Genomic DNA, 576,716 nt, shown 5'->3' with positions numbered 1-576,716 from the left:
GACCGATGGGAAGCGAGACTTCTTTGTAGCGCTGATTTGCCTTTCCAGGTTGCTTGGTTGGCCAAAAAGGGCGTATGCGTTTTTTCCTGAATATATTCAGGAAAAAACGCATACGCCCTTTTTGGCCAAGGGCATCATGGTCGAGGAATTGCTGCTTTTCCTGTGCTTTAAAGGCGATTCGAATCTACCTCCTGAAATCTGTTTCCTGCAATTCTGCCTTGCTTTCTAATCCTATTTGTTGCCTTCCCTCAATATATTTGTGGACGAGAGTTATCATTTCTAACTCTGCAGGTTTGTGAATTGCAGTGCCCCTGAGCTCCATTTTTCAACTCGCTTTCTTGGGAGCTGGCCGCAAAAGCGCAGGATTGCTTCAGGCCCTATTGTGGTTCCGGGCGGCAGGCTGAGCCTGTGGTTAATTCTTCTTCCTGATGGGAAAATAGAGTGACCTGTGCCTGTCCCCACACCTAGACCTAGTCTCTCATTGGTTCCCCCTCTTCCCGTTCATCCTCAGGACAAATTTGCAACCTGTACAGAACAGGAGGTTAAAGGTGCTCATTGTCCAAGGAGGGAGATTGCTAGTAAAGCGGCTGGAATGGCGAGCCCGAGCACAAGGAGATGAGAAATGAGGTGCGTTTTAGAAACCTTTCCCGATCACACGGTGTACCATCTTCTGGGTTTCTCATGCATGTTTTCGATGTAGGAAGATGCCCTTGAACCTGGAGATTTTGGACCCATGGGATGGGTACCACGCAGTATTACTTTAAAGGGTCTGCGTTTGCTCACCCAACCTCACCAAACCTCTCAGCCCGAAGAGTGTCCACCCTTATGTCTCAATCAGCTGTGGGTCTAGAGATGGTCAATAAATGTGGCATCCCAGCCCCTGAACGAATTCTGTATGAATTTCTCTCTCTTTCACTGTCTTTGTTTCACGGGTTTTTAAAAGTAATTGATTTTTATAATGGGGTTTAGCTGCTTTTCACTGCTGTGTTTATGCCGCTTTACACCCACTTGACTCACTTACAGAGAGATATCAATACATTGGTTTTAAGAGTCTTACTAGTCAGATATATTCTTGGGCGGTGAACAGGGGGTGTTGAATCCAGTTCACTGAGCAAGGAGTAGGTCTTGTCTTTTACATATTGGGTTTATGGAACAGTATCTGAGCTAATTTGAAACCCTTGTGTTATGCATCACCCCACCTCACCTTTCCCGTTAAGCAGCCATAGTGTGTTTTCTAAACGTGTGACGCTGTTCTGTTTTGTAATTCAGTTCAAGTGTAGCGGTTTTTACATTCCCTCTATAAGTGATATCTTATGATAAGTGCCTTTTTCTGTGTGACTTATTTCACTTAGAATCGTCGTACCTAAATCTTCTCATCATGCTGCTACTAGCCTTATGATGTTGATTTCATGCCTGAGTGATATTCCATTGTACATAAGGACCACAACTTCTTTATCCATTTTTCTCTTTCCTGGGATATTTAAGGTGTAATGAAGTGGAGGTTCTTGTCATCAGAGCAGCCCTAAACTTTGGGGTGCCTGTGTCTTGCTGATTTTTAGTTTTCCCAATTTATACGCCCATGAGTGGAAGTGCCCTATGCTCTCTAAGCTGAGTGTTTTAGATGTTTCAGGACACACCGTACACTTCTCCAGAGTGGCTGTTGGCAATTTAAATCCCGCCCATCAGCGTAGCAAGGCTCCCGTTTCTCCATGGCCTGTCCTGCATTTCTGGTTTTGACACTTTATTCAGCATGGCCCTTTTGACCGATGGGAAGCGAGACTTCTTTGTAGCACTGATTTGCCTTTCCAGGTTGCTTGGTTGGCCAAAAAGGGCGTATGCGTTTTTTCCTGAATATATTCAGGAAAAAACGCATACGCCCTGTTTGGCCAAGGGCATCATGGTCGAGGTTTTGCCGCTTTTCCTGTGCTTTAAAGGCGATTCGAATCTACCTCCTGAAATCTGTTTCCTGCAATTCTGCCTTGCTTTCAAATCCTCTTCGTTGCCTTCCCTCAATATATTTGTGGACGAGAGTTATCATTTCTAACTCTGCAGGTTTGTGAATTGCAGTGCCCCTGAGCTCCATTTTTCAACTCGCTTTCTTGGGAGCTGGCCGCAAAAGCGCAGGATTGCTTCAGGCCCTATTGTGGTTCCGGGCGGCAGGCTGAGCCTGTGGTTAATTCTTCTTCCTGATGGGAAAATAGAGTGACCTGTGCCTGTCCCCACACCTAGACCTAGTCTCTCATTGGTTCCCCCTCTTCCCGTTCATCCTCAGGACAAATTTGCAACCTGTACAGAACAGGAGGTTAAAGGTGCTCATTCTCCAAGGAGGGAGATTGCTAGTAAAGCGGCTGGAATGGCGAGCCCGAGCACAAGGAGATGAGAAATGAGGTGCGTTTTAGAAACCTTTCCCGATCACACGGTGTACCGTCTTCTGGGTTTCTCATGCATGTTTTCGATGTAGGAAGATGCCCTTGAACCTGGAGATTTTGGACCCATGGGATGGGTACCACGCAGTATTACTTTAAAGGGTCTGCGTTTGCTCACCCAACCTCACCAAACCTCTCAGCCCGAAGAGTGTCCACCCTTATGTCTCAATCAGCTGTGGGTCTAGAGATGGTCAATCCAGGTGGCATCACAGCCCCTGAACGAATTTTGTAAGAATTTCTCTCTCTTTCACTGTCTTTGTTTCACGGGTTTTTAAAAGTAATTGATTTTTATAATGGGGTTTAGCTGCTTTTCACTGCTGTGTTTATGCCGCTTTACACCCACTTGACTCACTTACAGAGGGATATCAATACATTGGTTTTAAGATTCTTACTAGTCAGATATATTCTTGGGCGGTGAACAGGGGGTGTTGAGTCCAGTTCACTGAGCAAGGAGTAGGTCTTGTCTATTACATATTGGGTTTATGGAACGGTATCTGAACTCATTTGAAACCCTTGTTTTATGCATCACCCCACCTCACCTTTCCCGTTAAGCAGCCATAGTGTGTCTTCTAAACGTGTGACGCTGTTCTGTTTTGTAATTCAGTTCAAGTGTAGCGGTTTTTACATTCCCTCTCTAAGTGATATCTTATGATAAGTGTCTTTTTCTGTGTGACTTATTTCACTTAGAATCGTCGTACCTAAATCTTCTCATCATGCTGCTACTAGCCTTATGATGTTGATTTCATTGCTGAGTGATATGCCATTATACATATGGACCACAACTTCTTTATCCATTTTTCTCTTTCCTGGGATATTTAAGGTGTAACGAAGTGGAGGTTCTTGTCAACAGAGCAGCCCTAAGCTTTGGGGTGCCTGTGTCTTGCTGATTTTTAGTTTTCCCAATTTATACGCCCATGAGTGGAAGTGCCCTATGCTCTCTAATCTGAGTTTTTTAGATGTTTCAGGACACACCGTACACTTCTCCAGAGTGGCTGTTGGCAATTTACATCCCGCCCATCAGCGTAGCAAGGCTCCCGTTTCTCCATGGCCTGTCCTGCATTTCTGGTTTTGACACTTTATTCAGCATGGCCCTTTTGACCGATGGGAAGCGAGACTTCTTTGTAGCGCTGATTTGCCTTTCCAGGTTGCTTGGTTGGCCAAAAAGGGCGTATGCGTTTTTTCCTGAATATATTCAGGAAAAAACGCATACGCCCTTTTTGGCCAAGGGCATCATGGTCGAGGTTTTGCCGCTTTTCCTGTGCTTTAAAGGCGATTCGAATCTACCTCCTGAAATCTGTTTCCTGCAATTCTGCCTTGCTTTCAAATCCTCTTCGTTGCCTTCCCTCAATATATTTGTGGACGAGAGTTATCATTTCTAACTCTGCAGGTTTGTGAATTGCAGTGCCCCTGAGCTCCATTTTTCAACTCGCTTTCTTGGGAGCTGGCCGCAAAAGCGCAGGATTGCTTCAGGCCCTATTGTGGTTCCGGGCGGCAGGCTGAGCCTGTGGTTAATTCTTCTTCCTGATGGGAAAATAGAGTGACCTGTGCCTGTCCCCACACCTAGACCTAGTCTCTCATTGGTTCCCCCTCTTCCCGTTCATCCTCAGGACAAATTGCAACCTGTTCGGAACAGGAGGTTAAAGGTGCTGATTCTCCAAGGAGGGAGATTGCTAGTAAAGTGGCTGTAATGGCGAGCCCGAGCACAAGGAGATGAGAAATGAGGTGCGTTTTAGAAACCTTTCCCGATCACACGGTGTACCGTCTTCTGGGTTTCTCATGCATGTTTTCGATGTAGGAAGATGCCCTTGAACCTGGAGATTTTGGACCCATGGGATGGGTACCACACAGTATTACTTTAAAGGGTCTGCGTTTGCTCACCCAACCTCACCAAACCTCTCAGCCCGAAGAGTGTCCACCCTTATGTCTCAATCAGCTGTGGGTCTAGAGATGGTCAATAAAGGTGGCATCCCAGCCACTGAACGAATTCTGTATGAATTTCTCTCTCTTTCACTGTCTTTGTTTCACGGGTTTTTAAAAGTAATTGACTTTTATAATGGGGTTTAGCTGCTTTTCACTGCTGTGTTTATGCCGATTTACACCCACTTGACTCACTTACAGAGAGATATCAATACATTGGTTTTAAGAGTCTTACTAGTCAGATATATTCTTGGGCGGTGAACAGGGGGTGTTGAGTCCAGTTCACTGAGCAAGGAGTAGGTCTTGTCTGTTACATTTTGGGTTTATGGAACAGTATCTGAGCTAATTTGATACCCTTGTTTTATGCATCACCCCACCTCACCTTTCCCGTTAAGCAGCCATAGTGTGTTTTCTAAACGTGTGACGCTGTTCTGTTTTGTAATTCAGTTCAAGTGTAGCGGTTTTTACATTCCCTCTCTAAGTGATATCTTATGATAAGTGTCTTTTTCTGTGTGACTTATTTCACTTAGAATCGTCGTACCTAAATCCTCTCATCATGCTGCTACTAGCCTTATGACGTTGATTTCATGCCTGAGTGATATTCCATTGTACATAAGGACCACAACTTCTTTATCCATTTTTCTCTTTCCTGGGATATTTAAGGTGTAACGAAGTGGAGGTTCTTGTCAACAGAGCAGCCCTAAACTTTGGGGTGCCTGTGTCTTGCTGATTTTTAGTTTTCCCAATTTATACGCCCATGAGTGGAAGTGCCCTATGCTCTCTAAGCTGAGTGTTTTAGATGTTTCAGGACACACCGTACACTTCTCCAGAGTGGCTGTTGGCAATTTACATCCCGCCCATCAGCGTAGCAAGCCTCCCATTTCTCCATGGCCTGTCCTGCATTTCTGGTTTTGACACTTTATTCAGCATGGCCCTTTTGACCGATGGGAAGCGAGACTTCTTTGTAGCGCTGATTTGCCTTTCCAGGTTGCTTGGTTGGCCAAAAAGGGCGTATGCGTTTTTTCCTGAATATATTCAGGAAAAAACGCATACGCCCTTTTTGGCCAAGGGCATCATGGTCGAGGTTTTGCCGCTTTTCCTGTGCTTTAAAGGCGATTCGAATCTACCTCCTGAAATCTGTTTCCTGCAATTCTGCCTTGCTTTCTAATCCTCTTTGTTGCCTTCCCTCAATATATTTGTGGACGAGAGTTATCATTTCTAACTCTGCAGGTTTGTGAATTGCAGTGCCCCTGAGCTCCATTTTTCAACTCGCTTTCTTGGGAGCTGGCCGCAAAAGCGAAGGATTGCTTCAGGCCCTATTGTGGTTCTGGGCGGCAGGCTGAGCCTGTGGTTAATTCTTCTTCCTGATGGGAAAATAGAGTGACCTGTGCCTGTCCCCACACCTAGACCTAGTCTCTCATTGGTTCCCCCTCTTCCCGTTCATCCTCAGGACAAATTTGCAACCTGTACAGAACAGGAGGTTAAAGGTGCTCATTCTCCAAGGAGGGATATTGCTAGTAAAGCGGCTGGAATGGCGAGCCCGAGCACAAGGAGATGAGAAATGAGGTGCGTTTTAGAAACCTTTCCCGATCACACGGTGTACCATCTTCTGGGTTTCTCATGCATGTTTTCGATGTAGGAAGATGCCCTTGAACCTGGAGATTTTGGACCCATGGGATGGATACCACGCAGTATTACTTTAAAGGGTCTGCGTTTGCTCACCCAACCTCACCAAACCTCTCAGCCCCAAGAGTGTCCACCCTTATGACTCAATCAGCTGTGGGTCTAGAGATAGTCAATAAAGGTGGCATCCCAGCCCCTGAACGAATTCTGTATGAATTTCTCTCTCTTTCACTGTCTTTGTTTCACGGGTTTTTAAAAGTAATTGATTTTTATAATGGGGTTTAGCTGCTTTTCACTGCTGTGTTTATGCCGCTTTACACCCACTTGACTCACTTACAGAGGGATATCAATACATTGGTTTTAAGAGTCTTACTAGTCAGAAATATTCTTGGGCCGTGAACAGGGGGTGTTGAGTCCAGTTCACTGAGCAAGGAGTAGGTCTTGTCTATTACATATTGGGTTTATGGAACGGTATCTGAGCTAATTTGAAACCCTTGTTTTATGCATCACACCACCTCACCTTTCCCGTTAAGCAGCCATAGTGTGTCTTCTAAACGTGTGACGCTGTTCTGTTTTGTAATTCAGTTCAAGTGTAGCGGTTTTTACATTCCCTCTCTAAGTGATATCTTATGATAAGTGTCTTTTTCTGTGTGACTTATTTCACTTAGAATCGTCGTACCTAAATCCTCTCATCATGCTGCTACTAGCCTTATGACGTTGATTTCATGCCTGAGTGATATTCCATTGTACATAAGGACCACAACTTCTTTATCCATTTTTCTCTTTCCTGGGATGTTTAAGGTGTAATGAAGTGGAGGTTCTTGTCAACAGAGCAGTCCTAAACTTTGGGGTGCCTGTGTCTTGCTGATTTTTAGTTTTCCCAATTTATACGCCCATGAGTGGAAGTGCCCTATGCTCTCTAAGCTGAGTGTTTTAGATGTTTCAGGACACACCGTACACTTCTCCAGAGTGGCTGTTGGCAATTTACATCCCGCCCATCAGCGTAGCAAGGCTCCCGTTTCTCCATGGCCTGTCCTGCATTTCTGGTTTTGACACTTTATTCAGCATGGCCCTTTTGACCGATGGGAAGCGAGACTTCTTTGTAGCGCTGATTTGCCTTTCCAGGTTGCTTGGTTGGCCAAAAAGGGCGTATGCGTTTTTTCCTGAATATATTCAGGAAAAAACGCATACGCCCTTTTTGGCCAAGGGCATCATGGTCGAGGAATTGCTGCTTTTCCTGTGCTTTAAAGGCGATTCGAATCTACCTCCTGAAATCTGTTTCCTGCAATTCTGCCTTGCTTTCTAATCCTATTTGTTGCCTTCCCTCAATATATTTGTGGACGAGAGTTATCATTTCTAACTCTGCAGGTTTGTGAATTGCAGTGCCCCTGAGCTCCATTTTTCAACTCGCTTTCTTGGGAGCTGGCCGCAAAAGCGCAGGATTGCTTCAGGCCCTATTGTGGTTCCGGGCGGCAGGCTGAGCCTGTGGTTAATTCTTCTTCCTGATGGGAAAATAGAGTGACCTGTGCCTGTCCCCACACCTAGACCTAGTCTCTCATTGGTTCCCCCTCTTCCCGTTCATCCTCAGGACAAATTTGCAACCTGTACAGAACAGGAGGTTAAAGGTGCTCATTGTCCAAGGAGGGAGATTGCTAGTAAAGCGGCTGGAATGGCGAGCCCGAGCACAAGGAGATGAGAAATGAGGTGCGTTTTAGAAACCTTTCCCGATCACACGGTGTACCATCTTCTGGGTTTCTCATGCATGTTTTCGATGTAGGAAGATGCCCTTGAACCTGGAGATTTTGGACCCATGGGATGGGTACCACGCAGTATTACTTTAAAGGGTCTGCGTTTGCTCACCCAACCTCACCAAACCTCTCAGCCCGAAGAGTGTCCACCCTTATGTCTCAATCAGCTGTGGGTCTAGAGATGGTCAATAAATGTGGCATCCCAGCCCCTGAACGAATTCTGTATGAATTTCTCTCTCTTTCACTGTCTTTGTTTCACGGGTTTTTAAAAGTAATTGATTTTTATAATGGGGTTTAGCTGCTTTTCACTGCTGTGTTTATGCCGCTTTACACCCACTTGACTCACTTACAGAGAGATATCAATACATTGGTTTTAAGAGTCTTACTAGTCAGATATATTCTTGGGCGGTGAACAGGGGGTGTTGAATCCAGTTCACTGAGCAAGGAGTAGGTCTTGTCTTTTACATATTGGGTTTATGGAACAGTATCTGAGCTAATTTGAAACCCTTGTGTTATGCATCACCCCACCTCACCTTTCCCGTTAAGCAGCCATAGTGTGTTTTCTAAACGTGTGACGCTGTTCTGTTTTGTAATTCAGTTCAAGTGTAGCGGTTTTTACATTCCCTCTATAAGTGATATCTTATGATAAGTGCCTTTTTCTGTGTGACTTATTTCACTTAGAATCGTCGTACCTAAATCTTCTCATCATGCTGCTACTAGCCTTATGATGTTGATTTCATGCCTGAGTGATATTCCATTGTACATAAGGACCACAACTTCTTTATCCATTTTTCTCTTTCCTGGGATATTTAAGGTGTAATGAAGTGGAGGTTCTTGTCATCAGAGCAGCCCTAAACTTTGGGGTGCCTGTGTCTTGCTGATTTTTAGTTTTCCCAATTTATACGCCCATGAGTGGAAGTGCCCTATGCTCTCTAAGCTGAGTGTTTTAGATGTTTCAGGACACACCGTACACTTCTCCAGAGTGGCTGTTGGCAATTTAAATCCCGCCCATCAGCGTAGCAAGGCTCCCGTTTCTCCATGGCCTGTCCTGCATTTCTGGTTTTGACACTTTATTCAGCATGGCCCTTTTGACCGATGGGAAGCGAGACTTCTTTGTAGCACTGATTTGCCTTTCCAGGTTGCTTGGTTGGCCAAAAAGGGCGTATGCGTTTTTTCCTGAATATATTCAGGAAAAAACGCATACGCCCTGTTTGGCCAAGGGCATCATGGTCGAGGTTTTGCCGCTTTTCCTGTGCTTTAAAGGCGATTCGAATCTACCTCCTGAAATCTGTTTCCTGCAATTCTGCCTTGCTTTCAAATCCTCTTCGTTGCCTTCCCTCAATATATTTGTGGACGAGAGTTATCATTTCTAACTCTGCAGGTTTGTGAATTGCAGTGCCCCTGAGCTCCATTTTTCAACTCGCTTTCTTGGGAGCTGGCCGCAAAAGCGCAGGATTGCTTCAGGCCCTATTGTGGTTCCGGGCGGCAGGCTGAGCCTGTGGTTAATTCTTCTTCCTGATGGGAAAATAGAGTGACCTGTGCCTGTCCCCACACCTAGACCTAGTCTCTCATTGGTTCCCCCTCTTCCCGTTCATCCTCAGGACAAATTTGCAACCTGTACAGAACAGGAGGTTAAAGGTGCTCATTCTCCAAGGAGGGAGATTGCTAGTAAAGCGGCTGGAATGGCGAGCCCGAGCACAAGGAGATGAGAAATGAGGTGCGTTTTAGAAACCTTTCCCGATCACACGGTGTACCGTCTTCTGGGTTTCTCATGCATGTTTTCGATGTAGGAAGATGCCCTTGAACCTGGAGATTTTGGACCCATGGGATGGGTACCACGCAGTATTACTTTAAAGGGTCTGCGTTTGCTCACCCAACCTCACCAAACCTCTCAGCCCGAAGAGTGTCCACCCTTATGTCTCAATCAGCTGTGGGTCTAGAGATGGTCAATCCAGGTGGCATCACAGCCCCTGAACGAATTTTGTAAGAATTTCTCTCTCTTTCACTGTCTTTGTTTCACGGGTTTTTAAAAGTAATTGATTTTTATAATGGGGTTTAGCTGCTTTTCACTGCTGTGTTTATGCCGCTTTACACCCACTTGACTCACTTACAGAGGGATATCAATACATTGGTTTTAAGATTCTTACTAGTCAGATATATTCTTGGGCGGTGAACAGGGGGTGTTGAGTCCAGTTCACTGAGCAAGGAGTAGGTCTTGTCTATTACATATTGGGTTTATGGAACGGTATCTGAGCTCATTTGAAACCCTTGTTTTATGCATCACCCCACCTCACCTTTCCCGTTAAGCAGCCATAGTGTGTCTTCTAAACGTGTGACGCTGTTCTGTTTTGTAATTCAGTTCAAGTGTAGCGGTTTTTACATTCCCTCTCTAAGTGATATCTTATGATAAGTGTCTTTTTCTGTGTGACTTATTTCACTTAGAATCGTCGTACCTAAATCTTCTCATCATGCTGCTACTAGCCTTATGATGTTGATTTCATTGCTGAGTGATATGCCATTATACATATGGACCACAACTTCTTTATCCATTTTTCTCTTTCCTGGGATATTTAAGGTGTAACGAAGTGGAGGTTCTTGTCAACAGAGCAGCCCTAAGCTTTGGGGTGCCTGTGTCTTGCTGATTTTTAGTTTTCCCAATTTATACGCCCATGAGTGGAAGTGCCCTATGCTCTCTAATCTGAGTTTTTTAGATGTTTCAGGACACACCGTACACTTCTCCAGAGTGGCTGTTGGCAATTTACATCCCGCCCATCAGCGTAGCAAGGCTCCCGTTTCTCCATGGCCTGTCCTGCATTTCTGGTTTTGACACTTTATTCAGCATGGCCCTTTTGACCGATGGGAAGCGAGACTTCTTTGTAGCGCTGATTTGCCTTTCCAGGTTGCTTGGTTGGCCAAAAAGGGCGTATGCGTTTTTTCCTGAATATATTCAGGAAAAAACGCATACGCCCTTTTTGGCCAAGGGCATCATGGTCGAGGTTTTGCCGCTTTTCCTGTGCTTTAAAGGCGATTCGAATCTACCTCCTGAAATCTGTTTCCTGCAATTCTGCCTTGCTTTCAAATCCTCTTCGTTGCCTTCCCTCAATATATTTGTGGACGAGAGTTATCATTTCTAACTCTGCAGGTTTGTGAATTGCAGTGCCCCTGAGCTCCATTTTTCAACTCGCTTTCTTGGGAGCTGGCCGCAAAAGCGCAGGATTGCTTCAGGCCCTATTGTGGTTCCGGGCGGCAGGCTGAGCCTGTGGTTAATTCTTCTTCCTGATGGGAAAATAGAGTGACCTGTGCCTGTCCCCACACCTAGACCTAGTCTCTCATTGGTTCCCCCTCTTCCCGTTCATCCTCAGGACAAATTGCAACCTGTTCGGAACAGGAGGTTAAAGGTGCTGATTCTCCAAGGAGGGAGATTGCTAGTAAAGTGGCTGTAATGGCGAGCCCGAGCACAAGGAGATGAGAAATGAGGTGCGTTTTAGAAACCTTTCCCGATCACACGGTGTACCGTCTTCTGGGTTTCTCATGCATGTTTTCGATGTAGGAAGATGCCCTTGAACCTGGAGATTTTGGACCCATGGGATGGGTACCACACAGTATTACTTTAAAGGGTCTGCATTTGCTCACCCAACCTCACCAAACCTCTCAGCCCGAAGAGTGTCCACCCTTATGTCTCAATCAGCTGTGGGTCTAGAGATGGTCAATAAAGGTGGCATCCCAGCCACTGAACGAATTCTGTATGAATTTCTCTCTCTTTCACTGTCTTTGTTTCACGGGTTTTTAAAAGTAATTGACTTTTATAATGGGGTTTAGCTGCTTTTCACTGCTGTGTTTATGCCGATTTACACCCACTTGACTCACTTACAGAGAGATATCAATACATTGGTTTTAAGAGTCTTACTAGTCAGATATATTCTTGGGCGGTGAACAGGGGGTGTTGAGTCCAGTTCACTGAGCAAGGAGTAGGTCTTGTCTGTTACATTTTGGGTTTATGGAACAGTATCTGAGCTAATTTGATACCCTTGTTTTATGCATCACCCCACCTCACCTTTCCCGTTAAGCAGCCATAGTGTGTTTTCTAAACGTGTGACGCTGTTCTGTTTTGTAATTCAGTTCAAGTGTAGCGGATTTTACATTCCCTCTATAAGTGATATCTTACGATAAGTGTCTTTCTCTGTGACTTATTTCACTTAGAATCGTCGTACCTAAATCCACTCATCATGCTGCTACCAGCCTTATGACGTTGATTTCATGCCTGAGTGATATTCCATTGTACATAAGGACCACAACTTCTTTATCCATTTTTCTCTTTCCTGGGATATTTAAGGTGTAATGAAGTGGAGGTTCTTGTCAACAGAGCAGCCCTAAACTTTGGGGTGCCTGTGTCTTGCTGATTTTTAGTTTTCCCAATTTATACGCCCATGAGTGGAAGTGCCCTATGCTCTCTAAGCTGAGTTTTTTAGGTGTTTCAGGACACACCGTACACTTCTCCAGAGTGGCTGTTGGCAATTTACATCCCGCCCATCAGCGTAGCAAGGCTCCCGTTTCTCCATGGCCTGTCCTGCATTTCTGGTTTTGACACTTTATTCAGCATGGCCCTTTTGACCGATGGGAAGCGAGACTTCTTTGTAGCGCTGATTTGCCTTTCCAGGTTGCTTGGTTGGTCAAAAAGGGCGTATGCGTTTTTTCCTGAATATATTCAGGAAAAAACACATACGCCCTTTTTGGCCAAGGGCATCATTGTCGAGGTTTTGCCGCTTTTCCTGTGCTTTAAAGGCGATTCGATTCTACCTCCTGAAATCAGTTTCCTGCAATTCTGCTATGCTTTCAAATCCTCTTCGTTGCCTTCCCTCAATATATTTGTGGACGAGAGTTACCATTTATAACTCTGCAGGTTTGTGAATTGCAGTGCCCCTGAGCTCCATTTTTCAACTCGCTTTTTTGGGAGCTGGCCGCAAAAGCACAGTATTGCTTCAGGCCCTGTTCTGCTTCCGGGCGGCAGGCTGAGCCTGTGGTTAATCCTTCTTCCTGATGGGAAAATAGAGTGACATGTGGCTGTCCCAACACCTAGAGCTAGTCTCTCATTGGTTCCCCCTCTTCCCGTTTATCCTCAGGACAAATTGCAACCTGTACGGAACAGAAGGTTAAAGGTGCTGATTCTCAAAGGAGGGAGATTGCTAGTAAAGCGGCTGTAATGGCCAACCCGAGCACAAGGAGATGAGAAATGAGGTGCGTTTTAGAAACCTTTCCCGATCACACGGTGTACCATCTTCTGGGTTTCGCATGCATGTTTTCGATGTAGGAAGATGACCTTGAATCTGGAGATTTTGGACCCATGGGATGGGTACCACGCAGTATTACTTTAAAGGGTCTGCGTTTGCTCACCCAACCTCACCAAACCTCTCAGCCCGAAGAGTGTCCACCCTTATGTCTCAATCAGCTGTGGGTCTAGAGATGGTCAATAAAGGTGGCATCCCAGCCCCTGAACGAATTCTGTATGAATTTCTCTCTCTTTCACTGTCTTTGTTTCACGGGTTTTTAAAAGTAATTGATTTTTATAATGGGGTTTAGCTGCTTTTCACTGCTGTGTTTATGCCGCTTTACACCCACTTGACTCACTTACAGAGGGATATCAATACATTGGTTTTAAGAGTCTTACTAGTCAGATATATTCTTGGGCGGTGAACAGGGGGTGTTGAATCCAGTTCACTGAGCAAGGAGTAGGTCTTCTCTGTTACATATTGGGTTTATGGAACAGTATCTGAGCTAATTTGATACCCTTGTTTTATGCAACACCCCACCTCACCTTTCCCGTTAAGCAGCCATAGTGTGTTTTCTAAACGTGTGACGCTGTTCTGTTTTGTAATTCAGTTCAAGTGTAGCGGTTTTTACATTCCCTCTATAAGTCATATCTTATGATAAGTGCCTTTTTCTGTGTGACTTATTTCACTTAGAATCGTCGTACCTAAATCTTCTCATCATGCTGCTACTAGCCTTATGATGTTGATTTCATTGCTGAGTGATATGCCATTATACATATGGACCACAACTTCTTTATCCATTTTTCTTTTTCATTGGATATTTAAGGTGTAACGAAGTGGAGGTTCTTGTCAACAGAGCAGCCCTAAACTTTGGGGTGCCTGTGTCTTGCTGATTTTTAGTTTTCCCAATTTATACGCCCATGAGTGGAAGTGCCCTATGCTCTCTAAGCTGAGTTTTTTAGATGTTTCAGGACACACCGTACACTTCTCCAGAGTGGCTGTTGGCAATTTACATCCCGCCCATCAGCGTAGCAAGGCTCCCGTTTCTCCATGGCCTGTCCTGCATTTCTGGTTTTGACACTTTATTCAGCATGGCCCTTTTGACCGATGGGAAGCGAGACTTCTTTTTAGCGCTAATTTGCCTTTCCAGGTTGCTTGCTTGGCCAAAAAGGGCGTATGCGTTTTTTCCTGAATATATTCAGGAAAAAACGCATACGCCCTTTTTGGCCAAGGGCATCATGGTCGAGGTTTTGCCGCTTTTCCTGTGCTTTAAAGGTGATTCGAATCTACCTCCTGAAATCTGTTTCCTGCAATTCTGCCTTGCTTTCAAATCCTCTTCGTTGCCTTCCCTCAATATTTTTGTGGACGAGAGTTATCATTTCTAACTCTGCAGGTTTGTGAATTGCAGTGCCCCTGAGCTCCATTTTTCAACTCGCTTTCTTGGGAGCTGGCCGCAAAAGCGCAGGATTGCTTCAGGCCCTATTGTGGTTCCGGGCGGCAGGCTGAGCCTGTGGTTAATTCTTCTTCCTGATGGGAAAATAGAGTGACCTGTGCCTGTCCCCACACCTAGACCTAGTCTCTCATTGGTTCCCCCTCTTCCCGTTCATCCTCAGGACAAATTTGCAACCTGTACAGAACAGGAGGTTAAAGGTGCTCATTCTCCAAGGAGGGAGATTGCTAGTAAAGCGGCTGGAATGGCGAGCCCGAGCACAAGGAGATGAGAAATGAGGTGCGTTTTAGAAACCTTTCCCGATCACACGGTGTACCGTCTTCTGGGTTTCTCATGCATGTTTTCGATGTAGGAAGATGCCCTTGAACCTGGAGATTTTGGGCCCATGGGATGGGTACCACGCAGTATTACTTTAAAGGGTCTGCGTTTGCTCACCCAACCTCACCAAACCTCTCAGCCCGAAGAGTGTCCACCCTTATGTCTCAATCAGCTGTGGGTCTAGAGATGGTCAATCCAGGTGGCATCACAGCCCCTGAACGAATTTTGTAAGAATTTCTCTCTCTTTCACTGTCTTTGTTTCACGGATTTTTAAAAGTAATTGATTTTTATAATGGGGTTTAGCTGCTTTTCACTGCTGTGTTTATGCCGGTTTACACCCACTTGACTCACTTACAGAGGGATATCAATACATTGGTTTTAAGAGTCTTACTAGTCAGATATATTCTTGGGCGGTGAACAGGGGGTGTTGAGTCCAGTTCACTGAGCAAGGAGTAGGTCTTGTCTATTACATATTGGGTTTATGGAACGGTATCTGAGCTCATTTGAAACCCTTGTTTTATGCATCACCCCACCTCACCTTTCCCGTTAAGCAGCCATAGTGTGTCTTCTAAACGTGTGACGCTGTTCTGTTTTGTAATTCAGTTCAAGTGTAGCGGTTTTTACATTCCCTCTCTAAGTGATATCTTATGATAAGTGTCTTTTTCTGTGTGACTTATTTCACTTAGAATCGTCGTACCTAAATCTTCTCATCATGCTGCTACTAGCCTTATGATGTTGATTTCATTGCTGAGTGATATGCCATTATACATATGGACCACAACTTCTTTATCCATTTTTCTCTTTCCTGGGATATTTAAGGTGTAACGAAGTGGAGGTTCTTGTCAACAGAGCAGCCCTAAACTTTGGGGTGCCTGTGTCTTGCTGATTTTTAGTTTTCCCAATTTATACGCCCATGAGTGGAAGTGCCCTATGCTCTCTAAGCTGAGTTTTTTAGATGTTTCAGGACACACCGTACACTTCTCCAGAGTGGCTGTTGGCAATTTCCATCCCGCCCATCAGCGTAGCAAGGCTCCCGTTTCTCCATGGCCTGTCCTGCATTTCTGGTTTTGACACTTTATTCAGCATGGCCCTTTTGACCGATGGGAAGCGAGACTTCTTTGTAGCGCTGATTTGCCTTTCCAGGTTGCTTGGTTGGCCAAAAAGGGCGTATGCGTTTTTTCCTGAATATATTCAGGAAAAAACGCATACGCCCTTTTTGGCCAAGGGCATCATGGTCGAGGTTTTGCCGCTTTTCCTGTGCTTTAAAGGCGATTTGAATCTACCTCCTGAAATCTGTTTCCTGCAATTCTGCCTTGCTTTCAAATCCTCTTCGTTGCCTTCCCTCAATATATTTGTGGACGAGAGTTATCATTTCTAACTCTGCAGGTTTGTGAATTGCAGTGCCCCTGAGCTCCATTTTTCAACTCGCTTTCTTGGGAGCTGGCCGCAAAAGCGCAGGATTGCTTCAGGCCCTATTGTGGTTCCGGGCGGCAGGCTGAGCCTGTGGTTAATTCTTCTTCCTGATGGGAAAATAGAGTGACCTGTGCCTGTCCCCACACCTAGACCTAGTCTCTCATTGGTTCCCCCTCTTCCCGTTCATCCTCAGGACAAATTGCAACCTGTACGGAACAGGAGGTTAAAAGTGCTGATTCTCAAAGGAGGGAGATTGCTAGTAAAGCGGCTGTAATGGCCAACCCGAGCACAAGGAGATGAGAAATGAGGTGCGTTTTAGAAACCTTTCCCGATCACACGGTGTACCATCTTCTGGGTTTCTCATGCATGTTTTCGAAGTAGGAAGATGCCCTTGAACCTGGAGATTTTGGACCCATGGGATGGATACCACGCAGTACTACTTTAAAGGGTCTGCGTTTGCTCACCCAACCTCACCAAACCTCTCAGCCCCAAGAGTGTCCACCCTTATGTCTCAATCAGCTGTGGGTCTAGAGATGGTCAATCCAGGTGGCATCACAGCCCCTGAACGAATTTTGTAAGAATTTCTCTCTATTTCACTGTCTTTGTTTCACGGGTTTTTAAAAGTAATTGATTTTTATAATGGGGTTTAGCTGCTTTTCACTGCTGTGTTTATGCCAGTTTACACCCACTTGACTCAGTTACAGAGGGATATCAATACATTGGTTTTAAGATTCTTACTAGTCAGATATATTCTTGGGCGGTGAACAGGGGGTGTTGAATCCAGTTCACTGAGCAAGGAGTAGGTCTTGTCTATTACATATTGGGTTTATGGAACGGTATCTGAGCTCATTTGAAACCCTTGTTTTATGCATCACCCCACCTCACCTTTCCCGTTAAGCAGCCATAGTGTGTCTTCTAAACGTGTGACGCTGTTCTGTTTTGTAATTCAGTTCAAGTGTAGCGGTTTTTACATTCCCTCTATAAGTGATATCTTATGATAAGTGTCTTTTTCTGTGTGACTTATTTCACTTAGAATCGTCGTACCTAAATCCTCTCATCATGCTGCTACTAGCCTTATGACGTTAATTTCATGGCTGAGTGATATGCCATTGTACATAAGGACCACAACTTCCTTATCCATTTTTCTCTTTCCTGGGATATTTAAGGTGTAACGAAGTTGAGGTTCTTGTCAACAGAGCAGCCCTAAACTTTGGGGTGCCTGTGTCTTGCTGATTTTTAGTTTTCCCAATTTATACGCCCATGAGTGGAAGTGCCCTATGCTCTCTAAGCTGAGTTTTTTAGATGTTTCAGGACACACCGTACACTTCTCCAGAGTGGCTGTTGGCAATTTACATCCCGCCCATCAGCGTAGCAAGGCTCCCGTTTCTCCATGGCCTGTCCTGCATTTCTGGTTTTGACACTTTATTCAGCATGGCCCTTTTGACCGATGGGAAGCGAGACTTCTTTTTAGCGCTAATTTGCCTTTCCAGGTTGCTTGCTTGGCCAAAAAGGGCGTATGCGTTTTTTCCTGAATATATTCAGGAAAAAACGCATACGCCCTTTTTGGCCAAGGGCATCATGGTCGAGGTTTTGCCGCTTTTCCTGTGCTTTAAAGGTGATTCGAATCTACCTCCTGAAATCTGTTTCCTGCAATTCTGCCTTGCTTTCAAATCCTCTTCGTTGCCTTCCCTCAATATTTTTGTGGACGAGAGTTATCATTTCTAACTCTGCAGGTTTGTGAATTGCAGTGCCCCTGAGCTCCATTTTTCAACTCGCTTTCTTGGGAGCTGGCCGCAAAAGCGCAGGATTGCTTCAGGCCCTATTGTGGTTCCGGGCGGCAGGCTGAGCCTGTGGTTAATTCTTCTTCCTGATGGGAAAATAGAGTGACCTGTGCCTGTCCCCACACCTAGACCTAGTCTCTCATTGGTTCCCCCTCTTCCCGTTCATCCTCAGGACAAATTTGCAACCTGTACAGAACAGGAGGTTAAAGGTGCTCATTCTCCAAGGAGGGAGATTGCTAGTAAAGCGGCTGGAATGGCGAGCCCGAGCACAAGGAGATGAGAAATGAGGTGCGTTTTAGAAACCTTTCCCGATCACACGGTGTACCGTCTTCTGGGTTTCTCATGCATGTTTTCGATGTAGGAAGATGCCCTTGAACCTGGAGATTTTGGGCCCATGGGATGGGTACCACGCAGTATTACTTTAAAGGGTCTGCGTTTGCTCACCCAACCTCACCAAACCTCTCAGCCCGAAGAGTGTCCACCCTTATGTCTCAATCAGCTGTGGGTCTAGAGATGGTCAATCCAGGTGGCATCACAGCCCCTGAACGAATTTTGTAAGAATTTCTCTCTCTTTCACTGTCTTTGTTTCACGGATTTTTAAAAGTAATTGATTTTTATAATGGGGTTTAGCTGCTTTTCACTGCTGTGTTTATGCCGGTTTACACCCACTTGACTCACTTACAGAGGGATATCAATACATTGGTTTTAAGAGTCTTACTAGTCAGATATATTCTTGGGCGGTGAACAGGGGGTGTTGAGTCCAGTTCACTGAGCAAGGAGTAGGTCTTGTCTATTACATATTGGGTTTATGGAACGGTATCTGAGCTCATTTGAAACCCTTGTTTTATGCATCACCCCACCTCACCTTTCCCGTTAAGCAGCCATAGTGTGTCTTCTAAACGTGTGACGCTGTTCTGTTTTGTAATTCAGTTCAAGTGTAGCGGTTTTTACATTCCCTCTCTAAGTGATATCTTATGATAAGTGTCTTTTTCTGTGTGACTTATTTCACTTAGAATCGTCGTACCTAAATCTTCTCATCATGCTGCTACTAGCCTTATGATGTTGATTTCATTGCTGAGTGATATGCCATTATACATATGGACCACAACTTCTTTATCCATTTTTCTCTTTCCTGGGATATTTAAGGTGTAACGAAGTGGAGGTTCTTGTCAACAGAGCAGCCCTAAACTTTGGGGTGCCTGTGTCTTGCTGATTTTTAGTTTTCCCAATTTATACGCCCATGAGTGGAAGTGCCCTATGCTCTCTAAGCTGAGTTTTTTAGATGTTTCAGGACACACCGTACACTTCTCCAGAGTGGCTGTTGGCAATTTCCATCCCGCCCATCAGCGTAGCAAGGCTCCCGTTTCTCCATGGCCTGTCCTGCATTTCTGGTTTTGACACTTTATTCAGCATGGCCCTTTTGACCGATGGGAAGCGAGACTTCTTTGTAGCGCTGATTTGCCTTTCCAGGTTGCTTGGTTGGCCAAAAAGGGCGTATGCGTTTTTTCCTGAATATATTCAGGAAAAAACGCATACGCCCTTTTTGGCCAAGGGCATCATGGTCGAGGTTTTGCCGCTTTTCCTGTGCTTTAAAGGCGATTTGAATCTACCTCCTGAAATCTGTTTCCTGCAATTCTGCCTTGCTTTCAAATCCTCTTCGTTGCCTTCCCTCAATATATTTGTGGACGAGAGTTATCATTTCTAACTCTGCAGGTTTGTGAATTGCAGTGCCCCTGAGCTCCATTTTTCAACTCGCTTTCTTGGGAGCTGGCCGCAAAAGCGCAGGATTGCTTCAGGCCCTATTGTGGTTCCGGGCGGCAGGCTGAGCCTGTGGTTAATTCTTCTTCCTGATGGGAAAATAGAGTGACCTGTGCCTGTCCCCACACCTAGACCTAGTCTCTCATTGGTTCCCCCTCTTCCCGTTCATCCTCAGGACAAATTGCAACCTGTACGGAACAGGAGGTTAAAAGTGCTGATTCTCAAAGGAGGGAGATTGCTAGTAAAGCGGCTGTAATGGCCAACCCGAGCACAAGGAGATGAGAAATGAGGTGCGTTTTAGAAACCTTTCCCGATCACACGGTGTACCATCTTCTGGGTTTCTCATGCATGTTTTCGAAGTAGGAAGATGCCCTTGAACCTGGAGATTTTGGACCCATGGGATGGATACCACGCAGTACTACTTTAAAGGGTCTGCGTTTGCTCACCCAACCTCACCAAACCTCTCAGCCCCAAGAGTGTCCACCCTTATGTCTCAATCAGCTGTGGGTCTAGAGATGGTCAATCCAGGTGGCATCACAGCCCCTGAACGAATTTTGTAAGAATTTCTCTCTATTTCACTGTCTTTGTTTCACGGGTTTTTAAAAGTAATTGATTTTTATAATGGGGTTTAGCTGCTTTTCACTGCTGTGTTTATGCCAGTTTACACCCACTTGACTCAGTTACAGAGGGATATCAATACATTGGTTTTAAGATTCTTACTAGTCAGATATATTCTTGGGCGGTGAACAGGGGGTGTTGAATCCAGTTCACTGAGCAAGGAGTAGGTCTTGTCTATTACATATTGGGTTTATGGAACGGTATCTGAGCTCATTTGAAACCCTTGTTTTATGCATCACCCCACCTCACCTTTCCCGTTAAGCAGCCATAGTGTGTCTTCTAAACGTGTGACGCTGTTCTGTTTTGTAATTCAGTTCAAGTGTAGCGGTTTTTACATTCCCTCTATAAGTGATATCTTATGATAAGTGTCTTTTTCTGTGTGACTTATTTCACTTAGAATCGTCGTACCTAAATCCTCTCATCATGCTGCTACTAGCCTTATGACGTTAATTTCATGGCTGAGTGATATGCCATTGTACATAAGGACCACAACTTCCTTATCCATTTTTCTCTTTCCTGGGATATTTAAGGTGTAACGAAGTTGAGGTTCTTGTCAACAGAGCAGCCCTAAACTTTGGGGTGCCTGTGTCTTGCTGATTTTTAGTTTTCCCAATTTATACGCCCATGAGTGGAAGTGCCCTATGCTCTCTAAGCTGAGTTTTTTAGATGTTTCAGGACACACCGTACACTTCTCCAGAGTGGCTGTTGGCAATTTACATCCCGCCCATCAGCGTAGCAAGGCTCCCGTTTCTCCATGGCCTGTCCTGCATTTCTGGTTTTGACACTTTATTCAGCATGGCCCTTTTGACCGATGGGAAGCGAGACTTCTTTTTAGCGCTAATTTGCCTTTCCAGGTTGCTTGCTTGGCCAAAAAGGGCGTATGCGTTTTTTCCTGAATATATTCAGGAAAAAACGCATACGCCCTTTTTGGCCAAGGGCATCATGGTCGAGGTTTTGCCGCTTTTCCTGTGCTTTAAAGGTGATTCGAATCTACCTCCTGAAATCTGTTTCCTGCAATTCTGCCTTGCTTTCAAATCCTCTTCGTTGCCTTCCCTCAATATTTTTGTGGACGAGAGTTATCATTTCTAACTCTGCAGGTTTGTGAATTGCAGTGCCCCTGAGCTCCATTTTTCAACTCGCTTTCTTGGGAGCTGGCCGCAAAAGCGCAGGATTGCTTCAGGCCCTATTGTGGTTCCGGGCGGCAGGCTGAGCCTGTGGTTAATTCTTCTTCCTGATGGGAAAATAGAGTGACCTGTGCCTGTCCCCACACCTAGACCTAGTCTCTCATTGGTTCCCCCTCTTCCCGTTCATCCTCAGGACAAATTTGCAACCTGTACAGAACAGGAGGTTAAAGGTGCTCATTCTCCAAGGAGGGAGATTGCTAGTAAAGCGGCTGGAATGGCGAGCCCGAGCACAAGGAGATGAGAAATGAGGTGCGTTTTAGAAACCTTTCCCGATCACACGGTGTACCGTCTTCTGGGTTTCTCATGCATGTTTTCGATGTAGGAAGATGCCCTTGAACCTGGAGATTTTGGGCCCATGGGATGGGTACCACGCAGTATTACTTTAAAGGGTCTGCGTTTGCTCACCCAACCTCACCAAACCTCTCAGCCCCAAGAGTGTCCACCCTTATGTCTCAATCAGCTGTGGGTCTAGAGATGGTCAATCCAGGTGGCATCACAGCCCCTGAACGAATTTTGTAAGAATTTCTCTCTCTTTCACTGTCTTTGTTTCACGGATTTTTAAAAGTAATTGATTTTTATAATGGGGTTTAGCTGCTTTTCACTGCTGTGTTTATGCCGGTTTACACCCACTTGACTCACTTACAGAGGGATATCAATACATTGGTTTTAAGAGTCTTACTAGTCAGATATATTCTTGGGCGGTGAACAGGGGGTGTTGAGTCCAGTTCACTGAGCAAGGAGTAGGTCTTGTCTATTACATATTGGGTTTATGGAACGGTATCTGAGCTCATTTGAAACCCTTGTTTTATGCATCACCCCACCTCACCTTTCCCGTTAAGCAGCCATAGTGTGTCTTCTAAACGTGTGACGCTGTTCTGTTTTGTAATTCAGTTCAAGTGTAGCGGTTTTTACATTCCCTCTCTAAGTGATATCTTATGATAAGTGTCTTTTTCTGTGTGACTTATTTCACTTAGAATCGTCGTACCTAAATCTTCTCATCATGCTGCTACTAGCCTTATGATGTTGATTTCATTGCTGAGTGATATGCCATTATACATATGGACCACAACTTCTTTATCCATTTTTCTCTTTCCTGGGATATTTAAGGTGTAACGAAGTGGAGGTTCTTGTCAACAGAGCAGCCCTAAACTTTGGGGTGCCTGTGTCTTGCTGATTTTTAGTTTTCCCAATTTATACGCCCATGAGTGGAAGTGCCCTATGCTCTCTAAGCTGAGTTTTTTAGATGTTTCAGGACACACCGTACACTTCTCCAGAGTGGCTGTTGGCAATTTACATCACGCCAATCAGCGTAGCAAGGCTCCCGTTTCTCCATGGCCTGTCTTGCATTTCTGGTTTTGACACTTTATTCAGCATGGCCCTTTTGACCGATGGGAAGCGAGACTTCTTTGTAGCGCTGATTTGCCTTTCCAGGTTGCTTGGTTGGCCAAAAAGGGCGTATGCGTTTTTTCCTGAATATATTCAAGAAAAAACGCATACGCCCTTTTTGGCCAAGGGCATCATGGTCGAGGTTTTGCCGCTTTTCCTGTGCTTTAAATGCGATTCGAATCTACCTCCTGAAATCTGTTTCCTGCAATTCTGCCTTGCTTTCAAATCCTCTTTGTTGCCTTCCCTCAATATATTTGTGGACGAGAGTTATCATTTCTAACTCTGCAGGTTTGTGAATTGCAGTGCCCCTGAGCTCCACTTTTCAAATCGCTTTCTTGGGAGCTGGCCGCAAAAGCGCAGGATTGCTTCAGGCCCTATTGTGGTTCCGGGCGGCAGGCTGAGCCTGTGGTTAATTCTTCTTCCTGATGAGAAAATAGAGTGACCTGTGCCTGTCCCCACACCTAGACCTAGTCTCTCATTGGTTCCCCCTCTTCCCGTTCATCCTCAGGACAAATTTGCAACCTGTACAGAACAGGAGGTTAAAGTTGCTCATTCTCCAAGGAGGGAGATTGCTAGTAAAGCGGCTGGAATGGCGAGCCCGAGCACAAGGAGATGAGAAATGAGGTGCGTTTTAGAAACCTTTCCCGATCACACGGTGTACCATCTTCTGGGTTTCTCATGCATGTTTTCGATGTAGGAAGATGCCCTTGAACCTGGAGATTTTGGACCCATGGGATGGATACCAAGCAGTATTACTTTAAAGGGTCTGCGTTTGCTCACCCAACCTCACCAAACCTCTCAGCCCCAAGAGTGTCCACCCTTATGACTCAATCAGCTGTGGGTCTAGAGATGGTCAATAAAGGTGGCATCCCAGCCCCTGAACGAATTCTGTATGAATTTCCCTCTGTTTCACTGTCTTTGTTTCACGGGTTTTTAAAAGTAATTGATTTTTATAATGGGGTTTAGCTGCTTTTCACTGCTGGGTTTATGCCGCTTTACACCCACTTGACTCACTTACAGAGGGATATCAATACATTGGTTTTAAGAGTCTTACTAGTCAGATATATTCTTGGGCGGTGAACAGGGGGTGTTGAGTCCAGTTCACTGAGCAAGGAGTAGGTCTTGTCTATTACATATTGGGTTTATGGAACGGTATCTGAGCTAATTTGAAACCCTTGTTTTATGCATCACCCCACCTCACCGTTCCCGTTAAGCAGCCATAGTGTGTCTTCTAAACGTGTGACGCTGTTCTGTTTTGTAATTCAGTTCAAGTGTAGCGGTTTTTACATTCCCTCTCTAAGTGATATCTTATGATAAGTGTCTTTTTCTGTGTGACTTATTTCACTTAGAATCGTCGTACCTAAATCCTCTCATCATGCTGCTACTAGCCTTATGACGTTGATTTCATGCCTGAGTGATATTCCATTGTACATAAGGACCACAACTTCTTTATCCATTTTTCTCTTTCCTGGGATATTTAAGGTGTAATGAAGTGGAGGTTCTTGTCAACAGAGCAGCCCTAAACTTTGGGGTGCCTGTGTCTTGCTGATTTTTAGTTTTCCCAATTTATACGCCCATGAGTGGAAGTGCCCTATGCTCTCTAAGCTGAGTGTTTTAGATGTTTCAGGACACACCGTACACTTCTCCAGAGTGGCTGTTGGCAATTTAAATCCCGCCCATCAGCGTAGCAAGGCTCCCGTTTCTCCATGGCCTGTCTTGCATTTCTGGTTTTGACACTTTATTCAGCATGGCCCTTTTGACCGATGGGAAGCGAGACTTCTTTGTAGCGCTGATTTGCCTTTCCAGGTTGCTTGGTTGGCCAAAAAGGGCGTATGCGTTTTTTCCTGAATATATTCAGGAAAAAACGCATACGCCCTTTTTGGCCAACGGCATCATGGTCGAAGTTTTGCCGCTTTTCCTGTGCTTTAAATGCGATTCGAATCTACCTCGTGAAATCTGTTTCCTGCAATTCTGCCTTGCTTTCAAATCCTCTTTGTTGCCTTCCCTCAATATATTTGTGGACGAGAGTTATCATTTCTAACTATGCAGGTTTGTGAATTGCAGTGCCCCTGAGCTCCACTTTTCAAATCGCTTTCTTGGGAGCTGGCCGCAAAAGCGCAGGATTGCTTCAGGCCTTATTGTGGTTCCGGGCGGCAGGCTGAGCCTGTGGTTAATTCTTTTTCCTGATGAGAAAATAGAGTGACCTGTGCCTGTCCCCACACCTAGACCTAGTCTCTCATTGGTTCCCCCTCTTCCCGTTCATCCTCAGGACAAATTTGCAACCTGTACAGAACAGGAGGTTAAAGGTGCTCATTCTCCAAGGAGGGAGATTGCTAGTAAAGCGGCTGGAATGGCGAGCCCGAGCACAAGGAGATCAGAAATGAGGTGCGTTTTAGAAACCTTTCCCGATCACACGGTGTACCATCTTCTGGGTTTCTCATGCATGTTTTCGATGTAGGAAGATGCCCTTGAACCTGGAGATTTTGGACCCATGGGATGGGTACCACGCAGTATTACTTTAAAGGGTCTGCGTTTGCTCACCCAACCTCACCAAACCTCTCAGCCCGAAGAGTGTCCACCCTTATGTCTCAATCAGCTGTGGGTCTAGTGATGGTTAATAAAGGTGGCATCCCAGCCCCTGAACGAATTCTGTATGAATTTCTCTCTCTTTCACTGTCTTTGTTTCACGGGTTTTTAAAAGTAATTGATTTTTATAATGGGGTTTAGCTGCTTTTCACTGCTGTGTTTATGCCGCTTTACACCCACTTGACTCACTTACAGAGAGATATCAATACATTGGTTTTAAGAGTCTTACTAGTCAGATATATTCTTGGGCGGTGAACAGGGGGTGTTGAATCCAGTTCACTGAGCAAGGAGTAGGTCTTGTCTGTTACATATTGGGTTTATGGAACAGTATCTGAGCTAATTTGAAACCCTTGTTTTATGCATCACACCACCTCACCTTTCCCGTTAAGCAGCCATAGTGTGTCTTCTAAACGTGTGACGCTGTTCTGTTTTGTAACTCAGTTCAAGTGTAGCGGTTTTTACATTCCCTCTCTAAGTGATATCTTATGATAAGTGTCTTTTTTTGTGTGACTTATTTCACTTAGAATCGTCGTACCTAAAACCTCTCATCATGCTGCTACTAGCCTTATGACGTTAATTTCATGGCTGAGTGATATGCCATTGTACATAAGGACCACAACTTCCTTATCCATTTTTCTCTTTCCTGGGATATTTAAGGTGTAACGAAGTGGAGGTTCTTGTCAACAGAGCAGCCCTAAACTTTGGGGTGCCTGTGTCTTGCTGATTTTTAGTTTTCCCAATTTATACGCCCATGAGTGGAAGTGCCCTATGCTCTCTAAGCTGAGTTTTTTAGATGTTTCAGGACACACCGTACACTTCTCCAGAGTGGCTGTTGGCAATTTACATCCCGCCCATCAGCGTAGCAAGGCTCCCGTTTCTCCATGGCCTGTCCTACATTTCTGGTTTTGACACTTTATTCAGCATGGCCCTTTTGACCGATGGGAAGCGAGACTTCTTTGTAGCGCTGATTTGCCTTTCCAGGTTGCTTGGTTGGCCAAAAAGGGCGTATGCGTTTTTTCCTGAATATATTCAGGAAAAAACGCATACGCCCTTTTTGGCCAAGGGCATCATTGTCGAGGTTTTGCCGCCTTTCCTGTGCTTTAAAGGCGATTCGACTCTACCTCCTGAAATCTGTTTCCTGCAATTCTGCTATGCTTTCAAATCCTCTTCGTTGCCTTCCCTCAATATATTTGTGGACGAGAGTTATCATTTCTAACTCTGCAGGTTTGTGAATTGCAGTGCCCCTGAGCGCGATTTTTCAACTCGCTTTTTTGGGAGCTGGCCGCAAAAGCACAGGATTGCTTCAGGCCCTCTTCTGCTTCCGGGCGGCAGGCTGAGCCTGTGGTTAATCCTTCTTCCTGATGGGAAAATAGAGTGACCTGTGCCTGTCCCAACACCTAGAGCTAGTCTCTCATTGGTTCCCCCTCTTCCCGTTTATCCTCAGGACAAATTGCAACCTGTACGGAACAGAAGGTTAAAGGGGCTGATTCTCCAAGGAGGGAGATTGCTAGTAAAGCGGCTGTAATGGCCAACCCGAGCACAAGGAGATGAGAAATGAGGTGCGTTTTAGAAACCTTTCCCGATCACACGGTTTACCATCTTCTGGGTTTCTCATGCATGTTTTCGATGTAGGAAGATGCCCTTGAACCTGGAGATTTTGGACCCATGGGATGGGTACCACGCAATATTACTTTAAAGGGTCTCCGTTTTCTCACCGAACCTCAGCAAACCTCTCAGCCCCAAGAGTGTCCACCCTTATGACTCAATCAGCTGTGGGTCTAGAGATGGTCAATAAAGGTGGCATCCCAGCCCCTGAACGAATTCTGTATGAATTTCTCTCTCTTTCACTGTCTTTGTTTCACGGGTTTTTAAAAGTAATTGATTTTTATAATGGGGTTTAGCTGCTTTTCACTGCTGTGTTTATGCCTCTTTACACCCACTTGACTCACTTACAGAGAGATATCAATACATTGGTTTTAAGAGTCTTACTAGTCAGATATATTCTTGGGCGGTGAACAGGGGGTGTTGAGTCCAGTTCACTGAGCAAGGAGTAGGTCTTGTCTGTTACATATTGGGTTTATGGAACGGTATCTGAGCTAATTTGAAACCCTTGTTTTATGCATCACCCACCTCACCTTTCCCGTTAAGCAGCCATAGTGTGTCTTCTAAACATGTGACGCTGTTCTGTTTTGTAATTCAGTTCAAGTGTAGCGGTTTTTACATTCCCTCTCTAAGTGATATCTTATGATAAGTGTCTTTTTCTGTGTGACTTATTTCACTTAGAATCGTCGTACCTAAATCCTCTCATCATGCTGCTACTAGCCTTATGACGTTAATTTCATGGCTGAGTGATATGCCATTGTACATAAGGACCACAACTTCCTTATCCATTTTTCTCTTTCCTGGGATATTTAAGGTGTAACGAAGTGGAGGTTCTTGTCAACAAAGCAGCCCTAAACTTTGGGGTGCCTGTGTCTTGCTGATTTTTAGTTTTCCCAATTTATACGCCCATGAGTGGAAGTGCCCTATGCTCTCTAAGCTGAGTTTTTTAGATGTTTCAGGACACACCGTACACTTCTCCAGAGTGGCTGTTGGCAATTTACATCCCGCCCATCAGCGTAGCAAGGCTCCCGTTTCTCCATGGCCTGTCCTGCATTTCTGGTTTTGACACTTTATTCAGCATGGCCCTTTTGACCGATGGGAAGCGAGACTTCTTTGTAGCGCTGATTTGCCTTTCCAGGTTGCTTGGTTGGCCAAAAAGGGCGTATGCGTTTTTTCCTGAATATATTCAGGAAAAAACGCATACGCCCTTTTTGGCCAAGGGCATCATTGTCGAGGTTTTGCCGCCTTTCCTGTGCTTTAAAGGCGATTCGACTCTACCTCCTGAAATCTGTTTCCTGCAATTCTGCTATGCTTTCAAATCCTCTTCGTTGCCTTCCCTCAATATATTTGTGGACGAGAGTTATCATTTCTAACTCTGCAGGTTTGTGAATTGCAGTGCCCCTGAGCTCCATTTTTCAACTCACTTTTTTGGGAGCTGGCCGCAAAAGCACAGGATTGCTTCAGGCCCTCTTCTGCTTCCGGGCGGCAGGCTGAACCTGTGGTTAATCCTTCTTCCTGATGGGAAAATAGAGTGACCTGTGCCTGTCCCCACACCTAGACCTAGTCTCTCATTGGTTCCCCCTCTTCCCGTTCATCCTCAGGACAAATTGCAACCTGTTCGGAACAGGAGGTTAAAGGTGCTGATTCTCCAAGGAGGGAGATTGCTAGTAAAGTGGCTGTAATGGCGAGCCCGAGCACAAGGAGATGAGAAATGAGGTGCGTTTTAGAAACCTTTCCCGATCACACGGTGTACCGTCTTCTGGGTTTCTCATGCATGTTTTCGATGTAGGAAGATGCCCTTGAACCTGGAGATTTTGGACCCATGGGATGGGTACCACGCAGTATTACTTTAAAGGGTCTGCGTTTGCTCACCCAACCTCACCAAACCTCTCAGCCCCAAGAGTGTCCACCCTTATGTCTCAATCAGCTGTGGGTCTAGAGATGGTCAATAAAGGTGGCATCCCAGCCCCTGAACGAATTCTGTATGAATTTCTCTCTGTTTCACTGTCTTTGTTTCACGGGTTTTTAAAAGTAATTGACTTTTATAATGGGGTTTAGCTGCTTTTCACTGCTGTGTTTATGCCGATTTACACCCACTTGACTCACTTACAGAGAGATATCAATACATTGGTTTTAAGAGTCTTACTAGTCAGATATATTCTTGGGCGGTGAACAGGGGGTATTGAGTCCAGTTCACTGAGCAACGAGTAGGTCTTGTCTGTTACATATTGGGTTTATGGAACAGTATCTGAGCTAATTTGATACCCTTGTTTTATGCATCACCCCACCTCACCTTTCCCGTTAAGCAGCCATAGTGTGTTTTCTAAACGTGTGACGCTGTTCTGTTTTGTAATTCAGTTCAAGTGTAGCGGATTTTACATTCCCTCTATAAGTGATATCTTACGATAAGTGTCTTTCTCTGTGACTTATTTCACTTAGAATCGTCGTACCTAAATCCACTCATCATGCTGCTTCCAGCCTTATGACGTTGATTTCATGCCTGAGTGATATTCCATTGTACATAAGGACCACAACTTCTTTATCCATTTTTCTCTTTCCTGGGATATTTAAGGTGTAATGAAGTGGAGGTTCTTGTCAACAGAGCAGCCCTAAACTTTGGGGTGCCTGTGTCTTGCTGATTTTTAGTTTTCCCAATTTATACGCCCATGAGTGGAAGTGCCCTATGCTCTCTAAGCTGAGTTTTTTAGGTGTTTCAGGACACACCGTACACTTCTCCAGATTGGCTGTTGGCAATTTACATCCCGCCCATCAGCGTAGCAAGGCTCCCGTTTCTCCATGGCCTGTCCTGCATTTCTGGTTTTGACACTTTATTCAGCATGGCCCTTTTGACCGATGGGAAGCGAGACTTCTTTGTAGCGCTGATTTGCCTTTCCAGGTTGCTTGGTTGGCCAAAAAGGGCGTATGCGTTTTTTCCTGAATATATTCAGGAAAAAACGCATACGCCCTTTTTGGCCAAGGGCATCATTGTCGAGGTTTTGCCGCTTTTCCTGTGCTTTAAAGGCGATTCGACTCTACCTCCTGAAATCAGTTTCCTGCAATTCTGCTATGCTTTCAAATCCTCTTCGTTGCCTTCCCTCAATATATTTGTGGACGAGAGTTACCATTTATAACTCTGCAGGTTTGTGAATTGCAGTGCCCCTGAGCTCCATTTTTCAACTCGCTTTTTTGGGAGCTGGCCGCAAAAGCACAGGATTGCTTCAGGCCCTGTTCTGCTTCCGGGCGGCAGGCTGAGCCTGTGGTTAATCCTTCTTCCTGATGGGAAAATAGAGTGACATGTGGCTGTCCCAATACCTAGAGCTAGTCTCTCATTGGTTCCCCCTCTTCCCGTTTATCCTCAGGACAAATTGCAACCTGTAGGGAACAGAAGGTTAAAGGGGCTGATTCTCCAAGGAGGGAGATTGCTAGTAAAGCGGCTGTAATGGCCAACCCCAGCACAAGGAGATGAGAAATGAGGTGCGTTTTAGAAACCTTTCCCGATCACACGGTGTACCATCTTCTGGGTTTCTCATGCATGTTTTCGATGTAGGAAGATGCCCTTGAACCTGGAGATTTTGGACCCATGGGATGGATACCACGCAGTATTACTTTAAAGGGTCTGCGTTTGCTCACCCAACCTCACCAAACCTCTCAGCCCCAAGAGTGTCCACCCTTATGACTCAATCAGCTGTGGGTCTAGAGATGGTCAATAAAGGTGGCATCCCAGCCCCTGAACGAATTCTGTATGAATTTCTCTCTCTTTCACTGTCTTTGTTTCACGGGTTTTTAAAAGTAATTGATTTTTATAATGGGGTTTAGCTGCTTTTCACTGCTGGGTTTATGCCGCTTTACACCCACTTGACTCACTTACAGAGGGATATCAATACATTGGTTTTAAGAGTCTTACTAGTCAGATATATTCTTGGGCGGTGAACAGGGGGTGTTGAGTCCAGTTCACTGAGCAAGGAGTAGGTCTTGTCTATTACATATTGGGTTTATGGAACGGTATCTGAGCTAATTTGAAACCCTTGTTTTATGCATCACCCCACCTCACCTTTCCCGTTAAGCAGCCATAGTGTGTCTTCTAAACGTGTGACGCTGTTCTGTTTTGTAATTCAGTTCAAGTGTAGCGGTTTTTACATTCCCTCTCTAAGTGATATCTTATGATAAGTGTCTTTTTCTGTGTGACTTATTTCACTTAGAATCGTCGTACCTAAATCCTCTCATCATGCTGCTACTAGCCTTATGACGTTGATTTCATGCCTGAGTGATATTCCATTGTACATAAGGACCACAACTTCTTTATCCATTTTTCTCTTTCCTGGGATATTTAAGGTGTAATGAAGTGGAGGTTCTTGTCAACAGAGCAGCCCTAAAGTTTGGGGTGCCTGTGTCTTGCTGATTTTTAGTTTTCCCAATTTATACGCCCATGAGTGGAAGTGCCCTATGCTCTCTAAGCTGAGTGTTTTAGATGTTTCAAGACACACCGTACACTTCTCCAGAGTGGCTGTTGGCAATTTAAATCCCGCCCATCAGCGTAGCAAGGCTCCCGTTTCTCCATGGCCTGTCTTGCATTTCTGGTTTTGACACTTTATTCAGCATGGCCCTTTTGACCGATGGGAAGCGAGACTTCTTTGTAGCGCTGATTTGCCTTTCCAGGTTGCTTGGTTGGCCAAAAAGGGCGTATGCGTTTTTTCCTGAATATATTCAAGAAAAAACGCATACGCCCTTTTTGGCCAAGGGCATCATGGTCGAGGTTTTGCCGCTTTTCCTGTGCTTTAAATGCGATTCGAATCTACCTCCTGAAATCTGTTTCCTGCAATTCTGCCTTGCTTTCAAATCCTCTTTGTTGCCTTCCCTCAATATATTTGTGGACGAGAGTTATCATTTCTAACTCTGCAGGTTTGTGAATTGCAGTGCCCCTGAGCTCCACTTTTCAAATCGCTTTCTTGGGAGCTGGCCGCAAAAGCGCAGGATTGCTTCAGGCCCTATTGTGGTTCCGGGCGGCAGGCTGAGCCTGTGGTTAATTCTTCTTCCTGATGAGAAAATAGAGTGACCTGTGCCTGTCCCCACACCTAGACCTAGTCTCTCATTGGTTCCCCCTCTTCCCGTTCATCCTCAGGACAAATTTGCAACCTGTACAGAACAGGAGGTTAAAGTTGCTCATTCTCCAAGGAGGGAGATTGCTAGTAAAGCGGCTGGAATGGCGAGCCCGAGCACAAGGAGATGAGAAATGAGGTGCGTTTTAGAAACCTTTCCCGATCACACGGTGTACCATCTTCTGGGTTTCTCATGCATGTTTTCGATGTAGGAAGATGCCCTTGAACCTGGAGATTTTGGACCCATGGGATGGATACCAAGCAGTATTACTTTAAAGGGTCTGCATTTGCTCACCCAACCTCACCAAACCTCTCAGCCCCAAGAGTGTCCACCCTTATGACTCAATCAGCTGTGGGTCTAGAGATGGTCAATAAAGGTGGCATCCCAGCCCCTGAACGAATTCTGTATGAATTTCTCTCTGTTTCACTGTCTTTGTTTCACGGGTTTTTAAAAGTAATTGATTTTTATAATGGGGTTTAGCTGCTTTTCACTGCTGGGTTTATGCCGCTTTACACCCACTTGACTCACTTACAGAGGGATATCAATACATTGGTTTTAAGAGTCTTACTAGTCAGATATATTCTTGGGCGGTGAACAGGGGGTGTTGAGTCCAGTTCACTGAGCAAGGAGTAGGTCTTGTCTATTACATATTGGGTTTATGGAACGGTATCTGAGCTAATTTGAAACCCTTGTTTTATGCATCACCCCACCTCACCGTTCCCGTTAAGCAGCCATAGTGTGTCTTCTAAACGTGTGACGCTGTTCTGTTTTGTAATTCAGTTCAAGTGTAGCGGTTTTTACATTCCCTCTCTAAGTGATATCTTATGATAAGTGTCTTTTTCTGTGTGACTTATTTCACTTAGAATCGTCGTACCTAAATCCTCTCATCATGCTGCTACTAGCCTTATGACGTTGATTTCATGCCTGAGTGATATTCCATTGTACATAAGGACCACAACTTCTTTATCCATTTTTCTCTTTCCTGGGATATTTAAGGTGTAATGAAGTGGAGGTTCTTGTCAATAGAGCAGCCCTAAACTTTGGGGTGCCTGTGTCTTGCTGATTTTTAGTTTTCCCAATTTATACGCCCATGAGTGGAAGTGCCCTATGCTCTCTAAGCTGAGTGTTTTAGATGTTTCAGGACACACCGTACACTTCTCCAGAGTGGCTGTTGGCAATTTAAATCCCGCCCATCAGCGTAGCAAGGCTCCCGTTTCTCCATGGCCTGTCTTGCATTTCTGGTTTTGACACTTTATTCAGCATGGCCCTTTTGACCGATGGGAAGCGAGACTTCTTTGTAGCGCTGATTTGCCTTTCCAGGTTGCTTGGTTGGCCAAAAAGGGCGTATGCGTTTTTTCCTGAATATATTCAGGAAAAAACGCATACGCCCTTTTTGGCCAACGGCATCATGGTCGAAGTTTTGCCGCTTTTCCTGTGCTTTAAAGGCGATTCGAATCTACCTCGTGAAATCTGTTTCCTGCAATTCTGCCTTGCTTTCAAATCCTCTTTGTTGCCTTCCCTCAATATATTTGTGGACGAGAGTTATCATTTCTAACTATGCAGGTTTGTGAATTGCAGTGCCCCTGAGCTCCACTTTTCAAATCGCTTTCTTGGGAGCTGGCCGCAAAAGCGCAGGATTGCTTCAGGCCCTATTGTGGTTCCGGGCGGCAGGCTGAGCCTGTGGTTAATTCTTTTTCCTGATGAGAAAATAGAGTGACCTGTGCCTGTCCCCACACCTAGACCTAGTCTCTCATTGGTTCCCCCTCTTCCCGTTCATCCTCAGGACAAATTTGCAACCTGTACAGAACAGGAGGTTAAAGGTGCTCATTCTCCAAGGAGGGAGATTGCTAGTAAAGCGGCTGGAATGGCGAGCCCGAGCACAAGGAGATGAGAAATGAGGTGCGTTTTAGAAACCTTTCCCGATCACACGGTGTACCATCTTCTGGGTTTCTCATGCATGTTTTCGATGTAGGAAGATGCCCTTGAACCTGGAGATTTTGGACCCATGGGATGGGTACCACGCAGTATTACTTTAAAGGGTCTGCGTTTGCTCACCCAACCTCACCAAACCTCTCAGCCCGAAGAGTGTCCACCCTTATGTCTCAATCAGCTGTGGGTCTAGAGATGGTTAATAAAGGTGGCATCCCAGCCCCTGAACGAATTCTGTATGAATTTCTCTCTCTTTCACTGTCTTTGTTTCACGGGTTTTTAAAAGTAATTGATTTTTATAATGGGGTTTAGCTGCTTTTCACTGCTGTGTTTATGCCGCTTTACACCCACTTGACTCACTTACAGAGAGATATCAATACATTGGTTTTAAGAGTCTTACTAGTCAGATATATTCTTGGGCGGTGAACAGGGGGTGTTGAATCCAGTTCACTGAGCAAGGAGTAGGTCTTGTCTGTTACATATTGGGTTTATGGAACAGTATCTGAGCTAATTTGAAACCCTTGTTTTATGCATCACACCACCTCACCTTTCCCGTTAAGCAGCCATAGTGTGTCTTCTAAACGTGTGACGCTGTTCTGTTTTGTAATTCAGTTCAAGTGTAGCGGTTTTTACATTCCCTCTCTAAGTGATATCTTATGATAAGTGTCTTTTTTTGTGTGACTTATTTCACTTAGAATCGTCGTACCTAAAACCTCTCATCATGCTGCTACTAGCCTTATGACGTTAATTTCATGGCTGAGTGATATGCCATTGTACATAAGGACCACAACTTCCTTATCCATTTTTCTCTTTCCTGGGATATTTAAGGTGTAACGAAGTGGAGGTTCTTGTCAACAGAGCAGCCCTAAACTTTGGGGTGCCTGTGTCTTGCTGATTTTTAGTTTTCCCAATTTATACGCCCATGAGTGGAAGTGCCCTATGCTCTCTAAGCTGAGTTTTTTAGATGTTTCAGGACACACCGTACACTTCTCCAGAGTGGCTGTTGGCAATTTACATCCCGCCCATCAGCGTAGCAAGGCTCCCGTTTCTCCATGGCCTGTCCTACATTTCTGGTTTTGACACTTTATTCAGCATGGCCCTTTTGACCGATGGGAAGCGAGACTTCTTTGTAGCGCTGATTTGCCTTTCCAGGTTGCTTGGTTGGCCAAAAAGGGCGTATGCGTTTTTTCCTGAATATATTCAGGAAAAAACGCATACGCCCTTTTTGGCCAAGGGCATCATTGTCGAGGTTTTGCCGCCTTTCCTGTGCTTTAAAGGCGATTCGACTCTACCTCCTGAAATCTGTTTCCTGCAATTCTGCTATGCTTTCAAATCCTCTTCGTTGCCTTCCCTCAATATATTTGTGGACGAGAGTTATCATTTCTAACTCTGCAGGTTTGTGAATTGCAGTGCCCCTGAGCGCGATTTTTCAACTCGCTTTTTTGGGAGCTGGCCGCAAAAGCACAGGATTGCTTCAGGCCCTCTTCTGCTTCCGGGCGGCAGGCTGAGCCTGTGGTTAATCCTTCTTCCTGATGGGAAAATAGAGTGACCTGTGGCTGTCCCAACACCTAGAGCTAGTCTCTCATTGGTTCCCCCTCTTCCCGTTTATCCTCAGGACAAATTGCAACCTGTACGGAACAGAAGGTTAAAGGGGCTGATTCTCCAAGGACGGAGATTGCTAGTAAAGCGGCTGTAATGGCCAACCCGAGCACAAGGAGATGAGAAATGAGGTGCGTTTTAGAAACCTTTCCCGATCACACGGTTTACCATCTTCTGGGTTTCTCATGCATGTTTTCGATGTAGGAAGATGCCCTTGAACCTGGAGATTTTGGACCCATGGGATGGGTACCACGCAATATTACTTTAAAGGGTCTCCGTTTTCTCACCCAACCTCAGCAAACCTCTCAGCCCCAAGAGTGTCCACCCTTATGACTCAATCAGCTGTGGGTCTAGAGATGGTCAATAAAGGTGGCATCCCAGCCCCTGAACGAATTCTGTATGAATTTCTCTCTCTTTCACTGTCTTTGTTTCACGGGTTTTTAAAAGTAATTGATTTTTATAATGGGGTTTAGCTGCTTTTCACTGCTGTGTTTATGCCTCTTTACACCCACTTGACTCACTTACAGAGAGATATCAATACATTGGTTTTAAGAGTCTTACTAGTCAGATATATTCTTGGGCGGTGAACAGGGGGTGTTGAGTCCAGTTCACTGAGCAAGGAGTAGGTCTTGTCTATTACATATTGGGTTTATGGAACGGTATCTGAGCTAATTTGAAACCCTTGTTTTATGCATCACCCACCTCACCTTTCCCGTTAAGCAGCCATAGTGTGTCTTCTAAACATGTGACGCTGTTCTGTTTTGTAATTCAGTTCAAGTGTAGCGGTTTTTACATTCCCTCTCTAAGTGATATCTTATGATAAGTGTCTTTTTCTGTGTGACTTATTTCACTTAGAATCGTCGTACCTAAATCCTCTCATCATGCTGCTACTAGCCTTAGGACGTTAATTTCATGGCTGAGTGATATGCCATTGTACATAAGGACCACAACTTCCTTATCCATTTTTCTCTTTCCTGGGATATTTAAGGTGTAACGAAGTGGAGGTTCTTGTCAACAGAGCAGCCCTAAACTTTGGGGTGCCTGTGTCTTGCTGATTTTTAGTTTTCCCAATTTATACGCCCATGAGTGGAAGTGCCCTATGCTCTCTAAGCTGAGTTTTTTAGATGTTTCAGGACACACCGTACACTTCTCCAGAGTGGCTGTTGGCAATTTACATCCCGCCCATCAGCGTAGCAAGGCTCCCGTTTCTCCATGGCCTGTCCTGCATTTCTGGTTTTGACACTTTATTCAGCATGGCCCTTTTGACCGATGGGAAGCGAGACTTCTTTGTAGCGCTGATTTGCCTTTCCAGGTTGCTTGGTTGGCCAAAAAGGGCGTATGCGTTTTTTCCTGAATATATTCAGGAAAAAAACGCATACGCCCTTTTTGGCCAAGGGCATCATTGTCGAGGTTTTGCCGTCTTTCCTGTGCTTTAAAAGCGATTCGACTCTACCTCCTGAAATCTGTTTCCTGCAATTCTGCTATGCTTTCAAATCCTCTTCGTTGCCTTCCCTCAATATATTTGTGGACGAGAGTTATCATTTCTAACTCTGCAGGTTTGTGAATTGCAGTGCCCCTGAGCTCGATTTTTCAACTCGCTTTTTTGGGAGCTGGCCGCAAAAGCACAGGATTGCTTCAGGCCCTCTTCTGCTTCCGGGCGGCAGGCTGAGCCTGTGGTTAATCCTTCTTCCTGATGGGAAAATAGAGTGACCTGTGCCTGTCCCCACACCTAGACCTAGTCTCTCATTGGTTCCCCCTCTTCCCGTTCATCCTCAGGACAAATTGCAACCTGTTCGGAACAGGAGGTTAAAGGTGCTGATTCTCCAAGGAGGGAGATTGCTAGTAAAGTGGCTGTAATGGCGAGCCCGAGCACAAGGAGATGAGAAATGAGGTGCGTTTTAGAAACCTTTCCCGATCACACGGTGTACCGTCTTCTGGGTTTCTCATGCATGTTTTCGATGTAGGAAGATGCCCTTGAACCTGGAGATTTTGGACCCATGGGATGGGTACCACGCAATATTACTTTAAAGGGTCTCCGTTTTCTCACCCAACCTCACCAAACCTCTCAGCCCCAAGAGTGTCCACCCTTATGACTCAATCAGCTGTGGGTCTAGAGATGGTCAATAAAGGTGGCATCCCAGCCCCTGAACGAATTCTGTATGAATTTCTCTCTCTTTCAGTGTCTTTGTTTCACGGGTTTTTAAAAGTAATTGATTTTTATAATGGGGTTTAGCTGCTTTTCACTGCTGTGTTTATGCCTCTTTACACCCACTTGACTCACTTACAGAGAGATATCAATACATTGGTTTTAAGAGTCTTACTAGTCAGATATATTCTTGGGCGGTGAACAGGGGGTGTTGAATCCAGTTCACTGAGCAAGGAGTAGGTCTTGTCTGTTACATATTGGGTTTATGGAACGGTATCTGAGCTAATTTGAAACCCTTGTTTTATGCATCACCCACCTCACCTTTCCCGTTAAGCAGCCATAGTGTGTCTTCTAAACATGTGACGCTGTTCTGTTTTGTAATTCAGTTCAAGTGTAGCGGTTTTTACATTCCCTCTCTAAGTGATATCTTATGATAAGTGTCTTTTTCTGTGTGACTTATTTCACTTAGAATCGTCGTACCTAAATCCTCTCATCATGCTGCTACTAGCCTTATGACGTTAATTTCATGGCTGAGTGATATGCCATTGTACATAAGGACCACAACTTCCTTATCCATTTTTCTCTTTCCTGGGATATTTAAGGTGTAACGAAGTGGAGGTTCTTGTCAACAGAGCAGCCCTAAACTTTGGGGTGCCTGTGTCTTGCTGATTTTTAGTTTTCCCAATTTATACGCCCATGAGTGGAAGTGCCCTATGCTCTCTAAGCTGAGTTTTTTAGATGTTTCAGGACACACCGTACACTTCTCCAGAGTGGCTGTTGGCAATTTACATCCCGCCCATCAGCGTAGCAAGGCTCCCGTTTCTCCATGGCCTGTCCTGCATTTCTGGTTTTGACACTTTATTCAGCATGGCCCTTTTGACCGATGGGAAGCGAGACTTCTTTGTAGCGCTGATTTGCCTTTCCAGGTTGCTTGGTTGGCCAAAAAGGGCGTATGCGTTTTTTCCTGAATATATTCAGGAAAAAACGCATACGCCCTTTTTGGCCAAGGGCATCATTGTCGAGGTTTTGCCGCCTTTCCTGTGCTTTAAAGGCGATTCGACTCTACCTCCTGAAATCTGTTTCCTGCAATTCTGCTATGCTTTCAAATCCTCTTCGTTGCCTTCCCTCAATATATTTGTGGACGAGAGTTATCATTTCTAACTCTGCAGGTTTGTGAATTGCAGTGCCCCTGAGCTCCATTTTTCAACTCGCTTTTTTGGGAGCTGGCCGCAAAAGCACAGGATTGCTTCAGGCCCTGTTCTGCTTCCGGGCGGCAGGCTGAGCCTGTGGTTAATCCTTCTTCCTGATGGGAAAATAGAGTGACCTGTGGCTGTCCCAACACCTAGACCTAGTCTCTCATTGGTTCCCCCTCTTCCCGTTTATCCTCAGGACAAATTGCAACCTGTACGGAACAGAAGGTTAAAGGGGCTGATTCTCCAAGGACGGAGATTGCTAGTAAAGCGGCTGTAATGGCCAACCCGAGCACAAGGAGATGAGAAATGAGATGCGTTTTAGAAACCTTTCCCGATCACACGGTGTACCATCTTCTGGGTTTCTCATGCATGTTTTCGATGTAGGAAGATGCCCTTGAACCTGGAGATTTTGGACCCATGGGATGGGTACCACGCAATATTACTTTAAAGGGTCTCCGTTTTCTCACCCAACCTCACCAAACCTCTCAGCCCCAAGAGTGTCCACCCTTATGACTCAATCAGCTGTGGGTCTAGAGATGGTCAATAAAGGTGGCATCCCAGCCCCTGAACGAATTCTGTATGAATTTCTCTCTCTTTCACTGTCTTTGTTTCACGGGTTTTTAAAAGTAATTGATTTTTATAATGGGGTTTAGCTGCTTTTCACTGCTGTGTTTATGCCGCTTTACACCCACTTGACTCACTTACAGAGAGATATCAATACATTGGTTTTAAGAGTCTTACTAGTCAGATATATTCTTGGGCGGTGAACAGGGGGTGTTGAATCCAGTTCACTGAGCAAGGAGTAGGTCTTCTCTGTTACATATTGGGTTTATGGAACAGTATCTGAGCTAATTTGATACCCTTGTTTTATGCAACACCCCACCTCACCTTTCCCGTTAAGCAGCCATAGTGTGTTTTCTAAACGTGTGACGCTGTTCTGTTTTGTAATTCAGTTCAAGTGTAGCGGTTTTTACATTCCCTCTATAAGTCATATCTTATGATAAGTGCCTTTTTCTGTGTGACTTATTTCACTTAGAATCGTCGTACCTAAATCTTCTCATCATTCTGCTACTAGCCTTATGATGTTGATTTCATTGCTGAGTGATATGCCATTATACATATGGACCACAACTTCTTTATCCATTTTTCTCTTTCCTGGGATATTTAAGGTGTAACGAAGTGGAGGTTCTTGTCATCAGAGCAGCCCTAAACTTTGGGGTGCCTGTGTCTTGCTGATTTTTAGTTTTCCCAATTTATACGCCCATGAGTGGAAGTGCCCTATGCTCTCTAAGCTGAGTTTTTTAGGTGTTTCAGGACACACCGTACACTTCTCCAGAGTGGCTGTTGGCAATTTACATCCCGCCCATCAGCGTAGCAAGGCTCCCGTTTCTCCATGGCCTGTCCTGCATTTCTGGTTTTGACACTTTATTCAGCATGGCCCTTTTGACCGATGGGAAGCGAGACTTCTTTGTAGCGCTGATTTGCCTTTCCAGGTTGCTTGGTTGGCCAAAAAGGGCGTATGCGTTTTTTCCTGAATATATTCAGGAAAAAACGCATACGCCCTTTTTGGCCAAGGGCATCATGGTCGAGGTTTTGCCGCTTTTCCTGTGCTTTAAAGGCGATTCGAATCTACCTCCTGAAATCTGTTTCCTGCAATTCTGCATTGCTTTCAAATCCTCTTCGTTGCCTTCCCTCAATATATTTGTGGACTAGAGTTATCATTTCTAACTCTGCAGGTTTGTGAATTGCAGTGCCCCTGAGCTCCATTTTTCAACTCGCTTTCTTGGGAGCTGGCCGCAAAAGCGCAGGATTGCTTCAGGCCCTATTGTGGTTCCGGGCGGCAGGCTGAGCCTGTGGTTAATTCTTCTTCCTGATGGGAAAATAGAGTGACCTGTGCCTGTCCCCACACCTAGACCTAGTCTCTCATTGGTTCCCCCTCTTCCCGTTCATCCTCAGGACAAATTTGCAACCTGTACAGAACAGGAGGTTAAAGGTGCTCATTCTCCAAGGAGGGAGATTGCTAGTAAAGCGGCTGGAATGGCGAGCCCGAGCACAAGGAGATGAGAAATGAGGTGCATTTTAGAAACCTTTCCCGATCACACGGTGTACCGTCTTCTGGGTTTCTCATGCATGTTTTCGATGTAGGAAGATGCCCTTGAACCTGGAGATTTTGGACCCATGGGATGGGTACCACGCAGTATTACTTTAAAGGGTCTGCGTTTGCTCACCCAACCTCACCAAACCTCTCAGCCCGAAGAGTGTCCACCCTTATGTCTCAATCAGCTGTGGGTCTAGAGATGGTCAATAAAGGTGGCATCCCAGCCCCTGAACGAATTCTGTATGAATTTCTCTCTCTTTCACTGTCTTTGTTTCACGGGTTTTTAAAAGTAATTGATTTTTATAATGGGGTTTAGCTGCTTTTCACTGCTGTGTTTATGCCGCTTTACACCCACTTGACTCACTTACAGAGAGATATCAATACATTGGTTTTAAGAGTCTTACTAGTCAGATATATTCTTGGGCGGTAAACAGGGGGTGTTGAATCCAGTTCACTGAGCAAGGAGTAGGTCTTGTCTGTTACATATTGGGTTTATGGAACAGTATCTGAGCTAATTTGAAACCCTTGTGTTATGCATCACCCCACCTCACCTTTCCCGTTAAGCAGCCATAGTGTGTTTTCTAAACGTGTGACGCTGTTCTGTTTTGTAATTCAGTTCAAGTGTAGCGGTTTTTACATTCCCTCTATAAGTGATATCTTATGATAAGTGCCTTTTTCTGTGTGACTTATTTCACTTAGAATCGTCGTACCTAAATCTTCTCATCATGCTGCTACTAGCCTTATGATGTTGATTTCATGCCTGAGTGATATTCCATTGTACATAAGGACCACAACTTCTTTATCCATTTTTCTCTTTCCTGGGATATTTAAGGTGTAATGAAGTGGAGGTTCTTGTCAACAGAGCAGCCCTAAACTTTGGGGTGCCTGTGTCTTGCTGATTTTTAGTTTTCCCAATTTATACGCCCATGAGTGGAAGTGCCCTATGCTCTCTAAGCTGAGTTTTTTAGGTGTTTCAGGACACACCGTACACTTCTCCAGAGTGGCTGTTGGCAATTTACATCCCGCCCATCAGCGTAGCAAGGCTCCCGTTTCTCCATGGCCTGTCCTGCATTTCTGGTTTTGACACTTTATTCAGCATGGCCCTTTTGACCGATGGGAAGCGAGACTTCTTTGTAGCGCTGATTTGCCTTTCCAGGTTGCTTGGTTGGCCAAAAAGGGCGTATGCGTTTTTTCCTGAATATATTCAGGAAAAAACGCATACGCCCTTTTTGGCCAAGGGCATCATTGTCGAGGTTTTGCCGCTTTTCCTGTGCTTTAAAGGCGATTCGAATCTACCTCCTGAAATCAGTTTCCTGCAATTTTGCTATGCTTTCAAATCCTCTTCGTTGCCTTCCCTCAATATATTTGTGGACGAGAGTTACCATTTATAACTCTGCAGGTTTGTGAATTGCAGTGCCCCTGAGCTCCATTTTTCAACTCGCTTTTTTGGGAGCTGGCCGCAAAAGCACAGGATTGCTTCAGGCCCTGTTCTGCTTCCGGGCGGCAGGCTGAGCCTGTGGTTAATCCTTCTTCCTGATGGGAAAATAGAGTGACATGTGGCTGTCCCAATACCTAGAGCTAGTCTCTCATTGGTTCCCCCTCTTCCCGTTTATCCTCAGGACAAATTGCAACCTGTAGGGAACAGAAGGTTAAAGGGGCTGATTCTCCAAGGAGGGAGATTGCTAGTAAAGTGGCTGTAATGGCCAACCCCAGCACAAGGAGATGAGAAATGAGGTGCGTTTTAGAAACCTTTCCCGATCACACGGTGTACCATCTTCTGGGTTTCTCATGCATGTTTTCGATGTAGGAAGATGCCCTTGAACCTGGAGATTTTGGACCCATGGGATGGGTACCACGCAGTATTACTTTAAAGGGTCTGCGTTTGCTCACCCAACCTCACCAAACCTCTCAGCCCGAAGAGTGTCCACCCTTATGTCTCAATCAGCTGTGGGTCTAGAGATGGTCAATAAAGGTGGCATCCCAGCCCCTGAACGAATTCTGTATGAATTTCTCTCTCTTTCACTGTCTTTGTTTCACGGGTTTTTAAAAGTAATTGATTTTTATAATGGGGTTTAGCTGCTTTTCACTGCTGTGTTTATGCCGCTTTACACCCACTTGACTCACTTACAGAGAGATATCAATACATTGGTTTTAAGAGTCTTACTAGTCAGATATATTCTTGGGCGGTAAACAGGGGGTGTTGAATCCAGTTCACTGAGCAAGGAGTAGGTCTTGTCTGTTACATATTGGGTTTATGGAACAGTATCTGAGCTAATTTGAAACCCTTGTGTTATGCATCACCCCACCTCACCTTTCCCGTTAAGCAGCCATAGTGTGTTTTCTAAACGTGTGACGCTGTTCTGTTTTGTAATTCAGTTCAAGTGTAGCGGTTTTTACATTCCCTCTATAAGTGATATCTTATGATAAGTGCCTTTTTCTGTGTGACTTATTTCACTTAGAATCGTCGTACCTAAATCTTCTCATCATGCTGCTACTAGCCTTATGATGTTGATTTCATGCCTGAGTGATATTCCATTGTACATAAGGATCACAACTTCTTTATCCATTTTTCTCTTTCCTGGGATATTTAAGGTGTAATGAAGTGGAGGTTCTTGTCAACAGAGCAGCCCTAAACTTTGGGGTGCCTGTGTCTTGCTGATTTTTAGTTTTCCAATTTATACGCCCATGAGTGGACGTGCACTATGCTCTCTAAGCTGAGTTTTTTAGATGTTTCAGGACACACCGTACACTTCTCCAGAGTGGCTGTTGGCAATTTACATCCCGCCCATCAGCGTAGCAAGGCTCCCGTTTCTCCATGGCCTGTCCTGCATTTCTGGTTTTGACACTTTATTCAGCATGGCCCTTTTGACCGATGGGAAGCGAGACTTCTTTGTAGCGCTGATTTGCCTTTCCAGGTTGCTTGGTTGGCCAAAAAGGGCGTATGCGTTTTTTCCTGAATATATTAAGGAAAAAACGCATACGCCCTTTTTGGCCAAGGGCATCATGGTCGAGGTTTTGCCGCTTTTCCTGTGCTTTAAAGGCGATTCGAATCTACCTCCTGAAATCTGTTTCCTGCAATTCTGCCTTGCTTTCAAATCCTCTTCGTTGCCTTCCCTCAATATATTTGTGGACGAGAGTTATCATTTCTAACTCTGCAGGTTTGTGAATTGCAGTGCCCCTGAGCTCGATTTTTCAACTCGCTTTCTTGGGAGCTGGCCGCAAAAGCACAGGATTGCTTCAGGCCCTCTTCTGCTTCCGGGCGGCAGGCTGAGCCTGTGGTTAATCCTTCTTCCTGATGGGAAAATAGAGTGACCTGTGCCTGTCCCCACACCTAGACCTAGTCTCTCATTGGTTCCCCCTCTTCCCGTTCATCCTCAGGACAAATTGCAACCTGTTCGGAACAGGAGGTTAAAGGTGCTGATTCTCCAAGAAGGGAGATTGCTAGTAAAGTGGCTGTAATGGCGAGCCCGAGCACAAGGAGATGAGAAATGAGGTGCGTTTTAGAAACCTTTCCCGATCACACGGTGTACCGTCTTCTGGGTTTCTCATGCATGTTTTCGATGTAGGAAGATGCCCTTGAACCTGGAGATTTTGGACCCATGGGATGGGTACCACGCAGTATTACTTTAAAGGGTCTGCGTTTGCTCACCCAACCTCACCAAACCTCTCAGCCCCAAGAGTGTCCACCCTTATGACTCAATCAGCTGTGGGTCTAGAGATGGTCAATAAAGGTGGCATCCCAGCCCCTGAACGAATTCTGTATGAATTTCTCTCTGTTTCACTGTCTTTGTTTCACGGGTTTTTAAAAGTAATTGACTTTTATAATGGGGTTTAGCTGCTTTTCACTGCTGTGTTTATGCCGCTTTACACCCACTTGACTCACTTACAGAGAGATATCAATACATTGGTTTTAAGAGTCTTACTAGTCAGATATATTCTTGGGCGGTGAACAGGGGGTGTTGAATCCAGTTCACTGAGCAAGGAGTAGGTCTTCTCTGTTACATATTGGGTTTATGGAACAGTATCTGAGCTAATTTGAAACCCTTGTGTTATGCATCACCCCACCTCACCTTTCCAGTTAAGCAGCCATAGTGTGTTTTCTAAACGTGTGACGTTGTTCTGTTTTGTAATTCAGTTCAAGTGTAGCGGTTTTTACATTCCCTCTATAAGTGATATCTTATGATAAGTGCCTTTTTCTGTGTGACTTATTTCACTTAGAATCGTCGTACCTAAATCTTCTCATCATGCTGCTACTAGCCTTATGATGTTGATTTCATGCCTGAGTGATATTCCATTGTACATAAGGACCACAACTTCTTTATCCATTTTTCTCTTTCCTGGGATATTTAAGGTGTAATGAAGTGGAGGTTCTTGTCATCAGAGCAGCCCTAAACTTTGGGGTGCCTGTGTCTTGCTGATTTTTAGTTCTCCCAATTTATACGCCCATGAGTGGAAGTGCCCTATGCTCTCTAAGCTGAGTGTTTTAGATGTTTCAGGACACGCCGTACACTTCTCCAGAGTGGCTGTTGGCAATTTAAATCCCGCCCATCAGCGTAGCAAGGCTCCCGTTTCTCCATGGCCTGTCCTGCATTTCTGGTTTTGACACTTTATTCAGCATGGCCCTTTTGACCGATGGGAAGCGAGACTGCTTTGTAGCGCTGATTTGCCTTTCCAGGTTGCTTGGTTGGCCAAAAAGGGCGTATGCGTTTTTTCCTGAATATATTCAGGAAAAAACGCATACGCCCTTTTTGGCCAAGGGCATCATGGTCGAGGTTTTGCCGCTTTTCCTGTGCTTTAAAGGCGATTCGAATCTACCTCCTGAAATCTGTTTCCTGCAATTCTGCCTTGCTTTCAAATCCTCTTCGTTGCCTTCCCTCAATATATTTGTGGACGAGAGTTATCATTTCTAACTCTGCAGGTTTGTGAATTGCAGTGCCCCTGAGCTCCATTTTTCAACTCGCTTTCTTGGGAGCTGGCCGCAAAAGCGCAGGATTGCTTCAGGCCCTATTGTGGTTCCGGGCGGCAGGCTGAGCCTGTGGTTAATTCTTCTTCCTGATGGGAAAATAGAGTGACCTGTGCCTGTCCCCACACCTAGACCTAGTCTCTCATTGGTTCCCCCTCTTCCCGTTCATCCTCAGGACAAATTTGCAACCTGTACAGAACAGGAGGTTAAAGGTGCTCATTCTCCAAGGAGGGAGATTGCTAGTAAAGCGGCTGGAATGGCGAGCCCGAGCACAAGGAGATGAGAAATGAGGTGCGTTTTAGAAACCTTTCCCGATCACACGGTGTACCATCTTCTGGGTTTCTCATGCATGTTTTCGATGTAGGAAGATGCCCTTGAACCTGGAGATTTTGGACCCATGGGATGGGTACCACGCAGTATTACTTTAAAGGGTCTGCGTTTGCTCACCCAACCTCACCAAACCTCTCAGCCCCAAGAGTGTCCACCCTTATGTCTCAATCAGCTGTGGGTCTAGAGATTGTCAATCCAGGTGGCATCACAGCCCCTGAACGAATTTTGTAAGAATTTCTCTCTCTTCACTGTCTTAGTTTCACGGGTTTTTAAAAGTAATTGATTTTTATAACGGGGTTTAGCTGCTTTTCACTGCTGTGTTTATGCCGGTTTACACCCACTTGACTCACTTACAGAGGGATATCAATACATTGGTTTTAAGATTCTTACTAGTCAGATATATTCTTGGGCGTTGAACAGGGGGTGTTGAGTCCAGTTCACTGAGCAAGGAGTAGGTCTTGTCTATTACATATTGGGTTTATGGAACGGTATCTGAGCTAATTTGAAACCCTTGTTTTATGCATCACACCACCTCACCTTTCCCGTTAAGCAGCCATAGTGTGTCTTCTAAACGTGTGACGCTGTTCTGTTTTGTAATTCAGTTCAAGTGTAGCGGTTTTTACATTCCCTCTCTAAGTGATATCTTATGATAAGTGTCTTTTTCTGTGTGACTTATTTCACTTAGAATCGTCGTACCTAAAACCTCTCATCATGCTGCTACTAGCCTTATGACGTTAATTTCATGGCTGAGTGATATGCCATTGTACATAAGGACCACAACTTCCTTATCCATTTTTCTCTTTCCTGGGATATTTAAGGTGTAACGAAGTGGAGGTTCTTATCAACAGAGCAGCCCTAAACTTTGGGGTGCCTGTGTCTTGCTGATTTTTAGTTTTCCCAATTTATACGCCCATGAGTGGAAGTGCCCTATGCTCTCTAAGCTGAGTTTTTTAGATGTTTCAGGACACACCGTACACTTCTCCAGAGTGGCTGTTGGCAATTTACATCCCGCCCATCAGCGTAGCAAGGCTCCCGTTTCTCCATGGCCTGTCCTACATTTCTGGTTTTGACACTTTATTCAGCATGGCCCTTTTGACCGATGGGAAGCGAGACTTCTTTGTAGCGCTGATTTGCCTTTCCAGGTTGCTTGGTTGGCCAAAAAGGGCGTATGCGTTTTTTCCTGAATATATTCAGGAAAAAACGCATACGCCCTTTTTGGCCAAGGGCATCATTGTCGAGGTTTTGCCGCCTTTCCTGTGCTTTAAAGGCGATTCGACTCTACCTCCTGAAATCTGTTTCCTGCAATTCTGCTATGCTTTCAAATCCTCTTCGTTGCCTTCCCTCAATATATTTGTGGACGAGAGTTATCATTTCTAACTCTGCAGGTTTGTGAATTGCAGTGCCCCTGAGCGCGATTTTTCAACTCGCTTTTTTGGGAGCTGGCCGCAAAAGCACAGGATTGCTTCAGGCCCTGTTCTGCTTCCGGGCGGCAGGCTGAGCCTGTGGTTAATCCTTCTTCCTGATGGGAAAATAGAGTGACCTGTGGCTGTCCCAACACCTAGAGCTAGTCTCTCATTGGTTCCCCCTCTTCCCGTTTATCCTCAGGACAAATTGCAACCTGTACGGAACAGAAGGTTAAAGGGGCTGATTCTCCAAGGACGGAGATTGCTAGTAAAGCGGCTGTAATGGCCAACCCGAGCACAAGGAGATGAGAAATGAGATGCGTTTTAGAAACCTTTCCCGATCACACGGTGTACCATCTTCTGGGTTTCTCATGCATGTTTTCGATGTAGGAAGATGCCCTTGAACCTGGAGATTTTGGACCCATGGGATGGGTACCACGCAATATTACTTTAAAGGGTCTCCGTTTTCTCACCCAACCTCACCAAACCTCTCAGCCCCAAGAGTGTCCACCCTTATGACTCAATCAGCTGTGGGTCTAGAGATGGTCAATAAAGGTGGCATCCCAGCCCCTGAACGAATTCTGTATGAATTTCTCTCTCTTTCACTGTCTTTGTTTCACGGGTTTTTAAAAGTAATTGATTTTTATAATGGGGTTTAGCTGCTTTTCACTGCTGTGTTTATGCCTCTTTACACCCACTTGACTCACTTACAGAGAGATATCAATACATTGGTTTTAAGAGTCTTACTAGTCAGATATATTCTTGGGCGGTGAACAGGGGGTGTTGAATCCAGTTCACTGAGCAAGGAGTAGGTCTTGTCTGTTACATATTGGGTTTATGGAACGGTATCTGAGCTAATTTGAAACCCTTGTTTTATGCATCACCCACCTCACCTTTCCCGTTAAGCAGCCATAGTGTGTCTTCTAAACATGTGACGCTGTTCTGTTTTGTAATTCAGTTCAAGTGTAGCGGTTTTTACATTCCCTCTCTAAGTGATATCTTATGATAAGTGTCTTTTTCTGTGTGACTTATTTCACTTAGAATCGTCGTACCTAAATCCTCTCATCATGCTGCTACTAGCCTTATGACGTTAATTTCATGGCTGAGTGATATGCCATTGTACATAAGGACCACAACTTCCTTATCCATTTTTCTCTTTCCTGGGATATTTAAGGTGTAACGAAGTGGAGGTTCTTGTCAACAGAGCAGCCCTAAACTTTGGGGTGCCTGTGTCTTGCTGATTTTTAGTTTTCCCAATTTATACGCCCATGAGTGGAAGTGCCCTATGCTCTCTAAGCTGAGTTTTTTAGATGTTTCAGGACACACCGTACACTTCTCCAGAGTGGCTGTTGGCAATTTACATCCCGCCCATCAGCGTAGCAAGGCTCCCGTTTCTCCATGGCCTGTCCTGCATTTCTGGTTTTGACACTTTATTCAGCATGGCCCTTTTGACCGATGGGAAGCGAGACTTCTTTGTAGCGCTGATTTGCCTTTCCAGGTTGCTTGGTTGGCCAAAAAGGGCGTATGCGTTTTTTCCTGAATATATTCAGGAAAAAACGCATACGCCCTTTTTGGCCAAGGGCATCATTGTCGAGGTTTTGCCGCCTTTCCTGTGCTTTAAAGGCGATTCGACTCTACCTCCTGAAATCTGTTTCCTGCAATTCTGCTATGCTTTCAAATCCTCTTCGTTGCCTTCCCTCAATATATTTGTGGACGAGAGTTATCATTTCTAACTCTGCAGGTTTGTGAATTGCAGTGCCCCTGAGCTCGATTTTTCAACTCGCTTTTTTGGGAGCTGGCCGCAAAAGCACAGGATTGCTTCAGGCCCTCTTCTGCTTCCGGGCGGCAGGCTGAGCCTGTGGTTAATCCTTCTTCCTGATGGGAAAATAGAGTGACCTGTGCCTGTCCCCACACCTAGACCTAGTCTCTCATTGGTTCCCCCTCTTCCCGTTCATCCTCAGGACAAATTGCAACCTGTTCGGAACAGGAGGTTAAAGGTGCTGATTCTCCAAGGAGGGAGATTGCTAGTAAAGTGGCTGTAATGGCGAGCCCGAGCACAAGGAGATGAGAAATGAGGTGCGTTTTAGAAACCTTTCCCGATCACACGGTGTACCGTCTTCTGGGTTTCTCATGCATGTTTTCGATGTAGGAAGATGCCCTTGAACCTGGAGATTTTGGACCCATGGGATGGGTACCACGCAGTATTACTTTAAAGGGTCTGCGTTTGCTCACCCAACCTCACCAAACCTCTCAGCCCCAAGAGTGTCCACCCTTATGTCTCAATCAGCTGTGGGTCTAGAGATGGTCAATAAAGGTGGCATCCCAGCCCCTGAACGAATTCTGTATGAATTTCTCTCTCTTTCACTGTCTTTGTTTCACGGGTTTTTAAAAGTAATTGATTTTTATAATGGGGTTTAGCTGCTTTTCACTGCTGTGTTTATGCCGCTTTACACCCACTTGACTCACTTACAGAGAGATATCAATACATTGGTTTTAAGAGTCTTACTAGTCAGATATATTCTTGGGCGGTGAACAGGGGGTGTTGAATCCAGTTCACTGAGCAAGGAGTAGGTCTTGTCTGTTACATATTGGGTTTATGGAACAGTATCTGAGCTAATTTGATACCCTTGTTTTATGCAACACCCCACCTCACCTTTCCCGTTAAGCAGCCATAGTGTGTTTTCTAAACGTGTGACGCTGTTCTGTTTTGTAATTCAGTTCAAGTGTAGCGGTTTTTACATTCCCTCTATAAGTCATATCTTATGATAAGTGCCTTTTTCTGTGTGACTTATTTCACTTAGAATCGTCGTACCTAAATCTTCTCATCATTCTGCTACTAGCCTTATGATGTTGATTTCATTGCTGAGTGATATGCCATTATACATATGGACCACAACTTCTTTATCCATTTTTCTCTTTCCTGGGATATTTAAGGTGTAACGAAGTGGAGGTTCTTGTCAACAGAGCAGCCCTAAACTTTGGGGTGCCTGTGTCTTGCTGATTTTTAGTTTTCCCAATTTATACGCCCATGAGTGGAAGTGCCCTATGCTCTCTAAGCTGAGTTTTTTAGATGTTTCAGGACACACCGTACACTTCTCCAGAGTGGCTGTTGGCAATTTACATCCCACCCATCAGCGTAGCAAGGCTCCCGTTTCTCCATGGCCTGTCCTGCATTTCTGGTTTTGACACTTTATTCAGCATGGCCCTTTTGACCGATGGGAAGCCAGACTTCTTTGTAGCGCTGATTTGCCTTTCCAGGTTGCTTGGTTGGCCAAAAAGGGCGTATGCGTTTTTTCCTGAATATATTCAGGAAAAAACGCATACGCCCTTTTTGGCCAAGGGCATCATGGTCGAGGTTTTGCCGCTTTTCCTGTGCTTTAAAGGCGATTCGAATCTACCTCCTGAAATCTGTTTCCTGCAATTCTGCCTTGCTTTCAAATCCTCTTCATTGCCTTCCCTCAATATATTTGTGGACGAGAGTTATCATTTCTAACTCTGCAGGTTTGTGAATTGCAGTGCCCCTGAGCTCCATTTTTCAACTCGCTTTCTTGGGAGCTGGCCGCAAAAGCGCAGGATTGCTTCAGGCCCTATTGTGGTTCCGGGCGGCAGGCTGAGCCTGTGGTTAATTCTTCTTCCTGATGGGAAAATAGAGTGACCTGTGCCTGTCCCCACACCTAGACCTAGTCTCTCATTGGTTCCCCCTCTTCCCGTTCATCCTCAGGACAAATTTGCAACCTGTACAGAACAGGAGGTTAAAGGTGCTCATTCTCCAAGGAGGGAGATTGCTAGTAAAGCGGCTGGAATGGCGAGCCCGAGCACAAGGAGATGAGAAATGAGGTGCATTTTAGAAACCTTTCCCGATCACACGGTGTACCGTCTTCTGGGTTTCTCATGCATGTTTTCGATGTAGGAAGATGCCCTTGAACCTGGAGATTTTGGACCCATGGGATGGGTACCACGCAGTATTACTTTAAAGGGTCTGCGTTTGCTCACCCAACCTCACCAAACCTCTCAGCCCGAAGAGTGTCCACCCTTATGTCTCAATCAGCTGTGGGTCTAGAGATGGTCAATAAAGGTGGCATCCCAGCCCCTGAACGAATTCTGTATGAATTTCTCTCTCTTTCACTGTCTTTGTTTCACGGGTTTTTAAAAGTAATTGATTTTTATAATGGGGTTTAGCTGCTTTTCACTGCTGTGTTTATGCCGCTTTACACCCACTTGACTCACTTACAGAGAGATATCAATACATTGGTTTTAAGAGTCTTACTAGTCAGATATATTCTTGGGCGGTAAACAGGGGGTGTTGAATCCAGTTCACTGAGCAAGGAGTAGGTCTTGTCTGTTACATATTGGGTTTATGGAACAGTATCTGAGCTAATTTGAAACCCTTGTGTTATGCATCACCCCACCTCACCTTTCCAGTTAAGCAGCCATAGTGTGTCTTCTAAACGTGTGACGTTGTTCTGTTTTGTAATTCAGTTCAAGTGTAGCGGTTTTTACATTCCCTCTATAAGTGATATCTTATGATAAGTGCCTTTTTCTGTGTGACTTATTTCACTTAGAATCGTCGTACCTAAATCTTCTCATCATGCTGCTACTAGCCTTATGATGTTGATTTCATGCCTGAGTGATATTCCATTGTACATAAGGACCACAACTTCTTTATCCATTTTTCTCTTTCCTGGGATATTTAAGGTGTAATGAAGTGGAGGTTCTTGTCATCAGAGCAGCCCTAAACTTTGGGGTGCCTGTGTCTTGCTGATTTTTAGTTCTCCCAATTTATACGCCCATGAGTGGAAGTGCCCTATGCTCTCTAAGCTGAGTGTTTTAGATGTTTCAGGACACGCCGTACACTTCTCCAGAGTGGCTGTTGGCAATTTAAATCCCGCCCATCAGCGTAGCAAGGCTCCCGTTTCTCCATGGCCTGTCCTGCATTTCTGGTTTTGACACTTTATTCAGCATGGCCCTTTTGACCGATGGGAAGCGAGACTGCTTTGTAGCGCTGATTTGCCTTTCCAGGTTGCTTGGTTGGCCAAAAAGGGCGTATGCGTTTTTTCCTGAATATATTCAGGAAAAAACGCATACGCCCTTTTTGGCCAAGGGCATCATGGTCGAGGTTTTGCCGCTTTTCCTGTGCTTTAAAGGCGATTCGAATCTACCTCCTGAAATCTGTTTCCTGCAATTCTGCCTTGCTTTCAAATCCTCTTTGTTGCCTTCCCTCAATATATTTGTGGACGAGAGTTATCATTTCTAACTCTGCAGGTTTGTGAATTGCAGTGCCCCTGAGCTCCATTTTTCAACTCGCTTTCTTGGGAGCTGGCCGCAAAAGCGCAGGATTGCTTCAGGCCCTATTGTGGTTCCGGGCGGCAGGCTGAGCCTGTGGTTAATTCTTCTTCCTGATGGGAAAATAGAGTGACCTGTGCCTGTCCCCACACCTAGACCTAGTCTCTCATTGGTTCCCCCTCTTCCCGTTCATCCTCAGGACAAATTCGCAACCTGTACAGAACAGGAGGTTAAAGGTGCTCATTCTCCAAGGAGGGAGATTGCTAGTAAAGCGGCTGGAATGGCGAGCCCGAGCACAAGGAGATGAGAAATGAGGTGCGTTTTAGAAACCTTTCCCGATCACACGGTGTACCATCTTCTGGGTTTCTCATGCATGTTTTCGATGTAGGAAGATGCCCTTGAACCTGGAGATTTTGGACCCATGGGATGGGTACCACGCAGTATTACTTTAAAGGGTCTGCGTTTGCTCACCCAACCTCACCAAACCTCTCAGCCCCAAGAGTGTCCACCCTTATGTCTCAATCAGCTGTGGGTCTAGAGATTGTCAATCCAGGTGGCATCACAGCCCCTGAACGAATTTTGTAAGAATTTCTCTCTCTTCACTGTCTTAGTTTCACGGGTTTTTAAAAGTAATTGATTTTTATAACGGGGTTTAGCTGCTTTTCACTGCTGTGTTTATGCCGGTTTACACCCACTTGACTCACTTACAGAGGGATATCAATACATTGGTTTTAAGATTCTTACTAGTCAGATATATTCTTGGGCGTTGAACAGGGGGTGTTGAGTCCAGTTCACTGAGCAAGGAGTAGGTCTTGTCTATTACATATTGGGTTTATGGAACGGTATCTGAGCTAATTTGAAACCCTTGTTTTATGCATCACACCACCTCACCTTTCCCGTTAAGCAGCCATAGTGTGTCTTCTAAACGTGTGACGCTGTTCTGTTTTGTAATTCAGTTCAAGTGTAGCGGTTTTTACATTCCCTCTCTAAGTGATATCTTATGATAAGTGTCTTTTTCTGTGTGACTTATTTCACTTAGAATCGTCGTACCTAAAACCTCTCATCATGCTGCTACTAGCCTTATGACGTTAATTTCATGGCTGAGTGATATGCCATTGTACATAAGGACCACAACTTCCTTATCCATTTTTCTCTTTCCTGGGATATTTAAGGTGTAACGAAGTGGAGGTTCTTGTCAACAGAGCAGCCCTAAACTTTGGGGTGCCTGTGTCTTGCTGATTTTTAGTTTTCCCAATTTATACGCCCATGAGTGGAAGTGCCCTATGCTCTCTAAGCTGAGTTTTTTAGATGTTTCAGGACACACCGTACACTTCTCCAGAGTGGCTGTTGGCAATTTACATCCCGCCCATCAGCGTAGCAAGGCTCCCGTTTCTCCATGGCCTGTCCTACATTTCTGGTTTTGACACTTTATTCAGCATGGCCCTTTTGACCGATGGGAAGCGAGACTTCTTTGTAGCGCTGATTTGCCTTTCCAGGTTGCTTGGTTGGCCAAAAAGGGCGTATGCGTTTTTTCCTGAATATATTCAGGAAAAAACGCATACGCCCTTTTTGGCCAAGGGCATCATTGTCGAGGTTTTGCCGCCTTTCCTGTGCTTTAAAGGCGATTCGACTCTACCTCCTGAAATCTGTTTCCTGCAATTCTGCTATGCTTTCAAATCCTCTTCGTTGCCTTCCCTCAATATATTTGTGGACGAGAGTTATCATTTCTAACTCTGCAGGTTTGTGAATTGCAGTGCCCCTGAGCGCGATTTTTCAACTCGCTTTTTTGGGAGCTGGCCGCAAAAGCACAGGATTGCTTCAGGCCCTCTTCTGCTTCCGGGCGGCAGGCTGAGCCTGTGGTTAATCCTTCTTCCTGATGGGAAAATAGAGTGACCTGTGGCTGTCCCAACACCTAGACCTAGTCTCTCATTGGTTCCCCCTCTTCCCGTTTATCCTCAGGACAAATTGCAACCTGTACGGAACAGAAGGTTAAAGGGGCTGATTCTCCAAGGACGGAGATTGCTAGTAAAGCGGCTGTAATGGCCAACCCGAGCACAAGGAGATGAGAAATGAGATGCGTTTTAGAAACCTTTCCCGATCACACGGTGTACCATCTTCTGGGTTTCTCATGCATGTTTTCGATGTAGGAAGATGCCCTTGAACCTGGAGATTTTGGACCCATGGGATGGGTACCACGCAATATTACTTTAAAGGGTCTCCGTTTTCTCACCCAACCTCACCAAACCTCTCAGCCCCAAGAGTGTCCACCCTTATGACTCAATCAGCTGTGGGTCTAGAGATGGTCAATAAAGGTGGCATCCCAGCCCCTGAACGAATTCTGTATGAATTTCTCTCTCTTTCACTGTCTTTGTTTCACGGGTTTTTAAAAGTAATTGATTTTTATAATGGGGTTTAGCTGCTTTTCACTGCTGTGTTTATGCCGCTTTACACCCACTTGACTCACTTACAGAGAGATATCAATACATTGGTTTTAAGAGTCTTACTAGTCAGATATATTCTTGGGCGGTGAACAGGGGGTGTTGAATCCAGTTCACTGAGCAAGGAGTAGGTCTTCTCTGTTACATATTGGGTTTATGGAACAGTATCTGAGCTAATTTGATACCCTTGTTTTATGCAACACCCCACCTCACCTTTCCCGTTAAGCAGCCATAGTGTGTTTTCTAAACGTGTGACGCTGTTCTGTTTTGTAATTCAGTTCAAGTGTAGCGGTTTTTACATTCCCTCTATAAGTCATATCTTATAATAAGTGCCTTTTTCTGTGTGACTTATTTCACTTAGAATCGTCGTACCTAAATCTTCTCATCATTCTGCTACTAGCCTTATGATGTTGATTTCATTGCTGAGTGATATGCCATTATACATATGGACCACAACTTCTTTATCCATTTTTCTCTTTCCTGGGATATTTAAGGTGTAACGAAGTGGAGGTTCTTGTCAACAGAGCAGCCCTAAACTTTGGGGTGCCTGTGTCTTGCTGATTTTTAGTTTTCCCAATTTATACGCCCATGACTGGAAGTGCCCTATGCTCTCTAAGCTGAGTTTTTTAGATGTTTCAGGACACAACGTACACTTCTCCAGAGTGGCTGTTGGCAATTTACATCCCGCCCATCAGCGTAGCAAGGCTCCCGTTTCTCCATGGCCTGTCCTACATTTCTGGTTTTGACACTTTATTCAGCATGGCCCTTTTGACCGATGGGAAGCGAGACTTCTTTGTAGCGCTGATTTGCCTTTCCAGGTTGCTTGGTTGGCCAAAAAGGGCGTATGCGTTTTTTCCTGAATATATTCAGGAAAAAACGCATACGCCCTTTTTGGCCAAGGGCATCATTGTCGAGGTTTTGCCGCCTTTCCTGTGTTTTAAAGGCGATTCGACTCTACCTCCTGAAATCTGTTTCCTGCAATTCTGCTATGCTTTCAAATCCTCTTCGTTGCCTTCCCTCAATATATTTGTGGACGAGAGTTATCATTTCTAACTCTGCAGGTTTGTGAATTGCAGTGCCCCTGAGCGCGATTTTTCAACTCGCTTTTTTGGGAGCTGGCCGCAAAAGCACAGGATTGCTTCAGGCCCTGTTCTGCTTCCGGGCGGCAGGCTGAGCCTGTGGTTAATCCTTCTTCCTGATGGGAAAATAGAGTGACCTGTGGCTGTCCCAACACCTAGAGCTAGTCTCTCATTGGTTCCCCCTCTTCCCGTTTATCCTCAGGACAAATTGCAACCTGTACGGAACAGAAGGTTAAAGGGGCTGATTCTCCAAGGACGGAGATTGCTAGTAAAGCGGCTGTAATGGCCAACCCGAGCACAAGGAGATGAGAAATGAGATGCGTTTTAGAAACCTTTCCCGATCACACGGTGTACCATCTTCTGGGTTTCTCATGCATGTTTTCGATGTAGGAAGATGCCCTTGAACCTGGAGATTTTGGACCCATGGGATGGGTACCACGCAATATTACTTTAAAGGGTCTCCGTTTTCTCACCCAACCTCACCAAACCTCTCAGCCCCAAGAGTGTCCACCCTTATGACTCAATCAGCTGTGGGTCTAGAGATGGTCAATAAAGGTGGCATCCCAGCCCCTGAACGAATTCTGTATGAATTTCTCTCTCTTTCACTGTCTTTGTTTCACGGGTTTTTAAAAGTAATTGATTTTTATAATGGGGTTTAGCTGCTTTTCACTGCTGTGTTTATGCCGCTTTACACCCACTTGACTCACTTACAGAGAGATATCAATACATTGGTTTTAAGAGTCTTACTAGTCAGATATATTCTTGGGCGGTGAACAGGGGGTGTTGAATCCAGTTCACTGAGCAAGGAGTAGGTCTTCTCTGTTACATATTGGGTTTATGGAACAGTATCTGAGCTAATTTGATACCCTTGTTTTATGCAACACCCCACCTCACCTTTCCCGTTAAGCAGCCATAGTGTGTTTTCTAAACGTGTGACGCTGTTCTGTTTTGTAATTCAGTTCAAGTGTAGCGGTTTTTACATTCCCTCTATAAGTCATATCTTATGATAAGTGCCTTTTTCTGTGTGACTTATTTCACTTAGAATCGTCGTACCTAAATCTTCTCATCATTCTGCTACTAGCCTTATGATGTTGATTTCATTGCTGAGTGATATGCCATTATACATATGGACCACAACTTCTTTATCCATTTTTCTCTTTCCTGGGATATTTAAGGTGTAACGAAGTGGAGGTTCTTGTCAACAGAGCAGCCCTAAACTTTGGGGTGCCTGTGTCTTGCTGATTTTTAGTTTTCCCAATTTATACGCCCATGAGTGGAAGTGCCCTATGCTCTCTAAGCTGAGTTTTTTAGATGTTTCAGGACACACCGTACACTTCTCCAGAGTGGCTGTTGGCAATTTACATCCCACCCATCAGCGTAGCAAGGCTCCCGTTTCTCCATGGCCTGTCCTGCATTTCTGGTTTTGACACTTTATTCAGCATGGCCCTTTTGACCGATGGGAAGCCAGACTTCTTTGTAGCGCTGATTTGCCTTTCCAGGTTGCTTGGTTGGCCAAAAAGGGCGTATGCGTTTTTTCCTGAATATATTCAGGAAAAAACGCATACGCCCTTTTTGGCCAAGGGCATCATGGTCGAGGTTTTGCCGCTTTTCCTGTGCTTTAAAGGCGATTCGAATCTACCTCCTGAAATCTGTTTCCTGCAATTCTGCATTGCTTTCAAATCCTCTTCGTTGCCTTCCCTCAATATATTTGTGGACTAGAGTTATCATTTCTAACTCTGCAGGTTTGTGAATTGCAGTGCCCCTGAGCTCCATTTTTCAACTCGCTTTCTTGGGAGCTGGCCGCAAAAGCGCAGGATTGCTTCAGGCCCTATTGTGGTTCCGGGCGGCAGGCTGAGCCTGTGGTTAATTCTTCTTCCTGATGGGAAAATAGAGTGACCTGTGCCTGTCCCCACACCTAGACCTAGTCTCTCATTGGTTCCCCCTCTTCCCGTTCATCCTCAGGACAAATTTGCAACCTGTACAGAACAGGAGGTTAAAGGTGCTCATTCTCCAAGGAGGGAGATTGCTAGTAAAGCGGCTGGAATGGCGAGCCCGAGCACAAGGAGATGAGAAATGAGGTGCATTTTAGAAACCTTTCCCGATCACACGGTGTACCGTCTTCTGGGTTTCTCATGCATGTTTTCGATGTAGGAAGATGCCCTTGAACCTGGAGATTTTGGACCCATGGGATGGGTACCACGCAGTATTACTTTAAAGGGTCTGCGTTTGCTCACCCAACCTCACCAAACCTCTCAGCCCGAAGAGTGTCCACCCTTATGTCTCAATCAGCTGTGGGTCTAGAGATGGTCAATAAAGGTGGCATCCCAGCCCCTGAACGAATTCTGTATGAATTTCTCTCTCTTTCACTGTCTTTGTTTCACGGGTTTTTAAAAGTAATTGATTTTTATAATGGGGTTTAGCTGCTTTTCACTGCTGTGTTTATGCCGCTTTACACCCACTTGACTCACTTACAGAGAGATATCAATACATTGGTTTTAAGAGTCTTACTAGTCAGATATATTCTTGGGCGGTAAACAGGGGGTGTTGAATCCAGTTCACTGAGCAAGGAGTAGGTCTTGTCTGTTACATATTGGGTTTATGGAACAGTATCTGAGCTAATTTGAAACCCTTGTGTTATGCATCACCCCACCTCACCTTTCCAGTTAAGCAGCCATAGTGTGTTTTCTAAACGTGTGACGCTGTTCTGTTTTGTAATTCAGTTCAAGTGTAGCGGTTTTTACATTCCCTCTATAAGTGATATCTTATGATAAGTGCCTTTTTCTGTGTGACTTATTTCACTTAGAATCGTCGTACCTAAATCTTCTCATCATGCTGCTACTAGCCTTATGATGTTGATTTCATGCCTGAGTGATATTCCATTGTACATAAGGACCACAACTTCTTTATCCATTTTTCTCTTTCCTGGGATATTTAAGGTGTAATGAAGTGGAGGTTCTTGTCAACAGAGCAGCCCTAAACTTTGGGGTGCCTGTGTCTTGCTGATTTTTAGTTTTCCCAATTTATACGCCCATGAGTGGAAGTGCCCTATGCTCTCTAAGCTGAGTTTTTTAGGTGTTTCAGGACACACCGTACACTTCTCCAGAGTGGCTGTTGGCAATTTACATCCCGCCCATCAGCGTAGCAAGGCTCCCGTTTCTCCATGGCCTGTCCTGCATTTCTGGTTTTGACACTTTATTCAGCATGGCCCTTTTGACCGATGGGAAGCGAGACTTCTTTGTAGCGCTGATTTGCCTTTCCAGGTTGCTTGGTTGGCCAAAAAGGGCGTATGCGTTTTTTCCTGAATATATTCAGGAAAAAACGCATACGCCCTTTTTGGCCAAGGGCATCATTGTCGAGGTTTTACCGCTTTTCCTGTGCTTTAAAGGCGATTCGAATCTACCTCCTGAAATCAGTTTCCTGCAATTTTGCTATGCTTTCAAATCCTCTTCATTGCCTTCCCTCAATATATTTGTGGACGAGAGTTACCATTTATAACTCTGCAGGTTTGTGAATTGCAGTGCCCCTGAGCTCCATTTTTCAACTCGCTTTTTTGGGAGCTGGCCGCAAAAGCACAGGATTGCTTCAGGCCCTGTTCTGCTTCCGGGCGGCAGGCTGAGCCTGTGGTTAATCCTTCTTCCTGATGGGAAAATAGAGTGACATGTGGCTGTCCCAATACCTAGAGCTAGTCTCTCATTGGTTCCCCCTCTTCCCGTTTATCCTCAGGACAAATTGCAACCTGTAGGGAACAGAAGGTTAAAGGGGCTGATTCTCCAAGGAGGGAGATTGCTAGTAAAGTGGCTGTAATGGCCAACCCCAGCAAAAGGAGATGAGAAATGAGGTGCGTTTTAGAAACCTTTCCCGATCACACGGTGTACCATCTTCTGGGTTTCTCATGCATGTTTTCGATGTAGGAAGATGCCCTTGAACCTGGAGATTTTGGACCCATGGGATGGGTACCACGCAGTATTACTTTAAAGGGTCTGCGTTTGCTCACCCAACCTCACCAAACCTCTCAGCCCCAAGAGTGTCCACCCTTATGTCTCAATCAGCTGTGGGTCTAGAGATGGTCAATAAAGGTGGCATCCCAGCCCCTGAACGAATTCTGTATGAATTTCTCTCTCTTTCACTGTCTTTGTTTCACGGGTTTTTAAAAGTAATTGATTTTTATAATGGGGTTTAGCTGCTTTTCACTGCTGTGTTTATGCCGCTTTACACCCACTTGACTCACTTACAGAGAGATATCAATACATTGGTTTTAAGAGTCTTACTAGTCAGATATATTCTTGGGCGGTAAACAGGGGGTGTTGAATCCAGTTCACTGAGCAAGGAGTAGGTCTTGTCTGTTACATATTGGGTTTATGGAACAGTATCTGAGCTAATTTGAAACCCTTGTGTTATGCATCACCCCACCTCACCTTTCCCGTTAAGCAGCCATAGTGTGTTTCCTAAACGTGTGACGCTGTTCTGTTTTGTAATTCAGTTCAAGTGTAGCGGTTTTTACATTCCCTCTATAAGTGATATCTTATGATAAGTGCCTTTTTCTGTGTGACTTATTTCACTTAGAATCGTCGTACCTAAATCTTCTCATCATGCTGCTACTAGCCTTATGATGTTGATTTCATGCCTGAGTGATATTCCATTGTACATAAGGACCACAACTTCTTTATCCATTTTTCTCTTTCCTGGGATATTTAAGGTGTAATGAAGTGGAGGTTCTTGTCAACAGAGCAGCCCTAAACTTTGGGGTGCCTGTGTCTTGCTGATTTTTAGTTTTCCCAATTTATACGCCCATGAGTGGACGTGCACTATGCTCTCTAAGCTGAGTTTTTTAGATGTTTCAGGACACACCGTACACTTCTCCAGAGTGGCTGTTGGCAATTTACATCCCGCCCATCAGCGTAGCAAGGCTCCCGTTTCTCCATGGCCTGTCCTGCATTTCTGGTTTTGACACTTTATTCAGCATGGCCCTTTTGACCGATGGGAAGCGAGACTTCTTTGTAGCGCTGATTTGCCTTTCCAGGTTGCTTGGTTGGCCAAAAAGGGCGTATGCGTTTTTTCCTGAATATATTAAGGAAAAAACGCATACGCCCTTTTTGGCCAAGGGCATCATGGTCGAGGTTTTGCCGCTTTTCCTGTGCTTTAAAGGCGATTCGAATCTACCTCCTGAAATCTGTTTCCTGCAATTCTGCCTTGCTTTCAAATCCTCTTCGTTGCCTTCCCTCAATATATTTGTGGACGAGAGTTATCATTTCTAACTCTGCAGGTTTGTGAATTGCAGTGCCCCTGAGCTCGATTTTTCAACTCGCTTTCTTGGGAGCTGGCCGCAAAAGCACAGGATTGCTTCAGGCCCTCTTCTGCTTCCGGGCGGCAGGCTGAGCCTGTGGTTAATCCTTCTTCCTGATGGGAAAATAGAGTGACCTGTGCCTGTCCCCACACCTAGACCTAGTCTCTCATTGGTTCCCCCTCTTCCCGTTCATCCTCAGGACAAATTGCAACCTGTTCGGAACAGGAGGTTAAAGGTGCTGATTCTCCAAGAAGGGAGATTGCTAGTAAAGTGGCTGTAATGGCGAGCCCGAGCACAAGGAGATGAGAAATGAGGTGCGTTTTAGAAACCTTTCCCGATCACACGGTGTACCGTCTTCTGGGTTTCTCATGCATGTTTTCGATGTAGGAAGATGCCCTTGAACCTGGAGATTTTGGACCCATGGGATGGGTACCACGCAGTATTACTTTAAAGGGTCTGCGTTTGCTCACCCAACCTCACCAAACCTCTCAGCCCCAAGAGTGTCCACCCTTATGACTCAATCAGCTGTGGGTCTAGAGATGGTCAATAAAGGTGGCATCCCAGCCCCTGAACGAATTCTGTATGAATTTCTCTCTGTTTCACTGTCTTTGTTTCACGGGTTTTTAAAAGTAATTGACTTTTATAATGGGGTTTAGCTGCTTTTCACTGCTGTGTTTATGCCGCTTTACACCCACTTGACTCACTTACAGAGAGATATCAATACATTGGTTTTAAGAGTCTTACTAGTCAGATATATTCTTGGGCGGTGAACAGGGGGTGTTGAATCCAGTTCACTGAGCAAGGAGTAGGTCTTCTCTGTTACATATTGGGTTTATGGAACAGTATCTGAGCTAATTTGATACCCTTGTTTTATGCAACACCCCACCTCACCTTTCCCGTTAAGCAGCCATAGTGTGTTTTCTAAACGTGTGACGCTGTTCTGTTTTGTAATTCAGTTCAAGTGTAGCGGTTTTTACATTCCCTCTATAAGTCATATCTTATGATAAGTGCCTTTTTCTGTGTGACTTATTTCACTTAGAATCGTCGTACCTAAATCTTCTCATCATTCTGCTACTAGCCTTATGATGTTGATTTCATTGCTGAGTGATATGCCATTATACATATGGACCACAACTTCTTTATCCATTTTTCTCTTTCCTGGGATATTTAAGGTGTAACGAAGTGGAGGTTCTTGTCAACAGAGCAGCCCTAAACTTTGGGGTGCCTGTGTCTTGCTGATTTTTAGTTTTCCCAATTTATACGCCCATGAGTGGAAGTGCCCTATGCTCTCTAAGCTGAGTTTTTTAGATGTTTCAGGACACACCGTACACTTCTCCAGAGTGGCTGTTGGCAATTTACATCCCACCCATCAGCGTAGCAAGGCTCCCGTTTCTCCATGGCCTGTCCTGCATTTCTGGTTTTGACACTTTATTCAGCATGGCCCTTTTGACCGATGGGAAGCGAGACTTCTTTGTAGCGCTGATTTGCCTTTCCAGGTTGCTTGGTTGGCCAAAAAGGGCGTATGCGTTTTTTCCTGAATATATTCAGGAAAAAACGCATACGCCCTTTTTGGCCAAGGGCATCATGGTCGAGGTTTTGCCGCTTTTCCTGTGCTTTAAAGGCGATTCGAATCTACCTCCTGAAATCTGTTTCCTGCAATTCTGCCTTGCTTTCAAATCCTCTTCGTTGCCTTCCCTCAATATATTTGTGGACGAGAGTTATCATTTCTAACTCTGCAGGTTTGTGAATTGCAGTGCCCCTGAGCTCCATTTTTCAACTCGCTTTCTTGGGAGCTGGCCGCAAAAGCGCAGGATTGCTTCAGGCCCTATTGTGGTTCCGGGCGGAAGGCTGAGCCTGTGGTTAATTCTTCTTCCTGATGGGAAAATAGAGTGACCTGTGCCTGTCCCCACACCTAGACCTAGTCTCTCATTGGTTCCCCCTCTTCCCGTTCATCCTCAGGACAAATTTGCAACCTGTACAGAACAGGAGGTTAAAGGTGCTGATTCTCCAAGGAGGGAGATTGCTAGTAAAGCGGCTGTAATGGCGAGCCCGAGCACAAGGAGATGAGAAATGAGGTGCGTTTTAGAAACCTTTCCCGATCACACGGTGTACCATCTTCTGGGTTTCTCATGCATGTTTTCGATGTAGGAAGATGCCCTTGAACCTGGAGATTTTGGACCCATGGGATGGGTACCACGCAGTATTACTTTAAAGGGTCTGCGTTTGCTCACCCAACCTCACCAAACCTCTCAGCCCCAAGAGTGTCCACCCTTATGTCTCAATCAGCTGTGGGTCTAGAGATTGTCAATCCAGGTGGCATCACAGCCCCTGAACGAATTTTGTAAGAATTTCTCTCTCTTCACTGTCTTAGTTTCACGGGTTTTTAAAAGTAATTGATTTTTATAACGGGGTTTAGCTGCTTTTCACTGCTGTGTTTATGCCGGTTTACACCCACTTGACTCACTTACAGAGGGATATCAATACATTGGTTTTAAGATTCTTACTAGTCAGATATATTCTTGGGCGTTGAACAGGGGGTGTTGAGTCCAGTTCACTGAGCAAGGAGTAGGTCTTGTCTATTACATATTGGGTTTATGGAACGGTATCTGAGCTAATTTGAAACCCTTGTTTTATGCATCACACCACCTCACCTTTCCCGTTAAGCAGCCATAGTGTGTCTTCTAAACGTGTGACGCTGTTCTGTTTTGTAATTCAGTTCAAGTGTAGCGGTTTTTACATTCCCTCTCTAAGTGATATCTTATGATAAGTGTCTTTTTCTGTGTGACTTATTTCACTTAGAATCGTCGTACCTAAAACCTCTCATCATGCTGCTACTAGCCTTATGACGTTAATTTCATGGCTGAGTGATATGCCATTGTACATAAGGACCACAACTTCCTTATCCATTTTTCTCTTTCCTGGGATAATTAAGGTGTAACGAAGTGGAGGTTCTTGTCAACAGAGCAGCCCTAAACTTTGGGGTGCCTGTGTCTTGCTGATTTTTAGTTTTCCCAATTTATACGCCCATGAGTGGAAGTGCCCTATGCTCTCTAAGCTGAGTTTTTTAGATGTTTCAGGACACACCGTACACTTCTCCAGAGTGGCTGTTGGCAATTTACATCCCGCCCATCAGCGTAGCAAGGCTCCCGTTTCTCCATGGCCTGTCCTACATTTCTGGTTTTGACACTTTATTCAGCATGGCCCTTTTGACCGATGGGAAGCGAGACTTCTTTGTAGCGCTGATTTGCCTTTCCAGGTTGCTTGGTTGGCCAAAAAGGGCGTATGCGTTTTTTCCTGAATATATTCAGGAAAAAACGCATACGCCCTTTTTGGCCAAGGGCATCATTGTCGAGGTTTTGCCGCCTTTCCTGTGCTTTAAAGGCGATTCGACTCTACCTCCTGAAATCTGTTTCCTGCAATTCTGCTATGCTTTCAAATCCTCTTCGTTGCCTTCCCTCAATATATTTGTGGACGAGAGTTATCATTTCTAACTCTGCAGGTTTGTGAATTGCAGTGCCCCTGAGCGCGATTTTTCAACTCGCTTTTTTGGGAGCTGGCCGCAAAAGCACAGGATTGCTTCAGGCCCTGTTCTGCTTCCGGGCGGCAGGCTGAGCCTGTGGTTAATCCTTCTTCCTGATGGGAAAATAGAGTGACCTGTGGCTGTCCCAACACCTAGAGCTAGTCTCTCATTGGTTCCCCCTCTTCCCGTTTATCCTCAGGACAAATTGCAACCTGTACGGAACAGAAGGTTAAAGGGGCTGATTCTCCAAGGACGGAGATTGCTAGTAAAGCGGCTGTAATGGCCAACCCGAGCACAAGGAGATGAGAAATGAGATGCGTTTTAGAAACCTTTCCCGATCACACGGTGTACCATTTTCTGGGTTTCTCATGCATGTTTTCGATGTAGGAAGATGCCCTTGAACCTGGAGATTTTGGACCCATGGGATGGGTACCACGCAATATTACTTTAAAGGGTCTCCGTTTTCTCACCCAACCTCACCAAACCTCTCAGCCCCAAGAGTGTCCACCCTTATGACTCAATCAGCTGTGGGTCTAGAGATGGTCAATAAAGGTGGCATCCCAGCCCCTGAACGAATTCTGTATGAATTTCTCTCTCTTTCACTGTCTTTGTTTCACGGGTTTTTAAAAGTAATTGATTTTTATAATGGGGTTTAGCTGCTTTTCACTGCTGTGTTTATGCCTCTTTACACCCACTTGACTCACTTACAGAGAGATATCAATACATTGGTTTTAAGAGTCTTACTAGTCAGATATATTCTTGGGCGGTGAACAGGGGGTGTTGAATCCAGTTCACTGAGCAAGGAGTAGGTCTTGTCTGTTACATATTGGGTTTATGGAACGGTATCTGAGCTAATTTGAAACCCTTGTTTTATGCATCACCCACCTCACCTTTCCCGTTAAGCAGCCATAGTGTGTCTTCTAAACAAGTGACGCTGTTCTGTTTTGTAATTCAGTTCAAGTGTAGCGGTTTTTACATTCCCTCTCTAAGTGATATCTTATGATAAGTGTCTTTTTCTGTGTGACTTATTTCACTTAGAATCGTCGTACCTAAATCCTCTCATCATGCTGCTACTAGCCTTATGACGTTAATTTCATGGCTGAGTGATATGCCATTGTACATAAGGACCACAACTTCCTTATCCATTTTTCTCTTTCCTGGGATATTTAAGGTGTAACGAAGTGGAGGTTCTTGTCAACAGAGCAGCCCTAAACTTTGGGGTGCCTGTGTCTTGCTGATTTTTAGTTTTCCCAATTTATACGCCCATGAGTGGAAGTGCCCTATGCTCTCTAAGCTGAGTTTTTTAGATGTTTCAGGACACACCGTACACTTCTCCAGAGTGGCTGTTGGCAATTTACATCCCGCCCATCAGCGTAGCAAGGCTCCCGTTTCTCCATGGCCTGTCCTGCATTTCTGGTTTTGACACTTTATTCAGCATGGCCCTTTTGACCGATGGGAAGCGAGACTTCTTTGTAGCGCTGATTTGCCTTTCCAGGTTGCTTGGTTGGCCAAAAAGGGCGTATGCGTTTTTTCCTGAATATATTCAGGAAAAAACGCATACGCCCTTTTTGGCCAAGGGCATCATTGTCGAGGTTTTGCCGCCTTTCCTGTGCTTTAAAGGCGATTCGACTCTACCTCCTGAAATCTGTTTCCTGCAATTCTGCTATGCTTTCAAATCCTCTTCGTTGCCTTCCCTCAATATATTTGTGGACGAGAGTTATCATTTCTAACTCTGCAGGTTTGTGAATTGCAGTGCCCCTGAGCTCGATTTTTCAACTCGCTTTTTTGGGAGCTGGCCGCAAAAGCACAGGATTGCTTCAGGCCCTCTTCTGCTTCCGGGCGGCAGGCTGAGCCTGTGGTTAATCCTTCTTCCTGATGGGAAAATAGAGTGACCTGTGCCTGTCCCCACACCTAGACCTAGTCTCTCATTGGTTCCCCCTCTTCCCGTTCATCCTCAGGACAAATTGCAACCTGTTCGGAACAGGAGGTTAAAGGTGCTGATTCTCCAAGGAGGGAGATTGCTAGTAAAGTGGCTGTAATGGCGAGCCCGAGCACAAGGAGATGAGAAATGAGGTGCGTTTTAGAAACCTTTCCCGATCACACGGTGTACCGTCTTCTGGGTTTCTCATGCATGTTTTCGATGTAGGAAGATGCCCTTGAACCTGGAGATTTTGGACCCATGGGATGGGTACCACGCAGTATTACTTTAAAGGGTCTGCGTTTGCTCACCCAACCTCACCAAACCTCTCAGCCCCAAGAGTGTCCACCCTTATGTCTCAATCAGCTGTGGGTCTAGAGATGGTCAATAAAGGTGGCATCCCAGCCCCTGAACGAATTCTGTATGAATTTCTCTCTCTTTCACTGTCTTTGTTTCACGGGTTTTTAAAAGTAATTGATTTTTATAATGGGGTTTAGCTGCTTTTCACTGCTGTGTTTATGCCGCTTTACACCCACTTGACTCACTTACAGAGAGATATCAATACATTGGTTTTAAGAGTCTTACTAGTCAGATATATTCTTGGGCGGTGAACAGGGGGTGTTGAATCCAGTTCACTGAGCAAGGAGTAGGTCTTGTCTGTTACATATTGGGTTTATGGAACAGTATCTGAGCTAATTTGATACCCTTGTTTTATGCAACACCCCACCTCACCTTTCCCGTTAAGCAGCCATAGTGTGTTTTCTAAACGTGTGACGCTGTTCTGTTTTGTAATTCAGTTCAAGTGTAGCGGTTTTTACATTCCCTCTATAAGTCATATCTTATGATAAGTGCCTTTTTCTGTGTGACTTATTTCACTTAGAATCGTCGTACCTAAATCTTCTCATCATTCTGCTACTAGCCTTATGATGTTGATTTCATTGCTGAGTGATATGCCATTATACATATGGACCACAACTTCTTTATCCATTTTTCTCTTTCCTGGGATATTTAAGGTGTAACGAAGTGGAGGTTCTTGTCAACAGAGCAGCCCTAAACTTTGGGGTGCCTGTGTCTTGCTGATTTTTAGTTTTCCCAATTTATACGCCCATGAGTGGAAGTGCCCTATGCTCTCTAAGCTGAGTTTTTTAGATGTTTCAGGACACACCGTACACTTCTCCAGAGTGGCTGTTGGCAATTTACATCCCACCCATCAGCGTAGCAAGGCTCCCGTTTCTCCATGGCCTGTCCTGCATTTCTGGTTTTGACACTTTATTCAGCATGGCCCTTTTGACCGATGGGAAGCGAGACTTCTTTGTAGCGCTGATTTGCCTTTCCAGGTTGCTTGGTTGGCCAAAAAGGGCGTATGCGTTTTTTCCTGAATATATTCAGGAAAAAACGCATACGCCCTTTTTGGCCAAGGGCATCATGGTCGAGGTTTTGCCGCTTTTCCTGTGCTTTAAAGGCGATTCGAATCTACCTCCTGAAATCTGTTTCCTGCAATTCTGCCTTGCTTTCAAATCCTCTTCGTTGCCTTCCCTCAATATATTTGTGGACGAGAGTTATCATTTCTAACTCTGCAGGTTTGTGAATTGCAGTGCCCCTGAGCTCCATTTTTCAACTCGCTTTCTTGGGAGCTGGCCGCAAAAGCGCAGGATTGCTTCAGGCCCTATTGTGGTTCCGGGCGGAAGGCTGAGCCTGTGGTTAATTCTTCTTCCTGATGGGAAAATAGAGTGACCTGTGCCTGTCCCCACACCTAGACCTAGTCTCTCATTGGTTCCCCCTCTTCCCGTTCATCCTCAGGACAAATTTGCAACCTGTACAGAACAGGAGGTTAAGGGTGCTCATTCTCCAAGGAGGGAGATTGCTAGTAAAGCGGCTGGAATGGCAAGCCCGAGCACAAGGAGATGAGAAATGAGGTGCATTTTAGAAACCTTTCCCGATCACACGGTGTACCGTCTTCTGGGTTTCTCATGCATGTTTTCGATGTAGGAAGATGCCCTTGAACCTGGAGATTTTGGACCCATGGGATGGGTACCACGCAGTATTACTTTAAAGGGTCTGCGTTTGCTCACCCAACCTCACCAAACCTCTCAGCCCGAAGAGTGTCCACCCTTATGTCTCAATCAGCTGTGGGTCTAGAGATGGTCAATAAAGGTGGCATCCCAGCCCCTGAACGAATTCTGTATGAATTTCTCTCTCTTTCACTGTCTTTGTTTCACGGGTTTTTAAAAGTAATTGATTTTTATAATGGGGTTTAGCTGCTTTTCACTGCTGTGTTTATGCCGCTTTACACCCACTTGACTCACTTACAGAGAGATATCAATACATTGGTTTTAAGAGTCTTACTAGTCAGATATATTCTTGGGCGGTAAACAGGGGGTGTTGAATCCAGTTCACTGAGCAAGGAGTAGGTCTTGTCTGTTACATATTGGGTTTATGGAACAGTATCTGAGCTAATTTGAAACCCTTGTGTTATGCATCACCCCACCTCACCTTTCCAGTTAAGCAGCCATAGTGTGTCTTCTAAACGTGTGACGTTGTTCTGTTTTGTAATTCAGTTCAAGTGTAGCGGTTTTTACATTCCCTCTATAAGTGATATCTTATGATAAGTGCCTTTTTCTGTGTGACTTATTTCACTTAGAATCGTCGTACCTAAATCTTCTCATCATGCTGCTACTAGCCTTATGATGTTGATTTCATGCCTGAGTGATATTCCATTGTACATAAGGACCACAACTTCTTTATCCATTTTTCTCTTTCCTGGGATATTTAAGGTGTAATGAAGTGGAGGTTCTTGTCATCAGAGCAGCCCTAAACTTTGGGGTGCCTGTGTCTTGCTGATTTTTAGTTCTCCCAATTTATACGCCCATGAGTGGAAGTGCCCTATGCTCTCTAAGCTGAGTGTTTTAGATGTTTCAGGACACGCCGTACACTTCTCCAGAGTGGCTGTTGGCAATTTAAATCCCGCCCATCAGCGTAGCAAGGCTCCCGTTTCTCCATGGCCTGTCCTGCATTTCTGGTTTTGACACTTTATTCAGCATGGCCCTTTTGACCGATGGGAAGCGAGACTGCTTTGTAGTGCTGATTTGCCTTTCCAGGTTGCTTGGTTGGCCAAAAAGGGCGTATGCGTTTTTTCCTGAATATATTCAGGAAAAAACGCATACGCCCTTTTTGGCCAAGGGCATCATGGTCGAGGTTTTGCCGCTTTTCCTGTGCTTTAAAGGCGATTCGAATCTACCTCCTGAAATCTGTTTCCTGCAATTCTGCCTTGCTTTCAAATCCTCTTTGTTGCCTTCCCTCAATATATTTGTGGACGAGAGTTATCATTTCTAACTCTGCAGGTTTGTGAATTGCAGTGCCCCTGAGCTCCATTTTTCAACTCGCTTTCTTGGGAGCTGGCCGCAAAAGCGCAGGATTGCTTCAGGCCCTATTGTGGTTCCGGGCGGCAGGCTGAGCCTGTGGTTAATTCTTCTTCCTGATGGGAAAATAGAGTGACCTGTGCCTGTCCCCACACCTAGACCTAGTCTCTCATTGGTTCCCCCTCTTCCCGTTCATCCTCAGGACAAATTTGCAACCTGTACAGAACAGGAGGTTAAAGGTGCTCATTCTCCAAGGAGGGAGATTGCTAGTAAAGCGGCTGGAATGGTGAGCCCGAGCACAAGGAGATGAGAAATGAGGTGCGTTTTAGAAACCTTTCCCGATCACACGGTGTACCATCTTCTGGGTTTCTCATGCATGTTTTCGATGTAGGAAGATGCCCTTGAACCTGGAGATTTTGGACCCATGGGATGGGTACCACGCAGTATTACTTTAAAGGGTCTGCGTTTGCTCACCCAACCTCACCAAACCTCTCAGCCCCAAGAGTGTCCACCCTTATGTCTCAATCAGCTGTGGGTCTAGAGATTGTCAATCCAGGTGGCATCACAGCCCCTGAACGAATTTTGTAAGAATTTCTCTCTCTTCACTGTCTTAGTTTCACGGGTTTTTAAAAGTAATTGATTTTTATAACGGGGTTTAGCTGCTTTTCACTGCTGTGTTTATGCCGGTTTACACCCACTTGACTCACTTACAGAGGGATATCAATACATTGGTTTTAAGATTCTTACTAGTCAGATATATTCTTGGGCGTTGAACAGGGGGTGTTGAGTCCAGTTCACTGAGCAAGGAGTAGGTCTTGTCTATTACATATTGGGTTTATGGAACGGTATCTGAGCTAATTTGAAACCCTTGTTTTATGCATCACACCACCTCACCTTTCCCGTTAAGCAGCCATAGTGTGTCTTCTAAACGTGTGACGCTGTTCTGTTTTGTAATTCAGTTCAAGTGTAGCGGTTTTTACATTCCCTCTCTAAGTGATATCTTATGATAAGTGTCTTTTTCTGTGTGACTTATTTCACTTAGAATCGTCGTACCTAAAACCTCTCATCATGCTGCTACTAGCCTTATGACGTTAATTTCATGGCTGAGTGATATGCCATTGTACATAAGGACCACAACTTCCTTATCCATTTTTCTCTTTCCTGGGATATTTAAGGTGTAACGAAGTGGAGGTTCTTGTCAACAGAGCAGCCCTAAACTTTGGGGTGCCTGTGTCTTGCTGATTTTTAGTTTTCCCAATTTATACGCCCATGAGTGGAAGTGCCCTATGCTCTCTAAGCTGAGTTTTTTAGATGTTTCAGGACACACCGTACACTTCTCCAGAGTGGCTGTTGGTAATTTACATCCAGCCCATCAGCGTAGCAAGGCTCCCGTTTCTCCATGGCCTGTCCTACATTTCTGGTTTTGACACTTTATTCAGCATGGCCCTTTTGACCGATGGGAAGCGAGACTTCTTTGTAGCGCTGATTTGCCTTTCCAGGTTGCTTGGTTGGCCAAAAAGGGCGTATGCGTTTTTTCCTGAATATATTCAGGAAAAAACGCATACGCCCTTTTTGGCCAAGGGCATCATTGTCGAGGTTTTGCCGCCTTTCCTGTGCTTTAAAGGCGATTCGACTCTACCTCCTGAAATCTGTTTCCTGCAATTCTGCTATGCTTTCAAATCCTCTTCGTTGCCTTCCCTCAATATATTTGTGGACGAGAGTTATCATTTCTAACTCTGCAGGTTTGTGAATTGCAGTGCCCCTGAGCGCGATTTTTCAACTCGCTTTTTTGGGAGCTGGCCGCAAAAGCACAGGATTGCTTCAGGCCCTGTTCTGCTTCCGGGCGGCAGGCTGAGCCTGTGGTTAATCCTTCTTCCTGATGGGAAAATAGAGTGACCTGTGGCTGTCCCAACACCTAGACCTAGTCTCTCATTGGTTCCCCCTCTTCCCGTTTATCCTCAGGACAAATTGCAACCTGTACGGAACAGAAGGTTAAAGGGGCTGATTCTCCAAGGACGGAGATTGCTAGTAAAGCGGCTGTAATGGCCAACCCGAGCACAAGGAGATGAGAAATGAGATGCGTTTTAGAAACCTTTCCCGATCACACGGTGTACCATCTTCTGGGTTTCTCATGCATGTTTTCGATGTAGGAAGATGCCCTTGAACCTGGAGATTTTGGACCCATGGGATGGGTACCACGCAATATTACTTTAAAGGGTCTCCGTTTTCTCACCCAACCTCACCAAACCTCTCAGCCCCAAGAGTGTCCACCCTTATGACTCAATCAGCTGTGGGTCTAGAGATGGTCAATAAAGGTGGCATCCCAGCCCCTGAACGAATTCTGTATGAATTTCTCTCTCTTTCACTGTCTTTGTTTCACGGGTTTTTAAAAGTAATTGATTTTTATAATGGGGTTTAGCTGCTTTTCACTGCTGTGTTTATGCCGCTTTACACCCACTTGACTCACTTACAGAGAGATATCAATACATTGGTTTTAAGAGTCTTACTAGTCAGATATATTCTTGGGCGGTGAACAGGGGTTGTTGAATCCAGTTCACTGAGCAAGGAGTAGGTCTTCTCTGTTACATATTGGGTTTATGGAACAGTATCTGAGCTAATTTGATACCCTTGTTTTATGCAACACCCCACCTCACCTTTCCCGTTAAGCAGCCATAGTGTGTTTTCTAAACGTGTGACGCTGTTCTGTTTTGTAATTCAGTTCAAGTGTAGCGGTTTTTACATTCCCTCTATAAGTCATATCTTATGATAAGTGCCTTTTTCTGTGTGACTTATTTCACTTAGAATCGTCGTACCTAAATCTTCTCATCATTCTGCTACTAGCCTTATGATGTTGATTTCATTGCTGAGTGATATGCCATTATACATATGGACCACAACTTCTTTATCCATTTTTCTCTTTCCTGGGATATTTAAGGTGTAACGAAGTGGAGGTTCTTGTCAACAGAGCAGCCCTAAACTTTGGGGTGCCTGTGTCTTGCTGATTTTTAGTTTTCCCAATTTATACGCCCATGAGTGGAAGTGCCCTATGCTCTCTAAGCTGAGTTTTTTAGATGTTTCAGGACACACCGTACACTTCTCCAGAGTGGCTGTTGGCAATTTACATCCCACCCATCAGCGTAGCAAGGCTCCCGTTTCTCCATGGCCTGTCCTGCATTTCTGGTTTTGACACTTTATTCAGCATGGCCCTTTTGACCGATGGGAAGCGAGACTTCTTTGTAGCGCTGATTTGCCTTTCCAGGTTGCTTGGTTGGCCAAAAAGGGCGTATGCGTTTTTTCCTGAATATATTCAGGAAAAAACGCATACGCCCTTTTTGGCCAAGGGCATCATGGTCGAGGTTTTGCCGCTTTTCCTGTGCTTTAAAGGCGATTCGAATCTACCTCCTGAAATCTGTTTCCTGCAATTCTGCATTGCTTTCAAATCCTCTTCGTTGCCTTCCCTCAATATATTTGTGGACTAGAGTTATCATTTCTAACTCTGCAGGTTTGTGAATTGCAGTGCCCCTGAGCTCCATTTTTCAACTCGCTTTCTTGGGAGCTGGCCGCAAAAGCGCAGGATTGCTTCAGGCCCTATTGTGGTTCCGGGCGGCAGGCTGAGCCTGTGGTTAATTCTTCTTCCTGATGGGAAAATAGAGTGACCTGTGCCTGTCCCCACACCTAGACCTAGTCTCTCATTGGTTCCCCCTCTTCCCGTTCATCCTCAGGACAAATTTGCAACCTGTACAGAACAGGAGGTTAAAGGTGCTCATTCTCCAAGGAGGGAGATTGCTAGTAAAGCGGCTGGAATGGCGAGCCCGAGCACAAGGAGATGAGAAATGAGGTGCATTTTAGAAACCTTTCCCGATCACACGGTGTACCGTCTTCTGGGTTTCTCATGCATGTTTTCGATGTAGGAAGATGCCCTTGAACCTGGAGATTTTGGACCCATGGGATGGGTACCACGCAGTATTACTTTAAAGGGTCTGCGTTTGCTCACCCAACCTCACCAAACCTCTCAGCCCGAAGAGTGTCCACCCTTATGTCTCAATCAGCTGTGGGTCTAGAGATGGTCAATAAAGGTGGCATCCCAGCCCCTGAACGAATTCTGTATGAATTTCTCTCTCTTTCACTGTCTTTGTTTCACGGGTTTTTAAAAGTAATTGATTTTTATAATGGGGTTTAGCTGCTTTTCACTGCTGTGTTTATGCCGCTTTACACCCACTTGACTCACTTACAGAGAGATATCAATACATTGGTTTTAAGAGTCTTACTAGTCAGATATATTCTTGGGCGGTAAACAGGGGGTGTTGAATCCAGTTCACTGAGCAAGGAGTAGGTCTTGTCTGTTACATATTGGGTTTATGGAACAGTATCTGAGCTAATTTGAAACCCTTGTGTTATGCATCACCCCACCTCACCTTTCCAGTTAAGCAGCCATAGTGTGTTTTCTAAACGTGTGACGCTGTTCTGTTTTGTAATTCAGTTCAAGTGTAGCGGTTTTTACATTCCCTCTATAAGTGATATCTTATGATAAGTGCCTTTTTCTGTGTGACTTATTTCACTTAGAATCGTCGTACCTAAATCTTCTCATCATGCTGCTACTAGCCTTATGATGTTGATTTCATGCCTGAGTGATATTCCATTGTACATAAGGACCACAACTTCTTTATCCATTTTTCTCTTTCCTGGGATATTTAAGGTGTAATGAAGTGGAGGTTCTTGTCAACAGAGCAGCCCTAAACTTTGGGGTGCCTGTGTCTTGCTGATTTTTAGTTTTCCCAATTTATACGCCCATGAGTGGAAGTGCCCTATGCTCTCTAAGCTGAGTTTTTTAGGTGTTTCAGGACACACCGTACACTTCTCCAGAGTGGCTGTTGGCAATTTACATCCCGCCCATCAGCGTAGCAAGGCTCCCGTTTCTCCATGGCCTGTCCTGCATTTCTGGTTTTGACACTTTATTCAGCATGGCCCTTTTGACCGATGGGAAGCGAGACTTCTTTGTAGCGCTGATTTGCCTTTCCAGGTTGCTTGGTTGGCCAAAAAGGGCGTATGCGTTTTTTCCTGAATATATTCAGGAAAAAACGCATACGCCCTTTTTGGCCAAGGGCATCATTGTCGAGGTTTTACCGCTTTTCCTGTGCTTTAAAGGCGATTCGAATCTACCTCCTGAAATCAGTTTCCTGCAATTTTGCTATGCTTTCAAATCCTCTTCGTTGCCTTCCCTCAATATATTTGTGGACGAGAGTTACCATTTATAACTCTGCAGGTTTGTGAATTGCAGTGCCCCTGAGCTCCATTTTTCAACTCGCTTTTTTGGGAGCTGGCCGCAAAAGCACAGGATTGCTTCAGGCCCTGTTCTGCTTCCGGGCGGCAGGCTGAGCCTGTGGTTAATCCTTCTTCCTGATGGGAAAATAGAGTGACATGTGGCTGTCCCAATACCTAGAGCTAGTCTCTCATTGGTTCCCCCTCTTCCCGTTTATCCTCAGGACAAATTGCAACCTGTAGGGAACAGAAGGTTAAAGGGGCTGATTCTCCAAGGAGGGAGATTGCTAGTAAAGTGGCTGTAATGGCCAACCCCAGCACAAGGAGATGAGAAATGAGGTGCGTTTTAGAAACCTTTCCCGATCACACGGTGTACCATCTTCTGGGTTTCTCATGCATGTTTTCGATGTAGGAAGATGCCCTTGAACCTGGAGATTTTGGACCCATGGGATGGGTACCACGCAGTATTACTTTAAAGGGTCTGCGTTTGCTCACCCAACCTCACCAAACCTCTCAGCCCGAAGAGTGTCCACCCTTATGTCTCAATCAGCTGTGGGTCTAGAGATGGTCAATAAAGGTGGCATCCCAGCCCCTGAACGAATTCTGTATGAATTTCTCTCTCTTTCACTGTCTTTGTTTCACGGGTTTTTAAAAGTAATTGATTTTTATAATGGGGTTTAGCTGCTTTTCACTGCTGTGTTTATGCCGCTTTACACCCACTTGACTCACTTACAGAGAGATATCAATACATTGGTTTTAAGAGTCTTACTAGTCAGATATATTCTTGGGCGGTAAACAGGGGGTGTTGAATCCAGTTCACTGAGCAAGGAGTAGGTCTTGTCTGTTACATATTGGGTTTATGGAACAGTATCTGAGCTAATTTGAAACCCTTGTGTTATGCATCACCCCACCTCACCTTTCCCGTTAAGCAGCCATAGTGTGTTTTCTAAACGTGTGACGCTGTTCTGTTTTGTAATTCAGTTCAAGTGTAGCGGTTTTTACATTCCCTCTATAAGTGATATCTTATGATAAGTGCCTTTTTCTGTGTGACTTATTTCACTTAGAATCGTCGTACCTAAATCTTCTCATCATGCTGCTACTAGCCTTATGATGTTGATTTCATGCCTGAGTGATATTCCATTGTACATAAGGACCACAACTTCTTTATCCATTTTTCTCTTTCCTGGGATATTTAAGGTGTAATGAAGTGGAGGTTCTTGTCAACAGAGCAGCCCTAAACTTTGGGGTGCCTGTGTCTTGCTGATTTTTAGTTTTCCCAATTTATACGCCCATGAGTGGACGTGCACTATGCTCTCTAAGCTGAGTTTTTTAGATGTTTCAGGACACACCGTACACTTCTCCAGAGTGGCTGTTGGCAATTTACATCCCGCCCATCAGCGTAGCAAGGCTCCCGTTTCTCCATGGCCTGTCCTGCATTTCTGGTTTTGACACTTTATTCAGCATGGCCCTTTTGACCGATGGGAAGCGAGACTTCTTTGTAGCGCTGATTTGCCTTTCCAGGTTGCTTGGTTGGCCAAAAAGGGCGTATGCGTTTTTTCCTGAATATATTAAGGAAAAAACGCATACGCCCTTTTTGGCCAAGGGCATCATGGTCGAGGTTTTGCCGCTTTTCCTGTGCTTTAAAGGCGATTCGAATCTACCTCCTGAAATCTGTTTCCTGCAATTCTGCCTTGCTTTCAAATCCTCTTCGTTGCCTTCCCTCAATATATTTGTGGACGAGAGTTATCATTTCTAACTCTGCAGGTTTGTGAATTGCAGTGCCCCTGAGCTCGATTTTTCAACTCGCTTTCTTGGGAGCTGGCCGCAAAAGCACAGGATTGCTTCAGGCCCTCTTCTGCTTCCGGGCGGCAGGCTGAGCCTGTGGTTAATCCTTCTTCCTGATGGGAAAATAGAGTGACCTGTGCCTGTCCCCACACCTAGACCTAGTCTCTCATTGGTTCCCCCTCTTCCCGTTCATCCTCAGGACAAATTGCAACCTGTTCGGAACAGGAGGTTAAAGGTGCTGATTCTCCAAGAAGGGAGATTGCTAGTAAAGTGGCTGTAATGGCGAGCCCGAGCACAAGGAGATGAGAAATGAGGTGCGTTTTAGAAACCTTTCCCGATCACACGGTGTACCGTCTTCTGGGTTTCTCATGCATGTTTTCGATGTAGGAAGATGCCCTTGAACCTGGAGATTTTGGACGCATGGGATGGGTACCACGCAGTATTACTTTAAAGGGTCTGCGTTTGCTCACCCAACCTCACCAAACCTCTCAGCCCCAAGAGTGTCCACCCTTATGACTCAATCAGCTGTGGGTCTAGAGATGGTCAATAAAGGTGGCATCCCAGCCCCTGAACGAATTCTGTATGAATTTCTCTCTGTTTCACTGTCTTTGTTTCACGGGTTTTTAAAAGTAATTGACTTTTATAATGGGGTTTAGCTGCTTTTCACTGCTGTGTTTATGCCGCTTTACACCCACTTGACTCACTTACAGAGAGATATCAATACATTGGTTTTAAGAGTCTTACTAGTCAGATATATTCTTGGGCGGTGAACAGGGGGTGTTGAATCCAGTTCACTGAGCAAGGAGTAGGTCTTCTCTGTTACATATTGGGTTTATGGAACAGTATCTGAGCTAATTTGATACCCTTGTTTTATGCAACACCCCACCTCACCTTTCCCGTTAAGCAGCCATAGTGTGTTTTCTAAACGTGTGACGCTGTTCTGTTTTGTAATTCAGTTCAAGTGTAGCGGTTTTTACATTCCCTCTATAAGTCATATCTTATGATAAGTGCCTTTTTCTGTGTGACTTATTTCACTTAGAATCGTCGTACCTAAATCTTCTCATCATTCTGCTACTAGCCTTATGATGTTGATTTCATTGCTGAGTGATATGCCATTATACATATGGACCACAACTTCTTTATCCATTTTTCTCTTTCCTGGGATATTTAAGGTGTAACGAAGTGGAGGTTCTTGTCAACAGAGCAGCCCTAAACTTTGGGGTGCCTGTGTCTTGCTGATTTTTAGTTTTCCCAATTTATACGCCCATGAGTGGAAGTGCCCTATGCTCTCTAAGCTGAGTTTTTTAGATGTTTCAGGACACACCGTACACTTCTCCAGAGTGGCTGTTGGCAATTTACATCCCGCCCATCAGCGTAGCAAGGCTCCCGTTTCTCCATGGCCTGTCCTGCATTTCTGGTTTTGACACTTTATTCAGCATGGCCCTTTTGACCGATGGGAAGCGAGACTTCTTTGTAGCGCTGATTTGCCTTTCCAGGTTGCTTGGTTGGCCAAAAAGGGCGTATGCGTTTTTTCCTGAATATATTCAGGAAAAAACGCATACGCCCTTTTTGGCCAAGGGCATCATGGTCGAGGTTTTGCCGCTTTTCCTGTGCTTTAAAGGCGATTCGAATCTACCTCCTGAAATCTGTTTCCTGCAATTCTGCCTTGCTTTCAAATCCTCTTCGTTGCCTTCCCTCAATATATTTGTGGACGAGAGTTATCATTTCTAACTCTGCAGGTTTGTGAATTGCAGTGCCCCTGAGCTCCATTTTTCAACTCGCTTTCTTGGGAGCTGGCCGCAAAAGCGCAGGATTGCTTCAGGCCCTATTGTGGTTCCGGGCGGCAGGCTGAGCCTGTGGTTAATTCTTCTTCCTGATGGGAAAATAGAGTGACCTGTGCCTGTCCCCACACCTAGACCTAGTCTCTCATTGGTTCCCCCTCTTCCCGTTCATCCTCAGGACAAATTTGCAACCTGTACAGAACAGGAGGTTAAAGGTGCTCATTCTCCAAGGAGGGAGATTGCTAGTAAAGCGGCTGGAATGGCAAGCCCGAGCACAAGGAGATGAGAAATGAGGTGCATTTTAGAAACCTTTCCCGATCACACGGTGTACCGTCTTCTGGGTTTCTCATGCATGTTTTCGATGTAGGAAGATGCCCTTGAACCTGGAGATTTTGGACCCATGGGATGGGTACCATGCAGTATTACTTTAAAGGGTCTGCGTTTGCTCACCCAACCTCACCAAACCTCTCAGCCCGAAGAGTGTCCACCCTTATGTCTCAATCAGCTGTGGGTCTAGAGATGGTCAATAAAGGTGGCATCCCAGCCCCTGAACGAATTCTGTATGAATTTCTCTCTCTTTCACTGTCTTTGTTTCACGGGTTTTTAAAAGTAATTGATTTTTATAATGGGGTTTAGCTGCTTTTCACTGCTGTGTTTATGCCGCTTTACACCCACTTGACTCACTTACAGAGAGATATCAATACATTGGTTTTAAGAGTCTTACTAGTCAGATATATTCTTGGGCGGTAAACAGGGGGTGTTGAATCCAGTTCACTGAGCAAGGAGTAGGTCTTGTCTGTTACATATTGGGTTTATGGAACAGTATCTGAGCTAATTTGAAACCCTTGTGTTATGCATCACCCCACCTCACCTTTCCAGTTAAGCAGCCATAGTGTGTTTTCTAAACGTGTGACGTTGTTCTGTTTTGTAATTCAGTTCAAGTGTAGCGGTTTTTACATTCCCTCTATAAGTGATATCTTATGATAAGTGCCTTTTTCTGTGTGACTTATTTCACTTAGAATCGTCGTACCTAAATCTTCTCATCATGCTGCTACTAGCCTTATGATGTTGATTTCATGCCTGAGTGATATTCCATTGTACATAAGGACCACAACTTCTTTATCCATTTTTCTCTTTCCTGGGATATTTAAGGTGTAATGAAGTGGAGGTTCTTGTCATCAGAGCAGCCCTAAACTTTGGGGTGCCTGTGTCTTGCTGATTTTTAGTTCTCCCAATTTATACGCCCATGAGTGGAAGTGCCCTATGCTCTCTAAGCTGAGTGTTTTAGATGTTTCAGGACACACCGTACACTTCTCCAGAGTGGCTGTTGGCAATTTAAATCCCGCCCATCAGCGTAGCAAGGCTCCCGTTTCTCCATGGCCTGTCCTGCATTTCTGGTTTTGACACTTTATTCAGCATGGCCCTTTTGACCGATGGGAAGCGAGACTGCTTTGTAGCGCTGATTTGCCTTTCCAGGTTGCTTGGTTGGCCAAAAAGGGCGTATGCGTTTTTTCCTGAATATATTCAGGAAAAAACGCATACGCCCTTTTTGGCCAAGGGCATCATGGTCGAGGTTTTGCCGCTTTTCCTGTGCTTTAAAGGCGATTCGAATCTACCTCCTGAAATCTGTTTCCTGCAATTCTGCCTTGCTTTCAAATCCTCTTTGTTGCCTTCCCTCAATATATTTGTGGACGAGAGTTATCATTTCTAACTCTGCAGGTTTGTGAATTGCAGTGCCCCTGAGCTCCATTTTTCAACTCGCTTTCTTGGGAGCTGGCCACAAAAGCGCAGGATTGCTTCAGGCCCTATTGTGGTTCCGGGCGGCAGGCTGAGCCTGTGGTTAATTCTTCTTCCTGATGGGAAAATAGAGTGACCTGTGCCTGTCCCCACACCTAGACCTAGTCTCTCATTGGTTCCCCCTCTTCCCGTTCATCCTCAGGACAAATTTGCAACCTGTACAGAACAGGAGGTTAAAGGTGCTCATTCTCCAAGGAGGGAGATTGCTAGTAAAGCGGCTGGAATGGCGAGCCCGAGCACAAGGAGATGAGAAATGAGGTGCGTTTTAGAAACCTTTCCCGATCACACGGTGTACCATCTTCTGGGTTTCTCATGCATGTTTTCGATGTAGGAAGATGCCCTTGAACCTGGAGATTTTGGACCCATGGGATGGGTACCACGCAGTATTACTTTAAAGGGTCTGCGTTTGCTCACCCAACCTCACCAAACCTCTCAGCCCCAAGAGTGTCCACCCTTATGTCTCAATCAGCTGTGGGTCTAGAGATTGTCAATCCAGGTGGCATCACAGCCCCTGAACGAATTTTGTAAGAATTTCTCTCTCTTCACTGTCTTAGTTTCACGGGTTTTTAAAAGTAATTGATTTTTATAACGGGGTTTAGCTGCTTTTCACTGCTGTGTTTATGCCGGTTTACACCCACTTGACTCACTTACAGAGGGATATCAATACATTGGTTTTAAGATTCTTACTAGTCAGATATATTCTTGGGCGTTGAACAGGGGGTGTTGAGTCCAGTTCACTGAGCAAGGAGTAGGTCTTGTCTATTACATATTGGGTTTATGGAACGGTATCTGAGCTAATTTGAAACCCTTGTTTTATGCATCACACCACCTCACCTTTCCCGTTAAGCAGCCATAGTGTGTCTTCTAAACGTGTGACGCTGTTCTGTTTTGTAATTCAGTTCAAGTGTAGCGGTTTTTACATTCCCTCTCTAAGTGATATCTTATGATAAGTGTCTTTTTCTGTGTGACTTATTTCACTTAGAATCGTCGTACCTAAAACCTCTCATCATGCTGCTACTAGCCTTATGACGTTAATTTCATGGCTGAGTGATATGCCATTGTACATAAGGACCACAACTTCCTTATCCATTTTTCTCTTTCCTGGGATATTTAAGGTGTAACGAAGTGGAGGTTCTTGTCAACAGAGCAGCCCTAAACTTTGGGGTGCCTGTGTCTTGCTGATTTTTAGTTTTCCCAATTTATACGCCCATGAGTGGAAGTGCCCTATGCTCTCTAAGCTGAGTTTTTTAGATGTTTCAGGACACACCGTACACTTCTCCAGAGTGGCTGTTGGCAATTTACATCCCGCCCATCAGCGTAGCAAGGCTCCCGTTTCTCCATGGCCTGTCCTACATTTCTGGTTTTGACACTTTATTCAGCATGGCCCTTTTGACCGATGGGAAGCGAGACTTCTTTGTAGCGCTGATTTGCCTTTCCAGGTTGCTTGGTTGGCCAAAAAGGGCGTATGCGTTTTTTCCTGAATATATTCAGGAAAAAACGCATACGCCCTTTTTGGCCAAGGGCATCATTGTCGAGGTTTTGCCGCCTTTCCTGTGCTTTAAAGGCGATTCGACTCTACCTCCTGAAATCTGTTTCCTGCAATTCTGCTATGCTTTCAAATCCTCTTCGTTGCCTTCCCTCAATATATTTGTGGACGAGAGTTATCATTTCTAACTCTGCAGGTTTGTGAATTGCAGTGCCCCTGAGCGCGATTTTTCAACTCGCTTTTTTGGGAGCTGGCCGCAAAAGCACAGGATTGCTTCAGGCCCTGTTCTGCTTCCGGGCGGCAGGCTGAGCCTGTGGTTAATCCTTCTTCCTGATGGGAAAATAGAGTGACCTGTGGCTGTCCCAACACCTAGACCTAGTCTCTCATTGGTTCCCCCTCTTCCCGTTTATCCTCAGGACAAATTGCAACCTGTACGGAACAGAAGGTTAAAGGGGCTGATTCTCCAAGGACGGAGATTGCTAGTAAAGCGGCTGTAATGGCCAACCCGAGCACAAGGAGATGAGAAATGAGATGCGTTTTAGAAACCTTTCCCGATCACACGGTGTACCATCTTCTGGGTTTCTCATGCATGTTTTCGATGTAGGAAGATGCCCTTGAACCTGGAGATTTTGGACCCATGGGATGGGTACCACGCAATATTACTTTAAAGGGTCTCCGTTTTCTCACCCAACCTCACCAAACCTCTCAGCCCCAAGAGTGTCCACCCTTATGACTCAATCAGCTGTGGGTCTAGAGATGGTCAATAAAGGTGGCATCCCAGCCCCTGAACGAATTCTGTATGAATTTCTCTCTCTTTCACTGTCTTTGTTTCACGGGTTTTTAAAAGTAATTGATTTTTATAATGGGGTTTAGCTGCTTTTCACTGCTGTGTTTATGCCGCTTTACACCCACTTGACTCACTTACAGAGAGATATCAATACATTGGTTTTAAGAGTCTTACTAGTCAGATATATTCTTGGGCGGTGAACAGGGGGTGTTGAATCCAGTTCACTGAGCAAGGAGTAGGTCTTCTCTGTTACATATTGGGTTTATGGAACAGTATCTGAGCTAATTTGATACCCTTGTTTTATGCAACACCCCACCTCACCTTTCCCGTTAAGCAGCCATAGTGTGTTTTCTAAACGTGTGACGCTGTTCTGTTTTGTAATTCAGTTCAAGTGTAGCGGTTTTTACATTCCCTCTATAAGTCATATCTTATAATAAGTGCCTTTTTCTGTGTGACTTATTTCACTTAGAATCGTCGTACCTAAATCTTCTCATCATTCTGCTACTAGCCTTATGATGTTGATTTCATTGCTGAGTGATATGCCATTATACATATGGACCACAACTTCTTTATCCATTTTTCTCTTTCCTGGGATATTTAAGGTGTAACGAAGTGGAGGTTCTTGTCAACAGAGCAGCCCTAAACTTTGGGGTGCCTGTGTCTTGCTGATTTTTAGTTTTCCCAATTTATACGCCCATGAGTGGAAGTGCCCTATGCTCTCTAAGCTGAGTTTTTTAGATGTTTCAGGACACAACGTACACTTCTCCAGAGTGGCTGTTGGCAATTTACATCCCGCCCATCAGCGTAGCAAGGCTCCCGTTTCTCCATGGCCTGTCCTACATTTCTGGTTTTGACACTTTATTCAGCATGGCCCTTTTGACCGATGGGAAGCGAGACTTCTTTGTAGCGCTGATTTGCCTTTCCAGGTTGCTTGGTTGGCCAAAAAGGGCGTATGCGTTTTTTCCTGAATATATTCAGGAAAAAACGCATACGCCCTTTTTGGCCAAGGGCATCATGGTCGAGGTTTTGCCGCCTTTCCTGTGCTTTAAAGGCGATTCGACTCTACCTCCTGAAATCTGTTTCCTGCAATTCTGCTATGCTTTCAAATCCTCTTCGTTGCCTTCCCTCAATATATTTGTGGACGAGAGTTATCATTTCTAACTCTGCAGGTTTGTGAATTGCAGTGCCCCTGAGCGCGATTTTTCAACTCGCTTTTTTGGGAGCTGGCCGCAAAAGCACAGGATTGCTTCAGGCCCTGTTCTGCTTCCGGGCGGCAGGCTGAGCCTGTGGTTAATCCTTCTTCCTGATGGGAAAATAGAGTGACCTGTGGCTGTCCCAACACCTAGACCTAGTCTCTCATTGGTTCCCCCTCTTCCCGTTTATCCTCAGGACAAATTGCAACCTGTACGGAACAGAAGGTTAAAGGGGCTGATTCTCCAAGGACGGAGATTGCTAGTAAAGCGGCTGTAATGGCCAACCCGAGCACAAGGAGATGAGAAATGAGATGCGTTTTAGAAACCTTTCCCGATCACACGGTGTACCATCTTCTGGGTTTCTCATGCATGTTTTCGATGTAGGAAGATGCCCTTGAACCTGGAGATTTTGGACCCATGGGATGGGTACCACGCAATATTACTTTAAAGGGTCTCCGTTTTCTCACCCAACCTAACCAAACCTCTCAGCCCCAAGAGTGTCCACCCTTATGACTCAATCAGCTGTGGGTCTAGAGATGGTCAATAAAGGTGGCATCCCAGCCCCTGAACGAATTCTGTATGAATTTCTCTCTCTTTCACTGTCTTTGTTTCACGGGTTTTTAAAAGTAATTGATTTTTATAATGGGGTTTAGCTGCTTTTCACTGCTGTGTTTATGCCGCTTTACACCCACTTGACTCACTTACAGAGAGATATCAATACATTGGTTTTAAGAGTCTTACTAGTCAGATATATTCTTGGGCGGTGAACAGGGGGTGTTGAATCCAGTTCACTGAGCAAGGAGTAGGTCTTCTCTGTTACATATTGGGTTTATGGAACAGTATCTGAGCTAATTTGATACCCTTGTTTTATGCAACACCCCACCTCACCTTTCCCGTTAAGCAGCCATAGTGTGTTTTCTAAACGTGTGACGCTGTTCTGTTTTGTAATTCAGTTCAAGTGTAGCGGTTTTTACATTCCCTCTATAAGTCATATCTTATGATAAGTGCCTTTTTCTGTGTGACTTATTTCACTTAGAATCGTCGTACCTAAATCTTCTCATCATTCTGCTACTAGCCTTATGATGTTGATTTCATTGCTGAGTGATATGCCATTATACATATGGACCACAACTTCTTTATCCATTTTTCTCTTTCCTGGGATATTTAAGGTGTAACGAAGTGGAGGTTCTTGTCAACAGAGCAGCCCTAAACTTTGGGGTGCCTGTGTCTTGCTGATTTTTAGTTTTCCCAATTTATACGCCCATGAGTGGAAGTGCCCTATGCTCTCTAAGCTGAGTTTTTTAGATGTTTCAGGACACACCGTACACTTCTCCAGAGTGGCTGTTGGCAATTTACATCCCACCCATCAGCGTAGCAAGGCTCCCGTTTCTCCATGGCCTGTCCTGCATTTCTGGTTTTGACACTTTATTCAGCATGGCCCTTTTGACCGATGGGAAGCGAGACTTCTTTGTAGCGCTGATTTGCCTTTCCAGGTTGCTTGGTTGGCCAAAAAGGGCGTATGCGTTTTTTCCTGAATATATTCAGGAAAAAACGCATACGCCCTTTTTGGCCAAGGGCATCATGGTCGAGGTTTTGCCGCTTTTCCTGTGCTTTAAAGGCGATTCGAATCTACCTCCTGAAATCTGTTTCCTGCAATTCTGCCTTGCTTTCAAATCCTCTTCGTTGCCTTCCCTCAATATATTTGTGGACTAGAGTTATCATTTCTAACTCTGCAGGTTTGTGAATTGCAGTGCCCCTGAGCTCCATTTTTCAACTCGCTTTCTTGGGAGCTGGCCGCAAAAGCGCAGGATTGCTTCAGGCCCTATTGTGGTTCCGGGCGGCAGGCTGAGCCTGTGGTTAATTCTTCTTCCTGATGGGAAAATAGAGTGACCTGTGCCTGTCCCCACACCTAGACCTAGTCTCTCATTGGTTCCCCCTCTTCCCGTTCATCCTCAGGACAAATTTGCAACCTGTACAGAACAGGAGGTTAAAGGTGCTCATTCTCCAAGGAGGGAGATTGCTAGTAAAGCGGCTGGAATGGCGAGCCCGAGCACAAGGAGATGAGAAATGAGGTGCATTTTAGAAACCTTTCCCGATCACACGGTGTACCGTCTTCTGGGTTTCTCATGCATGTTTTCGATGTAGGAAGATGCCCTTGAACCTGGAGATTTTGGACCCATGGGATGGGTACCACGCAGTATTACTTTAAAGGGTCTGCGTTTGCTCACCCAACCTCACCAAACCTCTCAGCCCGAAGAGTGTCCACCCTTATGTCTCAATCAGCTGTGGGTCTAGAGATGGTCAATAAAGGTGGCATCCCAGCCCCTGAACGAATTCTGTATGAATTTCTCTCTCTTTCACTGTCTTTGTTTCACGGGTTTTTAAAAGTAATTGATTTTTATAATGGGGTTTAGCTGCTTTTCACTGCTGTGTTTATGCCGCTTTACACCCACTTGACTCACTTACAGAGAGATATCAATACATTGGTTTTAAGAGTCTTACTAGTCAGATATATTCTTGGGCGGTAAACAGGGGGTGTTGAATCCAGTTCACTGAGCAAGGAGTAGGTCTTGTCTGTTACATATTGGGTTTATGGAACAGTATCTGAGCTAATTTGCAACCCTTGTGTTATGCATCACCCCACCTCACCTTTCCCGTTAAGCAGCCATAGTGTGTTTTCTAAACGTGTGACGCTGTTCTGTTTTGTAATTCAGTTCAAGTGTAGCGGTTTTTACATTCCCTCTATAAGTGATATCTTATGATAAGTGCCTTTTTCTGTGTGACTTATTTCACTTAGAATCGTCGTACCTAAATCTTCTCATCATGCTGCTACTAGCCTTATGATGTTGATTTCATGCCTGAGTGATATTCCATTGTACATAAGGACCACAACTTCTTTATCCATTTTTCTCTTTCCTGGGATATTTAAGGTGTAATGAAGTGGAGGTTCTTGTCAACAGAGCAGCCCTAAACTTTGGGGTGCCTGTGTCTTGCTGATTTTTAGTTTTCCCAATTTATACGCCCATGAGTGGAAGTGCCCTATGCTCTCTAAGCTGAGTTTTTTAGGTGTTTCAGGACACACCGTACACTTCTCCAGAGTGGCTGTTGGCAATTTACATCCCGCCCATCAGCGTAGCAAGGCTCCCGTTTCTCCATGGCCTGTCCTGCATTTCTGGTTTTGACACTTTATTCAGCATGGCCCTTTTGACCGATGGGAAGCGAGACTTCTTTGTAGCGCTGATTTGCCTTTCCAGGTTGCTTGGTTGGCCAAAAAGGGCGTATGCGTTTTTTCCTGAATATATTAAGGAAAAAACGCATACGCCCTTTTTGGCCAAGGGCATCATGGTCGAGGTTTTGCCGCTTTTCCTGTGCTTTAAAGGCGATTCGAATCTACCTCCTGAAATCTGTTTCCTGCAATTCTGCCTTGCTTTCAAATCCTCTTCGTTGCCTTCCCTCAATATATTTGTGGACGAGAGTTATCATTTCTAACTCTGCAGGTTTGTGAATTGCAGTGCCCCTGAGCTCGATTTTTCAACTCGCTTTCTTGGGAGCTGGCCGCAAAAGCACAGGATTGCTTCAGGCCCTCTTCTGCTTCCGGGCGGCAGGCTGAGCCTGTGGTTAATCCTTCTTCCTGATGGGAAAATAGAGTGACCTGTGCCTGTCCCCACACCTAGACCTAGTCTCTCATTGGTTCCCCCTCTTCCCGTTCATCCTCAGGACAAATTGCAACCTGTTCGGAACAGGAGGTTAAAGGTGCTTATTCTCCAAGAAGGGAGATTGCTAGTAAAGTGGCTGTAATGGCGAGCCCGAGCACAAGGAGATGAGAAATGAGGTGCGTTTTAGAAACCTTTCCCGATCACACGGTGTACCGTCTTCTGGGTTTCTCATGCATGTTTTTGATGTAGGAAGATGCCCTTGAACCTGGAGATTTTGGACCCATGGGATGGGTACCACGCAGTATTACTTTAAAGGGTCTGCGTTTGCTCACCCAACCTCACCAAACCTCTCAGCCCGAAGAGTGTCCACCCTTATATCTCAATCAGCTGTGGGTCTAGAGATGGTCAATAAAGGTGGCATCCCAGCCCCTGAACGAATTCTGTATGAATTTCTCTCTGTTTCACTGTCTTTGTTTCACGGGTTTTTAAAAGTAATTGACTTTTATAATGGGGTTTAGCTGCTTTTCACTGCTGTGTTTATGCCGATTTACACCCACTTGACTCACTTACAGAGAGATATCAATACATTGGTTTTAAGAGTCTTACTAGTCAGATATATTCTTGGGCGGTGAACAGGGGGTGTTGAGTCCAGTTCACTGAGCAAGGAGTAGGTCTTGTCTGTTACATATTGGGTTTATGGAACAGTATCTGAGCTAATTTGATACCCTTGTGTTATGCATCACCCCACCTCACCTTTCCCGTTAAGCAGCCATAGTGTGTTTTCTAAACGTGTGACGCTGTTCTGTTTTGTAATTCAGTTCAAGTGTAGCGGATTTTACATTCCCTCTATAAGTGATATCTTATGATAAGTGCCTTTTTCTGTGTGACTTATTTCACTTAGAATCGTCGTACCTAAATCTTCTCATCATGCTGCTACTAGCCTTATGATGTTGATTTCACGCCTGAGTGATATTCCATTGTACATAAGGATCACAACTTCTTTATCCATTTTTCTCTTTCCTGGGATATTTAAGGTGTAATGAAGTGGAGGTTCTTGTCAACAGAGCAGCCCTAAACTTTGGGGTGCCTGTGTCTTGCTGATTTTTAGTTTTCCCAATTTATACGCCCATGAGTGGACGTGCACTATGCTCTCTAAGCTGAGTTTTTTAGATGTTTCAGGACACACCGTACACTTCTCCAGAGTGGCTGTTGGCAATTTACATCCCGCCCATCAGCGTAGCAAGGCTCCCGTTTCTCCATGGCCTGTCCTGCATTTCTGGTTTTGACACTTTATTCAGCATGGCCCTTTTGACCGATGGGAAGCGAGACTTCTTTGTAGCGCTGATTTGCCTTTCCAGGTTGCTTGGTTGGCCAAAAAGGGCGTATGCGTTTTTTCCTGAATATATTCAGGAAAAAACGCATACGCCCTTTTTGGCCAAGGGCATCATGGTCGAGGTTTTGCCGCTTTTCCTGTGCTTTAAAGGCGATTCGAATCTACCTCCTGAAATCTGTTTCCTGCAATTCTGCCTTGCTTTCAAATCCTCTTCGTTGCCTTCCCTCAATATATTTGTGGACGAGAGTTATCATTTCTAACTCTGCAGGTTTGTGAATTGCAGTGCCCCTGAGCTCGATTTTTCAACTCGCTTTCTTGGGAGCTGGCCGCAAAAGCACAGGATTGCTTCAGGCCCTCTTCTGCTTCCGGGCGGCAGGCTGAGCCTGTGGTTAATCCTTCTTCCTGATGGGAAAATAGAGTGACCTGTGCCTGTCCCCACACCTAGACCTAGTCTCTCATTGGTTCCCCCTCTTCCCGTTCATCCTCAGGACAAATTGCAACCTGTTCGGAACAGGAGGTTAAAGGTGCTGATTCTCCAAGGAGGGAGATTGCTAGTAAAGTGGCTGTAATGGCGAGCCCGAGCACAAGGAGATGAGAAATGAGGTGCGTTTTAGAAACCTTTCCCGATCACACGGTGTACCGTCTTCTGGGTTTCTCATGCATGTTTTCGATGTAGGAAGATGCCCTTGAACCTGGAGATTTTGGACCCATGGGATGGGTACCACGCAGTATTACTTTAAAGGGTCTGCGTTTGCTCACCCAACCTCACCAAACCTCTCAGCCCCAAGAGTGTCCACCCTTATGACTCAATCAGCTGTGGGTCTAGAGATGGTCAATAAAGGTGGCATCCCAGCCCCTGAACGAATTCTGTATGAATTTCTCTCTGTTTCACTGTCTTTGTTTCACGGGTTTTTAAAAGTAATTGACTTTTATAATGGGGTTTAGCTGCTTTTCACTGCTGTGTTTATGCCGCTTTACACCCACTTGACTCACTTACAGAGAGATATCAATACATTGGTTTTAAGAGTCTTACTAGTCAGATATATTCTTGGGCGGTGAACAGGGGGTGTTGAATCCAGTTCACTGAGCAAGGAGTAGGTCTTCTCTGTTACATATTGGGTTTATGGAACAGTATCTGAGCTAATTTGATACCCTTGTTTTATGCAACACCCCACCTCACCTTTCCCGTTAAGCAGCCATAGTGTGTTTTCTAAACGTGTGACGCTGTTCTGTTTTGTAATTCAGTTCAAGTGTAGCGGTTTTTACATTCCCTCTATAAGTCATATCTTATGATAAGTGCCTTTTTCTGTGTGACTTATTTCACTTAGAATCGTCGTACCTAAATCTTCTCATCATTCTGCTACTAGCCTTATGATGTTGATTTCATTGCTGAGTGATATGCCATTATACATATGGACCACAACTTCTTTATCCATTTTTCTCTTTCCTGGGATATTTAAGGTGTAACGAAGTGGAGGTTCTTGTCAACAGAGCAGCCCTAAACTTTGGGGTGCCTGTGTCTTGCTGATTTTTAGTTTTCCCAATTTATACGCCCATGAGTGGAAGTGCCCTATGCTCTCTAAGCTGAGTTTTTTAGATGTTTCAGGACACACCGTACACTTCTCCAGAGTGGCTGTTGGCAATTTACATCCCACCCATCAGCGTAGCAAGGCTCCCGTTTCTCCATGGCCTGTCCTGCATTTCTGGTTTTGACACTTTATTCAGCATGGCCCTTTTGACCGATGGGAAGCGAGACTTCTTTGTAGCGCTGATTTGCCTTTCCAGGTTGCTTGGTTGGCCAAAAAGGGCGTATGCGTTTTTTCCTGAATATATTCAGGAAAAAACGCATACGCCCTTTTTGGCCAAGGGCATCATGGTCGAGGTTTTGCCGCTTTTCCTGTGCTTTAAAGGCGATTCGAATCTACCTCCTGAAATCTGTTTCCTGCAATTCTGCCTTGCTTTCAAATCCTCTTCGTTGCCTTCCCTCAATATATTTGTGGACGAGAGTTATCATTTCTAACTCTGCAGGTTTGTGAATTGCAGTGCCCCTGAGCTCCATTTTTCAACTCGCTTTCTTGGGAGCTGGCCCCAAAAGCGCAGGATTGCTTCAGGCCCTATTGTGGTTCCGGGCGGCAGGCTGAGCCTGTGGTTAATTCTTCTTCCTGATGGGAAAATAGAGTGACCTGTGCCTGTCCCCACACCTAGACCTAGTCTCTCATTGGTTCCCCCTCTTCCCGTTCATCCTCAGGACAAATTTGCAACCTGTACAGAACAGGAGGTTAAAGGTGCTCATTCTCCAAGGAGGGAGATTGCTAGTAAAGCGGCATGAATGGCAAGCCCGAGCACAAGGAGATGAGAAATGAGGTGCATTTTAGAAACCTTTCCCGATCACACGGTGTACCGTCTTCTGGGTTTCTCATGCATGTTTTCGATGTAGGAAGATGCCCTTGAACCTGGAGATTTTGGACCCATGGGATGGGTACCACGCAGTATTACTTTAAAGGGTCTGCGTTTGCTCACCCAACCTCACCAAACCTCTCAGCCCGAAGAGTGTCCACCCTTATGTCTCAATCAGCTGTGGGTCTAGAGATGGTCAATAAAGGTGGCATCCCAGCCCCTGAACGAATTCTGTATGAATTTCTCTCTCTTTCACTGTCTTTGTTTCACGGGTTTTTAAAAGTAATTGATTTTTATAATGGGGTTTAGCTGCTTTTCACTGCTGTGTTTATGCCGCTTTACACCCACTTGACTCACTTACAGAGAGATATCAATACATTGGTTTTAAGAGTCTTACTAGTCAGATATATTCTTGGGCGGTAAACAGGGGGTGTTGAATCCAGTTCACTGAGCAAGGAGTAGGTCTTGTCTGTTACATATTGGGTTTATGGAACAGTATCTGAGCTAATTTGAAACCCTTGTGTTATGCATCACCCCACCTCACCTTTCCAGTTAAGCAGCCATAGTGTGTTTTCTAAACGTGTGACGTTGTTCTGTTTTGTAATTCAGTTCAAGTGTAGCGGTTTTTACATTCCCTCTATAAGTGATATCTTATGATAAGTGCCTTTTTCTGTGTGACTTATTTCACTTAGAATCGTCGTACCTAAATCTTCTCATCATGCTGCTACTAGCCTTATGATGTTGATTTCATGCCTGAGTGATATTCCATTGTACATAAGGACCACAACTTCTTTATCCATTTTTCTCTTTCCTGGGATATTTAAGGTGTAATGAAGTGGAGGTTCTTGTCATCAGAGCAGCCCTAAACTTTGGGGTGCCTGTGTCTTGCTGATTTTTAGTTCTCCCAATTTATACGCCCATGAGTGGAAGTGCCCTATGCTCTCTAAGCTGAGTGTTTTAGATGTTTCAGGACACACCGTACACTTCTCCAGAGTGGCTGTTGGCAATTTAAATCCCGCCCATCAGCGTAGCAAGGCTCCCGTTTCTCCATGGCCTGTCCTGCATTTCTGGTTTTGACACTTTATTCAGCATGGCCCTTTTGACCGATGGGAAGCGAGACTGCTTTGTAGCGCTGATTTGCCTTTCCAGGTTGCTTGGTTGGCCAAAAAGGGCGTATGCGTTTTTTCCTGAATATATTCAGGAAAAAACGCATACGCCCTTTTTGGCCAAGGGCATCATGGTCGAGGTTTTGCCGCTTTTCCTGTGCTTTAAAGACGATTCGAATCTACCTCCTGAAATCTGTTTCCTGCAATTCTGCCTTGCTTTCAAATCCTCTTTGTTGCCTTCCCTCAATATATTTGTGGACGAGAGTTATCATTTCTAACTCTGCAGGTTTGTGAATTGCAGTGCCCCTGAGCTCCATTTTTCAACTCGCTTTCTTGGGAGCTGGCCACAAAAGCGCAGGATTGCTTCAGGCCCTATTGTGGTTCCGGGCGGCAGGCTGAGCCTGTGGTTAATTCTTCTTCCTGATGGGAAAATAGAGTGACCTGTGCCTGTCCCCACACCTAGACCTAGTCTCTCATTGGTTCCCCCTCTTCCCGTTCATCCTCAGGACAAATTTGCAACCTGTACAGAACAGGAGGTTAAAGGTGCTCATTCTCCAAGGAGGGAGATTGCTAGTAAAGCGGCTGGAATGGCGAGCCCGAGCACAAGGAGATGAGAAATGAGGTGCGTTTTAGAAACCTTTCCCGATCACACGGTGTACCATCTTCTGGGTTTCTCATGCATGTTTTCGATGTAGGAAGATGCCCTTGAACCTGGAGATTTTGGACCCATGGGATGGGTACCACGCAGTATTACTTTAAAGGGTCTGCGTTTGCTCACCCAACCTCACCAAACCTCTCAGCCCCAAGAGTGTCCACCCTTATGTCTCAATCAGCTGTGGGTCTAGAGATTGTCAATCCAGGTGGCATCACAGCCCCTGAACGAATTTTGTAAGAATTTCTCTCTCTTCACTGTCTTAGTTTCACGGGTTTTTAAAAGTAATTGATTTTTATAACGGGGTTTAGCTGCTTTTCACTGCTGTGTTTATGCCGGTTTACACCCACTTGACTCACTTACAGAGGGATATCAATACATTGGTTTTAAGATTCTTACTAGTCAGATATATTCTTGGGCGTTGAACAGGGGGTGTTGAGTCCAGTTCACTGAGCAAGGAGTAGGTCTTGTCTATTACATATTGGGTTTATGGAACGGTATCTGAGCTAATTTGAAACCCTTGTTTTATGCATCACACCACCTCACCTTTCCCGTTAAGCAGCCATAGTGTGTCTTCTAAACGTGTGACGCTGTTCTGTTTTGTAATTCAGTTCAAGTGTAGCGGTTTTTACATTCCCTCTCTAAGTGATATCTTATGATAAGTGTCTTTTTCTGTGTGACTTATTTCACTTAGAATCGTCGTACCTAAAACCTCTCATCATGCTGCTACTAGCCTTATGACGTTAATTTCATGGCTGAGTGATATGCCATTGTACATAAGGACCACAACTTCCTTATCCATTTTTCTCTTTCCTGGGATATTTAAGGTGTAACGAAGTGGAGGTTCTTGTCAACAGAGCAGCCCTAAACTTTGGGGTGCCTGTGTCTTGCTGATTTTTAGTTTTCCCAATTTATACGCCCATGAGTGGAAGTGCCCTATGCTCTCTAAGCTGAGTTTTTTAGATGTTTCAGGACACACCGTACACTTCTCCAGAGTGGCTGTTGGCAATTTACATCCCGCCCATCAGCGTAGCAAGGCTCCCGTTTCTCCATGGCCTGTCCTACATTTCTGGTTTTGACACTTTATTCAGCATGGCCCTTTTGACCGATGGGAAGCGAGACTTCTTTGTAGCGCTGATTTGCCTTTCCAGGTTGCTTGGTTGGCCAAAAAGGGCGTATGCGTTTTTTCCTGAATATATTCAGGAAAAAACGCATACGCCCTTTTTGGCCAAGGGCATCATTGTCGAGGTTTTGCCGCCTTTCCTGTGCTTTAAAGGCGATTCGACTCTACCTCCTGAAATCTGTTTCCTGCAATTCTGCTATGCTTTCAAATCCTCTTCGTTGCCTTCCCTCAATATATTTGTGGACGAGAGTTATCATTTCTAACTCTGCAGGTTTGTGAATTGCAGTGCCCCTGAGCGCGATTTTTCAACTCGCTTTTTTGGGAGCTGGCCGCAAAAGCACAGGATTGCTTCAGGCCCTGTTTTGCTTCCGGGCGGCAGGCTGAGCCTGTGGTTAATCCTTCTTCCTGATGGGAAAATAGAGTGACCTGTGGCTGTCCCAACACCTAGACCTAGTCTCTCATTGGTTCCCCCTCTTCCCGTTTATCCTCAGGACAAATTGCAACCTGTACGGAACAGAAGGTTAAAGGGGCTGATTCTCCAAGGAGGGAGATTGCTAGTAAAGCGGCTTAATGGCCAACCCGAGCACAAGGAGATGAGAAATGAGATGCGTTTTAGAAACCTTTCCCGATCACACGGTGTACCATCTTCTGGGTTTCTCATGCATGTTTTCGATGTAGGAAGATGCCCTTGAACCTGGAGATTTTGGACCCATGGGATGGGTACCACGCAATATTACTTTAAAGGGTCTCCGTTTTCTCACCCAACCTCACCAAACCTCTCAGCCCCAAGAGTGTCCACCCTTATGACTCAATCAGCTGTGGGTCTAGAGATGGTCAATAAAGGTGGCATCCCAGCCCCTGAACGAATTCTGTATGAATTTCTCTCTCTTTCACTGTCTTTGTTTCACGGGTTTTTAAAAGTAATTGATTTTTATAATGGGGTTTAGCTGCTTTTCACTGCTGTGTTTATGCCGCTTTACACCCACTTGACTCACTTACAGAGAGATATCAATACATTGGTTTTAAGAGTCTTACTAGTCAGATATATTCTTGGGCGGTGAACAGGGGGTGTTGAATCCAGTTCACTGAGCAAGGAGTAGGTCTTCTCTGTTACATATTGGGTTTATGGAACAGTATCTGAGCTAATTTGATACCCTTGTTTTATGCAACACCCCACCTCACCTTTCCCGTTAAGCAGCCATAGTGTGTTTTCTAAACGTGTGACGCTGTTCTGTTTTGTAATTCAGTTCAAGTGTAGCGGTTTTTACATTCCCTCTATAAGTCATATCTTATAATAAGTGCCTTTTTCTGTGTGACTTATTTCACTTAGAATCGTCGTACCTAAATCTTCTCATCATTCTGCTACTAGCCTTATGATGTTGATTTCATTGCTGAGTGATATGCCATTATACATATGGACCACAACTTCTTTATCCATTTTTCTCTTTCCTGGGATATTTAAGGTGTAACGAAGTGGAGGTTCTTGTCAACAGAGCAGCCCTAAACTTTGGGGTGCCTGTGTCTTGCTGATTTTTAGTTTTCCCAATTTATACGCCCATGAGTGGAAGTGCCCTATGCTCTCTAAGCTGAGTTTTTTAGATGTTTCAGGACACAACGTACACTTCTCCAGAGTGGCTGTTGGCAATTTACATCCCGCCCATCAGCGTAGCAAGGCTCCCGTTTCTCCATGGCCTGTCCTACATTTCTGGTTTTGACACTTTATTCAGCATGGCCCTTTTGACCGATGGGAAGCGAGACTTCTTTGTAGCGCTGATTTGCCTTTCCAGGTTGCTTGGTTGGCCAAAAAGGGCGTATGCGTTTTTTCCTGAATATATTCAGGAAAAAACGCATACGCCCTTTTTGGCCAAGGGCATCATTGTCGAGGTTTTGCCGCCTTTCCTGTGCTTTAAAGGCGATTCGACTCTACCTCCTGAAATCTGTTTCCTGCAATTCTGCTATGCTTTCAAATCCTCTTCGTTGCCTTCCCTCAATATATTTGTGGACGAGAGTTATCATTTCTAACTCTGCAGGTTTGTGAATTGCAGTGCCCCTGAGCTCCATTTTTCAACTCGCTTTCTTGGGAGCTGGCCGCAAAAGCGCAGGATTGCTTCAGGCCCTATTGTGGTTCCGGGCGGCAGGCTGAGCCTGTGGTTAATTCTTCTTCCTGATGGGAAAATAGAGTGACCTGTGCCTGTCCCCACACCTAGACCTAGTCTCTCATTGGTTCCCCCTCTTCCCGTTCATCCTCAGGACAAATTTGCAACCTGTACAGAACAGGAGGTTAAAGGTGCTCATTCTCCAAGGAGGGAGATTGCTAGTAAAGCGGCTGGAATGGCGAGCCCGAGCACAAGGAGATGAGAAATGAGGTGCATTTTAGAAACCTTTCCCGATCACACGGTGTACCGTCTTCTGGGTTTCTCATGCATGTTTTCGATGTAGGAAGATGCCCTTGAACCTGGAGATTTTGGACCCATGGGATGGGTACCACGCAGTATTACTTTAAAGGGTCTGCGTTTGCTCACCCAACCTCACCAAACCTCTCAGCCCGAAGAGTGTCCACCCTTATGTCTCAATCAGCTGTGGGTCTAGAGATGGTCAATAAAGGTGGCATCCCAGCCCCTGAACGAATTCTGTATGAATTTCTCTCTCTTTCACTGTCTTTGTTTCACGGGTTTTTAAAAGTAATTGATTTTTATAATGGGGTTTAGCTGCTTTTCACTGCTGTGTTTATGCCGCTTTACACCCACTTGACTCACTTACAGAGAGATATCAATACATTGGTTTTAAGAGTCTTACTAGTCAGATATATTCTTGGGCGGTAAACAGGGGGTGTTGAATCCAGTTCACTGAGCAAGGAGTAGGTCTTGTCTGTTACATATTGGGTTTATGGAACAGTATCTGAGCTAATTTGAAACCCTTGTGTTATGCATCACCCCACCTCACCTTTCCAGTTAAGCAGCCATAGTGTGTTTTCTAAACGTGTGACGCTGTTCTGTTTTGTAATTCAGTTCAAGTGTAGCGGTTTTTACATTCCCTCTATAAGTGATATCTTATGATAAGTGCCTTTTTCTGTGTGACTTATTTCACTTAGAATCGTCGTACCTAAATCTTCTCATCATGCTGCTACTAGCCTTATGATGTTGATTTCATGCCTGAGTGATATTCCATTGTACATAAGGACCACAACTTCTTTATCCATTTTTCTCTTTCCTGGGATATTTAAGGTGTAATGAAGTGGAGGTTCTTGTCAACAGAGCAGCCCTAAACTTTGGGGTGCCTGTGTCTTGCTGATTTTTAGTTTTCCCAATTTATACGCCCATGAGTGGAAGTGCCCTATGCTCTCTAAGCTGAGTTTTTTAGGTGTTTCAGGACACACCGTACACTTCTCCAGAGTGGCTGTTGGCAATTTACATCCCGCCCATCAGCGTAGCAAGGCTCCCGTTTCTCCATGGCCTGTCCTGCATTTCTGGTTTTGACACTTTATTCAGCATGGCCCTTTTGACCGATGGGAAGCGAGACTTCTTTGTAGCGCTGATTTGCCTTTCCAGGTTGCTTGGTTGGCCAAAAAGGGCGTATGCGTTTTTTCCTGAATATATTCAGGAAAAAACGCATACGCCCTTTTTGGCCAAGGGCATCATTGTCGAGGTTTTGCCGCTTTTCCTGTGCTTTAAAGGCGATTCGAATCTACCTCCTGAAATCAGTTTCCTGCAATTTTGCTATGCTTTCAAATCCTCTTCGTTGCCTTCCCTCAATATATTTGTGGACGAGAGTTACCATTTATAACTCTGCAGGTTTGTGAATTGCAGTGCCCCTGAGCTCCATTTTTCAACTCGCTTTTTTGGGAGCTGGCCGCAAAAGCACAGGATTGCTTCAGGCCCTGTTCTGCTTCCGGGCGGCAGGCTGAGCCTGTGGTTAATCCTTCTTCCTGATGGGAAAATAGAGTGACATGTGGCTGTCCCAATACCTAGAGCTAGTCTCTCATTGGTTCCCCCTCTTCCCGTTTATCCTCAGGACAAATTGCAACCTGTAGGGAACAGAAGGTTAAAGGGGCTGATTCTCCAAGGAGGGAGATTGCTAGTAAAGTGGCTGTAATGGCCAACCCCAGCACAAGGAGATGAGAAATGAGGTGCGTTTTAGAAACCTTTCCCGATCACACGGTGTACCATCTTCTGGGTTTCTCATGCATGTTTTCGATGTAGGAAGATGCCCTTGAACCTGGAGATTTTGGACCCATGGGATGGGTACCACGCAGTATTACTTTAAAGGGTCTGCGTTTGCTCACCCAACCTCACCAAACCTCTCAGCCCGAAGAGTGTCCACCCTTATGTCTCAATCAGCTGTGGGTCTAGAGATGGTCAATAAAGGTGGCATCCCAGCCCCTGAACGAATTCTGTATGAATTTCTCTCTCTTTCACTGTCTTTGTTTCACGGGTTTTTAAAAGTAATTGATTTTTATAATGGGGTTTAGCTGCTTTTCACTGCTGTGTTTATGCCGCTTTACACCCACTTGACTCACTTACAGAGAGATATCAATACATTGGTTTTAAGAGTCTTACTAGTCAGATATATTCTTGGGCGGTAAACAGGGGGTGTTGAATCCAGTTCACTGAGCAAGGAGTAGGTCTTGTCTGTTACATATTGGGTTTATGGAACAGTATCTGAGCTAATTTGAAACCCTTGTGTTATGCATCACCCCACCTCACCTTTCCCGTTAAGCAGCCATAGTGTGTTTTCTAAACGTGTGACGCTGTTCTGTTTTGTAATTCAGTTCAAGTGTAGCGGTTTTTACATTCCCTCTATAAGTGATATCTTATGATAAGTGCCTTTTTCTGTGTGACTTATTTCACTTAGAATCGTCGTACCTAAATCTTCTCATCATGCTGCTACTAGCCTTATGATGTTGATTTCATGCCTGAGTGATATTCCATTGTACATAAGGATCACAACTTCTTTATCCATTTTTCTCTTTCCTGGGATATTTAAGGTGTAATGAAGTGGAGGTTCTTGTCAACAGAGCAGCCCTAAACTTTGGGGTGCCTGTGTCTTGCTGATTTTTAGTTTTCCCAATTTATACGCCCATGAGTGGACGTGCACTATGCTCTCTAAGCTGAGTTTTTTAGATGTTTCAGGACACACCGTACACTTCTCCAGAGTGGCTGTTGGCAATTTACATCCCGCCCATCAGCGTAGCAAGGCTCCCGTTTCTCCATGGCCTGTCCTGCATTTCTGGTTTTGACACTTTATTCAGCATGGCCCTTTTGACCGATGGGAAGCGAGACTTCTTTGTAGCGCTGATTTGCCTTTCCAGGTTGCTTGGTTGGCCAAAAAGGGCGTATGCGTTTTTTCCTGAATATATTAAGGAAAAAACGCATACGCCCTTTTTGGCCAAGGGCATCATGGTCGAGGTTTTGCCGCTTTTCCTGTGCTTTAAAGGCGATTCGAATCTACCTCCTGAAATCTGTTTCCTGCAATTCTGCCTTGCTTTCAAATCCTCTTCGTTGCCTTCCCTCAATATATTTGTGGACGAGAGTTATCATTTCTAACTCTGCAGGTTTGTGAATTGCAGTGCCCCTGAGCTCGATTTTTCAACTCGCTTTCTTGGGAGCTGGCCCCAAAAGCACAGGATTGCTTCAGGCCCTCTTCTGCTTCCGGGCGGCAGGCTGAGCCTGTGGTTAATCCTTCTTCCTGATGGGAAAATAGAGTGACCTGTGCCTGTCCCCACACCTAGACCTAGTCTCTCATTGGTTCCCCCTCTTCCCGTTCATCCTCAGGACAAATTGCAACCTGTTCGGAACAGGAGGTTAAAGGTGCTGATTCTCCAAGAAGGGAGATTGCTAGTAAAGTGGCTGTAATGGCGAGCCCGAGCACAAGGAGATGAGAAATGAGGTGCGTTTTAGAAACCTTTCCCGATCACACGGTGTACCGTCTTCTGGGTTTCTCATGCATGTTTTCGATGTAGGAAGATGCCCTTGAACCTGGAGATTTTGGACCCATGGGATGGGTACCACGCAGTATTACTTTAAAGGGTCTGCGTTTGCTCACCCAACCTCACCAAACCTCTCAGCCCCAAGAGTGTCCACCCTTATGACTCAATCAGCTGTGGGTCTAGAGATGGTCAATAAAGGTGGCATCCCAGCCCCTGAACGAATTCTGTATGAATTTCTCTCTGTTTCACTGTCTTTGTTTCACGGGTTTTTAAAAGTAATTGACTTTTATAATGGGGTTTAGCTGCTTTTCACTGCTGTGTTTATGCCGCTTTACACCCACTTGACTCACTTACAGAGAGATATCAATACATTGGTTTTAAGAGTCTTACTAGTCAGATATATTCTTGGGCGGTGAACAGGGGGTGTTGAATCCAGTTCACTGAGCAAGGAGTAGGTCTTCTCTGTTACATATTGGGTTTATGGAACAGTATCTGAGCTAATTTGATACCCTTGTTTTATGCAACACCCCACCTCACCTTTCCCGTTAAGCAGCCATAGTGTGTTTTCTAAACGTGTGACGCTGTTCTGTTTTGTAATTCAGTTCAAGTGTAGCGGTTTTTACATTCCCTCTATAAGTCATATCTTATGATAAGTGCCTTTTTCTGTGTGACTTATTTCACTTAGAATCGTCGTACCTAAATCTTCTCATCATTCTGCTACTAGCCTTATGATGTTGATTTCATTGCTGAGTGATATGCCATTATACATATGGACCACAACTTCTTTATCCATTTTTCTCTTTCCTGGGATATTTAAGGTGTAACGAAGTGGAGGTTCTTGTCAACAGAGCAGCCCTAAACTTTGGGGTGCCTGTGTCTTGCTGATTTTTAGTTTTCCCAATTTATACGCCCATGAGTGGAAGTGCCCTATGCTCTCTAAGCTGAGTTTTTTAGATGTTTCAGGACACACCGTACACTTCTCCAGAGTGGCTGTTGGCAATTTACATCCCACCCATCAGCGTAGCAAGGCTCCCGTTTCTCCATGGCCTGTCCTGCATTTCTGGTTTTGACACTTTATTCAGCATGGCCCTTTTGACCGATGGGAAGCGAGACTTCTTTGTAGCGCTGATTTGCCTTTCCAGGTTGCTTGGTTGGCCAAAAAGGGCGTATGCGTTTTTTCCTGAATATATTCAGGAAAAAACGCATACGCCCTTTTTGGCCAAGGGCATCATGGTCGAGGTTTTGCCGCTTTTCCTGTGCTTTAAAGGCGATTCGAATCTACCTCCTGAAATCTGTTTCCTGCAATTCTGCCTTGCTTTCAAATCCTCTTCGTTGCCTTCCCTCAATATATTTGTGGACGAGAGTTATCATTTCTAACTCTGCAGGTTTGTGAATTGCAGTGCCCCTGAGCTCCATTTTTCAACTCGCTTTCTTGGGAGCTGGCCCCAAAAGCGCAGGATTGCTTCAGGCCCTATTGTGGTTCCGGGCGGCAGGCTGAGCCTGTGGTTAATTCTTCTTCCTGATGGGAAAATAGAGTGACCTGTGCCTGTCCCCACACCTAGACCTAGTCTCTCATTGGTTCCCCCTCTTCCCGTTCATCCTCAGGACAAATTTGCAACCTGTACAGAACAGGAGGTTAAAGGTGCTCATTCTCCAAGGAGGGAGATTGCTAGTAAAGCGGCTGGAATGGCAAGCCCGAGCACAAGGAGATGAGAAATGAGGTGCATTTTAGAAACCTTTCCCGATCACACGGTGTACCGTCTTCTGGGTTTCTCATGCATGTTTTCGATGTAGGAAGATGCCCTTGAACCTGGAGATTTTGGACCCATGGGATGGGTACCATGCAGTATTACTTTAAAGGGTCTGCGTTTGCTCACCCAACCTCACCAAACCTCTCAGCCCGAAGAGTGTCCACCCTTATGTCTCAATCAGCTGTGGGTCTAGAGATGGTCAATAAAGGTGGCATCCCAGCCCCTGAACGAATTCTGTATGAATTTCTCTCTCTTTCACTGTCTTTGTTTCACGGGTTTTTAAAAGTAATTGATTTTTATAATGGGGTTTAGCTGCTTTTCACTGCTGTGTTTATGCCGCTTTACACCCACTTGACTCACTTACAGAGAGATATCAATACATTGGTTTTAAGAGTCTTACTAGTCAGATATATTCTTGGGCGGTAAACAGGGGGTGTTGAATCCAGTTCACTGAGCAAGGAGTAGGTCTTGTCTGTTACATATTGGGTTTATGGAACAGTATCTGAGCTAATTTGAAACCCTTGTGTTATGCATCACCCCACCTCACCTTTCCAGTTAAGCAGCCATAGTGTGTTTTCTAAACGTGTGACGTTGTTCTGTTTTGTAATTCAGTTCAAGTGTAGCGGTTTTTACATTCCCTCTATAAGTGATATCTTATGATAAGTGCCTTTTTCTGTGTGACTTATTTCACTTAGAATCGTCGTACCTAAATCTTCTCATCATGCTGCTACTAGCCTTATGATGTTGATTTCATGCCTGAGTGATATTCCATTGTACATAAGGACCACAACTTCTTTATCCATTTTTCTCTTTCCTGGGATATTTAAGGTGTAATGAAGTGGAGGTTCTTGTCATCAGAGCAGCCCTAAACTTTGGGGTGCCTGTGTCTTGCTGATTTTTAGTTCTCCCAATTTATACGCCCATGAGTGGAAGTGCCCTATGCTCTCTAAGCTGAGTGTTTTAGATGTTTCAGGACACACCGTACACTTCTCCAGAGTGGCTGTTGGCAATTTAAATCCCGCCCATCAGCGTAGCAAGGCTCCCGTTTCTCCATGGCCTGTCCTGCATTTCTGGTTTTGACACTTTATTCAGCATGGCCCTTTTGACCGATGGGAAGCGAGACTGCTTTGTAGCGCTGATTTGCCTTTCCAGGTTGCTTGGTTGGCCAAAAAGGGCGTATGCGTTTTTTCCTGAATATATTCAGGAAAAAACGCATACGCCCTTTTTGGCCAAGGGCATCATGGTCGAGGTTTTGCCGCTTTTCCTGTGCTTTAAAGGCGATTCGAATCTACCTCCTGAAATCTGTTTCCTGCAATTCTGCCTTGCTTTCAAATCCTCTTTGTTGCCTTCCCTCAATATATTTGTGGACGAGAGTTATCATTTCTAACTCTGCAGGTTTGTGAATTGCAGTGCCCCTGAGCTCCATTTTTCAACTCGCTTTCTTGGGAGCTGGCCACAAAAGCGCAGGATTGCTTCAGGCCCTATTGTGGTTCCGGGCGGCAGGCTGAGCCTGTGGTTAATTCTTCTTCCTGATGGGAAAATAGAGTGACCTGTGCCTGTCCCCACACCTAGACCTAGTCTCTCATTGGTTCCCCCTCTTCCCGTTCATCCTCAGGACAAATTTGCAACCTGTACAGAACAGGAGGTTAAAGGTGCTCATTCTCCAAGGAGGGAGATTGCTAGTAAAGCGGCTGGAATGGCGAGCCCGAGCACAAGGAGATGAGAAATGAGGTGCGTTTTAGAAACCTTTCCCGATCACACGGTGTACCATCTTCTGGGTTTCTCATGCATGTTTTCGATGTAGGAAGATGCCCTTGAACCTGGAGATTTTGGACCCATGGGATGGGTACCACGCAGTATTACTTTAAAGGGTCTGCGTTTGCTCACCCAACCTCACCAAACCTCTCAGCCCCAAGAGTGTCCACCCTTATGTCTCAATCAGCTGTGGGTCTAGAGATTGTCAATCCAGGTGGCATCACAGCCCCTGAACGAATTTTGTAAGAATTTCTCTCTCTTCACTGTCTTAGTTTCACGGGTTTTTAAAAGTAATTGATTTTTATAACGGGGTTTAGCTGCTTTTCACTGCTGTGTTTATGCCGGTTTACACCCACTTGACTCACTTACAGAGGGATATCAATACATTGGTTTTAAGATTCTTACTAGTCAGATATATTCTTGGGCGTTGAACAGGGGGTGTTGAGTCCAGTTCACTGAGCAAGGAGTAGGTCTTGTCTATTACATATTGGGTTTATGGAACGGTATCTGAGCTAATTTGAAACCCTTGTTTTATGCATCACACCACCTCACCTTTCCCGTTAAGCAGCCATAGTGTGTCTTCTAAACGTGTGACGCTGTTCTGTTTTGTAATTCAGTTCAAGTGTAGCGGTTTTTACATTCCCTCTCTAAGTGATATCTTATGATAAGTGTCTTTTTCTGTGTGACTTATTTCACTTAGAATCGTCGTACCTAAAACCTCTCATCATGCTGCTACTAGCCTTATGACGTTAATTTCATGGCTGAGTGATATGCCATTGTACATAAGGACCACAACTTCCTTATCCATTTTTCTCTTTCCTGGGATATTTAAGGTGTAACGAAGTGGAGGTTCTTGTCAACAGAGCAGCCCTAAACTTTGGGGTGCCTGTGTCTTGCTGATTTTTAGTTTTCCCAATTTATACGCCCATGAGTGGAAGTGCCCTATGCTCTCTAAGCTGAGTTTTTTAGATGTTTCAGGACACACCGTACACTTCTCCACAGTGGCTGTTGGCAATTTACATCCCGCCCATCAGCGTAGCAAGGCTCCCGTTTCTCCATGGCCTGTCCTACATTTCTGGTTTTGACACTTTATTCAGCATGGCCCTTTTGACCGATGGGAAGCGAGACTTCTTTGTAGCGCTGATTTGCCTTTCCAGGTTGCTTGGTTGGCCAAAAAGGGCGTATGCGTTTTTTCCTGAATATATTCAGGAAAAAACGCATACGCCCTTTTTGGCCAAGGGCATCATTGTCGAGGTTTTGCCGCCTTTCCTGTGCTTTAAAGGCGATTCGACTCTACCTCCTGAAATCTGTTTCCTGCAATTCTGCTATGCTTTCAAATCCTCTTCGTTGCCTTCCCTCAATATATTTGTGGACGAGAGTTATCATTTCTAACTCTGCAGGTTTGTGAATTGCAGTGCCCCTGAGCGCGATTTTTCAACTCGCTTTTTTGGGAGCTGGCCGCAAAAGCACAGGATTGCTTCAGGCCCTGTTCTGCTTCCGGGCGGCAGGCTGAGCCTGTGGTTAATCCTTCTTCCTGATGGGAAAATAGAGTGACCTGTGGCTGTCCCAACACCTAGACCTAGTCTCTCATTGGTTCCCCCTCTTCCCGTTTATCCTCAGGACAAATTGCAACCTGTACGGAACAGAAGGTTAAAGGGGCTGATTCTCCAAGGACGGAGATTGCTAGTAAAGCGGCTGTAATGGCCAACCCGAGCACAAGGAGATGAGAAATGAGATGCGTTTTAGAAACCTTTCCCGATCACACGGTGTACCATCTTCTGGGTTTCTCATGCATGTTTTCGATGTAGGAAGATGCCCTTGAACCTGGAGATTTTGGACCCATGGGATGGGTACCACGCAATATTACTTTAAAGGGTCTCCGTTTTCTCACCCAACCTCACCAAACCTCTCAGCCCCAAGAGTGTCCACCCTTATGACTCAATCAGCTGTGGGTCTAGAGATGGTCAATAAAGGTGGCATCCCAGCCCCTGAACGAATTCTGTATGAATTTCTCTCTCTTTCACTGTCTTTGTTTCACGGGTTTTTAAAAGTAATTGATTTTTATAATGGGGTTTAGCTGCTTTTCACTGCTGTGTTTATGCCGCTTTACACCCACTTGACTCACTTACAGAGAGATATCAATACATTGGTTTTAAGAGTCTTACTAGTCAGATATATTCTTGGGCGGTGAACAGGGGGTGTTGAATCCAGTTCACTGAGCAAGGAGTAGGTCTTCTCTGTTACATATTGGGTTTATGGAACAGTATCTGAGCTAATTTGATACCCTTGTTTTATGCAACACCCCACCTCACCTTTCCCGTTAAGCAGCCATAGTGTGTTTTCTAAACGTGTGACGCTGTTCTGTTTTGTAATTCAGTTCAAGTGTAGCGGTTTTTACATTCCCTCTATAAGTCATATCTTATAATAAGTGCCTTTTTCTGTGTGACTTATTTCACTTAGAATCGTCGTACCTAAATCTTCTCATCATTCTGCTACTAGCCTTATGATGTTGATTTCATTGCTGAGTGATATGCCATTATACATATGGACCACAACTTCTTTATCCATTTTTCTCTTTCCTGGGATATTTAAGGTGTAACGAAGTGGAGGTTCTTGTCAACAGAGCAGCCCTAAACTTTGGGGTGCCTGTGTCTTGCTGATTTTTAGTTTTCCCAATTTATACGCCCATGACTGGAAGTGCCCTATGCTCTCTAAGCTGAGTTTTTTAGATGTTTCAGGACACAACGTACACTTCTCCAGAGTGGCTGTTGGCAATTTACATCCCGCCCATCAGCGTAGCAAGGCTCCCGTTTCTCCATGGCCTGTCCTACATTTCTGGTTTTGACACTTTATTCAGCATGGCCCTTTTGACCGATGGGAAGCGAGACTTCTTTGTAGCGCTGATTTGCCTTTCCAGGTTGCTTGGTTGGCCAAAAAGGGCGTATGCGTTTTTTCCTGAATATATTCAGGAAAAAACGCATACGCCCTTTTTGGCCAAGGGCATCATTGTCGAGGTTTTGCCGCCTTTCCTGTGCTTTAAAGGCGATTCGACTCTACCTCCTGAAATCTGTTTCCTGCAATTCTGCTATGCTTTCAAATCCTCTTCGTTGCCTTCCCTCAATATATTTGTGGACGAGAGTTATCATTTCTAACTCTGCAGGTTTGTGAATTGCAGTGCCCCTGAGCGCGATTTTTCAACTCGCTTTTTTGGGAGCTGGCCGCAAAAGCACAGGATTGCTTCAGGCCCTGTTCTGCTTCCGGGCGGCAGGCTGAGCCTGTGGTTAATCCTTCTTCCTGATGGGAAAATAGAGTGACCTGTGGCTGTCCCAACACCTAGACCTAGTCTCTCATTGGTTCCCCCTCTTCCCGTTTATCCTCAGGACAAATTGCAACCTGTACGGAACAGAAGGTTAAAGGGGCTGATTCTCCAAGGACGGAGATTGCTAGTAAAGCGGCTGTAATGGCCAACCCGAGCACAAGGAGATGAGAAATGAGATGCGTTTTAGAAACCTTTCCCGATCACACGGTGTACCATCTTCTGGGTTTCTCATGCATGTTTTCGATGTAGGAAGATGCCCTTGAACCTGGAGATTTTGGACCCATGGGATGGGTACCACGCAATATTACTTTAAAGGGTCTCCGTTTTCTCACCCAACCTCACCAAACCTCTCAGCCCCAAGAGTGTCCACCCTTATGACTCAATCAGCTGTGGGTCTAGAGATGGTCAATAAAGGTGGCATCCCAGCCCCTGAACGAATTCTGTATGAATTTCTCTCTCTTTCACTGTCTTTGTTTCACGGGTTTTTAAAAGTAATTGACTTTTATAATGGGGTTTAGCTGCTTTTCACTGCTGTGTTTATGCCGCTTTACACCCACTTGACTCACTTACAGAGAGATATCAATACATTGGTTTTAAGAGTCTTACTAGTCAGATATATTCTTGGGCGGTGAACAGGGGGTGTTGAATCCAGTTCACTGAGCAAGGAGTAGGTCTTGTCTGTTACATATTGGGTTTATGGAACAGTATCTGAGCTAATTTGATACCCTTGTTTTATGCAACACCCCACCTCACCTTTCCCGTTAAGCAGCCATAGTGTGTTTTCTAAACGTGTGACGCTGTTCTGTTTTGTAATTCAGTTCAAGTGTAGCGGTTTTTACATTCCCTCTATAAGTCATATCTTATGATAAGTGCCTTTTTCTGTGTGACTTATTTCACTTAGAATCGTCGTACCTAAATCTTCTCATCATTCTGCTACTAGCCTTATGATGTTGATTTCATTGCTGAGTGATATGCCATTATACATATGGACCACAACTTCTTTATCCATTTTTCTCTTTCCTGGGATATTTAAGGTGTAACGAAGTGGAGGTTCTTGTCAACAGAGCAGCCCTAAACTTTGGGGTGCCTGTGTCTTGCTGATTTTTAGTTTTCCCAATTTATACGCCCATGAGTGGAAGTGCCCTATGCTCTCTAAGCTGAGTTTTTTAGATGTTTCAGGACACACCGTACACTTCTCCAGAGTGGCTGTTGGCAATTTACATCCCACCCATCAGCGTAGCAAGGCTCCCGTTTCTCCATGGCCTGTCCTGCATTTCTGGTTTTGACACTTTATTCAGCATGGCCCTTTTGACCGATGGGAAGCGAGACTTCTTTGTAGCGCTGATTTGCCTTTCCAGGTTGCTTGGTTGGCCAAAAAGGGCGTATGCGTTTTTTCCTGAATATATTCAGGAAAAAACGCATACGCCCTTTTTGGCCAAGGGCATCATGGTCGAGGTTTTGCCGCTTTTCCTGTGCTTTAAAGGCGATTCGAATCTACCTCCTGAAATCTGTTTCCTGCAATTCTGCCTTGCTTTCAAATCCTCTTCGTTGCCTTCCCTCAATATATTTGTGGACTAGAGTTATCATTTCTAACTCTGCAGGTTTGTGAATTGCAGTGCCCCTGAGCTCCATTTTTCAACTCGCTTTCTTGGGAGCTGGCCGCAAAAGCGCAGGATTGCTTCAGGCCCTATTGTGATTCCGGGCGGCAGGCTGAGCCTGTGGTTAATTCTTCTTCCTGATGGGAAAATAGAGTGACCTGTGCCTGTCCCCACACCTAGACCTAGTCTCTCATTGGTTCCCCCTCTTCCCGTTCATCCTCAGGACAAATTTGCAACCTGTACAGAACAGGAGGTTAAAGGTGCTCATTCTCCAAGGAGGGAGATTGCTAGTAAAGCGGCTGGAATGGCGAGCCCGAGCACAAGGAGATGAGAAATGAGGTGCATTTTAGAAACCTTTCCCGATCACACGGTGTACCGTCTTCTGGGTTTCTCATGCATGTTTTCGATGTAGGAAGATGCCCTTGAACCTGGAGATTTTGGACCCATGGGATGGGTACCACGCAGTATTACTTTAAAGGGTCTGCGTTTGCTCACCCAACCTCACCAAACCTCTCAGCCCCAAGAGTGTCCACCCTTATGTCTCAATCAGCTGTGGGTCTAGAGATGGTCAATAAAGGTGGCATCCCAGCCCCTGAACGAATTCTGTATGAATTTCTCTCTCTTTCACTGTCTTTGTTTCACGGGTTTTTAAAAGTAATTGATTTTTATAATGGGGTTTAGCTGCTTTTCACTGCTGTGTTTATGCCGCTTTACACCCACTTGACTCACTTACAGAGAGATATCAATACATTGGTTTTAAGAGTCTTACTAGTCAGATATATTCTTGGGCGGTAAACAGGGGGTGTTGAATCCAGTTCACTGAGCAAGGAGTAGGTCTTGTCTGTTACATATTGGGTTTATGGAACAGTATCTGAGCTAATTTGAAACCCTTGTGTTATGCATCACCCCACCTCACCTTTCCAGTTAAGCAGCCATAGTGTGTTTTCTAAACGTGTGACGCTGTTCTGTTTTGTAATTCAGTTCAAGTGTAGCGGTTTTTACATTCCCTCTATAAGTGATATCTTATGATAAGTGCCTTTTTCTGTGTGACTTATTTCACTTAGAATCGTCGTACCTAAATCTTCTCATCATGCTGCTACTAGCCTTATGATGTTGATTTCATGCCTGAGTGATATTCCATTGTACATAAGGACCACAACTTCTTTATCCATTTTTCTCTTTCCTGGGATATTTAAGGTGTAATGAAGTGGAGGTTCTTGTCAACAGAGCAGCCCTAAACTTTGGGGTGCCTGTGTCTTGCTGATTTTTAGTTTTCCCAATTTATACGCCCATGAGTGGAAGTGCCCTATGCTCTCTAAGCTGAGTTTTTTAGGTGTTTCAGGACACACCGTACACTTCTCCAGAGTGGCTGTTGGCAATTTACATCCCGCCCATCAGCGTAGCAAGGCTCCCGTTTCTCCATGGCCTGTCCTGCATTTCTGGTTTTGACACTTTATTCAGCATGGCCCTTTTGACCGATGGGAAGCGAGACTTCTTTGTAGCGCTGATTTGCCTTTCCAGGTTGCTTGGTTGGCCAAAAAGGGCGTATGCGTTTTTTCCTGAATATATTCAGGAAAAAACGCATACGCCCTTTTTGGCCAAGGGCATCATTGTCGAGGTTTTGCCGCTTTTCCTGTGCTTTAAAGGCGATTCGACTCTACCTCCTGAAATCAGTTTCCTGCAATTCTGCTATGCTTTCAAATCCTCTTCGTTGCCTTCCCTCAATATATTTGTGGACGAGAGTTACCATTTATAACTGTGCAGGTTTGTGAATTGCAGTGCCCCTGAGCTCCATTTTTCAACTCGCTTTTTTGGGAGGTGGCCGCAAAAGCACAGGATTGCTTCAGGCCCTGTTCTGCTTCCGGGCGGCAGGCTGAGCCTGTGGTTAATCCTTCTTCCTGATGGGAAATTAGAGTGACATGTGGCTGTCCCAATACCTAGAGCTAGTCTCTCATTGGTTCCCCCTCTTCCCGTTTATCCTCAGGACAAATTGCAACCTGTAGGGAACAGAAGGTTAAAGGGGCTGATTCTCCAAGGAGGGAGATTGCTAGTAAAGCGGCTGTAATGGCCAACCCCAGCACAAGGAGATGAGAACTGAGGTGCGTTTTAGAAACCTTTCCCGATCACACGGTGTACCATCTTCTGGGTTTCTCATGCATGTTTTCGATGTAGGAAGATGCCCTTGAACCTCGAGATTTTGGACCCATGGGATGGATACCACGCAGTATTACTTTAAAGGGTCTGCGTTTGCTCACCCAACCTCACCAAACCTCTCAGCCCCAAGAGTGTCCACCCTTATGACTCAATCAGCTGTGGGTCTAGAGATGGTCAATAAAGGTGGCATCCCAGCCCCTGAACGAATTCTGTATGAATTTCTCTCTCTTTCACTGTCTTTGTTTCACGGGTTTTTAAAAGTAATTGATTTTTATAATGGGGTTTAGCTGCTTTTCACTGCTGGGTTTATGCCGCTTTACACCCACTTGACTCACTTACAGAGGGATATCAATACATTGGTTTTAAGAGTCCTACTAGTCAGATATATTCTTGGGCGGTGAACAGGGGGTGTTGAGTCCAGTTCACTGAGCAAGGAGTAGGTCTTGTCTATTACATATTGGGTTTATGGAACGGTATCTGAGCTAATTTGAAACCCTTGTTTTATGCATCACCCCACCTCACCTTTCCAGTTAAGCAGCCATAGTGTGTTTTCTAAACGTGTGACGCTGTTCTGTTTTGTAATTCAGTTCAAGTGTAGCGGTTTTTACATTCCCTCTATAAGTGATATCTTATGATAAGTGCCTTTTTCTGTGTGACTTATTTCACTTAGAATCGTCGTACCTAAATCTTCTCATCATGCTGCTACTAGCCTTATGATGTTGATTTCATGCCTGAGTGATATTCCATTGTACATAAGGATCACAACTTCTTTATCCATTTTTCTCTTTCCTGGGATATTTAAGGTGTAATGAAGTGGAGGTTCTTGTCAACAGAGCAGCCCTAAACTTTGGGGTGCCTGTGTCTTGCTGATTTTTAGTTTTCCCAATTTATACGCCCATGAGTGGAAGTGCCCTATGCTCTCTAAGCTGAGTTTTTTAGATGTTTCAGGACACACCGTACACTTCTCCAGAGTGGCTGTTGGCAATTTACATCCCGCCCATCAGCGTAGCAAGGCTCCCGTTTCTCCATGGCCTGTCCTGCATTTCTGGTTTTGACACTTTATTCAGCATGGCCCTTTTGACCGATGGGAAGCGAGACTTCTTTGTAGCGCTGATTTGCCTTTCCAGGTTGCTTGGTTGGCCAAAAAGGGCGTATGCGTTTTTTCCTGAATATATTCAGGAAAAAACGCATACGCCCTTTTTGGCCAAGGGCATCATGGTCGAGGTTTTGCCGCTTTTCCTGTGCTTTAAAGGCGATTCGAATCTACCTCCTGAAATCTGTTTCCTGCAATTCTGCCTTGCTTTCAAATCCTCTTCGTTGCCTTCCCTCAATATATTTGTGGACGAGAGTTATCATTTCTAACTCTGCAGGTTTGTGAATTGCAGTGCCCCTGAGCTCCATTTTTCAACTCGCTTTCTTGGGAGCTGGCCCCAAAAGCGCAGGATTGCTTCAGGCCCTATTGTGGTTCCGGGCGGCAGGCTGAGCCTGTGGTTAATTCTTCTTCCTGATGGGAAAATAGAGTGACCTGTGCCTGTCCCCACACCTAGACCTAGTCTCTCATTGGTTCCCCCTCTTCCCGTTCATCCTCAGGACAAATTTGCAACCTGTACAGAACAGGAGGTTAAAGGTGCTCATTCTCCAAGGAGGGAGATTGCTAGTAAAGCGCCTGGAATGGCGAGCCCGAGCACAAGGAGATGAGAAATGAGGTGCGTTTTAGAAACCTTTCCCGATCACACGGTGTACCATCTTCTGGGTTTCTCATGCATGTTTTCGATGTAGGAAGATGCCCTTGAACCTGGAGATTTTGGACCCATGGGATGGGTACCACGCAGTATTACTTTAAAGGGTCTGCGTTTGCTCACCCAACCTCACCAAACCTCTCAGCCCGAAGAGTGTCCACCCTTATATCTCAATCAGCTGTGGGTCTAGAGATGGTCAATAAAGGTGGCATCCCAGCCACTGAACGAATTCTGTATGAATTTCTCTCTGTTTCACTGTCTTTGTTTCACGGGTTTTTAAAAGTAATTGACTTTTATAATGGGGTTTAGCTGCTTTTCACTGCTGTGTTTATGCCGCTTTACACCCACTTGACTCACTTACAGAGAGATATCAATACATTGGTTTTAAGAGTCTTACTAGTCAGATATATTCTTGGGCGGTGAACAGGGGGTGTTGAGTCCACTTCACTGAGCAAGGAGTAGGTCTTGTCTGTTACATATTGGGTTTATGGAACAGTATCTGAGCTAATTTGATACCCTTGTGTTATGCATCACCCCACCTCACCTTTCCCGTTAAGCAGCCATAGTGTGTTTTCTAAACGTGTGACGCTGTTCTGTTTTGTAATTCAGTTCAAGTGTAGCGGATTTTACATTCCCTCTATAAGTGATATCTTACGATAAGTGTCTTTCTCTGTGACTTATTTCACTTAGAATCGTCGTACCTAAATCCACTCATCATGCTGCTACCAGCCTTATGACGTTGATTTCATGCCTGAGTGATATTCCATTGTACATAAGGACCACAACTTCTTTATCCATTTTTCTCTTTCCTGGGATATTTAAGGTGTAATGAAGTGGAGGTTCTTGTCAACAGAGCAGCCCTAAACTTTGGGGTGCCTGTGTCTTGCTGATTTTTAGTTTTCCCAATTTATACGCCCATGAGTGGAAGTGCCCTATGCTCTCTAAGCTGAGTTTTTTAGGTGTTTCAGGACACACTGTACACTTCTCCAGAGTGGCTGTTGGCAATTTACATCCCGCCCATCAGCGTAGCAAGGCTCCCGTTTCTCCATGGCCTGTCCTGCATTTCTGGTTTTGACACTTTATTCAGCATGGCCCTTTTGACCGATGGGAAGCGAGACTTCTTTGTAGCGCTGATTTGCCTTTCCAGGTTGCTTGGTTGGCCAAAAAGGGCGTATGCGTTTTTTCCTGAATATATTCAGGAAAAAACGCATACGCCCTTTTTGGCCAAGGGCATCATTGTCGAGGTTTTGCCGCTTTTCCTGTGCTTTAAAGGCGATTCGACTCTACCTCCTGAAATCAGTTTCCTGCAATTCTGCTATGCTTTCAAATCCTCTTCGTTGCCTTCCCTCAATATATTTGTGGACGAGAGTTACCATTTATAACTGTGCAGGTTTGTGAATTGCAGTGCCCCTGAGCTCCATTTTTCAACTCGCTTTTTTGGGAGCTGGCCGCAAAAGCACAGGATTGCTTCAGGCCCTGTTCTGCTTCCGGGCGGCAGGCTGAGCCTGTGGTTAATCCTTCTTCCTGATGGGAAAATAGAGTGACATGTGGCTGTCCCAATAACTAGAGCTAGTCTCTCATTGGTTCCCCCTCTTCCCGTTTATCCTCAGGACAAATTGCAACCTGTAGGGAACAGAAGGTTAAAGGGGCTGATTCTCCAAGGAGGGAGATTGCTAGTAAAGCGGCTGTAATGGCCAACCCCAGCACAAGGAGATGAGAACTGAGGTGCGTTTTAGAAACCTTTCCCGATCACACGGTGTACCATCTTCTGGGTTTCTCATGCATGTTTTCGATGTAGGAAGATGCCCTTGAACCTGGAGATTTTGGACCCATGGGATGGATACCACGCAGTATTACTTTAAAGGGTCTGCGTTTGCTCACCCAACCTCACCAAACCTCTCAGCCCCAAGAGTGTCCACCCTTATGACTCAATCAGCTGTGGGTCTAGAGATGGTCAATAAAGGTGGCATCCCAGCCCCTGAACGAATTCTGTATGAATTTCTCTCTCTTTCACTGTCTTTGTTTCACGGGTTTTTAAAAGTAATTGATTTTTATAATGGGGTTTAGCTGCTTTTCATTGCTGGGTTTATGCCGCTTTACACCCACTTGACTCACTTACAGAGGGATATCAATACATTGGTTTTAAGAGTCCTACTAGTCAGATATATTCTTGGGCGGTGAACAGGGGGTGTTGAGTCCAGTTCACTGAGCAAGGAGTAGGTCTTGTCTATTACATATTGGGTTTATGGAACGGTATCTGAGCTAATTTGAAACCCTTGTTTTATGCATCACCCCACCTCACCTTTCCAGTTAAGCAGCCATAGTGTGTTTTCTAAACGTGTGACGCTGTTCTGTTTTGTAATTCAGTTCAAGTGTAGCGGTTTTTACATTCCCTCTATAAGTGATATCTTATGATAAGTGCCTTTTTCTGTGTGACTTATTTCACTTAGAATCGTCGTACCTAAATCTTCTCATCATGCTGCTACTAGCCTTATGATGTTGATTTCATGCCTGAGTGATATTCCATTGTACATAAGGATCACAACTTCTTTATCCATTTTTCTCTTTCCTGGGATATTTAAGGTGTAATGAAGTGGAGGTTCTTGTCAACAGAGCAGCCCTAAACTTTGGGGTGCCTGTGTCTTGCTGATTTTTAGTTTTCCCAATTTATACGCCCATGAGTGGAAGTGCACTATGCTCTCTAAGCTGAGTTTTTTAGATGTTTCAGGACACACCGTACACTTCTCCAGAGTGGCTGTTGGCAATTTACATCCCGCCCATCAGCGTAGCAAGGCTCCCGTACCTCCATGGCCTGTCCTGCATTTCTGGTTTTGACACTTTATTCAGCATGGCCCTTTTGACCGATGGGAAGCGAGACTTCTTTGTGGCGCTGATTTGCCTTTCCAGGTTGCTTGGTTGGCCAAAAAGGGCGTATGCGTTTTTTCCTGAATATATTCAGGAAAAAACGCATACGCCCTTTTTGGCCAAGGGCATCATGGTCGAGGTTTTGCCGCTTTTCCTGTGCTTTAAAGGCGATTCGACTCTACCTCCTGAAATCTGTTTCCTGCAATTCTGCCTTGCTTTCAAATCCTCTTCGTTGCCTTCCCTCAATATATTTGTGGACGAGAGTTATCATTTATAACTCTGCAGGGTTGTGAATTGCAGTGCCCCTGAGCTCCATTTTTCAACTCGCTTTCTTGGGAGCTGGCCGCAAAAGCGCAGGATTGCTTCAGGCCATATTGTGGTTCCGGGCGGCAGGCTGAGCCTGTGGTTAATTCTTCTTCCTGATGGGAAAATAGATTGACCTGTGCCTGTCCCCACACTTAGACCTAGTCTCTCATTGTTTCCCCCTCTTCCCGTTCATCCTCAGGACAAATTTTCAACCTGTACAGAACAGGAGGTTAAAGGTGCTCATTCTCCAAGGAGGGAGATTGCTAGTAAAGCGGCTGTAATGGCGAGCCCGAGCACAAGGAGATGAGAAATGAGGTGCGTTTTAGAAACCTTTCCCGATCACACGGTGTACCATCTTCTGGGTTTCTCATGCATGTTTTCGATGTAGGAAGATGCCCTTGAACCTGGAGATTTTGGACCCATGGGATGGATACCATGCAGTATTACTTTAAAGGGTCTGCGTTTGCTCACCCAACCTCACCAAACCTCTCAGCCCCAAGAGTGTCCACCCTTATGTCTCAATCAGCTGTGGGTCTAGAGATGGTCAATCCAGGTGGCATCACAGCCCCTGAACGAATTTTGTAAGAATTTCTCTCTCTTTCACTGTCTTTGTTTCACGGGTTTTTAAAAGTAATTGATTTTTATAATGGGGTTTAGCTGCTTTTCACTGCTGTGTTTATGCCGGTTTACACCCACTTGACTCAGTTACAGAGGGATATCAATACATTGGTTTTAAGATTCTTACTAGTCAGATATATTCTTGGGCGGTGAACAGGGGGTGTTGAGTCCAGTTCACTGAGCAAGGAGTAGGTCTTGACTGTTACATATTGGGTTTATGGAACAGTATCTGAGCTAATTTGAAACCCTTGTTTTATGCATCACCCCACCTCACCTTTCCCGTTAAGCAGCCATAGTGTGTTTTCTAAACGTGTGACGCTGTTCTGTTTTGTAATTCAGTTCAAGTGTAGCGGTTTTTACATTCCCTCTATAAGTGATATCTTATGATAAGTGCCTTTTTCTGTGTGACTTATGGCACTTAGAATCGTCGTACCTAAATCTTCTCATCATGCTGCTACTAGCCTTATGATGTTGATTTCATGCCTGAGTGACATTCCATTGTACATAAGGACCACAACTTCTTTATCCATTTTTCTCTTTCCTGGGATATTTAAGTTGTAACGAAGTGGAGGTTCTTGTCAACAGAGCAGCCCTAAACTTTGGGGTGCCTGTGTCTTGCTGATTTTTAGTTTTCCCAATTTATACGCCTATGAGTGGAAGTGCCCTATGCTCTCTAAGCTGAGTTTTTTAGATGTTTCAGGACACACCGTACACTTCTCCAGAGTGGCTGTTGGCAATTTACATCCCGCCCATCAGCGTAGCAAGGCTCCCGTACCTCCATGGCCTGTCCTGCATTTCTGGTTTTGACACTTTATTCAGCATGGCCCTTTTGACCGATGGGAAGCGAGACTTCTTTGTAGCGCTGATTTGCCTTTCCAGGTTGCTTGGTTGGCCAAAAAGGGCGTATGCGTTTTTTCCTGAATATATTCAGGAAAAAACGCATACGCCCTTTTTGGCCAAGGGCATCATGGTCGAGGTTTTGCCGCTTTTCCTGTGCTTTAAAGGCGATTCGAATCTACCTCCTGAAATCTGTTTCCTGCAATTCTGCCTTGCTTTCAAATCCTCTTCGTTGCCTTCCCTCAATATATTTGTGGACGAGAGTTATCATTTCTAACTCTGCAGGTTTGTGAATTGCAGTGCCCCTGAGCTCCATTTTTCAACTCGCTTTCTTGGGAGCTGGCCCCAAAAGCGCAGGATTGCTTCAGGCCCTATTGTGGTTCCGGGCGGCAGGCTGAGCCTGTGGTTAATTCTTCTTCCTGATGGGAAAATAGAGTGACCTGTGCCTGTCCCCACACCTAGACCTAGTCTCTCATTGGTTCCCCCTCTTCCCGTTCATCCTCAGGACAAATTGCAACCTGTTCGGAACAGGAGGTTAAAGGTGCTCATTATCCAAGGAGGGAGATTGCTAGTAAAGCGGCTGTAATGGCGAGCCCGAGCACAAGGAGATGAGAAATGAGGTGCGTTTTAGAAACCTTTCCCGATCACACGGTGTACCGTCTTCTGGGTTTCTCATGCATGTTTTCGATGTAGGAAGATGCCCTTGAACCTGGAGATTTTGGACCCATGGGATGGGTACCACGCAGTATTACTTTAAAGGGTCTGCGTTTGCTCACCCAACCTCACCAAACCTCTCAGCCCCAAGAGTGTCCACCCTTATGTCTCAATCAGCTGTGGGTCTAGAGATGGTCAATAAAGGTGGCATCCCAGCCCCTGAACGAATTCTGTATGAATTTCTCTCTCTTTCACTGTCTTTGTTTCACGGGTTTTTAAAAGTAATTGATTTTTATAATGGGGTTTAGCTGCTTTTCACTGCTGTGTTTATGCCGCTTTACACCCACTTGACTCACTTACAGAGAGATATCAATACATTGGTTTTAAGAGTCTTACTAGTCAGATATATTCTTGGGCGGTGAACAGGGGGTGTTGAATCCAGTTCACTGAGCAAGGAGTAGGTCTTGTCTGTTACATATTGGGTTTATGGAACAGTATCTGAGCTAATTTGCAACCCTTGTGTTATGCATCACCCCACCTCACCTTTCCCGTTAAGCAGCCATAGTGTGTTTTCTAAACGTGTGACGCTGTTCTGTTTTGTAATTCAGTTCAAGTGTAGCGGTTTTTACATTCCCTCTATAAGTGATATCTTATGATAAGTGCCTTTTCCTGTGTGACTTATTTCACTTAGAATCGTCGTACCTAAATCTTCTCATCATGCTGCTACTAGCCTTATGATGTTGATTTCATGCCTGAGTGATATTCCATTGTACATAAGGACCACAACTTCTTTATCCATTTTTCTCTTTCCTGGGATATTTAAGGTGTAATGAAGTGGAGGTTCTTGTCAACAGAGCAGCCCTAAACTTTGGGGTGCCTGTGTCTTGCTGATTTTTAGTTTTCCCAATTTATATGCCTATGAGTGGAAGTGCCCTATGCTCTCTAAGCTGAGTTTTTTAGATGTTTCAGGACACACCGTACACTTCTCCAGAGTGGCTGTTGGCAATTTACATCACGCCCATCAGCGTAGCAAGGCTCCCGTTTCTCCATGGCCTGTCCTGCATTTCTGGTTTTGACACTTTATTCAGCATGGCCCTTTTGACCGATGGGAAGCGAGACTTCTTTGTAGCGCTGATTTGCCTTTCCAGGTTGCTTGGTTGGCCAAAAAGGGCGTATGCGTTTTTTCCTGAATATATTCAGGAAAAAACGCATACGCCCTTTTTGGCCAAGGGCATCATGGTCGAGGTTTTGCCGCTTTTCCTGTGCTTTAAAGGCGATTCGACTCTACCTCCTGAAATCTGTTTCCTGCAATTCTGCCTTGCTTTCAAATCCTCTTCGTTGCCTTCCCTCAATATATTTGTGGACGAGAGTTATCATTTATAACTCTGCAGGGTTGTGAATTGCAGTGCCCCTGAGCTCCATTTTTCAACTCGCTTTCTTGGGAGCTGGCCGCAAAAGCGCAGGATTGCTTCAGGCCCTATTGTGGTTCTGGGCGGCAGGCTGAGCCTGTGGTTAATTCTTCTTCCTGATGGGAAAATAGAGTGACCTGTGCCTGTCCCCACACCTAGACCTAGTCTCTCATTGGTTCCCCCTCTTCCCGTTCATCCTCAGGACAAATTGCAACCTGTTCGGAACAGGAGGTTAAAGGTGCTCATTATCCAAGGAGGGAGATTGCTAGTAAAGCGGCTGTAATGGCGAGCCCGAGCACAAGGAGATGAGAAATGAGGTGCGTTTTAGAAACCTTTCCCGATCACACGGTGTACCGTCTTCTGGGTTTCTCATGCATGTTTTCGATGTAGGAAGATGCCCTTGAACCTGGAGATTTTGGACCCATGGGATGGGTACCACGCAGTATTACTTTAAAGGGTCTGCGTTTGCTCACCCAACCTCACCAAACCTCTCAGCCCCAAGAGTGTCCACCCTTATGTCTCAATCAGCTGTGGGTCTAGAGATGGTCAATAAAGGTGGCATCCCAGCCCCTGAACGAATTCTGTATGAATTTCTCTCTCTTTCACTGTCTTTGTTTCACGGGTTTTTAAAAGTAATTGATTTTTATAATGGGGTTTAGCTGCTTTTCACTGCTGTGTTTATGCCGCTTTACACCCACTTGACTCACTTACAGAGAGATATCAATACATTGGTTTTAAGAGTCTTACTAGTCAGATATATTCTTGGGCGGTGAACAGGGGGTGTTGAATCCAGTTCACTGAGCAAGGAGTAGGTCTTGTCTGTTACATATTGGGTTTATGGAACAGTATCTGAGCTAATTTGCAACCCTTGTGTTATGCATCACCCCACCTCACCTTTCCCGTTAAGCAGCCATAGTGTGTTTTCTAAACGTGTGACGCTGTTCTGTTTTGTAATTCAGTTCAAGTGTAGCGGTTTTTACATTCCCTCTATAAGTGATATCTTATGATAAGTGCCTTTTCCTGTGTGACTTATTTCACTTAGAATCGTCGTACCTAAATCTTCTCATCATGCTGCTACTAGCCTTATGATGTTGATTTCATGCCTGAGTGATATTCCATTGTACATAAGGACCACAACTTCTTTATCCATTTTTCTCTTTCCTGGGATATTTAAGGTGTAATGAAGTGGAGGTTCTTGTCAACAGAGCAGCCCTAAACTTTGGGGTGCCTGTGTCTTGCTGATTTTTAGTTTTCCCAATTTATATGCCTATGAGTGGAAGTGCCCTATGCTCTCTAAGCTGAGTTTTTTAGATGTTTCAGGACACACCGTACACTTCTCCAGAGTGGCTGTTGGCAATTTACATCACGCCCATCAGCGTAGCAAGGCTCCCGTTTCTCCATGGCCTGTCCTGCATTTCTGGTTTTGACACTTTATTCAGCATGGCCCTTTTGACCGATGGGAAGCGAGACTTCTTTGTAGCGCTGATTTGCCTTTCCAGGTTGCTTGGTTGGCCAAAAAGGGCGTATGCGTTTTTTCCTGAATATATTCAGGAAAAAACGCATACGCCCTTTTTGGCCAAGGGCATCATGGTCGAGGTTTTGCCGCTTTTCCTGTGCTTTAAAGGCGATTCGAATCTACCTCCTGAAATCTGTTTCCTGCAATTCTGCCTTGCTTTCAAATCCTCTTCGTTGCCTTCCCTCAATATATTTGTGGACGAGAGTTATCATTTCTAACTCTGCAGGTTTGTGAATTGCAGTGCCCCTGAGCTCCATTTTTCAACTCGCTTTCTTGGGAGCTGGCCCCAAAAGCGCAGGATTGCTTCAGGCCCTATTGTGGTTCTGGGCGGCAGGCTGAGCCTGTGGTTAATTCTTCTTCCTGATGGGAAAATAGAGTGACCTGTGCCTGTCCCCACACCTAGACCTAGTCTCTCATTGGTTCCCCCTCTTCCCGTTCATCCTCAGGACAAATTGCAACCTGTTCGGAACAGGAGGTTAAAGGTGCTCATTATCCAAGGAGGGAGATTGCTAGTAAAGCGGCTGTAATGGCGAGCCCGAGCACAAGGAGATGAGAAATGAGGTGCGTTTTAGAAACCTTTCCCGATCACACGGTGTACCGTCTTCTGGGTTTCTCATGCATGTTTTCGATGTAGGAAGATGCCCTTGAACCTGGAGATTTTGGACCCATGGGATGGGTACCACGCAGTATTACTTTAAAGGGTCTGCGTTTGCTCACCCAACCTCACCAAACCTCTCAGCCCCAAGAGTGTCCACCCTTATGTCTCAATCAGCTGTGGGTCTAGAGATGGTCAATAAAGGTGGCATCCCAGCCCCTGAACGAATTCTGTATGAATTTCTCTCTCTTTCACTGTCTTTGTTTCACGGGTTTTTAAAAGTAATTGATTTTTATAATGGGGTTTAGCTGCTTTTCACTGCTGTGTTTATGCCGCTTTAGACCCACTTGACTCACTTACAGAGAGATATCAATACATTGGTTTTAAGAGTCTTACTAGTCAGATATATTCTTGGGCGGTGAACAGGGGGTGTTGAATCCAGTTCACTGAGCAAGGAGTAGGTCTTGTCTGTTACATATTGGGTTTATGGAACAGTATCTGAGCTAATTTGCAACCCTTGTGTTATGCATCACCCCACCTCACCTTTCCCGTTAAGCAGCCATAGTGTGTTTTCTAAACGTGTGACGCTGTTCTGTTTTGTAATTCAGTTCAAGTGTAGCGGTTTTTACATTCCCTCTATAAGTGATATCTTATGATAAGTGCCTTTTCCTGTGTGACTTATTTCACTTAGAATCGTCGTACCTAAATCTTCTCATCATGCTGCTACTAGCCTTATGATGTTGATTTCATGCCTGAGTGATATTCCATTGTACATAAGGACCACAACTTCTTTATCCATTTTTCTCTTTCCTGGGATATTTAAGGTGTAATGAAGTGGAGGTTCTTGTCAACAGAGCAGCCCTAAACTTTGGGGTGCCTGTGTCTTGCTGATTTTTAGTTTTCCCAATTTATACGCCTATGAGTGGAAGTGCCCTATGCTCTCTAAGCTGAGTTTTTTAGATGTTTCAGGACACACCGTACACTTCTCCAGAGTGGCTGTTGGCAATTTACATCCCGCCCATCAGCGTAGCAAGGCTCCCGTTTCTCCATGGCCTGTCCTGCATTTCTGGTTTTGACACTTTATTCAGCATGGCCCTTTTGACCGATGGGAAGCGAGACTTCTTTGTAGCGCTGATTTGCCTTTCCAGGTTGCTTGGTTGGCCAAAAAGGGCGTATGCGTTTTTTCCTGAATATATTCAGGAAAAAACGCATACGCCCTTTTTGGCCAAGGGCATCATGGTCGAGGTTTTGCCGCTTTTCCTGTGCTTTAAAGGCGATTCGAATCTACCTCCTGAAATCTGTTTCCTGCAATTCTGCCTTGCTTTCAAATCCTCTTCGTTGCCTTCCCTCAATATATTTGTGGACGAGAGTTATCATTTCTAACTCTGCAGGTTTGTGAATTGCAGTGCCCCTGAGCTCCATTTTTCAACTCGCTTTCTTGGGAGCTGGCCGCAAAAGCGCAGGATTGCTTCAGGCCCTATTGTGGTTCCGGGCGGCAGGCTGAGCCTGTGGTTAATTCTTCTTCCTGATGGGAAAATAGAGTGACCTGTGCCTGTCCCCACACCTAGACCTAGTCTCTCATTGGTTCCCCCTCTTCCCGTTCATCCTCAGGACAAATTGCAACCTGTACGGAACAGGAGGTTAAAGGTGCTCATTCTCCAAGGAGGGAGATTGCTAGTAAAGCGGCTGGAATGGCGATCCCGAGCACAAGGAGATGAGAAATGAGGTGCGTTTTAGACATCTTTCCCGGTCACATGGTGTACCATCTTCTGGGTTTCTCATGCATGTTTTTGATGTAGGAAGATGCCCTTGAAGCTGGAGATTTGGGACCCATGGGATGGATACCACGCAGTATTACTTTAAAGGGTCTGCGTTTGCTCACCCAACCTCACCAAACCTCTCAGCCCCAAGAGTGTCCACCCTTATGTCTCAATCAGCTGTGGGTCTAGAGATGGTCAATAAAGGTGGCATCCCAGCCCCTGAACGAATTCTGTATGAATTTCTCTCTCTTTCACTGTCTTTGTTTCACGGGTTTTTAAAAGTAATTGATTTTTATAATGGGGTTTAGCTGCTTTTCACTGCTGTGTTTATGCCGCTTTAGACCCACTTGACTCACTTACAGAGAGATATCAATACATTGGTTTTAAGAGTCTTACTAGTCAGATATATTCTTGGGCGGTGAACAGGGGGTGTTGAATCCAGTTCACTGAGCAAGGAGTAGGTCTTGTCTGTTACATATTGGGTTTATGGAACAGTATCTGAGCTAATTTGAAACCCTTGTGTTATGCATCACCCCACCTCACCTTTCCCGTTAAGCAGCCATAGTGTGTTTCCTAAACGTGTGACGCTGTTCTGTTTTGTAATTCAGTTCAAGTGTAGCGGTTTTTACATTCCCTCTATAAGTGATATCTTATGATAAGTGCCTTTTTCTGTGTGACTTATGGCACTTAGAATCGTCGTACCTAAATCTTCTCATCATGCTGCTACTAGCCTTATGATGTTGATTTCATGCCTGAGTGACATTCCATTGTACATAAGGACCACAACTTCTTTATCCATTTTTCTCTTTCCTGGGATATTTAAGGTGTAATGAAGTGGAGGTTCTTGTCAACAGAGCAGCCCTAAACTTTGGGGTGCCTGTGTCTTGCTGATTTTTAGTTTTCCCAATTTATATGCCTATGAGTGGAAGTGCCCTATGCTCTCTAAGCTGAGTTTTTTAGATGTTTCAGGACACACCGTACACTTCTCCAGAGTGGCTGTTGGCAATTTACATCACGCCCATCAGCGTAGCAAGGCTCCCGTTTCTCCATGGCCTGTCCTGCATTTCTGGTTTTGACACTTTATTCAGCATGGCCCTTTTGACCGATGGGAAGCGAGACTTCTTTGTAGCGCTGATTTGCCTTTCCAGGTTGCTTGGTTGGCCAAAAAGGGCGTATGCGTTTTTTCCTGAATATATTCAGGAAAAAACGCATACGCCCTTTTTGGCCAAGGGCATCATGGTCGAGGTTTTGCCGCTTTTCCTGTGCTTTAAAGGCGATTCGAATCTACCTCCTGAAATCTGTTTCCTGCAATTCTGCCTTGCTTTCAAATCCTCTTCGTTGCCTTCCCTCAATATATTTGTGGACGAGAGTTATCATTTCTAACTCTGCAGGTTTGTGAATTGCAGTGCCCCTGAGCTCCATTTTTCAACTCGCTTTCTTGGGAGCTGGCCCCAAAAGCGCAGGATTGCTTCAGGCCCTATTGTGGTTCTGGGCGGCAGGCTGAGCCTGTGGTTAATTCTTCTTCCTGATGGGAAAATAGAGTGACCTGTGCCTGTCCCCACACCTAGACCTAGTCTCTCATTGGTTCCCCCTCTTCCCGTTCATCCTCAGGACAAATTGCAACCTGTTCGGAACAGGAGGTTAAAGGTGCTCATTATCCAAGGAGGGAGATTGCTAGTAAAGCGGCTGTAATGGCGAGCCCGAGCACAAGGAGATGAGAAATGAGGTGCGTTTTAGAAACCTTTCCCGATCACACGGTGTACCGTCTTCTGGGTTTCTCATGCATGTTTTCGATGTAGGAAGATGCCCTTGAACCTGGAGATTTTGGACCCATGGGATGGGTACCACGCAGTATTACTTTAAAGGGTCTGCGTTTGCTCACCCAACCTCACCAAACCTCTCAGCCCCAAGAGTGTCCACCCTTATGTCTCAATCAGCTGTGGGTCTAGAGATGGTCAATAAAGGTGGCATCCCAGCCCCTGAACGAATTCTGTATGAATTTCTCTCTCTTTCACTGTCTTTGTTTCACGGGTTTTTAAAAGTAATTGATTTTTATAATGGGGTTTAGCTGCTTTTCACTGCTGTGTTTATGCCGCTTTACACCCACTTGACTCACTTACAGAGAGATATCAATACATTGGTTTTAAGAGTCTTACTAGTCAGATATATTCTTGGGCGGTGAACAGGGGGTGTTGAATCCAGTTCACTGAGCAAGGAGTAGGTCTTGTCTGTTACATATTGGGTTTATGGAACAGTATCTGAGCTAATTTGAAACCCTTGTGTTATGCATCACCCCACCTCACCTTTCCCGTTAAGCAGCCATAGTGTGTTTCCTAAACGTGTGACGCTGTTCTGTTTTGTAATTCAGTTCAAGTGTAGCGGTTTTTACATTCCCTCTATAAGTGATATCTTATGATAAGTGCCTTTTTCTGTGTGACTTATGGCACTTAGAATCGTCGTACCTAAATCTTCTCATCATGCTGCTACTAGCCTTATGATGTTGATTTCATGCCTGAGTGACATTCCATTGTACATAAGGACCACAACTTCTTTATCCATTTTTCTCTTTCCTGGGATATTTAAGGTGTAATGAAGTGGAGGTTCTTGTCAACAGAGCAGCCCTAAACTTTGGGGTGCCTGTGTCTTGCTGATTTTTAGTTTTCCCAATTTATATGCCTATGAGTGGAAGTGCCCTATGCTCTCTAAGCTGAGTTTTTTAGATGTTTCAGGACACACCGTACACTTCTCCAGAGTGGCTGTTGGCAATTTACATCACGCCCATCAGCGTAGCAAGGCTCCCGTTTCTCCATGGCCTGTCCTGCATTTCTGGTTTTGACACTTTATTCAGCATGGCCCTTTTGACCGATGGGAAGCGAGACTTCTTTGTAGCGCTGATTTGCCTTTCCAGGTTGCTTGGTTGGCCAAAAAGGGCGTATGCGTTTTTTCCTGAATATATTCAGGAAAAAACGCATACGCCCTTTTTGGCCAAGGGCATCATGGTCGAGGTTTTGCCGCTTTTCCTGTGCTTTAAAGGCGATTCGAATCTACCTCCTGAAATCTGTTTCCTGCAATTCTGCCTTGCTTTCAAATCCTCTTCGTTGCCTTCCCTCAATATATTTGTGGACGAGAGTTATCATTTCTAACTCTGCAGGTTTGTGAATTGCAGTGCCCCTGAGCTCCATTTTTCAACTCGCTTTCTTGGGAGCTGGCCCCAAAAGCGCAGGATTGCTTCAGGCCCTATTGTGGTTCTGGGCGGCAGGCTGAGCCTGTGGTTAATTCTTCTTCCTGATGGGAAAATAGAGTGACCTGTGCCTGTCCCCACACCTAGACCTAGTCTCTCATTGGTTCCCCCTCTTCCCGTTCATCCTCAGGACAAATTGCAACCTGTTCGGAACAGGAGGTTAAAGGTGCTCATTATCCAAGGAGGGAGATTGCTAGTAAAGCGGCTGTAATGGCGAGCCCGAGCACAAGGAGATGAGAAATGAGGTGCGTTTTAGAAACCTTTCCCGATCACACGGTGTACCGTCTTCTGGGTTTCTCATGCATGTTTTCGATGTAGGAAGATGCCCTTGAACCTGGAGATTTTGGACCCATGGGATGGGTACCACGCAGTATTACTTTAAAGGGTCTGCGTTTGCTCACCCAACCTCACCAAACCTCTCAGCCCCAAGAGTGTCCACCCTTATGTCTCAATCAGCTGTGGGTCTAGAGATGGTCAATAAAGGTGGCATCCCAGCCCCTGAACGAATTCTGTATGAATTTCTCTCTCTTTCACTGTCTTTGTTTCACGGGTTTTTAAAAGTAATTGATTTTTATAATGGGGTTTAGCTGCTTTTCACTGCTGTGTTTATGCCGCTTTACACCCACTTGACTCACTTACAGAGAGATATCAATACATTGGTTTTAAGAGTCTTACTAGTCAGATATATTCTTGGGCGGTGAACAGGGGGTGTTGAATCCAGTTCACTGAGAAAGGAGTAGGTCTTGTCTGTTACATATTGGGTTTATGGAACAGTATCTGAGCTAATTTGCAACCCTTGTGTTATGCATCACCCCACCTCACCTTTCCCGTTAAGCAGCCATAGTGTGTTTTCTAAACGTGTGACGCTGTTCTGTTTTGTAATTCAGTTCAAGTGTAGCGGTTTTTACATTCCCTTTATAAGTGATATCTTATGATAAGTGCCTTTTCCTGTGTGACTTATTTCACTTAGAATCGTCGTACCTAAATCTTCTCATCATGCTGCTACTAGCCTTATGATGTTGATTTCATGCCTGAGTGATATTCCATTGTACATAAGGACCACAACTTCTTTATCCATTTTTCTCTTTCCTGGGATATTTAAGGTGTAATGAAGTGGAGGTTCTTGTCAACAGAGCAGCCCTAAACTTTGGGGTGCCTGTGTCTTGCTGATTTTTAGTTTTCCCAATTTATACGCCTATGAGTGGAAGTGCCCTATGCTCTCTAAGCTGAGTTTTTTAGATGTTTCAGGACACACCGTACACTTCTCCAGAGTGGCTGTTGGCAATTTACATCCCGCCCATCAGCGTAGCAAGGCTCCCGTTTCTCCATGGCCTGTCCTGCATTTCTGGTTTTGACACTTTATTCAGCATGGCCCTTTTGACCGATGGGAAGCGAGACTTCTTTGTAGCGCTGATTTGCCTTTCCAGGTTGCTTGGTTGGCCAAAAAGGGCGTATGCGTTTTTTCCTGAATATATTCAGGAAAAAACGCATACGCCCTTTTTGGCCAAGGGCATCATGGTCGAGGTTTTGCCGCTTTTCCTGTGCTTTAAAGGCGATTCGAATCTACCTCCTGAAATCTGTTTCCTGCAATTCTGCCTTGCTTTCAAATCCTCTTCGTTGCCTTCCCTCAATATATTTGTGGACGAGAGTTATCATTTCTAACTCTGCAGGTTTGTGAATTGCAGTGCCCCTGAGCTCCATTTTTCAACTCGCTTTCTTGGGAGCTGGCCGCAAAAGCGCAGGATTGCTTCAGGCCCTATTGTGGTTCCGGGCGGCAGGCTGAGCCTGTGGTTAATTCTTCTTCCTGATGGGAAAATAGAGTGACCTGTGCCTGTCCCCACACCTAGACCTAGTCTCTCATTGGTTCCCCCTCTTCCCGTTCATCCTCAGGACAAATTGCAACCTGTACGGAACAGGAGGTTAAAGGTGCTCATTCTCCAAGGAGGGAGATTGCTAGTAAAGCGGCTGGAATGGCGATCCCGAGCACAAGGAGATGAGAAATGAGGTGCGTTTTAGACATCTTTCCCGATCACATGGTGTACCATCTTCTGGGTTTCTCATGCATGTTTTTGATGTAGGAAGATGCCCTTGAAGCTGGAGATTTGGGACCCATGGGATGGATACCACGCAGTATTACTTTAAAGGGTCTGCGTTTGCTCACCCAACCTCACCAAACCTCTCAGCCCCAAGAGTGTCCACCCTTATGTCTCAATCAGCTGTGGGTCTAGAGATGGTCAATAAAGGTGGCATCCCAGCCCCTGAACGAATTCTGTATGAATTTCTCTCTCTTTCACTGTCTTTGTTTCACGGGTTTTTAAAAGTAATTGATTTTTATAATGGGGTTTAGCTGCTTTTCACTGCTGTGTTTATGCCGCTTTAGACCCACTTGACTCACTTACAGAGAGATATCAATACATTGGTTTTAAGAGTCTTACTAGTCAGATATATTCTTGGGCGGTGAACAGGGGGTGTTGAATCCAGTTCACTGAGCAAGGAGTAGGTCTTGTCTGTTACATATTGGGTTTATGGAACAGTATCTGAGCTAATTTGAAACCCTTGTGTTATGCATCACCCCACCTCACCTTTCCCGTTAAGCAGCCATAGTGTGTTTCCTAAACGTGTGACGCTGTTCTGTTTTGTAATTCAGTTCAAGTGTAGCGGTTTTTACATTCCCTCTATAAGTGATATCTTATGATAAGTGCCTTTTTCTGTGTGACTTATGGCACTTAGAATCGTCGTACCTAAATCTTCTCATCATGCTGCTACTAGCCTTATGATGTTGATTTCATGCCTGAGTGACATTCCATTGTACATAAGGACCACAACTTCTTTATCCATTTTTCTCTTTCCTGGGATATTTAAGGTGTAATGAAGTGGAGGTTCTTGTCAACAGAGCAGCCCTAAACTTTGGGGTGCCTGTGTCTTGCTGATTTTTAGTTTTCCCAATTTATACGCCCATGAGTGGAACTGCCCTATGCTCTCTAAGCTGAGTTTTTTAGATGTTTCAGGACACACCGTACACTTCTCCAGAGTGGCTGTTGGCAATTTACATCCCGCCCATCAGCGTAGCAAGGCTCCCGTTTCTCCATGGCCTGTCCTGCATTTCTGGTTTTGACACTTTATTCAGCATGGCCCTTTTGACCGATGGGAAGCGAGACTTCTTTGTAGCGCTGATTTGCCTTTCCAGGTTGCTTGGTTGGCCAAAAAGGGCGTATGCGTTTTTTCCTGAATATATTCAGGAAAAAACGCATACGCCCTTTTTGGCCAAGGGCATCATGGTCGAGGTTTTGCCGCTTTTCCTGTGCTTTAAAGGCGATTCGAATCTACCTCCTGAAATCTGTTTCCTGCAATTCTGCCTTGCTTTCAAATCCTCTTCGTTGCCTTCCCTCAATATATTTGTGGACGAGAGTTATCATTTCTAACTCTGCAGGTTTGTGAATTGCAGTGCCCCTGAGCTCCATTTTTCAACTCGCTTTCTTGGGAGCTGGCCGCAAAAGCGCAGGATTGCTTCAGGCCCTATTGTGGTTCCGGGCGGCAGGCTGAGCCTGTGGTTAATTCTTCTTCCTGATGGGAAAATAGAGTGACCTGTGCCTGTCCCCACACCTAGCCCTAGTCTCTCATTGGTTCCCCCTCTTCCCGTTCATCCTCAGGACAAATTTGCAACCTGTACAGAACAGGAGGTTAAAGGTGCTCATTCTCCAAGGAGGGAGATTGCTAGTAAAGCGGCTGTAATGGCAAGCCCGAGCACAAGGAGATGAGAAATGAGGTGCGTTTTAGAAACCTTTCCCGATCACACGGTGTACCATCTTCTGGGTTTCTCATGCATGTTTTCGATGTAGGAAGATGCCCTTGAACCTGGAGATTTTGGACCCATGGGATGGATACCACGCAGTATTACTTTAAAGGGTCTGCGTTTGCTCACCCAACCTCACCAAACCTCTCAGCCCCAAGAGTGTCCACCCTTATGTCTCAATCAGCTGTGGGTCTAGAGATGGTCAATCCAGGTGGCATCACAGCCCCTGAACGAATTTTGTAAGAATTTCTCTCTCTTTCACTGTCTTTGTTTCACGGGTTTTTAAAAGTAATTGATTTTTATAATGGGGTTTAGCTGCTTTTCACTGCTGTGTTTATGCCGGTTTACACCCACTTGACTCAGTTACAGAGGGATATCAATACATTGGTTTTAAGATTCTTACTAGTCAGATATATTCTTGGGCGGTGAACAGGGGGTGTTGAGTCCAGTTCACTGAGCAAGGAGTAGGTCTTGTCTGTTACATATTGGGTTTATGGAACAGTATCTGAGCTAATTTGAAACCCTTGTTTTATGCATCACCCCACCTAACCTTTCCCGTTAAGCAGCCATAGTGTGTTTTCTAAACGTGTGACGCTGTTCTGTTTTGTAATTCAGTTCAAGTGTAGCGGTTTTTACATTCCCTCTATAAGTGATATCTTATGATAAGTGCCTTTTTCTGTGTGACTTATTTCACTTAGAGTCGTCGTACCTAAATCTTCTCATCATGCTGCTACTAGCCTTATGATGTTGATTTCATTGCTGAGTGATATGCCATTATACATATGGACCACAACTTCTTTATCCATTTTTCTATTTCCTGGGATATTTAAGTTGTAACGAAGTGGAGGTTCTTGTCAACAGAGCAGCCCTAAACTTTGGGGTGCCTGTGTCTTGCTGATTTTTAATTTTCCCAATTTATACGCCTATGAGTGGAAGTGCCCTATGCTCTCTAAGCTGAGTTTTTTAGATGTTTCAGGACACACCGTACACTTCTCCAGAGTGGCTGTTGGCAATTTACATCCCGCCCATCAGCGTAGCAAGGCTCCCGTACCTCCATGGCCTGTCCTGCATTTCTGGTTTTGACACTTTATTCAGCATGGCCCTTTTGACCGATGGGAAGCGAGACTTCTTTGTAGCGCTGATTTGCCTTTCCAGGTTGCTTGGTTGGCCAAAAAGGGCGTATGCGTTTTTTCCTGAATATATTCAGGAAAAAACGCATACGCCCTTTTTGGCCAAGGGCATCATGGTCGAGGTTTTGCCGCTTTTCCTGTGCTTTAAAGGCGATTCGAATCTACCTCCTGAAATCTGTTTCCTGCAATTCTGCCTTGCTTTCAAATCCTCTTCGTTGCCTTCCCTCAATATATTTGTGGACGAGAGTTATCATTTCTAACTCTGCAGGTTTGTGAATTGCAGTGCCCCTGAGCTCCATTTTTCAACTCGCTTTCTTGGGAGCTGGCCCCAAAAGCGCAGGATTGCTTCAGGCCCTATTGTGGTTCCGGGCGGCAGGCTGAGCCTGTGGTTAATTCTTCTTCCTGATGGGAAAATAGAGTGACCTGTGCCTGTCCCCACACCTAGACCTAGTCTCTCATTGGTTCCCCCTCTTCCCGTTCATCCTCAGGACAAATTGCAACCTGTTCGGAACAGGAGGTTAAAGGTGCTCATTATCCAAGGAGGGAGATTGCTAGTAAAGCGGCTGTAATGGCGAGCCCGAGCACAAGGAGATGAGAAATGAGGTGCGTTTTAGAAACCTTTCCCGATCACACGGTGTACCGTCTTCTGGGTTTCTCATGCATGTTTTCGATGTAGGAAGATGCCCTTGAACCTGGAAATTTTGGACCCATGGGATGGGTACCACGCAGTATTACTTTAAAGGGCCTGCGTTTGCTCACCCAACCTCACCAAACCTCTCAGCCCCAAGAGTGTCCACCCTTATGTCTCAATCAGCTGTGGGTCTAGAGATGGTCAATAAAGGTGGCATCCCAGCCCCTGAACGAATTCTGTATGAATTTCTCTCTCTTTCACTGTCTTTGTTTCACGGGTTTTTAAAAGTAATTGATTTTTATAATGGGGTTTAGCTGCTTTTCACTGCTGTGTTTATGCCGCTTTACACCCACTTGATTCACTTACAGAGAGATATCAATACATTGGTTTTAAGAGTCTTACTAGTCAGATATATTCTTGGGCGGTGAACAGGGGGTGTTGAATCCAGTTCACTGAGCAAGGAGTAGGTCTTGTCTGTTACATATTGGGTTTATGGAACAGTATCTGAGCTAATTTGAAACCCTTGTGTTATGCATCACCCCACCTCACCTTTCCCGTTAAGCAGCCATAGTGTGTTTCCTAAACGTGTGACGCTGTTCTGTTTTGTAATTCAGTTCAAGTGTAGCGGTTTTTACATTCCCTCTATAAGTGATATCTTATGATAAGTGCCTTTTTCTGTGTGACTTATGGCACTTAGAATCGTCGTACCTAAATCTTCTCATCATGCTGCTACTAGCCTTATGATGTTGATTTCATGCCTGAGTGACATTCCATTGTACATAAGGACCACAACTTCTTTATCCATTTTTCTCTTTCCTGGGATATTTAAGGTGTAATGAAGTGGAGGTTCTTGTCAACAGAGCAGCCCTAAACTTTGGGGTGCCTGTGTCTTGCTGATTTTTAGTTTTCCCAATTTATACGCCCATGAGTGGAACTGCCCTATGCTCTCTAAGCTGAGTTTTTTAGATGTTTCAGGACACACCGTACACTTCTCCAGAGTGGCTGTTGGCAATTTACATCCCGCCCATCAGCGTAGCAAGGCTCCCGTTTCTCCATGGCCTGTCCTGCATTTCTGGTTTTGACACTTTATTCAGCATGGCCCTTTTGACCGATGGGAAGCGAGACTTCTTTGTAGCGCTGATTTGCCTTTCCAGGTTGCTTGGTTGGCCAAAAAGGGCGTATGCGTTTTTTCCTGAATATATTCAGGAAAAAACGCATACGCCCTTTTTGGCCAAGGGCATCATGGTCGAGGTTTTGCCGCTTTTCCTGTGCTTTAAAGGCGATTCGAATCTACCTCCTGAAATCTGTTTCCTGCAATTCTGCCTTGCTTTCAAATCCTCTTCGTTGCCTTCCCTCAATATATTTGTGGACGAGAGTTATCATTTCTAACTCTGCAGGTTTGTGAATTGCAGTGCCCCTGAGCTCCATTTTTCAACTCGCTTTCTTGGGAGCTGGCCCCAAAAGCGCAGGATTGCTTCAGGCCCTATTGTGGTTCCGGGCGGCAGGCTGAGCCTGTGGTTAATTCTTCTTCCTGATGGGAAAATAGAGTGACCTGTGCCTGTCCCCACACCTAGACCTAGTCTCTCATTGGTTCCCCCTCTTCCCGTTCATCCTCAGGACAAATTGCAACCTGTTCGGAACAGGAGGTTAAAGGTGCTCATTATCCAAGGAGGGAGATTGCTAGTAAAGCGGCTGTAATGGCGAGCCCGAGCACAAGGAGATGAGAAATGAGGTGCGTTTTAGAAACCTTTCCCGATCACACGGTGTACCGTCTTCTGGGTTTCTCATGCATGTTTTCGATGTAGGAAGATGCCCTTGAACCTGGAGATTTTGGACCCATGGGATGGGTACCACGCAGTATTACTTTAAAGGGTCTGCGTTTGCTCACCCAACCTCACCAAACCTCTCAGCCCCAAGAGTGTCCACCCTTATGTCTCAATCAGCTGTGGGTCTAGAGATGGTCAATAAAGGTGGCATCCCAGCCCCTGAACGAATTCTGTATGAATTTCTCTCTCTTTCACTGTCTTTCTTTCACGGGTTTTTAAAAGTAATTGATTTTTATAATGGGGTTTAGCTGCTTTTCACTGCTGTGTTTATGCCGCTTTACACCCACTTGACTCACTTACAGAGAGATATCAATACATTGGTTTTAAGAGTCTTACTAGTCAGATATATTCTTGGGCGGTGAACAGGGGGTGTTGAGTCCAGTTCACTGAGCAAGGAGTAGGTCTTGTCTGTTACATATTGGGTTTATGGAACAGTATCTGAGCTAATTTGAAACCCTTGTGTTATGCATCACCCCACCTCACCTTTCCCGTTAAGCAGCCATAGTGTGTTTTCTAAACGTGTGACGCTGTTCTGTTTTGTAATTCAGTTCAAGTGTAGCGGTTTTTACATTCCCTCTATAAGTGATATCTTATGATAAGTGCCTTTTTCTGTGTGACTTATGGCACTTAGAATCGTCGTACCTAAATCTTCTCATCATGCTGCTACTAGCCTTATGATGTTGATTTCATGCCTGAGTGATATTCCATTGTACATAAGGACCACAACTTCTTTATCCATTTTTCTCTTTCCTGGGATATTTAAGGTGTAATGAAGTGGAGGTTCTTGTCAACAGAGCAGCCCTAAACTTTGGGGTGCCTGTGTCTTGCTGATTTTTAGTTTTCCCAATTTATACGCCTATGAGTGGAAGTGCCCTATGCTCTCTAAGCTGAGTTTTTTAGATGTTTCAGGACACACCGTACACTTCTCCAGAGTGGCTGTTGGCAATTTACATCCCGCCCATCAGCGTAGCAAGGCTCCCGTTTCTCCATGGCCTGTCGTGCATTTCTGGTTTTGACACTTTATTCAGCATGGCCCTTTTGACCGATGGGAAGCGAGACTTCTTTGTAGCGCTGATTTGCCTTTCCAGGTTGCTTGGTTGGCCAAAAAGGGCGTATGCATTTTTTCCTGAATATATTCAGGAAAAAACGCATACGCCCTTTTTGGCCAAGGGCATCATGGTCGAGGTTTTGCCGCTTTTCCTGTGCTTTAAAGGCGATTCGAATCTACCTCCTGAAATCTGTTTCCTGCAATTCTGCCTTGCTTTCAAATCCTCTTCGTTGCCTTCCCTCAATATATTTGTGGACGAGAGTTATCATTTCTAACTCTGCAGGTTTGTGAATTGCAGTGCCCCTGAGCTCCATTTTTCAACTCGCTTTCTTGGGAGCTGGCCGCAAAAGCGCAGGATTGCTTCAGGCCCTATTGTGGTTCCGGGCGGCAGGCTGAGCCTGTGGTTAATTCTTCTTCCTGATGGGAAAATAGAGTGACCTGTGCCTGTCCCCACACCTAGACCTAGTCTCTCATTGGTTCCCCCTCTTCCCGTTCATCCTCAGGACAAATTTGCAACCTGTACAGAACAGGAGGTTAAAGGTGCTCATTCTCCAAGGAGGGAGATTGCTAGTAAAGCGGCTGTAATGGCAAGCCTGAGCACAAGGAGATGAGAAATGAGGTGCGTTTTAGAAACCTTTCCCGATCACACGGTGTACCATCTTCTGGGTTTCTCATGCATGTTTTCGATGTAGGAAGATGCCCTTGAACCTGGAGATTTTGGACCCATGGGATGGATACCACGCAGTATTACTTTAAAGGGTCTGCGTTTGCTCACCCAACCTCACCAAACCTCTCAGCCCCAAGAGTGTCCACCCTTATGTCTCAATCAGCTGTGGGTCTAGAGATGGTCAATCCAGGTGGCATCACAGCCCCTGAACGAATTTTGTAAGAATTTCTCTCTCTTTCACTGTCTTTGTTTCACGGGTTTTTAAAAGTAATTGATTTTTATAATGGGGTTTAGCTGCTTTTCACTGCTGTGTTTATGCCGGTTTACACCCACTTGACTCAGTTACAGAGGGATATCAATACATTGGTTTTAAGATTCTTACTAGTCAGATATATTCTTGGGCGGTGAACAGGGGGTGTTGAGTCCAGTTCACTGAGCAAGGAGTAGGTCTTGACTGTTACATATTGGGTTTATGGAACAGTATCTGAGCTAATTTGAAACCCTTGTTTTATGCATCACCCCACCTCACCTTTCCCGTTAAGCAGCCATAGTGTGTTTTCTAAAGGTGTGACGCTGTTCTGTTTTGTAATTCAGTTCAAGTGTAGCGGTTTTTACATTCCCTCTATAAGTGATATCTTATGATAAGTGCCTTTTTCTGTGTGACTTATTTCACTTAGAGTCGTCGTACCTAAATCTTCTCATCATGCTGCTACTAGCCTTATGATGTTGATTTCATTGCTGAGTGATATGCCATTATACATATGGACCACAACTTCTTTATCCATTTTTCTATTTCCTGGGATATTTAAGTTGTAACGAAGTGGAGGTTCTTGTCAACAGAGCAGCCCTAAACTTTGGGGTGCCTGTGTCTTGCTGATTTTTAGTTTTCCCAATTTATACGCCTATGAGTGGAAGTGCCCTATGCTCTCTAAGCTGAGTTTTTTAGATGTTTCAGGACACACCGTACACTTCTCCAGAGTGGCTGTTGGCAATTTACATCCCGCCCATCAGCGTAGCAAGGCTCCCGTACCTCCATGGCCTGTCCTGCATTTCTGGTTTTGACACTTTATTCAGCATGGCCCTTTTGACCGATGGGAAGCGAGACTTCTTTGTAGCGCTGATTTGCCTTTCCAGGTTGCTTGGTTGGCCAAAAAGGGCGTATGCGTTTTTTCCTGAATATATTCAGGAAAAAACGCATACGCCCTTTTTGGCCAAGGGCATCATGGTCGAGGTTTTGCCGCTTTTCCTGTGCTTTAAAGGCGATTCGAATCTACCTCCTGAAATCTGTTTCCTGCAATTCTGCCTTGCTTTCAAATCCTCTTCGTTGCCTTCCCTCAATATATTTGTGGACGAGAGTTATCATTTCTAACTCTGCAGGTTTGTGAATTGCAGTGCCCCTGAGCTCCATTTTTCAACTCGCTTTCTTGGGAGCTGGCCCCAAAAGCGCAGGATTGCTTCAGGCCCTATTGTGGTTCCGGGCGGCAGGCTGAGCCTGTGGTTAATTCTTCTTCCTGATGGGAAAATAGAGTGACCTGTGCCTGTCCCCACACCTAGACCTAGTCTCTCATTGGTTCCCCCTCTTCCCGTTCATCCTCAGGACAAATTGCAACCTGTTCGGAACAGGAGGTTAAAGGTGCTCATTATCCAAGGAGGGAGATTGCTAGTAAAGCGGCTGTAATGGCGAGCCCGAGCACAAGGAGATGAGAAATGAGGTGCGTTTTAGAAACCTTTCCCGATCACACGGTGTACCGTCTTCTGGGTTTCTCATGCATGTTTTCGATGTAGGAAGATGCCCTTGAACCTGGAGATTTTGGACCCATGGGATGGGTACCACGCAGTATTACTTTAAAGGGCCTGCGTTTGCTCACCCAACCTCACCAAACCTCTCAGCCCCAAGAGTGTCCACCCTTATGTCTCAATCAGCTGTGGGTCTAGAGATGGTCAATAAAGGTGGCATCCCAGCCCCTGAACGAATTCTGTATGAATTTCTCTCTCTTTCACTGTCTTTGTTTCACGGGTTTTTAAAAGTAATTGATTTTTATAATGGGGTTTAGCTGCTTTTCACTGCTGTGTTTATGCCGCTTTACACCCACTTGATTCACTTACAGAGAGATATCAATACATTGGTTTTAAGAGTCTTACTAGTCAGATATATTCTTGGGCGGTGAACAGGGGGTGTTCAATCCAGTTCACTGAGCAAGGAGTAGGTCTTGTCTGTTACATATTGGGTTTATGGAACAGTATCTGAGCTAATTTGAAACCCTTGTGTTATGCATCACCCCACCTCACCTTTCCCGTTAAGCAGCCATAGTGTGTTTCCTAAACGTGTGACGCTGTTCTGTTTTGTAATTCAGTTCAAGTGTAGCGGTTTTTACATTCCCTCTATAAGTGATATCTTATGATAAGTGCCTTTTTCTGTGTGACTTATGGCACTTAGAATCGTCGTACCTAAATCTTCTCATCATGCTGCTACTAGCCTTATGATGTTGATTTCATGCCTGAGTGACATTCCATTGTACATAAGGACCACAACTTCTTTATCCATTTTTCTCTTTCCTGGGATATTTAAGGTGTAATGAAGTGGAGGTTCTTGTCAACAGAGCAGCCCTAAACTTTGGGGTGCCTGTGTCTTGCTGATTTTTAGTTTTCCCAATTTATACGCCCATGAGTGGAACTGCCCTATGCTCTCTAAGCTGAGTTTTTTAGATGTTTCAGGACACACCGTACACTTCTCCAGAGTGGCTGTTGGCAATTTACATCCCGCCCATCAGCGTAGCAAGGCTCCCGTTTCTCCATGGCCTGTCCTGCATTTCTGGTTTTGACACTTTATTCAGCATGGCCCTTTTGACCGATGGGAAGCGAGACTTCTTTGTAGCGCTGATTTGCCTTTCCAGGTTGCTTGGTTGGCCAAAAAGGGCGTATGCGTTTTTTCCTGAATATATTCAGGAAAAAACGCATACGCCCTTTTTGGCCAAGGGCATCATGGTCGAGGTTTTGCCGCTTTTCCTGTGCTTTAAAGGCGATTCGAATCTACCTCCTGAAATCTGTTTCCTGCAATTCTGCCTTGCTTTCAAATCCTCTTCGTTGCCTTCCCTCAATATATTTGTGGACGAGAGTTATCATTTCTAACTCTGCAGGTTTGTGAATTGCAGTGCCCCTGAGCTCCATTTTTCAACTCGCTTTCTTGGGAGCTGGCCCCAAAAGCGCAGGATTGCTTCAGGCCCTATTGTGGTTCCGGGCGGCAGGCTGAGCCTGTGGTTAATTCTTCTTCCTGATGGGAAAATAGAGTGACCTGTGCCTGTCCCCACACCTAGACCTAGTCTCTCATTGGTTCCCCCTCTTCCCGTTCATCCTCAGGACAAATTGCAACCTGTTCGGAACAGGAGGTTAAAGGTGCTCATTATCCAAGGAGGGAGATTGCTAGTAAAGCGGCTGTAATGGCGAGCCCGAGCACAAGGAGATGAGAAATGAGGTGCGTTTTAGAAACCTTTCCCGATCACACGGTGTACCGTCTTCTGGGTTTCTCATGCATGTTTTCGATGTAGGAAGATGCCCTTGAACCTGGAGATTTTGGACCCATGGGATGGGTACCACGCAGTATTACTTTAAAGGGTCTGCGTTTGCTCACCCAACCTCACCAAACCTCTCAGCCCCAAGAGTGTCCACCCTTATGTCTCAATCAGCTGTGGGTCTAGAGATGGTCAATAAAGGTGGCATCCCAGCCCCTGAACGAATTCTGTATGAATTTCTCTCTCTTTCACTGTCTTTGTTTCACGGGTTTTTAAAAGTAATTGATTTTTATAATGGGGTTTAGCTGCTTTTCACTGCTGTGTTTATGCCGCTTTACACCCACTTGACTCACTTACAGAGAGATATCAATACATTGGTTTTAAGAGTCTTACTAGTCAGATATATTCTTGGGCGGTGAACAGGGGGTGTTGAATCCAGTTCACTGAGCAAGGAGTAGGTCTTGTCTGTTACATATTGGGTTTATGGAACAGTATCTGAGCTAATTTGAAACCCTTGTGTTATGCATCACCCCACCTCACCTTTCCCGTTAAGCAGCCATAGTGTGTTTTCTAAACGTGTGACGCTGTTCTGTTTTGTAATTCAGTTCAAGTGTAGCGGTTTTTACATTCCCTCTATAAGTGATATCTTATGATAAGTGCCTTTTTCTGTGTGACTTATTTCACTTAGAATCGTCGTACCTAAATCTTCTCATCATGCTGCTACTAGCCTTATGATGTTGATTTCATGCCTGAGTGATATTCCATTGTACATAAGGACCACAACTTCTTTATCCATTTTTCTCTTTCCTGGGATATTTAAGGTGTAATGAAGTGGAGGTTCTTGTCAACAGAGCAGCCCTAAACTTTGGGGTGCCTGTGTCTTGCTGATTTTTAGTTTTCCCAATTTATACGCCTATGAGTGGAAGTGCCCTATGCTCTCTAAGCTGAGTTTTTTAGATGTTTCAGGACACACCGTACACTTCTCCAGAGTGGCTGTTGGCAATTTACATCCCGCCCATCAGCGTAGCAAGGCTCCCGTTTCTCCATGGCCTGTCGTGCATTTCTGGTTTTGACACTTTATTCAGCATGGCCCTTTTGACCGATGGGAAGCGAGACTTCTTTGTAGCGCTGATTTGCCTTTCCAGGTTGCTTGGTTGGCCAAAAAGGGCGTATGCATTTTTTCCTGAATATATTCAGGAAAAAACGCATACGCCCTTTTTGGCCAAGGGCATCATGGTCGAGGTTTTGCCGCTTTTCCTGTGCTTTAAAGGCGATTCGAATCTACCTCCTGAAATCTGTTTCCTGCAATTCTGCCTTGCTTTCAAATCCTCTTCGTTGCCTTCCCTCAATATATTTGTGGACGAGAGTTATCATTTCTAACTCTGCAGGTTTGTGAATTGCAGTGCCCCTGAGCTCCATTTTTCAACTCGCTTTCTTGGGAGCTGGCCGCAAAAGCGCAGGATTGCTTCAGGCCCTATTGTGGTTCCGGGCGGCAGGCTGAGCCTGTGGTTAATTCTTCTTCCTGATGGGAAAATAGAGTGACCTGTGCCTGTCCCCACACCTAGACCTAGTCTCTCATTGGTTCCCCCTCTTCCCGTTCATCCTCAGGACAAATTTGCAACCTGTACAGAACAGGAGGTTAAAGGTGCTCATTCTCCAAGGAGGGAGATTGCTAGTAAAGCGGCTGTAATGGCAAGCCTGAGCACAAGGAGATGAGAAATGAGGTGCGTTTTAGAAACCTTTCCCGATCACACGGTGTACCATCTTCTGGGTTTCTCATGCATGTTTTCGATGTAGGAAGATGCCCTTGAACCTGGAGATTTTGGACCCATGGGATGGATACCACGCAGTATTACTTTAAAGGGTCTGCGTTTGCTCACCCAACCTCACCAAACCTCTCAGCCCCAAGAGTGTCCACCCTTATGTCTCAATCAGCTGTGGGTCTAGAGATGGTCAATCCAGGTGGCATCACAGCCCCTGAACGAATTTTGTAAGAATTTCTCTCTCTTTCACTGTCTTTGTTTCACGGGTTTTTAAAAGTAATTGATTTTTATAATGGGGTTTAGCTGCTTTTCACTGCTGTGTTTATGCCGGTTTACACCCACTTGACTCAGTTACAGAGGGATATCAATACATTGGTTTTAAGATTCTTACTAGTCAGATATATTCTTGGGCGGTGAACAGGGGGTGTTGAGTCCAGTTCACTGAGCAAGGAGTAGGTCTTGACTGTTACATATTGGGTTTATGGAACAGTATCTGAGCTAATTTGAAACCCTTGTTTTATGCATCACCCCACCTCACCTTTCCCGTTAAGCAGCCATAGTGTGTTTTCTAAAGGTGTGACGCTGTTCTGTTTTGTAATTCAGTTCAAGTGTAGCGGTTTTTACATTCCCTCTATAAGTGATATCTTATGATAAGTGCCTTTTTCTGTGTGACTTATTTCACTTAGAGTCGTCGTACCTAAATCTTCTCATCATGCTGCTACTAGCCTTATGATGTTGATTTCATTGCTGAGTGATATGCCATTATACATATGGACCACAACTTCTTTATCCATTTTTCTATTTCCTGGGATATTTAAGTTGTAACGAAGTGGAGGTTCTTGTCAACAGAGCAGCCCTAAACTTTGGGGTGCCTGTGTCTTGCTGATTTTTAGTTTTCCCAATTTATACGCCTATGAGTGGAAGTGCCCTATGCTCTCTAAGCTGAGTTTTTTAGATGTTTCAGGACACACCGTACACTTCTCCAGAGTGGCTGTTGGCAATTTACATCCCGCCCATCAGCGTAGCAAGGCTCCCGTACCTCCATGGCCTGTCCTGCATTTCTGGTTTTGACACTTTATTCAGCATGGCCCTTTTGACCGATGGGAAGCGAGACTTCTTTGTAGCGCTGATTTGCCTTTCCAGGTTGCTTGGTTGGCCAAAAAGGGCGTATGCGTTTTTTCCTGAATATATTCAGGAAAAAACGCATACGCCCTTTTTGGCCAAGGGCATCATTGTCGAAGTTTTGCCGCTTTTCCTGTGCTTTAAAGGCGATTCGAATCTACCTCCTGAAATCTGTTTCCTGCAATTCTGCCTTGCTTTCAAATCCTCTTCGTTGCCTTCCCTCAATATATTTGTGGACGAGAGTTAACATTTCTAACTCTGCAGGTTTGTGAATTGCAGTGCCCCTGAGCTCAATTTTTCAACTCGCTTTCTTGGGAGCTGGCCCCAAAAGCGCAGGATTGCTTCAGGCCCTATTGTGGTTCCGGGCGGCAGGCTGAGCCTGTGGTTAATTCTTCTTCCTGATGGGAAAATAGAGTGACCTGTGCCTGTCCCCACACCTAGACCTAGTCTCTCATTGGTTCCCCCTCTTCCCGTTCATCCTCAGGACAAATTGCAACCTGTACGGAACAGGAGGTTAAAGGTGCTCATTCTCCAAGGAGGGAGATTGCTAGTAAAGCGGCTGGAATGGCGAACCCGAGCACAAGGAGATGAGAAATGAGGTGCGTTTTAGACATCTTTCCCGATCACATGGTGTACCATCTTCTGGGTTTCTCATGCATGTTTTTGATGTAGGAAGATGCCCTTGAAGCTGGAGATTTGGGACCCATGGGATGGATACCACGCAGTATTACTTTAAAGGGTCTGCGTTTGCTCACCCAACCTCACCAAACCTCTCAGCCCCAAGAGTGTCCACCCTTATGTCTCAATCAGCTGTGGGTCTAGAGATGGTCAATAAAGGTGGCATCCCAGCCCCTGAACGAATTCTGTATGAATTTCTCTCTCTTTCACTGTCTTTGTTTCACGGGTTTTTAAAAGTAATTGATTTTTATAATGGGGTTTAGCTGCTTTTCACTGCTGTGTTTATGCCGCTTTACACCCACTTGACTCACTTACAGAGAGATATCAATACATTGGTTTTAAGAGTCTTACTAGTCAGATATATTCTTGGGCGGTGAACAGGGGGTGTTGAATCCAGTTCACTGAGCAAGGAGTAGGTCTTGTCTGTTACATATTGGGTTTATGGAACAGTATCTGAGCTAATTTGAAACCCTTGTGTTATGCATCACCCCACCTCACCTTTCCCGTTAAGCAGCCATAGTGTGTTTCCTAAACGTGTGACGCTGTTCTGTTTTGTAATTCAGTTCAAGTGTAGCGGTTTTTACATTCCCTCTATAAGTGATATCTTATGATAAGTGCCTTTTTCTGTGTGACTTATGGCACTTAGAATCGTCGTACCTAAATCTTCTCATCATGCTGCTACTAGCCTTATGATGTTGATTTCATGCCTGAGTGACATTCCATTGTACATAAGGACCACAACTTCTTTATCCATTTTTCTCTTTCCTGGGATATTTAAGGTGTAATGAAGTGGAGGTTCTTGTCAACAGAGCAGCCCTAAACTTTGGGGTGCCTGTGTCTTGCTGATTTTTAGTTTTCCCAATTTATACGCCCATGAGTGGAACTGCCCTATGCTCTCTAAGCTGAGTTTTTTAGATGTTTCAGGACACACCGTACACTTCTCCAGAGTGGCTGTTGGCAATTTACATCCCGCCCATCAGCGTAGCAAGGCTCCCGTTTCTCCATGGCCTGTCCTGCATTTCTGGTTTTGACACTTTATTCAGCATGGCCCTTTTGACCGATGGGAAGCGAGACTTCTTTGTAGCGCTGATTTGCCTTTCCAGGTTGCTTGGTTGGCCAAAAAGGGCGTATGCGTTTTTTCCTGAATATATTCAGGAAAAAACGCATACGCCCTTTTTGGCCAAGGGCATCATGGTCGAGGTTTTGCCGCTTTTCCTGTGCTTTAAAGGCGATTCGAATCTACCTCCTGAAATCTGTTTCCTGCAATTCTGCCTTGCTTTCAAATCCTCTTCGTTGCCTTCCCTCAATATATTTGTGGACGAGAGTTATCATTTCTAACTCTGCAGGTTTGTGAATTGCAGTGCCCCTGAGCTCCATTTTTCAACTCGCTTTCTTGGGAGCTGGCCCCAAAAGCGCAGGATTGCTTCAGGCCCTATTGTGGTTCCGGGCGGCAGGCTGAGCCTGTGGTTAATTCTTCTTCCTGATGGGAAAATAGAGTGACCTGTGCCTGTCCCCACACCTAGACCTAGTCTCTCATTGGTTCCCCCTCTTCCCGTTCATCCTCAGGACAAATTGCAACCTGTTCGGAACAGGAGGTTAAAGGTGCTCATTATCCAAGGAGGGAGATTGCTAGTAAAGCGGCAGTAATGGCGAGCCCGAGCACAAGGAGATGAGAAATGAGGTGCGTTTTAGAAACCTTTCCCGATCACACGGTGTACCGTCTTCTGGGTTTCTCATGCATGTTTTCGATGTAGGAAGATGCCCTTGAACCTGGAGATTTTGGACCCATGGGATGGGTACCACGCAGTATTACTTTAAAGGGTCTGCGTTTGCTCACCCAACCTCACCAAACCTCTCAGCCCCAAGAGTGTCCACCCTTATGTCTCAATCAGCTGTGGGTCTAGAGATGGTCAATAAAGGTGGCATCCCAGCCCCTGAACGAATTCTGTATGAATTTCTCTCTCTTTCACTGTCTTTGTTTCACGGGTTTTTAAAAGTAATTGATTTTTATAATGGGGTTTAGCTGCTTTTCACTGCTGTGTTTATGCCGCTTTACACCCACTTGACTCACTTACAGAGAGGTATCAATACATTGGTTTTAAGAGTCTTACTAGTCAGATATATTCTTGGGCGGTGAACAGGGGGTGTTGAATCCAGTTCACTGAGCAAGGAGTAGGTCTTGTCTGTTACATATTGGGTTTATGGAACAGTATCTGAGCTAATTTGAAACCCTTGTGTTATGCATCACCCCACCTCACCTTTCCCGTTAAGCAGCCATAGTGTGTTTTCTAAACGTGTGACGCTGTTCTGTTTTGTAATTCAGTTCAAGTGTAGCGGTTTTTACATTCCCTCTATAAGTGATATCTTATGATAAGTGCCTTTTTCTGTGTGACTTATTTCACTTAGAGTCGTCGTACCTAAATCTTCTCATCATGCTGCTACTAGCCTTATGATGTTGATTTCATTGCTGAGTGATATGCCATTATACATATGGACCACAACTTCTTTATCCATTTTTCTATTTCCTGGGATATTTAAGTTGTAACGAAGTGGAGGTTCTTGTCAACAGAGCAGCCCTAAACTTTGGGGTGCCTGTGTCTTGCTGATTTTTAGTTTTCCCAATTTATACGCCTATGAGTGGAAGTGCCCTATGCTCTCTAAGCTGAGTTTTTTAGATGTTTCAGGACACACCGTACACTTCTCCAGAGTGGCTGTTGGCAATTTACATCCCGCCCATCAGCGTAGCAAGGCTCCCGTACCTCCATGGCCTGTCCTGCATTTCTGGTTTTGACACTTTATTCAGCATGGCCCTTTTGACCGATGGGAAGCGAGACTTCTTTGTAGCGCTGATTTGCCTTTCCAGGTTGCTTGGTTGGCCAAAAAGGGCGTATGCGTTTTTTCCTGAATATATTCAGGAAAAAACGCATACGCCCTTTTTGGCCAAGGGCATCATTGTCGAAGTTTTGCCGCTTTTCCTGTGCTTTAAAGGCGATTCGAATCTACCTCCTGAAATCTGTTTCCTGCAATTCTGCCTTGCTTTCAAATCCTCTTCGTTGCCTTCCCTCAATATATTTGTGGACGAGAGTTAACATTTCTAACTCTGCAGGTTTGTGAATTGCAGTGCCCCTGAGCTCAATTTTTCAACTCGCTTTCTTGGGAGCTGGCCCCAAAAGCGCAGGATTGCTTCAGGCCCTATTGTGGTTCCGGGCGGCAGGCTGAGCCTGTGGTTAATTCTTCTTCCTGATGGGAAAATAGAGTGACCTGTGCCTGTCCCCACACCTAGACCTAGTCTCTCATTGGTTCCCCCTCTTCCCGTTCATCCTCAGGACAAATTGCAACCTGTATGGAACAGGAGGTTAAAGGTGCTCATTCTCCAAGGAGGGAGATTGCTAGTAAAGCGGCTGGAATGGCGAACCCGAGCACAAGGAGATGAGAAATGAGGTGCGTTTTAGACATCTTTCCCGATCACATGGTGTACCATCTTCTGGGTTTCTCATGCATGTTTTTGATGTAGGAAGATGCCCTTGAAGCTGGAGATTTGGGACCCATGGGATGGATACCACGCAGTATTACTTTAAAGGGTCTGCGTTTGCTCACCCAACCTCACCAAACCTCTCAGCCCCAAGAGTGTCCACCCTTATGTCTCAATCAGCTGTGGGTCTAGAGATGGTCAATAAAGGTGGCATCCCAGCCCCTGAACGAATTCTGTATGAATTTCTCTCTCTTTCACTGTCTTTGTTTCACGGGTTTTTAAAAGTAATTGATTTTTATAATGGGGTTTAGCTGCTTTTCACTGCTGTGTTTATGCCGCTTTACACCCACTTGACTCACTTACAGAGAGATATCAATACATTGGTTTTAAGAGTCTTACTAGTCAGATATATTCTTGGGCGGTGAACAGGGGGTGTTGAATCCAGTTCACTGAGCAAGGAGTAGGTCTTGTCTGTTACATATTGGGTTTATGGAACAGTATCTGAGCTAATTTGAAACCCTTGTGTTATGCATCACCCCACCTCACCTTTCCCGTTAAGCAGCCATAGTGTGTTTCCTAAACGTGTGACGCTGTTCTGTTTTGTAATTCAGTTCAAGTGTAGCGGTTTTTACATTCCCTCTATAAGTGATATCTTATGATAAGTGCCTTTTTCTGTGTGACTTATGGCACTTAGAATCGTCGTACCTAAATCTTCTCATCATGCTGCTACTAGCCTTATGATGTTGATTTCATGCCTGAGTGACATTCCATTGTACATAAGGACCACAACTTCTTTATCCATTTTTCTCTTTCCTGGGATATTTAAGGTGTAATGAAGTGGAGGTTCTTGTCAACAGAGCAGCCCTAAACTTTGGGGTGCCTGTGTCTTGCTGATTTTTAGTTTTCCCAATTTATACGCCCATGAGTGGAACTGCCCTATGCTCTCTAAGCTGAGTTTTTTAGATGTTTCAGGACACACCGTACACTTCTCCAGAGTGGCTGTTGGCAATTTACATCCCGCCCATCAGCGTAGCAAGGCTCCCGTTTCTCCATGGCCTGTCCTGCATTTCTGGTTTTGACACTTTATTCAGCATGGCCCTTTTGACCGATGGGAAGCGAGACTTCTTTGTAGCGCTGATTTGCCTTTCCAGGTTGCTTGGTTGGCCAAAAAGGGCGTATGCGTTTTTTCCTGAATATATTCAGGAAAAAACGCATACGCCCTTTTTGGCCAAGGGCATCATGGTCGAGGTTTTGCCGCTTTTCCTGTGCTTTAAAGGCGATTCGAATCTACCTCCTGAAATCTGTTTCCTGCAATTCTGCCTTGCTTTCAAATCCTCTTCGTTGCCTTCCCTCAATATATTTGTGGACGAGAGTTATCATTTCTAACTCTGCAGGTTTGTGAATTGCAGTGCCCCTGAGCTCCATTTTTCAACTCGCTTTCTTGGGAGCTGGCCCCAAAAGCGCAGGATTGCTTCAGGCCCTATTGTGGTTCCGGGCGGCAGGCTGAGCCTGTGGTTAATTCTTCTTCCTGATGGGAAAATAGAGTGACCTGTGCCTGTCCCCACACCTAGACCTAGTCTCTCATTGGTTCCCCCTCTTCCCGTTCATCCTCAGGACAAATTTGCAACCTGTACAGAACAGGAGGTTAAAGGTGCTCATTCTCCAAGGAGGGAGATTGCTAGTAAAGCGGCTGGAATGGCGAGCCCGAGCACAAGGAGATGAGAAATGAGGTGCGTTTTAGAAACCTTTCCCGATCACACGGTGTACCATCTTCTGGGTTTCTCATGCATGTTTTCGATGTAGGAAGATGCCCTTGAACCTGGAGATTTTGGACCCATGGGATGGGTACCACGCAGTATTACTTTAAAGGGTCTGCGTTTGCTCACCCAACCTCACCAAACCTCTCAGCCCCAAGAGTGTCCACCCTTATGTCTCAATCAGCTGTGGGTCTAGAGATTGTCAATCCAGGTGGCATCACAGCCCCTGAACGAATTTTGTAAGAATTTCTCTCTCTTCACTGTCTTAGTTTCACGGGTTTTTAAAAGTAATTGATTTTTATAACGGGGTTTAGCTGCTTTTCACTGCTGTGTTTATGCCGGTTTACACCCACTTGACTCACTTACAGAGGGATATCAATACATTGGTTTTAAGATTCTTACTAGTCAGATATATTCTTGGGCGTTGAACAGGGGGTGTTGAGTCCAGTTCACTGAGCAAGGAGTAGGTCTTGTCTATTACATATTGGGTTTATGGAACGGTATCTGAGCTAATTTGAAACCCTTGTTTTATGCATCACACCACCTCACCTTTCCCGTTAAGCAGCCATAGTGTGTTTTCTAAAGGTGTGACGCTGTTCTGTTTTGTAATTCAGTTCAAGTGTAGCGGTTTTTACATTCCCTCTCTAAGTGATATCTTATGATAAGTGTCTTTTTCTGTGTGACTTATTTCACTTAGAATCGTCGTACCTAAAACCTCTCATCATGCTGCTACTAGCCTTATGACGTTAATTTCATGGCTGAGTGATATGCCATTGTACATAAGGACCACAACTTCCTTATCCATTTTTCTCTTTCCTGGGATATTTAAGGTGTAACGAAGTGGAGGTTCTTGTCAACAGAGCAGCCCTAAACTTTGGGGTGCCTGTGTCTTGCTGATTTTTAGTTTTCCCAATTTATACGCCCATGAGTGGAAGTGCCCTATGCTCTCTAAGCTGAGTTTTTTAGATGTTTCAGGACACACCGTACACTTCTCCAGAGTGGCTGTTGGCAATTTACATCCCGCCCATCAGCGTAGCAAGGCTCCCGTTTCTCCATGGCCTGTCCTACATTTCTGGTTTTGACACTTTATTCAGCATGGCCCTTTTGACCGATGGGAAGCGAGACTTCTTTGTAGCGCTGATTTGCCTTTCCAGGTTGCTTGGTTGGCCAAAAAGGGCGTATGCGTTTTTTCCTGAATATATTCAGGAAAAAACGCATACGCCCTTTTTGGCCAAGGGCATCATTGTCGAGGTTTTGCCGCCTTTCCTGTGCTTTAAAGGCGATTCGACTCTACCTCCTGAAATCTGTTTCCTGCAATTCTGCTATGCTTTCAAATCCTCTTCGTTGCCTTCCCTCAATATATTTGTGGACGAGAGTTATCATTTCTAACTCTGCAGGTTTGTGAATTGCAGTGCCCCTGAGCGCGATTTTTCAACTCGCTTTTTTGGGAGCTGGCCGCAAAAGCACAGGATTGCTTCAGGCCCTGTTCTGCTTCCGGGCGGCAGGCTGAGCCTGTGGTTAATCCTTCTTCCTGATGGGAAAATAGAGTGACCTGTGGCTGTCCCAACACCTAGACCTAGTCTCTCATTGGTTCCCCCTCTTCCCGTTTATCCTCAGGACAAATTGCAACCTGTACGGAACAGGAGGTTAAAGGTGCTGATTCTCCAAGGAGGGAGATTGCTAGTAAAGCGGCTGGAATGGCGAGCCCGAGCACAAGGAGATGAGAAATGAGGTGCATTTTAGAAACCTTTCCCGATCACACGGTGTACCGTCTTCTGGGTTTCTCATGCATGTTTTCGATGTAGGAAGATGCCCTTGAACCTGGAGATTTTGGACCCATGGGATGGGTACCACGCAGTATTACTTTAAAGGGTCTGCGTTTGCTCACCCAACCTCACCAAACCTCTCAGCCCCAAGAGTGTCCACCCTTATGTCTCAATCAGCTGTGTGTCTAGAGATGGTCAATAAAGGTGGCATCCCAGCCCCTGAACGAATTCTGTATGAATTTCTCTCTCTTTCACTGTCTTTGTTTCACGGGTTTTTAAAAGTAATTGATTTTTATAATGGGGTTTAGCTGCTTTTCACTGCTGTGTTTATGCCGCTTTACACCCACTTGACTCACTTACAGAGAGATATCAATACATTGGTTTTAAGAGTCTTACTAGTCAGATATATTCTTGGGCGGTAAACAGGGGGTGTTGAATCCAGTTCACTGAGCAAGGAGTAGGTCTTGTCTGTTACATATTGGGTTTATGGAACAGTATCGGAGCTAATTTGAAACCCTTGTGTTATGCATCACCCCACCTCACCTTTCCAGTTAAGCAGCCATAGTGTGTTTTCTAAACGTGTGACGCTGTTCTGTTTTGTAATTCAGTTCAAGTGTAGCGGTTTTTACATTCCCTCTATAAGTGATATCTTATGATAAGTGCCTTTTTCTGTGTGACTTATTTCACTTAGAATCGTCGTACCTAAATCTTCTCATCATGCTGCTACTAGCCTTATGATGTTGATTTCATGCCTGAGTGATATTCCATTGTACATAAGGACCACAACTTCTTTATCCATTTTTCTCTTTCCTGGGATATTTAAGGTGTAATGAAGTGGAGGTTCTTGTCAACAGAGCAGCCCTAAACTTTGGGGTGCCTGTGTCTTGCTGATTTTTAGTTTTCCCAATTTATACGCCTATGAGTGGAAGTGCCCTATGCTCTCTAAGCTGAGTTTTTTAGATGTTTCAGGACACACCGTACACTTCTCCAGAGTGGCTGTTGGCAATTTACATCCCGCCCATCAGCGTAGCAAGGCTCCCGTTTCTCCATGGCCTGTCGTGCATTTCTGGTTTTGACACTTTATTCAGCATGGCCCTTTTGACCGATGGGAAGCGAGACTTCTTTGTAGCGCTGATTTGCCTTTCCAGGTTGCTTGGTTGGCCAAAAAGGGCGTATGCATTTTTTCCTGAATATATTCAGGAAAAAACGCATACGCCCTTTTTGGCCAAGGGCATCATGGTCGAGGTTTTGCCGCTTTTCCTGTGCTTTAAAGGCGATTCGAATCTACCTCCTGAAATCTGTTTCCTGCAATTCTGCCTTGCTTTCAAATCCTCTTCGTTGCCTTCCCTCAATATATTTGTGGACGAGAGTTATCATTTCTAACTCTGCAGGTTTGTGAATTGCAGTGCCCCTGAGCTCCATTTTTCAACTCGCTTTCTTGGGAGCTGGCCGCAAAAGCGCAGGATTGCTTCAGGCCCTATTGTGGTTCCGGGCGGCAGGCTGAGCCTGTGGTTAATTCTTCTTCCTGATGGGAAAATAGAGTGACCTGTGCCTGTCCCCACACCTAGACCTAGTCTCTCATTGGTTCCCCCTCTTCCCGTTCATCCTCAGGACAAATTTGCAACCTGTACAGAACAGGAGGTTAAAGGTGCTCATTCTCCAAGGAGGGAGATTGCTAGTAAAGCGGCTGTAATGGCAAGCCTGAGCACAAGGAGATGAGAAATGAGGTGCGTTTTAGAAACCTTTCCCGATCACACGGTGTACCATCTTCTGGGTTTCTCATGCATGTTTTCGATGTAGGAAGATGCCCTTGAACCTGGAGATTTTGGACCCATGGGATGGATACCACGCAGTATTACTTTAAAGGGTCTGCGTTTGCTCACCCAACCTCACCAAACCTCTCAGCCCCAAGAGTGTCCACCCTTATGTCTCAATCAGCTGTGGGTCTAGAGATGGTCAATCCAGGTGGCATCACAGCCCCTGAACGAATTTTGTAAGAATTTCTCTCTCTTTCACTGTCTTTGTTTCACGGGTTTTTAAAAGTAATTGATTTTTATAATGGGGTTTAGCTGCTTTTCACTGCTGTGTTTATGCCGGTTTACACCCACTTGACTCAGTTACAGAGGGATATCAATACATTGGTTTTAAGATTCTTACTAGTCAGATATATTCTTGGGCGGTGAACAGGGGGTGTTGAGTCCAGTTCACTGAGCAAGGAGTAGGTCTTGACTGTTACATATTGGGTTTATGGAACAGTATCTGAGCTAATTTGAAACCCTTGTTTTATGCATCACCCCACCTCACCTTTCCCGTTAAGCAGCCATAGTGTGTTTTCTAAAGGTGTGACGCTGTTCTGTTTTGTAATTCAGTTCAAGTGTAGCGGTTTTTACATTCCCTCTATAAGTGATATCTTATGATAAGTGCCTTTTTCTGTGTGACTTATTTCACTTAGAGTCGTCGTACCTAAATCTTCTCATCATGCTGCTACTAGCCTTATGATGTTGATTTCATTGCTGAGTGATATGCCATTATACATATGGACCACAACTTCTTTATCCATTTTTCTATTTCCTGGGATATTTAAGTTGTAACGAAGTGGAGGTTCTTGTCAACAGAGCAGCCCTAAACTTTGGGGTGCCTGTGTCTTGCTGATTTTTAGTTTTCCCAATTTATACGCCTATGAGTGGAAGTGCCCTATGCTCTCTAAGCTGAGTTTTTTAGATGTTTCAGGACACACCGTACACTTCTCCAGAGTGGCTGTTGGCAATTTACATCCCGCCCATCAGCGTAGCAAGGCTCCCGTACCTCCATGGCCTGTCCTGCATTTCTGGTTTTGACACTTTATTCAGCATGGCCCTTTTGACCGATGGGAAGCGAGACTTCTTTGTAGCGCTGATTTGCCTTTCCAGGTTGCTTGGTTGGCCAAAAAGGGCGTATGCGTTTTTTCCTGAATATATTCAGGAAAAAACGCATACGCCCTTTTTGGCCAAGGGCATCATTGTCGAAGTTTTGCCGCTTTTCCTGTGCTTTAAAGGCGATTCGAATCTACCTCCTGAAATCTGTTTCCTGCAATTCTGCCTTGCTTTCAAATCCTCTTCGTTGCCTTCCCTCAATATATTTGTGGACGAGAGTTAACATTTCTAACTCTGCAGGTTTGTGAATTGCAGTGCCCCTGAGCTCAATTTTTCAACTCGCTTTCTTGGGAGCTGGCCCCAAAAGCGCAGGATTGCTTCAGGCCCTATTGTGGTTCCGGGCGGCAGGCTGAGCCTGTGGTTAATTCTTCTTCCTGATGGGAAAATAGAGTGACCTGTGCCTGTCCCCACACCTAGACCTAGTCTCTCATTGGTTCCCCCTCTTCCCGTTCATCCTCAGGACAAATTGCAACCTGTACGGAACAGGAGGTTAAAGGTGCTCATTCTCCAAGGAGGGAGATTGCTAGTAAAGCGGCTGGAATGGGGAACCCGAGCACAAGGAGATGAGAAATGAGGTGCGTTTTAGACATCTTTCCCGATCACATGGTGTACCATCTTCTGGGTTTCTCATGCATGTTTTTGATGTAGGAAGATGCCCTTGAAGCTGGAGATTTGGGACCCATGGGATGGATACCACGCAGTATTACTTTAAAGGGTCTGCGTTTGCTCACCCAACCTCACCAAACCTCTCAGCCCCAAGAGTGTCCACCCTTATGTCTCAATCAGCTGTGGGTCTAGAGATGGTCAATAAAGGTGGCATCCCAGCCCCTGAACGAATTCTGTATGAATTTCCCTCTCTTTCACTGTCTTTGTTTCACGGGTTTTTAAAAGTAATTGATTTTTATAATGGGGTTTAGCTGCTTTTCACTGCTGTGTTTATGCCGCTTTACACCCACTTGACTCACTTACAGAGAGATATCAATACATTGGTTTTAAGAGTCTTACTAGTCAGATATATTCTTGGGCGGTGAACAGGGGGTGTTGAATCCAGTTCACTGAGCAAGGAGTAGGTCTTGTCTGTTACATATTGGGTTTATGGAACAGTATCTGAGCTAATTTGAAACCCTTGTGTTATGCATCACCCCACCTCACCTTTCCCGTTAAGCAGCCATAGTGTGTTTCCTAAACGTGTGACGCTGTTCTGTTTTGTAATTCAGTTCAAGTGTAGCGGTTTTTACATTCCCTCTATAAGTGATATCTTATGATAAGTGCCTTTTTCTGTGTGACTTATGGCACTTAGAATCGTCGTACCTAAATCTTCTCATCATGCTGCTACTAGCCTTATGATGTTGATTTCATGCCTGAGTGACATTCCATTGTACATAAGGACCACAACTTCTTTATCCATTTTTCTCTTTCCTGGGATATTTAAGGTGTAATGAAGTGGAGGTTCTTGTCAACAGAGCAGCCCTAAACTTTGGGGTGCCTGTGTCTTGCTGATTTTTAGTTTTCCCAATTTATACGCCCATGAGTGGAACTGCCCTATGCTCTCTAAGCTGAGTTTTTTAGATGTTTCAGGACACACCGTACACTTCTCCAGAGTGGCTGTTGGCAATTTACATCCCGCCCATCAGCGTAGCAAGGCTCCCGTTTCTCCATGGCCTGTCCTGCATTTCTGGTTTTGACACTTTATTCAGCATGGCCCTTTTGACCGATGGGAAGCGAGACTTCTTTGTAGCGCTGATTTGCCTTTCCAGGTTGCTTGGTTGGCCAAAAAGGGCGTATGCGTTTTTTCCTGAATATATTCAGGAAAAAACGCATACGCCCTTTTTGGCCAAGGGCATCATGGTCGAGGTTTTGCCGCTTTTCCTGTGCTTTAAAGGCGATTCGAATCTACCTCCTGAAATCTGTTTCCTGCAATTCTGCCTTGCTTTCAAATCCTCTTCGTTGCCTTCCCTCAATATATTTGTGGACGAGAGTTATCATTTCTAACTCTGCAGGTTTGTGAATTGCAGTGCCCCTGAGCTCCATTTTTCAACTCGCTTTCTTGGGAGCTGGCCGCAAAAGCGCAGGATTGCTTCAGGCCCTATTGTGGTTCCGGGCGGCAGGCTGAGCCTGTGGTTAATTCTTCTTCCTGATGGGAAAATAGAGTGACCTGTGCCTGTCCCCACACCTAGACCTAGTCTCTCATTGGTTCCCCCTCTTCCCGTTCATCCTCAGGACAAATTTGCAACCTGTACAGAACAGGAGGTTAAAGGTGCTCATTCTCCAAGGAGGGAGATTGCTAGTAAAGCGGCTGTAATGGCAAGCCTGAGCACAAGGAGATGAGAAATGAGGTGCGTTTTAGAAACCTTTCCCGATCACACGGTGTACCATCTTCTGGGTTTCTCATGCATGTTTTCGATGTAGGAAGATGCCCTTGAACCTGGAGATTTTGGACCCATGGGATGGATACCACGCAGTATTACTTTAAAGGGTCTGCGTTTGCTCACCCAACCTCACCAAACCTCTCAGCCCCAAGAGTGTCCACCCTTATGTCTCAATCAGCTGTGGGTCTAGAGATGGTCAATCCAGGTGGCATCACAGCCCCTGAACGAATTTTGTAAGAATTTCTCTCTCTTTCACTGTCTTTGTTTCACGGGTTTTTAAAAGTAATTGATTTTTATAATGGGGTTTAGCTGCTTTTCACTGCTGTGTTTATGCCGGTTTACACCCACTTGACTCAGTTACAGAGGGATATCAATACATTGGTTTTAAGATTCTTACTAGTCAGATATATTCTTGGGCGGTGAACAGGGGGTGTTGAGTCCAGTTCACTGAGCAAGGAGTAGGTCTTGACTGTTACATATTGGGTTTATGGAACAGTATCTGAGCTAATTTGAAACCCTTGTTTTATGCATCACCCCACCTCACCTTTCCCGTTAAGCAGCCATAGTGTGTTTTCTAAAGGTGTGACGCTGTTCTGTTTTGTAATTCAGTTCAAGTGTAGCGGTTTTTACATTCCCTCTATAAGTGATATCTTATGATAAGTGCCTTTTTCTGTGTGACTTATTTCACTTAGAGTCGTCGTACCTAAATCTTCTCATCATGCTGCTACTAGCCTTATGATGTTGATTTCATTGCTGAGTGATATGCCATTATACATATGGACCACAACTTCTTTATCCATTTTTCTATTTCCTGGGATATTTAAGTTGTAACGAAGTGGAGGTTCTTGTCAACAGAGCAGCCCTAAACTTTGGGGTGCCTGTGTCTTGCTGATTTTTAGTTTTCCCAATTTATACGCCTATGAGTGGAAGTGCCCTATGCTCTCTAAGCTGAGTTTTTTAGATGTTTCAGGACACACCGTACACTTCTCCAGAGTGGCTGTTGGCAATTTACATCCCGCCCATCAGCGTAACAAGGCTCCCGTACCTCCATGGCCTGTCCTGCATTTCTGGTTTTGACACTTTATTCAGCATGGCCCTTTTGACCGATGGGAAGCGAGACTTCTTTGTAGCGCTGATTTGCCTTTCCAGGTTGCTTGGTTGGCCAAAAAGGGCGTATGCGTTTTTTCCTGAATATATTCAGGAAAAAACGCATACGCCCTTTTTGGCCAAGGGCATCATTGTCGAAGTTTTGCCGCTTTTCCTGTGCTTTAAAGGCGATTCGAATCTACCTCCTGAAATCTGTTTCCTGCAATTCTGCCTTGCTTTCAAATCCTCTTCGTTGCCTTCCCTCAATATATTTGTGGACGAGAGTTAACATTTCTAACTCTGCAGGTTTGTGAATTGCAGTGCCCCTGAGCTCAATTTTTCAACTCGCTTTCTTGGGAGCTGGCCCCAAAAGCGCAGGATTGCTTCAGGCCCTATTGTGGTTCCGGGCGGCAGGCTGAGCCTGTGGTTAATTCTTCTTCCTGATGGGAAAATAGAGTGACCTGTGCCTGTCCCCACACCTAGACCTAGTCTCTCATTGGTTCCCCCTCTTCCCGTTCATCCTCAGGACAAATTGCAACCTGTACGGAACAGGAGGTTAAAGGTGCTCATTCTCCAAGGAGGGAGATTGCTAGTAAAGCGGCTGGAATGGGGAACCCGAGCACAAGGAGATGAGAAATGAGGTGCGTTTTAGACATCTTTCCCGATCACATGGTGTACCATCTTCTGGGTTTCTCATGCATGTTTTTGATGTAGGAAGATGCCCTTGAAGCTGGAGATTTGGGACCCATGGGATGGATACCACGCAGTATTACTTTAAAGGGTCTGCGTTTGCTCACCCAACCTCACCAAACCTCTCAGCCCCAAGAGTGTCCACCCTTATGTCTCAATCAGCTGTGGGTCTAGAGATGGTCAATAAAGGTGGCATCCCAGCCCCTGAACGAATTCTGTATGAATTTCTCTCTCTTTCACTGTCTTTGTTTCACGGGTTTTTAAAAGTAATTGATTTTTATAATGGGGTTTAGCTGCTTTTCACTGCTGTGTTTATGCCGCTTTACACCCACTTGACTCACTTACAGAGAGATATCAATACATTGGTTTTAAGAGTCTTACTAGTCAGATATATTCTTGGGCGGTGAACAGGGGGTGTTGAATCCAGTTCACTGAGCAAGGAGTAGGTCTTGTCTGTTACATATTGGGTTTATGGAACAGTATCTGAGCTAATTTGAAACCCTTGTGTTATGCATCACCCCACCTCACCTTTCCCGTTAAGCAGCCATAGTGTGTTTCCTAAACGTGTGACGCTGTTCTGTTTTGTAATTCAGTTCAAGTGTAGCGGTTTTTACATTCCCTCTATAAGTGATATCTTATGATAAGTGCCTTTTTCTGTGTGACTTATGGCACTTAGAATCGTCGTACCTAAATCTTCTCATCATGCTGCTACTAGCCTTATGATGTTGATTTCATGCCTGAGTGACATTCCATTGTACATAAGGACCACAACTTCTTTATCCATTTTTCTCTTTCCTGGGATATTTAAGGTGTAATGAAGTGGAGGTTCTTGTCAACAGAGCAGCCCTAAACTTTGGGGTGCCTGTGTCTTGCTGATTTTTAGTTTTCCCAATTTATACGCCCATGAGTGGAACTGCCCTATGCTCTCTAAGCTGAGTTTTTTAGATGTTTCAGGACACACCGTACACTTCTCCAGAGTGGCTGTTGGCAATTTACATCCCGCCCATCAGCGTAGCAAGGCTCCCGTTTCTCCATGGCCTGTCCTGCATTTCTGGTTTTGACACTTTATTCAGCATGGCCCTTTTGACCGATGGGAAGCGAGACTTCTTTGTAGCGCTGATTTGCCTTTCCAGGTTGCTTGGTTGGCCAAAAAGGGCGTATGCGTTTTTTCCTGAATATATTCAGGAAAAAACGCATACGCCCTTTTTGGCCAAGGGCATCATGGTCGAGGTTTTGCCGCTTTTCCTGTGCTTTAAAGGCGATTCGAATCTACCTCCTGAAATCTGTTTCCTGCAATTCTGCCTTGCTTTCAAATCCTCTTCGTTGCCTTCCCTCAATATATTTGTGGACGAGAGTTATCATTTCTAACTCTGCAGGTTTGTGAATTGCAGTGCCCCTGAGCTCCATTTTTCAACTCGCTTTCTTGGGAGCTGGCCCCAAAAGCGCAGGATTGCTTCAGGCCCTATTGTGGTTCCGGGCGGCAGGCTGAGCCTGTGGTTAATTCTTCTTCCTGATGGGAAAATAGAGTGACCTGTGCCTGTCCCCACACCTAGACCTAGTCTCTCATTGGTTCCCCCTCTTCCCGTTCATCCTCAGGACAAATTGCAACCTGTTCGGAACAGGAGGTTAAAGGTGCTCATTATCCAAGGAGGGAGATTGCTAGTAAAGCGGCTGGAATGGCGAGCCCGAGCACAAGGAGATGAGAAATGAGGTGCGTTTTAGAAACCTTTCCCGATCACACGGTGTACCGTCTTCTGGGTTTCTCATGCATGTTTTCGATGTAGGAAGATGCCCTTGAACCTGGAGATTTTGGACCCATGGGATGGGTACCACGCAGTATTACTTTAAAGGGTCTGCGTTTGCTCACCCAACCTCACCAAACCTCTCAGCCCCAAGAGTGTCCACCCTTATGTCTCAATCTGCTGTGGGTCTAGAGATGGTCAATAAAGGTGGCATCCCAGCCCCTGAACGAATTCTGTATGAATTTCTCTCTCTTTCACTGTCTTTGTTTCACGGGTTTTTAAAAGTAATTGATTTTTATAATGGGGTTTAGCTGCTTTTCACTGCTGTGTTTATGCCGCTTTACACCCACTTGACTCACTTACAGAGAGGTATCAATACATTGGTTTTAAGAGTCTTACTAGTCAGATATATTCTTGGGCGGTGAACAGGGGGTGTTGAATCCAGTTCACTGAGCAAGGAGTAGGTCTTGTCTTTTACATATTGGGTTTATGGAACAGTATCTGAGCTAATTTGAAACCCTTGTGTTATGCATCACCCCACCTCACCTTTCCCGTTAAGCAGCCATAGTGTGTTTTCTAAACGTGTGACGCTGTTCTGTTTTGTAATTCAGTTCAAGTGTAGCGGTTTTTACATTCCCTCTATAAGTGATATCTTATGATAAGTGCCTTTTTCTGTGTGACTTATTTCACTTAGAGTCGTCGTACCTAAATCTTCTCATCATGCTGCTACTAGCCTTATGATGTTGATTTCATTGCTGAGTGATATGCCATTATACATATGGACCACAACTTCTTTATCCATTTTTCTATTTCCTGGGATATTTAAGTTGTAACGAAGTGGAGGTTCTTGTCAACAGAGCAGCCCTAAACTTTGGGGTGCCTGTGTCTTGCTGATTTTTAGTTTTCCCAATTTATACGCCTATGAGTGGAAGTGCCCTATGCTCTCTAAGCTGAGTTTTTTAGATGTTTCAGGACACACCGTACACTTCTCCAGAGTGGCTGTTGGCAATTTACATCCCGCCCATCAGCGTAGCAAGGCTCCCGTACCTCCATGGCCTGTCCTGCATTTCTGGTTTTGACACTTTATTCAGCATGGCCCTTTTGACCGATGGGAAGCGAGACTTCTTTGTAGCGCTGATTTGCCTTTCCAGGTTGCTTGGTTGGCCAAAAAGGGCGTATGCGTTTTTTCCTGAATATATTCAGGAAAAAACGCATACGCCCTTTTTGGCCAAGGGCATCATTGTCGAAGTTTTGCCGCTTTTCCTGTGCTTTAAAGGCGATTCGAATCTACCTCCTGAAATCTGTTTCCTGCAATTCTGCCTTGCTTTCAAATCCTCTTCGTTGCCTTCCCTCAATATATTTGTGGACGAGAGTTAACATTTCTAACTCTGCAGGTTTGTGAATTGCAGTGCCCCTGAGCTCAATTTTTCAACTCGCTTTCTTGGGAGCTGGCCCCAAAAGCGCAGGATTGCTTCAGGCCCTATTGTGGTTCCGGGCGGCAGGCTGAGCCTGTGGTTAATTCTTCTTCCTGATGGGAAAATAGAGTGACCTGTGCCTGTCCCCACACCTAGACCTAGTCTCTCATTGGTTCCCCCTCTTCCCGTTCATCCTCAGGACAAATTGCAACCTGTACGGAACAGGAGGTTAAAGGTGCTCATTCTCCAAGGAGGGAGATTGCTAGTAAAGCGGCTGGAATGGGGAACCCGAGCACAAGGAGATGAGAAATGAGGTGCGTTTTAGACATCTTTCCCGATCACATGGTGTACCATCTTCTGGGTTTCTCATGCATGTTTTTGATGTAGGAAGATGCCCTTGAAGCTGGAGATTTGGGACCCATGGGATGGATACCACGCAGTATTACTTTAAAGGGTCTGCGTTTGCTCACCCAACCTCACCAAACCTCTCAGCCCCAAGAGTGTCCACCCTTATGTCTCAATCAGCTGTGGGTCTAGAGATGGTCAATAAAGGTGGCATCCCAGCCCCTGAACGAATTCTGTATGAATTTCTCTCTCTTTCACTGTCTTTGTTTCACGGGTTTTTAAAAGTAATTGATTTTTATAATGGGGTTTAGCTGCTTTTCACTGCTGTGTTTATGCCGCTTTACACCCACTTGACTCACTTACAGAGAGATATCAATACATTGGTTTTAAGAGTCTTACTAGTCAGATATATTCTTGGGCGGTGAACAGGGGGTGTTGAATCCAGTTCACTGAGCAAGGAGTAGGTCTTGTCTGTTACATATTGGGTTTATGGAACAGTATCTGAGCTAATTTGAAACCCTTGTGTTATGCATCACCCCACCTCACCTTTCCCGTTAAGCAGCCATAGTGTGTTTCCTAAACGTGTGACGCTGTTCTGTTTTGTAATTCAGTTCAAGTGTAGCGGTTTTTACATTCCCTCTATAAGTGATATCTTATGATAAGTGCCTTTTTCTGTGTGACTTATGGCACTTAGAATCGTCGTACCTAAATCTTCTCATCATGCTGCTACTAGCCTTATGATGTTGATTTCATGCCTGAGTGACATTCCATTGTACATAAGGACCACAACTTCTTTATCCATTTTTCTCTTTCCTGGGATATTTAAGGTGTAATGAAGTGGAGGTTCTTGTCAACAGAGCAGCCCTAAACTTTGGGGTGCCTGTGTCTTGCTGATTTTTAGTTTTCCCAATTTATACGCCCATGAGTGGAACTGCCCTATGCTCTCTAAGCTGAGTTTTTTAGATGTTTCAGGACACACCGTACACTTCTCCAGAGTGGCTGTTGGCAATTTACATCCCGCCCATCAGCGTAGCAAGGCTCCCGTTTCTCCATGGCCTGTCCTGCATTTCTGGTTTTGACACTTTATTCAGCATGGCCCTTTTGACCGATGGGAAGCGAGACTTCTTTGTAGCGCTGATTTGCCTTTCCAGGTTGCTTGGTTGGCCAAAAAGGGCGTATGCGTTTTTTCCTGAATATATTCAGGAAAAAACGCATACGCCCTTTTTGGCCAAGGGCATCATGGTCGAGGTTTTGCCGCTTTTCCTGTGCTTTAAAGGCGATTCGAATCTACCTCCTGAAATCTGTTTCCTGCAATTCTGCCTTGCTTTCAAATCCTCTTCGTTGCCTTCCCTCAATATATTTGTGGACGAGAGTTATCATTTCTAACTCTGCAGGTTTGTGAATTGCAGTGCCCCTGAGCTCCATTTTTCAACTCGCTTTCTTGGGAGCTGGCCACAAAAGCGCAGGATTGCTTCAGGCCCTATTGTGGTTCCGGGCGGCAGGCTGAGCCTGTGGTTAATTCTTCTTCCTGATGGGAAAATAGAGTGACCTGTGCCTGTCCCCACACCTAGACCTAGTCTCTCATTGGTTCCCCCTCTTCCCGTTCATCCTCAGGACAAATTTGCAACCTGTACAGAACAGGAGGTTAAAGGTGCTCATTCTCCAAGGAGGGAGATTGCTAGTAAAGCGGCTGGAATGGCGAGCCCGAGCACAAGGAGATGAGAAATGAGGTGCGTTTTAGAAACCTTTCCCGATCACACGGTGTACCATCTTCTGGGTTTCTCATGCATGTTTTCGATGTAGGAAGATGCCCTTGAACCTGGAGATTTTGGACCCATGGGATGGGTACCACGCAGTATTACTTTAAAGGGTCTGCGTTTGCTCACCCAACCTCACCAAACCTCTCAGCCCCAAGAGTGTCCACCCTTATGTCTCAATCAGCTGTGGGTCTAGAGATTGTCAATCCAGGTGGCATCACAGCCCCTGAACGAATTTTGTAAGAATTTCTCTCTCTTCACTGTCTTAGTTTCACGGGTTTTTAAAAGTAATTGATTTTTATAACGGGGTTTAGCTGCTTTTCACTGCTGTGTTTATGCCGGTTTACACCCACTTGACTCACTTACAGAGGGATATCAATACATTGGTTTTAAGATTCTTACTAGTCAGATATATTCTTGGGCGTTGAACAGGGGGTGTTGAGTCCAGTTCACTGAGCAAGGAGTAGGTCTTGTCTATTACATATTGGGTTTATGGAACGGTATCTGAGCTAATTTGAAACCCTTGTTTTATGCATCACACCACCTCACCTTTCCCGTTAAGCAGCCATAGTGTGTCTTCTAAACGTGTGACGCTGTTCTGTTTTGTAATTCAGTTCAAGTGTAGCGGTTTTTACATTCCCTCTCTAAGTGATATCTTATGATAAGTGTCTTTTTCTGTGTGACTTATTTCACTTAGAATCGTCGTACCTAAAACCTCTCATCATGCTGCTACTAGCCTTATGACGTTAATTTCATGGCTGAGTGATATGCCATTGTACATAAGGACCACAACTTCCTTATCCATTTTTCTCTTTCCTGGGATATTTAAGGTGTAACGAAGTGGAGGTTCTTGTCAACAGAGCAGCCCTAAACTTTGGGGTGCCTGTGTCTTGCTGATTTTTAGTTTTCCCAATTTATACGCCCATGAGTGGAAGTGCCTTATGCTCTCTATGCTGAGTTCTTTAGATGTTTCAGGAAACACCGTACACTTCTCCAGAGTGGCTGTTGGCAATTTACATCCCGCCCATCAGCGTAGTAAGGCTCCCGTTTCTCCATGGCCTGTCCTGCATTTCTGGTTTTGACACTTTATTCAGCATGGCCCTTTTGACCGATGGGAAGCGAGACTTCTTTGTAGCGCTGATTTGCCTTTCCAGGTTGCTTGGTTGGCCAAAAAGGGCGTCTGCGTTTTTTCCTGAATATATTCAGGAAAAAACGCAGACGCCCTTTTTGGCCAAGGGCATCATGGTCGAGGTTTTGCCGCTTTTCCTGTGCTTTAAAGGCGATTCGACTCTACCTCCTGAAATCTGTTTCCTGCAATTCTGCCTTGCTTTCAAATCCTCCTCGTTGCCTTCCCTCAATATATTTGTGGACGAGAGTTATCATTTATAACTCTGCAGGTTTGTGAATTGCAGTGCCCCTGAGCTCCATTTTTCAACTCGCTTTCTTGGGAGCTGGCCGCAAAAGCGCAGGATTGCTTCAGGCCCTATTGTGGTTCCGGGCGGCAGGCTGAGCCTGTGGTTAATTCTTCTTCCTGATGGGAAAATAGAGTGACCTGTGCCTGTCCGAACACCTAGAGCTAGTCTCTCATTGGTTCCCCCTCTTCCCGTTCATCCTCAGGACAAATTGCAACCTGTACGGAACAGGAGGTTAAAGGTGCTGATTCTCCACGGAGGGAGATTGCTACTAACGCGGCTGGAATGGCGAACCCGAGCACAAGGAGATGAGAAATGAGGTGCGTTTTCGAAACCTTTCCCGATCACACGGTGTACCATCTTCTGGGTTTCTCATGCATGTTTTCGATGTAGGAAGATGCCCTTGAACCTGGAGATTTGGGACCCATGGGATGGATACCACGCAGTATTACTTTAAAGGGTCTGCGTTTGCTCACCCAACCTCACCAAACCTCTCAGCCCCAAGAGTGTCCACCCTTATGTCTCAATCAGCTGTGGGTCTAGATATGGTCAATCCAGGTGGCATCACAGCCCCTGAACGAATTTTGTAAGAATTTCTCTCTCTTTCACTGTCTTTGTTTCACGGGATTTTAAAAGTAATTGATTTTTATAATGGGGTTTAGCTGCTTTTCACTGCTCTGTTTATGCTGCTTTACATCCACTTGACTCATTTACAGAGAGATATCAATACATAGCTTTGAAGATTCTTCCTAGTCAGGTATATTCTTGGGCGGTGAATAGGGGGTGTCGAGTCCAGTTCACTGAGCAAGGAGTAGGTCTTGTCTATTACATATTGGGTTTATGGAACGGTATCTGAGCTAATTTGAAACCCTTGTTTTCTACCTCACCCGACCTCACCTTTCCCGTTAAGCAGCCATAGTGTGTTTTGTAAACGTGTGACGCTGTTCTGTTTTGTAATTCAGTTCAAGTGTAGCGGTTTTTACATTCCCTCTCTAAGTGATATCTTATGATAAGTGTCTTTTTCTGTGTGACTTATTTCACTTAGAATCGTCGTACCTAAATCCTCTCATCATGCTGCTACTAGCCTTATGACGTTAATTTCATGGCTGAGTGATATGCCATTGTACATAAGGACCACAACTTCCTTATCCATGTTTCTCTTTCCTGGGATATTTAAGGTGTAACGAAGTGGAGGTTCTTGTCAACAGAGCAGCCCTAAACTTTGGGGTGCCTGTGTCTTGCTGATTTTTAGTTTTCCCAATTTATACGCCCATGAGTGGAAGTGCCTTATGCTCTCTATGCTGAGTTTTTTAGATGTTTCAGGAAACACCGTACACTTCTCCAGAGTGGCTGTTGGCAATTTACATCCCGCCCATCAGCGTAGCAAGGCTCCCGTTTCACCATGGCCTGTCCTGCATTTCTGGTTTTGACACTTTATTCAGCATGGCCCTTTTGACCGATGGGAAGCGAGACTTCTTTGTAGCGCTGATTTGCCTTTCCAGGTTGCTTGGTTGGCCAAAAAGGGCGTCTGCGTTTTTTCCTGAATATATTCAGGAAAAAACGCATACGCCCTTTTTGGCCAAGGGCATCATGGTCGAGGTTTTGCCGCCTTTCCTGTGCTTTAAAGGCGATTCGAATCTACCTCCTGAAATCTGTTTCCTGCAATTCTGCCTTGCTTTCAAATCCTCTTCGTTGCCTTCCCTCAATATATTTGTGGACGAGAGTTATCATTTCTAACTCTGCAGGTTTGTGAATTGCAGTGCCCCTGAGCTCCATTTTTCAACTCGCTTTCTTGGGAGCTGGCCGCAAAAGCGCAGGATTGCGTCAGGCCCTATTGTGGTTCCGGGCGGCAGGCTGAGCCTGTGGTTAATTCTTCTTCCTGATGGGAAAATAGAGTGACCTGTGCCTGTCCCAACACCTAGAGCTAGTCTCTCACTGGTTCCCCCTCTTCCCGTTCATCCTCAGGACAAATTGCAACCTGTACGGAACAGGAGGTTAAAGGTGCTGATTCTCCACGGAGGGAGATTGCTACTAACGCGGCTGGAATGGCGAACCCGAGCACAAGGAGATGAGAAATGAGGTGCGTTTTAGAAACCTTTCCCGATCACACGGTGTACCATCTTCTGGGTTTCTCATGCATGTTTTCGATGTAGGAAGATGCCCTTGAACCTGGAGATTTTGGACCCATGGGATGGATACCACGCAGTATTACTTTAAAGGGTCTGCGTTTGCTCACCCAACCTCACCAAACCTCTCAGCCCCAAGAGTGTCCACCCTTATGTCTCAATCAGCTGTGGGTCTAGAGATGGTCAATCCAGGTGGCATCACAGCCCCTGAACGAATTTTGTAAGAATTTCTCTCTCTTTCACTGTCTTTGTTTCACGGGTTTTTAAAAGTAATTGATTTTTATAATGGGGTTTAGCTGCTTTTCACTGCTGTGTTTATGCCGCTTTACACCCACTTGACTCACTTACAGAGGGATATCAATACATTGGTTTTAAGATTCTTACTAGTCAGATATATTCTTGGGCGGTGAACAGGGGGTGTTTAGTCCACTTCACTGAGCAAGGAGTAGGTCTTGTCTATTACATATTGGGTGTATGGAACGGTATCTGAGCCTATTTGAAACCCTTGTTTTATGCATCACCCCACCTCACCTTTCCCGTTAAGCAGCCATAGTGTGTCTTCTAAACGTGTGACGCTGTTCTGTTTTGTAATTCAGTTCAAGTGTAGCGGTTTTTACATTCCCTCTATAAGTGATATCTTATGATAAGTGTCTTTTTCTGTGTGACTTATTTCACTTAGAATCGTCGTACCTAAATCCTCTCATCATGCTGCTACTAGCCTTATGACGTTAATTTCATGGCTGAGTGATATGCCATTGTACATAAGGACCACAACTTCCTTATCCATTTTTCTCTTTCCTGGGATATTTAAGGTGTAACGAAGTGGAGGTTCTTGTCAACAGAGCAGCCCTAAACTTTGGGGTGCCTGTGTCTTGCTGATTTTTAGTTTTCCCAATTTATACGCCCATGAGTGGAAGTGCCCTATGCTCTCTAAGCTGAGTTTTTTAGATGTTTCAGGACACCCCGTACTCTTCTCCAGAGTGGCTGTTGGCAATTTACATCCCGCCCATCAGCGTAGCAAGGCTCCCGTTTCTCCATGGCCTGTCCTGCATTTCTGGTTTTGACACTTTATTCAGCATGGCCCTTTTGACCGATGGGAAGCGAGACTTCTTTGTAGCGCTGATTTGCCTTTCCAGGTTGCTTGGTTGGCCAAAAAGGGCGTATGCGTTTTTTCCTGAATATATTCAGGAAAAAACGCATACGCCCTTTTTGGCCAAGGGCATCATGGTCGAGGTTTTGCCGCTTTTCCTGTGCTTTAAAGGCGATTCGACTCTACCTCCTGAAATCTGTTTCCTGCAATTCTGCCTTGCTTTCAAATCCTCCTCGTTGCCTTCCCTCAATATATTTGTGGACGAGAGTTATCATTTCTAACTCTGCAGGTTTGTGAATTGCAGTGCCCCTGAGCTCCATTTTTCAACTCGCTTTCTTCGGAGCTGGCCGCAAAAGCGCAGGATTGCTTCAGGCCCTATTCTGCTTCCGGGCGGCAGGCTGAGCCTGTGGTTAATTCTTCTTCCTGATGGGAAAATAGAGTGACCTGTGCCTGTCCCAACACCTAGAGCTAGTCTCTCATTGGTTCCCCCTCTTCCCGTTCATCCTCAGGACAAATTGCAACCTGTACGGAACAGGAGGTTAAAGGTGCTGATTCTCCACGGAGGGAGATTGCTACTAACGCGGCTGGAATGGCGAACCCGAGCACAAGGAGATGAGAAATGAGGTGCGTTTTAGAAACCTTTCCCGATCACACAGTGTACCATCTTCTGGGTTTCTCATGCATGTTTTCGATGTAGGAAGATGCCCTTGAACCTGGAGATTTGGGACCCATGGGATGGATACCACGCAGTATTACTTTAAAGGGTCTGCGTTTGCTCACCCAACCTCACCAAACCTCTCAGCCCCAAGAGTGTCCACCCTTATGTCTCAATCAGCTGTGGGTCTAGATATGGTCAATCCAGGTGGCATCACAGCCCCTGAACGAATTTTGTAAGAATTTCTCTCTCTTTCACTGTCTTTGTTTCACGGGATTTTAAAAGTAATTGATTTTTATAATGGGGTTTAGCTGCTTTTCACTGCTGTTTTTATGCTGCTTTACACCCACTTGACTCACTTACAGAGAGATATCAATACATAGCTTTGAAGATTCTTCCTAGTCAGATATATTCTTGGGCGGTGAATAGGGGGTTTTTGCGTCCAGTTCACTGAGCAAGGAGTAGGTCTTGTCTAATACATATTGGGTTTATGGAACGGTATCTGAGCTAATTTGAAACCCTTGTTTTCTGCCTCACCCGACATCACGTTTCCCGTTAAGAAGCCATAGTGTGTTTTGTAAACGTGTGTCTCTGTTCTGTTTTGTAATTCAGTTCAAGTGTAGCGGTTTTTACATTCCCTCTATAAGTGATATCTTATGATAAGTGTCGTTTTCTGGTTGACTTATTTCACTTAGAATCGTCGTACCTAAATCCACTCATCATGCTGCTACTAGCCTTATGACGTTGATTTCATGGCTGAGTGATATTCCATTGTACATAAGGACCACAACTTCTTTATCCATTTTTTTCTTTCCTGGGATATTTAAGGTGTAACGAAGTGGAGGTTCTTGTCAACAGAGCAGCCCTAAACTTTGTGGTGCCTGTGTCTTGCTGATTTTTAATTTTTCCAATTCATGCGCCCATGAGTGGAAGTGCCCTATGCTCTCTAAGCTGAGTTTTTTAGATGTTTCAGGACACACCATACACTTCTCCAGAGTGGCTGTTGGCAATTTACATCCCGCCCATCAGCGTAGCAAGGCTCCCGTTTCTCCATGGCCTGTCCTGCATTTCTGGTTTTGACACTTTATTCAGCATGGCCCTTTTGACCGATGGGAAGCGAGACTTCTTTGTAGCGCTGATTTGCCTTTCCAGGTTGCTTGGTTGGCCAAAAAGGGCGTATGCGTTTTTTCCTGAATATATTCAGGAAAAAACGCATACGCCCTTTTTGGCCAAGGGCATCATGGTCGAGGTTTTGCCGCTTTTCCTGTGTTTTAAAGGCGATTCGAATCTACCTGCTGAAATCTTTTTTCTGCAATTCTGCCTTGCTTTCAAATCCTCTTCGTTGCCTTCCCTCAATATATTTGTGGACGAGAGTTATCATTTCTAACTCTGCAGGTCTGTGAATTGCAGTGCCCCTGAGCTCCATTTTTCAACTCGCTTTCTTGGGAGTTGGCCGCAAAAGCGCAGGATTGCTTCAGGCCCTATTCTGGTTCCGGGCGGCAGGCTGAGCCTGTGGTTAATTCTTCTTCCTGATGGGAAAATAGAGTGACCTGTGCCTGTCCCAACACCTAGAGCTAGTCTCTCACTGGTTCCCCCTCTTCCCGTTCATCCTCAGGACAAATTGCAACCTGTACGGAACAGGAGGTTAAAGGTGCTGATTCTCCACGGAGGGAGATTGCTACTAACGCGGCTGGAATGGCGAACCCGAGCACAAGGAGATGAGAAATGAGGTGCGTTTTAGAAACCTTTCCCGATCACACGGTGTACCATCTTCTGGGTTTCTCATGCATGTTTTCGATGTAGGAAGATGCCCTTGAACCTGGAGATTTTGGACCCATGGGATGGATACCACGCAGTATTACTTTAAAGGGTCTGCGTTTGCTCACCCAACCTCACCAAACCTCTCAGCCCCAAGAGTGTCCACCCTTATGTCTCAATCAGCTGTGGGTCTAGAGATGGTCAATCCAGGTGGCATCACAGCCCCTGAACGAATTTTGTAAGAATTTCTCTCTCTTTCACTGTCTTTGTTTCACGGGTTTTTAAAAGTAATTGATTTTTATAATGGGGTTTAGCTGCTTTTCACTGCTGTGTTTATGCCGCTTTACACCCACTTGACTCACTTACAGAGGGATATCAATACATTGGTTTTAAGATTCTTACTAGTCAGATATATTCTTGGGCGGTGAACAGGGGGTGTTTAGTCCACTTCACTGAGCAAGGAGTAGGTCTTGTCTATTACATATTGGGTGTATGGAACGGTATCTGAGCCTATTTGAAACCCTTGTTTTATGCATCACCCCACCTCACCTTTCCCGTTAAGCAGCCATAGTGTGTCTTCTAAACGTGTGACGCTGTTCTGTTTTGTAATTCAGTTCAAGTGTAGCGGTTTTTACATTCCCTCTATAAGTGATATCTTATGATAAGTGTCTTTTTCTGTGTGACTTATTTCACTTAGAATCGTCGTACCTAAATCCTCTCATCATGCTGCTACTAGCCTTATGACGTTAATTTCATGGCTGAGTGATATGCCATTGTACATAAGGACCACAACTTCCTTATCCATTTTTCTCTTTCCTGGGATATTTAAGGTGTAACGAAGTGGAGGTTCTTGTCAACAGAGCAGCCCTAAACTTTGGGGTGCCTGTGTCTTGCTGATTTTTAGTTTTCCCAATTTATACGCCCATGAGTGGAAGTGCCTTATGCTCTCTATGCTGAGTTTTTTAGATGTTTCAGGAAACACCGTACACTTCTCCAGAGTGGCTGTTGGCAATTTACATCCCGCCCATCAGTGTAGCAAGGCTCCCGTTTCACCATGGCCTGTCCTGCATTTCTGGTTTTGACACTTTATTCAGCATGGCCCTTTTGACCGATGGGAAGCGAGACTTCTTTGTAGCGCTGATTTGCCTTTCCAGGTTGCTTGGTTGGCCAAAAAGGGCGTATGCGTTTTTTCCTGAATATATTCAGGAAAAAACGCATACGCCCTTTTTGGCCAAGGGCATCATGGTCGAGGTTTTGCCGCCTTTCCTGTGCTTTAAAGGCGATTCGAATCTACCTCCTGAAATCTGTTTCCTGCAATTCTGCCTTGCTTTCAAATCCTCTTCGTTGCCTTCCCTCAATATATTTGTGGACGAGAGTTATCATTTCTAACTCTGCAGGTTTGTGAATTGCAGTGCCCCTGAGCTCCATTTTTCAACTCGCTTTCTTGGGAGCTGGCCGCAAAAGCGCAGGATTGCGTCAGGCCCTATTGTGGTTCCGGGCGGCAGGCTGAGCCTGTGGTTAATTCTTCTTCCTGATGGGAAAATAGAGTGACCTGTGCCTGTCCCAACACCTAGAGCTAGTCTCTCATTGGTTCCCCCTCTTCCCGTTCATCCTCAGGACAAATTGCAACCTGTACGGAACAGGAGGTTAAAGGTGCTGATTCTCCACGGAGGGAGATTGCTACTAACGCGGCTGGAATGGCGAACCCGAGCACAAGGAGATGAGAAATGAGGTGCGTTTTAGAAACCTTTCCCGATCACACGGTGTACCATCTTCTGGGTTTCTCATGCATGTTTTCGATGTAGGAAGATGCCCTTGAACCTGGAGATTTGGGACCCATGGGATGGATACCACGCAGTATTACTTTAAAGGGTCTGCGTTTGCTCACCCAACCTCACCAAACCTCTCAGCCCCAAGAGTGTCCACCCTTATGTCTCAATCAGCTGTGGGTCTAGATATGGTCAATCCAGGTGGCATCACAGCCCCTGAACGAATTTTGTAAGAATTTCTCTCTCTTTCACTGTCTTTGTTTCACGGGATTTTAAAAGTAATTGATTTTTATAATGGGGTTTAGCTGCTTTTCACTGCTCTGTTTATGCCGCTTTACATCCACTTGACTCATTTACAGAGAGATATCAATACATAGCTTTGAAGATTCTTCCTAGTCAGGTATATTCTTGGGCGGTGAACAGGGGGTGTTTAGTCCACTTCACTGAGCAAGGAGTAGGTCTTGTCTATTACATATTGGGTGTATGGAACGGTATCTGAGCCTATTTGAAACCCTTGTTTTATGCATCACCCCACCTCACCTTTCCCGTTAAGCAGCCATAGTGTGTCTTCTAAACGTGTGACGCTGTTCTGTTTTGTAATTCAGTTCAAGTGTAGCGGTTTTTACATTCCCTCTATAAGTGATATCTTATGATAAGTGTCTTTTTCTGTGTGACTTATTTCACTTAGAATCGTCGTACCTAAATCCTCTCATCATGCTGCTACTAGCCTTATGACGTTAATTTCATGGCTGAGTGATATGCCATTGTACATAAGGACCACAACTTCCTTATCCATTTTTCTCTTTCCTGGGATATTTAAGGTGTAACGAAGTGGAGGTTCTTGTCAACAGAGCAGCCCTAAACTTTGGGGTGCCTGTGTCTTGCTGATTTTTAGTTTTCCCAATTTATACGCCCATGAGTGGAAGTGCCCTATGCTCTCTAAGCTGAGTTTTTTAGATGTTTCAGGACACCCCGTACACTTCTCCAGAGTGGCTGTTGGCAATTTACATCCCGCCCATCAGCGTAGCAAGGCTCCCGTTTCTCCATGGCCTGTCCTGCATTTCTGGTTTTGACACTTTATTCAGCATGGCCCTTTTGACCGATGGGAAGCGAGACTTCTTTGTAGCGCTGATTTGCCTTTCCAGGTTGCTTGGTTGGCCAAAAAGGGCGTATGCGTTTTTTCCTGAATATATTCAGGAAAAAACGCATACGCCCTTTTTGGCCAAGGGCATCATGGTCGAGGTTTTGCCGCTTTTCCTGTGTTTTAAAGGCGATTCGAATCTACCTGCTGAAATCTTTTTCTGCAATTCTGCCTTGCTTTCAAATCCTCTTCGTTGCCTTCCCTCAATATATTTGTGGACGAGAGTTATCATTTCTAACTCTGCAGGTCTGTGAATTGCAGTGCCCCTGAGCTCCATTTTTCAACTCGCTTTCTTGGGAGTTGGCCGCAAAAGCGCAGGATTGCTTCAGGCCCTATTCTGGTTCCGGGCGGCAGGCTGAGCCTGTGGTTAATTCTTCTTCCTGATGGGAAAATAGAGTGACCTGTGCCTGTCCCAACACCTAGAGCTAGTCTCTCACTGGTTCCCCCTCTTCCCGTTCATCCTCAGGACAAATTGCAACCTGTACGGAACAGGAGGTTAAAGGTGCTGATTCTCCACGGAGGGAGATTGCTACTAACGCGGCTGGAATGGCGAACCCGAGCACAAGGAGATGAGAAATGAGGTGCGTTTTAGAAACCTTTCCCGATCACACGGTGTACCATCTTCTGGGTTTCTCATGCATGTTTTCGATGTAGGAAGATGCCCTTGAACCTGGAGATTTTGGACCCATGGGATGGATACCACGCAGTATTACTTTAAAGGGTCTGCGTTTGCTCACCCAACCTCACCAAACCTCTCAGCCCCAAGAGTGTCCACCCTTATGTCTCAATCAGCTGTGGGTCTAGAGATGGTCAATCCAGGTGGCATCACAGCCCCTGAACGAATTTTGTAAGAATTTCTCTCTCTTTCACTGTCTTTGTTTCACGGGTTTTTAAAAGTAATTGATTTTTATAATGGGGTTTAGCTGCTTTTCACTACTGTGTTTATGCCGCTTTACACCCACTTGACTCACTTACAGAGGGATATCAATACATTGGTTTTAAGATTCTTACTAGTCAGATATATTCTTGGGCGGTGAACAGGGGGTGTTTAGTCCACTTCACTGAGCAAGGAGTAGGTCTTGTCTATTACATATTAGGTGTATGGAACGGTATCTGAGCCTATTTGAAACCCTTGTTTTATGCATCACCCCACCTCACCTTTCCCGTTAAGCAGCCATAGTGTGTCTTCTAAACGTGTGACGCTGTTCTGTTTTGTAATTCAGTTCAAGTGTAGCGGTTTTTACATTCCCTCTATAAGTGATATCTTATGATAAGTGTCTTTTTCTGTGTGACTTATTTCACTTAGAATCGTCGTACCTAAATCCTCTCATCATGCTGCTACTAGCCTTATGACGTTAATTTCATGGCTGAGTGATATGCCATTGTACATAAGGACCACAACTTCCTTATCCATGTTTCTCTTTCCTGGGATATTTAAGGTGTAACGAAGTGGAGGTTCTTGTCAACAGAGCAGCCCTAAACTTTGGGGTGCCTGTGTCTTGCTGATTTTTAGTTTTCCCAATTTATACGCCCATGAGTGGAAGTGCCTTATGCTCTCTATGCTGAGTTTTTTAGATGTTTCAGGAAACACCGTACACTTCTCCAGAGTGGCTGTTGGCAATTTACATCCCGCCCATCAGTGTAGCAAGGCTCCCGTTTCACCATGGCCTGTCCTGCATTTCTGGTTTTGACACTTTATTCAGCATGGCCCTTTTGACCGATGGGAAGCGAGACTTCTTTGTAGCGCTGATTTGCCTTTCCAGGTTGCTTGGTTGGCCAAAAAGGGCGTATGCGTTTTTTCCTGAATATATTCAGGAAAAAACGCATACGCCCTTTTTGGCCAAGGGCATCATGGTCGAGGTTTTGCCGCCTTTCCTGTGCTTTAAAGGCGATTCGAATCTACCTCCTGAAATCTGTTTCCTGCAATTCTGCCTTGCTTTCAAATCCTCTTCGTTGCCTTCCCTCAATATATTTGTGGACGAGAGTTATCATTTCTAACTCTGCAGGTTTGTGAATTGCAGTGCCCCTGAGCTCCATTTTTCAACTCGCTTTCTTGGGAGCTGGCCGCAAAAGCGCAGGATTGCGTCAGGCCCTATTGTGGTTCCGGGCGGCAGGCTGAGCCTGTGGTTAATTCTTCTTCCTGATGGGAAAATAGAGTGACCTGTGCCTGTCCCAACACCTAGAGCTAGTCTCTCATTGGTTCCCCCTCTTCCCGTTCATCCTCAGGACAAATTGCAACCTGTACGGAACAGGAGGTTAAAGGTGCTGATTCTCCACGGAGGGAGATTGCTACTAACGCGGCTGGAATGGCGAACCCGAGCACAAGGAGATGAGAAATGAGGTGCGTTTTAGAAACCTTTCCCGATCACACGGTGTACCATCTTCTGGGTTTCTCATGCATGTTTTCGATGTAGGAAGATGCCCTTGAACCTGGAGATTTGGGACCCATGGGATGGATACCACGCAGTATTACTTTAAAGGGTCTGCGTTTGCTCACCCAACCTCACCAAACCTCTCAGCCCCAAGAGTGTCCACCCTTATGTCTCAATCAGCTGTGGGTCTAGATATGGTCAATCCAGGTGGCATCACAGCCCCTGAACGAATTTTGTAAGAATTTCTCTCTCTTTCACTGTCTTTGTTTCACGGGATTTTAAAAGTAATTGATTTTTATAATGGGGTTTAGCTGCTTTTCACTGCTCTGTTTATGCTGCTTTACATCCACTTGACTCATTTACAGAGAGATATCAATACATAGCTTTGAAGATTCTTCCTAGTCAGGTATATTCTTGGGCGGTGAATAGGGGGTGTCGAGTCCAGTTCACTGAGCAAGGAGTAGGTCTTGTCTATTACATATTGGGTTTATGGAACGGTATCTGAGCTAATTTGAAACCCTTGTTTTCTACCTCACCCGACCTCACCTTTCCCGTTAAGCAGCCATAGTGTGTTTTGTAAACGTGTGACGCTGTTCTGTTTTGTAATTCAGTTCAAGTGTAGCGGTTTTTACATTCCCTCTCTAAGTGATATCTTATGATAAGTGTCTTTTTCTGTGTGACTTATTTCACTTAGAATCGTCGTACCTAAATCCTCTCATCATGCTGCTACTAGCCTTATGACGTTAATTTCATGGCTGAGTGATATGCCATTGTACATAAGGACCACAACTTCCTTATCCATGTTTCTCTTTCCTGGGATATTTAAGGTGTAACGAAGTGGAGGTTCTTGTCAACAGAGCAGCCCTAAACTTTGGGGTGCCTGTGTCTTGCTGATTTTTAGTTTTCCCAATTTATACGCCCATGAGTGGAAGTGCCTTATGCTCTCTATGCTGAGTTTTTTAGATGTTTCAGGAAACACCGTACACTTCTCCAGAGTGGCTGTTGGCAATTTACATCCCGCCCATCAGTGTAGCAAGGCTCCCGTTTCACCATGGCCTGTCCTGCATTTCTGGTTTTGACACTTTATTCAGCATGGCCCTTTTGACCGATGGGAAGCGAGACTTCTTTGTAGCGCTGATTTGCCTTTCCAGGTTGCTTGGTTGGCCAAAAAGGGCGTATGCGTTTTTTCCTGAATATATTCAGGAAAAAACGCATACGCCCTTTTTGGCCAAGGGCATCATGGTCGAGGTTTTGCCGCCTTTCCTGTGCTTTAAAGGCGATTCGAATCTACCTCCTGAAATCTGTTTCCTGCAATTCTGCCTTGCTTTCAAATCCTCTTCGTTGCCTTCCCTCAATATATTTGTGGACGAGAGTTATCATTTCTAACTCTGCAGGTTTGTGAATTGCAGTGCCCCTGAGCTCCATTTTTCAACTCGCTTTCTTGGGAGCTGGCCGCAAAAGCGCAGGATTGCGTCAGGCCCTATTGTGGTTCCGGGCGGCAGGCTGAGCCTGTGGTTAATTCTTCTTCCCATTGGGAAAATAGAGTGACCTGTGCCTGTACCAGCACCTAGAAGTAGTCTCTCACTGGTTCCCCCTCTTCCTGTTCATCCTCAGGACAAATTGCAACCTGTACGGAACAGGAGGTTAAAGGTGCTGATTCTCGAAGAAGGGAGATTGCTAGTAAAGCGGCTGTAATGGCCAACCCGAGCACAAGGAGATGAGAAATGAGGTGCGTTTTAGAAACCTTTCCCGATCACACGGTGTACCATCTTCTGGGTTTCTCATGCATGTTTTCGATGTAGGAAGATGCCCTTGAACCTGGAGATTTTGGACCCATGGGATGGATACCACGCAGTATTACTTTAAAGGGTCTGCGTTTGCTCACCCAACCTCACCAAACCTCTCAGCCCCAAGAGTGTCCACCCTTATATCTCAATCAGCTGTGGGTCTAGAGATGGTCAATCCAGGTGGCATCACAGCCCCTGAACGAATTTTGTAAGAATTTCTCTCTCTTTCACTGGCTTTGTTTCACGGGTTTTTAAAAGTAATTGATTTTTATAATGGGGTTTAGCTGCTTTTCACTGCTGTGTTTATGCCGCTTTACACCCACTTGACTCACTTACAGAGGGATATCAATACATTGGTTTTAAGATTCTTACTAGTCAGATATATTCTTGGGCGGTGAACAGGGGGTGTTTAGTCCACTTCACTGAGCAAGGAGTAGGTCTTGTCTATTACATATTGGGTGTATGGAACGGTATCTGAGCCTATTTGAAACCCTTGTTTTATGCATCACCCCACCTCACCTTTCCTGTTAAGCAGCCATAGTGTGTCTTCTAAACGTGTGACGCTGTTCTGTTTTGTAATTCAGTTCAAGTGTAGCGGTTTTTACATTCCCTCTATAAGTGATATCTTATGATAAGTGTCTTTTTCTGTGAGACTTATTTCACTTAGAATCGTCGTACCTAAATCCTCTCATCATGCTGCTACTAGCCTTATGACGTTAATTTCATGGCTGAGTGATATGCCATTGTACATAAGGACCACAACTTCCTTATCCATTTTTCTCTTTCCTGGGATATTTAAGGTGTAACGAAGTGGAGGTTCTTGTCAACAGAGCAGCGCTAAACTTTGGGGTGCCTGTGTCTTGCTGATTTTTAGTTTTCCCAATTTATACGCCCATGAGTGGAAGTGCCCTATGCTCTCTAAGGTGAGTTTTTTAGATATTTCAGGACACACCGTACACTTCTCCAGAGTGGCTGTTGGCAATTTACATCCCGCGCATCAACGTAGCAAGGCTCCCGTTTCTCCATGGCCTGTCCTGCATTTCTGGTTTTGACACTTTATTCAGCATGGCCCTTTTGACCGATGGGAAGCGAGACTTCTTTGTAGCGCTGATTTGCCTTTCCAGGTTGCTTGGTTGGCCAAAAAGGGCGTTTGCGTTTTTTCCTGAATATATTCAGGAAAAAACGCAAACGCCCTTTTTGGCCAAGGGCATCATTGTCGAGGTTTTGCCGCTTTTCCCGAGCTTTAAAGGCGATTCAACTGTACCTCCTGAAATCTCTTTCCTGCAATTCTGCCTTGCTTTCAAATCCTCTGCGTTGCCTTCCCTCAATATATTTGTGGACGAGAGTTATCATTTATAACTCTGCATGTTTGTGAATTGCAGTGCCCCTGAGCTCGATTTTTCAACTCGCTTTTTTGGGAGCTGGCGGCAAAAGCACAGGATTGCTTCAGGCCCTGTTCTGCTTCCGGGCGGCAGGCTGAGCCTGTGGTTAATTCTTCTTCCTCATGGGAAAATAGAGTGACCTGTGCCTGTCCCAACACCTAGAGCTAGTCTCTCACTGGTTCCCCCTCTTCCCGTTCATCCTCAGGACAAATTGCAACCTGTACGGAACAGGAGGTTAAAGGTGCTGATTCTCGAAGGAGGGAGATTGCTAGTAAAGCGGCTGTAATGGCCAACCCGAGCACAAGGAGATGAGAAATGAGGTGCGTTTTAGAAACCTTTCCCGATCACACGGTGTACCATCTTCTGGGTTTCTCATGCATGTTTTCGATGTAGGAAGATGCCCTTGAACCTGGAGATTTGGGACCCATGGGATGGATACCACGCAGTATTACTTTAAAGGGTCTGCGTTTGCTCACCCAACCTCACCAAACCTCTCAGCCCCAAGAGTGTCCACCCTTATGTCTCAATCAGCTGTGGGTCTAGAGATGGTCAATCCAGGTGGCATCACAGCCCCTGAACGAATTTTGTAAGAATTTCTCTCTCTTTCACTGTCTTTGTTTCACGGGTTTTTAAAAGTAATTGATTTTTATAATGGGGTTTAGCTGCTTTTCACTGCTGTGTTTATGCCGCTTTACACCCACTTGACTCACTTACAGAGAGATATCAATACATTGGTTTTAAGAGTCTTACTAGTCAGATATATTCTTGGGCGGTGAACAGGGGGTGTTGAATCCAGTTCACTGAGCAAGGAGTAGGTCTTCTCTGTTACATATTGGGTTTATGGAACAGTATCTGAGCTAATTTGATACCCTTGTTTTATGCAACACCCCACCTCACCTTTCCCGTTAAGCAGCCATAGTGTGTTTTCTAAACGTGTGACGCTGTTCTGTTTTGTAATTCAGTTCAAGTGTAGCGGTTTTTACATTCCCTCTATAAGTCATATCTTATAATAAGTGCCTTTTTCTGTGTGACTTATTTCACTTAGAATCGTCGTACCTAAATCTTCTCATCATTCTGCTACTAGCCTTATGATGTTGATTTCATTGCTGAGTGATATGCCATTATACATATGGACCACAACTTCTTTATCCATTTTTCTCTTTCCTGGGATATTTAAGGTGTAACGAAGTGGAGGTTCTTGTCAACAGAGCAGCCCTAAACTTTGGGGTGCCTGTGTCTTGCTGATTTTTAGTTTTCCCAATTTATACGCCCATGACTGGAAGTGCCCTATGCTCTCTAAGCTGAGTTTTTTAGATGTTTCAGGACACAACGTACACTTCTCCAGAGTGGCTGTTGGCAATTTACATCCCGCCCATCAGCGTAGCAAGGCTCCCGTTTCTCCATGGCCTGTCCTACATTTCTGGTTTTGACACTTTATTCAGCATGGCCCTTTTGACCGATGGGAAGCGAGACTTCTTTGTAGCGCTGATTTGCCTTTCCAGGTTGCTTGGTTGGCCAAAAAGGGCGTATGCGTTTTTTCCTGAATATATTCAGGAAAAAACGCATACGCCCTTTTTGGCCAAGGGCATCATTGTCGAGGTTTTGCCGCCTTTCCTGTGCTTTAAAGGCGATTCGACTCTACCTCCTGAAATCTGTTTCCTGCAATTCTGCTATGCTTTCAAATCCTCTTCGTTGCCTTCCCTCAATATATTTGTGGACTAGAGTTATCATTTCTAACTCTGCAGGTTTGTGAATTGCAGTGCCCCTGAGCGCGATTTTTCAACTCGCTTTTTTGGGAGCTGGCCGCAAAAGCACAGGATTGCTTCAGGCCCTGTTCTGCTTCCGGGCGGCAGGCTGAGCCTGTGGTTAATCCTTCTTCCTGATGGGAAAATAGAGTGACCTGTGGCTGTCCCAACACCTAGACCTAGTCTCTCATTGGTTCCCCCTCTTCCCGTTTATCCTCAGGACAAATTGCAACCTGTACGGAACAGAAGGTTAAAGGGGCTGATTCTCCAAGGACGGAGATTGCTAGTAAAGCGGCTGTAATGGCCAACCCGAGCACAAGGAGATGAGAAATGAGATGCGTTTTAGAAACCTTTCCCGATCACACGGTGTACCATCTTCTGGGTTTCTCATGCATGTTTTCGATGTAGGAAGATGCCCTTGAACCTGGAGATTTTGGACCCATGGGATGGGTACCACGCAATATTACTTTAAAGGGTCTCCGTTTTCTCACCCAACCTCACCAAACCTCTCAGCCCCAAGAGTGTCCACCCTTATGACTCAATCAGCTGTGGGTCTAGAGATGGTCAATAAAGGTGGCATCCCAGCCCCTGAACGAATTCTGTATGAATTTCTCTCTCTTTCACTGTCTTTGTTTCACGGGTTTTTAAAAGTAATTGATTTTTATAATGGGGTTTAGCTGCTTTTCACTGCTGTGTTTATGCCGCTTTACACCCACTTGACTCACTTACAGAGAGATATCAATACATTGGTTTTAAGAGTCTTACTAGTCAGATATATTCTTGGGCGGTGAACAGGGGGTGTTGAATCCAGTTCACTGAGCAAGGAGTAGGTCTTCTCTGTTACATATTGGGTTTATGGAACAGTATCTGAGCTAATTTGATACCCTTGTTTTATGCAACACCCCACCTCACCTTTCCCGTTAAGCAGCCATAGTGTGTTTTCTAAACGTGTGACGCTGTTCTGTTTTGTAATTCAGTTCAAGTGTAGCGGTTTTTACATTCCCTCTATAAGTCATATCTTATAATAAGTGCCTTTTTCTGTGTGACTTATTTCACTTAGAATCGTCGTACCTAAATCTTCTCATCATTCTGCTACTAGCCTTATGATGTTGATTTCATTGCTGAGTGATATGCCATTATACATATGGACCACAACTTCTTTATCCATTTTTCTCTTTCCTGGGATATTTAAGGTGTAACTAAGTGGAGGTTCTTGTCAACAGAGCAGCCCTAAACTTTGGGGTGCCTGTGTCTTGCTGATTTTTAGTTTTCCCAATTTATACGCCCATGACTGGAAGTGCCCTATGCTCTCTAAGCTGAGTTTTTTAGATGTTTCAGGACACAACGTACACTTCTCCAGAGTGGCTGTTGGCAATTTACATCCCGCCCATCAGCGTAGCAAGGCTCCCGTTTCTCCATGGCCTGTCCTACATTTCTGGTTTTGACACTTTATTCAGCATGGCCCTTTTGACCGATGGGAAGCGAGACTTCTTTGTAGCGCTGATTTGCCTTTCCAGGTTGCTTGGTTGGCCAAAAAGGGCGTATGCGTTTTTTCCTGAATATATTCAGGAAAAAACGCATACGCCCTTTTTGGCCAAGGGCATCATTGTCGAGGTTTTGCCGCCTTTCCTGTGCTTTAAAGGCGATTCGACTCTACCTCCTGAAATCTGTTTCCTGCAATTCTGCTATGCTTTCAAATCCTCTTCGTTGCCTTCCCTCAATATATTTGTGGACGAGAGTTATCATTTCTAACTCTGCAGGTTTGTGAATTGCAGTGCCCCTGAGCGCGATTTTTCAACTCGCTTTTTTGGGAGCTGGCCGCAAAAGCACAGGATTGCTTCAGGCCCTGTTCTGCTTCCGGGCGGCAGGCTGAGCCTGTGGTTAATCCTTCTTCCTGATGGGAAAATAGAGTGACCTGTGGCTGTCCCAACACCTAGACCTAGTCTCTCATTGGTTCCCCCTCTTCCCGTTTATCCTCAGGACAAATTGCAACCTGTACGGAACAGAAGGTTAAAGGGGCTGATTCTCCAAGGACGGAGATTGCTAGTAAAGCGGCTGTAATGGCCAACCCGAGCACAAGGAGATGAGAAATGAGATGCGTTTTAGAAACCTTTCCCGATCACACGGTGTACCATCTTCTGGGTTTCTCATGCATGTTTTCGATGTAGGAAGATGCCCTTGAACCTGGAGATTTTGGACCCATGGGATGGGTACCACGCAATATTACTTTAAAGGGTCTCCGTTTTCTCACCCAACCTCACCAAACCTCTCAGCCCCAAGAGTGTCCACCCTTATGACTCAATCAGCTGTGGGTCTAGAGATGGTCAATAAAGGTGGCATCCCAGCCCCTGAACGAATTCTGTATGAATTTCTCTCTCTTTCACTGTCTTTGTTTCACGGGTTTTTAAAAGTAATTGATTTTTATAATGGGGTTTAGCTGCTTTTCACTGCTGTGTTTATGCTGCTTTACACCCACTTGACTCACTTACAGAGAGATATCAATACATTGGTTTTAAGAGTCTTACTAGTCAGATATATTCTTGGGCGGTGAACAGGGGGTGTTGAATCCAGTTCACTGAGCAAGGAGTAGGTCTTCTCTGTTACATATTGGGTTTATGGAACAGTATCTGAGCTAATTTGATACCCTTGTTTTATGCAACACCCCACCTCACCTTTCCCGTTAAGCAGCCATAGTGTGTTTTCTAAACGTGTGACGCTGTTCTGTTTTGTAATTCAGTTCAAGTGTAGCGGTTTTTACATTCCCTCTATAAGTCATATCTTATAATAAGTGCCTTTTTCTGTGTGACTTATTTCACTTAGAATCGTCGTACCTAAATCTTCTCATCATTCTGCTACTAGCCTTATGATGTTGATTTCATTGCTGAGTGATATGCCATTATACATATGGACCACAACTTCTTTATCCATTTTTCTCTTTCCTGGGATATTTAAGGTGTAACGAAGTGGAGGTTCTTGTCAACAGAGCAGCCCTAAACTTTGGGGTGCCTGTGTCTTGCTGATTTTTAGTTTTCCCAATTTATACGCCCATGACTGGAAGTGCCCTATGCTCTCTAAGCTGAGTTTTTTAGATGTTTCAGGACACACCGTACACTTCTCCAGAGTGGCTGTTGGCAATTTACATCCCACCCATCAGCGTAGCAAGGCTCCCGTTTCTCCATGGCCTGTCCTGCATTTCTGGTTTTGACACTTTATTCAGCATGGCCCTTTTGACCGATGGGAAGCGAGACTTCTTTGTAGCGCTGATTTGCCTTTCCAGGTTGCTTGGTTGGCCAAAAAGGGCGTATGCGTTTTTTCCTGAATATATTCAGGAAAAAACGCATACGCCCTTTTTGGCCAAGGGCATCATGGTCGAGGTTTTGCCGCTTTTCCTGTGCTTTAAAGGCGATTCGAATCTACCTCCTGAAATCTGTTTCCTGCAATTCTGCCTTGCTTTCAAATCCTCTTCGTTGCCTTCCCTCAATATATTTGTGGACTAGAGTTATCATTTCTAACTCTGCAGGTTTGTGAATTGCAGTGCCCCTGAGCTCCATTTTTCAACTCGCTTTCTTGGGAGCTGGCCGCAAAAGCGCAGGATTGCTTCAGGCCCTATTGTGGTTCCGGGCGGCAGGCTGAGCCTGTGGTTAATTCTTCTTCCTGATGGGAAAATAGAGTGACCTGTGCCTGTCCCCACACCTAGACCTAGTCTCTCATTGGTTCCCCCCCTTCCCGTTCATCCTCAGGACAAATTTGCAACCTGTACAGAACAGGAGGTTAAAGGTGCTCATTCTCCAAGGAGGGAGATTGCTAGTAAAGCGGCTGGAATGGCGAGCCCGAGCACAAGGAGATGAGAAATGAGGTGCATTTTAGAAACCTTTCCCGATCACACGGTGTACCGTCTTCTGGGTTTCTCATGCATGTTTTCGATGTAGGAAGATGCCCTTGAACCTGGAGATTTTGGACCCATGGGATGGGTACCACGCAGTATTACTTTAAAGGGTCTGCGTTTGCTCACCCAACCTCACCAAACCTCTCAGCCCCAAGAGTGTCCACCCTTATGTCTCAATCAGCTGTGGGTCTAGAGATGGTCAATAAAGGTGGCATCCCAGCCCCTGAACGAATTCTGTATGAATTTCTCTCTCTTTCACTGTCTTTGTTTCACGGGTTTTTAAAAGTAATTGATTTTTATAATGGGGTTTAGCTGCTTTTCACTGCTGTGTTTATGCCGCTTTACACCCACTTGACTCACTTACAGAGAGATATCAATACATTGGTTTTAAGAGTCTTACTAGTCAGATATATTCTTGGGCGGTAAACAGGGGGTGTTGAATCCAGTTCACTGAGCAAGGAGTAGGTCTTGTCTGTTACATATTGGGTTTATGGAACAGTATCGGAGCTAATTTGAAACCCTTGTGTTATGCATCACCCCACCTCACCTTTCCAGTTAAGCAGCCATAGTGTGTTTTCTAAACGTGTGACGCTGTTCTGTTTTGTAATTCAGTTCAAGTGTAGCGGTTTTTACATTCCCTCTATAAGTGATATCTTATGATAAGTGCCTTTTTCTGTGTGACTTATTTCACTTAGAATCGTCGTACCTAAATCTTCTCATCATGCTGCTACTAGCCTTATGATGTTGATTTCATGCCTGAGTGATATTCCATTGTACATAAGGACCACAACTTCTTTATCCATTTTTCTCTTTCCTGGGATATTTAAGGTGTAATGAAGTGGAGGTTCTTGTCAACAGAGCAGCCCTAAACTTTGGGGTGCCTGTGTCTTGCTGATTTTTAGTTTTCCCAATTTATACGCCCATGAGTGGAAGTGCCCTATGCTCTCTAAGCTGAGTTTTTTAGGTGTTTCAGGACACACCGTACACTTCTCCAGAGTGGCTGTTGGCAATTTACATCCCGCCCATCAGCGTAGCAAGGCTCCCGTTTCTCCATGGCCTGTCCTGCATTTCTGGTTTTGACACTTTATTCAGCATGGCCCTTTTGACCGATGGGAAGCGAGACTTCTTTGTAGCGCTGATTTGCCTTTCCAGGTTGCTTGGTTGGCCAAAAAGGGCGTATGCGTTTTTTCCTGAATATATTAAGGAAAAAACGCATACGCCCTTTTTGGCCAAGGGCATCATGGTCGAGGTTTTGCCGCTTTTCCTGTGCTTTAAAGGCGATTCGAATCTACCTCCTGAAATCTGTTTCCTGCAATTCTGCCTTGCTTTCAAATCCTCTTCGTTGCCTTCCCTCAATATATTTGTGGACGAGAGTTATCATTTCTAATTCTGCAGTTTTGTGAATTGCAGTGCCCCTGAGCTCGATTTTTCAACTCGCTTTCTTGGGAGCTGGCCGCAAAAGCACAGGATTGCTTCAGGCCCTCTTCTGCTTCCGGGCGGCAGGCTGAGCCTGTGGTTAATCCTTCTTCCTGATGGGAAAATAGAGTGACCTGTGCCTGTCCCCACACCTAGACCTAGTCTCTCATTGGTTCCCCCTCTTCCCGTTCATCCTCAGGACAAATTGCAACCTGTTCGGAACAGGAGGTTAAAGGTGCTGATTCTCCAAGAAGGGAGATTGCTAGTAAAGTGGCTGTAATGGCGAGCCCGAGCACAAGGAGATGAGAAATGAGGTGCGTTTTAGAAACCTTTCCCGATCACACGGTGTACCGTCTTCTGGGTTTCTCATGCATGTTTTCGATGTAGGAAGATGCCCTTGAACCTGGAGATTTTGGACCCATGGGATGGGTACCACGCAGTATTACTTTAAAGGGTCTGCGTTTGCTCACCCAACCTCACCAAACCTCTCAGCCCCAAGAGTGTCCACCCTTATGACTCAATCAGCTGTGGGTCTAGAGATGGTCAATAAAGGTGGCATCCCAGCCCCTGAACGAATTCTGTATGAATTTCTCTCTGTTTCACTGTCTTTGTTTCACGGGTTTTTAAAAGTAATTGACTTTTATAATGGGGTTTAGCTGCTTTTCACTGCTGTGTTTATGCCGCTTTACACCCACTTGACTCACTTACAGAGAGATATCAATACATTGGTTTTAAGAGTCTTACTAGTCAGATATATTCTTGGGCGGTGAACAGGGGGTGTTGAATCCAGTTCACTGAGCAAGGAGTAGGTCTTCTCTGTTACATATTGGGTTTATGGAACAGTATCTGAGCTAATTTGATACCCTTGTTTTATGCAACACCCCACCTCACCTTTCCCGTTAAGCAGCCATAGTGTGTTTTCTAAACGTGTGACGCTGTTCTGTTTTGTAATTCAGTTCAAGTGTAGCGGTTTTTACATTCCCTCTATAAGTCATATCTTATGATAAGTGCCTTTTTCTGTGTGACTTATTTCACTTAGAATCGTCGTACCTAAATCTTCTCATCATTCTGCTACTAGCCTTATGATGTTGATTTCATTGCTGAGTGATATGCCATTATACATATGGACCACAACTTCTTTATCCATTTTTCTCTTTCCTGGGATATTTAAGGTGTAACGAAGTGGAGGTTCTTGTCAACAGAGCAGCCCTAAACTTTGGGGTGCCTGTGTCTTGCTGATTTTTAGTTTTCCCAATTTATACGCCCATGAGTGGAAGTGCCCTATGCTCTCTAAGCTGAGTTTTTTAGATGTTTTAGGACACACCGTACACTTCTCCAGAGTGGCTGTTGGCAATTTACATCCCACCCATCAGCGTAGCAAGGCTCCCGTTTCTCCATGGCCTGTCCTGCATTTCTGGTTTTGACACTTTATTCAGCATGGCCCTTTTGACCGATGGGAAGCGAGACTTCTTTGTAGCGCTGATTTGCCTTTCCAGGTTGCTTGGTTGGCCAAAAAGGGCGTATGCGTTTTTTCCTGAATATATTCAGGAAAAAACGCATACGCCCTTTTTGGCCAAGGGCATCATGGTCGAGGTTTTGCCGCTTTTCCTGTGCTTTAAAGGCGATTCGAATCTACCTCCTGAAATCTGTTTCCTGCAATTCTGCCTTGCTTTCAAATCCTCTTCGTTGCCTTCCCTCAATATATTTGTGGACGAGAGTTATCATTTCTAACTCTGCAGGTTTGTGAATTGCAGTGCCCCTGAGCTCCATTTTTCAACTCGCTTTCTTGGGAGCTGGCCGCAAAAGCGCAGGATTGCTTCAGGCCCTATTGTGGTTCCGGGCGGCAGGCTGAGCCTGTGGTTAATTCTTCTTCCTGATGGGAAAATAGAGTGACCTGTGCCTGTCCCCACACCTAGACCTAGTCTCTCATTGGTTCCCCCTCTTCCCGTTCATCCTCAGGACAAATTTGCAACCTGTACAGAACAGGAGGTTAAAGGTGCTCATTCTCCAAGGAGGGAGATTGCTAGTAAAGCGGCTGGAATGGCAAGCCCGAGCACAAGGAGATGAGAAATGAGGTGCATTTTAGAAACCTTTCCCGATCACACGGTGTACCGTCTTCTGGGTTTCTCATGCATGTTTTCGATGTAGGAAGATGCCCTTGAACCTGGAGATTTTGGACCCATGGGATGGGTACCATGCAGTATTACTTTAAAGGGTCTGCGTTTGCTCACCCAACCTCACCAAACCTCTCAGCCCGAAGAGTGTCCACCCTTATGTCTCAATCAGCTGTGGGTCTAGAGATGGTCAATAAAGGTGGCATCCCAGCCCCTGAACGAATTCTGTATGAATTTCTCTCTCTTTCACTGTCTTTGTTTCACGGGTTTTTAAAAGTAATTGATTTTTATAATGGGGTTTAGCTGCTTTTCACTGCTGTGTTTATGCCGCTTTACACCCACTTGACTCACTTACAGAGAGATATCAATACATTGGTTTTAAGAGTCTTACTAGTCAGATATATTCTTGGGCGGTAAACAGGGGGTGTTGAATCCAGTTCACTGAGCAAGGAGTAGGTCTTGTCTGTTACATATTGGGTTTATGGAACAGTATCTGAGCTAATTTGAAACCCTTGTGTTATGCATCACCCCACCTCACCTTTCCAGTTAAGCAGCCATAGTGTGTTTTCTAAACGTGTGACGTTGTTCTGTTTTGTAATTCAGTTCAAGTGTAGCGGTTTTTACATTCCCTCTATAAGTGATATCTTATGATAAGTGCCTTTTTCTGTGTGACTTATTTCACTTAGAATCGTCGTACCTAAATCTTCTCATCATGCTGCTACTAGCCTTATGATGTTGATTTCATGCCTGAGTGATATTCCATTGTACATAAGGACCACAACTTCTTTATCCATTTTTCTCTTTCCTGGGATATTTAAGGTGTAATGAAGTGGAGGTTCTTGTCATCAGAGCAGCCCTAAACTTTGGGGTGCCTGTGTCTTGCTGATTTTTAGTTCTCCCAATTTATACGCCCATGAGTGGAAGTGCCCTATGCTCTCTAAGCTGAGTGTTTTAGATGTTTCAGGACACACCGTACACTTCTCCAGAGTGGCTGTTGGCAATTTAAATCCCGCCCATCAGCGTAGCAAGGCTCCCGTTTCTCCATGGCCTGTCCTGCATTTCTGGTTTTGACACTTTATTCAGCATGGCCCTTTTGACCGATGGGAAGCGAGACTGCTTTGTAGCGCTGATTTGCCTTTCCAGGTTGCTTGGTTGGCCAAAAAGGGCGTATGCGTTTTTTCCTGAATATATTCAGGAAAAAACGCATACGCCCTTTTTGGCCAAGGGCATCATGGTCGAGGTTTTGCCGCTTTTCCTGTGCTTTAAAGGCGATTCGAATCTACCTCCTGAAATCTGTTTCCTGCAATTCTGCCTTGCTTTCAAATCCTCTTTGTTGCCTTCCCTCAATATATTTGTGGACGAGAGTTATCATTTCTAACTCTGCAGGTTTGTGAATTGCAGTGCCCCTGAGCTCCATTTTTCAACTCGCTTTCTTGGGAGCTGGCCACAAAAGCGCAGGATTGCTTCAGGCCCTATTGTGGTTCCGGGCGGCAGGCTGAGCCTGTGGTTAATTCTTCTTCCTGATGGGAAAATAGAGTGACCTGTGCCTGTCCCCACACCTAGACCTAGTCTCTCATTGGTTCCCCCTCTTCCCGTTCATCCTCAGGACAAATTTGCAACCTGTACAGAACAGGAGGTTAAAGGTGCTCATTCTCCAAGGAGGGAGATTGCTAGTAAAGCGGCTGGAATGGCGAGCCCGAGCACAAGGAGATGAGAAATGAGGTGCGTTTTAGAAACCTTTCCCGATCACACGGTGTACCATCTTCTGGGTTTCTCATGCATGTTTTCGATGTAGGAAGATGCCCTTGAACCTGGAGATTTTGGACCCATGGGATGGGTACCACGCAGTATTACTTTAAAGGGTCTGCGTTTGCTCACCCAACCTCACCAAACCTCTCAGCCCCAAGAGTGTCCACCCTTATGTCTCAATCAGCTGTGGGTCTAGAGATTGTCAATCCAGGTGGCATCACAGCCCCTGAACGAATTTTGTAAGAATTTCTCTCTCTTCACTGTCTTAGTTTCACGGGTTTTTAAAAGTAATTGATTTTTATAACGGGGTTTAGCTGCTTTTCACTGCTGTGTTTATGCCGGTTTACACCCACTTGACTCACTTACAGAGGGATATCAATACATTGGTTTTAAGATTCTTACTAGTCAGATATATTCTTGGGCGTTGAACAGGGGGTGTTGAGTCCAGTTCACTGAGCAAGGAGTAGGTCTTGTCTATTACATATTGGGTTTATGGAACGGTATCTGAGCTAATTTGAAACCCTTGTTTTATGCATCACACCACCTCACCTTTCCCGTTAAGCAGCCATAGTGTGTCTTCTAAACGTGTGACGCTGTTCTGTTTTGTAATTCAGTTCAAGTGTAGCGGTTTTTACATTCCCTCTCTAAGTGATATCTTATGATAAGTGTCTTTTTCTGTGTGACTTATTTCACTTAGAATCGTCGTACCTAAAACCTCTCATCATGCTGCTACTAGCCTTATGACGTTAATTTCATGGCTGAGTGATATGCCATTGTACATAAGGACCACAACTTCTTTATCCATTTTTCTCTTTCCTGGGATATTTAAGGTGTAACGAAGTGGAGGTTCTTGTCAACAGAGCAGCCCTAAACTTTGGGGTGCCTGTGTCTTGCTGATTTTTAGTTTTCCCAATTTATACGCCCATGAGTGGAAGTGCCCTATGCTCTCTAAGCTGAGTTTTTTAGATGTTTCAGGACACACCGTACACTTCTCCAGAGTGGCTGTTGGCAATTTACATCCCGCCCATCAGCGTAGCAAGGCTCCCGTTTCTCCATGGCCTGTCCTACATTTCTGGTTTTGACACTTTATTCAGCATGGCCCTTTTGACCGATGGGAAGCGAGACTTCTTTGTAGCGCTGATTTGCCTTTCCAGGTTGCTTGGTTGGCCAAAAAGGGCGTATGCGTTTTTTCCTGAATATATTCAGGAAAAAACGCATACGCCCTTTTTGGCCAAGGGCATCATTGTCGAGGTTTTGCCGCCTTTCCTGTGCTTTAAAGGCGATTCGACTCTACCTCCTGAAATCTGTTTCCTGCAATTCTGCTATGCTTTCAAATCCTCTTCGTTGCCTTCCCTCAATATATTTGTGGACGAGAGTTATCATTTCTAACTCTGCAGGTTTGTGAATTGCAGTGCCCCTGAGCGCGATTTTTCAACTCGCTTTTTTGGGAGCTGGCCGCAAAAGCACAGGATTGCTTCAGGCCCTGTTCTGCTTCCGGGCGGCAGGCTGAGCCTGTGGTTAATCCTTCTTCCTGATGGGAAAATAGAGTGACCTGTGGCTGTCCCAACACCTAGACCTAGTCTCTCATTGGTTCCCCCTCTTCCCGTTTATCCTCAGGACAAATTGCAACCTGTACGGAACAGAAGGTTAAAGGGGCTGATTCTCCAAGGACGGAGATTGCTAGTAAAGCGGCTGTAATGGCCAACCCGAGCACAAGGAGATGAGAAATGAGATGCGTTTTAGAAACCTTTCCCGATCACACGGTGTACCATCTTCTGGGTTTCTCATGCATGTTTTCGATGTAGGAAGATGCCCTTGAACCTGGAGATTTTGGACCCATGGGATGGGTACCACGCAATATTACTTTAAAGGGTCTCCGTTTTCTCACCCAACCTCACCAAACCTCTCAGCCCCAAGAGTGTCCACCCTTATGACTCAATCAGCTGTGGGTCTAGAGATGGTCAATAAAGGTGGCATCCCAGCCCCTGAACGAATTCTGTATGAATTTCTCTCTCTTTCACTGTCTTTGTTTCACGGGTTTTTAAAAGTAATTGATTTTTATAATGGGGTTTAGCTGCTTTTCACTGCTGTGTTTATGCCGCTTTACACCCACTTGACTCACTTACAGAGAGATATCAATACATTGGTTTTAAGAGTCTTACTAGTCAGATATATTCTTGGGCGGTGAACAGGGGGTGTTGAATCCAGTTCACTGAGCAAGGAGTAGGTCTTCTCTGTTACATATTGGGTTTATGGAACAGTATCTGAGCTAATTTGATACCCTTGTTTTATGCAACACCCCACCTCACCTTTCCCGTTAAGCAGCCATAGTGTGTTTTCTAAACGTGTGACGCTGTTCTGTTTTGTAATTCAGTTCAAGTGTAGCGGTTTTTACATTCCCTCTATAAGTCATATCTTATAATAAGTGCCTTTTTCTGTGTGACTTATTTCACTTAGAATCGTCGTACCTAAATCTTCTCATCATTCTGCTACTAGCCTTATGATGTTGATTTCATTGCTGAGTGATATGCCATTATACATATGGACCACAACTTCTTTATCCATTTTTCTCTTTCCTGGGATATTTAAGGTGTAACGAAGTGGAGGTTCTTGTCAACAGAGCAGCCCTAAACTTTGGGGTGCCTGTGTCTTGCTGATTTTTAGTTTTCCCAATTTATACGCCCATGACTGGAAGTGCCCTATGCTCTCTAAGCTGAGTTTTTTAGATGTTTCAGGACACAACGTACACTTCTCCAGAGTGGCTGTTGGCAATTTACATCCCGCCCATCAGCGTAGCAAGGCTCCCGTTTCTCCATGGCCTGTCCTACATTTCTGGTTTTGACACTTTATTCAGCATGGCCCTTTTGACCGATGGGAAGCGAGACTTCTTTGTAGCGCTGATTTGCCTTTCCAGGTTGCTTGGTTGGCCAAAAAGGGCGTATGCGTTTTTTCCTGAATATATTCAGGAAAAAACGCATACGCCCTTTTTGGCCAAGGGCATCATTGTCGAGGTTTTGCCGCCTTTCCTGTGCTTTAAAGGCGATTCGACTCTACCTCCTGAAATCTGTTTCCTGCAATTCTGCTATGCTTTCAAATCCTCTTCGTTGCCTTCCCTCAATATATTTGTGGACGAGAGTTATCATTTCTAACTCTGCAGGTTTGTGAATTGCAGTGCCCCTGAGCGCGATTTTTCAACTCGCTTTTTTGGGAGCTGGCCGCAAAAGCACAGGATTGCTTCAGGCCCTGTTCTGCTTCCGGGCGGCAGGCTGAGCCTGTGGTTAATCCTTCTTCCTGATGGGAAAATAGAGTGACCTGTGGCTGTCCCAACACCTAGACCTAGTCTCTCATTGGTTCCCCCTCTTCCCGTTTATCCTCAGGACAAATTGCAACCTGTACGGAACAGAAGGTTAAAGGGGCTGATTCTCCAAGGACGGAGATTGCTAGTAAAGCGGCTGTAATGGCCAACCCGAGCACAAGGAGATGAGAAATGAGATGCGTTTTAGAAACCTTTCCCGATCACACGGTGTACCATCTTCTGGGTTTCTCATGCATGTTTTCGATGTAGGAAGATGCCCTTGAACCTGGAGATTTTGGACCCATGGGATGGGTACCACGCAATATTACTTTAAAGGGTCTCCGTTTTCTCACCCAACCTCACCAAACCTCTCAGCCCCAAGAGTGTCCACCCTTATGACTCAATCAGCTGTGGGTCTAGAGATGGTCAATAAAGGTGGCATCCCAGCCCCTGAACGAATTCTGTATGAATTTCTCTCTCTTTCACTGTCTTTGTTTCACGGGTTTTTAAAAGTAATTGATTTTTATAATGGGGTTTAGCTGCTTTTCACTGCTGTGTTTATGCCGCTTTACACCCACTTGACTCACTTACAGAGAGATATCAATACATTGGTTTTAAGAGTCTTACTAGTCAGATATATTCTTGGGCGGTGAACAGGGGGTGTTGAATCCAGTTCACTGAGCAAGGAGTAGGTCTTCTCTGTTACATATTGGGTTTATGGAACAGTATCTGAGCTAATTTGATACCCTTGTTTTATGCAACACCCCACCTCACCTTTCCCGTTAAGCAGCCATAGTGTGTTTTCTAAACGTGTGACGCTGTTCTGTTTTGTAATTCAGTTCAAGTGTAGCGGTTTTTACATTCCCTCTATAAGTCATATCTTATGATAAGTGCCTTTTTCTGTGTGACTTATTTCACTTAGAATCGTCGTACCTAAATCTTCTCATCATTCTGCTACTAGCCTTATGATGTTGATTTCATTGCTGAGTGATATGCCATTATACATATGGACCACAACTTCTTTATCCATTTTTCTCTTTCCTGGGATATTTAAGGTGTAACGAAGTGGAGGTTCTTGTCAACAGAGCAGCCCTAAACTTTGGGGTGCCTGTGTCTTGCTGATTTTTAGTTTTCCCAATTTATACGCCCATGAGTGGAAGTGCCCTATGCTCTCTAAGCTGAGTTTTTTAGATGTTTCAGGACACACCGTACACTTCTCCAGAGTGGCTGTTGGCAATTTACATCCCACCCATCAGCGTAGCAAGGCTCCCGTTTCTCCATGGCCTGTCCTGCATTTCTGGTTTTGACACTTTATTCAGCATGGCCCTTTTGACCGATGGGAAGCGAGACTTCTTTGTAGCGCTGATTTGCCTTTCCAGGTTGCTTGGTTGGCCAAAAAGGGCGTATGCGTTTTTTCCTGAATATATTCAGGAAAAAACGCATACGCCCTTTTTGGCCAAGGGCATCATGGTCGAGGTTTTGCCGCTTTTCCTGTGCTTTAAAGGCGATTCGAATCTACCTCCTGAAATCTGTTTCCTGCAATTCTGCCTTGCTTTCAAATCCTCTTCGTTGCCTTCCCTCAATATATTTGTGGACTAGAGTTATCATTTCTAACTCTGCAGGTTTGTGAATTGCAGTGCCCCTGAGCTCCATTTTTCAACTCGCTTTCTTGGGAGCTGGCCGCAAAAGCGCAGGATTGCTTCAGGCCCTATTGTGGTTCCGGGCGGCAGGCTGAGCCTGTGGTTAATTCTTCTTCCTGATGGGAAAATAGAGTGACCTCTGCCTGTCCCCACACCTAGACCTAGTCTCTCATTGGTTCCCCCTCTTCCCGTTCATCCTCAGGACAAATTTGCAACCTGTACAGAACAGGAGGTTAAAGGTGCTCATTCTCCAAGGAGGGAGATTGCTAGTAAAGCGGCTGGAATGGCGAGCCCGAGCACAAGGAGATGAGAAATGAGGTGCATTTTAGAAACCTTTCCCGATCACACGGTGTACCGTCTTCTGGGTTTCTCATGCATGTTTTCGATGTAGGAAGATGCCCTTGAACCTGGAGATTTTGGACCCATGGGATGGGTACCACGCAGTATTACTTTAAAGGGTCTGCGTTTGCTCACCCAACCTCACCAAACCTCTCAGCCCGAAGAGTGTCCACCCTTATGTCTCAATCAGCTGTGGGTCTAGAGATGGTCAATAAAGGTGGCATCCCAGCCCCTGAACGAATTCTGTATGAATTTCTCTCTCTTTCACTGTCTTTGTTTCACGGGTTTTTAAAAGTAATTGATTTTTATAATGGGGTTTAGCTGCTTTTCACTGCTGTGTTTATGCCGCTTTACACCCACTTGACTCACTTACAGAGAGATATCAATACATTGGTTTTAAGAGTCTTACTAGTCAGATATATTCTTGGGCGGTAAACAGGGGGTGTTGAATCCAGTTCACTGAGCAAGGAGTAGGTCTTGTCTGTTACATATTGGGTTTATGGAACAGTATCTGAGCTAATTTGAAACCCTTGTGTTATGCATCACCCCACCTCACCTTTCCAGTTAAGCAGCCATAGTGTGTTTTCTAAACGTGTGACGCTGTTCTGTTTTGTAATTCAGTTCAAGTGTAGCGGTTTTTACATTCCCTCTATAAGTGATATCTTATGATAAGTGCCTTTTTCTGTGTGACTTATTTCACTTAGAATCGTCGTACCTAAATCTTCTCATCATGCTGCTACTAGCCTTATGATGTTGATTTCATGCCTGAGTGATATTCCATTGTACATAAGGACCACAACTTCTTTATCCATTTTTCTCTTTCCTGGGATATTTAAGGTGTAATGAAGTGGAGGTTCTTGTCAACAGAGCAGCCCTAAACTTTGGGGTGCCTGTGTCTTGCTGATTTTTAGTTTTCCCAATTTATACGCCCATGAGTGGAAGTGCCCTATGCTCTCTAAGCTGAGTTTTTTAGGTGTTTCAGGACACACCGTACACTTCTCCAGAGTGGCTGTTGGCAATTTACATCCCGCCCATCAGCGTAGCAAGGCTCCCGTTTCTCCATGGCCTGTCCTGCATTTCTGGTTTTGACACTTTATTCAGCATGGCCCTTTTGACCGATGGGAAGCGAGACTTCTTTGTAGCGCTGATTTGCCTTTCCAGGTTGCTTGGTTGGCCAAAAAGGGCGTATGCGTTTTTTCCTGAATATATTCAGGAAAAAACGCATACGCCCTTTTTGGCCAAGGGCATCATTGTCGAGGTTTTGCCGCTTTTCCTGTGCTTTAAAGGCGATTCGACTCTACCTCCTGAAATCAGTTTCCTGCAATTCTGCTATGCTTTCAAATCCTCTTCGTTGCCTTCCCTCAATATATTTGTGGACGAGAGTTACCATTTATAACTGTGCAGGTTTGTGAATTGCAGTGCCCCTGAGCTCCATTTTTCAACTCGCTTTTTTGGGAGGTGGCCGCAAAAGCACAGGATTGCTTCAGGCCCTGTTCTGCTTCCGGGCGGCAGGCTGAGCCTGTGGTTAATCCTTCTTCCTGATGGGAAATTAGAGTGACATGTGGCTGTCCCAATACCTAGAGCTAGTCTCTCATTGGTTCCCCCTCTTCCCGTTTATCCTCAGGACAAATTGCAACCTGTAGGGAACAGAAGGTTAAAGGGGCTGATTCTCCAAGGAGGGAGATTGCTAGTAAAGCGGCTGTAATGGCCAACCCCAGCACAAGGAGATGAGAACTGAGGTGCGTTTTAGAAACCTTTCCCGATCACACGGTGTACCATCTTCTGGGTTTCTCATGCATGTTTTCGATGTAGGAAGATGCCCTTGAACCTCGAGATTTTGGACCCATGGGATGGATACCACGCAGTATTACTTTAAAGGGTCTGCGTTTGCTCACCCAACCTCACCAAACCTCTCAGCCCCAAGAGTGTCCACCCTTATGACTCAATCAGCTGTGGGTCTAGAGATGGTCAATAAAGGTGGCATCCCAGCCCCTGAACGAATTCTGTATGAATTTCTCTCTCTTTCACTGTCTTTGTTTCACGGGTTTTTAAAAGTAATTGATTTTTATAATGGGGTTTAGCTGCTTTTCACTGCTGGGTTTATGCCGCTTTACACCCACTTGACTCACTTACAGAGGGATATCAATACATTGGTTTTAAGAGTCCTACTAGTCAGATATATTCTTGGGCGGTGAACAGGGGGTGTTGAGTCCAGTTCACTGAGCAAGGAGTAGGTCTTGTCTATTACATATTGGGTTTATGGAACGGTATCTGAGCTAATTTGAAACCCTTGTTTTATGCATCACCCCACCTCACCTTTCCAGTTAAGCAGCCATAGTGTGTTTTCTAAACGTGTGACGCTGTTCTGTTTTGTAATTCAGTTCAAGTGTAGCGGTTTTTACATTCCCTCTATAAGTGATATCTTATGATAAGTGCCTTTTTCTGTGTGACTTATTTCACTTAGAATCGTCGTACCTAAATCTTCTCATCATGCTGCTACTAGCCTTATGATGTTGATTTCATGCCTGAGTGATATTCCATTGTACATAAGGATCACAACTTCTTTATCCATTTTTCTCTTTCCTGGGATATTTAAGGTGTAATGAAGTGGAGGTTCTTGTCAACAGAGCAGCCCTAAACTTTGGGGTGCCTGTGTCTTGCTGATTTTTAGTTTTCCCAATTTATACGCTCATGAGTGGAAGTGCACTATGCTCTCTAAGCTGAGTTTTTTAGATGTTTCAGGACACACCGTACACTTCTCCAGAGTGGCTGTTGGCAATTTACATCCCGCCCATCAGCGTAGCAAGGCTCCCGTACCTCCATGGCCTGTCCTGCATTTCTGGTTTTGACACTTTATTCAGCATGGCCCTTTTGACCGATGGGAAGCGAGACTTCTTTGTAGCGCTGATTTGCCTTTCCAGGTTGCTTGGTTGGCCAAAAAGGGCGTATGCGTTTTTTCCTGAATATATTCAGGAAAAAACGCATACGCCCTTTTTGGCCAAGGGCATCATGGTCGAGGTTTTGCCGCTTTTCCTGTGCTTTAAAGGCGATTCGAATCTACCTCCTGAAATCTGTTTCCTGCAATTCTGCCTTGCTTTCAAATCCTCTTCGTTGCCTTCCCTCAATATATTTGTGGACGAGAGTTATCATTTCTAACTCTGCAGGTTTGTGAATTGCAGTGCCCCTGAGCTCCATTTTTCAACTCGCTTTCTTGGGAGCTGGCCCCAAAAGCGCAGGATTGCTTCAGGCCCTATTGTGGTTCCGGGCGGCAGGCTGAGCCTGTGGTTAATTCTTCTTCCTGATGGGAAAATAGAGTGACCTGTGCCTGTCCCCACACCTAGACCTAGTCTCTCATTGGTTCCCCCTCTTCCCGTTCATCCTCAGGACAAATTTGCAACCTGTACAGAACAGGAGGTTAAAGGTGCTCATTCTCCAAGGAGGGAGATTGCTAGTAAAGCGCCTGGAATGGCGAGCCCGAGCACAAGGAGATGAGAAATGAGGTGCGTTTTAGAAACCTTTCCCGATCACACGGTGTACCATCTTCTGGGTTTCTCATGCATGTTTTCGATGTAGGAAGATGCCCTTGAACCTGGAGATTTTGGACCCATGGGATGGGTACCACGCAGTATTACTTTAAAGGGTCTGCGTTTGCTCACCCAACCTCACCAAACCTCTCAGCCCGAAGAGTGTCCACCCTTATGTCTCAATCAGCTGTGGGTCTAGAGATGGTCAATAAAGGTGGCATCCCAGCCCCTGAACGAATTCTGTATGAATTTCTCTCTCTTTCACTGTCTTTGTTTCACGGGTTTTTAAAAGTAATTGATTTTTATAATGGGGTTTAGCTGCTTTTCACTGCTGTGTTTATGCCGCTTTACACCCACTTGACTCACTTACAGAGAGATATCAATACATTGGTTTTAAGAGTCTTACTAGTCAGATATATTCTTGGGCGGTGAACAGGGGGTGTTGAGTCCAGTTCACTGAGCAAGGAGTAGGTCTTGTCTGTTACATATTGGGTTTATGGAACAGTATCTGAGCTAATTTGATACCCTTGTGTTATGCATCACCCCACCTCACCTTTCCCGTTAAGCAGCCATAGTGTGTTTTCTAAACGTGTGACGCTGTTCTGTTTTGTAATTCAGTTCAAGTGTAGCGGATTTTACATTCCCTCTATAAGTGATATCTTACGATAAGTGTCTTTCTCTGTGACTTATTTCACTTAGAATCGTCGTACCTAAATCCACTCATCATGCTGCTACCAGCCTTATGACGTTGATTTCATGCCTGAGTGATATTCCATTGTACATAAGGACCACAACTTCTTTATCCATTTTTCTCTTTCCTGGGATATTTAAGGTGTAATGAAGTGGAGGTTCTTGTCAACAGAGCAGCCCTAAACTTTGGGGTGCCTGTGTCTTGCTGATTTTTAGTTTTCCCAATTTATACGCCCATGAGTGGAAGTGCCCTATGCTCTCTAAGCTGAGTTTTTTAGGTGTTTCAGGACACACTGTACACTTCTCCAGAGTGGCTGTTGGCAATTTACATCCCGCCCATCAGCGTAGCAAGGCTCCCGTTTCTCCATGGCCTGTCCTGCATTTCTGGTTTTGACACTTTATTCAGCATGGCCCTTTTGACCGATGGGAAGCGAGACTTCTTTGTAGCGCTGATTTGCCTTTCCAGGTTGCTTGGTTGGCCAAAAAGGGCGTATGCGTTTTTTCCTGAATATATTCAGGAAAAAACGCATACGCCCTTTTTGGCCAAGGGCATCATTGTCGAGGTTTTGCCGCTTTTCCTGTGCTTTAAAGGCGATTCGACTCTACCTCCTGAAATCAGTTTCCTGCAATTCTGCTATGCTTTCAAATCCTCTTCGTTGCCTTCCCTCAATATATTTGTGGACGAGAGTTACCATTTATAACTGTGCAGGTTTGTGAATTGCAGTGCCCCTGAGCTCCATTTTTCAACTCGCTTTTTTGGGAGCTGGCCGCAAAAGCACAGGATTGCTTCAGGCCCTGTTCTGCTTCCGGGCGGCAGGCTGAGCCTGTGGTTAATCCTTCTTCCTGATGGGAAAATAGAGTGACATGTGGCTGTCCCAATAACTAGAGCTAGTCTCTCATTGGTTCCCCCTCTTCCCGTTTATCCTCAGGACAAATTGCAACCTGTAGGGAACAGAAGGTTAAAGGGGCTGATTCTCCAAGGAGGGAGATTGCTAGTAAAGCGGCTGTAATGGCCAACCCCAGCACAAGGAGATGAGAACTGAGGTGCGTTTTAGAAACCTTTCCCGATCACACGGTGTACCATCTTCTGGGTTTCTCATGCATGTTTTCGATGTAGGAAGATGCCCTTGAACCTGGAGATTTTGGACCCATGGGATGGATACCACGCAGTATTACTTTAAAGGGTCTGCGTTTGCTCACCCAACCTCACCAAACCTCTCAGCCCCAAGAGTGTCCACCCTTATGACTCAATCAGCTGTGGGTCTAGAGATGGTCAATAAAGGTGGCATCCCAGCCCCTGAACGAATTCTGTATGAATTTCTCTCTCTTTCACTGTCTTTGTTTCACGGGTTTTTAAAAGTAATTGATTTTTATAATGGGGTTTAGCTGCTTTTCATTGCTGGGTTTATGCCGCTTTACACCCACTTGACTCACTTACAGAGGGATATCAATACATTGGTTTTAAGAGTCCTACTAGTCAGATATATTCTTGGGCGGTGAACAGGGGGTGTTGAGTCCAGTTCACTGAGCAAGGAGTAGGTCTTGTCTATTACATATTGGGTTTATGGAACGGTATCTGAGCTAATTTGAAACCCTTGTTTTATGCATCACCCCACCTCACCTTTCCAGTTAAGCAGCCATAGTGTGTTTTCTAAACGTGTGACGCTGTTCTGTTTTGTAATTCAGTTCAAGTGTAGCGGTTTTTACATTCCCTCTATAAGTGATATCTTATGATAAGTGCCTTTTTCTGTGTGACTTATTTCACTTAGAATCGTCGTACCTAAATCTTCTCATCATGCTGCTACTAGCCTTATGATGTTGATTTCATGCCTGAGTGATATTCCATTGTACATAAGGATCACAACTTCTTTATCCATTTTTCTCTTTCCTGGGATATTTAAGGTGTAATGAAGTGGAGGTTCTTGTCAACAGAGCAGCCCTAAACTTTGGGGTGCCTGTGTCTTGCTGATTTTTAGTTTTCCCAATTTATACGCCCATGAGTGGAAGTGCACTATGCTCTCTAAGCTGAGTTTTTTAGATGTTTCAGGACACACCGTACACTTCTCCAGAGTGGCTGTTGGCAATTTACATCCCGCCCATCAGCGTAGCAAGGCTCCCGTACCTCCATGGCCTGTCCTGCATTTCTGGTTTTGACACTTTATTCAGCATGGCCCTTTTGACCGATGGGAAGCGAGACTTCTTTGTGGCGCTGATTTGCCTTTCCAGGTTGCTTGGTTGGCCAAAAAGGGCGTATGCGTTTTTTCCTGAATATATTCAGGAAAAAACGCATACGCCCTTTTTGGCCAAGGGCATCATTGTCGAGGTTTTGCCGCCTTTCCTGTGCTTTAAAGGCGATTCGACTCTACCTCCTGAAATCTGTTTCCTGCAATTCTGCTATGCTTTCAAATCCTCTTCGTTGCCTTCCCTCAATATATTTGTGGACGAGAGTTATCATTTCTAACTCTGCAGGTTTGTGAATTGCAGTGCCCCTGAGCGCGATTTTTCAACTCGCTTTTTTGGGAGCTGGCCGCAAAAGCACAGGATTGCTTCAGGCCCTGTTCTGCTTCCGGGCGGCAGGCTGAGCCTGTGGTTAATCCTTCTTCCTGATGGGAAAATAGAGTGACCTGTGGCTGTCCCAACACCTAGACCTAGTCTCTCATTGGTTCCCCCTCTTCCCGTTTATCCTCAGGACAAATTGCAACCTGTACGGAACAGAAGGTTAAAGGGGCTGATTCTCCAAGGACGGAGATTGCTAGTAAAGCGGCTGTAATGGCCAACCCGAGCACAAGGAGATGAGAAATGAGATGCGTTTTAGAAACCTTTCCCGATCACACGGTGTACCATCTTCTGGGTTTCTCATGCATGTTTTCGATGTAGGAAGATGCCCTTGAACCTGGAGATTTTGGACCCATGGGATGGGTACCACGCAATATTACTTTAAAGGGTCTCCGTTTTCTCACCCAACCTCACCAAACCTCTCAGCCCCAAGAGTGTCCACCCTTATGACTCAATCAGCTGTGGGTCTAGAGATGGTCAATAAAGGTGGCATCCCAGCCCCTGAACGAATTCTGTATGAATTTCTCTCTCTTTCACTGTCTTTGTTTCACGGGTTTTTAAAAGTAATTGATTTTTATAATGGGGTTTAGCTGCTTTTCACTGCTGTGTTTATGCCGCTTTACACCCACTTGACTCACTTACAGAGAGATATCAATACATTGGTTTTAAGAGTCTTACTAGTCAGATATATTCTTGGGCGGTGAACAGGGGGTGTTGAATCCAGTTCACTGAGCAAGGAGTAGGTCTTCTCTGTTACATATTGGGTTTATGGAACAGTATCTGAGCTAATTTGATACCCTTGTTTTATGCAACACCCCACCTCACCTTTCCCGTTAAGCAGCCATAGTGTGTTTTCTAAACGTGTGACGCTGTTCTGTTTTGTAATTCAGTTCAAGTGTAGCGGTTTTTACATTCCCTCTATAAGTCATATCTTATAATAAGTGCCTTTTTCTGTGTGACTTATTTCACTTAGAATCGTCGTACCTAAATCTTCTCATCATTCTGCTACTAGCCTTATGATGTTGATTTCATTGCTGAGTGATATGCCATTATACATATGGACCACAACTTCTTTATCCATTTTTCTCTTTCCTGGGATATTTAAGGTGTAACGAAGTGGAGGTTCTTGTCAACAGAGCAGCCCTAAACTTTGGGGTGCCTGTGTCTTGCTGATTTTTAGTTTTCCCAATTTATACGCCCATGACTGGAAGTGCCCTATGCTCTCTAAGCTGAGTTTTTTAGATGTTTCAGGACACAACGTACACTTCTCCAGAGTGGCTGTTGGCAATTTACATCCCGCCCATCAGCGTAGCAAGGCTCCCGTTTCTCCATGGCCTGTCCTACATTTCTGGTTTTGACACTTTATTCAGCATGGCCCTTTTGACCGATGGGAAGCGAGACTTCTTTGTAGCGCTGATTTGCCTTTCCAGGTTGCTTGGTTGGCCAAAAAGGGCGTATGCGTTTTTTCCTGAATATATTCAGGAAAAAACGCATACGCCCTTTTTGGCCAAGGGCATCATTGTCGAGGTTTTGCCGCCTTTCCTGTGCTTTAAAGGCGATTCGACTCTACCTCCTGAAATCTGTTTCCTGCAATTCTGCTATGCTTTCAAATCCTCTTCGTTGCCTTCCCTCAATATATTTGTGGACGAGAGTTATCATTTCTAACTCTGCAGGTTTGTGAATTGCAGTGCCCCTGAGCGCGATTTTTCAACTCGCTTTTTTGGGAGCTGGCCGCAAAAGCACAGGATTGCTTCAGGCCCTGTTCTGCTTCCGGGCGGCAGGCTGAGCCTGTGGTTAATCCTTCTTCCTGATGGGAAAATAGAGTGACCTGTGGCTGTCCCAACACCTAGACCTAGTCTCTCATTGGTTCCCCCTCTTCCCGTTTATCCTCAGGACAAATTGCAACCTGTACGGAACAGAAGGTTAAAGGGGCTGATTCTCCAAGGACGGAGATTGCTAGTAAAGCGGCTGTAATGGCCAACCCGAGCACAAGGAGATGAGAAATGAGATGCGTTTTAGAAACCTTTCCCGATCACACGGTGTACCATCTTCTGGGTTTCTCATGCATGTTTTCGATGTAGGAAGATGCCCTTGAACCTGGAGATTTTGGACCCATGGGATGGGTACCACGCAATATTACTTTAAAGGGTCTCCGTTTTCTCACCCAACCTCACCAAACCTCTCAGCCCCAAGAGTGTCCACCCTTATGACTCAATCAGCTGTGGGTCTAGAGATGGTCAATAAAGGTGGCATCCCAGCCCCTGAACGAATTCTGTATGAATTTCTCTCTCTTTCACTGTCTTTGTTTCACGGGTTTTTAAAAGTAATTGATTTTTATAATGGGGTTTAGCTGCTTTTCACTGCTGTGTTTATGCCGCTTTACACCCACTTGACTCACTTACAGAGAGATATCAATACATTGGTTTTAAGAGTCTTACTAGTCAGATATATTCTTGGGCGGTGAACAGGGGGTGTTGAATCCAGTTCACTGAGCAAGGAGTAGGTCTTCTCTGTTACATATTGGGTTTATGGAACAGTATCTGAGCTAATTTGATACCCTTGTTTTATGCAACACCCCACCTCACCTTTCCCGTTAAGCAGCCATAGTGTGTTTTCTAAACGTGTGACGCTGTTCTGTTTTGTAATTCAGTTCAAGTGTAGCGGTTTTTACATTCCCTCTATAAGTCATATCTTATGATAAGTGCCTTTTTCTGTGTGACTTATTTCACTTAGAATCGTCGTACCTAAATCTTCTCATCATTCTGCTACTAGCCTTATGATGTTGATTTCATTGCTGAGTGATATGCCATTATACATATGGACCACAACTTCTTTATCCATTTTTCTCTTTCCTGGGATATTTAAGGTGTAACGAAGTGGAGGTTCTTGTCAACAGAGCAGCCCTAAACTTTGGGGTGCCTGTGTCTTGCTGATTTTTAGTTTTCCCAATTTATACGCCCATGAGTGGAAGTGCCCTATGCTCTCTAAGCTGAGTTTTTTAGATGTTTCAGGACACACCGTACACTTCTCCAGAGTGGCTGTTGGCAATTTACATCCCACCCATCAGCGTAGCAAGGCTCCCGTTTCTCCATGGCCTGTCCTGCATTTCTGGTTTTGACACTTTATTCAGCATGGCCCTTTTGACCGATGGGAAGCGAGACTTCTTTGTAGCGCTGATTTGCCTTTCCAGGTTGCTTGGTTGGCCAAAAAGGGCGTATGCGTTTTTTCCTGAATATATTCAGGAAAAAACGCATACGCCCTTTTTGGCCAAGGGCATCATGGTCGAGGTTTTGCCGCTTTTCCTGTGCTTTAAAGGCGATTCGAATCTACCTCCTGAAATCTGTTTCCTGCAATTCTGCCTTGCTTTCAAATCCTCTTCGTTGCCTTCCCTCAATATATTTGTGGACTAGAGTTATCATTTCTAACTCTGCAGGTTTGTGAATTGCAGTGCCCCTGAGCTCCATTTTTCAACTCGCTTTCTTGGGAGCTGGCCGCAAAAGCGCAGGATTGCTTCAGGCCCTATTGTGGTTCCGGGCGGCAGGCTGAGCCTGTGGTTAATTCTTCTTCCTGATGGGAAAATAGAGTGACCTCTGCCTGTCCCCACACCTAGACCTAGTCTCTCATTGGTTCCCCCTCTTCCCGTTCATCCTCAGGACAAATTTGCAACCTGTACAGAACAGGAGGTTAAAGGTGCTCATTCTCCAAGGAGGGAGATTGCTAGTAAAGCGGCTGGAATGGCGAGCCCGAGCACAAGGAGATGAGAAATGAGGTGCATTTTAGAAACCTTTCCCGATCACACGGTGTACCGTCTTCTGGGTTTCTCATGCATGTTTTCGATGTAGGAAGATGCCCTTGAACCTGGAGATTTTGGACCCATGGGATGGGTACCACGCAGTATTACTTTAAAGGGTCTGCGTTTGCTCACCCAACCTCACCAAACCTCTCAGCCCGAAGAGTGTCCACCCTTATGTCTCAATCAGCTGTGGGTCTAGAGATGGTCAATAAAGGTGGCATCCCAGCCCCTGAACGAATTCTGTATGAATTTCTCTCTCTTTCACTGTCTTTGTTTCACGGGTTTTTAAAAGTAATTGATTTTTATAATGGGGTTTAGCTGCTTTTCACTGCTGTGTTTATGCCGCTTTACACCCACTTGACTCACTTACAGAGAGATATCAATACATTGGTTTTAAGAGTCTTACTAGTCAGATATATTCTTGGGCGGTAAACAGGGGGTGTTGAATCCAGTTCACTGAGCAAGGAGTAGGTCTTGTCTGTTACATATTGGGTTTATGGAACAGTATCTGAGCTAATTTGAAACCCTTGTGTTATGCATCACCCCACCTCACCTTTCCAGTTAAGCAGCCATAGTGTGTTTTCTAAACGTGTGACGCTGTTCTGTTTTGTAATTCAGTTCAAGTGTAGCGGTTTTTACATTCCCTCTATAAGTGATATCTTATGATAAGTGCCTTTTTCTGTGTGACTTATTTCACTTAGAATCGTCGTACCTAAATCTTCTCATCATGCTGCTACTAGCCTTATGATGTTGATTTCATGCCTGAGTGATATTCCATTGTACATAAGGACCACAACTTCTTTATCCATTTTTCTCTTTCCTGGGATATTTAAGGTGTAATGAAGTGGAGGTTCTTGTCAACAGAGCAGCCCTAAACTTTGGGGTGCCTGTGTCTTGCTGATTTTTAGTTTTCCCAATTTATACGCCCATGAGTGGAAGTGCCCTATGCTCTCTAAGCTGAGTTTTTTAGGTGTTTCAGGACACACCGTACACTTCTCCAGAGTGGCTGTTGGCAATTTACATCCCGCCCATCAGCGTAGCAAGGCTCCCGTTTCTCCATGGCCTGTCCTGCATTTCTGGTTTTGACACTTTATTCAGCATGGCCCTTTTGACCGATGGGAAGCGAGACTTCTTTGTAGCGCTGATTTGCCTTTCCAGGTTGCTTGGTTGGCCAAAAAGGGCGTATGCGTTTTTTCCTGAATATATTCAGGAAAAAACGCATACGCCCTTTTTGGCCAAGGGCATCATTGTCGAGGTTTTGCCGCTTTTCCTGTGCTTTAAAGGCGATTCGACTCTACCTCCTGAAATCAGTTTCCTGCAATTCTGCTATGCTTTCAAATCCTCTTCGTTGCCTTCCCTCAATATATTTGTGGACGAGAGTTACCATTTATAACTGTGCAGGTTTGTGAATTGCAGTGCCCCTGAGCTCCATTTTTCAACTCGCTTTTTTGGGAGGTGGCCGCAAAAGCACAGGATTGCTTCAGGCCCTGTTCTGCTTCCGGGCGGCAGGCTGAGCCTGTGGTTAATCCTTCTTCCTGATGGGAAATTAGAGTGACATGTGGCTGTCCCAATACCTAGAGCTAGTCTCTCATTGGTTCCCCCTCTTCCCGTTTATCCTCAGGACAAATTGCAACCTGTAGGGAACAGAAGGTTAAAGGGGCTGATTCTCCAAGGAGGGAGATTGCTAGTAAAGCGGCTGTAATGGCCAACCCCAGCACAAGGAGATGAGAACTGAGGTGCGTTTTAGAAACCTTTCCCGATCACACGGTGTACCATCTTCTGGGTTTCTCATGCATGTTTTCGATGTAGGAAGATGCCCTTGAACCTCGAGATTTTGGACCCATGGGATGGATACCACGCAGTATTACTTTAAAGGGTCTGCGTTTGCTCACCCAACCTCACCAAACCTCTCAGCCCCAAGAGTGTCCACCCTTATGACTCAATCAGCTGTGGGTCTAGAGATGGTCAATAAAGGTGGCATCCCAGCCCCTGAACGAATTCTGTATGAATTTCTCTCTCTTTCACTGTCTTTGTTTCACGGGTTTTTAAAAGTAATTGATTTTTATAATGGGGTTTAGCTGCTTTTCACTGCTGGGTTTATGCCGCTTTACACCCACTTGACTCACTTACAGAGGGATATCAATACATTGGTTTTAAGAGTCCTACTAGTCAGATATATTCTTGGGCGGTGAACAGGGGGTGTTGAGTCCAGTTCACTGAGCAAGGAGTAGGTCTTGTCTATTACATATTGGGTTTATGGAACGGTATCTGAGCTAATTTGAAACCCTTGTTTTATGCATCACCCCACCTCACCTTTCCAGTTAAGCAGCCATAGTGTGTTTTCTAAACGTGTGACGCTGTTCTGTTTTGTAATTCAGTTCAAGTGTAGCGGTTTTTACATTCCCTCTATAAGTGATATCTTATGATAAGTGCCTTTTTCTGTGTGACTTATTTCACTTAGAATCGTCGTACCTAAATCTTCTCATCATGCTGCTACTAGCCTTATGATGTTGATTTCATGCCTGAGTGATATTCCATTGTACATAAGGATCACAACTTCTTTATCCATTTTTCTCTTTCCTGGGATATTTAAGGTGTAATGAAGTGGAGGTTCTTGTCAACAGAGCAGCCCTAAACTTTGGGGTGCCTGTGTCTTGCTGATTTTTAGTTTTCCCAATTTATACGCTCATGAGTGGAAGTGCACTATGCTCTCTAAGCTGAGTTTTTTAGATGTTTCAGGACACACCGTACACTTCTCCAGAGTGGCTGTTGGCAATTTACATCCCGCCCATCAGCGTAGCAAGGCTCCCGTACCTCCATGGCCTGTCCTGCATTTCTGGTTTTGACACTTTATTCAGCATGGCCCTTTTGACCGATGGGAAGCGAGACTTCTTTGTAGCGCTGATTTGCCTTTCCAGGTTGCTTGGTTGGCCAAAAAGGGCGTATGCGTTTTTTCCTGAATATATTCAGGAAAAAACGCATACGCCCTTTTTGGCCAAGGGCATCATGGTCGAGGTTTTGCCGCTTTTCCTGTGCTTTAAAGGCGATTCGAATCTACCTCCTGAAATCTGTTTCCTGCAATTCTGCCTTGCTTTCAAATCCTCTTCGTTGCCTTCCCTCAATATATTTGTGGACGAGAGTTATCATTTCTAACTCTGCAGGTTTGTGAATTGCAGTGCCCCTGAGCTCCATTTTTCAACTCGCTTTCTTGGGAGCTGGCCCCAAAAGCGCAGGATTGCTTCAGGCCCTATTGTGGTTCCGGGCGGCAGGCTGAGCCTGTGGTTAATTCTTCTTCCTGATGGGAAAATAGAGTGACCTGTGCCTGTCCCCACACCTAGACCTAGTCTCTCATTGGTTCCCCCTCTTCCCGTTCATCCTCAGGACAAATTTGCAACCTGTACAGAACAGGAGGTTAAAGGTGCTCATTCTCCAAGGAGGGAGATTGCTAGTAAAGCGCCTGGAATGGCGAGCCCGAGCACAAGGAGATGAGAAATGAGGTGCGTTTTAGAAACCTTTCCCGATCACACGGTGTACCATCTTCTGGGTTTCTCATGCATGTTTTCGATGTAGGAAGATGCCCTTGAACCTGGAGATTTTGGACCCATGGGATGGGTACCACGCAGTATTACTTTAAAGGGTCTGCGTTTGCTCACCCAACCTCACCAAACCTCTCAGCCCGAAGAGTGTCCACCCTTATGTCTCAATCAGCTGTGGGTCTAGAGATGGTCAATAAAGGTGGCATCCCAGCCCCTGAACGAATTCTGTATGAATTTCTCTCTCTTTCACTGTCTTTGTTTCACGGGTTTTTAAAAGTAATTGATTTTTATAATGGGGTTTAGCTGCTTTTCACTGCTGTGTTTATGCCGCTTTACACCCACTTGACTCACTTACAGAGAGATATCAATACATTGGTTTTAAGAGTCTTACTAGTCAGATATATTCTTGGGCGGTGAACAGGGGGTGTTGAGTCCAGTTCACTGAGCAAGGAGTAGGTCTTGTCTGTTACATATTGGGTTTATGGAACAGTATCTGAGCTAATTTGATACCCTTGTGTTATGCATCACCCCACCTCACCTTTCCCGTTAAGCAGCCATAGTGTGTTTTCTAAACGTGTGACGCTGTTCTGTTTTGTAATTCAGTTCAAGTGTAGCGGATTTTACATTCCCTCTATAAGTGATATCTTACGATAAGTGTCTTTCTCTGTGACTTATTTCACTTAGAATCGTCGTACCTAAATCCACTCATCATGCTGCTACCAGCCTTATGACGTTGATTTCATGCCTGAGTGATATTCCATTGTACATAAGGACCACAACTTCTTTATCCATTTTTCTCTTTCCTGGGATATTTAAGGTGTAATGAAGTGGAGGTTCTTGTCAACAGAGCAGCCCTAAACTTTGGGGTGCCTGTGTCTTGCTGATTTTTAGTTTTCCCAATTTATACGCCCATGAGTGGAAGTGCCCTATGCTCTCTAAGCTGAGTTTTTTAGGTGTTTCAGGACACACTGTACACTTCTCCAGAGTGGCTGTTGGCAATTTACATCCCGCCCATCAGCGTAGCAAGGCTCCCGTTTCTCCATGGCCTGTCCTGCATTTCTGGTTTTGACACTTTATTCAGCATGGCCCTTTTGACCGATGGGAAGCGAGACTTCTTTGTAGCGCTGATTTGCCTTTCCAGGTTGCTTGGTTGGCCAAAAAGGGCGTATGCGTTTTTTCCTGAATATATTCAGGAAAAAACGCATACGCCCTTTTTGGCCAAGGGCATCATTGTCGAGGTTTTGCCGCTTTTCCTGTGCTTTAAAGGCGATTCGACTCTACCTCCTGAAATCAGTTTCCTGCAATTCTGCTATGCTTTCAAATCCTCTTCGTTGCCTTCCCTCAATATATTTGTGGACGAGAGTTACCATTTATAACTGTGCAGGTTTGTGAATTGCAGTGCCCCTGAGCTCCATTTTTCAACTCGCTTTTTTGGGAGCTGGCCGCAAAAGCACAGGATTGCTTCAGGCCCTGTTCTGCTTCCGGGCGGCAGGCTGAGCCTGTGGTTAATCCTTCTTCCTGATGGGAAAATAGAGTGACATGTGGCTGTCCCAATAACTAGAGCTAGTCTCTCATTGGTTCCCCCTCTTCCCGTTTATCCTCAGGACAAATTGCAACCTGTAGGGAACAGAAGGTTAAAGGGGCTGATTCTCCAAGGAGGGAGATTGCTAGTAAAGCGGCTGTAATGGCCAACCCCAGCACAAGGAGATGAGAACTGAGGTGCGTTTTAGAAACCTTTCCCGATCACACGGTGTACCATCTTCTGGGTTTCTCATGCATGTTTTCGATGTAGGAAGATGCCCTTGAACCTGGAGATTTTGGACCCATGGGATGGATACCACGCAGTATTACTTTAAAGGGTCTGCGTTTGCTCACCCAACCTCACCAAACCTCTCAGCCCCAAGAGTGTCCACCCTTATGACTCAATCAGCTGTGGGTCTAGAGATGGTCAATAAAGGTGGCATCCCAGCCCCTGAACGAATTCTGTATGAATTTCTCTCTCTTTCACTGTCTTTGTTTCACGGGTTTTTAAAAGTAATTGATTTTTATAATGGGGTTTAGCTGCTTTTCATTGCTGGGTTTATGCCGCTTTACACCCACTTGACTCACTTACAGAGGGATATCAATACATTGGTTTTAAGAGTCCTACTAGTCAGATATATTCTTGGGCGGTGAACAGGGGGTGTTGAGTCCAGTTCACTGAGCAAGGAGTAGGTCTTGTCTATTACATATTGGGTTTATGGAACGGTATCTGAGCTAATTTGAAACCCTTGTTTTATGCATCACCCCACCTCACCTTTCCAGTTAAGCAGCCATAGTGTGTTTTCTAAACGTGTGACGCTGTTCTGTTTTGTAATTCAGTTCAAGTGTAGCGGTTTTTACATTCCCTCTATAAGTGATATCTTATGATAAGTGCCTTTTTCTGTGTGACTTATTTCACTTAGAATCGTCGTACCTAAATCTTCTCATCATGCTGCTACTAGCCTTATGATGTTGATTTCATGCCTGAGTGATATTCCATTGTACATAAGGATCACAACTTCTTTATCCATTTTTCTCTTTCCTGGGATATTTAAGGTGTAATGAAGTGGAGGTTCTTGTCAACAGAGCAGCCCTAAACTTTGGGGTGCCTGTGTCTTGCTGATTTTTAGTTTTCCCAATTTATACGCCCATGAGTGGAAGTGCACTATGCTCTCTAAGCTGAGTTTTTTAGATGTTTCAGGACACACCGTACACTTCTCCAGAGTGGCTGTTGGCAATTTACATCCCGCCCATCAGCGTAGCAAGGCTCCCGTACCTCCATGGCCTGTCCTGCATTTCTGGTTTTGACACTTTATTCAGCATGGCCCTTTTGACCGATGGGAAGCGAGACTTCTTTGTGGCGCTGATTTGCCTTTCCAGGTTGCTTGGTTGGCCAAAAAGGGCGTATGCGTTTTTTCCTGAATATATTCAGGAAAAAACGCATACGCCCTTTTTGGCCAAGGGCATCATGGTCGAGGTTTTGCCGCTTTTCCTGTGCTTTAAAGGCGATTCGACTCTACCTCCTGAAATCTGTTTCCTGCAATTCTGCCTTGCTTTCAAATCCTCTTCGTTGCCTTCCCTCAATATATTTGTGGACGAGAGTTATCATTTATAACTCTGCAGGGTTGTGAATTGCAGTGCCCCTGAGCTCCATTTTTCAACTCGCTTTCTTGGGAGCTGGCCGCAAAAGCGCAGGATTGCTTCAGGCCATATTGTGGTTCCGGGCGGCAGGCTGAGCCTGTGGTTAATTCTTCTTCCTGATGGGAAAATAGATTGACCTGTGCCTGTCCCCACACTTAGACCTAGTCTCTCATTGTTTCCCCCTCTTCCCGTTCATCCTCAGGACAAATTTTCAACCTGTACAGAACAGGAGGTTAAAGGTGCTCATTCTCCAAGGAGGGAGATTGCTAGTAAAGCGGCTGTAATGGCGAGCCCGAGCACAAGGAGATGAGAAATGAGGTGCGTTTTAGAAACCTTTCCCGATCACACGGTGTACCATCTTCTGGGTTTCTCATGCATGTTTTCGATGTAGGAAGATGCCCTTGAACCTGGAGATTTTGGACCCATGGGATGGATACCATGCAGTATTACTTTAAAGGGTCTGCGTTTGCTCACCCAACCTCACCAAACCTCTCAGCCCCAAGAGTGTCCACCCTTATGTCTCAATCAGCTGTGGGTCTAGAGATGGTCAATCCAGGTGGCATCACAGCCCCTGAACGAATTTTGTAAGAATTTCTCTCTCTTTCACTGTCTTTGTTTCACGGGTTTTTAAAAGTAATTGATTTTTATAATGGGGTTTAGCTGCTTTTCACTGCTGTGTTTATGCCGGTTTACACCCACTTGACTCAGTTACAGAGGGATATCAATACATTGGTTTTAAGATTCTTACTAGTCAGATATATTCTTGGGCGGTGAACAGGGGGTGTTGAGTCCAGTTCACTGAGCAAGGAGTAGGTCTTGACTGTTACATATTGGGTTTATGGAACAGTATCTGAGCTAATTTGAAACCCTTGTTTTATGCATCACCCCACCTCACCTTTCCCGTTAAGCAGCCATAGTGTGTTTTCTAAACGTGTGACGCTGTTCTGTTTTGTAATTCAGTTCAAGTGTAGCGGTTTTTACATTCCCTCTATAAGTGATATCTTATGATAAGTGCCTTTTTCTGTGTGACTTATGGCACTTAGAATCGTCGTACCTAAATCTTCTCATCATGCTGCTACTAGCCTTATGATGTTGATTTCATGCCTGAGTGACATTCCATTGTACATAAGGACCACAACTTCTTTATCCATTTTTCTCTTTCCTGGGATATTTAAGTTGTAACGAAGTGGAGGTTCTTGTCAACAGAGCAGCCCTAAACTTTGGGGTGCCTGTGTCTTGCTGATTTTTAGTTTTCCCAATTTATACGCCTATGAGTGGAAGTGCCCTATGCTCTCTAAGCTGAGTTTTTTAGATGTTTCAGGACACACCGTACACTTCTCCAGAGTGGCTGTTGGCAATTTACATCCCGCCCATCAGCGTAGCAAGGCTCCCGTACCTCCATGGCCTGTCCTGCATTTCTGGTTTTGACACTTTATTCAGCATGGCCCTTTTGACCGATGGGAAGCGAGACTTCTTTGTAGCGCTGATTTGCCTTTCCAGGTTGCTTGGTTGGCCAAAAAGGGCGTATGCGTTTTTTCCTGAATATATTCAGGAAAAAACGCATACGCCCTTTTTGGCCAAGGGCATCATGGTCGAGGTTTTGCCGCTTTTCCTGTGCTTTAAAGGCGATTCGAATCTACCTCCTGAAATCTGTTTCCTGCAATTCTGCCTTGCTTTCAAATCCTCTTCGTTGCCTTCCCTCAATATATTTGTGGACGAGAGTTATCATTTCTAACTCTGCAGGTTTGTGAATTGCAGTGCCCCTGAGCTCCATTTTTCAACTCGCTTTCTTGGGAGCTGGCCCCAAAAGCGCAGGATTGCTTCAGGCCCTATTGTGGTTCCGGGCGGCAGGCTGAGCCTGTGGTTAATTCTTCTTCCTGATGGGAAAATAGAGTGACCTGTGCCTGTCCCCACACCTAGACCTAGTCTCTCATTGGTTCCCCCTCTTCCCGTTCATCCTCAGGACAAATTGCAACCTGTTCGGAACAGGAGGTTAAAGGTGCTCATTATCCAAGGAGGGAGATTGCTAGTAAAGCGGCTGTAATGGCGAGCCCGAGCACAAGGAGATGAGAAATGAGGTGCGTTTTAGAAACCTTTCCCGATCACACGGTGTACCGTCTTCTGGGTTTCTCATGCATGTTTTCGATGTAGGAAGATGCCCTTGAACCTGGAGATTTTGGACCCATGGGATGGGTACCACACAGTATTACTTTAAAGGGTCTGCGTTTGCTCACCCAACCTCACCAAACCTCTCAGCCCCAAGAGTGTCCACCCTTATGTCTCAATCAGCTGTGGGTCTAGAGATGGTCAATAAAGGTGGCATCCCAGCCCCTGAACGAATTCTGTATGAATTTCTCTCTCTTTCACTGTCTTTGTTTCACGGGTTTTTAAAAGTAATTGATTTTTATAATGGGGTTTAGCTGCTTTTCACTGCTGTGTTTATGCCGCTTTACACCCACTTGACTCACTTACAGAGAGATATCAATACATTGGTTTTAAGAGTCTTACTAGTCAGATATATTCTTGGGCGGTGAACAGGGGGTGTTGAATCCAGTTCACTGAGCAAGGAGTAGGTCTTGTCTGTTACATATTGGGTTTATGGAACAGTATCTGAGCTAATTTGCAACCCTTGTGTTATGCATCACCCCACCTCACCTTTCCCGTTAAGCAGCCATAGTGTGTTTTCTAAACGTGTGACGCTGTTCTGTTTTGTAATTCAGTTCAAGTGTAGCGGTTTTTACATTCCCTCTATAAGTGATATCTTATGATAAGTGCCTTTTCCTGTGTGACTTATTTCACTTAGAATCGTCGTACCTAAATCTTCTCATCATGCTGCTACTAGCCTTATGATGTTGATTTCATGCCTGAGTGATATTCCATTGTACATAAGGACCACAACTTCTTTATCCATTTTTCTCTTTCCTGGGATATTTAAGGTGTAATGAAGTGGAGGTTCTTGTCAACAGAGCAGCCCTAAACTTTGGGGTGCCTGTGTCTTGCTGATTTTTAGTTTTCCCAATTTATATGCCTATGAGTGGAAGTGCCCTATGCTCTCTAAGCTGAGTTTTTTAGATGTTTCAGGACACACCGTACACTTCTCCAGAGTGGCTGTTGGCAATTTACATCACGCCCATCAGCGTAGCAAGGCTCCCGTTTCTCCATGGCCTGTCCTGCATTTCTGGTTTTGACACTTTATTCAGCATGGCCCTTTTGACCGATGGGAAGCGAGACTTCTTTGTAGCGCTGATTTGCCTTTCCAGGTTGCTTGGTTGGCCAAAAAGGGCGTATGCGTTTTTTCCTGAATATATTCAGGAAAAAACGCATACGCCCTTTTTGGCCAAGGGCATCATGGTCGAGGTTTTGCCGCTTTTCCTGTGCTTTAAAGGCGATTCGACTCTACCTCCTGAAATCTGTTTCCTGCAATTCTGCCTTGCTTTCAAATCCTCTTCGTTGCCTTCCCTCAATATATTTGTGGACGAGAGTTATCATTTATAACTCTGCAGGGTTGTGAATTGCAGTGCCCCTGAGCTCCATTTTTCAACTCGCTTTCTTGGGAGCTGGCCGCAAAAGCGCAGGATTGCTTCAGGCCCTATTGTGGTTCTGGGCGGCAGGCTGAGCCTGTGGTTAATTCTTCTTCCTGATGGGAAAATAGAGTGACCTGTGCCTGTCCCCACACCTAGACCTAGTCTCTCATTGGTTCCCCCTCTTCCCGTTCATCCTCAGGACAAATTGCAACCTGTTCGGAACAGGAGGTTAAAGGTGCTCATTATCCAAGGAGGGAGATTGCTAGTAAAGCGGCTGTAATGGCGAGCCCGAGCACAAGGAGATGAGAAATGAGGTGCGTTTTAGAAACCTTTCCCGATCACACGGTGTACCGTCTTCTGGGTTTCTCATGCATGTTTTCGATGTAGGAAGATGCCCTTGAACCTGGAGATTTTGGACCCATGGGATGGGTACCACGCAGTATTACTTTAAAGGGTCTGCGTTTGCTCACCCAACCTCACCAAACCTCTCAGCCCCAAGAGTGTCCACCCTTATGTCTCAATCAGCTGTGGGTCTAGAGATGGTCAATAAAGGTGGCATCCCAGCCCCTGAACGAATTCTGTATGAATTTCTCTCTCTTTCACTGTCTTTGTTTCACGGGTTTTTAAAAGTAATTGATTTTTATAATGGGGTTTAGCTGCTTTTCACTGCTGTGTTTATGCCGCTTTACACCCACTTGACTCACTTACAGAGAGATATCAATACATTGGTTTTAAGAGTCTTACTAGTCAGATATATTCTTGGGCGGTGAACAGGGGGTGTTGAATCCAGTTCACTGAGCAAGGAGTAGGTCTTGTCTGTTACATATTGGGTTTATGGAACAGTATCTGAGCTAATTTGCAACCCTTGTGTTATGCATCACCCCACCTCACCTTTCCCGTTAAGCAGCCATAGTGTGTTTTCTAAACGTGTGACGCTGTTCTGTTTTGTAATTCAGTTCAAGTGTAGCGGTTTTTACATTCCCTCTATAAGTGATATCTTATGATAAGTGCCTTTTCCTGTGTGACTTATTTCACTTAGAATCGTCGTACCTAAATCTTCTCATCATGCTGCTACTAGCCTTATGATGTTGATTTCATGCCTGAGTGATATTCCATTGTACATAAGGACCACAACTTCTTTATCCATTTTTCTCTTTCCTGGGATATTTAAGGTGTAATGAAGTGGAGGTTCTTGTCAACAGAGCAGCCCTAAACTTTGGGGTGCCTGTGTCTTGCTGATTTTTAGTTTTCCCAATTTATATGCCTATGAGTGGAAGTGCCCTATGCTCTCTAAGCTGAGTTTTTTAGATGTTTCAGGACACACCGTACACTTCTCCAGAGTGGCTGTTGGCAATTTACATCACGCCCATCAGCGTAGCAAGGCTCCCGTTTCTCCATGGCCTGTCCTGCATTTCTGGTTTTGACACTTTATTCAGCATGGCCCTTTTGACCGATGGGAAGCGAGACTTCTTTGTAGCGCTGATTTGCCTTTCCAGGTTGCTTGGTTGGCCAAAAAGGGCGTATGCGTTTTTTCCTGAATATATTCAGGAAAAAACGCATACGCCCTTTTTGGCCAAGGGCATCATGGTCGAGGTTTTGCCGCTTTTCCTGTGCTTTAAAGGCGATTCGAATCTACCTCCTGAAATCTGTTTCCTGCAATTCTGCCTTGCTTTCAAATCCTCTTCGTTGCCTTCCCTCAATATATTTGTGGACGAGAGTTATCATTTCTAACTCTGCAGGTTTGTGAATTGCAGTGCCCCTGAGCGCGATTTTTCAACTCGCTTTTTTGGGAGCTGGCCGCAAAAGCACAGGATTGCTTCAGGCCCTGTTCTGCTTCCGGGCGGCAGGCTGAGCCTGTGGTTAATCCTTCTTCCTGATGGGAAAATAGAGTGACCTGTGGCTGTCCCAACACCTAGACCTAGTCTCTCATTGGTTCCCCCTCTTCCCGTTTATCCTCAGGACAAATTGCAACCTGTACGGAACAGAAGGTTAAAGGGGCTGATTCTCCAAGGACGGAGATTGCTAGTAAAGCGGCTGTAATGGCCAACCCGAGCACAAGGAGATGAGAAATGAGATGCGTTTTAGAAACCTTTCCCGATCACACGGTGTACCATCTTCTGGGTTTCTCATGCATGTTTTCGATGTAGGAAGATGCCCTTGAACCTGGAGATTTTGGACCCATGGGATGGGTACCACGCAATATTACTTTAAAGGGTCTCCGTTTTCTCACCCAACCTCACCAAACCTCTCAGCCCCAAGAGTGTCCACCCTTATGACTCAATCAGCTGTGGGTCTAGAGATGGTCAATAAAGGTGGCATCCCAGCCCCTGAACGAATTCTGTATGAATTTCTCTCTCTTTCACTGTCTTTGTTTCACGGGTTTTTAAAAGTAATTGATTTTTATAATGGGGTTTAGCTGCTTTTCACTGCTGTGTTTATGCCGCTTTACACCCACTTGACTCACTTACAGAGAGATATCAATACATTGGTTTTAAGAGTCTTACTAGTCAGATATATTCTTGGGCGGTGAACAGGGGGTGTTGAATCCAGTTCACTGAGCAAGGAGTAGGTCTTCTCTGTTACATATTGGGTTTATGGAACAGTATCTGAGCTAATTTGATACCCTTGTTTTATGCAACACCCCACCTCACCTTTCCCGTTAAGCAGCCATAGTGTGTTTTCTAAACGTGTGACGCTGTTCTGTTTTGTAATTCAGTTCAAGTGTAGCGGTTTTTACATTCCCTCTATAATCATATCTTATAATAAGTGCCTTTTTCTGTGTGACTTATTTCACTTAGAATCGTCGTACCTAAATCTTCTCATCATTCTGCTACTAGCCTTATGATGTTGATTTCATTGCTGAGTGATATGCCATTATACATATGGACCACAACTTCTTTATCCATTTTTCTCTTTCCTGGGATATTTAAGGTGTAACGAAGTGGAGGTTCTTGTCAACAGAGCAGCCCTAAACTTTGGGGTGCCTGTGTCTTGCTGATTTTTAGTTTTCCCAATTTATACGCCCATGACTGGAAGTGCCCTATGCTCTCTAAGCTGAGTTTTTTAGATGTTTCAGGACACAACGTACACTTCTCCAGAGTGGCTGTTGGCAATTTACATCCCGCCCATCAGCGTAGCAAGGCTCCCGTTTCTCCATGGCCTGTCCTACATTTCTGGTTTTGACACTTTATTCAGCATGGCCCTTTTGACCGATGGGAAGCGAGACTTCTTTGTAGCGCTGATTTGCCTTTCCAGGTTGCTTGGTTGGCCAAAAAGGGCGTATGCGTTTTTTCCTGAATATATTCAGGAAAAAACGCATACGCCCTTTTTGGCCAAGGGCATCATTGTCGAGGTTTTGCCGCCTTTCCTGTGCTTTAAAGGCGATTCGACTCTACCTCCTGAAATCTGTTTCCTGCAATTCTGCTATGCTTTCAAATCCTCTTCGTTGCCTTCCCTCAATATATTTGTGGACGAGAGTTATCATTTCTAACTCTGCAGGTTTGTGAATTGCAGTGCCCCTGAGCGCGATTTTTCAACTCGCTTTTTTGGGAGCTGGCCGCAAAAGCACAGGATTGCTTCAGGCCCTGTTCTGCTTCCGGGCGGCAGGCTGAGCCTGTGGTTAATCCTTCTTCCTGATGGGAAAATAGAGTGACCTGTGGCTGTCCCAACACCTAGACCTAGTCTCTCATTGGTTCCCCCTCTTCCCGTTTATCCTCAGGACAAATTGCAACCTGTACGGAACAGAAGGTTAAAGGGGCTGATTCTCCAAGGACGGAGATTGCTAGTAAAGCGGCTGTAATGGCCAACCCGAGCACAAGGAGATGAGAAATGAGATGCGTTTTAGAAACCTTTCCCGATCACACGGTGTACCATCTTCTGGGTTTCTCATGCATGTTTTCGATGTAGGAAGATGCCCTTGAACCTGGAGATTTTGGACCCATGGGATGGGTACCACGCAATATTACTTTAAAGGGTCTCCGTTTTCTCACCCAACCTCACCAAACCTCTCAGCCCCAAGAGTGTCCACCCTTATGACTCAATCAGCTGTGGGTCTAGAGATGGTCAATAAAGGTGGCATCCCAGCCCCTGAACGAATTCTGTATGAATTTCTCTCTCTTTCACTGTCTTTGTTTCACGGGTTTTTAAAAGTAATTGATTTTTATAATGGGGTTTAGCTGCTTTTCACTGCTGTGTTTATGCCGCTTTACACCCACTTGACTCACTTACAGAGAGATATCAATACATTGGTTTTAAGAGTCTTACTAGTCAGATATATTCTTGGGCGGTGAACAGGGGGTGTTGAATCCAGTTCACTGAGCAAGGAGTAGGTCTTCTCTGTTACATATTGGGTTTATGGAACAGTATCTGAGCTAATTTGATACCCTTGTTTTATGCAACACCCCACCTCACCTTTCCCGTTAAGCAGCCATAGTGTGTTTTCTAAACGTGTGACGCTGTTCTGTTTTGTAATTCAGTTCAAGTGTAGCGGTTTTTACATTCCCTCTATAAGTCATATCTTATGATAAGTGCCTTTTTCTGTGTGACTTATTTCACTTAGAATCGTCGTACCTAAATCTTCTCATCATTCTGCTACTAGCCTTATGATGTTGATTTCATTGCTGAGTGATATGCCATTATACATATGGACCACAACTTCTTTATCCATTTTTCTCTTTCCTGGGATATTTAAGGTGTAACGAAGTGGAGGTTCTTGTCAACAGAGCAGCCCTAAACTTTGGGGTGCCTGTGTCTTGCTGATTTTTAGTTTTCCCAATTTATACGCCCATGAGTGGAAGTGCCCTATGCTCTCTAAGCTGAGTTTTTTAGATGTTTCAGGACACACCGTACACTTCTCCAGAGTGGCTGTTGGCAATTTACATCCCACCCATCAGCGTAGCAAGGCTCCCGTTTCTCCATGGCCTGTCCTGCATTTCTGGTTTTGACACTTTATTCAGCATGGCCCTTTTGACCGATGGGAAGCGAGACTTCTTTGTAGCGCTGATTTGCCTTTCCAGGTTGCTTGGTTGGCCAAAAAGGGCGTATGCGTTTTTTCCTGAATATATTCAGGAAAAAACGCATACGCCCTTTTTGGCCAAGGGCATCATGGTCGAGGTTTTGCCGCTTTTCCTGTGCTTTAAAGGCGATTCGAATCTACCTCCTGAAATCTGTTTCCTGCAATTCTGCCTTGCTTTCAAATCCTCTTCGTTGCCTTCCCTCAATATATTTGTGGACTAGAGTTATCATTTCTAACTCTGCAGGTTTGTGAATTGCAGTGCCCCTGAGCTCCATTTTTCAACTCGCTTTCTTGGGAGCTGGCCGCAAAAGCGCAGGATTGCTTCAGGCCCTATTGTGGTTCCGGGCGGCAGGCTGAGCCTGTGGTTAATTCTTCTTCCTGATGGGAAAATAGAGTGACCTCTGCCTGTCCCCACACCTAGACCTAGTCTCTCATTGGTTCCCCCTCTTCCCGTTCATCCTCAGGACAAATTTGCAACCTGTACAGAACAGGAGGTTAAAGGTGCTCATTCTCCAAGGAGGGAGATTGCTAGTAAAGCGGCTGGAATGGCGAGCCCGAGCACAAGGAGATGAGAAATGAGGTGCATTTTAGAAACCTTTCCCGATCACACGGTGTACCGTCTTCTGGGTTTCTCATGCATGTTTTCGATGTAGGAAGATGCCCTTGAACCTGGAGATTTTGGACCCATGGGATGGGTACCACGCAGTATTACTTTAAAGGGTCTGCGTTTGCTCACCCAACCTCACCAAACCTCTCAGCCCCAAGAGTGTCCACCCTTATGACTCAATCAGCTGTGGGTCTAGAGATGGTCAATAAAGGTGGCATCCCAGCCCCTGAACGAATTCTGTATGAATTTCTCTCTGTTTCACTGTCTTTGTTTCACGGGTTTTTAAAAGTAATTGACTTTTATAATGGGGTTTAGCTGCTTTTCACTGCTGTGTTTATGCCGCTTTACACCCACTTGACTCACTTACAGAGAGATATCAATACATTGGTTTTAAGAGTCTTACTAGTCAGATATATTCTTGGGCGGTGAACAGGGGGTGTTGAATCCAGTTCACTGAGCAAGGAGTAGGTCTTCTCTGTTACATATTGGGTTTATGGAACAGTATCTGAGCTAATTTGATACCCTTGTTTTATGCAACACCCCACCTCACCTTTCCCGTTAAGCAGCCATAGTGTGTTTTCTAAACGTGTGACGCTGTTCTGTTTTGTAATTCAGTTCAAGTGTAGCGGTTTTTACATTCCCTCTATAAGTCATATCTTATGATAAGTGCCTTTTTCTGTGTGACTTATTTCACTTAGAATCGTCGTACCTAAATCTTCTCATCATTCTGCTACTAGCCTTATGATGTTGATTTCATTGCTGAGTGATATGCCATTATACATATGGACCACAACTTCTTTATCCATTTTTCTCTTTCCTGGGATATTTAAGGTGTAACGAAGTGGAGGTTCTTGTCAACAGAGCAGCCCTAAACTTTGGGGTGCCTGTGTCTTGCTGATTTTTAGTTTTCCCAATTTATACGCCCATGACTGGAAGTGCCCTATGCTCTCTAAGCTGAGTTTTTTAGATGTTTTAGGACACACCGTACACTTCTCCAGAGTGGCTGTTGGCAATTTACATCCCACCCATCAGCGTAGCAAGGCTCCCGTTTCTCCATGGCCTGTCCTGCATTTCTGGTTTTGACACTTTATTCAGCATGGCCCTTTTGACCGATGGGAAGCGAGACTTCTTTGTAGCGCTGATTTGCCTTTCCAGGTTGCTTGGTTGGCCAAAAAGGGCGTATGCGTTTTTTCCTGAATATATTCAGGAAAAAACGCATACGCCCTTTTTGGCCAAGGGCATCATTGTCGAGGTTTTGCCGCCTTTCCTGTGCTTTAAAGGCGATTCGACTCTACCTCCTGAAATCTGTTTCCTGCAATTCTGCTATGCTTTCAAATCCTCTTCGTTGCCTTCCCTCAATATATTTGTGGACGAGAGTTATCATTTCTAACTCTGCAGGTTTGTGAATTGCAGTGCCCCTGAGCGCGATTTTTCAACTCGCTTTTTTGGGAGCTGGCCGCAAAAGCACAGGATTGCTTCAGGCCCTGTTCTGCTTCCGGGCGGCAGGCTGAGCCTGTGGTTAATCCTTCTTCCTGATGGGAAAATAGAGTGACCTGTGGCTGTCCCAACACCTAGACCTAGTCTCTCATTGGTTCCCCCTCTTCCCGTTTATCCTCAGGACAAATTGCAACCTGTACGGAACAGAAGGTTAAAGGGGCTGATTCTCCAAGGACGGAGATTGCTAGTAAAGCGGCTGTAATGGCCAACCCGAGCACAAGGAGATGAGAAATGAGATGCGTTTTAGAAACCTTTCCCGATCACACGGTGTACCATCTTCTGGGTTTCTCATGCATGTTTTCGATGTAGGAAGATGCCCTTGAACCTGGAGATTTTGGACCCATGGGATGGGTACCACGCAATATTACTTTAAAGGGTCTCCGTTTTCTCACCCAACCTCACCAAACCTCTCAGCCCCAAGAGTGTCCACCCTTATGACTCAATCAGCTGTGGGTCTAGAGATGGTCAATAAAGGTGGCATCCCAGCCCCTGAACGAATTCTGTATGAATTTCTCTCTCTTTCACTGTCTTTGTTTCACGGGTTTTTAAAAGTAATTGATTTTTATAATGGGGTTTAGCTGCTTTTCACTGCTGGGTTTATGCCGCTTTACACCCACTTGACTCACTTACAGAGAGATATCAATACATTGGTTTTAAGAGTCTTACTAGTCAGATATATTCTTGGGCGGTGAACAGGGGGTGTTGAATCCAGTTCACTGAGCAAGGAGTAGGTCTTCTCTGTTACATATTGGGTTTATGGAACAGTATCTGAGCTAATTTGATACCCTTGTTTTATGCAACACCCCACCTCACCTTTCCCGTTAAGCAGCCATAGTGTGTTTTCTAAACGTGTGACGCTGTTCTGTTTTGTAATTCAGTTCAAGTGTAGCGGTTTTTACATTCCCTCTATAAGTCATATCTTATGATAAGTGCCTTTTTCTGTGTGACTTATTTCACTTAGAATCGTCGTACCTAAATCTTCTCATCATTCTGCTACTAGCCTTATGATGTTGATTTCATTGCTGAGTGATATGCCATTATACATATGGACCACAACTTCTTTATCCATTTTTCTCTTTCCTGGGATATTTAAGGTGTAACGAAGTGGAGGTTCTTGTCAACAGAGCAGCCCTAAACTTTGGGGTGCCTGTGTCTTGCTGATTTTTAGTTTTCCCAATTTATACGCCCATGAGTGGAAGTGCCCTATGCTCTCTAAGCTGAGTTTTTTAGATGTTTCAGGACACACCGTACACTTCTCCAGAGTGGCTGTTGGCAATTTACATCCCACCCATCAGCGTAGCAAGGCTCCCGTTTCTCCATGGCCTGTCCTGCATTTCTGGTTTTGACACTTTATTCAGCATGGCCCTTTTGACCGATGGGAAGCGAGACTTCTTTGTAGCGCTGATTTGCCTTTCCAGGTTGCTTGGTTGGCCAAAAAGGGCGTATGCGTTTTTTCCTGAATATATTCAGGAAAAAACGCATACGCCCTTTTTGGCCAAGGGCATCATGGTCGAGGTTTTGCCGCTTTTCCTGTGCTTTAAAGGCGATTCGAATCTACCTCCTGAAATCTGTTTCCTGCAATTCTGCCTTGCTTTCAAATCCTCTTCGTTGCCTTCCCTCAATATATTTGTGGACTAGAGTTATCATTTCTAACTCTGCAGGTTTGTGAATTGCAGTGCCCCTGAGCTCCATTTTTCAACTCGCTTTCTTGGGAGCTGGCCGCAAAAGCGCAGGATTGCTTCAGGCCCTATTGTGGTTCCGGGCGGCAGGCTGAGCCTGTGGTTAATTCTTCTTCCTGATGGGAAAATAGAGTGACCTGTGCCTGTCCCCACACCTAGACCTAGTCTCTCATTGGTTCCCCCTCTTCCCGTTCATCCTCAGGACAAATTTGCAACCTGTACAGAACAGGAGGTTAAAGGTGCTCATTCTCCAAGGAGGGAGATTGCTAGTAAAGCGGCTGGAATGGCGAGCCCGAGCACAAGGAGATGAGAAATGAGGTGCATTTTAGAAACCTTTCCCGATCACACGGTGTACCGTCTTCTGGGTTTCTCATGCATGTTTTCGATGTAGGAAGATGCCCTTGAACCTGGAGATTTTGGACCCATGGGATGGGTACCACGCAGTATTACTTTAAAGGGTCTGCGTTTGCTCACCCAACCTCACCAAACCTCTCAGCCCGAAGAGTGTCCACCCTTATGTCTCAATCAGCTGTGGGTCTAGAGATGGTCAATAAAGGTGGCATCCCAGCCCCTGAACGAATTCTGTATGAATTTCTCTCTCTTTCACTGTCTTTGTTTCACGGGTTTTTAAAAGTAATTGATTTTTATAATGGGGTTTAGCTGCTTTTCACTGCTGTGTTTATGCCGCTTTACACCCACTTGACTCACTTACAGAGAGATATCAATACATTGGTTTTAAGAGTCTTACTAGTCAGATATATTCTTGGGCGGTAAACAGGGGGTGTTGAATCCAGTTCACTGAGCAAGGAGTAGGTCTTGTCTGTTACATATTGGGTTTATGGAACAGTATCTGAGCTAATTTGAAACCCTTGTGTTATGCATCACCCCACCTCACCTTTCCAGTTAAGCAGCCATAGTGTGTTTTCTAAACGTGTGACGCTGTTCTGTTTTGTAATTCAGTTCAAGTGTAGCGGTTTTTACATTCCCTCTATAAGTGATATCTTATGATAAGTGCCTTTTTCTGTGTGACTTATTTCACTTAGAATCGTCGTACCTAAATCTTCTCATCATGCTGCTACTAGCCTTATGATGTTGATTTCATGCCTGAGTGATATTCCATTGTACATAAGGACCACAACTTCTTTATCCATTTTTCTCTTTCCTGGGATATTTAAGGTGTAATGAAGTGGAGGTTCTTGTCAACAGAGCAGCCCTAAACTTTGGGGTGCCTGTGTCTTGCTGATTTTTAGTTTTCCCAATTTATACGCCCATGAGTGGAAGTGCCCTATGCTCTCTAAGCTGAGTTTTTTAGGTGTTTCAGGACACACCGTACACTTCTCCAGAGTGGCTGTTGGCAATTTACATCCCGCCCATCAGCGTAGCAAGGCTCCCGTTTCTCCATGGCCTGTCCTGCATTTCTGGTTTTGACACTTTATTCAGCATGGCCCTTTTGACCGATGGGAAGCGAGACTTCTTTGTAGCGCTGATTTGCCTTTCCAGGTTGCTTGGTTGGCCAAAAAGGGCGTATGCGTTTTTTCCTGAATATATTCAGGAAAAAACGCATACGCCCTTTTTGGCCAAGGGCATCATTGTCGAGGTTTTGCCGCTTTTCCTGTGCTTTAAAGGCGATTCGACTCTACCTCCTGAAATCAGTTTCCTGCAATTCTGCTATGCTTTCAAATCCTCTTCGTTGCCTTCCCTCAATATATTTGTGGACGAGAGTTACCATTTATAACTGTGCAGGTTTGTGAATTGCAGTGCCCCTGAGCTCCATTTTTCAACTCGCTTTTTTGGGAGGTGGCCGCAAAAGCACAGGATTGCTTCAGGTCCTGTTCTGCTTCCGGGCGGCAGGCTGAGCCTGTGGTTAATCCTTCTTCCTGATGGGAAATTAGAGTGACATGTGGCTGTCCCAATACCTAGAGCTAGTCTCTCATTGGTTCCCCCTCTTCCCGTTTATCCTCAGGACAAATTGCAACCTGTAGGGAACAGAAGGTTAAAGGGGCTGATTCTCCAAGGAGGGAGATTGCTAGTAAAGCGGCTGTAATGGCCAACCCCAGCACAAGGAGATGAGAACTGAGGTGCGTTTTAGAAACCTTTCCCGATCACACGGTGTACCATCTTCTGGGTTTCTCATGCATGTTTTCGATGTAGGAAGATGCCCTTGAACCTCGAGATTTTGGACCCATGGGATGGATACCACGCAGTATTACTTTAAAGGGTCTGCGTTTGCTCACCCAACCTCACCAAACCTCTCAGCCCCAAGAGTGTCCACCCTTATGACTCAATCAGCTGTGGGTCTAGAGATGGTCAATAAAGGTGGCATCCCAGCCCCTGAACGAATTCTGTATGAATTTCTCTCTCTTTCACTGTCTTTGTTTCACGGGTTTTTAAAAGTAATTGATTTTTATAATGGGGTTTAGCTGCTTTTCACTGCTGGGTTTATGCCGCTTTACACCCACTTGACTCACTTACAGAGGGATATCAATACATTGGTTTTAAGAGTCCTACTAGTCAGATATATTCTTGGGCGGTGAACAGGGGGTGTTGAGTCCAGTTCACTGAGCAAGGAGTAGGTCTTGTCTATTACATATTGGGTTTATGGAACGGTATCTGAGCTAATTTGAAACCCTTGTTTTATGCATCACCCCACCTCACCTTTCCAGTTAAGCAGCCATAGTGTGTTTTCTAAACGTGTGACGCTGTTCTGTTTTGTAATTCAGTTCAAGTGTAGCGGTTTTTACATTCCCTCTATAAGTGATATCTTATGATAAGTGCCTTTTTCTGTGTGACTTATTTCACTTAGAATCGTCGTACCTAAATCTTCTCATCATGCTGCTACTAGCCTTATGATGTTGATTTCATGCCTGAGTGATATTCCATTGTACATAAGGATCACAACTTCTTTATCCATTTTTCTCTTTCCTGGGATATTTAAGGTGTAATGAAGTGGAGGTTCTTGTCAACAGAGCAGCCCTAAACTTTGGGGTGCCTGTGTCTTGCTGATTTTTAGTTTTCCCAATTTATACGCCCATGAGTGGAAGTGCACTATGCTCTCTAAGCTGAGTTTTTTAGATGTTTCAGGACACACCGTACACTTCTCCAGAGTGGCTGTTGGCAATTTACATCCCGCCCATCAGCGTAGCAAGGCTCCCGTACCTCCATGGCCTGTCCTGCATTTCTGGTTTTGACACTTTATTCAGCATGGCCCTTTTGACCGATGGGAAGCGAGACTTCTTTGTAGCGCTGATTTGCCTTTCCAGGTTGCTTGGTTGGCCAAAAAGGGCGTATGCGTTTTTTCCTGAATATATTCAGGAAAAAACGCATACGCCCTTTTTGGCCAAGGGCATCATGGTCGAGGTTTTGCCGCTTTTCCTGTGCTTTAAAGGCGATTCGAATCTACCTCCTGAAATCTGTTTCCTGCAATTCTGCCTTGCTTTCAAATCCTCTTCGTTGCCTTCCCTCAATATATTTGTGGACGAGAGTTATCATTTCTAACTCTGCAGGTTTGTGAATTGCAGTGCCCCTGAGCTCCATTTTTCAACTCGCTTTCTTGGGAGCTGGCCCCAAAAGCGCAGGATTGCTTCAGGCCCTATTGTGGTTCCGGGCGGCAGGCTGAGCCTGTGGTTAATTCTTCTTCCTGATGGGAAAATAGAGTGACCTGTGCCTGTCCCCACACCTAGACCTAGTCTCTCATTGGTTCCCCCTCTTCCCGTTCATCCTCAGGACAAATTTGCAACCTGTACAGAACAGGAGGTTAAAGGTGCTCATTCTCCAAGGAGGGAGATTGCTAGTAAAGCGCCTGGAATGGCGAGCCCGAGCACAAGGAGATGAGAAATGAGGTGCGTTTTAGAAACCTTTCCCGATCACACGGTGTACCATCTTCTGGGTTTCTCATGCATGTTTTCGATGTAGGAAGATGCCCTTGAACCTGGAGATTTTGGACCCATGGGATGGGTACCACGCAGTATTACTTTAAAGGGTCTGCGTTTGCTCACCCAACCTCACCAAACCTCTCAGCCCGAAGAGTGTCCACCCTTATATCTCAATCAGCTGTGGGTCTAGAGATGGTCAATAAAGGTGGCATCCCAGCCCCTGAACGAATTCTGTATGAATTTCTCTCTGTTTCACTGTCTTTGTTTCACGGGTTTTTAAAAGTAATTGACTTTTATAATGGGGTTTAGCTGCTTTTCACTGCTGTGTTTATGCCGCTTTACACCCACTTGACTCACTTACAGAGAGATATCAATACATTGGTTTTAAGAGTCTTACTAGTCAGATATATTCTTGGGCGGTGAACAGGGGGTGTTGAGTCCAGTTCACTGAGCAAGGAGTAGGTCTTGTCTGTTACATATTGGGTTTATGGAACAGTATCTGAGCTAATTTGATACCCTTGTGTTATGCATCACCCCACCTCACCTTTCCCGTTAAGCAGCCATAGTGTGTTTTCTAAACGTGTGACGCTGTTCTGTTTTGTAATTCAGTTCAAGTGTAGCGGATTTTACATTCCCTCTATAAGTGATATCTTACGATAAGTGTCTTTCTCTGTGACTTATTTCACTTAGAATCGTCGTACCTAAATCCACTCATCATGCTGCTACCAGCCTTATGACGTTGATTTCATGCCTGAGTGATATTCCATTGTACATAAGGACCACAACTTCTTTATCCATTTTTCTCTTTCCTGGGATATTTAAGGTGTAATGAAGTGGAGGTTCTTGTCAACAGAGCAGCCCTAAACTTTGGGGTGCCTGTGTCTTGCTGATTTTTAGTTTTCCCAATTTATACGCCCATGAGTGGAAGTGCCCTATGCTCTCTAAGCTGAGTTTTTTAGGTGTTTCAGGACACACTGTACACTTCTCCAGAGTGGCTGTTGGCAATTTACATCCCGCCCATCAGCGTAGCAAGGCTCCCGTTTCTCCATGGCCTGTCCTGCATTTCTGGTTTTGACACTTTATTCAGCATGGCCCTTTTGACCGATGGGAAGCGAGACTTCTTTGTAGCGCTGATTTGCCTTTCCAGGTTGCTTGGTTGGCCAAAAAGGGCGTATGCGTTTTTTCCTGAATATATTCAGGAAAAAACGCATACGCCCTTTTTGGCCAAGGGCATCATTGTCGAGGTTTTGCCGCTTTTCCTGTGCTTTAAAGGCGATTCGACTCTACCTCCTGAAATCAGTTTCCTGCAATTCTGCTATGCTTTCAAATCCTCTTCGTTGCCTTCCCTCAATATATTTGTGGACGAGAGTTACCATTTATAACTGTGCAGGTTTGTGAATTGCAGTGCCCCTGAGCTCCATTTTTCAACTCGCTTTTTTGGGAGCTGGCCGCAAAAGCACAGGATTGCTTCAGGCCCTGTTCTGCTTCCGGGCGGCAGGCTGAGCCTGTGGTTAATCCTTCTTCCTGATGGGAAAATAGAGTGACATGTGGCTGTCCCAATAACTAGAGCTAGTCTCTCATTGGTTCCCCCTCTTCCCGTTTATCCTCAGGACAAATTGCAACCTGTAGGGAACAGAAGGTTAAAGGGGCTGATTCTCCAAGGAGGGAGATTGCTAGTAAAGCGGCTGTAATGGCCAACCCCAGCACAAGGAGATGAGAACTGAGGTGCGTTTTAGAAACCTTTCCCGATCCCACGGTGTACCATCTTCTGGGTTTCTCATGCATGTTTTCGATGTAGGAAGATGCCCTTGAACCTGGAGATTTTGGACCCATGGGATGGATACCACGCAGTATTACTTTAAAGGGTCTGCGTTTGCTCACCCAACCTCACCAAACCTCTCAGCCCCAAGAGTGTCCACCCTTATGACTCAATCAGCTGTGGGTCTAGAGATGGTCAATAAAGGTGGCATCCCAGCCCCTGAACGAATTCTGTATGAATTTCTCTCTCTTTCACTGTCTTTGTTTCACGGGTTTTTAAAAGTAATTGATTTTTATAATGGGGTTTAGCTGCTTTTCATTGCTGGGTTTATGCCGCTTTACACCCACTTGACTCACTTACAGAGGGATATCAATACATTGGTTTTAAGAGTCCTACTAGTCAGATATATTCTTGGGCGGTGAACAGGGGGTGTTGAGTCCAGTTCACTGAGCAAGGAGTAGGTCTTGTCTATTACATATTGGGTTTATGGAACGGTATCTGAGCTAATTTGAAACCCTTGTTTTATGCATCACCCCACCTCACCTTTCCAGTTAAGCAGCCATAGTGTGTTTTCTAAACGTGTGACGCTGTTCTGTTTTGTAATTCAGTTCAAGTGTAGCGGTTTTTACATTCCCTCTATAAGTGATATCTTATGATAAGTGCCTTTTTCTGTGTGACTTATTTCACTTAGAATCGTCGTACCTAAATCTTCTCATCATGCTGCTACTAGCCTTATGATGTTGATTTCATGCCTGAGTGATATTCCATTGTACATAAGGATCACAACTTCTTTATCCATTTTTCTCTTTCCTGGGATATTTAAGGTGTAATGAAGTGGAGGTTCTTGTCAACAGAGCAGCCCTAAACTTTGGGGTGCCTGTGTCTTGCTGATTTTTAGTTTTCCCAATTTATACGCCCATGAGTGGAAGTGCACTATGCTCTCTAAGCTGAGTTTTTTAGATGTTTCAGGACACACCGTACACTTCTCCAGAGTGGCTGTTGGCAATTTACATCCCGCCCATCAGCGTAGCAAGGCTCCCGTACCTCCATGGCCTGTCCTGCATTTCTGGTTTTGACACTTTATTCAGCATGGCCCTTTTGACCGATGGGAAGCGAGACTTCTTTGTGGCGCTGATTTGCCTTTCCAGGTTGCTTGGTTGGCCAAAAAGGGCGTATGCGTTTTTTCCTGAATATATTCAGGAAAAAACGCATACGCCCTTTTTGGCCAAGGGCATCATGGTCGAGGTTTTGCCGCTTTTCCTGTGCTTTAAAGGCGATTCGACTCTACCTCCTGAAATCTGTTTCCTGCAATTCTGCCTTGCTTTCAAATCCTCTTCGTTGCCTTCCCTCAATATATTTGTGGACGAGAGTTATCATTTATAACTCTGCAGGGTTGTGAATTGCAGTGCCCCTGAGCTCCATTTTTCAACTCGCTTTCTTGGGAGCTGGCCGCAAAAGCGCAGGATTGCTTCAGGCCATATTGTGGTTCCGGGCGGCAGGCTGAGCCTGTGGTTAATTCTTCTTCCTGATGGGAAAATAGATTGACCTGTGCCTGTCCCCACACTTAGACCTAGTCTCTCATTGTTTCCCCCTCTTCCCGTTCATCCTCAGGACAAATTTTCAACCTGTACAGAACAGGAGGTTAAAGGTGCTCATTCTACAAGGAGGGAGATTGCTAGTAAAGCGGCTGTAATGGCGAGCCCGAGCACAAGGAGATGAGAAATGAGGTGCGTTTTAGAAACCTTTCCCGATCACACGGTGTACCATCTTCTGGGTTTCTCATGCATGTTTTCGATGTAGGAAGATGCCCTTGAACCTGGAGATTTTGGACCCATGGGATGGATACCATGCAGTATTACTTTAAAGGGTCTGCGTTTGCTCACCCAACCTCACCAAACCTCTCAGCCCCAAGAGTGTCCACCCTTATGTCTCAATCAGCTGTGGGTCTAGAGATGGTCAATCCAGGTGGCATCACAGCCCCTGAACGAATTTTGTAAGAATTTCTCTCTCTTTCACTGTCTTTGTTTCACGGGTTTTTAAAAGTAATTGATTTTTATAATGGGGTTTAGCTGCTTTTCACTGCTGTGTTTATGCCGGTTTACACCCACTTGACTCAGTTACAGAGGGATATCAATACATTGGTTTTAAGATTCTTACTAGTCAGATATATTCTTGGGCGGTGAACAGGGGGTGTTGAGTCCAGTTCACTGAGCAAGGAGTAGGTCTTGACTGTTACATATTGGGTTTATGGAACAGTATCTGAGCTAATTTGAAACCCTTGTTTTATGCATCACCCCACCTCACCTTTCCCGTTAAGCAGCCATAGTGTGTTTTCTAAACGTGTGACGCTGTTCTGTTTTGTAATTCAGTTCAAGTGTAGCGGTTTTTACATTCCCTCTATAAGTGATATCTTATGATAAGTGCCTTTTTCTGTGTGACTTATGGCACTTAGAATCGTCGTACCTAAATCTTCTCATCATGCTGCTACTAGCCTTATGATGTTGATTTCATGCCTGAGTGACATTCCATTGTACATAAGGACCACAACTTCTTTATCCATTTTTCTCTTTCCTGGGATATTTAAGTTGTAACGAAGTGGAGGTTCTTGTCAACAGAGCAGCCCTAAACTTTGGGGTGCCTGTGTCTTGCTGATTTTTAGTTTTCCCAATTTATATGCCTATGAGTGGAAGTGCCCTATGCTCTCTAAGCTGAGTTTTTTAGATGTTTCAGGACACACCGTACACTTCTCCAGAGTGGCTGTTGGCAATTTACATCCCGCCCATCAGCGTAGCAAGGCTCCCGTACCTCCATGGCCTGTCCTGCATTTCTGGTTTTGACACTTTATTCAGCATGGCCCTTTTGACCGATGGGAAGCGAGACTTCTTTGTAGCGCTGATTTGCCTTTCCAGGTTGCTTGGTTGGCCAAAAAGGGCGTATGCGTTTTTTCCTGAATATATTCAGGAAAAAACGCATACGCCCTTTTTGGCCAAGGGCATCATGGTCGAGGTTTTGCCGCTTTTCCTGTGCTTTAAAGGCGATTCGAATCTACCTCCTGAAATCTGTTTCCTGCAATTCTGCCTTGCTTTCAAATCCTCTTCGTTGCCTTCCCTCAATATATTTGTGGACGAGAGTTATCATTTCTAACTCTGCAGGTTTGTGAATTGCAGTGCCCCTGAGCTCCATTTTTCAACTCGCTTTCTTGGGAGCTGGCCCCAAAAGCGCAGGATTGCTTCAGGCCCTATTGTGGTTCCGGGCGGCAGGCTGAGCCTGTGGTTAATTCTTCTTCCTGATGGGAAAATAGAGTGACCTGTGCCTGTCCCCACACCTAGACCTAGTCTCTCATTGGTTCCCCCTCTTCCCGTTCATCCTCAGGACAAATTGCAACCTGTTCGGAACAGGAGGTTAAAGGTGCTCATTATCCAAGGAGGGAGATTGCTAGTAAAGCGGCTGTAATGGCGAGCCCGAGCACAAGGAGATGAGAAATGAGGTGCGTTTTAGAAACCTTTCCCGATCACACGGTGTACCGTCTTCTGGGTTTCTCATGCATGTTTTCGATGTAGGAAGATGCCCTTGAACCTGGAGATTTTGGACCCATGGGATGGGTACCACGCAGTATTACTTTAAAGGGTCTGCGTTTGCTCACCCAACCTCACCAAACCTCTCAGCCCCAAGAGTGTCCACCCTTATGTCTCAATCAGCTGTGGGTCTAGAGATGGTCAATAAAGGTGGCATCCCAGCCCCTGAACGAATTCTGTATGAATTTCTCTCTCTTTCACTGTCTTTGTTTCACGGGTTTTTAAAAGTAATTGATTTTTATAATGGGGTTTAGCTGCTTTTCACTGCTGTGTTTATGCCGCTTTACACCCACTTGACTCACTTACAGAGAGATATCAATACATTGGTTTTAAGAGTCTTACTAGTCAGATATATTCTTGGGCGGTGAACAGGGGGTGTTGAATCCAGTTCACTGAGCAAGGAGTAGGTCTTGTCTGTTACATATTGGGTTTATGGAACAGTATCTGAGCTAATTTGCAACCCTTGTGTTATGCATCACCCCACCTCACCTTTCCCGTTAAGCAGCCATAGTGTGTTTTCTAAACGTGTGACGCTGTTCTGTTTTGTAATTCAGTTCAAGTGTAGCGGTTTTTACATTCCCTCTATAAGTGATATCTTATGATAAGTGCCTTTTCCTGTGTGACTTATTTCACTTAGAATCGTCGTACCTAAATCTTCTCATCATGCTGCTACTAGCCTTATGATGTTGATTTCATGCCTGAGTGATATTCCATTGTACATAAGGACCACAACTTCTTTATCCATTTTTCTCTTTCCTGGGATATTTAAGGTGTAATGAAGTGGAGGTTCTTGTCAACAGAGCAGCCCTAAACTTTGGGGTGCCTGTGTCTTGCTGATTTTTAGTTTTCCCAATTTATATGCCTATGAGTGGAAGTGCCCTATGCTCTCTAAGCTGAGTTTTTTAGATGTTTCAGGACACACCGTACACTTCTCCAGAGTGGCTGTTGGCAATTTACATCACGCCCATCAGCGTAGCAAGGCTCCCGTTTCTCCATGGCCTGTCCTGCATTTCTGGTTTTGACACTTTATTCAGCATGGCCCTTTTGACCGATGGGAAGCGAGACTTCTTTGTAGCGCTGATTTGCCTTTCCAGGTTGCTTGGTTGGCCAAAAAGGGCGTATGCGTTTTTTCCTGAATATATTCAGGAAAAAACGCATACGCCCTTTTTGGCCAAGGGCATCATGGTCGAGGTTTTGCCGCTTTTCCTGTGCTTTAAAGGCGATTCGACTCTACCTCCTGAAATCTGTTTCCTGCAATTCTGCCTTGCTTTCAAATCCTCTTCGTTGCCTTCCCTCAATATATTTGTGGACGAGAGTTATCATTTATAACTCTGCAGGGTTGTGAATTGCAGTGCCCCTGAGCTCCATTTTTCAACTCGCTTTCTTGGGAGCTGGCCGCAAAAGCGCAGGATTGCTTCAGGCCCTATTGTGGTTCTGGGCGGCAGGCTGAGCCTGTGGTTAATTCTTCTTCCTGATGGGAAAATAGAGTGACCTGTGCCTGTCCCCACACCTAGACCTAGTCTCTCATTGGTTCCCCCTCTTCCCGTTCATCCTCAGGACAAATTGCAACCTGTTCGGAACAGGAGGTTAAAGGTGCTCATTATCCAAGGAGGGAGATTGCTAGTAAAGCGGCTGTAATGGCGAGCCCGAGCACAAGGAGATGAGAAATGAGGTGCGTTTTAGAAACCTTTCCCGATCACACGGTGTACCGTCTTCTGGGTTTCTCATGCATGTTTTCGATGTAGGAAGATGCCCTTGAACCTGGAGATTTTGGACCCATGGGATGGGTACCACGCAGTATTACTTTAAAGGGTCTGCGTTTGCTCACCCAACCTCACCAAACCTCTCAGCCCCAAGAGTGTCCACCCTTATGTCTCAATCAGCTGTGGGTCTAGAGATGGTCAATAAAGGTGGCATCCCAGCCCCTGAACGAATTCTGTATGAATTTCTCTCTCTTTCACTGTCTTTGTTTCACGGGTTTTTAAAAGTAATTGATTTTTATAATGGGGTTTAGCTGCTTTTCACTGCTGTGTTTATGCCGCTTTACACCCACTTGACTCACTTACAGAGAGATATCAATACATTGGTTTTAAGAGTCTTACTAGTCAGATATATTCTTGGGCGGTGAACAGGGGGTGTTGAATCCAGTTCACTGAGCAAGGAGTAGGTCTTGTCTGTTACATATTGGGTTTATGGAACAGTATCTGAGCTAATTTGCAACCCTTGTGTTATGCATCACCCCACCTCACCTTTCCCGTTAAGCAGCCATAGTGTGTTTTCTAAACGTGTGACGCTGTTCTGTTTTGTAATTCAGTTCAAGTGTAGCGGTTTTTACATTCCCTCTATAAGTGATATCTTATGATAAGTGCCTTTTCCTGTGTGACTTATTTCACTTAGAATCGTCGTACCTAAATCTTCTCATCATGCTGCTACTAGCCTTATGATGTTGATTTCATGCCTGAGTGATATTCCATTGTACATAAGGACCACAACTTCTTTATCCATTTTTCTCTTTCCTGGGATATTTAAGGTGTAACGAAGTGGAGGTTCTTGTCAACAGAGCAGCCCTAAACTTTGGGGTGCCTGTGTCTTGCTGATTTTTAGTTTTCCCAATTTATACGCCCATGAGTGGAAGTGCCCTATGCTCTCTAAGCTGAGTTTTTTAGATGTTTCAGGACACACCGTACACTTCTCCAGAGTGGCTGTTGGCAATTTACATCCCACCCATCAGCGTAGCAAGGCTCCCGTTTCTCCATGGCCTGTCCTGCATTTCTGGTTTTGACACTTTATTCAGCATGGCCCTTTTGACCGATGGGAAGCGAGACTTCTTTGTAGCGCTGATTTGCCTTTCCAGGTTGCTTGGTTGGCCAAAAAGGGCGTATGCGTTTTTTCCTGAATATATTCAGGAAAAAACGCATACGCCCTTTTTGGCCAAGGGCATCATGGTCGAGGTTTTGCCGCTTTTCCTGTGCTTTAAAGGCGATTCGAATCTACCTCCTGAAATCTGTTTCCTGCAATTCTGCCTTGCTTTCAAATCCTCTTCGTTGCCTTCCCTCAATATATTTGTGGACTAGAGTTATCATTTCTAACTCTGCAGGTTTGTGAATTGCAGTGCCCCTGAGCTCCATTTTTCAACTCGCTTTCTTGGGAGCTGGCCGCAAAAGCGCAGGATTGCTTCAGGCCCTATTGTGGTTCCGGGCGGCAGGCTGAGCCTGTGGTTAATTCTTCTTCCTGATGGGAAAATAGAGTGACCTGTGCCTGTCCCCACACCTAGACCTAGTCTCTCATTGGTTCCCCCTCTTCCCGTTCATCCTCAGGACAAATTTGCAACCTGTACAGAACAGGAGGTTAAAGGTGCTCATTCTCCAAGGAGGGAGATTGCTAGTAAAGCGGCTGGAATGGCGAGCCCGAGCACAAGGAGATGAGAAATGAGGTGCATTTTAGAAACCTTTCCCGATCACACGGTGTACCGTCTTCTGGGTTTCTCATGCATGTTTTCGATGTAGGAAGATGCCCTTGAACCTGGAGATTTTGGACCCATGGGATGGGTACCACGCAGTATTACTTTAAAGGGTCTGCGTTTGCTCACCCAACCTCACCAAACCTCTCAGCCCGAAGAGTGTCCACCCTTATGTCTCAATCAGCTGTGGGTCTAGAGATGGTCAATAAAGGTGGCATCCCAGCCCCTGAACGAATTCTGTATGAATTTCTCTCTCTTTCACTGTCTTTGTTTCACGGGTTTTTAAAAGTAATTGATTTTTATAATGGGGTTTAGCTGCTTTTCACTGCTGTGTTTATGCCGCTTTACACCCACTTGACTCACTTACAGAGAGATATCAATACATTGGTTTTAAGAGTCTTACTAGTCAGATATATTCTTGGGCGGTAAACAGGGGGTGTTGAATCCAGTTCACTGAGCAAGGAGTAGGTCTTGTCTGTTACATATTGGGTTTATGGAACAGTATCTGAGCTAATTTGAAACCCTTGTGTTATGCATCACCCCACCTCACCTTTCCAGTTAAGCAGCCATAGTGTGTTTTCTAAACGTGTGACGCTGTTCTGTTTTGTAATTCAGTTCAAGTGTAGCGGTTTTTACATTCCCTCTATAAGTGATATCTTATGATAAGTGCCTTTTTCTGTGTGACTTATTTCACTTAGAATCGTCGTACCTAAATCTTCTCATCATGCTGCTACTAGCCTTATGATGTTGATTTCATGCCTGAGTGATATTCCATTGTACATAAGGACCACAACTTCTTTATCCATTTTTCTCTTTCCTGGGATATTTAAGGTGTAATGAAGTGGAGGTTCTTGTCAACAGAGCAGCCCTAAACTTTGGGGTGCCTGTGTCTTGCTGATTTTTAGTTTTCCCAATTTATACGCCCATGAGTGGAAGTGCCCTATGCTCTCTAAGCTGAGTTTTTTAGGTGTTTCAGGACACACCGTACACTTCTCCAGAGTGGCTGTTGGCAATTTACATCCCGCCCATCAGCGTAGCAAGGCTCCCGTTTCTCCATGGCCTGTCCTGCATTTCTGGTTTTGACACTTTATTCAGCATGGCCCTTTTGACCGATGGGAAGCGAGACTTCTTTGTAGCGCTGATTTGCCTTTCCAGGTTGCTTGGTTGGCCAAAAAGGGCGTATGCGTTTTTTCCTGAATATATTCAGGAAAAAACGCATACGCCCTTTTTGGCCAAGGGCATCATTGTCGAGGTTTTGCCGCTTTTCCTGTGCTTTAAAGGCGATTCGACTCTACCTCCTGAAATCAGTTTCCTGCAATTCTGCTATGCTTTCAAATCCTCTTCGTTGCCTTCCCTCAATATATTTGTGGACGAGAGTTACCATTTATAACTGTGCAGGTTTGTGAATTGCAGTGCCCCTGAGCTCCATTTTTCAACTCGCTTTTTTGGGAGGTGGCCGCAAAAGCACAGGATTGCTTCAGGTCCTGTTCTGCTTCCGGGCGGCAGGCTGAGCCTGTGGTTAATCCTTCTTCCTGATGGGAAATTAGAGTGACATGTGGCTGTCCCAATACCTAGAGCTAGTCTCTCATTGGTTCCCCCTCTTCCCGTTTATCCTCAGGACAAATTGCAACCTGTAGGGAACAGAAGGTTAAAGGGGCTGATTCTCCAAGGAGGGAGATTGCTAGTAAAGCGGCTGTAATGGCCAACCCCAGCACAAGGAGATGAGAACTGAGGTGCGTTTTAGAAACCTTTCCCGATCACACGGTGTACCATCTTCTGGGTTTCTCATGCATGTTTTCGATGTAGGAAGATGCCCTTGAACCTCGAGATTTTGGACCCATGGGATGGATACCACGCAGTATTACTTTAAAGGGTCTGCGTTTGCTCACCCAACCTCACCAAACCTCTCAGCCCCAAGAGTGTCCACCCTTATGACTCAATCAGCTGTGGGTCTAGAGATGGTCAATAAAGGTGGCATCCCAGCCCCTGAACGAATTCTGTATGAATTTCTCTCTCTTTCACTGTCTTTGTTTCACGGGTTTTTAAAAGTAATTGATTTTTATAATGGGGTTTAGCTGCTTTTCACTGCTGGGTTTATGCCGCTTTACACCCACTTGACTCACTTACAGAGGGATATCAATACATTGGTTTTAAGAGTCCTACTAGTCAGATATATTCTTGGGCGGTGAACAGGGGGTGTTGAGTCCAGTTCACTGAGCAAGGAGTAGGTCTTGTCTATTACATATTGGGTTTATGGAACGGTATCTGAGCTAATTTGAAACCCTTGTTTTATGCATCACCCCACCTCACCTTTCCAGTTAAGCAGCCATAGTGTGTTTTCTAAACGTGTGACGCTGTTCTGTTTTGTAATTCAGTTCAAGTGTAGCGGTTTTTACATTCCCTCTATAAGTGATATCTTATGATAAGTGCCTTTTTCTGTGTGACTTATTTCACTTAGAATCGTCGTACCTAAATCTTCTCATCATGCTGCTACTAGCCTTATGATGTTGATTTCATGCCTGAGTGATATTCCATTGTACATAAGGATCACAACTTCTTTATCCATTTTTCTCTTTCCTGGGATATTTAAGGTGTAATGAAGTGGAGGTTCTTGTCAACAGAGCAGCCCTAAACTTTGGGGTGCCTGTGTCTTGCTGATTTTTAGTTTTCCCAATTTATACGCCCATGAGTGGAAGTGCACTATGCTCTCTAAGCTGAGTTTTTTAGATGTTTCAGGACACACCGTACATTTCTCCAGAGTGGCTGTTGGCAATTTACATCCCGCCCATCAGCGTAGCAAGGCTCCCGTACCTCCATGGCCTGTCCTGCATTTCTGGTTTTGACACTTTATTCAGCATGGCCCTTTTGACCGATGGGAAGCGAGACTTCTTTGTAGCGCTGATTTGCCTTTCCAGGTTGCTTGGTTGGCCAAAAAGGGCGTATGCGTTTTTTCCTGAATATATTCAGGAAAAAACGCATACGCCCTTTTTGGCCAAGGGCATCATGGTCGAGGTTTTGCCGCTTTTCCTGTGCTTTAAAGGCGATTCGAATCTACCTCCTGAAATCTGTTTCCTGCAATTCTGCCTTGCTTTCAAATCCTCTTCGTTGCCTTCCCTCAATATATTTGTGGACGAGAGTTATCATTTCTAACTCTGCAGGTTTGTGAATTGCAGTGCCCCTGAGCTCCATTTTTCAACTCGCTTTCTTGGGAGCTGGCCCCAAAAGCGCAGGATTGCTTCAGGCCCTATTGTGGTTCCGGGCGGCAGGCTGAGCCTGTGGTTAATTCTTCTTCCTGATGGGAAAATAGAGTGACCTGTGCCTGTCCCCACACCTAGACCTAGTCTCTCATTGGTTCCCCCTCTTCCCGTTCATCCTCAGGACAAATTTGCAACCTGTACAGAACAGGAGGTTAAAGGTGCTCATTCTCCAAGGAGGGAGATTGCTAGTAAAGCGCCTGGAATGGCGAGCCCGAGCACAAGGAGATGAGAAATGAGGTGCGTTTTAGAAACCTTTCCCGATCACACGGTGTACCATCTTCTGGGTTTCTCATGCATGTTTTCGATGTAGGAAGATGCCCTTCAACCTGGAGATTTTGGACCCATGGGATGGGTACCACGCAGTATTACTTTAAAGGGTCTGCGTTTGCTCACCCAACCTCACCAAACCTCTCAGCCCGAAGAGTGTCCACCCTTATATCTCAATCAGCTGTGGGTCTAGAGATGGTCAATAAAGGTGGCATCCCAGCCCCTGAACGAATTCTGTATGAATTTCTCTCTGTTTCACTGTCTTTGTTTCACGGGTTTTTAAAAGTAATTGACTTTTATAATGGGGTTTAGCTGCTTTTCACTGCTGTGTTTATGCCGCTTTACACCCACTTGACTCACTTACAGAGAGATATCAATACATTGGTTTTAAGAGTCTTACTAGTCAGATATATTCTTGGGCGGTGAACAGGGGGTGTTGAGTCCAGTTCACTGAGCAAGGAGTAGGTCTTGTCTGTTACATATTGGGTTTATGGAACAGTATCTGAGCTAATTTGATACCCTTGTGTTATGCATCACCCCACCTCACCTTTCCCGTTAAGCAGCCATAGTGTGTTTTCTAAACGTGTGACGCTGTTCTGTTTTGTAATTCAGTTCAAGTGTAGCGGATTTTACATTCCCTCTATAAGTGATATCTTACGATAAGTGTCTTTCTCTGTGACTTATTTCACTTAGAATCGTCGTACCTAAATCCACTCATCATGCTGCTACCAGCCTTATGACGTTGATTTCATGCCTGAGTGATATTCCATTGTACATAAGGACCACAACTTCTTTATCCATTTTTCTCTTTCCTGGGATATTTAAGGTGTAATGAAGTGGAGGTTCTTGTCAACAGAGCAGCCCTAAACTTTGGGGTGCCTGTGTCTTGCTGATTTTTAGTTTTCCCAATTTATACGCCCATGAGTGGAAGTGCCCTATGCTCTCTAAGCTGAGTTTTTTAGGTGTTTCAGGACACACTGTACACTTCTCCAGAGTGGCTGTTGGCAATTTACATCCCGCCCATCAGCGTAGCAAGGCTCCCGTTTCTCCATGGCCTGTCCTGCATTTCTGGTTTTGACACTTTATTCAGCATGGCCCTTTTGACCGATGGGAAGCGAGACTTCTTTGTAGCGCTGATTTGCCTTTCCAGGTTGCTTGGTTGGCCAAAAAGGGCGTATGCGTTTTTTCCTGAATATATTCAGGAAAAAACGCATACGCCCTTTTTGGCCAAGGGCATCATTGTCGAGGTTTTGCCGCTTTTCCTGTGCTTTAAAGGCGATTCGACTCTACCTCCTGAAATCAGTTTCCTGCAATTCTGCTATGCTTTCAAATCCTCTTCGTTGCCTTCCCTCAATATATTTGTGGACGAGAGTTACCATTTATAACTGTGCAGGTTTGTGAATTGCAGTGCCCCTGAGCTCCATTTTTCAACTCGCTTTTTTGGGAGCTGGCCGCAAAAGCACAGGATTGCTTCAGGCCCTGTTCTGCTTCCGGGCGGCAGGCTGAGCCTGTGGTTAATTCTTCTTCCTGATGGGAAAATAGAGTGACATGTGGCTGTCCCAATAACTAGAGCTAGTCTCTCATTGGTTCCCCCTCTTCCCGTTTATCCTCAGGACAAATTGCAACCTGTAGGGAACAGAAGGTTAAAGGGGCTGATTCTCCAAGGAGGGAGATTGCTAGTAAAGCGGCTGTAATGGCCAACCCCAGCACAAGGAGATGAGAACTGAGGTGCGTTTTAGAAACCTTTCCCGATCACACGGTGTATCATCTTCTGGGTTTCTCATGCATGTTTTCGATGTAGGAAGATGCCCTTGAACCTGGAGATTTTGGACCCATGGGATGGATACCACGCAGTATTACTTTAAAGGGTCTGCGTTTGCTCACCCAACCTCACCAAACCTCTCAGCCCCAAGAGTGTCCACCCTTATGACTCAATCAGCTGTGGGTCTAGAGATGGTCAATAAAGGTGGCATCCCAGCCCCTGAACGAATTCTGTATGAATTTCTCTCTCTTTCACTGTCTTTGTTTCACGGGTTTTTAAAAGTAATTGATTTTTATAATGGGGTTTAGCTGCTTTTCATTGCTGGGTTTATGCCGCTTTACACCCACTTGACTCACTTACAGAGGGATATCAATACATTGGTTTTAAGAGTACTACTAGTCAGATATATTCTTGGGCGGTGAACAGGGGGTGTTGAGTCCAGTTCACTGAGCAAGGAGTAGGTCTTGTCTATTACATATTGGGTTTATGGAACGGTATCTGAGCTAATTTGAAACCCTTGTTTTATGCATCACCCCACCTCACCTTTCCAGTTAAGCAGCCATAGTGTGTTTTCTAAACGTGTGACGCTGTTCTGTTTTGTAATTCAGTTCAAGTGTAGCGGTTTTTACATTCCCTCTATAAGTGATATCTTATGATAAGTGCCTTTTTCTGTGTGACTTATTTCACTTAGAATCGTCGTACCTAAATCTTCTCATCATGCTGCTACTAGCCTTATGATGTTGATTTCATGCCTGAGTGATATTCCATTGTACATAAGGATCACAACTTCTTTATCCATTTTTCTCTTTCCTGGGATATTTAAGGTGTAATGAAGTGGAGGTTCTTGTCAACAGAGCAGCCCTAAACTTTGGGGTGCCTGTGTCTTGCTGATTTTTAGTTTTCCCAATTTATACGCCCATGAGTGGAAGTGCACTATGCTCTCTAAGCTGAGTTTTTTAGATGTTTCAGGACACACCGTACACTTCTCCAGAGTGGCTGTTGGCAATTTACATCCCGCCCATCAGCGTAGCAAGGCTCCCGTACCTCCATGGCCTGTCCTGCATTTCTGGTTTTGACACTTTATTCAGCATGGCCCTTTTGACCGATGGGAAGCGAGACTTCTTTGTGGCGCTGATTTGCCTTTCCAGGTTGCTTGGTTGGCCAAAAAGGGCGTATGCGTTTTTTCCTGAATATATTCAGGAAAAAACGCATACGCCCTTTTTGGCCAAGGGCATCATGGTCGAGGTTTTGCCACTTTTCCTGTGCTTTAAAGGCGATTCGACTCTACCTCCTGAAATCTGTTTCCTGCAATTCTGCCTTGCTTTCAAATCCTCTTCGTTGCCTTCCCTCAATATATTTGTGGACGAGAGTTATCATTTATAACTCTGCAGGGTTGTGAATTGCAGTGCCCCTGAGCTCCATTTTTCAACTCGCTTTCTTGGGAGCTGGCCGCAAAAGCGCAGGATTGCTTCAGGCCATATTGTGGTTCCGGGCGGCAGGCTGAGCCTGTGGTTAATTCTTCTTCCTGATGGGAAAATAGATTGACCTGTGCCTGTCCCCACACTTAGACCTAGTCTCTCATTGTTTCCCCCTCTTCCCGTTCATCCTCAGGACAAATTTTCAACCTGTACAGAACAGGAGGTTAAAGGTGCTCATTCTCCAAGGAGGGAGATTGCTAGTAAAGCGGCTGTAATGGCGAGCCCGAGCACAAGGAGATGAGAAATGAGGTGCGTTTTAGAAACCTTTCCCGATCACACGGTGTACCATCTTCTGGGTTTCTCATGCATGTTTTCGATGTAGGAAGATGCCCTTGAACCTGGAGATTTTGGACCCATGGGATGGATACCATGCAGTATTACTTTAAAGGGTCTGCGTTTGCTCACCCAACCTCACCAAACCTCTCAGCCCCAAGAGTGTCCACCCTTATGTCTCAATCAGCTGTGGGTCTAGAGATGGTCAATCCAGGTGGCATCACAGCCCCTGAACGAATTTTGTAAGAATTTCTCTCTCTTTCACTGTCTTTGTTTCACGGGTTTTTAAAAGTAATTGATTTTTATAATGGGGTTTAGCTGCTTTTCACTGCTGTGTTTATGCCGGTTTACACCCACTTGACTCAGTTACAGAGGGATATCAATACATTGGTTTTAAGATTCTTACTAGTCAGATATATTCTTGGGCGGTGAACAGGGGGTGTTGAGTCCAGTTCACTGAGCAAGGAGTAGGTCTTGACTGTTACATATTGGGTTTATGGAACAGTATCTGAGCTAATTTGAAACCCTTGTTTTATGCATCACCCCACCTCACCTTTCCCGTTAAGCAGCCATAGTGTGTTTTCTAAACGTGTGACGCTGTTCTGTTTTGTAATTCAGTTCAAGTGTAGCGGTTTTTACATTCCCTCTATAAGTGATATCTTATGATAAGTGCCTTTTTCTGTGTGACTTATGGCACTTAGAATCGTCGTACCTAAATCTTCTCATCATGCTGCTACTAGCCTTATGATGTTGATTTCATGCCTGAGTGACATTCCATTGTACATAAGGACCACAACTTCTTTATCCATTTTTCTCTTTCCTGGGATATTTAAGTTGTAACGAAGTGGAGGTTCTTGTCAACAGAGCAGCCCTAAACTTTGGGGTGCCTGTGTCTTGCTGATTTTTAGTTTTCCCAATTTATACGCCTATGAGTGGAAGTGCCCTATGCTCTCTAAGCTGAGTTTTTTAGATGTTTCAGGACACACCGTACACTTCTCCAGAGTGGCTGTTGGCAATTTACATCCCGCCCATCAGCGTAGCAAGGCTCCCGTACCTCCATGGCCTGTCCTGCATTTCTGGTTTTGACACTTTATTCAGCATGGCCCTTTTGACCGATGGGAAGCGAGACTTCTTTGTAGCGCTGATTTGCCTTTCCAGGTTGCTTGGTTGGCCAAAAAGGGCGTATGCGTTTTTTCCTGAATATATTCAGGAAAAAACGCATACGCCCTTTTTGGCCAAGGGCATCATGGTCGAGGTTTTGCCGCTTTTCCTGTGCTTTAAAGGCGATTCGAATCTACCTCCTGAAATCTGTTTCCTGCAATTCTGCCTTGCTTTCAAATCCTCTTCGTTGCCTTCCCTCAATATATTTGTGGACGAGAGTTATCATTTCTAACTCTGCAGGTTTGTGAATTGCAGTGCCCCTGAGCTCCATTTTTCAACTCGCTTTCTTGGGAGCTGGCCCCAAAAGCGCAGGATTGCTTCAGGCCCTATTGTGGTTCCGGGCGGCAGGCTGAGCCTGTGGTTAATTCTTCTTCCTGATGGGAAAATAGAGTGACCTGTGCCTGTCCCCACACCTAGACCTAGTCTCTCATTGGTTCCCCCTCTTCCCGTTCATCCTCAGGACAAATTGCAACCTGTTCGGAACAGGAGGTTAAAGGTGCTCATTATCCAAGGAGGGAGATTGCTAGTAAAGCGGCTGTAATGGCGAGCCCGAGCACAAGGAGATGAGAAATGAGGTGCGTTTTAGAAACCTTTCCCGATCACACGGTGTACCGTCTTCTGGGTTTCTCATGCATGTTTTCGATGTAGGAAGATGCCCTTGAACCTGGAGATTTTGGACCCATGGGATGGGTACCACGCAGTATTACTTTAAAGGGTCTGCGTTTGCTCACCCAACCTCACCAAACCTCTCAGCCCCAAGAGTGTCCACCCTTATGTCTCAATCAGCTGTGGGTCTAGAGATGGTCAATAAAGGTGGCATCCCAGCCCCTGAACGAATTCTGTATGAATTTCTCTCTCTTTCACTGTCTTTGTTTCACGGGTTTTTAAAAGTAATTGATTTTTATAATGGGGTTTAGCTGCTTTTCACTGCTGTGTTTATGCCGCTTTACACCCACTTGACTCACTTACAGAGAGATATCAATACATTGGTTTTAAGAGTCTTACTAGTCAGATATATTCTTGGGCGGTGAACAGGGGGTGTTGAATCCAGTTCACTGAGCAAGGAGTAGGTCTTGTCTGTTACATATTGGGTTTATGGAACAGTATCTGAGCTAATTTGCAACCCTTGTGTTATGCATCACCCCACCTCACCTTTCCCGTTAAGCAGCCATAGTGTGTTTTCTAAACGTGTGACGCTGTTCTGTTTTGTAATTCAGTTCAAGTGTAGCGGTTTTTACATTCCCTCTATAAGTGATATCTTATGATAAGTGCCTTTTCCTGTGTGACTTATTTCACTTAGAATCGTCGTACCTAAATCTTCTCATCATGCTGCTACTAGCCTTATGATGTTGATTTCATGCCTGAGTGATATTCCATTGTACATAAGGACCACAACTTCTTTATCCATTTTTCTCTTTCCTGGGATATTTAAGGTGTAATGAAGTGGAGGTTCTTGTCAACAGAGCAGCCCTAAACTTTGGGGTGCCTGTGTCTTGCTGATTTTTAGTTTTCCCAATTTATATGCCTATGAGTGGAAGTGCCTTATGCTCTCTAAGCTGAGTTTTTTAGATGTTTCAGGACACACCGTACACTTCTCCAGAGTGGCTGTTGGCAATTTACATCACGCCCATCAGCGTAGCAAGGCTCCCGTTTCTCCATGGCCTGTCCTGCATTTCTGGTTTTGACACTTTATTCAGCATGGCCCTTTTGACCGATGGGAAGCGAGACTTCTTTGTAGCGCTGATTTGCCTTTCCAGGTTGCTTGGTTGGCCAAAAAGGGCGTATGCGTTTTTTCCTGAATATATTCAGGAAAAAACGCATACGCCCTTTTTGGCCAAGGGCATCATGGTCGAGGTTTTGCCGCTTTTCCTGTGCTTTAAAGGCGATTCGACTCTACCTCCTGAAATCTGTTTCCTGCAATTCTGCCTTGCTTTCAAATCCTCTTCGTTGCCTTCCCTCAATATATTTGTGGACGAGAGTTATCATTTATAACTCTGCAGGGTTGTGAATTGCAGTGCCCCTGAGCTCCATTTTTCAACTCGCTTTCTTGGGAGCTGGCCGCAAAAGCGCAGGATTGCTTCAGGCCCTATTGTGGTTCTGGGCGGCAGGCTGAGCCTGTGGTTAATTCTTCTTCCTGATGGGAAAATAGAGTGACCTGTGCCTGTCCCCACACCTAGACCTAGTCTCTCATTGGTTCCCCCTCTTCCCGTTCATCCTCAGGACAAATTGCAACCTGTTCGGAACAGGAGGTTAAAGGTGCTCATTATCCAAGGAGGGAGATTGCTAGTAAAGCGGCTGTAATGGCGAGCCCGAGCACAAGGAGATGAGAAATGAGGTGCGTTTTAGAAACCTTTCCCGATCACACGGTGTACCGTCTTCTGGGTTTCTCATGCATGTTTTCGATGTAGGAAGATGCCCTTGAACCTGGAGATTTTGGACCCATGGGATGGGTACCACGCAGTATTACTTTAAAGGGTCTGCGTTTGCTCACCCAACCTCACCAAACCTCTCAGCCCCAAGAGTGTCCACCCTTATGTCTCAATCAGCTGTGGGTCTAGAGATGGTCAATCCAGGTGGCATCACAGCCCCTGAACGAATTTTGTAAGAATTTCTCTCTCTTTCACTGTCTTTGTTTCACGGGTTTTTAAAAGTAATTGATTTTTATAATGGGGTTTAGCTGCTTTTCACTGCTGTGTTTATGCCGCTTTACACCCACTTGACTCACTTACAGAGAGATATCAATACATTGGTTTTAAGAGTCTTACTAGTCAGATATATTCTTGGGCGGTGAACAGGGGGTGTTGAATCCAGTTCACTGAGCAAGGAGTAGGTCTTGTCTGTTACATATTGGGTTTATGGAACAGTATCTGAGCTAATTTGCAACCCTTGTGTTATGCATCACCCCACCTCACCTTTCCCGTTAAGCAGCCATAGTGTGTTTTCTAAACGTGTGACGCTGTTCTGTTTTGTAATTCAGTTCAAGTGTAGCGGTTTTTACATTCCCTCTATAAGTGATATCTTATGATAAGTGCCTTTTCCTGTGTGACTTATTTCACTTAGAATCGTCGTACCTAAATCTTCTCATCATGCTGCTACTAGCCTTATGATGTTGATTTCATGCCTGAGTGATATTCCATTGTACATAAGGACCACAACTTCTTTATCCATTTTTCTCTTTCCTGGGATATTTAAGGTGTAATGAAGTGGAGGTTCTTGTCAACAGAGCAGCCCTAAACTTTGGGGTGCCTGTGTCTTGCTGATTTTTAGTTTTCCCAATTTATATGCCTATGAGTGGAAGTGCCCTATGCTCTCTAAGCTGAGTTTTTTAGATGTTTCAGGACACACCGTACACTTCTCCAGAGTGGCTGTTGGCAATTTACATCACGCCCATCAGCGTAGCAAGGCTCCCGTTTCTCCATGGCCTGTCCTGCATTTCTGGTTTTGACACTTTATTCAGCATGGCCCTTTTGACCGATGGGAAGCGAGACTTCTTTGTAGCGCTGATTTGCCTTTCCAGGTTGCTTGGTTGGCCAAAAAGGGCGTATGCGTTTTTTCCTGAATATATTCAGGAAAAAACGCATACGCCCTTTTTGGCCAAGGGCATCATGGTCGAGGTTTTGCCGCTTTTCCTGTGCTTTAAAGGCGATTCGAATCTACCTCCTGAAATCTGTTTCCTGCAATTCTGCCTTGCTTTCAAATCCTCTTCGTTGCCTTCCCTCAATATATTTGTGGACGAGAGTTATCATTTCTAACTCTGCAGGTTTGTGAATTGCAGTGCCCCTGAGCTCCATTTTTCAACTCGCTTTCTTGGGAGCTGGCCCCAAAAGCGCAGGATTGCTTCAGGCCCTATTGTGGTTCTGGGCGGCAGGCTGAGCCTGTGGTTAATTCTTCTTCCTGATGGGAAAATAGAGTGACCTGTGCCTGTCCCCACACCTAGACCTAGTCTCTCATTGGTTCCCCCTCTTCCCGTTCATCCTCAGGACAAATTGCAACCTGTTCGGAACAGGAGGTTAAAGGTGCTCATTATCCAAGGAGGGAGATTGCTAGTAAAGCGGCTGTAATGGCGAGCCCGAGCACAAGGAGATGAGAAATGAGGTGCGTTTTAGAAACCTTTCCCGATCACACGGTGTACCGTCTTCTGGGTTTCTCATGCATGTTTTCGATGTAGGAAGATGCCCTTGAACCTGGAGATTTTGGACCCATGGGATGGGTACCACGCAGTATTACTTTAAAGGGTCTGCGTTTGCTCACCCAACCTCACCAAACCTCTCAGCCCCAAGAGTGTCCACCCTTATGTCTCAATCAGCTGTGGGTCTAGAGATGGTCAATCCAGGTGGCATCACAGCCCCTGAACGAATTCTGTATGAATTTCTCTCTCTTTCACTGTCTTTGTTTCACGGGTTTTTAAAAGTAATTGATTTTTATAATGGGGTTTAGCTGCTTTTCACTGCTGTGTTTATGCCGCTTTACACCCACTTGACTCACTTACAGAGAGATATCAATACATTGGTTTTAAGAGTCTTACTAGTCAGATATATTCTTGGGCGGTGAACAGGGGGTGTTGAATCCAGTTCACTGAGCAAGGAGTAGGTCTTGTCTGTTACATATTGGGTTTATGGAACAGTATCTGAGCTAATTTGCAACCCTTGTGTTATGCATCACCCCACCTCACCTTTCCCGTTAAGCAGCCATAGTGTGTTTTCTAAACGTGTGACGCTGTTCTGTTTTGTAATTCAGTTCAAGTGTAGCGGTTTTTACATTCCCTCTATAAGTGATATCTTATGATAAGTGCCTTTTCCTGTGTGACTTATTTCACTTAGAATCGTCGTACCTAAATCTTCTCATCATGCTGCTACTAGCCTTATGATGTTGATTTCATGCCTGAGTGATATTCCATTGTACATAAGGACCACAACTTCTTTATCCATTTTTCTCTTTCCTGGGATATTTAAGGTGTAATGAAGTGGAGGTTCTTGTCAACAGAGCAGCCCTAAACTTTGGGGTGCCTGTGTCTTGCTGATTTTTAGTTTTCCCAATTTATACGCCTATGAGTGGAAGTGCCCTATGCTCTCTAAGCTGAGTTTTTTAGATGTTTCAGGACACACCGTACACTTCTCCAGAGTGGCTGTTGGCAATTTACATCCCGCCCATCAGCGTAGCAAGGCTCCCGTTTCTCCATGGCCTGTCCTGCATTTCTGGTTTTGACACTTTATTCAGCATGGCCCTTTTGACCGATGGGAAGCGAGACTTCTTTGTAGCGCTGATTTGCCTTTCCAGGTTGCTTGGTTGGCCAAAAAGGGCATATGCGTTTTTTCCTGAATATATTCAGGAAAAAACGCATACGCCCTTTTTGGCCAAGGGCATCATGGTCGAGGTTTTGCCGCTTTTCCTGTGCTTTAAAGGCGATTCGAATCTACCTCCTGAAATCTGTTTCCTGCAATTCTGCCTTGCTTTCAAATCCTCTTCGTTGCCTTCCCTCAATATATTTGTGGACGAGAGTTATCATTTCTAACTCTGCAGGTTTGTGAATTGCAGTGCCCCTGAGCTCCATTTTTCAACTCGCTTTCTTGGGAGCTGGCCGCAAAAGCGCAGGATTGCTTCAGGCCCTATTGTGGTTCCGGGCGGCAGGCTGAGCCTGTGGTTAATTCTTCTTCCTGATGGGAAAATAGAGTGACCTGTGCCTGTCCCCACACCTAGACCTAGTCTCTCATTGGTTCCCCCTCTTCCCGTTCATCCTCAGGACAAATTGCAACCTGTACGGAACAGGAGGTTAAAGGTGCTCATTCTCCAAGGAGGGAGATTGCTAGTAAAGCGGCTGGAATGGCGATCCCGAGCACAAGGAGATGAGAAATGAGGTGCGTTTTAGACATCTTTCCCGATCACATGGTGTACCATCTTCTGGGTTTCTCATGCATGTTTTTGATGTAGGAAGATGCCCTTGAAGCTGGAGATTTGGGACCCATGGGATGGATACCACGCAGTATTACTTTAAAGGGTCTGCGTTTGCTCACCCAACCTCACCAAACCTCTCAGCCCCAAGAGTGTCCACCCTTATGTCTCAATCAGCTGTGGGTCTAGAGATGGTCAATAAAGGTGGCATCCCAGCCCCTGAACGAATTCTGTATGAATTTCTCTCTCTTTCACTGTCTTTGTTTCACGGGTTTTTAAAAGTAATTGATTTTTATAATGGGGTTTAGCTGCTTTTCACTGCTGTGTTTATGCCGCTTTACACCCACTTGACTCACTTACAGAGAGATATCAATACATTGGTTTTAAGAGTCTTACTAGTCAGATATATTCTTGGGCGGTGAACAGGGGGTGTTGAATCCAGTTCACTGAGCAAGGAGTAGGTCTTGTCTGTTACATATTGGGTTTATGGAACAGTATCTGAGCTAATTTGAAACCCTTGTGTTATGCATCACCCCACCTCACCTTTCCCGTTAAGCAGCCATAGTGTGTTTCCTAAACGTGTGACGCTGTTCTGTTTTGTAATTCAGTTCAAGTGTAGCGGTTTTTACATTCCCTCTATAAGTGATATCTTATGATAAGTGCCTTTTTCTGTGTGACTTATGGCACTTAGAATCGTCGTACCTAAATCTTCTCATCATGCTGCTACTAGCCTTATGATGTTGATTTCATGCCTGAGTGACATTCCATTGTACATAAGGACCACAACTTCTTTATCCATTTTTCTCTTTCCTGGGATATTTAAGGTGTAATGAAGTGGAGGTTCTTGTCAACAGAGCAGCCCTAAACTTTGGGGTGCCTGTGTCTTGCTGATTTTTAGTTTTCCCAATTTATATGCCTATGAGTGGAAGTGCCCTATGCTCTCTAAGCTGAGTTTTTTAGATGTTTCAGGACACACCGTACACTTCTCCAGAGTGGCTGTTGGCAATTTACATCCCGCCCATCAGCGTAGCAAGGCTCCCGTTTCTCCATGGCCTGTCCTGCATTTCTGGTTTTGACACTTTATTCAGCATGGCCCTTTTGACCGATGGGAAGCGAGACTTCTTTGTAGCGCTGATTTGCCTTTCCAGGTTGCTTGGTTGGCCAAAAAGGGCGTATGCGTTTTTTCCTGAATATATTCAGGAAAAAACGCATACGCCCTTTTTGGCCAAGGGCATCATGGTCGAGGTTTTGCCGCTTTTCCTGTGCTTTAAAGGCGATTCGAATCTACCTCCTGAAATCTGTTTCCTGCAATTCTGCCTTGCTTTCAAATCCTCTTCGTTGCCTTCCCTCAATATATTTGTGGACGAGAGTTATCATTTCTAACTCTGCAGGTTTGTGAATTGCAGTGCCCCTGAGCTCCATTTTTCAACTCGCTTTCTTGGGAGCTGGCCCCAAAAGCGCAGGATTGCTTCAGGCCCTATTGTGGTTCTGGGCGGCAGGCTGAGCCTGTGGTTAATTCTTCTTCCTGATGGGAAAATAGAGTGACCTGTGCCTGTCCCCACACCTAGACCTAGTCTCTCATTGGTTCCCCCTCTTCCCGTTCATCCTCAGGACAAATTGCAACCTGTTCGGAACAGGAGGTTAAAGGTGCTCATTATCCAAGGAGGGAGATTGCTAGTAAAGCGGCTGTAATGGCGAGCCCGAGCACAAGGAGATGAGAAATGAGGTGCGTTTTAGAAACCTTTCCCGATCACACGGTGTACCGTCTTCTGGGTTTCTCATGCATGTTTTCGATGTAGGAAGATGCCCTTGAACCTGGAGATTTTGGACCCATGGGATGGGTACCACGCAGTATTACTTTAAAGGGTCTGCGTTTGCTCACCCAACCTCACCAAACCTCTCAGCCCCAAGAGTGTCCACCCTTATGTCTCAATCAGCTGTGGGTCTAGAGATGGTCAATAAAGGTGGCATCCCAGCCCCTGAACGAATTCTGTATGAATTTCTCTCTCTTTCACTGTCTTTGTTTCACGGGTTTTTAAAAGTAATTGATTTTTATAATGGGGTTTAGCTGCTTTTCACTGCTGTGTTTATGCCGCTTTACACCCACTTGACTCACTTACAGAGAGATATCAATACATTGGTTTTAAGAGTCTTACTAGTCAGATATATTCTTGGGCGGTGAACAGGGGGTGTTGAATCCAGTTCACTGAGCAAGGAGTAGGTCTTGTCTGTTACATATTGGGTTTATGGAACAGTATCTGAGCTAATTTGCAACCCTTGTGTTATGCATCACCCCACCTCACCTTTCCCGTTAAGCAGCCATAGTGTGTTTTCTAAACGTGTGACGCTGTTCTGTTTTGTAATTCAGTTCAAGTGTAGCGGTTTTTACATTCCCTCTATAAGTGATATCTTATGATAAGTGCCTTTTCCTGTGTGACTTATTTCACTTAGAATCGTCGTACCTAAATCTTCTCATCATGCTGCTACTAGCCTTATGATGTTGATTTCATGCCTGAGTGATATTCCATTGTACATAAGGACCACAACTTCTTTATCCATTTTTCTCTTTCCTGGGATATTTAAGGTGTAATGAAGTGGAGGTTCTTGTCAACAGAGCAGCCCTAAACTTTGGGGTGCCTGTGTCTTGCTGATTTTTAGTTTTCCCAATTTATACGCCTATGAGTGGAAGTGCCCTATGCTCTCTAAGCTGAGTTTTTTAGATGTTTCAGGACACACCGTACACTTCTCCAGAGTGGCTGTTGGCAATTTACATCCCGCCCATCAGCGTAGCAAGGCTCCCGTTTCTCCATGGCCTGTCCTGCATTTCTGGTTTTGACACTTTATTCAGCATGGCCCTTTTGACCGATGGGAAGCGAGACTTCTTTGTAGCGCTGATTTGCCTTTCCAGGTTGCTTGGTTGGCCAAAAAGGGCGTATGCGTTTTTTCCTGAATATATTCAGGAAAAAACGCATACGCCCTTTTTGGCCAAGGGCATCATGGTCGAGGTTTTGCCGCTTTTCCTGTGCTTTAAAGGCGATTCGAATCTACCTCCTGAAATCTGTTTCCTGCAATTCTGCCTTGCTTTCAAATCCTCTTCGTTGCCTTCCCTCAATATATTTGTGGACGAGAGTTATCATTTCTAACTCTGCAGGTTTGTGAATTGCAGTGCCCCTGAGCTCCATTTTTCAACTCGCTTTCTTGGGAGCTGGCCGCAAAAGCGCAGGATTGCTTCAGGCCCTATTGTGGTTCCGGGCGGCAGGCTGAGCCTGTGGTTAATTCTTCTTCCTGATGGGAAAATAGAGTGACCTGTGCCTGTCCCCACACCTAGACCTAGTCTCTCATTGGTTCCCCCTCTTCCCGTTCATCCTCAGGACAAATTGCAACCTGTACGGAACAGGAGGTTAAAGGTGCTCATTCTCCAAGGAGGGAGATTGCTAGTAAAGCGGCTGGAATGGCGATCCCGAGCACAAGGAGATGAGAAATGAGGTGCGTTTTAGACATCTTTCCCGATCACATGGTGTACCATCTTCTGGGTTTCTCATGCATGTTTTTGATGTAGGAAGATGCCCTTGAAGCTGGAGATTTGGGACCCATGGGATGGATACCACGCAGTATTACTTTAAAGGGTCTGCGTTTGCTCACCCAACCTCACCAAACCTCTCAGCCCCAAGAGTGTCCACCCTTATGTCTCAATCAGCTGTGGGTCTAGAGATGGTCAATAAAGGTGGCATCCCAGCCCCTGAACGAATTCTGTATGAATTTCTCTCTCTTTCACTGTCTTTGTTTCACGGGTTTTTAAAAGTAATTGATTTTTATAATGGGGTTTAGCTGCTTTTCACTGCTGTGTTTATGCCGCTTTAGACCCACTTGACTCACTTACAGAGAGATATCAATACATTGGTTTTAAGAGTCTTACTAGTCAGATATATTCTTGGGCGGTGAACAGGGGGTGTTGAATCCAGTTCACTGAGCAAGGAGTAGGTCTTGTCTGTTACATATTGGGTTTATGGAACAGTATCTGAGCTAATTTGAAACCCTTGTGTTATGCATCACCCCACCTCACCTTTCCCGTTAAGCAGCCATAGTGTGTTTCCTAAACGTGTGACGCTGTTCTGTTTTGTAATTCAGTTCAAGTGTAGCGGTTTTTACATTCCCTCTATAAGTGATATCTTATGATAAGTGCCTTTTTCTGTGTGACTTATGGCACTTAGAATCGTCGTACCTAAATCTTCTCATCATGCTGCTACTAGCCTTATGATGTTGATTTCATGCCTGAGTGACATTCCATTGTACATAAGGACCACAACTTCTTTATCCATTTTTCTCTTTCCTGGGATATTTAAGGTGTAATGAAGTGGAGGTTCTTGTCAACAGAGCAGCCCTAAACTTTGGGGTGCCTGTGTCTTGCTGATTTTTAGTTTTCCCAATTTATACGCCCATGAGTGGAACTGCCCTATGCTCTCTAAGCTGAGTTTTTTAGATGTTTCAGGACACACCGTACACTTCTCCAGAGTGGCTGTTGGCAATTTACATCCCGCCCATCAGCGTAGCAAGGCTCCCGTTTCTCCATGGCCTGTCCTGCATTTCTGGTTTTGACACTTTATTCAGCATGGCCCTTTTGACCGATGGGAAGCGAGACTTCTTTGTAGCGCTGATTTGCCTTTCCAGGTTGCTTGGTTGGCCAAAAAGGGCGTATGCGTTTTTTCCTGAATATATTCAGGAAAAAACGCATACGCCCTTTTTGGCCAAGGGCATCATGGTCGAGGTTTTGCCGCTTTTCCTGTGCTTTAAAGGCGATTCGAATCTACCTCCTGAAATCTGTTTCCTGCAATTCTGCCTTGCTTTCAAATCCTCTTCGTTGCCTTCCCTCAATATATTTGTGGACGAGAGTTATCATTTCTAACTCTGCAGGTTTGTGAATTGCAGTGCCCCTGAGCTCCATTTTTCAACTCGCTTTCTTGGGAGCTGGCCCCAAAAGCGCAGGATTGCTTCAGGCCCTATTGTGGTTCCGGGCGGCAGGCTGAGCCTGTGGTTAATTCTTCTTCCTGATGGGAAAATAGAGTGACCTGTGCCTGTCCCCACACCTAGACCTAGTCTCTCATTGGTTCCCCCTCTTCCCGTTCATCCTCAGGACAAATTGCAACCTGTTCGGAACAGGAGGTTAAAGGTGCTCATTATCCAAGGAGGGAGATTGCTAGTAAAGCGGCTGTAATGGCGAGCCCGAGCACAAGGAGATGAGAAATGAGGTGCGTTTTAGAAACCTTTCCCGATCACACGGTGTACCGTCTTCTGGGTTTCTCATGCATGTTTTCGATGTAGGAAGATGCCCTTGAACCTGGAGATTTTGGACCCATGGGATGGGTACCACGCAGTATTACTTTAAAGGGCCTGCGTTTGCTCACCCAACCTCACCAAACCTCTCAGCCCCAAGAGTGTCCACCCTTATGTCTCAATCAGCTGTGGGTCTAGAGATGGTCAATAAAGGTGGCATCCCAGCCCCTGAACGAATTCTGTATGAATTTCTCTCTCTTTCACTGTCTTTGTTTCACGGGTTTTTAAAAGTAATTGATTTTTATAATGGGGTTTAGCTGCTTTTCACTGCTGTGTTTATGCCGCTTTACACCCACTTGATTCACTTACAGAGAGATATCAATACATTGGTTTTAAGAGTCTTACTAGTCAGATATATTCTTGGGCGGTGAACAGGGGGTGTTGAATCCAGTTCACTGAGCAAGGAGTAGGTCTTGTCTGTTACATATTGGGTTTATGGAACAGTATCTGAGCTAATTTGAAACCCTTGTGTTATGCATCACCCCACCTCACCTTTCCCGTTAAGCAGCCATAGTGTGTTTCCTAAACGTGTGACGCTGTTCTGTTTTGTAATTCAGTTCAAGTGTAGCGGTTTTTACATTCCCTCTATAAGTGATATCTTATGATAAGTGCCTTTTTCTGTGTGACTTATGGCACTTAGAATCGTCGTACCTAAATCTTCTCATCATGCTGCTACTAGCCTTATGATGTTGATTTCATGCCTGAGTGACATTCCATTGTACATAAGGACCACAACTTCTTTATCCATTTTTCTCTTTCCTGGGATATTTAAGGTGTAATGAAGTGGAGGTTCTTGTCAACAGAGCAGCCCTAAACTTTGGGGTGCCTGTGTCTTGCTGATTTTTAGTTTTCCCAATTTATACGCCCATGAGTGGAACTGCCCTATGCTCTCTAAGCTGAGTTTTTTAGATGTTTCAGGACACACCGTACACTTCTCCAGAGTGGCTGTTGGCAATTTACATCCCGCCCATCAGCGTAGCAAGGCTCCCGTTTCTCCATGGCCTGTCCTGCATTTCTGGTTTTGACACTTTATTCAGCATGGCCCTTTTGACCGATGGGAAGCGAGACTTCTTTGTAGCGCTGATTTGCCTTTCCAGGTTGCTTGGTTGGCCAAAAAGGGCGTATGCGTTTTTTCCTGAATATATTCAGGAAAAAACGCATACGCCCTTTTTGGCCAAGGGCATCATGGTCGAGGTTTTGCCGCTTTTCCTGTGCTTTAAAGGCGATTCGAATCTACCTCCTGAAATCTGTTTCCTGCAATTCTGCCTTGCTTTCAAATCCTCTTCGTTGCCTTCCCTCAATATATTTGTGGACGAGAGTTATCATTTCTAACTCTGCAGGTTTGTGAATTGCAGTGCCCCTGAGCTCCATTTTTCAACTCGCTTTCTTGGGAGCTGGCCCCAAAAGCGCAGGATTGCTTCAGGCCCTATTGTGGTTCCGGGCGGCAGGCTGAGCCTGTGGTTAATTCTTCTTCCTGATGGGAAAATAGAGTGACCTGTGCCTGTCCCCACACCTAGACCTAGTCTCTCATTGGTTCCCCCTCTTCCCGTTCATCCTCAGGACAAATTGCAACCTGTTCGGAACAGGAGGTTAAAGGTGCTCATTATCCAAGGAGGGAGATTGCTAGTAAAGCGGCTGTAATGGCGAGCCCGAGCACAAGGAGATGAGAAATGAGGTGCGTTTTAGAAACCTTTCCCGATCACACGGTGTACCGTCTTCTGGGTTTCTCATGCATGTTTTTGATGTAGGAAGATGCCCTTGAAGCTGGAGATTTGGGACCCATGGGATGGATACCACGCAGTATTACTTTAAAGGGTCTGCGTTTGCTCACCCAACCTCACCAAACCTCTCAGCCCCAAGAGTGTCCACCCTTATGTCTCAATCAGCTGTGGGTCTAGAGATGGTCAATAAAGGTGGCATCCCAGCCCCTGAACGAATTCTGTATGAATTTCTCTCTCTTTCACTGTCTTTGTTTCACGGGTTTTTAAAAGTAATTGATTTTTATAATGGGGTTTAGCTGCTTTTCACTGCTGTGTTTATGCCGCTTTACACCCACTTGACTCACTTACAGAGAGATATCAATACATTGGTTTTAAGAGTCTTACTAGTCAGATATATTCTTGGGCGGTGAACAGGGGGTGTTGAATCCAGTTCACTGAGCAAGGAGTAGGTCTTGTCTGTTACATATTGGGTTTATGGAACAGTATCTGAGCTAATTTGAAACCCTTGTGTTATGCATCACCCCACCTCACCTTTCCCGTTAAGCAGCCATAGTGTGTTTCCTAAACGTGTGACGCTGTTCTGTTTTGTAATTCAGTTCAAGTGTAGCGGTTTTTACATTCCCTCTATAAGTGATATCTTATGATAAGTGCCTTTTTCTGTGTGACTTATGGCACTTAGAATCGTCGTACCTAAATCTTCTCATCATGCTGCTACTAGCCTTATGATGTTGATTTCATGCCTGAGTGACATTCCATTGTACATAAGGACCACAACTTCTTTATCCATTTTTCTCTTTCCTGGGATATTTAAGGTGTAATGAAGTGGAGGTTCTTGTCAACAGAGCAGCCCTAAACTTTGGGGTGCCTGTGTCTTGCTGATTTTTAGTTTTCCCAATTTATACGCCCATGAGTGGAACTGCCCTATGCTCTCTAAGCTGAGTTTTTTAGATGTTTCAGGACACACCGTACACTTCTCCAGAGTGGCTGTTGGCAATTTACATCCCGCCCATCAGCGTAGCAAGGCTCCCGTTTCTCCATGGCCTGTCCTGCATTTCTGGTTTTGACACTTTATTCAGCATGGCCCTTTTGACCGATGGGAAGCGAGACTTCTTTGTAGCGCTGATTTGCCTTTCCAGGTTGCTTGGTTGGCCAAAAAGGGCGTATGCGTTTTTTCCTGAATATATTCAGGAAAAAACGCATACGCCCTTTTTGGCCAAGGGCATCATGGTCGAGGTTTTGCCGCTTTTCCTGTGCTTTAAAGGCGATTCGAATCTACCTCCTGAAATCTGTTTCCTGCAATTCTGCCTTGCTTTCAAATCCTCTTCGTTGCCTTCCCTCAATATATTTGTGGACGAGAGTTATCATTTCTAACTCTGCAGGTTTGTGAATTGCAGTGCCCCTGAGCTCCATTTTTCAACTCGCTTTCTTGGGAGCTGGCCCCAAAAGCGCAGGATTGCTTCAGGCCCTATTGTGGTTCCGGGCGGCAGGCTGAGCCTGTGGTTAATTCTTCTTCCTGATGGGAAAATAGAGTGACCTGTGCCTGTCCCCACACCTAGACCTAGTCTCTCATTGGTTCCCCCTCTTCCCGTTCATCCTCAGGACAAATTGCAACCTGTTCGGAACAGGAGGTTAAAGGTGCTCATTATCCAAGGAGGGAGATTGCTAGTAAAGCGGCTGTAATGGCGAGCCCGAGCACAAGGAGATGAGAAATGAGGTGCGTTTTAGAAACCTTTCCCGATCACACGGTGTACCGTCTTCTGGGTTTCTCATGCATGTTTTCGATGTAGGAAGATGCCCTTGAACCTGGAGATTTTGGACCCATGGGATGGGTACCACGCAGTATTACTTTAAAGGGTCTGCGTTTGCTCACCCAACCTCACCAAACCTCTCAGCCCCAAGAGTGTCCACCCTTATGTCTCAATCAGCTGTGGGTCTAGAGATGGTCAATAAAGGTGGCATCCCAGCCCCTGAACGAATTCTGTATGAATTTCTCTCTCTTTCACTGTCTTTGTTTCACGGGTTTTTAAAAGTAATTGATTTTTATAATGGGGTTTAGCTGCTTTTCACTGCTGTGTTTATGCCGCTTTACACCCACTTGACTCACTTACAGAGAGATATCAATACATTGGTTTTAAGAGTCTTACTAGTCAGATATATTCTTGGGCGGTGAACAGGGGGTGTTGAATCCAGTTCACTGAGCAAGGAGTAGGTCTTGTCTGTTACATATTGGGTTTATGGAACAGTATCTGAGCTAATTTGAAACCCTTGTGTTATGCATCACCCCACCTCACCTTTCCCGTTAAGCAGCCATAGTGTGTTTTCTAAACGTGTGACGCTGTTCTGTTTTGTAATTCAGTTCAAGTGTAGCGGTTTTTACATTCCCTCTATAAGTGATATCTTATGATAAGTGCCTTTTTCTGTGTGACTTATTTCACTTAGAATCGTCGTACCTAAATCTTCTCATCATGCTGCTACTAGCCTTATGATGTTGATTTCATGCCTGAGTGATATTCCATTGTACATAAGGACCACAACTTCTTTATCCATTTTTCTCTTTCCTGGGATATTTAAGGTGTAATGAAGTGGAGGTTCTTGTCAACAGAGCAGCCCTAAACTTTGGGGTGCCTGTGTCTTGCTGATTTTTAGTTTTCCCAATTTATACGCCTATGAGTGGAAGTGCCCTATGCTCTCTAAGCTGAGTTTTTTAGATGTTTCAGGACACACCGTACACTTCTCCAGAGTGGCTGTTGGCAATTTACATCCCGCCCATCAGCGTAGCAAGGCTCCCGTTTCTCCATGGCCTGTCGTGCATTTCTGGTTTTGACACTTTATTCAGCATGGCCCTTTTGACCGATGGGAAGCGAGACTTCTTTGTAGCGCTGATTTGCCTTTCCAGGTTGCTTGGTTGGCCAAAAAGGGCGTATGCATTTTTTCCTGAATATATTCAGGAAAAAACGCATACGCCCTTTTTGGCCAAGGGCATCATGGTCGAGGTTTTGCCGCTTTTCCTGTGCTTTAAAGGCGATTCGAATCTACCTCCTGAAATCTGTTTCCTGCAATTCTGCCTTGCTTTCAAATCCTCTTCGTTGCCTTCCCTCAATATATTTGTGGACGAGAGTTATCATTTCTAACTCTGCAGGTTTGTGAATTGCAGTGCCCCTGAGCTCCATTTTTCAACTCGCTTTCTTGGGAGCTGGCCGCAAAAGCGCAGGATTGCTTCAGGCCCTATTGTGGTTCCGGGCGGCAGGCTGAGCCTGTGGTTAATTCTTCTTCCTGATGGGAAAATAGAGTGACCTGTGCCTGTCCCCACACCTAGACCTAGTCTCTCATTGGTTCCCCCTCTTCCCGTTCATCCTCAGGACAAATTTGCAACCTGTACAGAACAGGAGGTTAAAGGTGCTCATTCTCCAAGGAGGGAGATTGCTAGTAAAGCGGCTCTAATGGCAAGCCTGAGCACAAGGAGATGAGAAATGAGGTGCGTTTTAGAAACCTTTCCCGATCACACGGTGTACCATCTTCTGGGTTTCTCATGCATGTTTTCGATGTAGGAAGATGCCCTTGAACCTGGAGATTTTGGACCCATGGGATGGATACCACGCAGTATTACTTTAAAGGGTCTGCGTTTGCTCACCCAACCTCACCAAACCTCTCAGCCCCAAGAGTGTCCACCCTTATGTCTCAATCAGCTGTGGGTCTAGAGATGGTCAATCCAGGTGGCATCACAGCCCCTGAACGAATTTTGTAAGAATTTCTCTCTCTTTCACTGTCTTTGTTTCACGGGTTTTTAAAAGTAATTGATTTTTATAATGGGGTTTAGCTGCTTTTCACTGCTGTGTTTATGCCGGTTTACACCCACTTGACTCAGTTACAGAGGGATATCAATACATTGGTTTTAAGATTCTTACTAGTCAGATATATTCTTGGGCGGTGAACAGGGGGTGTTGAGTCCAGTTCACTGAGCAAGGAGTAGGTCTTGACTGTTACATATTGGGTTTATGGAACAGTATCTGAGCTAATTTGAAACCCTTGTTTTATGCATCACCCCACCTCACCTTTCCCGTTAAGCAGCCATAGTGTGTTTTCTAAAGGTGTGACGCTGTTCTGTTTTGTAATTCAGTTCAAGTGTAGCGGTTTTTACATTCCCTCTATAAGTGATATCTTATGATAAGTGCCTTTTTCTGTGTGACTTATTTCACTTAGAGTCGTCGTACCTAAATCTTCTCATCATGCTGCTACTAGCCTTATGATGTTGATTTCATTGCTGAGTGATATGCCATTATACATATGGACCACAACTTCTTTATCCATTTTTCTATTTCCTGGGATATTTAAGTTGTAACGAAGTGGAGGTTCTTGTCAACAGAGCAGCCCTAAACTTTGGGGTGCCTGTGTCTTGCTGATTTTTAGTTTTCCCAATTTATACGCCTATGAGTGGAAGTGCCCTATGCTCTCTAAGCTGAGTTTTTTAGATGTTTCAGGACACACCGTACACTTCTCCAGAGTGGCTGTTGGCAATTTACATCCCGCCCATCAGCGTAGCAAGGCTCCCGTACCTCCATGGCCTGTCCTGCATTTCTGGTTTTGACACTTTATTCAGCATGGCCCTTTTGACCGATGGGAAGCGAGACTTCTTTGTAGCGCTGATTTGCCTTTCCAGGTTGCTTGGTTGGCCAAAAAGGGCGTATGCGTTTTTTCCTGAATATATTCAGGAAAAAACGCATACGCCCTTTTTGGCCAAGGGCATCATTGTCGAAGTTTTGCCGCTTTTCCTGTGCTTTAAAGGCGATTCGAATCTACCTCCTGAAATCTGTTTCCTGCAATTCTGCCTTGCTTTCAAATCCTCTTCGTTGCCTTCCCTCAATATATTTGTGGACGAGAGTTAACATTTCTAACTCTGCAGGTTTGTGAATTGCAGTGCCCCTGAGCTCAATTTTTCAACTCGCTTTCTTGGGAGCTGGCCCCAAAAGCGCAGGATTGCTTCAGGCCCTATTGTGGTTCCGGGCGGCAGGCTGAGCCTGTGGTTAATTCTTCTTCCTGATGGGAAAATAGAGTGACCTGTGCCTGTCCCCACACCTAGACCTAGTCTCTCATTGGTTCCCCCTCTTCCCGTTCATCCTCAGGACAAATTGCAACCTGTACGGAACAGGAGGTTAAAGGTGCTCATTCTCCAAGGAGGGAGATTGCTAGTAAAGCGGCTGGAATGGGGAACCCGAGCACAAGGAGATGAGAAATGAGGTGCGTTTTAGACATCTTTCCCGATCACATGGTGTACCATCTTCTGGGTTTCTCATGCATGTTTTTGATGTAGGAAGATGCCCTTGAAGCTGGAGATTTGGGACCCATGGGATGGATACCACGCAGTATTACTTTAAAGGGTCTGCGTTTGCTCACCCAACCTCACCAAACCTCTCAGCCCCAAGAGTGTCCACCCTTATGTCTCAATCAGCTGTGGGTCTAGAGATGGTCAATAAAGGTGGCATCCCAGCCCCTGAACGAATTCTGTATGAATTTCTCTCTCTTTCACTGTCTTTGTTTCACGGGTTTTTAAAAGTAATTGATTTTTATAATGGGGTTTAGCTGCTTTTCACTGCTGTGTTTATGCCGCTTTACACCCACTTGACTCACTTACAGAGAGATATCAATACATTGGTTTTAAGAGTCTTACTAGTCAGATATATTCTTGGGCGGTGAACAGGGGGTGTTGAATCCAGTTCACTGAGCAAGGAGTAGGTCTTGTCTGTTACATATTGGGTTTATGGAACAGTATCTGAGCTAATTTGAAACCCTTGTGTTATGCATCACCCCACCTCACCTTTCCCGTTAAGCAGCCATAGTGTGTTTCCTAAACGTGTGACGCTGTTCTGTTTTGTAATTCAGTTCAAGTGTAGCGGTTTTTACATTCCCTCTATAAGTGATATCTTATGATAAGTGCCTTTTTCTGTGTGACTTATGGCACTTAGAATCGTCGTACCTAAATCTTCTCATCATGCTGCTACTAGCCTTATGATGTTGATTTCATGCCTGAGTGACATTCCATTGTACATAAGGACCACAACTTCTTTATCCATTTTTCTCTTTCCTGGGATATTTAAGGTGTAATGAAGTGGAGGTTCTTGTCAACAGAGCAGCCCTAAACTTTGGGGTGCCTGTGTCTTGCTGATTTTTAGTTTTCCCAATTTATACGCCCATGAGTGGAACTGCCCTATGCTCTCTAAGCTGAGTTTTTTAGATGTTTCAGGACACACCGTACACTTCTCCAGAGTGGCTGTTGGCAATTTACATCCCGCCCATCAGCGTAGCAAGGCTCCCGTTTCTCCATGGCCTGTCCTGCATTTCTGGTTTTGACACTTTATTCAGCATGGCCCTTTTGACCGATGGGAAGCGAGACTTCTTTGTAGCGCTGATTTGCCTTTCCAGGTTGCTTGGTTGGCCAAAAAGGGCGTATGCGTTTTTTCCTGAATATATTCAGGAAAAAACGTATACGCCCTTTTTGGCCAAGGGCATCATGGTCGAGGTTTTGCCGCTTTTCCTGTGCTTTAAAGGCGATTCGAATCTACCTCCTGAAATCTGTTTCCTGCAATTCTGCCTTGCTTTCAAATCCTCTTCGTTGCCTTCCCTCAATATATTTGTGGACGAGAGTTATCATTTCTAACTCTGCAGGTTTGTGAATTGCAGTGCCCCTGAGCTCCATTTTTCAACTCGCTTTCTTGGGAGCTGGCCCCAAAAGCGCAGGATTGCTTCAGGCCCTATTGTGGTTCCGGGCGGCAGGCTGAGCCTGTGGTTAATTCTTCTTCCTGATGGGAAAATAGAGTGACCTGTGCCTGTCCCCACACCTAGACCTAGTCTCTCATTGGTTCCCCCTCTTCCCGTTCATCCTCAGGACAAATTGCAACCTGTTCGGAACAGGAGGTTAAAGGTGCTCATTATCCAAGGAGGGAGATTGCTAGTAAAGCGGCTGTAATGGCGAGCCCGAGCACAAGGAGATGAGAAATGAGGTGCGTTTTAGAAACCTTTCCCGATCACACGGTGTACCGTCTTCTGGGTTTCTCATGCATGTTTTCGATGTAGGAAGATGCCCTTGAACCTGGAGATTTTGGACCCATGGGATGGGTACCACGCAGTATTACTTTAAAGGGTCTGCGTTTGCTCACCCAACCTCACCAAACCTCTCAGCCCCAAGAGTGTCCACCCTTATGTCTCAATCAGCTGTGGGTCTAGAGATGGTCAATAAAGGTGGCATCCCAGCCCCTGAACGAATTCTGTATGAATTTCTCTCTCTTTCACTGTCTTTGTTTCACGGGTTTTTAAAAGTAATTGATTTTTATAATGGGGTTTAGCTGCTTTTCACTGCTGTGTTTATGCCGCTTTACACCCACTTGACTCACTTACAGAGAGGTATCAATACATTGGTTTTAAGAGTCTTACTAGTCAGATATATTCTTGGGCGGTGAACAGGGGGTGTTGAATCCAGTTCACTGAGCAAGGAGTAGGTCTTGTCTGTTACATATTGGGTTTATGGAACAGTATCTGAGCTAATTTGAAACCCTTGTGTTATGCATCACCCCACCTCACCTTTCCCGTTAAGCAGCCATAGTGTGTTTTCTAAACGTGTGACGCTGTTCTGTTTTGTAATTCAGTTCAAGTGTAGCGGTTTTTACATTCCCTCTATAAGTGATATCTTATGATAAGTGCCTTTTTCTGTGTGACTTATTTCACTTAGAATCGTCGTACCTAAATCTTCTCATCATGCTGCTACTAGCCTTATGATGTTGATTTCATGCCTGAGTGATATTCCATTGTACATAAGGACCACAACTTCTTTATCCATTTTTCTCTTTCCTGGGATATTTAAGGTGTAATGAAGTGGAGGTTCTTGTCATCAGAGCAGCCCTAAACTTTGGGGTGCCTGTGTCTTGCTGATTTTTAGTTTTCCCAATTTATACGCCTATGAGTGGAAGTGCCCTATGCTCTCTAAGCTGAGTTTTTTAGATGTTTCAGGACACACCGTACACTTCTCCAGAGTGGCTGTTGGCAATTTACATCCCGCCCATCAGCGTAGCAAGGCTCCCGTTTCTCCATGGCCTGTCCTGCATTTCTGGTTTTGACACTTTATTCAGCATGGCCCTTTTGACCGATGGGAAGCGAGACTTCTTTGTAGCGCTGATTTGCCTTTCCAGGTTGCTTGGTTGGCCAAAAAGAGCGTATGCGTTTTTTCCTGAATATATTCAGGAAAAAACGCATACGCCCTTTTTGGCCAAGGGCATCATGGTCGAGGTTTTGCCGCTTTTCCTGTGCTTTAAAGGCGATTCGAATCTACCTCCTGAAATCTGTTTCCTTCAATTCTGCCTTGCTTTCAAATCCTCTTCGTTGCCTTCCCTCAATATATTTGTGGACGAGAGTTATCATTTCTAACTCTGCAGGTTTGTGAATTGCAGTGCCCCTGAGCTCCATTTTTCAACTCGCTTTCTTGGGAGCTGGCCCCAAAAGCGCAGGATTGCTTCAGGCCCTATTGTGGTTCCGGGCGGCAGGCTGAGCCTGTGGTTAATTCTTCTTCCTGATGGGAAAATAGAGTGACCTGTGCCTGTCCCCACACCTAGACCTAGTCTCTCATTGGTTCCCCCTCTTCCCGTTCATCCTCAGGACAAATTGCAACCTGTTCGGAACAGGAGGTTAAAGGTGCTCATTATCCAAGGAGGGAGATTGCTAGTAAAGCGGCTGTAATGGCGAGCCCGAGCACAAGGAGATGAGAAATGAGGTGCGTTTTAGAAACCTTTCCCGATCACACGGTGTACCGTCTTCTGGGTTTCTCATGCATGTTTTCGATGTAGGAAGATGCCCTTGAACCTGGAGATTTTGGACCCATGGGATGGATACCACGCAGTATTACTTTAAAGGGTCTGCGTTTGCTCACCCAACCTCACCAAACCTCTCAGCCCCAAGAGTGTCCACCGTTATGTCTCAATCAGCTGTGGGTCTAGAGATGGTCAATCCAGGTGGCATCACAGCCCCTGAACGAATTTTGTAAGAATTTCTCTCTCTTTCACTGTCTTTGTTTCACGGGTTTTTAAAAGTAATTGATTTTTATAATGGGGTTTAGCTGCTTTTCACTGCTGTGTTTATGCCGGTTTACACCCACTTGACTCAGTTACAGAGGGATATCAATACATTGGTTTTAAGATTCTTACTAGTCAGATATATTCTTGGGCGGTGAACAGGGGGTGTTGAGTCCAGTTCACTGAGCAAGGAGTAGGTCTTGACTGTTACATATTGGGTTTATGGAACAGTATCTGAGCTAATTTGAAACCCTTGTTTTATGCATCACCCCACCTCACCTTTCCCGTTAAGCAGCCATAGTGTGTTTTCTAAACGTGTGACGCTGTTCTGTTTTGTAATTCAGTTCAAGTGTAGCGGTTTTTACATTCCCTCTATAAGTGATATCTTATGATAAGTGCCTTTTTCTGTGTGACTTATTTCACTTAGAGTCGTCGTACCTAAATCTTCTCATCATGCTGCTACTAGCCTTATGATGTTGATTTCATTGCTGAGTGATATGCCATTATACATATGGACCACAACTTCTTTATCCATTTTTCTATTTCCTGGGATATTTAAGTTGTAACGAAGTGGAGGTTCTTGTCAACAGAGCAGCCCTAAACTTTGGGGTGCCTGTGTCTTGCTGATTTTTAGTTTTCCCAATTTATACGCCTATGAGTGGAAGTGCCCTATGCTCTCTAAGCTGAGTTTTTTAGATGTTTCAGGACACACCGTACACTTCTCCAGAGTGGCTGTTGGCAATTTACATCCCGCCCATCAGCGTAGCAAGGCTCCCGTACCTCCATGGCCTGTCCTGCATTTCTGGTTTTGACACTTTATTCAGCATGGCCCTTTTGACCGATGGGAAGCGAGACTTCTTTGTAGCGCTGATTTGCCTTTCCAGGTTGCTTGGTTGGCCAAAAAGGGCGTATGCGTTTTTTCCTGAATATATTCAGGAAAAAACGCATACGCCCTTTTTGGCCAAGGGCATCATGGTCGAGGTTTTGCCGCTTTTCCTGTGCTTTAAAGGCGATTCGAATCTACCTCCTGAAATCTGTTTCCTGCAATTCTGCCTTGCTTTCAAATCCTCTTCGTTGCCTTCCCTCAATATATTTGTGGACGAGAGTTATCATTTCTAACTCTGCAGGTTTGTGAATTGCAGTGCCCCTGAGCTCCATTTTTCAACTCGCTTTCTTGGGAGCTGGCCCCAAAAGCGCAGGATTGCTTCAGGCCCTATTGTGGTTCCGGGCGGCAGGCTGAGCCTGTGGTTAATTCTTCTTCCTGATGGGAAAATAGAGTGACCTGTGCCTGTCCCCACACCTAGACCTAGTCTCTCATTGGTTCCCCCTCTTCCCGTTCATCCTCAGGACAAATTGCAACCTGTTCGGAACAGGAGGTTAAAGGTGCTCATTATCCAAGGAGGGAGATTGCTAGTAAAGCGGCTGTAATGGCGAGCCCGAGCACAAGGAGATGAGAAATGAGGTGCGTTTTAGAAACCTTTCCCGATCACACGGTGTACCGTCTTCTGGGTTTCTCATGCATGTTTTCGATGTAGGAAGATGCCCTTGAACCTGGAGATTTTGGACCCATGGGATGGGTACCACGCAGTATTACTTTAAAGGGTCTGCGTTTGCTCACCCAACCTCACCAAACCTCTCAGCCCCAAGAGTGTCCACCCTTATGTCTCAATCAGCTGTGGGTCTAGAGATGGTCAATAAAGGTGGATCCCAGCCCCTGAACGAATTCTGTATGAATTTCTCTCTCTTTCACTGTCTTTGTTTCACGGGTTTTTAAAAGTAATTGATTTTTATAATGGGGTTTAGCTGCTTTTCACTGCTGTGTTTATGCCGCTTTACACCCACTTGACTCACTTACAGAGAGATATCAATACATTGGTTTTAAGAGTCTTACTAGTCAGATATATTCTTGGGCGGTGAACAGGGGGTGTTGAATCCAGTTCACTGAGCAAGGAGTAGGTCTTGTCTGTTACATATTGGGTTTATGGAACAGTATCTGAGCTAATTTGCAACCCTTGTGTTATGCATCACCCCACCTCACCTTTCCCGTTAAGCAGCCATAGTGTGTTTTCTAAACGTGTGACGCTGTTCTGTTTTGTAATTCAGTTCAAGTGTAGCGGTTTTTACATTCCCTCTATAAGTGATATCTTATGATAAGTGCCTTTTTCTGTGTGACTTATTTCACTTAGAATCGTCGTACCTAAATCTTCTCATCATGCTGCTACTAGCCTTATGATGTTGATTTCATGCCTGAGTGATATTCCATTGTACATAAGGACCACAACTTCTTTATCCATTTTTCTCTTTCCTGGGATATTTAAGGTGTAATGAAGTGGAGGTTCTTGTCAACAGAGCAGCCCTAAACTTTGGGGTGCCTGTGTCTTGCTGATTTTTAGTTTTCCCAATTTATACGCCTATGAGTGGAAGTGCCCTATGCTCTCTAAGCTGAGTTTTCTAGATGTTTCAGAACACACCGTACACTTCTCCAGAGTGGCTGTTGGCAATTTACATCCCGCCCATCAGCGTAGCAAGGCTCCCGTACCTCCATGGCCTGTCCTGCATTTCTGGTTTTGACACTTTATTCAGCATGGCCCTTTTGACCGATGGGAAGCGAGACTTCTTTGTAGCGCTGATTTGCCTTTCCAGGTTGCTTGGTTGGCCAAAAAGGGCGTATGCGTTTTTTCCTGAATATATTCAGGAAAAAACGCATACGCCCTTTTTGGCCAAGGGCATCATGGTCGAGGTTTTGCCGCTTTTCCTGTGCTTTAAAGGCGATTCGAATCTACCTCCTGAAATCTGTTTCCTGCAATTCTGCCTTGCTTTCAAATCCTCTTCGTTGCCTTCCCTCAATATATTTGTGGACGAGAGTTATCATTTCTAACTCTGCAGGTTTGTGAATTGCAGTGCCCCTGAGCTCCATTTTTCAACTCGCTTTCTTGGGAGCTGGCCGCAAAAGCGCAGGATTGCTTCAGGCCCTATTGTGGTTCCGGGCGGCAGGCTGAGCCTGTGGTTAATTCTTCTTCCTGATGGGAAAATAGAGTGACCTGTGCCTGTCCCCACACCTAGACCTAGTCTCTCATTGGTTCCCCCTCTTCCTGTTCATCCTCAGGACAAATTTGCAACCTGTACAGAACAGGAGGTTAAAGGTGCTCATTCTCCAAGGAGGGAGATTGCTAGTAAAGCGGCTGTAATGGCAAGCCCGAGCACAAGGAGATGAGAAATGAGGTGCGTTTTAGAAACCTTTCCCGATCACACGGTATACCATCTTCTGGGTTTCTCATGCAGGTTTTCGATGTAGGAAGATGCCCTTGAACCTGGAGATTTTAGACCCATGGGATGGATACCACGCAGTATTACTTTAAAGGGTCTGCGTTTGCTCACCCAACCTCACCAAACCTCTCAGCCCCAAGAGTGTCCACCCTTATGTCTCAATCAGCTGTGGGTCTAGAGATGGTCAATCCAGGTGGCATCACAGCCCCTGAACGAATTTTGTAAGAATTTCTCTCTCTTTCACTGTCTTTGTTTCACGGGTTTTTAAAAGTAATTGATTTTTATAATGGGGTTTAGCTGCTTTTCACTGCTGTGTTTATGCCGGTTTACACCCACTTGACTCAGTTACAGAGGGATATCAATACATTGGTTTTAAGATTCTTACTAGTCAGATATATTCTTGGGCGGTGAACAGGGGGTGTTGAGTCCAGTTCACTGAGCAAGGAGTAGGTCTTGACTGTTACATATTGGGTTTATGGAACAGTATCTGAGCTAATTTGAAACCCTTGTTTTATGCATCACCCCACCTCACCTTTCCCGTTAAGCAGCCATAGTGTGTTTTCTAAACGTGTGACGCTGTTCTGTTTTGTAATTCAGTTCAAGTGTAGCGGTTTTTACATTCCCTCTATAAGTGATATCTTATGATAAGTGCCTTTTTCTGTGTGACTTATTTCACTTAGAGTCGTCGTACCTAAATCTTCTCATCATGCTGCTACTAGCCTTATGATGTTGATTTCATTGCTGAGTGATATGCCATTATACATATGGACCACAACTTCTTTATCCATTTTTCTATTTCCTGGGATATTTAAGTTGTAAGGAAGTGGAGGTTCTTGTCAACAGAGCAGCCCTAAACTTTGGGGTGCCTGTGTCTTGCTGATTTTTAGTTTTCCCAATTTATACGCCTATGAGTGGAAGTGCCCTATGCTCTCTAAGCTGAGTTTTTTAGATGTTTCAGGACACACCGTACACTTCTCCAGAGTGGCTGTTGGCAATTTACATCCCGCCCATCAGCATAGCAAGGCTCCCGTACCTCCATGGCCTGTCCTGCATTTCTGGTTTTGACACTTTATTCAGCATGGCCCTTTTGACCGATGGGAAGCGAGACTTCTTTGTAGCGCTGATTTGCCTTTCCAGGTTGCTTGGTTGGCCAAAAAGGGCGTATGCGTTTTTTCCTGAATATATTCAGGAAAAAACGCATACGCCCTTTTTGGCCAAGGGCATCATGGTCGAGGTTTTGCCGCTTTTCCTGTGCTTTAAAGGCGATTCGAATCTACCTCCTGAAATCTGTTTCCTGCAATTCTGCCTTGCTTTCAAATCCTCTTCGTTGCCTTCCCTCAATATATTTGTGGACGAGAGTTATCATTTCTAACTCTGCAGGTTTGTGAATTGCAGTGCCCCTGAGCTCCATTTTTCAACTCGCTTTCTTGGGAGCTGGCCGCAAAAGCGCAGGATTGCTTCAGGCCCTATTGTGGTTCCGGGCGGCAGGCTGAGCCTGTGGTTAATTCTTCTTCCTGATGGGAAAATAGAGTGACCTGTGCCTGTCCCCACACCTAGACCTAGTCTCTCATTGGTTCCCCCTCTTCCCGTTCATCCTCAGGACAAATTGCAACCTGTTCGGAACAGGAGGTTAAAGGTGCTCATTATCCAAGGAGGGAGATTGCTAGTAAAGCGGCTGTAATGGCGAGCCCGAGCACAAGGAGATGAGAAATGAGGTGCGTTTTAGAAACCTTTCCCGATCACACGGTGTACCGTCTTCTGGGTTTCTCATGCATGTTTTCGATGTAGGAAGATGCCCTTGAACCTGGAGATTTTGGACCCATGGGATGGGTACCACGCAGTATTACTTTAAAGGGTCTGCGTTTGCTCACCCAACCTCACCAAACCTCTCAGCCCCAAGAGTGTCCACCCTTATGTCTCAATCAGCTGTGGGTCTAGAGATGGTCAATAAAGGTGGATCCCAGCCCCTGAACGAATTCTGTATGAATTTCTCTCTCTTTCACTGTCTTTGTTTCACGGGTTTTTAAAAGTAATTGATTTTTATAATGGGGTTTAGCTGCTTTTCACTGCTGTGTTTATGCCGCTTTACACCCACTTGACTCACTTACAGAGAGATATCAATACATTGGTTTTAAGAGTCTTACTAGTCAGATATATTCTTGGGCGGTGAACAGGGGGTGTTGAATCCAGTTCACTGAGCAAGGAGTAGGTCTTGTCTGTTACATATTGGGTTTATGGAACAGTATCTGAGCTAATTTGAAACCCTTGTGTTATGCATCACCCCACCTCACCTTTCCCGTTAAGCAGCCATAGTGTGTTTTCTAAACGTGTGACGCTGTTCTGTTTTGTAATTCAGTTCAAGTGTAGCGGTTTTTACATTCCCTCTATAAGTGATATCTTATGATAAGTGCCTTTTTCTGTGTGACTTATTTCACTTAGAATCGTCGTACCTAAATCTTCTCATCATGCTGCTACTAGCCTTATGATGTTGATTTCATGCCTGAGTGATATTCCATTGTACATAAGGACCACAACTTCTTTATCCATTTTTCTCTTTCCTGGGATATTTAAGGTGTAATGAAGTGGAGGTTCTTGTCAACAGAGCAGCCCTAAACTTTGGGGTGCCTGTGTCTTGCTGATTTTTAGTTTTCCCAATTTATACGCCTATGAGTGGAAGTGCCCTATGCTCTCTAAGCTGAGTTTTCTAGATGTTTCAGGACACACCGTACACTTCTCCAGAGTGGCTGTTGGCAATTTACATCCCGCCCATCAGCGTAGCAAGGCTCCCGTTTCTCCATGGCCTGTCCTGCATTTCTGGTTTTGACACTTTATTCAGCATGGCCCTTTTGACCGATGGGAAGCGAGACTTCTTTGTAGCGCTGATTTGCCTTTCCAGGTTGCTTGGTTGGCCAAAAAGGGCGTATGCGTTTTTTCCTGAATATATTCAGGAAAAAACGCATACGCCCTTTTTGGCCAAGGGCATCATGGTCGAGGTTTTGCCGCTTTTCCTGTGCTTTAAAGGCGATTCGAATCTACCTCCTGAAATCTGTTTCCTGCAATTCTGCCTTGCTTTCAAATCCTCTTCGTTGCCTTCCCTCAATATATTTGTGGACGAGAGTTATCATTTCTAACTCTGCAGGTTTGTGAATTGCAGTGCCCCTGAGCTCCATTTTTCAACTCGCTTTCTTGGGAGCTGGCCGCAAAAGCGCAGGATTGCTTCAGGCCCTATTGTGGTTCCGGGCGGCAGGCTGAGCCTGTGGTTAATTCTTCTTCCTGATGGGAAAATAGAGTGACCTGTGCCTGTCCCCACACCTAGACCTAGTCTCTCATTGGTTCCCCCTCTTCCCGTTCATCCTCAGGACAAATTTGCAACCTGTACAGAACAGGAGGTTAAAGGTGCTCATTCTCCAAGGAGGGAGATTGCTAGTAAAGCGGCTGTAATGGCAAGCCCGAGCACAAGGAGATGAGAAATGAGGTGCGTTTTAGAAACCTTTCCCGATCACACGGTGTACCATCTTCTGGGTTTCTCATGCATGTTTTCGATGTAGGAAGATGCCCTTGAACCTGGAGATTTTGGACCCATGGGATGGATACCACGCAGTATTACTTTAAAGGGTCTGCGTTTGCTCACCCAACCTCACCAAACCTCTCAGCCCCAAGAGTGTCCACCCTTATGTCTCAATCAGCTGTGGGTCTAGAGATGGTCAATAAAGGTGGCATCCCAGCCCCTGAACGAATTCTGTATGAATTTCTCTCTCTTTCACTGTCTTTGTTTCACGGGTTTTTAAAAGTAATTGATTTTTATAATGGGGTTTAGCTGCTTTTCACTGCTGTGTTTATGCCGGTTTACACCCACTTGACTCAGTTACAGAGGGATATCAATACATTGGTTTTAAGATTCTTACTAGTCAGATATATTCTTGGGCGGTGAACAGGGGGTGTTGAGTCCAGTTCACTGAGCAAGGAGTAGGTCTTGACTGTTACATATTGGGTTTATGGAACAGTATCTGAGCTAATTTGAAACCCTTGTTTTATGCATCACCCCACCTCACCTTTCCCGTTAAGCAGCCATAGTGTGTTTTCTAAACGTGTGACGCTGTTCTGTTTTGTAATTCAGTTCAAGTGTAGCGGTTTTTACATTCCCTCTATAAGTGATATCTTATGATAAGTGCCTTTTTCTGTGTGACTTATTTCACTTAGAGTCGTCGTACCTAAATCTTCTCATCATGCTGCTACTAGCCTTATGATGTTAATTTCATTGCTGAGTGATATGCCATTATACATATGGACCACAACTTCTTTATCCATTTTTCTATTTCCTGGGATATTTAAGTTGTAAGGAAGTGGAGGTTCTTGTCAACAGAGCAGCCCTAAACTTTGGGGTGCCTGTGTCTTGCTGATTTTTAGTTTTCCCAATTTATACGCCTATGAGTGGAAGTGCCGTATGCTCTCTAAGCTGAGTTTTTTAGATGTTTCAGGACACACCGTACACTTCTCCAGAGTGGCTGTTGGCAATTTACATCCCGCCCATCAGCGTAGCAAGGCTCCCGTTTCTCCATGGCCTGTCGTGCATTTCTGGTTTTGACACTTTATTCAGCATGGCCCTTTTGACCGATGGGAAGCGAGACTTCTTTGTAGCGCTGATTTGCCTTTCCAGGTTGCTTGGTTGGCCAAAAAGGGCGTATGCATTTTTTCCTGAATATATTCAGGAAAAAACGCATACGCCCTTTTTGGCCAAGGGCATCATGGTCGAGGTTTTGCCGCTTTTCCTGTGCTTTAAAGGCGATTCGAATCTACCTCCTGAAATCTGTTTCCTGCAATTCTGCCTTGCTTTCAAATCCTCTTCGTTGCCTTCCCTCAATATATTTGTGGACGAGAGTTATCATTTCTAACTCTGCAGGTTTGTGAATTGCAGTGCCCCTGAGCTCCATTTTTCAACTCGCTTTCTTGGGAGCTGGCCGCAAAAGCGCAGGATTGCTTCAGGCCCTATTGTGGTTCCGGGCGGCAGGCTGAGCCTGTGGTTAATTCTTCTTCCTGATGGGAAAATAGAGTGACCTGTGCCTGTCCCCACACCTAGACCTAGTCTCTCATTGGTTCCCCCTCTTCCCGTTCATCCTCAGGACAAATTTGCAACCTGTACAGAACAGGAGGTTAAAGGTGCTCATTCTCCAAGGAGGGAGATTGCTAGTAAAGCGGCTCTAATGGCAAGCCTGAGCACAAGGAGATGAGAAATGAGGTGCGTTTTAGAAACCTTTCCCGATCACACGGTGTACCATCTTCTGGGTTTCTCATGCATGTTTTCGATGTAGGAAGATGCCCTTGAACCTGGAGATTTTGGACCCATGGGATGGATACCACGCAGTATTACTTTAAAGGGTCTGCGTTTGCTCACCCAACCTCACCAAACCTCTCAGCCCCAAGAGTGTCCACCCTTATGTCTCAATCAGCTGTGGGTCTAGAGATGGTCAATCCAGGTGGCATCACAGCCCCTGAACGAATTTTGTAAGAATTTCTCTCTCTTTCACTGTCTTTGTTTCACGGGTTTTTAAAAGTAATTGATTTTTATAATGGGGTTTAGCTGCTTTTCACTGCTGTGTTTATGCCGGTTTACACCCACTTGACTCAGTTACAGAGGGATATCAATACATTGGTTTTAAGATTCTTACTAGTCAGATATATTCTTGGGCGGTGAACAGGGGGTGTTGAGTCCAGTTCACTGAGCAAGGAGTAGGTCTTGACTGTTACATATTGGGTTTATGGAACAGTATCTGAGCTAATTTGAAACCCTTGTTTTATGCATCACCCCACCTCACCTTTCCCGTTAAGCAGCCATAGTGTGTTTTCTAAAGGTGTGACGCTGTTCTGTTTTGTAATTCAGTTCAAGTGTAGCGGTTTTTACATTCCCTCTATAAGTGATATCTTATGATAAGTGCCTTTTTCTGTGTGACTTATTTCACTTAGAGTCGTCGTACCTAAATCTTCTCATCATGCTGCTACTAGCCTTATGATGTTGATTTCATTGCTGAGTGATATGCCATTATACATATGGACCACAACTTCTTTATCCATTTTTCTATTTCCTGGGATATTTAAGTTGTAACGAAGTGGAGGTTCTTGTCAACAGAGCAGCCCTAAACTTTGGGGTGCCTGTGTCTTGCTGATTTTTAGTTTTCCCAATTTATACGCCTATGAGTGGAAGTGCCCTATGCTCTCTAAGCTGAGTTTTTTAGATGTTTCAGGACACACCGTACACTTCTCCAGAGTGGCTGTTGGCAATTTACATCCCGCCCATCAGCGTAGCAAGGCTCCCGTACCTCCATGGCCTGTCCTGCATTTCTGGTTTTGACACTTTATTCAGCATGGCCCTTTTGACCGATGGGAAGCGAGACTTCTTTGTAGCGCTGATTTGCCTTTCCAGGTTGCTTGGTTGGCCAAAAAGGGCGTATGCGTTTTTTCCTGAATATATTCAGGAAAAAACGCATACGCCCTTTTTGGCCAAGGGCATCATTGTCGAAGTTTTGCCGCTTTTCCTGTGCTTTAAAGGCGATTCGAATCTACCTCCTGAAATCTGTTTCCTGCAATTCTGCCTTGCTTTCAAATCCTCTTCGTTGCCTTCCCTCAATATATTTGTGGACGAGAGTTAACATTTCTAACTCTGCAGGTTTGTGAATTGCAGTGCCCCTGAGCTCAATTTTTCAACTCGCTTTCTTGGGAGCTGGCCCCAAAAGCGCAGGATTGCTTCAGGCCCTATTGTGGTTCCGGGCGGCAGGCTGAGCCTGTGGTTAATTCTTCTTCCTGATGGGAAAATAGAGTGACCTGTGCCTGTCCCCACACCTAGACCTAGTCTCTCATTGGTTCCCCCTCTTCCCGTTCATCCTCAGGACAAATTGCAACCTGTACGGAACAGGAGGTTAAAGGTGCTCATTCTCCAAGGAGGGAGATTGCTAGTAAAGCGGCTGGAATGGGGAACCCGAGCACAAGGAGATGAGAAATGAGGTGCGTTTTAGACATCTTTCCCGATCACATGGTGTACCATCTTCTGGGTTTCTCATGCATGTTTTTGATGTAGGAAGATGCCCTTGAAGCTGGAGATTTGGGACCCATGGGATGGATACCACGCAGTATTACTTTAAAGGGTCTGCGTTTGCTCACCCAACCTCACCAAACCTCTCAGCCCCAAGAGTGTCCACCCTTATGTCTCAATCAGCTGTGGGTCTAGAGATGGTCAATAAAGGTGGCATCCCAGCCCCTGAACGAATTCTGTATGAATTTCTCTCTCTTTCACTGTCTTTGTTTCACGGGTTTTTAAAAGTAATTGATTTTTATAATGGGGTTTAGCTGCTTTTCACTGCTGTGTTTATGCCGCTTTACACCCACTTGACTCACTTACAGAGAGATATCAATACATTGGTTTTAAGAGTCTTACTAGTCAGATATATTCTTGGGCGGTGAACAGGGGGTGTTGAATCCAGTTCACTGAGCAAGGAGTAGGTCTTGTCTGTTACATATTGGGTTTATGGAACAGTATCTGAGCTAATTTGAAACCCTTGTGTTATGCATCACCCCACCTCACCTTTCCCGTTAAGCAGCCATAGTGTGTTTCCTAAACGTGTGACGCTGTTCTGTTTTGTAATTCAGTTCAAGTGTAGCGGTTTTTACATTCCCTCTATAAGTGATATCTTATGATAAGTGCCTTTTTCTGTGTGACTTATGGCACTTAGAATCGTCGTACCTAAATCTTCTCATCATGCTGCTACTAGCCTTATGATGTTGATTTCATGCCTGAGTGACATTCCATTGTACATAAGGACCACAACTTCTTTATCCATTTTTCTCTTTCCTGGGATATTTAAGGTGTAATGAAGTGGAGGTTCTTGTCAACAGAGCAGCCCTAAACTTTGGGGTGCCTGTGTCTTGCTGATTTTTAGTTTTCCCAATTTATACGCCCATGAGTGGAACTGCCCTATGCTCTCTAAGCTGAGTTTTTTAGATGTTTCAGGACACACCGTACACTTCTCCAGAGTGGCTGTTGGCAATTTACATCCCGCCCATCAGCGTAGCAAGGCTCCCGTTTCTCCATGGCCTGTCCTGCATTTCTGGTTTTGACACTTTATTCAGCATGGCCCTTTTGACCGATGGGAAGCGAGACTTCTTTGTAGCGCTGATTTGCCTTTCCAGGTTGCTTGGTTGGCCAAAAAGGGCGTATGCGTTTTTTCCTGAATATATTCAGGAAAAAACGTATACGCCCTTTTTGGCCAAGGGCATCATGGTCGAGGTTTTGCCGCTTTTCCTGTGCTTTAAAGGCGATTCGAATCTACCTCCTGAAATCTGTTTCCTGCAATTCTGCCTTGCTTTCAAATCCTCTTCGTTGCCTTCCCTCAATATATTTGTGGACGAGAGTTATCATTTCTAACTCTGCAGGTTTGTGAATTGCAGTGCCCCTGAGCTCCATTTTTCAACTCGCTTTCTTGGGAGCTGGCCCCAAAAGCGCAGGATTGCTTCAGGCCCTATTGTGGTTCCGGGCGGCAGGCTGAGCCTGTGGTTAATTCTTCTTCCTGATGGGAAAATAGAGTGACCTGTGCCTGTCCCCACACCTAGACCTAGTCTCTCATTGGTTCCCCCTCTTCCCGTTCATCCTCAGGACAAATTGCAACCTGTTCGGAACAGGAGGTTAAAGGTGCTCATTATCCAAGGAGGGAGATTGCTAGTAAAGCGGCTGTAATGGCGAGCCCGAGCACAAGGAGATGAGAAATGAGGTGCGTTTTAGAAACCTTTCCCGATCACACGGTGTACCGTCTTCTGGGTTTCTCATGCATGTTTTCGATGTAGGAAGATGCCCTTGAACCTGGAGATTTTGGACCCATGGGATGGGTACCACGCAGTATTACTTTAAAGGGTCTGCGTTTGCTCACCCAACCTCACCAAACCTCTCAGCCCCAAGAGTGTCCACCCTTATGTCTCAATCAGCTGTGGGTCTAGAGATGGTCAATAAAGGTGGCATCCCAGCCCCTGAACGAATTCTGTATGAATTTCTCTCTCTTTCACTGTCTTTGTTTCACGGGTTTTTAAAAGTAATTGATTTTTATAATGGGGTTTAGCTGCTTTTCACTGCTGTGTTTATGCCGCTTTACACCCACTTGACTCACTTACAGAGAGGTATCAATACATTGGTTTTAAGAGTCTTACTAGTCAGATATATTCTTGGGCGGTGAACAGGGGGTGTTGAATCCAGTTCACTGAGCAAGGAGTAGGTCTTGTCTGTTACATATTGGGTTTATGGAACAGTATCTGAGCTAATTTGAAACCCTTGTGTTATGCATCACCCCACCTCACCTTTCCCGTTAAGCAGCCATAGTGTGTTTTCTAAACGTGTGACGCTGTTCTGTTTTGTAATTCAGTTCAAGTGTAGCGGTTTTTACATTCCCTCTATAAGTGATATCTTATGATAAGTGCCTTTTTCTGTGTGACTTATTTCACTTAGAATCGTCGTACCTAAATCTTCTCATCATGCTGCTACTAGCCTTATGATGTTGATTTCATGCCTGAGTGATATTCCATTGTACATAAGGACCACAACTTCTTTATCCATTTTTCTCTTTCCTGGGATATTTAAGGTGTAATGAAGTGGAGGTTCTTGTCATCAGAGCAGCCCTAAACTTTGGGGTGCCTGTGTCTTGCTGATTTTTAGTTTTCCCAATTTATACGCCTATGAGTGGAAGTGCCCTATGCTCTCTAAGCTGAGTTTTTTAGATGTTTCAGGACACACCGTACACTTCTCCAGAGTGGCTGTTGGCAATTTACATCCCGCCCATCAGCGTAGCAAGGCTCCCGTTTCTCCATGGCCTGTCCTGCATTTCTGGTTTTGACACTTTATTCAGCATGGCCCTTTTGACCGATGGGAAGCGAGACTTCTTTGTAGCGCTGATTTGCCTTTCCAGGTTGCTTGGTTGGCCAAAAAGAGCGTATGCGTTTTTTCCTGAATATATTCAGGAAAAAACGCATACGCCCTTTTTGGCCAAGGGCATCATGGTCGAGGTTTTGCCGCTTTTCCTGTGCTTTAAAGGCGATTCGAATCTACCTCCTGAAATCTGTTTCCTTCAATTCTGCCTTGCTTTCAAATCCTCTTCGTTGCCTTCCCTCAATATATTTGTGGACGAGAGTTATCATTTCTAACTCTGCAGGTTTGTGAATTGCAGTGCCCCTGAGCTCCATTTTTCAACTCGCTTTCTTGGGAGCTGGCCCCAAAAGCGCAGGATTGCTTCAGGCCCTATTGTGGTTCCGGGCGGCAGGCTGAGCCTGTGGTTAATTCTTCTTCCTGATGGGAAAATAGAGTGACCTGTGCCTGTCCCCACACCTAGACCTAGTCTCTCATTGGTTCCCCCTCTTCCCGTTCATCCTCAGGACAAATTGCAACCTGTTCGGAACAGGAGGTTAAAGGTGCTCATTATCCAAGGAGGGAGATTGCTAGTAAAGCGGCTGTAATGGCGAGCCCGAGCACAAGGAGATGAGAAATGAGGTGCGTTTTAGAAACCTTTCCCGATCACACGGTGTACCGTCTTCTGGGTTTCTCATGCATGTTTTCGATGTAGGAAGATGCCCTTGAACCTGGAGATTTTGGACCCATGGGATGGATACCACGCAGTATTACTTTAAAGGGTCTGCGTTTGCTCACCCAACCTCACCAAACCTCTCAGCCCCAAGAGTGTCCACCGTTATGTCTCAATCAGCTGTGGGTCTAGAGATGGTCAATCCAGGTGGCATCACAGCCCCTGAACGAATTTTGTAAGAATTTCTCTCTCTTTCACTGTCTTTGTTTCACGGGTTTTTAAAAGTAATTGATTTTTATAATGGGGTTTAGCTGCTTTTCACTGCTGTGTTTATGCCGGTTTACACCCACTTGACTCAGTTACAGAGGGATATCAATACATTGGTTTTAAGATTCTTACTAGTCAGATATATTCTTGGGCGGTGAACAGGGGGTGTTGAGTCCAGTTCACTGAGCAAGGAGTAGGTCTTGACTGTTACATATTGGGTTTATGGAACAGTATCTGAGCTAATTTGAAACCCTTGTTTTATGCATCACCCCACCTCACCTTTCCCGTTAAGCAGCCATAGTGTGTTTTCTAAACGTGTGACGCTGTTCTGTTTTGTAATTCAGTTCAAGTGTAGCGGTTTTTACATTCCCTCTATAAGTGATATCTTATGATAAGTGCCTTTTTCTGTGTGACTTATTTCACTTAGAGTCGTCGTACCTAAATCTTCTCATCATGCTGCTACTAGCCTTATGATGTTGATTTCATTGCTGAGTGATATGCCATTATACATATGGACCACAACTTCTTTATCCATTTTTCTATTTCCTGGGATATTTAAGTTGTAACGAAGTGGAGGTTCTTGTCAACAGAGCAGCCCTAAACTTTGGGGTGCCTGTGTCTTGCTGATTTTTAGTTTTCCCAATTTATACGCCTATGAGTGGAAGTGCCCTATGCTCTCTAAGCTGAGTTTTTTAGATGTTTCAGGACACACCGTACACTTCTCCAGAGTGGCTGTTGGCAATTTACATCCCGCCCATCAGCGTAGCAAGGCTCCCGTACCTCCATGGCCTGTCCTGCATTTCTGGTTTTGACACTTTATTCAGCATGGCCCTTTTGACCGATGGGAAGCGAGACTTCTTTGTAGCGCTGATTTGCCTTTCCAGGTTGCTTGGTTGGCCAAAAAGGGCGTATGCGTTTTTTCCTGAATATATTCAGGAAAAAACGCATACGCCCTTTTTGGCCAAGGGCATCATGGTCGAGGTTTTGCCGCTTTTCCTGTGCTTTAAAGGCGATTCGAATCTACCTCCTGAAATCTGTTTCCTGCAATTCTGCCTTGCTTTCAAATCCTCTTCGTTGCCTTCCCTCAATATATTTGTGGACGAGAGTTATCATTTCTAACTCTGCAGGTTTGTGAATTGCAGTGCCCCTGAGCTCCATTTTTCAACTCGCTTTCTTGGGAGCTGGCCCCAAAAGCGCAGGATTGCTTCAGGCCCTATTGTGGTTCCGGGCGGCAGGCTGAGCCTGTGGTTAATTCTTCTTCCTGATGGGAAAATAGAGTGACCTGTGCCTGTCCCCACACCTAGACCTAGTCTCTCATTGGTTCCCCCTCTTCCCGTTCATCCTCAGGACAAATTGCAACCTGTTCGGAACAGGAGGTTAAAGGTGCTCATTATCCAAGGAGGGAGATTGCTAGTAAAGCGGCTGTAATGGCGAGCCCGAGCACAAGGAGATGAGAAATGAGGTGCGTTTTAGAAACCTTTCCCGATCACACGGTGTACCGTCTTCTGGGTTTCTCATGCATGTTTTCGATGTAGGAAGATGCCCTTGAACCTGGAGATTTTGGACCCATGGGATGGGTACCACGCAGTATTACTTTAAAGGGTCTGCGTTTGCTCACCCAACCTCACCAAACCTCTCAGCCCCAAGAGTGTCCACCCTTATGTCTCAATCAGCTGTGGGTCTAGAGATGGTCAATAAAGGTGGATCCCAGCCCCTGAACGAATTCTGTATGAATTTCTCTCTCTTTCACTGTCTTTGTTTCACGGGTTTTTAAAAGTAATTGATTTTTATAATGGGGTTTAGCTGCTTTTCACTGCTGTGTTTATGCCGCTTTACACCCACTTGACTCACTTACAGAGAGATATCAATACATTGGTTTTAAGAGTCTTACTAGTCAGATATATTCTTGGGCGGTGAACAGGGGGTGTTGAATCCAGTTCACTGAGCAAGGAGTAGGTCTTGTCTGTTACATATTGGGTTTATGGAACAGTATCTGAGCTAATTTGCAACCCTTGTGTTATGCATCACCCCACCTCACCTTTCCCGTTAAGCAGCCATAGTGTGTTTTCTAAACGTGTGACGCTGTTCTGTTTTGTAATTCAGTTCAAGTGTAGCGGTTTTTACATTCCCTCTATAAGTGATATCTTATGATAAGTGCCTTTTTCTGTGTGACTTATTTCACTTAGAATCGTCGTACCTAAATCTTCTCATCATGCTGCTACTAGCCTTATGATGTTGATTTCATGCCTGAGTGATATTCCATTGTACATAAGGACCACAACTTCTTTATCCATTTTTCTCTTTCCTGGGATATTTAAGGTGTAATGAAGTGGAGGTTCTTGTCAACAGAGCAGCCCTAAACTTTGGGGTGCCTGTGTCTTGCTGATTTTTAGTTTTCCCAATTTATACGCCTATGAGTGGAAGTGCCCTATGCTCTCTAAGCTGAGTTTTCTAGATGTTTCAGAACACACCGTACACTTCTCCAGAGTGGCTGTTGGCAATTTACATCCCGCCCATCAGCGTAGCAAGGCTCCCGTACCTCCATGGCCTGTCCTGCATTTCTGGTTTTGACACTTTATTCAGCATGGCCCTTTTGACCGATGGGAAGCGAGACTTCTTTGTAGCGCTGATTTGCCTTTCCAGGTTGCTTGGTTGGCCAAAAAGGGCGTATGCGTTTTTTCCTGAATATATTCAGGAAAAAACGCATACGCCCTTTTTGGCCAAGGGCATCATGGTCGAGGTTTTGCCGCTTTTCCTGTGCTTTAAAGGCGATTCGAATCTACCTCCTGAAATCTGTTTCCTGCAATTCTGCCTTGCTTTCAAATCCTCTTCGTTGCCTTCCCTCAATATATTTGTGGACGAGAGTTATCATTTCTAACTCTGCAGGTTTGTGAATTGCAGTGCCCCTGAGCTCCATTTTTCAACTCGCTTTCTTGGGAGCTGGCCGCAAAAGCGCAGGATTGCTTCAGGCCCTATTGTGGTTCCGGGCGGCAGGCTGAGCCTGTGGTTAATTCTTCTTCCTGATGGGAAAATAGAGTGACCTGTGCCTGTCCCCACACCTAGACCTAGTCTCTCATTGGTTCCCCCTCTTCCTGTTCATCCTCAGGACAAATTTGCAACCTGTACAGAACAGGAGGTTAAAGGTGCTCATTCTCCAAGGAGGGAGATTGCTAGTAAAGCGGCTGTAATGGCAAGCCCGAGCACAAGGAGATGAGAAATGAGGTGCGTTTTAGAAACCTTTCCCGATCACACGGTATACCATCTTCTGGGTTTCTCATGCAGGTTTTCGATGTAGGAAGATGCCCTTGAACCTGGAGATTTTGGACCCATGGGATGGATACCACGCAGTATTACTTTAAAGGGTCTGCGTTTGCTCACCCAACCTCACCAAACCTCTCAGCCCCAAGAGTGTCCACCCTTATGTCTCAATCAGCTGTGGGTCTAGAGATGGTCAATCCAGGTGGCATCACAGCCCCTGAACGAATTTTGTAAGAATTTCTCTCTCTTTCACTGTCTTTGTTTCACGGGTTTTTAAAAGTAATTGATTTTTATAATGGGGTTTAGCTGCTTTTCACTGCTGTGTTTATGCCGGTTTACACCCACTTGACTCAGTTACAGAGGGATATCAATACATTGGTTTTAAGATTCTTACTAGTCAGATATATTCTTGGGCGGTGAACAGGGGGTGTTGAGTCCAGTTCACTGAGCAAGGAGTAGGTCTTGACTGTTACATATTGGGTTTATGGAACAGTATCTGAGCTAATTTGAAACCCTTGTTTTATGCATCACCCCACCTCACCTTTCCCGTTAAGCAGCCATAGTGTGTTTTCTAAACGTGTGACGCTGTTCTGTTTTGTAATTCAGTTCAAGTGTAGCGGTTTTTACATTCCCTCTATAAGTGATATCTTATGATAAGTGCCTTTTTCTGTGTGACTTATTTCACTTAGAGTCGTCGTACCTAAATCTTCTCATCATGCTGCTACTAGCCTTATGATGTTGATTTCATTGCTGAGTGATATGCCATTATACATATGGACCACAACTTCTTTATCCATTTTTCTATTTCCTGGGATATTTAAGTTGTAAGGAAGTGGAGGTTCTTGTCAACAGAGCAGCCCTAAACTTTGGGGTGCCTGTGTCTTGCTGATTTTTAGTTTTCCCAATTTATACGCCTATGAGTGGAAGTGCCCTATGCTCTCTAAGCTGAGTTTTTTAGATGTTTCAGGACACACCGTACACTTCTCCAGAGTGGCTGTTGGCAATTTACATCCCGCCCATCAGCATAGCAAGGCTCCCGTACCTCCATGGCCTGTCCTGCATTTCTGGTTTTGACACTTTATTCAGCATGGCCCTTTTGACCGATGGGAAGCGAGACTTCTTTGTAGCGCTGATTTGCCTTTCCAGGTTGCTTGGTTGGCCAAAAAGGGCGTATGCGTTTTTTCCTGAATATATTCAGGAAAAAACGCATACGCCCTTTTTGGCCAAGGGCATCATGGTCGAGGTTTTGCCGCTTTTCCTGTGCTTTAAAGGCGATTCGAATCTACCTCCTGAAATCTGTTTCCTGCAATTCTGCCTTGCTTTCAAATCCTCTTCGTTGCCTTCCCTCAATATATTTGTGGACGAGAGTTATCATTTCTAACTCTGCAGGTTTGTGAATTGCAGTGCCCCTGAGCTCCATTTTTCAACTCGCTTTCTTGGGAGCTGGCCGCAAAAGCGCAGGATTGCTTCAGGCCCTATTGTGGTTCCGGGCGGCAGGCTGAGCCTGTGGTTAATTCTTCTTCCTGATGGGAAAATAGAGTGACCTGTGCCTGTCCCCACACCTAGACCTAGTCTCTCATTGGTTCCCCCTCTTCCCGTTCATCCTCAGGACAAATTGCAACCTGTTCGGAACAGGAGGTTAAAGGTGCTCATTATCCAAGGAGGGAGATTGCTAGTAAAGCGGCTGTAATGGCGAGCCCGAGCACAAGGAGATGAGAAATGAGGTGCGTTTTAGAAACCTTTCCCGATCACACGGTGTACCGTCTTCTGGGTTTCTCATGCATGTTTTCGATGTAGGAAGATGCCCTTGAACCTGGAGATTTTGGACCCATGGGATGGGTACCACGCAGTATTACTTTAAAGGGTCTGCGTTTGCTCACCCAACCTCACCAAACCTCTCAGCCCCAAGAGTGTCCACCCTTATGTCTCAATCAGCTGTGGGTCTAGAGATGGTCAATAAAGGTGGATCCCAGCCCCTGAACGAATTCTGTATGAATTTCTCTCTCTTTCACTGTCTTTGTTTCACGGGTTTTTAAAAGTAATTGATTTTTATAATGGGGTTTAGCTGCTTTTCACTGCTGTGTTTATGCCGCTTTACACCCACTTGACTCACTTACAGAGAGATATCAATACATTGGTTTTAAGAGTCTTACTAGTCAGATATATTCTTGGGCGGTGAACAGGGGGTGTTGAATCCAGTTCACTGAGCAAGGAGTAGGTCTTGTCTGTTACATATTGGGTTTATGGAACAGTATCTGAGCTAATTTGAAACCCTTGTGTTATGCATCACCCCACCTCACCTTTCCCGTTAAGCAGCCATAGTGTGTTTTCTAAACGTGTGACGCTGTTCTGTTTTGTAATTCAGTTCAAGTGTAGCGGTTTTTACATTCCCTCTATAAGTGATATCTTATGATAAGTGCCTTTTTCTGTGTGACTTATTTCACTTAGAATCGTCGTACCTAAATCTTCTCATCATGCTGCTACTAGCCTTATGATGTTGATTTCATGCCTGAGTGATATTCCATTGTACATAAGGACCACAACTTCTTTATCCATTTTTCTCTTTCCTGGGATATTTAAGGTGTAATGAAGTGGAGGTTCTTGTCAACAGAGCAGCCCTAAACTTTGGGGTGCCTGTGTCTTGCTGATTTTTAGTTTTCCCAATTTATACGCCTATGAGTGGAAGTGCCCTATGCTCTCTAAGCTGAGTTTTCTAGATGTTTCAGGACACACCGTACACTTCTCCAGAGTGGCTGTTGGCAATTTACATCCCGCCCATCAGCGTAGCAAGGCTCCCGTTTCTCCATGGCCTGTCCTGCATTTCTGGTTTTGACACTTTATTCAGCATGGCCCTTTTGACCGATGGGAAGCGAGACTTCTTTGTAGCGCTGATTTGCCTTTCCAGGTTGCTTGGTTGGCCAAAAAGGGCGTATGCGTTTTTTCCTGAATATATTCAGGAAAAAACGCATACGCCCTTTTTGGCCAAGGGCATCATGGTCGAGGTTTTGCCGCTTTTCCTGTGCTTTAAAGGCGATTCGAATCTACCTCCTGAAATCTGTTTCCTGCAATTCTGCCTTGCTTTCAAATCCTCTTCGTTGCCTTCCCTCAATATATTTGTGGACGAGAGTTATCATTTCTAACTCTGCAGGTTTGTGAATTGCAGTGCCCCTGAGCTCCATTTTTCAACTCGCTTTCTTGGGAGCTGGCCGCAAAAGCGCAGGATTGCTTCAGGCCCTATTGTGGTTCCGGGCGGCAGGCTGAGCCTGTGGTTAATTCTTCTTCCTGATGGGAAAATAGAGTGACCTGTGCCTGTCCCCACACCTAGACCTAGTCTCTCATTGGTTCCCCCTCTTCCCGTTCATCCTCAGGACAAATTTGCAACCTGTACAGAACAGGAGGTTAAAGGTGCTCATTCTCCAAGGAGGGAGATTGCTAGTAAAGCGGCTGTAATGGCAAGCCCGAGCACAAGGAGATGAGAAATGAGGTGCGTTTTAGAAACCTTTCCCGATCACACGGTGTACCATCTTCTGGGTTTCTCATGCATGTTTTCGATGTAGGAAGATGCCCTTGAACCTGGAGATTTTGGACCCATGGGATGGATACCACGCAGTATTACTTTAAAGGGTCTGCGTTTGCTCACCCAACCTCACCAAACCTCTCAGCCCCAAGAGTGTCCACCCTTATGTCTCAATCAGCTGTGGGTCTAGAGATGGTCAATAAAGGTGGCATCCCAGCCCCTGAACGAATTCTGTATGAATTTCTCTCTCTTTCACTGTCTTTGTTTCACGGGTTTTTAAAAGTAATTGATTTTTATAATGGGGTTTAGCTGCTTTTCACTGCTGTGTTTATGCCGGTTTACACCCACTTGACTCAGTTACAGAGGGATATCAATACATTGGTTTTAAGATTCTTACTAGTCAGATATATTCTTGGGCGGTGAACAGGGGGTGTTGAGTCCAGTTCACTGAGCAAGGAGTAGGTCTTGACTGTTACATATTGGGTTTATGGAACAGTATCTGAGCTAATTTGAAACCCTTGTTTTATGCATCACCCCACCTCACCTTTCCCGTTAAGCAGCCATAGTGTGTTTTCTAAACGTGTGACGCTGTTCTGTTTTGTAATTCAGTTCAAGTGTAGCGGTTTTTACATTCCCTCTATAAGTGATATCTTATGATAAGTGCCTTTTTCTGTGTGACTTATTTCACTTAGAGTCGTCGTACCTAAATCTTCTCATCATGCTGCTACTAGCCTTATGATGTTAATTTCATTGCTGAGTGATATGCCATTATACATATGGACCACAACTTCTTTATCCATTTTTCTATTTCCTGGGATATTTAAGTTGTAAGGAAGTGGAGGTTCTTGTCAACAGAGCAGCCCTAAACTTTGGGGTGCCTGTGTCTTGCTGATTTTTAGTTTTCCCAATTTATACGCCTATGAGTGGAAGTGCCGTATGCTCTCTAAGCTGAGTTTTTTAGATGTTTCAGGACACACCGTACACTTCTCCAGAGTGGCTGTTGGCAATTTACATCCCGCCCATCAGCGTAGCAAGGCTCCCGTACCTCCATGGCCTGTCCTGCATTTCTGGTTTTGACACTTTATTCAGCATGGCCCTTTTGACCGATGGGAAGCGAGACTTCTTTGTAGCGCTGATTTGCCTTTCCAGGTTGCTTGGTTGGCCAAAAAGGGCGTATGCGTTTTTTCCTGAATATATTCAGGAAAAAACGCATACGCCCTTTTTGGCCAAGGGCATCATGGTCGAGGTTTTGCCGCTTTTCCTGTGCTTTAAAGGCGATTCGAATCTACCTCCTGAAATCTGTTTCCTGCAATTCTGCCTTGCTTTCAAATCCTCTTCGTTGCCTTCCCTCAATATATTTGTGGACGAGAGTTATCATTTCTAACTCTGCAGGTTTGTGAATTGCAGTGCCCCTGAGCTCCATTTTTCAACTCGCTTTCTTGGGAGCTGGCCCCAAAAGCGCAGGATTGCTTCAGGCCCTATTGTGGTTCCGGGCGGCAGGCTGAGCCTGTGGTTAATTCTTCTTCCTGATGGGAAAATAGAGTGACCTGTGCCTGTCCCCACACCTAGACCTAGTCTCTCATTGGTTCCCCCTCTTCCCGTTCATCCTCAGGACAAATTGCAACCTGTTCGGAACAGGAGGTTAAAGGTGCTCATTATCCAAGGAGGGAGATTGCTAGTAAAGCGGCTGTAATGGCGAGCCCGAGCACAAGGAGATGAGAAATGAGGTGCGTTTTAGAAACCTTTCCCGATCACACGGTGTACCGTCTTCTGGGTTTCTCATGCATGTTTTCGATGTAGGAAGATGCCCTTGAACCTGGAGATTTTGGACCCATGGGATGGATACCACGCAGTATTACTTTAAAGGGTCTGCGTTTGCTCACCCAACCTCACCAAACCTCTCAGCCCCAAGAGTGTCCACCCTTATGTCTCAATCAGCTGTGGGTCTAGAGATGGTCAATCCAGGTGGCATCACAGCCCCTGAACGAATTTTGTAAGAATTTCTCTCTCTTTCACTGTCTTTGTTTCACGGGTTTTTAAAAGTAATTGATTTTTATAATGGGGTTTAGCTGCTTTTCACTGCTGTGTTTATGCCGCTTTACACCCACTTGACTCACTTACAGAGAGATATCAATACATTGGTTTTAAGAGTCTTACTAGTCAGATATATTCTTGGGCGGTGAACAGGGGGTGTTGAATCCAGTTCACTGAGCAAGGAGTAGGTCTTGTCTGTTACATATTGGGTTTATGGAACAGTATCTGAGCTAATTTGCAACCCTTGTGTTATGCATCACCCCACCTCACCTTTCCCGTTAAGCAGCCATAGTGTGTTTTCTAAACGTGTGACGCTGTTCTGTTTTGTAATTCAGTTCAAGTGTAGCGGTTTTTACATTCCCTCTATAAGTGATATCTTATGATAAGTGCCTTTTTCTGTGTGACTTATTTCACTTAGAATCGTCGTACCTAAATCTTCTCATCATGCTGCTACTAGCCTTATGGTGTTGATTTCATGCCTGAGTGATATTCCATTGTACATAAGGACCACAACTTCTTTATCCATTTTTCTCTTTCCTGGGATATTTAAGGTGTAATGAAGTGGAGGTTCTTGTCAACAGAGCAGCCCTAAACTTTGGGGTGCCTGTGTCTTGCTGATTTTTAGTTTTCCCAATTTATACGCCTATGAGTGGAAGTGCCCTATGCTCTCTAAGCTGAGTTTTCTAGATGTTTCAGGACACACCGTACACTTCTCCAGAGTGGCTGTTGGCAATTTACATCCCGCCCATCAGCATAGCAAGGCTCCCGTTTCTCCATGGCCTGTCCTGCATTTCTGGTTTTGACACTTTATTCAGCATGGCCCTTTTGACCGATGGGAAGCGAGACTTCTTTGTAGCGCTGATTTGCCTTTCCAGGTTGCTTGGTTGGCCAAAAAGGGCGTATGCGTTTTTTCCTGAATATATTCAGGAAAAAACGCATACGCCCTTTTTGGCCAAGGGCATCATGGTCGAGGTTTTGCCGCTTTTCCTGTGCTTTAAAGGCGATTCGAATCTACCTCCTGAAATCTGTTTCCTGCAATTCTGCCTTGCTTTCAAATCCTCTTCGTTGCCTTCCCTCAATATATTTGTGGACGAGAGTTATCATTTCTAACTCTGCAGGTTTGTGAATTGCAGTGCCCCTGAGCTCCATTTTTCAACTCGCTTTCTTGGGAGCTGGCCGCAAAAGCGCAGGATTGCTTCAGGCCCTATTGTGGTTCCGGGCGGCAGGCTGAGCCTGTGGTTAATTCTTCTTCCTGATGGGAAAATAGAGTGACCTGTGCCTGTCCCCACACCTAGACCTAGTCTCTCATTGGTTCCCCCTCTTCCCGTTCATCCTCAGGACAAATTTGCAACCTGTACAGAACAGGAGGTTAAAGGTGCTCATTCTCCAAGCAGGGAGATTGCTAGTAAAGCGGCTGTAATGGCAAGCCCGAGCACAAGGAGATGAGAAATGAGGTGCGTTTTAGAAAACTTTCCCGATCACACGGTGTACCATCTTGTGGGTTTCTCATGCATGTTTTCGATGTAGGAAGATGCCCTTGAACCTGGAGATTTTGGACCCATGGGATGGATACCACGCAGTATTACTTTAAAGGGTCTGCGTTTGCTCACCCAACCTCACCAAACCTCTCAGCCCCAAGAGTGTCCACCCTTATGTCTCAATCAGCTGTGGGTCTAGAGATGGTCAATCCAGGTGGCATCACAGCCCCTGAACGAATTTTGTAAGAATTTCTCTCTCTTTCACTGTCTTTGTTTCACGGGTTTTTAAAAGTAATTGATTTTTATAATGGGGTTTAGCTGCTTTTCACTGCTGTGTTTATGCCGGTTTACACCCACTTGACTCAGTTACAGAGGGATATCAATACATTGGTTTTAAGATTCTTACTAGTCAGATATATTCTTGGGCGGTGAACAGGGGGTGTTGAGTCCAGTTCACTGAGCAAGGAGTAGGTCTTGACTGTTACATATTGGGTTTATGGAACAGTATCTGAGCTAATTTGAAACCCTTGTTTTATGCATCACCCCACCTCACCTTTCCCGTTAAGCAGCCATAGTGTGTTTTCTAAAGGTGTGACGCTGTTCTGTTTTGTAATTCAGTTCAAGTGTAGCGGTTTTTACATTCCCTCTATAAGTGATATCTTATGATAAGTGCCTTTTTCTGTGTGACTTATTTCACTTAGAGTCGTCGTACCTAAATCTTCTCATCATGCTGCTACTAGCCTTATGATGTTAATTTCATTGCTGAGTGATATGCCATTATACATATGGACCACAACTTCTTTATCCATTTTTCTATTTCCTGGGATATTTAAGTTGTAAGGAAGTGGAGGTTCTTGTCAACAGAGCAGCCCTAAACTTTGGGGTGCCTGTGTCTTGCTGATTTTTAGTTTTCCCAATTTATACGCCTATGAGTGGAAGTGCCCTATGCTCTCTAAGCTGAGTTTTTTAGATGTTTCAGGACACACCGTACACTTCTCCAGAGTGGCTGTTGGCAATTTACATCCCGCCCATCAGCGTAGCAAGGCTCTCGTTTCTCCATGGCCTGTCCTGCATTTCTGGTTTTGACACTTTATTCAGCATGGCCCTTTTGACCGATGGGAAGCGAGACTTCTTTGTAGCACTGATTTGCCTTTCCAGGTTGCTTGGTTGGCCAAAAAGGGCGTATGCGTTTTTTCCTGAATATATTCAGGAAAAAACGCATACGCCCTTTTTGGCCAAGGGCATCATGGTCGAGGTTTTGCCGCTTTTCCTGTGCTTTAAAGGCGATTCGAATCTACCTCCTGAAATCTGTTTCCTGCAATTCTGCCTTGCTTTCAAATCCTCTTCGTTGCCTTCCCTCAATATATTTGTGGACGAGAGTTATCATTTCTAACTCTGCAGGTTTGTGAATTGCAGTGCCCCTGAGCTCCATTTTTCAACTCGCTTTCTTGGGAGCTGGCCCCAAAAGCGCAGGATTGCTTCAGGCCCTATTGTGGTTCCGGGCGGCAGGCTGAGCCTGTGGTTAATTCTTCTTCCTGATGGGAAAATAGAGTGACCTGTGCCTGTCCCCACACCTAGACCTAGTCTCTCATTGGTTCCCCCTCTTCCCGTTCATCCTCAGGACAAATTGCAACCTGTTCGGAACAGGAGGTTAAAGGTGCTCATTATCCAAGGAGGGAGATTGCTAGTAAAGCGGCTGTAATGGCGAGCCCGAGCACAAGGAGATGAGAAATGAGGTGCGTTTTAGAAACCTTTCCCGATCACACGGTGTACCGTCTTCTGGGTTTCTCATGCATGTTTTCGATGTAGGAAGATGTCCTTGAACCTGGAGATTTTGGACCCATGGGATGGATACCACGCAGTATTACTTTAAAGGGTCTGCGTTTGCTCACCCAACCTCACCAAACCTCTCAGCCCCAAGAGTGTCCACCCTTATGTCTCAATCAGCTGTGGGTCTAGAGATGGTCAATCCAGGTGGCATCACAGCCCCTGAACGAATTTTGTAAGAATTTCTCTCTCTTTCACTGTCTTTGTTTCACGGGTTTTTAAAAGTAATTGATTTTTATAATGGGGTTTAGCTGCTTTTCACTGCTGTGTTTATGCCGCTTTACACCCACTTGACTCAGTTACAGAGGGATATCAATACATTGGTTTTAAGATTCTTACTAGTCAGATATATTCTTGGGCGGTGAACAGGGGGTGTTGAGTCCAGTTCACTGAGCAAGGAGTAGGTCTTGTCTGTTACATATTGGGTTTATGGAACAGTATCTGAGCTAATTTGAAACCCTTGTGTTATGCATCACCCCACCTCACCTTTCCCGTTAAGCAGCCATAGTGTGTTTCCTAAACGTGTGACGCTGTTCTGTTTTGTAATTCAGTTCAAGTGTAGCGGTTTTTACATTCCCTCTATAAGTGATATCTTATGATAAGTGCCTTTTTCTGTGTGACTTATGGCACTTAGAATCGTCGTACCTAAATCTTCTCATCATGCTGCTACTAGCCTTATGATGTTGATTTCATGCCTGAGTGACATTCCATTTTACATAAGGACCACAACTTCTTTATCCATTTTTCTCTTTCCTGGGATATTTAAGGTGTAATGAAGTGGAGGTTCTTTTCAACAGAGCAGCCTTAAACTTTGGGGTGCCTGTGTCTTGCTGATTTTTAGTTTTCCCAATTTATACGCCCATGAGTGGAACTGCCCTATGCTCTCTAAGCTGAGTTTTTTAGATGTTTCAGGACACACTGTACACTTCTCCAGAGTGGCTGTTGGCAATTTACATCCCGCCCATCAGCGTAGCAAGGCTCCCGTTTCTCCATGGCCTGTCCTGCATTTCTGGTTTTGACACTTTATTCAGCATGGCCCTTTTGACCGATGGGAAGCGAGACTTCTTTGTAGCGCTGATTTGCCTTTCCAGGTTGCTTGGTTGGCCAAAAAGGGCGTATGCGTTTTTTCCTGAATATATTCAGGAAAAAACGTATACGCCCTTTTTGGCCAAGGGCATCATGGTCGAGGTTTTGCCGCTTTTCCTGTGCTTTAAAGGCGATTCGAATCTACCTCCTGAAATCTGTTTCCTGCAATTCTGCCTTGCTTTCAAATCCTCTTCGTTGCCTTCCCTCAATATATTTGTGGACGAGAGTTATCATTTCTAACTCTGCAGGTTTGTGAATTGCAGTGCCCCTGAGCTCCATTTTTCAACTCGCTTTCTTGGGAGCTGGCCCCAATAGCGCAGGATTGCTTCAGGCCCTATTGTGGTTCCGGGCGGCAGGCTGAGCCTGTGGTTAATTCTTCTTCCTGATGGGAAAATAGAGTGACCTGTGCCTGTCCCCACACCTAGACCTAGTCTCTCATTGGTTCCCCCTCTTCCCGTTCATCCTCAGGACAAATTGCAACCTGTTCGGAACAGGAGGTTAAAGGTGCTCATTATCCAAGGAGGGAGATTGCTAGTAAAGCGGCTGTAATGGCGAGCCCGAGCACAAGGAGATGAGAAATGAGGTGCGTTTTAGAAACCTTTCCCGATCACACGGTGTACCGTCTTCTGGGTTTCTCATGCATGTTTTCGATGTAGGAAGATGTCCTTGAACCTGGAGATTTTGGACCCATGGGATGGATACCACGCAGTATTACTTTAAAGGGTCTGCGTTTGCTCACCCAACCTCACCAAACCTCTCAGCCCCAAGAGTGTCCACCCTTATGTCTCAATCAGCTGTGGGTCTAGAGATGGTCAATCCAGGTGGCATCACAGCCCCTGAACGAATTTTGTAAGAATTTCTCTCTCTTTCACTGTCTTTGTTTCACGGGTTTTTAAAAGTAATTGATTTTTATAATGGGGTTTAGCTGCTTTTCACTGCTGTGTTTATGCCGCTTTACACCCACTTGACTCAGTTACAGAGGGATATCAATACATTGGTTTTAAGATTCTTACTAGTCAGATATATTCTTGGGCGGTGAACAGGGGGTGTTGAGTCCAGTTCACTGAGCAAGGAGTAGGTCTTGTCTGTTACATATTGGGTTTATGGAACAGTATCTGAGCTAATTTGAAACCCTTGTGTTATGCATCACCCCACCTCACCTTTCCCGTTAAGCAGCCATAGTGTGTTTCCTAAACGTGTGACGCTGTTCTGTTTTGTAATTCAGTTCAAGTGTAGCGGTTTTTACATTCCCTCTATAAGTGATATCTTATGATAAGTGCCTTTTTCTGTGTGACTTATGGCACTTAGAATCGTCGTACCTAAATCTTCTCATCATGCTGCTACTAGCCTTATGATGTTGATTTCATGCCTGAGTGACATTCCATTTTACATAAGGACCACAACTTCTTTATCCATTTTTCTCTTTCCTGGGATATTTAAGGTGTAATGAAGTGGAGGTTCTTTTCAACAGAGCAGCCTTAAACTTTGGGGTGCCTGTGTCTTGCTGATTTTTAGTTTTCCCAATTTATACGCCCATGAGTGGAACTGCCCTATGCTCTCTAAGCTGAGTTTTTTAGATGTTTCAGGACACACTGTACACTTCTCCAGAGTGGCTGTTGGCAATTTACATCCCGCCCATCAGCGTAGCAAGGCTCCCGTTTCTCCATGGCCTGTCCTGCATTTCTGGTTTTGACACTTTATTCAGCATGGCCCTTTTGACCGATGGGAAGCGAGACTTCTTTGTAGCGCTGATTTGCCTTTCCAGGTTGCTTGGTTGGCCAAAAAGGGCGTATGCGTTTTTTCCTGAATATATTCAGGAAAAAACGTATACGCCCTTTTTGGCCAAGGGCATCATGGTCGAGGTTTTGCCGCTTTTCCTGTGCTTTAAAGGCGATTCGAATCTACCTCCTGAAATCTGTTTCCTGCAATTCTGCCTTGCTTTCAAATCCTCTTCGTTGCCTTCCCTCAATATATTTGTGGACGAGAGTTATCATTTCTAACTCTGCAGGTTTGTGAATTGCAGTGCCCCTGAGCTCCATTTTTCAACTCGCTTTCTTGGGAGCTGGCCCCAAAAGCGCAGGATTGCTTCAGGCCCTATTGTGGTTCCGGGCGGCAGGCTGAGCCTGTGGTTAATTCTTCTTCCTGATGGGAAAATAGAGTGACCTGTGCCTGTCCCCACACCTAGACCTAGTCTCTCATTGGTTCCCCCTCTTCCCGTTCATCCTCAGGACAAATTGCAACCTGTTCGGAACAGGAGGTTAAAGGTGCTCATTATCCAAGGAGGGAGATTGCTAGTAAAGCGGCTGTAATGGCGAGCCCGAGCACAAGGAGATGAGAAATGAGGTGCGTTTTAGAAACCTTTCCCGATCACACGGTGTACCGTCTTCTGGGTTTCTCATGCATGTTTTCGATGTAGGAAGATGCCCTTGAACCTGGAGATTTTGGACCCATGGGATGGGTACCACGCAGTATTACTTTAAAGGGTCTGCGTTTGCTCACCCAACCTCACCAAACCTCTCAGCCCCAAGAGTGTCCACCCTTATGTCTCAATCAGCTGTGGGTCTAGAGATGGTCAATAAAGGTGGCATCCCAGCCCCTGAACGAATTCTGTAAGAATTTCTCTCTCTTTCACTGTCTTTGTTTCACGGGTTTTTAAAAGTAATTGATTTTTATAATGGGGTTTAGCTGCTTTTCACTGCTGTGTTTATGCCGCTTTACACCCACTTGACTCACTTACAGAGAGATATCAATACATTGGTTTTAAGAGTCTTACTAGTCAGATATATTCTTGGGCGGTGAACAGGGGGTGTTGAATCCAGTTCACTGAGCAAGGAGTAGGTCTTGTCTGTTACATATTGGGTTTATGGAACAGTATCTGAGCTAATTTGAAACCCTTGTTTTATGCCTCACCCCACCTCACCTTTCCCGTTAAGCAGCCATAGTGTGTTTTCTAAACGTGTGACGCTGTTCTGTTTTGTAATTCAGTTCAAGTGTAGCGGTTTTTACATTCCCTCTATAAGTGATATCTTATGATAAGTGCCTTTTTCTGTGTGACTTATTTCACTTAGAGTCGTCGTACCTAAATCTTCTCATCATGCTGCTACTAGCCTTATGATGTTAATTTCATTGCTGAGTGATATGCCATTATACATATGGACCACAACTTCTTTATCCATTTTTCTATTTCCTGGGATATTTAAGTTGTAACGAAGTGGAGGTTCTTGTCAACAGAGCAGCCCTAAACTTTGGGGTGCCTGTGTCTTGCTGATTTTTAGTTTTCCCAATTTATACGCCCATGAGTGGAACTGCCCTATGCTCTCTAAGCTGAGTTTTTTAGATGTTTCAGGACACACCGTACACTTCTCCAGAGTGGCTGTTGGCAATTTACATCCCGCCCATCAGCATAGCAAGGCTCCCATTTCTCCATGGCCTGTCCTGCATTTCTGGTTTTGACACTTTATTCAGCATGGCCCTTTTGACCGATGGGAAGCGAGACTTCTTTGTAGCGCTGATTTGCCTTTCCAGGTTGCTTGGTTGGCCAAAAAGGGCGTATGCGTTTTTTCCTGAATATATTCAGGAAAAAACGCATACGCCCTTTATGGCCAAGGGCATCATGGTCGAGGTTTTGCCGCTTTTCCTGTGCTTTAAAGGCGATTCGAATCTACCTCCTGAAATCTGTTTCCTGCAATTCTGCCTTGCTTTCAAATCCTCTTCGTTGCCTTCCCTCAATATATTTGTGGACGAGAGTTATCATTTATAACTCTGCAGGGTTGTGAATTGCAGTGCCCCTGAGCTCCATTTTTCAACTCGCTTTCTTGGGAGCTGGCCGCAAAAGCGCAGGATTGCTTCAGGCCCTATTGTGGTTCCGGGCGGCAGGCTGAGCCTGTGGTTAATTCTTCTTCCTGATGGGAAAATAGATTGACCTGTGCCTGTCCCCACACTTAGACCTAGTCTCTCATTGTTTCCCCCTTTTCCCGTTCATCCTCAGGACAAATTTGCAACCTGTACAGAACAGGAGGTTAAAGGTGCTCATTCTCCAAGGAGGGAGATTGCTAGTAAAGCGGCTGTAATGGCGAGCCCGAGCACAAGGAGATGAGAAATGAGGTGCGTTTTAGAAACCTTTCCCGATCACACGGTGTACCATCTTCTGGGTTTCTCAAGCATGTTTTCGATGTAGGAAGATGCCCTTGAACCTGGAGATTTTGGACCCATGGGATGGGTACCACGCAGTATTACTTTAAAGGGTCTGCATTTGCTCACCCAACCTCACCAAACCTCTCAGCCCCAAGAGTGTCCACCCTTATGTCTCAATCAGCTGTGGGTCTAGAGATGGTCAATAAAGGTGGCATCCCAGCCCCTGAACGAATTCTGTATGAATTTCTCTCTCTTTCACTGTCTTTGTTTCACGGGTTTTTAAAAGTAATTGATTTTTATAATGGGGTTTAGCTGCTTTTCACTGCTGTGTTTATGCCGCTTTACACCCACTTGACTCACTTACAGAGAGATATCAATACATTGGTTTTAAGAGTCTTACTAGTCAGATATATTCTTGGGCGGTGAACAGGGGGTGTTGAATCCAGTTCAGTGAGCAAGGAGTAGGTCTTGTCTGTTACATATTGGGTTTATGGAACAGTATCTGAGCTAATTTGAAACCCTTGTTTTATGCATCACCCCACCTCACCTTTCCCGTTAAGCAGCCATAGTGTGTTTTCTAAACGTGTGACGCTGTTCTGTTTTGTAATTCAGTTCAAGTGTAGCGGTTTTTACATTCCCTCTATAAGTGATATCTTATGATAAGTGCCTTTTTCTGTGTGACTTATTTCACTTAGAATCGTCGTACCTAAATCTTCTCATCATGCTGCTACTAGCCTTATGATGTTGATTTCATGCCTGAGTGACATTCCATTGTACATAAGGACCACAACTTCTTTATCCATTTTTCTCTTTCCTGGGATATTTAAGGTGTAATGAAGTGGAGGTTCTTGTCAACAGAGCAGCCCTAAACTTTGGGGTGCCTGTGTCTTGCTGATTTTTAGTTTTCCCAATTTATACGCCTATGAGTGGAAGTGCCCTATGCTCTCTAAGCTGAGTTTTTTAGATGTTTCAGGACACACCGTACACTTCTCCAGAGTGGCTGTTGGCAATTTACATCCCGCCCATCAGCGTAGCAAGGCTCCCGTACCTCCATGGCCTGTCCTGCATTTCTGGTTTTGACACTTTATTCAGCATGGCCCTTTTGACCGATGGGAAGCGAGACTTCTTTGTAGCGCTGATTTGCCTTTCCAGGTTGCTTGGTTGGCCAAAAAGGGCGTATGCGTTTTTTCCTGAATATATTCAGGAAAAAACGCATACGCCCTTTTTGGCCAAGGGCATCATGGTCGAGGTTTTGCCGCTTTTCCTGTGCTTTAAAGGCGATTCGAATCTACCTCCTGAAATCTGTTTCCTGCAATTCTGCCTTGCTTTCAAATCCTCTTCGTTGCCTTCCCTCAATATATTTGTGGACGAGAGTTATCGTTTATAACTCTGCAGGTTTGTGAATTGCAGTGCCCCTGAGCTCCATTTTCAACTCGCTTTCTTGGGAGCTGGCCGCAAAAGCGCAGGATTGCTTCAGGCCCTATTGTGGTTCCGGGCGGCAGGCTGAGCCTGTGGTTAATTCTTCTTCCTGATGGGAAAAAAGAGTGACCTGTGCCTGTCCCCACACCTCGACCTAGTCTCTCATTGGTTCCCCCTCTTCCCGTTCATGCTCAGGACAAATTTGCAACCTGTACGGAACAGGAGGTTAAAGGTGCTCATTCTCCAAGGAGGGAGATTGCTAGTAAAGCGGCTGTAATGGCGAGCCCGAGCACAAGGAGATGAGAAATGAGGTGCGTTTTAGAAACCTTTCCCGATCACACGGTGTACCATCTTTTGGGTTTCTCAAGCATGTTTTCGATGTAGGAAGATGCCCTTGAACCTGGAGATTTTGGACCCATGGGATGGGTACCACGCAGTATTACTTTAAAGGGTCTGCGTTTGCTCACCCAACCTCACCAAACCTCTCAGCCCCAAGAGTGTCCACCCTTATGTCTCAATCAGCTGTGGGTCTAGAGATGGTCAATAAAGGTGGCATCCCAGCCCCTGAACGAATTCTGTATGAATTTCTCTCTCTTTCACTGTCTTTGTTTCACGGGTTTTTAAAAGTAATTGATTTTTATAATGGGGTTTAGCTGCTTTTCACTGCTGTGTTTATGCCGCTTTACACCCACTTGACTCACTTACAGAGAGATATCAATACATTGGTTTTAAGAGTCTTACTAGTCAGATATATTCTTGGGCGGTGAACAGGGGATGTTGAATCCAGTTCACTGAGCAAGGAGTAGGTCTTGTCTGTTACATATTGGGTTTATGGAACAGTATCTGAGCTAATTTGAAACCCTTGTTTTATGCATCACCCCACCTCACGTTTCCCGATAAGCAGCCATAGTGTGTTTTCTAAACGTGTGACGCTGTTCTGTTTTGTAATTCAGTTCAAGTGTAGCGGTTTTTACATTCCCTCTATAAGTGATATCTTATGATAAGTGCCTTTTTCTGTGTGACTTATTTCACTTAGAATCGTCGTACCTAAATCTTCTCATCATGCTGCTACTAGCCTAAAGATGTTGATTTCATTGCTGAGTGATATGCCATTATACATATGGACCACAACTTCTTTATCCATTTTTCTCTTTCCTGGGATATTTAAGGTTTAACGAAGTGGAGGTTCTTGTCAACAGAGCAGCCCTAAACTTTGGGGTGCCTGTGTCTTGCTGATTTTCAGTTTTCCCAATTTATACGCCCATGAGTGGAAGTGCCCTATGCTCTCTAAGCTGAGTTTTTTAGATGTTTCAGGACACCCCGTACTCTTCTCCAGAGTGGCTGTTGGCAATTTACATCCCGCCCATCAGCGTAGCAAGGCTCCCGTACCTCCATGGCCTGTCCTGCATTTCTGGTTTTGACACTTTATTCAGCATGGCCCTTTTGACCGATGGGAAGCGAGACTTCTTTGTAGCGCTGATTTGCCTTTCCAGGTTGCTTGGTTGGCCAAAAAGGGCGTATGCGTTTTTTCCTGAATATATTCAGGAAAAAACGCATACGCCCTTTTTGGCCAAGGGCATCATGGTCGAGGTTTTGCCGCTTTTCCTGTGCTTTAAAGGCGATTCGAATCTACCTCCTGAAATCTGTTTCCTGCAATTCTGCCTTGCTTTCAAATCCTCTTCGTTGCCTTCCCTCAATATATTTGTGGACGAGAGTTAACATTTATAACTCTGCAGGTTTCTGAATTGCAGTGCCCCTGAGCTCCATTTTTCAACTCGCTTTCTTGGGAGCTGGCCCCAAAAGCGCAGGATTGTTTAAGGCCCTATTCTGGTTCCGGGAGGCAGGCTGAGCCTGTGGTTAATTCTTCTTCCTGATGGGAAAATAGAGTGACCTGTGCCTGTCCCCACACCTAGACCTAGTCTCTCATTGGTTCCCCCTCTTCCCGTTCATCCTCAGGACAAATTGCAACCTGTACGGAACAGGAGGTTAAAGGTGCTCATTCTCCAAGGAGGGAGATTGCTAGTAAAGCGGCTGGAATGGCGAACCCGAGCACAAGGAAATGAGAAATGAGGTGCGTTTTAGAAACCTTTCGCGATCACACGGTGTACCGTCTTCTGGGTTTCTCATGCATGTTTTCGATGTAGGAAGATGCCCTTGAAGCTGGAGATTTGGGACCTATGGGATGGGTACCACGCAGTATTACTTTAAAGGGTCTGCGTTTGATCACCCAACCTCACCAAACCTCTCAGCCCCAAGAGTGTCCACCCTTATGTCTCAATCAGCTGTGGGTCTAGATATGGTCAATCCAGGTGGCATCACAGCCCCTGAACGAATTTTGTAAGAATTTCTCTCTCTTTCACTGTCTTTGTTTCACGGGTTTTTAAAAGTAATTGATTTTTATAGTGGGGCTAGCTGCTTTTCACTGCTGTGTTTATGCCGCTTTACACCCACTTGACTCACTTACAGAGAGATATCAATACATAGCTTTGAAGATTCTTCCTAGTCAGATATATTCTTAGGCGGTGAATAGGGGGTTTTTGCGTCCAGTTCACTGAGCAAGGAGTAGGTCTTGTCTATTACATATTGGGTTTATGGAACGCTATCTGAGCTAATTTGAAACCCTTGTTTTATGCCTCACCCCACCTCACCGTCCCCGTTAAGCAGCCATAGTGTGTTTTCTAAACGTGGGACTCTGTTCTGTTTTGTAATTCAGTTCAAGTGTAGCGGTTTTTACATTCCCTCTATAAGTGATATCTTACGATAAGTGTCTTTCTGTGTGACTTATTTCACTTAGAATCGTCGTACCTAAATCCACTCATCATGCTGCTACTAGTCTTATTACGTTGATTTCATGCCTGAGTGATATTCCATTGTACATAAGGACCACAACTTCTTTATCCATTTTTCTCTTTCCTGGGATATTTAAGGTGTAATGAAGTGGAGGTTCTTGTCAACAGAGCAGCCCTAAACTTTGGGGTGCCTGTGTCTTGCTGATTTTTAGTTTTCCCAATTTATACGCCCATGAGTGGAAGTGCCCTATGCTCTCTAAGCTGAGTTTTTTAGATGTCTCAGGACACACCGTACACTTCTCCAGAGTGGCTGTTGGCAATTTACATCCCGCCCATCAGTGTAGCAAGGCTCCCATTTCTCCATGGCCTGTCCTGCATTTCTGGTTTTGACACTTTATTCAGAATGGCCCTTTTGACCGATGGGAAGCGAGACTTCTTTGTAGCGCTGATTTGCCTTTCCAGGTTGCTTGGTTGGCCAAAAAGGGCGTATGCGTTTTTTCCTGAATATATTCAGGAAAAAAACGCATACGCCCTTTTTGGCCAAGGGCATCATGGTCGAGGTTTTGCCGCTTTTCCTGTGCTTTAAAGGCGATTCGAATCTACCTCCTGAAATCTGTTTCCTGCAATTCTGCCTTGCTTTCAAATCCTCTTCGTTGCCTTCCCTCAATATATTTGTGGACGAGAGTTATCGTTTCTAACTCTGCAGGTTTGTGAATTGCAGTGCCCCTGAGCTCCATTTTTCAACTCGCTTTCTTGGGAGCTGGCCGCAAAAGCGCAGGATTGCTTCAGGCCCTATTGTGGTTCCGGGCGGCAGGCTGAGCCTGTGGTTAATTCTTCTTCCTGATGGGAAAATAGAGTGACCTGTGCCTGTCCTCACACCTAGACCTAGTCTCTCATTGGTTCCCCCTCTTCCCGTTCATCCTCAGGACAAATTTGCAACCTGTACGGAACAGGAGGTTAAAGGTGCTCATTCTCCAAGGAGGGAGATTGCTAGTAAAGCGGCTGGAATGGCGAGCCCGAGCACAAGGAGATGAGAAATGAGGTGCGTTTTAGAAACCTTTCCCGATCACACGGTGTACCATCTTCTGGGTTTCTCATGCATGTTTTCGATGTAGGAAGATGCCCTTGAACCTGGAGATTTTGGACCCATGGGATGTGTACCACGCAGTATTACTTTAAAGGGTCTGCGTTTGCTCACCCAACCTCACCAAACCTCTCAGCCCCAAGAGTGTCCACCCTTATGTCTCAATCAGCTGTGGGTCTAGAGATGGTCAATAAAGGTGGCATCCCAGCCCCTGAACGAATTCTGTATGAATTTCTCTCTCTTTCACTGTCTTTGTTTCACGGGTTTTTAAAAGTAATTGATTTTTATAATGGGGTTTAGCTGCTTTTCACTGCTGTGTTTATGCCGCTTTACACCCACTTGACTCACTTACAGAGAGATATCAATACATTGATTTTAAGAGTCTTACTAGTCAGATATATTCTTGGGCGGTGAACAGGGGGTGTTGAATCCAGTTCACTGAGCAAGGAGTAGGTCTTGTCTGTTACATATTGGGTTTATGGAACAGTATCTGAGCTAATTTGAAACCCTTGTGTTATGCATCACCCCACCTCACCTTTCCCGTTAAGCAGCCATAGTGTGTTTTCTAAACGTGTGACGCTGTTCTGTTTTGTAATTCAGTTCAAGTGTAGCGGTTTTTACATTCCCTCTATAAGTGATATCTTATGATAAGTGCCTTTTTCTGTGTGACTGATTTCACTTAGAATCGTCGTACCTAAATCTTCTCATCATGCTGCTATTAGCCTTATGATGTTGATTTCATTGCTGAGTGATATGCCATTATACATATGGACCACAACTTCTTTATCCATTTTTCTCTTTCCTGGGACATTTAAGGTGTAACGAAGTGGAGGTTCTTGTCAACAGAGCAGCCCTAAACTTTGGGGTGCCTGTGTCTTGCTGATTTTTAGTTTTCCCAATTTATACGCCCATGAGTGGAAGTGCCCTATGCTCTCTAAGCTGAGTTTTTTAGATGTTTCAGGACACACCGTATACTCCTCCAGAGTGGCTGTTGGCAATTTACATCCCGATCGTCAGTGTCGAAAGTCTCCTATTTCTCCATGGCCTGCCCTGCATTTCTGGTTTTGACACTTTATTCAGCATGGCCCTTTTGACCGATGGGAAGCGAGACTTCTTTGTAGCGCTGATTTGCCTTTCCAGGTTGCTTGGTTGGCCAAAAAGGGCGTATGCGTTTTTTCCTGAATATATTCAGGAAAAAACGCATACGCCCTTTTTTGCCAAGGGCCTCATTTTCGACGTTTTGCCACTTTTCATGTGCTTTAAAGGCGATTCGAATCTACCTCCTGAAGCCTGTTTCCTGCAATTCTTCCTTGGTTTCAAATTTTCTTCGTTGCCTTCCCTCTACACATTTTTGGACGAGAGTGATCATTTATAATTCTGCAGGTTTGTGAATTGAAGTGCCCCTGAGCTCCATTTTTCAACTCGCTTTTTTGGGAGCTGGCCCCAAAAGCGCAGGATTGCTTAAGGCCCTATTTTGGTTCTGGGGGGCAGGCTGAGCCTGTGGTTAGTTTTTTCTTCCTGATGGGAAAATAGAGTGACCTGTGCCTGTCCCAACACCTAGAGCTAGTCTCTCATTGGTTCCCCCTCTTCCCGTTCATCCTCAGGACAAATTGCAACCTGTACGGAACAGGAGGTTAAAGGTGCTCATTCTCCAAGGAGGGAGATTGCTAGTAAAGCGGCTGGAATGGCGAACCCGTGCACAAGGAGATGAGAAATGCGGTGCGTTTTAGAAACCTTTCCCGATCACACGGTGTACCATCTTCTGGGTTTCTCATGCATGTTTTTGATGTAGGAAGATGCCCCTGAACCTGGAGATTTGGGACTAATGGGATGGGTACCACGCAGTATTACTTTAAATGGTCCTCGTTTGCTTACCCAACCTCAAAAAACCTCTCAGCCCCAAGAGTGTCCACCCTTATGTCTCAATCAGCAGGGGGTCTAGATATTGTCAATGCAGTTTGCATCACAGCCCCTGAACGAATTTTGTAAGAATTTCTCTCTCTTTCACTGTCTTTGTTTCACGGGTTTTTAAAAGTAATTGATTTTTATAATGGGGTTTAGCTGCTTTTCCCTGCTGTGTTTATGCCCCTTTCCACCCAGTTGACTCTCTTACAGAGAGATGTCAATACATAGGTTTGAAGATTCTTACTAGTCAGATATATTGTTGGGCGGTGAATAGGGGGTGTTGAGTCCAGTTCACTGAGCAAGGAGTAGGTCTTTTCTATTACATATTGGGTTTATGGAACGCTATCTGAGCTATTTGAAACCCTTGTTTTATGCCTCACCCCACCTCACCTTTCCCGTTAAGCAGCCATAGTGTGTTTTGTAAACGTGTGTCTCTGTTCTGTTTTGTAATTCAGTTCATGTGTAGCGGTTTTTACATTCCCTTTATAAGTGATATCTTATGATATGTGTCTTTTTCTGTGTGACTTATTTCACTTAGAATCATCGTACCTAAATCCAGTCATCATGCTGCTACTAGCCTTATGACGTTGATTTCATGGCTGAGTGGTATTCCATTGTACATAACAACCACAACTTCTTTATCCATTTTTCTCTTTCCTGGGATATTTAAGGTGTAATGAAGTGCAGGTTCTTGTCAACAGAGCAGCCCTAAACTTCGCGGTGCCTGTGTCTTGCTGATTTTTAGTTTTCCCAATTTATACGCCCATGAGTGGAAGTGCCTTATGCCCTCTAAGCTGTGTTTTTTAGATGTTTCAGGACACACCGTACACTTCTCCAGAGTGGCTGTTGGCAATTTACATCCCGATCGTCAGTGTCGAAAGTCTCCTATTTCTCCATGGCCTGCCCTGTATTTCTGGTTTTGACACTTTATTCAGCATGGCCCTTTTGACCGATGGGAAGCGAGACTTCTTTGTAGCGCTGATTTGCCTTTCCAGGTTGCTTGGTTGGCCAAAAAGGGCGTATGCGTTTTTTCCTGAATATATTCAGGAAAAAACGCATACGCCGTTTTTGGCCAAGGGCCTCATTTTCGACGTTTTGCCACTTTTCATGTGCTTTAAACGCGATTCGAATCTACCTCCTGAAGCCTGTTTCCTGCAATTCTTCCTTGCTTTCAAATTTTCTTCGTTGCCTTCCCTCTACACATTTTTGGACGAGAGTGATCATTTATAATTCTGCAGGTTTGTGAATTGAAGTGCCCCTGAGCTCCATTTTTCAACTCGCTTTTTTGGGAGCTGGCCCCAAAAGCGCAGGATTGCTTAAGGCCCTATTTTGGTTCTGGGGGGCAGGCTGAGCCTGTGGTTAGTTTTTTCTTCCTGATGGGAAAATAGAGTGACCTGTGCCTGTCCCAACACCTAGAGCTAGTCTCTCATTGGTTCCCCCTCTTCCCGTTCATCCTCAGGACAAATTGCAACCTGTACGGAATAGGAGGTTAAAGGTGCTCATTCTCCAAGGAGGGAGATTGCTAGTAAAGCGGCTGGAATGGCGAATCCGAGCACAAGGAGATGAGAAATGAGGTGCGTTTTAGAATCCTTTCCCGGTCACACAGTGTACCATCTTCTAGGTTTGTCATGCATGTTTTTGATGTAGGAAGATGCCCTTGAACCTGGAGATTTGGGACCCATGGGATGGGTACCACGCAGTATTACTTTAAAGGGTCTGCGTTTGCTCACCCAACCTCACCAATCCTCTCAGCCCCATGAGTGTCCAGCCTTATGTGTAACCCAGCCGTTGGTCTAGATATGGTCAACCCAGGTTACTTCACTGCCCCTGAACGAACTTTTTACTAATTTCTCTCTCTTTCATTGTATTTGTTGGTGTTTATTTTGTAATTTATTTTTAGAATGGGGTTTAGCTGCTTTTCACTGCTGTGTTTATGCTGCTTTACAGCCACTTGACTCACTTACAGAGAGATATGAATACATAGGTTTTAAGATTCTTACTAGTCAGATATATTCTTGTGCGGTGAATAGGGGGTGTTGAGTCCAGTTCACTGAGCAAGGAGTAGGTCTTTTCTATTACATATTGGGTTTATGGAACGGTATCTGAGCTAATTTGAAACCCTCGTTTTATGCATCACCCCACCTCACCTTTCCCGTTAAGCAGCCATAGTGTGTTTTCTAAACGTGTGACTCTGTTCTGTTTTGTAATTCAGTTCATGTGTAGCGGTTTTTACATTCCCTCTATAAGTGATATCTTATGATAAGTGTCTTTTTCTGTGTGACTTATTTCACTTAGAATCGTTGTACCTAAATCCCCTCATCATGGTGCTACTAGCCGTATGACATTGATTTCATGGGTCAGTGATATTCCATTGTACATAAGTACCACAACTTCTTTATCCATTTTTCTGTATCCTGGCATATTAAAGGTGTACTGAAGTGGAGGTTCTTGTAAACAGAGCAGCCCTAAACTTTGTGGTGTCTGTGTCTTGTTGATTTTTATTTTTCCCATTTTATACGCCCATGAGTGGTAGTGCCTTATGCTCTCTAGCTGTGTTTTTTAGATGTTTTAGGAAACACCATACACTTCTCCAGAGTGGCCGTTCGCAAATTACATCCCGCCCATCAGCCTAACAAGGCTCTCTTTTCTCCCTGGCCTGTCCTGCATTTCTGGGTTTTACACTCTTTTAGAATGGCCCTGTTGACCCCTAGGAAATGAGACTTCTTTGTAGTGCTCATTTGCATTTCCGGCTTGCTTGGTTGGCCACAAAAGGCGTATGCGTTTTTTCCTGAATATATTCAGGAAAATGGGTACACGCCCTCTTTGGCCAAGGGCATCATTGTCGAAGTTTTACCGCTTTTCATGTGCTTTAAAGGCGATTCGAATCTACCTCCTGAAATTTGTTTCCTGCAATTCTGCCTTGCTTTCAAATCGTCTTCATTGCCTTCCCTCAATATATTTTTGGACGAGAGTGATCATTTATAACTCTGCATGTTTTTGAATTGCAGTGCCCCTGAGCTCAATTTTTCAACTCGCTTTTTTGTGAGCTGGCTGCAAAACTGCCGGATTGCTTTAGGCCCTATACTGGTTCCATGGGGCAGGCTGAGCCTGTGGTTAATTCTTCTTTTTGATGGGAAATTATAGTGACCTCTGCCTGTCCGAACATCTAGGGCTTGTCTCTCATTGTTTCTCCTCCTTCCCCTTCATCCTCTGGACAAATTCCAAACTCTGTGCAACAGGATGTTGAAGGTGCTGACATCCTCAAGTGTGGAGAATGTTAGGAAAGCGGGTGGAGGGGTGAACCCGACAACCAGGGGATTAGGAGATGAGGTGCCTTTTCGAAAATCTTCCTGATCCAACCGTGTACCATCTTCTGGGTGTCACAGGCATATTTTAGCTGTAGGAAAGGTCCCATATATGTAAGGAGTACGCCAGGGATTTTTTCAAATCAGTGTCTCCCCGAACCCCAATCTGGGGAATTTTTAAGCTACTGGTACATGTATGTTCATTAAGGGACTGGGCTGTAGGCAGAGTCCGAACTTTAGAAGATTGAAGTCTTCATGGTCAGAAACGCTCACCATCGGCCTCCTTTATGTTCCATTTTATCTGTAGGTGATAGATGATGTCGATATAGATATCTATTGTTTTTCAGATTATTTCCCCTTAAGGGTTATTACAAAATATTGAGTATAGTTCCTTTGCTATACAGCAGTTCCTTGTTGATGATATATTTTATACATAGCAGTGTGTATATGTTAATCCGAAACTGTTAATTTATCCCTTCTCCCACCTTTCCCCTTTGGTAATAAAAAAAAACAAGATTTTATACTTCTCAGAAATCTAGGAGCTGAAAGAGAGGTATCATTTTCAATGGAAAATCATTCAAAACAAGATTGAAACTTCAGCCAAGATTAGTAGGTCCACATCCTTAGAAAGAAATCACTGCATTTCTCTAATGTTGACCTGACAAATACGACAAACCCTTCCACTGAACTTGCTTATAATAAAGTGATGGAAATATCAAATGGAAGTGTTTGAAATACCTTATTTTACACGAGCCTTATACACTGCTCTATGTTAATTACAGTTTGGCTCACACATCTGTTCATTGAAGTTACAATATTTGGCTCACACATCTGTTCATTGAAGTTACAATATTCTCAAATTCTGTTACTGATCCTGCAGAGTCGGCCCCAACAAGGGTCCCCCTGCCCAGTGTCATTGGAGCCAACAGATCGAGACTGAGTTTGGTTCAGAAGCAAAGGAAAACTTTATATTTTGATCAGAGAATGGAGAGGTGAGAGCGTGCGCTCCCCCGCGGGCTGTGGGCCGGGCTGCTGTGTAGGGATCCCATCAGCGTCAGCGGGAGGGATGGGGCGGAGCTCTCGAGGGCCGGGTTGGTTGGAGCTCAGGCTCTATGTGGCGGAGTCTGCACGGGGCCCTGAGAGCTGAGGTGTCGGCCCAGCCATCTTGCACTAGGAAATCGGGTCTGAAGTGCCAGGTGTGGGACCTCTGCCTGTGGAAACCTAGGAACAAGTGAAATTAGAAAAAGCACAAAGGAAAAAAAGGTTAGACTTTATTTTATTGCCCAGATTCTATTTTTATCTCCCAGGAATTTTTAATGGGCTTTGCCGGTGACAAACCCCTCCTCTGCCTCTTGCCCCATTCCAAATTCTTGGGGCGCTGAGGGTGCAGACACCTCTTCTGTAAATGCTTCGTGCTGAGTTGGGTGTCCTCATACCCGGGGGGAGGGGCAGGACTTCTCCCCAGCAGCCTCCAGGTGAGGCTGATTGTCCCCAGGACTCCTCCCTCACTGCTCGTCTGCCTGAGCACCAGCGTTGGAAGTTTTATAGATTCTAAAGACCTTTAAGGGTCCAGGAAAGAGATGCGCAGGGACGCTGGGGGGGCCGGTTTTACCCTGCTCCAAATTGGTTCGGCCCCCTTAGGCTGAAGGTTTCTGCCAGCCTAGATGCTCTGACCAGTAGTCTGTGCTTTCTTCAGTTAGGCCACTGAATTAATGTACAAACAGCACCAGGTGTCAGAGCCCTGCCTGCTCAACTCCCAGACAGTCCAGGGCCGGTGGTGATCCAGGACCATGACGGCCACTCAGTCACCGCCCTTTTGAAGTAACCAGGAATACATCTGGTCTCATTGGCCGCCATCACCGTGATGTCTGTAGGCTTTTCTATGGTGGCAGCGTTATTTACGGGTCCCCTGCCAGGTTTATTAGCTCCACTCTGGGTGCAGTAAGTCCTGCAAGCAATAGTCTGTTCTTTTGGGGCACACTCTTGTGGTTTTCTGAGAGAAGCTCCAGGTCAAGTGATGGTCACACGAGTCGTCATGGGGGCCTGTTGCCCCAGGTTGTCTCTCTGGAGGTTGGAGTTGGAGGGCCTCCTCACTCGAGGTCATTGTGCCCACGGAGCGATCCCTGCAACTTCAGGGCATGGTGGGTGGTTAGGATCACCAAGTGGCGTCCTTTACCCTTAGGAGGGAGCTGGCCTTGCGGGCTGCTCATTTCCAGGTTTTTAGATACCCCCAGTATCCTGGTCGGATGGGGTGGCTGGCCAATGCCTGGAGGGCATTCTTGCGTTGTTCCATTTCAAGTGGTCCCAGTTTTTGCACTAAAACTCCAAGGGCGATTCGCCTTCGACCAGGAATGTAAAGGTCAAAGGGTTTAGCTAAATTAGGGAGGTCCAGGGCAAGGGTCTGAATTGACTGCTCTTTCCATTCTTGAAAGGCCGCTTCTGGATTCTATTCAAAAGGATCATCATCTTTTCCTTTCAGTGTTTCATATAGAGGCCCAGGTATTAGACTGTAGTTAGGGATCCAGATGCAGTAAACCCCGGTCTCCCCAGGAACCCCTAAGCTGTCTTCTAGTTTTAGGAAGGGTGAGGCTGCAAATGGCTTCTTCCCTTTCCTGGGATGGGCTTCTCCAATCTTCTGTGAGAATGAAGCCCAGGCAGGTCACCTTAGTCTGTGATATTTGAGCCTTTTTCTTGGACACCTTCTATCTTTTATTGGCTAGGTAGACCAGAGGCCTCCCTAGTAGGGCTGGCGATCAGAATGTCGTCTGCATATTTTTTTTTTAATTAATTTATTTATTATTTATGGCTGTGTTGGGTCTTCGTTTCTGTGCAAGGGCTTTCTTTAGTTGCGGCAAGTGGGGGCCACTCTTCATCGTGGTGCACGGGCCTCTCACTATCGCAGCCTCTCTTATTGTGGAGCACAGGCTCCAGAAGCGCAGGCTCAGTAATTGTGGCTCACGGGCCTAGCTGCTCCGCAGAATATGGGATCTTCTCAGACCAGGGCTCGAACCTGTGTCCCCTGCATTGGCAGGCAGATTCTCAACCACTGTGCCATCAGGGAAGCCCAGAATGTCGTCTGCATATTGAAGGAGGGTTCACTTCTCCAGAGGTAGATCTTTTAGGGTTTTAGCTAACGTTTCCCCGAAGATGGTGTGGGAATTTTTGAACCCCTGGGGCAGGACGGCCAAGCAGTATTGTTTTTGTTGTATGTTGAGTCCTGCCACTCACAGCCAAAATTTCTTGTGACTCTGAGACTAATGGAATACAGAAGAAGGCATCATTGAAGTCTAATACAGAATACCATGTCCTGGTGGATGGTAGAATGACCAGCAGGGTGTAGGAATTAGGAACTACTGGATGTATATCCTCTGTGGCTTCACTGACTGTCCTGGCGTCCTTTACCAGGTCCCCAGCAGCCCACGGGGCTCTCATGGTCAGGCCCCTCCCAGGATATGGAGCTCACCTGTGCAGGTAGCCAGCAGCCCACGGGGCTCTCGTGGTTAAGCCCCTCCCAGGATATGGAGCTCACCTGTGCAGGTACCCAGCAGCCCACGGGGCTCTCATTGTCAGGCCCCTCCCAGGATATGGAGCTCACCTGGGCAGCTACCCAGCAGCCCACGGGGCTCTCGTGGTCAGGCCCCTCCCAGGATATGGAGCTCACCTGGGCAGGTACCCAGCAGCTCACGGGGCTCTCGTGGGCAGGCCCCTCCCAGGATATGGAGCTCACCTGGGCAGGTACCCAGCAGCTCACGGGGCTCTCGTGGGCAGGCCCCTCCCTGGATATGGAGCTCCCTTGGACAGGTAACCCGGCAGAGATGGGCACACAGGAACCTTGCACATAGCCCTCATCGCAGAGCACCGCCAGCACACCTGTCGCTCAGAGCTGACACAGAGCACCTCAGAGCAGGGCTTGAACTAACAAACAGCAGCTCCGACATGTCTGTGACCCTAGGCTTCACTCTGTGTGGCCTCCTTCCACCTGGTCTTCCAGGGGCTTCCACTGTAGCCGGGGCACCAGGCCTCTGTCTCCACCCACCACCCCTCCTCTCCCTGACTCCTGGGTTCCTCTCATTAGAAGAGGGTCTTCTTGAAGTTGTCTTCCACTCATGGACCAGATAAAATGATTAGAAAACAAGCCAGGGCTGCCGCCCCTTGTCTATCCTGACTCTCGGGACCCTACACCTGTTCCTTGGATCTGGCCGGTGCAGCAAGGCCCATTATCTGCAACTCTGAGCCCCTGAGGGGCGAGGATTGGCTGACCTGGGCAGCCTGACCCGGCCGGCCAGCCCTTCCCAGGTGTGCCTGGGTTGAGGTCAATATAAACACCCCTCCAGGCAGCAAAAGCCTCTGCAGCTGTGCCTGACGCCATATTCTCTGCCCCGTCAGCAGTCTCGGGGTTGTGCTGCTGGGAGGGAGTAGGGCCCAGGGCTCTATGAGTGGCCCCGTGTGAGTGGGGCTCTGCTGGACTTTCTGCAGGAGTTGCCGGGCTGCCACCTGCTAAAGAAGAGGATGTGTCACCCATACCTGCTGCTGGAATTTCTCCCCGGGCAGAGGTGAGGAAGGAAAAAAGCAGTGGGCACCGGGACAGGACGGGTACCTCAGGCAGGGAAATGGAAAGCTTCCAGAAGAGCGCCCAGGGCCAGGACTGTCCTGGCTGGCCTGCAGGCACCAAGTCGGCCTGCGTGCTGTCGCTGGTGTGACTCCAAGCCCCTTCCTCTAGGCTTTAAAGTCTTTGCACACATTCAGGTGTTTTACCTGGGAAGGGTGGGAAAAGTTCAGCAGCAGCTGGCCTGGGGCTCAGCTCACGTTTACTCAGAGACGCCTCCTCACGGTCCCCCAGCTTTGCAATGAGGACGCTCCTTGCGGGGGAGCTGCTGGCTGCATGGGAGACGATTCCCCACCTCTGACCAACTTCAGAATTGTTTACCACTGGAGCAAGTGCCCTGATAGGGTTTTCCTCTGTATGACCAGTGGGTTCTGTTTTTTTTTTTTTCTTTTTTGGTTCAAGGTAGGTTTTATTCCTCTTTTTGTATTTATAGATATAAGCATGGAAATAATTCATTCATATAAATACGTCTATGGGAAGGACAGACTTGTTTTTCTGTTTTATGTTTTTAAATATTATTTTTTAATTTTTAAATTTTATTTTATTCATTTTTTTATACAGCAGGTTCTTATTGGTTATCTATTTTATACATATAAGTGTATATATGTCAATCCCAGGCTCCCAATTCATCCCACCACCCTGCCACTTTCCCCCCTTGGTGACCATACATTTGTTCTCTACATCTGTGTCTCTATTTCTGCCTTGCAAACCGGTTCATCTGTACCATTTTTCTAGGTTCCACATGTATGCGTTAATATACGATATTTGTTTTTCTTTTTCTGACTTACTTCACTCTGTATGACAGTCTCTAGATCTATCCACGTCTCTACAAATGACCCAATTTCATTCCTTTTTATGGCTGAGTAATATTCCATTGTATATATGTACCACATCTTTTCCATTTGTCTATCTATGGGCATTTAGGTTGCTTCCATGACCTGGCTATTGTAAATAGTGCTGCAATGAACATTGTGGTGAATGTGTCTTTTTGAATTATGGTTTTCTCTGGGTATATGCCCAGTAGTGGGATTGCTGGGTCATATGATAATTCTATTTTTAGTTTTTTAAGGCACCTCCATACTGTTCTCCATAGTGACTGTATCAATTTACATTCCCACAAATAGTGTAAGAGGGTTCCCTTTTCTCCACACCCTCTCCAGCATTTGTTGTTTGTAGATTTTCTGATGATGCCCATTCTAACTGGTGTGAGGTGATACCTCATTGTAGTTTTGGTTTATATTTCTCTAATAATTAGTGATGTTGAGCAGCTTTTCATGTGCTTCTTGGCCATCTGTATGTCTTCTTGGGACAAATGTCTATTTACGTCATCTGCCCATTTTTGGATTGGGTTGTTTGTTTTTTTACTGTTGAGCTGCATGAGCTGTTGATATATATTGGAGATTAATCCTTTGTCCATTGATTCGTTTGCAAATATTTTCTCCCATTCTGAGGGTTGTCTTTTCGTCGTCTTTGTAGTTTCCTTTGCTTTCCAAAAGCTTTTAGGTTTCATTTGCTCCCATTTGTTTATTTTTGTTTTTTATTCCATTACTCTAGGAGGTGGATCAAAAAGGATCTTGCTGTGATTTATGTCATAGACTGTTCTGCTTATGTTTTCCTCTAAGAGTTTTATAGTGGCTGGTCTTACATTTAGGTCTCTAATCCATTTTGAGTTTATTTTTGTGTATGGTGTTAGGGAGCATTGTAATTTCATTCTTTTACATGTAGCTGTCCAGTTTTCCCAGCACCACTTACTGAAGACACTGTCTTTTCTCCATTGTATACCCTTGCCTCCTTTGTCATAGATTAGTTAACCATAGTTACGTGGGTTTATCTCTGTGCTTTCTATCCTGTTCTATTGATCTATATTTCTGTTTTTGTGTCAGTACCATATCATCTTGATTACTGTAGCTTTGTAATATAGTCTGAAGTCTGGAAGTCTGATTCCTCCAGTGCTTTTTTTTCCCCTCAAGGCTGCTTTGGCTATCCAGGGTCTTTTGTGTCTCCCTACAAATTTTAAGATTTTTTTTTCTAGTTCTGTAGAAAATGCCAAAGGTATTTTGATAGGGATTGCATTGAATCTGTAGATTGCTTTGGGTAGTATAGTCATTTTCACAATATTGATTCTTCTAATCCAAGAACATGGTATATGTCTCCATCTGTTTATATCATCTTTGATTTCTTTCATCAGTGTCTTATAGTTTTCTGAGTACAGGTCTTTTACTTCCTTAGGTAGGTTTATTCCTAGGTAGTTTATTCTTTTTGTTGCAGTGGTAATGGTATTGTTTCCTTAATTTCTCTTTCTGTTCTTTCATTGTTAGTGTATAGGAATGCAAGCAATTTCTGTGCATTAATTTTGTATCCTGCAACTTTACCAAATTCATTGATTAGCTCCAGTGGTTTTCTGGTGGCATCTTTAGGATTCTCTATCTATGATATGATGTCTTCTGCAAACAGTGACAATTTTACTTCTTTTCCTTTTTGTATTCCTTTTATTTCTTTTTCTTCTCTGATTGCCATGGCTAGGACTTCCAAAACTATGTTGAATAGTAGTGGTGAGAGTGGACATCCTCGTCTTGTTCCTGATCTTAGAGGAAACGCTTTCAGTTTTTCACCATTGAGAATGATGTTTGCTGTGGGTTTGTCATATATGGCCTTTATAAGGTTGAGGTAGTTTCCCTCTATGCCCACACTCTGCAGAGTTTTTAACATAAATGGATGTTGAATTTTCTCAAAATCTTTTCCTGCATCTATTGAGATGATCATATGGTTTTATTCTACAATTTGTTAATATGGTGTATCACATTGATTTGTGTATATTGAAGAATCCTTGCATCCCTGGGATAAACCCCACTTGATCATGGTGTATGATCCTTTTAACGTGTTGTTCGATTCTGGTTGCTAGTATTTTGTTGAGGATTTTTACATCTATATTCATCAGTGATATTGGTCTATAATTTTCTTTCCTTGTAGTATCTTTGTCTGGTTTTGGTATCAGGGTGATGGTGGTCTCATAGAATGAGTTTGGGAGTGTTCCTTCCCCTGCAATTGTTTTGAAGAATTTGAGAAGGTTGGGTGCTAGCTCTTCTCTAAATATTTGATAGAATTCACCTGTTATGCCATCTGGTTCTGGACTTTTGTTTGTTGGAAGATTTTTAATCACAGTTTCAATTTCATTGCTTGTGATAGGTTTGTTCATATTCTCTATTTCTTCCTGATTCAGTCTTGGAAAGTTATCCCTTTCTAAGAATTTGTCCATTTCTTCCAGGTTGTCCATTTTATTGGCATAGAGTTGCTTGTACTAGTCTCTTAGGATGCTTTGTATTCCTGTGGTGTCTGTTGTAACTTCTCCTTTTTCACTTCTAATTTTGTTGATTTGAATCCTCTCCCTCTTTTTCTTGGGTCTGGCTAAAGGCTTATCATTTTTGTTTATCTTCTCAAAGAACCAGCTTTTAGTTTTATTGATCTTTGCTTTCATTTTCTTTGTTTCTATTCCATTTATTTCTGCTCTGATCTTTATGATTCCTTTCCTTCTACTAACTTTGGGTTTTGTTCTTCTTTCTCTAGTTCCTCTGGGTGTAAGGTTAGATTGTTTATTTGAGATTTTTCTTGTTTCTTGAGGTAGGCTTGTATTGCTATAAACTTCCCTCTTAGAACTGCTTTTGCTGCATCCCATTGGTTTTAGATCATCGTGTTTTTGTTGTCATTTGTCTCTAGGTAGTTTTTGATTTCCTCTTTTATTTCTTCAGTGATCTCTTGGTTATTTAGTAACGTATTGCTTAGCCTCCATGTTTTTTTGTTTTTTACGGATTTTTCCCTGTAATTGATTTCTAATCTCATAGCATTGTGGTCGGAACAGCTGCTTGATATGATTTCAGCTTTCTTTAATTTACTGAGGCTTTTTTGTGACCCGAGATGTGATCTATCCTGGAGAACGTTCTGTGTGCAGTTGAGAAGAACATGTAATCTGCTGTTTTTGGATGGAATATCCTATAAATATCAGTTAACTCTATCTGGTCTATTGTGTCATTTAAAGCTTGTGTTTCCTTATTAATTTTCTGTCTGGATGATCTCCACTGGTGTAAGTGAGCTGTTAAAGTCCCCCGCTATTATTGTGTTACTGTCGATTTCCTCTTTTATAGCTGTTAGCAGTTGCCTTATATATTGAGGTGCTCCTATGTTGGGTACATATATATTTATAATTGTTATATCTTCTTCTTGGGTTGATCCCTTGACCGTTATGTAGTGTCTTTCCTTGTCTCTTGTAACATTCTTTATTTTAAAGTCTATTTTATCTGATATGAGTATTGCTACTCCAGCTTTCTTTTGATTTGCATTTGCATAGAATATATTTTTCCATCGCCTCACTTTCAGTCTGTATGTGTCCCTAGGTCTGAAATGGGTCTCTTGTAGACCGCATATATATAGGTCTTGTTTTTGTATCCATTCAGAGAGGCTGTGTCTTTTGGTTGGAACATTTAGTCCATTCATGTTTAAGGTAATTATTGATATGCATATTACTATTTTCTTAATTGTTATGGGTTTGTCTTGTTGGGTCCTTTTCTTCTCTTCTGTTTCCCACTTAGAGAATTTCCTTTAGCATTTGGTGTAGAGCTGGTTTCATGGTGCTGAATTCTCTTAGCTTTTGCTTGTCTGTAGGACTTTTGATTTCTCTGTGAAATCTGAAAGAGATCCTTGCTGGGTGGAGTACTCTTGGTTGTTGGTTCTTCCCTTTCATCACTTTAAATTTATCATGCCACTCCCTTCTGGCTTGTAGATTTTCTGCTGAGAAATCAGCTGTTATGGGAGTTCCCTTTTATGTTATTTGTCATTTTTCCCTTGTTGCTTTCAATAATTTTTCTTTGTCTTTAATTTTTGTCAATTTGGTTACTATGTGTCTTTGCATTTCTCTCCTTTGATTTATCCTGCCTGGGACTCTCTGCACTTCCTGGACTTGGGTGGCTATTTCTTTTCCCATGCTAGGGAAGTTTTTGACTATAATCTCTTCAAATATATTCTTGCGTCCTTTCTCTCTCTCTTCTCCTTCTGGGACCCCTATAATGTGAATGTTGTTGCATTTAATGTTGTCCCAGAGGACTCTTAGGGTGTCTTCATTTATTTTCATTCTTTTTCTTTATTCTGTTCCATGGCAGTGATTTCCACCTTTCTGTCTTCCAGGTCACTTATCCGTTCTTCTGCCACAGTTATTCTGCTACTGATTCTTTCTAGTGTATTTTTCATTTCAGTTATTATATTATTCACCTCTGTTTGTTTGTTCTTTAATTCTTCTAGGTGTTTGTTCCTTAATTCTTCTAGGTCTTTGTTAAGCATTTCTTGCATCTTCTCGATCTTTGCCTCCATTCTTTTTTTTTTTAATTTTTTTTTTACGTTTTTTTTTAAACATCTTTATTGAAGTATAATTGCTTCACAATGGTGTGTTAGTTTCTGCTTTATAACAAAGTGAATCAGCTACACATATACACACGTTCCCATATCTCCTCCCTCCCGCATCTCCCTCCCTCCCACCCTCCCCATCCCACCCCCCCAGGCGGTCACAAAGCACCGAGCTGATCTCACTGTGCTATGCGGCTGCTTCCCACTAGCCATCTATTTTACATTTGGTAGTGTATATATGTCCATGACACTCTGTCACCCTGTCACATCTCACCCCTCCCCCTCCCCATATCCTCAAGTCCATTCTTTAGTAGGTCTGTGTCTTTATTCCCATCTTGCCACTAGGTTCTTCATGACCTTTTTTTCCCTTAGATTCCATATACATGTGTTAGCATACTGTATTTGTTCTTCTCTTTCTGACTTACTTCACTCTGTATGACAGACTCTAACTCCATCCACTTCATTACAAATACCTCCATTTCATTTCGTTTTATGGCTGAATAATAGTCCATTGTATATATGTGCCACGTCTTCTTTATCCATTCATCCGACGATGGACACTTAGGTTGCCTCCGTGTCCTGGCTATTGTAAATAGGGCTGCAATGAACATTTTGGTACATGACTCTTTTTGAATTATGGTTTTCTCAGGGTATATGCCCAGTAGTGGGATTGATGGGTCGTATGGTAGTTCTATTTTTAGTTTTTTAAGGAACCTCCATACTGTTCTCCATAGTGGCTGTATCAATTTGCACCAACAGTGCAAGAGTGTTCCCTTTTCTCCACACCCTCTCCAGCATTTATTGTTTCTAGATTTTTTGATGATGGCTATTCTGACCGGTGTGAGATGATACCTCATTGTAGTTTTGGTTTGCATTTCTCTAATGATTAATGATGTTGAACATTCTTTCATGTGTCTGTTGGCCATCTGTATATCTTCTTTGGAGAAATGTCTATTTAGGTCTTCTACCCATTTTTGGATTGGGTTGTTTGTTTTTTTGTTATTGAGCTGCATGAGCTGCTTCTAAATCTTGGAGATTAATCCTTTGTCATTTGCTTCATTTGCAAATATTTTCTCCCATTATGAGGGTTGTCTTTTGGTCTTGTTTATGGTTTCCTTTGCTGTGCAAAAGCTTTTAGTTTCATTAGGTCCCATTTGTTTATCTGTGTTTTTATTTCCATTTCTCTAGGAGCTGGGTCAAAAAGCATCTTGCTGTGATGTATGTCATAGAGTGTTCTGCCTATGTTTTCCTCTAAGAGTTTGATAGTGTCTGGCCTTACACTTAGGTCTTTAATCCATTTTGAGTTTATTTTTGTGTATGGTGTCAGGGAGCGTTCTAATTTCATACTTTTACATGTACCTGTCCAATTTTCCCAGCACCACTTATTGAAGAGGCTGTCTTTTCTCCACTGTATATGCTTGCCTCCTTTATCAAAGATAAGGTGACCATATGTGTGTGGGTTTATCTCTGGGCTTTCTATCCTGTTCCATTGATCTATATTTCTGTTTTTGTGTCAGTACCAAACTGTCTTGATTACTGTAGCTTTGTAATATAGTCTGAAGTCAGGGAGCCTGATTCCTCCAGCTCCATTTTTCATTCTCAAGATTGCTTTGGCTATTCGAGGTCTTTTGTGTCTCCATACAAATTGTGAAATTTTTTGTTCTAGTTCTGTGAAAGATGCCAGTGGTAATTTGATAGGGATTGCATTGAATCTGTAGATTGCTTTGGGTAGTAGAGTCATTTTCACAATGTTGATTCTTCCAATCCAAGAACATGGTATCTCTCTCCATCAATTTTATCATCTTTAATTTCTTCCATCAGTGTCCTATAATTTTCTGCATACAGGTCTTTTGTCTCCTTAGGTAGGTTTATTCCTAGATATTTTATTCTTTTTGTTTTTGCCTCCATTCTTTTGCCAAGGTCTTGGATCATCTTCACTATCTTTATTCTGATTCTTTTTCTGGAAGGTTCCCTATCTCCACCTCATTTCGTTTTTTTTCCTGGGGTTTTATCTTGTTCCTTGATCTGGTATAAAGTCTTCTGCCTTTTCATTTTGTCTGTCTTTCTGTGAATGTGGTTTTCCTTCCACAGGCTTCAGAATTGTAGTTCTTCTTCCTTCTGCTGTCTGCTCTCCAGTGGATGAGTCTATCTTAGAGGCTTGTGCAAGCTTCCTGATGGGAGGGACTGGTGGTGGGTAGAGCTGGGTGTTGCTTTGGTGGGCAGAGCTTTAATCCGCTTGTCTGCAGATTAAATAAAACTTTAATAAAAAGTTTAATCCGCTTGTCTGCTGATCCATGGGGCTGGGTTCCCTCCCTGTTGGTTGTTTGGCCTGAGGCAACCCAGCACTGGAGCTTACCTTGCTCTTGGTGGGGCTAATAGCGGACTCTGGGAGGGCTCACACCAAGGAGTATTTCCCAGAACTTCTGCTGCCAGTGTCGTTGTCCTCACGGTGAGCCACAGCCACAGCCACCACCTGCCTCTGCACGAGACCCTCTAAAACTATCAGGTAGTTCTGGTCATTCTCCTACGGGGTCACTGCTCCTTCCCCTGGGCCCTGATGTGCACACTACTTTGTGTGTGTCCTCCAAGAGTGGGGTATCTGAGTGGAGTTGAGACTCTGAGACTCTGCGTGGAGTCGCACAGACTCTGGGTCCTGTGAAGCTTCGATGTTTTGTGGTTCTAGAAATCCTATAGGAGACGGTCCACAGCAGGTGAAGCTAATGCTCTCAGTAGAGGTGATGAAGCCAAAGATCTGCAGTTCCAACTAGAGGTGCCGATGTACATACAGGACAAAATCATCTCGTGTGAATGTAGTTCAGGCATGTTTAAGATGAATGGAGCCATGTTAATGCCTACCATATTCTATCTTGAGCCTCTCCTCAGGGACCCCCTCCTCAGTTCCTGAGGCTCCTGTAAGTCATGTAAAGGGGACTGGAGAGTGGACTCTGTCCAGTCTGGGCCCTGAGTTACCCTGTGTGTATCTTAGGATACTTTGTATTTCTGTGGTGTCTGTTGTAACATCATCTCTTTCATTTCAGATTTATTTGGGCCCTTTCTTTTTAAAAAAAACATACTATTGTTGTCTTTTATTCTTTACAGAAGTGTAATAAGTGTTTGATCTACTATCCTCACTCTATGTATACTTTTTGCAGTGAGATTTTTACTTTACTTTGTTTTCTTGCTACTATCAATAATTAGTGAGACTTCTGTTAAGCTATCTTCAACATTGCTTATAAAGCTGCTTTATTAGTGATGACAGAGCCTTAATGGAAGTCATGTTCTGGTTGTAAAGTAGAATGCAATGTGCCAGCAAAAAGCCCCTAAGTTTATGTCTCATTACTTCTTGTTCTTTTTTTAATTTAATTTTTATTTTTTATCAGACCAAATTTGATTAAAATGTTTTGTTTCTTCTAGGTGTGCAAGATGTGGTTCTTTTAAACATATACATATATCTATTCTTCTTTGGATCATTTTCCCATGTAGGTTATGACACAATGTTGAGTAATCTTCTCTTGGTATTATGTAGGTCTTTGGTGATTGCATATTTCACATGTGTTTCTATATCTATGTTAACCCCAATATCCTAATATATCCAATCCTCACACCTTTCCATTTGGTGAAACATAAGTTTCCTTAATGAATCTGTGATTGCATTTCTCTGTGGAAATATCTTCATTGGTATCAATTTTTAGCTAAGACCTATAAGTGATATTATAGGATATGTGTCTTTTGTTTTCTGACTTAGTACAATTTGCCTGATTACCTCAAGAATCATACATGGTGCTGCAAATGGCATTGTTTCATTTTTTTCCCTGGCTAATATTCCATCTGTACGTGAACCAGTTCTTCTTTGGCCACGCAACTCTTGATGGACTTATTGGTTGCATCCATGTCTTGGCTATTGTAATACTGCTGCAATGCACATTTGCTTGCCTGTGTCTTTCCAGATCTATCTTCCTATGTTATAGGCCAAGGAGTGGGCTTGCTGTATCATATGGTAGCTCAGGGTGTACGTTTTAAGGGCACCACCATTCAGTTCTCATTAGTGGCTCTTTCCAGGTTACGTCCAACTTAAAGTTGAGGGTATGCATTTCTCCAAAACACCTTCAGTATTTATTGTTTGTAGTTTTATTGCTGATGGTTATTCTGACAGGTACGAGCTGAGACCTCTTTGTGGTTGAACTTGCATGTGTCCCATAATCTGTTGAAACTGAGCTTTAAAGCATGTCCCTTTTATTTATCAAACTGTGATTACAGCTTAGTTCTTCAAAGAGTTTACTTAAAGTATGTGTCACATTTTGACCTTTTTTGGCCATTACCCTCCCTCAAGACATTTTGAGGGCAGGTTTCATTTACAGCCCTGCATTACTTGTTCATATGAAGTGACCATTAGCACAGGCTTTAAAGCTGCTTTTGCAGGTAACGGCCAGAAGGCAGCAGCCTTTCTATGTTCTCCACTCTGGTAACTAGGGAAACACACTTTCCGGCCACTGGTGGCCCTCGGTCATAAATTAGAGTGCAATGTGCCCGGAAAAACACACAAATGCTGATGTTTCCTTACTTTAGTTTTGTTTTTTAGATTTAATTTATATTTATTATTGGAGTAATATTCCATTGTGTACATGGACCACTTCGTCTTGGTGCATTCCTCGGTTGATGGACATTTTTGTTGCTTCCAAGTATTGGCTATGGTAAATAGTGCTGGAGTGCGGGATTGCCAGCCTGTGACTTTATGATTTTCATTTTCTCAGGTGATAGGCCCAGCAGTGGTTGTGACTGATTGACTGGTAGCTCAATGTTTCCCTTTTCAAAGCACCTACATTGTGTTTTCATTAGTGGCTCTTTACATGCCCCCCCTTACAAGCGAGGGTACGCATTTCTCCACACTCCCTTCAGCATTTATTTTTTGCAGCATTTTTCCTAATGGCCATTCTGACTGCTGTGAGCTGATAGGTTTTTGTACTATGGGTATTCATGTCATTAAAATTTCTAAAATTCATCAGTTTTCCACACCTTTTATTTTCTGTTTAAAAAAAAAGAAAAAAGTGTGAGTACAATATACCTCTTGAAAGTGTCTTCTTGGAACGTTGCCCTCATTTGAATTTTTTGGTCAATTTTCAACACCAGGATTGTTTTGGAGGGTAGGTGTCATTTACAAGACTACGGTTATCTGAATACTTAGTGACCTTAAGAAATGGGTTTAAAGCTTCTGTTGTGGGAAACGGCCACAATGAGGTACCATTTCTCCATTCCTAAATCTGGGTACTAGGGCACGAGCCTTTCTGGAAGTCGTGTTCCTAGGTTGTAAATTAGAATGGAATGTGCCAGGAGATAGCCCCATATGTTTATGTCTCATTACTTCTTCTTGGTTTTTTAAATTTTTTAAATCGGTGTTAAGATTAGAATATTGTTTGTCCTAAGTGTACACAGTGGGGTTCATTTATACATTATATACGTCTATTCATGTACAGATCCTCTTCCCATGTAAAATATTACAGAATGTTCCGTAGACCCCCCCCTTAATATATGGTCTGGCTTTTTGATATATGTATATAATATGTATATATATACGTATAGTAACACTAATCTTCATTTATCCATTGCCCCCACCTTTCCTTATACATGAGCAGAGTTTGATTTCTAAGCACGTGAGTGTCTTTCTCTTTGGAAATATGTCCATTTCTGTCAGTTATTAGATAACACCATAAGTGATATCATAGGGTATAGGTCTTTTGCTTTCCGACATACCTCATGTTTTGTGATTATTTCCAGGCTCATCTATGGTGCCTCAAAGAGCAGTGCTTCATTATTTTCCATGGCTTATATTCCATTGTGTACATGGATCACTTCTTCTTGGTGCATTCCTCGGTTGATGGACATTTTCATTGCTTCCAAGTGCTGGCTATGGTAAATATTGCTGGCGTACAGGTTTGCCAGCCTGTGACTTTTTGATTCTCATTTTCTCAGGTGATAGGCCAAGCAGTGATTGTGATTGATTGACTGGTAGCTCAATGTTTCCCTTTTCAAAGCACCTACATTGTGTTTTCATTAGTGGCTCTTTACATGCCCCCCTTACTACCGAGGGTACGCATTTCTCCACACTCACTTCACCATTTATTCTTCGCAGCATTTTCCTAATGGCCATTGTGACTGCTGTGAGCTGATAGGTTTTTGTAATATGGGTATGCATGTCATTAAAATTTTTAAAATTCATCATATTCCTATGCCTTTTTCTTTTCTCTTAAAAGAAAAAACCGTGAGTACAATATAGCTCTTGAAATTGTCTTCTTCGAAGGTTGCCCTCTTTTGAATTTTTTGGTCGATTTTTGACCCCAGAAATTTTCTGGAGGGCAGGTGTCATTTACAGAACTGCAAGTTGGTGAAAATTTAGTGACCTTTTCCATTGGGTTCAAAGCTGCTGTTGTGGGAAACGGCCACAAGGAGGTAGCATTTCCCCATTCCCCAAGCTGGGTACTAGGGCAGCAGAGCCTTTCTGGAAGTCATTGTCCTAGGTTGTAAATTAGAATGGAATTTGCCAGGAGAAATCCCCATAAGTTTATGTCTCATTACTTCTTCTTGGTTTTTAAATTTTTTTTAATCTGGGTAAAGTTTAGACTATTGTTTGTCCTAGGTGTACACAATCTGGTTCATTTGTACATTATGTATGTCTATTAATGTACAGATCCTCTTCCCATGTAAAATATTACAGTGTTCCATCGACCTCCCTTGCTATATATTCGGTCTTTTTGATACATGTATATAATATGTATTTGTATATGGATAGTAACACTAATCATTTCTCAATTTCCCCCCTCCTTTCCTTTTAGATGAGCATAGTTTGTTTTCTACGCCTGTGAGTGTCTTTCTCTTTGGAAATATGTTCATCTGTGTCAGTTATTAGATAATGCCATAAGTGATAATATAGGCTATAGGTCTTTTGCTTTCCGACCTACTTCATGTTTTGTGATTATCTCCAGGCTCATCTATGGTGCCTCAAAGAGCAGTGCTTCAATGTTTTCCATGGCTAATATTCCATTGTGTACATGGACCACTTTTTCATGGTGCATTCCTCTGTTGATGGACATTTTCGTTGCTTCCAAGTGTTGCCTATGGTAAATATTGCTGGAGTGCAGGATTGCCAGCCTGCGATTTTTGATTTTCATTTTCTCAGGTGATAGACCCAGCAGTGGGTATGATTGATTGACTGGTATGGTAGCTCAACGTTTACCTTTTCAAGGCACCTCAATTGTGCTTTCATTAGTGGCTCTTACTGCGTCCCCCCTTAGAATCGAGGGTACGCATCTCTCCACAATCACGTCAGCATTTATTGTTTGCAGCATTTTTGTTGATGGTCATTCTGACTGGTGTGAGCTGATAGGTTTTTGTAATTTGGGTTTACATGTCTGTAAAAATTCCTACAATTCATCATTTTTCCACGCCTTTTTCTTTTCTGTTAAAAGAAAAAAAGTGTGAGTATAATATACCTCTTCAAATTTTCTTTTTGGAAGGTTGCACTCTAGAGTTTTTTGGTCGATTTTCGACCTCAGTATATTTTGGAGGGCGGGTGTCATTTACAGACCTGCAATTGGTGAATATTTAGTGACCTTTTGCAGTGGGTTTAAAGCTGCTGTTGTGGGAAACGACCACAAGGATGCAGCATTTCTCCATTCCCAAATCTGGGTACTAGGGCAGCAGAGCCGTTCTGGAAGTCGTTTGCCTAGGTTGTAAATTTGAATGGAATGTGCCAGGAGAACCCCCCATAAGTTTATGTCTCATTACTCCTAGTTCGTTGTTTTAATTTTTTCAATTGGGGTAATGGTTAGAATGTTGCTTGTCCAATGTGTACACACTCTGGTTCATCTACATATTCTATATACCTATTTATGTAGAGATCCTCTTCCCGTGTAAATTATTACAGAGTGTTCCGTAAACCTTCCTTGCTATATGGTCGTTCTTTTTGATATATGTATATAATATGTATTTGTATACCTATGGTAACGCAAATCTTCATTTATCCATTCCCCCCACCTTTCCTTTTAGATAAGCATAGTTTTTTTTAATAAGTCTGTGATTGACTTTCTCTGTGGAAATATGTTCATTTGTGTCAGTTATTAGAGAACGCCTATAAGTGATATCATGGGATATAGGACTTTTGCTTTCCGACTTACCTCATGTTCTGTGATTATCTCCAAGATCATCTATGGTGCCTCAAAGAGCAGTGTTTCATTGTTTTCCATGGCTAGTATTCATTGTGTACATGGGCCGCTTCTTCCTTTTCCTTTCATCTGTTGATGGACATTTTGGTTGCTTCACTGTCTTGTCTATTGTGAATAAGGCTGCAGTGCAGCTTTTGCAGCCCGGGTCTTCTTCATTCTGGTCTTCTCAGGTGAGAGGCCCATTGGTGCGCCTGCTGGATTGAATGGTACCTCAATTTTTCCTTTTCAACGCAGCTCCTTTCTGTTCTCATTATTAGCGTTTAACCCTTTTACATCTCACCAGCAGCTAGAGGGTACACAGTTCTCTAAAACCTCTTCAGCATTGACTGTTTGTAGACTTTTTGCCAATGGTCAGTCGACGGGTGTGAGTTGAGAACTTTTCGTAGATTAGATTGCATGAGTCTAATACTTCCTGAGGTTGAGCTTTTATCCATTTCCCTTTCTTTAAAAAGAGAGTGAGTAAAACTTACCTCTTCATACTAGCTTCGTGAACATTTTGCCTGTTTTGAATTTTTTTTATCCATTCCCTACCTCAGCACAATTTTGAGGGCAGGTGTCCTTTACAGCCCTGCGTCCTTGTGAATGAATGGTAAGTGACCATTAGCTGTGGGTTAAAAGCTGCTCTTGCGGGAATCGGCCACAAGGCGGCAGCATTTCTCCTTTACCAAATCTGGTTACTAGGGCAACAGAGCCTTACTGGAAGTGGTGTTCTAGGTTGCAAATTAGAATGGAATGTGCGAGGCAAAAGCCCTTTAAGTTTATGTCTCATTACTTCTTGTTGGTATTTTTAACTTAATTTTTATTTTTTATCACAGCAAACTTGATTACAATGTTTTGTTTGTTCTAGGTGTGCAAGATGTGGTTCTTTCACACATATACATATATCTATTCTTCTTCGGATCCTTTTCCCATGTAGGTTATGACACAGTGTTGAGTAGTCTTCTCTTGGTATTGCGTAGGTCTTTGGTGATTATGTATTTCACGTGTGTTTGTGTCTCTCTGTTAACCTCAATATGGTAATGTATCCAATCCTCACACCTTTCCATTTGGTGAACCATAAGTTTTTTTAATGAATCTATGATAGTGTTTCTCTGTGGAAATACCTTTGTCTGTATCATTTTTTAGGTAACACCTATATGTGATATGATAGGCTATGTGTCTTTCGCTTTCTCACTTACTCCGAGTTGCGTGATTACTTCTAGACTCATCTATGGTGCTGCAAATGGCATTGTTTCATTTTTTCACTAGCTCATATTCCATCTGTACAGGTAGCAGTTCTTCTTTGTCCACCCATCTGTCGGTGGACTTTTTGGTTACTTCCATATCTTGGCCATTGTAATACTGTGCAATGCAGATTTGCGTGCCTGTGTCCTTCCAATTCTGTCTTCTTAGGTTATAGGTCCAGGAATAGGTCTGCTGGATCATATGGTAGCTCAATGTTTACCTTTTAAAGGCACCTCTATTCTGATCTCTTTAGTGGCTCTTTCCAGGTTACGTCCCACTTAAAGTGGAGGGTATGTATTTCTTCCCAGCACCTTCAGCATTTATTCTTTGTAGTTTTTGCTGATGGTTATTCTGAGTGGTGTGAGCTGATACCTCTTTGTGGTTGAATTTGCATGTGTCTCATAATGCGTTGAAATTGAGCTTTAAGACTTGTCCTTTTTATTTTTCCAGCTGTGATTGGAGCTTATTTCTTCAAAGTGTTTTCTTAAAGTATGTGTCACCGTTTGAAATATTTTGGCCATGATCTCCCTCAAGACATTTTGAGGGCAGGTTTCATTTACAGCCCTGCAGTACTTGTTCATATGAAGTGACCATTAGCTCAGGCTTTAAACCTGCTTTTGCAGGTAACGGCCAGAGAGCGGCAGCCTTTCTACGTTCCCCTTGCTGCTACAAGGGAAACAGACCTACCGGTCCGTGGTGTTCTTCGGTTATAAATTAGAGTGCAATGTGCCTGGATAAACCCACAAATGTTGATGTCTCCTTGCTTTTCTTTGTTTTTAAATTTAATTTATATTTATTATTAATTAGAGTAATATTCCATTGTGTACGTGGACCACTTCTTCTTGGTGCATTCCTCGGTTGATGGACATTTTCATTGCTTCCAAGTGTTGGCTATGGTAAATATTGCTGGCGTACAGGTTTGCCAGCCTGTGACTTTTTGATTCTCATTTTCTCAGGTGATAGGCCAAGCAGTGGTTGTGATTGATTGACTGGTAGCTCAATGTTTCCCTTTTCAAAGCACCTACATTGTGTTTTCATTAGTGGCTCTTTACATGCCCCCCCTTACCACCGAGGGTACGCATTTCTCCACACTCCCTTCACCGTTTATTTTTTGCAGCACTTTTCCTAATGGCCATTGTGACTGCTGCGAGCTGATAGGTTTTTGTAATATGGGTATGCATGTCATTAAAATTTTTAAAATTCATCATATTCCTACGCCTTTTTCTTTTCTCTTAAAAGAAAAAACCGTGAGTACAATATAGCTCTTGAAATTGTCTTCTTCGAAGGTTGCCCTCTTCTGAATTTTTTGGTCGATTTTTGACCCCAGAAATTTCCTGGAGGGCGGGCGCCATTTACAGAACTGCAAGTTGGTGAAAATTTAGTGACCTTTTGCAGTGGGTTCAAAGCTGCTGTTGTGGGAAACGTCCACAAGGAGGTAGCATTTCTCCATTCCCCAATCTGGGTACTAGGGCAGCAGAGCCTTTCTGGAAGTCATTGTCCTAGGTTGTAAATTAGAATGGAATTTGCCAGGAGAAATCCCCATAAGTTTATGTCTCATTACTTCTTCTTGGTTTTTAAAATTTTTTTAATCTGGGTAAAGTTTAGAAAATTGTTTGTCCTAGGTGTACACAATCTGGTTCATTTGTACATTATGTATGTCTATTAATGTACAGATCCCCTTCCCATGTAAAATATTACACTGTTCCGTCGACCTCCCTTGCTATATGTTCGGTCTTTTTGATACATGTATATAATATGTATTTGTATATGTATAGTCACACTAATCTTCATTTCTCAATTTCCCCCCTCCTTTCCTTTTAGATGAGCATAGTTTGTTTTCTACGCCTGTGAGTGTCTTTCTCTTTGGAAATATGTTCATCTGTGTCAGTTATTAGATAATGCCGTACGTGATAATATGGGATATAGGTCTTTTGCTTTCCGACCTACTTCATGTTTTGTGATTATCTCCAGGCTCATCTATGGTGCCTCAAAGAGCAGTGCTTTAATGTTTTCCATGGCTAATATTCCATTGTGTACATGGACCACTTCTTCTTGGTGCATTTCTCTGTTGATGGACATTTTCGTTGCTTCCAAGCGTTGCCTATGGTAAATATTGCTGGAGTGCAGGATTGCCAGCCTGCGATTTTTGATTTTCATTCTCTCAGGTGATAGACCCAGCAGTGGGTATGATTGATTGACTGGTATGGTAGCTCAACGTTTACCTTTTCAAGGCACCTCAATTGTGCTGTCATTAGTGGCTCTTACCACGTCCCCCTTAGAATCGAGGGTACGCATTTCTCCACAATCACGTCAGCATTTCTTGTTTGCAGCATTTTTGTTGATGGCCATTCTGACTGGGGTGAGCTGATAGGTTTTTGTAATTTGGGTTTACATGTCTGTAAAAATTCCTACAATTCATCATTTTTCCACGCCTTTTGCTTTTCTGTTAAAAGAAAAAAGAGTGTGAGTATAATATACCTCTTCAAATTTTCTTTTTGGAAGGTTGCACTCTAGAATTTTTTGGTCGATTTTCGACCTCAGTATTTTTTGGAGGGCAGGTGTCATTTACAGAACTGCAATTGGTGAACATTTAGTGACCTTTTGCAGTGGGTTTAAAGCTGCTGTTGTGGGAAACGGCCACAAGGATGCAGCATTTCTCCATTCCCAAATCGGGGTACTAGGGCAGCAGAGCCGTTCTGGAAGTCGTTTGCCTAGGTTGTAAATTTGAATGGAATGTGCCAGGAGAACCCCCCATAAGTTTATGTCTCATTACTCCTAGTTCGTTGTTTTAATTTTTTCAATTGGGGTAATGGTTAGAATGTTGCTTGTCCAAGGTGTACACACTCTGGTTCATCTACATATTCTATATACCTATTTATGTAGAGATCCTCTTCCCGTGTAAATTATTACAGAGTGTTCCGTAAACCTTCCTTGCTATATGGTCGGTCTTTTTGATATATGTATATAATATGTATTTGTATACATATGGTAACGCTAATCTTCATTTATCCATTCCCCCACCTTTCCTTTTAGATAAGCATAGTTTTTTTTTTAATAAGTCTGTGATGGACTTTCTCTGTGGAAATATGTTCATTTGTGTCAGTTATTAGAGAACGCCTATAAGTGATATCATGGGATATAGGACTTTTGCTTTCCGACTTACCTCATGTTCTGTGATTATCTCCAAGATCATCTATGGTGCCTCAAAGAGCAGTGTTTCATTGTTTTCCATGGCTAGTATTCATTGTGTACATGGGCCGCTTCTTCCTTTTCCTTTCATCTGTTGATGGACATTTTGGTTGCTTCACTGTCTTGTCTATTGTGAATAAGGCTGCAGTGCAGCTTTTGCAGCCCGGGTCTTCTTCATTCTGGTCTTCTCAGGTGAGAGGCCCATTGGTGCGCCTGCTGGATTGAATGGTACCTCAATTTTTCCTTTTCAACGCAGCTCCTTTCTGTTCTCATTATTAGCGTTTAACCCTTTTACATCTCACCAGCAGCTAGAGGGTACACAGTTCTCTAAAACCTCTTCAGCATTGACTGTTTGTAGACTTTTTGCCAATGGTCAGTCGACGGGTGTGAGTTGAGAACTTTTCGTAGATTAGATTGCATGAGTCTAATACTTCCTGAGGTTGAGCTTTTATCCATTTCCCTTTCTTTAAAAAGAGAGTGAGTAAAACTTACCTCTTCATACTAGCTTCGTGAACATTTTGCCTGTTTTGAATTATTTTTATCCATTCCCTACCTCAGCACAATTTTGAGGGCAGGTGTCCTTTACAGCCCTGCGTCCTTGTGAATGAATGGTAAGTGACCATTAGCTGTGGGTTAAAAGCTGCTGTTGCGGGAATCGGCCACAAGGCGGCAGCATTTCTCCTTTACCAAATCTGGTTACTAGGGCAACAGAGCCTTACTGGAAGTGGTGTTCTAGGTTGTAAATTAGAATGGAATGTGCGAGGCAAAAGCCCTTTAAGTTTATGTCTCATTACTTCTTGTTGGTATTTTTAACTTAATTTTTATTTTTTTTCACAGCAAACTTGATTACAATGTTTTGTTTGTTCTAGGTGTGCAAGATGTGGTTCTTTCACACATATACATATATCTATTCTTCTTCGGATCCTTTTCCCATGTAGGTTATGACACAGTGTTGAGTAGTCTTCTCTTGGTATTGCGTAGGTCTTTGGTGATTATGTATTTCACGTGTGTTTGTGTCTCTCTGTTAACCTCAATATGGTAATGTATCCAATCCTCACACCTTTCCATTTGGTGAACCATAAGTTTTTTTAATGAATCTATGATAGTGTTTCTCTGTGGAAATACCTTTGTCTGTATCATTTTTTAGGTAACACCTATATGTGATATGATAGGCTATGTGTCTTTCGCTTTCTCACTTACTCCGAGTTGCGTGATTACTTCTAGACTCATCTATGGTGCTGCAAATGGCATTGTTTCATTTTTTCACTAGCTCATATTCCATCTGTACAGGTAGCAGTTCTTCTTTGTCCACCCATCTGTCGGTGGACTTTTTGGTTACTTCCATATCTTGGCCATTGTAATACTGTGCAATGCAGATTTGCGTGCCTGTGTCCTTCCAATTCTGTCTTCTTAGGTTATAGGTCCAGGAATAGGTCTGCTGGATCATATGGTAGCTCAATGTTTACCTTTTAAAGGCACCTCTATTCTGATCTCTTTAGTGGCTCTTTCCAGGTTACGTCCCACTTAAAGTGGAGGGTATGTATTTCTTCCCAGCACCTTCAGCATTTATTCTTTGTAGTTTTTGCTGATGGTTATTCTGAGTGGTGTGAGCTGATACCTCTTTGTGGTTGAATTTGCATGTGTCTCATAATGCGTTGAAATTGAGCTTTAAGACTTGTCCTTTTTATTTTTCCAGCTGTGATTGGAGCTTATTTCTTCAAAGTGTTTTCTTAAAGTATGTGTCACCGTTTGAAATATTTTGGCCATGATCTCCCTCAAGACATTTTGAGGGCAGGTTTCATTTACAGCCCTGCAGTACTTGTTCATATGAAGTGACCATTAGCTCAGGCTTTAAACCTGCTTTTGCAGGTAACGGCCAGAGAGCGGCAGCCTTTCTACGTTCCCCTTGCTGCTACTAGGGAAACAGACCTATCGGTCCGTGGTGTTCTTCAGTTATAAATTAGAGTGCAATGTGCCCGGATAAACCCACAAATGTTGATGTCTCCTTGCTTTTCTTTGTTTTTAAATTTAATTTATATTTATTATTAATTAGAGTAATATTCCATTGTGTACGTGGACCACTTCTTCTTGGTGCATTCCTCGGTTGATGGACATTTTCATTGCTTCCAAGTGTTGGCTATGGTAAATATTGCTGGCGTACAGGTTTGCCAGCCTGTGACTTTTTGATTCTCATTTTCTCAGGTGATAGGCCAAGCAGTGGTTGTGATTGATTGACTGGTAGCTCAATGTTTCCCTTTTCAAAGCACCTACATTGTGTTTTCATTAGTGGCTCTTTACATGCCCCCCCTTACCACCGAGGGTACGCATTTCTCCACACTCCCTTCACCGTTTATTTTTTGCAGCACTTTTCCTAATGGCCATTGTGACTGCTGCGAGCTGATAGGTTTTTGTAATATGGGTATGCATGTCATTAAAATTTTTAAAATTCATCATATTCCTACGCCTTTTTCTTTTCTCTTAAAAGAAAAAACCGTGAGTACAATATAGCTCTTGAAATTGTCTTCTTCGAAGGTTGCCCTCTTCTGAATTTTTTGGTCGATTTTTGACCCCAGAAATTTTCTGGAGGGCAGGCGCCATTTACAGAACTGCAAGTTGGTGAAAATTTAGTGACCTTTTGCAGTGGGTTCAAAGCTGCTGTTGTGGGAAACGTCCACAAGGAGGTAGCATTTCTCCATTCCCCAATCTGGGTACTAGGGCAGCAGAGCCTTTCTGGAAGTCATTGTCCTAGGTTGTAAATTAGAATGGAATTTGCCAGGAGAAATCCCCATAAGTTTATGTCTCATTACTTCTTCTTGGTTTTTAAAATTTTTTTAATCTGGGTAAAGTTTAGAAAATTGTTTGTCCTAGGTGTACACAATCTGGTTCATTTGTACATTATGTATGTCTATTAATGTACAGATCCCCTTCCCATGTAAAATATTACACTGTTCCGTCGACCTCCCTTGCTATATGTTCGGTCTTTTTGATACATGTATATAATATGTATTTGTATATGTATAGTCACACTAATCTTCATTTCTCAATTTCCCCCCTCCTTTCCTTTTAGATGAGCATAGTTTGTTTTCTACGCCTGTGAGTGTCTTTCTCTTTGGAAATATGTTCATCTGTGTCAGTTATTAGATAATGCCGTACGTGATAATATGGGATATAGGTCTTTTGCTTTCCGACCTACTTCATGTTTTGTGATTATCTCCAGGCTCATCTATGGTGCCTCAAAGAGCAGTGCTTTAATGTTTTCCATGGCTAATATTCCATTGTGTACATGGACCACTTCTTCTTGGTGCATTTCTCTGTTGATGGACATTTTCGTTGCTTCCAAGCGTTGCCTATGGTAAATATTGCTGGAGTGCAGGATTGCCAGCCTGCGATTTTTGATTTTCATTCTCTCAGGTGATAGACCCAGCAGTGGGTATGATTGATTGACTGGTATGGTAGCTCAACGTTTACCTTTTCAAGGCACCTCAATTGTGCTGTCATTAGTGGCTCTTACCACGTCCCCCTTAGAATCGAGGGTACGCATTTCTCCACAATCACGTCAGCATTTCTTGTTTGCAGCATTTTTGTTGATGGCCATTCTGACTGGGGTGAGCTGATAGGTTTTTGTAATTTGGGTTTACATGTCTGTAAAAATTCCTACAATTCATCATTTTTCCACGCCTTTTGCTTTTCTGTTAAAAGAAAAAAGAGTGTGAGTATAATATACCTCTTCAAATTTTCTTTTTGGAAGGTTGCACTCTAGAATTTTTTGGTCGATTTTCGACCTCAGTATTTTTTGGAGGGCAGGTGTCATTTACAGAACTGCAATTGGTGAACATTTAGTGACCTTTTGCAGTGGGTTTAAAGCTGCTGTTGTGGGAAACGGCCACAAGGATGCAGCATTTCTCCATTCCCAAATCGGGGTACTAGGGCAGCAGAGCCGTTCTGGAAGTCGTTTGCCTAGGTGGTCAATTTGAATGGAATGTGCCAGGAAAACCCCCCATAAGTTTATGTCTCATTACTCCTAGTTCGTTGTTTTAATTTTTTCAATTGGGGTAATGGTTAGAATGTTGCTTGTCCAAGGTGTACACACTCTGGTTCATCTACATATTCTATATACCTATTTATGTAGAGATCCTCTTCCCGTGTAAATTATTACAGAGTGTTCCGTAAACCTTCCTTGCTATATGGTCGGTCTTTTTGATATATGTATATAATATGTATTTGTATACATATGGTAACGCTAATCTTCATTTATCCATTCCCCCACCTTTCCTTTTAGATAAGCATAGTTTTTTTTTTAATAAGTCTGTGATGGACTTTCTCTGTGGAAATATGTTCATTTGTGTCAGTTATTAGAGAACGCCTATAAGTGATATCATGGGATATAGGACTTTTGCTTTCCGACTTACCTCATGTTCTGTGATTATCTCCAAGATCATCTATGGTGCCTCAAAGAGCAGTGTTTCATTGTTTTCCATGGCTAGTATTCATTGTGTACATGGGCCGCTTCTTCCTTTTCCTTTCATCTGTTGATGGACATTTTGGTTGCTTCACTGTCTTGTCTATTGTGAATAAGGCTGCAGTGCAGCTTTTGCAGCCCGGGTCTTCTTCATTCTGGTCTTCTCAGGTGAGAGGCCCATTGGTGCGCCTGCTGGATTGAATGGTACCTCAATTTTTCCTTTTCAACGCAGCTCCTTTCTGTTCTCATTATTAGCGTTTAACCCTTTTACATCTCACCAGCAGCTAGAGGGTACACAGTTCTCTAAAACCTCTTCAGCATTGACTGTTTGTAGACTTTTTGCCAATGGTCAGTCGACGGGTGTGAGTTGAGAACTTTTCGTAGATTAGATTGCATGAGTCTAATACTTCCTGAGGTTGAGCTTTTATCCATTTCCCTTTCTTTAAAAAGAGAGTGAGTAAAACTTACCTCTTCATACTAGCTTCGTGAACATTTTGCCTGTTTTGAATTATTTTTATCCATTCCCTACCTCAGCACAATTTTGAGGGCAGGTGTCCTTTACAGCCCTGCGTCCTTGTGAATGAATGGTAAGTGACCATTAGCTGTGGGTTAAAAGCTGCTGTTGCGGGAATCGGCCACAAGGCGGCAGCATTTCTCCTTTACCAAATCTGGTTACTAGGGCAACAGAGCCTTACTGGAAGTGGTGTTCTAGGTTGTAAATTAGAATGGAATGTGCGAGGCAAAAGCCCTTTAAGTTTATGTCTCATTACTTCTTGTTGGTATTTTTAACTTAATTTTTATTTTTTTTCACAGCAAACTTGATTACAATGTTTTGTTTGTTCTAGGTGTGCAAGATGTGGTTCTTTCACACATATACATATATCTATTCTTCTTCGGATCCTTTTCCCATGTAGGTTATGACACAGTGTTGAGTAGTCTTCTCTTGGTATTGCGTAGGTCTTTGGTGATTATGTATTTCACGTGTGTTTGTGTCTCTCTGTTAACCTCAATATGGTAATGTATCCAATCCTCACACCTTTCCATTTGGTGAACCATAAGTTTTTTTAATGAATCTATGATAGTGTTTCTCTGTGGAAATACCTTTGTCTGTATCATTTTTTAGGTAACACCTATATGTGATATGATAGGCTATGTGTCTTTCGCTTTCTCACTTACTCCGAGTTGCGTGATTACTTCTAGACTCATCTATGGTGCTGCAAATGGCATTGTTTCATTTTTTCACTAGCTCATATTCCATCTGTACAGGTAGCAGTTCTTCTTTGTCCACCCATCTGTCGGTGGACTTTTTGGTTACTTCCATATCTTGGCCATTGTAATACTGTGCAATGCAGATTTGCGTGCCTGTGTCCTTCCAATTCTGTCTTCTTAGGTTATAGGTCCAGGAATAGGTCTGCTGGATCATATGGTAGCTCAATGTTTACCTTTTAAAGGCACCTCTATTCTGATCTCTTTAGTGGCTCTTTCCAGGTTACGTCCCACTTAAAGTGGAGGGTATGTATTTCTTCCCAGCACCTTCAGCATTTATTCTTTGTAGTTTTTGCTGATGGTTATTCTGAGTGGTGTGAGCTGATACCTCTTTGTGGTTGAATTTGCATGTGTCTCATAATGCGTTGAAATTGAGCTTTAAGACTTGTCCTTTTTATTTTTCCAGCTGTGATTGGAGCTTATTTCTTCAAAGTGTTTTCTTAAAGTATGTGTCACCGTTTGAAATATTTTGGCCATGATCTCCCTCAAGACATTTTGAGGGCAGGTTTCATTTACAGCCCTGCAGTACTTGTTCATATGAAGTGACCATTAGCTCAGGCTTTAAACCTGCTTTTGCAGGTAACGGCCAGAGAGCGGCAGCCTTTCTACGTTCCCCTTGCTGCTACTAGGGAAACAGACCTATCGGTCCGTGGTGTTCTTCAGTTATAAATTAGAGTGCAATGTGCCCGGATAAACCCACAAATGTTGATGTCTCCTTGCTTTTCTTTGTTTTTAAATTTAATTTATATTTATTATTAATTAGAGTAATATTCCATTGTGTACGTGGACCACTTCTTCTTGGTGCATTCCTCGGTTGATGGACATTTTCATTGCTTCCAAGTGTTGGCTATGGTAAATATTGCTGGCGTACAGGTTTGCCAGCCTGTGACTTTTTGATTCTCATTTTCTCAGGTGATAGGCCAAGCAGTGGTTGTGATTGATTGACTGGTAGCTCAATGTTTCCCTTTTCAAAGCACCTACATTGTGTTTTCATTAGTGGCTCTTTACATGCCCCCCCTTACCACCGAGGGTACGCATTTCTCCACACTCCCTTCACCGTTTATTTTTTGCAGCACTTTTCCTAATGGCCATTGTGACTGCTGCGAGCTGATAGGTTTTTGTAATATGGGTATGCATGTCATTAAAATTTTTAAAATTCATCATATTCCTACGCCTTTTTCTTTTCTCTTAAAAGAAAAAACCGTGAGTACAATATAGCTCTTGAAATTGTCTTCTTCGAAGGTTGCCCTCTTCTGAATTTTTTGGTCGATTTTTGACCCCAGAAATTTTCTGGAGGGCAGGCGCCATTTACAGAACTGCAAGTTGGTGAAAATTTAGTGACCTTTTGCAGTGGGTTCAAAGCTGCTGTTGTGGGAAACGTCCACAAGGAGGTAGCATTTCTCCATTCCCCAATCTGGGTACTAGGGCAGCAGAGCCTTTCTGGAAGTCATTGTCCTAGGTTGTAAATTAGAATGGAATTTGCCAGGAGAAATCCCCATAAGTTTATGTCTCATTACTTCTTCTTGGTTTTTAAAATTTTTTTAATCTGGGTAAAGTTTAGAAAATTGTTTGTCCTAGGTGTACACAATCTGGTTCATTTGTACATTATGTATGTCTATTAATGTACAGATCCCCTTCCCATGTAAAATATTACACTGTTCCATCGACCTCCCTTGCTATATGTTCGGTCTTTTTGATACATGTATATAATATGTATTTGTATATGTATAGTCACACTAATCTTCATTTCTCAATTTCCCCCCTCCTTTCCTTTTAGATGAGCATAGTTTGTTTTCTACGCCTGTGAGTGTCTTTCTCTTTGGAAATATGTTCATCTGTGTCAGTTATTAGATAATGCCGTACGTGATAATATGGGATATAGGTCTTTTGCTTTCCGACCTACTTCATGTTTTGTGATTATCTCCAGGCTCATCTATGGTGCCTCAAAGAGCAGTGCTTTAATGTTTTCCATGGCTAATATTCCATTGTGTACATGGACCACTTCTTCTTGGTGCATTTCTCTGTTGATGGACATTTTCGTTGCTTCCAAGCGTTGCCTATGGTAAATATTGCTGGAGTGCAGGATTGCCAGCCTGCGATTTTTGATTTTCATTCTCTCAGGTGATAGACCCAGCAGTGGGTATGATTGATTGACTGGTATGGTAGCTCAACGTTTACCTTTTCAAGGCACCTCAATTGTGCTGTCATTAGTGGCTCTTACCACGTCCCCCTTAGAATCGAGGGTACGCATTTCTCCACAATCACGTCAGCATTTCTTGTTTGCAGCATTTTTGTTGATGGCCATTCTGACTGGGGTGAGCTGATAGGTTTTTGTAATTTGGGTTTACATGTCTGTAAAAATTCCTACAATTCATCATTTTTCCACGCCTTTTGCTTTTCTGTTAAAAGAAAAAAGAGTGTGAGTATAATATACCTCTTCAAATTTTCTTTTTGGAAGGTTGCACTCTAGAATTTTTTGGTCGATTTTCGACCTCAGTATTTTTTGGAGGGCAGGTGTCATTTACAGAACTGCAATTGGTGAACATTTAGTGACCTTTTGCAGTGGGTTTAAAGCTGCTGTTGTGGGAAACGGCCACAAGGATGCAGCATTTCTCCATTCCCAAATCGGGGTACTAGGGCAGCAGAGCCGTTCTGGAAGTCGTTTGCCTAGGTGGTCAATTTGAATGGAATGTGCCAGGAAAACCCCCCATAAGTTTATGTCTCATTACTCCTAGTTCGTTGTTTTAATTTTTTCAATTGGGGTAATGGTTAGAATGTTGCTTGTCCAAGGTGTACACACTCTGGTTCATCTACATATTCTATATACCTATTTATGTAGAGATCCTCTTCCCGTGTAAATTATTACAGAGTGTTCCGTAAACCTTCCTTGCTATATGGTCGGTCTTTTTGATATATGTATATAATATGTATTTGTATACATATGGTAACGCTAATCTTCATTTATCCATTCCCCCACCTTTCCTTTTAGATAAGCATAGTTTTTTTTTTTAATAAGTCTGTGATGGACTTTCTCTGTGGAAATATGTTCATTTGTGTCAGTTATTAGAGAACGCCTATAAGTGATATCATGGGATATAGGACTTTTGCTTTCCGACTTACCTCATGTTCTGTGATTATCTCCAAGATCATCTATGGTGCCTCAAAGAGCAGTGTTTCATTGTTTTCCATGGCTAGTATTCATTGTGTACATGGGCCGCTTCTTCCTTTTCCTTTCATCTGTTGATGGACATTTTGGTTGCTTCACTGTCTTGTCTATTGTGAATAAGGCTGCAGTGCAGCTTTTGCAGCCCGGGTCTTCTTCATTCTGGTCTTCTCAGGTGAGAGGCCCATTGGTGCGCCTGCTGGATTGAATGGTACCTCAATTTTTCCTTTTCAACGCAGCTCCTTTCTGTTCTCATTATTAGCGTTTAACCCTTTTACATCTCACCAGCAGCTAGAGGGTACACAGTTCTCTAAAACCTCTTCAGCATTGACTGTTTGTAGACTTTTTGCCAATGGTCAGTCGACGGGTGTGAGTTGAGAACTTTTCGTAGATTAGATTGCATGAGTCTAATACTTCCTGAGGTTGAGCTTTTATCCATTTCCCTTTCTTTAAAAAGAGAGTGAGTAAAACTTACCTCTTCATACTAGCTTCGTGAACATTTTGCCTGTTTTGAATTATTTTTATCCATTCCCTACCTCAGCACAATTTTGAGGGCAGGTGTCCTTTACAGCCCTGCGTCCTTGTGAATGAATGGTAAGTGACCATTAGCTGTGGGTTAAAAGCTGCTGTTGCGGGAATCGGCCACAAGGCGGCAGCATTTCTCCTTTACCAAATCTGGTTACTAGGGCAACAGAGCCTTACTGGAAGTGGTGTTCTAGGTTGTAAATTAGAATGGAATGTGCGAGGCAAAAGCCCTTTAAGTTTATGTCTCATTACTTCTTGTTGGTATTTTTAACTTAATTTTTATTTTTTTTCACAGCAAACTTGATTACAATGTTTTGTTTGTTCTAGGTGTGCAAGATGTGGTTCTTTCACACATATACATATATCTATTCTTCTTCGGATCCTTTTCCCATGTAGGTTATGACACAGTGTTGAGTAGTCTTCTCTTGGTATTGCGTAGGTCTTTGGTGATTATGTATTTCACGTGTGTTTGTGTCTCTCTGTTAACCTCAATATGGTAATGTATCCAATCCTCACACCTTTCCATTTGGTGAACCATAAGTTTTTTTAATGAATCTATGATAGTGTTTCTCTGTGGAAATACCTTTGTCTGTATCATTTTTTAGGTAACACCTATATGTGATATGATAGGCTATGTGTCTTTCGCTTTCTCACTTACTCCGAGTTGCGTGATTACTTCTAGACTCATCTATGGTGCTGCAAATGGCATTGTTTCATTTTTTCACTAGCTCATATTCCATCTGTACAGGTAGCAGTTCTTCTTTGTCCACCCATCTGTCGGTGGACTTTTTGGTTACTTCCATATCTTGGCCATTGTAATACTGTGCAATGCAGATTTGCGTGCCTGTGTCCTTCCAATTCTGTCTTCTTAGGTTATAGGTCCAGGAATAGGTCTGCTGGATCATATGGTAGCTCAATGTTTACCTTTTAAAGGCACCTCTATTCTGATCTCTTTAGTGGCTCTTTCCAGGTTACGTCCCACTTAAAGTGGAGGGTATGTATTTCTTCCCAGCACCTTCAGCATTTATTCTTTGTAGTTTTTGCTGATGGTTATTCTGAGTGGTGTGAGCTGATACCTCTTTGTGGTTGAATTTGCATGTGTCTCATAATGCGTTGAAATTGAGCTTTAAGACTTGTCCTTTTTATTTTTCCAGCTGTGATTGGAGCTTATTTCTTCAAAGTGTTTTCTTAAAGTATGTGTCACCGTTTGAAATATTTTGGCCATGATCTCCCTCAAGACATTTTGAGGGCAGGTTTCATTTACAGCCCTGCAGTACTTGTTCATATGAAGTGACCATTAGCTCAGGCTTTAAACCTGCTTTTGCAGGTAACGGCCAGAGAGCGGCAGCCTTTCTACGTTCCCCTTGCTGCTACTAGGGAAACAGACCTATCGGTCCGTGGTGTTCTTCAGTTATAAATTAGAGTGCAATGTGCCCGGATAAACCCACAAATGTTGATGTCTCCTTGCTTTTCTTTGTTTTTAAATTTAATTTATATTTATTATTAATTAGAGTAATATTCCATTGTGTACGTGGACCACTTCTTCTTGGTGCATTCCTCGGTTGATGGACATTTTCATTGCTTCCAAGTGTTGGCTATGGTAAATATTGCTGGCGTACAGGTTTGCCAGCCTGTGACTTTTTGATTCTCATTTTCTCAGGTGATAGGCCAAGCAGTGGTTGTGATTGATTGACTGGTAGCTCAATGTTTCCCTTTTCAAAGCACCTACATTGTGTTTTCATTAGTGGCTCTTTACATGCCCCCCCTTACCACCGAGGGTACGCATTTCTCCACACTCCCTTCACCGTTTATTTTTTGCAGCACTTTTCCTAATGGCCATTGTGACTGCTGCGAGCTGATAGGTTTTTGTAATATGGGTATGCATGTCATTAAAATTTTTAAAATTCATCATATTCCTACGCCTTTTTCTTTTCTCTTAAAAGAAAAAACCGTGAGTACAATATAGCTCTTGAAATTGTCTTCTTCGAAGGTTGCCCTCTTCTGAATTTTTTGGTCGATTTTTGACCCCAGAAATTTTCTGGAGGGCAGGCGCCATTTACAGAACTGCAAGTTGGTGAAAATTTAGTGACCTTTTGCAGTGGGTTCAAAGCTGCTGTTGTGGGAAACGTCCACAAGGAGGTAGCATTTCTCCATTCCCCAATCTGGGTACTAGGGCAGCAGAGCCTTTCTGGAAGTCATTGTCCTAGGTTGTAAATTAGAATGGAATTTGCCAGGAGAAATCCCCATAAGTTTATGTCTCATTACTTCTTCTTGGTTTTTAAAATTTTTTTAATCTGGGTAAAGTTTAGAAAATTGTTTGTCCTAGGTGTACACAATCTGGTTCATTTGTACATTATGTATGTCTATTAATGTACAGATCCCCTTCCCATGTAAAATATTACACTGTTCCGTCGACCTCCCTTGCTATATGTTCGGTCTTTTTGATACATGTATATAATATGTATTTGTATATGTATAGTCACACTAATCTTCATTTCTCAATTTCCCCCCTCCTTTCCTTTTAGATGAGCATAGTTTGTTTTCTACGCCTGTGAGTGTCTTTCTCTTTGGAAATATGTTCATCTGTGTCAGTTATTAGATAATGCCGTACGTGATAATATGGGATATAGGTCTTTTGCTTTCCGACCTACTTCATGTTTTGTGATTATCTCCAGGCTCATCTATGGTGCCTCAAAGAGCAGTGCTTTAATGTTTTCCATGGCTAATATTCCATTGTGTACATGGACCACTTCTTCTTGGTGCATTTCTCTGTTGATGGACATTTTCGTTGCTTCCAAGCGTTGCCTATGGTAAATATTGCTGGAGTGCAGGATTGCCAGCCTGCGATTTTTGATTTTCATTCTCTCAGGTGATAGACCCAGCAGTGGGTATGATTGATTGACTGGTATGGTAGCTCAACGTTTACCTTTTCAAGGCACCTCAATTGTGCTGTCATTAGTGGCTCTTACCACGTCCCCCTTAGAATCGAGGGTACGCATTTCTCCACAATCACGTCAGCATTTCTTGTTTGCAGCATTTTTGTTGATGGCCATTCTGACTGGGGTGAGCTGATAGGTTTTTGTAATTTGGGTTTACATGTCTGTAAAAATTCCTACAATTCATCATTTTTCCACGCCTTTTGCTTTTCTGTTAAAAGAAAAAAGAGTGTGAGTATAATATACCTCTTCAAATTTTCTTTTTGGAAGGTTGCACTCTAGAATTTTTTGGTCGATTTTCGACCTCAGTATTTTTTGGAGGGCAGGTGTCATTTACAGAACTGCAATTGGTGAACATTTAGTGACCTTTTGCAGTGGGTTTAAAGCTGCTGTTGTGGGAAACGGCCACAAGGATGCAGCATTTCTCCATTCCCAAATCGGGGTACTAGGGCAGCAGAGCCGTTCTGGAAGTCGTTTGCCTAGGTGGTCAATTTGAATGGAATGTGCCAGGAAAACCCCCCATAAGTTTATGTCTCATTACTCCTAGTTCGTTGTTTTAATTTTTTCAATTGGGGTAATGGTTAGAATGTTGCTTGTCCAAGGTGTACACACTCTGGTTCATCTACATATTCTATATACCTATTTATGTAGAGATCCTCTTCCCGTGTAAATTATTACAGAGTGTTCCGTAAACCTTCCTTGCTATATGGTCGGTCTTTTTGATATATGTATATAATATGTATTTGTATACATATGGTAACGCTAATCTTCATTTATCCATTCCCCCACCTTTCCTTTTAGATAAGCATAGTTTTTTTTTTTAATAAGTCTGTGATGGACTTTCTCTGTGGAAATATGTTCATTTGTGTCAGTTATTAGAGAACGCCTATAAGTGATATCATGGGATATAGGACTTTTGCTTTCCGACTTACCTCATGTTCTGTGATTATCTCCAAGATCATCTATGGTGCCTCAAAGAGCAGTGTTTCATTGTTTTCCATGGCTAGTATTCATTGTGTACATGGGCCGCTTCTTCCTTTTCCTTTCATCTGTTGATGGACATTTTGGTTGCTTCACTGTCTTGTCTATTGTGAATAAGGCTGCAGTGCAGCTTTTGCAGCCCGGGTCTTCTTCATTCTGGTCTTCTCAGGTGAGAGGCCCATTGGTGTGCCTGCTGGATTGAATGGTACCTCAATTTTTCCTTTTCAACGCAGCTCCTTTCTGTTCTCATTATTAGCGTTTAACCCTTTTACATCTCACCAGCAGCTAGAGGGTACACAGTTCTCTAAAACCTCTTCAGCATTGACTGTTTGTAGACTTTTTGCCAATGGTCAGTCGACGGGTGTGAGTTGAGAACTTTTCGTAGATTAGATTGCATGAGTCTAATACTTCCTGAGGTTGAGCTTTTATCCATTTCCCTTTCTTTAAAAAGAGAGTGAGTAAAACTTACCTCTTCATACTAGCTTCGTGAACATTTTGCCTGTTTTGAATTATTTTTATCCATTCCCTACCTCAGCACAATTTTGAGGGCAGGTGTCCTTTACAGCCCTGCGTCCTTGTGAATGAATGGTAAGTGACCATTAGCTGTGGGTTAAAAGCTGCTGTTGCGGGAATCGGCCACAAGGCGGCAGCATTTCTCCTTTACCAAATCTGGTTACTAGGGCAACAGAGCCTTACTGGAAGTGGTGTTCTAGGTTGTAAATTAGAATGGAATGTGCGAGGCAAAAGCCCTTTAAGTTTATGTCTCATTACTTCTTGTTGGTATTTTTAACTTAATTTTTATTTTTTTTCACAGCAAACTTGATTACAATGTTTTGTTTGTTCTAGGTGTGCAAGATGTGGTTCTTTCACACATATACATATATCTATTCTTCTTCGGATCCTTTTCCCATGTAGGTTATGACACAGTGTTGAGTAGTCTTCTCTTGGTATTGCGTAGGTCTTTGGTGATTATGTATTTCACGTGTGTTTGTGTCTCTCTGTTAACCTCAATATGGTAATGTATCCAATCCTCACACCTTTCCATTTGGTGAACCATAAGTTTTTTTAATGAATCTATGATAGTGTTTCTCTGTGGAAATACCTTTGTCTGTATCATTTTTTAGGTAACACCTATATGTGATATGATAGGCTATGTGTCTTTCGCTTTCTCACTTACTCCGAGTTGCGTGATTACTTCTAGACTCATCTATGGTGCTGCAAATGGCATTGTTTCATTTTTTCACTAGCTCATATTCCATCTGTACAGGTAGCAGTTCTTCTTTGTCCACCCATCTGTCGGTGGACTTTTTGGTTACTTCCATATCTTGGCCATTGTAATACTGTGCAATGCAGATTTGCGTGCCTGTGTCCTTCCAATTCTGTCTTCTTAGGTTATAGGTCCAGGAATAGGTCTGCTGGATCATATGGTAGCTCAATGTTTACCTTTTAAAGGCACCTCTATTCTGATCTCTTTAGTGGCTCTTTCCAGGTTACGTCCCACTTAAAGTGGAGGGTATGTATTTCTTCCCAGCACCTTCAGCATTTATTCTTTGTAGTTTTTGCTGATGGTTATTCTGAGTGGTGTGAGCTGATACCTCTTTGTGGTTGAATTTGCATGTGTCTCATAATGCGTTGAAATTGAGCTTTAAGACTTGTCCTTTTTATTTTTCCAGCTGTGATTGGAGCTTATTTCTTCAAAGTGTTTTCTTAAAGTATGTGTCACCGTTTGAAATATTTTGGCCATGATCTCCCTCAAGACATTTTGAGGGCAGGTTTCATTTACAGCCCTGCAGTACTTGTTCATATGAAGTGACCATTAGCTCAGGCTTTAAACCTGCTTTTGCAGGTAACGGCCAGAGAGCGGCAGCCTTTCTACGTTCCCCTTGCTGCTACTAGGGAAACAGACCTATCGGTCCGTGGTGTTCTTCGGTTATAAATTAGAGTGCAATGTGCCCGGATAAACCCACAAATGTTGATGTCTCCTTGCTTTTCTTTGTTTTTAAATTTAATTTATATTTATTATTAATTAGAGTAATATTCCATTGTGTACGTGGACCACTTCTTCTTGGTGCATTCCTCGGTTGATGGACATTTTCATTGCTTCCAAGTGTTGGCTATGGTAAATATTGCTGGCGTACAGGTTTGCCAGCCTGTGACTTTTTGATTCTCATTTTCTCAGGTGATAGGCCAAGCAGTGGTTGTGATTGATTGACTGGTAGCTCAATGTTTCCCTTTTCAAAGCACCTACATTGTGTTTTCATTAGTGGCTCTTTACATGCCCCCCCCTTACCACCGAGGGTACGCATTTCTCCACACTCCCTTCACCGTTTATTTTTTGCAGCACTTTTCCTAATGGCCATTGTGACTGCTGCGAGCTGATAGGTTTTTGTAATATGGGTATGCATGTCATTAAAATTTTTAAAATTCATCATATTCCTACGCCTTTTTCTTTTCTCTTAAAAGAAAAAACCGTGAGTACAATATAGCTCTTGAAATTGTCTTCTTCGAAGGTTGCCCTCTTCTGAATTTTTTGGTCGATTTTTGACCCCAGAAATTTTCTGGAGGGCAGGCGCCATTTACAGAACTGCAAGTTGGTGAAAATTTAGTGACCTTTTGCAGTGGGTTCAAAGCTGCTGTTGTGGGAAACGTCCACAAGGAGGTAGCATTTCTCCATTCCCCAATCTGGGTACTAGGGCAGCAGAGCCTTTCTGGAAGTCATTGTCCTAGGTTGTAAATTAGAATGGAATTTGCCAGGAGAAATCCCCATAAGTTTATGTCTCATTACTTCTTCTTGGTTTTTAAAATTTTTTTAATCTGGGTAAAGTTTAGAAAATTGTTTGTCCTAGGTGTACACAATCTGGTTCATTTGTACATTATGTATGTCTATTAATGTACAGATCCTCTTCCCATGTAAAATATTACAGTGTTCCGTCGACCTCCCTTGCTATATGTTCGGTCTTTTTGATACATGTATATAATATGTATTTGTATATGTATAGTCACACTAATCTTCATTTCTCAATTTCCCCCCTCCTTTCCTTTTAGATGAGCATAGTTTGTTTTCTACGCCTGTGAGTGTCTTTCTCTTTGGAAATATGTTCATCTGTGTCAGTTATTAGATAATGCCGTACGTGATAATATGGGATATAGGTCTTTTGCTTTCCGACCTACTTCATGTTTTGTGATTATCTCCAGGCTCATCTATGGTGCCTCAAAGAGCAGTGCTTCAATGTTTTCCATGGCTAATATTCCATTGTGTACATGGACCACTTCTTCTTGGTGCATTCCTCTGTTGATGGACATTTTCGTTGCTTCCAAGCGTTGCCTATGGTAAATATTGCTGGAGTGCAGGATTGCCAGCCTGCGATTTTTGATTTTCATTCTCTCAGGTGATAGACCCAGCAGTGGGTATGATTGATTGACTGGTATGGTAGCTCAACGTTTACCTTTTCAAGGCACCTCAATTGTGCTGTCATTAGTGGCTCTTACCACGTCCCCCTTAGAATCGAGGGTACGCATTTCTCCACAATCACGTCAGCATTTCTTGTTTGCAGCATTTTTGTTGATGGCCATTCTGACTGGGGTGAGCTGATAGGTTTTTGTAATTTGGGTTTACATGTCTGTAAAAATTCCTACAATTCATCATTTTTCCACGCCTTTTGCTTTTCTGTTAAAAGAAAAAAGAAAAAGAGTGTGAGTATAATATACCTCTTCAAATTTTCTTTTTGGAAGGTTGCACTCTAGAATTTTTTGGTCGATTTTCGACCTCAGTATTTTTTGGAGGGCAGGTGTCATTTACAGAACTGCAATTGGTGAACATTTAGTGACCTTTTGCAGTGGGTTTAAAGCTGCTGTTGTGGGAAACGGCCACAAGGATGCAGCATTTCTCCATTCCCAAATCGGGGTACTAGGGCAGCAGAGCCGTTCTGGAAGTCGTTTGCCTAGGTGGTCAATTTGAATGGAATGTGCCAGGAAAACCCCCCATAAGTTTATGTCTCATTACTCCTAGTTCGTTGTTTTAATTTTTTCAATTGGGGTAATGGTTAGAATGTTGCTTGTCCAAGGTGTACACACTCTGGTTCATCTACATATTCTATATACCTATTTATGTAGAGATCCTCTTCCCGTGTAAATTATTACAGAGTGTTCCGTAAACCTTCCTTGCTATATGGTCGGTCTTTTTGATATATGTATATAATATGTATTTGTATACATATGGTAACGCTAATCTTCATTTATCCATTCCCCCACCTTTCCTTTTAGATAAGCATAGTTTTTTTTTTTAATAAGTCTGTGATGGACTTTCTCTGTGGAAATATGTTCATTTGTGTCAGTTATTAGAGAACGCCTATAAGTGATATCATGGGATATAGGACTTTTGCTTTCCGACTTACCTCATGTTCTGTGATTATCTCCAAGATCATCTATGGTGCCTCAAAGAGCAGTGTTTCATTGTTTTCCATGGCTAGTATTCATTGTGTACATGGGCCGCTTCTTCCTTTTCCTTTCATCTGTTGATGGACATTTTGGTTGCTTCACTGTCTTGTCTATTGTGAATAAGGCTGCAGTGCAGCTTTTGCAGCCCGGGTCTTCTTCATTCTGGTCTTCTCAGGTGAGAGGCCCATTGGTGCGCCTGCTGGATTGAATGGTACCTCAATTTTTCCTTTTCAACGCAGCTCCTTTCTGTTCTCATTATTAGCGTTTAACCCTTTTACATCTCACCAGCAGCTAGAGGGTACACAGTTCTCTAAAACCTCTTCAGCATTGACTGTTTGTAGACTTTTTGCCAATGGTCAGTCGACGGGTGTGAGTTGAGAACTTTTCGTAGATTAGATTGCATGAGTCTAATACTTCCTGAGGTTGAGCTTTTATCCATTTCCCTTTCTTTAAAAAGAGAGTGAGTAAAACTTACCTCTTCATACTAGCTTCGTGAACATTTTGCCTGTTTTGAATTTTTTTTATCCATTCCCTACCTCAGCACAATTTTGAGGGCAGGTGTCCTTTACAGCCCTGCGTCCTTGTGAATGAATGGTAAGTGACCATTAGCTGTGGGTTAAAAGCTGCTCTTGCGGGAATCGGCCACAAGGCGGCAGCATTTCTCCTTTACCAAATCTGGTTACTAGGGCAACAGAGCCTTACTGGAAGTGGTGTTCTAGGTTGCAAATTAGAATGGAATGTGCGAGGCAAAAGCCCTTTAAGTTTATGTCTCATTACTTCTTGTTGGTATTTTTAACTTAATTTTTATTTTGTATCACAGCAAACTTGATTACAATGTTTTGTTTGTTCTAGGTGTGCAAGATGTGGTTCTTTCACACATATACATATATCTATTCTTCTTCGGATCCTTTTCCCATGTAGGTTATGACACAGTGTTGAGTAGTCTTCTCTTGGTATTGCGTAGGTCTTTGGTGATTATGTATTTCACGTGTGTTTGTGTCTCTCTGTTAACCTCAATATGGTAATGTATCCAATCCTCACACCTTTCCATTTGGTGAACCATAAGTTTTTTTAATGAATCTATGATAGTGTTTCTCTGTGGAAATACCTTTGTCTGTATCATTTTTTAGGTAACACCTATATGTGATATGATAGGCTATGTGTCTTTCGCTTTCTCACTTACTCCGAGTTGCGTGATTACTTCTAGACTCATCTATGGTGCTGCAAATGGCATTGTTTCATTTTTTCACTAGCTCATATTCCATCTGTACAGGTAGCAGTTCTTCTTTGTCCACCCATCTGTCGGTGGACTTTTTGGTTACTTCCATATCTTGGCCATTGTAATACTGTGCAATGCAGATTTGCGTGCCTGTGTCCTTCCAATTCTGTCTTCTTAGGTTATAGGTCCAGGAATAGGTCTGCTGGATCATATGGTAGCTCAATGTTTACCTTTTAAAGGCACCTCTATTCTGATCTCTTTAGTGGCTCTTTCCAGGTTACGTCCCACTTAAAGTGGAGGGTATGTATTTCTTCCCAGCACCTTCAGCATTTATTCTTTGTAGTTTTTGCTGATGGTTATTCTGAGTGGTGTGAGCTGATACCTCTTTGTGGTTGAATTTGCATGTGTCTCATAATGCGTTGAAATTGAGCTTTAAGACTTGTCCTTTTTATTTTTCCAGCTGTGATTGGAGCTTATTTCTTCAAAGTGTTTTCTTAAAGTATGTGTCACCGTTTGAAATATTTTGGCCATGATCTCCCTCAAGACATTTTGAGGGCAGGTTTCATTTACAGCCCTGCAGTACTTGTTCATATGAAGTGACCATTAGCTCAGGCTTTAAACCTGCTTTTGCAGGTAACGGCCAGAGAGCGGCAGCCTTTCTACGTTCCCCTTGCTGCTACTAGGGAAACAGACCTACCGGTCCGTGGTGTTCTTCGGTTATAAATTAGAGTGCAATGTGCCCGGATAAACCCACAAATGTTGATGTCTCCTTGCTTTTCTTTGTTTTTAAATTTAATTTATATTTATTATTAATTAGAGTAATATTCCATTGTGTACGTGGACCACTTCTTCTTGGTGCATTCCTCGGTTGATGGACATTTTCATTGCTTCCAAGTGTTGGCTATGGTAAATATTGCTGGCGTACAGGTTTGCCAGCCTGTGACTTTTTGATTCTCATTTTCTCAGGTGATAGGCCAAGCAGTGGTTGTGATTGATTGACTGGTAGCTCAATGTTTCCCTTTTCAAAGCACCTACATTGTGTTTTCATTAGTGGCTCTTTACATGCCCCCCCTTACCACCGAGGGTACGCATTTCTCCACACTCCCTTCACCGTTTATTTTTTGCAGCACTTTTCCTAATGGCCATTGTGACTGCTGCGAGCTGATGGGTTTTTGTAATATGGGTATGCATGTCATTAAAATTTTTAAAATTCATCATATTCCTACGCCTTTTTCTTTTCTCTTAAAAGAAAAAACCGTGAGTACAATATAGCTCTTGAAATTGTCTTCTTCGAAGGTTGCCCTCTTCTGAATTTTTTGGTCGATTTTTGACCCCAGAAATTTTCTGGAGGGCAGGCGCCATTTACAGAACTGCAAGTTGGTGAAAATTTAGTGACCTTTTGCAGTGGGTTCAAAGCTGCTGTTGTGGGAAACGTCCACAAGGAGGTAGCATTTCTCCATTCCCCAATCTGGGTACTAGGGCAGCAGAGCCTTTCTGGAAGTCATTGTCCTAGGTTGTAAATTAGAATGGAATTTGCCAGGAGAAATCCCCATAAGTTTATGTCTCATTACTTCTTCTTGGTTTTTAAAATTTTTTTAATCTGGGTAAAGTTTAGAAAATTGTTTGTCCTAGGTGTACACAATCTGGTTCATTTGTACATTATGTATGTCTATTAATGTACAGATCCCCTTCCCATGTAAAATATTACACTGTTCCGTCGACCTCCCTTGCTATATGTTCGGTCTTTTTGATACATGTATATAATATGTATTTGTATATGTATAGTCACACTAATCTTCATTTCTCAATTTCCCCCCTCCTTTCCTTTTAGATGAGCATAGTTTGTTTTCTACGCCTGTGAGTGTCTTTCTCTTTGGAAATATGTTCATCTGTGTCAGTTATTAGATAATGCCGTACGTGATAATATGGGATATAGGTCTTTTGCTTTCCGACCTACTTCATGTTTTGTGATTATCTCCAGGCTCATCTATGGTGCCTCAAAGAGCAGTGCTTTAATGTTTTCCATGGCTAATATTCCATTGTGTACATGGACCACTTCTTCTTGGTGCATTTCTCTGTTGATGGACATTTTCGTTGCTTCCAAGCGTTGCCTATGGTAAATATTGCTGGAGTGCAGGATTGCCAGCCTGCGATTTTTGATTTTCATTCTCTCAGGTGATAGACCCAGCAGTGGGTATGATTGATTGACTGGTATGGTAGCTCAACGTTTACCTTTTCAAGGCACCTCAATTGTGCTGTCATTAGTGGCTCTTACCACGTCCCCCTTAGAATCGAGGGTACGCATTTCTCCACAATCACGTCAGCATTTCTTGTTTGCAGCATTTTTGTTGATGGCCATTCTGACTGGGGTGAGCTGATAGGTTTTTGTAATTTGGGTTTACATGTCTGTAAAAATTCCTACAATTCATCATTTTTCCACGCCTTTTGCTTTTCTGTTAAAAGAAAAAAGAGTGTGAGTATAATATACCTCTTCAAATTTTCTTTTTGGAAGGTTGCACTCTAGAATTTTTTGGTCGATTTTCGACCTCAGTATTTTTTGGAGGGCAGGTGTCATTTACAGAACTGCAATTGGTGAACATTTAGTGACCTTTTGCAGTGGGTTTAAAGCTGCTGTTGTGGGAAACGGCCACAAGGATGCAGCATTTCTCCATTCCCAAATCGGGGTACTAGGGCAGCAGAGCCGTTCTGGAAGTCGTTTGCCTAGGTGGTCAATTTGAATGGAATGTGCCAGGAAAACCCCCCATAAGTTTATGTCTCATTACTCCTAGTTCGTTGTTTTAATTTTTTCAATTGGGGTAATGGTTAGAATGTTGCTTGTCCAAGGTGTACACACTCTGGTTCATCTACATATTCTATATACCTATTTATGTAGAGATCCTCTTCCCGTGTAAATTATTACAGAGTGTTCCGTAAACCTTCCTTGCTATATGGTCGGTCTTTTTGATATATGTATATAATATGTATTTGTATACATATGGTAACGCTAATCTTCATTTATCCATTCCCCCACCTTTCCTTTTAGATAAGCATAGTTTTTTTTTTTAATAAGTCTGTGATGGACTTTCTCTGTGGAAATATGTTCATTTGTGTCAGTTATTAGAGAACGCCTATAAGTGATATCATGGGATATAGGACTTTTGCTTTCCGACTTACCTCATGTTCTGTGATTATCTCCAAGATCATCTATGGTGCCTCAAAGAGCAGTGTTTCATTGTTTTCCATGGCTAGTATTCATTGTGTACATGGGCCGCTTCTTCCTTTTCCTTTCATCTGTTGATGGACATTTTGGTTGCTTCACTGTCTTGTCTATTGTGAATAAGGCTGCAGTGCAGCTTTTGCAGCCCGGGTCTTCTTCATTCTGGTCTTCTCAGGTGAGAGGCCCATTGGTGTGCCTGCTGGATTGAATGGTACCTCAATTTTTCCTTTTCAACGCAGCTCCTTTCTGTTCTCATTATTAGCGTTTAACCCTTTTACATCTCACCAGCAGCTAGAGGGTACACAGTTCTCTAAAACCTCTTCAGCATTGACTGTTTGTAGACTTTTTGCCAATGGTCAGTCGACGGGTGTGAGTTGAGAACTTTTCGTAGATTAGATTGCATGAGTCTAATACTTCCTGAGGTTGAGCTTTTATCCATTTCCCTTTCTTTAAAAAGAGAGTGAGTAAAACTTACCTCTTCATACTAGCTTCGTGAACATTTTGCCTGTTTTGAATTATTTTTATCCATTCCCTACCTCAGCACAATTTTGAGGGCAGGTGTCCTTTACAGCCCTGCGTCCTTGTGAATGAATGGTAAGTGACCATTAGCTGTGGGTTAAAAGCTGCTGTTGCGGGAATCGGCCACAAGGCGGCAGCATTTCTCCTTTACCAAATCTGGTTACTAGGGCAACAGAGCCTTACTGGAAGTGGTGTTCTAGGTTGTAAATTAGAATGGAATGTGCGAGGCAAAAGCCCTTTAAGTTTATGTCTCATTACTTCTTGTTGGTATTTTTAACTTAATTTTTATTTTTTTTCACAGCAAACTTGATTACAATGTTTTGTTTGTTCTAGGTGTGCAAGATGTGGTTCTTTCACACATATACATATATCTATTCTTCTTCGGATCCTTTTCCCATGTAGGTTATGACACAGTGTTGAGTAGTCTTCTCTTGGTATTGCGTAGGTCTTTGGTGATTATGTATTTCACGTGTGTTTGTGTCTCTCTGTTAACCTCAATATGGTAATGTATCCAATCCTCACACCTTTCCATTTGGTGAACCATAAGTTTTTTTAATGAATCTATGATAGTGTTTCTCTGTGGAAATACCTTTGTCTGTATCATTTTTTAGGTAACACCTATATGTGATATGATAGGCTATGTGTCTTTCGCTTTCTCACTTACTCCGAGTTGCGTGATTACTTCTAGACTCATCTATGGTGCTGCAAATGGCATTGTTTCATTTTTTCACTAGCTCATATTCCATCTGTACAGGTAGCAGTTCTTCTTTGTCCACCCATCTGTCGGTGGACTTTTTGGTTACTTCCATATCTTGGCCATTGTAATACTGTGCAATGCAGATTTGCGTGCCTGTGTCCTTCCAATTCTGTCTTCTTAGGTTATAGGTCCAGGAATAGGTCTGCTGGATCATATGGTAGCTCAATGTTTACCTTTTAAAGGCACCTCTATTCTGATCTCTTTAGTGGCTCTTTCCAGGTTACGTCCCACTTAAAGTGGAGGGTATGTATTTCTTCCCAGCACCTTCAGCATTTATTCTTTGTAGTTTTTGCTGATGGTTATTCTGAGTGGTGTGAGCTGATACCTCTTTGTGGTTGAATTTGCATGTGTCTCATAATGCGTTGAAATTGAGCTTTAAGACTTGTCCTTTTTATTTTTCCAGCTGTGATTGGAGCTTATTTCTTCAAAGTGTTTTCTTAAAGTATGTGTCACCGTTTGAAATATTTTGGCCATGATCTCCCTCAAGACATTTTGAGGGCAGGTTTCATTTACAGCCCTGCAGTACTTGTTCATATGAAGTGACCATTAGCTCAGGCTTTAAACCTGCTTTTGCAGGTAACGGCCAGAGAGCGGCAGCCTTTCTACGTTCCCCTTGCTGCTACTAGGGAAACAGACCTATCGGTCCGTGGTGTTCTTCGGTTATAAATTAGAGTGCAATGTGCCCGGATAAACCCACAAATGTTGATGTCTCCTTGCTTTTCTTTGTTTTTAAATTTAATTTATATTTATTATTAATTAGAGTAATATTCCATTGTGTACGTGGACCACTTCTTCTTGGTGCATTCCTCGGTTGATGGACATTTTCATTGCTTCCAAGTGTTGGCTATGGTAAATATTGCTGGCGTACAGGTTTGCCAGCCTGTGACTTTTTGATTCTCATTTTCTCAGGTGATAGGCCAAGCAGTGGTTGTGATTGATTGACTGGTAGCTCAATGTTTCCCTTTTCAAAGCACCTACATTGTGTTTTCATTAGTGGCTCTTTACATGCCCCCCCCTTACCACCGAGGGTACGCATTTCTCCACACTCCCTTCACCGTTTATTTTTTGCAGCACTTTTCCTAATGGCCATTGTGACTGCTGCGAGCTGATAGGTTTTTGTAATATGGGTATGCATGTCATTAAAATTTTTAAAATTCATCATATTCCTACGCCTTTTTCTTTTCTCTTAAAAGAAAAAACCGTGAGTACAATATAGCTCTTGAAATTGTCTTCTTCGAAGGTTGCCCTCTTCTGAATTTTTTGGTCGATTTTTGACCCCAGAAATTTTCTGGAGGGCAGGCGCCATTTACAGAACTGCAAGTTGGTGAAAATTTAGTGACCTTTTGCAGTGGGTTCAAAGCTGCTGTTGTGGGAAACGTCCACAAGGAGGTAGCATTTCTCCATTCCCCAATCTGGGTACTAGGGCAGCAGAGCCTTTCTGGAAGTCATTGTCCTAGGTTGTAAATTAGAATGGAATTTGCCAGGAGAAATCCCCATAAGTTTATGTCTCATTACTTCTTCTTGGTTTTTAAAATTTTTTTAATCTGGGTAAAGTTTAGAAAATTGTTTGTCCTAGGTGTACACAATCTGGTTCATTTGTACATTATGTATGTCTATTAATGTACAGATCCTCTTCCCATGTAAAATATTACAGTGTTCCGTCGACCTCCCTTGCTATATGTTCGGTCTTTTTGATACATGTATATAATATGTATTTGTATATGTATAGTCACACTAATCTTCATTTCTCAATTTCCCCCCTCCTTTCCTTTTAGATGAGCATAGTTTGTTTTCTACGCCTGTGAGTGTCTTTCTCTTTGGAAATATGTTCATCTGTGTCAGTTATTAGATAATGCCGTACGTGATAATATGGGATATAGGTCTTTTGCTTTCCGACCTACTTCATGTTTTGTGATTATCTCCAGGCTCATCTATGGTGCCTCAAAGAGCAGTGCTTCAATGTTTTCCATGGCTAATATTCCATTGTGTACATGGACCACTTCTTCTTGGTGCATTCCTCTGTTGATGGACATTTTCGTTGCTTCCAAGCGTTGCCTATGGTAAATATTGCTGGAGTGCAGGATTGCCAGCCTGCGATTTTTGATTTTCATTCTCTCAGGTGATAGACCCAGCAGTGGGTATGATTGATTGACTGGTATGGTAGCTCAACGTTTACCTTTTCAAGGCACCTCAATTGTGCTGTCATTAGTGGCTCTTACCACGTCCCCCTTAGAATCGAGGGTACGCATTTCTCCACAATCACGTCAGCATTTCTTGTTTGCAGCATTTTTGTTGATGGCCATTCTGACTGGGGTGAGCTGATAGGTTTTTGTAATTTGGGTTTACATGTCTGTAAAAATTCCTACAATTCATCATTTTTCCACGCCTTTTGCTTTTCTGTTAAAAGAAAAAAGAAAAAGAGTGTGAGTATAATATACCTCTTCAAATTTTCTTTTTGGAAGGTTGCACTCTAGAATTTTTTGGTCGATTTTCGACCTCAGTATTTTTTGGAGGGCAGGTGTCATTTACAGAACTGCAATTGGTGAACATTTAGTGACCTTTTGCAGTGGGTTTAAAGCTGCTGTTGTGGGAAACGGCCACAAGGATGCAGCATTTCTCCATTCCCAAATCGGGGTACTAGGGCAGCAGAGCCGTTCTGGAAGTCGTTTGCCTAGGTGGTCAATTTGAATGGAATGTGCCAGGAAAACCCCCCATAAGTTTATGTCTCATTACTCCTAGTTCGTTGTTTTAATTTTTTCAATTGGGGTAATGGTTAGAATGTTGCTTGTCCAAGGTGTACACACTCTGGTTCATCTACATATTCTATATACCTATTTATGTAGAGATCCTCTTCCCGTGTAAATTATTACAGAGTGTTCCGTAAACCTTCCTTGCTATATGGTCGGTCTTTTTGATATATGTATATAATATGTATTTGTATACATATGGTAACGCTAATCTTCATTTATCCATTCCCCCACCTTTCCTTTTAGATAAGCATAGTTTTTTTTTTTAATAAGTCTGTGATGGACTTTCTCTGTGGAAATATGTTCATTTGTGTCAGTTATTAGAGAACGCCTATAAGTGATATCATGGGATATAGGACTTTTGCTTTCCGACTTACCTCATGTTCTGTGATTATCTCCAAGATCATCTATGGTGCCTCAAAGAGCAGTGTTTCATTGTTTTCCATGGCTAGTATTCATTGTGTACATGGGCCGCTTCTTCCTTTTCCTTTCATCTGTTGATGGACATTTTGGTTGCTTCACTGTCTTGTCTATTGTGAATAAGGCTGCAGTGCAGCTTTTGCAGCCCGGGTCTTCTTCATTCTGGTCTTCTCAGGTGAGAGGCCCATTGGTGCGCCTGCTGGATTGAATGGTACCTCAATTTTTCCTTTTCAACGCAGCTCCTTTCTGTTCTCATTATTAGCGTTTAACCCTTTTACATCTCACCAGCAGCTAGAGGGTACACAGTTCTCTAAAACCTCTTCAGCATTGACTGTTTGTAGACTTTTTGCCAATGGTCAGTCGACGGGTGTGAGTTGAGAACTTTTCGTAGATTAGATTGCATGAGTCTAATACTTCCTGAGGTTGAGCTTTTATCCATTTCCCTTTCTTTAAAAAGAGAGTGAGTAAAACTTACCTCTTCATACTAGCTTCGTGAACATTTTGCCTGTTTTGAATTTTTTTTATCCATTCCCTACCTCAGCACAATTTTGAGGGCAGGTGTCCTTTACAGCCCTGCGTCCTTGTGAATGAATGGTAAGTGACCATTAGCTGTGGGTTAAAAGCTGCTCTTGCGGGAATCGGCCACAAGGCGGCAGCATTTCTCCTTTACCAAATCTGGTTACTAGGGCAACAGAGCCTTACTGGAAGTGGTGTTCTAGGTTGCAAATTAGAATGGAATGTGCGAGGCAAAAGCCCTTTAAGTTTATGTCTCATTACTTCTTGTTGGTATTTTTAACTTAATTTTTATTTTGTATCACAGCAAACTTGATTACAATGTTTTGTTTGTTCTAGGTGTGCAAGATGTGGTTCTTTCACACATATACATATATCTATTCTTCTTCGGATCCTTTTCCCATGTAGGTTATGACACAGTGTTGAGTAGTCTTCTCTTGGTATTGCGTAGGTCTTTGGTGATTATGTATTTCACGTGTGTTTGTGTCTCTCTGTTAACCTCAATATGGTAATGTATCCAATCCTCACACCTTTCCATTTGGTGAACCATAAGTTTTTTTAATGAATCTATGATAGTGTTTCTCTGTGGAAATACCTTTGTCTGTATCATTTTTTAGGTAACACCTATATGTGATATGATAGGCTATGTGTCTTTCGCTTTCTCACTTACTCCGAGTTGCGTGATTACTTCTAGACTCATCTATGGTGCTGCAAATGGCATTGTTTCATTTTTTCACTAGCTCATATTCCATCTGTACAGGTAGCAGTTCTTCTTTGTCCACCCATCTGTCGGTGGACTTTTTGGTTACTTCCATATCTTGGCCATTGTAATACTGTGCAATGCAGATTTGCGTGCCTGTGTCCTTCCAATTCTGTCTTCTTAGGTTATAGGTCCAGGAATAGGTCTGCTGGATCATATGGTAGCTCAATGTTTACCTTTTAAAGGCACCTCTATTCTGATCTCTTTAGTGGCTCTTTCCAGGTTACGTCCCACTTAAAGTGGAGGGTATGTATTTCTTCCCAGCACCTTCAGCATTTATTCTTTGTAGTTTTTGCTGATGGTTATTCTGAGTGGTGTGAGCTGATACCTCTTTGTGGTTGAATTTGCATGTGTCTCATAATGCGTTGAAATTGAGCTTTAAGACTTGTCCTTTTTATTTTTCCAGCTGTGATTGGAGCTTATTTCTTCAAAGTGTTTTCTTAAAGTATGTGTCACCGTTTGAAATATTTTGGCCATGATCTCCCTCAAGACATTTTGAGGGCAGGTTTCATTTACAGCCCTGCAGTACTTGTTCATATGAAGTGACCATTAGCTCAGGCTTTAAACCTGCTTTTGCAGGTAACGGCCAGAGAGCGGCAGCCTTTCTACGTTCCCCTTGCTGCTACTAGGGAAACAGACCTACCGGTCCGTGGTGTTCTTCGGTTATAAATTAGAGTGCAATGTGCCCGGATAAACCCACAAATGTTGATGTCTCCTTGCTTTTCTTTGTTTTTAAATTTAATTTATATTTATTATTAATTAGAGTAATATTCCATTGTGTACGTGGACCACTTCTTCTTGGTGCATTCCTCGGTTGATGGACATTTTCATTGCTTCCAAGTGTTGGCTATGGTAAATATTGCTGGCGTACAGGTTTGCCAGCCTGTGACTTTTTGATTCTCATTTTCTCAGGTGATAGGCCAAGCAGTGGTTGTGATTGATTGACTGGTAGCTCAATGTTTCCCTTTTCAAAGCACCTACATTGTGTTTTCATTAGTGGCTCTTTACATGCCCCCCCTTACCACCGAGGGTACGCATTTCTCCACACTCCCTTCACCGTTTATTTTTTGCAGCACTTTTCCTAATGGCCATTGTGACTGCTGCGAGCTGATGGGTTTTTGTAATATGGGTATGCATGTCATTAAAATTTTTAAAATTCATCATATTCCTACGCCTTTTTCTTTTCTCTTAAAAGAAAAAACCGTGAGTACAATATAGCTCTTGAAATTGTCTTCTTCGAAGGTTGCCCTCTTCTGAATTTTTTGGTCGATTTTTGACCCCAGAAATTTTCTGGAGGGCAGGCGCCATTTACAGAACTGCAAGTTGGTGAAAATTTAGTGACCTTTTGCAGTGGGTTCAAAGCTGCTGTTGTGGGAAACGTCCACAAGGAGGTAGCATTTCTCCATTCCCCAATCTGGGTACTAGGGCAGCAGAGCCTTTCTGGAAGTCATTGTCCTAGGTTGTAAATTAGAATGGAATTTGCCAGGAGAAATCCCCATAAGTTTATGTCTCATTACTTCTTCTTGGTTTTTAAAATTTTTTTAATCTGGGTAAAGTTTAGAAAATTGTTTGTCCTAGGTGTACACAATCTGGTTCATTTGTACATTATGTATGTCTATTAATGTACAGATCCTCTTCCCATGTAAAATATTACAGTGTTCCGTCGACCTCCCTTGCTATATGTTCGGTCTTTTTGATACATGTATATAATATGTATTTGTATATGTATAGTCACACTAATCTTCATTTCTCAATTTCCCCCCTCCTTTCCTTTTAGATGAGCATAGTTTGTTTTCTACGCCTGTGAGTGTCTTTCTCTTTGGAAATATGTTCATCTGTGTCAGTTATTAGATAATGCCGTACGTGATAATATGGGATATAGGTCTTTTGCTTTCCGACCTACTTCATGTTTTGTGATTATCTCCAGGCTCATCTATGGTGCCTCAAAGAGCAGTGCTTCAATGTTTTCCATGGCTAATATTCCATTGTGTACATGGACCACTTCTTCTTGGTGCATTCCTCTGTTGATGGACATTTTCGTTGCTTCCAAGCGTTGCCTATGGTAAATATTGCTGGAGTGCAGGATTGCCAGCCTGCGATTTTTGATTTTCATTCTCTCAGGTGATAGACCCAGCAGTGGGTATGATTGATTGACTGGTATGGTAGCTCAACGTTTACCTTTTCAAGGCACCTCAATTGTGCTGTCATTAGTGGCTCTTACCACGTCCCCCTTAGAATCGAGGGTACGCATTTCTCCACAATCACGTCAGCATTTCTTGTTTGCAGCATTTTTGTTGATGGCCATTCTGACTGGGGTGAGCTGATAGGTTTTTGTAATTTGGGTTTACATGTCTGTAAAAATTCCTACAATTCATCATTTTTCCACGCCTTTTGCTTTTCTGTTAAAAGAAAAAAGAAAAAGAGTGTGAGTATAATATACCTCTTCAAATTTTCTTTTTGGAAGGTTGCACTCTAGAATTTTTTGGTCGATTTTCGACCTCAGTATTTTTTGGAGGGCAGGTGTCATTTACAGAACTGCAATTGGTGAACATTTAGTGACCTTTTGCAGTGGGTTTAAAGCTGCTGTTGTGGGAAACGGCCACAAGGATGCAGCATTTCTCCATTCCCAAATCGGGGTACTAGGGCAGCAGAGCCGTTCTGGAAGTCGTTTGCCTAGGTGGTCAATTTGAATGGAATGTGCCAGGAAAACCCCCCATAAGTTTATGTCTCATTACTCCTAGTTCGTTGTTTTAATTTTTTCAATTGGGGTAATGGTTAGAATGTTGCTTGTCCAAGGTGTACACACTCTGGTTCATCTACATATTCTATATACCTATTTATGTAGAGATCCTCTTCCCGTGTAAATTATTACAGAGTGTTCCGTAAACCTTCCTTGCTATATGGTCGGTCTTTTTGATATATGTATATAATATGTATTTGTATACATATGGTAACGCTAATCTTCATTTATCCATTCCCCCACCTTTCCTTTTAGATAAGCATAGTTTTTTTTTTAATAAGTCTGTGATGGACTTTCTCTGTGGAAATATGTTCATTTGTGTCAGTTATTAGAGAACGCCTATAAGTGATATCATGGGATATAGGACTTTTGCTTTCCGACTTACCTCATGTTCTGTGATTATCTCCAAGATCATCTATGGTGCCTCAAAGAGCAGTGTTTCATTGTTTTCCATGGCTAGTATTCATTGTGTACATGGGCCGCTTCTTCCTTTTCCTTTCATCTGTTGATGGACATTTTGGTTGCTTCACTGTCTTGTCTATTGTGAATAAGGCTGCAGTGCAGCTTTTGCAGCCCGGGTCTTCTTCATTCTGGTCTTCTCAGGTGAGAGGCCCATTGGTGCGCCTGCTGGATTGAATGGTACCTCAATTTTTCCTTTTCAACGCAGCTCCTTTCTGTTCTCATTATTAGCGTTTAACCCTTTTACATCTCACCAGCAGCTAGAGGGTACACAGTTCTCTAAAACCTCTTCAGCATTGACTGTTTGTAGACTTTTTGCCAATGGTCAGTCGACGGGTGTGAGTTGAGAACTTTTCGTAGATTAGATTGCATGAGTCTAATACTTCCTGAGGTTGAGCTTTTATCCATTTCCCTTTCTTTAAAAAGAGAGTGAGTAAAACTTACCTCTTCATACTAGCTTCGTGAACATTTTGCCTGTTTTGAATTATTTTTATCCATTCCCTACCTCAGCACAATTTTGAGGGCAGGTGTCCTTTACAGCCCTGCGTCCTTGTGAATGAATGGTAAGTGACCATTAGCTGTGGGTTAAAAGCTGCTGTTGCGGGAATCGGCCACAAGGCGGCAGCATTTCTCCTTTACCAAATCTGGTTACTAGGGCAACAGAGCCTTACTGGAAGTGGTGTTCTAGGTTGTAAATTAGAATGGAATGTGCGAGGCAAAAGCCCTTTAAGTTTATGTCTCATTACTTCTTGTTGGTATTTTTAACTTAATTTTTATTTTTTTTCACAGCAAACTTGATTACAATGTTTTGTTTGTTCTAGGTGTGCAAGATGTGGTTCTTTCACACATATACATATATCTATTCTTCTTCGGATCCTTTTCCCATGTAGGTTATGACACAGTGTTGAGTAGTCTTCTCTTGGTATTGCGTAGGTCTTTGGTGATTATGTATTTCACGTGTGTTTGTGTCTCTCTGTTAACCTCAATATGGTAATGTATCCAATCCTCACACCTTTCCATTTGGTGAACCATAAGTTTTTTTAATGAATCTATGATAGTGTTTCTCTGTGGAAATACCTTTGTCTGTATCATTTTTTAGGTAACACCTATATGTGATATGATAGGCTATGTGTCTTTCGCTTTCTCACTTACTCCGAGTTGCGTGATTACTTCTAGACTCATCTATGGTGCTGCAAATGGCATTGTTTCATTTTTTCACTAGCTCATATTCCATCTGTACAGGTAGCAGTTCTTCTTTGTCCACCCATCTGTCGGTGGACTTTTTGGTTACTTCCATATCTTGGCCATTGTAATACTGTGCAATGCAGATTTGCGTGCCTGTGTCCTTCCAATTCTGTCTTCTTAGGTTATAGGTCCAGGAATAGGTCTGCTGGATCATATGGTAGCTCAATGTTTACCTTTTAAAGGCACCTCTATTCTGATCTCTTTAGTGGCTCTTTCCAGGTTACGTCCCACTTAAAGTGGAGGGTATGTATTTCTTCCCAGCACCTTCAGCATTTATTCTTTGTAGTTTTTGCTGATGGTTATTCTGAGTGGTGTGAGCTGATACCTCTTTGTGGTTGAATTTGCATGTGTCTCATAATGCGTTGAAATTGAGCTTTAAGACTTGTCCTTTTTATTTTTCCAGCTGTGATTGGAGCTTATTTCTTCAAAGTGTTTTCTTAAAGTATGTGTCACCGTTTGAAATATTTTGGCCATGATCTCCCTCAAGACATTTTGAGGGCAGGTTTCATTTACAGCCCTGCAGTACTTGTTCATATGAAGTGACCATTAGCTCAGGCTTTAAACCTGCTTTTGCAGGTAACGGCCAGAGAGCGGCAGCCTTTCTACGTTCCCCTTGCTGCTACTAGGGAAACAGACCTACCGGTCCGTGGTGTTCTTCGGTTATAAATTAGAGTGCAATGTGCCCGGATAAACCCACAAATGTTGATGTCTCCTTGCTTTTCTTTGTTTTTAAATTTAATTTATATTTATTATTAATTAGAGTAATATTCCATTGTGTACGTGGACCACTTCTTCTTGGTGCATTCCTCGGTTGATGGACATTTTCATTGCTTCCAAGTGTTGGCTATGGTAAATATTGCTGGCGTACAGGTTTGCCAGCCTGTGACTTTTTGATTCTCATTTTCTCAGGTGATAGGCCAAGCAGTGGTTGTGATTGATTGACTGGTAGCTCAATGTTTCCCTTTTCAAAGCACCTACATTGTGTTTTCATTAGTGGCTCTTTACATGCCCCCCCTTACCACCGAGGGTACGCATTTCTCCACACTCCCTTCACCGTTTATTTTTTGCAGCACTTTTCCTAATGGCCATTGTGACTGCTGCGAGCTGATGGGTTTTTGTAATATGGGTATGCATGTCATTAAAATTTTTAAAATTCATCATATTCCTACGCCTTTTTCTTTTCTCTTAAAAGAAAAAACCGTGAGTACAATATAGCTCTTGAAATTGTCTTCTTCGAAGGTTGCCCTCTTCTGAATTTTTTGGTCGATTTTTGACCCCAGAAATTTTCTGGAGGGCAGGCGCCATTTACAGAACTGCAAGTTGGTGAAAATTTAGTGACCTTTTGCAGTGGGTTCAAAGCTGCTGTTGTGGGAAACGTCCACAAGGAGGTAGCATTTCTCCATTCCCCAATCTGGGTACTAGGGCAGCAGAGCCTTTCTGGAAGTCATTGTCCTAGGTTGTAAATTAGAATGGAATTTGCCAGGAGAAATCCCCATAAGTTTATGTCTCATTACTTCTTCTTGGTTTTTAAAATTTTTTTAATCTGGGTAAAGTTTAGAAAATTGTTTGTCCTAGGTGTACACAATCTGGTTCATTTGTACATTATGTATGTCTATTAATGTACAGATCCTCTTCCCATGTAAAATATTACAGTGTTCCGTCGACCTCCCTTGCTATATGTTCGGTCTTTTTGATACATGTATATAATATGTATTTGTATATGTATAGTCACACTAATCTTCATTTCTCAATTTCCCCCCTCCTTTCCTTTTAGATGAGCATAGTTTGTTTTCTACGCCTGTGAGTGTCTTTCTCTTTGGAAATATGTTCATCTGTGTCAGTTATTAGATAATGCCGTACGTGATAATATGGGATATAGGTCTTTTGCTTTCCGACCTACTTCATGTTTTGTGATTATCTCCAGGCTCATCTATGGTGCCTCAAAGAGCAGTGCTTCAATGTTTTCCATGGCTAATATTCCATTGTGTACATGGACCACTTCTTCTTGGTGCATTCCTCTGTTGATGGACATTTTCGTTGCTTCCAAGCGTTGCCTATGGTAAATATTGCTGGAGTGCAGGATTGCCAGCCTGCGATTTTTGATTTTCATTCTCTCAGGTGATAGACCCAGCAGTGGGTATGATTGATTGACTGGTATGGTAGCTCAACGTTTACCTTTTCAAGGCACCTCAATTGTGCTGTCATTAGTGGCTCTTACCACGTCCCCCTTAGAATCGAGGGTACGCATTTCTCCACAATCACGTCAGCATTTCTTGTTTGCAGCATTTTTGTTGATGGCCATTCTGACTGGGGTGAGCTGATAGGTTTTTGTAATTTGGGTTTACATGTCTGTAAAAATTCCTACAATTCATCATTTTTCCACGCCTTTTGCTTTTCTGTTAAAAGAAAAAAGAAAAAGAGTGTGAGTATAATATACCTCTTCAAATTTTCTTTTTGGAAGGTTGCACTCTAGAATTTTTTGGTCGATTTTCGACCTCAGTATTTTTTGGAGGGCAGGTGTCATTTACAGAACTGCAATTGGTGAACATTTAGTGACCTTTTGCAGTGGGTTTAAAGCTGCTGTTGTGGGAAACGGCCACAAGGATGCAGCATTTCTCCATTCCCAAATCGGGGTACTAGGGCAGCAGAGCCGTTCTGGAAGTCGTTTGCCTAGGTGGTCAATTTGAATGGAATGTGCCAGGAAAACCCCCCATAAGTTTATGTCTCATTACTCCTAGTTCGTTGTTTTAATTTTTTCAATTGGGGTAATGGTTAGAATGTTGCTTGTCCAAGGTGTACACACTCTGGTTCATCTACATATTCTATATACCTATTTATGTAGAGATCCTCTTCCCGTGTAAATTATTACAGAGTGTTCCGTAAACCTTCCTTGCTATATGGTCGGTCTTTTTGATATATGTATATAATATGTATTTGTATACATATGGTAACGCTAATCTTCATTTATCCATTCCCCCACCTTTCCTTTTAGATAAGCATAGTTTTTTTTTTAATAAGTCTGTGATGGACTTTCTCTGTGGAAATATGTTCATTTGTGTCAGTTATTAGAGAACGCCTATAAGTGATATCATGGGATATAGGACTTTTGCTTTCCGACTTACCTCATGTTCTGTGATTATCTCCAAGATCATCTATGGTGCCTCAAAGAGCAGTGTTTCATTGTTTTCCATGGCTAGTATTCATTGTGTACATGGGCCGCTTCTTCCTTTTCCTTTCATCTGTTGATGGACATTTTGGTTGCTTCACTGTCTTGTCTATTGTGAATAAGGCTGCAGTGCAGCTTTTGCAGCCCGGGTCTTCTTCATTCTGGTCTTCTCAGGTGAGAGGCCCATTGGTGCGCCTGCTGGATTGAATGGTACCTCAATTTTTCCTTTTCAACGCAGCTCCTTTCTGTTCTCATTATTAGCGTTTAACCCTTTTACATCTCACCAGCAGCTAGAGGGTACACAGTTCTCTAAAACCTCTTCAGCATTGACTGTTTGTAGACTTTTTGCCAATGGTCAGTCGACGGGTGTGAGTTGAGAACTTTTCGTAGATTAGATTGCATGAGTCTAATACTTCCTGAGGTTGAGCTTTTATCCATTTCCCTTTCTTTAAAAAGAGAGTGAGTAAAACTTACCTCTTCATACTAGCTTCGTGAACATTTTGCCTGTTTTGAATTATTTTTATCCATTCCCTACCTCAGCACAATTTTGAGGGCAGGTGTCCTTTACAGCCCTGCGTCCTTGTGAATGAATGGTAAGTGACCATTAGCTGTGGGTTAAAAGCTGCTGTTGCGGGAATCGGCCACAAGGCGGCAGCATTTCTCCTTTACCAAATCTGGTTACTAGGGCAACAGAGCCTTACTGGAAGTGGTGTTCTAGGTTGTAAATTAGAATGGAATGTGCGAGGCAAAAGCCCTTTAAGTTTATGTCTCATTACTTCTTGTTGGTATTTTTAACTTAATTTTTATTTTTTTTCACAGCAAACTTGATTACAATGTTTTGTTTGTTCTAGGTGTGCAAGATGTGGTTCTTTCACACATATACATATATCTATTCTTCTTCGGATCCTTTTCCCATGTAGGTTATGACACAGTGTTGAGTAGTCTTCTCTTGGTATTGCGTAGGTCTTTGGTGATTATGTATTTCACGTGTGTTTGTGTCTCTCTGTTAACCTCAATATGGTAATGTATCCAATCCTCACACCTTTCCATTTGGTGAACCATAAGTTTTTTTAATGAATCTATGATAGTGTTTCTCTGTGGAAATACCTTTGTCTGTATCATTTTTTAGGTAACACCTATATGTGATATGATAGGCTATGTGTCTTTCGCTTTCTCACTTACTCCGAGTTGCGTGATTACTTCTAGACTCATCTATGGTGCTGCAAATGGCATTGTTTCATTTTTTCACTAGCTCATATTCCATCTGTACAGGTAGCAGTTCTTCTTTGTCCACCCATCTGTCGGTGGACTTTTTGGTTACTTCCATATCTTGGCCATTGTAATACTGTGCAATGCAGATTTGCGTGCCTGTGTCCTTCCAATTCTGTCTTCTTAGGTTATAGGTCCAGGAATAGGTCTGCTGGATCATATGGTAGCTCAATGTTTACCTTTTAAAGGCACCTCTATTCTGATCTCTTTAGTGGCTCTTTCCAGGTTACGTCCCACTTAAAGTGGAGGGTATGTATTTCTTCCCAGCACCTTCAGCATTTATTCTTTGTAGTTTTTGCTGATGGTTATTCTGAGTGGTGTGAGCTGATACCTCTTTGTGGTTGAATTTGCATGTGTCTCATAATGCGTTGAAATTGAGCTTTAAGACTTGTCCTTTTTATTTTTCCAGCTGTGATTGGAGCTTATTTCTTCAAAGTGTTTTCTTAAAGTATGTGTCACCGTTTGAAATATTTTGGCCATGATCTCCCTCAAGACATTTTGAGGGCAGGTTTCATTTACAGCCCTGCAGTACTTGTTCATATGAAGTGACCATTAGCTCAGGCTTTAAACCTGCTTTTGCAGGTAACGGCCAGAGAGCGGCAGCCTTTCTACGTTCCCCTTGCTGCTACTAGGGAAACAGACCTACCGGTCCGTGGTGTTCTTCGGTTATAAATTAGAGTGCAATGTGCCCGGATAAACCCACAAATGTTGATGTCTCCTTGCTTTTCTTTGTTTTTAAATTTAATTTATATTTATTATTAATTAGAGTAATATTCCATTGTGTACGTGGACCACTTCTTCTTGGTGCATTCCTCGGTTGATGGACATTTTCATTGCTTCCAAGTGTTGGCTATGGTAAATATTGCTGGCGTACAGGTTTGCCAGCCTGTGACTTTTTGATTCTCATTTTCTCAGGTGATAGGCCAAGCAGTGGTTGTGATTGATTGACTGGTAGCTCAATGTTTCCCTTTTCAAAGCACCTACATTGTGTTTTCATTAGTGGCTCTTTACATGCCCCCCCTTACCACCGAGGGTACGCATTTCTCCACACTCCCTTCACCGTTTATTTTTTGCAGCACTTTTCCTAATGGCCATTGTGACTGCTGCGAGCTGATAGGTTTTTGTAATATGGGTATGCATGTCATTAAAATTTTTAAAATTCATCATATTCCTACGCCTTTTTCTTTTCTCTTAAAAGAAAAAACCGTGAGTACAATATAGCTCTTGAAATTGTCTTCTTCGAAGGTTGCCCTCTTCTGAATTTTTTGGTCGATTTTTGACCCCAGAAATTTTCTGGAGGGCAGGCGCCATTTACAGAACTGCAAGTTGGTGAAAATTTAGTGACCTTTTGCAGTGGGTTCAAAGCTGCTGTTGTGGGAAACGTCCACAAGGAGGTAGCATTTCTCCATTCCCCAATCTGGGTACTAGGGCAGCAGAGCCTTTCTGGAAGTCATTGTCCTAGGTTGTAAATTAGAATGGAATTTGCCAGGAGAAATCCCCATAAGTTTATGTCTCATTACTTCTTCTTGGTTTTTAAAATTTTTTTAATCTGGGTAAAGTTTAGAAAATTGTTTGTCCTAGGTGTACACAATCTGGTTCATTTGTACATTATGTATGTCTATTAATGTACAGATCCTCTTCCCATGTAAAATATTACAGTGTTCTGTCGACCTCCCTTGCTATATGTTCGGTCTTTTTGATACATGTATATAATATGTATTTGTATATGTATAGTCACACTAATCTTCATTTCTCAATTTCCCCCCTCCTTTCCTTTTAGATGAGCATAGTTTGTTTTCTACGCCTGTGAGTGTCTTTCTCTTTGGAAATATGTTCATCTGTGTCAGTTATTAGATAATGCCGTACGTGATAATATGGGATATAGGTCTTTTGCTTTCCGACCTACTTCATGTTTTGTGATTATCTCCAGGCTCATCTATGGTGCCTCAAAGAGCAGTGCTTCAATGTTTTCCATGGCTAATATTCCATTGTGTACATGGACCACTTCTTCTTGGTGCATTCCTCTGTTGATGGACATTTTCGTTGCTTCCAAGCGTTGCCTATGGTAAATATTGCTGGAGTGCAGGATTGCCAGCCTGCGATTTTTGATTTTCATTCTCTCAGGTGATAGACCCAGCAGTGGGTATGATTGATTGACTGGTATGGTAGCTCAACGTTTACCTTTTCAAGGCACCTCAATTGTGCTGTCATTAGTGGCTCTTACCACGTCCCCCTTAGAATCGAGGGTACGCATTTCTCCACAATCACGTCAGCATTTCTTGTTTGCAGCATTTTTGTTGATGGCCATTCTGACTGGGGTGAGCTGATAGGTTTTTGTAATTTGGGTTTACATGTCTGTAAAAATTCCTACAATTCATCATTTTTCCACGCCTTTTGCTTTTCTGTTAAAAGAAAAAAGAAAAAGAGTGTGAGTATAATATACCTCTTCAAATTTTCTTTTTGGAAGGTTGCACTCTAGAATTTTTTGGTCGATTTTCGACCTCAGTATTTTTTGGAGGGCAGGTGTCATTTACAGAACTGCAATTGGTGAACATTTAGTGACCTTTTGCAGTGGGTTTAAAGCTGCTGTTGTGGGAAACGGCCACAAGGATGCAGCATTTCTCCATTCCCAAATCGGGGTACTAGGGCAGCAGAGCCGTTCTGGAAGTCGTTTGCCTAGGTGGTCAATTTGAATGGAATGTGCCAGGAAAACCCCCCATAAGTTTATGTCTCATTACTCCTAGTTCGTTGTTTTAATTTTTTCAATTGGGGTAATGGTTAGAATGTTGCTTGTCCAAGGTGTACACACTCTGGTTCATCTACATATTCTATATACCTACTTATGTAGAGATCCTCTTCCCGTGTAAATTATTACAGAGTGTTCCGTAAACCTTCCTTGCTATATGGTCGGTCTTTTTGATATATGTATATAATATGTATTTGTATACATATGGTAACGCTAATCTTCATTTATCCATTCCCCCACCTTTCCTTTTAGATAAGCATAGTTTTTTTTTTTTAATAAGTCTGTGATGGACTTTCTCTGTGGAAATATGTTCATTTGTGTCAGTTATTAGAGAACGCCTATAAGTGATATCATGGGATATAGGACTTTTGCTTTCCGACTTACCTCATGTTCTGTGATTATCTCCAAGATCATCTATGGTGCCTCAAAGAGCAGTGTTTCATTGTTTTCCATGGCTAGTATTCATTGTGTACATGGGCCGCTTCTTCCTTTTCCTTTCATCTGTTGATGGACATTTTGGTTGCTTCACTGTCTTGTCTATTGTGAATAAGGCTGCAGTGCAGCTTTTGCAGCCCGGGTCTTCTTCATTCTGGTCTTCTCAGGTGAGAGGCCCATTGGTGCGCCTGCTGGATTGAATGGTACCTCAATTTTTCCTTTTCAACGCAGCTCCTTTCTGTTCTCATTATTAGCGTTTAACCCTTTTACATCTCACCAGCAGCTAGAGGGTACACAGTTCTCTAAAACCTCTTCAGCATTGACTGTTTGTAGACTTTTTGCCAATGGTCAGTCGACGGGTGTGAGTTGAGAACTTTTCGTAGATTAGATTGCATGAGTCTAATACTTCCTGAGGTTGAGCTTTTATCCATTTCCCTTTCTTTAAAAAGAGAGTGAGTAAAACTTACCTCTTCATACTAGCTTCGTGAACATTTTACCTGTTTTGAATTTTTTTTATCCATTCCCTACCTCAGCACAATTTTGAGGGCAGGTGTCCTTTACAGCCCTGCGTCCTTGTGAATGAATGGTAAGTGACCATTAGCTGTGGGTTAAAAGCTGCTCTTGCGGGAATCGGCCACAAGGCGGCAGCATTTCTCCTTTACCAAATCTGGTTACTAGGGCAACAGAGCCTTACTGGAAGTGGTGTTCTAGGTTGCAAATTAGAATGGAATGTGCGAGGCAAAAGCCCTTTAAGTTTATGTCTCATTACTTCTTGTTGGTATTTTTAACTTAATTTTTATTTTTTATCACAGCAAACTTGATTACAATGTTTTGTTTGTTCTAGGTGTGCAAGATGTGGTTCTTTCACACATATACATATATCTATTCTTCTTCGGATCCTTTTCCCATGTAGGTTATGACACAGTGTTGAGTAGTCTTCTCTTGGTATTGCGTAGGTCTTTGGTGATTATGTATTTCACGTGTGTTTGTGTCTCTCTGTTAACCTCAATATGGTAATGTATCCAATCCTCACACCTTTCCATTTGGTGAACCATAAGTTTTTTTAATGAATCTATGATAGTGTTTCTCTGTGGAAATACCTTTGTCTGTATCATTTTTTAGGTAACACCTATATGTGATATGATAGGCTATGTGTCTTTTGCTTTCTCACTTACTCCGAGTTGCGTGATTACTTCTAGACTCATCTATGGTGCTGCAAATGGCATTGTTTCATTTTTTCACTAGCTCATATTCCATCTGTACAGGTAGCAGTTCTTCTTTGTCCACCCATCTGTCGGTGGACTTTTTGGTTACTTCCATATCTTGGCCATTGTAATACTGTGCAATGCAGATTTGCGTGCCTGTGTCCTTCCAATTCTGTCTTCTTAGGTTATAGGTCCAGGAATAGGTCTGCTGGATCATATGGTAGCTCAATGTTTACCTTTTAAAGGCACCTCTATTCTGATCTCTTTAGTGGCTCTTTCCAGGTTACGTCCCACTTAAAGTGGAGGGTATGTATTTCTTCCCAGCACCTTCAGCATTTATTCTTTGTAGTTTTTGCTGATGGTTATTCTGAGTGGTGTGAGCTGATACCTCTTTCTGGTTGAATTTGCATGTGTCTCATAATGCGTTGAAATTGAGCTTTAAGACTTGTCCTTTTTATTTTTCCAGCTGTGATTGGAGCTTATTTCTTCAAAGTGTTTTCTTAAAGTATGTGTCACCGTTTGAAATATTTTGGCCATGATCTCCCTCAAGACATTTTGAGGGCAGGTTTCATTTACAGCCCTGCAGTACTTGTTCATATGAAGTGACCATTAGCTCAGGCTTTAAACCTGCTTTTGCAGGTAACGGCCAGAGAGCGGCAGCCTTTCTACGTTCCCCTTGCTGCTACTAGGGAAACAGACCTACCGGTCCGTGGTGTTCTTCGGTTATAAATTAGAGTGCAATGTGCCCGGATAAACCCACAAATGTTGATGTCTCCTTGCTTTTCTTTGTTTTTAAATTTAATTTATATTTATTATTAATTAGAGTAATATTCCATTGTGTACGTGGACCACTTCTTCTTGGTGCATTCCTCGGTTGATGGACATTTTCATTGCTTCCAAGTGTTGGCTATGGTAAATATTGCTGGCGTACAGGTTTGCCAGCCTGTGACTTTTTGATTCTCATTTTCTCAGGTGATAGGCCAAGCAGTGGTTGTGATTGATTGACTGGTAGCTCAATGTTTCCCTTTTCAAAGCACCTACATTGTGTTTTCATTAGTGGCTCTTTACATGCCCCCCCTTACCACCGAGGGTACGCATTTCTCCACACTCCCTTCACCGTTTATTTTTTGCAGCACTTTTCCTAATGGCCATTGTGACTGCTGCGAGCTGATAGGTTTTTGTAATATGGGTATGCATGTCATTAAAATTTTTAAAATTCATCATATTCCTACGCCTTTTTCTTTTCTCTTAAAAGAAAAAACCGTGAGTACAATATAGCTCTTGAAATTGTCTTCTTCGAAGGTTGCCCTCTTCTGAATTTTTTGGTCGATTTTTGACCCCAGAAATTTTCTGGAGGGCAGGCGCCATTTACAGAACTGCAAGTTGGTGAAAATTTAGTGACCTTTTGCAGTGGGTTCAAAGCTGCTGTTGTGGGAAACGTCCACAAGGAGGTAGCATTTCTCCATTCCCCAATCTGGGTACTAGGGCAGCAGAGCCTTTCTGGAAGTCATTGTCCTAGGTTGTAAATTAGAATGGAATTTGCCAGGAGAAATCCCCATAAGTTTATGTCTCATTACTTCTTCTTGGTTTTTAAAATTTTTTTAATCTGGGTAAAGTTTAGAAAATTGTTTGTCCTAGGTGTACACAATCTGGTTCATTTGTACATTATGTATGTCTATTAATGTACAGATCCTCTTCCCATGTAAAATATTACAGTGTTCCGTCGACCTCCCTTGCTATATGTTCGGTCTTTTTGATACATGTATATAATATGTATTTGTATATGTATAGTCACACTAATCTTCATTTCTCAATTTCCCCCCTCCTTTCCTTTTAGATGAGCATAGTTTGTTTTCTACGCCTGTGAGTGTCTTTCTCTTTGGAAATATGTTCATCTGTGTCAGTTATTAGATAATGCCGTACGTGATAATATGGGATATAGGTCTTTTGCTTTCCGACCTACTTCATGTTTTGTGATTATCTCCAGGCTCATCTATGGTGCCTCAAAGAGCAGTACTTCAATGTTTTCCATGGCTAATATTCCATTGTGTACATGGACCACTTCTTCTTGGTGCATTCCTCTGTTGATGGACATTTTCGTTGCTTCCAAGCGTTGCCTATGGTAAATATTGCTGGAGTGCAGGATTGCCAGCCTGCGATTTTTGATTTTCATTCTCTCAGGTGATAGACCCAGCAGTGGGTATGATTGATTGACTGGTATGGTAGCTCAACGTTTACCTTTTCAAGGCACCTCAATTGTGCTGTCATTAGTGGCTCTTACCACGTCCCCCTTAGAATCGAGGGTACGCATTTCTCCACAATCACGTCAGCATTTCTTGTTTGCAGCATTTTTGTTGATGGCCATTCTGACTGGGGTGAGCTGATAGGTTTTTGTAATTTGGGTTTACATGTCTGTAAAAATTCCTACAATTCATCATTTTTCCACGCCTTTTGCTTTTCTGTTAAAAGAAAAAAGAAAAAGAGTGTGAGTATAATATACCTCTTCAAATTTTCTTTTTGGAAGGTTGCACTCTAGAATTTTTTGGTCGATTTTCGACCTCAGTATTTTTTGGAGGGCAGGTGTCATTTACAGAACTGCAATTGGTGAACATTTAGTGACCTTTTGCAGTGGGTTTAAAGCTGCTGTTGTGGGAAACGGCCACAAGGATGCAGCATTTCTCCATTCCCAAATCAGGGTACTAGGGCAGCAGAGCCGTTCTGGAAGTCGTTTGCCTAGGTGGTCAATTTGAATGGAATGTGCCAGGAAAACCCCCCATAAGTTTATGTCTCATTACTCCTAGTTCGTTGTTTTAATTTTTTCAATTGGGGTAATGGTTAGAATGTTGCTTGTCCAAGGTGTACACACTCTGGTTCATCTACATATTCTATATACCTATTTATGTAGAGATCCTCTTCCCGTGTAAATTATTACAGAGTGTTCCGTAAACCTTCCTTGCTATATGGTCGGTCTTTTTGATATATGTATATAATATGTATTTGTATACATATGGTAACGCTAATCTTCATTTATCCATTCCCCCACCTTTCCTTTTAGATAAGCATAGTTTTTTTTTTAATAAGTCTGTGATGGACTTTCTCTGTGGAAATATGTTCATTTGTGTCAGTTATTAGAGAACGCCTATAAGTGATATCATGGGATATAGGACTTTTGCTTTCCGACTTACCTCATGTTCTGTGATTATCTCCAAGATCATCTATGGTGCCTCAAAGAGCAGTGTTTCATTGTTTTCCATGGCTAGTATTCATTGTGTACATGGGCCGCTTCTTCCTTTTCCTTTCATCTGTTGATGGACATTTTGGTTGCTTCACTGTCTTGTCTATTGTGAATAAGGCTGCAGTGCAGCTTTTGCAGCCCGGGTCTTCTTCATTCTGGTCTTCTCAGGTGAGAGGCCCATTGGTGCGCCTGCTGGATTGAATGGTACCTCAATTTTTCCTTTTCAACGCAGCTCCTTTCTGTTCTCATTATTAGCGTTTAACCCTTTTACATCTCACCAGCAGCTAGAGGGTACACAGTTCTCTAAAACCTCTTCAGCATTGACTGTTTGTAGACTTTTTGCCAATGGTCAGTCGACGGGTGTGAGTTGAGAACTTTTCGTAGATTAGATTGCATGAGTCTAATACTTCCTGAGGTTGAGCTTTTATCCATTTCCCTTTCTTTAAAAAGAGAGTGAGTAAAACTTACCTCTTCATACTAGCTTTGTGAACATTTTGCCTGTTTTGAATTTTTTTTATCCATTCCCTACCTCAGCACAATTTTGAGGGCAGGTGTCTTTTACAGCCCTGCGTCCTTGTGAATGAATGGTAAGTGACCATTAGCTGTGGGTTAAAAGCTGCTCTTGCGGGAATCGGCCACAAGGCGGCAGCATTTCTCCTTTACCAAATCTGGTTACTAGGGCAACAGAGCCTTACTGGAAGTGGTGTTCTAGGTTGCAAATTAGAATGGAATGTGCGAGGCAAAAGCCCTTTAAGTTTATGTCTCATTACTTCTTGTTGGTATTTTTAACTTAATTTTTATTTTTTATCACAGCAAACTTGATTACAATGTTTTGTTTGTTCTAGGTGTGCAAGATGTGGTTCTTTCACACATATACATATATCTATTCTTCTTCGGATCCTTTTCCCATGTAGGTTATGACACAGTGTTGAGTAGTCTTCTCTTGGTATTGCGTAGGTCTTTGGTGATTATGTATTTCACGTGTGTTTGTGTCTCTCTGTTAACCTCAATATGGTAATGTATCCAATCCTCACACCTTTCCATTTGGTGAACCATAAGTTTTTTTAATGAATCTATGATAGTGTTTCTCTGTGGAAATACCTTTGTCTGTATCATTTTTTAGGTAACACCTATATGTGATATGATAGGCTATGTGTCTTTCGCTTTCTCACTTACTCCGAGTTGCGTGATTACTTCTAGACTCATCTATGGTGCTGCAAATGGCATTGTTTCATTTTTTCACTAGCTCATATTCCATCTGTACAGGTAGCAGTTCTTCTTTGTCCACCCATCTGTCGGTGGACTTTTTGGTTACTTCCATATCTTGGCCATTGTAATACTGTGCAATGCAGATTTGCGTGCCTGTGTCCTTCCAATTCTGTCTTCTTAGGTTACAGGTCCAGGAATAGGTCTGCTGGATCATATGGTAGCTCAATGTTTACCTTTTAAAGGCACCTCTATTCTGATCTCTTTAGTGGCTCTTTACAGGTTACATCCCACTTAAAGTGGAGGGTATGTATTTCTTCCCAGCACCTTCAGCATTTATTCTTTGTAGTTTTTGCTGATGGTTATTCTGAGTGGTGTGAGCTGATACCTCTTTGTGGTTGAATTTGCATGTGTCTCATAATGCGTTGAAATTGAGCTTTAAGACTTGTCCTTTTTATTTTTCCAGCTGTGATTGGAGCTTATTTCTTCAAAGTGTTTTCTTAAAGTATGTGTCACCGTTTGAAATATTTTGGCCATGATTTCCCTCAAGACATTTTGAGGGCAGGTTTCATTTACAGCCCTGCAGTACTTGTTCATATGAAGTGACCATTAGCTCAGGCTTTAAACCTGCTTTTGCAGGTAACGGCCAGAGAGCGGCAGCCTTTCTACGTTCCCCTTGCTGCTACTAGGGAAACAGACCTACCGGTCCGTGGTGTTCTTCGGTTATAAATTAGAGTGCAATGTGCCCGGATAAACCCACAAATGTTGATGTCTCCTTGCTTTTCTTTGTTTTTAAATTTAATTTATATTTATTATTAATTAGAGTAATATTCCATTGTGTACGTGGACCACTTCTTCTTGGTGCATTCCTCGGTTGATGGACATTTTCATTGCTTCCAAGTGTTGGCTATGGTAAATATTGCTGGCGTACAGGTTTGCCAGCCTGTGACTTTTTGATTCTCATTTTCTCAGGTGATAGGCCAAGCAGTGGTTGTGATTGATTGACTGGTAGCTCAATGTTTCCCTTTTCAAAGCACCTACATTGTGTTTTCATTAGTGGCTCTTTACATGCCCCCCCTTACCACCGAGGGTACGCATTTCTCCACACTCCCTTCACCGTTTATTTTTTGCAGCACTTTTCCTAATGGCCATTGTGACTGCTGCGAGCTGATAGGTTTTTGTAATATGGGTATGCATGTCATTAAAATTTTTAAAATTCATCATATTCCTACGCCTTTTTCTTTTCTCTTAAAAGAAAAAACCGTGAGTACAATATAGCTCTTGAAATTGTCTTCTTCGAAGGTTGCCCTCTTCTGAATTTTTTGGTCGATTTTTGACCCCAGAAATTTCCTGGAGGGCAGGCGCCATTTACAGAACTGCAAGTTGGTGAAAATTTAGTGACCTTTTGCAGTGGGTTCAAAGCTGCTGTTGTGGGAAACGTCCACAAGGAGGTAGCATTTCTCCATTCCCCAATCTGGGTACTAGGGCAGCAGAGCCTTTCTGGAAGTCATTGTCCTAGGTTGTAAATTAGAATGGAATTTGCCAGGAGAAATCCCCATAAGTTTATGTCTCATTACTTCTTCTTGGTTTTTAAAATTTTTTTAATCTGGGTAAAGTTTAGAAAATTGTTTGTCCTAGGTGTACACAATCTGGTTCATTTGTACATTATGTATGTCTATTAATGTACAGATCCTCTTCCCATGTAAAATATTACAGTGTTCCGTCGACCTCCCTTGCTATATGTTCGGTCTTTTTGATACATGTATATAATATGTATTTGTATATGTATAGTCACACTAATCTTCATTTCTCAATTTCCCCCCTCCTTTCCTTTTAGATGAGCATAGTTTGTGTTCTACGCCTGTGAGTGTCTTTCTCTTTGGAAATATGTTCATCTGTGTCAGTTATTAGATAATGCCGTACGTGATAATATGGGATATAGGTCTTTTGCTTTCCGACCTACTTCATGTTTTGTGATTATCTCCAGGCTCATCTATGGTGCCTCAAAGAGCAGTGCTTCAATGTTTTCCATGGCTAATATTCCATTGTGTACATGGACCACTTCTTCTTGGTGCATTCCTCTGTTGATGGACATTTTCGTTGCTTCCAAGCGTTGCCTATGGTAAATATTGCTGGAGTGCAGGATTGCCAGCCTGCGATTTTTGATTTTCATTCTCTCAGGTGATAGACCCAGCAGTGGGTATGATTGATTGACTGGTATGGTAGCTCAACGTTTACCTTTTCAAGGCACCTCAATTGTGCTGTCATTAGTGGCTCTTACCACGTCCCCCTTAGAATCGAGGGTACGCATTTCTCCACAATCACGTCAGCATTTCTTGTTTGCAGCATTTTTGTTGATGGCCATTCTGACTGGGGTGAGCTGATAGGTTTTTGTAATTTGGGTTTACATGTCTGTAAAAATTCCTACAATTCATCATTTTTCCACGCCTTTTGCTTTTCTGTTAAAAGAAAAAAGAAAAAGAGTGTGAGTATAATATACCTCTTCAAATTTTCTTTTTGGAAGGTTGCACTCTAGAATTTTTTGGTCGATTTTCGACCTCAGTATTTTTTGGAGGGCAGGTGTCATTTACAGAACTGCAATTGGTGAACATTTAGTGACCTTTTGCAGTGGGTTTAAAGCTGCTGTTGTGGGAAACGGCCACAAGGATGCAGCATTTCTCCATTCCCAAATCGGGGTACTAGGGCAGCAGAGCCGTTCTGGAAGTCGTTTGCCTAGGTGGTCAATTTGAATGGAATGTGCCAGGAAAACCCCCCATAAGTTTATGTCTCATTACTCCTAGTTCGTTGTTTTAATTTTTTCAATTGGGGTAATGGTTAGAATGTTGCTTGTCCAAGGTGTACACACTCTGGTTCATCTACATATTCTATATACCTATTTATGTAGAGATCCTCTTCCCGTGTAAATTATTACAGAGTGTTCCGTAAACCTTCCTTGCTATATGGTCGGTCTTTTTGATATATGTATATAATATGTATTTGTATACATATGGTAACGCTAATCTTCATGTATCCATTCCCCCCACCTTTCCTTGTAGATAAGCATAGTTTTTTTTTAATAAGTCTGTGATTGACTTTCTCAGTGGAAATATGTTCATTTGTGTCAGTTATTAGAGAACACGTATAAGTGATATCATAGGATATAGGACTTTTGCTTTCCGACTTACCTCATGTTCTGTGATTATCTCCAAGATCATCTATGGTGCCTCAAAGAGCAGTGTTTCATTGTTTTCCATGGCTAGTATTCATTGTGTACATGGGCCGCTTCTTCCTTTTCCTTTCATCTGTTGATGGACATTTTGGTTGCTTCACTGTCTTGTCTATTGTGAATAAGGCTGCAGTGCAGCTTTTGCAGCCCGGGTCTTCTTCATTCTGGTCTTCTCAGGTGAGAGGCCCATTGGTGCGCCTGCTGGATTGAATGGTACCTCAATTTTTCCTTTTCAACGCAGCTCCTTTCTGTTCTCATTATTAGCGTTTAACCCTTTTACATCTCACCAGCAGCTAGAGGGTACACAGTTCTCTAAAACCTCTTCAGCATTGACTGTTTGTAGACTTTTTGCCAATGGTCAGTCGACGGGTGTGAGTTGAGAACTTTTCGTAGATTAGATTGCATGAGTCTAATACTTCCTGAGGTTGAGCTTTTATCCATTTCCCTTTCTTTAAAAAGAGAGTGAGTAAAACTTACCTCTTCATACTAGCTTCGTGAACATTTTGCCTGTTTTGAATTTTTTTTATCCATTCCCTACCTCAGCACAATTTTGAGGGCAGGTGTCCTTTACAGCCCTGCGTCCTTGTGAATGAATGGTAAGTGACCATTAGCTGTGGGTTAAAAGCTGCTCTTGCGGGAATCGGCCACAAGGCGGCAGCATTTCTCCTTTACCAAATCTGGTTACTAGGGCAACAGAGCCTTACTGGAAGTGGTGTTCTAGGTTGCAAATTAGAATGGAATGTGCGAGGCAAAAGCCCTTTAAGTTTATGTCTCATTACTTCTTGTTGGTATTTTTAACTTAATTTTTATTTTGTATCACAGCAAACTTGATTACAATGTTTTGTTTGTTCTAGGTGTGCAAGATGTGGTTCTTTCACACATATACATATATCTATTCTTCTTCGGATCCTTTTCCCATGTAGGTTATGACACAGTGTTGAGTAGTCTTCTCTTGGTATTGCGTAGGTCTTTGGTGATTATGTATTTCACGTGTGTTTGTGTCTCTCTGTTAACCTCAATATGGTAATGTATCCAATCCTCACACCTTTCCATTTGGTGAACCATAAGTTTTTTTAATGAATCTATGATAGTGTTTCTCTGTGGAAATACCTTTGTCTGTATCATTTTTTAGGTAACACCTATATGTGATATGATAGGCTATGTGTCTTTCGCTTTCTCACTTACTCCGAGTTGCGTGATTACTTCTAGACTCATCTATGGTGCTGCAAATGGCATTGTTTCATTTTTTCACTAGCTCATATTCCATCTGTACAGGTAGCAGTTCTTCTTTGTCCACCCATCTGTCGGTGGACTTTTTGGTTACTTCCATATCTTGGCCATTGTAATACTGTGCAATGCAGATTTGCGTGCCTGTGTCCTTCCAATTCTGTCTTCTTAGGTTATAGGTCCAGGAATAGGTCTGCTGGATCATATGGTAGCTCAATGTTTACCTTTTAAAGGCACCTCTATTCTGATCTCTTTAGTGGCTCTTTCCAGGTTACGTCCCACTTAAAGTGGAGGGTATGTATTTCTTCCCAGCACCTTCAGCATTTATTCTTTGTAGTTTTTGCTGATGGTTATTCTGAGTGGTGTGAGCTGATACCTCTTTGTGGTTGAATTTGCATGTGTCTCATAATGCGTTGAAATTGAGCTTTAAGACTTGTCCTTTTTATTTTTCCAGCTGTGATTGGAGCTTATTTCTTCAAAGTGTTTTCTTAAAGTATGTGTCACCGTTTGAAATATTTTGGCCATGATCTCCCTCAAGACATTTTGAGGGCAGGTTTCATTTACAGCCCTGCAGTACTTGTTCATATGAAGTGACCATTAGCTCAGGCTTTAAACCTGCTTTTGCAGGTAACGGCCAGAGAGCGGCAGCCTTTCTACGTTCCCCTTGCTGCTACTAGGGAAACAGACCTACCGGTCCGTGGTGTTCTTCGGTTATAAATTAGAGTGCAATGTGCCCGGATAAACCCACAAATGTTGATGTCTCCTTGCTTTTCTTTGTTTTTAAATTTAATTTATATTTATTATTAATTAGAGTAATATTCCATTGTGTACGTGGACCACTTCTTCTTGGTGCATTCCTCGGTTGATGGACATTTTCATTGCTTCCAAGTGTTGGCTATGGTAAATATTGCTGGCGTACAGGTTTGCCAGCCTGTGACTTTTTGATTCTCATTTTCTCAGGTGATAGGCCAAGCAGTGGTTGTGATTGATTGACTGGTAGCTCAATGTTTCCCTTTTCAAAGCACCTACATTGTGTTTTCATTAGTGGCTCTTTACATGCCCCCCCTTACCACCGAGGGTACGCATTTCTCCACACTCCCTTCACCGTTTATTTTTTGCAGCACTTTTCCTAATGGCCATTGTGACTGCTGCGAGCTGATAGGTTTTTGTAATATGGGTATGCATGTCATTAAAATTTTTAAAATTCATCATATTCCTACGCCTTTTTCTTTTCTCTTAAAAGAAAAAACCGTGAGTACAATATAGCTCTTGAAATTGTCTTCTTCGAAGGTTGCCCTCTTCTGAATTTTTTGGTCGATTTTTGACCCCAGAAATTTGCTGGAGGGCAGGCGCCATTTACAGAACTGCAAGTTGGTGAAAATTTAGTGACCTTTTGCAGTGGGTTCAAAGCTGCTGTTGTGGGAAACGTCCACAAGGAGGTAGCATTTCTCCATTCCCCAATCTGGGTACTAGGGCAGCAGAGCCTTTCTGGAAGTCATTGTCCTAGGTTGTAAATTAGAATGGAATTTGCCAGGAGAAATCCCCATAAGTTTATGTCTCATTACTTCTTCTTGGTTTTTAAAATTTTTTTAATCTGGGTAAAGTTTAGAAAATTGTTTGTCCTAGGTGTACACAATCTGGTTCATTTGTACATTATGTATGTCTATTAATGTACAGATCCTCTTCCCATGTAAAATATTACAGTGTTCCGTCGACCTCCCTTGCTATATGTTCGGTCTTTTTGATACATGTATATAATATGTATTTGTATATGTATAGTCACACTAATCTTCATTTCTCAATTTCCCCCCTCCTTTCCTTTTAGATGAGCATAGTTTGTGTTCTACGCCTGTGAGTGTCTTTCTCTTTGGAAATATGTTCATCTGTGTCAGTTATTAGATAATGCCGTACGTGATAATATGGGATATAGGTCTTTTGCTTTCCGACCTACTTCATGTTTTGTGATTATCTCCAGGCTCATCTATGGTGCCTCAAAGAGCAGTGCTTCAATGTTTTCCATGGCTAATATTCCATTGTGTACATGGACCACTTCTTCTTGGTGCATTCCTCTGTTGATGGACATTTTCGTTGCTTCCAAGCGTTGCCTATGGTAAATATTGCTGGAGTGCAGGATTGCCAGCCTGCGATTTTTGATTTTCATTCTCTCAGGTGATAGACCCAGCAGTGGGTATGATTGATTGACTGGTATGGTAGCTCAACGTTTACCTTTTCAAGGCACCTCAATTGTGCTGTCATTAGTGGCTCTTACCACGTCCCCCTTAGAATCGAGGGTACGCATTTCTCCACAATCACGTCAGCATTTCTTGTTTGCAGCATTTTTGTTGATGGCCATTCTGACTGGGGTGAGCTGATAGGTTTTTGTAATTTGGGTTTACATGTCTGTAAAAATTCCTACAATTCATCATTTTTCCACGCCTTTTGCTTTTCTGTTAAAAGAAAAAAGAAAAAGAGTGTGAGTATAATATACCTCTTCAAATTTTCTTTTTGGAAGGTTGCACTCTAGAATTTTTTGGTCGATTTTCGACCTCAGTATTTTTTGGAGGGCAGGTGTCATTTACAGAACTGCAATTGGTGAACATTTAGTGACCTTTTGCAGTGGGTTTAAAGCTGCTGTTGTGGGAAACGGCCACAAGGATGCAGCATTTCTCCATTCCCAAATCGGGGTACTAGGGCAGCAGAGCCGTTCTGGAAGTCGTTTGCCTAGGTGGTCAATTTGAATGGAATGTGCCAGGAAAACCCCCCATAAGTTTATGTCTCATTACTCCTAGTTCGTTGTTTTAATTTTTTCAATTGGGGTAATGGTTAGAATGTTGCTTGTCCAAGGTGTACACACTCTGGTTCATCTACATATTCTATATACCTATTTATGTAGAGATCCTCTTCCCGTGTAAATTATTACAGAGTGTTCCGTAAACCTTCCTTGCTATATGGTCGGTCTTTTTGATATATGTATATAATATGTATTTGTATACATATGGTAACGCTAATCTTCATGTATCCATTCCCCCCACCTTTCCTTGTAGATAAGCATAGTTTTTTTTTAATAAGTCTGTGATTGACTTTCTCAGTGGAAATATGTTCATTTGTGTCAGTTATTAGAGAACACGTATAAGTGATATCATAGGATATAGGACTTTTGCTTTCCGACTTACCTCATGTTCTGTGATTATCTCCAAGATCATCTATGGTGCCTCAAAGAGCAGTGTTTCATTGTTTTCCATGGCTAGTATTCATTGTGTACATGGGCCGCTTCTTCCTTTTCCTTTCATCTGTTGATGGACATTTTGGTTGCTTCACTGTCTTGTCTATTGTGAATAAGGCTGCAGTGCAGCTTTTGCAGCCCGGGTCTTCTTCATTCTGGTCTTCTCAGGTGAGAGGCCCATTGGTGCGCCTGCTGGATTGAATGGTACCTCAATTTTTCCTTTTCAACGCAGCTCCTTTCTGTTCTCATTATTAGCGTTTAACCCTTTTACATCTCACCAGCAGCTAGAGGGTACACAGTTCTCTAAAACCTCTTCAGCATTGACTGTTTGTAGACTTTTTGCCAATGGTCAGTCGACGGGTGTGAGTTGAGAACTTTTCGTAGATTAGATTGCATGAGTCTAATACTTCCTGAGGTTGAGCTTTTATCCATTTCCCTTTCTTTAAAAAGAGAGTGAGTAAAACTTACCTCTTCATACTAGCTTCGTGAACATTTTGCCTGTTTTGAATTTTTTTTATCCATTCCCTACCTCAGCACAATTTTGAGGGCAGGTGTCCTTTACAGCCCTGCGTCCTTGTGAATGAATGGTAAGTGACCATTAGCTGTGGGTTAAAAGCTGCTCTTGCGGGAATCGGCCACAAGGCGGCAGCATTTCTCCTTTACCAAATCTGGTTACTAGGGCAACAGAGCCTTACTGGAAGTGGTGTTCTAGGTTGCAAATTAGAATGGAATGTGCGAGGCAAAAGCCCTTTAAGTTTATGTCTCATTACTTCTTGTTGGTATTTTTAACTTAATTTTTATTTTGTATCACAGCAAACTTGATTACAATGTTTTGTTTGTTCTAGGTGTGCAAGATGTGGTTCTTTCACACATATACATATATCTATTCTTCTTCGGATCCTTTTCCCATGTAGGTTATGACACAGTGTTGAGTAGTCTTCTCTTGGTATTGCGTAGGTCTTTGGTGATTATGTATTTCACGTGTGTTTGTGTCTCTCTGTTAACCTCAATATGGTAATGTATCCAATCCTCACACCTTTCCATTTGGTGAACCATAAGTTTTTTTAATGAATCTATGATAGTGTTTCTCTGTGGAAATACCTTTGTCTGTATCATTTTTTAGGTAACACCTATATGTGATATGATAGGCTATGTGTCTTTTGCTTTCTCACTTACTCCGAGTTGCGTGATTACTTCTAGACTCATCTATGGTGCTGCAAATGGCATTGTTTCATTTTTTCACTAGCTCATATTCCATCTGTACAGGTAGCAGTTCTTCTTTGTCCACCCATCTGTCGGTGGACTTTTTGGTTACTTCCATATCTTGGCCATTGTAATACTGTGCAATGCAGATTTGCGTGCCTGTGTCCTTCCAATTCTGTCTTCTTAGGTTATAGGTCCAGGAATAGGTCTGCTGGATCATATGGTAGCTCAATGTTTACCTTTTAAAGGCACCTCTATTCTGATCTCTTTAGTGGCTCTTTCCAGGTTACGTCCCACTTAAAGTGGAGGGTATGTATTTCTTCCCAGCACCTTCAGCATTTATTCTTTGTAGTTTTTGCTGATGGTTATTCTGAGTGGTGTGAGCTGATACCTCTTTGTGGTTGAATTTGCATGTGTCTCATAATGCGTTGAAATTGAGCTTTAAGACTTGTCCTTTTTATTTTTCCAGCTGTGATTGGAGCTTATTTCTTCAAAGTGTTTTCTTAAAGTATGTGTCACCGTTTGAAATATTTTGGCCATGATCTCCCTCAAGACATTTTGAGGGCAGGTTTCATTTACAGCCCTGCAGTACTTGTTCATATGAAGTGACCATTAGCTCAGGCTTTAAACCTGCTTTTGCAGGTAACGGCCAGAGAGCGGCAGCCTTTCTACGTTCCCCTTGCTGCTACTAGGGAAACAGACCTACCGGTCCGTGGTGTTCTTCGGTTATAAATTAGAGTGCAATGTGCCCGGATAAACCCACAAATGTTGATGTCTCCTTGCTTTTCTTTGTTTTTAAATTTAATTTATATTTATTATTAATTAGAGTAATATTCCATTGTGTACGTGGACCACTTCTTCTTGGTGCATTCCTCGGTTGATGGACATTTTCATTGCTTCCAAGTGTTGGCTATGGTAAATATTGCTGGCGTACAGGTTTGCCAGCCTGTGACTTTTTGATTCTCATTTTCTCAGGTGATAGGCCAAGCAGTGGTTGTGATTGATTGACTGGTAGCTCAATGTTTCCCTTTTCAAAGCACCTACATTGTGTTTTCATTAGTGGCTCTTTACATGCCCCCCCTTACCACCGAGGGTACGCATTTCTCCACACTCCCTTCACCGTTTATTTTTTGCAGCACTTTTCCTAATGGCCATTGTGACTGCTGCGAGCTGATGGGTTTTTGTAATATGGGTATGCATGTCATTAAAATTTTTAAAATTCATCATATTCCTACGCCTTTTTCTTTTCTCTTAAAAGAAAAAACCGTGAGTACAATATAGCTCTTGAAATTGTCTTCTTCGAAGGTTGCCCTCTTCTGAATTTTTTGGTCGATTTTTGACCCCAGAAATTTGCTGGAGGGCAGGCGCCATTTACAGAACTGCAAGTTGGTGAAAATTTAGTGACCTTTTGCAGTGGGTTCAAAGCTGCTGTTGTGGGAAACGTCCACAAGGAGGTAGCATTTCTCCATTCCCCAATCTGGGTACTAGGGCAGCAGAGCCTTTCTGGAAGTCATTGTCCTAGGTTGTAAATTAGAATGGAATTTGCCAGGAGAAATCCCCATAAGTTTATGTCTCATTACTTCTTCTTGGTTTTTAAAATTTTTTTAATCTGGGTAAAGTTTAGAAAATTGTTTGTCCTAGGTGTACACAATCTGGTTCATTTGTACATTATGTATGTCTATTAATGTACAGATCCTCTTCCCATGTAAAATATTACAGTGTTCCGTCGACCTCCCTTGCTATATGTTCGGTCTTTTTGATACATGTATATAATATGTATTTGTATATGTATAGTCACACTAATCTTCATTTCTCAATTTCCCCCCTCCTTTCCTTTTAGATGAGCATAGTTTGTGTTCTACGCCTGTGAGTGTCTTTCTCTTTGGAAATATGTTCATCTGTGTCAGTTATTAGATAATGCCGTACGTGATAATATGGGATATAGGTCTTTTGCTTTCCGACCTACTTCATGTTTTGTGATTATCTCCAGGCTCATCTATGGTGCCTCAAAGAGCAGTGCTTCAATGTTTTCCATGGCTAATATTCCATTGTGTACATGGACCACTTCTTCTTGGTGCATTCCTCTGTTGATGGACATTTTCGTTGCTTCCAAGCGTTGCCTATGGTAAATATTGCTGGAGTGCAGGATTGCCAGCCTGCGATTTTTGATTTTCATTCTCTCAGGTGATAGACCCAGCAGTGGGTATGATTGATTGACTGGTATGGTAGCTCAACGTTTACCTTTTCAAGGCACCTCAATTGTGCTGTCATTAGTGGCTCTTACCACGTCCCCCTTAGAATCGAGGGTACGCATTTCTCCACAATCACGTCAGCATTTCTTGTTTGCAGCATTTTTGTTGATGGCCATTCTGACTGGGGTGAGCTGATAGGTTTTTGTAATTTGGGTTTACATGTCTGTAAAAATTCCTACAATTCATCATTTTTCCACGCCTTTTGCTTTTCTGTTAAAAGAAAAAAGAAAAAGAGTGTGAGTATAATATACCTCTTCAAATTTTCTTTTTGGAAGGTTGCACTCTAGAATTTTTTGGTCGATTTTCGACCTCAGTATTTTTTGGAGGGCAGGTGTCATTTACAGAACTGCAATTGGTGAACATTTAGTGACCTTTTGCAGTGGGTTTAAAGCTGCTGTTGTGGGAAACGGCCACAAGGATGCAGCATTTCTCCATTCCCAAATCGGGGTACTAGGGCAGCAGAGCCGTTCTGGAAGTCGTTTGCCTAGGTGGTCAATTTGAATGGAATGTGCCAGGAGAACCCCCCATAAGTTTATGTCTCATTACTCCTAGTTCGTTGTTTTAATTTTTTCAATTGGGGTAATGGTTAGAATGTTGCTTGTCCAAGGTGTACACACTCTGGTTCATCTACATATTCTATATACCTATTTATGTAGAGATCCTCTTCCCGTGTAAATTATTACAGAGTGTTCCGTAAACCTTCCTTGCTATATGGTCGGTCTTTTTGATATATGTATATAATATGTATTTGTATACATATGGTAACGCTAATCTTCATTTATCCATTCCCCCACCTTTCCTTTTAGATAAGCATAGTTTTTTTTTTTTTAATAAGTCTGTGATGGACTTTCTCTGTGGAAATATGTTCATTTGTGTCAGTTATTAGAGAACGCCTATAAGTGATATCATGGGATATAGGACTTTTGCTTTCCGACTTACCTCATGTTCTGTGATTATCTCCAAGATCATCTATGGTGCCTCAAAGAGCAGTGTTTCATTGTTTTCCATGGCTAGTATTCATTGTGTACATGGGCCGCTTCTTCCTCTTCCTTTCATCTGTTGATGGACATTTTGGTTGCTTCACTGTCTTGTCTATTGTGAATAAGGCTGCAGTGCAGCTTTTGCAGCCCGGGTCTTCTTCATTCTGGTCTTCTCAGGTGAGAGGCCCATTGGTGCGCCTGCTGGATTGAATGGTACCTCAATTTTTCCTTTTCAACGCAGCTCCTTTCTGTTCTCATTATTAGCGTTTAACCCTTTTACATCTCACCAGCAGCTAGAGGGTACACAGTTCTCTAAAACCTCTTCAGCATTGACTGTTTGTAGACTTTTTGCCAATGGTCAGTCGACGGGTGTGAGTTGAGAACTTTTCGTAGATTAGATTGCATGAGTCTAATACTTCCTGAGGTTGAGCTTTTATCCATTTCCCTTTCTTTAAAAAGAGAGTGAGTAAAACTTACCTCTTCATACTAGCTTCGTGAACATTTTGCCTGTTTTGAATTTTTTTTATCCATTCCCTACCTCAGCACAATTTTGAGGGCAGGTGTCCTTTACAGCCCTGCGTCCTTGTGAATGAATGGTAAGTGACCATTAGCTGTGGGTTAAAAGCTGCTCTTGCGGGAATCGGCCACAAGGCGGCAGCATTTCTCCTTTACCAAATCTGGTTACTAGGGCAACAGAGCCTTACTGGAAGTGGTGTTCTAGGTTGCAAATTAGAATGGAATGTGCGAGGCAAAAGCCCTTTAAGTTTATGTCTCATTACTTCTTGTTGGTATTTTTAACTTAATTTTTATTTTTTATCACAGCAAACTTGATTACAATGTTTTGTTTGTTCTAGGTGTGCAAGATGTGGTTCTTTCACACATATACATATATCTATTCTTCTTCGGATCCTTTTCCCATGTAGGTTATGACACAGTGTTGAGTAGTCTTCTCTTGGTATTGCGTAGGTCTTTGGTGATTATGTATTTCACGTGTGTTTGTGTCTCTCTGTTAACCTCAATATGGTAATGTATCCAATCCTCACACCTTTCCATTTGGTGAACCATAAGTTTTTTTAATGAATCTATGATAGTGTTTCTCTGTGGAAATACCTTTGTCTGTATCATTTTTTAGGTAACACCTATATGTGATATGATAGGCTATGTGTCTTTCGCTTTCTCACTTACTCCGAGTTGCGTGATTACTTCTAGACTCATCTATGGTGCTGCAAATGGCATTGTTTCATTTTTTCACTAGCTCATATTCCATCTGTACAGGTAGCAGTTCTTCTTTGTCCACCCATCTGTCGGTGGACTTTTTGGTTACTTCCATATCTTGGCCATTGTAATACTGTGCAATGCAGATTTGCGTGCCTGTGTCCTTCCAATTCTGTCTTCTTAGGTTACAGGTCCAGGAATAGGTCTGCTGGATCATATGGTAGCTCAATGTTTACCTTTTAAAGGCACCTCTATTCTGATCTCTTTAGTGGCTCTTTCCAGGTTACGTCCCACTTAAAGTGGAGGGTATGTATTTCTTCCCAGCACCTTCAGCATTTATTCTTTGTAGTTTTTGCTGATGGTTATTCTGAGTGGTGTGAGCTGATACCTCTTTGTGGTTGAATTTGCATGTGTCTCATAATGCGTTGAAATTGAGCTTTAAGACTTGTCCTTTTTATTTTTCCAGCTGTGATTGGAGCTTATTTCTTCAAAGTGTTTTCTTAAAGTATGTGTCACCGTTTGAAATATTTTGGCCATGATCTCCCTCAAGACATTTTGAGGGCAGGTTTCATTTACAGCCCTGCAGTACTTGTTCATATGAAGTGACCATTAGCTCAGGCTTTAAACCTGCTTTTGCAGGTAACGGCCAGAGAGCGGCAGCCTTTCTACGTTCCCCTTGCTGCTACTAGGGAAACAGACCTACCGGTCCGTGGTGTTCTTCGGTTATAAATTAGAGTGCAATGTGCCCGGATAAACCCACAAATGTTGATGTCTCCTTGCTTTTCTTTGTTTTTAAATTTAATTTATATTTATTATTAATTAGAGTAATATTCCATTGTGTACGTGGACCACTTCTTCTTGGTGCATTCCTCGGTTGATGGACATTTTCATTGCTTCCAAGTGTTGGCTATGGTAAATATTGCTGGCGTACAGGTTTGCCAGCCTGTGACTTTTTGATTCTCATTTTCTCAGGTGATAGGCCAAGCAGTGGTTGTGATTGATTGACTGGTAGCTCAATGTTTCCCTTTTCAAAGCACCTACATTGTGTTTTCATTAGTGGCTCTTTACATGCCCCCCCTTACCACCGAGGGTACGCATTTCTCCACACTCCCTTCACCGTTTATTTTTTGCAGCACTTTTCCTAATGGCCATTGTGACTGCTGCGAGCTGATGGGTTTTTGTAATATGGGTATGCATGTCATTAAAATTTTTAAAATTCATCATATTCCTACGCCTTTTTCTTTTCTCTTAAAAGAAAAAACCGTGAGTACAATATAGCTCTTGAAATTGTCTTCTTCGAAGGTTGCCCTCTTCTGAATTTTTTGGTCGATTTTTGACCCCAGAAATTTCCTGGAGGGCAGGCGCCATTTACAGAACTGCAAGTTGGTGAAAATTTAGTGACCTTTTGCAGTGGGTTCAAAGCTGCTGTTGTGGGAAACGTCCACAAGGAGGTAGCATTTCTCCATTCCCCAATCTGGGTACTAGGGCAGCAGAGCCTTTCTGGAAGTCATTGTCCTAGGTTGTAAATTAGAATGGAATTTGCCAGGAGAAATCCCCATAAGTTTATGTCTCATTACTTCTTCTTGGTTTTTAAAATTTTTTTAATCTGGGTAAAGTTTAGAAAATTGTTTGTCCTAGGTGTACACAATCTGGTTCATTTGTACATTATGTATGTCTATTAATGTACAGATCCTCTTCCCATGTAAAATATTACAGTGTTCCGTCGACCTCCCTTGCTATATGTTCGGTCTTTTTGATACATGTATATAATATGTATTTGTATATGTATAGTCACACTAATCTTCATTTCTCAATTTCCCCCCTCCTTTCCTTTTAGATGAGCATAGTTTGTGTTCTACGCCTGTGAGTGTCTTTCTCTTTGGAAATATGTTCATCTGTGTCAGTTATTAGATAATGCCGTACGTGATAATATGGGATATAGGTCTTTTGCTTTCCGACCTACTTCATGTTTTGTGATTATCTCCAGGCTCATCTATGGTGCCTCAAAGAGCAGTGCTTCAATGTTTTCCATGGCTAATATTCCATTGTGTACATGGACCACTTCTTCTTGGTGCATTCCTCTGTTGATGGACATTTTCGTTGCTTCCAAGCGTTGCCTATGGTAAATATTGCTGGAGTGCAGGATTGCCAGCCTGCGATTTTTGATTTTCATTCTCTCAGGTGATAGACCCAGCAGTGGGTATGATTGATTGACTGGTATGGTAGCTCAACGTTTACCTTTTCAAGGCACCTCAATTGTGCTGTCATTAGTGGCTCTTACCACGTCCCCCTTAGAATCGAGGGTACGCATTTCTCCACAATCACGTCAGCATTTCTTGTTTGCAGCATTTTTGTTGATGGCCATTCTGACTGGGGTGAGCTGATAGGTTTTTGTAATTTGGGTTTACATGTCTGTAAAAATTCCTACAATTCATCATTTTTCCACGCCTTTTGCTTTTCTGTTAAAAGAAAAAAGAAAAAGAGTGTGAGTATAATATACCTCTTCAAATTTTCTTTTTGGAAGGTTGCACTCTAGAATTTTTTGGTCGATTTTCGACCTCAGTATTTTTTGGAGGGCAGGTGTCATTTACAGAACTGCAATTGGTGAACATTTAGTGACCTTTTGCAGTGGGTTTAAAGCTGCTGTTGTGGGAAACGGCCACAAGGATGCAGCATTTCTCCATTCCCAAATCGGGGTACTAGGGCAGCAGAGCCGTTCTGGAAGTCGTTTGCCTAGGTGGTCAATTTGAATGGAATGTGCCAGGAGAACCCCCCATAAGTTTATGTCTCATTACTCCTAGTTCGTTGTTTTAATTTTTTCAATTGGGGTAATGGTTAGAATGTTGCTTGTCCAAGGTGTACACACTCTGGTTCATCTACATATTCTATATACCTATTTATGTAGAGATCCTCTTCCCGTGTAAATTATTACAGAGTGTTCCGTAAACCTTCCTTGCTATATGGTCGGTCTTTTTGATATATGTATATAATATGTATTTGTATACATATGGTAACGCTAATCTTCATTTATCCATTCCCCCACCTTTCCTTTTAGATAAGCATAGTTTTTTTTTTAATAAGTCTGTGATGGACTTTCTCTGTGGAAATATGTTCATTTGTGTCAGTTATTAGAGAACGCCTATAAGTGATATCATGGGATATAGGACTTTTGCTTTCCGACTTACCTCATGTTCTGTGATTATCTCCAAGATCATCTATGGTGCCTCAAAGAGCAGTGTTTCATTGTTTTCCATGGCTAGTATTCATTGTGTACATGGGCCGCTTCTTCCTTTTCCTTTCATCTGTTGATGGACATTTTGGTTGCTTCACTGTCTTGTCTATTGTGAATAAGGCTGCAGTGCAGCTTTTGCAGCCCGGGTCTTCTTCATTCTGGTCTTCTCAGGTGAGAGGCCCATTGGTGCGCCTGCTGGATTGAATGGTACCTCAATTTTTCCTTTTCAACGCAGCTCCTTTCTGTTCTCATTATTAGCGTTTAACCCTTTTACATCTCACCAGCAGCTAGAGGGTACACAGTTCTCTAAAACCTCTTCAGCATTGACTGTTTGTAGACTTTTTGCCAATGGTCAGTCGACGGGTGTGAGTTGAGAACTTTTCGTAGATTAGATTGCATGAGTCTAATACTTCCTGAGGTTGAGCTTTTATCCATTTCCCTTTCTTTAAAAAGAGAGTGAGTAAAACTTACCTCTTCATACTAGCTTCGTGAACATTTTGCCTGTTTTGAATTTTTTTTATCCATTCCCTACCTCAGCACAATTTTGAGGGCAGGTGTCCTTTACAGCCCTGCGTCCTTGTGAATGAATGGTAAGTGACCATTAGCTGTGGGTTAAAAGCTGCTCTTGCGGGAATCGGCCACAAGGCGGCAGCATTTCTCCTTTACCAAATCTGGTTACTAGGGCAACAGAGCCTTACTGGAAGTGGTGTTCTAGGTTGCAAATTAGAATGGAATGTGCGAGGCAAAAGCCCTTTAAGTTTATGTCTCATTACTTCTTGTTGGTATTTTTAACTTAATTTTTATTTTTTATCACAGCAAACTTGATTACAATGTTTTGTTTGTTCTAGGTGTGCAAGATGTGGTTCTTTCACACATATACATATATCTATTCTTCTTCGGATCCTTTTCCCATGTAGGTTATGACACAGTGTTGAGTAGTCTTCTCTTGGTATTGCGTAGGTCTTTGGTGATTATGTATTTCACGTGTGTTTGTGTCTCTCTGTTAACCTCAATATGGTAATGTATCCAATCCTCACACCTTTCCATTTGGTGAACCATAAGTTTTTTTAATGAATCTATGATAGTGTTTCTCTGTGGAAATACCTTTGTCTGTATCATTTTTTAGGTAACACCTATATGTGATATGATAGGCTATGTGTCTTTCGCTTTCTCACTTACTCCGAGTTGCGTGATTACTTCTAGACTCATCTATGGTGCTGCAAATGGCATTGTTTCATTTTTTCACTAGCTCATATTCCATCTGTACAGGTAGCAGTTCTTCTTTGTCCACCCATCTGTCGGTGGACTTTTTGGTTACTTCCATATCTTGGCCATTGTAATACTGTGCAATGCAGATTTGCGTGCCTGTGTCCTTCCAATTCTGTCTTCTTAGGTTACAGGTCCAGGAATAGGTCTGCTGGATCATATGGTAGCTCAATGTTTACCTTTTAAAGGCACCTCTATTCTGATCTCTTTAGTGGCTCTTTCCAGGTTACGTCCCACTTAAAGTGGAGGGTATGTATTTCTTCCCAGCACCTTCAGCATTTATTCTTTGTAGTTTTTGCTGATGGTTATTCTGAGTGGTGTGAGCTGATACCTCTTTGTGGTTGAATTTGCATGTGTCTCATAATGCGTTGAAATTGAGCTTTAAGACTTGTCCTTTTTATTTTTCCAGCTGTGATTGGAGCTTATTTCTTCAAAGTGTTTTCTTAAAGTATGTGTCACCGTTTGAAATATTTTGGCCATGATCTCCCTCAAGACATTTTGAGGGCAGGTTTCATTTACAGCCCTGCAGTACTTGTTCATATGAAGTGACCATTAGCTCAGGCTTTAAACCTGCTTTTGCAGGTAACGGCCAGAGAGCGGCAGCCTTTCTACGTTCCCCTTGCTGCTACTAGGGAAACAGACCTACCGGTCCGTGGTGTTCTTCGGTTATAAATTAGAGTGCAATGTGCCCGGATAAACCCACAAATGTTGATGTCTCCTTGCTTTTCTTTGTTTTTAAATTTAATTTATATTTATTATTAATTAGAGTAATATTCCATTGTGTACGTGGACCACTTCTTCTTGGTGCATTCCTCGGTTGATGGACATTTTCATTGCTTCCAAGTGTTGGCTATGGTAAATATTGCTGGCGTACAGGTTTGCCAGCCTGTGACTTTTTGATTCTCATTTTCTCAGGTGATAGGCCAAGCAGTGGTTGTGATTGATTGACTGGTAGCTCAATGTTTCCCTTTTCAAAGCACCTACATTGTGTTTTCATTAGTGGCTCTTTACATGCCCCCCCTTACCACCGAGGGTACGCATTTCTCCACACTCCCTTCACCGTTTATTTTTTGCAGCACTTTTCCTAATGGCCATTGTGACTGCTGCGAGCTGATAGGTTTTTGTAATATGGGTATGCATGTCATTAAAATTTTTAAAATTCATCATATTCCTACGCCTTTTTCTTTTCTCTTAAAAGAAAAAACCGTGAGTACAATATAGCTCTTGAAATTGTCTTCTTCGAAGGTTGCCCTCTTCTGAATTTTTTGGTCGATTTTTGACCCCAGAAATTTCCTGGAGGGCAGGCGCCATTTACAGAACTGCAAGTTGGTGAAAATTTAGTGACCTTTTGCAGTGGGTTCAAAGCTGCTGTTGTGGGAAACGTCCACAAGGAGGTAGCATTTCTCCATTCCCCAATCTGGGTACTAGGGCAGCAGAGCCTTTCTGGAAGTCATTGTCCTAGGTTGTAAATTAGAATGGAATTTGCCAGGAGAAATCCCCATAAGTTTATGTCTCATTACTTCTTCTTGGTTTTTAAAATTTTTTTAATCTGGGTAAAGTTTAGAAAATTGTTTGTCCTAGGTGTACACAATCTGGTTCATTTGTACATTATGTATGTCTATTAATGTACAGATCCTCTTCCCATGTAAAATATTACAGTGTTCCGTCGACCTCCCTTGCTATATGTTCGGTCTTTTTGATACATGTATATAATATGTATTTGTATATGTATAGTCACACTAATCTTCATTTCTCAATTTCCCCCCTCCTTTCCTTTTAGATGAGCATAGTTTGTGTTCTACGCCTGTGAGTGTCTTTCTCTTTGGAAATATGTTCATCTGTGTCAGTTATTAGATAATGCCGTACGTGATAATATGGGATATAGGTCTTTTGCTTTCCGACCTACTTCATGTTTTGTGATTATCTCCAGGCTCATCTATGGTGCCTCAAAGAGCAGTGCTTCAATGTTTTCCATGGCTAATATTCCATTGTGTACATGGACCACTTCTTCTTGGTGCATTCCTCTGTTGATGGACATTTTCGTTGCTTCCAAGCGTTGCCTATGGTAAATATTGCTGGAGTGCAGGATTGCCAGCCTGCGATTTTTGATTTTCATTCTCTCAGGTGATAGACCCAGCAGTGGGTATGATTGATTGACTGGTATGGTAGCTCAACGTTTACCTTTTCAAGGCACCTCAATTGTGCTGTCATTAGTGGCTCTTACCACGTCCCCCTTAGAATCGAGGGTACGCATTTCTCCACAATCACGTCAGCATTTCTTGTTTGCAGCATTTTTGTTGATGGCCATTCTGACTGGGGTGAGCTGATAGGTTTTTGTAATTTGGGTTTACATGTCTGTAAAAATTCCTACAATTCATCATTTTTCCACGCCTTTTGCTTTTCTGTTAAAAGAAAAAAGAAAAAGAGTGTGAGTATAATATACCTCTTCAAATTTTCTTTTTGGAAGGTTGCACTCTAGAATTTTTTGGTCGATTTTCGACCTCAGTATTTTTTGAAGGGCAGGTGTCATTTACAGTACTGCAATTGGTGAACATTTAGTGACCTTTTGCAGTGGGTTTAAAGCTGCTGTTGTGGGAAACCGCCACAAGGATGCAGCATTTCTCCATTCCCAAATCGGGGTACTAGGGCAGCAGAGCCGTTCTGGAAGTCGTTTGCCTAGGTGGTCAATTTGAATGGAATGTGCCAGGAAAACCCCCCATAAGTTTATGTCTCATTACTCCTAGTTCATTGTTTTAATTTTTTCAATTGGGGTAATGGTTAGAATGTTGCTTGTCCAAGGTGTACACACTCTGGTTCATCTACATATTCTATATACCTATTTATGTAGAGATCCTCTTCCCGTGTAAATTATTACAGAGTGTTCCGTAAACCTTCCTTGCTATATGGTCGGTCTTTTTGATATATGTATATAATATGTATTTGTATACATATGGTAACGCTAATCTTCATTTATCCATTCCCCCACCTTTCCTTTTAGATAAGCATAGGTTTTTTTTTTTAATAAGTCTGTGATGGACTTTCTCTGTGGAAATATGTTCATTTGTGTCAGTTATTAGAGAACGCCTATAAGTGATATCATGGGATATAGGACTTTTGCTTTCCGACTTACCTCATGTTCTGTGATTATCTCCAAGATCATCTATGGTGCCTCAAAGAGCAGTGTTTCATTGTTTTCCATGGCTAGTATTCATTGTGTACATGGGCCGCTTCTTCCTTTTCCTTTCATCTGTTGATGGACATTTTGGTTGCTTCACTGTCTTGTCTATTGTGAATAAGGCTGCAGTGCAGCTTTTGCAGCCCGGGTCTTCTTCATTCTGGTCTTCTCAGGTGAGAGGCCCATTGGTGCGCCTGCTGGATTGAATGGTACCTCAATTTTTCCTTTTCAACGCAGCTCCTTTCTGTTCTCATTATTAGCATTTAACCCTTTTACATCTCACCAGCAGCTAGAGGGTACACAGTTCTCTAAAACCTCTTCAGCATTGACTGTTTGTAGACTTTTTGCCAATGGTCAGTCGACGGGTGTGAGTTGAGAACTTTTCGTAGATTAGATTGCATGAGTCTAATACTTCCTGAGGTTGAGCTTTTATCCATTTCCCTTTCTTTAAAAAGAGAGTGAGTAAAACTTACCTCTTCATACTAGCTTCGTGAACATTTTGCCTGTTTTGAATTTTTTTTATCCATTCCCTACCTCAGCACAATTTTGAGGGCAGGTGTCCTTTACAGCCCTGCGTCCTTGTGAATGAATGGTAAGTGACCATTAGCTGTGGGTTAAAAGCTGCTCTTGCGGGAATCGGCCACAAGGCGGCAGCATTTCTCCTTTACCAAATCTGGTTACTAGGGCAACAGAGCCTTACTGGAAGTGGTGTTCTAGGTTGCAAATTAGAATGGAATGTGCGAGGCAAAAGCCCTTTAAGTTTATGTCTCATTACTTCTTGTTGGTATTTTTAACTTAATTTTTATTTTTTATCACAGCAAACTTGATTACAATGTTTTGTTTGTTCTAGGTGTGCAAGATGTGGTTCTTTCACACATATACATATATCTATTTTTCTTCGGATCCTTTTCCCATGTAGGATACGACACAATGTTGAGTAGTCTTCTCTTGGTATTGCGTAGGTCTTTGGTGATTATATATTTCACATATGTTTGTATCACTCTGTTAACCTCAATACGGTAATGTATCCAATCCTCACACCTTTCCATTTGGTGAACCATAAGTTTTTTTAATGAATCTATGATAGTGTTTCTCTGTGGAAATACCTTTGTTTGTATCATTTTTTAGGTAACACCTATATGTGATATGATAGGATATGTGTCTTTCGCTTTCTCACTTACACCAAGTTGCGTGATTACTTCTAGACTCATCTATGGTGCTGCAAATGGCATTGTTTCATTTTTTCACTAGCTCATATTCCATCTGTACATGGTGCAGTTCTTCATTGTCCACCCATCTGTCGTTGGACTTTTTGGTTACTTCCATATCTTGGCGATTGTTATACTATGCAATGCAGATTTGCGTACCTGTGTCCTTCCAATTCTGTCTTCTTAGGTTATAGGTCCAGGAATAGGTCTGCTGGATCATATGGTAGCTCAATGTTTACCTTTTAAAGGCACCTCTATTCTGTTCGCTTTAGTGGCTCTTTCCAGGTTACGTCCCACTTAAAGCGGAGGGTATGCATTTCTTCCCAGCACCTTCAGCATTTATTCTTTGTAGTTTTTGCTGATGGTTATTCTGAGTGGTGTGAGCTGATACCTCTTTCTGGTTGAATTTGCATGTGTCTCATAATGCGTTGAAATTGAGCTGTAAGACATGTCCTTTTTATTTTTCCAGCTGTGATGAGAGCTTATTTCTTCAAAGTGTTTTCTTAAAGTATGTGTCACCATTTGAAATATTTTGGCCATTATCTCCCTCAAGACATTTTGAGGGCAGGTTTCATTTACAGCCCTGCAGTACTTGTTCATATGAAGTGACCATTAGCTCAGGCTTTAAACCTGCTTTTGCAGGTAACGGCCAGAGAGCGGCAGCCTTTCTACGTTCCCCTTGCTGGTACTAGGGAAACAGACCTACCGGCCAGTGTTGTTTTTCGGTTATAAATTAGAGTGCAATGTGCCCGGATAAACCCACAAATGTTGATGTCTCCTTGCTTTTGTTTGTTTTTAAATTTAATTTATATTTATTATTAGAGTAATATTCCATTGTGTACGTGGACCACTTCTTCTTGGTGCATTCCTCGGTTGATGGACATTTTCATTTCTTCCAAGCGCTGCCTATGGTAAATATTGCTGGCATACAGGTTTCCCAGCCTGTGACTTTTTGATTCTCATTTTCTCAGGTGATAGGCCAAGCAGTGGTTGTGATTGATGGACTGGTAGTTCATTGTTTCCCTTTTCAAAGCACCTACATTGTGTTTTCATTAGTGGCTCTTTACATGCCCCCCCTTACAACCGAGGGTACGCATTTCTCCACACTCCCTTCACCGTTTATTTTTTGCAGCATTTTTCCTAATGGCCATTCTGACTGCTGTGAGCTGATAGGGTTTTGTAATGTGGGTATGCATGTCATGAAAATTTTTAAAATTCATCATATTCCTATGCCTTTTTCTTTTCTCTTAAAAGAAAAAACCGTGAGTACAATATAGCTCTTGAAATTGTCTTCTTCGAAGGTTGCCCTCTTCCGAATTTTTTGGTCGATTTTTGACCCCAGAAATTTTCTGGAGGGCAGGCGCCATTTACAGAACTGCAAGTTGGTGAAAATTTAGTGACCTTTTGCAGTGAGTTCAAAGCTGCTGTTGTGGGAAACGTCCACAAGGAGGTAGCATTTCTCCATTCCCCAATCTGGGTTCTAGGGCAGCAGAGCCTTTCTGGAAGTCATTGTCCAGGTTGTAAATTAGAATGGAATTTGCCTGGAGAAATCCCCATAAGTTTATGTCTCATTACTTCTTCTTGGTTTTTAAAATTTTTAAAATCTGGGTAAAGTTTAGAATATTGTTTGTCCTAGGTGTACACAATCTAGTTCATTTGGACATTATGTATGTCTATTAATGTACAGATCCTCTTCCCATATAAAATATTACAGTGTTCCGTCGACCTCCCTTGCTATATGTTCGATCTTTTTGATACATGTATATAATATGTATTTGAATATGTATAGTAACACTAATCTTCATTTCTCAATTTCCCCCCTCCTTTCCTTTTAGATGAGCATAGTTTGTTTTCTACGCCTGTGAGTGTCTTTCTCTTTGGAAATATGTTCATCTGTGTCAGTTATTAGATAATGCCATAAGTGATAATAGAAGATATAGGTCTTTTGCTTTCCGACCTACTTCATGTTTTGTGATTATCTCCAGGCTCATCTATGGTGCCTCAAAGAGCAGTGCTTCAATGTTTTCCATGGCTAATATTCCATTGTGTACATGGACCACTTCTTCTTGGTGCATTCCTCTGTTGATGGACACTTTCGTTGCTTCCAAGTGTTGCCTATGGTAAATATTGCTGGAGTGCAGGATTGCCAGCCTGCGATTTTTGATTTTCATTTTCTCAGGTGATAGACCCAGCAGTGGGTATGATTGATTGACTGGTATGGTAGCTCAACGTTTACCTTTTCAAGGCACCTCAATTGTGCTTTCATTAGTGGCTCGTACCACGTCCCCCTTAGAATCGAGGGTACGCATTTCTCCACAATCACGTCAGCATTTCTTGTTTGCAGCATTTTTGTTGATGGCCATTCTGACTGGTGTGAGCTGATAGGTTTTTGTAATTTGGGTTTACATGTCTGTAAAAATTCCTACAATTCATCATTTTTCCACGCCTTTTCCTTTTCTGTTAAAAGAAAAAAGAAAAAAAAGTGTGAGTATAATATACCTCTTCAAATTTTCTTTTTGGAAGGTTGCACTCTAGAATATTTTGGTCGATTTTCGACCTCAGTATTTTTTGGAGGGCAGGTGTCATTTACAGACCTGCAATTGGTGAATATTTAGTGACCTTTTGCAGTGGGTTTAAAGCTGCTGTTGTGGGAAACGGCCACAAGGATGCAGCATTTCTCCATTCCCAAATCTGGGTACTAGGGCAGCAGAGCCGTTCTGGAAGTCGTTTGCCTAGGTTGTAAATTTGAATGGAATGTGCCAGGAGAACCCCCCATAAGTTTATGTCTCATTACTCCTAGTTGGTTGTTTTAATTTTTTCAATTGGGGTAATGGTTAGAATGTTGCTTGTCCAAGGTGTACATACTCTGGTTCATCTACATATTCTATATACCTATTTATGTAGAGATCCTCTTCCCGTGTAAATTGTTACACAGTGTTCCGTAAACCTTCCTTGCTATATGGTCGGTCTTTTTGATATATGTATATAATATGTATTTGTATACCTATGGTAACGCCAATCTTCATGTATCCATTCCCCCCACCTTTCCTTGTAGATAAGCATAGTTTTTTTTAATAAGTCTCTGATTGACTTTCTCAGGGGAAATATGTTCATTTGTGTCAGTTATTAGAGAACGCGTATAAGTGATATCATAGGATATAGGACTTTTGCTTTCCGACTTACCTCATGTTCTGTGATTATCTCCAAGATCATCTATGGTGTCTCAAAGAGCAGTGTTTCATTGTTTTCCATGGCTAGTATTCATTGTGTACATGGGCCGCTTCTGCTTTTTCCTTTCATCTGTTGATGGACATTTTGGTTGCTTCACTGTCTTGTCTATTGTGAATAAGGCTGCAGTGCAGCTTTTGCAGCCCGGGTCTTCTTCATTCTGGTCTTCTCAGGTGAGAGGCCCATTGGTGCGCCTGCTGGATTGAATGGTACCTCAATTTTTCCTTTTCAACGCAGCTCCTTTCTGTTCTCATTATTAGCGTTTAACCCTTTTACATCTCACCAGCAGCTAGAGGGTACACAGTTCTCTAAAACCTCTTCAGCATTGATTGTTTGTAGACTTTTTGCCAATGGTCAGTCGACGGGTGTGAGTTGAAAACTTTTTGTAGATTAGATTGCATGAGTCTAATACTTCCTGAGGTTGAGCTTTTATCCATTTTCCTTTCTTTAAAAAGAGAGTGAGTACAACTTACCTCTTCATACTAGCTTCGTGAACATGTTGCCTGTTTTGAATTTTATTTATCCATTCCCTACCTCAGCACAATTTTGAGGGCAGGCGTCCTTTACAGCCCTGAGTCCTTGTGAATGGTAAGTGACCATTAGCTGTGGGTTAAAAGCTGCTGTTGCGGGAATCGGCCACAAGGCGGCAGCATTTCTCCTTTACCAAATCTGGTTACTAGGGCAACAGAGCCTTACTGGAAGTGGTGTTCTAGGTTGTAAATTAGAATGGAATGTGCGAGGAAAAAGCCCTTTAAGTTTATGTCTCATTACTTCTTGTTGGTATCTTTAACTTAATTTTTATTTTTTATCACAGCAAACTTGATTACAATGTTTTGTTTGTTCTAGGTGTGCAAGATGTGGTTCTTTCACACATATACATATATCTATTTTTCTTCGGATCCTTTTCCCATGTAGGATACGACACAATGTTGAGTAGTCTTCTCTTGGTATTGCGTAGGTCTTTGGTGATTATATATTTCACATATGTTTGTATCACTCTGTTAACCTCAATACGGTAATGTATCCAATCCTCACACCTTTCCATTTGGTGAACCATAAGTTTTTTTAATGAATCTATGATAGTGTTTCTCTGTGGAAATACCTTTGTTTGTATCATTTTTTAGGTAACACCTATATGTGATATGATAGGATATGTGTCTTTCGCTTTCTCACTTACACCAAGTTGCGTGATTACTTCTAGACTCATCTATGGTGCTGCAAATGGCATTGTTTCATTTTTTCACTAGCTCATATTCCATCTGTACATGGTGCAGTTCTTCATTGTCCACCCATCTGTCGTTGGACTTTTTGGTTACTTCCATATCTTGGCGATTGTTATACTATGCAATGCAGATTTGCGTACCTGTGTCCTTCCAATTCTGTCTTCTTAGGTTATAGGTCCAGGAATAGGTCTGCTGGATCATATGGTAGCTCAATGTTTACCTTTTAAAGGCACCTCTATTCTGTTCGCTTTAGTGGCTCTTTCCAGGTTACGTCCCACTTAAAGCGGAGGGTATGCATTTCTTCCCAGCACCTTCAGCATTTATTCTTTGTAGTTTTTGCTGATGGTTATTCTGAGTGGTGTGAGCTGATACCTCTTTCTGGTTGAATTTGCATGTGTCTCATAATGCGTTGAAATTGAGCTGTAAGACATGTCCTTTTTATTTTTCCAGCTGTGATGAGAGCTTATTTCTTCAAAGTGTTTTCTTAAAGTATGTGTCACCATTTGAAATATTTTGGCCATTATCTCCCTCAAGACATTTTGAGGGCAGGTTTCATTTACAGCCCTGCAGTACTTGTTCATATGAAGTGACCATTAGCTCAGGCTTTAAACCTGCTTTTGCAGGTAACGGCCAGAGAGCGACAGCCTTTCTACGTTCCCCTTGCTGGTACTAGGGAAACAGACCTACCGGCCAGTGTTGTTTTTCGGTTATAAATTAGAGTGCAATGTGCCCGGATAAACCCACAAATGTTGATGTCTCCTTGCTTTTGTTTGTTTTTAAATTTAATTTATATTTATTATTAGAGTAATATTCCATTGTGTACGTGGACCACTTCTTCTTGGTGCATTCCTCGGTTGATGGACATTTTCATTTCTTCCAAGCGCTGCCTATGGTAAATATTGCTGGCATACAGGTTTCCCAGCCTGTGACTTTTTGATTCTCATTTTCTCAGGTGATAGGCCAAGCAGTGGTTGTGATTGATGGACTGGTAGTTCATTGTTTCCCTTTTCAAAGCACCTACATTGTGTTTTCATTAGTGGCTCTTTACATGCCCCCCCTTACAACCGAGGGTACGCATTTCTCCACACTCCCTTCACCGTTTATTTTTTGCAGCATTTTTCCTAATGGCCATTCTGACTGCTGTGAGCTGATAGGGTTTTGTAATGTGGGTATGCATGTCATGAAAATTTTTAAAATTCATCATATTCCTATGCCTTTTTCTTTTCTCTTAAAAGAAAAAACCGTGAGTACAATATAGCTCTTGAAATTGTCTTCTTCGAAGGTTGCCCTCTTCCGAATTTTTTGGTCGATTTTTGACCCCAGAAATTTTCTGGAGGGCAGGCGCCATTTACAGAACTGCAAGTTGGTGAAAATTTAGTGACCTTTTGCAGTGAGTTCAAAGCTGCTGTTGTGGGAAACGTCCACAAGGAGGTAGCATTTCTCCATTCCCCAATCTGGGTTCTAGGGCAGCAGAGCCTTTCTGGAAGTCATTGTCCAGGTTGTAAATTAGAATGGAATTTGCCTGGAGAAATCCCCATAAGTTTATGTCTCATTACTTCTTCTTGGTTTTTAAAATTTTTAAAATCTGGGTAAAGTTTAGAATATTGTTTGTCCTAGGTGTACACAATCTAGTTCATTTGGACATTATGTATGTCTATTAATGTACAGATCCTCTTCCCATATAAAATATTACAGTGTTCCGTCGACCTCCCTTGCTATATGTTCGATCTTTTTGATACATGTATATAATATGTATTTGAATATGTATAGTAACACTAATCTTCATTTCTCAATTTCCCCCCTCCTTTCCTTTTAGATGAGCATAGTTTGTTTTCTACGCCTGTGAGTGTCTTTCTCTTTGGAAATATGTTCATCTGTGTCAGTTATTAGATAATGCCATAAGTGATAATAGAAGATATAGGTCTTTTGCTTTCCGACCTACTTCATGTTTTGTGATTATCTCCAGGCTCATCTATGGTGCCTCAAAGAGCAGTGCTTCAATGTTTTCCATGGCTAATATTCCATTGTGTACATGGACCACTTCTTCTTGGTGCATTCCTCTGTTGATGGACACTTTCGTTGCTTCCAAGTGTTGCCTATGGTAAATATTGCTGGAGTGCAGGATTGCCAGCCTGCGATTTTTGATTTTCATTTTCTCAGGTGATAGACCCAGCAGTGGGTATGATTGATTGACTGGTATGGTAGCTCAACGTTTACCTTTTCAAGGCACCTCAATTGTGCTTTCATTAGTGGCTCGTACCACGTCCCCCTTAGAATCGAGGGTACGCATTTCTCCACAATCACGTCAGCATTTCTTGTTTGCAGCATTTTTGTTGATGGCCATTCTGACTGGTGTGAGCTGATAGGTTTTTGTAATTTGGGTTTACATGTCTGTAAAAATTCCTACAATTCATCATTTTTCCACGCCTTTTCCTTTTCTGTTAAAAGAAAAAAGAAAAAAAAGTGTGAGTATAATATACCTCTTCAAATTTTCTTTTTGGAAGGTTGCACTCTGGAATATTTTGGTCGATTTTCGACCTCAGTATTTTTTGGAGGGCAGGTGTCATTTACAGACCTGCAATTGGTGAATATTTAGTGACCTTTTGCAGTGGGTTTAAAGCTGCTGTTGTGGGAAACGGCCACAAGGATGCAGCATTTCTCCATTCCCAAATCTGGGTACTAGGGCAGCAGAGCCGTTCTGGAAGTCTTTTGCCTAGGTTGTAAATTTGAATGGAATGTGCCAGGAGAACCCCCCATAAGTTTATGTCTCATTACTCCTAGTTGGTTGTTTTAATTTTTTCAATTGGGGTAATGGTTAGAATGTTGCTTGTCCAAGGTGTACATACTCTGGTTCATCTACATATTCTATATACCTATTTATGTAGAGATCCTCTTCCCGTGTAAATTGTTACACAGTGTTCCGTAAACCTTCCTTGCTATATGGTCGGTCTTTTTGATATATGTATATAATATGTATTTGTATACCTATGGTAACGCCAATCTTCATGTATCCATTCCCCCCACCTTTCCTTGTAGATAAGCATAGTTTTTTTTAATAAGTCTGTGATTGACTTTCTCAGGGGAAATATGTTCATTTGTGTCAGTTATTAGAGAACGCGTATAAGTGATATCATAGGATATAGGACTTTTGCTTTCCGACTTACCTCATGTTCTGTGATTATCTCCAAGATCATCTATGGTGTCTCAAAGAGCAGTGTTTCATTGTTTTCCATGGCTAGTATTCATTGTGTACATGGGCCGCTTCTGCTTTTTCCTTTCATCTGTTGATGGACATTTTGGTTGCTTCACTGTCTTGTCTATTGTGAATAAGGCTGCAGTGCAGCTTTTGCAGCCCGGGTCTTCTTCATTCTGGTCTTCTCAGGTGAGAGGCCCATTGGTGCGCCTGCTGGATTGAATGGTACCTCAATTTTTCCTTTTCAACGCAGCTCCTTTCTGTTCTCATTATTAGCGTTTAACCCTTTTACATCTCACCAGCAGCTAGAGGGTACACAGTTCTCTAAAACCTCTTCAGCATTGATTGTTTGTAGACTTTTTGCCAATGGTCAGTCGACGGGTGTGAGTTGAAAACTTTTTGTAGATTAGATTGCATGAGTCTAATACTTCCTGAGGTTGAGCATTTATCCATTTTCCTTTCTTTAAAAAGAGAGTGAGTACAACTTACCTCTTCATACTAGCTTCGTGAACATGTTGCCTGTTTTGAATTTTATTTATCCATTCCCTACCTCAGCACAATTTTGAGGGCAGGCGTCCTTTACAGCCCTGAGTCCTTGTGAATGGTAAGTGACCATTAGCTGTGGGTTAAAAGCTGCTGTTGCGGGAATCGGCCACAAGGCGGCAGCATTTCTCCTTTACCAAATCTGGTTACTAGGGCAACAGAGCCTTACTGGAAGTGGTGTTCTAGGTTGTAAATTAGAATGGAATGTGCGAGGAAAAAGCCCTTTAAGTTTATGTCTCATTACTTCTTGTTGGTATCTTTAACTTAATTTTTATTTTTTATCACAGCAAACTTGATTACAATGTTTTGTTTGTTCTAGGTGTGCAAGATGTGGTTCTTTCACACATATACATATATCTATTTTTCTTCGGATCCTTTTCCCATGTAGGATACGACACAATGTTGAGTAGTCTTCTCTTGGTATTGCGTAGGTCTTTGGTGATTATATATTTCACATATGTTTGTATCACTCTGTTAACCTCAATACGGTAATGTATCCAATCCTCACACCTTTCCATTTGGTGAACCATAAGTTTTTTTAATGAATCTATGATAGTGTTTCTCTGTGGAAATACCTTTGTTTGTATCATTTTTTAGGTAACACCTATATGTGATATGATAGGATATGTGTCTTTCGCTTTCTCACTTACACCAAGTTGCGTGATTACTTCTAGACTCATCTATGGTGCTGCAAATGGCATTGTTTCATTTTTTCACTAGCTCATATTCCATCTGTACATGGTGCAGTTCTTCATTGTCCACCCATCTGTCGTTGGACTTTTTGGTTACTTCCATATCTTGGCGATTGTTATACTATGCAATGCAGATTTGCGTACCTGTGTCCTTCCAATTCTGTCTTCTTAGGTTATAGGTCCAGGAATAGGTCTGCTGGATCATATGGTAGCTCAATGTTTACCTTTTAAAGGCACCTCTATTCTGTTGGCTTTAGTGGCTCTTTCCAGGTTACGTCCCACTTAAAGCGGAGGGTATGCATTTCTTCCCAGCACCTTCAGCATTTATTCTTTGTAGTTTTTGCTGATGGTTATTCTGAGTGGTGTGAGCTGATACCTCTTTCTGGTTGAATTTGCATGTGTCTCATAATGCGTTGAAATTGAGCTGTAAGACATGTCCTTTTTATTTTTCCAGCTGTGATGAGAGCTTATTTCTTCAAAGTGTTTTCTTAAAGTATGTGTCACCATTTGAAATATTTTGGCCATTATCTCCCTCAAGACATTTTGAGGGCAGGTTTCATTTACAGCCCTGCAGTACTTGTTCATATGAAGTGACCATTAGCTCAGGCTTTAAACCTGCTTTTGCAGGTAACGGCCAGAGAGCGACAGCCTTTCTACGTTCCCCTTGCTGGTACTAGGGAAACAGACCTACCGGCCAGTGTTGTTTTTCGGTTATAAATTAGAGTGCAATGTGCCCGGATAAACCCACAAATGTTGATGTCTCCTTGCTTTTGTTTGTTTTTAAATTTAATTTATATTTATTATTAGAGTAATATTCCATTGTGTACGTGGACCACTTCTTCTTGGTGCATTCCTCGGTTGATGGACATTTTCATTTCTTCCAAGCGCTGCCTATGGTAAATATTGCTGGCATACAGGTTTCCCAGCCTGTGACTTTTTGATTCTCATTTTCTCAGGTGATAGGCCAAGCAGTGGTTGTGATTGATGGACTGGTAGTTCATTGTTTCCCTTTTCAAAGCACCTACATTGTGTTTTCATTAGTGGCTCTTTACATGCCCCCCCTTACAACCGAGGGTACGCATTTCTCCACACTCCCTTCACCGTTTATTTTTTGCAGCATTTTTCCTAATGGCCATTCTGACTGCTGTGAGCTGATAGGGTTTTGTAATGTGGGTATGCATGTCATGAAAATTTTTAAAATTCATCATATTCCTATGCCTTTTTCTTTTCTCTTAAAAGAAAAAACCGTGAGTACAATATAGCTCTTGAAATTGTCTTCTTCGAAGGTTGCCCTCTTCCGAATTTTTTGGTCGATTTTTGACCCCAGAAATTTTCTGGAGGGCAGGCGCCATTTACAGAACTGCAAGTTGGTGAAAATTTAGTGACCTTTTGCAGTGAGTTCAAAGCTGCTGTTGTGGGAAACGTCCACAAGGAGGTAGCATTTCTCCATTCCCCAATCTGGGTTCTAGGGCAGCAGAGCCTTTCTGGAAGTCATTGTCCAGGTTGTAAATTAGAATGGAATTTGCCTGGAGAAATCCCCATAAGTTTATGTCTCATTACTTCTTCTTGGTTTTTAAAATTTTTAAAATCTGGGTAAAGTTTAGAATATTGTTTGTCCTAGGTGTACACAATCTAGTTCATTTGGACATTATGTATGTCTATTAATGTACAGATCCTCTTCCCATATAAAATATTACAGTGTTCCGTCGACCTCCCTTGCTATATGTTCGATCTTTTTGATACATGTATATAATATGTATTTGAATATGTATAGTAACACTAATCTTCATTTCTCAATTTCCCCCCTCCTTTCCTTTTAGATGAGCATAGTTTGTTTTCTACGCCTGTGAGTGTCTTTCTCTTTGGAAATATGTTCATCTGTGTCAGTTATTAGATAATGCCATAAGTGATAATAGAAGATATAGGTCTTTTGCTTTCCGACCTACTTCATGTTTTGTGATTATCTCCAGGCTCATCTATGGTGCCTCAAAGAGCAGTGCTTCAATGTTTTCCATGGCTAATATTCCATTGTGTACATGGACCACTTCTTCTTGGTGCATTCCTCTGTTGATGGACACTTTCGTTGCTTCCAAGTGTTGCCTATGGTAAATATTGCTGGAGTGCAGGATTGCCAGCCTGCGATTTTTGATTTTCATTTTCTCAGGTGATAGACCCAGCAGTGGGTATGATTGATTGACTGGTATGGTAGCTCAACGTTTACCTTTTCAAGGCACCTCAATTGTGCTTTCATTAGTGGCTCGTACCACGTCCCCCTTAGAATCGAGGGTACGCATTTCTCCACAATCACGTCAGCATTTCTTGTTTGCAGCATTTTTGTTGATGGCCATTCTGACTGGTGTGAGCTGATAGGTTTTTGTAATTTGGGTTTACATGTCTGTAAAAATTCCTACAATTCATCATTTTTCCACGCCTTTTCCTTTTCTGTTAAAAGAAAAAAGAAAAAAAAGTGTGAGTATAATATACCTCTTCAAATTTTCTTTTTGGAAGGTTGCACTCTAGAATATTTTGGTCGATTTTCGACCTCAGTATTTTTTGGAGGGCAGGTGTCATTTACAGACCTGCAATTGGTGAATATTTAGTGACCTTTTGCAGTGGGTTTAAAGCTGCTGTTGTGGGAAACGGCCACAAGGATGCAGCATTTCTCCATTCCCAAATCTGGGTACTAGGGCAGCAGAGCCGTTCTGGAAGTCGTTTGCCTAGGTTGTAAATTTGAATGGAATGTGCCAGGAGAACCCCCCATAAGTTTATGTCTCATTACTCCTAGTTGGTTGTTTTAATTTTTTCAATTGGGGTAATGGTTAGAATGTTGCTTGTCCAAGGTGTACATACTCTGGTTCATCTACATATTCTATATACCTATTTATGTAGAGATCCTCTTCCCGTGTAAATTGTTACACAGTGTTCCGTAAACCTTCCTTGCTATATGGTCGGTCTTTTTGATATATGTATATAATATGTATTTGTATACCTATGGTAACGCCAATCTTCATGTATCCATTCCCCCCACCTTTCCTTGTAGATAAGCATAGTTTTTTTTAATAAGTCTGTGATTGACTTTCTCAGGGGAAATATGTTCATTTGTGTCAGTTATTAGAGAACGCGTATAAGTGATATCATAGGATATAGGACTTTTGCTTTCCGACTTACCTCATGTTCTGTGATTATCTCCAAGATCATCTATGGTGTCTCAAAGAGCAGTGTTTCATTGTTTTCCATGGCTAGTATTCATTGTGTACATGGGCCGCTTCTGCTTTTTCCTTTCATCTGTTGATGGACATTTTGGTTGCTTCACTGTCTTGTCTATTGTGAATAAGGCTGCAGTGCAGCTTTTGCAGCCCGGGTCTTCTTCATTCTGGTCTTCTCAGGTGAGAGGCCCATTGGTGCGCCTGCTGGATTGAATGGTACCTCAATTTTTCCTTTTCAACGCAGCTCCTTTCTGTTCTCATTATTAGCGTTTAACCCTTTTACATCTCACCAGCAGCTAGAGGGTACACAGTTCTCTAAAACCTCTTCAGCATTGATTGTTTGTAGACTTTTTGCCAATGGTCAGTCGACGGGTGTGAGTTGAAAACTTTTTGTAGATTAGATTGCATGAGTCTAATACTTCCTGAGGTTGAGCATTTATCCATTTTCCTTTCTTTAAAAAGAGAGTGAGTACAACTTACCTCTTCATACTAGCTTCGTGAACATGTTGCCTGTTTTGAATTTTATTTATCCATTCCCTACCTCAGCACAATTTTGAGGGCAGGCGTCCTTTACAGCCCTGAGTCCTTGTGAATGGTAAGTGACCATTAGCTGTGGGTTAAAAGCTGCTGTTGCGGGAATCGGCCACAAGGCGGCAGCATTTCTCCTTTACCAAATCTGGTTACTAGGGCAACAGAGCCTTACTGGAAGTGGTGTTCTAGGTTGTAAATTAGAATGGAATGTGCGAGGAAAAAGCCCTTTAAGTTTATGTCTCATTACTTCTTGTTGGTATTTTTAACTTAATTTTTATTTTTTATCACAGCAAACTTGATTACAATGTTTTGTTTGTTCTAGGTGTGCAAGATGTGGTTCTTTCACACATATACATATATCTATTTTTCTTCGGATCCTTTTCCCATGTAGGATACGACACAATGTTGAGTAGTCTTCTCTTGGTATTGCGTAGGTCTTTGGTGATTATATATTTCACATATGTTTGTATCACTCTGTTAATCTCAATACGGTAATGTATCCACTCCTCACACCTTTCCATTTGGTGAACCATAAGTTTTTTTAATGAATCTATGATAGTGTTTCTCTGTGGAAATACCTTTGTTTGTATCATTTTTTAGGTAACACCTATATGTGATATGATAGGATATGTGTCTTTCGCTTTCTCACTTACACCAAGTTGCGTGATTACTTCTAGACTCATCTATGGTGCTGCAAATGGCATTGTTTCATTTTTTCACTAGCTCATATTCCATCTGTACATGGTGCAGTTCTTCATTGTCCACCCATCTGTCGTTGGACTTTTTGGTTACTTCCATATCTTGGCGATTGTTATACTATGCAATGCAGATTTGCGTACCTGTGTCCTTCCAATTCTGTCTTCTTAGGTTATAGGTCCAGGAATAGGTCTGCTGGATCATATGGTAGCTCAATGTTTACCTTTTAAAGGCACCTCTATTCTGTTGGCTTTAGTGGCTCTTTCCAGGTTACGTCCCACTTAAAGCGGAGGGTATGCATTTCTTCCCAGCACCTTCAGCATTTATTCTTTGTAGTTTTTGCTGATGGTTATTCTGAGTGGTGTGAGCTGATACCTCTTTCTGGTTGAATTTGCATGTGTCTCATAATGCGTTGAAATTGAGCTGTAAGACATGTCCTTTTTATTTTTCCAGCTGTGATGAGAGCTTATTTCTTCAAAGTGTTTTCTTAAAGTATGTGTCACCATTTGAAATATTTTGGCCATTATCTCCCTCAAGACATTTTGAGGGCAGGTTTCATTTACAGCCCTGCAGTACTTGTTCATATGAAGTGACCATTAGCTCAGGCTTTAAACCTGCTTTTGCAGGTAACGGCCAGAGAGCGACAGCCTTTCTACGTTCCCCTTGCTGGTACTAGGGAAACAGACCTACCGGCCAGTGTTGTTTTTCGGTTATAAATTAGAGTGCAATGTGCCCGGATAAACCCACAAATGTTGATGTCTCCTTGCTTTTGTTTGTTTTTAAATTTAATTTATATTTATTATTAGAGTAATATTCCATTGTGTACGTGGACCACTTCTTCTTGGTGCATTCCTCGGTTGATGGACATTTTCATTTCTTCCAAGCGCTGCCTATGGTAAATATTGCTGGCATACAGGTTTCCCAGCCTGTGACTTTTTGATTCTCATTTTCTCAGGTGATAGGCCAAGCAGTGGTTGTGATTGATGGACTGGTAGTTCATTGTTTCCCTTTTCAAAGCACCTACATTGTGTTTTCATTAGTGGCTCTTTACATGCCCCCCCTTACAACCGAGGGTACGCATTTCTCCACACTCCCTTCACCGTTTATTTTTTGCAGCATTTTTCCTAATGGCCATTCTGACTGCTGTGAGCTGATAGGGTTTTGTAATGTGGGTATGCATGTCATGAAAATTTTTAAAATTCATCATATTCCTATGCCTTTATCTTTTCTCTTAAAAGAAAAAACCGTGAGTACAATATAGCTCTTGAAATTGTCTTCTTCGAAGGTTGCCCTCTTCTGAATTTTTTGGTCGATTTTTGACCCCAGAAATTTTCTGGAGGGCAGGCGCCATTTACAGAACTGCAAGTTGGTGAAAATTTAGTGACCTTTTGCAGTGAGTTCAAAGCTGCTGTTGTGGGAAACGTCCACAAGGAGGTAGCATTTCTCCATTCCCCAATCTGGGTTCTAGGGCAGCAGAGCCTTTCTGGAAGTCATTGTCCAGGTTGTAAATTAGAATGGAATTTGCCTGGAGAAATCCCCATAAGTTTATGTCTCATTACTTCTTCTTGGTTTTTAAAATTTTTTAAATCTGGGTAAAGTTTAGAATATTGTTTGTCCTAGGTGTACACAATCTAGTTCATTTGGACATTATGTATGTCTATTAATGTACAGATCCTCTTCCCATATAAAATATTACAGTGTTCCGTCGACCTCCCTTGCTATATGTTCGATCTTTTTGATACATGTATATAATATGTATTTGAATATGTATAGTAACACTAATCTTCATTTCTCAATTTCCCCCCTCCTTTCCTTTTAGATGAGCATAGTTTGTTTTCTACGCCTGTGAGTGTCTTTCTCTTTGGAAATATGTTCATCTGTGTCAGTTATTAGATAATGCCATAAGTGATAATAGAAGATATAGGTCTTTTGCTTTCCGACCTACTTCATGTTTTGTGATTATCTCCAGGCTCATCTATGGTGCCTCAAAGAGCAGTGCTTCAATGTTTTCCATGGCTAATATTCCATTGTGTACATGGACCACTTCTTCTTGGTGCATTCCTCTGTTGATGGACACTTTCGTTGCTTCCAAGTGTTGCCTATGGTAAATATTGCTGGAGTGCAGGATTGCCAGCCTGTGATTTTTGATTTTCATTTTCTCAGGTGATAGACCCAGCAGTGGGTATGATTGATTGACTGGTATGGTAGCTCAACGTTTACCTTTTCAAGGCACCTCAATTGTGCTTTCATTAGTGGCTCGTACCACGTCCCCCTTAGAATCGAGGGTACGCATTTCTCCACAATCACGTCAGCATTTCTTGTTTGCAGCATTTTTGTTGATGGCCATTCTGACTGGTGTGAGCTGATAGGTTTTTGTAATTTTGGTTTACATGTCTGTAAAAATTCCTACAATTCATCATTTTTCCACGCCTTTTTCTTTTCTGTTAAAAGAAAAAAGAAAAAAAAAGTGTGAGTATAATATACCTCTTCAAATTTTCTTTTTGGAAGGTTGCACTCTAGAATATTTTGGTCGATTTTCGACCTCAGTATTTTTTGGAGGGCAGGTGTCATTTACAGACCTGCAATTGGTGAATATTTAGTGACCTTTTGCAGTGGGTTTAAAGCTGCTGTTGTGGGAAACGGCCACAAGGATGCAGCATTTCTCCATTCCCAAATCTGGGTACTAGGGCAGCAGAGCCGTTCTGGAAGTCGTTTGCCTAGGTTGTAAATTTGAATGGAATGTGCCAGGAGAACCCCCCATAAGTTTATGTCTCATTACTCCTAGTTGGTTGTTTTAATTTTTTCAATTGTGGTAATGGTTAGAATGTTGCTTGTCCAAGGTGTACATACTCTGGTTCATCTACATATTCTATATACCTATTTATGTAGAGATCCTCTTCCCGTGTAAATTGTTACACAGTGTTCCGTAAACCTTCCTTGCTATATGGTCGGTCTTTTTGATATATGTATATTATATGTATTTGTATACATATGGTAACGCCAATCATCATGTATCCATTCCCCCCACCTTTCCTTGTAGATAAGCATAGTTTTTTTTAATAAGTCTGTGATTGACTTTCTCAGTGGAAATATGTTCATTTGTGTCAGTTATTAGAGAACGCGTATAAGTGATATCATAGGATATAGGACTTTTGCTTTCCGACTTACCTCATGTTCTGTGATTATCTCCAAGATCATCTATGGTGTCTCAAAGAGCAGTGTTTCATTGTTTTCCATGGCTAGTATTCATTGTGTACATGGACCGCTTCTTCTTTTTCCTTTCATCTGTTGATGGACATTTTGGTTGCTTCACTGTCTTGTCTATTGTGAATAAGGCTGCAGTGCAGCTTTTGCAGCCCGGGTCTTCTTCATTCTGGTCTTCTCAGGTGAGAGGCCCATTGGTGCGCCTGCTGGATTGAATGGTACCTCAATTTTTCCTTTTCAACGCAGCTCCTTTCTGTTCTCATTATTAGCGTTTAACCCTTTTACATCTCACCAGCAGCTAGAGGGTACACAGTTCTCTAAAACCTCTTCAGCATTGATTGTTTGTAGACTTTTTGCCAATGGTCAGTCGACGGGTGTGAGTTGAAAACTTTTTGTAGATTAGATTGCATGAGTCTAATACTTCCTGAGGTTGAGCTTTTATCCATTTTCCTTTCTTTAAGAAGAGAGTGAGTACAACTTACCTCTTCATACTTGCTTCGTGAACATTTTGCCTGTTTTGAATTTTTTTTATCCATTCCCTACCTCAGCACAATTTTGAGGGCAGGCGTCCTTTACAGCCCTGAGTCCTTGTGAATGGTAAGTGACCATTAGCTGTGGGTTAAAAGCTGCTGTTGCGGGAATCGGCCACAAGGCGGCAGCATTTCTCCTTTACCAAATCTGGTTACTAGGGCAACAGAGCCTTACTGGAAGTGGTGTTCTAGGTTGTAAATTAGAATGGAATGTGCGAGGAAAAAGCCCTTTAAGTTTATGTCTCATTACTTCTTGTTGGTATCTTTAACTTAATTTTTATTTTTTATCACAGCAAACTTGATTACAATGTTTTGTTTGTTCTAGGTGTGCAAGATGTGGTTCTTTCACACATATACATATATCTATTTTTCTTCGGATCCTTTTCCCATGTAGGTTACGACACAATGTTGAGTAGTCTTCTCTTGGTATTGCGTAGGTCTTTGGTGATTATATATTTCACATATGTTTGTATCACTCTGTTAACCTCAATACGGTAATGTATCCAATCCTCACACCTTTCCATTTGGTGAACCATAAGTTTTTTTAATGAATCTATGATAGTGTTTCTCTGTGGAAATACCTTTGTTTGTATCATTTTTTAGGTAACACCTATATGTGATATGATAGGATATGTGTCTTTCGCTTTCTCACTTACACCAAGTTGCGTGATTACTTCTAGACTCATCTATGGTGCTGCAAATGGCATTGTTTCATTTTTTCACTAGCTCATATTCCATCTGTACATGGTGCAGTTCTTCATTGTCCACCCATCTGTCGTTGGACTTTTTGGTTACTTCCATATCTTGGCGATTGTTATACTATGCAATGCAGATTTGCGTACCTGTGTCCTTCCAATTCTGTCTTCTTAGGTTATAGGTCCAGGAATAGGTCTGCTGGATCATATGGTAGCTCAATGTTTACCTTTTAAAGGCACCTCTATTCTGTTCGCTTTAGTGGCTCTTTCCAGGTTACGTCCCACTTAAAGCGGAGGGTATGCATTTCTTCCCAGCACCTTCAGCATTTATTCTTTGTAGTTTTTGCTGATGGTTATTCTGAGTGGTGTGAGCTGATACCTCTTTCTGGTTGAATTTGCATGTGTCTCATAATGCGTTGAAATTGAGCTGTAAGACATGTCCTTTTTATTTTTCCAGCTGTGATGAGAGCTTATTTCTTCAAAGTGTTTTCTTAAAGTATGTGTCACCATTTGAAATATTTTGGCCATTATCTCCCTCAAGACATTTTGAGGGCAGGTTTCATTTACAGCCCTGCAGTACTTGTTCATATGAAGTGACCATTAGCTCAGGCTTTAAACCTGCTTTTGCAGGTAACGGCCAGAGAGCGACAGCCTTTCTACGTTCCCCTTGCTGGTACTAGGGAAACAGACCTACCGGCCAGTGTTGTTTTTCGGTTATAAATTAGAGTGCAATGTGCCCGGATAAACCCACAAATGTTGATGTCTCCTTGCTTTTGTTTGTTTTTAAATTTAATTTATATTTATTATTAGAGTAATATTCCATTGTGTACGTGGACCACTTCTTCTTGGTGCATTCCTCGGTTGATGGACATTTTCATTTCTTCCAAGCGCTGCCTATGGTAAATATTGCTGGCATACAGGTTTCCCAGCCTGTGACTTTTTGATTCTCATTTTCTCAGGTGATAGGCCAAGCAGTGGTTTTGATTGATGGACTGGTAGTTCATTGTTTCCCTTTTCAAAGCACCTACATTGTGTTTTCATTAGTGGCTCTTTACATGCCCCCCCTTACAACCGAGGGTACGCATTTCTCCACACTCCCTTCACCGTTTATTTTTTGCAGCATTTTTCCTAATGGCCATTCTGACTGCTGTGAGCTGATAGGGTTTTGTAATGTGGGTATGCATGTCATGAAAATTTTTAAAATTCATCATATTCCTATGCCTTTTTCTTTTCTCTTAAAAGAAAAAACCGTGAGTACAATATAGCTCTTGAAATTGTCTTCTTCGAAGGTTGCCCTCTTCCGAATTTTTTGGTCGATTTTTGACCCCAGAAATTTTCTGGAGGGCAGGCGCAATTTACAGAACTGCAAGTTGGTGAAAATTTAGTGACCTTTTGCAGTGAGTTCAAAGCTGCTGTTGTGGGAAACGTCCACAAGGAGGTAGCATTTCTCCATTCCCCAATCTGGGTTCTAGGGCAGCAGAGCCTTTCTGGAAGTCATTGTCCAGGTTGTAAATTAGAATGGAATTTGCCTGGAGAAATCCCCATAAGTTTATGTCTCATTACTTCTTCTTGGTTTTTAAAATTTTTAAAATCTGGGTAAAGTTTAGAATATTGTTTGTCCTAGGTGTACACAATCTAGTTCATTTGGACATTATGTATGTCTATTAATGTACAGATCCTCTTCCCATATAAAATATTACAGTGTTCCGTCGACCTCCCTTGCTATATGTTCGATCTTTTTGATACATGTATATAATATGTATTTGAATATGTATAGTAACACTAATCTTCATTTCTCAATTTCCCCCCTCCTTTCCTTTTAGATGAGCATAGTTTGTTTTCTACGCCTGTGAGTGTCTTTCTCTTTGGAAATATGTTCATCTGTGTCAGTTATTAGATAATGCCATAAGTGATAATATAAGATATAGGTCTTTTGCTTTCCAACCTACTTCATGTTTTGTGATTATCTCCAGGCTCATCTATGGTGCCTCAAAGAGCAGTGCTTCAATGTTTTCCATGGCTAATATTCCATTGTGTACATGGACCACTTCTTCTTGGTGCATTCCTCTGTTGATGGACACTTTCGTTGCTTCCAAGTGTTGCCTATGGTAAATATTGCTGGAGTGCAGGATTGCCAGCCTGCGATTTTTGATTTTCATTTTCTCAGGTGATAGACCCAGCAGTGGGTATGATTGATTGACTGGTATGGTAGCTCAACGTTTACCTTTTCAAGGCACCTCAATTGTGCTTTCATTAGTGGCTCTTACCACGTCCCCCTTAGAATCGAGGGTACGCATTTCTCCACAATCACGTCAGCATTTCTTGTTTGCAGCATTTTTGTTGATGGCCATTCTGACTGGTGTGAGCTGATAGGTTTTTGTAATTTTGGTTTACATGTCTGTAAAAATTCCTACAATTCATCATTTTTCCACGCCTTTTCCTTTTCTGTTAAAAGAAAAAAAAAAAGTGTGAGTACAGTATACCTCTTCAAATTTTCTTTTTGGAAGGTTGCACTCTGGAATATTTTGGTCGATTTTCGACCTCAGTATTTTTTGGAGGGCAGGTGTCATTTACAGACCTGCAATTGGTGAATATTTAGTGACCTTTTGCAGTGGGTTTAAAGCTGCTGTTGTGGGAAACGGCCACAAGGATGCAGCATTTCTCCATTCCCAAATCTGGGTACTAGGGCAGCAGAGCCGTTGTGGAAGTCGTTTGCCTAGGTTGTAAATTTGAATGGAATGTGCCAGGAGAACCCCCCATAAGTTTATGTCTCATTACTCCTAGTTCATTGTTTTAATTTTTTCAATTGGGGTAATGGATAGAATGTTGCTTGTCCAAGGTGTACATACTCTGGTTCATCTACATATTCTATATACCTATTTATGTAGAGATCCTCTTCCCGTGTAAATTATTACACAGTGTTCCGTAAACCTTCCTTGCTATATGGTCGGTCTTTTTGATATATGTATATAATATGTATTTGTATACATATCGTAACGCTAATCTTCATGTATCCATTCCCCCCACCTTTCCTTGTAGATAAGCATAGTTTTTTTTTAATAAGTCTGTGATTGACTTTCTCAGTGGAAATATGTTCATTTGTGTCAGTTATTAGAGAACGCGTATAAGTGATATCATAGGATATAGGACTTTTGCTTTCCGACTTACCTCATGTTCTGTGATTATCTCCAAGATCATCTATGGTGTCTCAAAGAGCAGTGTTTCATTGTTTTCCATGGCTAGTATTCATTGTGTACATGGGCCGCTTCTGCTTTTTCCTTTCATCTGTTGATGGACATTTTGGTTGCTTCACTGTCTTGTCTATTGTGAATAAGGCTGCAGTGCAGCTTTTGCAGCCCGGGTCTTCTTCATTCTGGTCTTCTCAGGTGAGAGGCCCATTGGTGCGCCTGCTGGATTGAATGGTACCTCAATTTTTCCTTTTCAACGCAGCTCCTTTCTGTTCTCATTATTAGCGTTTAACCCTTTTACATCTCACCAGCAGCTAGAGGGTACACAGTTCTCTAAAACCTCTTCAGCATTGATTGTTTGTAGACTTTTTGCCAATGGTCAGTCGACGGGTGTGAGTTGAAAACTTTTTGTAGATTAGATTGCATGAGTCTAATACTTCCTGAGGTTGAGCTTTTATCCATTTTCCTTTCTTTAAAAAGAGAGTGAGTAAAACTTACCTCTTCATACTTGCTTCGTGAACATTTTGCCTGTTTTGAATTTTTTTTATCCATTCCCTACCTCAGCACAATTTTGAGGGCAGGCGTCCTTTACAGCCCTGAGTCCTTGTGAATGGTAAGTGACCATTAGCTGTGGGTTAAAAGCTGCTGTTGCGGGAATCGGCCACAAGGCGGCAGCATTTCTCCTTTACCAAATCTGGTTACTAGGGCAACAGAGCCTTACTGGAAGTGGTGTTCTAGGTTGTAAATTAGAATGGAATGTGCGAGGAAAAAGCCCTTTAAGTTTATGTCTCATTACTTCTTGTTGGTATCTTTAACTTAATTTTTATTTTTTATCACAGCAAACTTGATTACAATGTTTTGTTTGTTCTAGGTGTGCAAGATGTGGTTCTTTCACACATATACATATATCTATTTTTCTTCGGATCCTTTTCCCATGTAGGATACGACACAATGTTGAGTAGTCTTCTCTTGGTATTGCGTAGGTCTTTGGTGATTATATATTTCACATATGTTTGTATCACTCTGTTAACCTCAATACGGTAATGTATCCAATCCTCACACCTTTCCATTTGGTGAACCATAAGTTTTTTTAATGAATCTATGATAGTGTTTCTCTGTGGAAATACCTTTGTTTGTATCATTTTTTAGGTAACACCTATATGTGATATGATAGGATATGTGTCTTTCGCTTTCTCACTTACACCAAGTTGCGTGATTACTTCTAGACTCATCTATGGTGCTGCAAATGGCATTGTTTCATTTTTTCACTAGCTCATATTCCATCTGTACATGGTGCAGTTCTTCATTGTCCACCCATCTGTCGTTGGACTTTTTGGTTACTTCCATATCTTGGCGATTGTTATACTATGCAATGCAGATTTGCGTACCTGTGTCCTTCCAATTCTGTCTTCTTAGGTTATAGGTCCAGGAATAGGTCTGCTGGATCATATGGTAGCTCAATGTTTACCTTTTAAAGGCACCTCTATTCTGTTCGCTTTAGTGGCTCTTTCCAGGTTACGTCCCACTTAAAGCGGAGGGTATGCATTTCTTCCCAGCACCTTCAGCATTTATTCTTTGTAGTTTTTGCTGATGGTTATTCTGAGTGGTGTGAGCTGATACCTCTTTCTGGTTGAATTTGCATGTGTCTCATAATGTGTTGAAATTGAGCTGTAAGACATGTCCTTTTTATTTTTCCAGCTGTGATGAGAGCTTATTTCTTCAAAGTGTTTTCTTAAAGTATGTGTCACCATTTGAAATATTTTGGCCATTATCTCCCTCAAGACATTTTGAGGGCAGGTTTCATTTACAGCCCTGCAGTACTTGTTCATATGAAGTGACCATTAGCTCAGGCTTTAAACCTGCTTTTGCAGGTAACGGCCAGAGAGCGACAGCCTTTCTACGTTCCCCTTGCTGGTACTAGGGAAACAGACCTACCGGCCAGTGTTGTTTTTCGGTTATAAATTAGAGTGCAATGTGCCCGGATAAACCCACAAATGTTGATGTCTCCTTGCTTTTGTTTGTTTTTAAATTTAATTTATATTTATTATTAGAGTAATATTCCATTGTGTACGTGGACCACTTCTTCTTGGTGCATTCCTTGGTTGATGGACATTTTCATTTCTTCCAAGCGCTGCCTATGGTAAATATTGCTGGCATACAGGTTTCCCAGCCTGTGACTTTTTGATTCTCATTTTCTCAGGTGATAGGCCAAGCAGTGGTTGTGATTGATGGACTGGTAGTTCATTGTTTCCCTTTTCAAAGCACCTACATTGTGTTTTCATTAGTGGCTCTTTACATGCCCCCCCTTACAACCGAGGGTACGCATTTCTCCACACTCCCTTCACCGTTTATTTTTTGCAGCATTTTTCCTAATGGCCATTCTGACTGCTGTGAGCTGATAGGGTTTTGTAATGTGGGTATGCATGTCATGAAAATTTTTAAAATTCATCATATTCCTATGCCTTTTTCTTTTCTCTTAAAAGAAAAAACCGTGAGTACAATATAGCTCTTGAAATTGTCTTCTTCGAAGGTTGCCCTCTTCCGAATTTTTTGGTCGATTTTTGACCCCAGAAATTTTCTGGAGGGCAGGCGCAATTTACAGAACTGCAAGTTGGTGAAAATTTAGTGACCTTTTGCAGTGAGTTCAAAGCTGCTGTTGTGGGAAACGTCCACAAGGAGGTAGCATTTCTCCATTCCCCAATCTGGGTTCTAGGGCAGCAGAGCCTTTCTGGAAGTCATTGTCCAGGTTGTAAATTAGAATGGAATTTGCCTGGAGAAATCCCCATAAGTTTATGTCTCATTACTTCTTCTTGGTTTTTAAAATTTTTTAAATCTGGGTAAAGTTTAGAATATTGTTTGTCCTAGGTGTACACAATCTAGTTCATTTGGACATTATGTATGTCTATTAATGTACAGATCCTCTTCCCATATAAAATATTACAGTGTTCCGTCGACCTCCCTTGCTATATGTTCGATCTTTTTGATACATGTATATAATATGTATTTGAATATGTATAGTAACACTAATCTTCATTTCTCAATTTCCCCCCTCCTTTCCTTTTAGATGAGCATAGTTTGTTTTCTACGCCTGTGAGTGTCTTTCTCTTTGGAAATATGTTCATCTGTGTCAGTTATTAGATAATGCCATAAGTGATAATAGAAGATATAGGTCTTTTGCTTTCCGACCTACTTCATGTTTTGTGATTATCTCCAGGCTCATCTATGGTGCCTCAAAGAGCAGTGCTTCAATGTTTTCCATGGCTAATATTCCATTGTGTACATGGACCACTTCTTCTTGGTGCATTCCTCTGTTGATGGACACTTTCGTTGCTTCCAAGTGTTGCCTATGGTAAATATTGCTGGAGTGCAGGATTGCCAGCCTGCGATTTTTGATTTTCATTTTCTCAGGTGATAGACCCAGCAGTGGGTATGATTGATTGACTGGTATGGTAGCTCAACGTTTACCTTTTCAAGGCACCTCAATTGTGCTTTCATTAGTGGCTCTTACCACGTCCCCCTTAGAATCGAGGGTACGCATTTCTCCACAATCAAGTCAGCATTTCTTGTTTGCAGCATTTTTGTTGATGGCCATTCTGACTGGTGTGAGCTGATAGGTTTTTTTAATTTGGGTTTACATGTCTGTAAAAATTCCTACAATTCATCATTTTTCCACGCCTTTTCCTTTTCTGTTAAAAGAAAAAAGAAAAAAAGTGTGAGTACAATATACCTCTTCAAATTTTCTTTTTGGAAGGTTGCACTCTAGAATATTTTGGTCGATTTTCGACCTCAGTATTTTTTGGAGGGCAGGTGTCATTTACAGACCTGCAATTGGTGAATATTTAGTGACCTTTTGCAGTGGGTTTAAAGCTGCTGTTGTGGGAAACGGCCACAAGGATGCAGCATTTCTCCATTCCCAAATCTGGGTACTAGGGCAGCAGAGCCGTTGTGGAAGTCGTTTGCCTAGGTTGTAAATTTGAATGGAATGTGCCAGGAGAACCCCCCATAAGTTTATGTCTCATTACTCCTAGTTCATTGTTTTAATTTTTTCAATTGGGGTAATGGATAGAATGTTGCTTGTCCAAGGTGTACATACTCTGGTTCATCTACATATTCTATATACCTATTTATGTAGAGATCCTCTTCCCGTGTAAATTATTACACAGTGTTCCGTAAACCTTCCTTGCTATATGGTCGGTCTTTTTGATATATGTATATAATATGTATTTGTATACATATGGTAACGCCAATCATCATGTATCCATTCCCCCCACCTTTCCTTGTAGATAAGCATAGTTTTTTTTAATAAGTCTGTGATTGACTTTCTCAGTGGAAATATGTTCATTTGTGTCAGTTATTAGAGAACGCGTATAAGTGATATCATAGGATATAGGACTTTTGCTTTCCGACTTACCTCATGTTCTGTGATTATCTCCAAGATCATCTATGGTGTCTCAAAGAGCAGTGTTTCATTGTTTTCCATGGCTAGTATTCATTGTGTACATGGACCGCTTCTTCTTTTTCCTTTCATCTGTTGATGGACATTTTGGTTGCTTCACTGTCTTGTCTATTGTGAATAAGGCTGCAGTGCAGCTTTTGCAGCCCGGGTCTTCTTCATTCTGGTCTTCTCAGGTGAGAGGCCCATTGGTGCGCCTGCTGGATTGAATGGTACCTCAATTTTTCCTTTTCAACGCAGCTCCTTTCTGTTCTCATTATTAGCGTTTAACCCTTTTACATCTCACCAGCAGCTAGAGGGTACACAGTTCTCTAAAACCTCTTCAGCATTGATTGTTTGTAGACTTTTTGCCAATGGTCAGTCGACGGGTGTGAGTTGAAAACTTTTTGTAGATTAGATTGCATGAGTCTAATACTTCCTGAGGTTGAGCTTTTATCCATTTTCCTTTCTTTAAAAAGAGAGTGAGTACAACTTACCTCTTCATACTAGCTTCGTGAACATGTTGCCTGTTTTGAATTTTTTTTATCCATTCCCTACCTCAGCACAATTTTGAGGGCAGGCGTCCTTTACAGCCCTGAGTCCTTGTGAATGGTAAGTGACCATTAGCTGTGGGTTAAAAGCTGCTGTTGCGGGAATCGGCCACAAGGCGGCAGCATTTCTCCTTTACCAAATCTGGTTACTAGGGCAACAGAGCCTTACTGGAAGTGGTGTTCTAGGTTGTAAATTAGAATGGAATGTGCGAGGAAAAAGCCCTTTAAGTTTATGTCTCATTACTTCTTGTTGGTATCTTTAACTTAATTTTTATTTTTTATCACAGCAAACTTGATTACAATGTTTTGTTTGTTCTAGGTGTGCAAGATGTGGTTCTTTCACACATATACATATATCTATTTTTCTTCGGATCCTTTTCCCATGTAGGATACAACACAATGTTGAGTAGTCTTCTCTTGGTATTGCGTAGGTCTTTGGTGATTATATATTTCACATATGTTTGTATCACTCTGTTAACCTCAATACGGTAATGTATCCAATCCTCACACCTTTCCATTTGGTGAACCATAAGTTTTTTTAATGAATCTATGATAGTGTTTCTCTGTGGAAATACCTTTGTTTGTATCATTTTTTAGGTAACACCTATATGTGATATGATAGGATATGTGTCTTTCGCTTTCTCACTTACACCAAGTTGCGTGATTACTTCTAGACTCATCTATGGTGCTGCAAATGGCATTGTTTCATTTTTTCACTAGCTCATATTCCATCTGTACATGGTGCAGTTCTTCATTGTCCACCCATCTGTCGTTGGACTTTTTGGTTACTTCCATATCTTGGCGATTGTTATACTATGCAATGCAGATTTGCGTACCTGTGTCCTTCCAATTCTGTCTTCTTAGGTTATAGGTCCAGGAATAGGTCTGCTGGATCATATGGTAGCTCAATGTTTACCTTTTAAAGGCACCTCTATTCTGTTCGCTTTAGTGGCTCTTTCCAGGTTACGTCCCACTTAAAGCGGAGGGTATGCATTTCTTCCCAGCACCTTCAGCATTTATTCTTTGTAGTTTTTGCTGATGGTTATTCTGAGTGGTGTGAGCTGATACCTCTTTCTGGTTGAATTTGCATGTGTCTCATAATGCGTTGAAATTGAGCTGTAAGACATGTCCTTTTTATTTTTCCAGCTGTGATGAGAGCTTATTTCTTCAAAGTGTTTTCTTAAAGTATGTGTCACCATTTGAAATATTTTGGCCATTATCTCCCTCAAGACATTTTGAGGGCAGGTTTCATTTACAGCCCTGCAGTACTTGTTCATATGAAGTGACCATTAGCTCAGGCTTTAAACCTGCTTTTGCAGGTAACGGCCAGAGAGCGGCAGCCTTTCTACGTTCCCCTTGCTGGTACTAGGGAAACAGACCTACCGGCCAGTGTTGTTTTTCGGTTATAAATTAGAGTGCAATGTGCCCGGATAAACCCACAAATGTTGATGTCTCCTTGCTTTTGTTTGTTTTTAAATTTAATTTATATTTATTATTAGAGTAATATTCCATTGTGTACGTGGACCACTTCTTCTTGGTGCATTCCTCGGTTGATGGACATTTTCATTTCTTCCAAGCGCTGCCTATGGTAAATATTGCTGGCATACAGGTTTCCCAGCCTGTGACTTTTTGATTCTCATTTTCTCAGGTGATAGGCCAAGCAGTGGTTGTGATTGATGGACTGGTAGTTCATTGTTTCCCTTTTCAAAGCACCTACATTGTGTTTTCATTAGTGGCTCTTTACATGCCCCCCCTTACAACCGAGGGTACGCATTTCTCCACACTCCCTTCACCGTTTATTTTTTGCAGCATTTTTCCTAATGGCCATTCTGACTGCTGTGAGCTGATAGGGTTTTGTAATGTGGGTATGCATGTCATGAAAATTTTTAAAATTCATCATATTCCTATGCCTTTTTCTTTTCTCTTAAAAGAAAAAACCGTGAGTACAATATAGCTCTTGAAATTGTCTTCTTCGAAGGTTGCCCTCTTCCGAATTTTTTGGTCGATTTTTGACCCCAGAAATTTTCTGGAGGGCAGGCGCCATTTACAGAACTGCAAGTTGGTGAAAATTTAGTGACCTTTTGCAGTGAGTTCAAAGCTGCTGTTGTGGGAAACGTCCACAAGGAGGTAGCATTTCTCCATTCCCCAATCTGGGTTCTAGGGCAGCAGAGCCTTTCTGGAAGTCATTGTCCAGGTTGTAAATTAGAATGGAATTTGCCTGGAGAAATCCCCATAAGTTTATGTCTCATTACTTCTTCTTGGTTTTTAAAATTTTTTAAATCTGGGTAAAGTTTAGAATATTGTTTGTCCTAGGTGTACACAATCTAGTTCATTTGGACATTATGTATGTCTATTAATGTACAGATCCTCTTCCCATATAAAATATTACAGTGTTCCGTCGACCTCCCTTGCTATATGTTCGATCTTTTTGATACATGTATATAATATGTATTTGAATATGTATAGTAACACTAATCTTCATTTCTCAATTTCCCCCCTCCTTTCCTTTTAGATGAGCATAGTTTGTTTTCTACGCCTGTGAGTGTCTTTCTCTTTGGAAATATGTTCATCTGTGTCAGTTATTAGATAATGCCATAAGTGATAATAGAAGATATAGGTCTTTTGCTTTCCGACCTACTTCATGTTTTGTGATTATCTCCAGGCTCATCTATGGTGCCTCAAAGAGCAGTGCTTCAATGTTTTCCATGGCTAATATTCCATTGTGTACATGGACCACTTCTTCTTGGTGCATTCCTCTGTTGATGGACACTTTCGTTGCTTCCAAGTGTTGCCTATGGTAAATATTGCTGGAGTGCAGGATTGCCAGCCTGCGATTTTTGATTTTCATTTTCTCAGGTGATAGACCCAGCAGTGGGTATGATTGATTGACTGGTATGGTAGCTCAACGTTTACCTTTTCAAGGCACCTCAATTGTGCTTTCATTAGTGGCTCGTACCACGTCCCCCTTAGAATCGAGGGTACGCATTTCTCCACAATCACGTCAGCATTTCTTGTTTGCAGCATTTTTGTTGATGGCCATTCTGACTGGTGTGAGCTGATAGGTTTTTTTAATTTGGGTTTACATGTCTGTAAAAATTCCTACAATTCATCATTTTTCCACGCCTTTTTCTTTTCTGTTAAAAGAAAAAAGAAAAAAAAGTGTGAGTATAATATACCTCTTCAAATTTTCTTTTTGGAAGGTTGCACTCTAGAATATTTTGGTCGATTTTCGACCTCAGTATTTTTTGGAGGGCAGGTGTCATTTACAGACCTGCAATTGGTGAATATTTAGTGACCTTTTGCAGTGGGTTTAAAGCTGCTGTTGTGGGAAACGGCCACAAGGATGCAGCATTTCTCCATTCCCAAATCTGGGTACTAGGGCAGCAGAGCCGTTCTGGAAGTCGTTTGCCTAGGTTGTAAATTTGAATGGAATGTGCCAGGAGAACCCCCCATAAGTTTATGTCTCATTACTCCTAGTTGGTTGTTTTAATTTTTTCAATTGGGGTAATGGTTAGAATGTTGCTTGTCCAAGGTGTACATACTCTGGTTCATCTACATATTCTATATACCTATTTATGTAGAGATCCTCTTCCCGTGTAAATTGTTACACAGTAAACCTTCCTTGCTATATGGTCGGTCTTTTTGATATATGTATATAATATGTATTTGTATACATATGGTAACGCCAATCTTCATGTATCGATTCCCCCCACCTTTCCTTGTAGATAAGCATAGTTTTTTTTAATAAGTCTCTGATTGACTTTCTCAGGGGAAATATGTTCATTTGTGTCAGTTATTAGAGAACGCGTATAAGTGATATCATAGGATATAGGACTTTTGCTTTCCGACTTACCTCATGTTCTGTGATTATCTCCAAGATCATCTATGGTGTCTCAAAGAGCAGTGTTTCATTGTTTTCCATGGCTAGTATTCATTGTGTACATGGGCCGCTTCTGCTTTTTCCTTTCATCTGTTGATGGACATTTTGGTTGCTTCACTGTCTTGTCTATTGTGAATAAGGCTGCAGTGCAGCTTTTGCAGCCCGGGTCTTCTTCATTCTGGTCTTCTCAGGTGAGAGGCCCATTGGTGCGCCTGCTGGATTGAATGGTACCTCAATTTTTCCTTTTCAACGCAGCTCCTTTCTGTTCTCATTATTAGCGTTTAACCCTTTTACATCTCACCAGCAGCTAGAGGGTACACAGTTCTCTAAAACCTCTTCAGCATTGATTGTTTGTAGACTTTTTGCCAATGGTCAGTCGACGGGTGTGAGTTGAAAACTTTTTGTAGATTAGATTGCATGAGTCTAATACTTCCTGAGGTTGAGCTTTTATCCATTTTCCTTTCTTTAAAAAGAGAGTGAGTACAACTTACCTCTTCATACTAGCTTCGTGAACATGTTGCCTGTTTTGAATTTTTTTTATCCATTCCCTACCTCAGCACAATTTTGAGGGCAGGCGTCCTTTACAGCCCTGAGTCCTTGTGAATGGTAAGTGACCATTAGCTGTGGGTTAAAAGCTGCTGTTGCGGGAATCGGCCACAAGGCGGCAGCATTTCTCCTTTACCAAATCTGGTTACTAGGGCAACAGAGCCTTACTGGAAGTGGTGTTCTAGGTTGTAAATTAGAATGGAATGTGCGAGGAAAAAGCCCTTTAAGTTTATGTCTCATTACTTCTTGTTGGTATCTTTAACTTAATTTTTATTTTTTATCACAGCAAACTTGATTACAATGTTTTGTTTGTTCTAGGTGTGCAAGATGTGGTTCTTTCACACATATACATATATCTATTTTTCTTCGGATCCTTTTCCCATGTAGGATACAACACAATGTTGAGTAGTCTTCTCTTGGTATTGCGTAGGTCTTTGGTGATTATATATTTCACATATGTTTGTATCACTCTGTTAACCTCAATACGGTAATGTATCCAATCCTCACACCTTTCCATTTGGTGAACCATAAGTTTTTTTAATGAATCTATGATAGTGTTTCTCTGTGGAAATACCTTTGTTTGTATCATTTTTTAGGTAACACCTATATGTGATATGATAGGATATGTGTCTTTCGCTTTCTCACTTACACCAAGTTGCGTGATTACTTCTAGACTCATCTATGGTGCTGCAAATGGCATTGTTTCATTTTTTCACTAGCTCATATTCCATCTGTACATGGTGCAGTTCTTCATTGTCCACCCATCTGTCGTTGGACTTTTTGGTTACTTCCATATCTTGGCGATTGTTATACTATGCAATGCAGACTTGCGTACCTGTGTCCTTCCAATTCTGTCTTCTTAGGTTATAGGTCCAGGAATAGGTCTGCTGGATCATATGGTAGCTCAATGTTTACCTTTTAAAGGCACCTCTATTCTGTTCGCTTTAGTGGCTCTTTCCAGGTTACGTCCCACTTAAAGCGGAGGGTATGCATTTCTTCCCAGCACCTTCAGCATTTATTCTTTGTAGTTTTTGCTGATGGTTATTCTGAGTGGTGTGAGCTGATACCTCTTTCTGGTTGAATTTGCATGTGTCTCATAATGCGTTGAAATTGAGCTGTAAGACATGTCCTTTTTATTTTTCCAGCTGTGATGAGAGCTTATTTCTTCAAAGTGTTTTCTTAAAGTATGTGTCACCATTTGAAATATTTTGGCCATTATCTCCCTCAAGACATTTTGAGGGCAGGTTTCATTTACAGCCCTGCAGTACTTGTTCATATGAAGTGACCATTAGCTCAGGCTTTAAACCTGCTTTTGCAGGTAACGGCCAGAGAGCGGCAGCCTTTCTACGTTCCCCTTGCTGGTACTAGGGAAACAGACCTACCGGCCAGTGTTGTTTTTCGGTTATAAATTAGAGTGCAATGTGCCCGGATAAACCCACAAATGTTGATGTCTCCTTGCTTTTGTTTGTTTTTAAATTTAATTTATATTTATTATTAGAGTAATATTCCATTGTGTACGTGGACCACTTCTTCTTGGTGCATTCCTCGGTTGATGGACATTTTCATTTCTTCCAAGCGCTGCCTATGGTAAATATTGCTGGCATACAGGTTTCCCAGCCTGTGACTTTTTGATTCTCATTTTCTCAGGTGATAGGCCAAGCAGTGGTTGTGATTGATGGACTGGTAGTTCATTGTTTCCCTTTTCAAAGCACCTACATTGTGTTTTCATTAGTGGCTCTTTACATGCCCCCCCTTACAACCGAGGGTACGCATTTCTCCACACTCCCTTCACCGTTTATTTTTTGCAGCATTTTTCCTAATGGCCATTCTGACTGCTGTGAGCTGATAGGGTTTTGTAATGTGGGTATGCATGTCATGAAAATTTTTAAAATTCATCATATTCCTATGCCTTTTTCTTTTCTCTTAAAAGAAAAAACCGTGAGTACAATATAGCTCTTGAAATTGTCTTCTTCGAAGGTTGCCCTCTTCCGAATTTTTTGGTCGATTTTTGACCCCAGAAATTTTCTGGAGGGCAGGCGCAATTTACAGAACTGCAAGTTGGTGAAAATTTAGTGACCTTTTGCAGTGAGTTCAAAGCTGCTGTTGTGGGAAACGTCCACAAGGAGGTAGCATTTCTCCATTCCCCAATCTGGGTTCTAGGGCAGCAGAGCCTTTCTGGAAGTCATTGTCCAGGTTGTAAATTAGAATGGAATTTGCCTGGAGAAATCCCCATAAGTTTATGTCTCATTACTTCTTCTTGGTTTTTAAAATTTTTTAAATCTGGGTAAAGTTTAGAATATTGTTTGTCCTAGGTGTACACAATCTAGTTCATTTGGACATTATGTATGTCTATTAATGTACAGATCCTCTTCCCATATAAAATATTACAGTGTTCCGTCGACCTCCCTTGCTATATGTTCGATCTTTTTGATACATGTATATAATATGTATTTGAATATGTATAGTAACACTAATCTTCATTTCTCAATTTCCCCCCTCCTTTCCTTTTAGATGAGCATAGTTTGTTTTCTACGCCTGTGAGTGTCTTTCTCTTTGGAAATATGTTCATCTGTGTCAGTTATTAGATAATGCCATAAGTGATAATAGAAGATATAGGTCTTTTGCTTTCCGACCTACTTCATGTTTTGTGATTATCTCCAGGCTCATCTATGGTGCCTCAAAGAGCAGTGCTTCAATGTTTTCCATGGCTAATATTCCATTGTGTACATGGACCACTTCTTCTTGGTGCATTCCTCTGTTGATGGACACTTTCGTTGCTTCCAAGTGTTGCCTATGGTAAATATTGCTGGAGTGCAGGATTGCCAGCCTGCGATTTTTGATTTTCATTTTCTCAGGTGATAGACCCAGCAGTGGGTATGATTGATTGACTGGTATGGTAGCTCAACGTTTACCTTTTCAAGGCACCTCAATTGTGCTTTCATTAGTGGCTCTTACCACGTCCCCCTTAGAATCGAGGGTACGCATTTCTCCACAATCAAGTCAGCATTTCTTGTTTGCAGCATTTTTGTTGATGGCCATTCTGACTGGTGTGAGCTGATAGGTTTTTTTAATTTGGGTTTACATGTCTGTAAAAATTCCTACAATTCATCATTTTTCCACGCCTTTTCCTTTTCTGTTAAAAGAAAAAAGAAAAAAAGTGTGAGTACAATATACCTCTTCAAATTTTCTTTTTGGAAGGTTGCACTCTAGAATATTTTGGTCGATTTTCGACCTCAGTATTTTTTGGAGGGCAGGTGTCATTTACAGACCTGCAATTGGTGAATATTTAGTGACCTTTTGCAGTGGGTTTAAAGCTGCTGTTGTGGGAAACGGCCACAAGGATGCAGCATTTCTCCATTCCCAAATCTGGGTACTAGGGCAGCAGAGCCGTTCTGGAAGTCGTTTGCCTAGGTTGTAAATTTGAATGGAATGTGCCAGGAGAACCCCCCATAAGTTTATGTCTCATTACTCCTAGTTCATTGTTTTAATTTTTTCAATTGGGGTAATGGATAGAATGTTGCTTGTCCAAGGTGTACATACTCTGGTTCATCTACATATTCTATATACCTATTTATGTAGAGATCCTCTTCCCGTGTAAATTATTACACAGTGTTCCGTAAACCTTCCTTGCTATATGGTCGGTCTTTTTGATATATGTATATAATATGTATTTGTATACATATGGTAACGCCAATCATCATGTATCCATTCCCCCCACCTTTCCTTGTAGATAAGCATAGTTTTTTTTAATAAGTCTGTGATTGACTTTCTCAGTGGAAATATGTTCATTTGTGTCAGTTATTAGAGAACGCGTATAAGTGATATCATAGGATATAGGACTTTTGCTTTCCGACTTACCTCATGTTCTGTGATTATCTCCAAGATCATCTATGGTGTCTCAAAGAGCAGTGTTTCATTGTTTTCCATGGCTAGTATTCATTGTGTACATGGACCGCTTCTTCTTTTTCCTTTCATCTGTTGATGGACATTTTGGTTGCTTCACTGTCTTGTCTATTGTGAATAAGGCTGCAGTGCAGCTTTTGCAGCCCGGGTCTTCTTCATTCTGGTCTTCTCAGGTGAGAGGCCCATTGGTGCGCCTGCTGGATTGAATGGTACCTCAATTTTTCCTTTTCAACGCAGCTCCTTTCTGTTCTCATTATTAGCGTTTAACCCTTTTACATCTCACCAGCAGCTAGAGGGTACACAGTTCTCTAAAACCTCTTCAGCATTGATTGTTTGTAGACTTTTTGCCAATGGTCAGTCGACGGGTGTGAGTTGAAAACTTTTTGTAGATTAGATTGCATGAGTCTAATACTTCCTGAGGTTGAGCTTTTATCCATTTTCCTTTCTTTAAAAAGAGAGTGAGTACAACTTACCTCTTCATACTAGCTTCGTGAACATGTTGCCTGTTTTGAATTTTTTTTATCCATTCCCTACCTCAGCACAATTTTGAGGGCAGGCGTCCTTTACAGCCCTGAGTCCTTGTGAATGGTAAGTGACCATTAGCTGTGGGTTAAAAGCTGCTGTTGCGGGAATCGGCCACAAGGCGGCAGCATTTCTCCTTTACCAAATCTGGTTACTAGGGCAACAGAGCCTTACTGGAAGTGGTGTTCTAGGTTGTAAATTAGAATGGAATGTGCGAGGAAAAAGCCCTTTAAGTTTATGTCTCATTACTTCTTGTTGGTATCTTTAACTTAATTTTTATTTTTTATCACAGCAAACTTGATTACAATGTTTTGTTTGTTCTAGGTGTGCAAGATGTGGTTCTTTCACACATATACATATATCTATTTTTCTTCGGATCCTTTTCCCATGTAGGATACAACACAATGTTGAGTAGTCTTCTCTTGGTATTGCGTAGGTCTTTGGTGATTATATATTTCACATATGTTTGTATCACTCTGTTAACCTCAATACGGTAATGTATCCAATCCTCACACCTTTCCATTTGGTGAACCATAAGTTTTTTTAATGAATCTATGATAGTGTTTCTCTGTGGAAATACCTTTGTTTGTATCATTTTTTAGGTAACACCTATATGTGATATGATAGGATATGTGTCTTTCGCTTTCTCACTTACACCAAGTTGCGTGATTACTTCTAGACTCATCTATGGTGCTGCAAATGGCATTGTTTCATTTTTTCACTAGCTCATATTCCATCTGTACATGGTGCAGTTCTTCATTGTCCACCCATCTGTCGTTGGACTTTTTGGTTACTTCCATATCTTGGCGATTGTTATACTATGCAATGCAGATTTGCGTACCTGTGTCCTTCCAATTCTGTCTTCTTAGGTTATAGGTCCAGGAATAGGTCTGCTGGATCATATGGTAGCTCAATGTTTACCTTTTAAAGGCACCTCTATTCTGTTCGCTTTAGTGGCTCTTTCCAGGTTACGTCCCACTTAAAGCGGAGGGTATGCATTTCTTCCCAGCACCTTCAGCATTTATTCTTTGTAGTTTTTGCTGATGGTTATTCTGAGTGGTGTGAGCTGATACCTCTTTCTGGTTGAATTTGCATGTGTCTCATAATGCGTTGAAATTGAGCTGTAAGACATGTCCTTTTTATTTTTCCAGCTGTGATGAGAGCTTATTTCTTCAAAGTGTTTTCTTAAAGTATGTGTCACCATTTGAAATATTTTGGCCATTATCTCCCTCAAGACATTTTGAGGGCAGGTTTCATTTACAGCCCTGCAGTACTTGTTCATATGAAGTGACCATTAGCTCAGGCTTTAAACCTGCTTTTGCAGGTAACGGCCAGAGAGCGGCAGCCTTTCTACGTTCCCCTTGCTGGTACTAGGGAAACAGACCTACCGGCCAGTGTTGTTTTTCGGTTATAAATTAGAGTGCAATGTGCCCGGATAAACCCACAAATGTTGATGTCTCCTTGCTTTTGTTTGTTTTTAAATTTAATTTATATTTATTATTAGAGTAATATTCCATTGTGTACGTGGACCACTTCTTCTTGGTGCATTCCTCGGTTGATGGACATTTTCATTTCTTCCAAGCGCTGCCTATGGTAAATATTGCTGGCATACAGGTTTCCCAGCCTGTGACTTTTTGATTCTCATTTTCTCAGGTGATAGGCCAAGCAGTGGTTGTGATTGATGGACTGGTAGTTCATTGTTTCCCTTTTCAAAGCACCTACATTGTGTTTTCATTAGTGGCTCTTTACATGCCCCCCCTTACAACCGAGGGTACGCATTTCTCCACACTCCCTTCACCGTTTATTTTTTGCAGCATTTTTCCTAATGGCCATTCTGACTGCTGTGAGCTGATAGGGTTTTGTAATGTGGGTATGCATGTCATGAAAATTTTTAAAATTCATCATATTCCTATGCCTTTTTCTTTTCTCTTAAAAGAAAAAACCGTGAGTACAATATAGCTCTTGAAATTGTCTTCTTCGAAGGTTGCCCTCTTCCGAATTTTTTGGTCGATTTTTGACCCCAGAAATTTTCTGGAGGGCAGGCGCCATTTACAGAACTGCAAGTTGGTGAAAATTTAGTGACCTTTTGCAGTGAGTTCAAAGCTGCTGTTGTGGGAAACGTCCACAAGGAGGTAGCATTTCTCCATTCCCCAATCTGGGTTCTAGGGCAGCAGAGCCTTTCTGGAAGTCATTGTCCAGGTTGTAAATTAGAATGGAATTTGCCTGGAGAAATCCCCATAAGTTTATGTCTCATTACTTCTTCTTGGTTTTTAAAATTTTTTAAATCTGGGTAAAGTTTAGAATATTGTTTGTCCTAGGTGTACACAATCTAGTTCATTTGGACATTATGTATGTCTATTAATGTACAGATCCTCTTCCCATATAAAATATTACAGTGTTCCGTCGACCTCCCTTGCTATATGTTCGATCTTTTTGATACATGTATATAATATGTATTTGAATATGTATAGTAACACTAATCTTCATTTCTCAATTTCCCCCCTCCTTTCCTTTTAGATGAGCATAGTTTGTTTTCTACGCCTGTGAGTGTCTTTCTCTTTGGAAATATGTTCATCTGTGTCAGTTATTAGATAATGCCATAAGTGATAATAGAAGATATAGGTCTTTTGCTTTCCGACCTACTTCATGTTTTGTGATTATCTCCAGGCTCATCTATGGTGCCTCAAAGAGCAGTGCTTCAATGTTTTCCATGGCTAATATTCCATTGTGTACATGGACCACTTCTTCTTGGTGCATTCCTCTGTTGATGGACACTTTCGTTGCTTCCAAGTGTTGCCTATGGTAAATATTGCTGGAGTGCAGGATTGCCAGCCTGCGATTTTTGATTTTCATTTTCTCAGGTGATAGACCCAGCAGTGGGTATGATTGATTGACTGGTATGGTAGCTCAACGTTTACCTTTTCAAGGCACCTCAATTGTGCTTTCATTAGTGGCTCGTACCACGTCCCCCTTAGAATCGAGGGTACGCATTTCTCCACAATCACGTCAGCATTTCTTGTTTGCAGCATTTTTGTTGATGGCCATTCTGACTGGTGTGAGCTGATAGGTTTTTTTAATTTGGGTTTACATGTCTGTAAAAATTCCTACAATTCATCATTTTTCCACGCCTTTTTCTTTTCTGTTAAAAGAAAAAAGAAAAAAAAGTGTGAGTATAATATACCTCTTCAAATTTTCTTTTTGGAAGGTTGCACTCTAGAATATTTTGGTCGATTTTCGACCTCAGTATTTTTTGGAGGGCAGGTGTCATTTACAGACCTGCAATTGGTGAATATTTAGTGACCTTTTGCAGTGGGTTTAAAGCTGCTGTTGTGGGAAACGGCCACAAGGATGCAGCATTTCTCCATTCCCAAATCTGGGTACTAGGGCAGCAGAGCCGTTCTGGAAGTCGTTTGCCTAGGTTGTAAATTTGAATGGAATGTGCCAGGAGAACCCCCCATAAGTTTATGTCTCATTACTCCTAGTTGGTTGTTTTAATTTTTTCAATTGGGGTAATGGTTAGAATGTTGCTTGTCCAAGGTGTACATACTCTGGTTCATCTACATATTCTATATACCTATTTATGTAGAGATCCTCTTCCCGTGTAAATTGTTACACAGTAAACCTTCCTTGCTATATGGTCGGTCTTTTTGATATATGTATATAATATGTATTTGTATACATATGGTAACGCCAATCTTCATGTATCGATTCCCCCCACCTTTCCTTGTAGATAAGCATAGTTTTTTTTAATAAGTCTCTGATTGACTTTCTCAGGGGAAATATGTTCATTTGTGTCAGTTATTAGAGAACGCGTATAAGTGATATCATAGGATATAGGACTTTTGCTTTCCGACTTACCTCATGTTCTGTGATTATCTCCAAGATCATCTATGGTGTCTCAAAGAGCAGTGTTTCATTGTTTTCCATGGCTAGTATTCATTGTGTACATGGGCCGCTTCTGCTTTTTCCTTTCATCTGTTGATGGACATTTTGGTTGCTTCACTGTCTTGTCTATTGTGAATAAGGCTGCAGTGCAGCTTTTGCAGCCCGGGTCTTCTTCATTCTGGTCTTCTCAGGTGAGAGGCCCATTGGTGCGCCTGCTGGATTGAATGGTACCTCAATTTTTCCTTTTCAACGCAGCTCCTTTCTGTTCTCATTATTAGCGTTTAACCCTTTTACATCTCACCAGCAGCTAGAGGGTACACAGTTCTCTAAAACCTCTTCAGCATTGATTGTTTGTAGACTTTTTGCCAATGGTCAGTCGACGGGTGTGAGTTGAAAACTTTTTGTAGATTAGATTGCATGAGTCTAATACTTCCTGAGGTTGAGCTTTTATCCATTTTCCTTTCTTTAAAAAGAGAGTGAGTACAACTTACCTCTTCATACTAGCTTCGTGAACATGTTGCCTGTTTTGAATTTTTTTTATCCATTCCCTACCTCAGCACAATTTTGAGGGCAGGCGTCCTTTACAGCCCTGAGTCCTTGTGAATGGTAAGTGACCATTAGCTGTGGGTTAAAAGCTGCTGTTGCGGGAATCGGCCACAAGGCGGCAGCATTTCTCCTTTACCAAATCTGGTTACTAGGGCAACAGAGCCTTACTGGAAGTGGTGTTCTAGGTTGTAAATTAGAATGGAATGTGCGAGGAAAAAGCCCTTTAAGTTTATGTCTCATTACTTCTTGTTGGTATCTTTAACTTAATTTTTATTTTTTATCACAGCAAACTTGATTACAATGTTTTGTTTGTTCTAGGTGTGCAAGATGTGGTTCTTTCACACATATACATATATCTATTTTTCTTCGGATCCTTTTCCCATGTAGGATACAACACAATGTTGAGTAGTCTTCTCTTGGTATTGCGTAGGTCTTTGGTGATTATATATTTCACATATGTTTGTATCACTCTGTTAACCTCAATACGGTAATGTATCCAATCCTCACACCTTTCCATTTGGTGAACCATAAGTTTTTTTAATGAATCTATGATAGTGTTTCTCTGTGGAAATACCTTTGTTTGTATCATTTTTTAGGTAACACCTATATGTGATATGATAGGATATGTGTCTTTCGCTTTCTCACTTACACCAAGTTGCGTGATTACTTCTAGACTCATCTATGGTGCTGCAAATGGCATTGTTTCATTTTTTCACTAGCTCATATTCCATCTGTACATGGTGCAGTTCTTCATTGTCCACCCATCTGTCGTTGGACTTTTTGGTTACTTCCATATCTTGGCGATTGTTATACTATGCAATGCAGACTTGCGTACCTGTGTCCTTCCAATTCTGTCTTCTTAGGTTATAGGTCCAGGAATAGGTCTGCTGGATCATATGGTAGCTCAATGTTTACCTTTTAAAGGCACCTCTATTCTGTTCGCTTTAGTGGCTCTTTCCAGGTTACGTCCCACTTAAAGCGGAGGGTATGCATTTCTTCCCAGCACCTTCAGCATTTATTCTTTGTAGTTTTTGCTGATGGTTATTCTGAGTGGTGTGAGCTGATACCTCTTTCTGGTTGAATTTGCATGTGTCTCATAATGCGTTGAAATTGAGCTGTAAGACATGTCCTTTTTATTTTTCCAGCTGTGATGAGAGCTTATTTCTTCAAAGTGTTTTCTTAAAGTATGTGTCACCATTTGAAATATTTTGGCCATTATCTCCCTCAAGACATTTTGAGGGCAGGTTTCATTTACAGCCCTGCAGTACTTGTTCATATGAAGTGACCATTAGCTCAGGCTTTAAACCTGCTTTTGCAGGTAACGGCCAGAGAGCGGCAGCCTTTCTACGTTCCCCTTGCTGGTACTAGGGAAACAGACCTACCGGCCAGTGTTGTTTTTCGGTTATAAATTAGAGTGCAATGTGCCCGGATAAACCCACAAATGTTGATGTCTCCTTGCTTTTGTTTGTTTTTAAATTTAATTTATATTTATTATTAGAGTAATATTCCATTGTGTACGTGGACCACTTCTTCTTGGTGCATTCCTCGGTTGATGGACATTTTCATTTCTTCCAAGCGCTGCCTATGGTAAATATTGCTGGCATACAGGTTTCCCAGCCTGTGACTTTTTGATTCTCATTTTCTCAGGTGATAGGCCAAGCAGTGGTTGTGATTGATGGACTGGTAGTTCATTGTTTCCCTTTTCAAAGCACCTACATTGTGTTTTCATTAGTGGCTCTTTACATGCCCCCCCTTACAACCGAGGGTACGCATTTCTCCACACTCCCTTCACCGTTTATTTTTTGCAGCATTTTTCCTAATGGCCATTCTGACTGCTGTGAGCTGATAGGGTTTTGTAATGTGGGTATGCATGTCATGAAAATTTTTAAAATTCATCATATTCCTATGCCTTTTTCTTTTCTCTTAAAAGAAAAAACCGTGAGTACAATATAGCTCTTGAAATTGTCTTCTTCGAAGGTTGCCCTCTTCCGAATTTTTTGGTCGATTTTTGACCCCAGAAATTTTCTGGAGGGCAGGCGCCATTTACAGAACTGCAAGTTGGTGAAAATTTAGTGACCTTTTGCAGTGAGTTCAAAGCTGCTGTTGTGGGAAACGTCCACAAGGAGGTAGCATTTCTCCATTCCCCAATCTGGGTTCTAGGGCAGCAGAGCCTTTCTGGAAGTCATTGTCCAGGTTGTAAATTAGAATGGAATTTGCCTGGAGAAATCCCCATAAGTTTATGTCTCATTACTTCTTCTTGGTTTTTAAAATTTTTAAAATCTGGGTAAAGTTTAGAATATTGTTTGTCCTAGGTGTACACAATCTAGTTCATTTGGACATTATGTATGTCTATTAATGTACAGATCCTCTTCCCATATAAAATATTACAGTGTTCCATCGACCTCCCTTGCTATATGTTCGATCTTTTTGATACATGTATATAATATGTATTTGAATATGTATAGTAACACTAATCTTCATTTCTCAATTTCCCCCCTCCTTTCCTTTTAGATGAGCATAGTTTGTTTTCTACGCCTGTGAGTGTCTTTCTCTTTGGAAATATGTTCATCTGTGTCAGTTATTAGATAATGCCATAAGTGATAATAGAAGATATAGGTCTTTTGCTTTCCGACCTACTTCATGTTTTGTGATTATCTCCAGGCTCATCTATGGTGCCTCAAAGAGCAGTGCTTCAATGTTTTCCATGGCTAATATTCCATTGTGTACATGGACCACTTCTTCTTGGTGCATTCCTCTGTTGATGGACACTTTCGTTGCTTCCAAGTGTTGCCTATGGTAAATATTGCTGGAGTGCAGGATTGCCAGCCTGCGATTTTTGATTTTCATTTTCTCAGGTGATAGACCCAGCAGTGGGTATGATTGATTGACTGGTATGGTAGCTCAACGTTTACCTTTTCAAGGCACCTCAATTGTGCTTTCATTAGTGGCTCGTACCACGTCCCCCTTAGAATCGAGGGTACGCATTTCTCCACAATCACGTCAGCATTTCTTGTTTGCAGCATTTTTGTTGATGGCCATTCTGACTGGTGTGAGCTGATAGGTTTTTGTAATTTGGGTTTACATGTCTGTAAAAATTCCTACAATTCATCATTTTTCCACGCCTTTTCCTTTTCTGTTAAAAGAAAAAAGAAAAAAAAGTGTGAGTATAATATACCTCTTCAAATTTTCTTTTTGGAAGGTTGCACTCTAGAATATTTTGGTCGATTTTCGACCTCAGTATTTTTTGGAGGGCAGGTGTCATTTACAGACCTGCAATTGGTGAATATTTAGTGACCTTTTGCAGTGGGTTTAAAGCTGCTGTTGTGGGAAACGGCCACAAGGATGCAGCATTTCTCCATTCCCAAATCTGGGTACTAGGGCAGCAGAGCCGTTCTGGAAGTCGTTTGCCTAGGTTGTAAATTTGAATGGAATGTGCCAGGAGAACCCCCCATAAGTTTATGTCTCATTACTCCTAGTTGGTTGTTTTAATTTTTTCAATTGGGGTAATGGTTAGAATGTTGCTTGTCCAAGGTGTACATACTCTGGTTCATCTACATATTCTATATACCTATTTATGTAGAGATCCTCTTCCCGTGTAAATTGTTACACAGTGTTCCGTAAACCTTCCTTGCTATATGGTCGGTCTTTTTGATATATGTATATAATATGTATTTGTATACCTATGGTAACGCCAATCTTCATGTATCCATTCCCCCCACCTTTCCTTGTAGATAAGCATAGTTTTTTTTAATAAGTCTGTGATTGACTTTCTCAGGGGAAATATGTTCATTTGTGTCAGTTATTAGAGAACGCGTATAAGTGATATCATAGGATATAGGACTTTTGCTTTCCGACTTACCTCATGTTCTGTGATTATCTCCAAGATCATCTATGGTGTCTCAAAGAGCAGTGTTTCATTGTTTTCCATGGCTAGTATTCATTGTGTACATGGGCCGCTTCTGCTTTTTCCTTTCATCTGTTGATGGACATTTTGGTTGCTTCACTGTCTTGTCTATTGTGAATAAGGCTGCAGTGCAGCTTTTGCAGCCCGGGTCTTCTTCATTCTGGTCTTCTCAGGTGAGAGGCCCATTGGTGCGCCTGCTGGATTGAATGGTACCTCAATTTTTCCTTTTCAACGCAGCTCCTTTCTGTTCTCATTATTAGCGTTTAACCCTTTTACATCTCACCAGCAGCTAGAGGGTACACAGTTCTCTAAAACCTCTTCAGCATTGATTGTTTGTAGACTTTTTGCCAATGGTCAGTCGACGGGTGTGAGTTGAAAACTTTTTGTAGATTAGATTGCATGAGTCTAATACTTCCTGAGGTTGAGCTTTTATCCATTTTCCTTTCTTTAAAAAGAGAGTGAGTACAACTTACCTCTTCATACTAGCTTCGTGAACATGTTGCCTGTTTTGAATTTTATTTATCCATTCCCTACCTCAGCACAATTTTGAGGGCAGGCGTCCTTTACAGCCCTGAGTCCTTGTGAATGGTAAGTGACCATTAGCTGTGGGTTAAAAGCTGCTGTTGCGGGAATCGGCCACAAGGCGGCAGCATTTCTCCTTTACCAAATCTGGTTACTAGGGCAACAGAGCCTTACTGGAAGTGGTGTTCTAGGTTGTAAATTAGAATGGAATGTGCGAGGAAAAAGCCCTTTAAGTTTATGTCTCATTACTTCTTGTTGGTATCTTTAACTTAATTTTTATTTTTTATCACAGCAAACTTGATTACAATGTTTTGTTTGTTCTAGGTGTGCAAGATGTGGTTCTTTCACACATATACATATATCTATTTTTCTTCGGATCCTTTTCCCATGTAGGATACGACACAATGTTGAGTAGTCTTCTCTTGGTATTGCGTAGGTCTTTGGTGATTATATATTTCACATATGTTTGTATCACTCTGTTAACCTCAATACGGTAATGTATCCAATCCTCACACCTTTCCATTTGGTGAACCATAAGTTTTTTTAATGAATCTATGATAGTGTTTCTCTGTGGAAATACCTTTGTTTGTATCATTTTTTAGGTAACACCTATATGTGATATGATAGGATATGTGTCTTTCGCTTTCTCACTTACACCAAGTTGCGTGATTACTTCTAGACTCATCTATGGTGCTGCAAATGGCATTGTTTCATTTTTTCACTAGCTCATATTCCATCTGTACATGGTGCAGTTCTTCATTGTCCACCCATCTGTCGTTGGACTTTTTGGTTACTTCCATATCTTGGCGATTGTTATACTATGCAATGCAGACTTGCGTACCTGTGTCCTTCCAATTCTGTCTTCTTAGGTTATAGGTCCAGGAATAGGTCTGCTGGATCATATGGTAGCTCAATGTTTACCTTTTAAAGGCACCTCTATTCTGTTCGCTTTAGTGGCTCTTTCCAGGTTACGTCCCACTTAAAGCGGAGGGTATGCATTTCTTCCCAGCACCTTCAGCATTTATTCTTTGTAGTTTTTGCTGATGGTTATTCTGAGTGGTGTGAGCTGATACCTCTTTCTGGTTGAATTTGCATGTGTCTCATAATGCGTTGAAATTGAGCTGTAAGACATGTCCTTTTTATTTTTCCAGCTGTGATGAGAGCTTATTTCTTCAAAGTGTTTTCTTAAAGTATGTGTCACCATTTGAAATATTTTGGCCATTATCTCCCTCAAGACATTTTGAGGGCAGGTTTCATTTACAGCCCTGCAGTACTTGTTCATATGAAGTGACCATTAGCTCAGGCTTTAAACCTGCTTTTGCAGGTAACGGCCAGAGAGCGGCAGCCTTTCTACGTTCCCCTTGCTGGTACTAGGGAAACAGACCTACCGGCCAGTGTTGTTTTTCGGTTATAAATTAGAGTGCAATGTGCCCGGATAAACCCACAAATGTTGATGTCTCCTTGCTTTTGTTTGTTTTTAAATTTAATTTATATTTATTATTAGAGTAATATTCCATTGTGTACGTGGACCACTTCTTCTTGGTGCATTCCTCGGTTGATGGACATTTTCATTTCTTCCAAGCGCTGCCTATGGTAAATATTGCTGGCATACAGGTTTCCCAGCCTGTGACTTTTTGATTCTCATTTTCTCAGGTGATAGGCCAAGCAGTGGTTGTGATTGATGGACTGGTAGTTCATTGTTTCCCTTTTCAAAGCACCTACATTGTGTTTTCATTAGTGGCTCTTTACATGCCCCCCCTTACAACCGAGGGTACGCATTTCTCCACACTCCCTTCACCGTTTATTTTTTGCAGCATTTTTCCTAATGGCCATTCTGACTGCTGTGAGCTGATAGGGTTTTGTAATGTGGGTATGCATGTCATGAAAATTTTTAAAATTCATCATATTCCTATGCCTTTTTCTTTTCTCTTAAAAGAAAAAACCGTGAGTACAATATAGCTCTTGAAATTGTCTTCTTCGAAGGTTGCCCTCTTCCGAATTTTTTGGTCGATTTTTGACCCCAGAAATTTTCTGGAGGGCAGGCGCCATTTACAGAACTGCAAGTTGGTGAAAATTTAGTGACCTTTTGCAGTGAGTTCAAAGCTGCTGTTGTGGGAAACGTCCACAAGGAGGTAGCATTTCTCCATTCCCCAATCTGGGTTCTAGGGCAGCAGAGCCTTTCTGGAAGTCATTGTCCAGGTTGTAAATTAGAATGGAATTTGCCTGGAGAAATCCCCATAAGTTTATGTCTCATTACTTCTTCTTGGTTTTTAAAATTTTTTAAATCTGGGTAAAGTTTAGAATATTGTTTGTCCTAGGTGTACACAATCTAGTTCATTTGGACATTATGTATGTCTATTAATGTACAGATCCTCTTCCCATATAAAATATTACAGTGTTCCGTCGACCTCCCTTGCTATATGTTCGATCTTTTTGATACATGTATATAATATGTATTTGAATATGTATAGTAACACTAATCTTCATTTCTCAATTTCCCCCCTCCTTTCCTTTTAGATGAGCATAGTTTGTTTTCTACGCCTGTGAGTGTCTTTCTCTTTGGAAATATGTTCATCTGTGTCAGTTATTAGATAATGCCATAAGTGATAATAGAAGATATAGGTCTTTTGCTTTCCGACCTACTTCATGTTTTGTGATTATCTCCAGGCTCATCTATGGTGCCTCAAAGAGCAGTGCTTCAATGTTTTCCATGGCTAATATTCCATTGTGTACATGGACCACTTCTTCTTGGTGCATTCCTCTGTTGATGGACACTTTCGTTGCTTCCAAGTGTTGCCTATGGTAAATATTGCTGGAGTGCAGGATTGCCAGCCTGCGATTTTTGATTTTCATTTTCTCAGGTGATAGACCCAGCAGTGGGTATGATTGATTGACTGGTATGGTAGCTCAACGTTTACCTTTTCAAGGCACCTCAATTGTGCTTTCATTAGTGGCTCGTACCACGTCCCCCTTAGAATCGAGGGTACGCATTTCTCCACAATCACGTCAGCATTTCTTGTTTGCAGCATTTTTGTTGATGGCCATTCTGACTGGTGTGAGCTGATAGGTTTTTGTAATTTGGGTTTACATGTCTGTAAAAATTCCTACAATTCATCATTTTTCCACGCCTTTTCCTTTTCTGTTAAAAGAAAAAAGAAAAAAAAGTGTGAGTATAATATACCTCTTCAAATTTTCTTTTTGGAAGGTTGCACTCTAGAATATTTTGGTCGATTTTCGACCTCAGTATTTTTTGGAGGGCAGGTGTCATTTACAGACCTGCAATTGGTGAATATTTAGTGACCTTTTGCAGTGGGTTTAAAGCTGCTGTTGTGGGAAACGGCCACAAGGATGCAGCATTTCTCCATTCCCAAATCTGGGTACTAGGGCAGCAGAGCCGTTCTGGAAGTCGTTTGCCTAGGTTGTAAATTTGAATGGAATGTGCCAGGAGAACCCCCCATAAGTTTATGTCTCATTACTCCTAGTTGGTTGTTTTAATTTTTTCAATTGGGGTAATGGTTAGAATGTTGCTTGTCCAAGGTGTACATACTCTGGTTCATCTACATATTCTATATACCTATTTATGTAGAGATCCTCTTCCCGTGTAAATTGTTACACAGTAAACCTTCCTTGCTATATGGTCGGTCTTTTTGATATATGTATATAATATGTATTTGTATACATATGGTAACGCCAATCTTCATGTATCGATTCCCCCCACCTTTCCTTGTAGATAAGCATAGTTTTTTTTAATAAGTCTCTGATTGACTTTCTCAGGGGAAATATGTTCATTTGTGTCAGTTATTAGAGAACGCGTATAAGTGATATCATAGGATATAGGACTTTTGCTTTCCGACTTACCTCATGTTCTGTGATTATCTCCAAGATCATCTATGGTGTCTCAAAGAGCAGTGTTTCATTGTTTTCCATGGCTAGTATTCATTGTGTACATGGGCCGCTTCTGCTTTTTCCTTTCATCTGTTGATGGACATTTTGGTTGCTTCACTGTCTTGTCTATTGTGAATAAGGCTGCAGTGCAGCTTTTGCAGCCCGGGTCTTCTTCATTCTGGTCTTCTCAGGTGAGAGGCCCATTGGTGCGCCTGCTGGATTGAATGGTACCTCAATTTTTCCTTTTCAACGCAGCTCCTTTCTGTTCTCATTATTAGCGTTTAACCCTTTTACATCTCACCAGCAGCTAGAGGGTACACAGTTCTCTAAAACCTCTTCAGCATTGATTGTTTGTAGACTTTTTGCCAATGGTCAGTCGACGGGTGTGAGTTGAAAACTTTTTGTAGATTAGATTGCATGAGTCTAATACTTCCTGAGGTTGAGCTTTTATCCATTTTCCTTTCTTTAAAAAGAGAGTGAGTACAACTTACCTCTTCATACTAGCTTCGTGAACATGTTGCCTGTTTTGAATTTTTTTTATCCATTCCCTACCTCAGCACAATTTTGAGGGCAGGCGTCCTTTACAGCCCTGAGTCCTTGTGAATGGTAAGTGACCATTAGCTGTGGGTTAAAAGCTGCTGTTGCGGGAATCGGCCACAAGGCGGCAGCATTTCTCCTTTACCAAATCTGGTTACTAGGGCAACAGAGCCTTACTGGAAGTGGTGTTCTAGGTTGTAAATTAGAATGGAATGTGCGAGGAAAAAGCCCTTTAAGTTTATGTCTCATTACTTCTTGTTGGTATCTTTAACTTAATTTTTATTTTTTATCACAGCAAACTTGATTACAATGTTTTGTTTGTTCTAGGTGTGCAAGATGTGGTTCTTTCACACATATACATATATCTATTTTTCTTCGGATCCTTTTCCCATGTAGGATACAACACAATGTTGAGTAGTCTTCTCTTGGTATTGCGTAGGTCTTTGGTGATTATATATTTCACATATGTTTGTATCACTCTGTTAACCTCAATACGGTAATGTATCCAATCCTCACACCTTTCCATTTGGTGAACCATAAGTTTTTTTAATGAATCTATGATAGTGTTTCTCTGTGGAAATACCTTTGTTTGTATCATTTTTTAGGTAACACCTATATGTGATATGATAGGATATGTGTCTTTCGCTTTCTCACTTACACCAAGTTGCGTGATTACTTCTAGACTCATCTATGGTGCTGCAAATGGCATTGTTTCATTTTTTCACTAGCTCATATTCCATCTGTACATGGTGCAGTTCTTCATTGTCCACCCATCTGTCGTTGGACTTTTTGGTTACTTCCATATCTTGGCGATTGTTATACTATGCAATGCAGACTTGCGTACCTGTGTCCTTCCAATTCTGTCTTCTTAGGTTATAGGTCCAGGAATAGGTCTGCTGGATCATATGGTAGCTCAATGTTTACCTTTTAAAGGCACCTCTATTCTGTTCGCTTTAGTGGCTCTTTCCAGGTTACGTCCCACTTAAAGCGGAGGGTATGCATTTCTTCCCAGCACCTTCAGCATTTATTCTTTGTAGTTTTTGCTGATGGTTATTCTGAGTGGTGTGAGCTGATACCTCTTTCTGGTTGAATTTGCATGTGTCTCATAATGCGTTGAAATTGAGCTGTAAGACATGTCCTTTTTATTTTTCCAGCTGTGATGAGAGCTTATTTCTTCAAAGTGTTTTCTTAAAGTATGTGTCACCATTTGAAATATTTTGGCCATTATCTCCCTCAAGACATTTTGAGGGCAGGTTTCATTTACAGCCCTGCAGTACTTGTTCATATGAAGTGACCATTAGCTCAGGCTTTAAACCTGCTTTTGCAGGTAACGGCCAGAGAGCGGCAGCCTTTCTACGTTCCCCTTGCTGGTACTAGGGAAACAGACCTACCGGCCAGTGTTGTTTTTCGGTTATAAATTAGAGTGCAATGTGCCCGGATAAACCCACAAATGTTGATGTCTCCTTGCTTTTGTTTGTTTTTAAATTTAATTTATATTTATTATTAGAGTAATATTCCATTGTGTACGTGGACCACTTCTTCTTGGTGCATTCCTTGGTTGATGGACATTTTCATTTCTTCCAAGCGCTGCCTATGGTAAATATTGCTGGCATACAGGTTTCCCAGCCTGTGACTTTTTGATTCTCATTTTCTCAGGTGATAGGCCAAGCAGTGGTTGTGATTGATGGACTGGTAGTTCATTGTTTCCCTTTTCAAAGCACCTACATTGTGTTTTCATTAGTGGCTCTTTACATGCCCCCCCTTACAACCGAGGGTACGCATTTCTCCACACTCCCTTCACCGTTTATTTTTTGCAGCATTTTTCCTAATGGCCATTCTGACTGCTGTGAGCTGATAGGGTTTTGTAATGTGGGTATGCATGTCATGAAAATTTTTAAAATTCATCATATTCCTATGCCTTTTTCTTTTCTCTTAAAAGAAAAAACCGTGAGTACAATATAGCTCTTGAAATTGTCTTCTTCGAAGGTTGCCCTCTTCCGAATTTTTTGGTCGATTTTTGACCCCAGAAATTTTCTGGAGGGCAGGCGCAATTTACAGAACTGCAAGTTGGTGAAAATTTAGTGACCTTTTGCAGTGAGTTCAAAGCTGCTGTTGTGGGAAACGTCCACAAGGAGGTAGCATTTCTCCATTCCCCAATCTGGGTTCTAGGGCAGCAGAGCCTTTCTGGAAGTCATTGTCCAGGTTGTAAATTAGAATGGAATTTGCCTGGAGAAATCCCCATAAGTTTATGTCTCATTACTTCTTCTTGGTTTTTAAAATTTTTTAAATCTGGGTAAAGTTTAGAATATTGTTTGTCCTAGGTGTACACAATCTAGTTCATTTGGACATTATGTATGTCTATTAATGTACAGATCCTCTTCCCATATAAAATATTACAGTGTTCCGTCGACCTCCCTTGCTATATGTTCGATCTTTTTGATACATGTATATAATATGTATTTGAATATGTATAGTAACACTAATCTTCATTTCTCAATTTCCCCCCTCCTTTCCTTTTAGATGAGCATAGTTTGTTTTCTACGCCTGTGAGTGTCTTTCTCTTTGGAAATATGTTCATCTGTGTCAGTTATTAGATAATGCCATAAGTGATAATAGAAGATATAGGTCTTTTGCTTTCCGACCTACTTCATGTTTTGTGATTATCTCCAGGCTCATCTATGGTGCCTCAAAGAGCAGTGCTTCAATGTTTTCCATGGCTAATATTCCATTGTGTACATGGACCACTTCTTCTTGGTGCATTCCTCTGTTGATGGACACTTTCGTTGCTTCCAAGTGTTGCCTATGGTAAATATTGCTGGAGTGCAGGATTGCCAGCCTGCGATTTTTGATTTTCATTTTCTCAGGTGATAGACCCAGCAGTGGGTATGATTGATTGACTGGTATGGTAGCTCAACGTTTACCTTTTCAAGGCACCTCAATTGTGCTTTCATTAGTGGCTCTTACCACGTCCCCCTTAGAATCGAGGGTACGCATTTCTCCACAATCAAGTCAGCATTTCTTGTTTGCAGCATTTTTGTTGATGGCCATTCTGACTGGTGTGAGCTGATAGGTTTTTTTAATTTGGGTTTACATGTCTGTAAAAATTCCTACAATTCATCATTTTTCCACGCCTTTTCCTTTTCTGTTAAAAGAAAAAAGAAAAAAAGTGTGAGTACAATATACCTCTTCAAATTTTCTTTTTGGAAGGTTGCACTCTAGAATATTTTGGTCGATTTTCGACCTCAGTATTTTTTGGAGGGCAGGTGTCATTTACAGACCTGCAATTGGTGAATATTTAGTGACCTTTTGCAGTGGGTTTAAAGCTGCTGTTGTGGGAAACGGCCACAAGGATGCAGCATTTCTCCATTCCCAAATCTGGGTACTAGGGCAGCAGAGCCGTTCTGGAAGTCGTTTGCCTAGGTTGTAAATTTGAATGGAATGTGCCAGGAGAACCCCCCATAAGTTTATGTCTCATTACTCCTAGTTCATTGTTTTAATTTTTTCAATTGGGGTAATGGATAGAATGTTGCTTGTCCAAGGTGTACATACTCTGGTTCATCTACATATTCTATATACCTATTTATGTAGAGATCCTCTTCCCGTGTAAATTATTACACAGTGTTCCGTAAACCTTCCTTGCTATATGGTCGGTCTTTTTGATATATGTATATAATATGTATTTGTATACATATGGTAACGCCAATCATCATGTATCCATTCCCCCCACCTTTCCTTGTAGATAAGCATAGTTTTTTTTAATAAGTCTGTGATTGACTTTCTCAGTGGAAATATGTTCATTTGTGTCAGTTATTAGAGAACGCGTATAAGTGATATCATAGGATATAGGACTTTTGCTTTCCGACTTACCTCATGTTCTGTGATTATCTCCAAGATCATCTATGGTGTCTCAAAGAGCAGTGTTTCATTGTTTTCCATGGCTAGTATTCATTGTGTACATGGACCGCTTCTTCTTTTTCCTTTCATCTGTTGATGGACATTTTGGTTGCTTCACTGTCTTGTCTATTGTGAATAAGGCTGCAGTGCAGCTTTTGCAGCCCGGGTCTTCTTCATTCTGGTCTTCTCAGGTGAGAGGCCCATTGGTGCGCCTGCTGGATTGAATGGTACCTCAATTTTTCCTTTTCAACGCAGCTCCTTTCTGTTCTCATTATTAGCGTTTAACCCTTTTACATCTCACCAGCAGCTAGAGGGTACACAGTTCTCTAAAACCTCTTCAGCATTGATTGTTTGTAGACTTTTTGCCAATGGTCAGTCGACGGGTGTGAGTTGAAAACTTTTTGTAGATTAGATTGCATGAGTCTAATACTTCCTGAGGTTGAGCTTTTATCCATTTTCCTTTCTTTAAAAAGAGAGTGAGTACAACTTACCTCTTCATACTAGCTTCGTGAACATGTTGCCTGTTTTGAATTTTTTTTATCCATTCCCTACCTCAGCACAATTTTGAGGGCAGGCGTCCTTTACAGCCCTGAGTCCTTGTGAATGGTAAGTGACCATTAGCTGTGGGTTAAAAGCTGCTGTTGCGGGAATCGGCCACAAGGCGGCAGCATTTCTCCTTTACCAAATCTGGTTACTAGGGCAACAGAGCCTTACTGGAAGTGGTGTTCTAGGTTGTAAATTAGAATGGAATGTGCGAGGAAAAAGCCCTTTAAGTTTATGTCTCATTACTTCTTGTTGGTATCTTTAACTTAATTTTTATTTTTTATCACAGCAAACTTGATTACAATGTTTTGTTTGTTCTAGGTGTGCAAGATGTGGTTCTTTCACACATATACATATATCTATTTTTCTTCGGATCCTTTTCCCATGTAGGATACAACACAATGTTGAGTAGTCTTCTCTTGGTATTGCGTAGGTCTTTGGTGATTATATATTTCACATATGTTTGTATCACTCTGTTAACCTCAATACGGTAATGTATCCAATCCTCACACCTTTCCATTTGGTGAACCATAAGTTTTTTTAATGAATCTATGATAGTGTTTCTCTGTGGAAATACCTTTGTTTGTATCATTTTTTAGGTAACACCTATATGTGATATGATAGGATATGTGTCTTTCGCTTTCTCACTTACACCAAGTTGCGTGATTACTTCTAGACTCATCTATGGTGCTGCAAATGGCATTGTTTCATTTTTTCACTAGCTCATATTCCATCTGTACATGGTGCAGTTCTTCATTGTCCACCCATCTGTCGTTGGACTTTTTGGTTACTTCCATATCTTGGCGATTGTTATACTATGCAATGCAGATTTGCGTACCTGTGTCCTTCCAATTCTGTCTTCTTAGGTTATAGGTCCAGGAATAGGTCTGCTGGATCATATGGTAGCTCAATGTTTACCTTTTAAAGGCACCTCTATTCTGTTCGCTTTAGTGGCTCTTTCCAGGTTACGTCCCACTTAAAGCGGAGGGTATGCATTTCTTCCCAGCACCTTCAGCATTTATTCTTTGTAGTTTTTGCTGATGGTTATTCTGAGTGGTGTGAGCTGATACCTCTTTCTGGTTGAATTTGCATGTGTCTCATAATGCGTTGAAATTGAGCTGTAAGACATGTCCTTTTTATTTTTCCAGCTGTGATGAGAGCTTATTTCTTCAAAGTGTTTTCTTAAAGTATGTGTCACCATTTGAAATATTTTGGCCATTATCTCCCTCAAGACATTTTGAGGGCAGGTTTCATTTACAGCCCTGCAGTACTTGTTCATATGAAGTGACCATTAGCTCAGGCTTTAAACCTGCTTTTGCAGGTAACGGCCAGAGAGCGGCAGCCTTTCTACGTTCCCCTTGCTGGTACTAGGGAAACAGACCTACCGGCCAGTGTTGTTTTTCGGTTATAAATTAGAGTGCAATGTGCCCGGATAAACCCACAAATGTTGATGTCTCCTTGCTTTTGTTTGTTTTTAAATTTAATTTATATTTATTATTAGAGTAATATTCCATTGTGTACGTGGACCACTTCTTCTTGGTGCATTCCTCGGTTGATGGACATTTTCATTTCTTCCAAGCGCTGCCTATGGTAAATATTGCTGGCATACAGGTTTCCCAGCCTGTGACTTTTTGATTCTCATTTTCTCAGGTGATAGGCCAAGCAGTGGTTGTGATTGATGGACTGGTAGTTCATTGTTTCCCTTTTCAAAGCACCTACATTGTGTTTTCATTAGTGGCTCTTTACATGCCCCCCCTTACAACCGAGGGTACGCATTTCTCCACACTCCCTTCACCGTTTATTTTTTGCAGCATTTTTCCTAATGGCCATTCTGACTGCTGTGAGCTGATAGGGTTTTGTAATGTGGGTATGCATGTCATGAAAATTTTTAAAATTCATCATATTCCTATGCCTTTTTCTTTTCTCTTAAAAGAAAAAACCGTGAGTACAATATAGCTCTTGAAATTGTCTTCTTCGAAGGTTGCCCTCTTCCGAATTTTTTGGTCGATTTTTGACCCCAGAAATTTTCTGGAGGGCAGGCGCCATTTACAGAACTGCAAGTTGGTGAAAATTTAGTGACCTTTTGCAGTGAGTTCAAAGCTGCTGTTGTGGGAAACGTCCACAAGGAGGTAGCATTTCTCCATTCCCCAATCTGGGTTCTAGGGCAGCAGAGCCTTTCTGGAAGTCATTGTCCAGGTTGTAAATTAGAATGGAATTTGCCTGGAGAAATCCCCATAAGTTTATGTCTCATTACTTCTTCTTGGTTTTTAAAATTTTTTAAATCTGGGTAAAGTTTAGAATATTGTTTGTCCTAGGTGTACACAATCTAGTTCATTTGGACATTATGTATGTCTATTAATGTACAGATCCTCTTCCCATATAAAATATTACAGTGTTCCGTCGACCTCCCTTGCTATATGTTCGATCTTTTTGATACATGTATATAATATGTATTTGAATATGTATAGTAACACTAATCTTCATTTCTCAATTTCCCCCCTCCTTTCCTTTTAGATGAGCATAGTTTGTTTTCTACGCCTGTGAGTGTCTTTCTCTTTGGAAATATGTTCATCTGTGTCAGTTATTAGATAATGCCATAAGTGATAATAGAAGATATAGGTCTTTTGCTTTCCGACCTACTTCATGTTTTGTGATTATCTCCAGGCTCATCTATGGTGCCTCAAAGAGCAGTGCTTCAATGTTTTCCATGGCTAATATTCCATTGTGTACATGGACCACTTCTTCTTGGTGCATTCCTCTGTTGATGGACACTTTCGTTGCTTCCAAGTGTTGCCTATGGTAAATATTGCTGGAGTGCAGGATTGCCAGCCTGCGATTTTTGATTTTCATTTTCTCAGGTGATAGACCCAGCAGTGGGTATGATTGATTGACTGGTATGGTAGCTCAACGTTTACCTTTTCAAGGCACCTCAATTGTGCTTTCATTAGTGGCTCGTACCACGTCCCCCTTAGAATCGAGGGTACGCATTTCTCCACAATCACGTCAGCATTTCTTGTTTGCAGCATTTTTGTTGATGGCCATTCTGACTGGTGTGAGCTGATAGGTTTTTTTAATTTGGGTTTACATGTCTGTAAAAATTCCTACAATTCATCATTTTTCCACGCCTTTTTCTTTTCTGTTAAAAGAAAAAAGAAAAAAAAGTGTGAGTATAATATACCTCTTCAAATTTTCTTTTTGGAAGGTTGCACTCTAGAATATTTTGGTCGATTTTCGACCTCAGTATTTTTTGGAGGGCAGGTGTCATTTACAGACCTGCAATTGGTGAATATTTAGTGACCTTTTGCAGTGGGTTTAAAGCTGCTGTTGTGGGAAACGGCCACAAGGATGCAGCATTTCTCCATTCCCAAATCTGGGTACTAGGGCAGCAGAGCCGTTCTGGAAGTCGTTTGCCTAGGTTGTAAATTTGAATGGAATGTGCCAGGAGAACCCCCCATAAGTTTATGTCTCATTACTCCTAGTTGGTTGTTTTAATTTTTTCAATTGGGGTAATGGTTAGAATGTTGCTTGTCCAAGGTGTACATACTCTGGTTCATCTACATATTCTATATACCTATTTATGTAGAGATCCTCTTCCCGTGTAAATTGTTACACAGTAAACCTTCCTTGCTATATGGTCGGTCTTTTTGATATATGTATATAATATGTATTTGTATACATATGGTAACGCCAATCTTCATGTATCGATTCCCCCCACCTTTCCTTGTAGATAAGCATAGTTTTTTTTAATAAGTCTCTGATTGACTTTCTCAGGGGAAATATGTTCATTTGTGTCAGTTATTAGAGAACGCGTATAAGTGATATCATAGGATATAGGACTTTTGCTTTCCGACTTACCTCATGTTCTGTGATTATCTCCAAGATCATCTATGGTGTCTCAAAGAGCAGTGTTTCATTGTTTTCCATGGCTAGTATTCATTGTGTACATGGGCCGCTTCTGCTTTTTCCTTTCATCTGTTGATGGACATTTTGGTTGCTTCACTGTCTTGTCTATTGTGAATAAGGCTGCAGTGCAGCTTTTGCAGCCCGGGTCTTCTTCATTCTGGTCTTCTCAGGTGAGAGGCCCATTGGTGCGCCTGCTGGATTGAATGGTACCTCAATTTTTCCTTTTCAACGCAGCTCCTTTCTGTTCTCATTATTAGCGTTTAACCCTTTTACATCTCACCAGCAGCTAGAGGGTACACAGTTCTCTAAAACCTCTTCAGCATTGATTGTTTGTAGACTTTTTGCCAATGGTCAGTCGACGGGTGTGAGTTGAAAACTTTTTGTAGATTAGATTGCATGAGTCTAATACTTCCTGAGGTTGAGCTTTTATCCATTTTCCTTTCTTTAAAAAGAGAGTGAGTACAACTTACCTCTTCATACTAGCTTCGTGAACATGTTGCCTGTTTTGAATTTTTTTTATCCATTCCCTACCTCAGCACAATTTTGAGGGCAGGCGTCCTTTACAGCCCTGAGTCCTTGTGAATGGTAAGTGACCATTAGCTGTGGGTTAAAAGCTGCTGTTGCGGGAATCGGCCACAAGGCGGCAGCATTTCTCCTTTACCAAATCTGGTTACTAGGGCAACAGAGCCTTACTGGAAGTGGTGTTCTAGGTTGTAAATTAGAATGGAATGTGCGAGGAAAAAGCCCTTTAAGTTTATGTCTCATTACTTCTTGTTGGTATCTTTAACTTAATTTTTATTTTTTATCACAGCAAACTTGATTACAATGTTTTGTTTGTTCTAGGTGTGCAAGATGTGGTTCTTTCACACATATACATATATCTATTTTTCTTCGGATCCTTTTCCCATGTAGGATACAACACAATGTTGAGTAGTCTTCTCTTGGTATTGCGTAGGTCTTTGGTGATTATATATTTCACATATGTTTGTATCACTCTGTTAACCTCAATACGGTAATGTATCCAATCCTCACACCTTTCCATTTGGTGAACCATAAGTTTTTTTAATGAATCTATGATAGTGTTTCTCTTTGGAAATACCTTTGTTTGTATCATTTTTTAGGTAACACCTATATGTGATATGATAGGATATGTGTCTTTCGCTTTCTCACTTACACCAAGTTGCGTGATTACTTCTAGACTCATCTATGGTGCTGCAAATGGCATTGTTTCATTTTTTCACTAGCTCATATTCCATCTGTACATGGTGCAGTTCTTCATTGTCCACCCATCTGTCGTTGGACTTTTTGGTTACTTCCATATCTTGGCGATTGTTATACTATGCAATGCAGACTTGCGTACCTGTGTCCTTCCAATTCTGTCTTCTTAGGTTATAGGTCCAGGAATAGGTCTGCTGGATCATATGGTAGCTCAATGTTTACCTTTTAAAGGCACCTCTATTCTGTTCGCTTTAGTGGCTCTTTCCAGGTTACGTCCCACTTAAAGCGGAGGGTATGCATTTCTTCCCAGCACCTTCAGCATTTATTCTTTGTAGTTTTTGCTGATGGTTATTCTGAGTGGTGTGAGCTGATACCTCTTTCTGGTTGAATTTGCATGTGTCTCATAATGCGTTGAAATTGAGCTGTAAGACATGTCCTTTTTATTTTTCCAGCTGTGATGAGAGCTTATTTCTTCAAAGTGTTTTCTTAAAGTATGTGTCACCATTTGAAATATTTTGGCCATTATCTCCCTCAAGACATTTTGAGGGCAGGTTTCATTTACAGCCCTGCAGTACTTGTTCATATGAAGTGACCATTAGCTCAGGCTTTAAACCTGCTTTTGCAGGTAACGGCCAGAGAGCGGCAGCCTTTCTACGTTCCCCTTGCTGGTACTAGGGAAACAGACCTACCGGCCAGTGTTGTTTTTCGGTTATAAATTAGAGTGCAATGTGCCCGGATAAACCCACAAATGTTGATGTCTCCTTGCTTTTGTTTGTTTTTAAATTTAATTTATATTTATTATTAGAGTAATATTCCATTGTGTACGTGGACCACTTCTTCTTGGTGCATTCCTCGGTTGATGGACATTTTCATTTCTTCCAAGCGCTGCCTATGGTAAATATTGCTGGCATACAGGTTTCCCAGCCTGTGACTTTTTGATTCTCATTTTCTCAGGTGATAGGCCAAGCAGTGGTTGTGATTGATGGACTGGTAGTTCATTGTTTCCCTTTTCAAAGCACCTACATTGTGTTTTCATTAGTGGCTCTTTACATGCCCCCCCTTACAACCGAGGGTACGCATTTCTCCACACTCCCTTCACCGTTTATTTTTTGCAGCATTTTTCCTAATGGCCATTCTGACTGCTGTGAGCTGATAGGGTTTTGTAATGTGGGTATGCATGTCATGAAAATTTTTAAAATTCATCATATTCCTATGCCTTTTTCTTTTCTCTTAAAAGAAAAAACCGTGAGTACAATATAGCTCTTGAAATTGTCTTCTTCGAAGGTTGCCCTCTTCCGAATTTTTTGGTCGATTTTTGACCCCAGAAATTTTCTGGAGGGCAGGCGCCATTTACAGAACTGCAAGTTGGTGAAAATTTAGTGACCTTTTGCAGTGAGTTCAAAGCTGCTGTTGTGGGAAACGTCCACAAGGAGGTAGCATTTCTCCATTCCCCAATCTGGGTTCTAGGGCAGCAGAGCCTTTCTGGAAGTCATTGTCCAGGTTGTAAATTAGAATGGAATTTGCCTGGAGAAATCCCCATAAGTTTATGTCTCATTACTTCTTCTTGGTTTTTAAAATTTTTAAAATCTGGGTAAAGTTTAGAATATTGTTTGTCCTAGGTGTACACAATCTAGTTCATTTGGACATTATGTATGTCTATTAATGTACAGATCCTCTTCCCATATAAAATATTACAGTGTTCCGTCGACCTCCCTTGCTATATGTTCGATCTTTTTGATACATGTATATAATATGTATTTGAATATGTATAGTAACACTAATCTTCATTTCTCAATTTCCCCCCTCCTTTCCTTTTAGATGAGCATAGTTTGTTTTCTACGCCTGTGAGTGTCTTTCTCTTTGGAAATATGTTCATCTGTGTCAGTTATTAGATAATGCCATAAGTGATAATAGAAGATATAGGTCTTTTGCTTTCCGACCTACTTCATGTTTTGTGATTATCTCCAGGCTCATCTATGGTGCCTCAAAGAGCAGTGCTTCAATGTTTTCCATGGCTAATATTCCATTGTGTACATGGACCACTTCTTCTTGGTGCATTCCTCTGTTGATGGACACTTTCGTTGCTTCCAAGTGTTGCCTATGGTAAATATTGCTGGAGTGCAGGATTGCCAGCCTGCGATTTTTGATTTTCATTTTCTCAGGTGATAGACCCAGCAGTGGGTATGATTGATTGACTGGTATGGTAGCTCAACGTTTACCTTTTCAAGGCACCTCAATTGTGCTTTCATTAGTGGCTCGTACCACGTCCCCCTTAGAATCGAGGGTACGCATTTCTCCACAATCACGTCAGCATTTCTTGTTTGCAGCATTTTTGTTGATGGCCATTCTGACTGGTGTGAGCTGATAGGTTTTTGTAATTTGGGTTTACATGTCTGTAAAAATTCCTACAATTCATCATTTTTCCACGCCTTTTCCTTTTCTGTTAAAAGAAAAAAGAAAAAAAAGTGTGAGTATAATATACCTCTTCAAATTTTCTTTTTGGAAGGTTGCACTCTAGAATATTTTGGTCGATTTTCGACCTCAGTATTTTTTGGAGGGCAGGTGTCATTTACAGACCTGCAATTGGTGAATATTTAGTGACCTTTTGCAGTGGGTTTAAAGCTGCTGTTGTGGGAAACGGCCACAAGGATGCAGCATTTCTCCATTCCCAAATCTGGGTACTAGGGCAGCAGAGCCGTTCTGGAAGTCGTTTGCCTAGGTTGTAAATTTGAATGGAATGTGCCAGGAGAACCCCCCATAAGTTTATGTCTCATTACTCCTAGTTGGTTGTTTTAATTTTTTCAATTGGGGTAATGGTTAGAATGTTGCTTGTCCAAGGTGTACATACTCTGGTTCATCTACATATTCTATATACCTATTTATGTAGAGATCCTCTTCCCGTGTAAATTGTTACACAGTGTTCCGTAAACCTTCCTTGCTATATGGTCGGTCTTTTTGATATATGTATATAATATGTATTTGTATACCTATGGTAACGCCAATCTTCATGTATCCATTCCCCCCACCTTTCCTTGTAGATAAGCATAGTTTTTTTTAATAAGTCTGTGATTGACTTTCTCAGGGGAAATATGTTCATTTGTGTCAGTTATTAGAGAACGCGTATAAGTGATATCATAGGATATAGGACTTTTGCTTTCCGACTTACCTCATGTTCTGTGATTATCTCCAAGATCATCTATGGTGTCTCAAAGAGCAGTGTTTCATTGTTTTCCATGGCTAGTATTCATTGTGTACATGGGCCGCTTCTGCTTTTTCCTTTCATCTGTTGATGGACATTTTGGTTGCTTCACTGTCTTGTCTATTGTGAATAAGGCTGCAGTGCAGCTTTTGCAGCCCGGGTCTTCTTCATTCTGGTCTTCTCAGGTGAGAGGCCCATTGGTGCGCCTGCTGGATTGAATGGTACCTCAATTTTTCCTTTTCAACGCAGCTCCTTTCTGTTCTCATTATTAGCGTTTAACCCTTTTACATCTCACCAGCAGCTAGAGGGTACACAGTTCTCTAAAACCTCTTCAGCATTGATTGTTTGTAGACTTTTTGCCAATGGTCAGTCGACGGGTGTGAGTTGAAAACTTTTTGTAGATTAGATTGCATGAGTCTAATACTTCCTGAGGTTGAGCTTTTATCCATTTTCCTTTCTTTAAAAAGAGAGTGAGTACAACTTACCTCTTCATACTAGCTTCGTGAACATGTTGCCTGTTTTGAATTTTATTTATCCATTCCCTACCTCAGCACAATTTTGAGGGCAGGCGTCCTTTACAGCCCTGAGTCCTTGTGAATGGTAAGTGACCATTAGCTGTGGGTTAAAAGCTGCTGTTGCGGGAATCGGCCACAAGGCGGCAGCATTTCTCCTTTACCAAATCTGGTTACTAGGGCAACAGAGCCTTACTGGAAGTGGTGTTCTAGGTTGTAAATTAGAATGGAATGTGCGAGGAAAAAGCCCTTTAAGTTTATGTCTCATTACTTCTTGTTGGTATCTTTAACTTAATTTTTATTTTTTATCACAGCAAACTTGATTACAATGTTTTGTTTGTTCTAGGTGTGCAAGATGTGGTTCTTTCACACATATACATATATCTATTTTTCTTCGGATCCTTTTCCCATGTAGGATACGACACAATGTTGAGTAGTCTTCTCTTGGTATTGCGTAGGTCTTTGGTGATTATATATTTCACATATGTTTGTATCACTCTGTTAACCTCAATACGGTAATGTATCCAATCCTCACACCTTTCCATTTGGTGAACCATAAGTTTTTTTAATGAATCTATGATAGTGTTTCTCTGTGGAAATACCTTTGTTTGTATCATTTTTTAGGTAACACCTATATGTGATATGATAGGATATGTGTCTTTCGCTTTCTCACTTACACCAAGTTGCGTGATTACTTCTAGACTCATCTATGGTGCTGCAAATGGCATTGTTTCATTTTTTCACTAGCTCATATTCCATCTGTACATGGTGCAGTTCTTCATTGTCCACCCATCTGTCGTTGGACTTTTTGGTTACTTCCATATCTTGGCGATTGTTATACTATGCAATGCAGACTTGCGTACCTGTGTCCTTCCAATTCTGTCTTCTTAGGTTATAGGTCCAGGAATAGGTCTGCTGGATCATATGGTAGCTCAATGTTTACCTTTTAAAGGCACCTCTATTCTGTTCGCTTTAGTGGCTCTTTCCAGGTTACGTCCCACTTAAAGCGGAGGGTATGCATTTCTTCCCAGCACCTTCAGCATTTATTCTTTGTAGTTTTTGCTGATGGTTATTCTGAGTGGTGTGAGCTGATACCTCTTTCTGGTTGAATTTGCATGTGTCTCATAATGCGTTGAAATTGAGCTGTAAGACATGTCCTTTTTATTTTTCCAGCTGTGATGAGAGCTTATTTCTTCAAAGTGTTTTCTTAAAGTATGTGTCACCATTTGAAATATTTTGGCCATTATCTCCCTCAAGACATTTTGAGGGCAGGTTTCATTTACAGCCCTGCAGTACTTGTTCATATGAAGTGACCATTAGCTCAGGCTTTAAACCTGCTTTTGCAGGTAACGGCCAGAGAGCGGCAGCCTTTCTACGTTCCCCTTGCTGGTACTAGGGAAACAGACCTACCGGCCAGTGTTGTTTTTCGGTTATAAATTAGAGTGCAATGTGCCCGGATAAACCCACAAATGTTGATGTCTCCTTGCTTTTGTTTGTTTTTAAATTTAATTTATATTTATTATTAGAGTAATATTCCATTGTGTACGTGGACCACTTCTTCTTGGTGCATTCCTCGGTTGATGGACATTTTCATTTCTTCCAAGCGCTGCCTATGGTAAATATTGCTGGCATACAGGTTTCCCAGCCTGTGACTTTTTGATTCTCATTTTCTCAGGTGATAGGCCAAGCAGTGGTTGTGATTGATGGACTGGTAGTTCATTGTTTCCCTTTTCAAAGCACCTACATTGTGTTTTCATTAGTGGCTCTTTACATGCCCCCCCTTACAACCGAGGGTACGCATTTCTCCACACTCCCTTCACCGTTTATTTTTTGCAGCATTTTTCCTAATGGCCATTCTGACTGCTGTGAGCTGATAGGGTTTTGTAATGTGGGTATGCATGTCATGAAAATTTTTAAAATTCATCATATTCCTATGCCTTTTTCTTTTCTCTTAAAAGAAAAAACCGTGAGTACAATATAGCTCTTGAAATTGTCTTCTTCGAAGGTTGCCCTCTTCCGAATTTTTTGGTCGATTTTTGACCCCAGAAATTTTCTGGAGGGCAGGCGCCATTTACAGAACTGCAAGTTGGTGAAAATTTAGTGACCTTTTGCAGTGAGTTCAAAGCTGCTGTTGTGGGAAACGTCCACAAGGAGGTAGCATTTCTCCATTCCCCAATCTGGGTTCTAGGGCAGCAGAGCCTTTCTGGAAGTCATTGTCCAGGTTGTAAATTAGAATGGAATTTGCCTGGAGAAATCCCCATAAGTTTATGTCTCATTACTTCTTCTTGGTTTTTAAAATTTTTTAAATCTGGGTAAAGTTTAGAATATTGTTTGTCCTAGGTGTACACAATCTAGTTCATTTGGACATTATGTATGTCTATTAATGTACAGATCCTCTTCCCATATAAAATATTACAGTGTTCCGTCGACCTCCCTTGCTATATGTTCGATCTTTTTGATACATGTATATAATATGTATTTGAATATGTATAGTAACACTAATCTTCATTTCTCAATTTCCCCCCTCCTTTCCTTTTAGATGAGCATAGTTTGTTTTCTACGCCTGTGAGTGTCTTTCTCTTTGGAAATATGTTCATCTGTGTCAGTTATTAGATAATGCCATAAGTGATAATAGAAGATATAGGTCTTTTGCTTTCCGACCTACTTCATGTTTTGTGATTATCTCCAGGCTCATCTATGGTGCCTCAAAGAGCAGTGCTTCAATGTTTTCCATGGCTAATATTCCATTGTGTACATGGACCACTTCTTCTTGGTGCATTCCTCTGTTGATGGACACTTTCGTTGCTTCCAAGTGTTGCCTATGGTAAATATTGCTGGAGTGCAGGATTGCCAGCCTGCGATTTTTGATTTTCATTTTCTCAGGTGATAGACCCAGCAGTGGGTATGATTGATTGACTGGTATGGTAGCTCAACGTTTACCTTTTCAAGGCACCTCAATTGTGCTTTCATTAGTGGCTCGTACCACGTCCCCCTTAGAATCGAGGGTACGCATTTCTCCACAATCACGTCAGCATTTCTTGTTTGCAGCATTTTTGTTGATGGCCATTCTGACTGGTGTGAGCTGATAGGTTTTTGTAATTTGGGTTTACATGTCTGTAAAAATTCCTACAATTCATCATTTTTCCACGCCTTTTCCTTTTCTGTTAAAAGAAAAAAGAAAAAAAAGTGTGAGTATAATATACCTCTTCAAATTTTCTTTTTGGAAGGTTGCACTCTAGAATATTTTGGTCGATTTTCGACCTCAGTATTTTTTGGAGGGCAGGTGTCATTTACAGACCTGCAATTGGTGAATATTTAGTGACCTTTTGCAGTGGGTTTAAAGCTGCTGTTGTGGGAAACGGCCACAAGGATGCAGCATTTCTCCATTCCCAAATCTGGGTACTAGGGCAGCAGAGTCGTTCTGGAAGTCGTTTGCCTAGGTTGTAAATTTGAATGGAATGTGCCAGGAGAACCCCCCATAAGTTTATGTCTCATTACTCCTAGTTGGTTGTTTTAATTTTTTCAATTGGGGTAATGGTTAGAATGTTGCTTGTCCAAGGTGTACATACTCTGGTTCATCTACATATTCTATATACCTATTTATGTAGAGATCCTCTTCCCGTGTAAATTGTTACACAGTGTTCCGTAAACCTTCCTTGCTATATGGTCGGTCTTTTTGATATATGTATATAATATGTATTTGTATACCTATGGTAACGCCAATCTTCATGTATCCATTCCCCCCACCTTTCCTTGTAGATAAGCATAGTTTTTTTTAATAAGTCTGTGATTGACTTTCTCAGGGGAAATATGTTCATTTGTGTCAGTTATTAGAGAACGCGTATAAGTGATATCATAGGATATAGGACTTTTGCTTTCCGACTTACCTCATGTTCTGTGATTATCTCCAAGATCATCTATGGTGTCTCAAAGAGCAGTGTTTCATTGTTTTCCATGGCTAGTATTCATTGTGTACATGGGCCGCTTCTGCTTTTACCTTTCATCTGTTGATGGACATTTTGGTTGCTTCACTGTCTTGTCTATTGTGAATAAGGCTGCAGTGCAGCTTTTGCAGCCCGGGTCTTCTTCATTCTGGTCTTCTCAGGTGAGAGGCCCATTGGTGCGCCTGCTGGATTGAATGGTACCTCAATTTTTCCTTTTCAACGCAGCTCCTTTCTGTTCTCATTATTAGCGTTTAACCCTTTTACATCTCACCAGCAGCTAGAGGGTACACAGTTCTCTAAAACCTCTTCAGCATTGATTGTTTGTAGACTTTTTGCCAATGGTCAGTCGACGGGTGTGAGTTGAAAACTTTTTGTAGATTAGATTGCATGAGTCTAATACTTCCTGAGGTTGAGCTTTTATCCATTTTCCTTTCTTTAAAAAGAGAGTGAGTACAACTTACCTCTTCATACTAGCTTCGTGAACATGTTGCCTGTTTTGAATTTTATTTATCCATTCCCTACCTCAGCACAATTTTGAGGGCAGGCGTCCTTTACAGCCCTGAGTCCTTGTGAATGGTAAGTGACCATTAGCTGTGGGTTAAAAGCTGCTGTTGCGGGAATCGGCCACAAGGCGGCAGCATTTCTCCTTTACCAAATCTGGTTACTAGGGCAACAGAGCCTTACTGGAAGTGGTGTTCTAGGTTGTAAATTAGAATGGAATGTGCGAGGAAAAAGCCCTTTAAGTTTATGTCTCATTACTTCTTGTTGGTATCTTTAACTTAATTTTTATTTTTTATCACAGCAAACTTGATTACAATGTTTTGTTTGTTCTAGGTGTGCAAGATGTGGTTCTTTCACACATATACATATATCTATTTTTCTTCGGATCCTTTTCCCATGTAGGATACGACACAATGTTGAGTAGTCTTCTCTTGGTATTGCGTAGGTCTTTGGTGATTATATATTTCACATATGTTTGTATCACTCTGTTAACCTCAATACGGTAATGTATCCAATCCTCACACCTTTCCATTTGGTGAACCATAAGTTTTTTTAATGAATCTATGATAGTGTTTCTCTGTGGAAATACCTTTGTTTGTATCATTTTTTAGGTAACACCTATATGTGATATGATAGGATATGTGTCTTTCGCTTTCTCACTTACACCAAGTTGCGTGATTACTTCTAGACTCATCTATGGTGCTGCAAATGGCATTGTTTCATTTTTTCACTAGCTCATATTCCATCTGTACATGGTGCAGTTCTTCATTGTCCACCCATCTGTCATTGGACTTTTTGGTTACTTCCATATCTTGGCGATTGTTATACTATGCAATGCAGATTTGCGTACCTGTGTCCTTCCAATTCTGTCTTCTTAGGTTATAGGTCCAGGAATAGGTCTGCTGGATCATATGGTAGCTCAATGTTTACCTTTTAAAGGCACCTCTATTCTGTTGGCTTTAGTGGCTCTTTCCAGGTTACGTCCCACTTAAAGCGGAGGGTATGCATTTCTTCCCAGCACCTTCAGCATTTATTCTTTGTAGTTTTTGCTGATGGTTATTCTGAGTGGTGTGAGCTGATACCTCTTTCTGGTTGAATTTGCATGTGTCTCATAATGCGTTGAAATTGAGCTGTAAGACATGTCCTTTTTATTTTTCCAGCTGTGATGAGAGCTTATTTCTTCAAAGTGTTTTCTTAAAGTATGTGTCACCATTTGAAATATTTTGGCCATTATCTCCCTCAAGACATTTTGAGGGCAGGTTTCATTTACAGCCCTGCAGTACTTGTTCATATGAAGTGACCATTAGCTCAGGCTTTAAACCTGCTTTTGCAGGTAACGGCCAGAGAGCGACAGCCTTTCTACGTTCCCCTTGCTGGTACTAGGGAAACAGACCTACCGGCCAGTGTTGTTTTTCGGTTATAAATTAGAGTGCAATGTGCCCGGATAAACCCACAAATGTTGATGTCTCCTTGCTTTTGTTTGTTTTTAAATTTAATTTATATTTATTATTAGAGTAATATTCCATTGTGTACGTGGACCACTTCTTCTTGGTGCATTCCTCGGTTGATGGACATTTTCATTTCTTCCAAGCGCTGCCTATGGTAAATATTGCTGGCATACAGGTTTCCCAGCCTGTGACTTTTTGATTCTCATTTTCTCAGGTGATAGGCCAAGCAGTGGTTTTGATTGATGGACTGGTAGTTCATTGTTTCCCTTTTCAAAGCACCTACATTGTGTTTTCATTAGTGGCTCTTTACATGCCCCCCCTTACAACCGAGGGTACGCATTTCTCCACACTCCCTTCACCGTTTATTTTTTGCAGCATTTTTCCTAATGGCCATTCTGACTGCTGTGAGCTGATAGGGTTTTGTAATGTGGGTATGCATGTCATGAAAATTTTTAAAATTCATCATATTCCTATGCCTTTTTCTTTTCTCTTAAAAGAAAAAACCGTGAGTACAATATAGCTCTTGAAATTGTCTTCTTCGAAGGTTGCCCTCTTCCGAATTTTTTGGTCGATTTTTGACCCCAGAAATTTTCTGGAGGGCAGGCGCCATTTACAGAACTGCAAGTTGGTGAAAATTTAGTGACCTTTTGCAGTGAGTTCAAAGCTGCTGTTGTGGGAAACGTCCACAAGGAGGTAGCATTTCTCCATTCCCCAATCTGGGTTCTAGGGCAGCAGAGCCTTTCTGGAAGTCATTGTCCAGGTTGTAAATTAGAATGGAATTTGCCTGGAGAAATCCCCATAAGTTTATGTCTCATTACTTCTTCTTGGTTTTTAAAATTTTTAAAATCTGGGTAAAGTTTAGAATATTGTTTGTCCTAGGTGTACACAATCTAGTTCATTTGGACATTATGTATGTCTATTAATGTACAGATCCTCTTCCCATATAAAATATTACAGTGTTCCGTCGACCTCCCTTGCTATATGTTCGATCTTTTTGATACATGTATATAATATGTATTTGAATATGTATAGTAACACTAATCTTCATTTCTCAATTTCCCCCCTCCTTTCCTTTTAGATGAGCATAGTTTGTTTTCTACGCCTGTGAGTGTCTTTCTCTTTGGAAATATGTTCATCTGTGTCAGTTATTAGATAATGCCATAAGTGATAATAGAAGATATAGGTCTTTTGCTTTCCGACCTACTTCATGTTTTGTGATTATCTCCAGGCTCATCTATGGTGCCTCAAAGAGCAGTGCTTCAATGTTTTCCATGGCTAATATTCCATTGTGTACATGGACCACTTCTTCTTGGTGCATTCCTCTGTTGATGGACACTTTCGTTGCTTCCAAGTGTTGCCTATGGTAAATATTGCTGGAGTGCAGGATTGCCAGCCTGCGATTTTTGATTTTCATTTTCTCAGGTGATAGACCCAGCAGTGGGTATGATTGATTGACTGGTATGGTAGCTCAACGTTTACCTTTTCAAGGCACCTCAATTGTGCTTTCATTAGTGGCTCGTACCACGTCCCCCTTAGAATCGAGGGTACGCATTTCTCCACAATCACGTCAGCATTTCTTGTTTGCAGCATTTTTGTTGATGGCCATTCTGACTGGTGTGAGCTGATAGGTTTTTGTAATTTGGGTTTACATGTCTGTAAAAATTCCTACAATTCATCATTTTTCCACGCCTTTTCCTTTTCTGTTAAAAGAAAAAAGAAAAAAAAGTGTGAGTATAATATACCTCTTCAAATTTTCTTTTTGGAAGGTTGCACTCTAGAATATTTTGGTCGATTTTCGACCTCAGTATTTTTTGGAGGGCAGGTGTCATTTACAGACCTGCAATTGGTGAATATTTAGTGACCTTTTGCAGTGGGTTTAAAGCTGCTGTTGTGGGAAACGGCCACAAGGATGCAGCATTTCTCCATTCCCAAATCTGGGTACTAGGGCAGCAGAGCCGTTCTGGAAGTCGTTTGCCTAGGTTGTAAATTTGAATGGAATGTGCCAGGAGAACCCCCCATAAGTTTATGTCTCATTACTCCTAGTTGGTTGTTTTAATTTTTTCAATTGGGGTAATGGTTAGAATGTTGCTTGTCCAAGGTGTACATACTCTGGTTCATCTACATATTCTATATACCTATTTATGTAGAGATCCTCTTCCCGTGTAAATTGTTACACAGTGTTCCGTAAACCTTCCTTGCTATATGGTCGGTCTTTTTGATATATGTATATAATATGTATTTGTATACCTATGGTAACGCCAATCTTCATGTATCCATTCCCCCCACCTTTCCTTGTAGATAAGCATAGTTTTTTTTAATAAGTCTGTGATTGACTTTCTCAGGGGAAATATGTTCATTTGTGTCAGTTATTAGAGAACGCGTATAAGTGATATCATAGGATATAGGACTTTTGCTTTCCGACTTACCTCATGTTCTGTGATTATCTCCAAGATCATCTATGGTGTCTCAAAGAGCAGTGTTTCATTGTTTTCCATGGCTAGTATTCATTGTGTACATGGGCCGCTTCTGCTTTTTCCTTTCATCTGTTGATGGACATTTTGGTTGCTTCACTGTCTTGTCTATTGTGAATAAGGCTGCAGTGCAGCTTTTGCAGCCCGGGTCTTCTTCATTCTGGTCTTCTCAGGTGAGAGGCCCATTGGTGCGCCTGCTGGATTGAATGGTACCTCAATTTTTCCTTTTCAACGCAGCTCCTTTCTGTTCTCATTATTAGCGTTTAACCCTTTTACATCTCACCAGCAGCTAGAGGGTACACAGTTCTCTAAAACCTCTTCAGCATTGATTGTTTGTAGACTTTTTGCCAATGGTCAGTCGACGGGTGTGAGTTGAAAACTTTTTGTAGATTAGATTGCATGAGTCTAATACTTCCTGAGGTTGAGCATTTATCCATTTTCCTTTCTTTAAAAAGAGAGTGAGTACAACTTACCTCTTCATACTAGCTTCGTGAACATGTTGCCTGTTTTGAATTTTATTTATCCATTCCCTACCTCAGCACAATTTTGAGGGCAGGCGTCCTTTACAGCCCTGAGTCCTTGTGAATGGTAAGTGACCATTAGCTGTGGGTTAAAAGCTGCTGTTGCGGGAATCGGCCACAAGGCGGCAGCATTTCTCCTTTACCAAATCTGGTTACTAGGGCAACAGAGCCTTACTGGAAGTGGTGTTCTAGGTTGTAAATTAGAATGGAATGTGCGAGGAAAAAGCCCTTTAAGTTTATGTCTCATTACTTCTTGTTGGTATTTTTAACTTAATTTTTATTTTTTATCACAGCAAACTTGATTACAATGTTTTGTTTGTTCTAGGTGTGCAAGATGTGGTTCTTTCACACATATACATATATCTATTTTTCTTCGGATCCTTTTCCCATGTAGGATACGACACAATGTTGAGTAGTCTTCTCTTGGTATTGCGTAGGTCTTTGGTGATTATATATTTCACATATGTTTGTATCACTCTGTTAACCTCAATACGGTAATGTATCCAATCCTCACACCTTTCCATTTGGTGAACCATAAGTTTTTTTAATGAATCTATGATAGTGTTTCTCTGTGGAAATACCTTTGTTTGTATCATTTTTTAGGTAACACCTATATGTGATATGATAGGATATGTGTCTTTCGCTTTCTCACTTACACCAAGTTGCGTGATTACTTCTAGACTCATCTATGGTGCTGCAAATGGCATTGTTTCATTTTTTCACTAGCTCATATTCCATCTGTACATGGTGCAGTTCTTCATTGTCCACCCATCTGTCGTTGGACTTTTTGGTTACTTCCATATCTTGGCGATTGTTATACTATGCAATGCAGATTTGCGTACCTGTGTCCTTCCAATTCTGTCTTCTTAGGTTATAGGTCCAGGAATAGGTCTGCTGGATCATATGGTAGCTCAATGTTTACCTTTTAAAGGCACCTCTATTCTGTTCGCTTTAGTGGCTCTTTCCAGGTTACGTCCCACTTAAAGCGGAGGGTATGCATTTCTTCCCAGCACCTTCAGCATTTATTCTTTGTAGTTTTTGCTGATGGTTATTCTGAGTGGTGTGAGCTGATACCTCTTTCTGGTTGAATTTGCATGTGTCTCATAATGCGTTGAAATTGAGCTGTAAGACATGTCCTTTTTATTTTTCCAGCTGTGATGAGAGCTTATTTCTTCAAAGTGTTTTCTTAAAGTATGTGTCACCATTTGAAATATTTTGGCCATTATCTCCCTCAAGACATTTTGAGGGCAGGTTTCATTTACAGCCCTGCAGTACTTGTTCATATGAAGTGACCATTAGCTCAGGCTTTAAACCTGCTTTTGCAGGTAACGGCCAGAGAGCGACAGCCTTTCTACGTTCCCCTTGCTGGTACTAGGGAAACAGACCTACCGGCCAGTGTTGTTTTTCGGTTATAAATTAGAGTGCAATGTGCCCGGATAAACCCACAAATGTTGATGTCTCCTTGCTTTTGTTTGTTTTTAAATTTAATTTATATTTATTATTAGAGTAATATTCCATTGTGTACGTGGACCACTTCTTCTTGGTGCATTCCTCGGTTGATGGACATTTTCATTTCTTCCAAGCGCTGCCTATGGTAAATATTGCTGGCATACAGGTTTCCCAGCCTGTGACTTTTTGATTCTCATTTTCTCAGGTGATAGGCCAAGCAGTGGTTGTGATTGATGGACTGGTAGTTCATTGTTTCCCTTTTCAAAGCACCTACATTGTGTTTTCATTAGTGGCTCTTTACATGCCCCCCCTTACAACCGAGGGTACGCATTTCTCCACACTCCCTTCACCGTTTATTTTTTGCAGCATTTTTCCTAATGGCCATTCTGACTGCTGTGAGCTGATAGGGTTTTGTAATGTGGGTATGCATGTCATGAAAATTTTTAAAATTCATCATATTCCTATGCCTTTTTCTTTTCTCTTAAAAGAAAAAACCGTGAGTACAATATAGCTCTTGAAATTGTCTTCTTCGAAGGTTGCCCTCTTCCGAATTTTTTGGTCGATTTTTGACCCCAGAAATTTTCTGGAGGGCAGGCGCCATTTACAGAACTGCAAGTTGGTGAAAATTTAGTGACCTTTTGCAGTGAGTTCAAAGCTGCTGTTGTGGGAAACGTCCACAAGGAGGTAGCATTTCTCCATTCCCCAATCTGGGTTCTAGGGCAGCAGAGCCTTTCTGGAAGTCATTGTCCAGGTTGTAAATTAGAATGGAATTTGCCTGGAGAAATCCCCATAAGTTTATGTCTCATTACTTCTTCTTGGTTTTTAAAATTTTTAAAATCTGGGTAAAGTTTAGAATATTGTTTGTCCTAGGTGTACACAATCTAGTTCATTTGGACATTATGTATGTCTATTAATGTACAGATCCTCTTCCCATATAAAATATTACAGTGTTCCGTCGACCTCCCTTGCTATATGTTCGATCTTTTTGATACATGTATATAATATGTATTTGAATATGTATAGTAACACTAATCTTCATTTCTCAATTTCCCCCCTCCTTTCCTTTTAGATGAGCATAGTTTGTTTTCTACGCCTGTGAGTGTCTTTCTCTTTGGAAATATGTTCATCTGTGTCAGTTATTAGATAATGCCATAAGTGATAATAGAAGATATAGGTCTTTTGCTTTCCGACCTACTTCATGTTTTGTGATTATCTCCAGGCTCATCTATGGTGCCTCAAAGAGCAGTGCTTCAATGTTTTCCATGGCTAATATTCCATTGTGTACATGGACCACTTCTTCTTGGTGCATTCCTCTGTTGATGGACACTTTCGTTGCTTCCAAGTGTTGCCTATGGTAAATATTGCTGGAGTGCAGGATTGCCAGCCTGCGATTTTTGATTTTCATTTTCTCAGGTGATAGACCCAGCAGTGGGTATGATTGATTGACTGGTATGGTAGCTCAACGTTTACCTTTTCAAGGCACCTCAATTGTGCTTTCATTAGTGGCTCGTACCACGTCCCCCTTAGAATCGAGGGTACGCATTTCTCCACAATCACGTCAGCATTTCTTGTTTGCAGCATTTTTGTTGATGGCCATTCTGACTGGTGTGAGCTGATAGGTTTTTGTAATTTGGGTTTACATGTCTGTAAAAATTCCTACAATTCATCATTTTTCCACGCCTTTTCCTTTTCTGTTAAAAGAAAAAAGAAAAAAAAGTGTGAGTATAATATACCTCTTCAAATTTTCTTTTTGGAAGGTTGCACTCTAGAATATTTTGGTCGATTTTCGACCTCAGTATTTTTTGGAGGGCAGGTGTCATTTACAGACCTGCAATTGGTGAATATTTAGTGACCTTTTGCAGTGGGTTTAAAGCTGCTGTTGTGGGAAACGGCCACAAGGATGCAGCATTTCTCCATTCCCAAATCTGGGTACTAGGGCAGCAGAGCCGTTCTGGAAGTCGTTTGCCTAGGTTGTAAATTTGAATGGAATGTGCCAGGAGAACCCCCCATAAGTTTATGTCTCATTACTCCTAGTTGGTTGTTTTAATTTTTTCAATTGGGGTAATGGTTAGAATGTTGCTTGTCCAAGGTGTACATACTCTGGTTCATCTACATATTCTATATACCTATTTATGTAGAGATCCTCTTCCCGTGTAAATTGTTACACAGTGTTCCGTAAACCTTCCTTGCTATATGGTCGGTCTTTTTGATATATGTATATAATATGTATTTGTATACCTATGGTAACGCCAATCTTCATGTATCTATTCCCCCCACCTTTCCTTGTAGATAAGCATAGTTTTTTTTAATAAGTCTGTGATTGACTTTCTCAGGGGAAATATGTTCATTTGTGTCAGTTATTAGAGAACGCGTATAAGTGATATCATAGGATATAGGACTTTTGCTTTCCGACTTACCTCATGTTCTGTGATTATCTCCAAGATCATCTATGGTGTCTCAAAGAGCAGTGTTTCATTGTTTTCCATGTCTAGTATTCATTGTGTACATGGGCCGCTTCTGCTTTTTCCTTTCATCTGTTGATGGACATTTTGGTTGCTTCACTGTCTTGTCTATTGTGAATAAGGCTGCAGTGCAGCTTTTGCAGCCCGGGTCTTCTTCATTCTGGTCTTCTCAGGTGAGAGGCTCATTGGTGCGCCTGCTGGATTGAATGGTACCTCAATTTTTCCTTTTCAACGCAGCTCCTTTCTGTTCTCATTATTAGCGTTTAACCCTTTTACATCTCACCAGCAGCTAGAGGGTACACAGTTCTCTAAAACCTCTTCAGCATTGATTGTTTGTAGACTTTTTGCCAATGGTCAGTCGACGGGTGTGAGTTGAAAACTTTTTGTAGATTAGATTGCATGAGTCTAATACTTCCTGAGGTTGAGCATTTATCCATTTTCCTTTCTTTAAAAAGAGAGTGAGTACAACTTACCTCTTCATACTAGCTTCGTGAACATGTTGCCTGTTTTGAATTTTATTTATCCATTCCCTACCTCAGCACAATTTTGAGGGCAGGCGTCCTTTACAGCCCTGAGTCCTTGTGAATGGTAAGTGACCATTAGCTGTGGGTTAAAAGCTGCTGTTGCGGGAATCGGCCACAAGGCGGCAGCATTTCTCCTTTACCAAATCTGGTTACTAGGGCAACAGAGCCTTACTGGAAGTGGTGTTCTAGGTTGTAAATTAGAATGGAATGTGCGAGGAAAAAGCCCTTTAAGTTTATGTCTCATTACTTCTTGTTGGTATTTTTAACTTAATTTTTATTTTTTATCACAGCAAACTTGATTACAATGTTTTGTTTGTTCTAGGTGTGCAAGATGTGGTTCTTTCACACATATACATATATCTATTTTTCTTCGGATCCTTTTCCCATGTAGGATACGACACAATGTTGAGTAGTCTTCTCTTGGTATTGCGTAGGTCTTTGGTGATTATATATTTCACATATGTTTGTATCACTCTGTTAACCTCAATACGGTAATGTATCCAATCCTCACACCTTTCCATTTGGTGAACCATAAGTTTTTTTAATGAATCTATGATAGTGTTTCTCTGTGGAAATACCTTTGTTTGTATCATTTTTTAGGTAACACCTATATGTGATATGATAGGATATGTGTCTTTCGCTTTCTCACTTACACCAAGTTGCGTGATTACTTCTAGACTCATCTATGGTGCTGCAAATGGCATTGTTTCATTTTTTCACTAGCTCATATTCCATCTGTACATGGTGCAGTTCTTCATTGTCCACCCATCTGTCGTTGGACTTTTTGGTTACTTCCATATCTTGGCGATTGTTATACTATGCAATGCAGATTTGCGTACCTGTGTCCTTCCAATTCTGTCTTCTTAGGTTATAGGTCCAGGAATAGGTCTGCTGGATCATATGGTAGCTCAATGTTTACCTTTTAAAGGCACCTCTATTCTGTTCGCTTTAGTGGCTCTTTCCAGGTTACGTCCCACTTAAAGCGGAGGGTATGCATTTCTTCCCAGCACCTTCAGCATTTATTCTTTGTAGTTTTTGCTGATGGTTATTCTGAGTGGTGTGAGCTGATACCTCTTTCTGGTTGAATTTGCATGTGTCTCATAATGCGTTGAAATTGAGCTGTAAGACATGTCCTTTTTATTTTTCCAGCTGTGATGAGAGCTTATTTCTTCAAAGTGTTTTCTTAAAGTATGTGTCACCATTTGAAATATTTTGGCCATTATCTCCCTCAAGACATTTTGAGGGCAGGTTTCATTTACAGCCCTGCAGTACTTGTTCATATGAAGTGACCATTAGCTCAGGCTTTAAACCTGCTTTTGCAGGTAACGGCCAGAGAGCGACAGCCTTTCTACGTTCCCCTTGCTGGTACTAGGGAAACAGACCTACCGGCCAGTGTTGTTTTTCGGTTATAAATTAGAGTGCAATGTGCCCGGATAAACCCACAAATGTTGATGTCTCCTTGCTTTTGTTTGTTTTTAAATTTAATTTATATTTATTATTAGAGTAATATTCCATTGTGTACGTGGACCACTTCTTCTTGGTGCATTCCTCGGTTGATGGACATTTTCATTTCTTCCAAGCGCTGCCTATGGTAAATATTGCTGGCATACAGGTTTCCCAGCCTGTGACTTTTTGATTCTCATTTTCTCAGGTGATAGGCCAAGCAGTGGTTGTGATTGATGGACTGGTAGTTCATTGTTTCCCTTTTCAAAGCACCTACATTGTGTTTTCATTAGTGGCTCTTTACATGCCCCCCCTTACAACCGAGGGTACGCATTTCTCCACACTCCCTTCACCGTTTATTTTTTGCAGCATTTTTCCTAATGGCCATTCTGACTGCTGTGAGCTGATAGGGTTTTGTAATGTGGGTATGCATGTCATGAAAATTTTTAAAATTCATCATATTCCTATGCCTTTATCTTTTCTCTTAAAAGAAAAAACCGTGAGTACAATATAGCTCTTGAAATTGTCTTCTTCGAAGGTTGCCCTCTTCTGAATTTTTTGGTCGATTTTTGACCCCAGAAATTTTCTGGAGGGCAGGCGCCATTTACAGAACTGCAAGTTGGTGAAAATTTAGTGACCTTTTGCAGTGAGTTCAAAGCTGCTGTTGTGGGAAACGTCCACAAGGAGGTAGCATTTCTCCATTCCCCAATCTGGGTTCTAGGGCAGCAGAGCCTTTCTGGAAGTCATTGTCCAGGTTGTAAATTAGAATGGAATTTGCCTGGAGAAATCCCCATAAGTTTATGTCTCATTACTTCTTCTTGGTTTTTAAAATTTTTTAAATCTGGGTAAAGTTTAGAATATTGTTTGTCCTAGGTGTACACAATCTAGTTCATTTGGACATTATGTATGTCTATTAATGTACAGATCCTCTTCCCATATAAAATATTACAGTGTTCCGTCGACCTCCCTTGCTATATGTTCGATCTTTTTGATACATGTATATAATATGTATTTGAATATGTATAGTAACACTAATCTTCATTTCTCAATTTCCCCCCTCCTTTCCTTTTAGATGAGCATAGTTTGTTTTCTACGCCTGTGAGTGTCTTTCTCTTTGGAAATATGTTCATCTGTGTCAGTTATTAGATAATGCCATAAGTGATAATAGAAGATATAGGTCTTTTGCTTTCCAACCTACTTCATGTTTTGTGATTATCTCCAGGCTCATCTATGGTGCCTCAAAGAGCAGTGCTTCAATGTTTTCCATGGCTAATATTCCATTGTGTACATGGACCACTTCTTCTTGGTGCATTCCTCTGTTGATGGACACTTTCGTTGCTTCCAAGTGTTGCCTATGGTAAATATTGCTGGAGTGCAGGATTGCCAGCCTGCGATTTTTGATTTTCATTTTCTCAGGTGATAGACCCAGCAGTGGGTATGATTGATTGACTGGTATGGTAGCTCAACGTTTACCTTTTCAAGGCACCTCAATTGTGCTTTCATTAGTGGCTCTTACCACGTCCCCCTTAGAATCGAGGGTACGCATTTCTCCACAATCACGTCAGCATTTCTTGTTTGCAGCATTTTTGTTGATGGCCATTCTGACTGGTGTGAGCTGATAGGTTTTTGTAATTTTGGTTTACATGTCTGTAAAAATTCCTACAATTCATCATTTTTCCACGCCTTTTCCTTTTCTGTTAAAAGAAAAAAAAAAGTGTGAGTACAGTATACCTCTTCAAATTTTCTTTTTGGAAGGTTGCACTCTGGAATATTTTGGTCGATTTTCGACCTCAGTATTTTTTGGAGGGCAGGTGTCATTTACAGACCTGCAATTGGTGAATATTTAGTGACCTTTTGCAGTGGGTTTAAAGCTGCTGTTGTGGGAAACGGCCACAAGGATGCAGCATTTCTCCATTCCCAAATCTGGGTACTAGGGCAGCAGAGCCGTTGTGGAAGTCGTTTGCCTAGGTTGTAAATTTGAATGGAATGTGCCAGGAGAACCCCCCATAAGTTTATATCTCATTACTCCTAGTTCATTGTTTTAATTTTTTCAATTGGGGTAATGGATAGAATGTTGCTTGTCCAAGGTGTACATACTCTGGTTCATCTACATATTCTATATACCTATTTATGTAGAGATCCTCTTCCCGTGTAAATTATTACACAGTGTTCCGTAAACCTTCCTTGCTATATGGTCGGTCTTTTTGATATATGTATATAATATGTATTTGTATACATATCGTAACGCTAATCTTCATGTATCCATTCCCCCCACCTTTCCTTGTAGATAAGCATAGTTTTTTTTTAATAAGTCTGTGATTGACTTTCTCAGTGGAAATATGTTCATTTGTGTCAGTTATTAGAGAACGCGTATAAGTGATATCATAGGATATAGGACTTTTGCTTTCCGACTTACCTCATGTTCTGTGATTATCTCCAAGATCATCTATGGTGTCTCAAAGAGCAGTGTTTCATTGTTTTCCATGGCTAGTATTCATTGTGTACATGGGCCGCTTCTTCTTTTTCCTTTCATCTGTTGATGGACATTTTGGTTGCTTCACTGTCTTGTCTATTGTGAATAAGGCTGCAGTGCAGCTTTTGCAGCCCGGGTCTTCTTCATTCTGGTCTTCTCAGGTGAGAGGCCCATTGGTGCGCCTGCTGGATTGAATGGTACCTCAATTTTTCCTTTTCAACGCAGCTCCTTTCTGTTCTCATTATTAGCGTTTAACCCTTTTACATCTCACCAGCAGCTAGAGGGTACACAGTTCTCTAAAACCTCTTCAGCATTGATTGTTTGTAGACTTTTTGCCAATGGTCAGTCGACGGGTGTGAGTTGAAAACTTTTTGTAGATTAGATTGCATGAGTCTAATACTTCCTGAGGTTGAGCTTTTATCCATTTTCCTTTCTTTAAGAAGAGAGTGAGTACAACTTACCTCTTCATACTAGCTTCGTGAACATTTTGCCTGTTTTGAATTTTTTTTATCCATTCCCTACCTCAGCACAATTTTGAGGGCAGGCGTCCTTTACAGCCCTGAGTCCTTGTGAATGGTAAGTGACCATTAGCTGTGGGTTAAAAGCTGCTGTTGCGGGAATCGGCCACAAGGCGGCAGCATTTCTCCTTTACCAAATCTGGTTACTAGGGCAACAGAGCCTTACTGGAAGTGGTGTTCTAGGTTGTAAATTAGAATGGAATGTGCGAGGAAAAAGCCCTTTAAGTTTATGTCTCATTACTTCTTGTTGGTATCTTTAACTTAATTTTTATTTTTTATCACAGCAAACTTGATTACAATGTTTTGTTTGTTCTAGGTGTGCAAGATGTGGTTCTTTCACACATATACATATATCTATTTTTCTTCGGATCCTTTTCCCATGTAGGTTACGACACAATGTTGAGTAGTCTTCTCTTGGTATTGCGTAGGTCTTTGGTGATTATATATTTCACATATGTTTGTATCACTCTGTTAACCTCAATACGGTAATGTATCCAATCCTCACACCTTTCCATTTGGTGAACCATAAGTTTTTTTAATGAATCTATGATAGTGTTTCTCTGTGGAAATACCTTTGTTTGTATCATTTTTTAGGTAACACCTATATGTGATATGATAGGATATGTGTCTTTCGCTTTCTCACTTACACCAAGTTGCGTGATTACTTCTAGACTCATCTATGGTGCTGCAAATGGCATTGTTTCATTTTTTCACTAGCTCATATTCCATCTGTACATGGTGCAGTTCTTCATTGTCCACCCATCTGTCGTTGGACTTTTTGGTTACTTCCATATCTTGGCGATTGTTATACTATGCAATGCAGATTTGCGTACCTGTGTCCTTCCAATTCTGTCTTCTTAGGTTATAGGTCCAGGAATAGGTCTGCTGGATCATATGGTAGCTCAATGTTTACCTTTTAAAGGCACCTCTATTCTGTTGGCTTTAGTGGCTCTTTCCAGGTTACGTCCCACTTAAAGCGGAGGGTATGCATTTCTTCCCAGCACCTTCAGCATTTATTCTTTGTAGTTTTTGCTGATGGTTATTCTGAGTGGTGTGAGCTGATACCTCTTTCTGGTTGAATTTGCATGTGTCTCATAATGCGTTGAAATTGAGCTGTAAGACATGTCCTTTTTATTTTTCCAGCTGTGATGAGAGCTTATTTCTTCAAAGTGTTTTCTTAAAGTATGTGTCACCATTTGAAATATTTTGGCCATTATCTCCCTCAAGACATTTTGAGGGCAGGTTTCATTTACAGCCCTGCAGTACTTGTTCATATGAAGTGACCATTAGCTCAGGCTTTAAACCTGCTTTTGCAGGTAACGGCCAGAGAGCGACAGCCTTTCTACGTTCCCCTTGCTGGTACTAGGGAAACAGACCTACCGGCCAGTGTTGTTTTTCGGTTATAAATTAGAGTGCAATGTGCCCGGATAAACCCACAAATGTTGATGTCTCCTTGCTTTTGTTTGTTTTTAAATTTAATTTATATTTATTATTAGAGTAATATTCCATTGTGTACGTGGACCACTTCTTCTTGGTGCATTCCTCGGTTGATGGACATTTTCATTTCTTCCAAGCGCTGCCTATGGTAAATATTGCTGGCATACAGGTTTCCCAGCCTGTGACTTTTTGATTCTCATTTTCTCAGGTGATAGGCCAAGCAGTGGTTTTGATTGATGGACTGGTAGTTCATTGTTTCCCTTTTCAAAGCACCTACATTGTGTTTTCATTAGTGGCTCTTTACATGCCCCCCCTTACAACCGAGGGTACGCATTTCTCCACACTCCCTTCACCGTTTATTTTTTGCAGCATTTTTCCTAATGGCCATTCTGACTGCTGTGAGCTGATAGGGTTTTGTAATGTGGGTATGCATGTCATGAAAATTTTTAAAATTCATCATATTCCTATGCCTTTTTCTTTTCTCTTAAAAGAAAAAACCGTGAGTACAATATAGCTCTTGAAATTGTCTTCTTCGAAGGTTGCCCTCTTCCGAATTTTTTGGTCGATTTTTGACCCCAGAAATTTTCTGGAGGGCAGGCGCAATTTACAGAACTGCAAGTTGGTGAAAATTTAGTGACCTTTTGCAGTGAGTTCAAAGCTGCTGTTGTGGGAAACGTCCACAAGGAGGTAGCATTTCTCCATTCCCCAATCTGGGTTCTAGGGCAGCAGAGCCTTTCTGGAAGTCATTGTCCAGGTTGTAAATTAGAATGGAATTTGCCTGGAGAAATCCCCATAAGTTTATGTCTCATTACTTCTTCTTGGTTTTTAAAATTTTTTAAATCTGGGTAAAGTTTAGAATATTGTTTGTCCTAGGTGTACACAATCTAGTTCATTTGGACATTATGTATGTCTATTAATGTACAGATCCTCTTCCCATATAAAATATTACAGTGTTCCGTCGACCTCCCTTGCTATATGTTCGATCTTTTTGATACATGTATATAATATGTATTTGAATATGTATAGTAACACTAATCTTCATTTCTCAATTTCCCCCCTCCTTTCCTTTTAGATGAGCATAGTTTGTTTTCTACGCCTGTGAGTGTCTTTCTCTTTGGAAATATGTTCATCTGTGTCAGTTATTAGATAATGCCATAAGTGATAATAGAAGATATAGGTCTTTTGCTTTCCGACCTACTTCATGTTTTGTGATTATCTCCAGGCTCATCTATGGTGCCTCAAAGAGCAGTGCTTCAATGTTTTCCATGGCTAATATTCCATTGTGTACATGGACCACTTCTTCTTGGTGCATTCCTCTGTTGATGGACACTTTCGTTGCTTCCAAGTGTTGCCTATGGTAAATATTGCTGGAGTGCAGGATTGCCAGCCTGCGATTTTTGATTTTCATTTTCTCAGGTGATAGACCCAGCAGTGGGTATGATTGATTGACTGGTATGGTAGCTCAACGTTTACCTTTTCAAGGCACCTCAATTGTGCTTTCATTAGTGGCTCTTACCACGTCCCCCTTAGAATCGAGGGTACGCATTTCTCCACAATCACGTCAGCATTTCTTGTTTGCAGCATTTTTGTTGATGGCCATTCTGACTGGTGTGAGCTGATAGGTTTTTGTAATTTTGGTTTACATGTCTGTAAAAATTCCTACAATTCATCATTTTTCCACGCCTTTTCCTTTTCTGTTAAAAGAAAAAAAAAAGTGTGAGTACAGTATACCTCTTCAAATTTTCTTTTTGGAAGGTTGCACTCTGGAATATTTTGGTCGATTTTCGACCTCAGTATTTTTTGGAGGGCAGGTGTCATTTACAGACCTGCAATTGGTGAATATTTAGTGACCTTTTGCAGTGGGTTTAAAGCTGCTGTTGTGGGAAACGGCCACAAGGATGCAGCATTTCTCCATTCCCAAATCTGGGTACTAGGGCAGCAGAGCCGTTGTGGAAGTCGTTTGCCTAGGTTGTAAATTTGAATGGAATGTGCCAGGAGAACCCCCCATAAGTTTATGTCTCATTACTCCTAGTTCATTGTTTTAATTTTTTCAATTGGGGTAATGGATAGAATGTTGCTTGTCCAAGGTGTACATACTCTGGTTCATCTACATATTCTATATACCTATTTATGTAGAGATCCTCTTCCCGTGTAAATTATTACACAGTGTTCCGTAAACCTTCCTTGCTATATGGTCGGTCTTTTTGATATATGTATATAATATGTATTTGTATACATATCGTAACGCTAATCTTCATGTATCCATTCCCCCCACCTTTCCTTGTAGATAAGCATAGTTTTTTTTTAATAAGTCTGTGATTGACTTTCTCAGTGGAAATATGTTCATTTGTGTCAGTTATTAGAGAACGCGTATAAGTGATATCATAGGATATAGGACTTTTGCTTTCCGACTTACCTCATGTTCTGTGATTATCTCCAAGATCATCTATGGTGTCTCAAAGAGCAGTGTTTCATTGTTTTCCATGGCTAGTATTCATTGTGTACATGGGCCGCTTCTGCTTTTTCCTTTCATCTGTTGATGGACATTTTGGTTGCTTCACTGTCTTGTCTATTGTGAATAAGGCTGCAGTGCAGCTTTTGCAGCCCGGGTCTTCTTCATTCTGGTCTTCTCAGGTGAGAGGCCCATTGGTGCGCCTGCTGGATTGAATGGTACCTCAATTTTTCCTTTTCAACGCAGCTCCTTTCTGTTCTCATTATTAGCGTTTAACCCTTTTACATCTCACCAGCAGCTAGAGGGTACACAGTTCTCTAAAACCTCTTCAGCATTGATTGTTTGTAGACTTTTTGCCAATGGTCAGTCGACGGGTGTGAGTTGAAAACTTTTTGTAGATTAGATTGCATGAGTCTAATACTTCCTGAGGTTGAGCTTTTATCCATTTTCCTTTCTTTAAAAAGAGAGTGAGTAAAACTTACCTCTTCATACTAGCTTCGTGAACATGTTGCCTGTTTTGAATTTTTTTTATCCATTCCCTACCTCAGCACAATTTTGAGGGCAGGCGTCCTTTACAGCCCTGAGTCCTTGTGAATGGTAAGTGACCATTAGCTGTGGGTTAAAAGCTGCTGTTGCGGGAATCGGCCACAAGGCGGCAGCATTTCTCCTTTACCAAATCTGGTTACTAGGGCAACAGAGCCTTACTGGAAGTGGTGTTCTAGGTTGTAAATTAGAATGGAATGTGCGAGGAAAAAGCCCTTTAAGTTTATGTCTCATTACTTCTTGTTGGTATCTTTAACTTAATTTTTATTTTTTATCACAGCAAACTTGATTACAATGTTTTGTTTGTTCTAGGTGTGCAAGATGTGGTTCTTTCACACATATACATATATCTATTTTTCTTCGGATCCTTTTCCCATGTAGGATACGACACAATGTTGAGTAGTCTTCTCTTGGTATTGCGTAGGTCTTTGGTGATTATATATTTCACATATGTTTGTATCACTCTGTTAACCTCAATACGGTAATGTATCCAATCCTCACACCTTTCCATTTGGTGAACCATAAGTTTTTTTAATGAATCTATGATAGTGTTTCTCTGTGGAAATACCTTTGTTTGTATCATTTTTTAGGTAACACCTATATGTGATATGATAGGATATGTGTCTTTCGCTTTCTCACTTACACCAAGTTGCGTGATTACTTCTAGACTCATCTATGGTGCTGCAAATGGCATTGTTTCATTTTTTCACTAGCTCATATTCCATCTGTACATGGTGCAGTTCTTCATTGTCCACCCATCTGTCGTTGGACTTTTTGGTTACTTCCATATCTTGGCGATTGTTATACTATGCAATGCAGATTTGCGTACCTGTGTCCTTCCAATTCTGTCTTCTTAGGTTATAGGTCCAGGAATAGGTCTGCTGGATCATATGGTAGCTCAATGTTTACCTTTTAAAGGCACCTCTATTCTGTTGGCTTTAGTGGCTCTTTCCAGGTTACGTCCCACTTAAAGCGGAGGGTATGCATTTCTTCCCAGCACCTTCAGCATTTATTCTTTGTAGTTTTTGCTGATGGTTATTCTGAGTGGTGTGAGCTGATACCTCTTTCTGGTTGAATTTGCATGTGTCTCATAATGTGTTGAAATTGAGCTGTAAGACATGTCCTTTTTATTTTTCCAGCTGTGATGAGAGCTTATTTCTTCAAAGTGTTTTCTTAAAGTATGTGTCACCATTTGAAATATTTTGGCCATTATCTCCCTCAAGACATTTTGAGGGCAGGTTTCATTTACAGCCCTGCAGTACTTGTTCATATGAAGTGACCATTAGCTCAGGCTTTAAACCTGCTTTTGCAGGTAACGGCCAGAGAGCGACAGCCTTTCTACGTTCCCCTTGCTGGTACTAGGGAAACAGACCTACCGGCCAGTGTTGTTTTTCGGTTATAAATTAGAGTGCAATGTGCCCGGATAAACCCACAAATGTTGATGTCTCCTTGCTTTTGTTTGTTTTTAAATTTAATTTATATTTATTATTAGAGTAATATTCCATTGTGTACGTGGACCACTTCTTCTTGGTGCATTCCTTGGTTGATGGACATTTTCATTTCTTCCAAGCGCTGCCTATGGTAAATATTGCTGGCATACAGGTTTCCCAGCCTGTGACTTTTTGATTCTCATTTTCTCAGGTGATAGGCCAAGCAGTGGTTGTGATTGATGGACTGGTAGTTCATTGTTTCCCTTTTCAAAGCACCTACATTGTGTTTTCATTAGTGGCTCTTTACATGCCCCCCCTTACAACCGAGGGTACGCATTTCTCCACACTCCCTTCACCGTTTATTTTTTGCAGCATTTTTCCTAATGGCCATTCTGACTGCTGTGAGCTGATAGGGTTTTGTAATGTGGGTATGCATGTCATGAAAATTTTTAAAATTCATCATATTCCTATGCCTTTTTCTTTTCTCTTAAAAGAAAAAACCGTGAGTACAATATAGCTCTTGAAATTGTCTTCTTCGAAGGTTGCCCTCTTCCGAATTTTTTGGTCGATTTTTGACCCCAGAAATTTTCTGGAGGGCAGGCGCAATTTACAGAACTGCAAGTTGGTGAAAATTTAGTGACCTTTTGCAGTGAGTTCAAAGCTGCTGTTGTGGGAAACGTCCACAAGGAGGTAGCATTTCTCCATTCCCCAATCTGGGTTCTAGGGCAGCAGAGCCTTTCTGGAAGTCATTGTCCAGGTTGTAAATTAGAATGGAATTTGCCTGGAGAAATCCCCATAAGTTTATGTCTCATTACTTCTTCTTGGTTTTTAAAATTTTTTAAATCTGGGTAAAGTTTAGAATATTGTTTGTCCTAGGTGTACACAATCTAGTTCATTTGGACATTATGTATGTCTATTAATGTACAGATCCTCTTCCCATATAAAATATTACAGTGTTCCGTCGACCTCCCTTGCTATATGTTCGATCTTTTTGATACATGTATATAATATGTATTTGAATATGTATAGTAACACTAATCTTCATTTCTCAATTTCCCCCCTCCTTTCCTTTTAGATGAGCATAGTTTGTTTTCTACGCCTGTGAGTGTCTTTCTCTTTGGAAATATGTTCATCTGTGTCAGTTATTAGATAATGCCATAAGTGATAATAGAAGATATAGGTCTTTTGCTTTCCGACCTACTTCATGTTTTGTGATTATCTCCAGGCTCATCTATGGTGCCTCAAAGAGCAGTGCTTCAATGTTTTCCATGGCTAATATTCCATTGTGTACATGGACCACTTCTTCTTGGTGCATTCCTCTGTTGATGGACACTTTCGTTGCTTCCAAGTGTTGCCTATGGTAAATATTGCTGGAGTGCAGGATTGCCAGCCTGCGATTTTTGATTTTCATTTTCTCAGGTGATAGACCCAGCAGTGGGTATGATTGATTGACTGGTATGGTAGCTCAACGTTTACCTTTTCAAGGCACCTCAATTGTGCTTTCATTAGTGGCTCGTACCACGTCCCCCTTAGAATCGAGGGTACGCATTTCTCCACAATCACGTCAGCATTTCTTGTTTGCAGCATTTTTGTTGATGGCCATTCTGACTGGTGTGAGCTGATAGGTTTTTGTAATTTGGGTTTACATGTCTGTAAAAATTCCTACAATTCATCATTTTTCCACGCCTTTTCCTTTTCTGTTAAAAGAAAAAAAAAAGTGTGAGTACAATATACCTCTTCAAATTTTCTTTTTGGAAGGTTGCACTCTGGAATATTTTGGTCGATTTTCGACCTCAGTATTTTTTGGAGGGCAGGTGTCATTTACAGACCTGCAATTGGTGAATATTTAGTGACCTTTTGCAGTGGGTTTAAAGCTGCTGTTGTGGGAAACGGCCACAAGGATGCAGCATTTCTCCATTCCCAAATCTGGGTACTAGGGCAGCAGAGCCGTTGTGGAAGTCGTTTGCCTAGGTTGTAAATTTGAATGGAATGTGCCAGGAGAACCCCCCATAAGTTTATGTCTCATTACTCCTAGTTCATTGTTTTAATTTTTTCAATTGGGGTAATGGATAGAATGTTGCTTGTCCAAGGTGTACATACTCTGGTTCATCTACATATTCTATATACCTATTTATGTAGAGATCCTCTTCCCGTGTAAATTATTACACAGTGTTCCGTAAACCTTCCTTGCTATATGGTCGGTCTTTTTGATATATGTATATAATATGTATTTGTATACATATCGTAACGCTAATCTTCATGTATCCATTCCCCCCACCTTTCCTTGTAGATAAGCATAGTTTTTTTTTAATAAGTCTGTGATTGACTTTCTCAGTGGAAATATGTTCATTTGTGTCAGTTATTAGAGAACGCGTATAAGTGATATCATAGGATATAGGACTTTTGCTTTCCGACTTACCTCATGTTCTGTGATTATCTCCAAGATCATCTATGGTGTCTCAAAGAGCAGTGTTTCATTGTTTTCCATGGCTAGTATTCATTGTGTACATGGGCCGCTTCTGCTTTTTCCTTTCATCTGTTGATGGACATTTTGGTTGCTTCACTGTCTTGTCTATTGTGAATAAGGCTGCAGTGCAGCTTTTGCAGCCCGGGTCTTCTTCATTCTGGTCTTCTCAGGTGAGAGGCCCATTGGTGCGCCTGCTGGATTGAATGGTACCTCAATTTTTCCTTTTCAACGCAGCTCCTTTCTGTTCTCATTATTAGCGTTTAACCCTTTTACATCTCACCAGCAGCTAGAGGGTACACAGTTCTCTAAAACCTCTTCAGCATTGATTGTTTGTAGACTTTTTGCCAATGGTCAGTCGACGGGTGTGAGTTGAAAACTTTTTGTAGATTAGATTGCATGAGTCTAATACTTCCTGAGGTTGAGCTTTTATCCATTTTCCTTTCTTTAAAAAGAGAGTGAGTAAAACTTACCTCTTCATACTAGCTTCGTGAACATGTTGCCTGTTTTGAATTTTATTTATCCATTCCCTACCTCAGCACAATTTTGAGGGCAGGCGTCCTTTACAGCCCTGAGTCCTTGTGAATGGTAAGTGACCATTAGCTGTGGGTTAAAAGCTGCTGTTGCGGGAATCGGCCACAAGGCGGCAGCATTTCTCCTTTACCAAATCTGGTTACTAGGGCAACAGAGCCTTACTGGAAGTGGTGTTCTAGGTTGTAAATTAGAATGGAATGTGCGAGGAAAAAGCCCTTTAAGTTTATGTCTCATTACTTCTTGTTGGTATCTTTAACTTAATTTTTATTTTTTATCACAGCAAACTTGATTACAATGTTTTGTTTGTTCTAGGTGTGCAAGATGTGGTTCTTTCACACATATACATATATCTATTTTTCTTCGGATCCTTTTCCCATGTAGGTTACGACACAATGTTGAGTAGTCTTCTCTTGGTATTGCGTAGGTCTTTGGTGATTATATATTTCACATATGTTTGTATCACTCTGTTAACCTCAATACGGTAATGTATCCAATCCTCACACCTTTCCATTTGGTGAACCATAAGTTTTTTTAATGAATCTATGATAGTGTTTCTCTGTGGAAATACCTTTGTTTGTATCATTTTTTAGGTAACACCTATATGTGATATGATAGGATATGTGTCTTTCGCTTTCTCACTTACACCAAGTTGCGTGATTACTTCTAGACTCATCTATGGTGCTGCAAATGGCATTGTTTCATTTTTTCACTAGCTCATATTCCATCTGTACATGGTGCAGTTCTTCATTGTCCACCCATCTGTCGTTGGACTTTTTGGTTACTTCCATATCTTGGCGATTGTTATACTATGCAATGCAGATTTGCGTACCTGTGTCCTTCCAATTCTGTCTTCTTAGGTTATAGGTCCAGGAATAGGTCTGCTGGATCATATGGTAGCTCAATGTTTACCTTTTAAAGGCACCTCTATTCTGTTCGCTTTAGTGGCTCTTTCCAGGTTACGTCCCACTTAAAGCGGAGGGTATGCATTTCTTCCCAGCACCTTCAGCATTTATTCTTTGTAGTTTTTGCTGATGGTTATTCTGAGTGGTGTGAGCTGATACCTCTTTCTGGTTGAATTTGCATGTGTCTCATAATGCGTTGAAATTGAGCTGTAAGACATGTCCTTTTTATTTTTCCAGCTGTGATGAGAGCTTATTTCTTCAAAGTGTTTTCTTAAAGTATGTGTCACCATTTGAAATATTTTGGCCATTATCTCCCTCAAGACATTTTGAGGGCAGGTTTCATTTACAGCCCTGCAGTACTTGTTCATATGAAGTGACCATTAGCTCAGGCTTTAAACCTGCTTTTGCAGGTAACGGCCAGAGAGCGACAGCCTTTCTACGTTCCCCTTGCTGGTACTAGGGAAACAGACCTACCGGCCAGTGTTGTTTTTCGGTTATAAATTAGAGTGCAATGTGCCCGGATAAACCCACAAATGTTGATGTCTCCTTGCTTTTGTTTGTTTTTAAATTTAATTTATATTTATTATTAGAGTAATATTCCATTGTGTACGTGGACCACTTCTTCTTGGTGCATTCCTCGGTTGATGGACATTTTCATTTCTTCCAAGCGCTGCCTATGGTAAATATTGCTGGCATACAGGTTTCCCAGCCTGTGACTTTTTGATTCTCATTTTCTCAGGTGATAGGCCAAGCAGTGGTTGTGATTGATGGACTGGTAGTTCATTGTTTCCCTTTTCAAAGCACCTACATTGTGTTTTCATTAGTGGCTCTTTACATGCCCCCCCTTACAACCGAGGGTACGCATTTCTCCACACTCCCTTCACCGTTTATTTTTTGCAGCATTTTTCCTAATGGCCATTCTGACTGCTGTGAGCTGATAGGGTTTTGTAATGTGGGTATGCATGTCATGAAAATTTTTAAAATTCATCATATTCCTATGCCTTTTTCTTTTCTCTTAAAAGAAAAAACCGTGAGTACAATATAGCTCTTGAAATTGTCTTCTTCGAAGGTTGCCCTCTTCCGAATTTTTTGGTCGATTTTTGACCCCAGAAATTTTCTGGAGGGCAGGCGCAATTTACAGAACTGCAAGTTGGTGAAAATTTAGTGACCTTTTGCAGTGAGTTCAAAGCTGCTGTTGTGGGAAACGTCCACAAGGAGGTAGCATTTCTCCATTCCCCAATCTGGGTTCTAGGGCAGCAGAGCCTTTCTGGAAGTCATTGTCCAGGTTGTAAATTAGAATGGAATTTGCCTGGAGAAATCCCCATAAGTTTATGTCTCATTACTTCTTCTTGGTTTTTAAAATTTTTAAAATCTGGGTAAAGTTTAGAATATTGTTTGTCCTAGGTGTACACAATCTAGTTCATTTGGACATTATGTATGTCTATTAATGTACAGATCCTCTTCCCATATAAAATATTACAGTGTTCCGTCGACCTCCCTTGCTATATGTTCGATCTTTTTGATACATGTATATAATATGTATTTGAATATGTATAGTAACACTAATCTTCATTTCTCAATTTCCCCCCTCCTTTCCTTTTAGATGAGCATAGTTTGTTTTCTACGCCTGTGAGTGTCTTTCTCTTTGGAAATATGTTCATCTGTGTCAGTTATTAGATAATGCCATAAGTGATAATAGAAGATATAGGTCTTTTGCTTTCCGACCTACTTCATGTTTTGTGATTATCTCCAGGCTCATCTATGGTGCCTCAAAGAGCAGTGCTTCAATGTTTTCCATGGCTAATATTCCATTGTGTACATGGACCACTTCTTCTTGGTGCATTCCTCTGTTGATGGACACTTTCGTTGCTTCCAAGTGTTGCCTATGGTAAATATTGCTGGAGTGCAGGATTGCCAGCCTGCGATTTTTGATTTTCATTTTCTCAGGTGATAGACCCAGCAGTGGGTATGATTGATTGACTGGTATGGTAGCTCAACGTTTACCTTTTCAAGGCACCTCAATTGTGCTTTCATTAGTGGCTCGTACCACGTCCCCCTTAGAATCGAGGGTACGCATTTCTCCACAATCACGTCAGCATTTCTTGTTTGCAGCATTTTTGTTGATGGCCATTCTGACTGGTGTGAGCTGATAGGTTTTTTTAATTTGGGTTTACATGTCTGTAAAAATTCCTACAATTCATCATTTTTCCACGCCTTTTTCTTTTCTGTTAAAAGAAAAAAGAAAAAAAAGTGTGAGTATAATATACCTCTTCAAATTTTCTTTTTGGAAGGTTGCACTCTAGAATATTTTGGTCGATTTTCGACCTCAGTATTTTTTGGAGGGCAGGTGTCATTTACAGACCTGCAATTGGTGAATATTTAGTGACCTTTTGCAGTGGGTTTAAAGCTGCTGTTGTGGGAAACGGCCACAAGGATGCAGCATTTCTCCATTCCCAAATCTGGGTACTAGGGCAGCAGAGCCGTTGTGGAAGTCGTTTGCCTAGGTTGTAAATTTGAATGGAATGTGCCAGGAGAACCCCCCATAAGTTTATGTCTCATTACTCCTAGTTGGTTGTTTTAATTTTTTCAATTGGGGTAATGGATAGAATGTTGCTTGTCCAAGGTGTACATACTCTGGTTCATCTACATATTCTATATACCTATTTATGTAGAGATCCTCTTCCCGTGTAAATTGTTACACAGTAAACCTTCCTTGCTATATGGTCGGTCTTTTTGATATATGTATATAATATGTATTTGTATACATATCGTAACGCTAATCTTCATGTATCCATTCCCCCCACCTTTCCTTGTAGATAAGCATAGTTTTTTTTTAATAAGTCTGTGATTGACTTTCTCAGTGGAAATATGTTCATTTGTGTCAGTTATTAGAGAACGCGTATAAGTGATATCATAGGATATAGGACTTTTGCTTTCCGACTTACCTCATGTTCTGTGATTATCTCCAAGATCATCTATGGTGTCTCAAAGAGCAGTGTTTCATTGTTTTCCATGGCTAGTATTCATTGTGTACATGGGCCGCTTCTGCTTTTTCCTTTCATCTGTTGATGGACATTTTGGTTGCTTCACTGTCTTGTCTATTGTGAATAAGGCTGCAGTGCAGCTTTTGCAGCCCGGGTCTTCTTCATTCTGGTCTTCTCAGGTGAGAGGCCCATTGGTGCGCCTGCTGGATTGAATGGTACCTCAATTTTTCCTTTTCAACGCAGCTCCTTTCTGTTCTCATTATTAGCGTTTAACCCTTTTACATCTCACCAGCAGCTAGAGGGTACACAGTTCTCTAAAACCTCTTCAGCATTGATTGTTTGTAGACTTTTTGCCAATGGTCAGTCGACGGGTGTGAGTTGAAAACTTTTTGTAGATTAGATTGCATGAGTCTAATACTTCCTGAGGTTGAGCTTTTATCCATTTTCCTTTCTTTAAAAAGAGAGTGAGTACAACTTACCTCTTCATACTAGCTTCGTGAACATGTTGCCTGTTTTGAATTTTTTTTATCCATTCCCTACCTCAGCACAATTTTGAGGGCAGGCGTCCTTTACAGCCCTGAGTCCTTGTGAATGGTAAGTGACCATTAGCTGTGGGTTAAAAGCTGCTGTTGCGGGAATCGGCCACAAGGCGGCAGCATTTCTCCTTTACCAAATCTGGTTACTAGGGCAACAGAGCCTTACTGGAAGTGGTGTTCTAGGTTGTAAATTAGAATGGAATGTGCGAGGAAAAAGCCCTTTAAGTTTATGTCTCATTACTTCTTGTTGGTATCTTTAACTTAATTTTTATTTTTTATCACAGCAAACTTGATTACAATGTTTTGTTTGTTCTAGGTGTGCAAGATGTGGTTCTTTCACACATATACATATATCTATTTTTCTTCGGATCCTTTTCCCATGTAGGATACGACACAATGTTGAGTAGTCTTCTCTTGGTATTGCGTAGGTCTTTGGTGATTATATATTTCACATATGTTTGTATCACTCTGTTAACCTCAATACGGTAATGTATCCAATCCTCACACCTTTCCATTTGGTGAACCATAAGTTTTGTTAATGAATCTATGATAGTGTTTCTCTGTGGAAATACCTTTGTTTGTATCATTTTTTAGGTAACACCTATATGTGATATGATAGGATATGTGTCTTTCGCTTTCTCACTTACACCAAGTTGCGTGATTACTTCTAGACTCATCTATGGTGCTGCAAATGGCATTGTTTCATTTTTTCACTAGCTCATATTCCATCTGTACATGGTGCAGTTCTTCATTGTCCACCCATCTGTCGTTGGACTTTTTGGTTACTTCCATATCTTGGCGATTGTTATACTATGCAATGCAGATTTGCGTACCTGTGTCCTTCCAATTCTGTCTTCTTAGGTTATAGGTCCAGGAATAGGTCTGCTGGATCATATGGTAGCTCAATGTTTACCTTTTAAAGGCACCTCTATTCTGTTCGCTTTAGTGGCTCTTTCCAGGTTACGTCCCACTTAAAGCGGAGGGTATGCATTTCTTCCCAGCACCTTCAGCATTTATTCTTTGTAGTTTTTGCTGATGGTTATTCTGAGTGGTGTGAGCTGATACCTCTTTCTGGTTGAATTTGCATGTGTCTCATAATGCGTTGAAATTGAGCTGTAAGACATGTCCTTTTTATTTTTCCAGCTGTGATGAGAGCTTATTTCTTCAAAGTGTTTTCTTAAAGTATGTGTCACCATTTGAAATATTTTGGCCATTATCTCCCTCAAGACATTTTGAGGGCAGGTTTCATTTACAGCCCTGCAGTACTTGTTCATATGAAGTGACCATTAGCTCAGGCTTTAAACCTGCTTTTGCAGGTAACGGCCAGAGAGCGGCAGCCTTTCTACGTTCCCCTTGCTGGTACTAGGGAAACAGACCTACCGGCCAGTGTTGTTTTTCGGTTATAAATTAGAGTGCAATGTGCCCGGATAAACCCACAAATGTTGATGTCTCCTTGCTTTTGTTTGTTTTTAAATTTAATTTATATTTATTATTAGAGTAATATTCCATTGTGTACGTGGACCACTTCTTCTTGGTGCATTCCTCGGTTGATGGACATTTTCATTTCTTCCAAGCGCTGCCTATGGTAAATATTGCTGGCATACAGGTTTCCCAGCCTGTGACTTTTTGATTCTCATTTTCTCAGGTGATAGGCCAAGCAGTGGTTGTGATTGATGGACTGGTAGTTCATTGTTTCCCTTTTCAAAGCACCTACATTGTGTTTTCATTAGTGGCTCTTTACATGCCCCCCCTTACAACCGAGGGTACGCATTTCTCCACACTCCCTTCACCGTTTATTTTTTGCAGCATTTTTCCTAATGGCCATTCTGACTGCTGTGAGCTGATAGGGTTTTGTAATGTGGGTATGCATGTCATGAAAATTTTTAAAATTCATCATATTCCTATGCCTTTTTCTTTTCTCTTAAAAGAAAAAACCGTGAGTACAATATAGCTCTTGAAATTGTCTTCTTCGAAGGTTGCCCTCTTCCGAATTTTTTGGTCGATTTTTGACCCCAGAAATTTTCTGGAGGGCAGGCGCAATTTACAGAACTGCAAGTTGGTGAAAATTTAGTGACCTTTTGCAGTGAGTTCAAAGCTGCTGTTGTGGGAAACGTCCACAAGGAGGTAGCATTTCTCCATTCCCCAATCTGGGTTCTAGGGCAGCAGAGCCTTTCTGGAAGTCATTGTCCAGGTTGTAAATTAGAATGGAATTTGCCTGGAGAAATCCCCATAAGTTTATGTCTCATTACTTCTTCTTGGTTTTTAAAATTTTTAAAATCTGGGTAAAGTTTAGAATATTGTTTGTCCTAGGTGTACACAATCTAGTTCATTTGGACATTATGTATGTCTATTAATGTACAGATCCTCTTCCCATATAAAATATTACAGTGTTCCGTCGACCTCCCTTGCTATATGTTCGATCTTTTTGATACATGTATATAATATGTATTTGAATATGTATAGTAACACTAATCTTCATTTCTCAATTTCCCCCCTCCTTTCCTTTTAGATGAGCATAGTTTGTTTTCTACGCCTGTGAGTGTCTTTCTCTTTGGAAATATGTTCATCTGTGTCAGTTATTAGATAATGCCATAAGTGATAATAGAAGATATAGGTCTTTTGCTTTCCGACCTACTTCATGTTTTGTGATTATCTCCAGGCTCATCTATGGTGCCTCAAAGAGCAGTGCTTCAATGTTTTCCATGGCTAATATTCCATTGTGTACATGGACCACTTCTTCTTGGTGCATTCCTCTGTTGATGGACACTTTCGTTGCTTCCAAGTGTTGCCTATGGTAAATATTGCTGGAGTGCAGGATTGCCAGCCTGCGATTTTTGATTTTCATTTTCTCAGGTGATAGACCCAGCAGTGGGTATGATTGATTGACTGGTATGGTAGCTCAACGTTTACCTTTTCAAGGCACCTCAATTGTGCTTTCATTAGTGGCTCGTACCACGTCCCCCTTAGAATCGAGGGTACGCATTTCTCCACAATCACGTCAGCATTTCTTGTTTGCAGCATTTTTGTTGATGGCCATTCTGACTGGTGTGAGCTGATAGGTTTTTTTAATTTGGGTTTACATGTCTGTAAAAATTCCTACAATTCATCATTTTTCCACGCCTTTTTCTTTTCTGTTAAAAGAAAAAAGAAAAAAAAGTGTGAGTATAATATACCTCTTCAAATTTTCTTTTTGGAAGGTTGCACTCTAGAATATTTTGGTCGATTTTCGACCTCAGTATTTTTTGGAGGGCAGGTGTCATTTACAGACCTGCAATTGGTGAATATTTAGTGACCTTTTGCAGTGGGTTTAAAGCTGCTGTTGTGGGAAACGGCCACAAGGATGCAGCATTTCTCCATTCCCAAATCTGGGTACTAGGGCAGCAGAGCCGTTGTGGAAGTCGTTTGCCTAGGTTGTAAATTTGAATGGAATGTGCCAGGAGAACCCCCCATAAGTTTATGTCTCATTACTCCTAGTTGGTTGTTTTAATTTTTTCAATTGGGGTAATGGATAGAATGTTGCTTGTCCAAGGTGTACATACTCTGGTTCATCTACATATTCTATATACCTATTTATGTAGAGATCCTCTTCCCGTGTAAATTGTTACACAGTAAACCTTCCTTGCTATATGGTCGGTCTTTTTGATATATGTATATAATATGTATTTGTATACATATCGTAACGCTAATCTTCATGTATCCATTCCCCCCACCTTTCCTTGTAGATAAGCATAGTTTTTTTTTAATAAGTCTGTGATTGACTTTCTCAGTGGAAATATGTTCATTTGTGTCAGTTATTAGAGAACGCGTATAAGTGATATCATAGGATATAGGACTTTTGCTTTCCGACTTACCTCATGTTCTGTGATTATCTCCAAGATCATCTATGGTGTCTCAAAGAGCAGTGTTTCATTGTTTTCCATGGCTAGTATTCATTGTGTACATGGGCCGCTTCTGCTTTTTCCTTTCATCTGTTGATGGACATTTTGGTTGCTTCACTGTCTTGTCTATTGTGAATAAGGCTGCAGTGCAGCTTTTGCAGCCCGGGTCTTCTTCATTCTGGTCTTCTCAGGTGAGAGGCCCATTGGTGCGCCTGCTGGATTGAATGGTACCTCAATTTTTCCTTTTCAACGCAGCTCCTTTCTGTTCTCATTATTAGCGTTTAACCCTTTTACATCTCACCAGCAGCTAGAGGGTACACAGTTCTCTAAAACCTCTTCAGCATTGATTGTTTGTAGACTTTTTGCCAATGGTCAGTCGACGGGTGTGAGTTGAAAACTTTTTGTAGATTAGATTGCATGAGTCTAATACTTCCTGAGGTTGAGCTTTTATCCATTTTCCTTTCTTTAAAAAGAGAGTGAGTACAACTTACCTCTTCATACTAGCTTCGTGAACATGTTGCCTGTTTTGAATTTTTTTTATCCATTCCCTACCTCAGCACAATTTTGAGGGCAGGCGTCCTTTACAGCCCTGAGTCCTTGTGAATGGTAAGTGACCATTAGCTGTGGGTTAAAAGCTGCTGTTGCGGGAATCGGCCACAAGGCGGCAGCATTTCTCCTTTACCAAATCTGGTTACTAGGGCAACAGAGCCTTACTGGAAGTGGTGTTCTAGGTTGTAAATTAGAATGGAATGTGCGAGGAAAAAGCCCTTTAAGTTTATGTCTCATTACTTCTTGTTGGTATCTTTAACTTAATTTTTATTTTTTATCACAGCAAACTTGATTACAATGTTTTGTTTGTTCTAGGTGTGCAAGATGTGGTTCTTTCACACATATACATATATCTATTTTTCTTCGGATCCTTTTCCCATGTAGGATACGACACAATGTTGAGTAGTCTTCTCTTGGTATTGCGTAGGTCTTTGGTGATTATATATTTCACATATGTTTGTATCACTCTGTTAACCTCAATACGGTAATGTATCCAATCCTCACACCTTTCCATTTGGTGAACCATAAGTTTTGTTAATGAATCTATGATAGTGTTTCTCTGTGGAAATACCTTTGTTTGTATCATTTTTTAGGTAACACCTATATGTGATATGATAGGATATGTGTCTTTCGCTTTCTCACTTACACCAAGTTGCGTGATTACTTCTAGACTCATCTATGGTGCTGCAAATGGCATTGTTTCATTTTTTCACTAGCTCATATTCCATCTGTACATGGTGCAGTTCTTCATTGTCCACCCATCTGTCGTTGGACTTTTTGGTTACTTCCATATCTTGGCGATTGTTATACTATGCAATGCAGATTTGCGTACCTGTGTCCTTCCAATTCTGTCTTCTTAGGTTATAGGTCCAGGAATAGGTCTGCTGGATCATATGGTAGCTCAATGTTTACCTTTTAAAGGCACCTCTATTCTGTTCGCTTTAGTGGCTCTTTCCAGGTTACGTCCCACTTAAAGCGGAGGGTATGCATTTCTTCCCAGCACCTTCAGCATTTATTCTTTGTAGTTTTTGCTGATGGTTATTCTGAGTGGTGTGAGCTGATACCTCTTTCTGGTTGAATTTGCATGTGTCTCATAATGCGTTGAAATTGAGCTGTAAGACATGTCCTTTTTATTTTTCCAGCTGTGATGAGAGCTTATTTCTTCAAAGTGTTTTCTTAAAGTATGTGTCACCATTTGAAATATTTTGGCCATTATCTCCCTCAAGACATTTTGAGGGCAGGTTTCATTTACAGCCCTGCAGTACTTGTTCATATGAAGTGACCATTAGCTCAGGCTTTAAACCTGCTTTTGCAGGTAACGGCCAGAGAGCGGCAGCCTTTCTACGTTCCCCTTGCTGGTACTAGGGAAACAGACCTACCGGCCAGTGTTGTTTTTCGGTTATAAATTAGAGTGCAATGTGCCCGGATAAACCCACAAATGTTGATGTCTCCTTGCTTTTGTTTGTTTTTAAATTTAATTTATATTTATTATTAGAGTAATATTCCATTGTGTACGTGGACCACTTCTTCTTGGTGCATTCCTCGGTTGATGGACATTTTCATTTCTTCCAAGCGCTGCCTATGGTAAATATTGCTGGCATACAGGTTTCCCAGCCTGTGACTTTTTGATTCTCATTTTCTCAGGTGATAGGCCAAGCAGTGGTTGTGATTGATGGACTGGTAGTTCATTGTTTCCCTTTTCAAAGCACCTACATTGTGTTTTCATTAGTGGCTCTTTACATGCCCCCCCTTACAACCGAGGGTACGCATTTCTCCACACTCCCTTCACCGTTTATTTTTTGCAGCATTTTTCCTAATGGCCATTCTGACTGCTGTGAGCTGATAGGGTTTTGTAATGTGGGTATGCATGTCATGAAAATTTTTAAAATTCATCATATTCCTATGCCTTTTTCTTTTCTCTTAAAAGAAAAAACCGTGAGTACAATATAGCTCTTGAAATTGTCTTCTTCGAAGGTTGCCCTCTTCCGAATTTTTTGGTCGATTTTTGACCCCAGAAATTTTCTGGAGGGCAGGCGCCATTTACAGAACTGCAAGTTGGTGAAAATTTAGTGACCTTTTGCAGTGAGTTCAAAGCTGCTGTTGTGGGAAACGTCCACAAGGAGGTAGCATTTCTCCATTCCCCAATCTGGGTTCTAGGGCAGCAGAGCCTTTCTGGAAGTCATTGTCCAGGTTGTAAATTAGAATGGAATTTGCCTGGAGAAATCCCCATAAGTTTATGTCTCATTACTTCTTCTTGGTTTTTAAAATTTTTAAAATCTGGGTAAAGTTTAGAATATTGTTTGTCCTAGGTGTACACAATCTAGTTCATTTGGACATTATGTATGTCTATTAATGTACAGATCCTCTTCCCATATAAAATATTACAGTGTTCCGTCGACCTCCCTTGCTATATGTTCGATCTTTTTGATACATGTATATAATATGTATTTGAATATGTATAGTAACACTAATCTTCATTTCTCAATTTCCCCCCTCCTTTCCTTTTAGATGAGCATAGTTTGTTTTCTACGCCTGTGAGTGTCTTTCTCTTTGGAAATATGTTCATCTGTGTCAGTTATTAGATAATGCCATAAGTGATAATAGAAGATATAGGTCTTTTGCTTTCCGACCTACTTCATGTTTTGTGATTATCTCCAGGCTCATCTATGGTGCCTCAAAGAGCAGTGCTTCAATGTTTTCCATGGCTAATATTCCATTGTGTACATGGACCACTTCTTCTTGGTGCATTCCTCTGTTGATGGACACTTTCGTTGCTTCCAAGTGTTGCCTATGGTAAATATTGCTGGAGTGCAGGATTGCCAGCCTGCGATTTTTGATTTTCATTTTCTCAGGTGATAGACCCAGCAGTGGGTATGATTGATTGACTGGTATGGTAGCTCAACGTTTACCTTTTCAAGGCACCTCAATTGTGCTTTCATTAGTGGCTCGTACCACGTCCCCCTTAGAATCGAGGGTACGCATTTCTCCACAATCACGTCAGCATTTCTTGTTTGCAGCATTTTTGTTGATGGCCATTCTGACTGGTGTGAGCTGATAGGTTTTTGTAATTTGGGTTTACATGTCTGTAAAAATTCCTACAATTCATCATTTTTCCACGCCTTTTCCTTTTCTGTTAAAAGAAAAAAGAAAAAAAAGTGTGAGTACAATATACCTCTTCAAATTTTCTTTTTGGAAGGTTGCACTCTAGAATATTTTGGTCGATTTTCGACCTCAGTATTTTTTGGAGGGCAGGTGTCATTTACAGACCTGCAATTGGTGAATATTTAGTGACCTTTTGCAGTGGGTTTAAAGCTGCTGTTGTGGGAAACGGCCACAAGGATGCAGCATTTCTCCATTCCCAAATCTGGGTACTAGGGCAGCAGAGCCGTTCTGGAAGTCGTTTGCCTAGGTTGTAAATTTGAATGGAATGTGCCAGGAGAACCCCCCATAAGTTTATGTCTCATTACTCCTAGTTGGTTGTTTTAATTTTTTCAATTGGGGTAATGGTTAGAATGTTGCTTGTCCAAGGTGTACATACTCTGGTTCATCTACATATTCTATATACCTATTTATGTAGAGATCCTCTTCCCGTGTAAATTGTTACACAGTGTTCCGTAAACCTTCCTTGCTATATGGTCGGTCTTTTTGATATATGTATATAATATGTATTTGTATACCTATGGTAACGCCAATCTTCATGTATCCATTCCCCCCACCTTTCCTTGTAGATAAGCATAGTTTTTTTTAATAAGTCTGTGATTGACTTTCTCAGGGGAAATATGTTCATTTGTGTCAGTTATTAGAGAACGCGTATAAGTGATATCATAGGATATAGGACTTTTGCTTTCCGACTTACCTCATGTTCTGTGATTATCTCCAAGATCATCTATGGTGTCTCAAAGAGCAGTGTTTCATTGTTTTCCATGGCTAGTATTCATTGTGTACATGGGCCGCTTCTGCTTTTTCCTTTCATCTGTTGATGGACATTTTGGTTGCTTCACTGTCTTGTCTATTGTGAATAAGGCTGCAGTGCAGCTTTTGCAGCCCGGGTCTTCTTCATTCTGGTCTTCTCAGGTGAGAGGCCCATTGGTGCGCCTGCTGGATTGAATGGTACCTCAATTTTTCCTTTTCAACGCAGCTCCTTTCTGTTCTCATTATTAGCGTTTAACCCTTTTACATCTCACCAGCAGCTAGAGGGTACACAGTTCTCTAAAACCTCTTCAGCATTGATTGTTTGTAGACTTTTTGCCAATGGTCAGTCGACGGGTGTGAGTTGAAAACTTTTTGTAGATTAGATTGCATGAGTCTAATACTTCCTGAGGTTGAGCTTTTATCCATTTTCCTTTCTTTAAAAAGAGAGTGAGTACAACTTACCTCTTCATACTAGCTTCGTGAACATGTTGCCTGTTTTGAATTTTATTTATCCATTCCCTACCTCAGCACAATTTTGAGGGCAGGCGTCCTTTACAGCCCTGAGTCCTTGTGAATGGTAAGTGACCATTAGCTGTGGGTTAAAAGCTGCTGTTGCGGGAATCGGCCACAAGGCGGCAGCATTTCTCCTTTACCAAATCTGGTTACTAGGGCAACAGAGCCTTACTGGAAGTGGTGTTCTAGGTTGTAAATTAGAATGGAATGTGCGAGGAAAAAGCCCTTTAAGTTTATGTCTCATTACTTCTTGTTGGTATCTTTAACTTAATTTTTATTTTTTATCACAGCAAACTTGATTACAATGTTTTGTTTGTTCTAGGTGTGCAAGATGTGGTTCTTTCACACATATACATATATCTATTTTTCTTCGGATCCTTTTCCCATGTAGGATACGACACAATGTTGAGTAGTCTTCTCTTGGTATTGCGTAGGTCTTTGGTGATTATATATTTCACATATGTTTGTATCACTCTGTTAACCTCAATACGGTAATGTATCCAATCCTCACACCTTTCCATTTGGTGAACCATAAGTTTTTTTAATGAATCTATGATAGTGTTTCTCTGTGGAAATACCTTTGTTTGTATCATTTTTTAGGTAACACCTATATGTGATATGATAGGATATGTGTCTTTCGCTTTCTCACTTACACCAAGTTGCGTGATTACTTCTAGACTCATCTATGGTGCTGCAAATGGCATTGTTTCATTTTTTCACTAGCTCATATTCCATCTGTACATGGTGCAGTTCTTCATTGTCCACCCATCTGTCGTTGGACTTTTTGGTTACTTCCATATCTTGGCGATTGTTATACTATGCAATGCAGATTTGCGTACCTGTGTCCTTCCAATTCTTTCTTCTTAGGTTATAGGTCCAGGAATAGGTCTGCTGGATCATATGGTAGCTCAATGTTTACCTTTTAAAGGCACCTCTATTCTGTTGGCTTTAGTGGCTCTTTCCAGGTTACGTCCCACTTAAAGCGGAGGGTATGCATTTCTTCCCAGCACCTTCAGCATTTATTCTTTGTAGTTTTTGCTGATGGTTATTCTGAGTGGTGTGAGCTGATACCTCTTTCTGGTTGAATTTGCATGTGTCTCATAATGCGTTGAAATTGAGCTGTAAGACATGTCCTTTTTATTTTTCCAGCTGTGATGAGAGCTTATTTCTTCAAAGTGTTTTCTTAAAGTATGTGTCACCATTTGAAATATTTTGGCCATTATCTCCCTCAAGACATTTTGAGGGCAGGTTTCATTTACAGCCCTGCAGTACTTGTTCATATGAAGTGACCATTAGCTCAGGCTTTAAACCTGCTTTTGCAGGTAACGGCCAGAGAGCGGCAGCCTTTCTACGTTCCCCTTGCTGGTACTAGGGAAACAGACCTACCGGCCAGTGTTGTTTTTCGGTTATAAATTAGAGTGCAATGTGCCCGGATAAACCCACAAATGTTGATGTCTCCTTGCTTTTGTTTGTTTTTAAATTTAATTTATATTTATTATTAGAGTAATATTCCATTGTGTACGTGGACCACTTCTTCTTGGTGCATTCCTCGGTTGATGGACATTTTCATTTCTTCCAAGCGCTGCCTATGGTAAATATTGCTGGCATACAGGTTTCCCAGCCTGTGACTTTTTGATTCTCATTTTCTCAGGTGATAGGCCAAGCAGTGGTTGTGATTGATGGACTGGTAGTTCATTGTTTCCCTTTTCAAAGCACCTACATTGTGTTTTCATTAGTGGCTCTTTACATGCCCCCCCTTACAACCGAGGGTACGCATTTCTCCACACTCCCTTCACCGTTTATTTTTTGCAGCATTTTTCCTAATGGCCATTCTGACTGCTGTGAGCTGATAGGGTTTTGTAATGTGGGTATGCATGTCATGAAAATTTTTAAAATTCATCATATTCCTATGCCTTTTTCTTTTCTCTTAAAAGAAAAAACCGTGAGTACAATATAGCTCTTGAAATTGTCTTCTTCGAAGGTTGCCCTCTTCCGAATTTTTTGGTCGATTTTTGACCCCAGAAATTTTCTGGAGGGCAGGCGCCATTTACAGAACTGCAAGTTGGTGAAAATTTAGTGACCTTTTGCAGTGAGTTCAAAGCTGCTGTTGTGGGAAACGTCCACAAGGAGGTAGCATTTCTCCATTCCCCAATCTGGGTTCTAGGGCAGCAGAGCCTTTCTGGAAGTCATTGTCCAGGTTGTAAATTAGAATGGAATTTGCCTGGAGAAATCCCCATAAGTTTATGTCTCATTACTTCTTCTTGGTTTTTAAAATTTTTAAAATCTGGGTAAAGTTTAGAATATTGTTTGTCCTAGGTGTACACAATCTAGTTCATTTGGACATTATGTATGTCTATTAATGTACAGATCCTCTTCCCATATAAAATATTACAGTGTTCCGTCGACCTCCCTTGCTATATGTTCGATCTTTTTGATACATGTATATAATATGTATTTGAATATGTATAGTAACACTAATCTTCATTTCTCAATTTCCCCCCTCCTTTCCTTTTAGATGAGCATAGTTTGTTTTCTACGCCTGTGAGTGTCTTTCTCTTTGGAAATATGTTCATCTGTGTCAGTTATTAGATAATGCCATAAGTGATAATAGAAGATATAGGTCTTTTGCTTTCCGACCTACTTCATGTTTTGTGATTATCTCCAGGCTCATCTATGGTGCCTCAAAGAGCAGTGCTTCAATGTTTTCCATGGCTAATATTCCATTGTGTACATGGACCACTTCTTCTTGGTGCATTCCTCTGTTGATGGACACTTTCGTTGCTTCCAAGTGTTGCCTATGGTAAATATTGCTGGAGTGCAGGATTGCCAGCCTGCGATTTTTGATTTTCATTTTCTCAGGTGATAGACCCAGCAGTGGGTATGATTGATTGACTGGTATGGTAGCTCAACGTTTACCTTTTCAAGGCACCTCAATTGTGCTTTCATTAGTGGCTCGTACCACGTCCCCCTTAGAATCGAGGGTACGCATTTCTCCACAATCACGTCAGCATTTCTTGTTTGCAGCATTTTTGTTGATGGCCATTCTGACTGGTGTGAGCTGATAGGTTTTTGTAATTTGGGTTTACATGTCTGTAAAAATTCCTACAATTCATCATTTTTCCACGCCTTTTCCTTTTCTGTTAAAAGAAAAAAGAAAAAAAAGTGTGAGTATAATATACCTCTTCAAATTTTCTTTTTGGAAGGTTGCACTCTAGAATATTTTGGTCGATTTTCGACCTCAGTATTTTTTGGAGGGCAGGTGTCATTTACAGACCTGCAATTGGTGAATATTTAGTGACCTTTTGCAGTGGGTTTAAAGCTGCTGTTGTGGGAAACGGCCACAAGGATGCAGCATTTCTCCATTCCCAAATCTGGGTACTAGGGCAGCAGAGCCGTTCTGGAAGTCGTTTGCCTAGGTTGTAAATTTGAATGGAATGTGCCAGGAGAACCCCCCATAAGTTTATGTCTCATTACTCCTAGTTGGTTGTTTTAATTTTTTCAATTGGGGTAATGGTTAGAATGTTGCTTGTCCAAGGTGTACATACTCTGGTTCATCTACATATTCTATATACCTATTTATGTAGAGATCCTCTTCCCGTGTAAATTGTTACACAGTGTTCCGTAAACCTTCCTTGCTATATGGTCGGTCTTTTTGATATATGTATATAATATGTATTTGTATACCTATGGTAACGCCAATCTTCATGTATCCATTCCCCCCACCTTTCCTTGTAGATAAGCATAGTTTTTTTTAATAAGTCTGTGATTGACTTTCTCAGGGGAAATATGTTCATTTGTGTCAGTTATTAGAGAACGCGTATAAGTGATATCATAGGATATAGGACTTTTGCTTTCCGACTTACCTCATGTTCTGTGATTATCTCCAAGATCATCTATGGTGTCTCAAAGAGCAGTGTTTCATTGTTTTCCATGGCTAGTATTCATTGTGTACATGGGCCGCTTCTGCTTTTTCCTTTCATCTGTTGATGGACATTTTGGTTGCTTCACTGTCTTGTCTATTGTGAATAAGGCTGCAGTGCAGCTTTTGCAGCCCGGGTCTTCTTCATTCTGGTCTTCTCAGGTGAGAGGCCCATTGGTGCGCCTGCTGGATTGAATGGTACCTCAATTTTTCCTTTTCAACGCAGCTCCTTTCTGTTCTCATTATTAGCGTTTAACCCTTTTACATCTCACCAGCAGCTAGAGGGTACACAGTTCTCTAAAACCTCTTCAGCATTGATTGTTTGTAGACTTTTTGCCAATGGTCAGTCGACGGGTGTGAGTTGAAAACTTTTTGTAGATTAGATTGCATGAGTCTAATACTTCCTGAGGTTGAGCATTTATCCATTTTCCTTTCTTTAAAAAGAGAGTGAGTACAACTTACCTCTTCATACTAGCTTCGTGAACATGTTGCCTGTTTTGAATTTTATTTATCCATTCCCTACCTCAGCACAATTTTGAGGGCAGGCGTCCTTTACAGCCCTGAGTCCTTGTGAATGGTAAGTGACCATTAGCTGTGGGTTAAAAGCTGCTGTTGCGGGAATCGGCCACAAGGCGGCAGCATTTCTCCTTTACCAAATCTGGTTACTAGGGCAACAGAGCCTTACTGGAAGTGGTGTTCTAGGTTGTAAATTAGAATGGAATGTGCGAGGAAAAAGCCCTTTAAGTTTATGTCTCATTACTTCTTGTTGGTATTTTTAACTTAATTTTTATTTTTTATCACAGCAAACTTGATTACAATGTTTTGTTTGTTCTAGGTGTGCAAGATGTGGTTCTTTCACACATATACATATATCTATTTTTCTTCGGATCCTTTTCCCATGTAGGATACGACACAATGTTGAGTAGTCTTCTCTTGGTATTGCGTAGGTCTTTGGTGATTATATATTTCACATATGTTTGTATCACTCTGTTAACCTCAATACGGTAATGTATCCAATCCTCACACCTTTCCATTTGGTGAACCATAAGTTTTTTTAATGAATCTATGATAGTGTTTCTCTGTGGAAATACCTTTGTTTGTATCATTTTTTAGGTAACACCTATATGTGATATGATAGGATATGTGTCTTTCGCTTTCTCACTTACACCAAGTTGCGTGATTACTTCTAGACTCATCTATGGTGCTGCAAATGGCATTGTTTCATTTTTTCACTAGCTCATATTCCATCTGTACATGGTGCAGTTCTTCATTGTCCACCCATCTGTCGTTGGACTTTTTGGTTACTTCCATATCTTGGCGATTGTTATACTATGCAATGCAGATTTGCGTACCTGTGTCCTTCCAATTCTGTCTTCTTAGGTTATAGGTCCAGGAATAGGTCTGCTGGATCATATGGTAGCTCAATGTTTACCTTTTAAAGGCACCTCTATTCTGTTGGCTTTAGTGGCTCTTTCCAGGTTACGTCCCACTTAAAGCGGAGGGTATGCATTTCTTCCCAGCACCTTCAGCATTTATTCTTTGTAGTTTTTGCTGATGGTTATTCTGAGTGGTGTGAGCTGATACCTCTTTCTGGTTGAATTTGCATGTGTCTCATAATGCGTTGAAATTGAGCTGTAAGACATGTCCTTTTTATTTTTCCAGCTGTGATGAGAGCTTATTTCTTCAAAGTGTTTTCTTAAAGTATGTGTCACCATTTGAAATATTTTGGCCATTATCTCCCTCAAGACATTTTGAGGGCAGGTTTCATTTACAGCCCTGCAGTACTTGTTCATATGAAGTGACCATTAGCTCAGGCTTTAAACCTGCTTTTGCAGGTAACGGCCAGAGAGCGACAGCCTTTCTACGTTCCCCTTGCTGGTACTAGGGAAACAGACCTACCGGCCAGTGTTGTTTTTCGGTTATAAATTAGAGTGCAATGTGCCCGGATAAACCCACAAATGTTGATGTCTCCTTGCTTTTGTTTGTTTTTAAATTTAATTTATATTTATTATTAGAGTAATATTCCATTGTGTACGTGGACCACTTCTTCTTGGTGCATTCCTCGGTTGATGGACATTTTCATTTCTTCCAAGCGCTGCCTATGGTAAATATTGCTGGCATACAGGTTTCCCAGCCTGTGACTTTTTGATTCTCATTTTCTCAGGTGATAGGCCAAGCAGTGGTTGTGATTGATGGACTGGTAGTTCATTGTTTCCCTTTTCAAAGCACCTACATTGTGTTTTCATTAGTGGCTCTTTACATGCCCCCCCTTACAACCGAGGGTACGCATTTCTCCACACTCCCTTCACCGTTTATTTTTTGCAGCATTTTTCCTAATGGCCATTCTGACTGCTGTGAGCTGATAGGGTTTTGTAATGTGGGTATGCATGTCATGAAAATTTTTAAAATTCATCATATTCCTATGCCTTTATCTTTTCTCTTAAAAGAAAAAACCGTGAGTACAATATAGCTCTTGAAATTGTCTTCTTCGAAGGTTGCCCTCTTCTGAATTTTTTGGTCGATTTTTGACCCCAGAAATTTTCTGGAGGGCAGGCGCCATTTACAGAACTGCAAGTTGGTGAAAATTTAGTGACCTTTTGCAGTGAGTTCAAAGCTGCTGTTGTGGGAAACGTCCACAAGGAGGTAGCATTTCTCCATTCCCCAATCTGGGTTCTAGGGCAGCAGAGCCTTTCTGGAAGTCATTGTCCAGGTTGTAAATTAGAATGGAATTTGCCTGGAGAAATCCCCATAAGTTTATGTCTCATTACTTCTTCTTGGTTTTTAAAATTTTTTAAATCTGGGTAAAGTTTAGAATATTGTTTGTCCTAGGTGTACACAATCTAGTTCATTTGGACATTATGTATGTCTATTAATGTACAGATCCTCTTCCCATATAAAATATTACAGTGTTCCGTCGACCTCCCTTGCTATATGTTCGATCTTTTTGATACATGTATATAATATGTATTTGAATATGTATAGTAACACTAATCTTCATTTCTCAATTTCCCCCCTCCTTTCCTTTTAGATGAGCATAGTTTGTTTTCTACGCCTGTGAGTGTCTTTCTCTTTGGAAATATGTTCATCTGTGTCAGTTATTAGATAATGCCATAAGTGATAATAGAAGATATAGGTCTTTTGCTTTCCGACCTACTTCATGTTTTGTGATTATCTCCAGGCTCATCTATGGTGCCTCAAAGAGCAGTGCTTCAATGTTTTCCATGGCTAATATTCCATTGTGTACATGGACCACTTCTTCTTGGTGCATTCCTCTGTTGATGGACACTTTCGTTGCTTCCAAGTGTTGCCTATGGTAAATATTGCTGGAGTGCAGGATTGCCAGCCTGCGATTTTTGATTTTCATTTTCTCAGGTGATAGACCCAGCAGTGGGTATGATTGATTGACTGGTATGGTAGCTCAACGTTTACCTTTTCAAGGCACCTCAATTGTGCTTTCATTAGTGGCTCTTACCACGTCCCCCTTAGAATCGAGGGTACGCATTTCTCCACAATCACGTCAGCATTTCTTGTTTGCAGCATTTTTGTTGATGGCCATTCTGACTGGTGTGAGCTGATAGGTTTTTGTAATTTGGGTTTACATGTCTGTAAAAATTCCTACAATTCATCATTTTTCCACGCCTTTTCCTTTTCTGTTAAAAGAAAAAAAAAAAGTGTGAGTACAGTATACCTCTTCAAATTTTCTTTTTGGAAGGTTGCACTCTGGAATATTTTGGTCGATTTTCGACCTCAGTATTTTTTGGAGGGCAGGTGTCATTTACAGACCTGCAATTGGTGAATATTTAGTGACCTTTTGCAGTGGGTTTAAAGCTGCTGTTGTGGGAAACGGCCACAAGGATGCAGCATTTCTCCATTCCCAAATCTGGGTACTAGGGCAGCAGAGCCGTTGTGGAAGTCGTTTGCCTAGGTTGTAAATTTGAATGGAATGTGCCAGGAGAACCCCCCATAAGTTTATGTCTCATTACTCCTAGTTCATTGTTTTAATTTTTTCAATTGGGGTAATGGATAGAATGTTGCTTGTCCAAGGTGTACATACTCTGGTTCATCTACATATTCTATATACCTATTTATGTAGAGATCCTCTTCCCGTGTAAATTATTACACAGTGTTCCGTAAACCTTCCTTGCTATATGGTCGGTCTTTTTGATATATGTATATAATATGTATTTGTATACATATCGTAACGCTAATCTTCATGTATCCATTCCCCCCACCTTTCCTTGTAGATAAGCATAGTTTTTTTTTAATAAGTCTGTGATTGACTTTCTCAGTGGAAATATGTTCATTTGTGTCAGTTATTAGAGAACGCGTATAAGTGATATCATAGGATATAGGACTTTTGCTTTCCGACTTACCTCATGTTCTGTGATTATCTCCAAGATCATCTATGGTGTCTCAAAGAGCAGTGTTTCATTGTTTTCCATGGCTAGTATTCATTGTGTACATGGGCCGCTTCTGCTTTTTCCTTTCATCTGTTGATGGACATTTTGGTTGCTTCACTGTCTTGTCTATTGTGAATAAGGCTGCAGTGCAGCTTTTGCAGCCCGGGTCTTCTTCATTCTGGTCTTCTCAGGTGAGAGGCCCATTGGTGCGCCTGCTGGATTGAATGGTACCTCAATTTTTCCTTTTCAACGCAGCTCCTTTCTGTTCTCATTATTAGCGTTTAACCCTTTTACATCTCACCAGCAGCTAGAGGGTACACAGTTCTCTAAAACCTCTTCAGCATTGATTGTTTGTAGACTTTTTGCCAATGGTCAGTCGACGGGTGTGAGTTGAAAACTTTTTGTAGATTAGATTGCATGAGTCTAATACTTCCTGAGGTTGAGCTTTTATCCATTTTCCTTTCTTTAAAAAGAGAGTGAGTAAAACTTACCTCTTCATACTAGCTTCGTGAACATTTTGCCTGTTTTGAATTTTTTTTATCCATTCCCTACCTCAGCACAATTTTGAGGGCAGGCGTCCTTTACAGCCCTGAGTCCTTGTGAATGGTAAGTGACCATTAGCTGTGGGTTAAAAGCTGCTGTTGCGGGAATCGGCCACAAGGCGGCAGCATTTCTCCTTTACCAAATCTGGTTACTAGGGCAACAGAGCCTTACTGGAAGTGGTGTTCTAGGTTGTAAATTAGAATGGAATGTGCGAGGAAAAAGCCCTTTAAGTTTATGTCTCATTACTTCTTGTTGGTATCTTTAACTTAATTTTTATTTTTTATCACAGCAAACTTGATTACAATGTTTTGTTTGTTCTAGGTGTGCAAGATGTGGTTCTTTCACACATATACATATATCTATTTTTCTTCGGATCCTTTTCCCATGTAGGATACGACACAATGTTGAGTAGTCTTCTCTTGGTATTGCGTAGGTCTTTGGTGATTATATATTTCACATATGTTTGTATCACTCTGTTAACCTCAATACGGTAATGTATCCAATCCTCACACCTTTCCATTTGGTGAACCATAAGTTTTTTTAATGAATCTATGATAGTGTTTCTCTGTGGAAATACCTTTGTTTGTATCATTTTTTAGGTAACACCTATATGTGATATGATAGGATATGTGTCTTTCGCTTTCTCACTTACACCAAGTTGCGTGATTACTTCTAGACTCATCTATGGTGCTGCAAATGGCATTGTTTCATTTTTTCACTAGCTCATATTCCATCTGTACATGGTGCAGTTCTTCATTGTCCACCCATCTGTCGTTGGACTTTTTGGTTACTTCCATATCTTGGCGATTGTTATACTATGCAATGCAGATTTGCGTACCTGTGTCCTTCCAATTCTGTCTTCTTAGGTTATAGGTCCAGGAATAGGTCTGCTGGATCATATGGTAGCTCAATGTTTACCTTTTAAAGGCACCTCTATTCTGTTGGCTTTAGTGGCTCTTTCCAGGTTACGTCCCACTTAAAGCGGAGGGTATGCATTTCTTCCCAGCACCTTCAGCATTTATTCTTTGTAGTTTTTGCTGATGGTTATTCTGAGTGGTGTGAGCTGATACCTCTTTCTGGTTGAATTTGCATGTGTCTCATAATGCGTTGAAATTGAGCTGTAAGACATGTCCTTTTTATTTTTCCAGCTGTGATGAGAGCTTATTTCTTCAAAGTGTTTTCTTAAAGTATGTGTCACCATTTGAAATATTTTGGCCATTATCTCCCTCAAGACATTTTGAGGGCAGGTTTCATTTACAGCCCTGCAGTACTTGTTCATATGAAGTGACCATTAGCTCAGGCTTTAAACCTGCTTTTGCAGGTAACGGCCAGAGAGCGACAGCCTTTCTACGTTCCCCTTGCTGGTACTAGGGAAACAGACCTACCGGCCAGTGTTGTTTTTCGGTTATAAATTAGAGTGCAATGTGCCCGGATAAACCCACAAATGTTGATGTCTCCTTGCTTTTGTTTGTTTTTAAATTTAATTTATATTTATTATTAGAGTAATATTCCATTGTGTACGTGGACCACTTCTTCTTGGTGCATTCCTCGGTTGATGGACATTTTCATTTCTTCCAAGCGCTGCCTATGGTAAATATTGCTGGCATACAGGTTTCCCAGCCTGTGACTTTTTGATTCTCATTTTCTCAGGTGATAGGCCAAGCAGTGGTTGTGATTGATGGACTGGTAGTTCATTGTTTCCCTTTTCAAAGCACCTACATTGTGTTTTCATTAGTGGCTCTTTACATGCCCCCCCTTACAACCGAGGGTACGCATTTCTCCACACTCCCTTCACCGTTTATTTTTTGCAGCATTTTTCCTAATGGCCATTCTGACTGCTGTGAGCTGATAGGGTTTTGTAATGTGGGTATGCATGTCATGAAAATTTTTAAAATTCATCATATTCCTATGCCTTTTTCTTTTCTCTTAAAAGAAAAAACCGTGAGTACAATATAGCTCTTGAAATTGTCTTCTTCGAAGGTTGCCCTCTTCCGAATTTTTTGGTCGATTTTTGACCCCAGAAATTTTCTGGAGGGCAGGCGCAATTTACAGAACTGCAAGTTGGTGAAAATTTAGTGACCTTTTGCAGTGAGTTCAAAGCTGCTGTTGTGGGAAACGTCCACAAGGAGGTAGCATTTCTCCATTCCCCAATCTGGGTTCTAGGGCAGCAGAGCCTTTCTGGAAGTCATTGTCCAGGTTGTAAATTAGAATGGAATTTGCCTGGAGAAATCCCCATAAGTTTATGTCTCATTACTTCTTCTTGGTTTTTAAAATTTTTTAAATCTGGGTAAAGTTTAGAATATTGTTTGTCCTAGGTGTACACAATCTAGTTCATTTGGACATTATGTATGTCTATTAATGTACAGATCCTCTTCCCATATAAAATATTACAGTGTTCCGTCGACCTCCCTTGCTATATGTTCGATCTTTTTGATACATGTATATAATATGTATTTGAATATGTATAGTAACACTAATCTTCATTTCTCAATTTCCCCCCTCCTTTCCTTTTAGATGAGCATAGTTTGTTTTCTACGCCTGTGAGTGTCTTTCTCTTTGGAAATATGTTCATCTGTGTCAGTTATTAGATAATGCCATAAGTGATAATAGAAGATATAGGTCTTTTGCTTTCCGACCTACTTCATGTTTTGTGATTATCTCCAGGCTCATCTATGGTGCCTCAAAGAGCAGTGCTTCAATGTTTTCCATGGCTAATATTCCATTGTGTACATGGACCACTTCTTCTTGGTGCATTCCTCTGTTGATGGACACTTTCGTTGCTTCCAAGTGTTGCCTATGGTAAATATTGCTGGAGTGCAGGATTGCCAGCCTGCGATTTTTGATTTTCATTTTCTCAGGTGATAGACCCAGCAGTGGGTATGATTGATTGACTGGTATGGTAGCTCAACGTTTACCTTTTCAAGGCACCTCAATTGTGCTTTCATTAGTGGCTCGTACCACGTCCCCCTTAGAATCGAGGGTACGCATTTCTCCACAATCACGTCAGCATTTCTTGTTTGCAGCATTTTTGTTGATGGCCATTCTGACTGGTGTGAGCTGATAGGTTTTTGTAATTTTGGTTTACATGTCTGTAAAAATTCCTACAATTCATCATTTTTCCACGCCTTTTTCTTTTCTGTTAAAAGAAAAAAGAAAAAAAAAGTGTGAGTATAATATACCTCTTCAAATTTTCTTTTTGGAATGTTGCACTCTAGAATATTTTGGTCGATTTTCGACCTCAGTATTTTTTGGAGGGCAGGTGTCATTTACAGACCTGCAATTGGTGAATATTTAGTGACCTTTTGCAGTGGGTTTAAAGCTGCTGTTGTGGGAAACGGCCACAAGGATGCAGCATTTCTCCATTCCCAAATCTGGGTACTAGGGCAGCAGAGCCGTTCTGGAAGTCGTTTGCCTAGGTTGTAAATTTGAATGGAATGTGCCAGGAGAACCCCCCATAAGTTTATGTCTCATTACTCCTAGTTGGTTGTTTTAATTTTTTCAATTGTGGTAATGGTTAGAATGTTGCTTGTCCAAGGTGTACATACTCTGGTTCATCTACATATTCTATATACCTATTTATGTAGAGATCCTCTTCCCGTGTAAATTGTTACACAGTGTTCCGTAAACCTTCCTTGCTATATGGTCGGTCTTTTTGATATATGTATATAATATGTATTTGTATACATATGGTAACGCCAATCATCATGTATCCATTCCCCCCACCTTTCCTTGTAGATAAGCATAGTTTTTTTTAATAAGTCTGTGATTGACTTTCTCAGGGGAAATATGTTCATTTGTGTCAGTTATTAGAGAACGCGTATAAGTGATATCATAGGATATAGGACTTTTGCTTTCCGACTTACCTCATGTTCTGTGATTATCTCCAAGATCATCTATGGTGTCTCAAAGAGCAGTGTTTCATTGTTTTCCATGGCTAGTATTCATTGTGTACATGGACCGCTTCTTCTTTTTCCTTTCATCTGTTGATGGACATTTTGGTTGCTTCACTGTCTTGTCTATTGTGAATAAGGCTGCAGTGCAGCTTTTGCAGCCCGGGTCTTCTTCATTCTGGTCTTCTCAGGTGAGAGGCCCATTGGTGCGCCTGCTGGATTGAATGGTACCTCAATTTTTCCTTTTCAACGCAGCTCCTTTCTGTTCTCATTATTAGCGTTTAACCCTTTTACATCTCACCAGCAGCTAGAGGGTACACAGTTCTCTAAAACCTCTTCAGCATTGATTGTTTGTAGACTTTTTGCCAATGGTCAGTCGACGGGTGTGAGTTGAAAACTTTTTGTAGATTAGATTGCATGAGTCTAATACTTCCTGAGGTTGAGCTTTTATCCATTTTCCTTTCTTTAAGAAGAGAGTGAGTACAACTTACCTCTTCATACTAGCTTCGTGAACATGTTGCCTGTTTTGAATTTTTTTTATCCATTCCCTACCTCAGCACAATTTTGAGGGCAGGCGTCCTTTACAGCCCTGAGTCCTTGTGAATGGTAAGTGACCATTAGCTGTGGGTTAAAAGCTGCTGTTGCGGGAATCGGCCACAAGGCGGCAGCATTTCTCCTTTACCAAATCTGGTTACTAGGGCAACAGAGCCTTACTGGAAGTGGTGTTCTAGGTTGTAAATTAGAATGGAATGTGCGAGGAAAAAGCCCTTTAAGTTTATGTCTCATTACTTCTTGTTGGTATCTTTAACTTAATTTTTATTTTTTATCACAGCAAACTTGATTACAATGTTTTGTTTGTTCTAGGTGTGCAAGATGTGGTTCTTTCACACATATACATATATCTATTTTTCTTCGGATCCTTTTCCCATGTAGGATACGACACAATGTTGAGTAGTCTTCTCTTGGTATTGCGTAGGTCTTTGGTGATTATATATTTCACATATGTTTGTATCACTCTGTTAACCTCAATACGGTAATGTATCCAATCCTCACACCTTTCCATTTGGTGAACCATAAGTTTTTTTAATGAATCTATGATAGTGTTTCTCTGTGGAAATACCTTTGTTTGTATCATTTTTTAGGTAACACCTATATGTGATATGATAGGATATGTGTCTTTCGCTTTCTCACTTACACCAAGTTGCGTGATTACTTCTAGACTCATCTATGGTGCTGCAAATGGCATTGTTTCATTTTTTCACTAGCTCATATTCCATCTGTACATGGTGCAGTTCTTCATTGTCCACCCATCTGTCGTTGGACTTTTTGGTTACTTCCATATCTTGGCGATTGTTATACTATGCAATGCAGATTTGCGTACCTGTGTCCTTCCAATTCTGTCTTCTTAGGTTATAGGTCCAGGAATAGGTCTGCTGGATCATATGGTAGCTCAATGTTTACCTTTTAAAGGCACCTCTATTCTGTTCGCTTTAGTGGCTCTTTCCAGGTTACGTCCCACTTAAAGCGGAGGGTATGCATTTCTTCCCAGCACCTTCAGCATTTATTCTTTGTAGTTTTTGCTGATGGTTATTCTGAGTGGTGTGAGCTGATACCTCTTTCTGGTTGAATTTGCATGTGTCTCATAATGCGTTGAAATTGAGCTGTAAGACATGTCCTTTTTATTTTTCCAGCTGTGATGAGAGCTTATTTCTTCAAAGTGTTTTCTTAAAGTATGTGTCACCATTTGAAATATTTTGGCCATTATCTCCCTCAAGACATTTTGAGGGCAGGTTTCATTTACAGCCCTGCAGTACTTGTTCATATGAAGTGACCATTAGCTCAGGCTTTAAACCTGCTTTTGCAGGTAACGGCCAGAGAGCGACAGCCTTTCTACGTTCCCCTTGCTGGTACTAGGGAAACAGACCTACCGGCCAGTGTTGTTTTTCGGTTATAAATTAGAGTGCAATGTGCCCGGATAAACCCACAAATGTTGATGTCTCCTTGCTTTTGTTTGTTTTTAAATTTAATTTATATTTATTATTAGAGTAATATTCCATTGTGTACGTGGACCACTTCTTCTTGGTGCATTCCTCGGTTGATGGACATTTTCATTTCTTCCAAGCGCTGCCTATGGTAAATATTGCTGGCATACAGGTTTCCCAGCCTGTGACTTTTTGATTCTCATTTTCTCAGGTGATAGGCCAAGCAGTGGTTGTGATTGATGGACTGGTAGTTCATTGTTTCCCTTTTCAAAGCACCTACATTGTGTTTTCATTAGTGGCTCTTTACATGCCCCCCCTTACAACCGAGGGTACGCATTTCTCCACACTCCCTTCACCGTTTATTTTTTGCAGCATTTTTCCTAATGGCCATTCTGACTGCTGTGAGCTGATAGGGTTTTGTAATGTGGGTATGCATGTCATGAAAATTTTTAAAATTCATCATATTCCTATGCCTTTTTCTTTTCTCTTAAAAGAAAAAACCGTGAGTACAATATAGCTCTTGAAATTGTCTTCTTCGAAGGTTGCCCTCTTCCGAATTTTTTGGTCGATTTTTGACCCCAGAAATTTTCTGGAGGGCAGGCGCAATTTACAGAACTGCAAGTTGGTGAAAATTTAGTGACCTTTTGCAGTGAGTTCAAAGCTGCTGTTGTGGGAAACGTCCACAAGGAGGTAGCATTTCTCCATTCCCCAATCTGGGTTCTAGGGCAGCAGAGCCTTTCTGGAAGTCATTGTCCAGGTTGTAAATTAGAATGGAATTTGCCTGGAGAAATCCCCATAAGTTTATGTCTCATTACTTCTTCTTGGTTTTTAAAATTTTTAAAATCTGGGTAAAGTTTAGAATATTGTTTGTCCTAGGTGTACACAATCTAGTTCATTTGGACATTATGTATGTCTATTAATGTACAGATCCTCTTCCCATATAAAATATTACAGTGTTCCGTCGACCTCCCTTGCTATATGTTCGATCTTTTTGATACATGTATATAATATGTATTTGAATATGTATAGTAACACTAATCTTCATTTCTCAATTTCCCCCCTCCTTTCCTTTTAGATGAGCATAGTTTGTTTTCTACGCCTGTGAGTGTCTTTCTCTTTGGAAATATGTTCATCTGTGTCAGTTATTAGATAATGCCATAAGTGATAATATAAGATATAGGTCTTTTGCTTTCCAACCTACTTCATGTTTTGTGATTATCTCCAGGCTCATCTATGGTGCCTCAAAGAGCAGTGCTTCAATGTTTTCCATGGCTAATATTCCATTGTGTACATGGACCACTTCTTCTTGGTGCATTCCTCTGTTGATGGACACTTTCGTTGCTTCCAAGTGTTGCCTATGGTAAATATTGCTGGAGTGCAGGATTGCCAGCCTGCGATTTTTGATTTTCATTTTCTCAGGTGATAGACCCAGCAGTGGGTATGATTGATTGACTGGTATGGTAGCTCAACGTTTACCTTTTCAAGGCACCTCAATTGTGCTTTCATTAGTGGCTCTTACCACGTCCCCCTTAGAATCGAGGGTACGCATTTCTCCACAATCACGTCAGCATTTCTTGTTTGCAGCATTTTTGTTGATGGCCATTCTGACTGGTGTGAGCTGATAGGTTTTTGTAATTTTGGTTTACATGTCTGTAAAAATTCCTACAATTCATCATTTTTCCACGCCTTTTCCTTTTCTGTTAAAAGAAAAAAAAAAGTGTGAGTACAGTATACCTCTTCAAATTTTCTTTTTGGAAGGTTGCACTCTGGAATATTTTGGTCGATTTTCGACCTCAGTATTTTTTGGAGGGCAGGTGTCATTTACAGACCTGCAATTGGTGAATATTTAGTGACCTTTTGCAGTGGGTTTAAAGCTGCTGTTGTGGGAAACGGCCACAAGGATGCAGCATTTCTCCATTCCCAAATCTGGGTACTAGGGCAGCAGAGCCGTTGTGGAAGTCGTTTGCCTAGGTTGTAAATTTGAATGGAATGTGCCAGGAGAACCCCCCATAAGTTTATGTCTCATTACTCCTAGTTCATTGTTTTAATTTTTTCAATTGGGGTAATGGATAGAATGTTGCTTGTCCAAGGTGTACATACTCTGGTTCATCTACATATTCTATATACCTATTTATGTAGAGATCCTCTTCCCGTGTAAATTATTACACAGTGTTCCGTAAACCTTCCTTGCTATATGGTCGGTCTTTTTGATATATGTATATAATATGTATTTGTATACATATCGTAACGCTAATCTTCATGTATCCATTCCCCCCACCTTTCCTTGTAGATAAGCATAGTTTTTTTTTAATAAGTCTGTGATTGACTTTCTCAGTGGAAATATGTTCATTTGTGTCAGTTATTAGAGAACGCGTATAAGTGATATCATAGGATATAGGACTTTTGCTTTCCGACTTACCTCATGTTCTGTGATTATCTCCAAGATCATCTATGGTGTCTCAAAGAGCAGTGTTTCATTGTTTTCCATGGCTAGTATTCATTGTGTACATGGGCCGCTTCTGCTTTTTCCTTTCATCTGTTGATGGACATTTTGGTTGCTTCACTGTCTTGTCTATTGTGAATAAGGCTGCAGTGCAGCTTTTGCAGCCCGGGTCTTCTTCATTCTGGTCTTCTCAGGTGAGAGGCCCATTGGTGCGCCTGCTGGATTGAATGGTACCTCAATTTTTCCTTTTCAACGCAGCTCCTTTCTGTTCTCATTATTAGCGTTTAACCCTTTTACATCTCACCAGCAGCTAGAGGGTACACAGTTCTCTAAAACCTCTTCAGCATTGATTGTTTGTAGACTTTTTGCCAATGGTCAGTCGACGGGTGTGAGTTGAAAACTTTTTGTAGATTAGATTGCATGAGTCTAATACTTCCTGAGGTTGAGCTTTTATCCATTTTCCTTTCTTTAAAAAGAGAGTGAGTAAAACTTACCTCTTCATACTAGCTTCGTGAACATTTTGCCTGTTTTGAATTTTTTTTATCCATTCCCTACCTCAGCACAATTTTGAGGGCAGGCGTCCTTTACAGCCCTGAGTCCTTGTGAATGGTAAGTGACCATTAGCTGTGGGTTAAAAGCTGCTGTTGCGGGAATCGGCCACAAGGCGGCAGCATTTCTCCTTTACCAAATCTGGTTACTAGGGCAACAGAGCCTTACTGGAAGTGGTGTTCTAGGTTGTAAATTAGAATGGAATGTGCGAGGAAAAAGCCCTTTAAGTTTATGTCTCATTACTTCTTGTTGGTATCTTTAACTTAATTTTTATTTTTTATCACAGCAAACTTGATTACAATGTTTTGTTTGTTCTAGGTGTGCAAGATGTGGTTCTTTCACACATATACATATATCTATTTTTCTTCGGATCCTTTTCCCATGTAGGATACGACACAATGTTGAGTAGTCTTCTCTTGGTATTGCGTAGGTCTTTGGTGATTATATATTTCACATATGTTTGTATCACTCTGTTAACCTCAATACGGTAATGTATCCAATCCTCACACCTTTCCATTTGGTGAACCATAAGTTTTTTTAATGAATCTATGATAGTGTTTCTCTGTGGAAATACCTTTGTTTGTATCATTTTTTAGGTAACACCTATATGTGATATGATAGGATATGTGTCTTTCGCTTTCTCACTTACACCAAGTTGCGTGATTACTTCTAGACTCATCTATGGTGCTGCAAATGGCATTGTTTCATTTTTTCACTAGCTCATATTCCATCTGTACATGGTGCAGTTCTTCATTGTCCACCCATCTGTCGTTGGACTTTTTGGTTACTTCCATATCTTGGCGATTGTTATACTATGCAATGCAGATTTGCGTACCTGTGTCCTTCCAATTCTGTCTTCTTAGGTTATAGGTCCAGGAATAGGTCTGCTGGATCATATGGTAGCTCAATGTTTACCTTTTAAAGGCACCTCTATTCTGTTCGCTTTAGTGGCTCTTTCCAGGTTACGTCCCACTTAAAGCGGAGGGTATGCATTTCTTCCCAGCACCTTCAGCATTTATTCTTTGTAGTTTTTGCTGATGGTTATTCTGAGTGGTGTGAGCTGATACCTCTTTCTGGTTGAATTTGCATGTGTCTCATAATGTGTTGAAATTGAGCTGTAAGACATGTCCTTTTTATTTTTCCAGCTGTGATGAGAGCTTATTTCTTCAAAGTGTTTTCTTAAAGTATGTGTCACCATTTGAAATATTTTGGCCATTATCTCCCTCAAGACATTTTGAGGGCAGGTTTCATTTACAGCCCTGCAGTACTTGTTCATATGAAGTGACCATTAGCTCAGGCTTTAAACCTGCTTTTGCAGGTAACGGCCAGAGAGCGACAGCCTTTCTACGTTCCCCTTGCTGGTACTAGGGAAACAGACCTACCGGCCAGTGTTGTTTTTCGGTTATAAATTAGAGTGCAATGTGCCCGGATAAACCCACAAATGTTGATGTCTCCTTGCTTTTGTTTGTTTTTAAATTTAATTTATATTTATTATTAGAGTAATATTCCATTGTGTACGTGGACCACTTCTTCTTGGTGCATTCCTTGGTTGATGGACATTTTCATTTCTTCCAAGCGCTGCCTATGGTAAATATTGCTGGCATACAGGTTTCCCAGCCTGTGACTTTTTGATTCTCATTTTCTCAGGTGATAGGCCAAGCAGTGGTTGTGATTGATGGACTGGTAGTTCATTGTTTCCCTTTTCAAAGCACCTACATTGTGTTTTCATTAGTGGCTCTTTACATGCCCCCCCTTACAACCGAGGGTACGCATTTCTCCACACTCCCTTCACCGTTTATTTTTTGCAGCATTTTTCCTAATGGCCATTCTGACTGCTGTGAGCTGATAGGGTTTTGTAATGTGGGTATGCATGTCATGAAAATTTTTAAAATTCATCATATTCCTATGCCTTTTTCTTTTCTCTTAAAAGAAAAAACCGTGAGTACAATATAGCTCTTGAAATTGTCTTCTTCGAAGGTTGCCCTCTTCCGAATTTTTTGGTCGATTTTTGACCCCAGAAATTTTCTGGAGGGCAGGCGCAATTTACAGAACTGCAAGTTGGTGAAAATTTAGTGACCTTTTGCAGTGAGTTCAAAGCTGCTGTTGTGGGAAACGTCCACAAGGAGGTAGCATTTCTCCATTCCCCAATCTGGGTTCTAGGGCAGCAGAGCCTTTCTGGAAGTCATTGTCCAGGTTGTAAATTAGAATGGAATTTGCCTGGAGAAATCCCCATAAGTTTATGTCTCATTACTTCTTCTTGGTTTTTAAAATTTTTTAAATCTGGGTAAAGTTTAGAATATTGTTTGTCCTAGGTGTACACAATCTAGTTCATTTGGACATTATGTATGTCTATTAATGTACAGATCCTCTTCCCATATAAAATATTACAGTGTTCCGTCGACCTCCCTTGCTATATGTTCGATCTTTTTGATACATGTATATAATATGTATTTGAATATGTATAGTAACACTAATCTTCATTTCTCAATTTCCCCCCTCCTTTCCTTTTAGATGAGCATAGTTTGTTTTCTACGCCTGTGAGTGTCTTTCTCTTTGGAAATATGTTCATCTGTGTCAGTTATTAGATAATGCCATAAGTGATAATAGAAGATATAGGTCTTTTGCTTTCCGACCTACTTCATGTTTTGTGATTATCTCCAGGCTCATCTATGGTGCCTCAAAGAGCAGTGCTTCAATGTTTTCCATGGCTAATATTCCATTGTGTACATGGACCACTTCTTCTTGGTGCATTCCTCTGTTGATGGACACTTTCGTTGCTTCCAAGTGTTGCCTATGGTAAATATTGCTGGAGTGCAGGATTGCCAGCCTGCGATTTTTGATTTTCATTTTCTCAGGTGATAGACCCAGCAGTGGGTATGATTGATTGACTGGTATGGTAGCTCAACGTTTACCTTTTCAAGGCACCTCAATTGTGCTTTCATTAGTGGCTCTTACCACGTCCCCCTTAGAATCGAGGGTACGCATTTCTCCACAATCAAGTCAGCATTTCTTGTTTGCAGCATTTTTGTTGATGGCCATTCTGACTGGTGTGAGCTGATAGGTTTTTGTAATTTTGGTTTACATGTCTGTAAAAATTCCTACAATTCATCATTTTTCCACGCCTTTTCCTTTTCTGTTAAAAGAAAAAAGAAAAAAAGTGTGAGTACAATATACCTCTTCAAATTTTCTTTTTGGAAGGTTGCACTCTAGAATATTTTGGTCGATTTTCGACCTCAGTATTTTTTGGAGGGCAGGTGTCATTTACAGACCTGCAATTGGTGAATATTTAGTGACCTTTTGCAGTGGGTTTAAAGCTGCTGTTGTGGGAAACGGCCACAAGGATGCAGCATTTCTCCATTCCCAAATCTGGGTACTAGGGCAGCAGAGCCGTTCTGGAAGTCGTTTGCCTAGGTTGTAAATTTGAATGGAATGTGCCAGGAGAACCCCCCATAAGTTTATGTCTCATTACTCCTAGTTCATTGTTTTAATTTTTTCAATTGGGGTAATGGATAGAATGTTGCTTGTCCAAGGTGTACATACTCTGGTTCATCTACATATTCTATATACCTATTTATGTAGAGATCCTCTTCCCGTGTAAATTATTACACAGTGTTCCGTAAACCTTCCTTGCTATATGGTCGGTCTTTTTGATATATGTATATAATATGTATTTGTATACATATGGTAACGCCAATCATCATGTATCCATTCCCCCCACCTTTCCTTGTAGATAAGCATAGTTTTTTTTAATAAGTCTGTGATTGACTTTCTCAGTGGAAATATGTTCATTTGTGTCAGTTATTAGAGAACGCGTATAAGTGATATCATAGGATATAGGACTTTTGCTTTCCGACTTACCTCATGTTCTGTGATTATCTCCAAGATCATCTATGGTGTCTCAAAGAGCAGTGTTTCATTGTTTTCCATGGCTAGTATTCATTGTGTACATGGACCGCTTCTTCTTTTTCCTTTCATCTGTTGATGGACATTTTGGTTGCTTCACTGTCTTGTCTATTGTGAATAAGGCTGCAGTGCAGCTTTTGCAGCCCGGGTCTTCTTCATTCTGGTCTTCTCAGGTGAGAGGCCCATTGGTGCGCCTGCTGGATTGAATGGTACCTCAATTTTTCCTTTTCAACGCAGCTCCTTTCTGTTCTCATTATTAGCGTTTAACCCTTTTACATCTCACCAGCAGCTAGAGGGTACACAGTTCTCTAAAACCTCTTCAGCATTGATTGTTTGTAGACTTTTTGCCAATGGTCAGTCGACGGGTGTGAGTTGAAAACTTTTTGTAGATTAGATTGCATGAGTCTAATACTTCCTGAGGTTGAGCTTTTATCCATTTTCCTTTCTTTAAAAAGAGAGTGAGTAAAACTTACCTCTTCATACTAGCTTCGTGAACATTTTGCCTGTTTTGAATTTTTTTTATCCATTCCCTACCTCAGCACAATTTTGAGGGCAGGCGTCCTTTACAGCCCTGAGTCCTTGTGAATGGTAAGTGACCATTAGCTGTGGGTTAAAAGCTGCTGTTGCGGGAATCGGCCACAAGGCGGCAGCATTTCTCCTTTACCAAATCTGGTTACTAGGGCAACAGAGCCTTACTGGAAGTGGTGTTCTAGGTTGTAAATTAGAATGGAATGTGCGAGGAAAAAGCCCTTTAAGTTTATGTCTCATTACTTCTTGTTGGTATCTTTAACTTAATTTTTATTTTTTATCACAGCAAACTTGATTACAATGTTTTGTTTGTTCTAGGTGTGCAAGATGTGGTTCTTTCACACATATACATATATCTATTTTTCTTCGGATCCTTTTCCCATGTAGGTTACGACACAATGTTGAGTAGTCTTCTCTTGGTATTGCGTAGGTCTTTGGTGATTATATATTTCACATATGTTTGTATCACTCTGTTAACCTCAATATGGTAATGTATCCAATCCTCACACCTTTCCATTTGGTGAACCATAAGTTTTTTTAATGAATCTATGATAGTGTTTCTCTGTGGAAATACCTTTGTTTGTATCATTTTTTAGGTAACACCTATATGTGATATGATAGGATATGTCTTTCGCTTTCTCACTTACACCAAGTTGCGTGATTACTTCTAGACTCATCTATGGTGCTGCAAATGGCATTGTTTCATTTTTTCACTAGCTCATATTCCATCTGTACATGGTGCAGTTCTTCATTGTCCACCCATCTGTCGTTGGACTTTTTGGTTACTTCCATATCTTGGCGATTGTTATACTATGCAATGCAGATTTGCGTACCTGTGTCCTTCCAATTCTGTCTTCTTAGGTTATAGGTCCAGGAATAGGTCTGCTGGATCATATGGTAGCTCAATGTTTACCTTTTAAAGGCACCTCTATTCTGTTCGCTTTAGTGGCTCTTTCCAGGTTACGTCCCAGTTAAAGCGGAAGGTATGCATTTCTTCCCAGCACCTTCAGCATTTATTCTTTGTAGTTTTTGCTGATGGTTATTCTGAGTGGTGTGAGCTGATACCTCTTTCTGGTTGAATTTGCATGTGTCTCATAATGCGTTGAAATTGAGCTGTAAGACATGTCCTTTTTATTTTTCCAGCTGTGATGAGAGCTTATTTCTTCAAAGTGTTTTCTTAAAGTATGTGTCACCATTTGAAATATTTTGGCCATTATCTCCCTCAAGACGTTTTGAGGGCAGGTTTCATTTACAGCCCTGCAGTACTTGTTCATATGAAGTGACCATTAGCTCAGGCTTTAAACCTGCTTTTGCAGGTAACGGCCAGAGAGCGACAGCCTTTCTACGTTCCCCTTGCTGGTACTAGGGAAACAGACCTACCGGCCAGTGTTGTTTTTCGGTTATAAATTAGAGTGCAATGTGCCCGGATAAACCCACAAATGTTGATGTCTCCTTGCTTTTGTTTGTTTTTAAATTTAATTTATATTTATTATTAGAGTAATATTCCATTGTGTACGTGGACCACTTCTTCTTGGTGCATTCCTCGGTTGATGGACATTTTCATTTCTTCCAAGCGCTGCCTATGGTAAATATTGCTGGCATACAGGTTTCCCAGCCTGTGACTTTTTGATTCTCATTTTCTCAGGTGATAGGCCAAGCAGTGGTTGTGATTGATGGACTGGTAGTTCATTGTTTCCCTTTTCAAAGCACCTACATTGTGTTTTCATTAGTGGCTCTTTACATGCCCCCCCTTACAACCGAGGGTACGCATTTCTCCACACTCCCTTCACCGTTTATTTTTTGCAGCATTTTTCCTAATGGCCATTCTGACTGCTGTGAGCTGATAGGGTTTTGTAATGTGGGTATGCATGTCATGAAAATTTTTAAAATTCATCATATTCCTATGCCTTTATCTTTTCTCTTAAAAGAAAAAACCGTGAGTACAATATAGCTCTTGAAATTGTCTTCTTCGAAGGTTGCCCTCTTCTGAATTTTTTGGTCGATTTTTGACCCCAGAAATTTTCTGGAGGGCAGGCGCCATTTACAGAACTGCAAGTTGGTGAAAATTTAGTGACCTTTTGCAGTGAGTTCAAAGCTGCTGTTGTGGGAAACGTCCACAAGGAGGTAGCATTTCTCCATTCCCCAATCTGGGTTCTAGGGCAGCAGAGCCTTTCTGGAAGTCATTGTCCAGGTTGTAAATTAGAATGGAATTTGCCTGGAGAAATCCCCATAAGTTTATGTCTCATTACTTCTTCTTGGTTTTTAAAATTTTTAAAATCTGGGTAAAGTTTAGAATATTGTTTGTCCTAGGTGTACACAATCTAGTTCATTTGGACATTATGTATGTCTATTAATGTACAGATCCTCTTCCCATATAAAATATTACAGTGTTCCGTCGACCTCCCTTGCTATATGTTCGATCTTTTTGATACATGTATATAATATGTATTTGAATATGTATAGTAACACTAATCTTCATTTCTCAATTTCCCCCCTCCTTTCCTTTTAGATGAGCATAGTTTGTTTTCTATGCCTGTGAGTGTCTTTCTCTTTGGAAATATGTTCATCTGTGTCAGTTATTAGATAATGCCATAAGTGATAATAGAAGATATAGGTCTTTTGCTTTCCGACCTACTTCATGTTTTGTGATTATCTCCAGGCTCATCTATGGTGCCTCAAAGAGCAGTGCTTCAATGTTTTCCATGGCTAATATTCCATTGTGTACATGGACCACTTCTTCTTGGTGCATTCCTCTGTTGATGGACACTTTCGTTGCTTCCAAGTGTTGCCTATGGTAAATATTGCTGGAGTGCAGGATTGCCAGCCTGCGATTTTTGATTTTCATTTTCTCAGGTGATAGACCCAGCAGTGGGTATGATTGATTGACTGGTATGGTAGCTCAACGTTTACCTTTTCAAGGCACCTCAATTGTGCTTTCATTAGTGGCTCGTACCATGTCCCCCTTAGAATCGAGGGTACGCATTTCTCCACAATCACGTCAGCATTTCTTGTTTGCAGCATTTTTGTTGATGGCCATTCTGACTGGTGTGAGCTGATAGGTTTTTGTAATTTTGGTTTACATGTCTGTAAAAATTCCTACAATTCATCATTTTTCCACGCCTTTTTCTTTTCTGTTAAAAGAAAAAAGAAAAAAAAAGTGTGAGTATAATATACCTCTTCAAATTTTCTTTTTGGAAGGTTGCACTCTAGAATATTTTGGTCGATTTTCGACCTCAGTATTTTTTGGAGGGCAGGTGTCATTTACAGACCTGCAATTGGTGAATATTTAGTGACCTTTTGCAGTGGGTTTAAAGCTGCTGTTGTGGGAAACGGCCACAAGGATGCAGCATTTCTCCATTCCCAAATCGGGGTACTAGGGCAGCAGAGCCGTTCTGGAAGTCGTTTGCCTAGGTTGTAAATTTGAATGGAATGTGCCAGGAGAACCCCCCATAAGTTTATGTCTCATTACTCCTAGTTGGTTGTTTTAATTTTTTCAATTGGGGTAATGGTTAGAATGTTGCTTGTCCAAGGTGTACATACTCTGGTTCATCTACATATTCTATATACCTATTTATGTAGAGATCCTCTTCCCGTGTAAATTGTTACACAGTGTTCCGTAAACCTTCCTTGCTATATGGTCGGTCTTTTTGATATATGTATATAATATGTATTTGTATACATATGGTAACGCCAATCATCATGTATCCATTCCCCCCACCTTTCCTTGTAGATAAGCATAGTTTTTTTAAATAAGTCTGTGATTGACTTTCTCAGTGGAAATATGTTCATTTGTGTCAGTTATTAGAGAACGCGTATAAGTGATATCATAGGATATAGGACTTTTGCTTTCCGACTTACCTCATGTTCTGTGATTATCTCCAAGATCATCTATGGTGTCTCAAAGAGCAGTGTTTCATTGTTTTCCATGGCTAGTATTCATTGTGTACATGGGCCGCTTCTGCTTTTTCCTTTCATCTGTTGATGGACATTTTGGTTGCTTCACTGTCTTGTCTATTGTGAATAAGGCTGCAGTGCAGCTTTTGCAGCCCGGGTCTTCTTCATTCTGGTCTTCTCAGGTGAGAGGCCCATTGGTGCGCCTGCTGGATTGAATGGTACCTCAATTTTTCCTTTTCAACACAGCTCCTTTCTGTTCTCATTATTAGCGTTTAACCCTTTTACATCTCACCAGCAGCTAGAGGGTACACAGTTCTCTAAAACCTCTTCAGCATTGATTGTTTGTAGACTTTTTGCCAATGGTCAGTCGACGGGTGTGAGTTGAAAACTTTTTGTAGATTAGATTGCATGAGTCTAATACTTCCTGAGGTTGAGCTTTTATCCATTTTCCTTTCTTTAAAAAGAGAGTGAGTAAAACTTACCTCTTCATACTAGCTTCGTGAACATTTTGCCTGTTTTGAATTTTTTTTATCCATTCCCTACCTCAGCACAATTTTGAGGGCAGGCGTCCTTTACAGCCCTGAGTCCTTGTGAATGGTAAGTGACCATTAGCTGTGGGTTAAAAGCTGCTGTTGCGGGAATCGGCCACAAGGCGGCAGCATTTCTCCTTTACCAAATCTGGTTACTAGGGCAACAGAGCCTTACTGGAAGTGGTGTTCTAGGTTGTAAATTAGAATGGAATGTGCGAGGAAAAAGCCCTTTAAGTTTATGTCTCATTACTTCTTGTTGGTATCTTTAACTTAATTTTTATTTTTTATCACAGCAAACTTGATTACAATGTTTTGTTTGTTCTAGGTGTGCAAGATGTGGTTCTTTCACACATATACATATATCTATTTTTCTTCGGATCCTTTTCCCATGTAGGATACGACACAATGTTGAGTAGTCTTCTCTTGGTATTGCGTAGGTCTTTGGTGATTATATATTTCACATATGTTTGTATCACTCTGTTAACCTCAATACGGTAATGTATCCAATCCTCACACCTTTCCATTTGGTGAACCATAAGTTTTTTTAATGAATCTATGATAGTGTTTCTCTGTGGAAATACCTTTGTTTGTATCATTTTTTAGGTAACACCTATATGTGATATGATAGGATATGTGTCTTTCGCTTTCTCACTTACACCAAGTTGCGTGATTACTTCTAGACTCATCTATGGTGCTGCAAATGGCATTGTTTCATTTTTTCACTAGCTCATATTCCATCTGTACATGGTGCAGTTCTTCATTGTCCACCCATCTGTCGTTGGACTTTTTGGTTACTTCCATATCTTGGCGATTGTTATACTATGCAATGCAGATTTGCGTACCTGTGTCCTTCCAATTCTGTCTTCTTAGGTTATAGGTCCAGGAATAGGTCTGCTGGATCATATGGTAGCTCAATGTTTACCTTTTAAAGGCACCTCTATTCTGTTCGCTTTAGTGGCTCTTTCCAGGTTACGTCCCACTTAAAGCGGAGGGTATGCATTTCTTCCCAGCACCTTCAGCATTTATTCTTTGTAGTTTTTGCTGATGGTTATTCTGAGTGGTGTGAGCTGATACCTCTTTCTGGTTGAATTTGCATGTGTCTCATAATGCGTTGAAATTGAGCTGTAAGACATGTCCTTTTTATTTTTCCAGCTGTGATGAGAGCTTATTTCTTCAAAGTGTTTTCTTAAAGTATGTGTCACCATTTGAAATATTTTGGCCATTATCTCCCTCAAGACATTTTGAGGGCAGGTTTCATTTACAGCCCTGCAGTACTTGTTCATATGAAGTGACCATTAGCTCAGGCTTTAAACCTGCTTTTGCAGGTAACGGCCAGAGAGCGGCAGCCTTTCTACGTTCCCCTTGCTGGTACTAGGGAAACAGACCTACCGGCCAGTGTTGTTTTTCGGTTATAAATTAGAGTGCAATGTGCCCGGATAAACCCACAAATGTTGATGTCTCCTTGCTTTTGTTTGTTTTTAAATTTAATTTATATTTATTATTAGAGTAATATTCCATTGTGTACGTGGACCACTTCTTCTTGGTGCATTCCTCGGTTGATGGACATTTTCATTTCTTCCAAGCGCTGCCTATGGTAAATATTGCTGGCATACAGGTTTCCCAGCCTGTGACTTTTTGATTCTCATTTTCTCAGGTGATAGGCCAAGCAGTGGTTGTGATTGATGGACTGGTAGTTCATTGTTTCCCTTTTCAAAGCACCTACATTGTGTTTTCATTAGTGGCTCTTTACATGCCCCCCCTTACAACCGAGGGTACGCATTTCTCCACACTCCCTTCACCGTTTATTTTTTGCAGCATTTTTCCTAATGGCCATTCTGACTGCTGTGAGCTGATAGGGTTTTGTAATGTGGGTATGCATGTCATGAAAATTTTTAAAATTCATCATATTCCTATGCCTTTATCTTTTCTCTTAAAAGAAAAAACCGTGAGTACAATATAGCTCTTGAAATTGTCTTCTTCGAAGGTTGCCCTCTTCTGAATTTTTTGGTCGATTTTTGACCCCAGAAATTTTCTGGAGGGCAGGCGCCATTTACAGAACTGCAAGTTGGTGAAAATTTAGTGACCTTTTGCAGTGAGTTCAAAGCTGCTGTTGTGGGAAACGTCCACAAGGAGGTAGCATTTCTCCATTCCCCAATCTGGGTTCTAGGGCAGCAGAGCCTTTCTGGAAGTCATTGTCCAGGTTGTAAATTAGAATGGAATTTGCCTGGAGAAATCCCCATAAGTTTATGTCTCATTACTTCTTCTTGGTTTTTAAAATTTTTAAAATCTGGGTAAAGTTTAGAATATTGTTTGTCCTAGGTGTACACAATCTAGTTCATTTGGACATTATGTATGTCTATTAATGTACAGATCCTCTTCCCATATAAAATATTACAGTGTTCCGTCGACCTCCCTTGCTATATGTTCGATCTTTTTGATACATGTATATAATATGTATTTGAATATGTATAGTAACACTAATCTTCATTTCTCAATTTCCCCCCTCCTTTCCTTTTAGATGAGCATAGTTTGTTTTCTACGCCTGTGAGTGTCTTTCTCTTTGGAAATATGTTCATCTGTGTCAGTTATTAGATAATGCCATAAGTGATAATAGAAGATATAGGTCTTTTGCTTTCCGACCTACTTCATGTTTTGTGATTATCTCCAGGCTCATCTATGGTGCCTCAAAGAGCAGTGCTTCAATGTTTTCCATGGCTAATATTCCATTGTGTACATGGACCACTTCTTCTTGGTGCATTCCTCTGTTGATGGACACTTTCGTTGCTTCCAAGTGTTGCCTATGGTAAATATTGCTGGAGTGCAGGATTGCCAGCCTGCGATTTTTGATTTTCATTTTCTCAGGTGATAGACCCAGCAGTGGGTATGATTGATTGACTGGTATGGTAGCTCAACGTTTACCTTTTCAAGGCACCTCAATTGTGCTTTCATTAGTGGCTCGTACCACGTCCCCCTTAGAATCGAGGGTACGCATTTCTCCACAATCACGTCAGCATTTCTTGTTTGCAGCATTTTTGTTGATGGCCATTCTGACTGGTGTGAGCTGATAGGTTTTTGTAATTTGGGTTTACATGTCTGTAAAAATTCCTACAATTCATCATTTTTCCACGCCTTTTCCTTTTCTGTTAAAAGAAAAAAGAAAAAAAAGTGTGAGTATAATATACCTCTTCAAATTTTCTTTTTGGAAGGTTGCACTCTAGAATATTTTGGTCGATTTTCGACCTCAGTATTTTTTGGAGGGCAGGTGTCATTTACAGACCTGCAATTGGTGAATATTTAGTGACCTTTTGCAGTGGGTTTAAAGCTGCTGTTGTGGGAAACGGCCACAAGGATGCAGCATTTCTCCATTCCCAAATCTGGGTACTAGGGCAGCAGAGCCGTTCTGGAAGTCGTTTGCCTAGGTTGTAAATTTGAATGGAATGTGCCAGGAGAACCCCCCATAAGTTTATGTCTCATTACTCCTAGTTGGTTGTTTTAATTTTTTCAATTGGGGTAATGGTTAGAATGTTGCTTGTCCAAGGTGTACATACTCTGGTTCATCTACATATTCTATATACCTATTTATGTAGAGATCCTCTTCCCGTGTAAATTGTTACACAGTAAACCTTCCTTGCTATATGGTCGGTCTTTTTGATATATGTATATAATATGTATTTGTATACCTATGGTAACGCCAATCTTCATGTATCGATTCCCCCCACCTTTCCTTGTAGATAAGCATAGTTTTTTTTAATAAGTCTGTGATTGACTTTCTCAGGGGAAATATGTTCATTTGTGTCAGTTATTAGAGAACGCGTATAAGTGATATCATAGGATATAGGACTTTTGCTTTCCGACTTACCTCATGTTCTGTGATTATCTCCAAGATCATCTATGGTGTCTCAAAGAGCAGTGTTTCATTGTTTTCCATGGCTAGTATTCATTGTGTACATGGGCCGCTTCTGCTTTTTCCTTTCATCTGTTGATGGACATTTTGGTTGCTTCACTGTCTTGTCTATTGTGAATAAGGCTGCAGTGCAGCTTTTGCAGCCCGGGTCTTCTTCATTCTGGTCTTCTCAGGTGAGAGGCCCATTGGTGCGCCTGCTGGATTGAATGGTACCTCAATTTTTCCTTTTCAACGCAGCTCCTTTCTGTTCTCATTATTAGCGTTTAACCCTTTTACATCTCACCAGCAGCTAGAGGGTACACAGTTCTCTAAAACCTCTTCAGCATTGATTGTTTGTAGACTTTTTGCCAATGGTCAGTCGACGGGTGTGAGTTGAAAACTTTTTGTAGATTAGATTGCATGAGTCTAATACTTCCTGAGGTTGAGCTTTTATCCATTTTCCTTTCTTTAAAAAGAGAGTGAGTACAACTTACCTCTTCATACTAGCTTCGTGAACATGTTGCCTGTTTTGAATTTTATTTATCCATTCCCTACCTCAGCACAATTTTGCGGGCAGGCGTCCTTTACAGCCCTGAGTCCTTGTGAATGGTAAGTGACCATTAGCTGTGGGTTAAAAGCTGCTGTTGCGGGAATCGGCCACAAGGCGGCAGCATTTCTCCTTTACCAAATCTGGTTACTAGGGCAACAGAGCCTTACTGGAAGTGGTGTTCTAGGTTGTAAATTAGAATGGAATGTGCGAGGAAAAAGCCCTTTAAGTTTATGTCTCATTACTTCTTGTTGGTATCTTTAACTTAATTTTTATTTTTTATCACAGCAAACTTGATTACAATGTTTTGTTTGTTCTAGGTGTGCAAGATGTGGTTCTTTCACACATATACATATATCTATTTTTCTTCGGATCCTTTTCCCATGTAGGATACGACACAATGTTGAGTAGTCTTCTCTTGGTATTGCGTAGGTCTTTGGTGATTATATATTTCACATATGTTTGTATCACTCTGTTAACCTCAATACGGTAATGTATCCAATCCTCACACCTTTCCATTTGGTGAACCATAAGTTTTTTTAATGAATCTATGATAGTGTTTCTCTGTGGAAATACCTTTGTTTGTATCATTTTTTAGGTAACACCTATATGTGATATGATAGGATATGTGTCTTTCGCTTTCTCACTTACACCAAGTTGCGTGATTACTTCTAGACTCATCTATGGTGCTGCAAATGGCATTGTTTCATTTTTTCACTAGCTCATATTCCATCTGTACATGGTGCAGTTCTTCATTGTCCACCCATCTGTCGTTGGACTTTTTGGTTACTTCCATATCTTGGCGATTGTTATACTATGCAATGCAGACTTGCGTACCTGTGTCCTTCCAATTCTGTCTTCTTAGGTTATAGGTCCAGGAATAGGTCTGCTGGATCATATGGTAGCTCAATGTTTACCTTTTAAAGGCACCTCTATTCTGTTCGCTTTAGTGGCTCTTTCCAGGTTACGTCCCACTTAAAGCGGAGGGTATGCATTTCTTCCCAGCACCTTCAGCATTTATTCTTTGTAGTTTTTGCTGATGGTTATTCTGAGTGGTGTGAGCTGATACCTCTTTGTGGTTGAATTTGCATGTGTCTCATAATGCGTTGAAATTGAGCTGTAAGACATGTCCTTTTTATTTTTCCAGCTGTGATGAGAGCTTATTTCTTCAAAGTGTTTTCTTAAAGTATGTGTCACCATTTGAAATATTTTGGCCATTATCTCCCTCAAGACATTTTGAGGGCAGGTTTCATTTACAGCCCTGCAGTACTTGTTCATATGAAGTGACCATTAGCTCAGGCTTTAAACCTGCTTTTGCAGGTAACGGCCAGAGAGCGGCAGCCTTTCTACGTTCCCCTTGCTGGTACTAGGGAAACAGACCTACCGGCCAGTGTTGTTTTTCGGTTATAAATTAGAGTGCAATGTGCCCGGATAAACCCACAAATGTTGATGTCTCCTTGCTTTTGTTTGTTTTTAAATTTAATTTATATTTATTATTAGAGTAATATTCCATTGTGTACGTGGACCACTTCTTCTTGGTGCATTCCTCGGTTGATGGACATTTTCATTTCTTCCAAGCGCTGCCTATGGTAAATATTGCTGGCATACAGGTTTCCCAGCCTGTGACTTTTTGATTCTCATTTTCTCAGGTGATAGGCCAAGCAGTGGTTGTGATTGATGGACTGGTAGTTCATTGTTTCCCTTTTCAAAGCACCTACATTGTGTTTTCATTAGTGGCTCTTTACATGCCCCCCCTTACAACCGAGGGTACGCATTTCTCCACACTCCCTTCACCGTTTATTTTTTGCAGCATTTTTCCTAATGGCCATTCTGACTGCTGTGAGCTGATAGGGTTTTGTAATGTGGGTATGCATGTCATGAAAATTTTTAAAATTCATCATATTCCTATGCCTTTATCTTTTCTCTTAAAAGAAAAAACCGTGAGTACAATATAGCTCTTGAAATTGTCTTCTTCGAAGGTTGCCCTCTTCTGAATTTTTTGGTCGATTTTTGACCCCAGAAATTTTCTGGAGGGCAGGCGCCATTTACAGAACTGCAAGTTGGTGAAAATTTAGTGACCTTTTGCAGTGAGTTCAAAGCTGCTGTTGTGGGAAACGTCCACAAGGAGGTAGCATTTCTCCATTCCCCAATCTGGGTTCTAGGGCAGCAGAGCCTTTCTGGAAGTCATTGTCCAGGTTGTAAATTAGAATGGAATTTGCCTGGAGAAATCCCCATAAGTTTATGTCTCATTACTTCTTCTTGGTTTTTAAAATTTTTAAAATCTGGGTAAAGTTTAGAATATTGTTTGTCCTAGGTGTACACAATCTAGTTCATTTGGACATTATGTATGTCTATTAATGTACAGATCCTCTTCCCATATAAAATATTACAGTGTTCCGTCGACCTCCCTTGCTATATGTTCGATCTTTTTGATACATGTATATAATATGTATTTGAATATGTATAGTAACACTAATCTTCATTTCTCAATTTCCCCCCTCCTTTCCTTTTAGATGAGCATAGTTTGTTTTCTACGCCTGTGAGTGTCTTTCTCTTTGGAAATATGTTCATCTGTGTCAGTTATTAGATAATGCCATAAGTGATAATAGAAGATATAGGTCTTTTGCTTTCCGACCTACTTCATGTTTTGTGATTATCTCCAGGCTCATCTATGGTGCCTCAAAGAGCAGTGCTTCAATGTTTTCCATGGCTAATATTCCATTGTGTACATGGACCACTTCTTCTTGGTGCATTCCTCTGTTGATGGACACTTTCGTTGCTTCCAAGTGTTGCCTATGGTAAATATTGCTGGAGTGCAGGATTGCCAGCCTGCGATTTTTGATTTTCATTTTCTCAGGTGATAGACCCAGCAGTGGGTATGATTGATTGACTGGTATGGTAGCTCAACGTTTACCTTTTCAAGGCACCTCAATTGTGCTTTCATTAGTGGCTCGTACCACGTCCCCCTTAGAATCGAGGGTACGCATTTCTCCACAATCACGTCAGCATTTCTTGTTTGCAGCATTTTTGTTGATGGCCATTCTGACTGGTGTGAGCTGATAGGTTTTTGTAATTTGGGTTTACATGTCTGTAAAAATTCCTACAATTCATCATTTTTCCACGCCTTTTCCTTTTCTGTTAAAAGAAAAAAGAAAAAAAAGTGTGAGTATAATATACCTCTTCAAATTTTCTTTTTGGAAGGTTGCACTCTAGAATATTTTGGTCGATTTTCGACCTCAGTATTTTTTGGAGGGCAGGTGTCATTTACAGACCTGCAATTGGTGAATATTTAGTGACCTTTTGCAGTGGGTTTAAAGCTGCTGTTGTGGGAAACGGCCACAAGGATGCAGCATTTCTCCATTCCCAAATCTGGGTACTAGGGCAGCAGAGCCGTTCTGGAAGTCGTTTGCCTAGGTTGTAAATTTGAATGGAATGTGCCAGGAGAACCCCCCATAAGTTTATGTCTCATTACTCCTAGTTGGTTGTTTTAATTTTTTCAATTGGGGTAATGGTTAGAATGTTGCTTGTCCAAGGTGTACATACTCTGGTTCATCTACATATTCTATATACCTATTTATGTAGAGATCCTCTTCCCGTGTAAATTGTTACACAGTGTTCCGTAAACCTTCCTTGCTATATGGTCGGTCTTTTTGATATATGTATATAATATGTATTTGTATACCTATGGTAACGCCAATCTTCATGTATCCATTCCCCCCACCTTTCCTTGTAGATAAGCATAGTTTTTTTTAATAAGTCTGTGATTGACTTTCTCAGGGGAAATATGTTCATTTGTGTCAGTTATTAGAGAACGCGTATAAGTGATATCATAGGATATAGGACTTTTGCTTTCCGACTTACCTCATGTTCTGTGATTATCTCCAAGATCATCTATGGTGTCTCAAAGAGCAGTGTTTCATTGTTTTCCATGGCTAGTATTCATTGTGTACATGGGCCGCTTCTGCTTTTTCCTTTCATCTGTTGATGGACATTTTGGTTGCTTCACTGTCTTGTCTATTGTGAATAAGGCTGCAGTGCAGCTTTTGCAGCCCGGGTCTTCTTCATTCTGGTCTTCTCAGGTGAGAGGCCCATTGGTGCGCCTGCTGGATTGAATGGTACCTCAATTTTTCCTTTTCAACGCAGCTCCTTTCTGTTCTCATTATTAGCGTTTAACCCTTTTACATCTCACCAGCAGCTAGAGGGTACACAGTTCTCTAAAACCTCTTCAGCATTGATTGTTTGTAGACTTTTTGCCAATGGTCAGTCGACGGGTGTGAGTTGAAAACTTTTTGTAGATTAGATTGCATGAGTCTAATACTTCCTGAGGTTGAGCTTTTATCCATTTTCCTTTCTTTAAGAAGAGAGTGAGTACAACTTACCTCTTCATACTAGCTTCGTGAACATGTTGCCTGTTTTGAATTTTTTTTATCCATTCCCTACCTCAGCACAATTTTGAGGGCAGGCGTCCTTTACAGCCCTGAGTCCTTGTGAATGGTAAGTGACCATTAGCTGTGGGTTAAAAGCTGCTGTTGCGGGAATCGGCCACAAGGCGGCAGCATTTCTCCTTTACCAAATCTGGTTACTAGGGCAACAGAGCCTTACTGGAAGTGGTGTTCTAGGTTGTAAATTAGAATGGAATGTGCGAGGAAAAAGCCCTTTAAGTTTATGTCTCATTACTTCTTGTTGGTATCTTTAACTTAATTTTTATTTTTTATCACAGCAAACTTGATTACAATGTTTTGTTTGTTCTAGGTGTGCAAGATGTGGTTCTTTCACACATATACATATATCTATTTTTCTTCGGATCCTTTTCCCATGTAGGATACGACACAATGTTGAGTAGTCTTCTCTTGGTATTGCGTAGGTCTTTGGTGATTATATATTTCACATATGTTTGTATCACTCTGTTAACCTCAATACGGTAATGTATCCAATCCTCACACCTTTCCATTTGGTGAACCATAAGTTTTTTTAATGAATCTATGATAGTGTTTCTCTGTGGAAATACCTTTGTTTGTATCATTTTTTAGGTAACACCTATATGTGATATGATAGGATATGTGTCTTTCGCTTTCTCACTTACACCAAGTTGCGTGATTACTTCTAGACTCATCTATGGTGCTGCAAATGGCATTGTTTCATTTTTTCACTAGCTCATATTCCATCTGTACATGGTGCAGTTCTTCATTGTCCACCCATCTGTCGTTGGACTTTTTGGTTACTTCCATATCTTGGCGATTGTTATACTATGCAATGCAGACTTGCGTACCTGTGTCCTTCCAATTCTGTCTTCTTAGGTTATAGGTCCAGGAATAGGTCTGCTGGATCATATGGTAGCTCAATGTTTACCTTTTAAAGGCACCTCTATTCTGTTCGCTTTAGTGGCTCTTTCCAGGTTACGTCCCACTTAAAGCGGAGGGTATGCATTTCTTCCCAGCACCTTCAGCATTTATTCTTTGTAGTTTTTGCTGATGGTTATTCTGAGTGGTGTGAGCTGATACCTCTTTGTGGTTGAATTTGCATGTGTCTCATAATGCGTTGAAATTGAGCTGTAAGACATGTCCTTTTTATTTTTCCAGCTGTGATGAGAGCTTATTTCTTCAAAGTGTTTTCTTAAAGTATGTGTCACCATTTGAAATATTTTGGCCATTATCTCCCTCAAGACATTTTGAGGGCAGGTTTCATTTACAGCCCTGCAGTACTTGTTCATATGAAGTGACCATTAGCTCAGGCTTTAAACCTGCTTTTGCAGGTAACGGCCAGAGAGCGGCAGCCTTTCTACGTTCCCCTTGCTGGTACTAGGGAAACAGACCTACCGGCCAGTGTTGTTTTTCGGTTATAAATTAGAGTGCAATGTGCCCGGATAAACCCACAAATGTTGATGTCTCCTTGCTTTTGTTTGTTTTTAAATTTAATTTATATTTATTATTAGAGTAATATTCCATTGTGTACGTGGACCACTTCTTCTTGGTGCATTCCTCGGTTGATGGACATTTTCATTTCTTCCAAGCGCTGCCTATGGTAAATATTGCTGGCATACAGGTTTCCCAGCCTGTGACTTTTTGATTCTCATTTTCTCAGGTGATAGGCCAAGCAGTGGTTGTGATTGATGGACTGGTAGTTCATTGTTTCCCTTTTCAAAGCACCTACATTGTGTTTTCATTAGTGGCTCTTTACATGCCCCCCCTTACAACCGAGGGTACGCATTTCTCCACACTCCCTTCACCGTTTATTTTTTGCAGCATTTTTCCTAATGGCCATTCTGACTGCTGTGAGCTGATAGGGTTTTGTAATGTGGGTATGCATGTCATGAAAATTTTTAAAATTCATCATATTCCTATGCCTTTTTCTTTTCTCTTAAAAGAAAAAACCGTGAGTACAATATAGCTCTTGAAATTGTCTTCTTCGAAGGTTGCCCTCTTCCGAATTTTTTGGTCGATTTTTGACCCCAGAAATTTTCTGGAGGGCAGGCGCCATTTACAGAACTGCAAGTTGGTGAAAATTTAGTGACCTTTTGCAGTGAGTTCAAAGCTGCTGTTGTGGGAAACGTCCACAAGGAGGTAGCATTTCTCCATTCCCCAATCTGGGTTCTAGGGCAGCAGAGCCTTTCTGGAAGTCATTGTCCAGGTTGTAAATTAGAATGGAATTTGCCTGGAGAAATCCCCATAAGTTTATGTCTCATTACTTCTTCTTGGTTTTTAAAATTTTTTAAATCTGGGTAAAGTTTAGAATATTGTTTGTCCTAGGTGTACACAATCTAGTTCATTTGGACATTATGTATGTCTATTAATGTACAGATCCTCTTCCCATATAAAATATTACAGTGTTCCGTCGACCTCCCTTGCTATATGTTCGATCTTTTTGATACATGTATATAATATGTATTTGAATATGTATAGTAACACTAATCTTCATTTCTCAATTTCCCCCCTCCTTTCCTTTTAGATGAGCATAGTTTGTTTTCTACGCCTGTGAGTGTCTTTCTCTTTGGAAATATGTTCATCTGTGTCAGTTATTAGATAATGCCATAAGTGATAATAGAAGATATAGGTCTTTTGCTTTCCGACCTACTTCATGTTTTGTGATTATCTCCAGGCTCATCTATGGTGCCTCAAAGAGCAGTGCTTCAATGTTTTCCATGGCTAATATTCCATTGTGTACATGGACCACTTCTTCTTGGTGCATTCCTCTGTTGATGGACACTTTCGTTGCTTCCAAGTGTTGCCTATGGTAAATATTGCTGGAGTGCAGGATTGCCAGCCTGCGATTTTTGATTTTCATTTTCTCAGGTGATAGACCCAGCAGTGGGTATGATTGATTGACTGGTATGGTAGCTCAACGTTTACCTTTTCAAGGCACCTCAATTGTGCTTTCATTAGTGGCTCGTACCACGTCCCCCTTAGAATCGAGGGTACGCATTTCTCCACAATCACGTCAGCATTTCTTGTTTGCAGCATTTTTGTTGATGGCCATTCTGACTGGTGTGAGCTGATAGGTTTTTGTAATTTGGGTTTACATGTCTGTAAAAATTCCTACAATTCATCATTTTTCCACGCCTTTTCCTTTTCTGTTAAAAGAAAAAAGAAAAAAAAGTGTGAGTATAATATACCTCTTCAAATTTTCTTTTTGGAAGGTTGCACTCTAGAATATTTTGGTCGATTTTCGACCTCAGTATTTTTTGGAGGGCAGGTGTCATTTACAGACCTGCAATTGGTGAATATTTAGTGACCTTTTGCAGTGGGTTTAAAGCTGCTGTTGTGGGAAACGGCCACAAGGATGCAGCATTTCTCCATTCCCAAATCTGGGTACTAGGGCAGCAGAGCCGTTCTGGAAGTCGTTTGCCTAGGTTGTAAATTTGAATGGAATGTGCCAGGAGAACCCCCCATAAGTTTATGTCTCATTACTCCTAGTTGGTTGTTTTAATTTTTTCAATTGGGGTAATGGTTAGAATGTTGCTTGTCCAAGGTGTACATACTCTGGTTCATCTACATATTCTATATACCTATTTATGTAGAGATCCTCTTCCCGTGTAAATTGTTACACAGTGTTCCGTAAACCTTCCTTGCTATATGGTCGGTCTTTTTGATATATGTATATAATATGTATTTGTATACCTATGGTAACGCCAATCTTCATGTATCCATTCCCCCCACCTTTCCTTGTAGATAAGCATAGTTTTTTTTAATAAGTCTGTGATTGACTTTCTCAGGGGAAATATGTTCATTTGTGTCAGTTATTAGAGAACGCGTATAAGTGATATCATAGGATATAGGACTTTTGCTTTCCGACTTACCTCATGTTCTGTGATTATCTCCAAGATCATCTATGGTGTCTCAAAGAGCAGTGTTTCATTGTTTTCCATGGCTAGTATTCATTGTGTACATGGGCCGCTTCTGCTTTTTCCTTTCATCTGTTGATGGACATTTTGGTTGCTTCACTGTCTTGTCTATTGTGAATAAGGCTGCAGTGCAGCTTTTGCAGCCCGGGTCTTCTTCATTCTGGTCTTCTCAGGTGAGAGGCCCATTGGTGCGCCTGCTGGATTGAATGGTACCTCAATTTTTCCTTTTCAACGCAGCTCCTTTCTGTTCTCATTATTAGCGTTTAACCCTTTTACATCTCACCAGCAGCTAGAGGGTACACAGTTCTCTAAAACCTCTTCAGCATTGATTGTTTGTAGACTTTTTGCCAATGGTCAGTCGACGGGTGTGAGTTGAAAACTTTTTGTAGATTAGATTGCATGAGTCTAATACTTCCTGAGGTTGAGCTTTTATCCATTTTCCTTTCTTTAAGAAGAGAGTGAGTACAACTTACCTCTTCATACTAGCTTCGTGAACATGTTGCCTGTTTTGAATTTTTTTTATCCATTCCCTACCTCAGCACAATTTTGAGGGCAGGCGTCCTTTACAGCCCTGAGTCCTTGTGAATGGTAAGTGACCATTAGCTGTGGGTTAAAAGCTGCTGTTGCGGGAATCGGCCACAAGGCGGCAGCATTTCTCCTTTACCAAATCTGGTTACTAGGGCAACAGAGCCTTACTGGAAGTGGTGTTCTAGGTTGTAAATTAGAATGGAATGTGCGAGGAAAAAGCCCTTTAAGTTTATGTCTCATTACTTCTTGTTGGTATCTTTAACTTAATTTTTATTTTTTATCACAGCAAACTTGATTACAATGTTTTGTTTGTTCTAGGTGTGCAAGATGTGGTTCTTTCACACATATACATATATCTATTTTTCTTCGGATCCTTTTCCCATGTAGGATACGACACAATGTTGAGTAGTCTTCTCTTGGTATTGCGTAGGTCTTTGGTGATTATATATTTCACATATGTTTGTATCACTCTGTTAACCTCAATACGGTAATGTATCCAATCCTCACACCTTTCCATTTGGTGAACCATAAGTTTTTTTAATGAATCTATGATAGTGTTTCTCTGTGGAAATACCTTTGTTTGTATCATTTTTTAGGTAACACCTATATGTGATATGATAGGATATGTGTCTTTCGCTTTCTCACTTACACCAAGTTGCGTGATTACTTCTAGACTCATCTATGGTGCTGCAAATGGCATTGTTTCATTTTTTCACTAGCTCATATTCCATCTGTACATGGTGCAGTTCTTCATTGTCCACCCATCTGTCGTTGGACTTTTTGGTTACTTCCATATCTTGGCGATTGTTATACTATGCAATGCAGATTTGCGTACCTGTGTCCTTCCAATTCTGTCTTCTTAGGTTATAGGTCCAGGAATAGGTCTGCTGGATCATATGGTAGCTCAATGTTTACCTTTTAAAGGCACCTCTATTCTGTTGGCTTTAGTGGCTCTTTCCAGGTTACGTCCCACTTAAAGCGGAGGGTATGCATTTCTTCCCAGCACCTTCAGCATTTATTCTTTGTAGTTTTTGCTGATGGTTATTCTGAGTGGTGTGAGCTGATACCTCTTTCTGGTTGAATTTGCATGTGTCTCATAATGCGTTGAAATTGAGCTGTAAGACATGTCCTTTTTATTTTTCCAGCTGTGATGAGAGCTTATTTCTTCAAAGTGTTTTCTTAAAGTATGTGTCACCATTTGAAATATTTTGGCCATTATCTCCCTCAAGACATTTTGAGGGCAGGTTTCATTTACAGCCCTGCAGTACTTGTTCATATGAAGTGACCATTAGCTCAGGCTTTAAACCTGCTTTTGCAGGTAACGGCCAGAGAGCGACAGCCTTTCTACGTTCCCCTTGCTGGTACTAGGGAAACAGACCTACCGGCCAGTGTTGTTTTTCGGTTATAAATTAGAGTGCAATGTGCCCGGATAAACCCACAAATGTTGATGTCTCCTTGCTTTTGTTTGTTTTTAAATTTAATTTATATTTATTATTAGAGTAATATTCCATTGTGTACGTGGACCACTTCTTCTTGGTGCATTCCTCGGTTGATGGACATTTTCATTTCTTCCAAGCGCTGCCTATGGTAAATATTGCTGGCATACAGGTTTCCCAGCCTGTGACTTTTTGATTCTCATTTTCTCAGGTGATAGGCCAAGCAGTGGTTGTGATTGATGGACTGGTAGTTCATTGTTTCCCTTTTCAAAGCACCTACATTGTGTTTTCATTAGTGGCTCTTTACATGCCCCCCCTTACAACCGAGGGTACGCATTTCTCCACACTCCCTTCACCGTTTATTTTTTGCAGCATTTTTCCTAATGGCCATTCTGACTGCTGTGAGCTGATAGGGTTTTGTAATGTGGGTATGCATGTCATGAAAATTTTTAAAATTCATCATATTCCTATGCCTTTTTCTTTTCTCTTAAAAGAAAAAACCGTGAGTACAATATAGCTCTTGAAATTGTCTTCTTCGAAGGTTGCCCTCTTCCGAATTTTTTGGTCGATTTTTGACCCCAGAAATTTTCTGGAGGGCAGGCGCCATTTACAGAACTGCAAGTTGGTGAAAATTTAGTGACCTTTTGCAGTGAGTTCAAAGCTGCTGTTGTGGGAAACGTCCACAAGGAGGTAGCATTTCTCCATTCCCCAATCTGGGTTCTAGGGCAGCAGAGCCTTTCTGGAAGTCATTGTCCAGGTTGTAAATTAGAATGGAATTTGCCTGGAGAAATCCCCATAAGTTTATGTCTCATTACTTCTTCTTGGTTTTTAAAATTTTTTAAATCTGGGTAAAGTTTAGAATATTGTTTGTCCTAGGTGTACACAATCTAGTTCATTTGGACATTATGTATGTCTATTAATGTACAGATCCTCTTCCCATATAAAATATTACAGTGTTCCGTCGACCTCCCTTGCTATATGTTCGATCTTTTTGATACATGTATATAATATGTATTTGAATATGTATAGTAACACTAATCTTCATTTCTCAATTTCCCCCCTCCTTTCCTTTTAGATGAGCATAGTTTGTTTTCTACGCCTGTGAGTGTCTTTCTCTTTGGAAATATATTCATCTGTGTCAGTTATTAGATAATGCCATAAGTGATAATAGAAGATATAGGTCTTTTGCTTTCCGACCTACTTCATGTTTTGTGATTATCTCCAGGCTCATCTATGGTGCCTCAAAGAGCAGTGCTTCAATGTTTTCCATGGCTAATATTCCATTGTGTACATGGACCACTTCTTCTTGGTGCATTCCTCTGTTGATGGACACTTTCGTTGCTTCCAAGTGTTGCCTATGGTAAATATTGCTGGAGTGCAGGATTGCCAGCCTGCGATTTTTGATTTTCATTTTCTCAGGTGATAGACCCAGCAGTGGGTATGATTGATTGACTGGTATGGTAGCTCAACGTTTACCTTTTCAAGGCACCTCAATTGTGCTTTCATTAGTGGCTCGTACCACGTCCCCCTTAGAATCGAGGGTACGCATTTCTCCACAATCACGTCAGCATTTCTTGTTTGCAGCATTTTTGTTGATGGCCATTCTGACTGGTGTGAGCTGATAGGTTTTTGTAATTTGGGTTTACATGTCTGTAAAAATTCCTACAATTCATCATTTTTCCACGCCTTTTCCTTTTCTGTTAAAAGAAAAAAGAAAAAAAAGTGTGAGTATAATATACCTCTTCAAATTTTCTTTTTGGAAGGTTGCACTCTAGAATATTTTGGTCGATTTTCGACCTCAGTATTTTTTGGAGGGCAGGTGTCATTTACAGACCTGCAATTGGTGAATATTTAGTGACCTTTTGCAGTGGGTTTAAAGCTGCTGTTGTGGGAAACGGCCACAAGGATGCAGCATTTCTCCATTCCCAAATCTGGGTACTAGGGCAGCAGAGCCGTTCTGGAAGTCGTTTGCCTAGGTTGTAAATTTGAATGGAATGTGCCAGGAGAACCCCCCATAAGTTTATGTCTCATTACTCCTAGTTGGTTGTTTTAATTTTTTCAATTGGGGTAATGGTTAGAATGTTGCTTGTCCAAGGTGTACATACTCTGGTTCATCTACATATTCTATATACCTATTTATGTAGAGATCCTCTTCCCGTGTAAATTGTTACACAGTGTTCCGTAAACCTTCCTTGCTATATGGTCGGTCTTTTTGATATATGTATATAATATGTATTTGTATACCTATGGTAACGCCAATCTTCATGTATCCATTCCCCCCACCTTTCCTTGTAGATAAGCATAGTTTTTTTTAATAAGTCTGTGATTGACTTTCTCAGGGGAAATATGTTCATTTGTGTCAGTTATTAGAGAACGCGTATAAGTGATATCATAGGATATAGGACTTTTGCTTTCCGACTTACCTCATGTTCTGTGATTATCTCCAAGATCATCTATGGTGTCTCAAAGAGCAGTGTTTCATTGTTTTCCATGGCTAGTATTCATTGTGTACATGGGCCGCTTCTGCTTTTTCCTTTCATCTGTTGATGGACATTTTGGTTGCTTCACTGTCTTGTCTATTGTGAATAAGGCTGCAGTGCAGCTTTTGCAGCCCGGGTCTTCTTCATTCTGGTCTTCTCAGGTGAGAGGCCCATTGGTGCGCCTGCTGGATTGAATGGTACCTCAATTTTTCCTTTTCAACGCAGCTCCTTTCTGTTCTCATTATTAGCGTTTAACCCTTTTACATCTCACCAGCAGCTAGAGGGTACACAGTTCTCTAAAACCTCTTCAGCATTGATTGTTTGTAGACTTTTTGCCAATGGTCAGTCGACGGGTGTGAGTTGAAAACTTTTTGTAGATTAGATTGCATGAGTCTAATACTTCCTGAGGTTGAGCTTTTATCCATTTTCCTTTCTTTAAAAAGAGAGTGAGTACAACTTACCTCTTCATACTAGCTTCGTGAACATGTTGCCTGTTTTGAATTTTATTTATCCATTCCCTACCTCAGCACAATTTTGAGGGCAGGCGTCCTTTACAGCCCTGAGTCCTTGTGAATGGTAAGTGACCATTAGCTGTGGGTTAAAAGCTGCTGTTGCGGGAATCGGCCACAAGGCGGCAGCATTTCTCCTTTACCAAATCTGGTTACTAGGGCAACAGAGCCTTACTGGAAGTGGTGTTCTAGGTTGTAAATTAGAATGGAATGTGCGAGGAAAAAGCCCTTTAAGTTTATGTCTCATTACTTCTTGTTGGTATCTTTAACTTAATTTTTATTTTTTATCACAGCAAACTTGATTACAATGTTTTGTTTGTTCTAGGTGTGCAAGATGTGGTTCTTTCACACATATACATATATCTATTTTTCTTCGGATCCTTTTCCCATGTAGGATACGACACAATGTTGAGTAGTCTTCTCTTGGTATTGCGTAGGTCTTTGGTGATTATATATTTCACATATGTTTGTATCACTCTGTTAACCTCAATACGGTAATGTATCCAATCCTCACACCTTTCCATTTGGTGAACCATAAGTTTTTTTAATGAATCTATGATAGTGTTTCTCTGTGGAAATACCTTTGTTTGTATCATTTTTTAGGTAACACCTATATGTGATATGATAGGATATGTGTCTTTCGCTTTCTCACTTACACCAAGTTGCGTGATTACTTCTAGACTCATCTATGGTGCTGCAAATGGCATTGTTTCATTTTTTCACTAGCTCATATTCCATCTGTACATGGTGCAGTTCTTCATTGTCCACCCATCTGTCGTTGGACTTTTTGGTTACTTCCATATCTTGGCGATTGTTATACTATGCAATGCAGATTTGCGTACCTGTGTCCTTCCAATTCTGTCTTCTTAGGTTATAGGTCCAGGAATAGGTCTGCTGGATCATATGGTAGCTCAATGTTTACCTTTTAAAGGCACCTCTATTCTGTTGGCTTTAGTGGCTCTTTCCAGGTTACGTCCCACTTAAAGCGGAGGGTATGCATTTCTTCCCAGCACCTTCAGCATTTATTCTTTGTAGTTTTTGCTGATGGTTATTCTGAGTGGTGTGAGCTGATACCTCTTTCTGGTTGAATTTGCATGTGTCTCATAATGCGTTGAAATTGAGCTGTAAGACATGTCCTTTTTATTTTTCCAGCTGTGATGAGAGCTTATTTCTTCAAAGTGTTTTCTTAAAGTATGTGTCACCATTTGAAATATTTTGGCCATTATCTCCCTCAAGACATTTTGAGGGCAGGTTTCATTTACAGCCCTGCAGTACTTGTTCATATGAAGTGACCATTAGCTCAGGCTTTAAACCTGCTTTTGCAGGTAACGGCCAGAGAGCGACAGCCTTTCTACGTTCCCCTTGCTGGTACTAGGGAAACAGACCTACCGGCCAGTGTTGTTTTTCGGTTATAAATTAGAGTGCAATGTGCCCGGATAAACCCACAAATGTTGATGTCTCCTTGCTTTTGTTTGTTTTTAAATTTAATTTATATTTATTATTAGAGTAATATTCCATTGTGTACGTGGACCACTTCTTCTTGGTGCATTCCTCGGTTGATGGACATTTTCATTTCTTCCAAGCGCTGCCTATGGTAAATATTGCTGGCATACAGGTTTCCCAGCCTGTGACTTTTTGATTCTCATTTTCTCAGGTGATAGGCCAAGCAGTGGTTGTGATTGATGGACTGGTAGTTCATTGTTTCCCTTTTCAAAGCACCTACATTGTGTTTTCATTAGTGGCTCTTTACATGCCCCCCCTTACAACCGAGGGTACGCATTTCTCCACACTCCCTTCACCGTTTATTTTTTGCAGCATTTTTCCTAATGGCCATTCTGACTGCTGTGAGCTGATAGGGTTTTGTAATGTGGGTATGCATGTCATGAAAATTTTTAAAATTCATCATATTCCTATGCCTTTTTCTTTTCTCTTAAAAGAAAAAACCGTGAGTACAATATAGCTCTTGAAATTGTCTTCTTCGAAGGTTGCCCTCTTCCGAATTTTTTGGTCGATTTTTGACCCCAGAAATTTTCTGGAGGGCAGGCGCCATTTACAGAACTGCAAGTTGGTGAAAATTTAGTGACCTTTTGCAGTGAGTTCAAAGCTGCTGTTGTGGGAAACGTCCACAAGGAGGTAGCATTTCTCCATTCCCCAATCTGGGTTCTAGGGCAGCAGAGCCTTTCTGGAAGTCATTGTCCAGGTTGTAAATTAGAATGGAATTTGCCTGGAGAAATCCCCATAAGTTTATGTCTCATTACTTCTTCTTGGTTTTTAAAATTTTTTAAATCTGGGTAAAGTTTAGAATATTGTTTGTCCTAGGTGTACACAATCTAGTTCATTTGGACATTATGTATGTCTATTAATGTACAGATCCTCTTCCCATATAAAATATTACAGTGTTCCGTCGACCTCCCTTGCTATATGTTCGATCTTTTTGATACATGTATATAATATGTATTTGAATATGTATAGTAACACTAATCTTCATTTCTCAATTTCCCCCCTCCTTTCCTTTTAGATGAGCATAGTTTGTTTTCTACGCCTGTGAGTGTCTTTCTCTTTGGAAATATATTCATCTGTGTCAGTTATTAGATAATGCCATAAGTGATAATAGAAGATATAGGTCTTTTGCTTTCCGACCTACTTCATGTTTTGTGATTATCTCCAGGCTCATCTATGGTGCCTCAAAGAGCAGTGCTTCAATGTTTTCCATGGCTAATATTCCATTGTGTACATGGACCACTTCTTCTTGGTGCATTCCTCTGTTGATGGACACTTTCGTTGCTTCCAAGTGTTGCCTATGGTAAATATTGCTGGAGTGCAGGATTGCCAGCCTGCGATTTTTGATTTTCATTTTCTCAGGTGATAGACCCAGCAGTGGGTATGATTGATTGACTGGTATGGTAGCTCAACGTTTACCTTTTCAAGGCACCTCAATTGTGCTTTCATTAGTGGCTCGTACCACGTCCCCCTTAGAATCGAGGGTACGCATTTCTCCACAATCACGTCAGCATTTCTTGTTTGCAGCATTTTTGTTGATGGCCATTCTGACTGGTGTGAGCTGATAGGTTTTTGTAATTTGGGTTTACATGTCTGTAAAAATTCCTACAATTCATCATTTTTCCACGCCTTTTCCTTTTCTGTTAAAAGAAAAAAGAAAAAAAAGTGTGAGTATAATATACCTCTTCAAATTTTCTTTTTGGAAGGTTGCACTCTAGAATATTTTGGTCGATTTTCGACCTCAGTATTTTTTGGAGGGCAGGTGTCATTTACAGACCTGCAATTGGTGAATATTTAGTGACCTTTTGCAGTGGGTTTAAAGCTGCTGTTGTGGGAAACGGCCACAAGGATGCAGCATTTCTCCATTCCCAAATCTGGGTACTAGGGCAGCAGAGCCGTTCTGGAAGGCGTTTGCCTAGGTTGTAAATTTGAATGGAATGTGCCAGGAGAACCCCCCATAAGTTTATGTCTCATTACTCCTAGTTGGTTGTTTTAATTTTTTCAATTGGGGTAATGGTTAGAATGTTGCTTGTCCAAGGTGTACATACTCTGGTTCATCTACATATTCTATATACCTATTTATGTAGAGATCCTCTTCCCGTGTAAATTGTTACACAGTGTTCCGTAAACCTTCCTTGCTATATGGTCGGTCTTTTTGATATATGTATATAATATGTATTTGTATACCTATGGTAACGCCAATCTTCATGTATCCATTCCCCCCACCTTTCCTTGTAGATAAGCATAGTTTTTTTTAATAAGTCTGTGATTGACTTTCTCAGGGGAAATATGTTCATTTGTGTCAGTTATTAGAGAACGCGTATAAGTGATATCATAGGATATAGGACTTTTGCTTTCCGACTTACCTCATGTTCTGTGATTATCTCCAAGATCATCTATGGTGTCTCAAAGAGCAGTGTTTCATTGTTTTCCATGGCTAGTATTCATTGTGTACATGGGCCGCTTCTGCTTTTTCCTTTCATCTGTTGATGGACATTTTGGTTGCTTCACTGTCTTGTCTATTGTGAATAAGGCTGCAGTGCAGCTTTTGCAGCCCGGGTCTTCTTCATTCTGGTCTTCTCAGGTGAGAGGCCCATTGGTGCGCCTGCTGGATTGAATGGTACCTCAATTTTTCCTTTTCAACGCAGCTCCTTTCTGTTCTCATTATTAGCGTTTAACCCTTTTACATCTCACCAGCAGCTAGAGGGTACACAGTTCTCTAAAACCTCTTCAGCATTGATTGTTTGTAGACTTTTTGCCAATGGTCAGTCGACGGGTGTGAGTTGAAAACTTTTTGTAGATTAGATTGCATGAGTCTAATACTTCCTGAGGTTGAGCTTTTATCCATTTTCCTTTCTTTAAGAAGAGAGTGAGTACAACTTACCTCTTCATACTAGCTTCGTGAACATGTTGCCTGTTTTGAATTTTTTTTATCCATTCCCTACCTCAGCACAATTTTGAGGGCAGGCGTCCTTTACAGCCCTGAGTCCTTGTGAATGGTAAGTGACCATTAGCTGTGGGTTAAAAGCTGCTGTTGCGGGAATCGGCCACAAGGCGGCAGCATTTCTCCTTTACCAAATCTGGTTACTAGGGCAACAGAGCCTTACTGGAAGTGGTGTTCTAGGTTGTAAATTAGAATGGAATGTGCGAGGAAAAAGCCCTTTAAGTTTATGTCTCATTACTTCTTGTTGGTATCTTTAACTTAATTTTTATTTTTTATCACAGCAAACTTGATTACAATGTTTTGTTTGTTCTAGGTGTGCAAGATGTGGTTCTTTCACACATATACATATATCTATTTTTCTTCGGATCCTTTTCCCATGTAGGATACGACACAATGTTGAGTAGTCTTCTCTTGGTATTGCGTAGGTCTTTGGTGATTATATATTTCACATATGTTTGTATCACTCTGTTAACCTCAATACGGTAATGTATCCAATCCTCACACCTTTCCATTTGGTGAACCATAAGTTTTTTTAATGAATCTATGATAGTGTTTCTCTGTGGAAATACCTTTGTTTGTATCATTTTTTAGGTAACACCTATATGTGATATGATAGGATATGTGTCTTTCGCTTTCTCACTTACACCAAGTTGCGTGATTACTTCTAGACTCATCTATGGTGCTGCAAATGGCATTGTTTCATTTTTTCACTAGCTCATATTCCATCTGTACATGGTGCAGTTCTTCATTGTCCACCCATCTGTCGTTGGACTTTTTGGTTACTTCCATATCTTGGCGATTGTTATACTATGCAATGCAGATTTGCGTACCTGTGTCCTTCCAATTCTGTCTTCTTAGGTTATAGGTCCAGGAATAGGTCTGCTGGATCATATGGTAGCTCAATGTTTACCTTTTAAAGGCACCTCTATTCTGTTCGCTTTAGTGGCTCTTTCCAGGTTACGTCCCACTTAAAGCGGAGGGTATGCATTTCTTCCCAGCACCTTCAGCATTTATTCTTTGTAGTTTTTGCTGATGGTTATTCTGAGTGGTGTGAGCTGATACCTCTTTCTGGTTGAATTTGCATGTGTCTCATAATGCGTTGAAATTGAGCTGTAAGACATGTCCTTTTTATTTTTCCAGCTGTGATGAGAGCTTATTTCTTCAAAGTGTTTTCTTAAAGTATGTGTCACCATTTGAAATATTTTGGCCATTATCTCCCTCAAGACATTTTGAGGGCAGGTTTCATTTACAGCCCTGCAGTACTTGTTCATATGAAGTGACCATTAGCTCAGGCTTTAAACCTGCTTTTGCAGGTAACGGCCAGAGAGCGGCAGCCTTTCTACGTTCCCCTTGCTGGTACTAGGGAAACAGACCTACCGGCCAGTGTTGTTTTTCGGTTATAAATTAGAGTGCAATGTGCCCGGATAAACCCACAAATGTTGATGTCTCCTTGCTTTTGTTTGTTTTTAAATTTAATTTATATTTATTATTAGAGTAATATTCCATTGTGTACGTGGACCACTTCTTCTTGGTGCATTCCTCGGTTGATGGACATTTTCATTTCTTCCAAGCGCTGCCTATGGTAAATATTGCTGGCATACAGGTTTCCCAGCCTGTGACTTTTTGATTCTCATTTTCTCAGGTGATAGGCCAAGCAGTGGTTGTGATTGATGGACTGGTAGTTCATTGTTTCCCTTTTCAAAGCACCTACATTGTGTTTTCATTAGTGGCTCTTTACATGCCCCCCCTTACAACCGAGGGTACGCATTTCTCCACACTCCCTTCACCGTTTATTTTTTGCAGCATTTTTCCTAATGGCCATTCTGACTGCTGTGAGCTGATAGGGTTTTGTAATGTGGGTATGCATGTCATGAAAATTTTTAAAATTCATCATATTCCTATGCCTTTATCTTTTCTCTTAAAAGAAAAAACCGTGAGTACAATATAGCTCTTGAAATTGTCTTCTTCGAAGGTTGCCCTCTTCTGAATTTTTTGGTCGATTTTTGACCCCAGAAATTTTCTGGAGGGCAGGCGCCATTTACAGAACTGCAAGTTGGTGAAAATTTAGTGACCTTTTGCAGTGAGTTCAAAGCTGCTGTTGTGGGAAACGTCCACAAGGAGGTAGCATTTCTCCATTCCCCAATCTGGGTTCTAGGGCAGCAGAGCCTTTCTGGAAGTCATTGTCCAGGTTGTAAATTAGAATGGAATTTGCCTGGAGAAATCCCCATAAGTTTATGTCTCATTACTTCTTCTTGGTTTTTAAAATTTTTAAAATCTGGGTAAAGTTTAGAATATTGTTTGTCCTAGGTGTACACAATCTAGTTCATTTGGACATTATGTATGTCTATTAATGTACAGATCCTCTTCCCATATAAAATATTACAGTGTTCCGTCGACCTCCCTTGCTATATGTTCGATCTTTTTGATACATGTATATAATATGTATTTGAATATGTATAGTAACACTAATCTTCATTTCTCAATTTCCCCCCTCCTTTCCTTTTAGATGAGCATAGTTTGTTTTCTACGCCTGTGAGTGTCTTTCTCTTTGGAAATATGTTCATCTGTGTCAGTTATTAGATAATGCCATAAGTGATAATAGAAGATATAGGTCTTTTGCTTTCCGACCTACTTCATGTTTTGTGATTATCTCCAGGCTCATCTATGGTGCCTCAAAGAGCAGTGCTTCAATGTTTTCCATGGCTAATATTCCATTGTGTACATGGACCACTTCTTCTTGGTGCATTCCTCTGTTGATGGACACTTTCGTTGCTTCCAAGTGTTGCCTATGGTAAATATTGCTGGAGTGCAGGATTGCCAGCCTGCGATTTTTGATTTTCATTTTCTCAGGTGATAGACCCAGCAGTGGGTATGATTGATTGACTGGTATGGTAGCTCAACGTTTACCTTTTCAAGGCACCTCAATTGTGCTTTCATTAGTGGCTCGTACCACGTCCCCCTTAGAATCGAGGGTACGCATTTCTCCACAATCACGTCAGCATTTCTTGTTTGCAGCATTTTTGTTGATGGCCATTCTGACTGGTGTGAGCTGATAGGTTTTTGTAATTTGGGTTTACATGTCTGTAAAAATTCCTACAATTCATCATTTTTCCACGCCTTTTCCTTTTCTGTTAAAAGAAAAAAGAAAAAAAAGTGTGAGTATAATATACCTCTTCAAATTTTCTTTTTGGAAGGTTGCACTCTAGAATATTTTGGTCGATTTTCGACCTCAGTATTTTTTGGAGGGCAGGTGTCATTTACAGACCTGCAATTGGTGAATATTTAGTGACCTTTTGCAGTGGGTTTAAAGCTGCTGTTGTGGGAAACGGCCACAAGGATGCAGCATTTCTCCATTCCCAAATCTGGGTACTAGGGCAGCAGAGCCGTTCTGGAAGTCGTTTGCCTAGGTTGTAAATTTGAATGGAATGTGCCAGGAGAACCCCCCATAAGTTTATGTCTCATTACTCCTAGTTGGTTGTTTTAATTTTTTCAATTGGGGTAATGGTTAGAATGTTGCTTGTCCAAGGTGTACATACTCTGGTTCATCTACATATTCTATATACCTATTTATGTAGAGATCCTCTTCCCGTGTAAATTGTTACACAGTGTTCCGTAAACCTTCCTTGCTATATGGTCGGTCTTTTTGATATATGTATATAATATGTATTTGTATACCTATGGTAACGCCAATCTTCATGTATCGATTCCCCCCACCTTTCCTTGTAGATAAGCATAGTTTTTTTTAATAAGTCTGTGATTGACTTTCTCAGGGGAAATATGTTCATTTGTGTCAGTTATTAGAGAACGCGTATAAGTGATATCATAGGATATAGGACTTTTGCTTTCCGACTTACCTCATGTTCTGTGATTATCTCCAAGATCATCTATGGTGTCTCAAAGAGCAGTGTTTCATTGTTTTCCATGGCTAGTATTCATTGTGTACATGGGCCGCTTCTGCTTTTTCCTTTCATCTGTTGATGGACATTTTGGTTGCTTCACTGTCTTGTCTATTGTGAATAAGGCTGCAGTGCAGCTTTTGCAGCCCGGGTCTTCTTCATTCTGGTCTTCTCAGGTGAGAGGCCCATTGGTGCGCCTGCTGGATTGAATGGTACCTCAATTTTTCCTTTTCAACGCAGCTCCTTTCTGTTCTCATTATTAGCGTTTAACCCTTTTACATCTCACCAGCAGCTAGAGGGTACACAGTTCTCTAAAACCTCTTCAGCATTGATTGTTTGTAGACTTTTTGCCAATGGTCAGTCGACGGGTGTGAGTTGAAAACTTTTTGTAGATTAGATTGCATGAGTCTAATACTTCCTGAGGTTGAGCTTTTATCCATTTTCCTTTCTTTAAAAAGAGAGTGAGTACAACTTACCTCTTCATACTAGCTTCGTGAACATGTTGCCTGTTTTGAATTTTATTTATCCATTCCCTACCTCAGCACAATTTTGAGGGCAGGCGTCCTTTACAGCCCTGAGTCCTTGTGAATGGTAAGTGACCATTAGCTGTGGGTTAAAAGCTGCTGTTGCGGGAATCGGCCACAAGGCGGCAGCATTTCTCCTTTACCAAATCTGGTTACTAGGGCAACAGAGCCTTACTGGAAGTGGTGTTCTAGGTTGTAAATTAGAATGGAATGTGCGAGGAAAAAGCCCTTTAAGTTTATGTCTCATTACTTCTTGTTGGTATCTTTAACTTAATTTTTATTTTTTATCACAGCAAACTTGATTACAATGTTTTGTTTGTTCTAGGTGTGCAAGATGTGGTTCTTTCACACATATACATATATCTATTTTTCTTCGGATCCTTTTCCCATGTAGGATACGACACAATGTTGAGTAGTCTTCTCTTGGTATTGCGTAGGTCTTTGGTGATTATATATTTCACATATGTTTGTATCACTCTGTTAACCTTAATACGGTAATGTATCCAATCCTCACACCTTTCCATTTGGTGAACCATAAGTTTTTTTAATGAATCTATGATAGTGTTTCTCTGTGGAAATACCTTTGTTTGTATCATTTTTTAGGTAACACCTATATGTGATATGATAGGATATGTGTCTTTCGCTTTCTCACTTACACCAAGTTGCGTGATTACTTCTAGACTCATCTATGGTGCTGCAAATGGCATTGTTTCATTTTTTCACTAGCTCATATTCCATCTGTACATGGTGCAGTTCTTCATTGTCCACCCATCTGTCGTTGGACTTTTTGGTTACTTCCATATCTTGGCGATTGTTATACTATGCAATGCAGACTTGCGTACCTGTGTCCTTCCAATTCTGTCTTCTTAGGTTATAGGTCCAGGAATAGGTCTGCTGGATCATATGGTAGCTCAATGTTTACCTTTTAAAGGCACCTCTATTCTGTTCGCTTTAGTGGCTCTTTCCAGGTTACGTCCCACTTAAAGCGGAGGGTATGCATTTCTTCCCAGCACCTTCAGCATTTATTCTTTGTAGTTTTTGCTGATGGTTATTCTGAGTGGTGTGAGCTGATACCTCTTTCTGGTTGAATTTGCATGTGTCTCATAATGCGTTGAAATTGAGCTGTAAGACATGTCCTTTTTATTTTTCCAGCTGTGATGAGAGCTTATTTCTTCAAAGTGTTTTCTTAAAGTATGTGTCACCATTTGAAATATTTTGGCCATTATCTCCCTCAAGACATTTTGAGGGCAGGTTTCATTTACAGCCCTGCAGTACTTGTTCATATGAAGTGACCATTAGCTCAGGCTTTAAACCTGCTTTTGCAGGTAACGGCCAGAGAGCGGCAGCCTTTCTACGTTCCCCTTGCTGGTACTAGGGAAACAGACCTACCGGCCAGTGTTGTTTTTCGGTTATAAATTAGAGTGCAATGTGCCCGGATAAACCCACAAATGTTGATGTCTCCTTGCTTTTGTTTGTTTTTAAATTTAATTTATATTTATTATTAGAGTAATATTCCATTGTGTACGTGGACCACTTCTTCTTGGTGCATTCCTCGGTTGATGGACATTTTCATTTCTTCCAAGCGCTGCCTATGGTAAATATTGCTAGCATACAGGTTTCCCAGCCTGTGACTTTTTGATTCTCATTTTCTCAGGTGATAGGCCAAGCAGTGGTTGTGATTGATGGACTGGTAGTTCATTGTTTCCCTTTTCAAAGCACCTACATTGTGTTTTCATTAGTGGCTCTTTACATGCCCCCCCTTACAACCGAGGGTACGCATTTCTCCACACTCCCTTCACCGTTTATTTTTTGCAGCATTTTTCCTAATGGCCATTCTGACTGCTGTGAGCTGATAGGGTTTTGTAATGTGGGTATGCATGTCATGAAAATTTTTAAAATTCATCATATTCCTATGCCTTTTTCTTTTCTCTTAAAAGAAAAAACCGTGAGTACAATATAGCTCTTGAAATTGTCTTCTTCGAAGGTTGCCCTCTTCCGAATTTTTTGGTCGATTTTTGACCCCAGAAATTTTCTGGAGGGCAGGCGCAATTTACAGAACTGCAAGTTGGTGAAAATTTAGTGACCTTTTGCAGTGAGTTCAAAGCTGCTGTTGTGGGAAACGTCCACAAGGAGGTAGCATTTCTCCATTCCCCAATCTGGGTTCTAGGGCACCAGAGCCTTTCTGGAAGTCATTGTCCAGGTTGTAAATTAGAATGGAATTTGCCTGGAGAAATCCCCATAAGTTTATGTCTCATTACTTCTTCTTGGTTTTTAAAATTTTTAAAATCTGGGTAAAGTTTAGAATATTGTTTGTCCTAGGTGTACACAATCTAGTTCATTTGGACATTATGTATGTCTATTAATGTACAGATCCTCTTCCCATATAAAATATTACAGTGTTCCGTCGACCTCCCTTGCTATATGTTCGATCTTTTTGATACATGTATATAATATGTATTTGAATATGTATAGTAACACTAATCTTCATTTCTCAATTTCCCCCCTCCTTTCCTTTTAGATGAGCATAGTTTGTTTTCTACGCCTGTGAGTGTCTTTCTCTTTGGAAATATGTTCATCTGTGTCAGTTATTAGATAATGCCATAAGTGATAATAGAAGATATAGGTCTTTTGCTTTCCGACCTACTTCATGTTTTGTGATTATCTCCAGGCTCATCTATGGTGCCTCAAAGAGCAGTGCTTCAATGTTTTCCATGGCTAATATTCCATTGTGTACATGGACCACTTCTTCTTGGTGCATTCCTCTGTTGATGGACACTTTCGTTGCTTCCAAGTGTTGCCTATGGTAAATATTGCTGGAGTGCAGGATTGCCAGCCTGCGATTTTTGATTTTCATTTTCTCAGGTGATAGACCCAGCAGTGGGTATGATTGATTGACTGGTATGGTAGCTCAACGTTTACCTTTTCAAGGCACCTCAATTGTGCTTTCATTAGTGGCTCTTACCACGTGCCCCTTAGAATCGAGGGTACGCATTTCTCCACAATCAAGTCAGCATTTCTTGTTTGCAGCATTTTTGTTGATGGCCATTCTGACTGGTGTGAGCTGATAGGTTTTTGTAATTTTGGTTTACATGTCTGTAAAAATTCCTACAATTCATCATTTTTCCACGCCTTTTCCTTTTCTGTTAAAATAAAAAAAAAAAAGTGTGAGTACAATATACCTCTTCAAATTTTCTTTTTGGAAGGTTGCACTCTAGAATATTTTGGTCGATTTTCGACCTCAGTATTTTTTGGAGGGCAGGTGTCATTTACAGACCTGCAATTGGTGAATATTTAGTGACCTTTTGCAGTGGGTTTAAAGCTGCTGTTGTGGGAAACGGCCACAAGGATGCAGCATTTCTCCATTCACAAATCTGGGTACTAGGGCAGCAGAGCCGTTCTGGAAGTCGTTTGCCTAGGTTGTAAATTTGAATGGAATGTGCCAGGAGAACCCCCCATAAGTTTATGTCTCATTACTCCTAGTTCATTGTTTTAATTTTTTCAATTGGGGTAATGGATAGAATGTTGCTTGTCCAAGGTGTACATACTCTGGTTCATCTACATATTCTATATACCTATTTATGTAGAGATCCTCTTCCCGTGTAAATTGTTACACAGTGTTCCGTAAACCTTCCTTGCTATATGGTCGGTCTTTTTGATATATGTATATAATATGTATTTGTATACATATGGTAACGCCAATCATCATGTATCCATTCCCCCCACCTTTCCTTGTAGATAAGCATAGTTTTTTTTAATAAGTCTGTGATTGACTTTCTCAGTGGAAATATGTTCATTTGTGTCAGTTATTAGAGAACGCGTATAAGTGATATCATAGGATATAGGACTTTTGCTTTCCGACTTACCTCATGTTCTGTGATTATCTCCAAGATCATCTATGGTGTCTCAAAGAGCAGTGTTTCATTGTTTTCCATGGCTAGTATTCATTGTGTACATGGACCGCTTCTTCTTTTTCCTTTCATCTGTTGATGGACATTTTGGTTGCTTCACTGTCTTGTCTATTGTGAATAAGGCTGCAGTGCAGCTTTTGCAGCCCGGGTCTTCTTCATTCTGGTCTTCTCAGGTGAGAGGCCCATTGGTGCGCCTGCTGGATTGAATGGTACCTCAATTTTTCCTTTTCAACGCAGCTCCTTCCTGTTCTCATTATTAGCGTTTAACCCTTTTACATCTCACCAGCAGCTAGAGGGTACACAGTTCTCTAAAACCTCTTCAGCATTGATTGTTTGTAGACTTTTTGCAGATGGTCAGTCGACTGGTGTAAGTTGAAACTTTTTGTACATTAGATTGCATGGGTCTAACACTCCCTGAGGTTGAGCTTTTCTCCATTTTCCTTGTTTTTTGAACGAGCGTGAGTAAAACTTAACTCTTCATACTCTCTTCTTGAAACATTTGCCTGTTTGGAATTTTTTTGTCCATTCCCTACTTCAGCACAATTTTTTAGGGCAGGTGTCCTTTACAGCCCTGAGTCCTTGTGAATGTTAAGGGACCATTAGCTGTGAGTTTAAAGCTGCTCTTGCAGGAAACGGCCACAAGGTGGCAGCATTTCTCCTTTACCAAATTTGGTAACTGGGGAAACAGAGCCTTAGTGGAAGGGGTGTTCTAGGTTGTAAATTCGAATGGAATGTGCCAGGAAAAAAGCCCTTTCAGTTTACGTCTCATTACTTCTTGTTCATATTTGTAATTTACTTTTTAGTTTTGATCCCAGCAAATTTGATTACAATGTTCTAGGTGTGCAAGATGTGGTTCTTTCACACATATACGTGTATCTATTCTTCCTCGCATCCTTTTCCCATGTAGGTTATGACACAATGTTGAGTAGTCTTCTCCTGGTCTTCCGTACGTCTTTGGTAGTTATATATTTCACATGGTTTGTATATCTCTGTTCACCCCAATATGGTAATGTATCCAACCCTCATCCCTTTCTATTTGGTGAACCGTAAGTTTTTTTAATGAATCTGTGATTGCCTTTCTCTGTGGAAATATCTTCATTGGTATCAATTTTTAAGTAACTCCTAAAAGTGATATGATAGGATATGTGTCTTTTGCTTTCTCACTTACTACAGGTTGCGTGGTTATGTCTAGACTCATCTATGGTGCTGCAAATGGCATTGTTTCATTTTTTTCACTAGCGAATATTCCATCTGTACATGGAGGAGTTCTTCTTTGTCCACCCATCTGTTGGTGGAGTTTTTGGTTACTTCCATATCTTGGCTATTGAAATAGTGTGCAATGCAGATTTGCCTGCCTGTGTCTTTCCAATTCTCTCTTCTTAGATTATAGGTCGGGGAGTGGGCCTGCTGGATCATATGGTAGCTCAATGTTTACCTTTTTAAGGCACCTCCATTCTGCTCTCATTCGTGGCCCTTTGCAAGTTACGTCCCACTTGGAGTTGAGGGTATGCATTTCCCCACAACACCTTCAGCATTTATTGTTTGTAGTTTTCTTGCTGATGGTTATTCTGACAAGTGTGAGCTGATACCTCTTTGTGGTTGAATTCGCATGTGCCTCATAATCCGTTGAAATTGACCTTGAAGGCATGTCCTTTTTATTTTTCAAGCTGTGATTACCCCTTAGTTCTTCAAAGTGTTCTCTTAAAGTATGTGTCCCATTTTGAAATGTTTTGGCCATTACCTCCCTCAAGACATTTTGAGGGCAGGTTTCATTTACAGTTCTGCAGTACTTGTTCCTATGAAATGACCATTAGCACAGGCTTTAAAGCTGCTTTTGCAGGTAACTGCCAGAGGGCGGCAGCCTTTCTATGTTCCCCAAGCTGGTAACTAGGGAAAAGCCCTTGCGGCCTGTGGAGTTTCTCGGTTATAAATTAGAGTGGAGTGTGCCCGGACAAACCCACACAAGCTGATGTCTCCTTACTTTGGTTGGATTTTTAAATTTACTTTTTATTTTTTATTGGAGTAATTTTCCACTGAGTACGTGGACCACTTCTACTTTGTGCATTCCTCGGTTGATGGACATTTTCATTGCTTCCAAGTGTTGCCTATGGTAAATATCGTTGGAGTGCAGGATTGCCAGCCTGTGACTTTTGGATTCTCATTTTCTCAGGTGATAGGCCCAGCAGTGGGTGTGATTGATTGACTGGTAGCACCGTGTTTCCCTTTTCAAAGCACCTTCTTTGTGTTTTCATTAGTGGCTCTTACCACGTCCCCCTTAGAATCGAGGGTACGCATTTCTCCACAATCGATTTAGCATTTATTGTTTGCAGCCTTTATGCTAATGGCCCTACTGGCTGCTGTGAGCTGATAGGGTTTTGTAATTTGGGTTTGCATGTCTTTGAAAATTCGTAAAACTCATCATTTTTCTCCGCCGTTTTCTTTTCTGTTAAAAAAAGGAAACAATTGGGAGTACAGTATAACTCTTGAAATGGTCTTCTTGGAAGGTTGCCCTCTTTTGAATTTTTTGGTCGATTTTCCACGCCAGAGTTGTTTTAGAGAGCAGGTGTCATTTCCCGAACTGCAAGTTGGGTGAATATTTAGGGACCTTTAGCAATGGGTTTAAAGCTGCTGTTGTGGGAAGTGGCCTCAAGGAGGCAGCATTTCTCCATTCCCAAATCTGGGTACTAGGGCAGCAGAGCCTTTCTGGAAGTCGTGTTCCTAGGTTGTAAATTACATTGGACTGTGCATGGAGAAACCCCCATAAGTTTATGTCTCATTATTTCTTCTTGGTTTTTAAAAGTGTTTTAATTGGGGTAAAGCTTAGAATATTGTTATTCCTAGGTGTACGCCATCTGGTTCATTTGTACATTATATATGTCTATTCAAGTACAGATCCTCTTCCCACGTAAAATGTTACAGAGGGTTCCGCAGACCTCCCTTGCTATATGGTCGGTCTTTTTGAGATATGGATATAATATGTGTTTGTATACATATAGTAACACTAATCTTAATTTATCCATTCCCCCCACCTTTCCTTTGAGATGAGCATAGTTTGTTTTCTAAGTCTGTGAGTGTCTTTCTCTGTGGAAATACGTTCATTTGTGTCAGTTATTAGATAACGCCTATAAGTGATATCATAGAATATAGGTCTTTTACTTTCCGACTTACCTCCTGTTTCGTGATTATCTCCAGACTCATTTGTGGTGCCTCAGAGAGCAATGGTTCGTTGTTTTCCATGGCTAATATTCCATTGCGTACATGGACCACTGCTTCTTTATCCATTCACCTCTTGTTGGATATTTTGATTGCTTCACTGTCTTGGCTATTGTGAATAAGGCTGCACTGCAGCTTTTGCGGCCTGTGTCTTCTCGATTCTTGTCTTCTCAGGTGAGAGGTCCATTGGTGCGCCTGCTGGATTGAATGGTACCTCCGTTTTTACTTTTAAACACAGCTCCTTTCTGTTCTCATTATTGGCTGTTACCCCTTTACGTCTCACCAGCAGGTAGAGGGGACACAGTTCTTTAAAACCCCTTCAGCATTTATTGTTTGTAGACTTTTTGCTGATGGTCAGTCGACTGGTGTAAGTTGAAACTTTTTGTACATTAGATTGCATGGGTCTAACACTCCCTGAGGTTGAGCTTTTCTCCATTTTCCTTGTTTTTTGAACGAGCGTGAGTAAAACTTAACTCTTCATACTCTCTTCTTGAAACATTTGCCTGTTTGGAATTTTTTTGTCCATTCCCTACTTCAGCACAATTTTTTAGGGCAGGTGTCCTTTACAGCCCTGAGTCCTTGTGAATGTTAAGGGACCATTAGCTGTGAGTTTAAAGCTGCTCTTGCAGGAAACGGCCACAAGGTGGCAGCATTTCTCCTTTACCAAATTTGGTAACTGGGGAAACAGAGCCTTAGTGGAAGGGGTGTTCTAGGTTGTAAATTCGAATGGAATGTGCCAGGAAAAACACCCTGAAGTTTATGTGTCATTACTTCTTGTTCATTATTTTAATTTTTAGAATATTGTTTTTCCTAGTTGCACACATTCTGTTTCAATTGTACATTACATATATTTCTTCATGTACAGATCACCTTCTCATGTAAATTATTAAGAGTGTTCCATAGACCTCCATTTCTATATGGTCGGTCTTTTTGATATATGTATTTAATATGTATTTCTATACGTATGCTCACTGTTATCTTAAACATAAGCATAGTTTGTATTCTAACTCTGTGAGTGTCTTTCTCGTTGGAAATATGTTCATTTGTGTCAGTTGTTAGATAATGCCTATAAGTAATATCATAGTATATTTGTCTTTTGCTTTCCGAATTACCTCATGTTCTGTGATTATATCTAGGTTCATCTACGGTGCTGCAAAGAGCAGTTTCATTGTTTTCCATGGCAAATATTCCATTGTGTACCCCGACCACTTCTTCTTTCTCTATTCATGTTGATGGGCATTTTGGTTGCTTCCTTGTCTTGCCTATCGTGAATACTGCTTCAGTGCAGCTTTTGCAGCCTTTGTCTTCTCGATTCTGCTCTTCTCTGGTGATAGGCCCAGCTCTGGTCCTGCTGGATCAAATGGTGGCTCAATTTTTACTTTTAAACGCAGCTCCTTTCTCTTCTCATTATTGGCTCTTACCACTTTACATCTCACCAGCCGCTACAGGGCACAGAGTTGGCTAAAACACCTTCAGCATTTATTGTTTGTAGACGTTTTGCTAATGGTTATTTGACTGGTGCGAGTTGAAACTTTTTGTAGATTGGATTTGCATTAGTCTAATAATTCTTTATGTTTAGTTTATATCCATTTTCCTTTTTAAAAAAAAGTGAGTAAAACTTACCCCTTAAAAAAAAGTGAGTAAAACTTACCAATGATCTTCTTGAAAAATTTGCTGTGTGTTGAGTTTTGTGCCCATTCCCTGCCTCAGGACATTTTTTGAGGGCAGGTGTCCTTTACAGCCCTGATTCCTTGTGAATATTAACTGACCATTAGCTGTGGGGTTAAAGCTGGTCTTGCGTTAAATGGCCACAAGGAGGCAGCATTTCTACATTTCCAACTCTCGGCACTTGGGCAACAGAGCCTTCCTGGAAATCGTGTTAGTAGGCTGAAAATTAGAGTGGAATGTGCCAAGACAACACCCAACAGCTTATATCTCCTTACTTTCTGTTTGATTTTTAAATTTATTTTTTATTAGAGCAAATTTGATTAAAATGTTGTGCTTCTTCTAGGTGTACAGAATCTGGTTCATTATATATATGTATCTATAGATCTTTGGATCCTATCCCACGTAGGTTATTACAGAGTGTTGAGTAGACCTCTGTAGGTATAGCCTAGGTTTTGGTGATTTATATTTTTCATATGTATTAGTATAGGTCTGTCATCCAGCATATCCTAATTTATACATGCCTCACACCTTTCCATTTGGTTAAATATAATTTTGTTTTCTTCATCCATTAGGGCCCTTGTCTTGGAAATAAGTTCATGTATATCAATTTTTAGGTAAAACCTAAAAGTGATATAATAGGATATCTGTCTTTCAGTTTCTTCATTACTTCAAGTTGTGTGATTATCTCTAGGTCTTTCTATGGTGTTGCAAACGTCACTGTTTCATTCTTTTCCATGGCTAATATTCGACTGTGTACAATGAAAACTTCTTCTTTGTGCATTCATCTGTTGAAGGACATTTTGGTTGTTTCGAACTTTTGGCTATGGTAAATATTGCTGCAGTGCAGGATTGCCAGCCTGTGTCTTTTTGATTCTGGTCTTCTAAGGTGATAGTCCCAGCAGTGGGCTTTCCAGATCATATACTAGCTCAATGTTTACCTATAAACTCACCTCCATTATGTTCTCACTACTGATGGTTACCAGTTTACATCCAATCAGATGCTAGAGGGTACACAGTTCTCTAATAACCATTCAGCATTTATCATTTGTAGATTTTTTGGTGATGATCATTCTGACTGTTGTGAGGTAAATGTTTTTGTAGATTGGATTAGCATGTCTTTATTAATTCAAGATGTTGAGCATTTTTCCATGCCCACTGCTGGGGCTATCACCTGAGAAGATGAGGATCAAAAAGACAGGAGTTGACAATCCTGCACTCCAGCAACATTTACCATAGCCAATATTTGGAAGCAATGAATATGTGCATCACCAGAGGAATGCACAAAGAAGATGTGCTCCATGTACACAATGGAATATTACACCAATAAAAATAAAAATTAAATTTAAAAAACAAACAAAAGTAAGGAGACATCAGCTTTTGTGGGTTTATTGGGGCACATTCCATGCTAATTTACAACCCAGGACCACCACTGGCTGGAAGGACTCTTTCCCTAGTTACCAGAGTGGGGAACGTAGAAAGGCTGCCGCTCTCTGGCCGTTATCTGCAAAAGCAGGTTTAAAGCCTGAGCTAATGGTCACTTCATATGAACAAGTACTGCAGGGCTGTAAATGAAACCTGCCCTCAAAATGTCTTGAGGGAGATAATGCCCAAAATATTTTAAACGGAGACACATACTTTAAGAAAACACTTTGAAGAAATAAGCTCTAATCACAGCTGGAAAAATAAAAACGACATATCTTAAAGCTCAATTTCAACGCATTATGAGACACATGCAAATTCAACTACAAAGAAGTATCAGCTCACACCACTCAGAATAACCATCAGCAAAAACTACAAAGAATAAATGCTGAAGGTGCTGGAAGAAATACATACCCTCCACTTTAAGAGGGACGTAACCTGGAAAGAGCCACTAAGGAGATCAGAATAGAGGTGACTTTAAAAGGTAAACATTGAGCTACCATATGATCCAGCAGACCTATTCCTGGACCTATAAACTAAGAAGACAAAATTGGAAGGACACAGGCACGCAAATCTGCATTGCATACTATTACAATGGCCAAGATATGGAAGTAACCAAAAAGTCCACTGACAGATGGGTGGACAAAGAAGAACTGCTACCTGTACAGATGGAATATGAGCTAGTGAAAAATGAAACAATGCCATTTGCAGCACCAAAGATGAGTCTAGAAGTAATCACGCAATTTGGAGTAAGTGAGAAAGTGAAAGACACATATCCTATCATATCACATATAGGTGTTACTGAAAAAATGATACAAACAAAGGTATTTCCACAGAGAAACACTATCATAGATTCATTAAAAAAACCTATGGTTCACCAAATGGAAAGGTGTGAGGATTGGATACATTACCATATTGAGGTTAACAGAGAGATACAAACACGTGTGAAATACATAATCAACAAAGACCTACGCAATACCAAGAGAAGACTACTCAACATTGTGTCGTAACCTACATGGGAAAAGGATCCGAAGAAAAATAGATATATGTATATGTGTGAAAGAACCACATCTTGCACACCTAGAACAAACAAAACATTGTAATCAAGATTGCTGTGATAAAAAATAAAAATTAAGTTAAAAATACCAACAAGAAGTAATGAGACATAAACTTAAAGGGCTTTTGCCTCGCACATTCCATTCTAATTTACAACCTAGAACACCACTTCCACTAAGGCTCTGTTGCCCTAGTAACCAGATTTGGTAAAGGAGAAATGCTGCCGCCTTGTGGCCGATTCCCGCAACAGCAGCTTTTAACCCACAGCTAATGGTCACTTACCATTCACAAGGACTCAGGGCTGTAAAGGACACCTGCCCTCAAATTGTGCTGAAGTAGGGAATGGATAAAAAAAATTCAAAACAGGCAAAATGTTCACGAAGCTCGTATGAAGAGTTAAGTTTTACTCACTCTCTTTTCAAAGAAAGGAAAATGGATAAAAGCTCAACCTCAGGAAGTATTAGACTCATGCAATCTAATCTACAAAAAGTTTTCAACTCACACCCGTCGACTGACCGTTGGCAAAAAGTCTACAAACAATCAATGCTGAAGAGGTTTTAGAGAACTGTGTACCCTCTAGCTGCTGGTGAGATGTAAAAGGGTTAAACGCTAATAATGAGAACAGAAAGGAGCTGCGTTGAAAAGGAAAAATTGAGGTACCATTCAATCCAGCAGGCGCACCAATGGGCCTCTCACCTGAGAAGACCAGAATGAAGAAGACCCGGGCTGCAAAAGCTGCACTGCAGCCTTATTCACAATAGACAAGACAGTGAAGCAACCAAAATGTCCATCAACAGATGAAAGGAAAAAGAAGAAGCGGCCCATGTACACAATGAATACTAGCCATGGAAAACAATGAAACACTGCTCTTTGAGACACCATAGATGATCTTGGAGATAATCACAGAACATGAGGTAAGTCGGAAAGCAAAAGTCCTATATCCTATGATATCACTTATACGCGTTCTCTAATAACTGACACAAATGAACATATTTCCACTGAGAAAGTCAATCACAGACTTATTAAAAAAAACTATGCTTATCTACAAGGAAAGGTGGGGGGAATGGATAAATGAAGATTAGTGTTACCATATGTATACAAATACATATTATATACATATATCAAAAAGACCGACCATATAGCAAGGAAGGTTTACGGAACACTGTGTAATAATTTACACGGGAAGAGGATCTCTACATAAATAGGTATATAGAATATGTAGATGAACCAGAGTATGTACACCTTGGACAAGCAACATTCTAACCATTACCCCAATTGAAAAAATTAAAACAACCAACTAGGAGTAATGAGACATAAACTTATGGGGGGTTCTCCTGGCACATTCCATTCAAATTTACAACCTAGGCAAACGACTTCCAGAACGGCTCTGCTGCCCTAGTACCCAGATTTGGGAATGGAGAAATGCTGCATCCTTGTGGCCGTTTCCCACAACAGCAGCTTTAAACCCACTGCAAAAGGTCACTAAATATTCACCAATTGCAGGTCTGTAAATGACACCTGCCCTCCAAAAGATACTGAGGTCGAAAATCGACCAAAAAACTCTAGAGTGCAACCTTCCAAAAAGAAAATTTGAAGAGGTATATTGTACTCACACCTTTTTTCTTTTTTCTTTTAACAGAAAAGGAAAAGGCGTGGAAAAAGGATGAATTGTAGGAATTTTTACAGACATGTAAACCCAAATTACAAAAACCTATCAGCTCACACCAGTCAGAATGGCCATCAACAAAAATGCGGCAAACGATAAACGCTGACGTGATTGTGGAGAAATGCGTACCCTCGATTCTAAGGGGGACGTGGTAAGAGCCACTAATGAAAGCACAATTGAGGTGCCTTGAAAAGGTAAACGTTGAGCTACCATACCAGTCAATCAATCATACCCACTGCTGGGTCTATCACCTGAGAAAATGAAAATCAAAAATCGCAGGCTGGCAATCCTGCACTCCAGCAATATTTACCATAGGCAACACTTGGAAGCAACGAAAATGTCCATCAACAGAGGAATGCACCAAGAAGAAGTGGTCCATGTACACAATGGCATATTAGCCATGGAAAACATTGAAGCACTGCTCTTTGAGGCACCATAGATGAGCCTGGAGATAATCACAAAACATGAAGTAGGTCGGAAAGCAAAAGACCTATATCTTATATTATCACTTATGGCATTATCTAATAACTGACACAGATGAACATATTTCTAAAGAGAAAGACACTCACAGGCGTAGAACACAAACTATGCTCATCTAAAAGGAAAGGAGGGGGGAAATTGAGAAATGAAGATTAGTGTTACTATACATATTCAAATACATATTATATACATGTATCAAAAAGACCGAACATATAACAAGGGAGGTCGATGGAACAGTGCAATATTTTACATGGGAAGAGGATCTGTACATTAATAGACATACATAATGTCCAAATGAACCAGATTGTGTACACCTAGGACAAACAGTATTCTAAACTTTACCCAGATTAAAAAAATTTTAAAAACCAAGAAGAAGTAATGAGACATAAACTTATGGGGATTTCTCCTGGCAAATTCCATTCTAATTTACAACCTAGGACAATGACTTCCAGAAAGGCTCTGCTGCCCTAGAACCAGGACTGGGGAATGGAGAAATGCTACCTCCTTGTGGACGTTTCCCACAACAGCAGCTTTGAACCCACTGCAAAAGGTCACTAAATTTTCACCAACTTGCAGTTCTGTAAATTGCGCCTGGCCTCCAGAAAATTTCTGGGGTCAAAAATCGACCAAAAAATTCAGAAGAGGGCAACCTTCGAGGAAGACAATTTCAAGAGCTATATTGTACTCACGGTTTTTTCTTTTAAGAGAAAAGAAAAAGGCGTAGGAATATGATGAATTTTAAAAATTTTCATGACATGCATACCCATATTACAAAACCCTATCAGCACACAGCAGTCAGAATGGCCATTAGGAAAAATGCTGCAAAAAATAAACGGTGAAGGGAGTGTGGAGAAATGCGTACCCTCGGCTGTAAGGGGGGGCATGTAAAGAGCCACTAACGAAAACACAATGTAGGTGCTTTGAAAAGGGAAACATTGAGCTACCAGTCCATCAATCACAACCACTGCTTGGCCTATCACCTGAGAAAATGAGAATCAAAAAGTCACAGGCTGGCAAACCAGTATGGCAGCAATATTTACCATAGCCAGCACTTGGAAGCAATGAAAATGTCCATCAACCGAGGAATGCACCAAGAAGAAGTGGTCCACGTACACAATGGAATATTACTCTAATAATAAATATAAATTAAATTTAAAAACAAAGAAAAGCAAGGAGACATCAACATTTGTGGGTTTATCCGGGCACATTGCACTCTAATTTATAACCGAAGAACACCACTGGCCGGTAGGTCTGTTTCCCTAGTACCAGCAAGGGGAACGTAGAAAGATTGCCGCTCTCTGGCCGTTACCTGCAAAAGCAGGTTTAAAGCCTGAGCTAATGGTCACTTCATATGAACAAGTACTGCAGGGCTGTAAATGAAACCTGCCCTCAAAATGTCTTGAGGGAGATCATGGCCAAAATATTTCAAATGGTGACACATACTTTAAGAAAACACTTTGAAGAAATAAGCTCTCATCACAGCTGGAAAAATAAAAAGGACATGTCTTACAGCTCAATTTCAACGCATTATGAGACACATGCAAATTCAACCACAAAGAGGTATCAGCTCACACCACTCAGAATAACCATCAGCAAAAACTACAAAGAATAAATGCTGAAGGTGCTGGGAAGAAATGCATACCCTCCGCTTTAAGTGGGACGTAACCTGGAAAGAGCCACTAAAGAGAACGGAATAGAGGTGCCTTTAAAAGGTAAACATTGAGCTACCATATGACCCAGCAGACCTATTCCTGGACCTATAACCTAAGAAGACAGAATTGGAAGGACACAGGTACGCAAATCTGCATTGCATAGTATAACAATCGCCAAGATATGGAAGTAACCAAAAAGTCCAACGACAGATGGGTGGACAAAGAAGAACTGCTCCATGTACAGATGGAATATGAGCTAGTGAAAAAATGAAACAATGCCATTTGCAGCACCATAGATGAGTCTAGAAGTAATCACGCAGCTTGGAGTAAGTGAGAAAGCGAAAGACACATATCCTATCCTATCACATATAGGTGTTACCGAAAAAATGATACAAACAAAGGTATTTCCACAGAGAAACACTATCATAGATTCATTTAAAAAACTTATGGTTCACCAAATGGAAAGGTGTGAGGATTGGATACATTACCGTATTGAGGTTAACAGAGAGATACAAACACATGTGAAATATATAATCACCAAAGACCTACGCTATACCAAGAGAAGACTACTCAACATTGTGTCGTAACAGACATGGGAAAAGGATCCGAAGAAAAATAGATATATGTATATGTGTGAAAGAACCACATCTTGCACACCTAGAACAAACAAAACATTGTAATCAAGTTTGCTGTGATAAAAAATAAAAATTAAGTTAAAAATACCAACAAGAAGTAATGAGACATAAACTTAAAGGGCTTTTTCCTCGCACATTCCATTCTAATTTACAACCTAGAACACCACTTCCACTAAGGCTCTGTTGCCCTAGTAACCAGATTTGGTAAAGGAGAAATGCTGCCGCCTTGTGGCCGATTCCCGCAACAGCAGCTTTTAACCCACAGCTAATGGTCACTTACCATTCACAAGGACTCAGGGCTGTAAAGGACACCTGCCCTCAAATTGTGCTGAAGTAGGGAATGGATAAAAAAAATTCAAAACAGGCAAAATGTTCACGAAGCTCGTATGAAGAGGTAAGTTTTACTCACTCTCTTTTTAAAGAAAGGAAAATGGATAAAAGCTCAACCTCAGGAAGTATTAGACTCATGCAATCTAATCTACAAAAAGTTTTCAACTCACACCCGTCGACTGACCGTTGGCAAAAAGTCTACAAACAATCAATGCTGAAGAGGTTTTAGAGAACTGTGTACCCTCTAGCTGCTGGTGAGATGTAAAAGGGTTAAACGCTAATAATGAGAACAGAAAGGAGCTGCGTTGAAAAGGAAAAATTGAGGTACCATTCAATCCAGCAGGCGCACCAATGGGCCTCTCACCTGAGAAGACCAGAATGAAGAAGACCCGGGCTGCAAAAGCTGCACTGCAGCCTTATTCACAATAGACAAGACAGTGAAGCAACCAAAATGTCCATCAACAGATGAAAGGAAAAAGAAGAAGCGGCCCATGTACACAATGAATACTAGCCATGGAAAACAATGAAACACTGCTCTTTGAGACACCATAGATGATCTTGGAGATAATCACAGAACATGAGGTAAGTCGGAAAGCAAAAGTCCTATATCCTATGATATCACTTATACGCGTTCTCTAGTAACTGACACAAATGAACATATTTCCACAGAGAAAGTCAATCACAGACTTATTAAAAAAAACTATGCTTATCTACAAGGAAAGGTGGGGGGGAATGGATAAATGAAGATTAGCGTTACCATATGTATACAAATACATATTATATACATATATCAAAAAGACCGACCATATAGCAAGGAAGGTTTACGGAACACTGTGTAATAATTTACACGGGAAGAGGATCTCTACATAAATAGGTATATAGAATATGTAGATGAACCAGAGTATGTACACCTTGGACAAGCAACATTCTAACCATTACCCCAATTGAAAAAATTAAAACAACCAACTAGGAGTAATGAGACATAAACTTATGGGGGGTTCTCCTGGCACATTCCATTCAAATTTACAACCTAGGCAAACGACTTCCAGAACGGCTCTGCTGCCCTAGTACCCAGATTTGGGAATGGAGAAATGCTGCATCCTTGTGGCCGTTTCCCACAACAGCAGCTTTAAACCCACTGCAAAAGGTCACTAAATATTCACCAATTGCAGGTCTGTAAATGACACCTGCCCTCCAAAAGATACTGAGGTCGAAAATCGACCAAAAAACTCTAGAGTGCAACCTTCCAAAAAGAAAATTTGAAGAGGTATATTGTACTCACACCTTTTTTCTTTTTTCTTTTAACAGAAAAGGAAAAGGCGTGGAAAAAGGATGAATTGTAGGAATTTTTACAGACATGTAAACCCAAATTACAAAAACCTATCAGCTCACACCAGTCAGAATGGCCATCAACAAAAATGCGGCAAACGATAAACGCTGACGTGATTGTGGAGAAATGCGTACCCTCGATTCTAAGGGGGACGTGGTAAGAGCCACTAATGAAAGCACAATTGAGGTGCCTTGAAAAGGTAAACGTTGAGCTACCATACCAATCAATCAATCATACCCACTGCTGGGTCTATCACCTGAGAAAATGAAAATCAAAAATCGCAGGCTGGCAATCCTGCACTCCAGCAATATTTACCATAGGCAACACTTGGAAGCAACGAAAATGTCCATCAACAGAGGAATGCACCAAGAAGAAGTGGTCCATGTACACAATGGAATATTAGCCATGGAAAACATTGAAGCACTGCTCTTTGAGGCACCATAGATGAGCCTGGAGATAATCACAAAACATGAAGTAGGTCGGAAAGCAAAAGACCTATATCTTATATTATCACTTATGGCATTATCTAATAACTGACACAGATGAACATATTTCTAAAGAGAAAGACACTCACAGGCGTAGAACACAAACTATGCTCATCTAAAAGGAAAGGAGGGGGGAAATTGAGAAATGAAGATTAGTGTTACTATACATATTCAAATACATATTATATACATGTATCAAAAAGACCGAACATATAACAAGGGAGGTCGACGGAACAGTGTAATATTTTACATGGGAAGAGGATCTGTACATTAATAGACATACATAATGTCCAAATGAACCAGATTGTGTACACCTAGGACAAACAGTATTCTAAACTTTACCCAGATTAAAAAAATTTTAAAAACCAAGAAGAAGTAATGAGACATAAACTTATGGGGATTTCTCCTGGCAAATTCCATTCTAATTTACAACCTAGGACAATGACTTCCAGAAAGGCTCTGCTGCCCTAGAACCAGGACTGGGGAATGGAGAAATGCTACCTCCTTGTGGACGTTTCCCACAACAGCAGCTTTGAACCCACTGCAAAAGGTCACTAAATTTTCACCAACTTGCAGTTCTGTAAATTGCGCCTGGCCTCCAGAAAATTTCTGGGGTCAAAAATCGACCAAAAAATTCAGAAGAGGGCAACCTTCGAAGAAGACAATTTCAAGAGCTATATTGTACTCACGGTTTTTTTCTTTTAAGAGAAAAGAAAAAGGCGTAGGAATATGATGAATTTTAAAAATTTTCATGACATGCATACCCATATTACAAAACCCTATCAGCACACAGCAGTCAGAATGGCCATTAGGAAAAATGCTGCAAAAAATAAACGGTGAAGGGAGTGTGGAGAAATGCGTACCCTCGGCTGTAAGGGGGGGCATGTAAAGAGCCACTAACGAAAACACAACGTAGGTGCTTTGAAAAGGGAAACATTGAGCTACCAGTCCATCAATCACAACCACTGCTTGGCCTATCACCTGAGAAAATGAGAATCAAAAAGTCACAGGCTGGCAAACCAGTATGCCAGCAATATTTACCATAGCCAGCACTTGGAAGCAATGAAAATGTCCATCAACCGAGGAATGCACCAAGAAGAAGTGGTCCACGTACACAATGGGATATTACTCTAATAATAAATATAAATTAAATTTAAAAACAAAGAAAAGCAAGGAGACATCAACATTTGTGGGTTTATCCGGGCACATTGCACTCTAATTTATAACCGAAGAACACCACTGGCCGGTAGGTCTGTTTCCCTAGTACCAGCAAGGGGAACGTAGAAAGATTGCCGCTCTCTGGCCGTTACCTGCAAAAGCAGGTTTAAAGCCTGAGCTAATGGTCACTTCATATGAACAAGTACTGCAGGGCTGTAAATGAAACCTGCCCTCAAAATGTCTTGAGGGAGATCATGGCCAAAATATTTCAAATGGTGACACATACTTTAAGAAAACACTTTGAAGAAATAAGCTCTCATCACAGCTGGAAAAATAAAAAGGACATGTCTTACAGCTCAATTTCAACGCATTATGAGACACATGCAAATTCAACCACAAAGAGGTATCAGCTCACACCACTCAGAATAACCATCAGCAAAAACTACAAAGAATAAATGCTGAAGGTGCTGGGAAGAAATGCATACCCTCCGCTTTAAGTGGGACGTAACCTGGAAAGAGCCACTAAAGAGAACGGAATAGAGGTGCCTTTAAAAGGTAAACATTGAGCTACCATATGACCCAGCAGACCTATTCCTGGACCTATAACCTAAGAAGACAGAATTGGAAGGACACAGGTACGCAAATCTGCATTGCATAGTATAACAATCGCCAAGATATGGAAGTAACCAAAAAGTCCAACGACAGATGGGTGGACAAAGAAGAACTGCTCCATGTACAGATGGAATATGAGCTAGTGAAAAAATGAAACAATGCCATTTGCAGCACCATAGATGAGTCTAGAAGTAATCACGCAGCTTGGAGTAAGTGAGAAAGCGAAAGACACATATCCTATCCTATCACATATAGGTGTTACCGAAAAAATGATACAAACAAAGGTATTTCCACAGAGAAACACTATCATAGATTCATTTAAAAAACTTATGGTTCACCAAATGGAAAGGTGTGAGGATTGGATACATTACCGTATTGAGGTTAACAGAGAGATACAAACACATGTGAAATATATAATCACCAAAGACCTACGCTATACCAAGAGAAGACTACTCAACATAGTGTCGTAACAGACATGGGAAAAGGATCCGAAGAAAAATAGATATATGTATATGTGTGAAAGAACCACATCTTGCACACCTAGAACAAACAAAACATTGTAATCAAGTTTGCTGTGATAAAAAATAAAAATTAAGTTAAAAATACCAACAAGAAGTAATGAGACATAAACTTAAAGGGCTTTTTCCTCGCACATTCCATTCTAATTTACAACCTAGAACACCACTTCCACTAAGGCTCTGTTGCCCTAGTAACCAGATTTGGTAAAGGAGAAATGCTGCCGCCTTGTGGCCGATTCCCGCAACAGCAGCTTTTAACCCACAGCTAATGGTCACTTACCATTCACAAGGACTCAGGGCTGTAAAGGACACCTGCCCTCAAATTGTGCTGAAGTAGGGAATGGATAAAAAAAATTCAAAACAGGCAAAATGTTCACGAAGCTCGTATGAAGAGGTAAGTTTTACTCACTCTCTTTTTAAAGAAAGGAAAATGGATAAAAGCTCAACCTCAGGAAGTATTAGACTCATGCAATCTAATCTACAAAAAGTTTTCAACTCACACCCGTCGACTGACCGTTGGCAAAAAGTCTACAAACAATCAATGCTGAAGAGGTTTTAGAGAACTGTGTACCCTCTAGCTGCTGGTGAGATGTAAAAGGGTTAAACGCTAATAATGAGAACAGAAAGGAGCTGCGTTGAAAAGGAAAAATTGAGGTACCATTCAATCCAGCAGGCGCACCAATGGGCCTCTCACCTGAGAAGACCAGAATGAAGAAGACCCGGGCTGCAAAAGCTGCACTGCAGCCTTATTCACAATAGACAAGACAGTGAAGCAACCAAAATGTCCATCAACAGATGAAAGGAAAAAGAAGAAGCGGCCCATGTACACAATGAATACTAGCCATGGAAAACAATGAAACACTGCTCTTTGAGACACCATAGATGATCTTGGAGATAATCACAGAACATGAGGTAAGTCGGAAAGCAAAAGTCCTATATCCTATGATATCACTTATACGCGTTCTCTAGTAACTGACACAAATGAACATATTTCCACAGAGAAAGTCAATCACAGACTTATTAAAAAAAACTATGCTTATCTACAAGGAAAGGTGGGGGGGGAATGGATAAATGAAGATTAGCGTTACCATATGTATACAAATACATATTATATACATATATCAAAAAGACCGACCATATAGCAAGGAAGGTTTACGGAACACTGTGTAATAATTTACACGGGAAGAGGATCTCTACATAAATAGGTATATAGAATATGTAGATGAACCAGAGTATGTACACCTTGGACAAGCAACATTCTAACCATTACCCCAATTGAAAAAATTAAAACAACCAACTAGGAGTAATGAGACATAAACTTATGGGGGGTTCTCCTGGCACATTCCATTCAAATTTACAACCTAGGCAAACGACTTCCAGAACGGCTCTGCTGCCCTAGTACCCAGATTTGGGAATGGAGAAATGCTGCATCCTTGTGGCCGTTTCCCACAACAGCAGCTTTAAACCCACTGCAAAAGGTCACTAAATATTCACCAATTGCAGGTCTGTAAATGACACCTGCCCTCCAAAAGATACTGAGGTCGAAAATCGACCAAAAAACTCTAGAGTGCAACCTTCCAAAAAGAAAATTTGAAGAGGTATATTGTACTCACACCTTTTTTCTTTTTTCTTTTAACAGAAAAGGAAAAGGCGTGGAAAAAGGATGAATTGTAGGAATTTTTACAGACATGTAAACCCAAATTACAAAAACCTATCAGCTCACACCAGTCAGAATGGCCATCAACAAAAATGCGGCAAACGATAAACGCTGACGTGATTGTGGAGAAATGCGTACCCTCGATTCTAAGGGGGACGTGGTAAGAGCCACTAATGAAAGCACAATTGAGGTGCCTTGAAAAGGTAAACGTTGAGCTACCATACCAATCAATCAATCATACCCACTGCTGGGTCTATCACCTGAGAAAATGAAAATCAAAAATCGCAGGCTGGCAATCCTGCACTCCAGCAATATTTACCATAGGCAACACTTGGAAGCAACGAAAATGTCCATCAACAGAGGAATGCACCAAGAAGAAGTGGTCCATGTACACAATGGAATATTAGCCATGGAAAACATTGAAGCACTGCTCTTTGAGGCACCATAGATGAGCCTGGAGATAATCACAAAACATGAAGTAGGTCGGAAAGCAAAAGACCTATATCTTATATTATCACTTATGGCATTATCTAATAACTGACACAGATGAACATATTTCTAAAGAGAAAGACACTCACAGGCGTAGAACACAAACTATGCTCATCTAAAAGGAAAGGAGGGGGGAAATTGAGAAATGAAGATTAGTGTTACTATACATATTCAAATACATATTATATACATGTATCAAAAAGACCGAACATATAACAAGGGAGGTCGACGGAACAGTGTAATATTTTACATGGGAAGAGGATCTGTACATTAATAGACATACATAATGTCCAAATGAACCAGATTGTGTACACCTAGGACAAACAGTATTCTAAACTTTACCCAGATTAAAAAAATTTTAAAAACCAAGAAGAAGTAATGAGACATAAACTTATGGGGATTTCTCCTGGCAAATTCCATTCTAATTTACAACCTAGGACAATGACTTCCAGAAAGGCTCTGCTGCCCTAGAACCAGGACTGGGGAATGGAGAAATGCTACCTCCTTGTGGACGTTTCCCACAACAGCAGCTTTGAACCCACTGCAAAAGGTCACTAAATTTTCACCAACTTGCAGTTCTGTAAATTGCGCCTGGCCTCCAGAAAATTTCTGGGGTCAAAAATCGACCAAAAAATTCAGAAGAGGGCAACCTTCGAAGAAGACAATTTCAAGAGCTATATTGTACTCACGGTTTTTTTCTTTTAAGAGAAAAGAAAAAGGCGTAGGAATATGATGAATTTTAAAAATTTTCATGACATGCATACCCATATTACAAAACCCTATCAGCACACAGCAGTCAGAATGGCCATTAGGAAAAATGCTGCAAAAAATAAACGGTGAAGGGAGTGTGGAGAAATGCGTACCCTCGGCTGTAAGGGGGGGCATGTAAAGAGCCACTAACGAAAACACAACGTAGGTGCTTTGAAAAGGGAAACATTGAGCTACCAGTCCATCAATCACAACCACTGCTTGGCCTATCACCTGAGAAAATG

Source organism: Balaenoptera borealis (assembly GCF_965194805.1).
Source record: "Balaenoptera borealis genome assembly, chromosome: 6".
In the NCBI taxonomy this organism is placed as follows: domain Eukaryota; kingdom Metazoa; phylum Chordata; class Mammalia; order Artiodactyla; family Balaenopteridae; genus Balaenoptera; species Balaenoptera borealis.
Note: the sequence above shows the minus strand (reverse complement) of the source record.